At 36.7% G+C, this 511,377-nt stretch overlaps 44 protein-coding genes, 3 long non-coding RNA genes and 1 other non-coding gene across 97 annotated transcripts; 19 read left to right on the top strand and 29 right to left on the bottom strand.

Annotated features, from left to right (window-relative positions):
• Window positions 1-19,538: 19,538 nt before the first annotated feature.
• Window positions 19,539-23,337, bottom strand: LOC127803955 (eukaryotic translation initiation factor 5-like). Of its 6 annotated transcripts, none has more exons than XM_052340632.1 (3): window positions 23,173-23,337; window positions 21,978-22,074; window positions 19,539-21,519 (listed from the first exon to the last, which is right to left on the bottom strand). In XM_052340632.1, the coding sequence occupies exon 3, from the start codon at window positions 21,164-21,166 to the stop codon at window positions 19,808-19,810; it is 1,359 nt and encodes a 452-aa protein (XP_052196592.1). In that variant the 5' UTR covers window positions 21,167-21,519; window positions 21,978-22,074; window positions 23,173-23,337; the 3' UTR covers window positions 19,539-19,807. The 6 variants fall into 6 exon arrangements, with proteins under 6 accessions (XP_052196592.1, XP_052196589.1, XP_052196590.1 ...); XM_052340629.1 differs by having other exon boundaries at window positions 21,995-22,074; XM_052340630.1 differs by having other exon boundaries at window positions 23,169-23,332.
• A 1,363-nt stretch (window positions 23,338-24,700) lies between these two features.
• On the top strand, window positions 24,701-25,523 carry LOC127804678 (uncharacterized). The gene is made up of 2 exons (XM_052341602.1): window positions 24,701-24,903; window positions 24,986-25,523. Exons 1-2 carry the CDS (start codon window positions 24,798-24,800, stop codon window positions 25,261-25,263), a joined length of 384 nt encoding a protein of 127 aa, XP_052197562.1. The 5' UTR covers window positions 24,701-24,797; the 3' UTR covers window positions 25,264-25,523.
• A 271-nt stretch (window positions 25,524-25,794) lies between these two features.
• On the bottom strand, window positions 25,795-27,845 carry LOC127804245 (probable nucleoredoxin 1-2). Its single transcript, XM_052341068.1, has 3 exons — window positions 27,611-27,845; window positions 26,741-27,208; window positions 25,795-26,642 (listed from the first exon to the last, which is right to left on the bottom strand). Exons 1-3 carry the CDS (start codon window positions 27,722-27,724, stop codon window positions 25,941-25,943), a joined length of 1,284 nt encoding a protein of 427 aa, XP_052197028.1. The 5' UTR covers window positions 27,725-27,845; the 3' UTR covers window positions 25,795-25,940.
• A 7,152-nt stretch (window positions 27,846-34,997) lies between these two features.
• LOC127803713 (uncharacterized) lies at window positions 34,998-35,495 on the bottom strand. The gene has a single exon (XM_052340149.1). It carries the CDS (start codon window positions 35,493-35,495, stop codon window positions 34,998-35,000), a length of 498 nt encoding a protein of 165 aa, XP_052196109.1.
• A 1,617-nt stretch (window positions 35,496-37,112) lies between these two features.
• LOC127803286 (integrin-linked protein kinase 1-like) lies at window positions 37,113-55,681 on the bottom strand. The gene is made up of 11 exons (XM_052339400.1): window positions 55,248-55,681; window positions 54,103-54,201; window positions 53,493-53,576; window positions 51,969-52,060; window positions 51,732-51,852; window positions 51,560-51,639; window positions 50,313-50,375; window positions 49,640-49,731; window positions 49,465-49,553; window positions 38,525-38,634; window positions 37,113-37,581 (listed from the first exon to the last, which is right to left on the bottom strand). Exons 1-11 carry the CDS (start codon window positions 55,503-55,505, stop codon window positions 37,464-37,466), a joined length of 1,206 nt encoding a protein of 401 aa, XP_052195360.1. The 5' UTR covers window positions 55,506-55,681; the 3' UTR covers window positions 37,113-37,463.
• A 648-nt stretch (window positions 55,682-56,329) lies between these two features.
• Window positions 56,330-57,923, top strand: LOC127803712 (loganic acid O-methyltransferase-like). The gene is made up of 3 exons (XM_052340148.1): window positions 56,330-56,380; window positions 56,521-57,189; window positions 57,570-57,923. The coding sequence occupies exons 1-3, from the start codon at window positions 56,330-56,332 to the stop codon at window positions 57,921-57,923; spliced, it is 1,074 nt and encodes a 357-aa protein (XP_052196108.1).
• An 11,729-nt stretch (window positions 57,924-69,652) lies between these two features.
• Window positions 69,653-93,911, top strand: LOC127803501 (DNA ligase 6). 3 transcript variants are annotated; one of them, XR_008023527.1, is made up of 19 exons: window positions 69,653-72,078; window positions 72,197-72,314; window positions 72,419-72,500; window positions 73,692-73,794; window positions 73,895-73,991; window positions 75,239-75,341; window positions 77,709-77,828; window positions 77,996-78,043; window positions 88,294-88,391; window positions 88,570-88,635; window positions 88,987-89,146; window positions 89,293-89,400; window positions 90,149-90,198; window positions 92,393-92,427; window positions 92,565-92,626; window positions 92,705-92,866; window positions 92,931-93,035; window positions 93,138-93,237; window positions 93,349-93,495. XR_008023527.1 is itself a non-coding variant. In XM_052339756.1 (19 exons), the coding sequence occupies exons 1-19, from the start codon at window positions 69,774-69,776 to the stop codon at window positions 93,724-93,726; spliced, it is 4,215 nt and encodes a 1,404-aa protein (XP_052195716.1). In that variant the 5' UTR covers window positions 69,657-69,773; the 3' UTR covers window positions 93,727-93,911. The 3 variants fall into 3 exon arrangements, 2 of the variants coding, with proteins under 2 accessions (XP_052195716.1, XP_052195715.1); XM_052339756.1 differs by having other exon boundaries at window positions 69,657-72,078; window positions 73,692-73,785; window positions 92,947-93,035; window positions 93,409-93,911; XM_052339755.1 differs by having other exon boundaries at window positions 69,657-72,078; window positions 92,947-93,035; window positions 93,409-93,911.
• A 3,224-nt stretch (window positions 93,912-97,135) lies between these two features.
• On the top strand, window positions 97,136-99,445 carry LOC127803815 (protein DETOXIFICATION 8-like). The gene is made up of 7 exons (XM_052340347.1): window positions 97,136-97,403; window positions 97,488-98,032; window positions 98,134-98,220; window positions 98,330-98,386; window positions 98,490-98,728; window positions 98,851-99,056; window positions 99,181-99,445. Exons 1-7 carry the CDS (start codon window positions 97,167-97,169, stop codon window positions 99,208-99,210), a joined length of 1,401 nt encoding a protein of 466 aa, XP_052196307.1. The 5' UTR covers window positions 97,136-97,166; the 3' UTR covers window positions 99,211-99,445.
• Window positions 99,446-109,857: 10,412 nt separating this feature from the next.
• Window positions 109,858-112,036, top strand: LOC127803814 (protein DETOXIFICATION 12-like). Its single transcript, XM_052340345.1, has 7 exons — window positions 109,858-110,094; window positions 110,187-110,731; window positions 110,840-110,926; window positions 111,025-111,081; window positions 111,173-111,411; window positions 111,505-111,710; window positions 111,888-112,036. Exons 1-7 carry the CDS (start codon window positions 109,858-109,860, stop codon window positions 111,948-111,950), a joined length of 1,434 nt encoding a protein of 477 aa, XP_052196305.1. The 3' UTR covers window positions 111,951-112,036.
• A 243-nt stretch (window positions 112,037-112,279) lies between these two features.
• Window positions 112,280-115,921, bottom strand: LOC127803813 (protein DETOXIFICATION 14-like). Of its 4 annotated transcripts, XM_052340344.1 has the most exons (9): window positions 115,774-115,906; window positions 115,648-115,707; window positions 114,190-114,461; window positions 113,563-114,107; window positions 113,377-113,463; window positions 113,229-113,285; window positions 112,867-113,105; window positions 112,522-112,727; window positions 112,280-112,427 (listed from the first exon to the last, which is right to left on the bottom strand). In XM_052340344.1, exons 3-9 carry the CDS (start codon window positions 114,424-114,426, stop codon window positions 112,362-112,364), a joined length of 1,437 nt encoding a protein of 478 aa, XP_052196304.1. In that variant the 5' UTR covers window positions 114,427-114,461; window positions 115,648-115,707; window positions 115,774-115,906; the 3' UTR covers window positions 112,280-112,361. The 4 variants fall into 4 exon arrangements, with proteins under 4 accessions (XP_052196304.1, XP_052196301.1, XP_052196302.1 ...); XM_052340341.1 differs by lacking the exon at window positions 115,648-115,707 and having other exon boundaries at window positions 115,774-115,921; XM_052340342.1 differs by lacking the exon at window positions 115,648-115,707 and having other exon boundaries at window positions 114,190-114,458; window positions 115,774-115,921.
• On the top strand, window positions 115,794-127,691 carry LOC127803816 (uncharacterized). Of its 2 annotated transcripts, none has more exons than XR_008023577.1 (5): window positions 115,794-115,937; window positions 116,041-116,324; window positions 116,440-116,716; window positions 116,821-116,924; window positions 127,028-127,691. It is a non-coding gene; the product is annotated as an uncharacterized LOC127803816 (long non-coding RNA). The 2 variants fall into 2 exon arrangements; XR_008023578.1 differs by having other exon boundaries at window positions 118,187-127,691.
• Window positions 127,692-136,465: 8,774 nt separating this feature from the next.
• LOC127804240 (putative lipid phosphate phosphatase 3, chloroplastic) lies at window positions 136,466-139,715 on the bottom strand. The gene is made up of 7 exons (XM_052341062.1): window positions 139,298-139,715; window positions 139,107-139,194; window positions 138,872-138,981; window positions 138,666-138,756; window positions 137,680-137,868; window positions 137,528-137,587; window positions 136,466-136,817 (listed from the first exon to the last, which is right to left on the bottom strand). The coding sequence occupies exons 1-7, from the start codon at window positions 139,508-139,510 to the stop codon at window positions 136,636-136,638; spliced, it is 933 nt and encodes a 310-aa protein (XP_052197022.1). The 5' UTR covers window positions 139,511-139,715; the 3' UTR covers window positions 136,466-136,635.
• A 2,139-nt stretch (window positions 139,716-141,854) lies between these two features.
• Window positions 141,855-142,365, bottom strand: LOC127804720 (uncharacterized). Its single transcript, XR_008023712.1, has 2 exons — window positions 142,187-142,365; window positions 141,855-142,006 (listed from the first exon to the last, which is right to left on the bottom strand). It is a non-coding gene; the product is annotated as an uncharacterized LOC127804720 (long non-coding RNA).
• A 5,172-nt stretch (window positions 142,366-147,537) lies between these two features.
• LOC127803809 (uncharacterized) lies at window positions 147,538-150,213 on the top strand. Its single transcript, XM_052340336.1, has 2 exons — window positions 147,538-148,436; window positions 148,923-150,213. The coding sequence occupies exons 1-2, from the start codon at window positions 147,661-147,663 to the stop codon at window positions 149,794-149,796; spliced, it is 1,650 nt and encodes a 549-aa protein (XP_052196296.1). The 5' UTR covers window positions 147,538-147,660; the 3' UTR covers window positions 149,797-150,213.
• An 891-nt stretch (window positions 150,214-151,104) lies between these two features.
• On the bottom strand, window positions 151,105-153,552 carry LOC127803808 (protein PLASTID MOVEMENT IMPAIRED 2). Of its 2 annotated transcripts, XM_052340334.1 has the most exons (3): window positions 153,404-153,552; window positions 153,080-153,310; window positions 151,105-152,996 (listed from the first exon to the last, which is right to left on the bottom strand). In XM_052340334.1, the coding sequence occupies exons 2-3, from the start codon at window positions 153,284-153,286 to the stop codon at window positions 151,233-151,235; spliced, it is 1,971 nt and encodes a 656-aa protein (XP_052196294.1). In that variant the 5' UTR covers window positions 153,287-153,310; window positions 153,404-153,552; the 3' UTR covers window positions 151,105-151,232. The 2 variants fall into 2 exon arrangements, with proteins under 2 accessions (XP_052196294.1, XP_052196295.1); XM_052340335.1 differs by lacking the exon at window positions 153,404-153,552 and having other exon boundaries at window positions 153,080-153,373.
• Window positions 153,553-161,848: 8,296 nt separating this feature from the next.
• On the top strand, window positions 161,849-164,378 carry LOC127803522 (putative glutamine amidotransferase GAT1_2.1). The gene is made up of 4 exons (XM_052339793.1): window positions 161,849-162,036; window positions 162,139-162,869; window positions 163,062-163,280; window positions 163,373-164,378. Exons 1-4 carry the CDS (start codon window positions 161,940-161,942, stop codon window positions 163,622-163,624), a joined length of 1,299 nt encoding a protein of 432 aa, XP_052195753.1. The 5' UTR covers window positions 161,849-161,939; the 3' UTR covers window positions 163,625-164,378.
• Window positions 164,379-164,716: 338 nt separating this feature from the next.
• LOC127803521 (LEAF RUST 10 DISEASE-RESISTANCE LOCUS RECEPTOR-LIKE PROTEIN KINASE-like 1.4) lies at window positions 164,717-172,742 on the top strand. 3 transcript variants are annotated; one of them, XM_052339791.1, is made up of 4 exons: window positions 164,717-165,784; window positions 170,969-171,016; window positions 171,103-171,459; window positions 171,569-172,742. In XM_052339791.1, exons 1-4 carry the CDS (start codon window positions 165,004-165,006, stop codon window positions 172,501-172,503), a joined length of 2,121 nt encoding a protein of 706 aa, XP_052195751.1. In that variant the 5' UTR covers window positions 164,717-165,003; the 3' UTR covers window positions 172,504-172,742. The 3 variants fall into 3 exon arrangements, with proteins under 3 accessions (XP_052195751.1, XP_052195750.1, XP_052195752.1); XM_052339790.1 differs by lacking the exon at window positions 164,717-165,784 and adding an exon at window positions 165,814-168,237; XM_052339792.1 differs by lacking the exon at window positions 164,717-165,784 and adding an exon at window positions 168,250-170,787.
• A 198-nt stretch (window positions 172,743-172,940) lies between these two features.
• Window positions 172,941-174,875, top strand: LOC127803526 (uncharacterized). Its single transcript, XM_052339798.1, has one exon. It carries the CDS (start codon window positions 174,255-174,257, stop codon window positions 174,720-174,722), a length of 468 nt encoding a protein of 155 aa, XP_052195758.1. The 5' UTR covers window positions 172,941-174,254; the 3' UTR covers window positions 174,723-174,875.
• A 4,895-nt stretch (window positions 174,876-179,770) lies between these two features.
• Window positions 179,771-184,856, top strand: LOC127803524 (uncharacterized). Of its 2 annotated transcripts, none has more exons than XM_052339795.1 (5): window positions 179,771-180,397; window positions 181,836-181,872; window positions 182,367-182,603; window positions 182,679-182,726; window positions 184,110-184,184. In XM_052339795.1, the coding sequence occupies exons 1-5, from the start codon at window positions 180,093-180,095 to the stop codon at window positions 184,182-184,184; spliced, it is 702 nt and encodes a 233-aa protein (XP_052195755.1). In that variant the 5' UTR covers window positions 179,771-180,092. The 2 variants fall into 2 exon arrangements, with proteins under 2 accessions (XP_052195755.1, XP_052195754.1); XM_052339794.1 differs by having other exon boundaries at window positions 179,804-180,397; window positions 184,100-184,856.
• Window positions 184,857-184,924: 68 nt separating this feature from the next.
• LOC127803520 (chloroplastic group IIA intron splicing facilitator CRS1, chloroplastic) lies at window positions 184,925-198,214 on the bottom strand. Of its 3 annotated transcripts, XM_052339787.1 has the most exons (9): window positions 196,955-198,214; window positions 195,989-196,481; window positions 194,526-194,656; window positions 188,076-188,426; window positions 187,841-187,997; window positions 186,807-187,099; window positions 186,627-186,686; window positions 186,238-186,410; window positions 184,925-186,066 (listed from the first exon to the last, which is right to left on the bottom strand). In XM_052339787.1, the coding sequence occupies exons 1-8, from the start codon at window positions 197,723-197,725 to the stop codon at window positions 186,378-186,380; spliced, it is 2,289 nt and encodes a 762-aa protein (XP_052195747.1). In that variant the 5' UTR covers window positions 197,726-198,214; the 3' UTR covers window positions 184,925-186,066; window positions 186,238-186,377. The 3 variants fall into 3 exon arrangements, with proteins under 3 accessions (XP_052195747.1, XP_052195748.1, XP_052195749.1); XM_052339788.1 differs by lacking the exon at window positions 186,627-186,686; XM_052339789.1 differs by lacking the exons at window positions 184,925-186,066; window positions 186,238-186,410; window positions 186,627-186,686 and having other exon boundaries at window positions 186,923-187,095.
• A 189-nt stretch (window positions 198,215-198,403) lies between these two features.
• On the bottom strand, window positions 198,404-213,359 carry LOC127803525 (delta(7)-sterol-C5(6)-desaturase-like). Its single transcript, XM_052339796.1, has 3 exons — window positions 212,919-213,359; window positions 202,023-202,328; window positions 198,404-198,877 (listed from the first exon to the last, which is right to left on the bottom strand). Exons 1-3 carry the CDS (start codon window positions 213,133-213,135, stop codon window positions 198,585-198,587), a joined length of 816 nt encoding a protein of 271 aa, XP_052195756.1. The 5' UTR covers window positions 213,136-213,359; the 3' UTR covers window positions 198,404-198,584.
• Window positions 213,360-222,101: 8,742 nt separating this feature from the next.
• LOC127804594 (glycosyltransferase BC10) lies at window positions 222,102-223,717 on the bottom strand. The gene is made up of 2 exons (XM_052341467.1): window positions 223,055-223,717; window positions 222,102-222,876 (listed from the first exon to the last, which is right to left on the bottom strand). Exons 1-2 carry the CDS (start codon window positions 223,571-223,573, stop codon window positions 222,232-222,234), a joined length of 1,164 nt encoding a protein of 387 aa, XP_052197427.1. The 5' UTR covers window positions 223,574-223,717; the 3' UTR covers window positions 222,102-222,231.
• Window positions 223,718-226,626: 2,909 nt separating this feature from the next.
• Window positions 226,627-228,269, top strand: LOC127803994 (uncharacterized). Its single transcript, XM_052340686.1, has 4 exons — window positions 226,627-226,821; window positions 227,315-227,375; window positions 227,469-227,667; window positions 227,845-228,269. Exons 1-4 carry the CDS (start codon window positions 226,708-226,710, stop codon window positions 227,885-227,887), a joined length of 417 nt encoding a protein of 138 aa, XP_052196646.1. The 5' UTR covers window positions 226,627-226,707; the 3' UTR covers window positions 227,888-228,269.
• Window positions 228,270-228,653: 384 nt separating this feature from the next.
• LOC127803993 (plastidic glucose transporter 4) lies at window positions 228,654-238,064 on the bottom strand. 10 transcript variants are annotated; one of them, XM_052340684.1, is made up of 15 exons: window positions 237,992-238,064; window positions 237,761-237,908; window positions 236,625-236,739; window positions 236,276-236,343; window positions 234,467-234,599; window positions 234,285-234,384; window positions 234,074-234,186; window positions 233,433-233,526; window positions 233,163-233,316; window positions 231,660-231,806; window positions 231,490-231,563; window positions 230,334-230,422; window positions 230,123-230,237; window positions 229,493-229,702; window positions 228,654-228,898 (listed from the first exon to the last, which is right to left on the bottom strand). In XM_052340684.1, exons 2-14 carry the CDS (start codon window positions 237,840-237,842, stop codon window positions 229,505-229,507), a joined length of 1,482 nt encoding a protein of 493 aa, XP_052196644.1. In that variant the 5' UTR covers window positions 237,843-237,908; window positions 237,992-238,064; the 3' UTR covers window positions 228,654-228,898; window positions 229,493-229,504. The 10 variants fall into 10 exon arrangements, 3 of the variants coding, with proteins under 3 accessions (XP_052196644.1, XP_052196643.1, XP_052196645.1); XM_052340683.1 differs by lacking the exon at window positions 237,992-238,064 and having other exon boundaries at window positions 237,761-237,985; XR_008023642.1 differs by lacking the exons at window positions 228,654-228,898; window positions 237,992-238,064 and having other exon boundaries at window positions 229,682-229,702; window positions 230,330-230,422; window positions 237,761-237,985.
• A 236-nt stretch (window positions 238,065-238,300) lies between these two features.
• LOC127803764 (chloroplastic group IIB intron splicing facilitator CRS2-B, chloroplastic) lies at window positions 238,301-243,650 on the top strand. 5 transcript variants are annotated; one of them, XM_052340236.1, is made up of 9 exons: window positions 238,301-238,387; window positions 238,799-239,002; window positions 239,112-239,196; window positions 239,313-239,380; window positions 241,227-241,277; window positions 241,383-241,456; window positions 242,594-242,652; window positions 242,755-242,831; window positions 243,268-243,649. In XM_052340236.1, the coding sequence occupies exons 2-9, from the start codon at window positions 238,802-238,804 to the stop codon at window positions 243,382-243,384; spliced, it is 732 nt and encodes a 243-aa protein (XP_052196196.1). In that variant the 5' UTR covers window positions 238,301-238,387; window positions 238,799-238,801; the 3' UTR covers window positions 243,385-243,649. The 5 variants fall into 5 exon arrangements, with proteins under 5 accessions (XP_052196196.1, XP_052196192.1, XP_052196195.1 ...); XM_052340232.1 differs by having other exon boundaries at window positions 238,307-238,566; window positions 243,268-243,650; XM_052340235.1 differs by having other exon boundaries at window positions 238,307-238,457.
• Window positions 243,651-243,860: 210 nt separating this feature from the next.
• Window positions 243,861-244,834, bottom strand: LOC127803765 (uncharacterized). The gene has a single exon (XM_052340237.1). It carries the CDS (start codon window positions 244,686-244,688, stop codon window positions 244,068-244,070), a length of 621 nt encoding a protein of 206 aa, XP_052196197.1. The 5' UTR covers window positions 244,689-244,834; the 3' UTR covers window positions 243,861-244,067.
• A 256-nt stretch (window positions 244,835-245,090) lies between these two features.
• Window positions 245,091-250,949, bottom strand: LOC127803763 (uncharacterized). 2 transcript variants are annotated; one of them, XM_052340229.1, is made up of 5 exons: window positions 249,928-250,949; window positions 249,767-249,828; window positions 247,826-249,619; window positions 246,160-246,289; window positions 245,091-246,082 (listed from the first exon to the last, which is right to left on the bottom strand). In XM_052340229.1, the coding sequence occupies exons 1-5, from the start codon at window positions 250,082-250,084 to the stop codon at window positions 245,316-245,318; spliced, it is 2,910 nt and encodes a 969-aa protein (XP_052196189.1). In that variant the 5' UTR covers window positions 250,085-250,949; the 3' UTR covers window positions 245,091-245,315. The 2 variants fall into 2 exon arrangements, with proteins under 2 accessions (XP_052196189.1, XP_052196190.1); XM_052340230.1 differs by having other exon boundaries at window positions 245,096-246,055; window positions 249,928-250,948.
• Window positions 250,950-258,559: 7,610 nt separating this feature from the next.
• Window positions 258,560-270,146, top strand: LOC127803694 (cysteine-rich receptor-like protein kinase 25). The gene is made up of 6 exons (XM_052340120.1): window positions 258,560-258,696; window positions 267,445-268,357; window positions 268,667-268,874; window positions 269,181-269,418; window positions 269,506-269,656; window positions 269,808-270,146. The coding sequence occupies exons 1-6, from the start codon at window positions 258,560-258,562 to the stop codon at window positions 270,144-270,146; spliced, it is 1,986 nt and encodes a 661-aa protein (XP_052196080.1).
• Window positions 270,147-270,379: 233 nt separating this feature from the next.
• Window positions 270,380-271,948, bottom strand: LOC127803289 (uncharacterized). Its single transcript, XM_052339405.1, has one exon. It carries the CDS (start codon window positions 271,553-271,555, stop codon window positions 270,800-270,802), a length of 756 nt encoding a protein of 251 aa, XP_052195365.1. The 5' UTR covers window positions 271,556-271,948; the 3' UTR covers window positions 270,380-270,799.
• Window positions 271,949-276,626: 4,678 nt separating this feature from the next.
• On the top strand, window positions 276,627-284,513 carry LOC127805019 (uncharacterized). Of its 4 annotated transcripts, none has more exons than XM_052342180.1 (10): window positions 276,627-276,951; window positions 279,732-279,827; window positions 281,345-281,429; window positions 281,656-281,777; window positions 281,965-281,989; window positions 282,090-282,173; window positions 282,325-282,354; window positions 282,435-282,540; window positions 282,658-282,722; window positions 283,799-284,513. In XM_052342180.1, exons 1-9 carry the CDS (start codon window positions 276,862-276,864, stop codon window positions 282,719-282,721), a joined length of 702 nt encoding a protein of 233 aa, XP_052198140.1. In that variant the 5' UTR covers window positions 276,627-276,861; the 3' UTR covers window position 282,722; window positions 283,799-284,513. The 4 variants fall into 4 exon arrangements, with proteins under 4 accessions (XP_052198140.1, XP_052198141.1, XP_052198137.1 ...); XM_052342181.1 differs by lacking the exon at window positions 283,799-284,513 and adding an exon at window positions 283,490-283,571; XM_052342177.1 differs by lacking the exon at window positions 283,799-284,513 and adding an exon at window positions 283,297-283,571.
• A 150-nt stretch (window positions 284,514-284,663) lies between these two features.
• Window positions 284,664-288,779, bottom strand: LOC127805021 (elongator complex protein 5-like). 2 transcript variants are annotated; one of them, XM_052342183.1, is made up of 4 exons: window positions 288,641-288,779; window positions 287,588-287,989; window positions 287,411-287,503; window positions 284,664-287,318 (listed from the first exon to the last, which is right to left on the bottom strand). In XM_052342183.1, exons 2-4 carry the CDS (start codon window positions 287,746-287,748, stop codon window positions 287,216-287,218), a joined length of 357 nt encoding a protein of 118 aa, XP_052198143.1. In that variant the 5' UTR covers window positions 287,749-287,989; window positions 288,641-288,779; the 3' UTR covers window positions 284,664-287,215. The 2 variants fall into 2 exon arrangements, with proteins under 2 accessions (XP_052198143.1, XP_052198144.1); XM_052342184.1 differs by lacking the exons at window positions 287,588-287,989; window positions 288,641-288,779 and having other exon boundaries at window positions 284,664-284,859; window positions 286,908-286,954; window positions 287,215-287,318; window positions 287,411-287,455.
• A 56-nt stretch (window positions 288,780-288,835) lies between these two features.
• LOC127805020 (40S ribosomal protein S7-like) lies at window positions 288,836-292,521 on the bottom strand. Its single transcript, XM_052342182.1, has 6 exons — window positions 292,374-292,521; window positions 290,851-290,935; window positions 290,661-290,734; window positions 290,435-290,558; window positions 289,233-289,415; window positions 288,836-289,126 (listed from the first exon to the last, which is right to left on the bottom strand). Exons 2-6 carry the CDS (start codon window positions 290,923-290,925, stop codon window positions 289,007-289,009), a joined length of 576 nt encoding a protein of 191 aa, XP_052198142.1. The 5' UTR covers window positions 290,926-290,935; window positions 292,374-292,521; the 3' UTR covers window positions 288,836-289,006.
• A 655-nt stretch (window positions 292,522-293,176) lies between these two features.
• LOC127805018 (protein ABA DEFICIENT 4, chloroplastic) lies at window positions 293,177-296,759 on the bottom strand. Of its 2 annotated transcripts, none has more exons than XM_052342176.1 (6): window positions 296,627-296,759; window positions 295,167-295,297; window positions 294,337-294,437; window positions 293,971-294,099; window positions 293,745-293,833; window positions 293,177-293,645 (listed from the first exon to the last, which is right to left on the bottom strand). In XM_052342176.1, exons 1-6 carry the CDS (start codon window positions 296,662-296,664, stop codon window positions 293,495-293,497), a joined length of 639 nt encoding a protein of 212 aa, XP_052198136.1. In that variant the 5' UTR covers window positions 296,665-296,759; the 3' UTR covers window positions 293,177-293,494. The 2 variants fall into 2 exon arrangements, with proteins under 2 accessions (XP_052198136.1, XP_052198135.1); XM_052342175.1 differs by lacking the exon at window positions 296,627-296,759 and adding an exon at window positions 295,794-296,620 and having other exon boundaries at window positions 295,167-295,380.
• LOC127805016 (caffeoylshikimate esterase) lies at window positions 296,661-306,403 on the bottom strand. 3 transcript variants are annotated; one of them, XM_052342173.1, is made up of 9 exons: window positions 306,103-306,403; window positions 305,740-305,933; window positions 304,676-304,705; window positions 303,778-303,904; window positions 303,541-303,687; window positions 301,549-301,635; window positions 301,335-301,465; window positions 301,033-301,131; window positions 296,661-296,894 (listed from the first exon to the last, which is right to left on the bottom strand). In XM_052342173.1, the coding sequence occupies exons 1-9, from the start codon at window positions 306,146-306,148 to the stop codon at window positions 296,661-296,663; spliced, it is 1,095 nt and encodes a 364-aa protein (XP_052198133.1). In that variant the 5' UTR covers window positions 306,149-306,403. The 3 variants fall into 3 exon arrangements, with proteins under 3 accessions (XP_052198133.1, XP_052198132.1, XP_052198134.1); XM_052342172.1 differs by having other exon boundaries at window positions 301,335-301,472; window positions 301,549-301,679; window positions 306,103-306,395; XM_052342174.1 differs by lacking the exon at window positions 301,335-301,465 and having other exon boundaries at window positions 301,549-301,679; window positions 306,103-306,399.
• A 2,549-nt stretch (window positions 306,404-308,952) lies between these two features.
• Window positions 308,953-310,682, top strand: LOC127803126 (uncharacterized). The gene is made up of 3 exons (XM_052339162.1): window positions 308,953-309,121; window positions 309,300-309,360; window positions 310,298-310,682. Exons 1-3 carry the CDS (start codon window positions 308,955-308,957, stop codon window positions 310,595-310,597), a joined length of 528 nt encoding a protein of 175 aa, XP_052195122.1. The 5' UTR covers window positions 308,953-308,954; the 3' UTR covers window positions 310,598-310,682.
• Window positions 310,683-311,485: 803 nt separating this feature from the next.
• TRNAV-UAC (transfer RNA valine (anticodon UAC)) lies at window positions 311,486-311,558 on the bottom strand. Its single transcript has one exon. It is a non-coding gene; the product is annotated as a tRNA-Val (tRNA).
• A 4,262-nt stretch (window positions 311,559-315,820) lies between these two features.
• Window positions 315,821-355,048, top strand: LOC127803512 (KH domain-containing protein HEN4-like). Of its 2 annotated transcripts, none has more exons than XM_052339772.1 (8): window positions 315,821-315,987; window positions 318,745-319,378; window positions 321,159-321,632; window positions 321,845-322,090; window positions 335,420-335,632; window positions 352,857-352,912; window positions 352,999-353,092; window positions 354,427-355,048. In XM_052339772.1, the coding sequence occupies exons 2-8, from the start codon at window positions 318,746-318,748 to the stop codon at window positions 354,763-354,765; spliced, it is 2,055 nt and encodes a 684-aa protein (XP_052195732.1). In that variant the 5' UTR covers window positions 315,821-315,987; window position 318,745; the 3' UTR covers window positions 354,766-355,048. The 2 variants fall into 2 exon arrangements, with proteins under 2 accessions (XP_052195732.1, XP_052195733.1); XM_052339773.1 differs by lacking the exon at window positions 354,427-355,048 and adding an exon at window positions 353,555-353,638.
• Window positions 355,049-366,780: 11,732 nt separating this feature from the next.
• LOC127803332 (cytokinin hydroxylase) lies at window positions 366,781-370,119 on the bottom strand. The gene is made up of 5 exons (XM_052339479.1): window positions 369,757-370,119; window positions 369,427-369,653; window positions 368,808-369,049; window positions 368,053-368,440; window positions 366,781-367,357 (listed from the first exon to the last, which is right to left on the bottom strand). Exons 1-5 carry the CDS (start codon window positions 370,031-370,033, stop codon window positions 366,941-366,943), a joined length of 1,551 nt encoding a protein of 516 aa, XP_052195439.1. The 5' UTR covers window positions 370,034-370,119; the 3' UTR covers window positions 366,781-366,940.
• Window positions 370,120-377,239: 7,120 nt separating this feature from the next.
• On the bottom strand, window positions 377,240-380,541 carry LOC127804051 (3-ketoacyl-CoA synthase 6-like). Its single transcript, XM_052340770.1, has one exon. The coding sequence runs from the start codon at window positions 378,982-378,984 to the stop codon at window positions 377,515-377,517; it is 1,470 nt and encodes a 489-aa protein (XP_052196730.1). The 5' UTR covers window positions 378,985-380,541; the 3' UTR covers window positions 377,240-377,514.
• An 11,979-nt stretch (window positions 380,542-392,520) lies between these two features.
• Window positions 392,521-393,500, bottom strand: LOC127804291 (14-3-3-like protein D). Its single transcript, XM_052341138.1, has one exon. It carries the CDS (start codon window positions 393,388-393,390, stop codon window positions 392,683-392,685), a length of 708 nt encoding a protein of 235 aa, XP_052197098.1. The 5' UTR covers window positions 393,391-393,500; the 3' UTR covers window positions 392,521-392,682.
• A 1,941-nt stretch (window positions 393,501-395,441) lies between these two features.
• On the top strand, window positions 395,442-399,636 carry LOC127803504 (uncharacterized). Of its 2 annotated transcripts, XM_052339765.1 has the most exons (6): window positions 395,442-395,817; window positions 395,936-396,039; window positions 396,126-396,297; window positions 396,369-396,491; window positions 396,586-397,325; window positions 397,442-399,636. In XM_052339765.1, exons 1-6 carry the CDS (start codon window positions 395,632-395,634, stop codon window positions 397,452-397,454), a joined length of 1,338 nt encoding a protein of 445 aa, XP_052195725.1. In that variant the 5' UTR covers window positions 395,442-395,631; the 3' UTR covers window positions 397,455-399,636. The 2 variants fall into 2 exon arrangements, with proteins under 2 accessions (XP_052195725.1, XP_052195723.1); XM_052339763.1 differs by having other exon boundaries at window positions 395,445-395,817; window positions 396,586-397,771.
• Window positions 399,637-399,883: 247 nt separating this feature from the next.
• On the bottom strand, window positions 399,884-401,342 carry LOC127803505 (30S ribosomal protein 3, chloroplastic-like). The gene is made up of 2 exons (XM_052339766.1): window positions 400,992-401,342; window positions 399,884-400,331 (listed from the first exon to the last, which is right to left on the bottom strand). The coding sequence occupies exons 1-2, from the start codon at window positions 401,280-401,282 to the stop codon at window positions 400,050-400,052; spliced, it is 573 nt and encodes a 190-aa protein (XP_052195726.1). The 5' UTR covers window positions 401,283-401,342; the 3' UTR covers window positions 399,884-400,049.
• Window positions 401,343-401,662: 320 nt separating this feature from the next.
• On the bottom strand, window positions 401,663-418,466 carry LOC127803502 (NADPH-dependent diflavin oxidoreductase 1). 6 transcript variants are annotated; one of them, XM_052339757.1, is made up of 12 exons: window positions 418,259-418,465; window positions 417,447-417,524; window positions 417,256-417,360; window positions 415,217-415,308; window positions 412,639-412,820; window positions 406,902-406,990; window positions 405,921-405,995; window positions 405,682-405,792; window positions 404,557-404,676; window positions 403,915-404,034; window positions 402,885-403,101; window positions 401,665-402,684 (listed from the first exon to the last, which is right to left on the bottom strand). In XM_052339757.1, exons 1-12 carry the CDS (start codon window positions 418,394-418,396, stop codon window positions 402,155-402,157), a joined length of 1,857 nt encoding a protein of 618 aa, XP_052195717.1. In that variant the 5' UTR covers window positions 418,397-418,465; the 3' UTR covers window positions 401,665-402,154. The 6 variants fall into 6 exon arrangements, with proteins under 6 accessions (XP_052195718.1, XP_052195717.1, XP_052195721.1 ...); XM_052339758.1 differs by lacking the exons at window positions 417,256-417,360; window positions 417,447-417,524 and having other exon boundaries at window positions 401,663-402,684; window positions 418,259-418,466; XM_052339761.1 differs by lacking the exons at window positions 417,447-417,524; window positions 418,259-418,465 and having other exon boundaries at window positions 412,639-412,837; window positions 417,256-417,312.
• Window positions 418,467-423,004: 4,538 nt separating this feature from the next.
• Window positions 423,005-423,821, top strand: LOC127803105 (uncharacterized). Its single transcript, XR_008023455.1, has 2 exons — window positions 423,005-423,114; window positions 423,200-423,821. It is a non-coding gene; the product is annotated as an uncharacterized LOC127803105 (long non-coding RNA).
• On the bottom strand, window positions 423,626-479,180 carry LOC127803103 (protein SWEETIE). 2 transcript variants are annotated; one of them, XM_052339137.1, is made up of 49 exons: window positions 478,830-479,180; window positions 478,201-478,408; window positions 477,433-477,539; window positions 476,663-476,899; window positions 476,498-476,587; window positions 476,341-476,425; window positions 474,005-474,069; window positions 473,074-473,178; window positions 471,790-471,879; window positions 471,577-471,657; window positions 469,329-469,397; window positions 468,749-468,874; window positions 466,003-466,106; window positions 463,403-463,535; window positions 463,214-463,317; window positions 462,253-462,363; window positions 461,893-462,060; window positions 461,639-461,725; window positions 461,321-461,414; window positions 460,567-460,635; window positions 460,333-460,455; window positions 460,146-460,214; window positions 459,940-460,044; window positions 459,639-459,724; window positions 459,400-459,556; window positions 457,846-457,995; window positions 457,613-457,662; window positions 457,221-457,320; window positions 457,084-457,140; window positions 455,902-455,969; window positions 453,759-453,852; window positions 453,045-453,259; window positions 451,701-451,845; window positions 451,532-451,600; window positions 441,416-441,472; window positions 441,122-441,208; window positions 440,900-441,028; window positions 431,902-432,105; window positions 431,358-431,816; window positions 428,668-428,733; window positions 427,988-428,085; window positions 427,747-427,843; window positions 427,481-427,616; window positions 426,308-426,618; window positions 426,078-426,212; window positions 425,828-425,992; window positions 425,623-425,748; window positions 424,570-424,906; window positions 423,626-424,476 (listed from the first exon to the last, which is right to left on the bottom strand). In XM_052339137.1, the coding sequence occupies exons 1-49, from the start codon at window positions 478,992-478,994 to the stop codon at window positions 423,842-423,844; spliced, it is 6,828 nt and encodes a 2,275-aa protein (XP_052195097.1). In that variant the 5' UTR covers window positions 478,995-479,180; the 3' UTR covers window positions 423,626-423,841. The 2 variants fall into 2 exon arrangements, with proteins under 2 accessions (XP_052195097.1, XP_052195096.1); XM_052339136.1 differs by having other exon boundaries at window positions 423,626-424,906.
• Window positions 479,181-483,403: 4,223 nt separating this feature from the next.
• LOC127803397 (ultraviolet-B receptor UVR8-like) lies at window positions 483,404-496,006 on the bottom strand. The gene is made up of 11 exons (XM_052339594.1): window positions 495,896-496,006; window positions 495,638-495,782; window positions 495,414-495,524; window positions 495,266-495,326; window positions 493,396-493,514; window positions 492,833-492,918; window positions 492,534-492,735; window positions 485,893-485,946; window positions 484,796-484,906; window positions 484,411-484,467; window positions 483,404-483,936 (listed from the first exon to the last, which is right to left on the bottom strand). The coding sequence occupies exons 1-11, from the start codon at window positions 495,922-495,924 to the stop codon at window positions 483,739-483,741; spliced, it is 1,173 nt and encodes a 390-aa protein (XP_052195554.1). The 5' UTR covers window positions 495,925-496,006; the 3' UTR covers window positions 483,404-483,738.
• A 2,180-nt stretch (window positions 496,007-498,186) lies between these two features.
• LOC127803399 (60S ribosomal protein L21-1-like) lies at window positions 498,187-499,828 on the bottom strand. Its single transcript, XM_052339599.1, has 2 exons — window positions 499,537-499,828; window positions 498,187-498,652 (listed from the first exon to the last, which is right to left on the bottom strand). Exons 1-2 carry the CDS (start codon window positions 499,771-499,773, stop codon window positions 498,395-498,397), a joined length of 495 nt encoding a protein of 164 aa, XP_052195559.1. The 5' UTR covers window positions 499,774-499,828; the 3' UTR covers window positions 498,187-498,394.
• Window positions 499,829-500,312: 484 nt separating this feature from the next.
• On the bottom strand, window positions 500,313-505,302 carry LOC127803398 (14-3-3-like protein GF14 psi). Of its 4 annotated transcripts, XR_008023520.1 has the most exons (7): window positions 505,164-505,302; window positions 503,479-503,990; window positions 503,259-503,381; window positions 502,279-502,422; window positions 501,900-502,029; window positions 501,692-501,808; window positions 500,803-500,834 (listed from the first exon to the last, which is right to left on the bottom strand). XR_008023520.1 is itself a non-coding variant. In XM_052339596.1 (6 exons), the coding sequence occupies exons 2-6, from the start codon at window positions 503,962-503,964 to the stop codon at window positions 500,772-500,774; spliced, it is 933 nt and encodes a 310-aa protein (XP_052195556.1). In that variant the 5' UTR covers window positions 503,965-503,990; window positions 505,164-505,302; the 3' UTR covers window positions 500,313-500,771. The 4 variants fall into 4 exon arrangements, 3 of the variants coding, with proteins under 3 accessions (XP_052195556.1, XP_052195558.1, XP_052195557.1); XM_052339596.1 differs by lacking the exon at window positions 501,900-502,029 and having other exon boundaries at window positions 500,313-500,834; XM_052339598.1 differs by lacking the exons at window positions 501,900-502,029; window positions 502,279-502,422 and having other exon boundaries at window positions 500,313-500,834; window positions 505,164-505,301.
• Window positions 505,303-511,377: the final 6,075 nt, after the last annotated feature.

Here is a 511,377-nt window from a genome sequence, read left to right as displayed (position 1 = left end):
TGATTAAGCTTTTAATTTTATATCAATCCCATCACAATATCAAAAGTTACACAATTTATATTGTTTATGTATTAAATATTGGATTTTTTTGTTAATTTTTAAACTTAATCATGCATACTATTAGAGTTTTTTTTTTTTTTTTTCTTACAAGAAATTCAGAGTCACTAAATCCAGAACACTTTTTTATAAGGTTAAATTTGCAAACATATTTGAAAATATTTTAGTAATTATTTATAAATTTAATCTTATCAGTAACATGCGACCATTGTTGTTAAAATCCCGATTTTACACGTACGATTTTACGATTTTACGATTCGAAGACCCCCAAACGATTCAAATCCCATGTAAAATCCAATTTGGGATAAAATCCTATAAAATCTCGATTTTACATGTACGATTTTACGATTTTACGTTTCAGAGATCCCCAAACGATTTTACGATTCAAAGACCTCCATTGATTTAAGTTGTAATTTAGAGGATGCTTCCAACGTCTCAATGTCACATAGCATCTGACATTGGAACTTATGCAATGAATTGTTATATTTTGCCTCTAAATTGGAACTTGATTTAACATTGATTACATAAGTTCCAATGTCACATAGTATCTAACATTAATTGCATAAGTTTCAATTTACTTGATTTAAATTATAATTTTTACTTGATTTAACATTGATTGCATAAGTAAATCAAGACAAATAAGTAATTAATTAATGGACCATCCAACCCCAAATCGGGATATTACTTGATTTAATCAATGTTAAATCAAGAAAAAATTGCAATCTAAATCTAATGGAAGACGTTGGAAGCATCCTCTAAAGAATTTTAAGCTATATTTTACCTCTAAATTACTTATATTTTGCCTCTAAATTGCCTATACCAACCTGCTAGTTTTTGAGCTATATTTTGAAAGTATCATCTTTTGAATTATAATAAAGAATAATCAGGTTATTAAATGATATTAATTCATTTTCTACAAAATTACGTTATTATAAACATATATTTACAAAAATTAAAGGGTATTTTTAATTATCTCTAAAATCTTACGATTTTACGATTCGATTTTACGATCCGATTTTATGGACCCTTTGTCGATCCCACTTAAAATCCCGATTTTAACAACCTTGCATGCGACAACATGCATTAATTTGGGATACCAAAGTATTCAATTGATATAGCATCTTGGAGATACAAAATAATTTTTTATTTGGAAAGAAAGGAGATTGAGTGAAATTGAAAGCAATTAAAATTAAGAAAAAATAATTAAACTTGTTGACATTATTAATAAAATAGATCCGAATGTCTACTTTTTATATCTCTTAAATTAAAGGAGACATAAGAATAAGTTAATAATAGTAACTTTTACTTTTACAATATTAACCTTAATAAATTTTAAAAATTTAAATTTATCCTGGAATTTATTACACTACTTCATGTTCTCATTAGAATGGTTGATAATCAATATCTTTTCATTTCATTTGGTTCATTTTCATTTCTCTTTTAAACAATGAATATTTTTCATCCGCTACTCTTCGGAATGAGGAGAAAATTTTCCATTTCATCCATTTTTCATTACCAAACCTCTCCCAAACAAAGCCTTATTGAATTATATTTTTCTAACAAGAAATTTTTATTTTTTGCTTTAATAGAGAGAAAATAAAAAAAATAAGGAAAAATAATTTCTCATCTATTTTAGAAAAATAAAATATTAAAGTGAACCTAATAAAAAAATTTTAACCGACAATCTCAAACTTGTCATGAAATGTTAGTCACCACTACCCTTAAAAGCATATGAATTGGCCCTACGAGGATGGCACAGGGATAAAGCACTAGAAGATTAACAAGGATATTGGAGGTTTGAATTCTTGTGGAGGCAGGATCTTAGTGTATCTTGTCGCCCTCCAAAAATTTTGACCACGTAACGTATAAAAAGGGTTCAAGGGGAGGACAGTCGCTCCCTGAACGTCTACTCCAAGTATGTATAGACTGTGACTGTATTTCGAATTTATATGAAAATATATCAGAGGGAAGATTATCTATCCTTGAGAATTAGTCTGGGGTAAGTTCAAAAACCTCATGTTAATAAAAAAAAAAACATATGAATTGATTATTTCACAAATAAAATGATCTTTAGATGGTGATGTCATTATCACCACTTCCTGCATTATTTTCTTCCTTCTGTAGTATGCCCACCATGAATGCATCCAAAGATGGCGTAATGAGAAGGGTGATGTTATCTGTGTGGCCTGGTCTGCCACTAACTCCTTAGATGTGCTCTTGGTTGTACCCTGCTTTTACCTACATTGGTAACCAATAATATTTGCAATTTATACATTCCATTTCACCATGCTCAAACATATCCTATTGTTTTTTTCTATGTATTTTGTTCCATCCCAGGGATTATAGTTTTATACTTCTGTGACTGTGAAGTAATAATTCAAGCCAGGTTACACAGCTCCATTTCATAGTGGTGTTATTCCAATGAACTTTAGGTTTCTTCCTTATTTTCCGTTCTTGCACTCCGTGAGAACCTTAATTAGGACCTATTTTTATTAGTCACAAAAAAAAGAGAAAAAAAAAAACTATTTTTGTACTTGAAGGGTATCCCAGAACCTAATTATGCAATCAATCTTGTTTGCAGAGTTTTTATTGTTTTCTTTTTAAGAAACAACGAAGCATATATAGACAACCTAACTAAACAAGCTCTAAGTTATTTATTGGTTCCATATCCTAATTTTTCTCATCACTTGTGATATCAACTGGGTGGATACTCACTTGGGGTTTTGTCTCAGTTGAAATTGACAGGTTTGAACAAGGGATCTGCATAGTCTTCAGGTCACATCTGTGGTTGCCACTGAGGGCAACTTTGAGGATTCGGACTTTGATGACTATCCAGCTCCCACTTCAAGTTGTCTGATACGCATCGCATCGTTAGCACAATAGTACTCTCTCTCTCTCTCTCTCTCTCTCTCTCTCTCGTCTAGCCACTTGGAAGGGAGGAGTGAGGTGGACGGCCAAAGTAGTATATACTTCACTGGGTCGTTTGCTAGCAAATTTTTATATAGTTTCCAGTAATTGTGAAAGCTTATCATCTCATCAACCGATATCTTGGCTTCTAGGTCCTCTTGCCTATTTTTAAAGTTGTTTGTTGGGACCCTTTGTCAGATTTGGATATAGTGGCAGCGGGACGTCAGTTACTAGATGTCCCTTTATAATCATATGCATCACTATTCCTTTGATGGAATATCTACACAAGTTTAACAAAAAAAAAAAAAAAAAAGGGTGAGCGTTGCCTTAAAACAAGAATTATCTGATTGCCAGAAAAGCATAATTTATTTGCACAAAATGAATCAGCTTGCGGGAACGTAGTTACTGTAGATTTTAAACGAAAAGCTTAATAATCTTATTCACAAACAACCCTAATTATAGGGTAGAATATTTATAAGTTTAGAAAATTACCATAAAGTACATTTAAGAAAATATCCTAATTTGAGATTAGAAAACTATACAAAAAAAGCAAGATTTAGAAATTTTTTTGAAACTTCCTAAGAGCATGATGGAAGCAAACATAGGAAAGGATTATTTCCTTTTCTACTTGAACGTTGCTTTCTTTTCCCTTTTTCCTTGAACGATGCCTTTATTTTCTTCTTGATGTTCTCATGTCAACACCCCGCTCAAGTTGGTAAATAAATATCCAATATGTTAGGTCTCCAAATCTTCTAATTGTCAAACCTTTTGTTAGAATATCAGCTACATGTTTCTCATATGAAATATAGGGTATTTGAATTATATTTTTCTTATAATCATGAGCTATTAAACTTAATAAGGGTGCAATGTAAAATAAATATGAACATAACAATATTATATGATGCCAAATGCATGCAAGTGTGGCTAGGTCTCTTTGCCCTTGCAACCCTCCAAGGTTAGAGGCATCAACCCACCATTTCAACCATATTCTCAAACTAACCTATGGCCATAAGTTTCATGAACATAAAAGAACATGCCAAATGCAACATATACATTTATGAAACATACTTATAACACATTGCAAGGCCACTATCCCATGGGGTCATCCCTTACCTCTTCTTGAATCTTCAAATCTTCATTTCAAGAGAGCTTCCATCAATATCTTCTCCTATCTAAGATGACATTCAAACAAGAACTCACTTACTTTACATACAAGAACACTAAATAAAGAGAAGAAGAATGCACTTACCTTGACTTCTTCTTCTTCCTTCACTATTTCCTCCATGAGAGACTTCTTTCTCTCTCTTTTTTTCTTTCATTTCTTTCTCCAAATGGACAAAGGAAGACGAGTCATTCTCACTTACCCTTAAATACTACTCTTTCCCATTTTCAAGAATAGATCTCCACCATTCATTAAAATCACAATCCATGTGCTTAAGGAGAATTAAATCTTCACCATTCATTTCAAATAAACAAGTCTCATCTCTAGAAGAAAGCACAATCCATGCCTTTTATCTTGATTAATCTCATCAATTGGATTATTTTTCCCTTTCAAGACTCAAGTACAACCATTGGATCACTTGAAATTTTTTTTTATTTTCAATTAATTTAATTTGACTATTTTCCAACTATCACATGAGAGACATAAATTAATTTCCTTCCCATTTAATTTAATGGGACCATTTCTACCATTAATGCATGACTAATTTATTTTCTTTTGAATTTTTCCTTTAATCCAACACCATAATGCCTCTCATTAAATGTTTGAAAGATTAATTTGAATTTTCTTTGCATTTAATTTAATCTCTCCATTTAACTTGGACCACAAAATGTCAAGTGTCACAACAAGACACTAACCTTGGCTTCCAAGTTCTCATCTCATCCATTCATGCGGCATTACCACATTTATTTATCAATTTAGGGAAAAATAATTATTTCCTCCAATAATTTTATATTCTCCATTTTCTCTATTTTTCATAATTAATTTCTTCTATGGAATCACTCCAAATTACCAAAATACCCTTTCATGAATTATTATTCCCATATCTCCACATAAATACAAAATTGAGATTTAATTCACTTATTCACCTAATTCCACATAGGAATTATTTTCAATTTATCAAAATACCCTTTTTATTGGATTTCACTATCCAAATTACCCAAATACCCCTCTCATAGGGCACCCTCAATCTCAAGGATCCATCACCTCCTCAAGGGTATTTTTAGAAGTTTTACACTTCCTTTCTTATTCTCTTAACACCGGGATTACTGGGTGTTACACTCATTTTCCTCCTTGCAAACCAGTATCCTTCAAGAGATCCAATATATACTTACAGTGGGATAGAAATATACCTGCTTTAGAGTAGGGAACTTTTATTTCCAAAAAATATTTAAGTAATCCCAAGTCTTTAATGTCAAAATTCTAAGCCAGCTGATTTTTTAGTACCTTATGTTCTTCAATGTTATTTCATGTCACAATGATGTCATCTACTTATACTAGGAGTGCAGTCACATTTCCTTTCATTGAGTGTTTAAAAAAGAGAGTGTGATTTTCCTTGCTCTTTTAGTAGCCCATTAGCCTCATAGCTTTGGAGAATCTATCAAACCAGGCTCTCGATGATTGTTTAAGGTCATAGAGGGACTTTTTAAGTTTACATATTTCATCTGCTCTTCCTTCTTTGAATCTCGATAGTTATTTTATAAAAACTTCTTCTTCTATATTGTCATGAAGAAATGCATTTTTCACATCTAGTTATTATAATCTCCATCCATAGCGAGTTGCTGGGATAAGATAATCCTCATAGTGGTCATCTTAGCTACTAGAGCAAAAGTTTCAAATAGTCAAGTTTGCATACTTCATCTGCTCTTCCTTTTTTGAATTTCAATGGTTGTTCTATAAACACTTTTTCTTCTATATCATTATGAAGAAATGCATTCTTCACATCTAACTGTTGTAATCTCCATCCATAATGAGTTGTTAGGGATAAGATCATCCTCATAGTGGTCATCTTAGTTACCAGAGCAAAAGTCTCCAAATAGTCAATCCCATACGTCTGGGTGTAGTCTTTAGCCACTAAACGAGCCTTGTACCTTTCCAAAGTCTCATCTGCATTGTATTTTAAGTTGAAAACCCATCTGCAGTCCACTAGAACTACCCTCATTGGTCTTGGCATCAAATCCCATGTGTTATTTTTCTCAAATGCTTTCTTTTCCTCCTACACAACCAGCTTCCATTTCTAAGCCTTTAAGGCCTTATCTACTGGCTTAGGGATAATAATGGTTATCTAGAAAAGTCAGGAGGCTTTTATGTGTTTGGGACAACCTATGATAGGATATATAGTGGGCTAGAGGATGATGAGTGCAACGTCTTAACCCATTTTCTAAGAGCAATCGGCATATCCAAATCATCCAGGTTATAAGAAACATGATTAGGATTAGAAGGAACAAGAATTAAGGGAGAAATAGCTTTAGTACCAAGCTGGGAATCAGATGTTAATCCTTATTGGCTTGAGAAATGGGTTGTTGTCTTCTTAGGGTTGATACCTTAGATTTACCTACTTGATCAAGGTTGTTTTGATTGGTAGAATTCTAATCAAAATGGTCAGGAATAGGATATGCTTCTGTAGAAATAATAGGTGCATCTGTCTCATGAGGAATTAAGTCTAGATTAGGGAGGGAATAAGCCTTAGTCACCTAATAGTTGAGTTTCCCCCTGAGGACCAAGGACTGAGGGGCCAAAAAAAGATTGAGATTCAACAAATGTGACTTCTTTCGAAACAAGGAATCTTCTAATAGAAGGATGATAACACTTGTAGCCTTTTTGGGTAGAAGAGATCTAATGACATTTAAGAGGTGTCTCATCTTTCTCTTAACCAGTCTATTTTGTTGTGGAATGTTGTTACAAGAAGACTCATGAATAACCCATTTTATTGGAAAAAAACTATGTAAAGATTGATTGAAATAATCCCTCACATTATCAGTCCTAATTTTCTGAATGGAAGTGCCAAATTAAGTCAAAATCATTGAGTAAAATTGAGGCAAAACTATAGTGATAACAATCTTGCTTTTTAAAAAAAATGCCCAAATTATTCGAGTGCAATCGTCGATAAAAGAGATGAACCATCTAGCTCCAGAACAATTGGGGATCCTAGATGGCCCCCAAACATTAGAATCTATTAAGGAAAAATGGTGTGGAGACAGTTTATTGCTAATAGGATAAGAAACCCTACGATGCTTGGAGATTTCACATACATCACAATGTAAAGAACTAGAGTTTAAGTACTTAAATAATTCAGGAAACATAGATTTCAGCAGTTGAAAATGTGAATGTCCTAACCGAAAGTGATGAAGCTAAAGGGAATTACTAGTATGATAGTACAGTCAAAAATAAAATTTTTACCGTGTATCAGATACACATAGCGAAATATAATATACACGCTATATATAGTTAGGGTATTTAAACAACGCGCATATTCAACAATTGAATAAATAAATAAATGCATACCTGTTGTCCGATGTAAGGTTGGGGTATATAAACTATTTTTGTACTGAGACTATGTCCACCTCATATTGTGGCGGTCCTAGTTTGTCCACACTTAATATGTAGTATGGTACCGTTTCGATCACATCTTCCCGTGATAGACACAGAGAATCTGCGTATCACTAGTGCTCGCGTATCAAAATTATACGCATAACAATTACACGTATAATTTCTATGATATTTTTAGAGGAAACAGAAAGAAGAAGAAGAAAAGAGCAGCGTGTGAGGGGGAAATGAGAGAGAGAGAGAGAGAAGACAGAGGGCCTGCCTCTGTCCTTTTTATCAACCCCCATCTCTTTTCATTTTTCTTTTAAAAAATCAATCCCTTCTCATGTTCGTCGCCCATTGGTTACTGTGTAATCAATAATTGATTTCACTATGCATTATGCAATCACAAATTGATTTTATAGTATACACTATGCACTATTGGTAAAAGGGCCAAGGGTCAACTTTTGACCAATAACTTCCAGAGACATTTTGGGTATACAATATCAAATGCAACATTATATGGTGCATGATTTTCTAGATTCACTACCCGCAAGCAATCAGATAACACCAAAACTCTTTTCAGTATCAGTTAGCGTCTTAACCTATCACCAAAACTTCTCCAAATCTCAACAATGTTCCAAAAGTTCCTGAATAACGCCTAGCAACGGTTCAAAACAATATAGGTAGTAGTGAAGTCTCACTTCAAGTGAACCTATTACAGCTGATAATTACCGTGTGCTATAATCCTTCCATCACCTAACGTCCCAACTGAGTGAGAGTCATGGAGTGACAAACTCAGTAACTATGTGTTATACATCATTATTGTAACTAGATGACACCTTAGTAAACACATTTCTTAACTTTCAATCTGTCCTGGCTAGGGACTGTCTCGTCACAATAATAATAGATCACATAGGACGTTCACCCTATCAATTACTGACGAGGGCAATAGATTCTATTTCCAACATCTGTCTTTATATACTAGCAATATATAACCACATAGATGAATATTCCCACCTCCCAATTGGATGGTTTAACTCATTAACAAATCATGCACACCAATACACAAAACAATCATGTCGATTAAAATCTAAGGATCAACACACCATTGCAACCTGATGACATGACCATTATCCACCAAACCATGTAGTTAGTTATCAGCGTCACATTCGGCTGATTGTTTTCCAATGACCACCCACAGGTTTACTAATGACATCTCATGTCATATGACACGTGACACACCATCCTCCTATTAATATCCCCATACCGAATGATGTAGTAATCCATGTGCTAGTCCATACTCAATTAATCGGAGTCCCCAATCCAAAGAATATAAAGACTAAGAATAGTTTAAGAAGTTCTGTTATCACATAATCCTGTCACATAGTTTCAATACATTGAGAATAAGATTCTCACACAAAATATCCAAGGACTCATTCATATAATTGATTGGAAAAAATGTGAATGAAGAAAACTTTGCATTTTATTGATTTATACAAAAATATAATTAATGCATTACAAACAAACCCCCCAGATATCATCCAAATTTAGCATAAGGGTACACAACACTAACAGAAGCCAAACTTGAGTGAGAGTTGTGTGAAACTAAGATGTGTATGTTGGTGTAAAATGAGTATAGAACAAAAAATATTTGCACTACAAAGCATCACACTTTTTCATTAACTGGAAATGAGTTTAAATACAAAAAATAATTAACCAATACATCCGAGAAATAAACAACTAAACGGAGCATGTTTACATGATCAACAAACTCCTAAAAACCAGCAACTATCAACTAATGCAGCAATGAAATAGTCAACGAATCTGAACGTGACAAATAATAAAAAACAAATGAGAAATTCTAGTAAAGCCATTGACTGAGTCTTGTTGTAGCAACTAAGGCACGTTTTCAACACTCATGTTTGACTTTGAGGCTACAAATTTTTAATTTTGGCATGTCTTGGATATAAGCATATGAGCATTTTATAGTTTATGGTTATGGGACATAGGCATTTTTTGGGCATAGGCATGAATATGATTTTGAGTAGAGTTAAAATAAATTCTCCTCTGGTTGGCTATTCATCATAGTTGCTTTGGCTTCATTTTGTTGTTGATTTTTGCACACCCTCTCCATATAACCCAATTGACCACATTTATTGCATTTGACATCTGGTATCCACCAACACTTGTTCTTTGGGTGATTTGTCTTTTTACAATGAGTACAAGTAAGATGATTTCTACTATTACTAGTTCTTGCCTCGTGCGATGCACGAGATACAATATTTAACAAATATATATATATATATAAAATAATAGTTCAAAATATGAAATGCACATTATAGTAAATTTAATATACTGCATGAATTAGTGAAGAAACAACAATTTTATTTCATTGTGATTAAAATAAATTTTGGAGGACTTCTTTGTATATAACATTTGTGGTCGAAGTTGTTTGTTCACCCTCTTTATCACATATTAGTATCTCCAATCCACTGCGACTTGTAACTTTTGACATTGCAACGTATAGTTGCCCATGACTGAACACAGGTTTCTTCAAAAAAAGACCTACATAGGTCAATTGCATGCATTCGTGTCCCCTACACAACATGATAAATGACACATTACACATATTATATATTAGCAAAAACAACAAAAGTGCATGGTAAGAACAAAAAATAGCATTTTTCGAACTTACATCTTTGTCAGACAATACTAAAATGATGTTGTTAACCTCGTTCTGGTTATGATAACTGTAAATTTCTCACTTCCGGATGACTCGTATCTTGAACGCCCAATTTGCCCGAGTGTTGTCAACATATCTCAGCATATGCAGTATTTGAGCGATGGCAAATACTGTGTCTCAGTTTTAGTTTACAGAGAAATTGGTTAAATGAAGAATATTTATCTGTTGTATTCAGATGCCATTTAGGGAGCAAATAATTTTTTTTGTTCGACAAACAGGTTCCAAAGACGTTCCATTTGTTTGGAGGGGTAATTTTATATGCTACTTAATGTGTAAGATATGTTTTTTTATTTCTTAATTCCTAAATATTTATCTATTGTATTTAATAAATTGAATAACTTATTTTTTTATGCATTAGAACTGTTATATTCAATAAATTGAATAATTCATTTTTTGGTGCATTGAAACTTGTTGTATTTAATAAGTTTAATACACTATTATTGAATACTTTATTTTTTGGTGCATTGGAATCTGCACCAAAAAATATTTATCTGCTGTATTCCTAAATATTTATCTGTTGTATTCAATAAATTGAATAATTTATTTTTTGATACATTAAAACTGTTGTATTCAATAAATTAAATAAATCATAATTGAATAATTTATTTTTTGGTGCCTGTATTCAATAAATTGAATGTAAGATATTGAATTAACATTGAAATCATCATCAATCATATTTATTTGTTGTTTAATGTGTAAGATATATATTTTTATTTTTTATTCCTAAATATTTATATGCTGTATTTAGATGCCAGAAGGAGCTTGAAAATTTATTTTTTTGACAAACATTCCAAAGACAGTCCACTCGTTTGGAAGAGTAATTTTATCTGTTGTTTAATATGTAAGATATATTTTTTTACTTTTTAATTGCTAAATATTTATTTGTTGTATTCAATAAATTGAATAATTTATTTTTTGATGCATTGGAACTGCTATATTCAATAAATTGAGTAATTCATTTTTTGATGCATTGAAACTTGTTGTATTTAATAAATTGAATAAATTATTATTGAATAATTTATTTTTTGGTGCATTGGACCCTGCACCAAAAAATATTTATTTGTTAGATTTCTAAATATTTATCTGTTGTATTCAATTTATTAAATAATTTAATTTTTGATGTATTGAAATTGTTGTATTTAATAAATTGAATAAATCATAATTAAATAATTATGTATTTTATTTAATCACTATATGCTGTATTCAGATGCCATAAGGAGCTTGAAATTTTTTTTGTTTGACAAACAGGTTCCAAAGACGTTCCACTCATTTGTAGGGGTAATTTTATCTGCTGTTTAATGTGTAAGATATATTTTTTTTATTTTTTAAATATTTATCTGTTGTATTTAATAAATTGAATAATTTATTTTTTGATGCATTGGAACTGCTATATTCAATAGATTGAATAATTTATTTTTTGATGCATTGAAACTTGTTGTATTTAATAAGTTTAATATATTATTATTGAATACTTTATTTTTGGTGCATTAGAATCTGCACCAAAAAATATTTATCTGTTGTATTCTTAAATATTTATCTGGTGTATTCAATAAATTGAATAATTTATTTTTTGATGCATTAAAATTGTTGTATTCAATAAATTAAATAAATCATTATTGAATAATTTATTTTTTGGTGCCTGTATTCAATAAATTGAATGTAAAATGTTGAATTAACATTGAAATCATCATCAATCATATTTATTTGCTGTTTAATGTGTAAGATATATTTTTTTATTTTTTAACTCCTAAATATTTATATGCTATATTTAGATGCCAGAAAGAGCTTGAAATTTTTTTTGTTTGACAAATAGGTTTCAAAGACAGTCCACTTGTTTGGAGGAATAATTTTATTTGTTGTTTAATGTATAAGGTATATTTTTTTATTTTTTAATTGCTAAATATTTATTTAATATATTCAATAAATTGAATAATTTATTTTTTGATGCATTAGAACTGCTATATTCAATAAATTGAGTAATTCATTTTTTGATGCATTGAAATTTGTTGTATTTAATAAGTTGAATAAATTATTATTGAATAATTTATTTTTTGGTGCATTGGAACTTGCACCAAAAAATATTTATCTGTTGGATTTCTAAATATTTATATGTTGTATTCAATAAATTGAATAATTTATTTTTTGATGTATTGAAATTGCTGTATTTAATCAATTGAATAAATCATAATTAAATAATTATATATTTTATTTAATCACTATATGCTGTATTCAAATGCTAGAAGAAGCTTGAAATTTTTTTTGTTTGACAAATAGCGTTCCACTCGTTTGGAGGGGTAATTTTATCTGTTGTTTAATGTGTAAGATATATTTTTTTATTTCTTAATTCTTAAATATTTATCTATTGTATTTAATAAATTGATTAACTTATTTTTTTATGCATTAGAACTGTTATATTCAATAAATTGAATAATTTATTTTTTAGTGCATTGAAACTTGTTGTATTTAATAAGTTTAAATAAATTATTTTTTGATGCATCGGAATTGCTATATTCAATAAATTGAATAATTCAATTTTTAGTGCATTGAAATTTGTTGTATTTAATAAGTTGAATAAAATATTATTGAATAATTTATTTTTTGGTGCATTGAAACCTGTTATATTTAATAAATTAAATAATTAATTTTTTGGTTTAGTGCATTGAAACTTGTTGTATTTAATAAATTAAATAAAATATTATTGAATAATTTATATTTTAGTACATTGAAACCTGCTATATTCAATAAACCTGCTACATTAAAACTTGTTGAATAATTAATATAAACAGATTAATAGCTTGAGAAAAAAATAAATAAATCAGCACAGTTTAGGCGGGAAATTGGGTAAGTCAACTCTTAGCAGTGACTATTCTACTTTTATATATATAAAGATTCTTCATAGACTTTACTTGAAAAACCCCTTCAACATGTCTTTTTTGCCTCATCAATCTTCTTTGTTCTTGAGCCTGTAAAGCATTAATTAACTCTGCCAAGGAAATACTTGACAAATCTTTAGCATTTTCTAGAGAAGAGATGGTGGCTTCATACCTCTCTACCTCTCTAGAAGTGTAACAAGTATTTTTTCAATGATTCTTTGATCAGGAAAATCCTTACCTAACAACCTCACTTTGTTAGCAAGGCTAAGCAACATGTCAGTGTACTCCTTCACAATTTCTAACTCTTCATTCTTTGCATTTCAAACTCTTTGATCAAGTTTAACACTTGCATATTCTTTGCTCATTCATTGCCTTGATATTCTTCTTTGAGATAATCCCAAATGGCTTTTGCTGAAGGCAGGTTCATGATTTTTGTGAAAATATTGAGAGAAACTGCAGCATACAAATAGGCCATGGCTTTAGCCTTCCTTGTCTTCCTCTCCTTGTGAATATTTATTTGGTTCATAGTTAGATTGGCCGGCAAATCAGCGACTTTGTAATCTTCCTTAATCGCTTCCCAAAGATCTTGTACCTTGAGATGGACTTTCATTTTAAGAACCCATACCTGATAGTTGTCGCCACCAAATATCGGTGCTATCAGCATTTCGTGACTTGATTCTGCTTCCATCTTTGCAGATTGTTGACTTGAATTTGAGTGTTTGTGAATATGATTTTTTTTTTTTTGTTTCTCTCAACTCACAAGTCCTTTAAGAAATATGCCTTGATACCATTTATTGGTGTAAAATGAGTATATAACAAAAAAATATTTGCAGTGCAAAGCATTACACTTTTTCATTAACTGGAAATGAGTTTAAATACAGAAAACAATTAACTAATGCATATAAGAAATAAACAACTAAATGGAGCATGTTTACATGATCAACAAACTCCTAAAAACCAGCAACTATCAGCTAATGCAGCAATGAAATAGTCAACGAATCTGAACGTGGCAAATAATAAAAAACAAATGAGAAAATCCAGCAAAACCACTGATTGAGTCTTGTTGCAGTAGCTAAGGCACGCTTTCAATAGTGTAGGCTAGCTTAAGCTCAGTCCCACTAGGCAGCAAAATCTTTCTTGTTAAAACATACAACCCATTTCTTTCCTCAGCAGCACCAATCATCCTCCTCGTTAGAACATAAGAAGAGAAAATGATACGACAATTAAGGTCTTTAGTGAGTTGATGGACATAAATTAAGTTGGTTGATAAGTTTGGAACATGCAAAACATGTTGGACATAAAGATTAGGGCTAAGAGTAACCCCGCCCTAACCTTTTATGGGTATAGATGTCCCATGGGCAATGAGGATTTGTTTAGGGTTTTCAAGAGTTGTATAGGTATAAAAAAAAATGGGAATTATGGGACATGTGGTCGGTAGTCCCTGAGTTTAGAATCCAAAAATCATTCTTAGTAGTTTTTGTAGTAGTTAAAGAACAAAATTGAAAGTTGTTACTTGAAGGACTACATTGTTGGGCAATGGAACATGATTTATCTTGGATAGTCTTTAGAAACTTCTTTAGTTTGTTGATTTCATCAGCATTAAGCACCTATTCAGCCATTGCATCTGTCTTTTTTGCAACCTCTTCTTGTTTGTTGGAGATATATGCTTGATTCTGGGAGGGTATGTTTTTGAACCCTCCTATTTTTTGCAACATAGTTTCTTTCCCATGCAACTTGAAGCAAGTTTCTTGAGTATGCTTAGGTTTCTTGCAATAGGAGCACCATATGCCTTCCTTCCCTTATGATTTAGATTGCTTATCTTCCTTTCCTTGTTGAAATCTAAACTTTGATCCTTCTCTTCTATTAGTTAACATGGTAGATCCTTTGGAACTGATTCCTCCCAGCATGGCTATTCTCTTATTATCTTCAATCCAAACAACAACGAACACTTCATTGAGGGATGAAAGTTTTTCTCTTCCAAGAATTTGAACCCTCACTTGGTCATATTTAGTGTTTAGTCAAATCAAGAACTCTACAATCCTATCTCTTTCAAGTGTAGAATTGAGAGTGGTTGTATCTTTACCACATACCATTTTAATGTTTTGGTAGTGATTAAGTTTTAGCCAATAGCCATTCATTTTGTTATAATGCTCAGTAACAGTTAGAGCCTCTTACTTAGTACTACTCAATTTTATTTTGATTTAAAAAATAATCGAAACATCATTGACTTTAGAATAGGCACGTCTAATTGACTCCCATATATCCTTAGCAGTAAATAAAAACATATAATTTTTACTAACCTTCTCTTGCATAGCATTCCATAGCCAAAACATGATCATAAAGTCCTCTATATCCCATGCTGAAAATCCGATGCATTGGGACCTGGAGTAATTAGATGATCAAGCTTTCTCTTTCCCTTTAGAAAGGTTTTTTACCAATTGAGCTCACTGCAGATAGTTCCATCCATCCAACCGGTAAGATGGATTTATCTCGAGTAGATCGTCAGTAGGTAGACCTCCCGGTGGAGTATCAAAGGTGTTAGTTTCTCCTAAGGTCATTGATGGGGCAATCTCAAAAATCTCACATGATTTCAAAGAGATAGATGGGGTAGAGTAGTGTAGTGAAGGCAAGACAATAGGTATTACTTGAGGAAAATGGCAATGAAGTAATGAAGGTCAGAATTCTTTCAGAATCTTGTCTCTGATACCATGTAAACTTTGGACGAAAAGCTTAATAATCTTATTCACAAATAGCCCTAGTTATAGGGTAGAATATTTACAAGTTTAGAAAAAATTACAACAGAGAAGATTACCATAAAATACATTTAGGAAAGTATCCTAATTTGAGATTAGGAAACTATCAAAAAGAACAAGATTTAGAAGATTTTTAGAAACTTCCTAACTGCATGATGGAAGCAGGCCTCCCTTTTCTTCTTGATTTTCTCACGCCAGCTTGACTATGATTTGAATTGAGGTGCGTGCTCTTTTTAATTATCTTCTGATTGCTTGGTGAGCAATTAGTGTCTAGCCAATTCATATCTTTCATCCATAGAACATTACTGTAGCGCCATTAATTCTTTTATTGTTGCGAAAGTGCTTTCGTAGTTCTAAGAGATTATTTCCAAATCCAACTCGTCACTACAATTCTAGAAGCAGAGAGTTGATTGTTTCTTCTAGACGTTGAGATGCTATCTGTATATCTATATAGCTCTTGATCCTTTTTGGTTTTACAGCGAGCTTCACCAATCATGTTTGGAGATTACACAATTACATTATTCACATTGAGGATGGAATATAATGTGTGGTTTGCAAAAGGAATTGTTAGCGTTTTGATCTTCAGGCACTAATATTGAGAACCGTTTGGATTCTTTTACCAATCAAAGCCATGGTTAATGCGCTTCGCACTTGCTGCCATCAAATGTAGACTGTATTGCATCAGACGAAGCCAATTTTGGGATCATTAATGGGTCTACCAAGGAGGATAATGACTGCTTTCTTTCACCAATCTGGCTGTTGTCGTTGCTTAGGATGAGGGATTACTGTTGCTTCTTCTTCGAGCAATTGAGTTCTTCTGCATGAAGGCTATAGCCCAGTTTTGCTGCATCAATATTCCTCAGTCTTAGGCACACTCTATAATGCTCTGGTGTGTTGGAGAAGGAAATACATTGTTGAGTGGTATCAAGAAGGGGTTGGCCGGTGGCAGCAACAAGGACTCTCTCAGCAATGAAAGGAAGCCATTGCTTTCATGGAATGGCTTCAAAATATTTTACGTAATATTGTGGTTTTAGATAAGCGGCCAGGTCCAAGCTGTCCGAAATAATGACGAATCTCATCTCCAATTAAAATTACAACAGCTTTCTCTGAGACATGAGACAGCTAAAGTTTATAGTCATTGATCTTGATGATCTCTCTTTAAAGCTAAGAATAGGAGAATTATCTTGTTACCAGCAGTACTAACAAAAAAAATTAGGAACATATATACAAAAAAGGAATAAAATTCTTCCTCAGATTTGACTCTACACTTTGATGAAGCCATTCAATGAAAGGAATGTCTTTCTTCTAGAGTTTTGAGTTCTTGTTGCCACCACCAACTAGCTCATCCTGATACCAGTCACCATTGTAGTCCTTCTCAAACACATCAAGCATTTTAGAGTGCCTCTAGAACTGAGGATTGAAGGAGCAGAGATGGGCTGGCCTTCAGAAAGCCTCAATTACTCGAAGAAGAATCAACTATCTTCCCTCATCCTGTGCATGTACAATAGCAGCAACCAAACTAGCAAACGTTGTCATTGTCTCCTGAGTAGACGTATTAAGTTGTCCCAAGATTGGCCTTATCCAGCTTGTGACAGTCGACGTTTGAAGGCAGCAAATGTTTTAACCATGCGTAGATTGATAAAAGAATCCAAATGGTTTTCAATGTCAGTAGCTGAAAGTTCAAGGAGGTATTATACGTTTTTTAGATATCAGAATGCTAATAATTCCTTCTGCAAATGACGTTTTTTAGATATCAGAATTGGTAAAGTATGCCTGAAAGTTCATGGTGAGGATGGAATACAGTGTCATTTGCAGAAGGAATTGTTAGCATTCTGATATCTAAAAAACATATAATACCTCCTTGAACTTTTAGCTACTGACATTGAAAACCATTTGGATTCTTTTATCAACTACGCCATGGTTAAAGCATTTGCTGCCATCAAACGTCGACTGTCGCAAGCTAGATAAAGCCAATCTTGGGACAACTTAATGCGTCTACTCGGGAGACAATGACAACATTCTTTTGCCAGTTTGGTTGCTGCTGTTATACAAGCTCAGGATGAGGGAAGACAATTGATTCTTCTTCGAGCAATTGAGGCTTTTTGAAGGCCAGCCCATCTCAGTTCTAGAGGCACTCTAAAATGTTTGATGTGTTTGAGAAGGACTACAATGGTGACTGGTATCAAGAAGAGCTACTTGGTGGTGGCAACAAGAACTCAAAACTCTAGAAGAAAGACATTCCTTTCATTGAATGGCTTCATCAAAGTGTAGTCAAATATGAGGAAGAATGATATTCCTTTTTTGTATATATGTTGCTAATTTTCTTTGTTAGTACTGCTGGTAACAAGATAATTCTCCTATTCTTTGCTTTAAAGAGAGATCATCAAGATCAATGACTACAAACTTTAGCTGTCTCATGTCTCACAAAAAGCTGTTGTAATTTTAATTGTAAATGAGGAAATGGAGATGTCATTATTTCGGACAGTTTGGACCTGGCTGTTTTTCTAAAACCACAATATTACGCAAAATATTTTGAAGCCATTCCATGAAAGCAGTGGCTTCCTTCCATAATTGATGTTGGTTTTATTCTATCTTTCTTGTTTTTTGTAGCTTCTGGATCAAAATCGTAATTTTGATCCGAACGCCTAAACCCAACCGAGAACAATTGGCTATTCGGATCGGAGTTGTCGGATGAGAGAAACAGCCGGCAATTTCCGACAAAGGTGGTCATAGGGAAGACGATCGCTGAAAAAGATTAACGAGTTTCTTTTATGCCTCCGTTGGCATGCATTTCTTAGATATAAAAATGCTAAGACACTAAGACAGAATGAAATAGCAAGAAAGGGATATAAAAGAAATGTTTTTGACATTTGCTGAAAAGAAAAGAAAAGAAGAATCACATGATTTGAAAATAACTAATCCAAGAACAATTGTGTATTCCATCCAACAAAATAAATCATCCATTCGACAATAGACAAAATGTACTGTGCTGTAAATGTACTTCGTTAGTTCCTAATTGGGCAAACAGATTAGCCAAAACTTATAACCTACCGTCCCCCTCTTAACATGCATTAATAACACAAGTCAATTCCATACTAGCTGGTATAGAGAAGAAATATAATGTCCATAGCAAGGCATTAGATTAACTCGGGTAGTGTTACTAACAAAATTTCCAGTTCTCGCAGTCGCGCGTAATAAATGGGAACGGGAATAAACTAAGAACGCCTGACGGAATCCATCCACTCTGAGGCGTTTCTTGTTCTCCTGGACATACTTTTGGACGTTGTTTGGGCACATTACTGATTCAATATTCTTGACAGAAAATACCGCTAACGATGGGATTTTTTAAAAAAAAAAACACAAAAACACCACACCAAGTATAGACTAAATTAAAAAAGAAATACTACCAAGACCAAACTATTTATAACAAGAATACTATATTTTGTTTCACTCACCGGCCATGCTGGATGTATTCCAGCGCGGGAATTTTATTCCCGACCAAACTCCCTAGCGAGACACGGACAAAACGAATCTTTAATAGAATCACTGGTGAGACTGTCGATTTATAAATTGCTGGCCTCACGAGCAATCTACAATAGGATAAGCTCACCCATTTATAAATCGAAGGGCTCACGGGCCGTCGCCGATCCTCAAAAACAATATACTCCATGAGAGAGTACTCAAATATCGCAATCCCTATGGCAAATAGCAAAACCATAATAGCAACCAGAGATCACAACAAAAAGGTCAACAAAATAGTACAAACCATAAAAGCCATGTTCTGGGCTTATAATAAAAGCAGAATGCTCCCAGCAAAACAGAAAAAGAAAAAACACAATGCACCAACAGAAAACTCTTACGGGTAGGTATACCATGCACTCAGAACCACCAAAAAAACTCACCAGACATACTCGCAACCAACCAGAGAGTAAGGGGAAGAGAGACATCATTCTTCCTCGGATTCTGACTCGGCACTTTGAAGCCATTCAATGAAAGGATTGGCGTTCTTCCAAAGTTGAGAATCCTTGTTGCCACCGGCCAGCCCGTCCTGATACCACGCAACAATGTATTCCTCCTCCAACACATCACCATCATAGAGTGCCTTCAAAATAAGAGCCACTTCCTTCATCGCAGCTGGGCTAGCCTTCAGACAGAAAGCCTCAATTGCTCGAAGAAGAAGCAATTGCGATCCCTCATCCTGAGCAGCAGCAGCAGCCAGATACCCTTTCTTCTTAGCAACCTCCTTTGCAAAGCCCTTCTCAAGACCATCGAACAGTGCCTCAAAGAATGCACTCATTATCTCCTGAGCAGACCCATTAAGTGATCCCAGCATTGAGTGGATCTGATTTGCAACAGCCCCTCCCTTCAGTTTTTCTTTCACCTCTTCCACAAGCTTTTTATGGTTCATGTTACCATTCCCAACCCCAGCATTGGAATTCTCCTCAGATGACAGGGAAACTTTTGTTGGACCGTCACTTGCTTTATTGGCTTCCTTTGTTTTCTTCTCCAGCTCATCAGTGGATAGCATAACCATATCTGCTGTCACAGAGCTCAGTTGCTCCTGGATGCGTTGGCGGGCTGCCTCCAGTGAAGTGTCAGTCTGCCACTGAACATCATCTTCGTCATTGTCAGCATCTTCCTTCACATCCCCCTGGTTTATAGCTGGTGAACTGCGATCCTCATCAGAACCACTTCTCTTTTTGACAGGTCCAGCTTTTGCATGCCCATCCTTGGTGGAGGACCCCTTCTTCTTAACCTCTTTCTTCAGCTTCTTCTGCTCTTCATCAGCTGCCTCACCTTCCTTCAGCCTTTCTTTCTCAGCCCTCCTCATTGCCTTCTTGTCCTTGGACCCCTTCTTTGGCTCGGGCGGGTTCTTCAAAATAAAAGTTGTGAGCTTGTCCCTCATATCAACATCTGAAACAAAACCACAAGCTGCACATTTCAGTTGAATCATCTGATTCTTAGTAATGAGGATTTCTGTTTCAGGGTTTCCACAACCATAACACTGAACATATTTCTTAATGAAGCTCTCAAGAAGACCAGCAAGTTTAGCAGTGTCATGGGCACCATTAACAAGAGAAACCCCACTTTTCTCATCAAATTTAGATTGTGCACCAAGCTCATTGCCAAAATATTTTGTAGTGTACGAAGCTGGCCTTGCCAAAGCTTTGGCAATATCAACCATGTTGACAATATTTGTCTTAATGCCATTTCCTCTGCCTTCAATCTTTGTAATCATTTTTGGCATCTTATACCTGTAGAAGGCATCATCTTTATTGCTGGCACCTATGTTTTGTAGAGCCATGTTTGTCTCAGCACAAAAAGATCTCTCAGGAAAATGTCACAGCAAGGAAATGCTGGATTTGAATATATTGATATCTTTAGAAGCTTTGTGAGTAGAAAAAGGAAGATCCTCTTCTGCAGTAAAAGGTTGCACCCAACTGCAACCACAAAACTCTGGGTATCCCTGTAATGATCCGAGATGCATACAGTCAATTCTTTTTGACAAGTTTCCGCACTTTTTCCTTGACGTAGGAATGTACTCTCCAAGCAACCCAATCGATCCCAAATAGAGAATTGCCTGTTCGGACATAAAAGAATATTAAGTGCTGGCGCACTTCAAAGGGAAGATCTTCAGGCGCACAAATCGCAAGTTTCCTGAATCAAGGGCAAAGGGACAACCATTAACAAAGTAAATTTTAGAGTTCAACAATACTCTTTGATAGACAGAGACATAAATACAAAAAAACAAAAACCTGGAATGTCGGAAATATCATCAATAATGACAGCGACCATTACTACTCATTCAATTAATAATAATGATATGACAATATATTAACAACTAACTTGTTAGAGCTCACAAAGCTGGATAGCAGAACACTTTCTGGAGACAATAGGACAAGACTGAAAAATATTCAAGGCTAATCAGTGCCTAACGGTTAGTAGTTAATTAAACTTGAGTGCTTTTATAACTGACACACGTCTTTATGGACTCGATAATAGACAAATTTATGGATTACTTATAGTGATTTATTTCCTTTTCACACACAAAGGGAAAGCTAGAAGGTAAAGTACTTGTAACTAACTATAAGTTCAAAGGAAAAACAGAACAGTACAGGCTAAAAAAGAATACCACTGCCTGAAAAAATGTTTCTGGTGCAGCAAATACAAAAGAATGATGCGCCACAAGTTGACTTTCCAATAACAAAACGGCTGCAAAACAAAAACATTAATGAAAATAAGCTAAATAAAAACATTAATAATTATCATCCGCCCATATAGTCATAGCCAAAGGAACATAAATAAAAAAAATGAAGAATTTTCACCCACCTATGTAATATTTTTTAAACATGATTGATCAACAGAAGAATCATCCAGTGGTGTCAAGCACACTAAAGTTGTACAAAAATAGATACATTCCAGCATGCATGGTGAATGGCCCTTAGTCGAGGAGAATACCAATTCAAAATGCAGATTAGCATTTGTTTAAGTAACTTCCGTGACACTGATCACAATCCCAGAATCTTTGATGAAGTCACGGAGAGATAATGGATAGGTAGGCTACCAGTTTGCTCTATTCTCAAAGAGTATATGCATCATTATTCTAAATGCAAAATTGCCAAGAAAAGAGCACTGATTGCAGATGTTATTTTCATTTATCCAGACTTTGCCTTTTGAAAAGTTAATGTTACTAATTAAGTCTTCCTGAATGATCTGTTTATCAAAATCTTTTTCCATCTGTCAGAAAAACTAGGATTACCATAATTAAATCAAATCAGAATTTTATAGCAGAAACTTTGTTCACCCTTCTGTTGAGGCAAATAGTTTCATTTCAGGCGAGCCTTAAGACATAGCTTGAGAAAAAAAATTTACCAGTAAGAGCGCACTCAGATCCGAATTGGCATTTTTAAATCTATTTCTTCTCGGACAAAATAAAAATTAATATGCAGGGAAAACAACTACACTGCGCACATATAATTAATTGACAAACAAAATAATTTCAACACAACCGATGACACGAATCTAAGTAGAAAAAAATCAGAATTATCCAGAGAAACAGAAGCAATCGACCAATTCTAAAAGAATCGATCCACTACATCCCGTATTCTATCAAATAACTACGACAAGTAACATATCCGCTGGATAAAATTTACAAGAATAACGTAATATCAATACAATCATCATATCTAACACTTCCACATAAATTTCTGCAGCTCGACCAACACAACTGAGATCTATAATAACGCCGGTATAATCAAACGAAAACAACACAGATAACAGCACGGGAAGGAGCGGGTGATGCTTACCTACCGTCTGTATAGCAGGGGACTTGGCCGACCGCCGATGGCAAGAGATTGTAGAGAGAGAAAGTAGAGAGAGGAATTTTTAGGGTTTAGTCGTAGAGGAGAGGCACGAGAGAGGCGGCCAAGCGGTTTCTTATATAGGATCGAAATCAGGCGGAGAAACGCCCGGATGCTTCTGGCATTGTTGTAATTTGAACAGGAAACTGTACCCTTTATTGAGCTGATATTTCGTCGGTTTCGTCGACTGACGTGTACCTTTGTGAGAACGCAACTCCCCAAGTGATAAGATCGCGAGTTTTAATTTCAAAAATGCCTCTGCCCTATTTTTTGACCTTTTCACTATATATATTTCTTTTAAGAATTTTACATATTAAGATTAATAAAATTACTTATTAACATAAAAAAATAAAGTTTTTTTAAACTTTTTCCCAATTTGGAAGAGATAAAAATAGGGTTTAAAAATTGGGTTAGGATATTAATAAATAATGGGGTTTAAAAATTATTTATATAAGTCAAGTGAAGTTAGATCTATAAATTTAATGATTTAATTTAAATTTAATATTAATCTCATCTAAATATTTTGAATTGATGTTAATCAAATCATCTCAATGCAATCACATCGATTGGATTTGATTTGTGGTCTATCAAAATTACTAGTACTTATTCTTTTGAAATTTCAATGGATTTAAGTTTTTAACTCTATAATTTTAATTATTTCAATGGAATAAGAATTCTAATCATTTCATTTAGAATAAAAAAATAAAAATTAGCTTGTAAAAACAATTAATAAAATAACGTAATAGAAAACCCAATAAAAATGTTAATATACAATATTAAAAAATTGATTTTAATAAAACATATAAAAAATAATTAATTTAATTTTAAATTTTCTTTATAAAATAAATAACACTGAATTATACATTCTTGTGTTGTAAAAAAAATTCATTAAGATATTAAGTAACAAAAATAAGATTATATATAACCATGACATATATAATGATGACATTTTAACATTAAACACAATGTTAATTTAAAAAAAATACAATTTTAGCAAGTATTTTTCACAATTTCTAAGATAAGATAAGAAAATTAGCGGCCCACAAAAAAGGAACAAAAGGAGGAGAATTGAAGGGTAATTGGTAAAAGCAACTCTGCCAAGATAATGTCCAGATTATTTTATCTTATGGAAAAACAATTGTTGAATGCAATAATTTATTATATATGTTCATACAGTGCATTACATATTTATTTATATTATAATATATATTTGTCTGACCAGTGACCAATTCTTCTGGTGAAAAAACATTATGGCAAAGCGGTGGATAATCCAAAGGGAAACCTCCAAAGCTTCCCTTCAATATTCTTATAAGCCCTTTGATCTTTTAGTATTATCCCAAGCAGGTTGGACTTGTTTTATTAAGCTCCTTGCTTAGGCCATTTTAATCACATATTGGTAGTGGGTGACTTCTATGTTGTCTGAACCATTGGAATTGCAATGTTGACCAAACTCTCTCAGCCCATAAATAAGGGAAGAAACATGGTCCAACAGCGCAAAGGAAGCTTCTCTTTCCAACTCAATACCTCTGGTTGCTGCTCTCTCTTGAGTCCTGCCCATAAACTTAGCAGTTTTATATGGCGACTTCTTCAGCACCTTCTCTGTGCTATGCAGTTCTGCCAGCTTTGAAGCCGGGTACCCGGTTGTCGGTGCAAGTCAGAGCTCGGAGCTACGGAGATGATGGTAACTGAACCTGTTCAATGCATTCATCACTAAAATGCTCTTGTTTTGGTTGGTTTTATATATGTGTTTGCTTGGGCGGCAGGGAGGTCAAGTAACATGGTGGATGCCAACTTGAGAATTCTAAGGGAGAGGATAGAAGAGGTTAGCATCAAAGAGAGACTGGAAAGCTGCTATCAGAGGGGACATGGATGGAATTATGTGCCTGCCTATGATTGCAAACCCAGGAGATGTGCAGAGAATTCTAAGCTGTTTGAGCTTTTTGGCTTGGCAATTGGGACTTTTGGCCTCACCATAGCCACTGCTTCTCTTTGCCTTTTACTTGTTTCCCTATTAATTGGTTCATCTCTATCTATGAACTGAACTGGCTGAAAAGATAATGCCTCTCAAGGAGTACATCTTTCCCATAATTCTCCATGGATAGAGTGCATTCTCTAACTTGAAGTTACCGATCTGTACCAGGCAATTTTCTTCAAGGCTCTTTCTAAAGGTCAACGTCTGTGTGCGCATTTTTTCAGTTTCTTTTGTTCGAAGGCAGAACATATTGAATATAGAAATTAATTCCGAATTGTTGGATCAAGACTGTTTTGTTTTGTCTCTTAATGCAATTTCTAAGTTGTCTACAGATTACAGGTTTATGACCGACCCAATTCCTTAATCCTCTTAACTTTTGTTAGTATACAGAAATTCTTGCCCTCTGTCACAGGTTCTGAAGCTATTTGACCAGTTCTTGTCTTTGAATTATAATCCTGGGCGTTCAGACATGATATAAGATGATGCAAATATCATCATGGCTCATCTTAATTCTTGTCGTTCCATAAGCTTTATCTAATTTTGATTTAACCAGTTCAGATTAAGATCAAAAGCTACAAAAGGATGCTCGTATTTCTTGTTCATGGTTTAATAGCTGGTTTGAGAGGAATAAAAAAGAATATCAACTTAATTCACAGAGCTGTTACAATAAAACAAGTCATTTTACAGCAGAGCATACAGGATAGCCATTAGATTAATTACAAAGATTAAATGGAAAGAGTCTCATGTTAGAAGCGCAGTAACTTCTTAAACACGGCGACAAATGCTTGTAGAAGGGATTGGAGAAACTTTACTAGTTTGTTCATAGTTGGTCCTCCTCCACCTTTCCTCTCGAGCTCTTCTCCCAGGGCACATTTCGGATGGAGATGAAAACCACACTCTTTACAGTAGAACGCCCATCTATGGCCAATTTCCATGCAACCATCACACCGAAAAGATGACCAAAAAGTGAGGACTAGTTCGTGTTCATCATGAAGCGGGTGCTTCACCTTTTGAGGCCACCCGGCCTTCTCTTTTTCTGCCAGCTTTGATAACTTCTCTGGAGTAAAAGGGTATGCCGGGATCCCATAGTCCTCGATGTCTTCCACTGCATTATATGTTGCTATTTTACCATCTGGTCCAACAATAACCAAAGCAGGAAGAATGTGGAGATCAAAATACTGGGCCAGCACCATACTTTTTCCGTCTCTCCAAGGCAAAGCATGCCAAGGCATATTCATGACCCTTTCTTTGAATGATTCTTCTTCATCTTCATCCTCATCCTCGCTATGGCCAGGGACTCCTATTGTCACAATTTCAATGCTCTCTCCCATGTCCTTCAATTTATTGTAGAATTCCAGGAGTTTTGGAGTAAACTCAAGGCAAGGACCGTACGAAGGAGAAAAGAAATACAAACCCACGACTTTCCCTTCAAGTTCAGAAACAGGCACCTTGCATACAAAACTAATTTTGTCAACAAAGTATCAAATATAATGGGGCAAAGTTGCATTCTAGAGATGATTTTACAACTGATGGATTGCTCTGTTACCTTCTTGCCATGGTTTGAAATTACAAAATCCCTCGACGGTGAGACTAAGATAGATCTCAAGGATGGGTTCAAAGCTGCCTCTTTCATTTCTTCAATTCTTTCTGGAGTGAAAGGATATCCCTCTGACCCGAATGTTTTTATGATCTCTACTCCTTCCGCAGTCAAAACCTCCCCATTTTCGTCAAGTATCACAAGATACGGATACCACTCGACACCAAACATTTCCCGTAGTTCCTCCCTTTTCTCTGAATCAGAGAACGGGATTGACAACCATGGCATCTTGTCGAAGTAACTATGGTATTCACCAGCATTTATGTCGGCGGAGACATGAATGACCTCGAAGTCACCTTTTGAGGATAATTCATTGTAAACCGCCACTAGATGTGGGGTAAATTGTCGACAATAAAAACAGGAAGATGTTGAAAAATATATACCAAGCTTCTTTCCCTTCAATTTGTCAATTTCGACCTGTATCAAATATAATACAATCAGTTGGTAGTATTGGATCATTACTTGAGTGAACAGCCAAAAGAGTTGATGCCGGACAGTAGAAAGAAAAGAGATCAAGAAGACGCTTGAGAAGAAGAAGAAGAAGTAAAGCCAAGATAGAATTAGAGAAGAGAAAGAATAACCAAGAGAGAAAATCAAAGATTTAAATCTTGTATTCAATAATCAAGATTCTAAGGGCAGTCTCTAGAACGTTGAACTGATCCTGAAGATCTTAATCTTTTGTTTTTCATCTTAAATAATCATAAATAAATCATTAGCCCAAGGACAAATCACACAAATGTGTTCAAGAATAACGTAAAAGGATGATAAAAGTAAAATGTTTAGAAAAGAAAAACAAGAGGAGGAATTGTTCATAGCTACTTTTTCACCGGTGTTTCGGACAAGGTAGTCCCTGCTGCTGCTGCTGCCACCGAGGAGCAACATTAAGTCATTAAAACCCTCATTATTGTTCAACACAGATTCGTCTTCTGCCATTGCCAATACTAAAAAGAACTCGGACTGAATGATAAAGATGTGAATTTGGGCAGTTATTTACTGAATGATAAAGATGTGAATTTGGGCAGCTATTTATAGGAGGAGGAGTTTGTTCGGGAGAATGGTGGTAACTTTGTCTTCTTTCAAAAATCTTCCAACTTTTGGGTTTTTCTTGAGGGCAAATTCCTTAATTCAAGTACTCACGATTAGGCACAAGAACAACTTGCAGCATTGGACAAGCAAATTCAAGATTCTTTCTTTCTCATCAAGCAAGAATGCATCGAATTCCCGTGAATAATGGTTCTCTTCATGCATGGCAAGCTTCTTTGGTAGACTAAAACACCAAATTGTGTACGTATTTGTATTAACATCTCAAAGAACAACCATTGAAATTCTCCCCCCAAATCTCCTCCTTTGTCCCACTATACTTGTTTGAAATTTTGGATTCATTCAAAATCGGATTATTAATCTCAACCCAACCCAACCCAACTTAATAAAGCTCAACTTGAAATTTTGGATTCATTCCTTTTTGTTCTTTTTTCTTTTCCTTGGACTTGTGAATCCATTGGCCATGATCGTTAGTTATAAATATAATATATTTGAGTTTTAGTATCAATTAATTTATTTTACTTGGTTTAAGTTTCGTAATTAAATAGAATTTTGAATAAATTTATTAAATAGAAATCTTAGGAGAACACCCACTATTCATGATAAAGGGTATATGTGTTAATTTAAATTTGTTGATTATCTATGGATAAAAATTTAAATCTGTTCGAATAATTTTGAAAATTAAGTAAAATTATGCACCCTAATTTGAGAGCCACAATCCCTAGTTTAAAAAAATAAAAAGTTACTTAAACACTTAAAATTATTGACGGATACTTTATATTAATATAATATAAAATAAGAAATTTTTTATATGGTGCCCTTAAGTTTAGAGCAATCGCAAAAATTACTTTTAACATTTAAGAAAATAGAGAGTACCTTTGAAATTTAATGTTAAGTTGCAATTTTCTCTTATTACCTTTAAATTTTATTAAATTACTAAAATACTTTTATATTTAAATCCATTCTACTATTTTCTCATTCTTTCTTTCTTTCTCTTGAGCAAGAATAACAAATGATGACAACTACTATGATTGTTCATTTTCTCTATTTTTCTCTTTTTTTTTTCTCTTTATCTCTTACTCTCAACCTATAATGGTGGAGATTGGTCACAACGACAATGGAGACATTTGGTCACAACAATAGTGGTAGAGGCTATTCACAATAACAATAGTGGCAACGACAACAATAAACATTTGCTCTTTCTCTTTCTCTATTTGATTTCTTTATTTTCTTTTTCTTCTTCTAATTCTTTCTATATCTTCTTCGTACCAAGATTTGGGTACAATGGGTTCGAAATTAATAATTTTATTTATTTTTTTCTCCTTGATTTCTTTTATCTTTCTCCATTCACACCCAAATCTAGGTTTATTCACTTAAATTGTACAAAAATAGAAACGAAAGATATTTTCGATATGAAACGAAAACATGGGGTAAACTGTAAATTTAAAAAATATAGGGATATATGATATAAATAGTCGAAACTATAAGTGTTAGAATAAAATAAATAAGGGTGTATGTAAAATTAATTTATAATTTATATAATATAAATAGTATTATCTGTTAATCCCTAGCTTGCAAATGCAATAAAACTTGAAGGTTTGGAGCAGTTAGAGAGAAACTCGGGTGTTTACTGCTTTCGTCGCCGACCGCTGCTACATCTTTCATCTATGCCGTCGTCGCTTCTCTCACCGTAGAAGCATCTTCTTGCACCTCTCACCGCTTTGGTCATCGTCAACCCATCTTACTTCGCCTTCGCCGTCGACCGTCATTACATTCTCCATCTCATTGGGCTTAGACAACTGTTGCATCTCGCCTTCCCCGCCGACCCGTCTTGTCTCTCTTGCTACTCTGGTTGCCGCCGACCAGTCTTGCCTTGCCCTCACTGCCGATCGCCACTGCTGTAACGCCCCGTTTTCCCAGAATGAGCATTACCTCGAGATTTTGGGAACATATATATATATTTTCAACATCAAACACACAACATAAGTCTCTTGATACACATACCTTCATCATAATCATTTTTTGACAATCCCGATCGTACCTTCTTAGCATATCAAAATTTAATAATTAATAGACTAAGACATGTATTATCAATCACATCAGCGGAAGCAAGATCGAAATCTCAATGATATATAACCGATAATTCCTTTTACAATAACCAAATCGATGTTTCACATGAAAATATCAAAATATTACATAACCTCTAAACATCGTAATCATAGACAAAAACCTACGAAAACTAAACATAGCAGCTACATCTCGATGACATTCTTTCCCTTGACGCCACTGCATTCACCTGGAATGTTTGAATATTCCAGAGACATAGTCCAAATTAGATGCTGAATCATCTAAGTGAGAGTTCAAAAATATTTTCATGAATATATGCAAAATCATATATAAAACCGACAAGTCCCGACATGCACCAGCCTAAGAGAATCCCACATAGCACTTAACCCTAACTGGGGAAAATGCAATCTCTCTAAAGGCGACACGGCCACTTCGGCCCATTGGCAAAACAATCCTGCTTAAGAGGGACAACCTCGACATATGAACTTGGGAATCACTCTATTGTCATTGTTAGGCTTTACGCTCATACTCAAAAGCATTCCAAAACCCAACGCAACCCTAGCCTCAATAGTGTCACATCAGCACTATCCCCGAAATCCACGACACCTCGACCTTAATGCTATTGCTCAAAGGAACATGGGGTGGTGTCCACTCTCAGCCCCGCCACTTGAGTACCGTAGGGTGAAGTCCGTCTCAACCTCGTCCCAAGTGGGTTACATAGCATTAACCCTTGGCACGCATTCCAAGTGCTGACACTCGAGAGCTACGTCACAGGTTAACAACCCACGTCCCACATGGACAACACATAACATGCCAATGCCGAAAATCATAACATGCATATAAAATCAATACTTGAATGTATGCAATTTACCGCACGAAATTTAATACATGTGTAAATAATCGTTTGGACAAACCATCACAATAAACCAAGCCATAGGGACGAACACTCATAGTAAACCATTCACATGTTACTATAAGTCTTTTTGGTCAGAACCACTCACCTTTATACGAAATTTCAAATTCTTCTTAACAAACGCGGTACGTCTCGATTTGTGTGCCCTCTTCGAATTTCGCACGAGTCACTTCACCTCAAACAGCTAGGTACCCTAATCACCCAATAAAATATAATTTTCTCTTTAATTTTCTCACATTTTCTCATTTTTCTCCTATTTTTTCTCACTAATAATCCAAAATAATTATCTACACAACTATTTTCTCAAATATTTTTACCTAATAATTCATAAAATAATTAAATAAAATTTTTGAAAGTTGAATTACCAAAAAGCCCCTCGTCACGCACCATCACACCCTTGGCGCGTGGGTGCGAGCAAAGGCTGGCGCGTGCGACTCACGCGCCACCGTCTTCAACCTCGAGCCAGTCGCCGGCGGTTGCTCCGATGCCCCCGAAATCGGTACCTCCTGAAAGCCCACGAAGAATCGATCCCAACCCCACTAGTTTCAGGCCGAAAGGCCACCGAAAAAGCCACCAAACGACCGGTTACAGGCAGAGGTAGGCGGACCGCCTTGCTTTTCCGGCAACCCTCGAAACCCCTTCAAACCACCTCGAAAATTCACCAAACTTACCAGAAATGCTCCTCTTGCCTCAAGGATCAAAAGCCCCTTATTGGCTTCCCTCGATTCGCCCTCAAAACCGAGCAATTTGTTGCTTCATTTTCAGTCGAAAACCCTTGGTATTTATAAGCTAAATCAGACCCCCACATGGCCAATTTCCGGCCAAACCTTTCCTCACACGCTTCCTAGACTACACTAGGCCATGCCCTGACGAGATTTGCTGCCCAAATCTCCCGTTTTTCCTGCCGAATTCGCGGCCAGATCTGCCATGCTTTGGCAAATTTTCAAAAATTACATTTTAACCCCTTAAAAACTTTCTTTTGCATTTTGGCCCTTATCCTCAAGCCCCTAATCTTTCTAGCACCATCACTAAGACCCTAAAGATTTGTAATTCTCATTTCTCCTTTGAAACTTTCAAAAAATTACCGTTTTGACCTCCATCAGGCAATTTTAGAAAATTACACTTAGGCCCGATTGATCGATTTGACCTCAAATCCACTCGATTCAACCTGAAACCACTTAAGAGTTGTTCTATACATCAAATATTAGTCCTAGACACACTCCGTTGATTTTTCGGGCATCGTCTATAACAATTTGGTAATACGACCTAATTGGCAGCTGTATTTTTGCTCTATCGAAAACTGTTCTCGATCTCATTTTTTTTATCACTAAAAATCATAATTTAAATTACTCGTCGATATTATACCATTTTTCTTGGCTATCTAGGGTCCGGGGTACTCCCTCTAACTAATTTGATCGTCCAAAGCTGTGTTAGTGTACCCTATAGTCTTATTTTTTCCAAAATTCCATTTATGCTCTTTATCAAATATCATTTTTATCCTCAAATTATTCTCGGGTATTACAACTGCATTCTCCACCTCACTAGAGGACCACCGCTACTTCTCGCCCTTCTCGTTGACTTATTTTGCCTCTCTCGTCGTCGCTGTCACCAACGGCTACTTTTCATAAATTACGAAACAACCCCAAAACGTTTTGTAATTTATAGAAATTGCCCGAATACCGTTTCGGGCGGCTTTTGCCATTTCCAAAATAGGAAACGGGGCCATTTTCGCTGTTTCCATGCTTCTTAGTTGTTCATTACCAAAAAAAAAAAAAGGGCTCCATCTCTAATGTTTTAAAGATGGAATTAGACATGGATCAAAATCCATCTCTAAAAGGCTTGTTGCTAAACAATTAGTGACTGATATTTTTTATTCTATCGTTATTAGAGATGAAATTTTTTTCATCTTTAATTTAAAGATGAAATCTTTTTCATCTAAAAAAAAAATCTGTCTCTAATTTGATTGTTTAATCAATCTCAAAATTGATCAAATTTTACATTTAGAGAAAGAATTTTTTGTTTCTAAAGTTAGAAATCAAATTTTTTGGTCTCTATTCAAATTAGAGATGGAAAAATTTTTGTCTCTAACTTTAGGAACAAACTTCAACAAATTTAGAGATAAAAATAATTATGTCTCTAAATCAACTATGGCGGAAAAAAAATTACATGTGGTTGACCACCATCTATGGTAGATTATAGCGATTGGAATCAATCATTAGAATCATTTTAGTTTGGTGACCAGTATACCCAAAAACAATAATGATCCAACAATCAAATTTTAATAGATTTAAAAAATAATTTTTAGAAAAAGGTTACCCATTTTTGGAAAGGCATTACTGCCACCATCCGTGGTAGATTCTGACAATCAGAACCAATAATTGGAATGGCTTTAGTCTAGTAACCGACAAATTCAAAAATTAAAATTATCCAAGGTTGGAACTTAAAAGATCTAAAAATTATTATTTTTTTAAAAAAATATTATCCATTTATGGAGGCATTGTCGACCACTATCCATGACAGATTCTAATGATTAGAACCCTGATTTGGTAACCAACATACCAAAAACCAAAATGATTCAACGATTGGATTTCACTAGATCTAAAAAATAAAATTAGAGGACATTAAGTTCTTATCTTAAATTAGAGAAACTTTGGTTGCCAATGTCTGGGACTGGAGTCAGTGGCCGGAGGAGAGAGAATGGACAATCGGATGAGAGAAAAAGAAGGTGAGCCGATGGGTAATTATTGCTGGTTGGGGAAGAAGAAGAGAAAGAGATAGTTGAAGGTAATGGAGAATAAGAAAAAAAAATAATGAAGGTAGACATACATATATATAGAGATTTAGAGAAAAAAAAAATTATCTCTAATTTTCATCTATGTTTAAATTAAAAAAAAAATTCATCTCAACCTCAGATACTGAAATAACCACCAGAGACGAAATTTTTTTCATTTTTGACAAAAGAATTCAGACATGAATTTTTTTTGGTCTTTGATTCTATCTTTGACAAAAAAATAATTTGATGCAAAAAATTTTCCGTCTTTGATATCAAGCAAAATTTATAGACAAAAAAATTTTCGTCTTTAATTCCAAAAAAACTTCAAAAATGGATTTTTTTTTTTTTAAAATTTCGTCTTTGATTCTTTCCCTAATTCTAAAAACGTTTAGAAGCAGAATTTTTTTCTTCACTAATTCTGTCTATGATTTAGGGATGCAAAAATTCTATCTCTAACGTTTTTAAAAGAAATTTCAATTATTTTGATCATTTGTCTCAAATTTTCTCTTTGTTATAAATAAAATTTATTTTTGTCTCTAAAATTTGTTTTTGTTAGAGACAAAATAAGTTTCGTCTCTAAAAATAATTTTTTTATTTTTGTTATATGGTTATTTATCCCGAGCTTAGATGAAACACTTCATCAGGGTTTGAATGAAATATTTCACTTTTTCTCTTTAATTTCTTTTTTTTTTCTCTATCTTCTTTGAACCCAAATAAAGTGTTTAATTCACTTTTCTCTTTTATCTCTAATCTCTTTTTCTTTTCCCATGATGAATTCAAATTTGTGTTCATCAAATCTCAAACCTAAATGGGTTTGCCATTGGCAACGACACAAAAGTGAATTTTACTATGAGTTATTATTATTATTTTTCAAAATGAAGATGAAGATAGAGCATCGAAGATAAATTGATCATTTTATTCTTTTATTTAATAATAAGAATATTTATCATTATTTCTCTAATGTAAAGGGGTTTCTAGCTATTTTATCAAACCTCAAGGATATCTCTTACAATTAACCTTATAAAATACAAAATATCAAGAGTGCAGTATTGTCATAAATGTAAAACTTAGATGTAAAATAATAATTTGACTAAAAAATTACCCATCAAGCAGACAAATATAATTGAAGTTCTTAGTTCCAACACATAAAACTATCTTTTAAATCTGCATTTAATAAATTTATCAAATACATCTAATAAGTAAAAAAAAAAAAAAAAAAAGGGAATTCATAGAACGTATTGTATGTATATCCATCCTTTCTTCTCCTTTTGTTTTTGTTTTTCTTCTTTGTCCCTTAGCATTCAAAAAACAAGCACCAAGACAATCAATGGTATTCAGGTTGCCTTTCTTCCTGAATTCTCCATCTTCTTTCCACACTTGCTTGCAGGTCATCTTAAATTCCATCAGATGCTTCATGCTGAACAAACCGGCTCTTCTGCTATGGTTTCCAGCAACGGCTTCTTCGACCTGCACATCGACAACCGGTGCGTGAACTCTGGCGTCGAGTACTCCTCAACATCATCCAGAGTCAGCTTCGGCACGGCCTGCGGCGGCCGCGGCTCCGGCAAGACCCTAACGTACCCGCCGCCGGCCACCCTCTTGGCGTTGGCGGCCAAGAATAAGGCGCCCATATCGGCGGCAGTGACCACGGAATTGAGCCTCTTCATCGGGAACATGACGTAAGCGTTGGCCATCTCGAGGTCCTCGTCGGCGTTGAGAGCCGAAAACCGCCGACCCATTTGCAGCGACTGGGAATTCACCAAGAAGAAATTAGGCGTCTCCAGCATGAGCTCCGCCGCCTTCACCGGCTGCTGGAACTGCCGGATTTCTCCCGTCGGCAAGACCACCCTCGCCGATCTGGCTTGCTTCCCCGCCGGCCCCGATAGCGTACAAGAGAGGTAATTTCCCATAATCAAACTAACAAAAACCACTTCGATCGCAAGATCACTGGTAATTGGAGCGAAATCTCTAGTTGAAGTCTCGTCACGCTGTGTTGGAGAGCTGAATTTAAAGAGGAATGGGAAAGAGGGTGCTTGGGTTTGAATGAGAAAAGTAAAAGTAGAAGAAGGTTCGGAGCCGGTGGAGGGGAACGAGTTGACTATGGCGGATGAGTCCGCGTCTGGCGAGCGCAGAGAGGAGAGAAATTTAAAAGGTGGAAGGCACGGGAAAAAAAGAAAAAGGGCAGTCTGGTAATCTGCTGTTTGGTAACCGTGTGGAGCCCCACTTCTTTTGAGTCTGTCTGGCCATTGATTCACAGCCTGTACAGCTGGGCATGTTTTTCAATCTTTTTGTAGAACTCGGACCCGCATAATAAATTTGAAAATTTCGAAATTTTGGCTTATGAAATTAAGTTTTCAGTTTGGTTTTCTTACCAGATTTGTTGCAAGCAAAAGTAGAGAGGCTTTTACACCCACTTGACACTTCCATTCGTTAGTTTTAACCTCATAGCGCTTAACTCTGCTGGTTAATAGAGATTTTCGATGTTAAATTTGAGTCTCGTGACAAGTCATTGTCTTAGGTTTTAAGGGTTGGTGAGCTTATAGAAGTGTCTCATATAGGTTATTTAAACCCACCAAATTAAAAAGACAATACACTATATCCACGATCAATATGCTGGTGTTTTGACCCGTTAGATAAATTATGGAATGGTATATTATATATCTGACCACTCTGAGCTTCACTTTATGTATAGAGAAAAAAATCTTATCGTCATATATATGTGTGTGTGTGTGGGTGGGGTGGCGGTGGTGGGGGTGTCAGCCGCGGTGGTCGCGCTGGCCACGCAACTCATCATGTGTCGTGCTGCGTCACGGGCAGGGCCGGATCTTTTGCGCCACAGCTTCTAGTGGCTTTCTCGATCTCATTCTCCTCTCCGGATATTGTTTTGTTTCGTATAACTTAACGAATTATTGACGTTTTCTCCGATAGCAAAATGATACCGCCCATTGTTTAATCCCTACGTACAGTACTAAATTACGAAACCCATCATTGAGAGCTGTCTGATGTGATCTTATTTCTGAACTACATTACATAACAACTCATTCGATGGTGGGTGGGATCTAATCAATAATTTAATCATTTAAACATACCTCGGAATTCCGTACTTAAAGAGTGCCAAGCGCGGTTGTTGGCTGGCAGATTCCTTGTTTTTTTTTGCTTCTGAGGGAGATAGATTGATTGATTCAACTTTCCTAGCAATTAAATTAGTAGATGATTTGGGATTATTCCACCACCCATTTACCCTGATCGGTTTGGTTAAGGTTGAAACTGAAAGTTGATATTTGATCAAGAACTAGTGTTAGGCAACCCAATTGCACTGACAAAAATTACATCAAGAAATTTCATCCATAATTCGATTTGCCTAACAATGGACGTACGAATTTCACATTAACTTGATACACTAAATTTCATCTTTTATGGTCAAAGTTTATGTAATGGTAACTTGTGTCATTAGTAGACATTGAAGGTAATTAAGCTCAAGTGGTGAAATTGTGAATAGATGTGCAAGACTCGGGGTGGCAGTCAAAATGGGAACCTAATTAAAGGCATAAGCAAGCGTGAACCGACGAGTGAAAGAAACACCAATTGACAAATTCTTAGTCAAAGATGCACAAGAATGTTCTTTCACATTTACAAGAAAACATATCTACGACATGTAGCCCGTGAATGGGCGGACATAGATGATAGATGTTCATCACCAAGCCCAGTAAGAAGTAAAACCACTTCAACTTTAAGAGGAAGAATGCCATTATTGACTTCACATTGAGGGGAGTTAACGACCAAAGCTAATTCCCCCAGTTTTTTATGTTTCCAAACGGGCTGTTAAGTTTGTCGAGTGAGCATTTCCCATATCAGTGCCACGGGTATGCAAAATGTGATCACCAAACAGGGCAAGCAACTTTGCCCAAACAGGAGGAGACTTCTTCAAGTATAGTTATGATATTCTCGAAGGGGGGCCTTTCAGAAGGGTCTTTGCTACTGCAATGCTCTATCAACCTGCAAATGCAAAACAGTAACCTCACATTCAGAATAGGTCAACTTAAATATTTCTGGGCCTAGAATATAAATAATGCCCCCAATCTCCTATACAAATCACACAACCATTATTAATGCAAGGCCTTTTTGCTTTTCTGTGTGCTGTCGTTATATAGACATGCACTAGCTGTGCCACAGTAGATAGTGGCTTCATCTGAACTTTGAAGATTCAGGAAGAGCCATTTGTGCCACAATATTCTAAACAGTGAACACCAATTAATGAAATAAAAGAAAACAGAAAATTCATCCCCCACCCCATATATCAGCTGCATGTATAAGATTAGGATGTCTGCACAACTCAAAACGCCGAGTAGGTTGATAACTACTTTCCATGTGCTCTGATTTTTGTACAACATATTATGAATGACAAAATTTCACATGGTATTTGAGAATGAACATGATGACTGGCTCATAATCTTGGTGACCTTCTACAAATGGGAGGCTATGCACAGTGATGATAACCCAAGTGTATCATGCTGTCACTTTGCTCACTTTTCTCTCTCTTCGTCATCTGGATTGCTGCAGTCTCCCTCTTTCCGTTCACTTCCAGCAGCTTCACTTTGGGGATCAGAGTATCCCAGAGACCTTGTTCCGACGGGAAGGAACAAGTGTATCACGTTATAACCTATATATTTTGCCTGAATTTGTCTTGTGCAATGCATGGGAGAACCACATGCTCTTTATTAAAAAGAAAATTATGAAAGCACCTTAACTTCTGAAAGGAGATTAGTGGATGGATAATTAGCTTTGCACCTCCAAATTTTTGAAAAATTACAGTGGACAATTGCTCTTTTGTGTTTATTTAAATGAAGTGAAAGGAAATTAATCTAATCTCATATTTTAAAAGAAACACAAATTGGACAAGCTCAAGAAATTTCTGGGATGGAATATGGTGCAAACTTACTGCTGAATTCTAGCAGGACATCGATTTGGATGGAACTTTGGTACATAATCAATGGAGTTGAGATGGATTAAGTCAAAGTTCTGATCAGTACCCTGCCTTCCTTCTAGCATCTGTACTACAATTATGCACATAAGTAAACAGAAATTTGTATATATCAAACAGATTTATATTTATGTTCATATGATCATTTTCAGAAAGAAGCTAGAACAACATCATATCAAGCCTTAATCCTACTAGTTGGGTTGGTTTCATCAATTCTAACTCGCCAATTATTTCTATTTATGGTCATATATTTTGTAAAACCCTTATAAAACAAACCAAAAAAGCACAAAAGTTGACATAATTATATAATAGATTATGACATTAACGCCATAGATAGCAAAAAAGTTGGTATATATATATTTTTTCATCCCATTATATTCGTAAATATATAAAGAAGAAATTCTCCCTTTTAGAGTTTGGGGTCATAAAATGAGAGGACTGTATAAAGAGAAACAATTTTGGGTCATATTAAATAACATAACTTTAAAGCCTCCTGTGATGAGAGTTGATGAATAGAACAAGTCTTTAGTTAAAGAGGTAAAGGAAGATTAAGAAAAACTTAGAGAAAGACTCTTAGGTACTCTATAAGTTATAAGGGCCTACAAAAGATAATGTCTAGAAGAACTGAAAATCATAAGTTCATTCCCCAATAATCTTTGAATATACACGGGAGGTCCACTTATAGAGGAGATGGGGAACTACATTAGGAAACTTAAACCTACCTTCTACAAGAATTACAACATAGGAAAGAAAAACATATTTACAAATCTTAGGAAAAACATATTTACAATCTTAGGAAAGTTTCCCAAGTCTAGAATAGGAAAGGCCTTTCCTATTCCAGATTAGGAAGCTGCTAAAATCTGCATATCTCCATACACATATCTCCATATATCATATAAAGCTGCATATCACATGCATATCTCCATATCTTATACGGATCATACACATCTTCGGTCACCAACACTTCCCTTCAAGCTGGTGAATGAATATCTATCATTCCCAGCTTGCCAATTAAATCCTCAAACCTTTTTATAGCCAGCCCTTTAGTGAGAATATCTGCCACTTGATTTTCAGAGGGCATGTAGGGAATCTAACTTTTTCTTAATGAAATGTCGGTCTGTTTCTATATGCTTTGTCGTGTCATACTTAACATGATTATGAGCAATACTAATAGCTGGCTGATTATCACAAAATAGTTCAATAGGACCTTGTAATGTGACCTGCAAATCCTCTAGAATGATCCGCAACCATAACAACTCACACAAACCCAGGGCCATAGCCCTAAATTCTGCCTCTGCACTTGATCTCGCCACAATGTCTTGCTTCTTACTTCTCCAAGACACTAGATTTCCCCTAAAAAACACACAATATCCAGTAGTGGATCTCCTATCAATGAGAGATCCTCCATAATTTGCATTAGTGAACCCTTGAATACATAAATCAGCAGCCCCTTGTTTAAACAGAGTGCCCTTGCCTAGTGTAGCCTTTAGGTAATTTAGGATCCTCATTACAACATGCATATGTTCCTCGGTTGGTCTATGCATGAATTAGCTCACTAGGTTAACAGTAAAAGCTATATGAGGCCTAGTGTGGGAGAGGTATATCAACCGACCCACTAACCTTTGGAACCTTCCCTTATTAACAACCTTACCATTAAGATTCTCTTGCAATTTGATATTAGGTTTTACTGGTGTGCCAACTCCTTTTCCCCCTAACATACCTGTTTCAACTAGTAAATCAAGAACATATTTACGTTGAAATAGGAAAATTCCAACTTTAGAGTATGTTACTTCAATCCCCAAAAAGTATTTTAGGACTCCGAGATCTTTAATTTCAAATTCCTTGGCTAAACTCACCTTGAGAAGCTATTGTTCTTCTGCATTATTGCCTGTAACCACAATGTCATCAACATATACTAGCAAGACAGTCACCTTTTCTCCCGAGTGTTTGACGAAGAGAGTATGATCCCTTATACTTTGATGATACCCCATAGACTTCATGGCCTTAGAAAACTTGCCAAACTAGGCTCTCGGGGACTGCTTGATCCCATACAACGCTTTCTTAAGTTTGCACACGTTCCCTGCACCTTTTTCATGAAACCCCGGAGACAACTCCATGAACACCTTTTCCTCTAAGTCTCCATGTAAGAATTTTTTTTTTATGTCAGCTGCTGCAATTTCCATCCAAAATTGGCTGCAAGAGATATAAAGACTCTTATAGCGGTCATCTTTACCACGGGGGCAAAAGTCTCAAGATAATAGATGCCATAGGATTGTATATAGCTCTTGGCCATCAACTTGTCTTTATACCTTTCTAGAGTGTTATCAGCCTTATATTTTACATTGAATATCCACCTGCAGCCCATCGGTTTAACCCCCTTGGGTCTAGTCACCAACTCCCATGTCTGATTTTTATTTAGGGCCCTCATCTCCTCCAACATAGCTGCCTTCCAGTTCTAATCTTTCATAGTCTCCTCTACTGATTTTGGAATAACAATAGCATCGAAGGATGTTAGGATGCTCTTCTGGTTTGGGGAAAGGCGATGATAGGATAGATAATTGGTCAAGGGGTGTTTTGTACAGGTTCTAACCCTTTTCCAGACAGCAATGGGAAGGTCCAAATCAGATGGTTCAGGATTAGGTAGGACTAAAATTGATGGGATAGAACCTGGTTGTTGGCTGAATTCTGGTTGCTGGCCAAATTTCATACCTTGATCAGGTTCTGATGTTGATGTAGGCTGAGGATCTTCAATGGGTAGTTTTCTTTTGAATACATAAGGAGAGCCCTTAAACCTAATGGGAGTGGGCTGCTGATGCATTGCTTGTTCATTGTAGTGGACATGCCGAGGGAAGGAAGTTTGCTGGAGAGAGGAAGAGGGAACACAAGTGGAAGACTGATTAGTACCATCAGCTTCGCTAGAGCTTAGTATTGTGGGTCCTAGGCTTGGGAATGAATTAGAGGCTTGATCATCATACTCTACAATCTCCCCCTGAAGATTAACTTGAGTAGGACCAAAAAATGGTTGAGATTCCACAAAGGTGACATCTTTGGAGACATAGAATTTCCGAGAGGTAGGGTTGTAATATTTGTAGCCCTTTTGAGTAGGAGAATACCCAAGAAAGACACACCTAAGAGCTCTAGGATCAACTTTGTCCCGATTGGTTTTAGGAATGTGAACAAAACACACACACCCAAACACTCTAAGGGGAAGAAGAGAATGCAAACTCAGATCTGGGAAAAATGATGCCAAACAGTGAAAGGACTTTGGTTGTTTAGGACCTTATATGGAACCCGATTAATAACATAAGCTGTTGTTAGGACAGCTTCCTCCCAAAAATTTTTAGGAACATGGTGATGATGAAGAAGAGATCTTGCCACGTTGAGGAGATGTCTCATCTTTCATTTAGTTACTCTATTTTGTTATGGAGTATCTATGCAATAAGATTTGTGAACTATTCCCTCTTGCTAGAAAAATTGATGCAAGTGATTGTTGAAATAATCCCCTCCATTATTAGTGCAAAATTTTTTAATGGGAGTACCAAATTGAGTGGAAATCATTTTGCAAAAAGAGGGTAAAACAATCCCAATGGCAACTTTGTCTTTTAACAAAAAAATCCAACACATTCGTGTATAGTCAATTGGGTATTTTGGATAGTCCCCAAACATTACAATGAATTAAATAAAATGGCTTAGATGACAATTTATTACTTATTGGATAAGACACTCGATGGTGTTTAGCAATGACACACACATCACATTGAAAACTAATAGGGTCTAGAGTTTTAAACAAGGTGGGAAACATACTTTTTAGGAGAACAAACAAAGGATGACCTAGCCTAAAATGATGAAGCCAAACTTTGGACAGATTTGAGATTGACTGTGATGAACAAGCAATTCTCAACTGTCTCCCTCTAGGGCAATCACTCTCCCTTTGTTAGACATACAATCTATTTTGTTCCTCAGCCACACCAATCATCTTCCCAGTGTCCTTGGCTTGAAATTTACACATATGAGGAAAGAAAATAGCATGGCAATTCAATTCTTTAGTAAGCTGATGAATAGAGATAAGATTGGTAGACAAATTAGGTACATGGCGTACCTGTTTGATGGATAACTTAGGGCCAAGATTGACTTTGCCCTGTCCTTGGATAGGAACTAAGGTTCCATTGGCTATAGTTATCTGTTTGGTGGTTTCAAGAGGCTCATATGTTTCAAAAACATTTAGGTTAGAGGTTATATGATCAGTGGCTTCTGAATCTAGAATCCACATATTATTCCTATCAGTTTTAGAGGCTGAAAAAGAACCAGAATTGAGGTGTTTACCTTGCTATGCAAGAGAGCAGGCTCTATCTTGAATGGTCTGTAGAAAAAAATTTCAGCTTGTTAATCTCCTTTACATTCAATTGATTCAAATCTAGTCTCTCGAAATCAGCCTTATCATAGGATCCAGCTTCCTCTTGCTCCTTGTTTAAGAGATAAACCTGGTGCTTTAGATTCCTAAATCCCCCTATCTTGCTTAAGACTGCTTCCTTTCCATGGAGTTTGAAGCAAGTCTCCCTAGTATGTCTAGGTTTCTTGCAATGGCTACACCATTGCCTTTCTCGGCTGGAATTTTTTGTTTGGCCCTCTAATTTCCTTGCTTTGAACCTTACTCCTTTGTGACTGGTCATCATGGCAGAACCTTCAGAAGGATTCTCATTAAGCATGTAAGAACCCATATCTTTATGAGGTTACCACGTAATTTAAGTAAGTTTATAATACCGAAAAATTAACTTGATAGCAATTATAAGTACCGAATCGACTGTAGGGAGTGCCTTGGAGCCGAGAAATCTAAGGAAGATGATACGGTTTTGGCGAGCATTTCGAGGCATGATTTATGGTATCGAAAGAAATTGTATTCAAAACAATTTTCGGTACAGCTAAAACACAGCTGCCATTTAGGCTACAAAAATCGAATTGTCAAAAACGACTTTTGAGAAGTCAAGCTTGAGGGGGCTTCGGTTTTTTAAAAGGAACAACCCTTCAGTGGTTTCAGGAAGAAACGGATGGGTTTAAGGCCAAAATGAAGATTCGGGCCTAAGTGTAGTTTTTTGAAATTGTCGGAGGGAGGTAGAAATGACGTTTTTTTCGGAATTTTTGGGGGTCAAATGAATTTTTTAGGACTTGAGGGTATTAACTGCAATGATGGAAAATTAAGGAGGTAAGTGAAAAGGGCCAAAGTGAGAAAGCCAAAGTTTGAGGGGCCAAAGTGCAATTTTAAGAAACTTCCAAAGCAACAATGGTTGACTAGCCATTCCACTTTGCCAAATTGGCCACGGGGAACCCACGAGCAATGGTTGGAGACGCATTTGGCTCAAATCATGGCCGACAACAGCCACCGTGGTGGTCGAATTTGAAGAAAAATCCAACCAGAAAATTGGCCGATTGTCGCACACCTGCAAGTGGAATTTTTTAGTCGATTGAGGTCGCTTGAAGGTTGATCTAGGGTAGGTATATGCTCTAAGGCTCATGGGCTTGCTGATACCGGGCATTTGAATCATCGAAGATGCCTATAAATAGGCATACATGAAGGCCAAAAATGGGGAGAGTTGGAGCTCAAAATCGAGGGCTTTATCAAACAAATTGGGCAAGGAGAATAAGGGGCTTTTGTTGCCCATAGGCTAAGGATGGTTTCTGGAAAATTAGAAGCATTTTGGTTGAGTTTTGAGGGAGTTTCAAGCTTCGCCGGAGTTGCAAGGCGGGCGGTCTGGCCGAGCATTCAAACGGCCGGTTGAGGCCCTTCTGGTGATCCTTTTGAGGCACAAGATAGGCCATCTGGATCGATTGAAGAAGAGCAAGAAGATGGCATCAAAATCCAAGTTTTTCGGTGTACCGTTGTAACGCCCTATTTTTCAAGCGCGTTATAACTCAGGACAATTCTGGGATAATTTTTTTTTTAATACTACTAAAACTAAGACTAAACCATATCATTGCTCTTATCCATCTCAAAATTTCTATTTATTTATCTCCAAATAGAATCTTCATAAATATCAAATGCGGAAACTAGAATCGAACCTAACATCATAACATTACTCATAAATCAATTCTTACATCACGGGATAAGTTCAGAAACATCAATACATAACTTCTCAACATAACATGAAACATGACATAAGTTTTTTTTTTTCCATCATAACTTTAAAACATAGCATATCATAACTTAAAGCATAACATAGCACGACTGATACATGATCGGGTCCTTATATAGGAACTAAATGTAGAAATTAACTTCATAATGCCTTGCGTCTTTACAATTCATCTGTTTCTATGTCTTCGCTGGAAACCTCATCTGGAATGATTGAATGTTCCAGGGGACAAGGCCCACATTAAATGATAAATCATCTAAGTAAGAGTACATCATAATGCATATGTATGAATGCAATGCACATAACATCATAACTCTCATGTTTGGGTCGACTGCACCTTAAGATTACCCGCTATTTTTACAGCCTTCCTGCTAGACCAGGGTGTATGGGTGCACCTTTGGCAAAAACAACGGCGCCAGTACCTAATCCCAAACCCATGCAACGTATGACCGTGAATCTTATCATACTCATATGCAAACTTTATCATCAATACATGTAAATGCAATTCACATGACATGTTCACATCAAGACATGACAACATGATGAAAATATTTACATAAAATCAGGTTTTGGTGAAACCATTTACACGTCATTTTCATAAACTAAATCTAGTTGAATAGTATCACTTACCTTGTAAAAAGACAATTTTGCCCCTAGCGTAATTTTGCTTCAAAATTTGCGTCGGACTTCCAATTGTACTCAATTATGAACCTTGACATACCCTGGCACCATAATTACTTAAGAAAATCCGATTTCTAATTTTTCTAATTTCTCCAATTTCCTCCTATTATTTCCTCAAGATTATGAAATAAATACTTTCTCATGAAAATTTTCTCAATTTCTCTTCACAATAATTCCTAAAACAATATTCCTGAACCCCAGAAATTTTCTCATAATTTTTTAAAATCCATGTTCTATTTATTTCTCATTTTCTCTTTGATTTTCAAGCATCTATTGCCTCAAAAATCCATAATAAATACTAATCATGCATTTCTCTTCCAATTTCACCATCAAAAATTCTAAAATATCATTCTAATATTTCTGGAATTTTTAAAGAAATTTTTGAAGATAACTTACCTCCCCGCGGAGTGATTCGGTATTCTTCTATACTGCAATGAAGTCTTGATTTGCGTATCCAACAACGCCTTTTGTCACAAATTTTCACACGAACTACTAAACCCAACCTATAGGATTTTTCTAGAAATTTTGGTATTTTTCTCTATATTCTTTCTTTCTCTTTCTCAAATCTCTCTCTTACTCTCAAATCCTTCTTTCTTACAACCTTTTTTTTTCTAATTCAAGTCCTCCAACCTTTCAAGTTTTATCTATTTATAGAGGTTGAATTAAGTTTAGTATAATTGTAGTGATCCACTATCTTTTATTATTTTATCATTTTTTAATTATTTTTCACTAAATCTCACTTATAATCTTTAATTATTTGTCCATACTCTATTTTATCTTCCACATTTCTCCACTAATTCACCCATTATCTTTGATTATTTGGCCACACTCTACTTTGTCTCCCACATTTCTCTATTAATTCATCCATCATCTTTAATTATTTGTCCACACCATATTTTGTCTCTCACATTTCTCCATTAATTCACTCATTATCTTTGATTATTTGTCTACACCATATTTTGTCTCCCACATTTCTCCATTAATTCACCCATTATCTTTGATTATTTGTCCACACTCTACTTTGTCTCCACATTTCTCCATTATTTCACCCACTATCTTTAATTATTTTTTACTTTAATTATTTTCAACTAAATCTTATTTTGAATAGACTATTCTTTCATTTAGTCCATAAATTTAAGCCCACTTTCTTAGCCTACTAACTATAAGCCCATTTACTTAGCCTTTCCTTTTTCAATTTAGCCCACTAATTCTAAGCTCATTTATTTAACATTTCTCTTTTTTTTTAACTTAGCCTACTAACTCTAAGCCCATTTACTTAACATTTCATTTTTCAAGTTAGCCCACTAACTCTAAGCCCATTAGTTTTCTCAATTATAATCTCTAATGGATGTCAAAAAAAAAATTTTAAATACAAAAATTAACTACTATTATTTTCAAAATACTAGGATATTACAACCATCGCCGAGGAAGACGACCGACGCGTGAGCCATACGTGCTGGTCTTCACGCGCCACCAGTCGCCCTAGGCGTGTGTAGGCGCGTGGGTGGTCCAAAAAATCTGAAAAAATTATAGAAAAATCAAGAAAATTATCTTACGGGGATTTGTGCAAAAAGATTTGGATTTGGCCTTCCTGATGACTTAGTTTTCGCACCAAATAGCCTTGTTTTTCGTGCAAACGAGGGTTTGAGGTAAGTCCAGTAATTTTCCTTTGATGTTCTTAGACTCTAATGAATTGTTGTGGAAAAAAATTGGAGAAAATAGACACGAAGCTATTTATTTGAATTATTAGAAGGGAAAATGAAAGAAAATAGAAAGAAAATGCAAGAAATTATGGAAAAATAGGTTTTAATACTTATTTAAATAAATATGATAATTAGGGTGCTTTGAGGCTTAAGTTGAAGTGACTTGTGCGAATTTTGAGGTTGGCACGCAAATTGAGGCGATGCACGTATTTCGAGACAAACACATGAGTATCGAGATAGCCCGATAAACTTGAGAAGGTAAGTGGTACTTCCCAACTGGACTAAGTATTATAATCTTTTCATGTTGTCATGCCTTGTTATGAGTATGTCATGTAGTTTGCATTTACATGTTTTGATTTATGAAATATGCATATGAACATAATGAGATTTACGGTCATACGTTGCATGGGTTTGGGATTAGGTACTGGCTCCGTTACTTTGTCCAGAGTGCACCCATACACCCCGGTTAAGCAAGGAGACTGGAAAAATGGCGAGTAATCTTAAGGTGCAGTCGACCCAAATATGAGAGTTATGATGTTATGTGCATTGCATACATACACGAGCATTAAATGTTTTGTTTCCCTTACTTAGATGATTCACCATCTAACGTGGGTTTTGTCCCTGAAATATTCAAACATTCTAGATGGAGATTGTAGCAGAAACGATGATGAATAAGACATGAAATGGCATTTAGCAGAGTGCATGATGAATTGTATGATCAGTGGAATGTATGTTATGTAGCTCATGTATTTAAGTTCTGCTACTTCAAATTCTGAACGTTTTGAGAAATGATGATGTAGAACCCTATTTAGGGTTAATGTTAGTTGAAAACTTATGTTATGTATTAAGTCATGTTGAGAAATTTATGTTCCCGTAATGTAAGAACTGATTTATGATTAATGTTATGATATTAGGTTCGATTCTAGCTTCCGCATTTGATGTTTATGTTGATTCTCTTCAAGATAAATGTATGGAGATTTTGGGATATATATATAAAGAGTGATATGATTTAGCAATAGTTTTTAAGAAAAAAAAAAAGAAAAAATTTATTATCCCAGAATTGTCCTGAATTATAACGCGCTCGGAATACGAGGCGTTACAAAGCATGGCACCCCTTCAGTTTTCTTCACTTCTAACAATAGCAAACACTTCATTAAGTGTAGGAAGTTTATCCCTACCAAGCACTTGAATTCTTACTTGATCAAATTCGAAATTGAGGCCTGCTAGGAATTCTACAATCCTATCCCTCTCAAAAATCCTATTGAGGGTGGCAGTATCCTCACTACATGCATTTTGATGTTCTGATAGCGATCAATCTCCAGTCATAAGCCCTTCATCCTATTATAGTATTTTGTTACAATTAATGGTCCTTGCCTAGTACCACTAATTTTGTCTTGATCTCAAAGATGACTAAGGCATCTTGGACCTTAGAGTAGGTTTGATTCACTATATCCCAAATCTCCTTTGCTAAACTTATGAACATAAAATTCTTATAACCTCAAGTTACATTGCACTCCACCATAGCCAAGACATAATTAGGGAGTCTTCAACATCCCATGCCATGAAAGAGGGATCTGTGTTGCTCGGAGGAGGAGCAATCAAGTGGCTGATCTTCCTTTGGCCTTTGAGGAAGGTCTTTACGAGTTGAGCTCATTGTAGATAATTCCTACCGTTTAACCAGTAGGAATGGTGCATACCTGGCAAGTCTCTAGCTCTGGTTGGCAGTTCAACCGGAGTTGACTCTCCGGTTGTTAGGGTGGGAGCAACTTTAGATAGTTCAGACATCTCTACCAGAATACTTGGTAGATCAAAGACAAAAAGGCAATGAAGGCTTTAGGAGGAATAGAAAGGAAACTGTGCAACGAAGGCACACTTAGAATTTTTAAGCGGGCTTGACTAGTATCTTAGGCTCTGATACCATGTAGAAGAACTGAAAATCATAAGTTCATTCTCCAATAATCTTTGAATATACACACACAGGAGGTCCACTTATAGAGGAAATGGGGAACTACATTAGGAAACCAAACCTACCTTCTACAAGAATTACAACATAGGAAAGAAAAACATATTTACAATCTTAGGAAAAACATATTTACAATCTAAGGAAAGTTTCCTAAGTTTGGAATAGGAAAGATCCTTTCCTATTCCAAATTAGGAAGCTACTAAAATCTGCATATCTCCGTATTTCCATACGCATATCTCCATATCATATAAAGTTGCAAATCACATGCATATCTCCATATCTTATACAGATCACACACATCCTTGGTCACCAACATAATGCCATAGATAAAAATGATTAGGAGCTAGAATTCATATAACCGACCCCACATAATGCGATTAAGGGTTAACTTCTTGTTGTCATTGTATTAAGTAGCAACACAAGTACCTGGTAAAACATGAATCCAAATGAATGGATGTCCTTTGTTGTGTCAATTAATGAGCAACTGATGATGCCAGACTTATCAGTTCTGTGGCCTGTGAAACAAAACAGACAATTAGGTGCAACAGCAGCACGATTGAAAGAACAAACTTCACATTAGACTGCGGCAATGGCTACATACGACTTTCTTGATTTGGGTGTATCTGTCTATATAACATCTGGACCCAGTATTCACCAACCTTCAAGTGGCCGCCTTCATCTTGCAACAAGTTTCTGCATCCAAATGAACAAAAGGCCAAAATACCTCATTCTTTTTGGAAAAATAAAATCTATAGAAATTCAAGTAGCCACTCAGGCACTTATCAAAAGAACTACAATGCCAATGCAGTGAACAAGAGGAAATCCTAAAGCAATGCTTGAGCTTTAATCATTTACTCAGTAACTGCTGATACTATTCAACTTAAATTTTATTAAGAATCCTGTGACTGACAGAAGAGGCAGGTAATCGTGGAAAGTAATTATTTCTTCTATAGACACTTGCGTCTTGTAAGCAATATGTTTCAAGCGTAAAGCTTTCCTAGCCTGGATATATATTTACAAGCTCGTCCTTCTACCTAGGAAAAAGAATTTATGCATTTTTTCAATCAAGGTTTTGATGCATCAACGTTCCAGGTTGATGCCTAATGGAAAAGTACTCAAAATGTTCTCAGGCTATTGGACTGCCTGAATGAGAAAACAATCTCCATCTAAATTTCAAGTAATAGGAGAAAATTCAAAATAAATTCCCTCTAAATATAATACAGTCTTGGGCTTTTAGTTAAGCAAAATCAGATATCCAACGAAGAGGAGCTTACCTAGGATCCAGATGATTGTGGACTATAGGGAAGGGCTTATGCTGATGAAGGTAATTCATTCCCCTGCCAAATGATTTAAGGACATCATTATTCTCATGCCAACTAAAATTTTGAAAAAGGAAGGATACATCAAGTCAAAACATAAAAGTATACAAATCAGAATAGAGAAAGGTTGACACTTCACATCAATTTATAGAATAACCACATTCATCACTCACAAAGATCCACACTTAAATGTGTATAAATAAAGTTGGACATATTACAAAGAATAAGTTATTCTTAAGTGTCTCGCTTTGATTTTTTGACGCAGTATGCCAATCAATTTATTCTGAAACCTTATCTCCAATGTGGAGAATTCTTGAAAAAGGACGTAACGTATATGCAAATTAAGTGACGATGTTTATAGTAGAAAAGAGCTCGTGGCCCCTGTGGTCTAACATAACTTAGGCTGAATAAAGTGGACTGTTGAACAGCACTCATTAATTGAAACTAAACCTATCATTGTCAATTAGGTTCCCATTTAGAAGGAGTAGAAATTTCTTATTTGTTTTTGTGTGTGTGTGTGTATTTCAAATTTACATTGCAAGGTTGAGGGGAGACAGAGAGGTATAACGATAAATGGACAGTTCTTATTTCAGCCATGGAGAGAGCTGGGTCCCAGCAAACCCAGTCCTTCTCCACCTCATACACCAATCTTGACGGGCGCGAGCTCCTAGCAAGCTGATTTGAAGGGTTCAAAGGGTGCCTCACTGGAAACCACCAGGCAACAGGCTCCACAATTTGCTCCTCCAAGGATCTGGGATCTTCAACTAGATTGAGAATGCACGTACAATTGTGGAGAGAAAGTTCCATTGGTGATGTTGAGCAGAGATTCACAGTCGCTCAGCCAGGAAGTTGTCATTCTTTAGACTCAGCTCCACAGGAGAAACCTACCTATTCTTGCATGGCTAACATTAATAGTTGCAAGTTGCAATGAACTTGTTTCCAAATGAAATGAGGTGCCAACTCTTCAGCATTTGATGGAAAAGAACAAAATAGTAGAAAAAAAGAAGAAAACCATATTTCTTATAACTAAAAAGGAAGACAAGATTACAGCTTTCCTGAAACTCCCTTTGATTCTACAATTGCATTTATTACAGTTCATTATGGAAAGATCTAAGTACCATAATAGAGGAGTTATGAAGATTTTCAATCCCCAAGAGTATTGCTTCTAAGCTATTTGAGTTCAAAGGAAAATAGCACCATACCTGGCAATATCAAGTGCATAGCGCAGAGCAGTTTGCAGGTCAAGGCGGATCTTTTTGGCCAAAATATCATCCAAGTTTCCCTTTCAAGAAGAGGCAACATAACAGAGAGAAGAAAAGTTGAAAAAATATATCAATAACCGCAACAAGATTTCTATAACAACAGAGTCCTTACTTTTGACAAATACTCTGTAATGAGGATCATCTCTTCACCTTGCACAATTGAACCAAGAAACTGCAAAATATTTGGATGTCGAAGTTCCCTTAACAGGGAATTATCTGTAGCAGATAGCACCCTGCATTAAGTTCAACAAATCTGGTTTTCAGGAGGCAGAACCATCTGATTATAACTGAATACCAATACTTAGATCTTCATTAAGCTGGAAAAAATGAAAGGCACAAGCAGAAATACATTTTTACTGGATGGTATATACGTCGTTCAATTATGGTTTTAACAACCAATGTCCCACGCCACTTGACCTTTTCTGATGCACCAAATACACCCTGAAAAATAAGAGAAACCAGATCTGAGTCAGTGTATTTTCATATGGACAAGGTAATAAGACATAATTTTTGCAGGAATTATTAAGCTAAAAAATATTGTACATGAAATACAACACCATTCACAAAAACATGTGCTCAATTCAATCCACTAGATATATTCGTTCATAATGTCCAGAAAAAAAAAAGTATAAAGGAACAGAGAAGGATAAGAAGTGATCCACAAAACAAAGACTTTTCTATTTCTTATCACACCAAATTGGGTCTACATGATGAGGTTTTCAAACTACTTTTCTATTTCTTATCCATGGTGTGAATTATCAACTGAAATATCTGTAGCTAGACCATTACCCTCGTTTCATTGTATGTGAATCAATGCTAGACATCCTGAAATGAGGAGCCAACTTCTATGTCAAGCAATAATTAATTATTCTGGAATATGTGCTGAAGATGACAGTGCTGCAGTTGCAGGTTACCACTCTAAGAATTCAGGAAAGCTACAAGGAACATTTGGTTCACCATTTAAGAGTCCATTTGTTGCATCACTCCTGAACTTTTCCCTGTGGAATAGACAAGTTTAAATAGCAAACATAATGCATTTCTTGCCATGTTGCATGCCAAGGAAGTAGTTATCAAAATGATTCTCCATTAATCATAATATCAGAAAATATTAATTGCATTAGATATTTCATCACAAAATTGACCTAGGGCTTTATCTGAGTGATGGAACACCAGATCTCTATATAGTGCATTAATCAACAAAAGGAAGCTGATTTTCATAAACAACTAATCAAAGACATGTTCTAAATTTCTAATTAAGAAAACAAAAAAAGCACACACCATTTTTGTTGATTCAATTCAATTTCAGAAGCACATGCCAATTTTACTGTGTGTCTCTTACTAAACGCACAGCAAGACACACAGATTGTGTTTCAAGATGGTGCATTCGGCACATATTTTTTAACTAAAATTGTGCGTAACTGCATTTTCTTGGCATTTTCCAGTGTACTAAGTTTGGTTAGCAGTTAGTGGATATTTGTAAGATCATTTTTAGGACTTCAAGAAATATATTTATTTTAGGTATAAGCAGTTGGGAAACTGAAAGAAGCAGAGCTGCTAACTTTTCGTGGTATTTTTGTGGAAAATAACATTTTTTACATGGGCCACAACTGTAACAGTTTCAGGTTTGGGATAACTATTTTTCAAAGTTCAAAACAAATGGAACTCTTTGCTGTAAGAAGTTAAACAATAATATATCAATTCAATTTACCAAGACTGAATGGGACTTTGACATTTTCACCAACTCAAGGCATGTAATAGAACAGAGAGTTTGTTTAGTACAAGGAAATTTGGAAATTCACAACAACGTCTATATTTACTCAACATGACTTTTAGGTAAAATTACTAACAAACCCTCATGAGTAAATTGTAATACCTGTTTGATTGTTGAGGATTGCTGAAAGTTTAGTTCAGATATATCAATGTTGACTTCATTTGTATCTTCTTCATGACGAACAGTCTGAAACACAAATGAAATATGACTAATTAAAAGGTAATGCAGTGCAATTGGATTCTGCCATTGAGAGTCAGGCATAGATGTTTCACTTGTCATCCAAGCGGCACTGAAAGAACTTGGAAAGGCATGCCAAACTGTCCAAGCAAGAATTCTAGCACATCTGAGGACTGTTCCCCTGACCTTACAATTATCTCATTCCCAATGTGAAATATGGCCATCAGGCTTTTAAAAGAATTAGAAAAATCAACTCTTCTTCCAAAAATTGTCTTATCTGAGAGTAGGGCAGCACGACACGTGTAAGTTTCCTGTCATAGATGCTATGACCAATTTCTAGATCAATTAGTACACATCGATTCTACTGATGACTAGAATTACCTACTAATTCTTTGGTGAAAAACCTCAAAATAAAAGAAAAGAGAAGCACAAACTTATAAGCCTATGAGAATACCCTCATAACCACCCTTGCCCAATCTGTTGCTTGAATTATCTTGTAAGAAGCAATAGAAGTCTTATTAAAGAATTCAATTACCATCGGCTGATCATGATCATCAATTGTATCCTTTCCTCCATTGACTTCCAGGATTTTGCATATATCTCGATGTCCATAGAGCCTTGCATCTGTTAGGGGCTTGATGTTAACAAGTAAAAGATTGTATCAATAATTGTAACCTCATAATAAATATAGTAGCATATCAAGCCTTAATTCCACTAGGTGGAGTTGCTACATGAATTATGTTACCTCATAATAAATGCTTCCACAAAACCCTTTTTAAGGGCATCAAAGAAAAATGCACAACTTTGAAATTTGACGATTGATATAAAGATGCATGCTATGAAGTTATCTTGAACCATACTGTTATACAGAGACATAATTACAAGCCATTCCAAATTGTATCCAGCCCTAATGGGAAGGATTTATATATTTATCTCTGGAATAAATTTTGAATTGCAATATTTTGATCGAACAAAAGGGTCCAGTCCACTGAATAGTTTCCCAGTTATGCCAGAGTGCTGAAAATAATCCCTGCTCTTTTCTTTTCAAGTCTCCGAAAAATATGAAATAACTACACAAAGAAAAAGTGGGCAATGAATAACTTGGTCTTTGGCTTTTCATCAAGTGGAAAGGCGTGAAAATGATTCACACAGACCCCAAGTAGTTGGGGCAAGGCCTTTCTTGCATTGGGTAGCCGCACAATGAGAACTCACCTCGGAAATTTGCTTTTCTTATTCAAAAAGTTTATCTTACAAGTTCCAATACAGCTGGAAATAAAAGTTGGCATCAATTGTTCAGAGGTTTGTATGAAATCTAGAACTATATTTCTCTATCTTTCTTCAGTGATGTGAAGATGAAACTAGTGGATGGCTAGCTAGCTGAATTGACAATACTAGCAGTAGCAGCAAACAGTACCACCTGCATGTTCATATTCCAGCAATGAAGGAATTCAATGATACATGTGGAAACAGGACGCAGACATGCAGTTAACCCCAGCAGGAAATTACAACAATATCTCAAAGCAGTCAATAAATTACAAATAGCGAAAGAAAAACTAGCCAGAACCAATGGTGTCAACAACATCCACCTCGATCAATCAAAGCAAACCTTGTATTCTTTAGGCAACACACAAAACGAAATCGCGAAGCTAAATTTTCAATCTCAGAATAGACACTGCTTACAGTTCGTTGCCAGCGGTCTTTAAGGTTGACGTCGGCCCTGTACTGCAGAAGAAGCTCCACAATCGAAGCGTGGCCCTCGCTGGCGGCGAGATGCAGGGCAGTTCGGCTGTCGTAGTCTTGCACATTGGGAGATATGCCTTGCCGCAACATCTGGTTCAGTCCCACTCTGTCCCCTCTCGACGCGAAGCTCAGAAAGGTTCCGATCAATTGCATGTCAAATTTGAACGAAGAGGCCTCCCGACTCACCTGAATCGACATCTCGATTCTCGTTTCTCAACTAAGACTGCTGATTCGGAGCGATCAAGCGAATCGGACCACGAATCCCTAGTTTTTCAACAATATACAAGGAGACAACTTTGGTCGAAATTAGGCGGTTGAGTCGATGAGAGGCGTTTTTGAATGTAACGACTCATTATCTTCTTGCTATTGCCACGGTGACAGTTACATTTGCCCAAGTCAGTCCAAGGAGTACAAATCTACCTTGTGGGGGCTATTGCATCTTTTTTTTTTTTTTTTTGCAATTATTATTAGTATTTAATAAATTTATTGAGTAAACATAATAATTAAACACTAAGTAACTACTTAAAAACTTGTCATAGGAAAATAAGTTTAAACTCCAGTTAGAAGACATAAAATTAGTTGTAACTGCAAGTGAAGGAGTACTTTGCATCTAATTCCCAATTAATTCCATGGAGTCTTGGACTGGGGTGTCTTATGAAGTCAAGTAAACAGGACCATAATCCCACTAAGACCCTGGAATTTTTTTCGAAATGCATGCTCATGATGCCCTCTGCCATACCCATACGTGAAACTAGTTTATTATTATCTTCTGAACAAAAGTTAGGAAAAGCAAAGTTTAAGGAGGCAATTGGCTGTGACAGCCTAATTAAGTCGTCATGTGAGCGAACCAGCAGGATTCCTAGCTACCTACCTTCCTAGCCATCATACCCTACAACCATAGAGCTGCAGTCTCGTACTTGCTGCTGGTGCCTATAAAGCAATGCATGCCTACACCAAGCTTCTCACACAGAGACATTACTAGAGAGAGAGAGAGAGAGAGAGAGATGGCTGAATCATGTCCCATGAACGGGGGAGATGGCACCTTCAGTTACGCTAAAAATTCCTGCTATCAGGTGCTCTTAATTTGTTCCATCAACTAGCATAATCAGTTTGGTTTGACAAATGCATGTATAGATTTAAGTTCATGTTGATGCATATATATATATACATATGGGTGGTGATGATGATGGTGCGCTTGTAATTAATCTTGCAGAGAGAAGCAGTGGATGCTGCCAAAAGAATGCTTACAGACGCCATCTTAGAGAAGTTCGCCATGGAAGGATGCTTCCCCTTTGGCTGCTTCAGCCCCACCGTCAGGATCGCCGATTTTGGATGTTCCGTCGGACCCAACACATTCCGAGCAGTAGAAAACATCATGGAAGCCATAGAACTCAAACACAAAACCACCACCGAACAAAACCCTAAAACCCTAGAATTCCAGGTCTTCTTCAACGACCTCTCGAACAACGATTTCAACACGCTCTTCACCACCCTCCCGACCTCCCGCCGGTACTTCGCCGCCGGCGTGCCTGGTTCCTTCCACGCCCAGCTGTTTCCCAAGGCCACAATCCATCTCGCGCACTCGTCTTATGCGCTGCACTGGCTTTCCAGGGTGCCAAACGAAGTCGTCGATAGAAACTCCCCCATTTGGAACAAAGGAAGAGTTCATTACACCGGTAATGCAGAGATGGTGGCGGTTTATTCGGATCAGTTCAAGAGGGATATGGCGGCGTTCCTAAGCTCTAGAGCCGAAGAGATTGTGGAAGGAGGGCTGTTGCTGCTGCTTCTTCCTGCTTGTGAAGATGGCGTCCTTCCTTCTGAGACGTGTGCTAGTTTGCAGTTTGGTCTCTTTGGATCCTGCCTCGTAGACATGGCCAAGATGGTAACCTTTGATCAATCAGTCTGTAAAACAAATTGGATGATCTTAGAACACGAACATTAATAAACAAGCATAACGACGTCAAAAAGACTAACTAATAATTAATTAATGAATTAATTAATCACTAGAGAGAAGCTAGCCGTATATTTATAACGTTCCATTAGGGTCCTTCTTTCAGAGGCCATTTTCCTTGACAGAAATATAATTGGTCCAAACTTATTGGGAATCTATATGCTTATATATATTAGATAGTTAAGACTGTATTATAAGATTATTCTTTTTAAGCATGAACTGATGAACGGTAACCCAAGTATAACACAATACGTACCCAAATGATTATGATGGAATATGGAAATTAAGTGATGATATATAATTAATTGCAGGGAATGATCAATGAAGAAAAAGTGGACGACTTCAACTTGCCGCTGTACTATACATCGCCGAGGGAGCTGAGGGACGTGATAGAGGCGAATGGAGAGTTTGAGATGGAGAGTATGGAGAGCTTTAACCCCTACGTGGTGGAAGACTTGCCTGATCTCCCTAAGCTGGCCAAGCACTTCAGAGCTGCTGTGGAGGGGCTGCTTGCTCGACACTTCGGAAGCCAGATTAATGTCGGGGAGTTGTTCCGACGCTACGTTGACAAAATGGCTGCAAATCTCGGTATCTTTGACTTTCACAAGACTAGCAGAGAGTTCCTCATTTTTGCATGTCTCAAGCGCAAAGTACCCTCCGACTAGCTGCTGAGAGCCGTTCGAGTGCATCCATTAACGACTCTCAGTCGCTGACAAAGCTTTCCATTTGTAGGACCTTTTGTTACACATTTTAGTTTTAAGATTTTATTTTCAGGTTTTTTATAATATGCTTTTTTGCATTGAATATGGTTATTTTTTTATAATTTTATTTTTAATTGAGATTTTTTTTTATATTATTTTTTAAGATATATATTTATAAAATGACCTGTTCTAAATAATATTAAATAATTATACACAATTTTATTATTATAAATCAATTAGAATTAAAAATACTAAATTTTCCCTTAAATGGATAAATATAACACTAATTGATGAATCGAGAGAGAAAAATTGAGAAAAAAATTAGAAGTTAATTAGTCTATAATCTATTTAAATCTAATTTAAAAGTCAATTAGTCTATAGTCTAGTAAAATCTAATTCATTTTTGAATAATATAAGCAAATTAATCTCCAATTTATCTTTGAATTATTGAAATAAAATAATTTTAAAATAATTAAATTTTCTTATTTTTTCACAATAAATACGATTTTTTTTTAATTTTCAAACACACAATTCTTTGAATTTTTTTTCTCAGTAATTAAGATTTTTGGTTGAATTTTTAAATAATATATTTGTGATTTTAATTTTAAAACTTGACAATTATTTTTTTTCTTAACAACAAACTATGATCAAATTTTTTTTTTCCATCAAATTGTATTTTAAGCAATTATAATACTCAATTTTCTATTTCCTTTAATACTTATCTATTGTTTTTTGTTATTTTCTCAAATCTTAAAAAAAAACATTGAAAGTGAAATCAAGCAATAATGATGCCACTTTCTTTTTATATTTGATGATGGTTTTTGGGACCGATCACCACGTGCCACCTCTGCGACCGGACCTCGAGAATGGTACCTCGGACTTGGGGGTGTCGGACCTCGGGTGTAGAACCTGCAAGACAATGGAGGGTCGGGGTTTGGATCCCCCGGGGTGGACTCCGATGCTCAAATCAGTAAAGTAAATACGAGTAGTAGTAAACGAGAGAGCTGTAGAGCTTGAATGTACCTGACGAGAGTCCTTGTCTTTTATAGGCGAACTCGTTTTGGGGTACCCGAGATAAGCGGGCACGACCTCCGATAATCCCGAGCAGGTTGGAACGGGTCTTGCGGTTCGGCCTGGATTTCCCAGGCTCCGCTCCGGAGTGTTGACTTGCCACGTGTCGGTCTCTCAGGTGATCCGTGTGGCAGGTGAGACTATCAGCGCGTAGGGGTATTCTAGTAATTTCAGTTGGTGCCACATCACTTGCCCCCCACTCCTTGAGCCGAGCTGAAAACCATGCTGGGTCGAGGAGTAGGTTACCTGACTGTTGATTTTTACCAAGACGCACGAGAGTGTTTTTAAAGTTTGAGATTAGTGCTTAAAAACCCCATTTACTACCTTGAGATTATAGGGATGGGTTTTAGTTGGAGGGAAAAACTTGCTTGGAGGGAAACATTGCCATTTTGAATTTTTTCCCCCCTTGGGTCCCCTTTATATAAGCCTTAAGGCCCCACCCCACAATTATTATTTCAAGGCAAGCATTCATCTCCTTGAGATTAGTCTTTCCCATCCTCCTTTGCTTTTATTTTTTCTTATTTGTTCTTTATTTATTTTTTATCTTTTCTTCCCTTTGGTTTTTTTTAGCTTTTTTTTTTTTTTTTTTTTAAAAGTATTAAATTTTCCCTCGGCCAGGCGCCTCTGCCTGGCCGAGGTCGGCCTGGCCTGGTCTGGCCTGTCCCGACCTCGGCCGCGGCCGAGGTCGGCCGCGCTCGGCCTCACCAAGGCGAGGCCGAGCTTGCTCAGCCTCGCCAGATCTCGGCGAGGCCGAGCCCCTCGGCCACGGCCGAGCGCTTGGCTCGGCCTGGCCGAGGTCGGCCAGGGCCGGGGGGTTCGGCCCTAGTCGAATCGGCCATGGCCGACCCCCCTCCTGCTTCTCCCTCTACAATTTTTTTTTTTTAATATATATATATACATATATACATATATAATATATATGTCAAGGGCGTCTTGGGTCGGCCATGGCCGACCCTTGAGACTTTTGCCCTTTTTTTTAATTATTATTATTATTTTTTATTATTATATATATATATATATTTTACCCCCTTGGGTTAGCCATAGCCGAGCCTTGGGTTTTGACAAAGTCCTTGGGCTTTCCCTTGGTTAATAATGACAAAACAATCTTTAAAACAGGTCAACTTTACTAACCTGTTTCCTTGGCTCTTCTTTTTCGCAGGCATGACTCGAGATTTTCCCAAGCTAAATCGCGCCTACTGAGCTCTCCGAGGCTCTAGTCCAGTCGTGGTTATTTTTTCTTGACCTCGGCCTTTACTCTCCTGGTTAGTGACCTTCTCTTAACTACTTCTGCTCGTTTTTTAGCATGTCTTCTTCTTCTTCTTCCTCTGATTCCGAGAACTCTAGTACCAGCTCTAGTAGTGAGGGATCACACCCCGAGTTATCCAGCCCCCCCCACGGCCCCATTCGTAGGCCTGGGAAACTTAGGAGGCCTGAAAGAGTTTCACCTCATCCCACTTCAGAGTCTCATGTGAGTAGTGATCCCAACTTAGGAAGCTTACCCGAGGATCTAACCACGGACCATTCTACCATAACCGAGAGGGAGTTGTTTCCCCTCCTCCAAAAATACCACCTCATTCATGATGAGTATTGGTATAGTGAACCCCGAGGTCTGAAAGCTCACCAGACCCCCTATGGCTGTATCACCGTCTACGAGCAGGCCTTGGCTGCCGGCCTTAGATTTCCTCTCGCGACTCCTGTAGTTGAGGTGTTCGCTATCGTGGGGTTATGCCCCTCTCAGTTGACTCCCAATGGCTGGAGGTGCCTATCTACCGTCATTCTCTACTGTCGAGCTCGGGACATTGAGCCCACTGCTCAACTTTTCTTTAGGATGTTCAAAGTAATTTCCATTAGCAAAACTGAACCTCGATTTGCCTTTTCCCCCCTCAACCAGCGTCAGTTCGTAGTCGATAACCTCACATCGGTAAAACGATGGAAGAGTAGATTTTTCTTTGCTGGCTTGAAAGACCGGGGGGTCAGGTTCGGGGTGCCAGTTGAGTGGGCTTTCCAGCCCTCAAAGGTCCGTAGTCGCAAGATCACGCAGGACGAGCTTCACAATATTCAGATCTTGAGAGAGTTGAACCCTATCAGCGCTCGGGCCCTGATATGTGATCGCACCTTGTACCTAGGGGGTTTATCCACTCACACCTGCTTCGAGCCTGATGTCACTTTGGGTAGTCATTTTCCCACTATTTTCATACGTTTTTAACTCGCTTTTCTTACCCTTAATATCTTGTTTGCGCATTTGCAGCTGAGATGGTGAGCACAGCTTTCATCTGGGGGAAGAACAAGCGGAGACCCGTGGAGGACGAGGGCGCCCCAGCTCTTATGGGGGGAAAGGCTGCCTTGAATGCTCCTCCTGCTGAGGAATGTGAGCCTAGTCGTGCTAAGAGGAAGAGGACTTCCCATCCTCCGAGAGAGCTCACGCTAGCCCCGGAGTCTCCTCCCCACAGTCCAGACCATGTTCCCGATTGGGGAGTGAAGGCAAGCGATCTCAGCCGGAACACTCAGGTGGCAAGACGTATGATTCACCACTTTGCCACTCCCGCTGATCGTCAGGTGTTGGCCGAGCAGTCCTCGGAGGCCATAGAAGCCGTATTGTGCAAGTATCTGGCCCAGGTAATCACTTACACTTGATCAACATCCTCCAGTTTCATCTATGTTATCCTTACTTATCTTGCCCATTGCAGGTGGTCACACTCGTTTCGGACTTTTCTGGACGTTTTTCTCAAGTTTCCAAGAAGACATTGGAGCTAGACACCCAGCTGCAGGAGAGAGACGAGTCACTGGAGAGCCTCAGGAAGGACTTGGACGAGTTGTCCTCCCAGCGGCAAGTTTCAGACCTACGTATTCAGGAGTTAGAAGCAGAGCTATCTCGGACGAGCTCCAAGCTATCCCGGGCGAACTCAGTCATTCGTCAATACGAGCGCAAGTATGCCGAGCCTATCAAGCTTCCTGAGGTAGAGGAGTTCCTCCAGAAGAACCTGCAGGACGCTTGGACAAAGGGATTCCAAGCTCATGCGACTGAGGTATTACGAGCTCATCCAGACTTGGACATGTCCAATGTTCGGTCTGTTGCGGAGATTGTAGCCGGGATAGAGGACTCGGAGATGGTCGGCGATGATGATGCGCCTCCTGATGCTTGAGCTTTTCTTCTTTTTCTAGCTGGGGCCTTTTGTACTTCCTCTATTATCATGTATTGGACCATCTCGCTTTTATACAATGCCGTTTCATTTTAACTGTTTCATCTTTTGCCTTGCGAACATACGGCCATTAGTCCACCTTTGGGGGACAGCCGAGGGCTCGCGACCCATGAATGAATTTTTTCGTGGCCATCAGTCCACCATTGGGGACAACCTAGGGCTCGTGACCCTTGGATTTTAGCCACTCCCACGCGAAGGAGGGTATTAGCTAGAGTATTTCCATGGCCCTTAGTCCATTTTTTAGGACGACCTAGGGCTCGTGACCCTTGGATTTTAGCCACTCCCACGCGAAGGAGGGTGTTAGCTAGAGTTTTTTCGTGGCCCTTAGTCCATTTTTGAGGACGGCCTAGGGCTCGTGACCCTCGGATTTTAGCCACTCCCACGCGAAGGAGGGTGTTAGCTATAGTTTTTCCGTGGCCCTTAGTCCATTTTTGAGGACGGTCTAGGGCTCGTGACCCTTGGATTTTAGCCACTCCCACGCGAAGGAGGGTGTTAGCTATAGTTTTTCCGTGGCCCTTAGTCCTTTTTTAGGACGGCCTAGGGCTCGTGACCCTTGGATTTTTCTTCGACGAAATATAATCCTTTGTACAATTGTTATTAGATGAAGAGAATACGAAGCCTTGCCTTTAGTCGTAAAGAAAAAGAATACAAAGAGATTCAGGGAATTCCCCCGCTCATTGATAAAACTTCATTAAGTTCTGCAGATTCCAAGTATGCTTTAGGGGCTTGCCTTCCATGTCTTCTAGTCGATATGCCCCCGGACTCAGGATTCCACCACCCGGTACGGTCCTTCCCAATTTGGAGTTAGTTTATTCATGTCTCGAGGATGACTCACGTCGAACCGTCGTAGTACAAGATCTCCTGGCATGAAGCTCCTAGTGTGGACTCGTCGATTGTAGTACCTAGCAATGCGCCGGTTATATGCGGCTTGTCGAATTCGTGCCAGGTCTCGGAGCTCATCCATCAAATCCAAGTTGCACCTTAGCCCTTGCTCGTTAATCTCAGGATCGAAATGCTCCACTCAGTAGCTCCTCACCCCAATCTCGACAGGGATGAGAGCCTCCGAGCCGTAACACAATGTGAAAGGGCATTCTCCTGTAGCTGTTCGTGGTGTGGTTCGATAGGACCATAGTATACTAGGGAGCTCATCTACCCATTGACCGTCCGCCTTCTCCACCCGAGCTCGGAGTCCTTGCAGAATGGTCATGTTCGTAAGTTCTACCTGCCCATTAGCTTGAGGATGGGCGACCGAGGTAAAATGTTGCTTAATCCCCAACTCTCGGCACTATTCTTGCACTGATCGGTCTTCGAATTGGGTGCCGTTGTCAGTTATTAGTGCCCTTGGAATACTAAACCGGCAGACGATGGATTTCCAAATGAATTGTTTTACCCTCCGGCCTGTAATAGTCGCCACAGGCTCGGCCTCCACCCATTTAGTGAAGTAGTCGATGGCTGCTATCAAGTATTTGTTCTGTCCAGCCGCTAGTGGAAAAGGCCCAAGGATATCGACTCCCCACCTGGCAAACGGACAAGGTGAAGCCAGGTGGGTGAGTTCAGCTGCTGGGGTATGAACCAGGTTGGAAGTTTTCTGGCATCTCTCACAAGTCTGGACCAAATGCCCAGCATCGCTCATCATTGTCGGCCAGTAATATCGCTGCCGAAGTGCCTTCTGGGAGAGAGACCGAGCTCCGATGTGACTGCCACAAATCCCTTCGTGGATTTCCCTTAGGATGTAGTCGGCCTCGACCGGTCCCACACACTTCAGCAGCGGCTGAGTGAAGGATTTTTTATAAAGTTCTGATCCCACCAGTAGAAACTTGGCAGCCTGGCGCTTGAGTTTTCGACTTTCCTGTTCCTCCTCAGGTAGCCATCCCTTGGTCAGATGTGCTATGATGGGCTCCATCTAGCTTTCAACCCCTTCCACGCAAAGCTGCTCTGCCTCAGTCTCTATGCTCATCTGGGGCAATGACTCCATGTAAACAACTCGGGAATTCCTAGGGAAGGAAGAAGCAGCTATCCTCGAGAGAGCATCCGCCACTGCATTCTGTGCCCGTGGGACATGATTGATTTTCACTGTCCGAAATCGTGCCATAAGATCCTTGGCTATCGCCAAGTATTGGGCCATGACGTCCTCTCGAGCCTCGAACCCCCCTGTGACCTGCTGCACAATTAAATTCGAGTCAGAATATACCTCCAGATCCCTGACTCCCATCTGTTCCGCTAGTCTGAGCCCGGCAATGAGCCCCTCATACTCGCCCTCATTGTTAGAGGCATTGAACTCGAAGTGGAGGGCATATGGCCAAGCCTGGCCATCGGGGCCCTGGAGTAGTAATCCAGCGCCACTGCCTCCGACACTGGAGCTGCCATCCACAGAGAGAGTCCAAGTCTGGGAAATCCCTTCGTCTACTTCCTCTGGTAGGGTCCCCTCCACGATGAAGTCGGCAAGAGCCTACGCCTTGATGGCCGGCCGAGGTCGATAGTCGATGTCGAAGGCACTCAGCTCTACTGCCCATTTGAGCATCCTCCCCGACAAGTCCGGCTTTCCCAGCACATGCCTCAGCGGCTGACTTGATAGGACGATAATGTGGTGTGCCTCAAAGTAAGGCCTCAACTTTCGAGCGGAGATGACTAGGGCATAGGCCAACTTTTCTGTTGGAGTATAACGAATCTCAGCACCAGCCAACCTTTTGCTCACATAATAGACCGGCTTTTGGATTTTGTCCTCCTCCCGTACCAAAACCGAACTGACAGCCTCATCCGAGGCAGCTAGATAAATATATAGTGATTCTCCTGGCTGCGATTTTGCCAGGACTGGGGGGGAGACTAGACATTGTTTCAGCTACTCAAATGCCTCCTGGCATTCCTCTGTCCATGCAAAATTCTGGACTCGAGTCAAGGCCTTAAAGAATGGCAACTGTCTTTCCGCAGATCTTGACAAGAACCTCCCTAATGCTGCTATCCTCCCGGTTAGCCTCTACACTTCCTTGATACTTCGAGAGGGAGGCATCTCGAGTATGGCCTTTATCTTCGAAGGGTTAGCCTCAATTCCCCGGTAATGCACCATGAACCCCAAGAATTTACCAGCTGTAACCCCGAAGGCACACTTGGCCGGGTTGAGCTTCATCTGATACTGGCGTAAGGTTTTGAGGCACTCCTCCAAGTCGTCCGGATGCTGTTCAGCCAATAGACTCTTGACTAACATGTCAGCCACGTAAGCCTCCATGTTTCGACCGAGTTGAGCTTTAAACAGTTTGTTGACTAACCTCTGATATGTAGCTCCAGCATTCTTCAGCCCAAAGGGCATAACTCGGTAACAATAGGTAGCCTTATCCGTGATGAAGGCGGTCTTTTCCTGATCTTCAGGGTGTAGTGGGATTTGGTGGTACCCCTGGAATGCATCCAGGAAGCTCATTAGCTGACACCCTGCTGTTCCGTCAATCAACACATCAATCTGGGCAGAGGGTAACTGTCTTTCGGGCAAGCCTTGTTAAGATTTTTAAAATCAATACAAAGCCTCCATTTTCCCGATCCCTTGGAGACAAGAACCACGTTGGCTAACCACTCTAGGTAGTTGACTTCCCGAATATGATTAGCCTCCATAAGCTTTTCCACCTCCGCCTCTATAGCTTTAGCCCGTTCCGAGGCAAACTTCCTCTTCCTTTGTCTTACCGGCACACAATCCGGGTAGAGCCCCAAGCGATGTGTCATGATCGCTGGGTCTATTCCCGGCATATCTAGGGTAGACCATGCAAACACATCTTGATATCGGCGTAGGAGTGAAAGGATCACGGACCTCAAGGGCTCCTGTAACTTGGCATTGATTCGCACTGTCCGATCGAGCTCTTCCCCTAGTGGGACTTCCTCGAGCTCATCCACTGGCTCTGAAGTCTTAGGCTCTTCCAGACCTTCCAAGATGAAACTAGTAACCACATTGGGAGGGGCAGCGGAATTCTGTCCCTCCTCCCTTACTGACCTCTGACCTGCTCCTATACCTGGGTCTCTCACCTGTTTCGTCTCCATCTGACCCTGACCAGCTTGAGGGACCGCCTGCTGATTCGGTCCTGAGTCTAACTCTGACCTCTTGGCCATAGTGGCACTCAAAGAGGCCACGTAGCATTCCCTAGCCTGCCGCTGGTCTCCTCTTACCTTGCTAATCCCTCCCGAAGTAGGGAATTTCAACACCATGTGATACGTACTCGGTACTGCCCTCAGAGCACTAAGCCCTAGACCTACCAAGGATCATATTGTACGCCGAGGGCACATCTGCCACCAAAAAATCCAATGTCACTCGGGATTTATGAGGACCACTACCGACCGTCAGGGGCAACCGGATCAAACCTTTAGAATGGATCACCATTCCATCAAAACCCACCAATGGGACACGGACTGGCCTCAGCTGATCGAGCGTGAACCCCATCCCTAGGAATGCCCTCTTGTAGAGAATCTCTGAAGAGCTACCTGGGTCCACGAGGATTCACCTCATCTCCCACTCTCCCACTTGAGCAGTGATCACCAGAGGGTCCGAATAGCTGGGATAACTCGGAAGATCCTCCTCAGAGAAAGTGATGACCACCCCTTTCTTTACCGTGCTCTTGGGAGCAGTTGAGTGGGACCCTGGAACTGTCCCTGCCGCCAGCGTGTACAAGATAAACTTCTGTCCCCCCTCCTCGGCGGGCTGCTTTCCTTCTCTTCGGGGCGGTGTTCGGCTTCGCTCTCGAAAGCGATCTCGAGTAGGAGACCTCCCTCGATGCTCCGACTTGAATTCTACCTTGCCCGAGCTCATACCTCTTCGACCCACGAAATCCCGAAGGTATCCTCGGTTGATAAGCTCTTGTATTTCTTCTTTCAGTTGGATGCAATCCTCAGTATCATGGCCGTGGTCGCGGTGAAAACGACAATACTTCTTTTTGCTTCGAGTGTTGGGTGGAGATTTCAGCGGGGGAGGACGCCGTAAATAATTCTTATCCTCCAATGCCAGGAGAATCTCTGCTCGACTTGTATTGAGGGGAGTGTAATTCACCGGCCTTCCACGTGCACCCCCAAAACTCGGGCGATCGGGAGCTCGGGAGGGGCGATAGTCCGTCTTCTGCTCTGGGGCTGGTTTTTTCTTCTCCTTTTCTCTTTCTTTCCTGTCAGGTTGTTCCGCCCGCTTCACCTTCATCACCTCTTCGGCGTTGATGTACTTATTAGCCCGGGCTAAGGCCTCTGTGAAAGTACGAGGTGGAGTCTTGGCTAAGGACTGAGCAAATGGCCCAGCTCTCAAGCCATTCTGAAGAGCCACCATTGCGATTCGCTGGTCAAACTCATCGATACTTAACGCCTCTTCGTTGAACCTAGCTACGAAATCTCTTAGGGATTCACCCTGGTTCTGCTTGATGTTCACCAGAGCCATGGAAGACTTTCGGTGGCGCTTCAAGGGAGCGTAGTGGGCTAAGAAACAGGTCTTCAGCTCTTCCCAGCGGTTGATGGAACGATGGGGAAGGCAGGAGTACCAGGTCCGGGCATGTCCTCCCAAAGTGGCCAAAAATGCCCGGCACCACATCGCGTCCGACCCCGATTGCACCAGCATGTGAGAGGAGAAAAGCTCGACGTGATCATAGGGATCTGTGCTTCCATCATAGAGCTTGATGGAGGGGATACGAAACCTTTCCGGTGGAACCTCCGCCATGATGCCCTTACTCAAGGGTTGGTTAGAGCCGAGGTGAAGCAACTCTTCCTTTCCCTTCTTGAGTTCCTGGACTTGCTTTTCTAAGAAACGCAATCGTTTCTCCTGCGAAGTCTCTCTTTCTCGCGAGGGGGCAGAAGTGGATCCTGCCGCCTCAGATGAGTGGATTTCCTGACCCGTCTGGCGAGATTGACGAGGCTCCCGAGCAGGAGGAGGTGACTGATGCTCCGCCCGCTGAGAGGGCACATGCGAACGATGCTGTTCAGTCTGGTGTAGATAACCAGTCAACAACTCAGTTAGCTGTTGGACCTGGTTTTCCAACCTGGTGAGTCGGTCCTCCGGCATGGGATTGGCTGGAGGTGGTGAATTCTCTCTTTGTTACGGGGCTTCTAGATTGGCTCCGACCTGGCTGCGAGTCACGTCTCTTCGGGGAGCCATGTGGTTAGTTATGGCAAGGAGTAAAAGTCGTTTGACACTCGCGGAAAGACCGAGGTCCGAGGTGAGGAGTTAAAGTCCGAAGCACGAGGTAGGGAATGAAGAGGCTAGCGAGTATGGACATCGGCCCCACGGTGGGCGCCAAATGATGATGGTTTTTGGGACCGACCACCACGTGCCACCTCTGCGACCGGACCTCGGGAATGGTACCTCGGACTTGGGGGTGTCGGACCTCGGGTGTAGAACCTGCAAGACAATGGAGGGCCGGGGCTTGGATCTCCCGGGGTGGACTCCGACGCTCAAATCAGTAAAGTAAATGCGAGTAGTAGTAAACGAGAGAGCTGTAGAGCTTGAATGTACCTGGCGAGAGTCCTTGTCTTTTATAGGCGAACTCGTTTTGGGGTACCCGAGATAAGCGGGCACGACCTCCGATAATCCCGGGCAGGTTGGAACGGGTCTTGCGGTTCGGCCCGGATTTCCCGGGCTCCGCTCCGGAGTGTTGACTTGCCACGTGTCGGTTTCTCAGGTGATCCGTGTGGCAGGTGAGACTATCAGCGCGTAGGGGTATTCTAGTAATTTCAGTTGGTGTCACATCAATATTCAAAATATATATTTTTTTTTACAAAAAGTCCATAAAACGAGCCCTAAAAAATTTTTATAAAAAGGAAAAACAAAACCAAAATAACATAATTTTTATATGATTATATTTTTTCACTTGTTTTTCTAATTTCCTCTTTTTAAATCATCAATTGACACTATTTTTCTCCATTTAAGGGTAAATTTGATACTTTTATTTTTAATTAATTTATAATAATAGAATTGTATATAATTATTTAAGATTAATCGAGAGATTATAATTATTTTCCTTTTAATATATATATATATAGTTTTTTTGCCCCAAAAATAATGTTAATGAGATTTTTTTTATCAAAAATAAAATTACAAACGGGTTAAGTGTTCTAAGTTTTAACTATTAAATTAAAATATATTAATGCACCTCAATTTTATATTCTAGCTTAATAATTAGTCAAGATACATTAATTAAGGTTTATTAAGTATATTTTAGCACATGTTCTAATTAAGTGAGTTCAGCCATTTCTCTCATCCACATGAATACCATTATTGAACACTTTTAGTTGATAGAGAAAGAGAAATTGATTTTGAGAGCATTTGGCCTATTTTTTAACATTTTAACAACATTAAATAAATTAATGGATGATAAAAGTTTTGTTTAATACACGCTTAAAAAATATAATAACTATTAAGTTTTAAATAATAATAATCATGTAAAACCAAAAAAGAAAATTCCCAAAAAATGTGAACGCGTCTCCATGAACACGAACGCCTTGCCGCCGTTGCTACATCCCCACCCCACTCTTCCGCCACGGGGAAGAGACTCCATACTCTTCCGTTACCTGTCGATGTGACCATCCAAGCACAGCCATGTCCGAATCCTCTCAAACCCTAACCCTAGATTCCTCAACTCTCTACCTCAACGCTCACAACTCTTTCTCTCTGCAATCCCCACAGACTCCTCCGCCCCTCTCTTTCCCTCTCCCACCGGTCCCCAGCGGCTTTCCGCATTCCAAAATCATCCCCAAAACCCGCTTCCTCGTCGACGCGTTCCGCCACGCCGGCGATTTCTCCGTCTCGTACTTCCTCTCCCACTTCCACTCCGACCACTACGCTGGACTCGCCCCCAATTGGTGCAGAGGCATCATCTTCTGCTCTCACACCACTTCTCGCCTTGTCATCGAAGTGCTGAAGCTCTCTTCGTTGTTTGTTGTTCCATTGCCGCTCTCCGAGCCGGTTTTGATTGATGGCTGTGAGCTAACGCTCATCGACGCGAATCACTGTCCCGGCGCTGTCCAATTCTTGTTTAAAGTTCCGGGTGCTGGTGGTAAGGTTGAGAGGTATGTTCACACGGGTGATTTCCGGTATTGTGATTCTATGAAACTAGACCCTGTTTTGAGTGACTTTGTTGGCTCTGATGCGGTATTCTTGGACACAACGTATTGTAACCCGAAATTTGTGTTCCCGCCGCAAGAAGAGTCCATTGACTATATTGTTAGCGTGATAGAGAGGAATGGGGTCGAGAATCAAGGTCCCGCAAAGTCCATTTTGTTTCTTGTCGCTACTTATGTTATTGGGAAAGAGAGGATTTTACTAGAAATTTCACGCAGGTGTAAGCGGAAGGTGCATGTGGATGGTAGAAAGATGACAATTTTGTGCATTTTGGGAATTGGGAAAGATGGGACTTTTACTGAGGATGAATCTGAAAGTGATGTCCATGTTGTTGGGTGGAATTTGTTGGGTGAAACGTGGCCTTATTTCCGACCCAACTTTGTGAAAATGAAGGAGATTATGAATGAGAAAGGGTACTCGAAGGTTGTGGGTTTTGTCCCAACAGGGTGGACATACGAAGTGAAGCATAAGAAATTTGCAGTTAGGATTAAGGATGTCTTTGAGATACACCTTGTACCATATAGTGAACATTCAAATTATGACGAGCTTAGAGAGTACGTGAAGTTCTTGAAACCAAAACGTGTTATTCCAACAGTAGGTGTGGATATTGAGAAACTTGATGGCAAACATGCCAAGTCTATGCAGAAGCATTTTTCTGGTTTGGTTGATGAAATGGCCATCAAACAAGAGTTCTTGATGGGATTTCTTCATCGAATTGGGGAACCAGAGAATAAGGTTGAGAAGGATACTGGCCCTACCATCGAGAATAAGATGGACCAGTTAGAAGAGGTCCAGCAGCTAAGAGAACTTAACCCCAATCAGGAACTTGATAAAGGAAAGTTTTCAGATGTGCCGTCTTCTTTGGTAGCATCTGGTGCACAAGATTTGGTGTTAAGTGGTCGTGAAAAAGATGAACTCATTCAACAACTTCGTGACTGTTTGCCCATTTGGGTTTCTCAAAAGCAGATGTTTGATTTGCTTAACAGCTCAGGTGGAGATATTGTTGAAGCAGTTTCCAATTTTTATGAACACGAAACTGAGTTTTATGAGCAGATAATTTCTTGTACCTCATCTGCTTGTACATTGCCGGCTGTTCCAATTTCTGAATCTGCAGCACTTGCCAAACCATGTCTATTTAAAAGCCCTAATAGAAATGGGGATGTTACTCAACGCCAAATTTTCAAATCACCGAGCACAAGGAACTTGACTAAGAGCAGTCTTTCTCCAGGAAAAAATAGGAGAAATGTGGATAATAAACGTAGCAAGAAAGCAAAAAGAAATTCAAATCTGGAATTTAGTGGTTCAAAGCAATCTACTATAACAAGTTTTTTCACTAAACTTGCACCTAATGCTTCCCACTGTGCTGAGATTGAAAAACCGTTAGTGGAATGCCCAAATGACGAAAATGTGTTGCCAAGTCATCCTATTAAGTCTTATGAAGAGGAGGTAGACCAATTTATTCAGATCATAAATGGGAGTGAATCATTAAGGAGTTATGCTGCCACTATCCTGCAGGAGACAAAAGGGGACATAAACTTGGCACTGGACAAATATTATGCTAATCCTGGGGGCAACTTTGGTGAGAATAACAGAAGGTTGGTAGACATTGGAAGATCTTCACAAAATGAACGCAGTGTTTGGGATAGCTCTTCCTGCAAAGAGAAAATAGTGTCAGAGGTATCAGGAAATAAAATTAATATGCCTGTGCCTGGGCTGTTGGCTGAGAGAGATGTGATGAATCTTGTATCACTGCCACCAGAAAAGTACTTTCCCATAGAGCATGGTTGGTATTTATTTATATGTATCCAGAAACAAACAACTTACCTTCTTGAAATTATGTCTGAATGATTGATTTTATTCTCCATTTGAAAAGATTTCATATATCAGAGATTAACATGCAGCATGCTGGACATACGGGCAGTCTGCTCCTTATGTCCATCTTTCACGAACTTTTGACCTGGTTGAGGATGAAAAGGGCAAAATAAAAGCTACATCCATGCTATGCAATATGTTTAGAAGGTTAGATGCCACTACGTCCTGCTTCCTTTCCATTTATGAAAGGGGATACTTTGCATCATTAATTATTGCACTGTGTGATTAGTTGTGCTTGTCTTATCATGCAGCTTGCTGGCCTTGTCTCAAGACGATGTGCTACCTGCTGTATACTTGTGCACAAACAATATTGCTCCTGACCATGAAAATAAGGTTACTGGTGATTTCATCTGTCTTTACACTTTTTCCTTATACAACTCTTTTGATAACTCTAAACTGAGGTGTTCAGATCCTATGCTATGGTAGTTCAGATCTGAACTGAGGCGTGTATCAATTTGGCTACTGTCAATCAACTACTTGTTCACCACCTAATCTGTGCCTTGTTTCTTAATTGTTTCTTTCCTGCTTTTTTCATTCTCTGTAATGGCAATACTAATGGTTTTGCAACTTGTTAACTTTCTGTCTTGGGACTCAGTATGCTTTTTCGTTCCACAGGCTACATGATTACTTTGAAGGTGTAGTTTATGTAACTTCTTTCTATTAAACCCTAAAGCAGTCTTTAATTTTCATCAGGTGATGGGCTGCTCTTTCATGGGTTGAAATTTTGAGAAGTTTGACTTACTCGAATTTTAGCTATATTTGTGGTCCAACTTTATTTTTATTCTTATTTAAATTTTATATTTTCTAGCCATGACAATGAGTGTTTAAATCCTTTACTTCAGAGAGGCTCCAAAGAGACTGATAACTGCTTTCTTCCAACCATGTGGAACCTTAAATGATTCAGTTTTACAGAGTCCATACCAAAGGATATTGTGAAGTTCTTCCAGTTTCCTGGAAAGAGGAAAGCTTTGGCCATAAAATATTGAGAGAAAAAAAAAAAAGGAGCATTGCTTTAATGGAACTTTACCCGCTTTTATACACCTATAGGTTAGTAATTGGATTGAAGCAAATATGATAAGTGGAGGCGTGTTATATTGATGGTGTTGAAGGAAATTTATCCTGTAAGTAATAGTGGTTCTTGGGCATTCTTTAGGTGCAATATCATATGTTGCCCTTTAATAAAACATGCTTTTATTGATTAAAAGATAATGCAGAAAAGAAATTCAACTGTTGGACAGGTTCCAGCTGGTTAAAAATTTCTCTAGAATGGCGGGATATGCTGCCTCCCACCCACCACCAAAAACATTCTGTTGGCATCCATTTTTCCTCATTTGATTTTGTCATGACCTTCAATTATTTTCCCCCCTTTCCAGCTTGTAGTTTACCTTTTTGCTTGTTATCTGTGTCATCAACTGACTTACATCCTGAAAAGCTCACTATTTGATTATGGCACTTTATTAGCTTCTTTGGTGCTTTTTCTTGTACTCTCAAGAAGGTCATGTGATGGTTACAACAATGATGCAGGAACTGAATATTGGTGGAAGTATAGTTGTGGCAGCATTAGAGGAGGCATGTGGGACCAATAGATCTAAAATAAAGGAACTGTATGACAGCTTAGGTGATCTTGGTAGGAATAAGTAACTATTGTTTTATGTTCATTTTTCCCAATTCTTAAATTAGTAATGGAACATTTTGTTTTTTTTTTTTTGTTTTTTTGCTGCACAAAGGTGATGTTGCACAACTGTGCAGACAAACACAGTCACTACTTGCTCCTCCACCACCACTGTCAATCAAAGGTGTATTTTCCACTCTGCAGAAGATAAGGTAGGGATTTTATGATCTGGTTATTGGTCATATTTAAATTCATAGAAGTTCAAGTGTAAGGAATATTTTTATTTGATAATAATTTACTGATATCTTGTTATAGCTTGTTGATAAGTGATGGATGAACCATAACTACACAAATTGCTTGGGCATGGATATGAAGAAGTATTTAGTTATATAACTTCTTAGAAGCTACTTTCCTCTGCTAATATTTCCGTCCACCAAGTTATGGAGATAGGATTTCAGGAACTAAGCTATTTTATACTTGATTGTTAATTCTACCTTCATTGTGTTAAAGATGTAGGATTCCAGGAATGAAGGGCAATCTAAGTGTTTTTTTTTTTTTTTGGTCTTTTTGTCTAAATGTTCACAACTGAGCCGGAACCACAAAATGGAAAGAGAACAAAAAGAAAGTGAGAAAGAGAAGATTGGCCTTAATTTTGCCAAGTGTTCTAGGAGTGCAATAGAGTGTCTTGACTCTTGACAAGCAAAAATTTTGCACAACTTGTGCAATTTGGACTTCTTTGGTTTTCTCTCCTAGATATGGCAATGATTGTTTAGGTTGAAAGATGAGAAGACTATCAAGACATAGTGAGAAACCATTTTAGGGAGCATGAAAATGCTAAAATCATCAAATATAGACATTTAATTAATGGATTTTTAAATATGTTTTATGCAGCACAAGAAGGAATTTGTAGAAGAGAAAGAGAGAAGTTTCTGACTCTTTAAAGCATACAATCTGAGAGAGTGTGTTTATTTAGATGACAATCAAGACATGGTTCTGACTCTTGTTCTGACCATCAATGCATAGTTTTGACTTGTTTTTCTAAGACCTGATTAAATAAAGATTGTTGCCTGTTACTGAAAATTTCTGGGTCTGTAGAAACCCCAGAATCCACATATGTTATCAAAATAGTTTTTGGATGCATGTAGAAATAAATGAATCCAGGAAGAAGTTTCTGGTTGATAAGGAAATCTTTTATGGTACTAGAGGGATTTGTTCTTTTCTCATTTAAGCTCTATAGAAATCTAATCTTGGCTTGGTTAATTGCTATTGGTACCAGTTTATACAGAGAAGTTTGTCTTTGGAAAACTGGAAGGAGGTTTGGTCTTTTTCTGCAGTTCTATTTTCCTTCTTGATAAAATTAGAAGCATATATTCTTATCTGTAAGAAAGTTGTTATTCTTTTTTAGCTGAGTTAAGGAAGTTGTTATCCAACACTGTCTTTTTTACGTAGCATTTGTCAGTGAACAAACAGGTAGTGGAAGTACATTACGAAAGAAAAGCCTTATTGTAAACCTCATGCGTTCCTGTAGAGAGAAGGAGATGAAGTTCGTTGTGAGAACATTGGTAAGTTGATCCATTGAAGTAATGATCTTTTGCACCTTAATTAAACAATGTTGGAAACTGTGAAGTGGTTTTATGTTATTTTTTATTGAATTGAATTACTAGACAACTTAATGGCGCATTTATACCTGTACTGTATAACCTCCTCAATGAGACATGGATACATTTCACTTGATATATTTTTGTCCAGGATACTTTGTCTTCCCAGAAGACATGTATTCTCACGAGTTCATATAGGTTTCCAAGTTAAAAATTGGGTATTATTTTTCTTTTGGGATCTTGAGTTTAGCAGTAATACGTTTGTCCATTTACTTGTATAATTGTTCCTTTTTACCTTCTGCACATGTTCTGGGATCTATTTTACAAAGATAAGAAAAGAGTAGCTATTTTAAAATTCACATTATTCTTTTATTTATATTGGTTTCATGTACATAGTGCTTTCTCTTCATTACTTTTTCCAGTGGACTCCTGGCTAAGTGAAGTATGATGATATGAGTTGTGATATTGTTTTATTTCACAGCCATGGTTATATGAGGGCTGTTTAGTTGTACAAAATATTCCCTTTTGCAGAATTTTTTTCATAGAAAACAGATAACATTGTTTTCTAGCTTTTCAAGTTTGTTATGATTGTTGGAAACATTTTTTTGGATTCTTTCATTGTTATCTCCACAAATGGAGGGTGTTACCCCCCTTTTAATATAAAACAAGAGTTTCCAGCTTAACCAAAATTAATATCAATATAAATAGTAAAAAAAAAAAAAAGGTGTCTTCACTACACAAGGCTCCTTGCTTTGGTCGAGGAAGGGTCATGTTTGCAAAGAGACTATTTTAACAGAATCCATAATCTTCCAGCCAAGAATGGGCAACCTAAGTGTTGCTACCAAGACTAGCTTGTAATATCAATACATGTAGTGAAATATGAATTATATAATTGATTACAACACATCAGACCTTGATCCCGCTATGTGCGGTTGGTTATATAAATTCTAACTCGCCAGTCTTTGTCTAGAATTTATGTTGTTTGATTCAACAAGTTTTACACTGGTTGTTGGATACTTAACACGACTTTCTTTTATCTGGGCTTTATACCAGTTGTAAATAGGAATCCATAGGCAAAGTTAATTTTAGAAATGATTGATAATAAATAAAATTATAATATTAGAAATATCAACAATATTAGTATTATAAATAGTAAAAATACAAATAATAAGTAATATTAAATTGATAATATAAATAATATTATGATTATAAATAGTAAAATGGACTAATAATAAATGGTAAAAATATTAATAGCAATGATTCTAGTATTGTAAAATTTCTAAAATTGTAAAAAAGTGTTAATATTTTATAATTAATATCATCACTGATTATCATTGATATTATAATATTAGTAATATGGTATAATCATTACTAACAGATTATTATCATTAAATTACTACATTAGCAATTTCATGAATATAGTACTAATTTTAGGGTAAATTGCAATCAGACCCCTTCTGGTTTGGGTCATTTACAAAAAGACCCCCTGTAGTTTAAACATGTCTCTAAAGGTCCTTGTGATTTGTGACAACTTATCAGGAGACATTTTTAAACTGACAAGAGTGTTTGAACAAAAAGAAGTAAACCACAGGGGCCATTAAAGGCATTTTTCAACCATAAGGGGTCTATGCAATTGGCCCAAACAACAGGGGGTTTAATGCAATTTATCCATTATTTTATAATAATAATATAATAACAATAATGTTATAATTGCTAATTTTCTGGTGTTATAATGATATTATTAATAAGGTAATATTGCATTGTATGACAGTTAAACACATCTTTTGTACACTTAAAACAAATTATTAAATACATGATATGAGATATAATGGTCTTATAGAAGATATAGCCATGGATAGGGATGGTTGGAGGCTAGAATTAATGTAGCTGACACACCTGGTGGAATTGAGCTTGTGATTGTTGTTGTTTTTTTATAATTATTTTAAACATATTTTCAGTTTTCATGATAAAATTAGTTTTCTATATTTAAAAATGAAGGCATTTTCAAATTCTCTGTGAAAAAAAAAAAACTAGAGATAGAGAAAAACTGGAGATGGAAAATTAAAAATGTTTTCTATAACTAAACAGGCCCATAGTCTCTTGTTTTCCCTTCTTTTTTCAAACCTATCATCTTTAGATGTTCTGCTAGTCCTTTTTTGGGTTTTGAGGTTTGTCGTCGTTATTTTTTCTATTTGTTGACAAATAAATTTAAATATTCAGAATAAATTATTAGGAATCAGGATAAGTCCTTAAGTATTCAGAATTGTCCTTTTGCTTTCTTCATGCATCTTTATTTCTGTTTTAACTGTTGGATTCTTGAAAATCATTTAGGTTAGGAATTTACGGATTGGGGCCATGATGAGAACCATCCTACCTGCATTAGCCCAAGCGGTTGTCATGAATTCCTCCCTTCATGAGGAAACAGTTGAAAATTTAAAGGAAAGGCTTCAGGTTTGTATTTGTGTTATATTTCAAGTGATTCCCCCTCCACTTCTGCCATTGGTTGATGTGGCATCAAATTTTCTTGTATGTATTAATATAATGCTGTTTTCTATCATTTTCATAGTCCACTTTTTTGTTGTTGTTGTTGCTAATATAGTGTTTTTTGTTTTGGGTAGTGCCTATCAGCTGCAATGGTTGAATCATATAACATGCTTCCAAATTTGGTAAGCTCTTTGTTGTTTTGGTGATTTGGAGGCCAAATTGAATTGATTGTAACTCCTTTAATGAGTTAATATTTCACAATTTCAAGAGCTATTATTGCTCTGCATGTTTCTATATTTTTATTTGCGAAGGTTGCACTTGTCTGTTTGTGGGGATTCAAATGGTGATCTGTGAGTTTTGAGGGCAGGCTTCTGTATTTTGAGACAGTTTCAGGACTTCTTGTGAAGCTAGCCAAGAGTGAGATTTTAGTGGTTGGGGGAGTACCTGTGTTAAATTTAGCCTCTAATCTAGGTTGGAAGGTTGTTACCTTCCCTCTTGATACATTTGTCACGACCCAAGGGTCGCATTGTAATTTTTGTTTTTGAAAATTAAGTTGTATTGGCAGTAGCTAACCAAATCTGTAACGGTAGCCTTTCCAAAATACCCTCGGTTTGAATGTAACTGCTGGGAACAACCTATATAAGGCTCTCACGCGAGAGGATGGGAATTCATTGTTGAATGTGAACTGAATTCTTTCCCTCTAAACTCTCTCTCTCCAAATTCTCTCTTTGTTCTTCTCCTCTCTCTCCATTTCTCTCTTCTTAAACAATCCCGAATTCAAGCCTCCCTCCCGAGACTTGACAATTGGTATCAGAGCCAGTTATTCTTAGCTGTGATTTAGTGATGGTAGAACAGAATTTGGTGAGATCACGATTCAGGCGAAGTCCAGAGAAATGGCAAAATGCACTAGATTGAAGCAGTTGGAGAATAGGATGGAGGCTATGGAGGTCAGGCTCACCCAGACCCAAGACGTGGTGATGTAGACTAGGGAAGAACTGCGTACAATTCGGGAGGAGTTGCGAGAGGATATGGCGACTTCCCATGATGGAGTTCTGAGGGAGCTAGCAAGGCAGAGAGAGTCTATGGATCAATGGATTAGCGGCGTGATTAACATCCTATCCATGCTCCCACCCTCCTCGAGCAGTGTCAAAGATGGGATCGTTGGGACCAAGCATTTTGCCTAGGCCACAGAGAGCTTCAAAGGTGGAAAATATACAATTCGAGGAGGCGAATGACCAAGTAAGAGAATTGAATTCCCCTAGATCTAGCCAAGGCCCCCAATCGAGGCTATGGGTACCTTTGTTTGAAGGATCCACCAAACCACGGTGGATCCGAAGGTGTGAGAGGTATTTTCAATTCTATCACATACCAGAGAATCAGAGGATCACCTTGGCTACGACATATCTTAATGATGTGGTCGATTGCTGGTACCAAGGATGGTCCAGATCTAGGGGCATGGGGGCGAGGTGGATTGATTTCGCAGAAGAATTGTGTGTTAGATTTGGAGAAAGGAACATAGCCGATGTCATTGAGGAATTCAACAAACTTAAACAAGAAGGGACGATCACTAAGTACCAAGAGAAATTCGAACTTCGAAGAGTTGGGGGCATTGATATGGAGTGCTCAACCCACTCTTACTGATCAATATTTTGTCTCTAGTTTCATCAGTGGCCTAAAGGACGAGTTAAGGTCCATGGTAAAGAAGTTGTTGACCACAGTGAGAGAGGCGACAGAGAAGGCAAGGTTACAGGAATTAATGCTAGAGGTCATTTAAAAGAGGAACAGGTCGGTGCCAAGGGCGATGCCTACTGCGGGTTACCTGACAGGGGGTAACACTAAGGCTTTGATGCCTGTTATCCACGAGGGGAGCAAAAAGGGGTCCTAATGCCCTTGCTAACAGAGCCTCAACAATGGAATAGAGGAGAATGCTGGGATTATGTTTCAAATGTGGTGACAAATACGGCCCCGACTATCAGTGCAAGAGGCACTTGCTCAATATGGAAGGAGAAGATGAGGAGGAAGAGGAACACAATGGGGAAGAGGAACTAGAAGAAAAAGGTAAGGAGACAGAGGGTGTGTATGAGGAGGATCAAGGACAAGAAGGGGGAGAAATCTCCTTTCATGCTCTAAGAAGAGGTCCTACTGGGAAGATTATCAAGGTTGTGGGACAAGTGGGGAGGAAGGGGCTGATGGTGTTGATCAACAGTGGCAACACTCACAACTTCTTGAATGAAGCTACTCCTAGTGAGTTGAAATGCAGAATTACCCACACCATCCCACTTTCGGTGACCGTGGCCAATGGGCACAAGATGTACAACCATTGTAAGTGCATTGATTTCAAATGGTGATGCATGGCTATGATTTTAGGGCTAACTTGAGGATCCTTGAGTTAGGGGGCTACGATATTGTCCTTGGAGTAGACTGGATGAGGACAGTCAATCCATTCATCTTCGACTTCAACAAGCTAGAGGTGACTATGGAAATGAAGGGTAAGAAAATCACGTTGGCTAGCAGCCTGGGACAGGGGGAGTGCAAGATGATTAAAGGGAATAAGTTGCTGAAGCTATTGCAGGAAAAAATGGGGGCAAATCGCACAACTCTATTCAATCTAGGTTGTTGAAGGGAAGAACCAAAGGATGAGATGGGGCCTCAACCGTGTGAGAAGGGAGGATTCCATTCAACCTATTCTCAGGTAACTACCATAGATAGCTTGAACTTACTCTTATCTTGTTCAAAGAGCCTAACTCTTTACCACCCCAAAGACCTCTGGACCATGCCATTCCCCTTAAACCCCAAACTACCCCAGTAAACATTTGGGCCTATCGCTATTCACCCACCCACAAGGTTGAGATTGAAAAACAAATTTCCAACATGCTAGCCACTTCATTCATACAACTGAGCCAAAGCTTTTTTGCATCTCCTGTGTTGGTCAAAAAGAAGGATGGCTCTTGGAGATTTTGTGTTGACTACCGTCAACTCAATTCTCTTATCATTGAGAACAAATTCCCTACTCCCCTTATAGATGACCTGTTGGATGAATTGGCAAGAGCCAAGATGTTCTCCAAGCTAGACCTTCGATCTGGATACCACCAAATCCGGATGAAGCCCAAAGATATCTCCAAAACAACTTTTTGAACCCACCAAGTCTTATATGAATTTGTAGTCATGCCCTTTGGCCTTAAAAACACTCTTGTCGCCTTTCAAGCGCTCATGAACCAGATTTTTGCCCCTTACCTCCGAAAGTTCACCCTAGTATTTTTTTACGATATATTGATCTACAATCCAAGCCTTGAACAACACATAACCCACCTTAAAACAACATTTGAAGTCTTCAGAACAAACCAATTGTATGTCAAGCTATCTAAGTGTATTTTTGCCAAGAATGAGGTGGGATATTTAGGGCATATTATCTCAGGGGAAAGATATCACGAGAAGAGCCTCTCTGAAGCTTATTTTTAAAATTTCTACTGTTGCTATTTACTGCTTATGTTGTTGTAATTCCTTAGATAGTAATAGCCTTTTTGTTTTGTTGCTGTAAGTTCTAGAAGAAGGTAGTTATTGCGATGTGCAGAAATGGTTAGGGAATCTCAAGTTTGTTAGAAGAGTAAGACCCACCCTGGCAGGAGAATCTCTCCTCTGGTGTATATCTCCCTACTCGAGCAAGGTAAATCTCATGAATGAAAATTGGAATTCTCACTACTCTCTCCAATTCTTAGTTCTCTCTTGTTCTTCTCACTCTGTTCTCTCTCTCTCGTTCTTTTCTCTGTTCGCTCTCATCTTTCTTCTTCTATCTGTCATTGCTCTTTGTTAGGTCTTGGATTCTCCTAATTCATATCTGAATTGGGAGGAAGAGTATTGTCAGGCTAGGCTGTGACAAGAGAGTTAAAACTGTCCCTAGCAAGGTCATAACAATAGTGGAGTGGCGAAGGCCTCTATCTGTAAGGGAGCTAAGGGGCTTTTTGGGATTGATAGGCTACTATCGAAAATTTATAAGGCTAATATGAGGTGATTAGCAAGCCTCTAACGAACCTATTAAAGAAGAAGGTTTCAATTGGAATCCCCAAGCTGAAGTAGCCTTCTTGACACTCAAGCAGGCTATGACACAAGCTCCTGTATTAGCCCTACCGGACTTTTCCAAACAATTCATAGTGAAGACGAATGCTTGTGATAAAGGGATAGGGGTAGTCCTAATGCAGGAGGGGAGGCCTATTGCTTACATCAATCAAGCATTGGGACCTAAGCACTTGGGGTGGAGTGTGTATGAGAAGGAGCTGCTAGCAGTGTTGAAGGCCGTGGACAAATGGAGGCATTATTTGGAGGGTAATTCCTTCGTGATTAAAACAGATCACAAGATCAGATTCTTATCTCAACAAAGACTACAGTCCCAACTTCAGAAGAAAGGGGTATCTAAGCTCATGGGACTAGATTATACCATACTTTACCGTAATGGGAAGGAAAGCATAGTGGCTGATGCCCTATCAAGAAGGGAGGGGAGTGATAGAGAGGGCCAATGCCACGCCATCACAGTAGTAGTACCAAAATGGATGAAAGAAGTGGTGCAAAGTTATGAGCAGACTGAGTGGGTGAAGGAACTCTTACCCAAACTGGTAGTTCAAAATGCAGGGGAGAGAGGATACTCAATGTCCAATGGCCTCATCAAATTTCAGGGAAGGCTGGTAATGGGAGATGATAAGGGGTTGAAAAAGAAGATATTGAAGTCCCTACATTGCTTATCCTTTGGGGGTTATTTAGGAATTAGGGCCACCTATCACAAGGTTAGGCAACTGTTCTTTTGGCCAAAACAGAAGAAGGATGTGATAGAGTTTGTTCTAGTGTGAGAGACGTGCCAGAGATGTAAGCACGAGCAAGTGTCATATCCCGGCATGTTGTAGCCTTTAGAGGTTCTAGAACAGGTATGGGAAGGGGTCTCCATGGATTTTGTGGATGGGTTACCCAAATTTGAAGGCAAAGACATGATTTTAGTAGTGGTAGAAAGACTGACAAAATTTGGGCATTTCCTTAGTCTCACGCATCTCTTATCAGCTCAGGAGGTGGCTGGGGTGTTCTTGGATTCAGTGGTAAAGCTACATGGGGTCCCTAAGACAATAGTATCTGACAGGGACAATTTTTACCAACAATTTATGACAAGAATTGTTCAAGAAGTTGGGAGTAGGGTTGCAGATGTCCACTGCTTACCACCCTCAAATCAATGGCCAAACGGAGAGGGTCAACCAATGTCTTGAAGCCTACCTAAGGTGCATGTGTTTTGCTAAGCCGAATAGTTGGAACAAGTGGCTACCACTGGCTCAGTGGTGGTACAACTCTTGTTTCCATAGTGCGATAAGAGAAGCCCCTTTGAGGCAATGCTCAGGTACAAGCCCCATCTCCTATTGGTTGTAGCTAGTAGTTCTTCTAGCTTAGCAACGGTGGAGCAATACTTACAATAGAGGGGGAACATGATCTCTGCCTTGAAGAAGGAGCTAACTAATGCCCAAAACAAGATGAAGCAGACAGCTAACAAGAGGAGAAGTGACGGGGCTTTTGAGATCGGGGACAATGTGTTCCTTAAAGTGAAGAGGTTCTTGCAACAACCCTTCACCCCCCAATACCTGCATCCAAGCTCAGTCCCAAGTACTTTAGGCCCTATGTCATTGAAGCTAAAGTGGGGAAGGTAGCCTACAAGCTGAGGTTGTCTATGGGGATCAATGTGCACTTGGAGTTTCATGTGTCTTTGCTCAAGAAATCCATTGAACCAGGGGCCACTACCAACCAGCAATAGAAGATGAACTCGAAGAGACACTAGAGCTGAGGGCCATCCTAAATAGGAGGGTGGTCTATCAAGGAACAGTGCCCCTAACACAAGTCTTGGTCCAGTGGTCACAGCTACAATCAGACCATACCACATGGGAGTACCTACTAGATAACGTGATTCCCACAAGCTATCAGCTTACTGTGAAGGATTCTTGGGGGCGAGAATGTTCTTGAGGGGAGGGGAGTGTCACGACCCAAGGGTTGCATTGTAATTTTTGTTTTTGAAATTTTAGTTGTATTGGCGGGAGCTAATCGAATCTGTAACAATAGCCTTCCCAAAATACCCTTGGTTTGAATGTTACCGTTGGGAACAGCCTATATAAGGCTCTCACGCTAGAGGATGGGTATTCATTGTTGAATGTGAATTGAATTATTTCCCTCTAAACTCTCTCTCTCTCCCTCCAAATTCTCTCTCTGTTCTTCTCCTCTCTTCTTAAACAATCCTAAATTCAAGCCTCCCTTTGAGACTTGACAACATCGGACAGGCTTTAGGGTACCTTGACATCAAAAGCTATTTGGGAGGGGATGGTTGAAAGTTTCAAAAAGAGTTTGGCCTTGTGGAAGTGCAGTACCTATCCAAAGGAGGTAAATTTATGGTGAGAGTCTGTGTCTAACCTACCCACTTATAATTTGACACTCCTTTTGTGATGCGGTCACCAATCAAGACTCGGCCCAAGGCTGACCCAACTAAACCGGAATAGTATCACCAAAATAGTAGTGCCATAATATTATTTTAATACTTCTTAAGTTTTAGAATTCTACTTGATTTAGGATTCTATTTTATATTTCTACTTGATTTAGGATTCTATTTCATGTTTCTACTTGATTTAGGATTCTACTTCATGTTTGATTAGAATTTTATTTTTATTAGGATTCTAGTTGACTTTTATTTAGGATTTATTTCTATTAGAATTCTAGTTGGATTTTGTTTTCCAAATATTAGATGGATTTGGATTAGCCAAACACTATAAATATACCTAGGATCTAGAGATTGTAATCAAGTTTTTCTTAATCAAATTTCAGCAACCTATTTGGGTTTTCTTAGCAAAACAGTCTTGTTTTGCATCTTTTTGAAAGTCAAGCTTCAGCCATTGAAGTTTGTTCTTTTAAGAGTTTATTTTGGTGTATTTTCTTCACACTCGCGCTACACGCTGCGTCAGGTGGTATCAGAGCGGTTAATCAACCAATCAGATGGCCAATCTTGAAGGTAACGGTAGCAACCAGCCTCGTGACGGTGATTAGGGGTTGTCCGGAGTTTGGAGAGCAATCGAAGAACAGCGGGAAGTAACTCGTACTATCCAGCAGCGATTGGAGCAACATAGCAACCAATTGGGTACCTTACTACGAGTTGATGATGACAAGAACCTAAATAATGGGGTGAATCAAGCCGGAGCGGGAAGACCACCCATTAATCATGTCCTTGTTAATCCTAGAAGACCAGTGATTGAAGATAGCGATGAAGAGGATGATTTTGGTCGAGCAATAGCTAACCCTGGTGGTAGAGGGGTTAGGAGGACTGCGCATCAGCACAACCACTGGGGCAACGATGAGTATAAACTAAAAGTTGATATTCCTACTTTTAGTGGAGATCTTGATATTGAGGGGTTTTTGGATTGGATCACTGAGGTTGACCGTTTTTTCGAATACATGGAGATCCCAGATGAACGACAAGTAAAGTTAGTGGCTTACAGATTGAAGGGCGGTGCATTGTTTGGTGGGAGCGATTAAGAGAAACGAGATCGAGGGAAGGCCGACAGCCAGTTCAGACATGGAGACGAATGAAGCAACTGTTAAGAGGTAGGTTTTTGCCCCCTGACTATGAACAATATATGTTTGAAGCTTATCAAAGATGTGCACAGGGAATGAAGAGTGTGAATGAATATACCTCTGAGTTTTTACGATTAGCGGAGAGAAACCAATTGTCAGAAAGTGACAATCAACAAGCAGATCGTTACTTGAATGGATTGAAGCCTGCTATTCGTGATAAAATTGGGGTTCAGATGGTTCTGAGTGTGCAAGAAGCAAGGAACTTAGCTTTAAAGGCTGAGTTAATGTTGAGTGAGAGATCTCGTAATGACAACTATTGTCGGTATAGTGGGAATGAAAATAAACAATCAGCTTTTGATAAAGGCAAGTCGGTTCAAGGAGCGCAACCCTCCAATCCACCCCATACAATCAACCCTAATAAGGCTACAACGGGGGGAAACATTCGAGGTACTACTTCTAATCTTTCAAAATCCCCTAATCCTTATGCAAAGCCTATTCTTTTAAAATGTTTCAAGTGCAATGAGGTTGGGCATCGATCTAGTGATTGTCCAAGGAGGAAAACAGTTAACATTGTAGAAAAGGAAGAGGAAGATGTTACTGAAGAGGAAGTATATTGCGGGCTTGATGGGGAGGATGACGAAGAAGATTATGGACATGGGCAATATACCTGTGTAGTGAGGAAGTTAATGCTATCTCAAAAGAATGAAGATACTACTCAACGGCATAAGCTTTTTCGCACGAGGTGTACGGTGAAAGGAAAAATCTTTGAGTTGATTATTGATAGTGGAAGTCAGGAGAACATCATAGAAAGAGACGTGGTGGCAAAGATGCAGTTAACTCCTGAAAAACATCCAAGCCCTTACATGATTGGATGGATCAAAGAAGTTGGTAGCATACATGTGGATGAACGTTGCAGGGTGCCTTTCTCTATTGGTAAGTACTCCGACGAAGTCTATTGTGATATTGTTGATATGGATGCTTGCCATATTTTATTTGGGAGGCCTTGGCAATTTGAAGTGGATGCTACGCACTCGGGTAGGAAGAACACATATCAGCTTGAGAAAGAAGGTGTGCGTTATACTTTGTTACCCATAGTGGAAAAGAATCAAACCAAAGCTTCTAAAGTGGAGCTTGATTTCGAAGATTATGTTGTCCCAGCAACCTCAACGTTTGCAAACTCAGGTCTGATTTATGTTGCTAACATGATAGAAACTCCAAGGTTATTGACTCATACTGGGGTATTTTCTAGTCCCGATGGCTCAAGCATTGCTTCGCAACCCAATGATGGTGGTGTTTCCTCTGATCGACTTGCTACTGTAAAGGAGATGGAGGTCATGGCAGCAAATCCTTCTACAGTTTATTCAAGCTCTGGCATAGTTGAATCGAAGGCAATAAGATCTACCAGATTAGAGAAGTGCTCAAGATGGAAGGTTCAACGTCCTCAATCTAACAATAATAATGCAATGGAGGCAGAAGGCAACAAACATGGCAATGATTGGACCCATGCCAATGCTGATATGGCTAAGAAGGGGAGGAATGTCTTTGCTCATGTTCCCTTAGCAGAAAAGTTCAAGCAGTTCAGGAAGATGTCAAGCAAAAGTTGCACAAATAAGAAATATAAGGCGACAGCTGACAAGCATAGGAAGCACAAGGTATTTGAGATTGGAGATGAAGTTATGATCTTTTTGAAGAATGAACAAATTCCAGCAGGAAAGCAGAACAAGTTCAAGCCAAAGAAGTATGGTCCTTACAAGATTCCAAAGAACACCAATGACAATGCTTATGTTGTGGATTTGCCTAATCATATGGGTATTTCTAAACATTCAAAGTGGCTAATATCTCTTCGTACTTATCGGATGTGGATTTGTCCAAACATGATCAAAATTCGAGGTCGAATTTTTTTTCAAGTGAAGGTGAATGATGCGGTCACCAATCAAGACTCGGCCCAAGGCTGACCCAACTAAATTGGAATAGTATCACCAAAATAGTAGTGCCATAATGTTATTTTAATACTTCTTAAGTTTTAGAATTCTACTTGATTTAGGATTCTATTTTATATTTCTACTTGATTTAGGATTCTATTTCATGTTTCTACTTGATTTAGGCTTCTACTTCATGTTTGATTAGAATTTTATTTTTATTAGAATTCTAGTTGACTTTTATTTATGATTTATTTTTATTAAAATTCTAGTTGGATTTTGTTTTCCAAATATTAGATGGATTTGGATTAGCCAAACACTATAAATATACCTAGGATCTAGAGATTGTAATCAAGTTTTTCTTAATCAAATTTCAGCAACCTATTTGGGTTTTCTTAGCAAAACAGTCTTGTTTTTGCATCTTTTTGAAAGTCAAGCTTCGGCCATTGAAGTTTGTTCTTTCAAGAGTTTATTTTGGTGTGTTTTCTTCACACTCGCGCTACACGCTACGTCATTTTGGCTTGTCATTGTTGTCAATCAATTGGAAAAGTCGCTGAAAGATTTCTTATAGAATGATTTCACCCACCTAGTGGGATTAAGGCTCGTAATTCTTGTTGTTGGGTTGAAAATAAATTCAAGTTTCATCAAAGAGAAAAAGCTAAGCCCTTGATAATTTATTTTTTCCCTGCTCATTGAAGGTGAAAATTCATGCAGGAAATCTTGCTGATCTTGTTACATTGTCCTTGTACAGTTTTTGATATTATACATGCACATAGATTTTGCTTTTTTTTTTCTTTTTCCTGCCTTTTTTCTCTTCTTTGCCTCTTTCAATAAAACTGATTTATTTCCCCAGAATGCATGCTAATTGTTAAAGATGTTATTTATGGGAAAAGATATTAAGAGAGATAATTTGACTCCTGATTTCTTTTAATCAGGACTTGCTTGTTCCTCATCTTTTGGACAAAGGCATCGAATTTTCTTCAACAACTTTATCTATGGTTCCAGGCATACCAATAAAGCCCATGCTTGCTAGGTATAATCTTTCTTCATATGCTGCTATTAGTGTTATTATTATTAAATTCTACTATTACTATTCCAACTCATGTTTATTATTATCATTGTCTTTAATTTCTGTCATTACCATTTCTAATCATTCACCTTTGCATTATGATGTTATTGCTTGTTTACATGTTTCTTGTTCTTTGTGGTAGAATTACTAATGGCATTCCACAAGTGTTGAAGACCTTCCAAAATAAGGCTTTTACATGCGAGTACAAGTAAGCCATCCCCCCAATGTTTTCAACCTCCAATGTTTTTGTGGCACCTGTACATGTGTGGTTGTCAGAACTCAAACTCTTGATCCTGGTAATGCCAATCATTTGTGAACATTTGTTTTTTCATTTGAGAATTCATTTTGATAAACAGTTACGTAAGAGGAATAGTAGACTTCTTTCTCTCCTATGTGGGATGTTAGAACACGGCTTCATCTATTTCAATCAATGTTTGAATATAGAGGATTCATGTGTTCGAGCACATCTAGGCACATGTCCAATATCCTTTATCTTTATCATTTTCAATAGATCCAGATATATAAGACATAATAAAATAGTTGGCTTGTCTTTTTCTAGATATGATGGCCAACGTGCTCAAATTCACAGATTGGCTGATGGGTCTGTGTGTGTCTTTTCACGAAATGGTGATGAAACAACATCAAGATTTCCTGATGTGGTTAGCATAATCAAGGAATCATGTAGTCCTACTGCTGCAACTTTCATAGTGGATGCTGAGGTATTCCATTTTTCCAGGATCAACTATGTTTTTTTGTACGACGGTGGTGGTTTACTGATTGCCCATTTTCAGAGTTTAATTTTTGAATTTTGCACCAAGCATTGCCATGAGAAAGATTTACATGTTAGTGTGTGACCTTTTCTCAGGTAGTCGCTGTTGACAGGAAGAATGGTCACAAACTTTTGTCCTTTCAAGAGCTATCTTCCCGAGAGAGAGGGAGCAAAAATTCACTGATTACAGTGGGTAGCGTAAAGGTCTGATATTCAATGTGGTATCCTGTTATGATGGGTTCTGGTGTTCCAACTTAAAAAAGTTAGATGCTTAAAGCCTTGTGAGCCACGATTGAAAACATGTCATCTCAATTGGAAAAAAAAACAAAAAGGAAATTCAAATGGTGGAACTGCCCCCCCATTTGAGAATATTATGCCTTTTTTCTCTCCTCAATGGGTGGAAGGAGTCTTCAATTTGAAATATGGATCATACATTTTTTTAGTGTGGACTTGGCAATCAATTTGAAAAGTTAGTACACAAAAGGGTAATACGAGAAAATTATTATCCATTCATGCTTTAAATGAGGCCGGGGGGGGGGATAAAGAAAAATAACCACCTGTTTGTAAGTAGATCAAATCATCCAAAAAGTGATGTCTTTTGCTTTAATTGACTGTGAAACTATAACTGATGTAAGCCCTACCATAATATAGGTTAATTTAGTGATAGTTGTGTGAGGGATGGTGGAAGGAAATTTTTGAAGATGGGTCAGCCACTGGCTTGAGGTGTTTGTGGAGGTTGAAAGAAAACAAGACATGTTTAAAGATATGGAATCAAGAAAATAAAAAAGAATCATATAAATTTTCCTTTTAAAGTATTTTAACCATTTTCTTCCATTACCATCCTATCTGTTTCATTGATCTACTACTATTTTTTTTTCTTGCTTTTATTTCCATTCCTCTGATCTAGTTTATAAACTCCTCAATTGGTTTCTGATATCTTTTGTTCACGCAGGTTGATATTTGTGTGTTTGTCTTCGATATCATGTTCATTAATGGAGAGCAGTAATCATCTTAAACCTTCTTCTGGAATATGTAGTATATATCTGCATCTGTATACTGATACCTTATAACCTACTCATCTGCTTTACCTATGATTTTTTGCTGAAGTCCATTGTGTTACTTTTGAAAGTTTCTGACTTTGCAACTCCTGGTACATCTTTGTATGCATTTAAGCTGAGCATAATCATTTGAATAGTCTATAGACAAGCCTGTACTGTGTTGGATATGTGCTAGATACAGGGTTAGGTAATGTTCTGGAGATGACTTAGCAGGAAAAAAAAAAAAAAAAGTTTTGGAGAGGACCTAGCTCCTACAGTTCCAAAAGACATGTTGTACAAGCCTTAATGGTATATGAAATTTGAATCTTATCTTGAAGCATGTAATTAGACTTATACGACACAAGATATTCATCATCTCTCAGTTGCACTCTACAGCATTAGGTGGTAGCCGTTCATATAAACACATGATTATGATATTGAACAATTATTTTCCTTCCTCTTTGTTGTCCTGAAATAAAAGGTGTGTGTATCTTATTCATATTTCATACAACAACAACATATCCAACCTTTATCCCACTACGTGGGGTCGGCTACATGAATTCTAGACTTCCATGTATTTCTGTCTTTTGTCATATTCTCATTTAGATCCATATATTTCATATCAAATTTTAATGTCTCTCCCAAAGTCTTCTTGGATCTACCTCTATCTCTTTTTGTGACTAATTGTTCCATTTCATCAACTCTCCTCACAGGAGCGTCTCTTAGTCTCCTTCTCACATGACCAAACCATCTTAGTCTAGTCTCTCTCATCTTTTCCTCGATTGGCACTACTCCTACCTTATTACGAATAACTTCATTTCTAATTTTATCCTTTCTTGTATGTCCGCACATCCATCTTAACATCCTCATCTCCGCTACACTCGTCTTTTGCTCATGCTGGTATTTGACTGCCCAACATTCTGAGCCATACAGCAAGACTGGTCTTATAGCTGTCCTATAAAATTTTCCTTTCAATTTTAATGGGATTTTACCATCACATAACACCCCCGATGCATTTCTCCATTTTAGCCAACCTGCCTTAATTCTATGTGCGACATCCTCGTGGATTTCTCCATCTTTTTGAATCACTGATCCCAAATATCGAAAATGGTCTTTTCTTTGTAAGATTTGGTCTTCTAATTTTATTATAACATCATCCACTCTTGCATTTTTACTAAATTTGCATTCCATATATTTTGTTTTCTTTCTACTTAATTTAAATCCCTTAGATTCTAAATTGTTTCTCCACAACTCAAGCTTAGTGTTCACTCCTTCTTTTGTTTCATCCACCAACACTATGTCGTCTGCAAATAGCATACACCATGGCACATCTGTCTGAATATCTTTAGTGAGTTCATCCATTACTAAGGCAAATAAGTATGGACTTAGTGCAGAACCTTGATGCAGTCCTATTGTAGTTGTAAATGGTTCAGTATCCCCTCCGCATGTTCTGACCCTTGTCTCTACACAATGATACATGTCCTTACGGGCTTGTATATAGGCTATTTTAACTCCTTTCTTCTCTAAAACCCTCCATAATACTTCTCTAGGGACCCTATCATAGGCCTTTTCTAGATCTATAAACACCATATGTAAGTCCTTCTGATGATCTCGATACCTTTCCATTAGACGCCTCAGTAAATATATAGCTTCCATTGTTGACCTACCAGACATGAAACCAAACTGATTTTCTGACACCTTTGTTTCCTTTCTGAGCCTCTGCTCTATTACTCTCTCACAGAGTTTCATGGTATGACTCATTAATTTAATTCCTCTATAATTTTCACAGTTTTGAACATCTCCTTTGTTCTTGATGTGATCGTCTTTTATATATATTTCCCAAGGCACTAAATAAAATTTGCTTGATGGGGAAAAACGATGCTTAATGAAAGTCATGTCAGTGATTATTGAAAAGTATTGATGATTTAGGGAGTTTTTCTTTCTTTGTTATTTTCCCCAAAATCTGTGGAATAAAAGATAACTTCTATTTTACTTTTGTTCTAGTTGAGAATCATGTGTTTTACATGCTTATTCTAGGTGCTCTTTTTACATTCTTTCTTTCCCTATGTTCAGGTTTTCAGATGTGCATGTTTTCCTTGTGAGAGTAGCATTTACAATTTTTTCAGTTTAAAAATGTGGTTATGACCCTTACTATACAGGTTGTTGAAGTCCCCTCTCCGTGAAAGACGAAAATGTACGTGGTTCCTGCCTTTAAATATATAGAACTCTTGTAAGCTGGCATAAAGCCTTAAAACTTACCATTCACTGCATGATCTGACAGACACTTCTTGTTTTGTGATTATTTAAAAAAAAAAAAAAAAAAAAACTTAGATTTGAAAGATTTGTTCGGTGCTGAGAAGCTGGGTTATTTTGAATATGCAAAGGAAACAACAGTAAGTGCTACTCTGTGATTGTTTTCACAATGATTGTTGTTTGTTTCTGTTGTGTCTATAATTGCCCCTTTGTTATAGGTGGAAGCAGATGATGCTTGTTTGAGCAATGAGTCCACACTGAAGAAGATGAAGTCCTTTCTTGATAATGCAATTTCCTCCTCTTGTGAAGGAGTAATGGTTAAATCTCTTGATGTTGATGCTGGATATTCTCCATCAAAGCGATCTGATTCTTGGTTAAAGGTATACATGACTTAAAAGTCAGTCTTGGAATCATTTTATTGAAAGACAATTAACTGTCTATCAGAAATGACACTCTGCAGGTTAAGCGAGATTATGTGGAAGGACTTAGTGATTCCCTCGACTTGGTCCCCATTGGTGCTTGGCATGGGAATGGGAGAAAAGCTGGATGGTATGGCTTTGCCTCTTCTGTTCTTTTCAACTTTTGCTTGCTGATGAACTATTTTCTGTGCATCAGCATAACTTAGGACTTTCATTTTATTTGTCATTATAGGTACAGCCCTTTCCTCATGGCTTGCTACGACCCTGACACTCAAGAATATCAAAGCGTTTGCCGGGTCATGTCTGGTTTCTCAGATTCTTTCTACATAGGGGTAAGTTAAACTGTAATTGATGTTTATGACAGTTTATAAGGCACTATTCCGTTGGTTATCCTGCCCAAAGTCAAGTAAAATTGCATTTTAATCTGGTCGATTCATATGCAGTTAGAAATGAAATAATTTCTGAGAAGAATAACTGGAAGTTTCTATAAGTAAATTCTGCAGATGAAAGAGTTCTTCTCTGGGGACAAAATATTAACCAAAAAGCCAATCTACTATCAAACAGCAGAGGCACCTGACATGTGGTTTTCTCCTGAGCTTGTGTGGGAGATTAGAGGTGCAGATTTCACGGTGTCTCCAGTCCACAAGGCTGCTGTCGGTTTAGTTCATCCATCCCGGGGCATCTCTATCCGATTCCCTAGATTCCTTCGCGCTGCAATAGATAAAAGGCCGGAGGAGTGTAACACAGCTGTAGATATAGCCGAAATGTTTCATTCCCAGACACGAAAGCTAGATGTGAGCATGACAGACCACCACGGATAGCTGCTTATGTGTTTTGAGTGTAGTGATCTCCTCCTTTCTTCTAGGTTTTTTGGCAGTTACTTGCATGTAAAACTGCTGCTCTTGGCAACCAAAGAGGAACAGAAACATTTGTGTATAGTAGCAGTGTCAAATCTGCTCTTTTTGTGACCTTGTAAAGCTAGCTAGAGTGCTACAGTTTTTTTTTTTTTTTTTTAAATACCTCATATTTCGTTAAATTTAACCACCCTTAGAGTGATGATATTGGTAGTCACATAAACATAATACATCTCTCTCCTTCCCCCCTCCCTCTCTTCCTTTATGAGTGGAACCACAAATTAAGAAAAGGGAAGAACCATAAGTTCACTATGCAAAAAGAGTTGGTAGAAGGAGCAACTGACGAAAACTCCCATTGTCATTGAAAAGTCAACGGAAGGATCCAAGGGGCTCGTCATTACCTTGAGGAGACTAAGCGTGGGCCCCATCCCCCGCGTGGAAACCAACAAAGCCTCAAGACAGACTTGGGTTGTGAAGCAAAGCATTTGAAGGCAAGACTCAAGTTCTCCATGTCTGTCTTGAGGCTTACCCTAAAATGCTTTGACAAATGGCACTCTATTGTTAAAAAACTATGTGGCACCGAAGAATAATTAACCAGAAGATGACATGGAAAGAAAGAAAGAAAAGTAGAGAGGGAGGGAAGGATAATACCTATGGTTGTTGGAAACGAACCCCAACGTTTATAGGGTTGGTTAATTCATAAATTATTGAATCTTGGGGGTTTATTGATCTTTTAATGAGATAGAGGTGGGGCGAGGGAAGGAGAAGACCTCCGACCTTAACGCCTTCTCTAGCTAGTATCAACATCTTATCAATGGGGTTTTGAGGCATCACAAGGAAGGGAAAGAAGAGAGGGTTTTATCCCTTTAATTTTACGATGATTGATTCAACTATCATCAAATCATTCTATAAGAGATAGTCAAAGGAGAGGGAGAAGAAGAGAGAGGGGGGGAGGTCTTTGATGATTGGATAGTCCTGCATTGCCACCTTATTGTATAGTTAACTATTATTCGATGGCAATTGGCATATTAACATTGTAATTGTAGAAACTAATTGAGGATAACAATAATTAAAACAAAAAATAAGTTTGGTATATTATTGAAAAAACAAAAAATTTATCCTAAAACTGAAACTAAGCTAAATATTCAGCATTTTTTAATAATTTACCCTTAAAAAATGCTTATTAAATGCTCATTGCTCCTGTCTCATCATTTTTGATAGCCATGGAAGGTTGTTTGCTTTTTTCATTTAATAGTAATAATAATAAATGTTCATTGAATATTTTTTTTGTCTTCACCTTCCATATGGTCATTTCCTTCTTTATATAACATTTGTGGTCTCAATTTTCCATATCCCATTTTCTATCACGCCCTTTGCCCTCTCTTTCTTTGCTATCCCGATGGTAAAACGTCTTGGGTTCTACTTCGACATTGGTAAGAAAACTAGAGGTCTCCAATCATGCTTTTCATTTCTCTAATTGTTTTGTATTACTTTTGTCTTTTGTCCTTATTTTCTATATAAGATCTAAATCTATGTATGATTCTAGTTGAGGCGATGGTTATTGCAATGTGAAAAGAGTTTTGAAGAAAAGTTTAACTAAGCATAGAACATCAGGTTTCCCTTTTGTCATTGAAATGGCTAAGATCAACTGCTCTGTTAGGTAAAAAATAATCTTTTAATACTGTATTTTATTCTTCTTTTTGACAATGTTATTCTTCTTTCATGTAAGTTATAGTTATCTCGATTTGTTACGTCATGTTAAATTTTAAATCCTAAATTCTTAAAAAATTTCTTGCTTGTAATTTTTAGGCCTTTTCGTGCTTCAAATTTGGGCATTTTTTAAGGGTTTTGCTATTCCCTTCTTAGATTTGATAAAAAGAACACAAAACTCTTTGTATTTTTGGAAAGATATTAATTGACTTTATTAGACAGAAAACCTTTATCGTGATTCTTTCTTTGCTCTCACTCCTTTCTCCCTTTATCCTTTAAAGTCATATCAGCAAAGTTGGATTCTAGAATTAGAACCTAACAAGACCCAAATTAAAAAATAAAGAGAAAGATAAAAAAAAAAAAAGAGAAAAAGTGAGAAGAAAGAAATAGAGATATGTAGGGTTTTCACCTCATCCACAGGGCATGGCTTGTTGCTTTATTTAGCAATGGTAATGCTAAGAGATAGGTCTTTCTCTCTCTTTTCCCCTTCTATCTTTCTCCATTGTCTCCCTCTCTTGTTTATCCACTTTGTAACCCCATCTTAATTAATAGGATTAAGTGTTGGCTAATTTTATTTTTTTAATTTTTCTACCCCATAGTCTCAAATCACCTCGATGTAACCCACCACTAGGTTCAGCTATGGATGCCATGGTGGAACCCAATAGTGGGTGGGTTCAATCAACAAAAAAAAAAGGGGGTAAACAGAGTTAGAAACAAAAAGAAGGGAAAGAGAAAATTAGGTGGGAATAAAATGTAAAAATATCAATTTTAAATTCATTATCAGTATTATTACATTATAGCACTATCAATAATATCAACAAATTGGAAAATGTTAATAATAAATACTTTATTATATTAAAATATTACAATTTAAAATAATTAATAACTAATAATATTATAATTTTAGTAATATCAAAGAATTAGTATTATAAGTAGTAAAATATTAATAAATAGTAAAATTGTCTAATAATAAATATTCAAAATATTATTAAAAACAAATATCAATTTTATGAAATTTTAAAATTTAGGAAAAATAATAAAAATATAATTAATATCTAATGCTTATCGTGAACATCATATTGGTAATATTAATTCTATAATATTATCGTCTAATTTGTTCATAATTTTAATATTATATGATTATTAAAAATTTATTATCACTAAAATTATAATGGAGACTAGATTCCTTTTTGCACAGGATATGCACATTTGAAAAGTGATGTCCTTTCCATCAAAGTAATAGGTTGCTAATACACAATATTTTAAATTTTGTCAAAATTAAATATTTTATTCAATTTTTATATATAAAAATTTAAGAATAAATTATATATATCACGATCAAAGTAAGAGTTTTGACCCACATTTATATCTTAATAGGAACGTAGATCCTACTAGAATCTAGCAAGTCTTATCGAATACCAAATTTAAAGTCTAACGACATAACTTATTAGACGATAAGAATAATAATTATCTATCTTAAATGCATGAGACAAAATCTATGACTTAAAATTAAATGTTGATCTCTATTCTCATTTTGTATTTTATATGTTCAACGCTGGTACCAAAACTAACTGTCAGAAATTTTCAAAATCATCATAAACCACATAACTACACTATTGGACTAATTACAAAATGTTGTAAACGTTGTAAATGAATGAGAACAGAGATCAACAACTGCTTTGCATTGACAGGATAAAATGAGAAGGGGCGTGGAAGAGGAGATACAGGAAGTGAGGGAAGAGAGAAAATGGAGAAGCTTGATGCAAGAGCTGAGAAAGGTAAGTTACATAGCAATGCCAATGGTGGCAATAAACCTAATGCAGCACTTGTTTCAAGTCATGTCTGTGATGATGGTGGGACACCTGGGTCAACTCTCCCTCGCAAGTGTTGCCATTGCCAACTCTATCACCAATGTCACAGGCTTCAGCCTTCTTGTAAGTCCGCTTTCAAAACCCTTGTCGACTGTCTGTTCTATCGATGCCTTTCCCTTTTAACTTCTTGTTGTTTATGCCAAACAGACAGGATTGGCGGGGGGATTGGACACGCTGTGTGGACAAGCATATGGAGCACAGGAATACAGAAAACTTGCCAATTATACTTACGGTGCCATCATCTCTCTCCTCTTGACTTGCATCCCGCTCTGCATCATCTGGATCTTCATGGACAAGCTACTGATTCTCATAGGCCAAGATCCTTCGATCTCAGTTGAAGCTCGCAAGTACTCATTCTATCTAATTCCTGCATTGTTTGGTGGTGCAGTCTTCAAACCCCTGACGCGATACTTGCAGTCGCAGAGTTTGGTTCTTCCATTGCTTACAAGCTGCTTCTTTGCCCTATGCTTACAAGTAGCCTTGTCTTGGGTTCTCATCTTTAAGTTAAAGTTGGGAAGCATTGGTGCAGCCATCTCAAACAGTATATGCACTTGGCTCAATGTTATATGCATCGGAGTTTACATAAAACACTCTGCAGCCTGTAAGAACATTCCCATGGTTCTCTCCAAAGATGCCTTCCTCTGTATTGGGAAATTCTTCCGTTTAGCCGTCCCTTCTGCTGTAATGGTTTGGTAAGCTTTTCTGTCCTTTCTAATGCAAATCAAGAAAGTCGCGTCTCGAGCTTCAGCATTCTTGCCTGATTATCTTACTCTGTCGTGCAAATAAATTGTAGTCTGAAATGGTGGGCAGTGGAGGTGCTTGTCTTGCTATCTGGCTTTCTACCAAATCCAAAGCTCGAGACTTCTGTGCTTTCAATATGGTAAGCTTCCATTTCAGTTTTGTGCCTTCTTATTCCTTTTGAAATCACATGGAGACTTCTTGCCACAATGCTTCCCAATAATATCTTTTGAAATCCTCCTTGTGATTAGCTTTGCCATCTCTAGTCTGCACTTCATGATACCTCACGGAATTGGGGCAGCTGCAAGGTTCGCTCTAGACACATACCACGTATATATACACGAACTTAATTACGTGTCGTACAGATATATAAGATATAGGAAATGACTCTTAAATTTGATTCTTCTGTAGTACAAGAGTTTCCAATGAGCTAGGAGCTGGGAAAGCAAAAGCAGCTCAAATGGCTGTCTGCACTGTGATGCTCATCACAGCCACAGAGACTGCCATAGTGTGCTCGAGCCTCTACTGCAGCCGGCATCTTCTGGGACACGCTTACAGCAAGGACCGACCTGTGGTGAATTATATTGCTGTAATGACTCCCTGGATTTGTGCTTCCGTTGCCTTGGACAGCTTTCCAGCAGTGATTTCTGGTTAGTCTACTCTTGGGATTTCCTTTCCTTTCCTTTCATGTAAAGTCGTTCCATACAGGTCCCAAACATGCGTTCCATCGCCATTGGCACATCGATCTTTATCTTGTTTTCTACATGATCAGGTATCGCTAGGGGGAGCGGGTGGCAACATATTGGGGCCTATGTCAATCTGGGATCATTTTATCTGATTGGACTTCCAGTAGCCATTGTTTTGGGTTTTGTTGTACATATGAAAGCTAAGGGCTTCTGGATTGGGATAGTGGCTGGCACTGCTGTACAATCAGCCGTTCTCTCTCTTATAACCGGTCTCATAGATTGGCAAAAGCAGGTTCTTTGAAGCTCTCCATGTCTTTACATTCTGACTTCTATTTTCCTTTCGCAAGGCCAGGGAAATTACAGATCTTTAATAGGAAATTTTGAACTTTTCTTTTGGTGGATTTTTTTTTTGGCAGGTAACCATGGCAAGGGAGAGGATATTATAGGGAGATCAGGAGGATGGCCCTAAGTTATTGAATTGGTTGAAGTAATTTCTATTTAAATATCTTAGAATGAGCTCTTATGAACCATAATAGGATTAACTAAAGGGATATCTTCCTTTAAGTTTGAGTTATTGAAGTACTTTCTATTCAAATCTTCATTGTGTTCTGCATGAGCTCTTATGAAGCATGGTATGATGTATTAAGGCATGAAAACAACCACATAGCCTTGTAAGTTCTATCCATAATATCTGGTTTGTGTGATACAAGAAATACGTTTGTTTTTTAAATCTCTTTGATATGCTTGACATCATTAATTGTAATGTTTTTCACTTCAATGTATAGATTAAAACACACACCTTCTATGCCTAGGTTGCATGGAAACAGAAACAAAAAAACACAATTTTTCTAAAAAAGTAAAAAATAGAAATGCAGGGTAAAAGTGTAAATAAAAAAATAAAGCGATATTTTGTAAATATAATTTTTAATATATAAATTATCAAAAAATGTTATTCAATCTAAGCAAACATAAATTTCTTCCATAATGCATTCAAACAAACATAAAGATAAAATTCACAATGTATTCATACACAAATAAATATAAGTTCTATTATTATCATTCACCATGACTTAGTAATTAAAAACAAACAATAAATTAAAAAAAAAACAATCAAAATATAATACAAAGCAATCGATGGTAAGAGGGAATTAAGCAATTAGAGTTGGAAATGTGACCTTTTGAGTAATTGCATCGAGTAACTGAGTATCGAGCAACTAAATTAATGATGACATGAGCACCGAGTAATTGATGATGCAGGGGAACCAAGCAGTTGGAATTGGAAATGCAACCCCGCAAGCAATCACACCAAGCAACTGAATCGACAACGACACAAGCACCAAGCAATTGACGACAAGAGGGAACAAAGCAATTGGTGTTGGAAAAGCAACCTTGCGAGCAATCGCACCAAGCAACTGAATTGACAACGACACCAACAACTGAGCAACTGGCTGGCAAAGGAATGACAAGAAAGAGACGGTCGATCAAAGGCAAGAGAATTGAGTTGAGAGATAATTTGGAGTTTCGAGAAATTAGGGTTAGGGTGTGAGGAGAAGACAAACTCGTGAAATCAATTATATATTTGTTGGTTAAAGACAGTAGAAATTTTGTCTGTTGTTGAAAATATATTTTCGATAGTTCATTACGAAAAGCTTTCAAAACGTTTCTAAAATTACAAAAATAACCCAAAAAACGTTTTTAGACATTTTCAACATTTTCAAAACGAGAAACATCTCGAAAACACCAAAATGGCATTTTCGAACCATTTTCATACACCAGAGTTCTATACCATGGCTCATTTTGGTATCACAGATTAAATGGTGCTTGAACTAAATTAAGGATGTAAGAAAATAGTAATCCTATATTTGATATCCCAAGTATAATGAAGATATAATCTGAAAGTACTATTGTCTTATCTTTGGTATAGTAATCTTAAAAGAGATAATTAAACATTAATTGTTAAAAGACTATAAGTAATATTATGCCTCGTATATATAGGCATAATGTGCATTCAATTCACGAGTACAATGAATTCAAACAATGTCTAACCCATTTGTTGATTAAAAAAGAATCTACATACAACTTTTATATATATATATATATATATAAACTCAAACTTGATTCTTCCAATTTACCAATGAACCAAGACTTCATTGCCTAACCCATTTGTTGATTTGAAGGAAACATATTATGTTGGCTAACTCATGTTTGGTATAGTAGCATTTGATTTTTTTTTTTTTTTTTTGGGTACACAAATTAATATTACCATTTGATATGGTAATCCTCTCATGTAAGGTTGCAAATGAATTGAGTCGTTTATGAGCGATTTGGTGTTTAGCTTAACAAAAACTCATTTAAATTTATTCATTAAAATAAATGAGTTGAGATTAATTTTAATTTTAAAACTCGATTTGTAAATTAGGCGAATTTGAGTCTAATAAAAATTGACTTTTTAAAACTTACAAATATATTCGATTAGATATTCATGAATATTAATAGGCTCAATTAGAGACTTGTAAACATACTCGATTATAAATTCGTGAATAACTTATAAATAAGTTTATTTAATATAAAATTATCAAATTTTAAATATATTCGCTCGACATCTTCAAATTTTGAATATATTATTTAAGATTAATACATTTATTTATAATTTGAACATAAAAGTTATCAAAATTTAAAAGGTAAATTATGTAAAACCCCCTTGCACTTAGGGTCATGTGTAATTTATCCCATGTGCTTTCAATTGCATTAAATAACCCCCTTACACTTTTAAAATGTTGCAATTAACAGTAATTTTTTGTTATTTTACATAATTTTGTACAATAATTTACATACAAAATACATAATTCTATATATAAAATTTTAATATATCAAAAAAATATAAAATTTTGCATTAATTAACCAATAAATTGCATAAAATTATGTAAAATAATAACAAATTGTGGTTGATTGCAACATTTTAAAAGTATAAAGGGGTTATTTAATGCAATTAAAAGCATAAAAAATAAATTACACATGACCTAAGTGCTGAAAATTTCATATAATTTACCCTAATTTAAATTCTACGACCTCCTCAATCAGAGAACTATTTTTATAATTAATTATTGCTTCTCCAACAAGCTAGAGACGTCTCTTGCTTCTCCCAACACCAAGCCCTTCCACCTTCCATCTCTCCCCAATAATGCTTATCTCAAGCCCTAAGAATGGCGAATTGAAGGACCCAAAAGTTGACCACCTCTATTTGTCCGATGATGATGACAACCACTGTCTCAACCAAGACATTGACAACATGTGTTTCATTCCTTACGTCAGCACGCCTTCGAGCTCCGATTTTGGCCTGATTGTCTACTTTTTCAATGCACCGGCCAATTTTGTCCAAACCTTCATCTTCATCCAACTAATGAAGTTGTCTTCTGACATTTTCCTCCAAATCCTAGCCACAATTGTTGTTACCGGCCTCCCTTTAGATTCCTCCCAACTCAACATCAGGTGTGGATTCACTTGCAAAGGCTTCAGGTTTTAGCTACATTATTGGATCTTGAGGTCAAAAAAGGTGATAGCAGAGCTCAAGTCTGAGCTCAACTTGTTAACCATTTGACGAGCTCAGCTCGAGTTCGAGCTCGAGCCTAGACAGTAACTCCTCGAGCCAAGTTAGATCTTAGTAAAATTCAACTCAACTCGATTTGATTACAACCCTAATTAGGTGATAATTCCTCTTGTTGATGCATGTACCAAACGGGCCCAATATATGCAGTTCAATTTTGGACCCTATGCTAGCCAGCTCTTTTCCAAGCCTATTATAATTATTCAACGAAAGGACCAAATAAAATACTTGGTTCAATTCTTTGTTTATAAAATGCTAGTTTAGATTTTGTATGCCCTAGGTTCGCTTCATTTTTTGCCAATTTCAAGTCATATTAACTCATAATTCTTATTTTTTACACCAAAATAGGTTGTTGTTTCCTTTTCCTTTTCCTTCAGAGGTTTGTGATATAAATAAAAGTTGCATGCTTCTATTATTAGGTCTCTTTTCATTACATGTGATATCCAAACCACCTATCATTAATTTAAAATATTTTATTTCAATTTATGAACACTACCGAAGCATATCCTTTTATACCGTACACTTCCCAACTTTGAAAAGCATCATAGCCTTTCTCCAACCTCATTTCGATATTTAACCATATCTATTTCTTACTCAGATCACATATATCAATTCAATTGTGGTCACTCTCAATCACTCCTAATTCAATTCAATTATCAATTATTTAACACCACCTACTAGTGCCCATATCATGAATAGTAGTGGGAGAAGATTAACACTGAATTGGCCCCACTTGGTCTTACCTAAAAGGAGATGAGGAGATGAGTCTACTCGTTCCATGCATCGGTGTCACTGAAATACTGACTTAACTCGTTTTGCGTTTATAGCTAAAAGAACTCAGCACCTGTGATGCAGGAGGGAACATCTCATAAGGAAACTCAAGAATTGGCCCGAGCATATAACATGCTCATTTTGCTGTCAGGAGACCAGAATGTAGCCCGGAATATTTCCAGCAGCTGGACGTCCAGGCCAAGCGCAATGGTGACCCACGAATAGTCACTTGAAGGCTTAATTTGAATGATTTAAGTTTTATTTTGATTTAGAAATTTGAAACAAAAGTTATAATATTTTAATTATTAGCTGTCAGAATAGTTATTAGCCATTAAGAATGAAAAATGCTACTTGTACATAATGGATGACCGAAAGACACTAAAATGACAAAAATACCCTCACTTGCAATGCTTCCCCTTCCCTTTCCATGGCCACCTCCTCTCTTCTATCTCTCCCCTTCCTATGGGCGGCTTAAGCAACTGCCGACAGCCATGTCCTCACGCCAACTACGACACCGTTGTCTCCCCCACCACCATCGACAACTACTGTATCCTTTTGCCTTGCGCTGACCACTGTCGCCCTCGCCACCAGATCGCTGATTTTCTTTTTTGCCAAGTTTGTAGACATATTCTCCATGGTCCGGGGAGTAAGTCTCCATCAGATGAAGTCCAACGTCCATAAAGCCCGATCTACGAAATTTGTCCGATCTGCAGTCAAGAAGTGCCCGAAAATGTTAGCAACAGTGACAGGTAGGGGCGACAACAGTGTGAGCTGGGATGGGGATGAGGCAATAGCTATGCGGGTGGGGGCGACCGTGGTGGCAATAAAGGTGTGAGCTGGGGTGGGGGTGGTGGATTTCTCAAGATTGGATTATGTGGAAGTGATTTGGGAGAGAGGTATTTTTATTATTTTATCATGTGTGTAAGGTTGTGTGAACATCTGTACGTGCATGTGGCATTGTTCATTAAGAATAGTATAAAGTCAAAGTCAGCATTTAAGGGGTAGTTGGACAAACTCTTGGAAGCTGAAATGCTTGCTTAGAACAAAAACAATTAGTTATTAATCCATTTTCCTATGCCTGGAGGGATGTTCCAAGGCCATCTATTTATAACCTACTCTTGTATCAGATGGGGATTATTGGAGATCAATTAAATTTTATCGAGATTTAAAAAGTCATTTGTGCTTTCTTATCTAAAGTTATGTATCTCTTTGGTGAATTCCATTAAGTGATGACTTATCCTTCGCATTTCTGTATTTCTATGGTGGATTACTTAGAGAGGTGAGTGCACCCTGCCCTATATTTCTAAGGTGGTGGAGTAATTCTGTAACCAAAGAGTGAGAGAAGTTGAACAATTTATCCCTCGACTTTTCTCTCTTGTTAGGTTAGTATCAGAGCCTTGGGTTCCATGGCTAATCAAGGACGACATGTTACAACTTCAGAATAGGATATTCGTGATATTGAGGTGGATGAATTAAGAAGACAAAGAGAATCCATTTCATAATAATTATCAGGAGTTAAGTGATGGTTCCTCTTCCCATCGCTCTCATAGGAAAAGGAATCACTACAACGTCCGAGGCTTTGACATGAAGATTGAAATTCCATAATTTGAACGTAAAATGCAACCTGATGAGTTTCTTGATTGGCCGAACACTGTTGAGCATCTTTTTGAATATAGTGAGTTTCCATAGGATATAAAGGTGAAGTTGGTGGCCTTGAAACTCTGGAAGTATGCCTCTTTGTTGTGTTTGAGTCTTTCGCTCGTTACAATACTCTTTATGGTGGGAAATTTGAAGAAGCAAAGGGAACATGAGGGAAGGAGCAGAATCAAAACTTGGGAGAAGATGAAGAAGGATTTAAAAGGGAGATTTTTACTTGAAAATTATCGAATGGAAATGTTCATGAAAATTCACAACCTTGAGCAACAACTCGAGATGAGTGTGGAGGAGTATACTGTGGAGTTTGAGGAACTAATGATGAAAAGTGACAAGGTGGAACTAGAGGAGCAAACTATTGCTCGATTCTTAAGGGGCCTGAAAAAGGAGATTGGTAATGTTGTTCGTTTTGCAGCCATACTGGTCTTTCAATGATGTAAGAAAGCTCGCTTTGACCATAGAAAAGCAAAGGAAAGAGGTTCAAAAAGCTTCCCTAAGTCTCCAGCCACTAGAACATTCCCTTCAAACCAAGGGAGTGCTCCTAATTCAAAGTCGTATCCTTCATCCAAGCCTTCTGCTGACAAAGGAATTTCTAAAGGTAACAAGAAAGCTAGTTATTCCAATACTAGCTCAAAGAAGTGCTTTAAATGCCAAGGCAATGGACATATTGCTTCTGAATACCCAAATCGCAAAGTTGTGACATTGGTGGAGGAAGATGTTGAAAAGGATGAAGAAAATCCGGAAGAACCTGTTTACGATGAGGATGTGGTCTATGTAGATGAGGGAAAATGCTTGTGATTCAAAGAAGCTTGAATATCACTCCTACGCAAGATGAAGATGAGTGGCTGCGAGAAAGCGTCTTTCACACTAGGTGCACATCCCATGGCAAAAAAATGTGACCTCATAATTGATAATGGGAGCTGTTCTAATGTGGTAGCAACAAAGATGGTGGAGAAGCTGAACCTAAAAACTGAAGAACATCCTCACCCCTACAAAATTCGGTGGCTTCGCAAAGGACATGAGGTACAAGTGAACAAAAGATGTTTAGTTGATTTTTCTATATATTGGAAAGAACTATAGAGATGAAATCGGGTGTGTTGTTGCTCTTATGGATGTTTCTCACTTGCTGTTAAGCAGACCATGGTTATAAGACAGAAGATGTTGTTCCAGAAGAGATATCCCCTGGCCTTCCCTAGTGAGAGAAATTCAGCACCATATTGACTTAATTTCCGGCTCTATTCTTCCAAACAAATCAGCTTACCGCATGAATCCTAAAGAGCTTGTAGAATTGTAGAGGCAAGTTGAAGAATTGTTGGCCAAGGGCTTGGTGAGGAAAGCATGAGTCCATGCATTGTTCCAGCTCTCTTAGTATCTAAGAAAGATGGTTCGTGCCCCAAGGACATAACCGAGTGACAAAGAGACGTGCTAAAAGCTTGTCTGGAGGTTCCCAGTATAGGTTCAATTCTTGGGAGAAACAAAATGCTTCTTTTTGAGGGAGGATCTTGAGAGTGATATTAGCGGTGCCGAGGTCTACCACCCTAGTCATTCGAGCACATCCCTCGATTTATTTCCTCAATGTAGTTTTAGGAACAGGATAGTTAAGAATGCAAGTAATAGGGTATAATCTAAAAAAAAAGAAAAAAAAGATGGTTCATGACATATGTGCATTGATAATAAAGCCATTAACCAAATAACTATCAGGTACACATTTCCTATTCTTAGACTTGACTGTGTACTTGATCAATTGCATGGTCTTGTTCTTGTCTAAAATTGATCTTAGAAGTGGTTATCATCATATTCAAATAAGGCCTAGAGATAAGGGGAAGACAGCCTTTAAAATTAGAACTGGTTTTTATGAATGGCTAGTCATGCCATTTGGGCTTTCTAATGTATCCAGCACTTTACTTATAACTGTGTTTAAACCATTCATCAAAAAAATTGTTGTGTATTTTGATGATATTCTTGTTTATAACAAATCTGATACACAACACTTGGCGCATTTGTGCTTTCTTATTTAAAGTTCTATATCGCTTTGGTGGATTCCTTGGAGAGGTGCTGTGCCCCGCCCCCTATATCTCTAAGGTGGTGGAATAATTCTGTAACTAAAGAACGGTGAGCAGTTGAACAGTTAGTTTATCCCTCGAGTTTTATTCCGTCTCAACCTGCCTTGTAATGGAGTCCCATAAGCAAAGAATCTGCCACTTATCGTCCTGCAGATGCCGAGTCGAACCTGGTGCAGAGAAAAGAGAGAGCGACAGCTGTGGACATCGATTATGGAAGAGCATACCTTCGGATTACGAGAGATCCAGGGAAAAAAACAATTAATGCAACTGATTGTTTCTAAAATATTGGATATGATATGATTCATGTGTATACATATTACATCAATGCCAGAGTTGCTTTGATGAAACATCGGGGCAAATAGGGGTCCACGTGCGAGAAGTACACAGCCAGCACCTTCAGATCACATTACAAAAGATAAGAGAAACTGCAGGAAACAAATAATTCCGGAAATTGAGCTGATTGTTTTTAATACTAGAGATTATGTTTGTCCTATCCATGTTTTGATACTGCTGACAGAGCCGGCTCCATAGTGAAGCCAACTCTAGGGCCTCCAAATGAGGGAGAGGCCCATCATTTAAAAAAAAAAAATAATTTATATTTTTTATTTATTAATAATAAATATTTTATTAAATAATTAAATATAAAATATAATTTTTATCTATTCTCTCCCACCGTTCTAAACCCACTAACATTTTTTTATCTCCCACTAACAATTTTTTTGTCTCCCACTAAACCCCATTTCCCTTCTCCATTAAATCCTCTTTCTCTCTCTCTCTCTTTGCAATCTGCTCAATGCTCTGCATATTCTTCTTCATTGACATTGAGAGAAGAAGAAATCTGCTCTCTCTCTCTCTTTTGCAATCTTCTCTCTCTTTTTTTGCAATCTGCTCACAAGTGTTCTTGCTTCAACTTCAATCTTCAGGCTTCGCTATTTCGAAAGACTACAACATTTATTCGGTAATTTTAATTTTTTTTATTTGAATTTTTGTATTCTTATAATATTTTTCTGTCTTTGATTTGCTAATTGTTCATCGTTGTGTTGTGACTATTAGTAATTTTTTTTGGACTACCTTTCAAATTTCAACCAATATATATGTATGATGTATCTCCAACTATTTTTATTTAGCACAGTGCACAAAGGATTTGAGATGTGGTCTAATATAAATTTATAATATATTTTTCATGGGTGATAGGTCTAATGTAAATTTTAAAAAAAATTATTAGGTTATTTTTAATATTTAATTAAATCGCTCATCTAATTTATTTTAATTTTTATTTTTAAAAATTAATAAATTAAAATAAAAAATGACATAAATTTAAATAAAATAAAAATACAGGTGTATCTATATGCCTATATATGGTAAAAAAAAAAGTGATGGGAAAGAGGGAAGAGGTGTTATCGTGTAACTCTTTTTATATTTGAAAAAGAATGGAATGTAAAGCAATGATTCCATTGAAGTTTTTCTTTATTTAGACAAAGAATGGGATGTTATTAGAACAATAATAAAGTAATAAACAAAGTGGCAGCCATATCCCTCTCTCTCAAAATAATGTTGGATTCTCACAAAAATGAGAGTGGTGAAATAATAATTTTTTAAAAATTTGTTTGTCAATTTTTTTTTTTTTAATTTCAATATGTATTTATATTTTTCTATAAAATTAAATGCTATGATTCAATTGATTTCATTCAATTAATACTTAAAAAATTATTTTGGTTCATGTTAGGATTCAATCGATTTGATCATCATTGAGAAATTGTTATATACTTGGAGCTTATAAGACTTTCCAAGTAATACCTTTCTTTGTACTCAATTACTTGATTTTTATTACAAAGTTAATATGTCAAATAAAAAATATGCATTAGGGTATGAGAAACTTAAGAAAAAAAAGAGAATAAATAATTTAATTCAATCTCAAATAGGCACTCTTGAAAAATTTATCACGAGTAATAAGAAAAATGTAAATAATCAAAATAATAAAACAACTGAACACACAACTTTAAATGAAATAGGAGATAATGAGATGATGATAGAACAAATCATAGAGAATTATAACGATGAAAATTGTGATAATAATATGGTTGATGAAGAATATCAAGAAAGTATAGAAGAAGAAGAAATTAACTTGCAAATTAAGGATATTGACAATAACCTGAGTCATGTTTCTATTAATATTTATGATCCGGGAAGATGGGAAAATATTGATATTAAGTTAAGAGACTTGTTAGTCGTAAAATGTCCAATTAGAGAAAGTGATATAGATTTTTCGAAATGAAAATTTACTTAACAAATGTTTATAGTTTAACAAATGTTTGTGAAATGAAAATTTGCTTATTATTGGTGAATTTTAACTTATTGCATTTTGTAGTTGATTGAACTTTATTTTTTTTTAATTTAATAAAATAATATTTTTTATAAAAATATATATTATTTTTTTTTTATAAAAAAAATTAATACTCTTAAAAAGGCCTAAATTTTTTTTTTGGCCTAAAGCCTCCAAATTGGTTGAGACGGCACTGATACTGCAGTTGCTTCAATGAAACGTCAAGATATTGAACTCCAAGCTATGCCACAACGGGGCCTTCAACAGGTTCTAGCTAAGAAGACGAAAGTTCTTTTAAAAAAGTTGAAATGGACCCTTCATCTGTTTGGTTTTGTTCTTTTCCCACTCTCAAGTTAAAGAGTAGTTCTACCAGAATTGAAGCGCCAGAACTGATCAAACATGTAGGGAAAACCAAGGATAAAAAGATAACTTACAGCTACCAATTGGTACAAATTGGGTCTTTTTTAATACACTTTTTTCAAATTGTCTCACATGCTGCTATTTTGTTGTGTTATAATACTGCGTTACGGTGTTCGAAGTTGGGTTAGGGGTCACCCTAGAAGAATTAAACGATTAAATTACACCACTGGGCTAAATCTAATTATAGAAAAATGTTATCTTATAAATAAATGTAAATGAGAATAGAGCCAGCATGTAGTCTGCATCGAAAGCAGAAAAAATGAGAACAGCCATGGAAGAGGTGATACTGCCGGAAAGGGAAGAGAGAAGATGGAGATGCTTAATGGAAGAGCTGAGAAAGGTAAGTCACATAGCAATGCCAATGGTGGCAGTAACCATCATGCAGTACCTCTTGCAAGTCGTGTCGGTGATGATGGTGGGACACCTCGGCCAACTCTCCCTCTCAAGCGTTGCCATTGCCACCTCCCTCACCAATGTCACAGGCTTCAGCCTTCTTGTAAGTCCTCTTTAGTATCCTGTCCCTACAAATATATATATATACACACACCATGTTTGATGATTTTTAAGGATGTTGTTTGTGCCAAATAGTCAGGATTGGTGGGTGGATTAGAAACGTTGTGTGGACAAGCGTATGGAGCACAGCAATACAGAAAGCTCGGAAACTATACTTTCAGTGCCATCATCTCTCTCATTTTGACTTGCTTCCCGGTCTGTGTCTTCTGGATCTTCATGGATAAGCTATTGATTCTCATGGGCCAAGACCATTCGATCTCAGCTGAAGCTCGCAAGTACTCAATCTGGCTTATTCCTGCGCTGTTTGGCGGTGCAATTCTCAAGCCTCTAGTTCGATTCTTGCAGTCGCAGAGCATGATTCTTCCAATGCTTGTAAGCTCCTTTGTTGTCCTGTGTTTTCACATACCCGTTTCCTGGGCTCTCATCTTTAAGTTGGAGCTGGGAAGTACTGGCGCCGCCGTTGCAATCAGTTTATGCACTTGGGTCAACATTATACTGCTTGGAGTTTACATAAAATACTCTGCAGGCTGTAAGAACACTCCTATGGTTCTCTCCAAAGATTCCTTCCTATGTATTGGGGAGTTCTTCCGCTTAGCTGTCCCATCAGCTGTAATGGTTTGGTAAGCTTTTCTTCCTTCTTAATGCAATCAAGGAAATGCTGATTGGAGTTTCCAAATTCCTGCCTTTATTTGCCTAATTATCTTACTCTTTTGGGCAAATAATTGTAGTCTAAAATGGTGGTCACTGGAGGTGCTTGTATTGCTATCAGGTCTTCTACCAAATTCAAAGCTTGAAACCTCCGTGCTTTCAATATGGTAAGCTTCAATTCCAGTTCTATGTTTTTTTTTCCCTTTCAAAATGGGGACTTCTCCCCAGGATGCTTCCAATAACATTGTGAAATTTTTGTCATCAGCCTTACCATCTCTACCCTGCACTTCACCGTACCATATGGAATTGGGGCAGCTGCAAGGTTGGCTCTAGACACGTGCTTACATATGAATTTATATGTTTTAGGGATCTATATAACATTGCAAATGACTCTTAAATTGACTCTTCTACAGTACAAGAGTTTCAAATGAGCTAGGAGCTGGGAATGCAAAAGCAGCTCAAATGGCTGTCTGGGCTGTGATGCTTATCACAGTCACAGAGACTACCATAGTGAGCTTGAGCCTCTTCTGCAGCCGGTATGTTCTGGGCCACGCTTACAGCAGCGAGCAACAAGTGGTGGACTACATTGCTGTAATGGCGCCCTGGATTTGTCTTTCAGTTGTCACAGACAGCTTGCAGGCAGTCATTTCTGGTTAGTATTTGGATCTTCTTTTATGTAAAGTTTTTCAATATATGTCCAGAGTCCTCACTTAGGCATCAATTATCTTCGTTTCTACATGATCAGGTATAGCCAGGGGGAGTGGGTGGCAGCATATTGGGGCCTATGTCAATCTTGGATCATTTTATCTGGTTGGAATTCCAGTTGCTGTTAGTTTGGGTTTTGTTCTACATTTGAGGGCTAAGGGCCTCTGGATTGGGATAGTGGTTGGCTCTACTGTACAATCAACAACTCTTTCTCTTATAACTGGCGTTACAAATTGGCAAAAGCAGGTACTAAGAAGTTCTCCCTCTCTTCAGATTTTGGCTTCTAATTTTCCTTTAGAGTGCCAAGGAAATTACGAGATTGTAGTAGGAAATTATCTGGTCATAACTTGAGTGAAAACTGAAAAACAGCAATGGTGAAGTGAATTTTTTTTTTTTTTTTTTGTGTGTGTGTGGATTTTGCAGGCAACCAAGGCAAGAGAAAGAATACTCAAAGAGAGATCAGAAGGAAGACCCTCCTCAGTATAGAATTGAGGTTAATGAACAAGGGAAACACTATGCTTTTTAAGCAGGTCTTGGATGTGATTTCAAGGGAGGGGAGGAGGAGGATGTGGGCATTTTTGAAAATTATAAGTATCTCCAGTAAAATCAGTTTATCTATTATGTTTTGACAAGAATAGCACGACTCATCTTGTATCAGTATGAGAAAACAATCTATTTACAGCATAAGTCAAAATCCTACATGACATAACTCTTCTTGAATCAGTACAAAATAGAAAAGACATTGGTAACTACAAGATGAGTTGAACTGCTACATAAGAACCATTTAGTTCTTTATGTAGCATTTTAGTCAATGCTAAATCTTCAGTAAAAAAATTAATGTTTAACCTGCATATCTCAACTCCAATGTTGTCTGATACAACAGCTGCTCCAAAGCAATTATTGAATCGATTCATCATTGGCTGGAAGTGTCCCCTTGAACACCCTTTCCCTTGCTTCATTGGCCTGCAGTCTCACACAAAAATCAAAGAAATCAGACATGCTTTCTCAGAAACGCACAAATGAGCTGAACTTAGAAAAAGGTTTTCAAACAGGGAACCTGTTTTTGCCAATTTGTGAAACTTGTTACGAGGGAAAGCAAAATGACTTGCACCATCGACCCAGTTGCTATTCCAATCCAAATCCCCTTGCCTCTTAACTGTTCAATGAAGCCCAGTACAATAGCTAGGGGAATGCCAACCAGATAAAATGCCCCGAAATTGACATAGGCCCCCATATGCTGCCACCCACTTCCTCTGGCAACCCCTGGGCAAATAACAAATAACTTAGCATTGTCTCAAAGCAAAATGATTATGGCATTCGGTTGCCTGTTTTAACAGATTATTGCATTATTAGCATGAGCTCTTATAAAGCATAATACAACATAGGAAGGCAAGAAAATAACCAGATAGAACGGCTTGTAAGCTGTCCATGGTGATTGAGAGACAAATAATAGGAGTCATTTCTTTAACATAGTCCACTACTTCCCCAACGTCACTGTATGCATATCCCAGAATAGAGCGGCAGCAGAACAGAGTTGCGCTCACAACAATGGCCTCTGCCACAGCAAGAACCATCACAGTGCAAACAGATAGCCGAGCAGCCCGTGAATTCCCAGCTCCTAATTCATTGGACACCCGAGTGCTACAGAAATCGAAAACAAACGCTTTTCCATGAGCAAGATAACTCCAATTAGTATTCTAATATCCAAAAGAAAAAAATTACCAACGAGGTTCCATGCTTTAGCAAATAGTTTTTTAAGCAAACCTTGCGGCAGCACCAATAGAATAGGGTATGAGGTAGTGCACTGAGGTAGTTGTAAGGCTGCTCACGAAGTTATGGTGAAAAATCATTAGAAATTCTGTTCTAAAATCCCATAGTGCTGAATTCACAAGCACATGGAAAGAAAACATACCATATTGAAAGCACCGAAGACTCAAGTTCGGGGTTTGGCAAAAGTCCCGATAACAGTATGAGTAACTCAAATGACCACCATTCAAGGCTGTTCAATTGCGTGAAAAGGAAATATGATAAGGGCCCATAGGTACTCAAAAAACAAACAGAGATCTATAAATTATAGGTTTCAGGTCAATAGAAATACCAGATCATTCCAGCAGAAGGAAGCGCAAAGCGGAAGAACTCCCCAATGCTCAGGAAAACATCCTTCGAGAATGATGGTCGAGTATTTTCACAGGCCGGAGAATATTTCAAGTAAGTACCTAGCAGGATCACATTCACCCAATACGATAAACTGATGGCCAGAGCTGCACCTTTCGTTCCTAACTGAAACTTGAATACTAAAAACCAACAAAGAGGCACATGGAGCGATAATGTCACAGTTGAGCACAAGAGCATGGGAAGGATCACACACTGGGTCTGCAAATAGGGAACCAGTGACTCAAGAATGGCATACGGAAACAATGAAGGAATGAGCCAAATAGCATACTTCCCTGCCTCAACTGAAATTGCAGGGTCTTGGCCTAAGAAGACGAGTAGTTTGTCCATGAAGATCCAAAGAACAGAAACTGGTAGACAAACCAGAATGAGCGAGAGAATGGCTCCGAAAGTAAAAGCTCCCAGCTTCTGGTATTGCTCTGCCCCATAAGCTTGCCCGCAGAGGGTTTCCAGAGCGCTCGCCATTCCAAACTGCCAAATAGGAATCACTTTCATTAGGAACCAAGTGAAAATTTCAACCAAGTTAAAAGAAGGAGAAGAAAGAAGAGATTACAAGGACGCTGAAGCCGGTAACATTGGTGAGAGAGGTTGCAATGGCGGTGCTGGAGAGGTAGAGCTCGCCGAGGTGCCCCACCATTATCATCGGCACAACCCGCAAGAGGAACTGCGATATCGTCACCACCACCATCGGCGCCGCAATGCGGGTTACCTTCTTTAGCTCTTCCATGAACGCCTTCGATGTTGGCAACGATTTTCTCTCTTCACTGTTAAGTAAAGGAAGCTCTTCCATCGCTTCCTTCTGTGCGGGTTTTGGATCAACAACTGCTGATGAGAGCGGATCGAACGATTCAAAGCCAGGTAAATTAACAGGACGGGGGCAAGATTTGCGTGCAGTCTAGATGAGCTGACAAGATTAAGGTTAAGGTTATAGAGTAAGCAACGCCTTTACAAGTTTACAGTGGAAAGCGGCGGGCTCCACGACATTTTAGGATATGGCTGCGCGGTTCAGGAGGGAGGAGTACAATCTTGCCTTCATCTAGTCTAGTGGGCTCACGAGTGAATTTTTTTATTTTTTTTTATCGTGGGGACCAAAGCCGCCGGCCCAATTAATCTTCACAAAAATTATGTAAATTGTGAATAATATTTCATTAAAGGTTAAAAGCCTGATCATAGTGGACTTTTTAAAATTAAGATATGCTTGGTTACTCATGTTCAAATTTATAATATCTTACCTCTGCTCAAATTTATGAATCACATTTGGTGTATTCTTCCTATATATTGCTATTGAATAAAAAACTATTAATTTTTCTTTTGACTAAATTAGATGCCTAACAAGTAACAATCAATGGGTGTAACCTTTGTTAACGGCTAGCAACTAGCATTAGTTTAGGTACCCGCATATTGAACAAAATTGTAAGTCAATACACTAAATTTAATAGAGATATCTATCAAATCAGAAAAGAAAAGAAAAGCAAATTGTTATCTTGTAGTTTATGTATACTTATATATATATATAAAACTTATTATTTACTTATTTAATATTAGTTAGAAAGGGGCAAAAAAAGATACTTGTGTGCTAGTACCCATGGTTTATCCGCGCCTAGAGGTGGTAGGTCACCACCCAGCCTTTATCACACACCCATCCCATGGCTCTCCTTTATGTGTTGTTGGGGGTATTCAGACCAATTGGCAATTAGATGTGAGTCTTAGCCATAATAATAACTAAAAAGGAAGAAGGAAGAGATAGAATCACTTGATGCTTCTTAGTCCCAATGATGTCCATTGCTGACTCACTCTCCTAAAGTGTTCCGTGGAGCCGGCAAACTGTTTTATTTTGATCTTGTTTAAAGAAAAGAAAAGATTTGCTAGAGCTTATCACAGTACGACAGTAGTAAGTAAATATGTAACAAATTTTGGTTAAATTAAATGATAATTTGTAATTAGTTAATATAATAATTTCCCCGAAAGTTAGATGATCTGAAGGGTTTCATCCAGCAAAGCCAAAAGTTACCATAAGATGAAGGCAAAAAGTTTCATTCTCTGAAACTTCCTTGTGTTAATCCTCCTGAACCTGATGATGAATGATGTTGTTAAAAGTTGGTTAGGATAATACTGAGTGCGTGGGATAGAATGGAACCTTCCAAGCAGTTCGGAATGGCTGGTCCGGCGGAAACTAACTCTATGCGGCCAAGGTTGAAGCCGGCGAATTCTCTTATTTGTCCATCTACGCTTGGATTTCTCTTGAAGAATTCCGCAGCTTCTGAAAAGATCCGCATCTCCTTCATATTTTCTAGAGTGTTGGTGAGTTCTTCCGCTTCTCTGTCCCTTGCGCGGTAAGGATGAGGAATTCCGATCAGCACACAATAATGTTCTTCATCTTCTCTATTTTTCCATTATCTTTCAGCCCTAGGCGTGTTTCAACTTTGTCAAAGGTCGCGGTCTTCAATGGAGAGCTACGTACTCGTGCTATGTTTTTACGCGTTGGAAAATGCAGAAGTTGAGACTCGAGTTTCTTTTTCAACACGGCTTGCTCCTCTTCCAGATCCTAGTTGAGCGTGTGGAAGTTTTTGCGGATTTCCTTCTGATTCTAGCAGAGGTGATGTCCGCGAGATCTGTCCTCCTCTGGAACGGCTATGGCTGTAGAACGTGCATACGGCAATAACAGAGGAGAAGCGGATTAAGGCACCGGTATGACTTCTCCTTTTTTGTTTCTGCTTCACTAACTTCAAGGACTACTTTCCGGGGATCTCCCTGGTTCCGTATACGTAATTGTTTTTGTTTAACCTTTTGTCTTCTTGTTTAGAAGCGCAGTTGATTATGCACATACAAGACGATATCACCATGATCATCCGATCTTGCTGCGGCGATTTGGTGTTAAAGACCATGTTTACCGGGTCCTCGTTCCTGATCTCTGCTATAAACAAGAGGAAATTACAGATAGAATCAGTCTTCCATATTCACGGTCCTCCACCAAAAATCTTGCCACTTATAACTGAATTGACTTATCAGAACTCAAATTAAGCCACCTCTTGTACTTCTGGATCTCAAGTGTTATATGTCTAAGTGGACGGAGCATTTAGGTGCGTGCCGATATCCATTTTATCTCGTTGCATTTTAGAATTGAATTTTGTTCTATTGCGAAGAAATTTCTATCTTTTCTATATAATAGTTGCTCTACTGGCAGCTAATGTCAAAAACAGGCGTTGAGGGGATACTTCCAAGACATTGAATTGAGCAGAGAATGGAGCAAATGCCTCTTGAGATCATACGACGGCATAAAGTATCACCGTAAGTTACAACTATCTGTGCTTTATTTGACTATGATAACCGTCTCTTATTTCTTCTTCTGCATCGTGATTCAGAAAGCATTTTGGCTCAATTTGCATTTAACTGGTGAAAATAGCAGATAATAGATAAAGCACTTGACCAATCAAGCCAGGCTACATGGGAGAAAAAGTTCATTTGGATGAAAAAAAAAAAATGCACACACTCTCGCACAAATCCAGCCGTCCTGAACAAACAGTCCCAGTAGTTCTAGGAAATTCCCATCTGTCACCCAAAATTTGGTAGGGAAAGAGCAAATTAAGGCTGAGAAATAATATAATTAAGGGGAACAAGCAGCAAATGAAGAAAAACAAAACAGGTCCAATAATTGCAATCTCTCAATAATAGCTGAAACATCGCGGAATTAAGAAAATACAGTAATACCTCGGCAATCTAGAAATCCATAGATTTTGTACAAATACATATGCAACGGCAGCCATAGTAGCTATCACTAGCTACTTTATCAAGAATAGCAAATACATGCCCCAAACTATACATAGATACAGAAAAACTCTCAAAGCGCACATCAACTTAATACAAACTCACAAAAGATAATAAATCCTATTAAATATGGCTAGCTGAGCCTCCCAAAGGTCCGCGCGCATACTCAATAAGGCGGTGGAGGGCCACGCCAAGGCGGAGGTGGCGATCTGTAGAGATCCATGTACGGAGGAGGAGGCGGAGACGGAGGCGGCGGGGGAGGGGGACCAAAGGCTCCAGGGGGTGGCGCATAAGGCGGTTCCGGCGGACCGGGTGGTCCGCGATGATGGTAATGATGTGGTGGTGGTGGTGGAGGAGGAGGGGCATAGTAATCGGGTGGCGGTGGGGCATATGGCCGCGGTGGTGGCGGGGCGTAAGGATTCGGTGGCGGTGGAGGTGGTGGCGACCGGTGCCTTCTGAATGCCATTATTGGCTAGGGCAATGAGGTGGAGTGGATGGGTATTTTCTGATCAAGGTTTGGGAGGAAGTATTGATATATGGAAGGGAAGCAGAGTCTCTTCTGGATGGAAGACCCGCAATGGACCGGTAGGGTTGAATAACCGGTAGGCAAGAGAAACGTGTAGTACTGGAGTTTGTTTCTTCGCCAATCGCCACGAAGAATTAAACCGACTCTTCGTTAATTTCATCACACCCGAACCGACTCTTCATTAATTTTGATATGATTTAAATATTGTTTATAAATGTCTTAAAACAATTTAAAATTTCAAAAATCATTTTGTTTTCAGAATTTATTGCGGTCATTGGTAGAGAACTCGTGTCTTCTCACGGGAAGGCGCACACTTTTCATCTTTCCCAGTGCCAAGGCCCAGTGAGGCAAGTTATGGGCCCCAAACATCAACTTCCACGCCCATCAGGAAGTGGGCTGAGAGAGAGGTAGGTGATGGGCCTTTATATATCTTTATACTGGCCCGATCCATGTCTGACGAAAGAACTTCCTTGGCCCCATATATACTAGACTAGATGAAGTACCTAATTGATATCAAATTTCTGTGCTGCCAAAATCACTCTTATAAAATAATTTTGATAAATTTTAAAATAATTTATTTTCTGTTTTTACTTCTTTTATAGCAGAAATCTAAAGTTTCTATTTCTCTTTGCGGTAGAAAAATAGAGTTTTTGTTATAAAAAAATACCTTTTACCATATATTAACACACGCACAAAAAATAAAAATAAAAAAACCAACCTAGAAAACGGAAACAATAGTATTATTGCTTGCTTTTTCCCTATTTGTTTCTTCTTGGAATCTATTTTCAAAGGAAGGGAAGACATCTCCCTCAATTTAGTAGATTTGTACTTAATTGCATATTCACATGCGAGAACTTACAGATCAAGATAGTTGATTCTAACTTCTTGTCTTTGGCTAAGATAGCTAATGCCTAAACATTTTTGTCATCAGGATGTTACGAGACAAGAAGGGCAAGAAGATGTAAAAATGCCTCATTAATCCTTCCATTCTTAGATCTCGACTTAAATAGTAAAGCAAAGTTTGTTGTCAAATTACAAGAATGCCATCTACAAAATATCTAACTAATATAGCAAACAAAACAAACAAAGTATATAGAAAATGAATTGAAAAATACAAGAACTTAATACTCCCCCTCAAGATGGACTATGAACATCAAGCATAACCATCTTTGCTAACAAAGACTGCAATTGAGAAATTGGTAATGGCTTGGTAAAAAGATAGCTAGGTGATGAACTGATCGAATAGGTAACAGCTTAAACAAACCCTCCTACAACTTATCTCGAACGAAATAATAATCCAATTCAATATGCTTGGTGCGCTTATAGAAAACTAGATTATAAGTTATATGAATCGCAATCTGATTATCACAAAATAAGAGAGTATTAGTTATAGTAGAAATCTGGAAATCAGATAAAAATTGGTATAACCAAACAATTTCACTAACAGTAGATGCAAGAGCCCTATACTTAGCTTCAACAAAAGATCGAGACATTGTGGTATGCTTCTTAGCCTTCCAAGATATTAAGGAATCACCAAGAAACACACAAAACCTTGTAACAGACCTTCTAGTGTCCAAGCAAGATCCCCAAATTGCATCAAAAAATGCTCTAAGCTATAGTGAAGAAGAAGCAGAAAAAAAATAAGCCCTGACCAAGAAAAGCCTTAAGATATCATAACAAATGATGGGTTGCATCAAGATGAGGCTTCCTAAGCTTAGAGACATATTGACTAAGCTTATGAACAGCAAAAGTGATATCCGATCGAGAAATAGTTAAGTAAAGAAGCCTCCTATAGGCAGACACATCTTCAAGTAAATCACCTTCATATCAGAACTCAACCTTACATTGGGAACCATTGGAACAGCAACAAGGTTTACTAGATAAGAAGCATGTGTCTTCAATGAGCTATAGGGAATAGTGCCTTTGTGAGAAGAAAATACCCTTAGAAAATTGTCCAATCTCAAGACCAAGAAAATATCTTAGGCGACCAAGATCCTTAAGCTTGAATCGACTATGAAAGAAAGATTTAAGATAGGTTATGGCTATAACATCTTAACAATATCTGAACCCGTGATGATTATATCATCAACATAGACGAGTAGGGCCACAAAGGAAGAACCAACACCTTTTGTAAACAAAGAATAGTTAGACTTGGATTGATTGAAACCATATTCAACGAGAGCAAATGATAATTTAGAAAACCACTATCTAGAAGCCTGTTTGAGCCCATAAATGGACTTGTGAAGCCTGCACACCAAATGCTCCCCCTTAGGTGGAGCACCAATCTTAGGAGTATAACCAAGAGGAAGATCCATATAGACTTCCTCAAAAAGATCCCCATTGAGGAAGGCATTATTAACATCTAGTTGAATAAAAGGTCATTTATGAACAGCTGCCAAAGCTAACAAAACCTTGACAATGACCAATTTGGCAACGGGGGAAAATTTATCAAAAAAATCCAACCCCTCTTGTTGTGTGTATCCCTTTACCACTAGACGATCTTTATATCTCTCAATAGAGCCATCTGATTTATACTTAATCTTATATACCCATTTGCACCCAATAACATGCTTATCATGAGGTAATTGAGTAACTGTCCAAGTATGATTCATATGCATAGCTTCTAACTCTATTGTCATAGCATCCCTATAATGCTTATAAGGCAGTGTTTGATGATAAAATTGAGGCTCAGGATTAGAAGAAATATTAAGAAGCATATGCTTATGAGAAGAAGACAAATTTGAGTAAGAAATAAAGTGGTTAAGAGGATACAAAGATTTGGTAGAGAATTGAGAACTCTACGATAATAGATTGCAATGGAAGTCTTGGAGATAAAAAGGAGGCCTCGAGACCCTTGTAGATCTGCGAGGAGGAATATGAGGACAAGGAGAGCCTGAGATGAAACCATCAACATCAAGAGTGTTAATCTCAACTGGGAAAGAATAAGCATGATAGGAGGTGATATTTGGGTCAATAACAAGTTGATGTTGAGGCTGAGGGATAACCAAATCAGGAAAATGATCCACCATATCATGAGAATAGTCAATATTATGAAAAGGAAAAACATTATCATGAAAGATAACATCCTGGGAAAGAAAGAATTGTTTAGTAGCAATATTATACAGCCTATATCCTTTCATTTCAGGAGAATATCCAAGAAAAACACAAGCAATAGCTCTATGAGAGAATTTGGTTTTATGAGATAATAATGTAGAGGCATAGCAAAGACAACCAAACACTCTAAAACAATTGTAATTCACAGGTAATTGATAAAGAAGCTGATAAGGAGACTACTGATTCAATAGTGGTGTAGGAGTACAATTGATTAAGAAAATGGCAGTGAGGACGCACTCATCCCAAAACTGAATAAGAACTCTAGATTGAAACAACAGTGCCCTAACAACACTAAGGAGGTGTTGATGCTTACGTTCCACTACAGAGTTCTGTTCAAGTCCCTTAACACAAGAAAATTGATGTAAGACTCCCTTAGAGACAAAATAGTCTTGAAATTTCAATTCAGGTGCATTGTCAGATCTAAACTTTTTCACCTTAACGCTAAACTGAGTGTCCACCATATTAAAGAACCTGGGAATTATGTCTCTAGCTTCAAATTTATGTCTCATTAAAAACACCCAAGTGAATCGTGTGCAATCATCAACTAAAGTCAAGAAATATCTATGACCAGCATGTGTAGGAACATGATATGGACCCCAAGTGTCACAATGAATAAGATCAAAAGCATGCTGAGATAAGTGATTATGAGAAACAAAAGACAGCCTTATTTGTTTAACTAAAGGACATATTGAACAATGAGAATCAACACTATCATTTCCAAACAACAACAAATGTTTTAATCTGTCCAATTTTTCAAAAGAAAGATGTCAAAGTCTATTGTGCCAAGTATTTCGACTTACAACCCGTGCCACATTGACACTATTAAAAGTGTTTGTCAAAGATTCAGCATCAAGCACATAAAGGCCTTCATGAAGCTTACCCCTGCTAATCATCTTTAAAAGCTGTACATCCTGAACAATACATGAACCAGAAGAAAAACTGAGGCTCGTAACATTCCTTCTTACTACAGCACTCACTGATAGTAAATTGAACTTGAATTGTGGCACAAATAACACATTTTCTAGCACCAAATGCTGATTAATCCTCACATCCCCTATAGATTGAACAGATATATGAGAATGATTAGGTAAAGTAACATATGTGTCACTAACAAGTCGTAAGCAATGAAAAGAAGTCTTGTTAAAGCACACATGACTAGTAGCTCATGAGTCTATTATCCAATACCTATGGTTATTTAGCATTGGACTGACTAATATAGAAAAGCAACTACCTGATGCTTGCTCTTGTGGATCATCAGGTTCTATCTTCATCTTTGATATCCCAAAAGAACTCAACATACTCAACAAGTGTTGGTACTAAGTAGAATTCAGTGTTTGTACAAAGTCTCCAACCTGACTGCTAGAACAGTTTTCAGCATCCTGCCCTACTATAGCAATATTTACTTGATTAGGTGTATTATTAATATTGTTTTGATTAGCAATTTATAGCACTTTTCTATGGTATGACCATGATATCCACAATGTGTGCATATTGGTATCTGCTTCTTCTGACTCGATTTATTATGATTAGACTTGTTCACTTCATACTTGACATTAAAAGAAACAGAATCAGTATTCACACGTCCTACCACACTTCTTTGTTTCTCCTCTTGTGATATTAAGGCAAACACTTTGTTAATTGGAGGAATAGGATCCATTAATAACAGTTGAGCTCTTACTAGCTTGAGAAAAATATTCATTTAATCCCATCAAAAAGGACATAATATACTCCGTCTGATAATGGTCTGCCAAAGCCCTAATACCACCACAAGAACAGCTTGCACAACTACAAGAAGGCATAAAATTACCCAAGTTCATCCCATATTTTCTTGAGCTTTGTAAAATAAGCACTTACAGACATGGAACCCTAAGATAGGTTCACTAACTCACGCCTTAATTGAAAAATTCTTGGCCCGTCGTTTGCTGATATCACTCCTTGAGATCAATCCAAATGTCTCAAGCAGATTCGAAGTAAATCACACTAGCCGAGATCTCATTCAAAACAGAGTTAAGGATCCACGAGATAATCATATTATTATTTCTAACCCAAGCACTGAGTAAAGAAACATCACCTGGTGTAGGTCGTGGAATAGTGTCGTCTATAAACCCTAACTTGTTTTTCATCAATAGAGCAATTGTCATTGCACAACTCCATGAGACGTAGTTATCCCCTGTCAAAGGTTGAGAAACCAAAAGAAGACCTGGACTGTCCGAGTGATGCAAGAAAAATGGACTCGAACCATCGTCCACAACAAAGTTAAACCTCGACGAGGAAGAAGATAAATCTGGATTTTCCATTGCTATACAACAAAAAAATAGTCTGAGCAAATGATGTGTAAAGGTAATCAATCTTTGAACAAAGGAGATTCGTAAGCGATCAGAGAGAAATCAAAAAGGAGTTACAAATCTATGAACAATAGAGATTCGTACTAGTTACCAGTCACCGGAGAAGATTAACACGGTGCTAAAATCAACAGAAATGATAAAAGAAACAAGCGGAAGGAATACCTAGGGCTTGATGTCGAAAACCGACAAAGAAGAATCATCGAAGCTTGATGTCAAAGACCGACAGTGAAGAAGATGATGTCGGAGATCGAAGATCGACGATTGAAGCTTGATGTCGAAGACCGATGGAGAAGAAGACGACATCGGAGATCGACGATTGAATGACCTAGGGTTTTGAAGATTGCTCTAATACCATGTTACGAGACAAGAAGGGCAAAAAGATGTAAAAATGCCTCATGAATCCTTCCATTCTTAGATCTCGGCTTAAATAGTAAAGCAAGGTCTGTTGTCAAATTACAAGAATGCCATCTACAGAATATCTAACTAATACAGCAAACAAAACAAACAAAATACAAAGAAAATGAATTGAAAAATACAAGAACTTAATAATAATATCCCCAACAATGGAAACCATCACTACTTAGCTATATATCTTCTGGAATAAGACAAGCAACTGAAGCAAAAAATGCACCACCCTCAACTACCATGGAGTTTTCTTTACCTGCAATCGGAAGTTTGAAGCTCTGTTGTTGAGAACAACCATTCGAAATATACTAACATATTGTAACTTGTTAGCTATCTGATGCAGCCAATTAAGAATTTGATCAGGTTCAAATCTCTAAAAAGTTCACAGAGGGAGAAAGCATTGTCAGGACAAAATGAATAGTATGTGCTTGTGTGCTCCTTTCAGCAACGTCAGCTGGTGGAAACATGCTAGCATACAGAAGCATATAGAGGTTACCAGTTTCTGTCCAGGATTAGCTTAGCATGATCAGTTGATCGCAATAGAGGAGCTCTTTAATTTTTTTTTGGCTAAGTAAAACATATAATACTATAATAGTAGAGGAGTGCCTTTTTCTTGCTAGGTAATATCTATTATTTAGAGGAGCTTTTAGTTTAGCTATAGTAGCAGTGGTGTGGTAGTGTATACGTACTGTATAGACGTTATGGCTCTTTCAGTTTCAGGTTGTTAAGTCATGTTCTTGCAGAGAACTATTTTGATCGCCCTCTCCTTACTCCTTTTAGTCAAAAGAAAAGGTAGCTAACAAGTTACAAATCATATACTAACATATGATTTGTAACTTGTTAGCTGTCTGATGCAGCCAATTAAGAATTTGATCAGGTTCAAACCTCTAAAAATTTCACAAAGGGAGAAAGCAATGTCAGGACAAAATGAATAGTATGTGCTTGTGTGCTCCTTTCAGCAATGTCAGCTGGTGGAAACATGCTAGCATACAGAAGCATATAGAGGTTACCAGTTTCTGTCCAGGCTCAGCTTAGCATGATCAGTTGATCTCAATAGAGGAGCTCTTTTTTTTTTTTTTTTTTGCTAAGTAAAACATATAATAATATAATAGTAGAGGAGTGCCTTTTCTTGCTAGGTAATATCTATTATTTAGAGGAGCTTTTAGTTTAGTTAGTAGTAGCGGTGTGGTAGTGTATATATAGACGTTATGGCTCTTTCAGTTTCAGGTTGTTAAGTCATGTTCTTGCAGAGAACTATTTTGATCGCCCTCTTCTTACTCCTTTTAGTTAAAAGAAAAGGTAGTGCATTGGTAATTTAATTTGAAACTTTTACGTACCTAGGGTTGGTCCTTTAGCGAACCAAATAAATTAACCTACGCAAAAAGTTGAATGGGGGGTGAAGAGAATTAATGTGAACAGGCAGTACAAAGGTAAATGATAAGAACATTAACCAGCATTTTTCTTTGCTCGATCATGTAGTTATAAGACGGAGCATATAAATATAGAGTTAAATATGTTAGTTAATTAATGACAGTTGCAGGAGAGACGTGGTGATGGAGCAAGAAAAAAAATCAATTAAAAAATTGAAGTTTCATGTCAATGAAGAAATACTGATAGAAAACATTGTAGGTATTAGTGCATGCTTTGGAGTGAGAGGAGTGGGTGATGACAGAAGAATAGAGAGCACAAAGAGTGAGGTGCAATTGAACTCCATATATATGCACCCCATCATCTGTGCCCTCTATCTTCTGTCAACGCCATCACCAATGCCTCCTCCTCTGATAGAGATATAAACATGAGAGAGAGAGAGAGAGAGAGAGAGAGAGAGAGAGGGAGAGAGTTGAATTTGGATGACCAAAAAACTACCCAGGCCGCCTCTCTTCACAGGAAATCCTCCGTCAACACGCCATCATCAATTCAACGCCTGCTCTCTTCCTGTACTAGACTAGATATAAAGGAGGGATAGGAGTAGACGGAAAGATAGCTGAATTCGGATGATCTAAGATATGCTCAAACCCCTACCTATTTATAGGAAAATTTCATTAGCAATAGCACGTATTTTAGTCGCAAAGTAATATTCTTTCAAACCCCTACCTATTTATAGGAAAATTTCATTAGCAATCGCATGTATTTTAGTCGCAAAGTAATATTCTTTCCAAATTTTTGTACAAAAGTTAGTTATTAATAAAATTAAAAAATATATCTACTAAAACAATAATAAGTGATACTTGAAAAATAATCATCTCATAGAATTTTCATTTAAAAATACTATCAGAAATAATATGTACAATTTAATGCTTAGTATTACTTTCTTGAATATGTTTTTTTTTTCACTCAGAAGAAATATAATTATATTTTTTAATAAATACGATAAATCAAACACATGCAATGCCTTTGCTACTAAGATAGAAAATAACATTTTATTAAATTTGTTTTATGACTTTTATTTTTGAAATTTTGAAAAAATATAACATATATATATATACATTTCAACTTATAACAACCAAATATTAATGCTGTTTGATTAAAAGAAATTTGAGGGTTAAGTAGTTTACATAAATAATTTATACCATATGATTGACTAGGTGAGGGGCGGATTCAAAAATCTATGATGGGAAGGTTGAAATTTAAAAAGAAAATAATGTAATAAAATTTTTATATAATTAATGATAGAATTTGGGTTTAAAATTAATAAAAAAAAGTTAATTTTAAAATGTTATTATTTGGATTTATTTGAAATTAATGATAGGATTTGGGTGAGTTTGGTTTTGGGCTTACAATTGTTTACTTATAAATAGGTTATGACAAAAAATAGAGAATTGCACATCATCAATTTTGGGATAAGCTATAATTTTTTTTTTAGGTGTGCTGTTATTAAATTTTCTTTTTACACTAAAAAAATTAAATATGATAGTGAACAGTCAAATACAGCTCATTAGTAGATCTGCCCCTTAGACCAGGAAGCTTAACGGAAGAGAAAATTAATTATGAAGCTAAGGCTCCACGTAGAAGTGAGATGGTTAAAAAAAACTAACCGAGACGAATGTGTCCCCAGACTTCTGATTAGTTTCATTTGAGGTATATATTTTGGAAATAACGAAAATGCCTCAAAATGTTCTAATACCAACGTACGTACGTAGATGCTTCCTTAAATTATAGAATAGCGATTGAATCTTACAAATCCAGCTGTTTAATTTTATGTGGGAGAGCTAATTAATATCTAGTAATCTCTGCAGGCACTGCTAGACTTGTGGAGATGAGTTAATTTATGTATGCATATATGAAAGCATAAATTGAACGCAAAAAGTAGATCAATCGCTGGTTTTGTTTACTTTTCCAAATCATGTTGGACGATGTAGAACTCTTTATCATGGTTGAGTTGCGAATACGAACCCATAAGATAGTTCGTGTGGTGCAGTGGGGAATCACTAAAATTTCTCTTTCCGGCCATGCCCAAAGGACTGCATGCAAGATGTGTACGTGTAACAAGCAAGACCGCACACCACCAGCAAAATCATTTGGTGCATCATTCCGGAAATGTCTTGCTACTTGCATCCCCTAATTGTGTGCTGCTGACATTTTGTTTATCTCATTAATAATTCTCTGCGTAATTAAGAAAGCTGGTTCTGGAGATTGGTTAGCATCATCCTTTCTTTATAGTGTGGTTGGATGATTAAGTTGCCTTGGAACCCTTTTCAATCTACTACTTGCTGCCCTAGTATGTGTTTGAATATTAATTAATTAATTTACTTCATGCCATTTTATTTCTGTCAAGAATTTTCTTTCTGGAGTATGTTGGCATCATCCTTTCTTTATAAGTTGACTGAATATATGACTTGCTTTGGAACCCATTCTTAGATACTTGGTGTCCCTAATATAAACAATATCATCTGTTTTTTTGCCTCTCAACAATTCTGTGTATAAGAAACTAATTAAAGGCTGCTTCTGGAGTTTGTTGGAATCATGCTTTCTTTATAATATGGTTGGATGATTGTTGCTTTGGAACACATTCTTCGGGGAAACTTTGTAGTGAATTGGGTGCGTTTGATTGGTCACATTTTTTTATGAAAAATAGTCATTTTTCGCTCAAATTTCAATTTTTGAGGTGTTTAATTGACTAAATTTTTCAGATAAATTATTTTTACACTTTTGCCTATGTGATACTATTTTTTCACTTTTGCTAGAAAATGTTTTCTCACAGGGGATAGATCAAATTTTTAAAAAAAGTAAATCAATTAAACACCCTTAATTAATCATTTCTATACAAATTATTTTTAGATAATTCAATTATTTAAAATTTATTTATTTATTATGTAAATTACATGCTTATAATCAAACGCACAAGATCTCTTTAGAATACTTTCCCAACTTTGACATTTTTAGATTAATTACTATTCTAATAAGAATGTATATAGTAATATTTTTATAATTATAAATTATTTAATTTTTCTTTATATATATACACATTAATAAATCGCATCATTCAATCATTCTTGCAAAACTTCAGCATTGCCCTTGAAAATATCGTTCTCACAACCTGGCAATGTCTGTTGGTCAAGTTCATAGTTATCCAGTTGCTGTGGCAACAGCAGCCAGCCACGTACATATCCCAAACTAACAAGAATCACTTGGAGTTTCATGTCATTGTGAACTTATTATAACCAGACGAGAGAGAGAGAGAGAGAGAGAGGTGTTGACAAAATGAACCATGGAGAAGCAAAGAGCAGAAACGGGGATTCCCTCCCTCCCTCCCTCCCTCTCTTCACAGAAATGCCTTGTAGTCTCTCTCTCTCGCTCTCTCTATCTCTCTCATGGTGTATGCTATGGTTTTCCCAAAGATTATAGGAATGGGGCGATGGTGTGAGTCCGTCCACATGTTATCACCCCGTACGTAGCTTCATCCTTGCTGCCTTGTGCTGTTTACCTCATCTTATTCCAATAATTTTCAGAATCTTTCCAAAGTAGTTTGAATTGGAACAGACCCAATTTGGACCAAATCGTCTTCCCCATTTCCATTTCCTTTTTTGGCACAAGGGCTCAAAAAGTTTTAATATGGGTCTCCATCTAAGATCTAACCTAATGTATCGATCCCACTTGTAATTTAAAAAATAGTTCCGATATCGAAATGAGTTAGTTATACATGTGTATATCTATAACTAATTAACGTAACGAATTATGTGTATTCATATATTATATAGTAGAAAAATGAAAACCCAACCCAACCCAACCCAGAATATAATAAACTTGTACTAATCTCCAGTCTTCTTTGTTGTCATATTAAAAATAATAATAAATAAATGAGTATTAAATACAATAGTACGCTAGCTTCCTGTCATATATAAATATATATATATATATTATTAATGGTGAATGAATGCTATATATATATATATATATGGATATGGATTAGATTTAGGGCTGAACAACAGGTGGGCCGCATGAAAGTGATTAATCATCAGGCAAAGATTAGTAGGAATTAGAATAGTATCCGTCCGGGTGACTATTGGGTGGGTTGGGTTGGGAAGCATCAATTGTTGTGTTGGTTGATTGGGTTGTCTTTATTCTTATGCTTTCGAATTGAACAGATCGATATAATTAATAGGTTTGTAGGTAGGCAGTTTAATTCTTATAATAATAATAATAATAATAATATATTACTGGCATATTTATGTAGAAGGCAAGATTTGATGGAAACGAATGGAATGCATTGCACACCCATCCTTTGAACCTCTTTTGGACTTTGCCTGCCAGCCAGCCAGCCAGCCAGCCAGCCAGCATGCAGTGCTCTAATATATGCCCAATCCACAAAACCAAATCACATCAAATAATGTCACAGCATCTAAGCAGCCCAAAAAGGTCATCTCACGATCACTTTTGGAATTAGAAATTATTATTGATCATAAAATCTTTTCTTTTTTCTTTTTTGGACCCAAGACAATTCTAGACCAAATTAAATTGATTATATATATATATATATATAATAACCCAGTTTAGTTCATTAACATGTTATGGTGTTTGGCTAAGTTGAGATTTGGCTCATTTAACTTAAACAAGCAGCCTATCCAAATCCAAGTTAATCTTGTTTATAACCCAGTTTATTTAATTTTGAGCAAATTAATAAATTTAGTCAAGTTAATCAAATTAAGTTTGGAGTGAGAGTAGAGATGGTATATATATATCCTAGCTAGTCCCAACCCTGAACCCAAACAAACAATGCAATATTATACATATATATATATATATAATCTACACTGTTTGTATATAAACAAACATTTTTTTATTATTTGTATTTGTTTTATGGTGTGGATATATAGGTGATTCATCAAATTAACGGGTTCTTTGTGAGCTAGGATCTCAAACCCCATGGAGAAAATGTTAGAGTTGATTTTTTTTTTTTCCCCTAATTAATATATAATTGTTATACTAGCTAGTTGATTTGTACTGTATCCACTTATACTAGTTGGCCTTTTTCAGTGACAAAATAAAATGAAAATGAGTTGGTACTGTTCTAATGTCAATACTAATTGATACTGGTAGTATCAATCCATACTAAGATACCGTACCGAGGGATATCACTTTTGGAAATTAATTTTAAAATTAAAAAAATATAAAACAAAAAATAAATAAAATTTTAAGTGTATGTATTTTTTTAATACAGGGGCAAATTTTATGTTTGTATTATGCATTTTGTTTTTTGTTTTTTTTTTTTTTTTGAAATTTTGGATGTTGTGTGCTTATTTAGGCAGATTATATGAATTGGAAGTATTGTTAATTTATTATTTTATTATTATTTATTAAAGGTTATATGTGTTTAGATTTTTTAATTTTTAAACTAAATTATGATATTTTATTAAAAAATTAATTGTTTATATATTTTTATAATTTAATTCTTAAATTTATATAAATCTAAAACAATATCGGATATTATCGGGTACTAATTCCGTACCGTATTTTGCCCAATATGGTATTTACAACTATATATGTTGAGTTTAATATCTTAAACTAATATATAGTAATGATTTATTGATTATAACTGTTAACAAAATTCGTGAGGTTTCTAAAGAATTTGATAAATTTAATTATATTTTCTTGAAACTAAATAAGTGGAAAAACGAATAATTACTACTTAGCTGTATAATCTCTTCATATGTCATTTTTATGGGGTTTTTTTGTAAAATTTTAAAGTAAATTTAATTTTTAAAAATTCTTACCAAGACTTATATATATGTATATTTATATATATATATATAGCAAAACTAAAGGAAACCTCTTGTATTTTCAGGGGGAAAAAAATAGAAGCTAGGTTTTTTTAGTTATGTAATTTTGAAATATGAATATAAAATTAACATTTTTGGAATCATAAATGTCTTGGAGTGGATGAAGAAAGGTCCAATTAGAGGGGTGTCCGTGCAAATTGTAGTTTGTGCCATATATATGTCCTACTGTAAATTACCAAATTGACTTTGATAGTTATATGATTAAGCATAAATCTCCATAGTCGACTTAAGGTATAGGTTATTGAGATCTATGTCCAAGACCCCCTAAAAGGGGGCGTAAAAAGGTTGCAAAGGTCGCCAGCAACCGATCAGTCAACAACCCCCAAAAAATATGTAGAGAAGCAAGGTCGTCAACCCTAAAAAAAAGTGAGAAAACCAGGTGCCAATTGTCAAAACCAAGAGCAAAAGGAGCTGGGAAGAGATGTCGATGTCGAGTCGCCTGCACCTACAAGAAAGAGAAAGAAACTGTACTGGCGCCGCTCCACTGGCTCACTGCCCCTGCCAACGCCAACCGCAAGTTGCCGAATGCCAATCCTTTCCTTTTCCTTACCTATCGTGACAATAAATGTGGGTGAAGTGAAGTGTGACATTTTGACTTTTGAGTGACATATGTGAGAGAGAAAGAGAATTAAAAATTGAGAAAAGAATAGAAGAAGAGGCTTACGCTCACGACTCACCTACTAGCTACCGTTGATATAGCTATTATTCTAACTTTTAATTCTAAGTCTCCAAAATGTAACTATCACTTATGAGATGAGATTAGAACGAGAATCGTTACCCCGTTAAGTGAAACTATGAGTATAAAAGGGTTTGAGAGTAGATAAGCTTTTACCCCTCGCCTATCCTGTCCGTGTCTCTCTCTCTCTCTCTATATATATATATATATATATATACACGATTTCTCTAATTCTCTCGACAAATTATATTTTGATATAGTCTACAAAATATTTGCAACGAGATAATTGGTTTTATTTTTGTATTTTTCCTTTTGTTATTTTTATCTTAATATTATGATTAATTTTTAATGGTGTATTTTTTTTTTATAGGTAATAATATCAAGTTTTATTACTATTTTATCATGGAGTGTATTTAAAAGAGCATAGCCAAGTACTACCTTTCCTACTTCCTTGCATTTTTTAAAATTATTTTTATTTTAAAAAAATAATATTAAAGGGTTTAAATTAATTATAGTTTGAATAAAAAAAGTCTAGTAGAAAGTATGATTTTGGATTTGAAAAATGTAAGAAAAAAAAGAAAGGTGAAAAATTAATTCAATCCCAAAAATGTGCACTTGATAGATTTGTTATTAATACTAAACACCAAATGTTAGAAAAATCAAATGAAGATTTAAATGAAAAATTAGATAAAAATTGTGAAGAAATTTTTGAGGTTAACAATTTAAATTCACCAAAAAAATAGTGAAGAATATGATAAAAATTTAGAAGAAGATGTTGTAATCAACAAGAATAAAAATATCAACGATAAAAATGAAATAACGATTAAAAATATTTATGATATGGCACAATAAAAAAATTTAGACTCAAGATTAATTGATTTATTAGTTGAGAAATGTCCAATTAGACATGTTTTAAACCTTTTAAAAAATAAAAATTCTAAACACTTTTCTACAAGTCATTACATTCAAAATTTATCAAATGAAGAAAAATATGATAGAAAATGACTAGTATATTCAAAAGAATTAGATAAAGTATTTTTTTATTGTTGTAAATTATTTAGTTTGAAATCAAATACAAATCAATTAGCAAATGAAGGGTGTAGAGATTGGAAAAATCTTACTATTAAAACTTAAAAGTCACGAAACAAATAATAAACATGTTATAAATATGAACATTTGGATTGATACTAAAATGAGATTACTTAAAAATAAATAATTAATCAACATTTACAAGAGAAAATAAATAAAGAGAAAGAGCATTAAAAGAATGTACTAATAATAATTATTGCTATTGTAAAAAATCTTTCAAAAAATAATTTGACATTTTGTGGTATAAATGAGAAGATTTATCAAGATAATAATGAAAATTTTTTAAGTTTAATTGAAATGATTGTTGAATTTGATCTAATAATGCAAGAACACTTTAGACGTATATAAAATGAGTTGATAAATATTTTAGTATTAGAAACAAGAAATATCATTATTAAAACATTAAATAATCAAAATATTTTTTAATTATACTTTATTGTACCCCATATACAAGTCTTCAAGAAAAAATATTTTTTATATTAAGATGTGTAGATATTTCAACAAGTCGATAAAAATAGAAAAGTATTTTATAGATTTTTAAAAGTGAATGATATATCTGGTCAAAGTATTTTTAATATACTCACAAGTAAAATAAAAAATCTTAAACTTAATATAAATAATGTGAGAGAACAAAGATATGCTAATGGATCTAATATGAAAGGTAAACAATAAGGTGTGCAAAAAAAATTATTAGATATAAATTTTAGAGTATTTTATACACCATATGATTATCACAATCTTAATTTAGTTCTTTGTGATGTGACTAATTCATATACTGATGTTATGACATTTTTTGAAGTCACACAACGCATATACACATTATTTTCTTCTTCTACAAAAAGATAAAAAAATTTACAAGATCATATTTTATATTTGACACTTAAATCATTATCACAAACACGTTAGGAAAGTCATATTGAAAGTGTTAAAGTAATAAAATTTCAAACTCTACAGATAAAATATGTTTTATATCAATTAGTAGAAACTAGTGAAGATCTCAATACAAAAAGTAAAGCTATTTTTCTAGCAACATATGATATTGAGAATTTTGAATATTTGTTAGATATGATTATTTGGTACGATATGTTGTTTGTTGTTAATACAACTAGTAAATATTTACAAAATAAAGATATGGACATTGTTATTCTAATACATCACTTGAAATGTCTTATTTCTTTTTTTAAAAATTATGGAGAAATTGACTTTAAATCTTCTATGATTTCTCTTGCTAAAGAGGTTGCAGAGTAAATGAATATACGATCAAAGTTTCATGAAAAACGTACAATAAGAAAAAAGAAACAATTTGACGAGAATGAAAATGAAGAGATGAAATTATCTAGTGAAGAATATTTTAAAATTAATTATCTTACATATTTAGTTAATCATACTATTTCTTCTCTTCAAAATAGATTTGAACAATTTAAAATTTATGAAGATAATTTTAATTTTCTTTATAATATAAAAAAGTTAAAATTGTTTGATGATGATAATTTAAAAATAAATTATTTAAATCTTGAAAATTTTCTAAAACATGATATGCTATTTGATATTGATGGTTTGGATTTATTTTCAAAATTAAAAATTTTAAAAGAAATTATAATTATAGAAATTATAACACCACTTGCGATATTAAATTTTATAAAAAAAATAAATTCTTTTTTAAATTCATGAATAGCTTATAGAATATTATTAATTATTCATGTTACTGTAGTTTCGATAGAAAAAACTTTACAAAATTAAAATTAATAAAATCTTATTTACTTTCAACTATGCCACAAGCATGGTTGTTAAACTCCCGATTTTACAGGTACAATTTTACGATTTTTTGTACCGAAAACCCTTAGGATTTTACGATTTTGAAGTTGAATCGCACTCGATTTTACAATTTTACATGTCGAACACCCTCTTACGATTTTACGATTTTAACAACCTTGGCCACAAGAAAGATAAAGTAATTTGACTATATTGTCAATTAAAAAAGATTCACTTTCTAAATTAAAATACAAAAAAATTAATTAGTAATTTTATATCTTAAAAAATAAGAAAAATAATTTTTTAATAATTTTTATTATTTTTTAAAGAACCACTAAATTAGTTATCGCCTCGGCGCAAACCCTTGAGCCGGCCCTGTAAATCTGTGAAGGTAAAGCGCATCTGTCTAAACATCTCCAATGTGAAACAGCAACTATTTACAGTTTTCACTTTCAAGAACTTTGTACATGATTTAGATAATAATATGATAATTTAAGATTTGGTAAAACCTTTGAAATATAAAGGGAATACAAAAAAGCATCTAAGATAATAGTTTTTAGTAATGATATCCTTGCCTTGCCTTGAGGGAGACTCAAGGTCTCGTCTCAACTTCAAATATAAAAACAATTGTTTAGGTAATCATTTGTTACATAATAATAATAATAATAATCTACAAAAGTCTCTTATGTGTCGAGACTTAAAATCTCAACTTCAAATATAAAGAGAATGATTGCTTAAGTGATCGTTACAGAACGATCTATAAAGAGAGAAGTCGATGCTGTTGTTTAAATGAATGGTCGGTGATTGTGGCACTCGGCTCCTGGGAGGCCATCAAGTACTTGAGATTTCAAACACCAGGCGGCTATCAAATCCCTCTTCATCAGAATACGCCACTGCAGAGGGAGGAGGGGCTTTGGCAATCCTTTTCCCATAATAAACATGGACACTGCCATTCAGGGAGCTGACATTGCCAGCCAGATTAAGCATCATCTTGACATAGGCATTCTTGAGCTTGCCCCACAGCTTCAACGGAGAGGCCATCTTCAAGTGCAGCCTTGGCGCCACTCTGACACTCCAAAATGGCCGTGGCCTCCCTCCCAACCTGGCGGCCTTCACCTTCTTCCTCTTCGGGATTGCCCGGTCGAATCGCCCAAAGTAGAGTCTTTTTCTCCATTGCCTGATCTTCAGGGTGCCCGGAAACGGGGTAGAAAGACCATCCATGGAACTCTTGTGATCAATCAGATGAGACAGTGCTTCTGGTTTTATAGGGAGAGTACGTACAGATGAAATTGATTGTTACTGCTTATGGTGGCACTGGCAGGCGACTCACGAAAATGAAGCATACAAATAGTCGATACAATTATGAAACCCACAAAAAGGGGGCCTGATGTTGGCTTAATTGAAATCACAAATTGCAATAAATCGTGAAGACTCAGTGATGAAATTAATACATCTGGTCGTATAATAACATTAGATTTTTTTTATTTTTTTTTTTGTCCCCTGGAAGAGGATGAATGGCTTATATAAAGTATTATTGTTGGCGGTACAACTGCCAACTACTCTAGCTAATAATTTCGAAAGCTGGAAGTATAATAGTGGTACAGCAGCCAACCACGACTTTCTACCTCTCTGCACCGCGACCCCCTCATCCATTTAAATACCCAACCAACCACCGTCCACTAACCAACTTTAACATTTATCGATTATGTTATTTTCTCTTCTTTTTTTTTTTTTCCTCGTTATTATGAAAACTCTGCCACTAATACCCTAGAGCCCTACCGGTGCCCTAGGTAAATTCGCAAGTATGCATAATAATTCATAACAAGGATGTTATGTTATTTGCGTTTGTTCGACGCGAGCAAAATGAGAGGGGGGCCACCTGCCCGACGCGGTCTGTAATTTATAAACCGACACGGTCTGTAATTCATAAACCATGAGCATCAGGTAAGACAAATCTGCAAAGTGTGGTTTTGGTAATGGAAGAAATAACGAGGCTCAGCCCTTTAAACTACACAACTACGAAGGAAGCATGAACCAGAAATTTTCAAAATCATCTTCTGCCTGATTCCAAATCATCAGCTAAACATATTCCCGTGAACGCACTTCTGTTTCTTCCACTTTGTTGACTTTCCCTATGAGCCTCCTCTGTGGATCGATCATTCTGTGGAGTGGCTGACTGCATAGCTGCCCGTGATTCCTCCAATACACGAAAATAAGCATAAGGCCCCCAACCTAAACGTCAAAATGGGTCCAAGCTCAGATAAATACAATTTTCAATCAAACCCACAAAAGATGCAATGACATTAGTTTGATAACAAACTTTAGAGTTTAGATTAGGTGTAGTTTCAATATCCAATCAGAAGAATTATATGTAATCTCTTCTTGCCCGAGTCCAGAACAGATTTTAACAAGCAATGTTCAATAAAAATCCTGGATTAGTTTAGTTCCCCCCACTAAAACAAGTTGCCATCTTGAGAATGAGTGCACGCTAGGAAGAACAGAGGAACTGGTTCTAGAGCCACAAGTCCACTGGTTTAAACACTAGTGAACAGTTTGTTGAATGCATTTCAAAATTACACAGGTTCCACCATATGAGGAAGCGCCAATAATGAATATGACATGGCTATAAGCTAAGCTTACCTATATTTGTATTCTCTCTTTCCCTTTCTTTTCCACTAAACAATCCTGAATAATATGTGCCCATTTTTCCTACCATCAAATGCCGGTACTCACCAGCAAGAAATGAAGCTGAAGTTCAGCAATTAAGTTGGATTTTCGCATACCAAACACAGAGTGACTTTTATGGTTTGAAGTGTAAAATCTCTTTCATAACGTATTTTAACAAATTAGCACTTAAACATCTTCAAAACCATCACATTAGTATCACAATATCACTTGCAAAAAGAAAAAGAAACCAAGATAAAAAGGAAATAGCAGTTTACCTTCAACATGATATGGGGGTGGGAAAAATTGCAAATAGCAAAATGTGGCCACTATAAGTCCTGCAGCAAATTCTTATTTAGAAGACAGTAAACTTACACATGCATGCCTTGATACCAATCAGTAAAAGTAACAAGCATATGATTGAGCAAACCTAAGAGTCCTCCAGCAAACACATCCTGCCAGTGGTGCCAGTAGTCATCAACTCGAGAAATGCCAACCAAAAATGCAACAAATAAAGGAAGTAGAACAATGCATAACTTTGCAACATGGCCTCCCTGATCAAATGCTCTTATCTTTCCAGATAAATACAGTGACAGAAATCCCAGACCAGCAAAAGACCCTGAAAATTGAAAATTAAGTGTTGCACAAAGTCAATGGTTTTGTAAAAGTTAAGAGTAGAATGGTTGCCAAGTATCCAGCCACCCAAATTGGAGGTCCAGAGTAGAAAAAACCAACTCCCATGGAACCAAAACCCCAACTCGAGAGTTGTTTGTTGGGTTCTGCTTTCATTAGGATGTATCCCGCAATCATGGACATAATAACAATAGCAAGAAAAATAAAATAGGTCTGCCAGGAACACTTGCTTAATATCAAACAAATTTCGCAACATTTTGCATTTTCCAGCAAAAATTGCAATTATATTTCTTTAATTAGATAAATACACTTGCATTAATATTAACCAATAAATTCTGCTTACTGCTAATATAGGTTCCCTCTGTCCGCTTGGAGGAAACACTCAACAGAAAAGAGGATTAGAGGTTAAGGGAGAAAAAGTTCTTAGTCCTTTCTTCTTTTTTGTAATCTGAGGAGAGGAGCTAAGGAGAAAATTTTCAAGTGTGATTTCCAAGTGTTTCTACTGGTGATTAATTCATTATATTCAACCACTAAATTCAGATTTCCATCTAATTCCTCCTACATGTGGGAGAAGAATTTTCTAGTAAAGAGAAGAAAACTTTAAAGCATTTTTTTTCCCCCCCGGGGGGGGGGGGGGTTTGGCTAAAGCAATTCTTTTAACTCTCTCCTGTTTTAGGACTTTTTTTAACACAACAAAACAAGAGAGTATGATTTTTAGAACTTTTTTTCGTCTCCTAAAAGATGCAGTAAGGTATTCAAAATACAGTGTCAGGTGCTTCTTACATGATGTATGCCCACTTGGGAAACTTTTATGTCCTTCCTTCACAATATCCCTCTTGCCATGACATATAACTCCTCCCAATTGATTATAAACCTAAAAAAAGTGAAATATGAGGAACCATAGTCAAACATATAGCACAGGAAAGTAGCAAGAAAACAAAAAAGGCAGCGGTAACAGTTAAAAGATATGTAGATCCAGAGGAGCATACATCCTTTCCATCAGGAAAACAGCGCCAAAAAAAGTCTGGCCTAGGCCGTCCAACTGCATCCTTTATAGCATCAGTAATAACTGCTGTTACCATAGCAGAGAATAGAATGCCTGCCAAAATAAGGGGATAAAGAGAACAATATATCAGTGTGCTTTTACTAAGTACTTAGCTCAATCTATTAGTTTTTGTGAAAATCGTCTCTAGATAAAACAGGAAGGGCTGATAGTCTCATTACCTAGTACTGCATGATGAAGATCATAGACATCTCTCCTACGAAAATAAACAAAGAGAAATATGGCTATGGGCAATAGAACCGCATATATCTAATCAAACAAGATATAAATTAACAAGCAAGTCAACAACTCTATATGCATTTGGAACATAGTGATAATATTGTTTAAATAACAATGACAAAGAGTATCTCACAGGAACAGCCCATAGCGGGACAGTACTATCTTTTAAGGGATACTTCAGATCAACCATCATGTCTTTCCCAACAAAGCGATAAAATGGATGGATAAGATTTAGAATGGCATCTATTGCAACAAGAAGCATCAGTATAACCCAGTCATGCATGTGCGTCCTAGCCACTGTGATTCCATGGGACCTTACAGTATGTGATCCACATTGGTCTTCCATCAATTTTTTCCCTGTTAATAGTAAAATACAAGTAATTCACCTAGGTGGGAAGTAGAGTAATTAGATAGACTGCAAGCCGCTCCAAGAAACAAACCTATGAAAAGGCAAAGGCCAGGACAACTGACACCAGCAAGAAGAGTAAATATTTGGGTAGCAATTTTGCATTTCCATTTATACCACAACCACAAGTACAAACATATGCTAATAAAGCTACCTCAAATTTTCAAACCGCCCCCCCCCCCCCCCCCCCCCCCCAAAAAAAAATAAAATAAATAAAATAAAATAATAATAATAATAATAATAATAATAATAATAATAATAATAATAATAATAATAATAATAATAATAATAATAATAATAAATAAACAAACAAACAAACACACACAAAACTGTGAAGTCCCAATAAGGTTGTCTGATTACTTGGAAATCATAGTGTCCAGTTTGGCAGCCAAGCATGAGGAAAATCAAAGCATTCATTAATTCATAATAGTGGTGATGATTTGATGATGACAAGAAGAGAAGTAAGAATAACTACTATGACTAGTTTCAAATACCAACTTGCCAAACGTCGAAAATAAATAAAACAAAACAAAAAGGAGAAGGAAAAAGAAAAACAAGAATAAAGAAGAGAAAACAAGAATAAAAGAAGAGAAAACAATCACACGCATAACCTCACTAGGTTGGCTACATGAATTCTAGACCTTCAATCATCTCTATAAATGATCATACCCTCTATCAGGCCACTATATCATATGCCATGTCTAAGAGTTTCGCACCGAATTCTTTCGTTGACCTCCCTCCCCCTCCTTTGCTACAAATTTCTCCACTTAATCCAAGAATAAGAGAAGATAAACATGAAAGTAATTTTTAATCTTGTATGGCGTCCCTTCATGTGGAACACTAGTCTGATTGTACACAGCTTTCACAAATGAAATCAGAAAAAAATTGGACATGTAAGAGAATCATCACAAAGACAATACAAACAACAGTAAACAAAATAGAGATTCACCAAACTGTTAGTGCTACAAATTTCAAACGGGCATATAACCAATAGATCATAGACTGGGTGTTTAACATTTGGTGGATAAGCGATTGTTATCCTGGATGGCCCTCTAGAAAAGTTGGATATGACCTTATTAGCTCATATTGCTGTTCCCCCCATCCATGACAGGAATTTAGAGTAACTTGAAGAAGAGCATGGCATCTAAACATAATTCACAATCATTTTGCTTTTTTATCAGGGAAAAAGCTTTCTTGAGTTTAGTTAAATCACTTTCATGTAATTTGACTATTTCTCATTTTAATAATTGTGTATTTAGAAAGCTCATGCATCTTCACAAATATTTTAATGGCCATCTATAGTAGTGCATAATTGATACAAAGAACTTCCAAAAAGTTTTTGGTGTTTGTGCAGGCAGTGCAGTCGTGCATGCACACACGCAGGAGGAGGGAGGGAGGGAGAATGAAACCAATTTTAATGGCTTTTGTTTATTGGGGCTTAGGTAGAGGAGCAAGGAAAGTAAATCTCAGAACAATATAAATAAAAGTAAGGATAATAAGACACTCTAAATGGCATCATATTCCAATTCGTGACCATATAGAGGTTAACCAAAACAAAGTCAACAAGGAACTGCTTGCACAGGTGTATCACCTAATAAAAACAAAAACAGGATGAAAAACATAGTACCTCTTGGTTCTTGTATTCTAGAAGCATACTAAAAGAAGCAGATGTTCAGGCCCCTAGCTTGACAGGCACAATGAGCCAAACAAGTCACATTAACAAGAATATAAATTAAACGAGAGGCAAAAAAAAAAACTCCCAACCAACCACAATGGAGGCCATTCTTACACCGGTGCACCAAAAATAATTGTGAAAATGAGAAATTTCTCTGGCACTAACTTAGAAGTCAAAATATCACAAAGTTTGCAATTTCCTACTTTATATCCCATTAACACCTTTATACTACATAAACGAAATCACCTTTACACTTTTGAACTTAATTTAAATCTAAAATAAAACTTGGTTTATTTTAACAACACACTCTTCATCTCCAATATGCACTTCATATATATCTATATTCTTGTTCTTTCAAACGAAATGCATTTTCTCAAATCCCAATAATACATAAAATAACCAAAGAATTAAGGCTTATCACACGGTAAACAATAATACAGATTAAAGTAATTTCAAAGAAAATAACTGTCAGTTCAACGAAAATCTACACAAATATACACACACAATTAGTTATACAAACAAACATTCGTAAATTAATCCTGCACAGAGAAATATTAAATAACATAGATATACTCCAAAAGAAATCCTATCATATGAACAAAAATCTCACCACAAGGCGATAGAGATCTCCGAAATTCTTAAACAGTTGAACCTGTAAAGAGATCTCCGAAATTCTTAAACAGTTGAACCTGTAAAGAGATCTCGCATCCCCGCGCACTCGATAATCGAGCAAATAAAAGGCATGACGTGTTATGGGTGCACTGGTACATAAGAGGGAACATAACATGACATTAAACGGCAAATGTCGATGGAAAGAGGAACAAGTTTTCTCCGGCATGAACTTGTAATCGGTGATCGAGGTTTTGCATATATTATTAGTATGTATCACTTCACGAGCGGATCAGTGGAACATTAATTAAAAACTGAAAAAGATCACTAACCGGAGTTGGCGCAGCGGAATGACTTGACAATGGAGACAACGAGAGTCTGTCGTCTCGACGGAGTACAGTGGCCGGCGGGGGCGGCGCCGATGGTAATATAAGTTGCCGCAAAGAGCAGGAGAGAGAAGGCGTGGTGGTTTGTTGTGGTGTCAAGGGAAGAGACGGCCACGTTGGGAGGGGACATGACTCAGCTAGGCCTAGGCGGTGAGCTGATTCTTACTTGAATCTCGGACTTTAATAGATATATCAGAAATAAATAAAAAATGAAAATAGTCGAAGTTAACGCTAATTAATTAAATAATATGCAAACATTATATCTTCTAATATCTTATTTAAAAAATAATCATGAATCGTCCCAACTCAATCTCGACCTATCTCTGATAGCCCAATATCGACTTGGCTCTAACCCTATGTCAGCCTATAGCAGCATCATTGCAGCCCCTATATTAGGTATTTGTGCGCCCGTTTAAATCTCATCTTTATTAATGACGGAACTTATTTACATTAATGAGAGTTCCGTCGATACTATGCTATTACCTGGGAACCCTCACTGGTGTCGGATACTCAATCTCATCACCTGCAAACGCACGACGCATGCATATAGGAAGACAACTCATCATTCTATATTAACCAGCTATTTTAAAAGATAAGATATGTTATGTTTTCTGATTTATCGATTCATTGTCATTTTTTTACTCTCTCAAGAGTATCAGAGTGCTTGCAAATGCTAGTCACCCCCAAATGGACCCGACGCCGGAGCCCATTCCCTGTCGTTGCGATCCCGTCTCCAACCACTCCCTTTGATCAAGAAGAAACAAATCATATTAATAAAATTTGAATTTATAATCTTTCTAAATCACATAAAGACTTATTTTATTAAAAAATTGCTAAAAAATAAATTATAATAATCAAGCACCAAAACTTTATTTGATTTTTTTTATTTATATGTGCATAATTCAAGTCATCCCTCTGGTTATTTGAAGCATGCACCAAATTTTAGTTTAGTACTTAATACATTTTTTAGGTTAATGTAGTTCTTAGCACAACTAAAGCTAACTCAACATAGTAATTTTTGATAATGCGACTAATGAGATTCAAATATTCATTAATCATGCTAAAAGTTTGTTAATGGGTATTCATTTAAAACTAACCACATAGACAAATTAAATCATCAACTTCTTTTTCTTCTCTTTTATAAAATAAATTGAAAACAAATTATACAATTCATTGCACAAATAGAGAAAAATAAAGGAAAAAAATTAAATTGTAGGGCATTGAGCACTACCATGAAAAATAATCAACTATCATAAGCTTTGAGTACCATGGTTATTGCTAACGTCTAACGTCGTCTTTTTTTCATTATTACTATTACAAGATTGTCACTCATATTTTATCTAGGGGCGAATGCATGCGCGAGCTGCCCTGTGCTTCGCACAGGGTAGCTCATAATTAAAAATATTTTTTAATATTAAAATTATTTTTTAATATAAAAATTAATAAATTTTACTAATAATTCAGTAAAAAAAAATTCCAGCCCATCCAAAAATTTGTAGTGTGTAATTTTATATTTCAAAAAAAAAATTTAGTCTCTCCCTATATAAATTTATGGATCCGCTCCTGATTTTATCTAAACTCCTTATTCCCTTGTATTGGTTTTTGTCTCCTAATAAAGCCCGAGACTATGACGATTTTCCGGATGAATTTTATCTTCATAGATTTCGGTCTTGGATTGAAGAATCTAAGTCTGTCACCACTTTTAGGCAGCCCATTTTAGAAATCGGGACACAAGCTCTATCCCCACTTTAGAGGATAAATGGGTCTCGGCCCATTTGCTCAAGTGGGGAAAACCCACTTATCTTAGCCCTTAAGCCCTCATATAACATAGCATTTCTTGGCCTTCCTTTTGGTGTTTTCTTCTCGTGGACGAACCTTAACTTCTCTCTCGTGTTTCTTTTCATGGTCGATTATTCCCTCTCTCTTTCCTTGTTCAACAGATTGTGATAGGGTCTTCTTGCCTTCTGTAGTTGATCCATTCTTCCATATGTGCGGTCGTATTTCCTTGTGTGCGAAAGACGATCCTTCGATGTCGATTGAAACTTCTACATATTCGAGACTGAGGTCTCCTTTTAGGGTAAGCTTTCTCTCTTGGCTTTGTGCTTTTGACCCACTATCTTTGTGATCGATCTACCTTTTGTGGTAACTTACTATATGTGGCTTTGATCATTTGAGTGAGAGAGGGTTTCGTTGTGTTCGACCGAGAGGTGTTGGGGTTTTCTGGTTTTACGATTTAAGGGCTACGTTATGGCTTGTGGTTGCTATTCATTGGCGTTACCAAAAGTGGTGAACGATTTTTTCAGATCTGAGCCTTAAAACGTTTTTTAATAGAGAGTTTTCATTCTGTTCTTGTATTCTTTATTTTTGATCAAATTTAATTTGATTTTATTACACTAATTCTTTCTATTTTGTAGTTTTTTCCACAACACCTTGCTTTTTTTTTTTTTTTTCTTTTTTGCTAAGACCCCTTGTAGCAATTTCTTTCTTCCTTACTCGAGCTCCTTGTTTTACTTTCTCTTTTTATATATATATACTTAATTTGTCACCAACACAATCAAGTTAATGAAATTGGATGCTTGTTAAAATGGCATTTGATATAGCTAACAAATATCCAAATCACATTAGGTGCATAAAAAAAAACAATTAAGTTGAATCAATTTTTGTTATGTAGATACTATTAGCTAAAAAAAGTGTTATAGGTAATAACTTAAAAGTGTGTTGTATATTTCAAATTCTAAACTAATCTTTTGGCCAATTTTTAGTAATCATATTCGGCTTGTTATTTGACCATAGTAATAGATTGTTATTTGCCTCGATAATAATTCAATAATAATTCTCTTAAGTGATGTCATTTTGCTCGATATTGCCCCCTTAAATGTTTAATAATATTCAAAATTTTCTTTCAAATGTTAGCTTTTTTCCAAATTTCTACAAAAATTGAAGTAAAAAATTGAATGAGACCACGTATGAAATGGAGTGGTCGTGACATTAGAGTTTTTAAATGGCCTGTTTAAACTCGTGGCATTATCATTTAATTAGAATTGTTCGTGGGATAAATAGAAATACATCATCAAAATTAAATAATAAATTAGATATGATTATAAAAAATAAAAAAATTCGATGTGGAGTTAAAAAGACAGAATAAACTTATTGAAGTGTTAATATGAAGGAGAATATAAAGATTAAAAGGCAGGCACTTAAATTTGGTTTGATGCTACAGAGTGATGGCATGGCATTTTAGTCGGTGGTTTAAATGGAATAGGTGCCCAAAGCTAGGGGTGTACGGTTTGATTTGATCAATTTTTAATATTTTTAATACGTCAAATTATATATATGATTTTTTTTATAAAATCAAATTGTATGGCCTAGTTTGGTGAGCGAAAATTGCACCGAATAGCATCACATTTTTTGGTACAATTTCCACGATTTGTTGAATGTTTAATTTTTGCAATTCGATGATGTTTGGTTTCTTGATTTGGTTTTTGCAGTTTTGCATGCACTTAATAGGATGCACCAAATTACTTTTTGGAGTGCTCAAAATCAAATGAATTTGTTACTTTTTGTTAAAACAAGATATTTTCAGAATTGAACTCAGACGAGATTTATATATCAAATTGTTGTGCCATGAAAAATGAGAAATTTTTAGAAAAATAAGTGATGAAAAAGTTGGCAATAAAAGGGATTGTCACCAGCTAATCCCAGTCGTTAGCCTCGCGGCAGTCTGTCGTGAGGGCTAGCCACGCGATTGCTTGCTCAAGACACTTGGCCGCGAGCTACCTCGAGGCAAGGAGCTTGCCGCATGCCAGCCTCGCAGTAGCAAGCCTCGTAGCAACATGCCGCGAACTGCCCCTAACAGCTGCTCGCCACGGGCTAAGGGCAGCCAACTCACCGCTGTTTGCCCCGGGCCGCCTTGCGGCAGCAATGCCGTGAGCTACCTTTCGGCTCGAGAGTGGCGGCAAAAACTTCTTCTCGACCAAGCCTAAGCTCCACTCAACAACCGCCACGTGTCGACACGGGTCATCCTTGAGAATTGTGCCCTATAAATACCCAACTACAGGACATTGAAGAGGACTTCGAATTTCGATAAAATCTAGACACTTTGAATGCACATTTACTGTTTTCGTGAATAGTAATTGGGATCTGAAACTGACTTTGGCATCGGAAGGTCTTCGCAAGGAAAGATTCCCACGAGCCTTCTAACCCATTTTCTGAGCATCAACAGGGTTAAATCTTTGCGGTGAAGTCAAATTCTTGCGACGAAGCCGAATCCTTACAGTGAAACTAGCGGTAAAACCAAATTCTTGCGACGAAACTAGCAGCGAAAATAAAGCCTTATGGCAAGAGTTAGTGGCGAAAGAGTTAGTGGCGAAGCTTTGTGGCAAAACATTGTGGTAAGAGCTAGTGGCAAAACCTTGTGGCAAGAGTTAGTGGCAAATCCTTGTGGCAATAACCTTGTGGCGAGAGCTAGTGGTGAAAACCTTGTGGCGAGAGGTAGTGGCAAAATCCTTGCTGCGAGCATCCTAGCGGCAAACTCCCTCGAGACAACATCTCTTACGGTAACCTAACTTCACCTGATATCGAGCTTGAGTGGATCCCAAATCACAAATTTTTATTATTATATTTTGACAGTAACACAAATGAAACAATATATACAAGCACATCTTTTTATATTTTATTATTATTTTTTAATTTTTTTATTATTAAAATATTATTCTGATAGTTCTATTTTAAATCAATCACGAAATTCCCAAACTGCAAACTGCCCTATTTACGACTTTCTCAAATCACGCCAAGTCACTCACCTAAAAAATCGCACGATACACTGCAGTACACTTCAACAGATTTTCGTGATTAGCTAGTTTTTTTAACACCCAAACCCAAACCCAAGCCGGAGCGCCGGTCCTGGACATAAATGGAGTTGAAGTTTAAGATGAGCTAGTAATGTTAATAGATGTAAAGTCTGGGCCCTCGGGGGTTAAATTTTTAATTGTTGTTTGTTTTTGTAATTAAAAGTTGAATAGTTTTGGGTTTAACGAAAATAGATAGCAAAAATGAAGAAATTGTGAGGCTGGTTGTTGCCGGGCAGTGAAAAATGTCGTTAGATCCAGGTTAAGCGTATGAAATGCGGGTAAAAGCGCACACGTGTAATAGGATCCATGGTAACCGTATCACCTGACAGTCAGAGTCAGACAGCTGTATCCAGCGAGCGGTGCACTAGTTTTCCCTCAACCATCCGTAACTGTAAAACATTACCATTCTAATACCCAAAAATCAACGCCCTGATGGCTGATGTGATGAAGCCTAGCCTATGAGCGAGACTACTATAAGATTGCCCTCTCTCTCATCCTCTCTTCCTCTTTCTTTCCCTCTCTAAAACGCCGGCCCCAGCCCTTGGATCCTCCCTCCCTCCTCTACCGCCCATGGATCCGCCGCCTCTCACCGCCGCTGCCGGCGGCGACTTGGCCGATCCATTTCCAAGCGCCAAGCTGCGACTAATGTGTAGCTACGGCGGCCACATAGTCCCGCGGCCCAACGACAAGTCGCTCTGCTATGCCGGCGGCGACACCCGCATCGTGGCCGTGGACCGCCGTAGCATGGCGGGAAATCTCTCCGCCCTTACGGCCCACCTCTCGCGCGCGCTCTACAACAACCGGCCGTTCCTTCTGAAATACCAGCTGCCGAACGAAGACCTCGACTCGCTCATCTCCATCACCACCGATGAGGATCTCCAGAACATGCTCGAAGAGCATGACCGCTTGACGAGCTCCCCCAAGCCCGCCCGCATCCGATTGTTCCTGTTCCCCGCCAAGCCCGAATCGGTCGGGTCGGTGCTCCTGGACCCGAAGGCCGAATCCTGGTTTTGCGATGCCCTCAAGAGCACCAAGATCATGCAGAGGGGGCAGTCTGCCGATTCGGCTTTGGTTAACGGGTTGATGGGACTCGACTGTGGGGCTCCGTCGGATTCTTCCGTGGAGGGTCAGGTCGAGAGTTTGAATAACAGCGGGGAGGCTCGCCATGGCCTGGATTTGTGTGCCGTGCCGGAATCCATGGTGTTGGAGACTAGTTCGTCTTTCGGGTCGACGAGTTCTTCGATTTCTATGTCCAATTTGCCTCCGATTGGGGTTCATGGGGACGATTCTGGTGCCAGTCTGCAGGACAAGAAGGTTAAAGTGCCCTCGCCGCGTTCAGTTGAAAGGTATGTTTCTGGTTTCAGCGCCTATTTGATACTTCCGTTGGTTGCTGAGAAAATGTGGGAAAACTGAAGCATGGTTCTAACCTCGCAAACCCGTTTGGCTTAATTTAGTTTAGCTCGTCATTTCCATGGGATACAGAGGAAAAAACTCAGGCACGAGACTTGAAATACCTTCGCGATCTCAGTTCCATTAGGCGTTCTATATATTTAAGGTCTCCCTTTTGTCACTCTGGTTGCCTGTTGAGAAGATATGGGAAGACAGATTTCGAACTTGAAATCTAGATGTTCTTGAGAACCTAAGAATACTAAAACTAATTTGTATAAAAGGATTATATATTTATTGGTAGGAAGCTAGAATTTGTCATGTTCTCTCCTTTCCTGTGGCATCATTCATTTTCCTTATGACCAAGGCTGATGGAGATAAGAACATATTGCCTTAGGGGGCTGAATAAATTTGAGTTTCTGATATATGATTCTCGAATTTGACAGTGATAACAGCATTGGTTGCACTATATCATATCCACAGGCTGCAATTTATCAACATCCAGCTGTTAATGTTTCTTCTGGGGAGACCATGGTTTCTTCTAGCTCCATTGAATCAGATAACATTATTTGTGATCGGGCATCTGGACCTCAAATGGTGAAAACTACTCAGGTTCCCTTTGCTCACGTACCCTTGCAATCAGAGCAGACACAGCTCCAGCAAGATGTTCGATATATTCAGGCTGGTGTTCATTATATGCCACAATACTCTGCCAGCCCGGTGCCAGTCTCATCTTACTATCCCGTGTATTATCCGCCTCTGCATCAGCAAGCACCTAGCACTTATCAGCCAAATCAGCCATACCCTGTTTACGTACTGCCTGTTAGGTCAACACAAGCTTACAATATGTCCATGCACTATAATTTAGTTGACTCTGCAACCACTGCTCCGAGTCAGCCCCAAATGCATCAACCTACTCCTATAATCACTCCTACAGTAGCTTATAAGGAGGTCGTGGCAGCTGCTCCGCCTCCTGAATTGGCCACAAAAGTTTACAGGGCAGCTACACCACCTCCTGAATTGGCTACAAAAGTTTACAGGGCAGCTACGCCACCTCCTGAATTGGCCGCAAATGTTTATAGGACAGTGGCGGGAGCAACCCCACTTGTGTATGTACCTCCAAATCAAAACCAGCAACCTTTGGTGGATATCTCTGATATGAATCATCCATCGCAGCCTATTGCCAATGACAACAAATATGAGGACGACCTTGCTTATTCTCAGATATACAAAACTCAGCCTTCTGAGCCTGCATTCCTTTCACAGTACCAAACCGTGACTACTCCTGGAACAGTGCAGTTAACGGAGGCTTCAAAGTAGCCACATGCTGAAATTGCTAGACAGCTTACCGGGAAGGCACAGCCACAGCCGCAGTAAGCTGGATCACTTTCAGGATGTGGCAACCATGACTAGGTGGAAATACTGTTACTAGAAGCTTCAAAGCAGCATGTTCTGGCTTCATTGAGTGGCTCAACGCTAATTCACAGCTGCAATGAAGCCTTCTTGTCCTGACAGAAGCAATTTTGCAGCACATATGTTTGCCCATTTTACCTCTTCTTTTTCCATGGTTCTTCATTTGTTGTTTATGTTGTGTGTCTGAAAATACGCACCTGGATTATCTTTTTCTTTTTGGATGTGTTTTGACTATGTTCGTTTTCTGTGTTGGAACATGGGTTGTCTGAGATTATAAAGTGAGAGTTGTATACAACAATACAAGTATTTGTTTGTTTGTTAAAATGTTTCAGTCATTCTCTGATCAACATTTATCATTCAGGACTATGAAATTCTTACCCTAGTGTGTGTTGTACATCTATGGATACGGACTACAGTTGCTGATGCTAGTTCCCACTTAACTACGAAACGGAATGGATAGGTAGGTCTGTGTCATCTCCAAAATGAGCCATGTCATTTAGTTTCGTGTTGTTTTAGGCTTCTTTAGTAAAATAATTAGTAATGGTTGCATCCATGACTGAAGCGGTAGAGGATAAGATTATGGAACAATAGAAAAAAAAAAGAAGATATGGTGGGGGGGGGGGGTGAAAGTATGCCTAATCATGAGAGCGACAATTTTTGACCTTCCTCAGCTCCACTTGCATTGCATTAGGATTTTATAAACCTATCTAATAATCTTAGGAGCCTACTTAAAGGTTGCAACTTTAGTATCACGGTGTATTTGATAGCATTTAGTTGGAAAAAAAAATATTTTTTAATTTACATGAAAAACAAAAATCACTTCCCACTAAATGAAATTTTCTATGGAAAAGAGGTGAAATTATGTTTTAATGGTTATATCATAGAATTTAATTTCATAAAAAATATAGTGTATCAAATAACAAACATGAAATTTATTTTTTTAGATGAAACATTTTCTATGTATTTTTCATGTTATCAAATACACCCTTAGTTCTTGATTAAGCATAATCTATAAATAGAAATGACTGAAGAAATAAATAGAATTCTCGGTATAATCTTGTTTTCTGATGAAGCAGAATCTGGTTGGCTGATGAGGGTGTTCAAGGGGCTGCTTTCCTTGTTTTCTTATCCCTATTTAGATTCAGGCTGGTTGGGAATTAGATTGCCATTGTTGTAGGAAAGGATCTGAAGCACCTTAACAGGAAGCCAAGCAGGAAGAGAAACCAAACCGTTTTGGTTAAATAAATCACTTCAGCGGTGTACCTTATGGATTACAACTGGAACTGAATTGCCGTTGGAACATGTGGATTGAGTGTTGCAAACTGCAAATCTTTAAAAAAACCTCAAGCACCCATCTCAATGGTCCTGCTATTGAAAAACTTGGCCAGCTTTGGCATTATCTTTCGTCTCCTCTTGACTGTAAAAGAGCCTGATGCAGATTTTCGAATGGCAGGTGATGCAGATTTTCGAAATTTGACTCTTCCTGCTGGTGTTAAGCTGCCATTCTCCCTCCTGGATCTTCTAGACAATGCCCCCTCAAGCTTCCAGCTTTCCGGTTGTGAGTTTTTCTCAGGTTTTTCCTTCCATTTCTCTAACTTCTTCTCAACCACGCTCTTTGCAGAAAGTGACTTCTGTGTTCTGTATGTTTCTTCCCCTTCCACTACCTTTAGCTCTCTGATTTTTCTCACAGCCATCTCTGTTTTCATTAGTATATTCTTCTCGTTTGCCTTTATAGCCTCAACCCACGCCTGAGCCGCCGCAACCTTCTTATCTGCAATTTCTTTGGCCCCAACTGCTCGTCCCGTCAAGTACTCATATTCAAATCTCGAGATGGTTATTGTTGAACTCTTCTGAGATGCCGAAGCCCTAGTTCTAATTATATTCTCCACGAGATCTTTTAATTTTTCAAGAGCCATTTCTTCTGATGACTTAGCATCTTCAAGTTCTTGCATTGCGGCCTCTAGCTTTGCCTCAGCTAAGTCAATCTCAGACTCGTTCTTCTGGACCTCACCTCTTATCTTCTCTGTTTCCGCAGTAATAAGCTCCCTCTCCTTTTTGGCTGCCTCGGTGTCGGTTCTCAGTTGTTCAAGCGTGAGCGATAGATTGGAAGCAATTGTTTTGGCCTTTTCCTCTGCAGCAGAAAGAGCTTCCAGTTTGGCTTTTGCCCTAAGAAGCTTGGAATTGAGATTTTGAACGCTAAGATCTGCCTTGCCTGCTGTTTTCTTCAACCTAGCTGCTTCTTGTGAGACATTCTTGAGCTCGTTTCTTATGCTGTCCATCGAAGCCATTAACTGGAAACCTTCTTCCTTGATGGACGCTAATTCTTTCGTCTTTGTTTCCAATTCTTCCTTGATTAGCTCCAACTGTAAAGGAGAGTACAACTGTTGTCCTTTGCTCTCATCTCTTTGAACGCTTCTATCCATTTCCTTAACCAGCTTTAGTTCATTCTGCAGCGCATTGACATCGGACGTTGTAATGGCCAATTTCATTTCGAGCTCCTTTGCATTGTCAATTTCTTCAAGGGCATCATTTATTTTCTTTTTGGCGTTCTCCATTGCCCTTGAGAACTGGTTCGCTTCTTCCTGTCTTTGAGCTTCAGTGGCTTTTAATTCTTTAATGGCCTCAATTCGTGCCAACTCTACCAACACTTGCTCTTCGTTGGCTGCTTCAATCTCTGTCCTTAGCGCCTCTGCAGAGCGCGTATAAGAGGAGATTTTTGTACACGAGTCTTCGCTTTCCTCGTCGGCTCGAATTTTCTCTTCCAGAACAGAGGCCAAGTCGAGCTTGAGCTTGCTCAGTTCCTGCTTTGCGCGCTTCAATTCTCTCATCACTTCCGCATACTGATAATGCTTAATTTTCCTAACCGCAGATGCAGATTCGTTGTCACCCATTCCAGGCTTCTTCATCCTTTCCAGGTCGTGGATCTTTTCATGCGCTTTCGAATTAAATTCTTTAATCCTTGAAGTCAGATCTATCGCTGCCTGCTTTGCGCCAGAAAGTTCAGATTCCGCTTCAGCTTTTATGGAGTCCGCAATTCTTCTGCTCTGACTGAACCGACCAATGTCCATCCTTGCCTGATGAAGCTCTCCAGATCTCGAAAGCCGCCTCTATTAAATAGCAACAGAAGAAGAGAAAATAAAGAATCTGAAGATTCTGAACAAAATAACAAAGAGAAAATAGGGGGAGTCACCTCCGAGGAACCAATTCGGGATTTCTTCAGTGCGGAATTGGCTTCAGCAAATCTCTCTCCAAACAAACCGATAGCTGCTTTAACCGTCCCGATTCTCCTTTCAGTCTCAAGCTCTCCTCTCTCCATTCCGACCAATCCGGCGGGTGCAATTGAAAATTTGAAACCTCTTTTCCTTGTATGAACTTCCGCTAAGCTCGCGACTTTCATGGAAGCACCGCCATGTAAGTGCAGCTTATCATCAGAAGGAAGGCATTGTCAATCAAGAAAATAACAGAGATTGTGGGTGGAAAGAGGGAATGGAATGACAGATGTAGAGAAGCATACCTGAGAATGTCGCTTTCTTCGTACTGTATGCAACTAGCTGGGCAGCTATAAGCTCCACAATTGCCTGTAGAATAAAAATGGCGATAAAGCAATGAGAGGAGAGGAGAGGAGAGGGGGTCCAGATGGTTGGCTGTTATTGCGAGGAGGAGGCATCGTTACCGTACTGATTTTTTTGGCCGTCTTTTGGGCGGTCGATAAATTTTGAAGAATTTATTAAAAGTTTTTTAGTAAATTTTAACATTCAGATTCATTCAGTAGTCAAATATTAATTAATTAATGAAAATCGAACCCCTTAATTGGATTTGAGAGGCGATGAGTGAAGAAAAAAAATATAAGATAATATATGTGTAAGTAGTAATAAATATATATGACTTGATGATACACTTTAGTTTTCTCAAATCTTAAAAACTTAAGGGTGTTTAATATTATTTATTTATTTATTTTCAATCTTGAACTGAACTAAACTAAAAATTAATTGAAGTTAAATTGTAAAAAGCTAGAACTAGATTGAATTCCTTCCGATCAATCCTACGTTAAACTAAAATCTTAATCGATCCTGAACCACCCCTAATTCAACCACCATCAACCACTTCACTTTTGATCTCAAATTTAGGGGTGAGCATTCGGTTTAACCGAACAGAACCGACTATTTTTTAACGAATCGAACTGAAATATTATACTAACCAATTTGACCGAACCCGAACAAATCGACACTGAATTTCAGTTAATCGAACCAAAAAATCGAACCGATTATACACAAAATAATCGAAAAAAAACCGAACCGATTATATTCAAAACCGACATAACCGAAATTCTACAAACAAAACCGAAATTGGTGAACAAATTCCTACAAACAACACTAAAGTTTGTAGCCAAAAATTTTCCACAGAATTGAAACTCGCATTATACACATTCACGTGATGTAACATGGAAATTGGAAACTGGAACCTAGAACCAAAATTAAGGCTAAATTAAGCCATGCAAGGGATATGCTAGCCAACAACATGATATCAACATAAGTCTAAATTAAGCCATGCAATGCAACTTGGAAACTAGAACCTGGAAACTAAATTAAGCCATCAACAACATAAGTCTAAGTTAAGCCATCCATCAACATAAGACCTTAACACAAGTGTGCTGGTCACTGTCAACCTAAACTAACTAAGCCATGCAACATGATATAAACATATAAACATGCGTGAAAGACCAAAAGTTAAACCAACACAAATCTAAACAAAAAGAAAGAACATTAACATATAAACATAAAATCCATTTATATAAACATCTAAGCAAATAAATCTTCATTTTTGTGTTGTCCTCGACATAAAATTGCTAGAAACTAAGGGCATTTATATAACAAAATCACACTCGACTACAACTCTACAAGCATTTTGACATGCCCCTTCCAAAATTGATTACAAGTAGTGAAGTTGATAAAAAAAATATGTACTTACTTTTGAGTACAGATTTTGACCTCTATCCATGTGTGTAATACTTACCTCCCTCTCCCTGCATCTAACCTACAAAAGAAGTGGAGCCAATATATATTGTTAGTCCATGAAGAAATTTTGTTCAAAGCAAATATAAAATATATATAATTAGAAAGTATAAAACATATATACTTACAAATGCATGAGATATTCAAAATCACTTGGTTCAAATCAGCATTTCATATTGGACGTTGAGCTGTTGCTTATGATAACATTTGACAATTCTAAAAATAATATGTAAAATGAATTAGTTAATATCAAAGTATCATGTATTGAACTAACTCTTGAGTAAATTTAAAAGAGAGTAAAACTGAGTAAATTTAACAAGTTTTACCTTTTTCAAGTTGTTGAGCATGCTCCAAATCTTCTTCAACGCTTATTGGGGTGGTAGATGACTGAAGCCAATCTTGCGTTCAAATCAAGCTTTCAACTACTTTAGGAGATAGAAAGCTCCTAAATGGATCAAGTACTCGACCCCCAGTGCTCAATGCAGACTCAGACGCAACAATAGAAATTGGAATTGCCAATATATCTCTAGCCATCGAAGACAGAATAGGAAACCTATGACAATTTGCTTTCCACCATTTCAAAATATCAAATTCTTTAGTTGGAGGCTCACACACTTCATTAAAATACTTATCCAATTCCGAAGGCACAACTGTAGGTCCACTACCACCGCCACACTTATGTTTTTTGAAGTGAGAAAAAATGGGTTTTCAAAGTCGTCCTCATCATCCACCACAACAGTTGGAATAGACACTTCAGATGACTCTCTAGCATCATCTCGAGATCCCAACTTTTTCTTATATTCCTCATATAAAGCATGTAGAGAATTTTTTAATAATAAAACTACACCAACTCCTCTCTCACCCTAATACATCTCTTTCAGTACATATTCCATATATTCTAATTTGTACCTCGGATCAAGCACAACAACAATATAAATTAAGTGATTTGTTTTATGCGGATCCCCCCCAATATTTATCAATCTTTTCTTTCATTTTTATAGTCATTTCCACCATTTAAAAATCATCACTCTCCAACTACCCCTGTAAGAGACAATGCATCTTACCAAGCTCATGAAAAAATGTGTTGGAGGTGACATATGATGAACCAGATATTAGCAAAGTTAACTCATAAAAATGTTTCAACACTTTGATAAAAAGTCTCACATTATTCCAATCATCTGCCTTTGGTCTCCTATCTATAGTAATAACTTGATTCAAATCAGTATTCCAATTACTTGTACAAAGATCAAGTTTAAAATAAGGATCTTCTTCATCAAATCTCTCAAAAGCTCTCTCAAACTTTTGAGCGGTTTCTAATATTAAGTAGGTGGAGTTCCATCTAGTTGTAACATCCAACGATAACAAGCCCTTACATTCAATTCTTTCAATTTTAGCACATTCTTTGAATTTTCTCAATCTTGCAGGGGATTGTCTAATATATCTAATTGCATCTCTAACTCTTGTTACCGATTCATTTAAGTCTTTCAACCCATTTTCTACAACCAAATTTATAATGTGAGCCACACACCTCATATGCAAATATTGCTCATTCATAATGCTAGTATCCCATTTTGCCCTTTTTTTCTTAAAATTAGCCACAGCAACATCATTTGAACTAACATTATCTATGGTCAAAGTAAAAACTCTATCAAGTTCCCATCCCATGAGACATTTCTCAATTGCCATAGCAATGGCATCACCTTTATGACTAGAAATTGGACAAAAGTTTAAGATTTTTTTCTTCAAATTCCAAGTATTGTTAATATAGTGCGCTGTCAAGCACATATAATTCATTCTTTGAATTGAAGTCCAAGTGTCTGTGGTTAAGCAACTCTTTGACAAGAATTTTTTAACTCATTCATCATGTTCAACCTCTCTTCATTGAATAACTCAAAATAATCACACGCCATAGTCCAACGTGAAGAAAACCGAAATTTTGGACAAATAACATTCACAAAGTGTCTAAACCCCTCACGCTCAACAAACTTGAAAGGTAGCTCATCTACCACCAGCATACGACCTAAAGCCTTTCTTGCGAGCACTTGATCAAATTTTCAATTAACCACTTTAGCAACATTATCACCACCATCTCTCTCACCCCCTGTTATAGTTGATTGAAATTGTAATTCCATTTGACGAGATTCTACAACATGAGGGTGTTTCTTACAATTTCCCATATGATTCCTTAAAGCTGTAGTCCTATTTTTTTTTTAGGATCACAGTGGAACTCCTTAGAACAATAGTTGCATCTCCCTTTAATCTCACCCTCTGAATTTGTAAACTTGGTAAAATGATCCCAAACCTCTGACCTAGCTCTTATTGGTTTTCTCTTTGCCTTTCCAAGTGATGTTGCACCTCTATCATTTTCTAGTTGGCTATCTTGAGTTGGTGCTATTGGTGCAAGTCTTGAACTATCCACACTAGGGATATTTGTGGTGTGAGTCATGTCTTCTTCTCTTTCCATCTAAAATTAGATTATTAATAATTTAATACAATTGACAATTGTAAATTTAATTTAAATGTATTTAAAGACTAAAGAGTAATTTTAATTTATTTTAAATATTTTTAAATACTAAAGACTATAGTTAGAAATGGCATCTATGTACATAAATTAGGAAACCCAACACATGAAAACAAGAATCAATTACTAAAAAACCATATAACAATATTAGTATGACTTTACGTACATTGCAAGAAGAGGACGTTGAGGCTGCCATTTCGAATGAAGTACCAGTGTAATAACACTTATACTCCCTGTTACATTACAATAAATAATATTATCAAAATTAGTCTATTTCAAATAATAGTAATCTTATCATTACTATTATTTGAATGGCTTTGGAAGGATAACCTTAGTGGGGTTTAAATAATACCACCACTAGTATCCATAGAAACTTATGAGAAGATATGTTTTGGTTTTGTACATGATTTTAAAAAATATATGTTCTTATTTTATGAGTGAAAATATATATGTTATTTCTGATGCAATTTTTAAGTATGACTTTGAACAACTCAAGCCTTAAAGATTCATTTGACTATGTTCAAAAGAAAACTATTAAAATGAGAAATAGAATAGACATGCCATGTATTATGAATCATGACAATAAAAATTTAAAATTTTTCTATTAACTAATTTTATTTTTTGTCCACAAAAAGGGTGATATAACTATTAATTAATTAATTTATAGGTTTTTCTACCATTAGTTGGAGAGGTCCCATGGCACAAAATATTGCATAATTAGATCTTCCATTTTGTTCAAATAGGATTAGGACCCCAAGTGAATAAAAAAGTATAAAACAATTATTGTAAAATACAAAATTAAAAAAAAAAAAAACTCCCAATAGGCCATGTCCGAATCCTCTATTTGGGGTCTTGAAACAGACCATAAGTACCTAACAGTAGAAAAAAAATGAATTGATGCCATCATGCCAAGAAGAAATCATTTAATTAAAACCAAAACGAAAAAACCCAAAATGGATTGGGACAAATAGTGTAAAGTACACAGAGACAAAGTTGAGTAGCATATATAGCCATATCAAAAGATTCAAAACAAATGAAAAAACAAAAAAAAAAAAATGAAAAAATACCTAGGCGTGGTGTGGTGGATGCGGACGGACGAGACGATGGATAGATAGCGGCCGGTCAGCGACTCAGTGTCGGCTCTGAGCATAACCAAAAACAAAGTTAAATACTACAGAGAGAGAGAGAGAGAGAGAGGCGATGGCCGATCAGAGACTCACATGTGGCTGTGTGAGTATGTCGATGTCTAACACAAAGGCGAGGCGACGGACGGGCTGGGACAACGGAGACGACGAAGGAATCGACTACCGAGGGCGACGGACGACGGCAACGACGACGACCGAGGTTCAAAATGGGGTTTCTGGGTTAGGGTTAAGGTTTCGCTCTCTAGCTCTCTGAAATTGGGAAATTGATGTATGGCGGGCGGACAAACCGACTAAGGGTCTAAGGCTAGGTGGGGGATTAATGCAAAACGACGTCGTTTCTAGATATACAAAACGACGTTGTTTAATATATCGGTCGGTTCTGTTTCTTTGGGTAAACGGTCGAGAAAACCGAACCTCTAAACTGAACCGCTCAACCTCTATCCCTTTAAACCGAACCGGTCACTGCCAACCTAAATAATCGAACCGAACTGGCCAATTCGGTCTGTTTGGTTCAACTGGTTCAGTTAAACCGAAATAATGCACACCCCTACCCACATTTGTTAGAAAACAACAACAACAACAACAACAACAACAATAATAATAATGAGAAAAGATGACTGACAGTAATTTGTAAATATAAAATTAATACATTATATGACATCAAGTTGTGATTATAAATTGTCGACGTTTAGAATTAGTCGGCGGTGATTTGTTGGCCCGCATTGGTGTGGTTGATCTGAAAGGGAGAAAATGGGATATCTGGTCCGATTTGTTAACTCGCGGCCTGTCCCTGCAAGGTACTCCGATGTCTAAGTCAGTGAGCGAGTAAGTAAGTGTGCGAGGTATTAGTAAGTGGGTAGAAGACAAAGCATACTTGGCTCTGAAAGAGCTGTCTGATATATAGGAGAAGATGTCCTCTTGCATGTGATGTACGTATGCAGGTGATAGGATGGAATAGTCGGCGTCAGTGGGAACGCCCATGTAGCAACAAGGCGCCGACAAGACCCTCATTAATGTGGATGAGATCCGTCATTAATGAGGATGAGACTGAGGTGAACGCGCGGGAATCCAGACGCAGTTGTAATGATGTTATTGCAAAAAGGCTAGAATGAGACTGATATGGGCCGGTCAAATGGGCCGAGAAAATGGGCCTAAGTGGTCCATCTCGGGTGACTCTTTACCTATTGATATCCCGTGTCATATGACCCTTTATGCGAGCTGATCGGCTAAGCCGACAAACTGTAAGAGTCGCTGGGAGCTCACTCGAAGTGTAGTTGAGAGCTCGCTCGAAATGTAGGCTAATGAACTAAGGGTATTTTTGGAAGCTCGCTCTACCCTGCTATCTGATCTTGGGCTCCGACAATGCATGAGTTTGCTTTGATGAACTAAGTTCGGGGTTTATTGGGCTTTATGTGATTGAGCTAACTTGCTGGACTTGGTCCAATTTATAAGGAATATAACGAGAAATACTCGCAACATAAATATTTATTTTGACGATGATGACGACGACATGATTGTGGGTTGGAATTAATAAAATGTGGGTGGGTGGGAGGATGGATGAATGACTTGGCATGCTACCAAACCATAGAGGCACAGCCATATTATTATTTATAAATATGGCTAGATTATTCATAAAACCACCGGGGGAGGGACGGGCAGGCCCAAATTCTATTGGCTTGTAAAGAGGGAGAGTTATGATTCTAATGGAATGTTTTAGTTAAATTCTTTGTTTATTCTTCTTCTTATAATAATAATAATAATAATAATAATAATACCATTGGTTGGGTATATATGTATCGTCCTCCGTGGAGAAGGAAGGAAGGAAGGAAGGAAGGAAGGATAACGTGGCAAATTCACGGATTTATTTATATGCCAAGCAAGAAGGCGGCGCCACCAACGGCACTCTCTTTCTTTTAATTAATCTTTTTCTTGTGCAGGATATTATTATTATTATTATTATAAAACTTCCCAACAGTCCATGAAGCGCGTCATCGCCGTGGAGGGGTTATCCCAATAATAATAATAATAATAATTTCCAAGCATGCATATTATGCCCTACATTGAGGTTTGGTTTTCATGCACATTACTTATTGCTATATAATTTTCTCTTTTTCCGTTTTCACCCCCAATTTAGGATTGTTGCCTTTGCCTTTGCTTTTGCCTTTCTCTTTGTCTCCTCAAGAAAAGACTTTAAATTCATCGACTTTGATTAGATCCAAAGGATGTTTCTTAGAGATAATTAGAAATATAATAAATCTATTTAGATAAAATTTATTCAAATAAAATTATTTTATTATTATTAATATTAAAATAATTATGTCATTTATCATTTTATTTACCAACAATACATTTTATAGTCATAATTTTTAAATTCTTTATAAAATTAAAATTATTTTTTATATTATTAAAATAATATAAAACAAGCATTAAATGAGTTTCTATAAATAAATTTGAATCATTTAACAAAATCCTTAAAAATATATTGTAAAACTAATTTGGGAATGCGATTGCTGCTTATTATGGGGAAATCGCGATCGCGGATTTACTTTGTAAATCTATAATAATAAATTAATTTGATTTGATGGCTCACATTCATTCAGATTGGGGGTCCTCCAGTGCTTAAAATTATAATATAATAATAAATAAAGCTTCCAAAATTGGGAATTCTTCAAACAAGCACCGTATAACAATTAATTATCAAATTAATTCTTCCCCTCCCCTCCCCTCCCCTCCTTTTATTTATTTATTTTATTTATTTTTTGTCAAACTGTAACCCATCCATGGAATGAAGCTGGTCACGTCACGAGTTCCATACTTTTTTAATATTCTTTTTTAGGGACACGGTTTTTGCATTTTGTTTTTGTTTTTTTTCAGAGGTCGGTTCTGAATATTAATTTTGTTTCATTAAATAAAAAATATTGATGCTGTGAAAAAATTGAAAGCGAGCGGATAAGGACTTCCACCAAACAGAGCCTAGGAGGCGCTCCGAGAAAAGGCCTTGCCAGGTCAGCGTCTTGCCGAGGTTTGTTTGACCCGTCTCATCAGATCAGATGTGCCCTGCCCTGCCCAGTCATAAGCTTTTGCCACGTTTGCCTTCCCACCCCCACTACTTTATATATTGAATTTAATTTTGGTTTCTTTTCTCTTCTCCATATATTATATATATATATATATATTCAATTCATTAACAAACAAACAAACAAACAAAACCCTGACCTCTTGGAACATTAATCGCCCCGCGCCATGCCTATAAATAAATAAATAACAATGAATCTCACCCCTCTTTTCTCACTTACGCGGCGCCTCGTCTCGCCTGCTCTCTCTCTCTCTCTCTCTCTCGTAGTAACACACAGGCAGGAGGAAACTAAAACTATGTCCATGGCAGTCACTGATCTCTCCGTGATCCTTCCCCGGGTTCTCATCGTCTCCCGGCGGACCGTTCGCAAGAACAAGTTCGTAGATTTCGTCGGTACGTTTATTAATTCTTTCTTTGCCCTGCTTCCTTCATTTATACGCGTGATTTTTCTTTATCTTTGGATCATTTGCTCGATTCGGATGAAATAATTCCCAGGTGAATATCATCTGGATCTGATCGTCGGCTACGGAGCGGTGCCGGTGATCGTTCCCCGAGTCAGCGGCGTACACATGCTGTTAGACAGCTTCGAGCCCATCCACGGCGTTCTTCTCTGCGAAGGAGAAGACATCGACCCGTCGCTTTACCAGCCCGAAACGTCCGGCCTCTCGCCTGAAGAACTTGACGAAATCCGGCGACTCCACGTGAGCGACACCGCCATTGACAAGGAAAAGGACACGATCGAGTTCCGACTCGCCAAGCTCTGTTTGGAACGGAACATTCCTTACCTCGGAATTTGCCGAGGATCGCAGGTTCTAAACGTGGCCTGTGGCGGCACGCTTTACCAAGACGTCGAGAAAGAATTGTCCAAGAAACTGCCGGAAAACCAGAGAGTCGCTCACATCGATTACGATAACTACGACGGCCACCGCCATGCGGTTAAGGTAGTGGAAACGACGCCGCTGCACCGCTGGTTCAAGGAATCTCTCGATAACGGGGAAATGGAGATTTGGGTCAACAGTTACCACCATCAGGGCGTCAAGAAATTGGCCCAGCGCTTCGTTCCGATGGCCTTGGCGCCGGACGGGCTGGTCGAAGCGTTCTACGATCCGGACGCTTATAACCCGGAAGAGGGCAAGTTCATAATGGGGCTCCAGTTTCATCCGGAGAGAATGCGGCGGCCGGATTCCGACGATTTCGATTATTCGGGATGCCCCTCTGCTTATCAGGTTCGATGGTTCTCTTTGACGCTCTGATTCATCTCTTTATAACTAAATATAAACCGTCAAGAGGTATAACTTCGTGTTGGGTGGGTGATTGATTGATAGTAGTATTAGTGAAATTAAATTTCGTAAGTTTCAATAATTAATTGGTCTTGCTTAATTTTTGTTGCTAATGGTTCGATGGAAATTAACGTGAAGGAATTTGTGAGGGCGGTGATTGCTTATCAGAAGAGGCTGAACAGCTCCACCAGCGTGCCGAGATCCTTGAAGCTCGATCAAGAAATGGAGAACCGGAGAAAAGCAATAATTAGAAGCTTCTCTCTCGCCAGAAACATATACGCCCACGGCATTGAGAATGGGATTAATCCCTCCAAGGAATCTGAATCTGAGCTCGAAGCTGGAGCAGAGTTCCTGGAGGTAGTGTACTACATATCATATGTCAGTCATCAATTTTAACTGCCTTTGCGTAGGGGAACTAAACCAGGACTTGGTATATGTTCGATATGCAGTCGAACACGGCATTGAGCGTGCAGCAACAGAAGAGGCTGAAGCAGATGGGGGCGACGGTGAGGAATTCGTCGTCGTACATCGACAAGCTGAAGCTGAATGCGGAGAGGGAGAGCCTGGCGAGGAAAGTGGTGGGGAAGATGTCGGTGGAGCAGATATCTGATCTCATGTCCTTCTATCACATGATGGGGCAGATCTGCTCCGACGTTTTGGAGAGAAAGCTTCACGGCATTGTCAACGAGCTTGGCCCTTGATCATCACATGAAACTCGCATCTTCTTCTTCTTCTGCCCCTTTCCTATCTACTGATTCCCTTTGTATCTACCCTCTTCCTGGCTCTGATTTTCCGAGAAAGTAATGGAAAATGGTGTATTTTTCTCGCCGTGGATAGATGGGTGCATGGTGTGGGTATATTGGTGGGTTGGTTGAGTGCTTTGTTTGTGGGTTAACTTGAGAGTTGTACGGCGGAGGTGGCGTGAAAGGGAGAGCACAAGCGATGAGTCAGTGGTTATCTAGTGGCCAATTCCGTGAAACCACGTTTGAAAAGTGGTTCCAGAACTACTAGTAGTAACTAGTAGTGGTGGTTGCCAATTTTTTTGGTAACAAAGTTCTTAGAAATCCTGGGAAGTATCCGTCTTCTTCTAGATTTAAGAAGGATGGATTAAATGGTCATTCCACACACATCCATATAATTTTTTATTATATTGTATGCCCTTGTCTCTCAAACCGCCAATTTTGTGTTGTGTACTTTACAAATAATGTTATTTAATCATACTTTATAATTGTAAATAGTAATAGTAATCTTATTGTCTAAAATAAAATTATCATTTAAAAGTGTTAGTTATCCTTGGCTTGCACGAGATAAAACAGAGCCGAGATCCACCTAGAGAAGTAATAAGTGGGTAGGAAAGAATTCCCGGGCCCAATAAAAGGAAACTGGATTTGAAGGAGCCCATTCTCCAAAGGGCTTTCACGTACTCACTCTATCTATCCAGAAAGAATTTGTAGGATTCATGAATTCAATTTAACATTCCTTTATTTCTTGTATGCAAGACCCACTCACTGGAATTGATTTGAGAATTTTCTTTCAAAATTCTACTAAAATTTTTTAAATTTTAAGTAAGTTGGAGTCTTACTGTATAGAAGAAGCTCCTTATTCCGGTTTGTACAATCTTTTCTTTATTCATTTAATAAACCCATTCACAAATTTGAGGCTGAGACTGAGATCAAAACGTAATTAAAATGGTGGGGATATGCTGGTTTTCGTAGGGGGCACAGACAGAGTTAGGTAGGAAGCGCCGAACAAGAGGTTGCCAATTGTTGGCCTCTTTATTATTATTAGTCACTTGTCCATATCTATCTCCATCGCCAGTGCCCTCTCTCTCTCAATTCACATTTTATTGTTTACCGAGAGAAAGAAGACAAGCGAGAGAAGTGGAAGTTTCAAAGCCAAGCAGCAGCTTATTACTCGGAAAGTCATGCAAAACTGCTGGTCTCAACCATCAGTTGTTTCCTTTCTTTAACTTTCTTTTACCACTTTTCTTGTTTTTCCTTCATTGTTTGGTTTGGTCTATCTTTACCACTTCGATAACACTCAAGCACTCGTCTCGAAGCCCAAGCCAGAGCTCCACCGAATGAATTCCCCAACCCTCTCGTGGCTTCCTCTCTTAATCCTCCTTCCCCTTCTTCTGTTCCCGTCGTCTTTCTGTAACCCAGATGAAGAATTCTCGTACCGTAGCTGTAACGCCACTTTCAGTTGCGGATCCGTCGCCGGAATAGAGTATCCCTTCCGGGGAAATCAAGAGCCGGAACTCTGCGGCTACCCGGGATTCGTCCTCGACTGCAGAGACAAAAATACCACTATTGACATCAACAACTTAACGTACCGAGTTCTGAGTATCGATCCGGCCGCCCAAACGATGAAGATTGCTAGGGAGGACGTGATGGAATCCGGTTGTCCACAGAAACTGGTGAACACCACCCTGGATGATGCCCTATTCGAATTTGCCTCTTCCGGTCACATGAACTTCACCTTTCTTTACGGTTGCCCGGAGGTTCCGATAATTCTGGGCATCGACCCGGTTTTTTCATGTCGGAATTCTGAGCACGACCGTGTATATCTGGTTCCGGGAAATCCAGCAAGTCCCAGCTGTAGCCGGAGTGTGACCACGGTCGCCGATTTTGAATTGTCAGGGCTGAGTTTGAAACCAGACTTCCAACAAGTTATCCGGGGAGGGTTTCAGGTTAGATGGAAGCTGGATAGCAGAGCATGCGAAGATTGCACCAAGTCCAAGGGACGGTGCGGGTACAATAGGGATACCAATCGAACTTCTTGCCTCTGCCCCGACCCGCCTTACGTGTCGGGTACATGCTCTGCCAAAGCCGGAGTCCAGTTGGGGGCTTCGCCCGACCCGGGTAAGTTTCTTCCCCTTTCAAGTTTTAACTCATAATAATAATAGGAGTTAAAAAGTTTACTTTTCGGTCTATAAAATTGATGAAATGTGTTTAAATTTATGGAAAATCAAATAAGCATGCATATCATATCATCATCGTACTACCAATTAACCAAACCAAATTATTAAAATATTTTATAAAATGGACAAAAATGGGATAGATAGACTAGAGGGCCAGGTGGTTGTTATCATTGCCTAATGCTTTTACATTTAACTAGCGTTTGTTGAAATGATGGTCAAAAAATAAAATTGTATTAATGTAATGTTAGAATATTTTTGGAAGAGATAGAATGATGAAGATATATCTTAATTAAGAAACATTATCTTATAAAGCATCTATCATTACACCCACCTGCCTGCCTCTTGACGGTGGCGTAACGAGTGCCAGCTTGCTAAGCTTCTATTCTCTCCGTGAATTTGACCAAATCCAGTAGAAAACGGATCACTGGTAGTACGATAAGCAAGCATGACATTGTAGTTTTTTGTTAATTAAATTACATGAAAACAACTTTTTAACGTATAAATAAATCAAAAAAGATGAGCTCAATTCACGTGGCCATGCCGGGGTCTTGAGGGCAATGGAACAATTAGCTAGTGACTGAATCCCTCAAGGGTCGCCAACTACTACCAATCGACTCTAGTAATAGCTTTTCTCCACCAGATTTAGATTTTTGTATACTTGTTTATCTGTTGGGGCCTTACAACCACCAAAACCCATTTCTTGCTTGCTGCCATTTGATCTCATCCTGGCCTGGCTCTCATCATTTCTGGTCGTATCTTCCTGCTTTGCTTTGCTTACTTGACCTGGCGAGATTCTAACAAAGGACTAGCTAGGAGCCCATGTTGGCCTGCTGGATGCATTGAAAACGTGTATGGAACCCTAACTTTACACCTTCAATTTGCCTTGGTTGACACAAAAATTTGACACATTGGTGTCCACGTTTTACGCTTTTCAACTAATTAAACAGTAGCAATCCCACATCTCTCAGAATTGCCCAATTGTATGAGCTCCAGGGTAAGTGGTGGTGTTAGGAGAATCCTACCTCAGATGCGAGTCAATGGAGAGTTTGTGGTTTATATATAAACAAGTGGCTACCTTCTTCATGAGGGCTATTTTTTAGGACAAAACCGTGTTAAGTCATGCCCTGATGCAAGCACATGTATGAACTGAGGTGTTGGGTTATTAACCATGTGCTAGTTGTTTGGGAAGAATTCTGAATTTCAGAGTTTAAGATTCCCACTGGGTCGTTGATGGCATGTCGGGTTGTAGGTCATTTGTATCACCCGTCTGCAGAAAAGAACTCAAATCTTTTCTAATTGCGAGAAAGTAAACAGAAAAGGTTTGACTTGCCAAGCCTCAACGTATGATAAGTATGGGTGCAGAATCAGCTCTGATTAGGTAGGTGCCAGCAGGAAGTTCCCTAGGTAATACAGATGGATTTATTCCATTCTGGACTTGGTCAAAATAGCCTTCAGCGTCTTTGAAGGTTAACATGCTTCTTGCCGTCTGATCAGCAAGAATTTATCATCTTCGCACCCTCTATACACCTCTGAGATAGTAATCTCTCTTCTACTCTCCTAACCTCTTCCTGTCTCTCTTCAAGATGAATTACTACTGCGCTCTCCAAATCTCTTGCCTTCTCACCTTGACTGCAATCCTAAGCCGAGTTCCAACACCATCGGTTGCTCAAAACGAGCTATACGAAGACTGTGGTAAGTCGTTTCAGTGTGCAAACATTCCAAACATAGGTTATCCTTTCTGGGGAGGGAACAGGCCAGGCAACTGCGGCCATCCAAGTTTTGAGCTAAGTTGCCATGGAGATGCCCCCCAGATCGCCATTCAATCAGGAGCGTACCGAGTCCTAGCAGTCGATGACACGAACCGGGCTCTCACCCTTGTTAGAGCAGAGTTATGGAACAATACCTGTCCAGAGCAGCTCCACAGCGCCGTCATAGATTCCTTGAATTTCAAGTATGTGTTCAACTCTCAGGATCTGAACCTATACTACAATTGCCAGGCACCTGTGGGTGGTATGTCTATGGCACTTCCTTACCAGTTTTCTTGTCATACGAGAGGAAGAGACACGATCGGTTATCATAGTTTGACCAGTGGAACCGTTGCACCACCAATCTCAAACATCGACTTCAAAGCATGCAACACCAGCATCATCGTCCGAGTCAACCAAACAGCAGCTTCGGCTCTAGCACACGACCCACCTTTGATAACTATAAAAGAAGCTATTGACAGCGGTTTTGGGTTGCAGTGGGAAGCGAATAATACTAGTTGCGATCGATGTGTCCAGTCAGGCGGCCGATGTGGATCCAACTCGAGTTCGACGTTTGTCTGCTATTGTTCGGATCAACCTTACTCCCTTGTGTGTGGCTCAAGTGACCCAAGTCATCAAGATGGATCTGGTATGTCCCTAACCCAAGTCGTCATCTTAATTTACTCGTTTAGGAGGAGGGGTCCAAGGCCTTTTGTCTTTAGCGCTGGCTGGGACTGATCCTTCCACTGGGATCTGGCTTTTTGAAATCCTTAAAAGCTTATTATTAACTTTGTGGCCTATTTCTCCTACTTCTTCTTCAACTGCCCCAACCACCCCTTCAAGTAGTTGTTGGTTGCAGAGCTTCTTGCTTTCACACTCCTTTGCTACTCACGTTAGGGCCCCATACCATCAAAGTTTCTTTGACCCAAAATGGAATCAAATGCCAATACAATAGGTATATGTGTGTGTAAATGGTATCTTTTTGACTGGCAAAGCAAAGATGAGTGGAAACCCCCAGGAAAAAAGCCCCCCCCCCCCCCCCCCCCCCCCCCCCCCGGGTTTGCTTGACTATCCTCGTAGTACACATTGATCCCTAGTTGTTGTTTGTTGACTCCCTGCTTTTAGAACGGGACCCAGAATGGATTTTGCTCTGACCCTTCCTGTGGAATTTCCCATCTTTTGTGTAACCAAACAACGTTCAAGAAATTTTTAGGCATCTTGTATTGGTACAATGGATTTTTCTCGCGAATTCAAGTTATGAAAATAACTTTATTTAAAAAAATTAGTTAAGGGAATATACATACTCACATACAACCGTATGGAAGACATATCCCAATTACAAAGGTTGAATAGTCAATAACCCAAATTATAGAAATTCTATATGAAAACTTGTCCTTCAAAAAAGTTTAATTCCTGGTTATGTAACGGAAAGTTAATAAAATCTTTCGCCGTGAGACTAATCTGCTAAGAAACAATTTCCATACTAGCCAGTAATTGTAGTCGTCCCTAAGGGTGGTTATACCTTTAATTCATTGTTTATTTAGGTAGTATTTGTTAAAATGAGATACAAATTCTATCAAAATAATTTATTTGTAAAGTTCAAGATAAAAAATTATGTTATTTTTTTAAAATTTAATAAATATAATAAAAAATATTTTTATTTGAAATATTTTTTTTTATCTTTTTTGATCTATATTTTTATTAACAAATAGATGAACACGTAAAGTTTGATTACGAGTATATAAAAAAAAAAAAAAATTGGTTTGAAGAGACTTCTCATTTATGACATCCTGTAATACTATGCGTACTTTATTTGGTTTTCCTGATTTCCATGAACATGACGGGTAACTTGCATTATAATTTTCTCTTAGTAACCCATGTTTTTGAACTGAGTTGACAACATTGAAATCAGAATTCCACAGCCCACCTGAGAATTAATATTAATATGAGACGGATAATTTAACCACTCTTACAATAATGTCCAATATCAACAAAGCAGTTAATCATAAGGAATCCTAATAGTGAATTTGGGTTCTCATTAATAGGCAATATATATGTATATATCCATGTAATTTTATAGTGACAACAATCTTAGTTTTAATTTATTTCATATCACTTTCAATACTTTTATCTCATACAACAAATTCTGTGTCTTTTCTTGTCGCATCACTCACGTGCAAGGCCTTTGGCTTCTGAGGGTCTGCATCAATCCGTCGTCTTAAAAAATACAGGGCCCCATTGGTAACATAATAATATCATCATTTACTCTCCACTAGCTGTCAACCAAACCACTATTCCTGGTCAATCAAAGCCAGCCGCCGTCTCCATCATTCATTCAAACCTTCAAAAGCACAGCCATCTCCGCTGCCAAAATCGAATCGAATCCCCCGCACTCCGCTGGCCGCCACCCAATTCCAGATGCCTCCCCTCTTCTCCTCCTCCATTCTCACCGCCGCCGTCCTCCTTCTCATCTTCTCCGGACACTTCGCCCCCTCCCCCTCCGCCACCGCCACCACCTTCCCCAACTGCCAACGCAACTTCACCTGCGGCTCACTCCGCGACATCACCTACCCATTCACCGGCGGCGACCGCCCCTACTACTGCGGGCCGCCGGAGTTCAACCTCACTTGCCGAGACGATACCTACGCCGAGATCACCATCAACTCCGTCGCCTACCGAGTCCTCGACATAGAGCAAACCCAGCAAACTCTCGTCCTCGCCAGGTTGGACCTATGGAATAAAACTTGCCCGGAAAGATTCATCAATTCCACCTTCAAACCCAGCCCTTTCAGCTCCGGGGTTCGCAATCAAGATCTGACGTTGGTCTATGGCTGCGTCTCCGTTAGGAACAACTACACTTTTTACAACCGGTTTACCTGCGCGGTAAATGGAATCAATGCGACCGATTCCTTTTACATTGTCGGGCCCGTTCCGGTTGATCCCATACTGCATATACTTACTACATGTCATTTCACCGTCAAAGTTCTGGTGCTCAGTGAAGCGGCCGAAAAACTCTCCAGCAACCAGACTACCGTTGCCGGAGCTTTGATGAAGGGATTCAACGTTAATTATAGAGACCCGCATGCCGGCAACTGTTTAAGATGCCTCCAGTTTGGCGACCAATGTGGATATGACCACAGTTCTGGTGAACCCATTTGCATTTGCGGTGACCAAAGATGCTCCGTTCCAAAAGAAAAGGGTACTCGATAACTCAAACTCAGTAACCTTCCATCACAAAATAGCAACGGTGCAGAGATGATCGTTTAAGACGGATTGCAATGGGGATGATAGCAATTAGCCATGCATGATCATGTTTTCTAAATTGATTTAGTCCTTAATGTTTCTTTCACCTAACGTTTCTATTTTCGTGACTGTTGCAGAAAGTCAAACAAGTACCAGCCCTTCAAAGAAGGCCTCAACTGATTTAGGTATCAAAACGCTCTGTTATTCTTCTGTTTCCAACATCTCATAGTAGGTCCAATAAGGAACGCTCACTCTTCTCTTCCATTTCCAGCCCTTTTCATAACCGGCGCCATTGTAGCCGGCATTGGTATAGGATGGGGTATCTTTGCCTGTAGACAACGGAGAAAGCGCAGAGCTGCTCAATCTTCCCTTCAATCTTCCCAGTCTTTGGAGGCTAAAAGCAAAGATATTCCATCCCTTCTTCCAGTAAGCAGCAGCCCTATAGCTCATTCTTCAACAAATTACTCCAAAAGCATACCCTCTTATCCCTCCCCGAAGTCTGAGATTGGAAAGGCGAGCACCTACTTTGGAGTTCAGGTCTTCAGCTTTACAGAACTTGAAGAATCCACTGACAATTTTGATCCTTCTCGAGAGCTCGGAGATGGAGGCTTTGGCACAGTGTACAAGGGTATCTCTTCTTCCATATTCCTGTACGTTTATATAACTACGCTTGCACCTATATTTGGACATGCTTTTCTCATCCTCTGTCAAAACTCTACTCTCAATTTTGCGATCAGGCAAGCTCCAAGATGGTCGTGTGGTTGCAGTGAAGCGCCTATATGAGAACAACTTCAAACGCGTGGAGCAGTTCATGAATGAAGTCGAGATCCTGACTCGTCTACGCCATGAGAACCTAGTGACACTGCATGGATGCACATCAAGGCACAGCAGAGAACTCCTCCTTGTTTACGAATACATCCCTAATGGAACAGTGGCTGATCATTTACATGGAAGACGAGCTAATTCTCGTTTGCTTTCTTGGCCTATCCGCCTAAACATTGCAGTGGAGACAGCCGAAGCACTTGCCTACCTCCACGCATCAGATACCGTACACCGTGATGTCAAAACCAACAACATTCTTCTAGACAATGATTTCCATGTCAAGGTGGCTGATTTTGGGCTCTCGAGATTGTTCCCCAACGATGTTACCCATGTGTCCACCGCCCCACAAGGTACACCAGGCTATGTCGATCCTGAATACTATCAATGCTACCAACTTACCGAGAAAAGTGATGTATACAGTTTTGGGGTGGTTTTGATAGAGCTAATCTCATCAAAACAAGCTGTGGATACCAATAGGGACAGGCAAGATATTAATTTGGCTAATATGGCTGTCAACAAAATTCAAAATCATGCATTGCATGAGTTAGTTGATCCATCCCTTGGGTTTGAAACAAACAGTTCCACCAGGAGGATGACTACATTGGTGGCAGAGTTAGCTTTCCGATGTTTGCAAGCAGAGAAGGATATGAGGCCTACCATGAAAGAAGTACTGGAAGCATTGAGAAGGATTAAGAATCAAGAACTGAATGCAGAAAAACCAGAGGTAGTGGACATTGTTATAGAGGATGAAGTTGGGCTTTTACAGGGAAGCCATCCGCCAGTGTCACCGGATTCAAATGTCGGAGAGAAGTGGTTTAGCAGCTCGACCACACCTAATTCTAGTGGCTGATATGTCCTCATTTTCCCTGAAGGGCAAAAATAGATGGTTGAAGTTGAAGAGCGCATTACTTACATTCTGGATGAGAATCACGTAATAGGTTAGTTGCTACTGGATACCATCTACTTGGCTTTGTTATCTATGGTTCATAGGCAAGTTATTGCTAGGTTAAAGGGGAAGATTGTACATGGTAAATGGAGCTGCCCACTACTTGAAATGTCAATATACGTTGGTTTTGGTATGTGGTTCAACTAATCTTCTCACCTTTTCTGTAATGATAAATAGCCTGAGAATTTTGTTTCACTTGTTGAAGGTGGTTCTTGATTATCTCATCTATTATGCCTTGTGGTTCTTTTTCTCTCTGTTGATAAGCAACTAAATAGTGAAAAACAAATAGGAAAGTTCAAAGCAAACTAGATTTCAGATCATCCCGCTTTGATTGATCTAAGAATGGTGGCAATCAGTAGAACTCTCATGCTGCTTCTAAATTAAAATTATTGGTTTTGCACCTCAGATATCAATGGCATGCCTATTGTCTCTCCCAAGAAGAACAACTTATCATCTCCATATTAACAAGTAGACTCTATAAAGACATCTCCATTAGTCCTTACTAATGGATCATGAGCCCCTTCAACAACCTCTTGTCTCGGCCAACAAAAAACTCATTCCTTGCTCTTACGAGCGTAGCACGGTTGGTTTTCAGGTAATAAATTGCACCCAATAATGTAAGTTCGAGTCATGGTAGTTGCAGTGTGAGAGTTCACCCTCCTGTGGGGGTGGCTCCTTGTGGGCACCATGCACTGTGCCTCTTGATGCGCTGTCGTGTATCGTGATTAATTCCTTCCACATGCGTGGAGCAATGTGTGGGGACCCTATGGTGAGAGATTTCACTTTTTGCACCCAAAAAAACTCATTCCTTGAACACTCATGTACACTAGCAGCACCTTTATTGCCAGCCCGATTGCTATAGATCGCTTACTCCCTACAAGGACACACTCACTCCACTAGTCACTATCCTAAAAATGGTACATAATCAATCATCCGTGGCGATCGAGTAGATATATTTCCAAATGTTTTTCATGCATTAACGTCGATACACAAGAGACTCAGCAAATATATGAAATATACAACAAAAATACAAAATAATTTTACCTCTTAAGAAAGCAAGCCATAAATCTACCTACTAGAAGAGTTATTTAAGCCGTTATGATATCAATGGCTTATATTATTAAGGTTATGAGGGGCCATGCCCTATGAATTTTTTGTCATAGACGGCAACAAGCAAAAGAAGAAAGCGCGCAGCCAAGTGTTGAAGCTTCGAGGTTTGTTTAGTTGTAGTTTGTGTTTTACCGTGGAAGAGAATTTTGTTGCGAAATGAAAGCGATTTGCCACGCTCAGCAAAAGAGAAAGCGATTGCCACGTGTACCCTGCTGCCTTCAATGGCGGACAAAGCCTAGAAATGACACAAACAACCAGACGACTCAAAGGTAAACCTCAATATATATATATATATATATATACATAGATTCCTCTACTGAAACCGAAAGCCGTCCCTTCCAATCCTATCTCTCTCTCTCTCTCTCTCTTGAAGTGTCAAGAAGAGACAAAGAATCTAATGGCCAGCCCACGAATCCGAATTTCAGATCTTACTTTCCCTTTACAACAATAATTTCACAATTTTACTATAGATTTGAGGCAGAGAACCTAACCTCGGATTGATCGGAGGATTGGAGCGAGAAGCTCAGCAGTTACCGATCGAGGCAATGGCGACTCTCCAGAAATTCAAGATTCTAGCCTCTCAGTGCGCCATAGCCGGAAGCCCGACCCGAAGTCCGACGACGAGCCCCGTTGTTCATCTTCGCCGCCGCAAAACCCTCCGGATGTTGCTCAGTCGCACGGCCAGTGGCAGTAGCAGCGGCCGCCGGCTGCCGCGTCTCGAAGATTCGCCCGACCGGCAGAGGAAGAACGCCTCCGATTCTCAGGAAAAGAGCAAGGCGCTGGCGGCGAGGCACAAGCTGAAGGACTTCTTGCTCTCTTCGCCGCCGCTGGAGGAGAGCGATTCGGATAATGTCGAAGAAGTCGGAGAAGGATTATCGCCGTCGACTGCAGTTTCCGATGGTGCGACCGTGCGACACGGTGGACAACGAGGAATAAGGCCGTTAACGTTGTCCGTCCGGCAGCGATTGCTCAGAAGGGCTTGGCGTCCTGTACTCGTTACCATCCCCGAATAGTTCCGATAATTGTGCGGATAATGCCAATAATGCCCCTTTTTCTAAAAATAAAAATAAAAAAAATTACATTTATGTCTTTTTTTTTGCTTCCCTAATTAATTGCCTAAATTAAAATCTCCATCTTCTTCTCCGAATTACTAAGTATGTGTGCATATTGCAGCGCAGGATTCGGCCATAAATTTGAATCCGTTTGAATTGCTCGATCGTCCGTCAACCAAACACACACACACACACACACACAACATGAACTTCCATCATTTATTTATTTATTGCTGTCTGTCAGAGAGATCTCTCCCTCGCAAGGCAAAACGAGAGTCAAGATGGAGATCTACTCCGGCTGTCCGTGCGATTTGCCGGCCGGCCGGCTACAGCGCAAGATAGCGCGGAGGCTGCCTGCCTCCTGATGGCCGTGGCAACATAATCATCTATTAGGCCGGCTGTTGATGATGAGTGAAACTGCGAAAGTGCAAACGATAAAGGCGACAGAGGCTAGTGGGAGAGAAAAGATAATCTAATTAAAAAAAATTAATTTACCGCCCATATAATCAAAGCTGTGTGTGATTGCAATGCAATGTTCCAGTTTTGACTCGCCAACGTGTTCAAAATAATAATCATATAATAATAATATTATTATTAGTAAATCAAATTTACATCATTAATTGAAGAACCCTGTGGTATTAATTGTATCGTGTCTCCACTAATTCTTCTTCATATAAATTAATTAATTAATTATTTTTTAACATTCAGTAGTAATATAATGGGGCGGGGGTTTATCGGGTGGGGCGCTTCGATTTGGCCATGCTTAAATAAACTGTGTTCCGTTCCGTTCCATAAATTCTTAAGGGAGAATGATGTATGTATGTATGTATGTATGTATGTGTAATAATAAGTTATGATGATGATAATTTTCAAATTATTTTATCGCTTAAATATAATAATAAAATTATTTTAAATTGACCTTAAATATTATGATAATTAATAATTAATTATTACGAGGTGTATGCGATTACAAGCAAGTAGTTATTATAGAAGAAGTGAGATAGGGGGCGGGCATGGGCAGATGCAAGTCCCTCCCATGCAAGCAAAGCAATTGTTTGGATAGAAGAGGAGAACAAAGTAAAATAATTGTAGCTTTAGCAGCCTAAAATAAGATGCAATAATTTAGACACATATAGGGTCACATGATTCACGCCACGCCACGCCCCGCCCCGCCCCCCATTCAAATACACCCAATAAATTCAAGTTTCAATTTCTAACTCGGTAAAGCAAAGATCATTCTATTTGGAGTCTGATTTACAATTAAAAATAGGATAATCTTATTTATCTAAATTAGAGATGAATTTCTAATTTAATTGATATATTTTTATTAAAAAATAAAAAAGGTACATATGTATAAATTTTTAATGAAAATATGCTAACTAGACTAAAAATCTATTTTTAATATAAATAAATATAAAAATAAGGGTAAATTGAAAAACAAAAACAAAAAAATAAAAGAATGTGTGTTTTACATTTATATTACTTTTTTATTTAATTAATAGCAACATTAAATTTGAATTTTAAGCAATTATTTCTCATTTAATTATTAATAATAAAAATCATTAAATAATTAAGAAGTTGGATGAGTTGTCAATATATAATTGGAATAGAGTGATTAACTTAGTTCTAATGAGATGACAAAATTATCTTATTTTTTTCTCTATATTTAAACTCTTTTTTTCTTAGTGAGTATAGTGATGATAATAATTGTATTTCTTTCTCATTCTTCCTTCTCCTCGATCTCCTTTTCTCTTGCGAAAAGAACTTTTATTCTCTATCACGAAGAACCCTAACTCCTAAACCTTGTAAGGTTGTCTCTTGTGAGTTGTGGTGTGCAATCAACCATCATCATCCTCCAATCCAGATTCATCTGCCGTCTGATCTTCCACCCCCGCGCCTCCCTAGTCCCTCTCCTCTCCTTGTCCGTCGAGTAGAAGATCCCCGACCGCCGGTGCATGCTCATCCCGAAATTCAGATGGAGATGAGGAAGTGCGCACGAGAAAGTCCTTATATAAATTGATTGGGATTCACAGAGGGCATTGCACAGAGATCTGAACGAGGTCTTCCTTTTATCGATTGTGCGTGACTTTCTTTCACTGCTTCGGCGTGACCTCTTCTTCCTTCGTTCACCTGGTAGCGATTCAACTCTAATTAGTTTATCTGCTCTTTTCGTTTCTAACTAATTAATTAGAAGTCGAACATGTAATATCCCCAATTAAGTAAATGAAATTAAATTAATTAAATTAGTTCATTTGTTTAAAATTTGAGGCGGTGCGTGTGTGCTTGGCGGCGAAGTAAAGCACAGTGATTTTTCTCAAAAAAATCTAAACAGAGTGAGAGTTGGAGAGGGAGAGCTCGGGAGAGAGCTTGATAGCGAGCAGAGAGAGTGAGATGAGAGATAGAGTAAGGGAAAGAGGCTGAGAGAAAGAGAGAGAGAGCGAGCTCGAAGGCCAATCGGCCATGGCAGTCGCTGCCATGTCCAACGAGGAGCAACGGTGGCTTGAAGAAGCCGCGGCCTCGGAGCAACCAGCAGCGGCGGCGACGACGCGGAGCAGCGACACACGACAGCGGAGTGGTCGAGGGTGGCGGCGCCGGTAGCGAGGGTGGCCGGTGGTGTCGCTGGCAGGCGGTGGCGATGGCTGGAGGAGCTCGGCCGCGGCGGTGCTGGTTCGACCGCGGGAAGAAGAAAAGGAAGGAGAAGAAGAGGAAGAAAGGAAGGAGAAGGAGAAAGGAAGAAGAAGAAGAAGAAGGAAGAGGGAGAAGCAGGAAGCAGGGGAGCGAGAAGAAGAAGAAGAAGAAAAGGAGAAGAAAAAAAGAAAAAAATAAAAGAAGAGTAAAAATATGAAAAATAAAGAGATTTTGGAATTATTTCGACATGGAAAGTGATCAGGAAATGATTTAATTTACCTCGGGAGCTTGAGAGAGGTCGGAATCAGTTAGTTTCAGCGAACGTTTTACTTCATTCGACTCACCTTGCTTGCTGAGTCTCTCGACTCACCTTGCTTTCCATCATTTCAGATAGTGGCGGCGTGGGTTATAGTAAGGGCGTCAACTTTAGCGGCAGAGTCGGTATGGTGTACAAGCAGTCCCGTCAATCCCTATCCACTTTGATGTCTAAGTAGAATTTGCTCTATTATTTCGTACTGTGCCAAGTCTTTTCTCGAGTCTCGTGTATGTCGGCATAGGAGTTTGTGTTTATTTATTTATCTTGTGACCGCTGTGTTAGTGGGGTACCCGTAGTGCATGCATGTGTTTTGCTTCGCTTCGCTTCCGTTGCTCTCATCTTTGAGTATGCATGCGAGGGTGATCTTTGTCTCGTGTTTCATTATTTTTTTCTCCCGTAGGCGTTCTCGTTCGGATAGTCCGGGCGACTGGGATATCCGGGCGAGAGTGCTTACAGAACATCTGAACATATCAATATATATATATATATATATACTTGCTACCTCTCCGTAAGAAGGTTAATTTTGTGAGGGTTCTACCCCCCCGGTAGTAGCCCCCGTGACTGTCTTGACAACTCCGTCCACACGCCCAAATAATGCAGCTTCAAGAACCTAGAAATCACCTGTAATTAATCATATGGAACCGTACGCTTTATTCAGCAGCAACAATTCCACTGTTATTCTTCTTGTCCGCTTCTACGCGCGTAAATATTTCTAGAGAGAGAAAGAGAGAGACGACCTGGGAGATGAAATCTGCCGGAAAATTTGAAGTTGACGGTGGCGTTTCAGAAATGAGGGAACAACTCATGGACATTGAGAATTATTACTAGGTTTCTGAGCAAGCAGTCAGTCTTCTTCTATACATAATTATACGTGAGAATAAGAGAGATGGCAGAAATTTGAAGTGACGGGCTCTGTAACATTGATAATTTACTTTTGAAATTTATTAAAAATATTGATAATTTCCATAATTAACTGAGCAAGAGAATTGATTATTTTATTATATTTAAAACTAGTTAATTACGGAACATCATTGTAGTCATCTTAATTACCATCTAATCAGTTATTTTTAACGTTGTGATTGTGAGTCATATATATATATATATATATGTGTGATATGATGATGGAAAATGAAAATGGAGATGGGGACACGTATACGCATTGATAGTTGTGATTTGGATATTAATTAATAAAAATGAATAGCAGTCGTTACCTAATACCGTCGATCCAATTTGGTTGGTGGGGGCCAGTTGTGGACTGCTTTAGCGTACGACTTTTAACTAACTTTGATAATTGAATTGGCATTTTGCAATTGACGAGCCTCTCTCTCTCTATGTGTCACATCTCATCTATTCTCGCCCACCATGGCATACTACTGATTAACTCTTCTTGTGATTCATTTCTTCTCTTTCTGTGTATATATATTCCCCTAATTAATCGTCTTATATATATTTATATAATGCATATACACTACTAATTAATAATCCCAATCTCATGCTTAAATAGAAAGTGTGGCCATCCCAATCACATCATTGTCAGTCCGCAATTTCACATTGTTTTTGACACCACCATTCCCTTCGCTTCCCTTCCCAATTGAGGTGTGCCAAAGATCTTTTTTTATGTCTAATGAAATAAATAAATTTGATTTTAAGTGGATTAGACTTTTATTTTTTTAAATCCAATTAACATCTACTGACACCAAGTAAATCAAATTTATAAACTTGACCCGATTGAATTAATATAAGATCCATTCCCTTTAGTAACTCGATCCAATCGAATTTAATTAGGGGTTTAATTTTTCTTTATGATTAAATTAGATTTTGATGACTTAAAAATAATTAATTCGTGTCCGAAATTACAAAGCACGCCCTAACTCGTGACCACCTTCCAAATAATATTTTATTATATATAATAATAATAATAATGTGAGAAAATGTTATATTTGTATATAACATAAGTTTTATAGTATATAAAAAAGCAATATGAATTGAGATGGATATATATGATCATAATAATAATAATAATAAAGAAGCGAAGGTGGAGGAGAATGATGATGAAAGATAGAAGAGATGCAATGATCCAAGGGTGGTGGGCCCCTAATACCAACACTTGTTACTGTTAGGAACTTATCATCCCACTCACTGTGCGGTGCACCCTACCTTCTTGTATAGTCGCCGTCACCCTCTCAAAGCCCCCTCTTCTCTCTCTCCTCGTTTGTTAGCCCGTCTGTCTTGAGTCTCCAACGTTCGAAAGCGCTGGCCCTAACTTCTCCCAGATTCCAACGCCCCAATCCCCACGCAGCCTCCGCCTGTTTTTCTCCGTCCCGACGCCCAAACGAGAGAGAAAGCGGCGGGCGGGCCTTTATGAATCCCAAACCTCAGGGGCGAAGATGGGCGGAGTCACCTCGTCGATTGCAGCCAAGTTCGCCTTCTTCCCTCCGAGCCCGCCCTCCTACACGGTAATCGCCGACCAGTCCTGCGGCGGTCGATTGTACATTCCTGAGGTCCCCCGCCGGGACGACGTTGACGTCCTCAAGCTTCGCACTCGCCGGGGCCACGAAATCGTCGCCATCCACATCAAAAACCAGAAGGCGACCTCTACTCTTCTCTATTCCCACGGTAATGCCGCTGATTTAGGTCAGATGTTCGAGCTCTTCGTCGAGTTGAGCATCCGCCTTCGAATTAATCTCATCGGGTAAATAATTCATACATACATCTTTTATCTCTTAATTTCTTTTTATTCTTCTATATGTATGCCCTGTATTTAGAACTTTAATTTATTCTGCCCTCTTTGCTTTAATTTTCTTACCTGGGAATTTAGGAACCTTGTGCCTGTTTCTTCATAGAAAAATGAGTTTCCGCTACTACTTCTATTAATTTTAGCAGCTTCTTGTCTCACGAATATAATGAGTTGCAGCAACCAAGGGCTTTCAGTTTCAGTCGATAATTGCAAACTCTATTATATTTGGTTGTTATGCAGAAATCATATATTGTTTTTTGCTTTTCTTCGGATTTGGTTGGCTTTAGACTTCTTTTACAAGGCTATTGGTAAAAATGTTGACTTGTAATATTTCTAGCTGTGGAATTCTCTATCTCTTGCTGGATGCCATGCCAGCAAATATGCGACGGATAGCTGATAGCTCCACGAGATTAAACTCAACATCATTTCATTTTAGACCACCGTCCTGCTATTCAAAAATTCATTTTTAAGTCTCAGTTTTGTTCGCTAAATGGATCCTTCTCCTTATCCTCATTTGGTGTCTTAGGAAGGGATGCATTCATTTATTTTGGTTTGCATGGGGCCTTTTTAAGATTTGTCGATAGAGCCCACCATTTGAAATGCTTGAGCAAGTGTTGTTTTTTCATACTCTTATTGATTCTAGAGTAAAAATCCATATTAGCTTTAATGGGCTCTTTATGGGACAAGAATTCATGGAGTAGGTGTAATTTCTATATATCTAGAGTACAGAGGTGGCGCCCCTTTTAGTGCCCTGTTCTGAATAATATTATTCATTCTCCTTCTTACAAGAATGAAAATAAGAGGCTCTTGTATCCTGACATCTTTTTGCCAGAATTCTATTGTTCATACTAGATGTCCCATGGGGGTTATAGAAGTTGGTTGGTTGAGTCTACTATTGATCTCTATTGGTAATAATTACTATATTTCGTCTTAAACTCACCTTTTCTAGTTGGATCATGATTACATGATGAAACTTTTAACTGACTGCTTCTCTTAACTATATCATCAAATTGCATCTGTTCCAAAATTAGTCTTTTGCCATAACTTCATTTGGAAGAATAGCTTCTTCTTTTTTTTTCATTTTTCTTCTCTAAAATATGTTTCTGGTTTGTTCTATGTGCACAAGTATTTCTTGAATGTTGTATTGTATATATATAAGCATTACATTTTTGGATAGATTAGTTGACCTTATATGTGTACCTTAGCATCCCATATTGTAATGAGACCATTCAATATTTTTGGTGCTGTTTCGAGAATCCTGAACTGAAACAAGAGCTTTTTGTTCTTTTAATTTCCTCAGTCTTATCCTTTTCAGAGTCTTTTCACTTACAGTAGTTTTCGAGATAGTTTTAATTCTTTCCTTGATTCATCTAAATATGTTTCTGTTTCCCAGGTATGATTACTCTGGATATGGGCAGTCAAGTGGAAAGGTTTGATGCCAGGATTCTCCTTTTACGAATACTAGTTTCTTTCTTTCATCTTCTTTTTTTTTGGGGGAACCATTCTTGTTGTCCATATGCTGTTTAGTTATCCTTTTTAAAGTTCCTTAGGCTTTCCTTTCTGGTTTGCAGTACAAAAAGTTCAAGTTACATATTACTTAACATTTCATACTGTATTTCCTTAACTGATTATGCATTTTGGGTTTGTTATAGTAGTGTGCATGATTTATTGGGTCAGTCACACTCAGTCTCAGGGTCTAATCCACAAGCAGGAGAATAATATTTTGTGCTATGTTGATTAAGTTATACTCTTTTCAGCATCATAAAAAATCATTCTTATCAAATAAGGCGCTCTACCACCAAAATATCCTATTTGTTGCCTTGAATGTTATGCCTCTGGATGTCTATAGGATCACTCATAATAAGATTTAATCTTCACTGATTACTGCTGCTCATTGTATGACTTAAGCCTTTTCTTTGAACAGCCATCTGAATATAATACATACGCAGACATTGATGCCGTGTATAAATGCCTTAAGGAGCAGTATGGGGTCAAAGATGAACGCTTAATTTTATATGGTCAATCTGTTGGTAGTGGTCCAACTATCGATCTTGCTTCCCGTGTATCAAACTTGAGAGGTGTAATTTTACATAGTCCAATCCTATCTGGGCTGAGAGTATTATACCCTGTCAAGCGGACTTATTGGTTCGATATTTACAAGGTAATAAATACTATTGCTCTGTCTTGTGTCTCATATTTTGTTGATAAAAGCTTAACTTTTCTTTGTCCATTTCAGAATATTGACAAAATTGGTAAAGTGAACTGCCCTGTTCTCGTGATCCATGTAAGTTTACCGCTCTCTATTTCAATCTCTTTTTGTTCCCTTGCATTTTTGTGTATATATTGTATACATGGACACACTTTTGGGGAGTGATAACTAGACAACTGTAGCTTGTATTAATTTGCAAATTGAATGAGACCTTTAAGCAGGCCAAACGTTCAGCTTGTAGTCAATACAAGATAATTATAGATTGTAGTCTGTAGTCTGTCATTTTAGTTAAATCATATTTTTTACTGGAAGAACATATCACTTCTACGATGGAGATAAAAGAATGACAGTTTGTAATAGAGTGAATTTGGCATGTTGGTGATGATATATTACTCCACGGTAAACAAATTGTAAGTTGTTTTCAAGGATGAGGACTCCCCCCCTTCTCCTTTTCTTCAGAATAAGGGCTTTAAATGAGGAACTCAAGAATGCCCAGCAAGAAGTCAATGGCATCCAACCTAACAAAATCCCAGTAGCTCTGTAAAAATGTTGAGGTAAACCATCTATCCTTAATGTCGTGAAGTGCACTCAGAACCTGTTCTGCAGAGAAGGGTATTTCTAACCTTTTGATCTTTCTAATAACTTTAAAATCCGAAACCATGAGAAAGGGGTTTCCAACTCTTTAACTCATTTAACTCGTTATAAAACATAGATATTCACCACTGGCAGTGTCCTCTGACCACTTCGTTTTGATTGTGACCAACTTCCAGCATGATTGTTTCACCTATTTCCATCAAAGGATCTAGAGTCCTTACCTCTGCCATTCTGCACAACTTAGATTTTTGCCTCGTACTCATTTCTTCCAAGATTAAGCTGATATGCAATCTGATAACTCTTTCACAACCCGACAAAGGAGTTCTTCTTTTTTTCAAGGAGTTCAACTTCCAAGCCAGGCAGACAGGACAATTATTATTGGAAGAGTAAATTTCATTGATGACTTGAACTGCAGTAGTACAGAATATATAATATGTGATTGAGAATTGGACTTATTGCCTTCATGAAACTTGTAGCATGCTCACCTTATTCTTCAAGATTAACCGACCGATTGGGGCTGGCTGACTCAAATTCTAAGCCTTCTAATTCCTGGATTTTCTTGTATATATAATTAAAAAATATTATTAATTTTTTATTGCCACAGGGAAACCATTGAGCAACTTAAAAATCTCTCTATATATGGACGTTTGTGTGTCTTTGATCTTGAATTGGTCAAGTTTTGTTTGACGTATCTACGAATAAGTTTAAAAAGAAACAGAAAGATCACTGAATCACTGGGACATTTTGGAGCACAGATCATTTTAAAATGGTGATTTTACAATCTCAATAACTCTCTCACTCTACAAATCTTATTATGGACGCCAGAGGGGAAATAATTTTTTTCCTATCTGCAGGGTACAGCAGACGAAGTTGTTGATTGTTCCCACGGGAAGCAGCTTTGGGATCTTTGCAAGGAAAAGTATGAACCTTTATGGCTAAGTGGGGGAGGGCATTGCAATCTTGAGCTCTATCCCGAGTTCATTAGGCATCTCAAAAAATTTGTACAGTCGCTTAGCAAATCAAAACCAGCCACAACCACAAATAGCACGAAGGCATCCACTGTAGACTCAGACAACCAGCAAAAGCCATCTGAAAGTAGTTCTTCAGATGCATTTGAGCTATGTGTGGATCCTCCAGAAGTTTCTAGAAACAGTTTAGACAGTCGACTAGAGAAGTCCAAGAAGTCAAACAAGCCTGAAAAATCTCGGATGAGCACTGACCATGTTGACAGGTTTAGAAGAAAAGGCTTAGTCTGGTGATAAATTTGAGAAGATCATCTAGCTGTGAAGGAAGGCCATGATTATTCAATTAATGGGTCTTTGGATCGACGCATCAAAGCCATCAGTTTTAGGTCCGGATAACATAATGCGTGTGCTCCGCAGAACCGATCGCATAAGTTATTTGTATGTTCAGTAGATAAATCAGATTAAATAGAGAAGGTTTTTTTTTTTTTTTTTTCTTTTTTCCTCTGTTCTCTACCTGTAATATCAACATCCTCAAATAACTGGCAAAAGACTCTGTTGAGTGTAATATCAATGTACTCATCCGAATATGAAATTTTTGCTTTAGCAGTGATGGTTATTGTATAAACTTGGATTTGATCTTCTGATTGATCCTTGCATTATGTTGCTGAACGTTGATAATCAGGCATCCATCATCGGCTAAAAGTTGGTAAAAGAAATGATGATGGTCGTACAGAGGCAGTCGTCGATATTTTTTGAACCTATTTAGACACAATGCTGCAACAGATCATACCTTGGGGCGGGAAGGTATAGCTTTTTAGTATTTTTTTTAAATCTCTTCTAATATCTTATTATCATTTTGTTGCAACTGGATGTCTGGAATCTGATCTTGAGAAGCAACATATCTTCTTCCGCTAGATAGGGTTGTGACAACGACTAATTCTTATCAGAGCACTACTCTTCTCCCTAGGAGAAACTTAAAAAGTCTTATCAAATCTACAAATAAAATTATGCAAGACTATTTTAGTTTTCCCCCCATGTCTGGTACGATTCAGAGTCAAAGATGGCCAACTAGAAGAACGCAAGTCATCGAGGAAGCAAGTTTAAGATGAGCAATGGAAGCCAACTCCAGTCTGAAAACACTACACCAGTTAATTTGTCTGACGAGCAGTCAAGGCTCCAAGTCTGACATCATGTTGTAAGCCAGCCTTCACCCTTCGCAAATTCCCACAAAACAAAATCTTCCAGTTGGTCATTGTCCATGAGTCAGCAGTAGAGGCTCCTCAAGAGACTATAATCTTCGGAAATTCTGCAAAAGGACATACCATCCTCTCCTGCAAAAGCTTGCCAGCCATCACCGGACTCTTCCCAGTCATTATTGCAAAGTTCGTGAAGAAAAATAAGAAAGGTGCGCAGGTGACCAGAAGGGAGAGTATTCTGCAATCTTCCTCTTTTACGAGCCATCGTTTCTGAGACACCCATACCACGCTGCAACATCTATTCTGCGGTATCTTAGTTAAAAAGATAACACCAACATATTGCATGGCATGAGCTAAAGAGGAAAATGCCTAACATAACAGGGTGAGAGCTTGAGGTGAACCGTAAAATTAATTTCAGAAGTTGCCTTCGTTGGCACCCATCTCTTTTATGAAGCCCAACATTGAAGTCAATTTGTTTCACCAATTCTTCCCGTCACTCTTATCTTCTCCGTTTTAGCTTTGTGTCATTTTTCTAATTCTCCCCACAACTGTCTAGCTGTACACCAACTGTAATAGCTTAGTTGAATGTGTAAACACACAGTTGTTGCGTATCCTTCCAAGAACCCTCCACAAACATCTTGAGTTCCAAAGGCAGACTCCCTGTAAAGTAAAGCCCACAAGAACTGTTATGAAATAAACTTACCAACCAAACACACGATTCAGTGGTTGGTTTTGTCCAAAAGCTATTCAAGAGAATATGATGTGAATAAGTGCTATCATAGTTCGAGAAACCAAAAGTATTGCCAAAAAGCTTTCGTATGGAAGACTTACTCCCATCAGATATGATGCCCATTGACATGCGAGATTACTACTCTCCCCATTGCACTGTTTGTTCCTCAGATGGGCATAAGACTGAATTCCACGGTGTCACAGATCTTTAAGCTCATTACATCTGGATTGTCAGGTTCATTCTAAATGGTTCCTCGTCTTTTCTCTAATTCTGCCTGCAGATTTTGATTGGCAATGGATGAAACAAGAAATATATTTGAAATGTTCAGTTGAAATACAGTGTGCATAAAACAAACTGGGTATCCTGAATAAAAAAAAATGTTCAATAGCTGGGTACTATTGGTCAATTAGTGGATTGACTGACTGGCTTATTTTATTTATGGTTATCTGCAACCAATTTTAGTTTTCCAGAAGGATAAGTTTAGGCTTACCAGTTTATATTTTAATTCAGTGATTGCTTGCTGCCTCTGATTGGCAAAAAACTTCAGCGACTAAGATAGAAAGAAAAATTAGGATTAATCAAATCTCAGAAACTGTAGGTGATATATGTAGTTTACCATCAGTGAACTAAAAGCTTAAGTCATAAAAACACAGCAATAAGCAATACTTACTCCAATTCTCTGCATTTCAAGAGACCAGTGTAATGCTTCTCTTTTGTTCAGAAGATTCTGGGACACCAAATTTAAAGGTCGTCTGTAGTTTTTCCCACGGTATAGAATGATAGCATGGCCTTCTTTGAGCTTGTCTATAGAAACAAGTATTCCACCTGATTCTGCTTCAAGCTGTTTTGCAGTACGGGCAACCTGGGAAAACAATCTCTGCATTGTAATCACCTTGGCAATTTCTCTGTGCTTCCAGTGCTGATGTAAGCCTTCTATTACACCATCAAAGACCCCACGTCTTCCTGATTTCAACAGCATAAACATTTTCATACATCAAGCAGTGTCAGAAAAATAAAAGAGAGTTAAGAAAACAGGGACGGACAGTGCCAAATGACAGAAGCAAATAGATACACTCTATTTGGTAAATCATTTCTAGACTGACTACTACATTTTGATGGGTTAAAACAGCACCCCTGCATCCAGCTCTGTATGGGGTAGTTCAATTTAATACTTCTAGTGTATATATGATAAATCTAATCTTCGATTTCCTAAAAGGATACGTTTTGTGCCCAAGTTTATGATCTGTAGATGGGATAAGTTTCACCATAACAACTTACTTTTGAAAAATATTTAAATTTCTTTCTATATTTTATGGCAGGAATTAAAATCCCCTTAAAAGTCAGAACAACAACAAAGATTGCCCCATTTGCTACCACAGATCAAAAGTTCAAACCAGGAAACAGCACCAGTTAGAAAAAAAAAAAAAAAACATTTCATATATCTACCCCATATTGGTGTTAGTCTTGTTTACTAGATGAATTTTACGTTCCCAAAACAGAGAAAATAAAAGACCTGAGGCAAACAGAGAAGCAGCCTTAAAGATGACTTAAACAAGCAATTCTAGTGCAGAACAAGAAAACTTAGTTCAGTCACAATAAATCTTCAGACATTTAAAATTTTGAATATCTAGAGGTAAGTTTCTGGACCTCCAAGGAGTGATAAAATACAATAAGAAGTTCTGCAAAGAAAAATATTTTACTTACCAAGAACTAAACTGCTATCCATCTTCTGTCCGATTTTCCTAAAGCATTCTCTCTCTTCTTGAGTAATCATTTCCTGGTCAGCATCTTGCTCGGCAGGCCTCCATGCAGAATTTAGTTTTGCCAACTCTTTTGCTGACCTCTTTATCTTCATATTAAGCTGCACAATGCATTATAAATGCATAACAAATTTCTCAACTGCAGAATGCAAATAAAGAAATAATATTTTTAATCTTACAGTACGAAGCTTTCTTTCTTGATTTCTCAGTAGCTTCTCCAGTCTTTCCTTTTCAGCTTCCAGTTGTTTATCAATCTCCCTACTTCCATTTTTCACACGTTCACTTTCTACTTGAATATCCTTAAATTCTGTTAAAGTTCCACTTGTGCTAGTTTCTACAACACATTCATTAATGGCATAAAAAGTTCCACTTGCTTTCAGGCGTGCAGCTTCCTCCTGAAGTTGGCATTTTTTAAGTTCCATTTCTCTCTCTGCCACCAGGTTTTGAACTTTACAAGGAAGAAAGTCCTTTCCTCTATAAAGTATTATTAAGAACTTGTTACGCAACAACAGAACTCCCCCTGTGAGATACTGCAGGAGTAAGAGTGCTTTTGTAAGTCCATCATCAACACAATTCTTTCATCAATATAACAATCTAAGTAGAACAGAGGTTTCATTAGATGTCTCTGTTTGAGCCCAACATTTTTCCAGAACGCCTTAAAGGCTTAAACATTTAGGTAACTTTAAAAATGTCCAATGTTGATTTCTCTTTCTGGGCATATCACCACTCCTAAAGTAATGGAAAGAGTATATTAATTCTTGTTGTGTGTTATATGGCTAAGCACAAAGAGAAGATAAATAATGAGTGTTTTGGTAGATCTCTTCTCAATTGATTGAACTTTACTCAAAAACAGTAGGAATTCCTCAATTACAGTAGCTTCAACAATGGAAACAGCAAAAAAACAATGAAAGAAAACAAAATAGGCCTATTCGAGAGGGCCTCTCTCTCCCACGACTTCTCCAACAGAATTTTCCACACCCTCTCTCTCTTTCTCTCCTCCCTTATATACCTACTCCCCCCCACTTGTTCTAGCCACATGCTAGATTATTCTCTTCTAACTAACTTGTGACTTTTTTAGCCTTGGGTCATTTTACTTGGTTGCCCCCTGTGGTCCCCCACCCCTTTCCCCTCCTCCTTTCTCCTTTGATACGTTTGTTTAATGGGAGCCCTAACAACACTCCCGCCCATAAGTCGCACCTTGTCCTCAAGGTGAAATTCTGGAAATTGAAGAAGAATCTGATGGTATGGCTCCCAGGTTGCTTCCAATGGGGGCAGCCCCTTCCATTGAATAAGGACATCAAGGTTCCTTAGACTTTTCCCTGTGCCTAGCCTTATTCCCAACAGAAATTCCGGAAACACTGTCATTTCCAGCTCAGCTAAAAGCTGATCAGGGATTTCGAGGGTTTCCCTAATTGCTCCTTCCGCCTTGTGCAGCTGTGACACATGGAACACGGGATGGATAGCACTAGGCAGGGGTAAGGACAGCTTGTAGGCCACATTCCCGATCCTCTTCTCCACTGGGAAAGGCCCATAGAACCTTGGTGATAACTTCTCATTCAATCTCTTTGCCAATCTCTTTTGTCTATAGGGCCGAATTTTTATATAAACCATATCTCCCACATCAAACTGCACCTCTCGCCGCTTCCTATCTGCTAACTCTTTCATCCGAACTTGAACCTTCAACAGTTGGGACTTTAATTCATCAAGAATGGAGTCCCACTCCAACAGCTGCTGTTCGATTGCTGAAACTGCTGTCGTACCCCTCTCAAATCTCAATAATGGGGGAGGTTTACGCCCATAGACAATCTGAAACGGAGTTAATTTTGAGGATGTATGAAAGGAAGTATTGTCCCAATATTCAGCCCATGGCAACCAGCTGCACCACGCCTTAGGTTTGGACGAGCAGAAACAACGAAGATAGGTCTCCAAGGTGCGGTTTAGGACCTCCGTTTGACCATCGGACTGTGGGTGGTAGGAGCTGCTCCTGTTCAATTTAGTGCCCTGCAATCGAAACAACTCTTCCCAAAAATGACTAACAAAAATTTTATCCCTATCGGAGACAATAGAGTTTGGAACCCCATGTAACCTGACAACCTCCTTCACAAAAATCCCTGCTATGCTTGCTGCTGTGAATGGGTGTTTTACAGCAAGGAAATGTCCATATTTGCTTAGCCGGTCAACCACCACCAATATTTTATCTTTCCCCCCTGACCTTGGCAGCCTTTCAATGAAATCCATAGACACATCCTCCCAGATTTGGCTTGGAATTGGAAGCGGCTGCAGCAACCCACCAGGTGATAATGCTTCATATTTATTTTGTTGGCACACAAGGCAATCACGAACATACTGTTGAATATCCCTCTTCATCCCCACCCAAAACACGTTCGAAGAGATCCTTTTATAGGTCTTGAGAACCCCGGAATGGCCTCCAATCCGACCATCATGCCCCTCCTTTAGTATTAAAGGAATCAAGGTGGAGCCTTTGAACAGCAAGTGCCCATCTACCAAGGTAAAACCAGGCTTTCGCGTGGGATCAGCCTTCACCTCCTTAACTATTAGTTGGAGTGTCACATCCTCCTCCATCTCCTTCTTAAGCTGGTCAAGTTGCACCACTTGAGGAACGATAAGAATCAATAATGAAACGGAAGATTGGAGACATGAAAGGGCATCCGCTGCCCGGTTCTCCAACCCGGGTCAATATTGAATCTCACGATCATATCCCATCAACTTCATGACCCATTTTTTGCACTCCGGACTAATCTCCCTTTGTTCCATTAAAAACTTTAAACTTCGTTGGTCTGTCCGAATAACAAATTTCCTCCCAATCAAGTAGTGTCTCCACTTCCTCACCGCAAATACCATGGCCATCAGCTCTCTCTCATACACGGACCTTTGTCGACCTTTGGGATTTAGGGAATGGCTGAAAAAAGCTATAGGTCGTTGCTCCTACATCAAAACAGCCCCCAACCCATGCCCGGATGCATCAGTCTCTACCACAAACTCCTTGGAAAAATCTGATAAGGCCAACACCGACAGTTCGGTCATCACTTTTTTAAGAGATTGAAAGGCATGTTTTGCTAATTCGTCCCCAAAAAAATTCCCCTTCCGAAGGCGGTATGTCAATGGCCACGCTAGCTTCCCATAATTCTTCACAAACCTCCTATAATAACTCGTAAGGCCCAAGAATCCTCGAAGCTCCCGTAAGGACTTAGGACTAGGCCAGTCCACAACTGCCTTAATTTTTGAATCATACGCAGCCACCCCTTCGTGAGAAATGACGTGTCCCAAGTACTCAATCTTCCGCTGCCCAAACTGACACTTCTTCGCATTAGCATACAGCTAATGCACTGCTAACAGCCCCAAAACGCACTTCAAATGTTCCTTGTGCTCAGCCATATCCTTGCTATAAACCAAAATGTCATAAAAAAATACCAAAACAAATTGCCTCAGCTGCTCCTTAAAGATCTCATTCATCAAGGATTGAAATGTGGCGGGAGCATTGATTAACCCAAATGGCATAACCAAAAATTCATAATGTCCTTCGTGCGTGCGAAAAGCGGTCTTAGAAATGTCCTTAGGACTGATTCGTATTTGATGAGACCCCGATTTTAAGTCCAACTTGGAAAAAACAGCAGCCCCATTCAATTCATCCAACAATTCTTCAATAATTGGAATGGGAAATCTATCAGGAATGGTTACCTTGTTTAAGGCTCTGTAGTCAACACAAAATCTCCAGCCACCATCCTTCTTCTTAACCAACAACACCAGGCTGGAAAATGGACTTACACTCAACTTGATCAGCCCTGCTGCCAACATCTCCTTAACCAGCCTCTCAATCTCATTTTTTTGAAAGTGGAAATACCGATAAGGCCGAACATTCACTGGTGGTACGCTCAATTGCAATGTAATCACATGATCTCGCTTCCGATGCAAGGGTAGACCCCCGGCTCCCCAAACACAAGTTTGAACTCCATGAGCAGCTTCTGCAAGCTGTCTGGAACTGCCCCTCCAGCCTTGCTTTCAGCAGCAATCAAGCTGCCCAATTCAAGTAGCACCCCTTCCCCATTTTCCCTGAATGCCCTCATCATTGATTTCAATGTTACCAAGGTCTTACTAAGGCTGGGATCCCCATGCAGTGTCACAGTAGCCCCCCCTGCCCTAAATCTCATCACCAATGAGCCCCAATCAACTTGTGTCTCCCCTAGGGAAGCCAACCACTTCATTCCGAGGATCACATCTGAACTCCCTAGCTCCAATGGCAGAAAATCCTCCACTATTTCCATATTCTGCAGCCTTAAGACCACCCCCTTACACACCCCCGCCCCTTGAACAGCCATACCCAACCCCATAATCACCCCATAACCTTTTGTTTGTGTCCTGGTCAGTCCCAAATTCTGCACTAATTCAGCTGCTATAAAATTATGGGAAGCTCCACTATCAACTAAGACCACCAACTCTTATCCCCCCACTTCCCCTTTTACTTTCATAGTTTGTGGAGGGGTTAATCCACTACCGAGTTAAGGGATAGCTCCACCACCTCCCTTAATTTGACCTGGTCTTCCCCTTCCCCTAATTCATCCCTTGTTTCAGCCTCCTATACATCATCTTCTTCCTCATCCCTTTCCTCCTCATAAATCACCATTACTTGCAGCTCCCTATTCTTGCATTTATGACCCATTGAATACTTCTTGTCGCAACGGAAACATAACCCCTTCGCCCATTTGGCCTGCAACTCACTCTCACTCAACTTCTTGAAAGGGGGAGTGCTCCACTTACCTACGGCTGATGGCCGATGTGAGGCTGCAGCGCTGGTTGTCGCCCACTTCGGCTGAAGGTTTGTTGTCGGAGTGGAAGGGCTAATACCCGAGTTGGGTTTAATCCCGAATAACCCCCACGGACCACCTAATTCCTCTCCTCGCTCCGTTGGGCCAGCTCCATCATCTGCTCCAGTCCTTTTGGCCGCAATACCCTCATCTCCGCCCGAATATCCGACCTCAGGCCATTTATAAAATGACCCTTAAGGAACGCGTCTGGCAGCTCTTCAAGGGAAGAAGCCAATGTTTCAAAATAGAGACAGTAGTCCTTGATGGAACCAATCTACCTAAGCGCGAGGAACCTCTCCTCCGCTGTGCCTTCTTAAGTCAATCGGAATAAACTTACCAGCAGCGCCTTGAGCTCCTCCCAACTCCTCACTCGTCGTCACCTTTGCTCCCATTGAAACCAGGTGAGAGTGGCCCCTTCAAAACAGAGCGCGGCCGAGTCCAGTTTCTCTGCATCGACCAAACGGTTCACAGCGAAGTAACGCTCCGCCCTAAAGACCCACCCATCAGGGTCGTCTCCCTCAAATAGGGGCATCTCCAAGCGTCGACCCCTAGTCTCCAGCCTTCCAAAGCCTTCGGTCACATCACCTTCATCCCTTGCCCGTTCTCTCACCCCCGGCATCTCGTCCATGGTAAAGGAAGAACCCATAGGTACATTGTCCTCTCCTCGTTTCCCCTTCCTATCCTTCTCCTGCGACTCCTACTTCTCTATCAGTAAGTTGAATTGGTCCAGCATCATCGTCATGTTCTTCTCTATGTTATGCACCTTCTGGAATTCATTCCTCATAGAATCCAACCCGACTTGCAATCCCTCCATTCATCCTTCTATCTACTGTTGATAAGTCTCCAACCTCCCCTCTAACTCGCCCACTCTCTCAGAAACGAATATCCCCATAAATCAACGCTCTGATACCAAATGGTAGATCTCTTCTCAATTGATTGAACTTTTACTCAAAAACAGTAGGAATTCCTCAATTACAGTAGCTTCAACAATAGAAGTAGCAAAAAAACAATGAAAGAAAACAAAATAGGCCTATTCGAGAGGGCCTCTCTCTTCCACGACTTCTCCAACAGAATTTTCCACACCTTCTCTCTCTTTCTCTCCTCCCTTATATACCTACTCCCCCCCACTTGTTCCAACCACATTCTGGATTATTCTCTTCTAACTAACTTGTGACTTTTTTAACCTTGGGCCATTTTACTTGGTTGCCCCCTGTGGTCCCCCACCCCTTTCCCCTCCTTCTTTCTCCTTTGATAAGTTTGTTTAATGGGAGCCCTAACATGTTTATCCCAGAAAAAAATACAAAAGACACAGAACACTTGGAAAACATGTGGAGGAACTTGCTAACTGAACAGAAAGAGTAAAATTTTAACATCATTTAAGGCACACTCTTTTAAACCTATTGAACATTCTGACCAACGGGTCATGATCCAACTACTGAAAAAAGTTCAGTTCTGCTAACTCTGCACATTGGCAAAGCTAGTTTTGTCATATAGTGGTATTCACCAAAGATAAACTTTACAACCTGCCTTGCATGGACATTGTGACTTCCCCCTCCATTTTGAACTCAATACCTACCATACCTAATAAACACATAGATTCACCACAAACAGGACAAGCCAGGTTAATATCCCCTAATTGTAGGACATAAATAGACCGTGGATATTATTTGTGGAGGCAGGCATATGAGAGAACAAATAATCTTCAACAACAAATCTTTCTTAAAGAACAAGCATGCACCAGTGTTAAGCAACCAGCCTCTAGCAGGTTATAAATCTCAGATATCTATAGCTGAACACAAAACTTGCCCTGAGCTCATAAGCCATTTGTGCATCATCCGTATTTGGAGTTCCCCATTTCACAGCAATTTTCACTATATGACATTTCTCCCACAATTTTATGATAGCTGCGGCCAAGCCCTGAAGGTTTTTGTTTCTTCCTTCAAAAAAAAATATGACAAAAAATTAGTGAAAGCAAAACTCAATTACAACAACATGAATACACAATAGGGCACTCCTGCTCATGACTTGTTTCACATACAGAGACCCATTATTCTGTTGTTTAATTTTGAACATGCTATTGATTATATGTTGAAATCTTACTAAAGGATACTGTTACATTGATTATGTAGGAACCAGAATCATCCTTAGACATGGGGCCAAAGGCAACTGCTTCCCAGACTTCCCTCAATCCCCCCTCCCCCCCCCAAAAAAAAAATCAGGTGTTTGTAGCTTAAAACATACAGATATATATATATAAATGTATATATATTTGCTATATATGAAAACCCACAGCCACATCCTTCAGGTATACTAGATAAATTCATCGAATATATGTAATAGCCCACAAACAACACACCAGGTAAGCATGCAGGAATTTGTTTGTTTGTGTGCCCACCCTTGTGAAGGTTTGAACTTTGAACCCTGGTAGCAAAGGAGGCAACTATAGCCTCTTACTACCAAGCCAACCTTTGGGGGTTAAAGATAAACACACATTCTTTTTTTTAATGAACTGGAAGAGATGATATCTTATACATTTTTATGCAATTATTTCACAAGATTAAATATTTGCCTTATTCTACAGGTATTGCTTTCATTTTTCAATCACATTCTTACAAAAATGACTTAACGAAAATCTAGCTTTTTAAGCAGCTACCAAATAGTCAATCACCTTTTTTTTTTTTTTTTCAAACTAACTTCCTTCAGGTTGGTTTTCACATCAGTCCTTTCACCCCCCCCAAAAAAAAGTGCCAAACAGACCCTAACTGGTAATATACTCAAACAAAAATGGTCTGACAATCATAAAGATTCTGCAATTATTCAAATTTGTCAGAAAAATGTTATTATGAGTGATATTGACTGGCATCCACATATAAATATTCAATGTATAACTTTTATAGAAACATAGTAATATAAGGTTTACCTTTAATACTAAGTTTTCAAATGAGAGCCAGCCAAGGACGGACAAGGCTGGCCTTCAATCCAACACTTCAATTGGGGAAGGGTGACCAAAATGTTAAGATTTTCCAGGAAGATAAACAAAAGTATATGATACACAAGCAAGCAACAAAAATAGCTTATAACAAAATAATGGAATTAAGGTTCTAAATGTCACTTAAAAAGTCGTGTTATACTATGATGACCTTGAAGACATAGCAATTTATGGTGGACTACTTACCTTCAATTTTGCGCTTGTTCTACATAGAAAGGAAAAGCACAATGTTATGTATAGTTACGATACATAAACTCTTGGCAGAAAGCAAGTACAGTACCAAGGACAAAATGAGTGGGTAATGCACGAGCAAGCTTCCTCAAGTATGTCAGTTCATCATCGGTCAGCTTTGCACTGGCATGAGGTGGGCAACGCCTAAATGGGGGTCTGAACCCTGGAACCACTTCAGGGAGAAAATCTGCATCTACTGGCAAAGGCTTCGGCATCCACCAATCAATGAAACGGGGTCCCAAGCCATCCAATAGTCTATCTGCTTCTCTTTCATACAAAGAGCCATTTATTGGCATAATCTCTATTTCACCATCTTTTATGCTCATCTTTTCATCTATGGTATTGTCATCTGATTTTACTTGAGAAAGAAAATTGTCATATTTAAATTCATGATTACTGATTTTCAAGGAAGAAGTTTCTTGACCTCCAGCAAAACTGGAATTCATCTTCAAAAATGTTTTCTGTCCAAACTGATAACCACATCCTCTATAAATAACAAGTTCATCCCTCTTACTCCATACAACTAAGCCTCCTGTCTTGGTCTGCTTAACAAAGAAAAGTTGAAAAAGGAGTCATCAGAAAATTTATAAAAGCAAGAGGAAACAATAATAAGAGATGATGGAAGTAACGTAAAGCTAGAAAATGCTAAAAACGCTCAATTTTCCTCTAAAACTTCTAATAATTTGGAGAATAATACGCAAGAGAAATCAGGCAGTGAGGAGAAGAGGGTATTTGGAGGCAACCACAGAGCGGGAATTAAAAACCCAAAAAAAAAAAAAGTAATGCCTAAACTCGAAATGCATGGTGAGCTTGTAAGTTGTGAAATAGATGTATTAATTAATTCCAACAACAAATAGTAAGCTTAAGAAAAATAGTATTCCAAAACGACAAAATTAAGTTCGGAAAAAGAAAATCGATCAAGTACCAAGCTACAAGCAATACAGTGAAATCTCAATAGAAAAGGAAAGGAACAATTCGCAGCATTCGAGGCCAGATATAATGAAACAAAACATACCTCGAGAATTTCTCGAGCTCTGTCCATGTTCCGGCACAATGGCAGACCGAATTTCAGCATGGCAAGCTCATTATCCTTCCAAATCAGATGAACCTGGTCCACAACAGCTTGAGTCACTCCAGCTTTGTTAACCTTGACCCAACTCCTCATTCTTGCAGCCTCACTCCTCAACCTCTCAAGAAGCTCCCTATCAAGGCTCAATTCAGCAGCCGTCGCCACCTTCTCTTTCTTGGTTCTCCGAAACACGACCTTCTCATCGCCCTCCCATGGCATTTTCCCTCCAACCTCTGAATTCTCACCATCCCCCAATTCCTCTAACGAAAAACCAAAATCAGGGGCTTCTGGATTCTTCACCGCCTCCTCTGAGTCACGAGCTTCTCGAAGTTTCTCAATGCGTTCAAAAATCTTCTTCATCGCTTTCTTCCCTCTCCCGCCGCTAACTTTACCCGTCAACGACTGGTAGCGTTTCTCGTCTTCATCGATAGCGGATTTCTTCTCCTTTCTCGGCCTGGAGAGGTCCAAGACTTGACTGGGTTGAAGAAGAAGGGGAGCTTTCATCCACGGAGCTGTGGGCATCTTAACAGCCGCGTCGGAGCGCGAAAACTGGGGTTTCTCGTCGCCATTGGTCCTAGGGTTTCTAGAAGAATTGGAGTTGAAGGAGAGAGAAGTGGCAAAGCAGGAATTCGAAATTGGAGTGGAGTGGAGAGGGAAATGGAGGTGGCTCGATAGGGAAAGAGATTGAGGAGGCAAGAGAGAGAGAGTGGCGGCCATGGATGATAATATTCGAAACTCGGCAATCGGAGCCAGAGAATACGTCGCCGCCGAACAGCTCGAATCACACGCCGGTTTCGTTGTGACCTCTCAACTCGAATCAACTACTGATTTTTTCTTCCTATTCAATCACAAACAGTCGGTAGATAAACCAAAGATGTTCCACTTGTTTTTAAAATTTAGTGATAAAAGTGCCCATAAGTCACGTTTTATGGTTAAATTAGTTATTATCTTTTATAAAAAAATATATAAATTCTTTTATTTTAAAATTTGGATCTAGTCAATATATTTTCAAAAAATATAAAAAAAAATTAAATTTAAATTTAGAATTCAATTTGGACGTTTGTTAACTGTTTAGAGTCATTTTCATTAGAATTAGAATTTAAGTTAGTAATAAAATTAAAATTAAAATAATATTACGGACAAAATAAGAGAGAGACGTGAGTTCGGTCGTGAGCTCCAAACACCTCTTGCATGCCTGCGTCGGGTCTGCACAAACTCGAGGCCTTAAAGCAACCCCATAAATGGGAAGTCTGCAAACACATGATGCATTCGATTCGAGGGGGCATTTTGTATCGCCAAATCCGTAGCAGGGATTAAATTTGCAACTCATAAGCTGAAGCATGGGCAAGTTCTAGAAGATTATATTAATTAATGAGAAAATGGGCCAAGCAGTCATGGATTAATCCATCAAAACTAAGGACGGAGAGCTCCACCGGGGAGCCATACCCTTCTTTCTTTTCAAAAACCAACTTTCTAGTCAGAGACAATGCAGCATTACTTGGTACAGAGATTAACGCAATTTACAAACAAAACAGATTTCAAAAGGCAACTGCATACCGGCCCAGATAAAGACACATCACATCTTCTTCGGCTCATCATCTGCTGGATCGCGAAGAGTTCCAAACAACCAGTCCATCCATATTGTGAAGTGGCCATAGTTATGCCGGTAAGTAACATGGTGGATGGTGTGGTAGCCAGCACCCATGATGGGCCAGAGTTTACCATCAATACAATCATGAATGTTTGCTGTCCAAATGCCCTCCATGAATAAGAGGAATATATGCATTTTAAAATGCACTGGCACTAGAAAAAGCGACATGACATGCGGCAAAGCCTGCAGTATCCCATCCAAGGGGTGGAATGCCAAGCCTGAAACAAAAGGAGATCCCCACAAGTCATTTTACACTTCTCAGAAGCAAAGAGAACCCTGACCCATCCCCCCCATAAAGGGTGCACAACTTGATCAACCCCAAATTCTGAGTCAACCAACTGGAATCTGAGTCAGGCTTTGAAAACAACTGTGACAGCCAATAATTTAAAAAAGAAATCATAAGTCTGTCTAAGCATTCTCGTTCAAACCTGTGAAAAATGCGGCCATAATGCAGTTCCAGTTCTATTCAAGAAACTGTTCAAATTGTTACGAGGGCCACACGGATAGGGGTGCTCTTGTATGTTCCATGAATATGGAAAGTGTGTTAAACCAGTTTATCCTGTATATATATATATATATACACACACACACACACACACACAACAATCCCATGCCATAAATCCCACAAGGTGGGTCGGCTACATGAATTCCCCTATCCAGCCATCTCTATCCATGGCATATCTTCTTTAAGACCTATATATATTCTTTGAAAAAGTAAGAGGTGCATGGATAAAACCCAACAAAACAACTAATCATTTCGCATTACAAAAATGATGAAGATTATTTGGCCATAAAAGAAATAACAAAAAAGATCAGGTAGGAGAAACTCATACGATGTCCTAAAAGGTAATTTAAATACCAAAAAAAATCTACAAATCAATTATATGTATTTGGGTTCCCAAATTCCCTTATTTTATTGCTGCTCAATGTTGTCATTTGATGTCTCCGACCACAAACAGTCAAGATTACTGGAGAACTTTTTTTTTAACCTGTGTCTTTCAACACACAAATTCCTGTCCAGAGGTTGCCCTCAACGAGGTCTATAGTTTACCATTGAGTTTAACAAGGAAAACAACAAAGATTAGGCATTAAGAAGAAGGATCATATAAGCAGTGCCTTTGAAGCCACAGCTGTTACTAAGAGATGAGGTATCTGGGCAACCCACTAAGGCTGGATTAGTTTACAAATTGCCTGCAAGTAATTAATTAGAATGGCAGGCAATGATGCAGCTGCTTAGTAAGAGGTACTCCAAAGTGTTTTGTCCATTGCATCTTCTTCTTACAAAAGAAAAATATAGATTCCAAGGAGACCACAATATGAAATGTAGTGACACATTAAGAAGCTAATCAGTTCATTGTCCACCAACATATTTACCCCATGGCTGAAATTGATGAAATAACATGAATGAAATATTTTCATTTTCATTTTCATTTGAAGAACAATAAGAATCCTCAAGCTTTTCTTATGGATTTACTTTGTGAGATACAATTTTCAGCCTCAAATGCAACATGATACACATAGTAATGAGTTAAAGGTTTAGTAATATGCGTTTGACCCATCCCTATAGGATCAATATTTGGGAAAAAGAATTGGGTCATATTTTGATGTTTTGACCAACATGCACTGGGTAAGATAAAAAGAAATTGAGATTTACATTTCTATTAAGACATAAATATGCAATGTTAGAAAGAGCTCGATCATATGATATGCCATTTTCTTTTCCCAGTTATTATAGGAACTTCTTTTTCTTCTTCATTTTTGTTCCAAATTTCATTATAATTCCTAGTTTTGTAGGGATTTGTTCTATACCATATCATCATTTACAATAGAATCATGCTACTTGTACATCACTTTTGTACATCTTAGACTACATAAAGGGATATTATGACCAAAATACCCCTTGCCTCCATGCGCCTCTATGCGCCTCATAAGGAACTTTTTTGTCATTTGTACACCTTTGTGTAGCCCAAAGTGTACACAAAAGTGTACCAATGGCATTTTTCTTTACAATATCCAGATGATGTTTGTGATGATTGAAGCCACACCAAACTTGGCTATTCCCAGATTAGACAAGTTGAGGCTTTGAAGTCAGTAGATGTGTAATAAATCTCAAGTAGAATGGCTAAATGGACCTATCTGAGAACTGAAACTGGAAGAAGAATAAAAACCAACCAAGAAGAAGAAGAAACAATTTTCTGGCCTTAGATGCAACCATTAATGTCCTCACATAGTGGAACAAAAGCTTAATATGCTGCTGTTGTAGTGGCAACCATTATGTACATACCATATTAGTCACATAACACATAAATTAATGAATGAATATGCTGAAAATTTTAATTTCTATCACTAATTAGACATAAAAGAACCCAAATCTAATGAGAGTGTCATGGCTGAAAGCCACTTCACTCTTGATTCTGAATGCATTTATTAAACAAACAAACAAAAAGGAGGAAGCTGTAGGCATTCATTTGGCTAAAACATTTTACACAAAAAAAAAATTTAAAAAAAAAGTACTGTTAAAACACAAAAAGGAAGGGTGGCCCCTGGATTGACAAATGCCTCAAAGTCAATGCAAGCTTCACACACACACACACACAAAAACCATATAACTAAGTCTTAACTGTATCGTCTAAGAAAAAATGAACTATAAATGTTAGAGATGGTAAGATTTTCATACACGAGCAACATGCTATATCAGTAAAAGATTGTAAAATGAAAATTCACCTCTTGTAGACCACAATATGGTTCAAAAAGCCTCTGGCACCCAAATCATCAGTGCCAGTTTACATGAACCTAATTATGCATCCAAAGATGTGTATGAATGATTGAAACCCACTACATGCACACGAAAAATCCCTCCCCCAATTGTATTAACCTGGTTGCATTCTGAGCATGATTGTTCATATAGATCATATAGGAGGAGAAGAATATTTGTGTTTGTGTAGGGAAGCAGCCAAGATTCACAGCTGAAATATCTTTCCCAGGTAATCTGAATGTTATTTGCTATGAATCACTAACCACAATCAAAAGCTACGTTCTATTAAGGAGCAGATCCAAAGCCATTGAGTGTACTATGATGTTACCTTTCTAGATGTTAGGCAAGTTTTCATACTTCAACCAAGCAAGGGCCAGAAGCAAGGTACATATAGCATGCACAGAAGATTTTAAACCCTTAACTAAAAAGTCTTGATGTTACTACATTCAGTGCATATATTTTCAGGAAGCTATCTACTTATTATGTCCAAGTACAAAGCAAAAGCAACACCAAGAAATCATAATTTACACATACCTACAACCCTAAATATCTAATTTGACCAGCCATTGAAACCACAGAAAGTGAAATGAGTATAAAGTAGAACTTACCAGCAAATGGAGAGAGAGTATTTTCCTTATTGTAGATGTGATGTGTTGCATGAAGATACTTATAGAGAGGTTTTATGTCATGCAATTCCCTGTGCATCCAGTAAATGCCAAACTCCACAATCACAAGGTAAGCAATTAGATACACAAGGTAGGCAGACCAACTGACATCATTTATTCTTGGAAAACACCTTGTCCAGCCATTTTCAATCATGTACTCAGAAACTGTAGGGAGAGCAGAGTACCATGGCATGGCCTTCATTGCAACAAATATTTGCAAGAGCATGGCCTTCGTTGAAGGAATTGAATCTGTAACAAGAATATTCATCAGATCTAGACACTTTCCTCTTCTTAATGGAGGAAAAATATTCAATTTTTAATATAACAAACAACATATGACCGAGTTTAATTGGTAAAAGACACTCCTGGAAGCAGTCTGGTGTCTTCACCCCATGAATTTATTATCTACCCTTTACAACTAAAAGGAAAAAAAAATCTCATTTATTATGGACACAGATAGATCAAAGCTAGAATTTAAGCAGCCAACCCCACATAGTGGGACTAAGACTTGGTATTGTTGTTATTGTCGTATTGTTTGTGTATGAGGCACAGAGATGATAGAAGGTTCTATGGCATCAGGCACCAGTTAACAACCAAATGAATAAACTCAGTTCAGTCAGATAAATTAGATCAGATGAATGAATGCAATTCTTGTGTAAAATAAGCTACCATTCTCTTATGGATTAGAACGAATTTACACTTTCTATATCATCTGATTTTTTTTCAACAGCAGGACAACTAACCACCGGATTTTTGGTTAGCTACCTCTTCACCAGGATCATTTTCTCTTTTCACTGTACGTCTATAAGTAAACAATGCAACAGAATCATTAGTGCAAGATTTGACTTTATAAATTAACAGTGTCCAAATGCATAGACAAGTTAAAAAATTCAGTATCGACAAAAAAAAAGGCAAGAAAGAAAGAAAAAGCAAACAGCTGGAGGCATTTGCATCCATGCAGGAACAAAAGAAACAAGAAAAGACAAGAAAAATTGGAGCAAACATGGGGTTAGAGATGGAGAGAAAGCTATAGAGCTTCAAAACAACTATAAGCAGCCACATTTTTGAACTCCCTGTACTGCAAGTCTGCAGTTTCTCTGTGGTGATGGAAACTATAACCACAAGGGCAGTAATATCATAGCATTTGATTCTGTAATACCCCAAGAGTCCAGAGAAGAGTAGTATATATCGAAGATAAGTAAAAAAGAAAACAACACCAGCTGAATACATTTTGCGCTGAATGTAGGCAAAGAACTCTCGGGTTAAACGTGCTTGAACTAAGGAAGTTCAAGAATGAGTGACCCCCTGGGAAGTTCACGTAGGCCATCAGGGTAAGTTGTTCAAGTCCTTCCTATCACTCAATGCGGGATGTTACAGATGGTATCAGAGCCGACCCTTGGTGAAGGTAGTCCGATGAGGGCGAGGAGTGGCGCCGGGGCTCGAGGACCTGTTCAAGGAGCGACTTCTGGCAGGCTTCTAGGATGGCAGCCCCCAAATAGGAGAAGATCTGGAACCAGTTGTAAGGTTGCATGACGAGAATGTCATGTGCTTAAAAGGGGGAGAATGTAATACCCCAAGTGCCCAGAGAATGGTAGTATATATCGAGGATAAGTAAGGAAAGAAACAAAACCAGCTAGATACCTTTTGGGCTAAATGTTGGCAAAGAACTCTCAAGTTAAGTGTGCTTGAGCTGGGGAAGTTCAAGAATGGATAACCCACTGGGAAGTTCGCGTAGGCCATCAGGGTAAGTTGTTCCGGTCCTACCTATCGCTTGATGCAAAATGTTACAGATTCCATAGCTAGTTTATAGAGAGGCAGAAAGTTAAAACCTTGACACTTCAATAACACGTGTAAGTAGCTCTACTTTGCATTGGTTGCTCTGTGAGAATGGTGGAAGCTCTATTTGAGGATGGAGGAGGCTGTATACATCTTAAGGTGTTCATATCTGCAGCAAAGCAGTTCTAACCAGTAAATTAGGTACATGGAGCTACTACTGGCATAAAAACCAGTACACTACTATAAGCACACCAAACACATCATGGTGCTTAAAACTTCTCTCTAGAAGTTCTGATCTGACACTGACAAAAGACCTCATATGTAGAAGGCCCATCCAACAGCACAAAACTTCTCGTGCAACAAATTGGCTGCCCAGAGCTGATCTTGGCATTACAACCAGTTTGCTCTAATCACACCTCATTTTAGGGTATGAAGTCTATGGACCAAGATTATGGAATTTTAAGGAGAATATCCTTCTAAATATCATAGCACTTCTCCTGCAACAAGTTAATTCATTGGCAAAAAAACAGCACCCAGGCTGGTCAACCCATTCAAACCACTACAGTAAGTTCCTTAGATATTTCCCTTCAACAACAGTAGATATAGGTTATTAAACTGTCTTCATGATGTTCTAAAACCAACTCAAGTATCATCCATGGCATTCCCAGACACAGACACTCTAAACCAAACTAAGTAACCACGTGAATCAGCAAAGTTTTAATCTCACATCCTCCAAGATTAAAGCTTTTGACAACAAAGCATGAAAGTTAAAGTTTGCACAATAGAATGCAACGGACAGAAATGAGGGGAATGATTTTCTACAGGAAGGGGATTGATAGATAACGTAAAGATAAGAATATAGAAGATAGCAAAAGATGAACTCTTTCTCTCACTTTCTTTTGTTGCACATCCACCAATAATTATACCTCAAAAAATATTACAGAATCATTTTTTGTCTGTGCAGATTAATAATGAAGATTTATTTCCGGTTTAAGTTCTAATGTATAAATCAGGGGAAAAAGAATATTACAAGAATGATATCCACATAGGGTGTTTAGTCCTAACCCCTGAAGTACATGCAGCTGGCACATCCTAAAAGATTTGCCATAAATAAAATATACAATGCCTTGAAACAAATTATCACGGTCATATATCATGATCTGAAAATATGGGGGCAGATATCATTACCTTCAAAATATAAGCAGGTTGGCACACACTACCCTTGTGTCACGGCTGGTGACTCGGGCTGGCTAGCTGATTTAGAATTAATCAGCGATAGCAGTAATGAAGTGGGGTAGAAAGAAAGGAAGAGAGAAAGAGCAAGGGAAAACAGAGGAATATATATATATATATAGAGAGAGAGAGAGAGAGAGAGAAATCCAGATTACTATTGATATTCTCGTTAACGGACCCAAAGGTCTAGGAAGGATATATAGGCCTCTGCACATGGACGTAGCCACAGAGGATTCCTTCCTTAAACGGTTATAACAACCATTTTGTCCTATTCTAGTCCTTACATGTGGGCCTCTTTTGGAATATTCTCTATAACAAACTATTACAACTGGAAATTAAAACAATAGTCAAAATAAGCAGTAACAAAATCTAAAGCAAGCAATAACAGTATGCAAATGAAAGAAAATCAGGGAGAATATCGCCGTGTGTGACAATTCCCTCCCCCTTAAATCATTTCTTGTCCTCAAGAAATGCTAAGTAGGCTAGCAGCCGTGGAAAACTGCTAGAGAAGACTTGGTAGGTACTCCCAAGTGTTGCTTTCTTGTTCTCCATGTTGCCACTTCACCATCACCAGGATGAGGGGTACTCCTTGGCGGTAGATAACCCTTTTGTCTAGAATGGCCTCGGGCTTCTTCAAAGTCTCCTTCTCTTTTGGATTGGTGGGCAGCGCGGGATTTACCGGCTCAGCCCCAGCTGATTTCTTCAATTAGGAGACATGGAAGATTGGGTGAATGTGGGTTCCTTGGGGAAGTTGTAGTCGGTAAGCCACCTTCCCGACCCGAGCCATGATGGGGTAGGGACCAAAATATCTGGGGCTCAGTTTGGACACCGGTCCTTGGGTAAGGGCCTTTAGGTGGGGAAACTTCAACCAGAGATACACTTTCTCTCCCACTTCGAATTCCCTCTCACTCCTCTTCTTGTCCGCATACTGCTTCATCCTATTTTGGGCTGAAGCTAATTCCTGCTTAAGTTGTTGTAAAACCATCCTCCTTTGCTACATGTATTCCTCCACAGCAGTCGCAGTAGCCTGCCCTTGTAAGGCTGGTAGAATGGGAGGTTTGTACCCATAGTTGGCCTCGAAAGGAGACATTTTCAGTGCTGTGTGGTAGTTAAGAGTTATACCACCATTGGGCCAATGCTAACCATCGATGCCAACTCTTGGGTTGTAGAATGCACATACACCGCAAGTAGATTTCCAAGCTTTGATTGATTCTCTCCGTTTGTCCGTCTGACTGCAGGTGATATGCTGTAGACATATTAAGTTTGGCCCCCATAGACTTCATCAGTCCTTGCCAAAATTCACTTGTGAAGATCTTATCCCTATCTGAAATGATAGTACTTGGGACTCCATGCAGCGCCACTACTCTATCCGTAAAGGTCCTTGCTACCGCTTGCGCTGTAAAAGGGTGAGACAACCCTATGAAATGATAGTACTTGGGACTCCATGCAGCGCCACTACTCTATCCGTAAAGGTCCTTGCTACCGCTTGCGCTGTAAAAGGGTGAGACAACCCTATGAAATGGGCAAATTTAGTCAGTCCACTACCACCAACACACTATCCTTCCCTTCAGATTTAGGCAACCCCTCTATAAAATCCATTGAGACGCTAGTCCAGGCTTGGTCCAATATAGGCAGGGGTTGAAGAAGACCGGGGTAGGGCACATTTTCATGTTTGCATCTCTTGCATGTGTCGCAAGCCAGGATGAACTTCTTAACATCAGCCTTTAACTTGGGCCATTGGAACAACTGCTTTACCCTAAGGTAAGTATTTTGAACTCCTGAATGCCTTCCCAAAGGGGATTCATGCAATGACTGCATAATCTTCTTCTTGAGGTCCCCTTTATCACCAATAACAATGCTGCCATTAAATCTGATCAACCCTTCATGTAAAGTATGACCTTCAACCTCCTTAATTCCCAATGCTAGCCTTTCCAGTACCTCCTTCACCTGTTCATCTGCTTCATAGCTGTCGACCACTTCTTGGTACCATTATGGTACTACGGTAGTGATTGCAACCAGACTCCCCTCTTCTTGGCACCTCGAAAGGGCATCAACAGCTACATTCTCCTTGCCCTTCCTATACTAAACTATGTAATCCAACCCCATCAATTTTGCCATCCCTTTTTTCTGCAGTTGTGTTTGCAATTTTTGCTGCAACAAATACTTTAAACTTTCATGATCTGTCTTGATTATAAACTTCCCATTATCTAGGTAATGTCGCCATTTTTCCACCGCCATAAGCACCACCAAGAATTCCTTTTCATAGATGCTTAATCCCAAATGCCTTGGGCTTAAAAATGCCAATGGTCTTCCTCCTTGTGACAACACAGCACAGCCCCAATGCCCACCCCACAGGCATCCCTCTCCAACATAAAAGGTTTAGCAAAGTCGGGCAATCCCAAAACAAGTACCCTGCTCATCTCTATCTTCAGCTTCTCGAAGGCTTCCTCAGCCTCTTGTCCCCAGCTGAAATTGCTTTTCTTAAGTAGGTTGGTTAGAGGTTTATTCACCACTCCATATCCTATAACAAACCGGCGGTAGTAACCGATAAGGCCAAGGAACCCCCGTAGATCCCTCGCTGTTGTGGGTCATGGCCAAGTTAACATGGCTTCCACCTTTTTGGGATCAGTCTTAACTCCTTCTTCTGATATCAAATGGCCCAAATACTCGACATGATCTTGCCCAAAGGAACACTTAGACCTTTTGATGAAGAGCTGGTTAGATCTAAGGACTTCTAGGGTGGTTTTGAGGTGTTGTAGATGCTGGTTCAGGGCTGGGCTATAGACAAGGATATCATCGAAAAATACAAGTATGAATTTCCTTAGATAGGGTTCGAAGATTTAGTTCATTAAGGTTTGAAAAGTGGCCGATGCATTGGTGAGCCCAAATGGCATCACCTAGAATTCGAAATGTCCATGATGGGTTCTAAAAGCTGTTTTATGGACATCATTAGGTTTCATTCTTATTTGGTGGTATCCCGAACGAAGGTCCAACTTTGAAAAAATTTTGGCATTGTAAAGCTCATCCATTAGGTCTTCTACCAAGGGTATAGGATACTTGTCTTTGATAGTTAAGGCATTTAACTGGCGGTAATCCACACAAAAGCGCCAAGATCCATCCTTCTTTTTAACAAGGAGAACTGGTGAAGCGAAAGGGCTCTGGTTGGGCCTTATGAAGGATTGTTTTAACATCTCCTTTACCATTTTCTCAATTTCTGTTTTCTGGACGGGAGAATAACGGTATGTGTTAACCTAGATCTCACCCTTTATATGATCACTCAAACAAAATCTCTCTCTAGTTCGCAAATGAACAGCAATCAGAAAACAATCAAGAACCAATCAAGAACTGCACAACACACAAGAATTTACCCTGGTTCGGTCCCAATGAAAGACCTACATCTAGCTTGGCTTTCGCCCCTACTTTCTCCACTATCTTGAATATTAATACAAGATTACAAATCACTCAAACTCAACTCTCACCTAGCCCATAAACCTGAAAGCTATATAGAGTTGATACAAGAAAGATATACACTCTTCCTCACTACTCAATCTTATCTCAAGACAGATTACTAACCCGTGAAAGAAAGCATATCTTAAAGCCTTCCCCTCTGCCTCTATATATAAGCAAATAAAAGGAGAAAAATGCCTCCTGACCAACTGCCCAAAACCAGCAGTTACAACCAACTCGGTCAGCCCTAAGTCAGCCCTAAGAAAAATAATAAAGTCTTTCTAGAAACATAACAGCAGAAATATTTCATAAAATACCCCTCACATTACAAGCCCTAATCTAGAACAAATGCTTTAACAGTATGATCTGATGTTTATGGGTTCGGTATTGGGTTTTAGGTGGATTGAATGGTCCAAGGCTCGAGTTGGGGGTAGAGTATCAAGTTTAGTAAATAAGTCCTTAAACTCTAACAGCAATTCATCAATAGGGGTCTGAAGGTGTACCTGGTCAAGCTCACACCGCTGGTTGCTGACAGTCAGGCATAATTCCCTGTACAACTTCTGCTCGGCCCCTTCTTCTATTGCTGCAATGGAAAACAGTTGGGTCAGTTGGTTCCACTTGCTTCTGAACACCCGGTGGCGCATCTTCCCTGTTATCATCCTACAAGTCCCAAACTCTCTCCCTCCCATGAGAGTCATTCTTCTTCCTTCTTTGTCAAAGGATACCTCCATCCTATTGAAATCAAAGCTTATGGGGCTCACTCTTTTCATCTAGTCAACCCCTAGTACCACATCGCAGCCCCCTAATTGCAACAACCTCAGGTCCGCTTCAAACTTCTCTCCTTGCATCTCCCAATTAAACCCCTGGCATACTGATTCACTGATCACCCTATTCCCCTTAGCCACCGTCACACTTAGGGGTTGAGTTTCTTTGGAAGAACACCTCAATCTTTTTGCAGAGCCTTCATCCAGGAAGCTATGCGTGCTTCCACTGTCAATTAAGATCAACAAACTGTCATTCCTCACCTTCCCTTCTACTTTAATGATCTTGTTATTGGTCACCCCCTTCAGCGCATGGAGTGAGATCTCACTCGTGTCTCCTTCCTCAAGCTCATCATCCCCTTCCCTTTCATCTTCTTCTTCTTCTAATTTCTCTTTCGGGTCCCCTTCCAATAACAACAGTTGCCGCCTGCATTGATGCCCGGGATAGTATTTATCCCCGCATCTGAAACACAACCCCGGCTGCCTCCTCGGGTCATTGTATTTTCCCCCAGAGCTAGGCCCCCCTGAAATTCTAACACCTTGGTCGCCTCTACCCCAATCTCGGTTATGTACCTTCTCTCCTTGATGGGACGAGCTTCCAATGACAGCCCAGTGTTGTTGCCTCTGCTTCCTCATCAAGGCCTCGACCACCATTTCTTGTAGTCGTGCACTTTCTGTCGCTTACTCCACTGTTCTAGGCCGAATCATTTTAACCATAGGCCTCAAATCCTCGCTGAGCCTGCTCAAGAAACTAGAGACAAGATAAGCTTCTGAGAGGTGGGGGTCATTGTTGATCATCAATGATCTCAGCTCTTCAAACCTCCTCAGGTAGGCATTCACCTCTCCTACTTGTTTTAATTTATTGAATTCTTCAATAACATCCGACATACTCTTTTCTCCAAACCTCTCGCATAGCCTATCAGTGAACTCCACCCATGTTGGGTTATCCCTAACCCTTATCCACCCCTGGTACCAAGCGTCTACCAGGTCATCAAAGTAGGCTGAAGCCAGGGCTACCCTTCTTCCCTCAGGTACATTGTACCAATCGAACATGCGCTCACATTTTCTTACCCACCACCGGAGATTATTCCCGTCAAACACCGGAATCTCCAACCGAGGTGTTGGGAACCCCGGTTGTTGTGGACGATTCTATCCTTCTTGTCCACCTTCCATCACATTCCTTATATCACCCTCCGGTTCCATCCCAACTCTCTCATTTCCCGCTACTCTGTCCCTCTTGTCGTTTGGTATTAATGGCTCTGTTCTATCTCTAGGGGGAAACTCAGGAGCCAATCTCACTGCATTTTGACGAGTGAACATAACCATAAACTGTTGGAGTTGGGCTCCCAGCTCTGCTCTCATTTGCGCATTATCCTCCTGCATTTGAGACAAAGCCCCATCGAGCCTTCTCTCGAGTTCTCCTACCGAATTTTTCATTTGGCGATCCAATGCTAAGATTGCCTTGTGATTGCGCTCCGATCCTCGCTCCAACTGATCTACGCGACACTGGAAGTCGGTCACCGTCGAGCCGAGCTGTTGTAGCTGCGTCTCGAAGCTCTTCATGCGGGTACCTTCCACCATGGAAGAATGCTCTACTAATCCAGCCAAGACCGTAGCTCTAATACCAAATTGTCACGGCTGGTGACTTGAGCTGGCTAGCTGATTTAGAATTAATCAGCAATAGCAGTAATGAAATGGGGTAGAAAGAAAGGAAGAGAGAAAGAGCAAGGGAAAATAGAGGAATATATATATATATAAATATATATATATAGAGAGAGAGAGAGAGAGAAAGAAATCCATATTACTATTGATATTCTCGTTAACAGACCCAAAGGTCTAGGAAGGATATATAGGCCTCTACACATGGACGTAGCCACAGAGGATTCCTTTCTTAAACGGTTATAACAACCATTTTGTCCTATTCTAGCCCTTACACGTGGGCCTCTTTTGGAATATTCTCTATAACAAACTATTACAGCTGGAAATTAAAACAATAGTCATAATAAGCAGTAACAGAATCTAAAGCAAGCAATAACAGTATGCAAATGAAAGAAAATCAAGGAGAATATCGCTGTGTGTGACACCTTGTTACATAAAAGGTTTATTGATGCCATGTTGCAAATTGTCAAGGTCACCACTGTGAATTAGCACACGAGTAATAAGAGAACAAATTCTCATGAAGGAGGGCATTGTTCCTTGATCTTGCTATTTTCAGATCATGAATTAAATGCAAAATGTAACCACGAACATGATTTTATTTGCATTTCAATATGTTAAAACAAAATCAAAATTCCATCTTTTTATCTGTTTAGGATTAAATAATTTGATCCAGACTGAACCGGAAGGGAGGGTAATTCAAAAATAGAATAGAAAAGGCTAAAAGGAAATGAATCATTTACTTCATGGGCTTGAATTTTCCATTCAAACCCATGTGGCACTTTAAGACTTTTTCTTTGCCTATAAGAAGAAATAACAAGATAGCTGAAGGCAAAAGGAGAATAGGGGAATGCCTTTGTGTATAACACTTGAACATGACAGTTAAAAATGATATATATACTTGATAGACAGCTTGTATCAATTTGAACCTACAGTTATAACAAATTTTTTAAAATGATTCAAAGTGATATCTACACCTTATGTTTACCCTAGAACACAAGGGATATGGAAAGTAGCCCATGCCATATGGGCATCTAGGTTAATCTATAGTGGCCCACACCACACGGGCTCCCTTGTAATATGCCCACAGGAGACACAGCAATGGCAAGACTCTTACGGCACTCTAACCAACACGTGCATGTGCAAGAGAAAATTGAAGATATAAAGTCAAAAACTGATGCAAATGGAATATTAGCATGGGCACCAATAGTAAACATAGCAGCAACTGCCCCTATGAAGAGGGTTCAATGCAGGACAGTAAAAAATAAATAGATCAAGCTTGAGAATGCACAACAATCCATCTGATCAGATATAGAATTAGCAACAAAATCAAACACCTACCACAAATGGAATTAAACAATGAACCCAAATCAAAAGGAAAAACTTCAAAAAAAATTGAAATAAAGTATAAATTAGAAATACAAAGACTGACATTCACAAGACATGAGTATGGCAATTTTTTCAAAACTACAACTATTTATAAAAAAAAAAAAAAAAAACCTATACAAACCAAATCAATTGACCAAGAAACAGATAGGTAAATTAAAAGCATCAATCGACCAAGAAATTGAGTAATATGCTTCCATGGACGTAAATATCAACGATATGCATCAATTGACCAAGAAACAGATAGGTAAATGACGAATAGCAAATTAAACAAAATAGACTCAATGTTTATTCACGATTCAACAAGGATCATAATTGTGAAACAACCAGGCATCAATGTTCAAATTGAACAAAATAAATCAGGAAAGAAAAAGAAGAAAAGCCAGAGACGTCATTCGGCAAAAAAAATTGAAGATTAACAAGTAAAGGCAAACAGCTACACAAAAACCAGACAACAATCAAACAGTAGAAAGAAAATCAAAAGGCACCACGAGATTTTTGCGAAATCACGGTAAAAGAAAAGGAGAACAGAGAAGATGACAAGACGTGCAGAAACACGTATGTGCGAATGAATATGTACCTTTGGGGACAAAAACATTGCGCTTCAGATAGTAAATATAGAAGCTCCAAAAGAAGCCGGAGAGGAAATAGACGAGGATTCCTCCAATGTAGTTCCGAATCCAAGTCTGGAAGAAGTGCGGGAGTGGATCCCACGTTCTACTCGGCAAAAAAGCCCCCAGCACCATCCGATTGTAGAAGGTGGTCTCCTCCACGAATAACGCCGAGTACTCCGCCATCCGGCTACGTCGCGCGGCTCGGAATCCGGAGAGAATTGCTTACCGGGGCTTCAGATCCCGATCGGCGAAGCTCACCTGAGTTCCAGATGGAGTCGTTTTAGCGGCACACAGACGGCAAATGACAGCAACACGTACGATGGGAAGCTCAATAAAGAGGACGATTCCCTTTATTTATTTATTTTTCGAAGGCGGCCAAATTTTCTTACTTTCCGTGTGACTTCATGATCACGGATCGCTAACCTAGATCTTTGGGCTCAACATAACAATTTTGACGGTTATTCATCTAGATTAGAATTTCTAAGTCTACGCTGACATCTTTTTATTGAATAATAAAAAAATATATAATAAATATTAATATTTTTATATTTTTATTATTCAATAAAAATACCATCTAATCTAAATGAATAACATTATTCAATAATTTATTCATAAGAGTACTCATAATTTATTCACATTTTTATTAAATTATGTATTTATTTTCACATAACATATCAAGAGTTTTCATTTAAAAAAGGCGTTTTATAAGATTAGATAAATTTAAAAATATAATTAAATTTGATGAATTTAAAAATTTGGTCACTACTTGATTTATAATTTGTTCATTAGTTAGTTCTGTAGCCTCTTGATTCAAGATTGTCTTAACATTTTCAGGTTCGACACATTCCAATACCCCTACAAGAAAAAAAGAGGGTTGGATCTTGTTGTTCAATAAGTTTTCTATCGATCGAATTAATTATCATTTTAAAATAATACAACATTGATATAATTAAGGTATAATAAATTATTTACCTCACTGATTAAATATTATGCTTTTATATAGATGTATTGTATTGGGTAGAGGGCCATTTATGAGTCCTACTCAAGCTTGGGGATAAAAGGTGAATTAGGTATTTATTGGGTCATTTTTTGTCTCAAGCCAAACTCTTGGATTTTGGGCTATGCTGGCTTTGTATCCATTATCTAATTAAGTTAGTTTGTTTTTGTTTTTAATTTCATTCAAATTGGTTTTATTTGAAGAAATCCCACTAAATAACATAATTGTCACATCTAAGGCCATAAAATGGTTTCATCTTCTTTATAGTTAGATTTTTATTCTTTTTGCAATTTTAGTTTTACGATAGCTCTAAAAATTAAATTTTGAGACAATTTATATTCTCACTACAAACGTGTTTAGGTAATTTTTAAAAATTAGTTTCATAATAAGAGAATATGTAGACTTTGGAATATCGAACTTAAATTTTTTAAATAAAATTTTATATATTTACTTATTAAGTATAAGAAATGTATAATTTTTCACAACTAATCAATTGGGCTTTAGAAAATATTGGGATGTGGCTCATAGGGTTAAGGGTAGCAAATTATAAGAACCACCTTCCTAATTAAAAAATATAATGACCTCCCATATTTTTTAAAAAATAGATAAAATGAATATTTTAGTTTTCATTTTCTCTCATCTCTCTACTTTTTCTTTCTTATCTCTGACTTCATCTAAAATGAAAAAAAAAAAAAAAAGAAAGAAAAAAAGAAACAACTAGTGATAATTGGTGATCAACAAACATTCTTGCCACCATAAGTCTATTATATGCCAAAATGAGGCGACATTCTTAGTCGCATGTAGAAGATAATGTTGGATAGGAAGAAACTAAACCATTAGAAACGGAGGATTGCCATGGCAAGCCCACGGGGCATGAGGTTGCTATTGGAAATAAGGGATGAACAAAAGAAACGAGAGAAAAGGGCTGTTTGTCAAGAATGAAGGATAAACGGAAAGAAAAAGGAAAAAGAACATATGAAAAAAAAAAAGCGTTAAAAGGGTACAGTAATTTGGTTATTTTTAAATATTTAATTCAAATTAAATAACAATAATGATGTGTTTTAGATCACGGTCTACTTGTAAAAAAAATTAAATTAAAAAATAAACAAGATCAAAAAACCCTATAAAATAAAAAAAGAAATCATGAAAGATTGAGAGACAATTTTATTTAGGTTTTTCGGAGATTCTATCGATAACTTTTGTTCAAGTGTTAAGAATTCTCTATGGGAGAGTGATAAGTTTTTTGGAGATCCTTTGACTATAGTTTCAATCGAAGCATGCCAATTAACCTCTTAAATTAATGTTTTAAAAGTGAGAATAAACGGTATTAAAAATATAAATATTTTTTTATTTGTTAATTTCAATCTCTACAAATAAAGGTCTCCAATTATGTAATAACTCTTATATAAGTTATCTACATATTTTTATATTTTTTAATTAAAATTGATTTAAATATCGAAAGACTCGCATAAAATACATTATAGACCTTTTTTAGAATGATTGTCCTTATGTGACCCCTTATATTCATGTTCTCGATTATACAAATAAAATAAATTACAGGTTAAACCTTTAGTTTTTGTGTAGATGAATAATCGAACTCATGACCCACCAAACTACGCCGGCATATTATTTGCCTTTTTGCCATTTGACCTATATCCTAGGGGCATCTCGGACCCTTCTTGTAATTATAAATTTATCGTTATATCTCAACAATATCATATGAAAAAAAATTAAATATGATATTAAATTCTAAAGAGTATTTATTGTATTTTTTTAAATATTAAAAATATTATTTATGTTTAGCTTCAATCTCAAAACGGCTCAATTCACTTGTTTCTAAATTTATTTATACACTATGGAGGGTTTAATTTGTTAGCACAAAAGATAAAATATCACACTTTGCACTTGCCTTCAATCAGTAGTCTTGGTCCCAAAAGCTATTTGACATTGCTCCGAATGAGATGGGACGGGACGGGACGGTCCCGCAAGAATGATTTTTTCCCACCATGTGCGGGGCACCGATACTGACGACTGTATCTATTGTCCGAATCAATCGGTAAGACACCCGAGTCACAAATAATAATATGGGAAATTTGCAAAAATAGGACTTTCGGTACTGAAGTTTTGAAAAATAAGACACTTTAAAAATTTAAATTAAGACTTTTGAATATATATTTGATAAAAATATCTTCGTTTTTCAACGAGCTCTTTCCTTATTCTTCATTTTTAATGGCACTTATTCTTTAATTTGTTGAGAATATTTTCAAAGTTTATCGCATAGTAATTGTGCATCTTATTTGTTCGTTTAAGCTGTTATTTTATTATTATTATTTTTAATAGCACTTTTTCTTTTTTGTTGATTAATTTATTAAGAATATTTTTAAAGTTTGCCAAATACAACGACTATGAGTTTTATTTTCTCCACTTAAGCTGTTATTTTATTATATTTTTTTTTATTATTTTTCAATGTCGCACTTCTTATTCCTCACTAATTATTTTACTAAAAAAAATTTCAAAATCCACCACACTATGCGTACTACTTTCTCCGTCTAAGCTATTATTATATTCTATTTTTTTTTTAATTCACCTTCTATAAGTTCTCCATCAAACAAGTACAAATGTTAAGGGTGAGCAAGAGTTCGGTTTAACCGAACTAATCGAACCGAACCGACAAGTTCGGTCAGTTCGGTTCGATTTTTTTATAAAGAATGGTTCGGTTCGGTTACTTATTACTCAAAAATTCAGTTATTCGGTTTGATTCGGTTATTTTGATAAAAATAACCAAAAAATCGAACCAGTCTTGCACCATTAAACACCCCTCCCCCATCCCGCCCACGTGGGGAATCGAACAGTGCCCCATGTACCCGATAGGCGAGAGCCAAACCCCAGCCCCCAGCCCTACCCGATTGGCGAGAGTCACCCCCTTCCCTTCCGTCTGATTTCTAATTAAGCCCTAACCTCCACCATTCGTCATCGGCTTCTATCCTTCATATTCGGCCTTTCTTTCCTCCCTATGCCGTATTTTCTTTGTTCATTCATCTCTTTCTCTCTCTCTCTCTCTCTCTCTCTCTCTCTTTCTTTCTCGCCATTTCGAAACCCTAATTGTAACAGCCCACCTTATTAGAGCGTGTTATGTCTTAAGAAATTTGATTTTTTTTTTTTTAAGTTACATTATTCCCGAAATTCCCTAAGACCTTATCTAGTGCTAGACGAGATGTTTACACTAAAAAATAAATACAAAGCGGAAGCTGAATCGAACATGCTCATAGCAATACATACATGAATAACTGGACATAGTACTTATTACAAAGTAATTACATAAGCTTTTGAAAATAAAATAAATGTACATAATTCTCAAACTATTCATATTACAAAATAACATGGCACATTTCTTCGTTTCCTGACATCTCGCGTCACTACACATCTCCAACCTCAGTATCACCACTGCAAGTCCCGACTGGAACGTTAAATGTTTCAGGGGCGAATCCAAGTTAGATGATGAACCATCTAAATAAGGGTATATAATACTATGTCATGTGTGTATGCAATGTTTTTCATCGTAGGTGTCAACTGCACCCCTCATACTACCTACCATTTTAGCGGCCACCTCTTTCGAAGCTGGAGTGTATGGGTACACCCTTGGTAAGGCAGCGGTGTCAGTTCATACTCCCTACGGCCTCATATGCGTGTGATCAATGACATCAACGTGTATTTATGTATTTCATAATCATGTCATGGATGCAATCTACGTGATGGATACATTTCATAGTATGTCAATATGATGTAAGCATTCTCGAAGATAAACATTTATAATCGTACTAAGCTTGAAACGGTATACTTACTGTTAAGTTGTCTCGAAAGGCGTGCCGACCTCGAAAATTATGACGGGCGGCTATTTCTTACTCTTCTCGCCCTCAAGGACTCCTAAAACATTAAACTTATTTTTAGAATATCATTTTACTATTTTTCATAATTTCTTCAATTTTTCTTTTATTTCTAAGCCTTATCTCTTCAAAAATTGCATAAAAATTATCTAGACTTTCATAAAATCTAATTTCTATTTACTAATATTCCTTAAATAATATTTCTAACATGGAATTTTCTTGGAATTTTTTGAATTAAATTCATATTTTTCCTTATTTCCATAATAGAATAACTATTTAAATAAATGGCTAATTTAACATTTTCCAGAAATATTTTTCACATACATGACATAAACAAAATTCCAGATTTAATAAATTTTTTTTGCAAAATTTTATTTCTTTTATTTTTATTTTTTCTTTATTTATTTCATTTTCCTTTCTTTTCTTTTCTTTTTCTTTTTTATTATTTTCTTACTGGCGCGTGCAAGCCACGCGCCTTCTTTCGACTCGCTGGCGCGTGGCTGCACACGCCGCCGGTGATGCTGTTGCCCCCAAAAGCTTCAAAAGAAGCTTCTAATCCCCCATATCCGACCTCCCGAACACAATAAAAACCTTAAATTTGTGAAAAAACGAAACAAAATACTTTAAATATGCAATTGAAGGCGCGGCTTCGGCAAGATGCAATTTTCCAGCGAAACTTCGATCTGCCTCCTCCTCTGCTCTGTTGGCCACCAAACTTAGCAAAAATGTTGCCCACGAAACAAATGATCAAAACCCTACTCTCAAACCTCACAAACTCTTACCCAAACGCTCGATCTAAGCCACGAAATTTTTGGATGAATGGGGCATGCGCGAACTCGGCTATTTATAGCCAAAGCTCCGCCGCGAACGTCCCATTGAGACACCCACGTGTTTGGGAAACCACTCTAACGGTCACCTCGGCGTTAAATGCCGCCCTCTCCCTGATGATTGATTTGCAGGCGCGGCCATGCTCTAGCCGCGCGTCTGCTCTGCTACAATCCAGATTTTTTGGATTTTTTTATATATATATATACGGATATATACATATATATACCTTTATATCATACATACACACATATACCTATATATTTACACTTCTTTTCATACATATACATATAACAGTAATATGCATACTATATAATAAGCATATACTATATGATTTAATTACATACAACTAAAGAATAAATTTAAACATCATAAACATTTAAAATTCCAATAATTTCTTTAGGGTCACATACTTAAATTATTAAATGAATTTCACTACATACTCACTAAAATTTTAATAATTTTCTAGGGTTTAAAATTAAGATTTTTATGGTATCTCAGGGTATTACACTAATCCTAAACCTAATCGTCGGAAATAACTTTTGTGGTCGTCGTCGCTACGCCCATCCATCCATTCTCGAGAGAGAGATCGAGAGTGAGCGATTCCCTAACCCTAACCTTAACTTGTTTCTTCTTTGTTTTGCCGACTACGACGAGTCGACGACAGAGAGTTAGTTCTCTGTTTCAGATTAAGTTAGGTTTTCGTTTTTGTATGGTTTTCCTTTCTTGTTCATTTGTTCATTGCTTGTTCATTAGATTCAATTAGGTTTTTGTATGGTTTTTCCTTTTTTAGGACACTATTACAGTATTACTTACTTCATTCAAAATGATCTCAATGTTTTCATCTTGCAATGTAAGTAAAATCCTATATGATTTGATTTTCTACAAGTTTTTTTTGGCAAATTGAAGTTGTTTTTAAAAAAGAAATTGAGGTTAAAAGAGAATATAAGATACTAATTCATCATATCAGTTTCATTTATGATTGTGTTTGTATTTGTCTAAATTAGATTATCTCTTAATTACATCAAGTTTATTTGTGTTTTCAATTTAAGACTAATTTGTTAAGTTTAACTCTTGTTTGTCTGTGTTTTGGATTTAATTAATTCTGGAGCTGATATCCATGATCTGCTTCAACTGTTGTAATTTCCTTTGTGTTCTTGAATTTAGATCCATTGGTATATGTTCTGGATTTATTGTCTGTGTTTAGAGTTTATTGTTTTGTTTGTCTGTGTTTTGGATTTATTGTTTGGATTTCTTCTTATTTTGAGCGTATGCATGGCAGTATGTCAATATAACCAACAATCGAAAGACATTGTTTCAATTTTTACTAATAATTAAAGATATTATAAGATTTGAATTAGTTTTTATGCCATTTTTTTTTTACTGTGAGGATATGTTCAGTTTTGTTTTTGTATGGTTTTTATGCCATTTTTTTGTAGGAAGATAGCAGTAGCAAGTTTCGTTGTTCATTTTTTTGTATGGTTTCATTTTTTTGTAGGAAGATAGCAGCAGGTTTCATTGGTCAGCAGGTTTTGTTTTTGTATGGTTTTTTCGGTTCGATTTTCAGTTCGGTTATAGAAAATCTAAATTCAGTTATTTCGATTTCGGTTATTTCGGTTAGTGTATTGGTTTGGTCGGTTCGGTTCGGTTATAGGCCTAGGTTCAGTTCGGTTCGGTTAATTAAATTTCGTCGGTTCGGTTCGATTATAACCGAATGCATACCCCTAACAAAGGTTGTCTAAAGATATCAATTTTAGATATCGATTGTAGATATCGGTTCAACAATATCGATTATTGATAAATATCTGATATAGATATCGATTCAACGATATCAGTTATTGATAGATATCGATTTAAAAATATCGGTTGTACATTTCTGTCGTAAAATATGGTTGTCATAAATATTTGATATAGATATTAGTTCAATAATATCGATTATTGATAGATATTGTTATTCATAGATATTGGTTGTAGATTTTTGTCATATAATACGGTTGTCGTAGATATTTGATGTAAATATCGATTATTGATAGATATCGGTTGTAGATTTCTGTCTTAGAATACGGTTGTTGTAGATATCTGATGTAGATATTGGTTAAACGATATCAGTTATTGATATATATCAATTGTAGATTTTTGACGTAAAATACGATTGTTGTAAATATCTAATGTAGATATCGGTTTAACGATATCAGTTATTGATATATATCAGTTTAACAATATCGATTATTGATAGATATCGGTTTAATAATATCGGTTATTAATAGATATCGTAGAATAGGGTCGTAGATATCAGTTTAATAATATCGGTTATTGATAGATATCAGTTCAATAATATCGGTTATTAATAGATATTGATTCAATAATATTTGATAGATATTTGATGTAGATATTAATTTTCTACAACTTTTTCTTCACTTTTATTGGACACTTTAACTTTATAATAGAAACCATTTTATGCTTCTATGCAATTTTTGTTATTTTTGATATATATTTAATCAATCGATATCTATAACATATATCTACAACCAATAATTTGGAAAACCGTATTTTACGACAGAAATCTACAACCGATATCTATCAATAACCGATACTGTTAAACTGATATCTACAACCGATATCTAAAACTAATATCTTTGGACAACATTTACCCTTGTTTGATGGAGAACTTGTAAAAGGTGAAAAAATAAAAAAATAGAATACAATAGCAGCTTAGGCGGAGAAAGCAAGATGCACAACCGCTATGTGTAGCGGACTTTTGAATTTTTTTTCAATAAATTAATCAATGAGGAAGGAGAAGCGCCATTCAAAAATAATAAAAAAATAGAATAAAATAACAATTTAGGTGGAGAAAGCAAGACGCATAATCGTTGTGCAACAAACATTAGAAATATTCTCAACAAATTCATCAACGAGAAAGAAGAAGTGCCATTAAAAAATAATAAAAAATGAAATAGAATAATAGTTTAGGCAGAGAAAGTAAACTTGAACTTTAGAAATCTCCTCAACAAGGAAGAAGAAGTGTAATTGAAAATGAAGAACAAGGAGAGAGTTAATTGAAAAGGGGAGGTATTTTTGTCAAATACACATTTAAAAATTCTAATTTTGTAAAAAAAAATTAAAGTGTCTTATTTTTCAAAAGTTTAGTACCGAAAGTTCTATTTTTGCAAATTTCCCTAATAATATAGATACATGACTCGTGACCTGATTTTGCAAGAGGCGAGACAGATTATAACCTTACATAATAAAGAGATATTTATTTCTATCGCAATATATTCGCGTCACGTCATTATATTATAGAAATTGACGTGACTGATTTTAATTAAATGAATATGCATATTCTTTTTCTTATAGAAATTGAATCCACATTTGTGTGTGACGCAGTATGTATTATTTTGAATGTTTACTTACTTTTCATAAAAAGGTTGTCTAAAGAAACCGAGTTTACCAACTACGAAGCATGGAATTTATATATAAAATTACAATTACAAAGATTATGCAAATAAAAAAATATATGTATTATTATATCTGAAATGAAGAATTGTTTTTTCCTCATCTAATCCTCGATTCATATCATGGATCAAAACCAAGCACCAAAGGAGCGACCCGCAACAGAGGCTCCAATGCGTCTGGAGCAAATTTCCTGGCAAACAGGAAACACATAGACGTAACTCTGCCATTATAAGTACATTCCGACCCGAACCGAATCCGGTTCAAGAACTCATCCGTCACATCGCCCCACCCGAATCTTGCCGGATGCGCGCCACCCCGAGACCAATCAACCCAGGTAATGCTCCGATTCGAGTTCATTTCCGGGTACAGGATGTGCACCATGGTCGGCAAGTAGAACTCGTCGCTGTAACACGCTGGCAGACAGAAATCTTTGAAAGTTTGGTAATATTTACGGTCCGACAAGATTTTAACGGCTAGTTCGCGGTGAATTTCAAACCACTGAGAGCCTTTTCGCCAATCGGAGAGGGTAACGGCTGGCTCCATCCGGCGGTTGTAGCGGCCGCGACCAGGCGCCCTCGGGTCGTCGAATGAGCCGAGGAAGCTGAGATTTGAGTGGAGGAGGTAATCGTAGATGGCGGTGAAGTTGAACAGTGGAATGCAGGATTCAGAGAGCAAGACAAATCTCTGGTTTGGCAAGTGGAGGAGAGCGTTGGACAGAAGCCGCCTCTCGGCGTCTATCATCGACATAGTTCCCCACTGCACTGGCTGCATCGTTCAATGTGGATAAAACGTTAAGGTGCTATTTCGAAAATTAGACACCAAAATTCAGAGAAAACAATAATAAGTTAATTACAACAATATTTGAAGGTTAATTATTTATTGAAAAATAATAGAATTTGATTGAAACGGCAAAGGAAAGAAATATTGGAGAAGCTGAGATCACCTGGCTGGGGATACTTCTTCCATGGAAGACTGAACTTTCAGGAACCGATTCGTTGTAAGAAGGGCGTGAGTGAACATAGATGGAGTAAAACCCTTGATAGCCTTTGAAGAATTTCTCCCACAGGGGAGCTAACGGCAACGGCCCCATCGTCAAGAACATGAACGCTACTTTCGGGACAAGTCTGTGAGGAAGCGGCGGAGCCATGGATAATGCTCTGGACAGCAACTCTTCGTCGCTCATGTTGTGCACGATCAGAGGCGTCTGCTCTTTCACAGAGAAATTGGCATTGTACTTGGATGCGACGATTACAGCCACCGGCTTCTCCGGCAACAGTGGCGGAGAATTGGAATGACGAAGGGAGGCTTGTCCGGTGAAGGTGAAGCTTTTGAGATATAACCCGGCCATGGTGACTATTGACAATCCTATAACCAAGAGAAGGAAGTGAAACACATGATTTCCCTGTAACTTGCTGGTTTCACACAGCCGCCTGTACCAACCGATCGACGTCATTGTATTCATGATCCGAGAGAGAGAGAGAGAGAGAGAGAGAGAGAGAGAGAGAGAGAGATTATTTCTATGCGTACTTATATGTATAGCTATATAGCAAATGGGAAGAAGGCGTGGAGCGAGAGCTAAGGGTGGCTTTGCATGTTCTGCAGAGAGTACATATTCTCATCAATCTAGGCTAGGTTTGTTGGAAAATCATAAATAGACGAACACAACACGAGAATTAATGGTATAAACCATTCTTGCACGCTAAACTATGGCTAAACCATGCACATGCATCCACAGAATGTGTTGAATTTTTGACCCTAATTAGTATATATATGCTCATTCATGCATATTGCAATGCCCTTCGTATCTCCTATTGCGTATTGCATGCATGAACAGCTAGCTAGGTCGAAACAGCTCCATCTTTGACAGTCCTAACAATTAAGATTATTACTATTAGTATGGTAATTGAATGTGGATGTTCTTTCATTTTGTTGATATATAATCTACTGAAGAGTACCATTAATTTATCATCATCAAAATTTGGGTAGCTTTAATTCTTTAGTTTGAAGTTGGGAGTGGACCAAACATTACAGTGAAATTGGGCTTTGGTTTCACTCCCATTATCCCAAACATCAACAGTATAAATCAATAATCCGTGTTCGGAAAATTAACAGTCTTTCTTTCAGTGATTTCGACAAGAATAGTCTCGTTCTGGTACACTAGGATTAGGTTGTGGTCGACCTAGCTAGTCCAAGATGAACAGCTAAGCAGCCATCCGTTTTGACAATAATTAATTAATTTTTTAATGAAGCAAATTTAAACAGAGCGCCAAACACTGCTGGACTTTAGGCGACTTCCCACTTTAATTTCCTTGTTGAGCACGCCTGCCTGTAGAATTTCTTTGTATATATTGTTTCTATGATCAGCTGCCTGCCAGCCTGCCCTCTCCTGTTAAACGTTCGTACTCGAGATTGCCGCTTCTAGTTAGTCAAACATAACTGGCCAAACCAATATTTCTTTAGATTCAAGCGATGGCCATGTTCTGGCCCTTCTGGGTTAAACCCTTTGGCGGCTCTAAATTAACAAATTATCCTAGAGCGTCATGGTCAAAATTAATACAATTTGTAGCTACGCGTAATGGACCTAAGAGAATTATATTAATTTATAGTTGACACTTTGACATTCCAGCCGAGGCTATCCCCCTCCAACGGGAAAGCCCAATCACTCATCAAGTCCAAATCTAGCAAGCCAAACGAAAAATCTCACCTTTAATACTGGTCGTAATCACCAAAATTGCTTCCCAAAATTTTGACAAAACTAAAAATTACCCTCACTAGATTTGGTGAGCGATATCGACCAACCCACCCTCGCCATCTGCCCCATCCCTCCAAAACAATCGAAAGAGATCCAATCAAAGGTGGCAGAAGATGAAATTGGCCAAAAAATATGAATTATAGATGAGTTGATCAACAGATTCAAAAAAAGAGAAATTACAGAGAAGGCAAAAGAGGAAAGTGGCACAACCACTAGCCGAATCACGGTTGGCGACAAAGAGTAAAATGAGTGACAACGGGCTGTTCATCCTCTTGTACAAATTTGGGTTTATGATTTTGAGGAATTTTTTATTTATTTGTGTATTAGACAAGTGATGTTATATATTTAGTTATTGATTTGTATATTTGATTATTAATATTGTGTATGTACCAATTTGATTATTTTATATATTTGATTATTGATTTTGTGTATGTGCGAATTCAATTATTAATTTTGTATATATGCCTATTTGATTATTAATTTTGAATTTTGAATTAAGGAATTATTTCAAATATTTTTGTTAACTAATTGTATTTAAAAAATATTAGTAAATTGATTTAAAAATATATTAAATATTATAAAAATTTAATACCATTTTATTTATTATTAAATTATAAAATAAAATTTTATAATAGTAAAGATTATAAGTAAAATAAAATAAATAAAATTAAAATTTATTAATAAATAAATAAAATAGAAAATAAAATAAAAAAAGAATGAGGAATCTGGTTGAAATATGTATATATAAATTTTAAAATAAAATAAAATTATTTATAATATAATAAAAAATAAAATAAAAAACTGCATTGAACACAGTGTCAATGTGCAAATTAAACTTATTTTTCATTAGGGAGCAAAGTACTAAAGTGTCTTGGGATATGTGATGGTTCTTGGGATCACTGCCTGCATAATTGGTCCAAAAGGTGAAATCGCTCATCTCGGATGCCCCTACATCCATCTCGATAGGACGTGAGGAGGTTAATCATGGTGATTCAGTCAGACGCAGTGGTTAGATTCAGATTCACCGTGCACAAGGAACCCCCCTTATTTTGGAGAGAGATATCCCTATACTGCCGCTTACGAGATTCGATTCTCAATTTTGGTCCAAAATTCATCACGAAAGATACTTTATGTCTTTTCTTGATCAACTGAATTGTCCACGTGAGCTAACTGCCTGCATAGTTTTCTTGGCAAATGAATTACATTGGGGGATGTTGCTTTTTCCTTTGCAGCCTCTTGCATTGACAGCGAAATGAGAATATTTTAATTGTTACGTTATGATATAATTAAAAAATAATATTAGAAATGATGATTGATAATAATATTTTTATTAAAATATATGTTAGATAGAAATGATAATGATATAAAATTTATTTAGGGTATATTTAATAATAATTAGTTAGAAAAAAATAATTTTTAACTTATATAAAAATAAAAATAATCTCTCCTTAAATGAAAATTTTTATAAAAAAAATTAAATATTATTTTAATAATTATTTCATAAAATTAATTTTATAAAAAATATAACTTATCAAATAATAAAAATGAAATTCAATTTTTAGGATAGAATATTTTTTATAAAATTTTATATTATTAAATATACTCTTATTCTATTTTAATAAAAAAATATTCCATGACTGATGATGATTTTTAATATTATTTAATTATTTAATATCCAATTGGATAAATTCTGAAATATTCAATTTAATTGTGGTATAAAATGGTATTAGGAATAATTAACTAAAAAAATAAAAGGAAACGATTGATTGCGTCCATACGGCGAGGTCTATTGAGAATACTGTTCATTAGGGTTTGGCTCAGAGCGGGGATAGAGAGAGGTTGAGATGGCGGACGAAGAAGAAGGCGACAGGAGAGAGGCGGCAATAGCGGCGAGGCCTTCTTTGCAGCACAGTTTCAAGCCTCCTGGCGTTACCCAATCGCAGCTATCCAAATTCCAGGTTAATTTCTCCAACCCTAAGTTAAGTTTTGTATCTATTTCTTTTGAGAATTTCATCGCGGCGCCTTCTGATTCTTCGTCTGCCTCGAGTTTCTTGAAGCGTAGAACGGTATCTCCGTCCTCAAACTAACGTTTTTAAATTATCAAGTAACGCGATGCATCCTATCTCTAGCGTGTAATTTTCGCATATTTCTGTGCGGCTAAATTATGAACCTGAATTTGGAGTTAGTTTGATTCATCAGAATTACGTTGGAGATTTGATTAGGCCGCCCTTTCGAAAAAAATCAAAGTATTCATAATGTATTTAGTTCTTTGTTTCCGATTCCTCTGTTCCATGTAACTGGTCAATTTCCTGAGTAGCCTATCGCCCATGAAACCCAGTTTCTCCAGAAGATGCCTGGTATTTTTGATAATATGGAATATCTCTTTTTCTACTGCTGAACAACTACTGTTAAGGAATTACTTTTATTTTCACGTGTTTTTTGTTTATATAGGAACTGCACAGGAGGCGATTACAAATCAAGGCAAGATCAAAGATTAAAAACAAGGCAAAAGGTTCCAATTTTTAGAGTTGTCTTAAATCACTTTTTTAAATTTTTAGGTCTTATTTGTGAGAGAGTTGCTCAATCATGGGGGAAATTTATGTAGGAACATCGAATGTGAGTAGTAAATCTCATGTGAAGAACCTCGATGCCAATGATTTTGAAAGGGAAAGTTTAAGTAAAGAATCTGATGAAGCGGGCATTTCGTTTTCTGGAGGAAACTCTATGAAGGATACTATCTCCTTGCAGCAAGAGAATGTCGCAGTTCGTAGTGCGCCAATTAAGCGCCAGAAGTTACATTGGGGGTATAATCTTTCCTTTAAACTGGGGTTAATTTCAGATATGAATGTCAATATAACATCATGGTGATCGGCGCGAATGATCTTACAAGCCGATGTTCATGTTCATGATTGCACAATCTTGGTTTTTAGGTTAGTTTTGTAATTTCTGACTGTTTTCTCTCAAAATACATTGTTCAATAGGTTGGATGTGAAGGAGCGGTGGGAAAGGAAAGCCAACATGTAGGATCATCGCCATGTGACTGGTTAAGCAGCTTTACTGGGTGAATCTTACTGAACCCTTTGAAGTCAGACGCAAATGGTTGAACGATCTCAGACAGACGGGCTGATGAGTGATTTATGTATACTGAGAAAAATTCCATCAGGCAACAAACTCTACTCACATCATGGCAAATGTTGCCCCTTGGTGCTTTTTAGAGCTGAAAATAGAAGAGAACAAAACCTTGTTGGAGGCAGATAGATTCTGCATTCATGTGAAAATCATAAGGTGTTTTCACTTTGTTACATTTTGAATTAGTTCTTGTACAGGTTGTTCTGCTTCTGTTGTGGATAAGTTCTGGGAATTAACCGTTATGTGGAATAGAAAGAGCATTCTGTCGTGAAGATAACCAACCACCCACATTTTCTACTCTTTGAATGTGTTGCCCCTCTTGGCTGTTTTTTAGGATATCCATGCCATATTCTGCGATTAATTTGTGCAGACCATGAAGTTGACTGGTATTCATGAGATACGTTACCAACTGGCTTAACTAGTATCAATTGTGGCATCAAACCAGGGAAGAAAACAGAAGAGGGTTGGCTCTTCCCTACTTTCTTGCTACAGAAAATTGAAGTGAAAAGCAGGAAACTGCCATAAACCTGAATCAAACATTACATTTAAGAATATAGAAAAGTAAATTTGTTTCCAAGCTTTGCCTTATCCATGATTTCACATGTAGCACGGCGCATTTCAATGTAATATTCATTCGAATCCAAGTAATTAGAGAGATTGAATGAAGCGTAATATGGCAAAAATAAACTTCCTAGTCTTTTCACACAACCTTGAAAAACCCAGTAAAAACAAATATCTCGAGTTTTTTTTTTCTAAAAAGACTAGTTACAAGTAGTTTTATTTGCCCAAAAATGAAAAAAAATAAAGAAAAAGACGATGGAGACAATGCCGCCAGGGACAAAAACTATGTTAAGACATGATCGCATGAAGAGAGGAGTAACCTTGAGAAGGCTCACGAGTCGTCGACTTAGGTCCCTGTTTGTTGCAACTTAATTAAAGAAATTATAGTTTGTAACTTCTTAGATTATAACTTCTAAAACTTAGAATAAGTTGTGAATCTATTTGCTACAGCTTCTTAGAAGTTGTAGTTAAGTAGTTGTGGTGTTTGATACCATAAGCTGTAAAATAACTTATTTTTGTATAATTGTTCATAATACCCTGAGTAGTTATAGAATAATAATTTAAAAATTAATTAGTGTATATGTATAAGTTTCAAGTGTTATAAAAAATTAATTAAAGTATAGAGAGAGAGGAAGATGACTAGAGAGAGGAAAAGATTTGAAAATGGAGATGACAGTGGAGAAGAAAAATCCATGATTGCGTAGACAAGAGGGTAATTCTTTGCTAAAAATAAGGTAAAATTGTCATAAAAATGTAATTATTTAAGCAGAAGTTGTAAAAGCTGGGGTACTCCAGCTTTGAAAAAGCCAGCTTCTACCTCTTCTAAAATCTAGTAGAAGCTATAAATTAGAATTCTATAAGCTAAAACAAATACTATATCCCAACTTTTTTGAAGCTAAGAAGCAGAAGTTACAGCTTTTAAGCTACAACAAACAAGGCCTTAACATACTACTACACAGAACGTTGTTGTCTTGCAGGAGTGAGAGCACGCTCTATCTCTTCAAGTGAACGCCCCTTTGTTTCCACAACATTGCTAGCTATGTACAAGACGGCAAGAAGACAGACCATTGAGAAGCCCAAATAAATTAAGCTGATTCCGAACTTATTTACAACACTCAAGAAATACAGCCCGATCACAAAGTTGGAAATCTGTTGAACAAGAAAATAATAATATTCGTAAATAGAAGGCATTGTTGATAGAAATATTACTTCACTTCTCACAGCCTAATCATTGAGAAATTTCAAAGATGGAGCATAAGGAAGGTAATAGTTATAATTTTGTCTAATAAGACACACTAATGTGAGGTCATTAACATCTCGTGTGTGGATATATTTGATGTTATGATCAATGGCAAAAGAAATTGCCTGAGTTTGCAGTTTAAATGCTTTATCTTCCATCTAGTACCTAAACAAACACTGCATTCCCTTTTAAAGAAGAGATAAAAGGATGATATATATAGTAGCATAGTTTTTCTTTTCCATATGATTGGTAACAGTGTGATTTCTGAACCATTTGATTTCCTAAAGCAAAGAAACTACGGATGAAAGCTTCTCTTGTTAATGACTTACCCAATGCACACCCAATGATAAAGCAACTGCTTTTGCTCTTATTCTGGAGGCAAAAATCTCCGGAAGTAGAAGAGCAGGCACCGGACCAGCACCAAGTGAAAAGGACGTTACATAACTGTTGAAAGGAAAGGAAACTCTGAGTTTAGACCTTGTACAACATAAATGAGTTAATTGTCCAATGTAATTGTACCAAGAAGGAAATTGAACCTACAGAACAGTCCCAAGAACCGCAAGGGTACCAGAGTATGGTGCCAGAACCTCCCAAGAGAGGGACAGGGAAAGCAACAACATTGAAGCCGCCTGTTTGTTTTCAAATTTTAATTCAAGGATGATTGAACAGAGAGACAACCAAGAGAATTGAAATCAATTTTTTAGTAACAAATTTGGTATGAAAAATGGAAGCACGGCCAAAAGGAATACAGAAATATATTCTGCTTGATGGAAAATAGTTCCAGAGATGTTAGTCTACCAAATAACAACAATTCCATGCAGTAACAACAAAAAACTAGACACTATAAAGTTTTCTTTACCCTCAGTATGGGAGACCAAATCTTTCTTTAATTATATACCCACTCCAATGGTGACAACAACATACCAAGCCTTAATCCTACTAGGTGGGGTTGGCTACATGGATTCTAGCTGGCCAATCATTGACAATAATCCTACCCACTCCTGAAAACATATTTTTTAGTAGACTAAACAAATTTACAGCTTTTCTTTTTGTTTTTTCTACCATTCATATATAACTGATCAAGAAACATATCTAACCATGAAATAGATGAAACACTTTGCAGGAAGGAAAACAAAAGGCAATCCCTGCAACTTTGGCCGAGGAAAATATATAAAAGATAGTTCACATATGTTTTCTCAGTCATATAAAAGCATACATAGATATGTTACCATAACTGAACTTGCTGGAACTACGTGTCTCTGACTGGAGACTCCAGATTGATACTTTCTTAGGCCTGCTTTACCCCAGAATTTGTTATGGAAAGAATGAAGCCTCTAAAATATTACTGGGATCAGGAAACCACTACTTCAATTTGAAAAGGAAATTATCCTACTTCGTTAGCAATTACTGCACCTGCGCTAACTCCTTCAAATTAAAAATGGAGGTTGCCAGCTCTTCATATTTGGGCTAAGGACTCCATAATACACAGGATGAAGGAGGGAAATATTTCCACAGATTACCATGCACTTGGGATGGACAAAGTCTAGAAAACTCATTAGCTTGAAGAAGACAAGAAATATTTAAGAAAAAAATAAAAAAACTTCATAGAGAAATTAAAATGTTAACCATGGAAGGTAGTTAGAAAATCAAGCTTTTCAGTTCACTACATTGACAATGGAATGAATAACAGAATTACCATTCCAGTAAAGCTTGTAATTAAAAGACTTTTCCTTCCTTGTTTGTCCATCAAAAAGGATGCTATTGCTGTACCTGCAAGAAGATTAAAACACAACAGCATGGACTATATTGCCAAATATGAATCAGATTTTTCATGAACCACCTACAGAAAAAGAGCAGGAAACTGACCAAAAACATTCGACGCCCCAACAAGAGCACTAGCAGCTACATCAGACGAAATTCCAATGCTGTGAAAGACAGAGGTAGAATAATATACAACAGCATTTATTCCAGCTAACTGTTGGAACAAGAAAAGTGTAGCACCAACACTGACAACTGCAGGAAGACAAATAATGCAAAGTAATGAGTGCCTCTTGCACTGGAGAATCAGCGACCACTAGAAGATAAGGTATGAAGGCAGAGTAACTACTAGATAATACTTTAAAATCATTGATCTAATGAAATCAACAATTTTAGACGTGATCCGCAAGTCAACCACACGTGGGGATTGCATAAAAATCACCTTGAAAGATGCAAAAAGTATGCTGACAAATGCTAAGTGGATAGTGACTATCATTATGTCCAACCATGTTCAGCTTCAAAATGCACCTTTTCCCCATACTACATGCTTCAATTTATTGGTTAAAGACTTTTAACAAGGACGGACAACTATAAACCTGGTCTATATCAATTACATGACTTAATTAGATATGACCTCGACAAATATTTTATCCAGAAAACTTAGGGATTGCCCGGCTTAACATCTAGAGCCGAAGCTGAAGATCATTAATCGAAAAGACATGGGTCTTTTCCCAGGTGGATCTTTGCTGTCCAGTTGTACCAATGATCTGAGCATATTTTAATGCTGTATGCCTGTATCTATGAAAGAACTACTATGAGCATTAGTATAACAAACATCACTGATTAAAGCATGAAAAGGAACCTTTTTTATTAAAGTTTTCACATATTGAATCATATGGGAAAATTTAATTACTTCAAAAGGTAGCATTCAAACAACAACAATCACAGGCCTTAATCCCACTAGATGGGTCTCAAAAGTAGCATATTCAAACATGCATGAATAATTGAGGAGAAGTAACTGCACAGAGAGAAAAGGTAACACTTGATTGCTGATACACAAAATGTATCACCACATTAGCACGATAAAGATTTTGAAAACTTTGAGCCACTTTGTAAGTGCCTCAGTTTTTTCTACACCAGTAGCCAGAACACTAGCATCTAAGATGAGGTACATAGAACTGAATTTTCTATCAGTATAACTTTATCAGTATAGTCAAACTTACGGAAATAGCATATCTAAGAATAGCACAACTTAAACATTTAAATTCTCAAAGCAGGATCAGATCCTATGTGCCGCTCTGGGGAATGCCTAGGTCTTCTGATTTTGGCTGGTTTCCTTTTGGACTAACAGAAACAACAGTTGATTGCTTGGTATAAATTGGGTGGCAGTGGCATTATTTAATCCCAAGGAGCTGAGAGACTGAAGCTACACCAATGCTAACTTTAGGGAGGCAGAAACATCAGAGCTATCTGAACTCTTAGGCAATGGCGGGAAGTTGAGCAAGTAAAATTGATTATCCTGGGTATCTAGATGATGGGTCTTGCATCACCATACATAATAATCATATTTTCTTAAATCCACATATAAGATCTCCATTGGTTCTGGCATACCTCTCCAGTAGCGGCTACCGAAAAGATCAAGCCATCCTGCTTCTAGTTCTGAAGAACCATGATTTGCTGCATTTAAATCATTCATAACTTCTGGAACTCTTTCTTTTCCAAAGAGTGTTTTAATAGCCATTTCAGCTTGAGATAGTTTCCCTTGCTTCAAAGAAAGTACACCACGGACCAAATAAGCACGTTGCATGCACAGACAAATTCATGATGTGAACATTGCATGTGAAAAAGTTACAACCAAATATGATTTAGTAGCATAGAAACCTGAAAAAGCCACCTAGGGCTATCTGGAGAAAATGACATGCCCAATGCTAATAAAACAGAGGGGATAATGGCAACACCAAACATTGACCTCCACCTAATAAAAGATGGAGAAAGAGTAGAATAAGCAAAACAGGGATGATGACAAAAGAAAAGCTGTTGTATAGAAACCAGCTAGGGATACCAGATACTACACAGTTACAAAAATTCTCACCTACTGGTTGGCATAAACTGAATTTCCAAGGTTATTTACATGATATGAAATAAATTCTTTTAACATAGCTCAAGTCAATTACATTGTTTTTATAAAAAAATTGATCCACAATATATCAGAGCAGCAGTATCCTAGCCTTTCTATTGGCTCCTACTTTGTTACATTGCCTTTGTTCCTTGTGCCACTATAACATTTTTGAAGCTTGACATCTACTTGTTAACAAGATTGACCATTGTTCAAAAGCCATACTGATTATCATTTAATCAGGAAGAACTATACAATCCTCTACATTTCTCAATTTATCAGGTAAAAGAAAACAGATAAAATATGCATATGCAGTATTAGACCTGACAATGTATATCAACAGTATTGTCATTGATGATTAAAATATTCGTTTCTGTCAGTTAGATTTCATGTAAAGAGAAAATACCATGATGGATTTCCTGCCAATGGTAACCCAGCCACCAATGCAGCAAGAATCCCAATACAAATAAAAAGTTGGTTCACTGATCCAAGTGTGCCCCGAATTTCAGTTGGTGATATCTAACCGTTAAAAGAGGTGTCAGAAGAATAACAAAATGACAGTCAGAAGACTTCCACAGGGGCGGACAAGACAGGAGTTAGAAAACAAATGTTACTACCTCAGATATGTACAGTGGCACAATAGCAGATGAGATACCAATTCCAATACCAGCAAGCATACGCCCAATTATCATTGTCTCCACACTATGGGCTGTTGCACTGAATCATTTCAACACCATGTGAGTTGGTTTTTATTAGATTAACCAAAGGTCACAACTTCACTATGATTACAAAAACAGACCAAAGAAAAGCTCCTACAGTGAGTGGAATAGCATCCAGTTGAAAAGCTTTTGTTCTGCCAAACTTCTCAGCCAAAGAACCCCCAGTAAATGACCCAACAGTGGCACCAGCAAGAAGTGTGCTGACTACCCATCCTATTCAAAACAGCCAGTGTGAAGTTGTAAAAGTAATCACATACCATACAATAGAAAATAGTTCATGGATAATGATGAGTGTCTTCTATACACTTATTTTGGTTTATAAACTTAGCATTTATACATTCAATGAGCATGATTTCTACTTGATTTGGTTCTATATGTGGTTATGTAGAGGTGAAGCACGTGTTGAAGACATTTGGAGCAAAAAGTGATGATGTTGTCGCATTTTTTGGAACTAAACTGGCATTAAAGGCAAGATCAAAGGTTCACCTTGGGATTGAGGTTGATGAGATCGCAAAGCATCGAAAGGAGGACGTCATTAGTGAAGTGTTGGAAATCAAGGAGAAACGGCTCACGGTGTTATCGCAGAAAGCATTCTGTGGTAAGGCCGTGGTTAGAAAAGTATTATGTGGCTCACGGCCTTACCACAGAAAGCATTATGTGGTAAGGTCGTGGTTAGAAAAGTAGTCTGTGGCTCACGGCCTTACCGCGGCAAGCATTCTGTGATAAGGTCGCGATAAGGCTCAAAACTTCGCGAAAATGCCGTTTTAAGCCCGTTTTATTCCAAATCAAGTGGAGATGGACTCCTTGAAGGTGCACAACTTTGATAACCTAAAAAACACTATATAAAGAAGGATTCTTAGAAGATTTGGGAGTTTTTTGGAGAGAGAGAAGACAGCAAGTCAAGGAAGATTTTCTTGAAGAACTTCAGTTTTTGTTGTATTTTTCTGTTCTTTCTTCTCTCCAACATCATGAACTCCGTTTTTATTATTTTTTCATTGGTTGAAACTATGTTAGGCTAAGTACCTTGTGACTAGGGTGATTGATGAAACCTAGTTCAATGATGGTTTAATTAAAAGTATTCGGGTTTTATCATATTCTTGTCTTTCGGGTTGATCGTTTGTTATGCACTAATTCTGTTTTGATACTTGGCCACCATTAGAACGTGTTTGTGATTTATATTGCTTTCGAGAGATTCAATATAGATTAGCACTTGATAATAAATAATATAAGGTTCAATAATAGGTAGAGATACTGTTATGCCTTGTAAAATCTTATTTAGATGATCATTGTGGATAAATGCATGTTTGTATATTTGTAGGTTAATTAGAATAATTAATCTCATATGTAAACATAGATTCGATTGACCATCGAGAGAGGCTTTGATTAACTTAGATCATCGATTTGCAGCTCAAAGCAAGAATTATAAAACCTGATCACTAGAAGATTAAACCAATTGAAGAACTACGGTGGATTCATGAACCCTAGTGCATTAGATTTTTGCATTTAAAAATCCAAGGAGTTGTTTTGCGTTTTTAGTTAGCCATTCAGTTTTAATTAATATAACACCTACAGTGAGTAATTGTTTTATTGTGTGTGGCTTATTAAAGTTAATAGTGGTTAAAGTAGGGAACAAAAGCTAATCTCGTGGGAACGATACTTTATTCATCATTATATTACTTGTTACGATTCTGTTCACTTGCAGGAAAGAATACGCGAACAGATAATCGCAAGTAAATTCAAAATATGACTATAAAATAGGGAAAAGTGTTTAGAGGTTCACAGTTAGTCATAGTGAGTTTTAGCCAGAAGAAACCACAGCAAATTGCATATTTAATGGATAGATAATAGTGTTGTAATATTGTTATGGTTATCAAATATTCCAAACTTACCTTGTAGGACAGTGTTTTCAGCAATCCCAAGATCCTTGGAGAGGTGCTCAAGAGCACCGTTCACCACCCTGGGGTACAGGAGCACAGTTAACAGCAACTCATGCATATTTAAGCGAACAATTTGTGAAACAATTTTACAACAACATTCTCTAAAAGATTCACAAATTGTTCAGAAATGCCAGAGGCAGATATCACATTATAAGAACAACTGGAAATGCCAAAGCCAATATTTGAAATCTATAAGAACAATTGGACTGCCAAATATTGCATGAATAATGGTTGAAAATAATTTTCTGAACCGGAATGCTTTGAATAACAGAGAAGAGGGTTATATTAAATTAAAACATACCCTAGATGATATCCAAACAAAATGGCACCCAAGCAGGCAACACCAACATATGGCAGGACAGATCCAGAAGATTTGTGTTGGATTTTGGCAGGAGCCACATCCTCGATATCTCCTCCTAAAACACAATTCACATGGTGCTTTAAAAGTAGTGAGTGAATAACCTAAGGCTTCAGATCCATGACAGAAAAATTTGAAAACATTTGGAAGGTATAGAAGAACTCTAATCTTGTGATCACTTTTATGTGCATATCCAATCATCCTGTGCCACACAATGAGGTATGAACTGATCTTGTAACTCTTTAGGCCGTGCAAAAATCAATGTCCGAATCCATCATTTTCACAAAAGAGTTTTCAGTGAAATCAATTATCAATGGATTGGAAGCCCATATCAACATGAAGCAAATGCAAAACATCATTAGTAAAGCCCAACCGGAATGCAGCATTGCAACTGACATTGTTTCTGGATCAATATTGTTGAGAAAAGGGGAAGGTCCCATAAATTAGTTAAGAGTTAGGGTTTGTTGAGCTTCATTGTCACCTGTCTGAATCAATATTCAGATAAACAAAGGGTCCATTTTTACTTTCGTATATGCAGTTCACAGCAATGAATCATCAACTTTTGAATTTGAGCATCATTATCTTGAAACATAACTGTGACTGTTGGTAAATTTGGTAATGCAGCTAGTCAAGCAAAGTCTTAAGCCGCTTCGGCAATCCAAACCGACTAACTACACAACTAACCTACCTCATTTGAACTATGCGCAATAGATCTACTCAGTATGCAACATCATGATTTCAGGCCCACTAACCTTCTTGATACTACCTTTTCATTCTTATCACCGTTTCTTTTATCTGTACAAGAAAATTGTTAATTTCATTTCTGTTAATCTTTCTGTTCCACTCCCACCTTCTGCTGCTTCTTGTAAGAGAATAATGAGCCTATCCATGAGAAAGTGAAAATTTGACTCCAGGACTATCACTACTGTATTCCCAAGAGAGACACGGCGATCGCTTTACCAAACCAAGAACGCTAAAGAGTTGAACGAAATACAGAACAACTGAAGTGGGTGCTAATGGAAGAAACAAGAAGTTTCAGTGATTTGAAACCAATTTCGAAGTGGAAGTGACGAACATACCACAAGCTTGAGCTCTGACTGATCTGGCCTTGGCCGAAGACCGAAACACTCCTTCAACGCCGCGCGCAAGCTCGGCCTCCATTCTCACAGAGTTAAAGATCCAATCCGAGACTCTTCCTTGAAAGTTGAATTCACGCTTTACCAAAACCTGATTAAATTTCCATCTTCCAGAGTTATTGCAAATAGCAGGAAAAGACAAACAAACAAATCGAAAAGATTAATGGAAATTACTTCTGATAGTAATGGCTAAATTTTGCTAAAACTAAGTTAAAATCACACTGTCCGTTGAATAATTCAATTAATTAGATTTCTGATAGATTTCCGATTGCTGCCCCTTCCCTTGTATTTTATGACGCACCAATGAGCCTTTGCCGTGTGATGTCACTGTCAGAACTGTCGGCCCATCAATGACTCCAAAAGGAAGGCCCATTAATTAATCCACTCGATGTGTTGAGGCCTCGTCCCAGGCCCAAGAGCAAGCCCACCAAAGGTGGTATTTGTATCTATGCCTATACTTGCGTGGAGAATTAATTTGTTTTGTTTGGAACTTGTAATTATCTTTCACTCCAAGAGTTCGTCGAGCGGAAACGAAGCGAAATCCAGGACTCTGATTGATAATCAGAGAAGGTTGGTCGGTCTCAAATCTCTTCTCAATTGCTAAACCTCAAAGCTTCCCCTCTGCGAACCACCATTTCGGGTTCGTTTCCTACTGAAGAATTGTAGCTTGCATCGTCAATCTTGTATTCTTGGCTCTGTTTCCGAAGACAAGTTCTGGGCATCCCAAGTTAATGGCCGACTCAGTTTTAGTATTACCAACTTCTCGTTTAAATTTTTGCAATTTTACAAATTACAGTGTAGAGTAAGCCGCTTAAATCTCGCTTGTTAGTTTGCTGGAGTTCGTTTATGTACAGTATACGGGTTGGTATGGTTTATCTGTTTTAAGTCTAAGTCCATTCATGCAATGGTCGTTTGGTTCTTCCAACTATTCACTGATTTTGATGCTCATTTTCTTCGTTTTTTTGGTTTCTTTTGAATTAGGTGATGTTGTATGCAATTTATGCCCCTAAAACTTGCATCTCCTTTCGAAGAAACCCTCTCATCAATCAAAGGCAATTAGCTACAACAAGGTTTCGTGTATCGGCTTCATTACCGGGTCCGGATGGAGTTAAGGTGGAATATACTCCATGGCTAATTGTTGGATTGGGAAACCCTGGCAACAAGTATCATGGAACTAGGCACAATGTAATCCAGCATCCTTGTAGTTAATTGCTCCATCTCTTATTAATTGCTTGCTTTTCCTATAATTTCCAATGGTCTTCCGTCGTTATGTCTTTGTGAAAATGTATCTTAGGTTGGTTTTGAAATGATTGATCACATTTCTCAAGCAGAGGGAATTGGGTTGAATACCATACAGTCAAAGGCCTTGATTGGAATAGGTAATTGTGGGGCTATACCTATTCTGCAGTCCTTGTTTACCTTATTCTGATCACAGTTTTGCATCTTCTGGTGAGTTTTAATAGCGATTCAAATCTACTTTGTGCAATCAGTGCAGGTTCAATTGGGGAGGTACCAATTCTGCTGGCAAAGCCTCAAGCCTACATGAATTTCAGTGGAGAATCAGTATGTTCTAACTTTCACTTCAGTTCTTAATTTATTGGTTAGTGTACTACGTAAATTATTAAGGGTAGCACTTAGAGCCATGAAGGGTGCTTAAATTCGAGTGTTTATTACTATGCAGTAGTTATCTAAATGATAAGAAGGCTGGACTGTATTAACAGCCAGTTGATATTTTGTTTTGGTTCTGGTATTCTCATTTAATTTACACTTCAAATTTTTTTATCTGGATTAATTTTGATATTCAGAGACTTTTTGGGTGGAGAAACAATAGTTTGGAGATCTTTTGATAATATGATGCTGGTTGTCAAAATCAGGGTCATAACTAGAATTGAGGGAAGGGTCTTTCTGGATCAGATTGAGAATCGTAATATCTGATCAAAAGCAGAATATATTGTATATACTCACAAATATATGAGGAATGAGCTCAAATTATGCAAAACCCAAGCCAAAAAGTAGAAATATCCCGAAAAGTAGATAAAGTTTAATATTTGAATCCATGAAAAACAAAGATGAAAAGCAAACAACAACAATAATAATAGTAGAAACTCATGTATTAAAAGAAAAGCGCGCGTGCACAACACTGTCGACATTCAAAAGAAGAAGAAGAATTAATATTGAGCAACAAAGAAGAGGAAAAAGAACAAGAAGAAATGTTGTTCTTACAATAGAAGTTGGAAGCAGATGAAAGAAAGAAAAAAGAACAGAAAAATAAAGAAGAAGAAGAAATGCTATGCTGCTGCAAACCTTGGACCGCTCTTTGTCAGGAGGCAGTTTGAAAAAACTTTTGAATTTTGTCCTCCAATGACCATACAAATTTCCAAATGTTTTGATTTTCTTAATTTTGAGAATAGTCTCATTCTGCCACAAGTCCCAAAACCAAAAACAAAAAATTGATAGGCCACATGTATAATGGGCTAAGTAGGGTTGTGTATGACTGAGATTCAGATTGTGACCTTGCGATGCTGTCTACTATCCTACAATCTAGATTGATATTCTAAAAATGATGATTCTTGCAATTGATTCAGGCATTATGTGCACATGAAAGGATATGACCTCCTTAATTATTTTATTTATCTGTTTGGTTGCGCCCCTATCCACAAATTGTGTTTTTTCTTCATGTTTTTGTCTCTAGTACTATGTTGATATCGATGGACTTTCTTTCCTCTGTTTCTTTTCTTTCTTCAAATATCCTTCAGTGGAATCTAACTGTAATTCTTGTTATGTTGTAGTCTCGAGTATAGGATAAAGTCAGCCATAGTAGATCAGTGAAGACAGTGCTCATAAGTGACTATTGAAGATTTAGATAAGAAATTATATCCCATGTGAAATTAGTGAAAGTTATGGAGTTAAACTGTAATTATCTAAAATCTTCATTGGGATGTCCGCCCTATTCTATAAATAGAGGGAAGGGGGTAGCCAAGAGAGAGGGATTTTCTCATTCTATTGTATCGAGTGGATATCCATTCCGAGAGAAAGGCTAGTGAGCAAGATAGCTTTGTAATCTTGGAGAATGAGTGTTGGATGTACTCGGGAATAGGAGAAATTACTCAAGTTGTTGTATTGATCATTCATGGTAATAGAGAAGGCTGCTCTTGGTGGGTGTTTGAAGACTGGATGTAGGGTTGCAATCTGAACCAGGATATATCGCTTGTCTCTTCTTATGGTTTGATTGTTTCATTTCCATTTTCATTCCTTTAAATTCTGTTCTTTAAATTTCAGTCTTATTTCTATTGTTTGGTTTTCATTTCGGGTGAGGAGTTGAGAGAATTGGCAGTAAGAATTATTGTTTGAGTTATCAAAAGAGCTCCTAATCCTAACAATTCTCTTATTATTATCTTTTTCATTTTAGGTTGGGCCACTTGCTGCATATTATCAAGTGCCTTTGCGTCATATCCTTTTGGTATGCAATTTCATAGCAGATTTAGGTTTACACGAGTAATTAATTTCTTATCTCAATGATTTTCAGCAATGTTTATACTAATGTTTTCGATTTATGATTATGTAGGTTTATGATGAGATGAGCCTACCAAATGGTGTTTTAAGGATTCAGCCAAAAGGAGGGCATGGCCATCACACCGGGTACTGTTTTGTAGATAATTGGTTATAGTAGAAATGAACTTCTTTCTTTATCAATAGTAGTTTGGTTATTTCGAATCATATTTTCTGGAAGTAAATTAATCGCATATCCTTGTATGGTTACATGGTCAGCTTATGCCTGCTTGTGCCCTTAAAGAGCATTCCTTTTTTTTTTTTCAGCATAAACTTCTAATATTTCTGGGAATAGAAGTATTTCAACCAGCTAGATTAAAACCAATTCCAACCGTCCAGATGAAATTGTTAATCAAGCAACAACTCTGCTGATTAATTTCACAATTTTTAGGTGGTTGGTAAAAAAAAAAAAAAAATGCCCTTTCCGATGTCAAAACAGGCTAAGCTAAAGGTGTTCACTGAATTTGTCTTTAAATAATGTGAGGTTGGGTATAATGAGAATGAACTCCACTAGTTTATCATGAATTTGTGGAACTTGCTAGGCATCAACTATTAAACATCCATCACTCTTAACAAATCTCAGGATTAGAAGGTTTTTCGGAACTAGGGGAGATTGTTGAAAAGTGAGGACTTGTTTACCATTACCTTAGAAGGGGATATTCCTCCTAGTTCTTTGTTGAAGCTATACTTCAAAAGAACCATGTTATCCGTGGCTTGAACTATCATTTGCTTCCCTGTTGTGTCTAACACCAAAAAGATCATCATCTTCATTATTTGGGTGTGGCTGCCTGATGAACACGTAATCATTCCTTTTGAGGTTAAAGCTTATGGTTTTTTGAAATCTAGGTTATATTATTTTACTTATTGCTCAATCCTTTCTTTTTTGGTTGGTACGCTCTTCATCCTTGTACCTTTTGTGGCTTGAAACTTTTTGCTCCTTTTTTACTTTCTTGACCTTTTGGTTGGTTGGTTCAGCTTGAAGTTTTTTGACCTTTCCATATTAGAAAGGAGATTATTATCCTCAAGCCATATGTTATGTTTGATTATGACCCTGATAGGCTGATCCTTGTTTTGTGGTGTCCAAGACTTGCCTAGATTGCATCATTCTCTCCTAGTTGCTGCAGGAGCAAAGAACATAATTGGCCTGTCTATGCATAACGACGTTAGAAATCATTCACATTCTTTTTATTTATGGAAAGTTCACTATATTTGGGTTTGATATTGCAGGGTGAAGAGTGTGATAGACCATCTGGACGGTTGCCGTCAATTTCCACGGTTGTGCATAGGTCTGTTTCTTGTATACCATAGCTCATTTCAAATGCCTTTCCCATGAAGTTGCAGAATTGTACTGTAATTGTCTCCTAATTAAAGTAATTCTGTGCACATAGGGATTGGAAACCCACCCGGTACAATGGACATGAGGGCTTTTCTTCTCCAGAAATTTAGTTCGTTGGAACGGCAACAGGTACAGATAATTCTTTTAGCTTTTTTTGGTGCATAGTTGTTCGAATTGGATACAGCCCTTCCATCTCTTTCTCTGCCTCTAAACCAATTCAAGAAGTTTGTATTCGCCGCAGAACCACATTAGTAGGTCCCTTTTACTGCACTTTTTCAGAGACTCTTGCAAATTATATTCCCCGTAATGTTTCTTCAAGTATGACACTAATTGAGGATAAAAACTATATAGAGTGCAGCAAATGTGGTTATTTGGATTTATGAGTTGAAATGATTACATCAACATTTCAAATTATGGGTTGCAAATGTTTTGTCAGTCTCAAACAAGTTCCTGTCACGTTCGTTTGATTGTGTTTGTGCATCTCTCTCCCTCACGCGCGCGCGCGCGCACACACAAGTTTGTCAGACAGTGATGAAGCTCCAATGACTATGGCTAATCTGGACAGGTGGATGCAGCATTAGAGCAAGGGGTTGATGCAGTGAGGAATGTGGTACTCCATGGGTTCAACAGCAGCACAACTAAATTCAATCTGGAGCAGAAGTACAAATATCACAAGGTTTAAGTGGCACTTCCACAACTCACTAAAAACACAAGAGTGGGCATTCATTTTGTGATCACATCCTGTCTTAGATCAGAAGTCAATACATATTCTGAATTGACGTTTGGATTTCTTGAAGACAAACTCATTGATTGATACCTTGTACCCTAATTCTATGACCTAGTATCTTGTGTTATCGCCTTCTCTGTTTGTGGCATATCTGCAGCAACTGCTTTGCAATTCAATGGTTTGAAACCCATCTCTTGATCTTCATCCTTATCATTGTAGTTTTGAAATTTAAGCTACAAATTGAAGTCATTTTTGGAACGGGAACACTTCAAAAACAGATTGATTTCTTATTATTTTACTGAAAAATTGAAATGATATCACCAATGCTAAGTTAGAAGTCCACTGCCCACCCCATAAATTCAAAGAAAAGTGAGAAATTTCGGGCATTTCAATCCTTTTGCAAATCCAGCAATCAATACAAGCACAGAAACTAAAAGAGAAACCTCTCCTCCTCACCCAAATCACCATTAAAGAAATTCAGAAAGTATAGAATACTTCTGTATTATATTGTCAAACACAAATGAAATCTTTACATCCCCAAAAAATTTCTGGAAAATCAAACCAAACCAGACCAAAGAACAAAAGAACTCATTAACGAGAAAGAAAAATTCCAGACGAAACCCGAGTAACAATCAAATTCAATACTGTCTGTAGCCAACAACAGATTTGGCAAAGCCTCTACCGGATTTCCCTCCCCTGTTCTCGCCGTTGATCGCATTCGCGGCCGCCGACGAGAGCTGCTTCAATTCCTCAATCCCAGCATAAGCATAGCTCTTCCTCGCCATGAGGCCGCCGGTTCTCTTTTCCGCCAAGTTCGCCGACTTACTCCCCCCCGATTTCGCGTACAACTTCGCATTCTTCAAGGCCGCCGGAGGCGTTAGAGATTTTTCCATCATCGGCGGCAGCGCGTTCGCTGGCTTCCTATTCTCCTTGCGCAGAGCCGCGGAGAAGTCGGGCACCGACTGGGCCAGAACGGAGGACCCTTTCCGCCGGCTGGGCGGCGCCGGAAAGCTGCCCTGAAACTTGACTTGTTTCTTGGGCGGGGAGAGATTGGGCTCCGGTTCTTGCTGTCTCATGTTCTTCATCCGCAGCTTCGTTTCTCGTAGTTCGGCGTAGGCTCTGTACCTTGGTCCCCTCTCCATGATGAAGCTCTCTGTAGTGAGCTGAAGAAGATTGGGTTTGTCTTCGTCCCCGAATTGGGATAAGATCAGAGATTTAGGATCGACGGCGGTGAATAAACAATCGTTAGCCCCTGCCATTATTGATGAAAATAGAAGCTTTGCTCTATTTCCTTCGTTGCAGAGAGGTTTGAAGACTAGTGGGTTCTTGGACTAGTCGTACTTTGTTTATAAAAAGATTATCATTCACAACGGTCTAATGGAGAGAGAGAGAGAGAGAGAGGAGAGCGGGCCCTTCTTGGGAGAGAGGAGAGTGGGCCCTTCTTGGGTTTCGTTTGCCATGGATGATTCCAACGTTCTTATTGTTATGGAATCCAATAAAAATATCGTATTCTGGATTCCATGTCAACCGTCAGATCCAAATGATTTTTCTAAGAAAACTTTCTGTTGTACCTAGAAGAAAATTTTGTCACCCTGGTCGGCTAATTGAACGCTGCCCATATGGCTGCAACTTAGCGTAGTTGAATGAAAATCAAACCGACCCACCAAAAGTATTGATTAGTTGTTTAATCAGAACATGCCGGAATGTGTAGGCATGAAAAAGCCCATCACAAATGCCAATTTTGCTATGCTAATTAATATACAGAACAAAAGAACTTCCATTAACAAAACTAGCACCCTGTGAAATTCCTCCAGAGCGAAATCCATAGATTCGTACAGAAAATACAATCCCGATTCGATTAACAAGAGAAATTTTCAACTCATCGGTCAGATTCTGGAGGGACAGTGTTTGCTCTCACAGAGGTCTACTACAATTTCATCAACCAAGATCTGCAGCAAATCCCCGTCAATTTCAGCACCGGTCTCGTATGCTTCAATCTCAAAATCTGTACCCCCCAAGGAATGATGCATCTCCTCCATTATTATCTCATCTGGGATATTTTCAGCTAAATGCAACCACTTTTTAACCTCCTCCACGATCTCAGTAATCAGCTTATCAGCATTGGCACATGATGTCATGCTTGTCCATGCTTTCAGTCCAGATTTGCAGTACAGATCAATCTTTGAATCCAGATATTCTATCACACAATCAAAGAGAAATTCTTTAAGCAGATTTCCATTTTTCGTGCCCTCAATGCCAGGAAACTGACCAAAATTTGCGCAGAATGAACGTGCAAGAGTTTCCAGCTCAAAGATGAGGAACTGGGTAAAAGAAAAATCATTGCTTCTGTCTGAATTTTGAACCGCTGTATTTCTGAAGAACACCTCAGCATTCAACATGACTTCCTTCGCATGTGCCAGCTTGCTTCCCTTCAGCCCAGAGTCAACAAAGCTGATGCTGTATAATCGTTCAGAAATCTGATTAACGAGATCAGTCATGGACTGATGGCCATTGCACCCTTTCCTTAATGAGGTTGCAGAATCCAAGAGCTCTGCCTCAGTTTCTAATGGTTGCGGTCCATAATATGAACAATCCAGAGAGTCCGAATGGAGATTAGGAGCCGCAACTGGGAGCATATAGGGATGCATCAATGCTAATAGTTCAATAAGACAATCAGTTTATTATATATTTCATCTTACTTTTTTCAGTAATAGAATTCTGATCCCATACCTGAACAATCATCCACACTGCTTGACAAGCAGCTGTCATTTGAAAAAGAAACTTCTAAAACGGATCCTGGGCTAAGATGATTACTACCATGCAAATAATCAAGTGAATCCCCAGCTTTCTTCTCTTTGGCCTGGAGAGAGTTAAAAGCAAAATTAAAAGCCTTCATTGACATGTTTGCTGATGCAAAACCCAATCTCACAAACCAATTTAGTACACTATCATCAAGAACAATAATGAAAAGTTGCTAAAATTCCAGCTACTGTCTCATGCACAGGTTTGAAATAGCACTAACTGGTAAAGCAAATTCCTAGAACAGATTTTGAGCAGGTTGAGAACAAGTAATCCTAACAATAACAATAATGATAAGCCTTAAATCTACAGGGTATGGTCTACAACGAGAAGAATTCATAACTACCACAAAACAAATGTACACAATCGTTTTTAGCCACTTTTAAAAAAAAAAAAATCATTTTCAGCCAGTCAAACAAACTAATTACACTCTATAGCCACTTTTTTTTTTTCAAAAACTATACTTAACTGGGAATGTGACAAGGTCAAAACTGGCTGAGTTAAAACTTAAAAAAAAAAATGGCAGACTTACAAAATTAATTGACAAAGTCAAAACTGATAAAGTGGCTGTACAGTGTAATTAATTTGTTTGAGTGGCTAAAAACGTTTTTTTTTTTTTTCAAAAAAGTGGTTAAAAACGATTTTTTTTTTTTTTTTTTGAGACATGGTTAGCTTATGCAATTTCCACGGTCTCGGTCCGACAACATGAATTCTCTACCTAGCCATCTCTATTCATGACCATATACTTTATAGGTATGTTATCTACTATGTCATATTTAAGGGTTTCTTTGGTCTTCTCCCTCTTTTGCTACAAACTTTGCATTTCATCCACTCGCCTCACAGGTGCATCTATCAGTGTTCAACACTACCTATGGATTATGTAATCCCCTATGTCATAATCACGAACTCAGATAAAGAATGAGGGTCATGTCAGTTAGCCGATAATCAACACAAAACTGGTTGGATCAAAAATCACAAGGGGGCTAGTATTTTCACATTAAGGGTAATATCCTTGCTTTCCTTTTTAGGCAACTTAAGGTTCTTGTTTGTTTCACACACCTTTCTTTTGTTTTGCCAATAATCTTCTATTCTATGTAAGTTTTTGCCCCTTCTTTTTGTGAAGGTTCATCTCATTTTGACTGTTATCCACAAGTTTACTAATCCAAGGAAAAAGGATGAGCTAAAATGGTTCTTCGTGCAAAAATTCTGGCTAATTACATGGAAATAATAAACAGCAGCTGAGAAAACATGTTTTCTTAGAATGAGTATCGTTTGGGGCTTTTGAGTTAAAAAGTTTTCTCTGAAAAAGCACACTAATTGTAGGCTAATTTCCATGAATCACTAGAAAGACTGCTGACAATTTCTTTTTCCTCATTATAGATAATAAAAAGGAAAATGAAGGAGAAGAGAGTGTGGCTACAGCAGCCAAATAGAAAGTACCAGACAATTTATGATGTCTAAGGTCAGGTAGAAGTCAGAGAAAAAAGAGTCCATCCAAAATAAAACTGATGTCTACCATGGCACATATACTACAAAATTTGCATAGGCAACACGGACTCCAAAATTTGTATGCAAATGGAAATGAAGACCAAGTAACCTGGAATTTTAGTCTCATGTCTGGCAAATGCTGATGACTGCTGCAAGAAATTTTTTCTCCATTGGATCCAAAATCAACATTATCTTGAGATACAGGCCCCTCCGAAGTTAAGGCAGTTGCTGGCTCTTGAAGAATCATAGCAGTGCTCTTCCTCAGCAGAGTACCTCCTGTTGACAAGTCATCCTCTTCTTGAATAGACAATTCCTTTAATTTTTGTTCCAAAAAGGCGCCTAATGCATCTTCACTTAATAGAAATGATGCAGTCCTTATCTTTCTCTCACTTTTATCCAAAATGAGAGTTTTCTGAGTAACGTTATGAGTGGTATTAACCTCAACCTTTTGCTTCATTGGTGAATTAAAAGCAAAAGAAATAACGTCACTCTCCTTAGTACTTTTGCAGTTCACAGAGCCTGCATCAAGTCCTGATGAGGTTCCAGGCATTGGATGATGCCTTGCTTTTCTTTGCTTTCCAAATGTGGAAGGACTCCCAACAGTGGAACTTTCAACTTGATGATTAATGTTTATTGACCTTCTCTTGCGGATTGGGGATATAGAAGCATCTTGCTTTCTAAAAGGCTTCATCTCCATATCACATTTGCAATTGTACACTTTGACAAGCATCCTTGATTGGGTGCGACCACTCAGACTTCGATTTAGTCCAACAAAATCTTTTGTCTCATTAGTGGCATTTGCAGCAGACGAAACACTCGTGGTGTGCACATTACATAAATTGGGCTGCAATGAAACTTGACCCCTGTCTAGTGATAACTTGTTTTGCCTTCGATTCTTTTGCTTAAGAGCCATAGAAGATAATACATCATTCTGAGACTTGCATTGTTGGCTTGTTGGATGCCATAGGATCTGACCACCTTGATTTATATGCTTTCTATTAGCAATGGCTGCAGAATGGGATTTGATACTGTTCCTCGCATGAGCGCTAACAGGCATGGCTTGGTCCTTGCTTCTCATTCCAACTCTTTCAATTCCTTGATCAACTGGGAACACTTCTGCTCCAGGCATACTACTCCTTTCCAAGCCATGAATAGAAGGGCTGACATATTTTGAGACAGAGGAAGCAAAAGGCAATGGCATTTCCTCCAAACAAGGGCTGGAGTCAGCGACACCTAGCAAACTGCCACAGTTTTTGCAAGAATTCTCCTTCAATGATTTGGTTTCAGTCACATGATAATCAGATTTTTTGGATAAATTCAATGACTGGGTCATTTTTCCCTCCATTATACCCTCATGTTTGGGAGCACGATGTACTATATTTGAATAAGTGATCGCACATTTAGACTTATTTGAAGCTTGCAATCCAGGTTCCAAAATTCTAGCAGCAACATCAATCAACCGAGATGTATTTCTTCCAGAAGTCATTCTTGAACTCTTTATTGGAGATGCGAGTTCTGGATGCCTCTTTCTTGATCGTGACAAAACACTTTTGAATTGCAATGTCTCAGCTCCAAACCTACTTATCGACTGCCTCTCAAAAGCTCCAGTCTTCTGAAGCTTCTGAGGCTGCGTTTCATGTTTCAACCTTTCCTTCCCCAAAGTTGCATCTTCCTCATCAAATCCCCTCTGACCACTCAAAATTTGGCTGCCTTTATCACCGCCAGGCTCAATTGACGAACCTTTCTTTGGGCTATCTTGTTGCTGGACAACCGGCATGGATTCCAAACCCATAAGCCTAGCAACTAAGCCCGGAGGTTTCATTCCAGGTTTTTGGCTGGAATCATCTTTACAAACCCCATTTTTCCTCACATTTGGGAAACCCCCACTGTTTTCATTTGCAATCTATCATTCACACAAATCAAGAACACACACCCAAAAGTAAGAACAAAGAAAAACATGTCAAACGGGTATACAATCTACAAAAAATGGGACAATGACATCAAAAGAAGCTGTTCAAATTGCAAAAAGACGACAAATGGAAGTGCATACCAATCGAATCTTGGGCAACTTATCCTCTCCGCCAAACTTGGGGGGAGATTGCTTCGGACGAGCTAACCCACAAAAAGGAAAAGAAAAGGACAGTTTTAGCACCAAACCAAGTACCCATGAACCAATAGTGTCGGTGCCGATATGCATACTTGGACACTAACCTGGAGGAAGCAATTTCATAGAGAAAAGCTTCGTCTTGGTGAACCTCCGATTCCAATCGAAGAGGTGACAAAAGATGCCAACACAACCGCCAGGCCTGGAAAGCCGCTTCTCCGCTATGGCGAGAGAGGACGCCGTTTTCCCCGAGCTGTCATTCATAGCTTCCGCCGACACAGAGCCAATGATCTCAAACCCTAGTCGTATCCAAGAGAAAACGCTGAAATCCACTTCAAAGCATTCAAAACGCGGAGCGCAGAATTAAAAAAAAACAAAAAAAACCTAGAAATCTAACTTCCTCGAAACAAAGTTCCGCAGAGAATTATCTCCATTGTCAATATATCTGCCATTGCGCCATATTGGTTCAAGCAGAAGTCTCAGTTTTACACTCCCCATTTCCAGTTCTAGCTAACGCATCGATCCTTCTTTCGAATTCTCAGAAAAATTGTCATATTTTCCTCCCAAACACGCCACCCAATACCCTACCAATACCGGAATCTTCAACAGGGCCGTAAGCTACAAATCCCTGCTCCCTCTCTCGGCGTAAGCAACTTTCACGAAAACACCTTATCCCTCTCCAAGTCCTCCAAAAGTTAAACAGCAAACCGCTCAACAGACCGAAGAAAATCCACCCTAGCCCCTCTCTCTCTCCCCTCACGCACAGCTCGAGACACGGGAACAGAGAGACAGAGAGAAGAAGCAGAGGGATGATCAGATCACACCGCAGCCTAGAAAGCTAGCGCGAGCAAGAATCATTCGAAACACGCAGTCACATCCACTACGCCTCACACTGTAAAAGCAGGAGCGAGGATTGCGATCTGAGGGCGAGCTTTTCTCTGGCTTCTAGAGATTGAAGCTGCATTTCGCGGCTCCGCCGTGGCCAGGCACAGCTGAAAAGGCTTGGATTCTGAAAGCGGCGGGTCTGAGTGGTTCAGTTGAGAGTACAGAGAGGGGGGGCGTAAGATAAGGGAGAAGCGAACAAAAAGAGCGCCCACGCGCATCGAAGCCACGCTCAGTCAACCGGACGGAGAAGGAATTGCTTCTTACGAAGAAGTGTTGAGTCTTTTGAGTGTCGTCGGGTCTACGTCTCTCTGCTAACCTGCGCTGTCGCGAGCCTGTCATAAATTTTGAAATATCTACACGCAGTCGAGTACAGAGAGTCTGTACCCGCCGGCTTCGGCTGACAGATCACGCATCCAATTGGTTGGACACCAAAGCGAGTGAACTTTGAGTATCACGACTCGAGTGAGAGAGTGGGGTGAATTATCAAAGAGTGGGGGGCCTAAGGTAAAAGAAGGCAGTTTGGATGACACGTGAACAATCATGCACCGGCAAAGGCTACGTAAAGGCCTATATTAACCCCCCAAAAAAATTAAATGAATTTTTATTATTTTATTCTAATTTCGAGCTAATTTTTTAAGGGATGATTGTTAATTAAAATAAGCGTGGATAATGTCAAATATGAGAAGTATTTCATATGTTTGGTTTTTAATGTATTTGTTAAATTTATCTGATCACTTTCAAAAAAATCCTCACGTGATCTCCTATTTTTTTATTTTTAAATAAATTTATTCGACTTCTCCCTCAAATAAATTTATCTAACTTTTTTAAGATAAGATTCAATTACTTATATACCTCTTATAGGATAGTTAATGGCATTTAATATATTTTAAATATTTAAATTTATTAAAAAAACTTATTTATTTAACTCTTATAATTAATATTATTATTTAATATATTTTTAAATTGTTATATGTTTTGACACTTTTTAAATTTTAAATGACATTATTCATTTTATTGATTTTTAAAATTTAAATTTCTATATATATATTTTTTATTAACTAATATAATTCATTTAACTAATTTTTAAATTATTTTATTTAATTTTATATTTTATTATCTATTATGAAAATATGTTTTGGCCATTTTTAATTATCTAGATGGAATTATTGTAATTCTAACAATAATTATTTCTACTTTTCAACTCTTTTTAAATTTAATTTTAACATGAATTTAGAAAATAAAATATTATTTTTAATTTTAATTTTTTTGACAATTCATATTAATCATAAAATACTATTTTAATCATAAATTTGATAATAGAGATATTTTGGTAAAAAAATCTTATCTTGGTGCTTATCATATGCATTAACAAACACATAAAAAAATTAAATACAATTATTAGTAAATTCTAAAAAATTTAACAAACACTCAGATAGAAATCTTGAAATGCTTTCCAACCTTATCTTGATTATTCCATATCTTGATCCGAAATACATTCCAAGATTTCTCACACTTACTCTTTTACAAACCTAGATATTATAATTTTAATTAAATTAAATTAAGTTAATTATAAGATAATAAATTACATTTTTTGGTCAAAAACAACTTAATTAACCTCTTTTTTTAAATAAATAGTTGTCTTTAAAAAGTAAAGTTTTACCAGATGGTGTTTGTTTTTGTGAAAATTCTAATAAAAAGTTACTGCAGTTAAAAGATAGTGAGTAAATTTCTTTTATCATTATAAAATGTAATTTTTAATTTTAAAACTCTTTATTTAAGGGTTAACTACACAGACTTTCCATACTTAGGTGAAATTACATACAATACCCTATATTCTTTTAAATTACAAAAACTCTCATCTTAACCAGTTTCAACCTTGATGATTAAAATATAGCTACAACATGACCCTTCATCCTCTGGAACATGACCCTTCAACCTCTGTCTCTGTCACTGATTTCTTACATAAAATATAAGTATTCCATATTATAAATTTTGTAAAAATTTAATAAATTTAAAATTATTTTGTTTTTCCAATGCGTATACAGAGAATGATGTAATATAAAAATCACTCTTCAATGGAATTCACATTAGATTAATTACTTAAAATTATGGGTTTTAACGATTGTTTTTTTTTATTTTTTAAAAAATTATTTATACATTTAATTTCATATTTAAAGTGATAGTCTTGTATTTATATGCTATGGGATAACTTAATCTTTTTTTAAGGTTTTTTTTTATAGCATTACCATGTTTTTAAAGAATGTACAAAATGTGTGTCGGTGTTGTAAGGACTTATGATAACGATTGGATTTCAAGATATTATATATTTATTTATTTATTTTACCTTATTTGGTGAATATATATTAAACAAATGTAGTATTATATTTAATTAAATTAGGTGTAGCCACTTGGACTTTCTTAATTCAATTCAATTCTTGACTTTTATGCATGACTATAACCCACCCACATTGATTGTTACCTCTGGGCTGGTCAGCCATTGTGCCTTAAAAAAGTCTTTTTAAGGTTTCAGCTAATATTATATTATTTGATGGATGAAATGTTTCATTTTAAAGATATATACATAATAACTTTTATAAAGTGATAAATATAAATTAAATGAAAAAAATCATGATAATGTAAAAAAAAAAAAAATAGTTTGATTTAATAATTTGTGTTTATGATTTAATTTACCATAAGAAAATAATTTACAAAACAAACTAATGGCACAATTTTATTTAACTAATCACACCATTCCTTAGAACTCTAATTATCAAATTATTGAAGGACTTTAACACACAATCACAATAATTTAGATGTATTTTTCATGGATTATCTAAATTTATCCTTATCCTCTAACTAAAATCAACATAAATTATTTAAGAGACATTTTTTCCGTCAAATTAATTTTACGTGATAAAATAATAATCCTAACAAAGATATATAGCTCATTATTGTAAGATTAATTGTCTTATAGAATATGAAACCAAAATGGCCATATATTGCACACGCGCTCAATAATTAAGCTCAAAATATTGGCTATCTGCACTCTGAATTCCTCCAAGTCGATCGGTGTTCAGTTCAGTAGAGTGAGTCGCAACCCAGCAATTCCATGCGCACTCACCTTGGTTCCCCCTTCAAGTATAATGAATACTGCTTCCTCAATGCTCCTCTCTAAGTGTTCCTTGAAGATGTTGTGCTTCTTCTACTGGATTCTCCCTTCTTCCCTCAACCTTTGGCTTTCTTCCAATTCAACCTTCAGCGCCAATCTCGGCCAAGCCCTCAGCAGCTAGCTTGCGGAATGCCACTGCCGCCACAGGCTTCGACGCCGCCACCGCGGGTATCCAGACGGCCAGCTCAGCCACTGCCCTCGCCCTCGGCCGCGCAAGCTTGTCCCCAGCGGACTGCCAAACCTGCGTTGACGCAGCCACTCCTGAGTGTCATCCAAGCATGCCCCAACAAAACTCGAGCTCAAGTTTGGTACCGCCACTGCACGGTTCGGTATTCCAAAGTCAACTTCATGGGCAATGTTGATTACTCTATTGGCTTCATGTGATACGTTGCAAGAGAAGCTCCGCATCCAAAGAGTTACGATCTGAAGGTGAAGACGTTGATGCTGAATCTGTCGTACTCTGCCGGTTGGGAGGACCGGCATGGCGGGAAACAAGACGATCTGCGGATACGTGGATTGCACCAGTGATATCAATAGCGGAGATTACACGCATGCTTGAGCCTAATTGATGCGATACCATCGTGTTCCTCAGAGAAGTGGGCTGCTTGGCTCGCTAGTTGCTAATCCTGGCTACCTGCAACATACAGTTCAACATGGACCCCGGTCATGACCACTGGATAAACCCACCGAAGATAGCCGCGGATGGGTCCTCTAGGTCGGGGCCGGAGGCTAGGGCTCCAAGAAATGTGGCGGTTAAAAGTCAAATGGGTTGGTGAGGCGGCAGCCATCATGCCGGTGGTTGGGGTGGCAGTGGGACTGTATCATGGATAAGGATTATACGGATGAATAACTTGACGCATGAATTGACCAACCCAAATTATTGCGAGATTTTAGTGTCAAAATCTCGCAATAATCTGGGTTTCAGTTTTGCGTTAATTTTATATTTGAACACACCACCCCCCCCCCCCCCCCCCCCTTAAAACCACCCCTTAAGCCCAATCTCGCAATAATCTGGGTTTCAGTTTTGCGTTAATTTTATATTTGAACACCCCCCCCCCCCTTAAAACCACCCCTTAAGCCCAATCTCTCTCAAACCCACCCCTAGGGTAGAGCGTCCGGCCCCCACATCGCCCTCACACCTTCGTCGCTGTCAATCCTGCCACCGTTGCTCGCATTGTCGTAGCCCAAAGATGACTCCACCGCTGTCTCCCTCGCCAACACCGCCCACCGTCGCCCCATGTTCTCATAGCCATCTCTCCTGCGAACACTGCCCGCCATCGCCATCGCCGTCACCCCCCATCGGCCACTAACCACCGTCGCCTGCCCACCACACCGCCTCGCCCCTACCCACCGCCATCGCCTCCCTCATGCGCCGCTTGAACCACCCAAACTTCACCCACTCTCTGTTATGTTTTTTTTTTTTATTTAAGAAATGTAATTTTAATACAAAATAAGAGATGATTTTAAGATATAATTGATAATGTTGCCATAAGTTGGTATTTAAAATGATCTTAAATAAGAAAATAAATTATTTAATTACTTGTGTGATCTTATTATATATATATTAATATTAACATTTTTAATGACAACTATCAAGATTGTTGTTGTTAAATCCGATTGTAAAATAATAAGAAAAAAATTATTGTTATATTTAATAGTAAAATAATAAAAAATATATCTAATTTTATTAGATTTGATCTTAAAAATATTAATTTTACTCCAATCTTATTTTACACTACTCCAATTTTACCAAGTAATTACTCCAATCTAATTTAAGTAAAATATTAATCTTATTTTACACAAATGTTATAATTTTATAAGTAAATAATTTAAATTAAGTAATTTAATTAATACTCTCAAATTGAAGAAAAATTAATAACAGAGCATGAAATAAGCGAAAATAACACAAGCAATATTTTTTACTCAATTGTCAAATATACAATCAAAATAAATTATGTTATTTCATAATTCAAAATAAATTATATTTTTTAATTTTCATTTCAACAGCTAAATCACCATAAAAAAACAACATAAGCAAAAAAAATAAAATATATAAATATATATAAATGTATATATGTACATGTAAAAAATTAAAATATTTATAAATATATGTATAAACATTGTCTTTTACGGCCACAATAGGGCTTGACGATGGTGGTCCAAGTGACGCAAGGGGATCAATGACGGGCGACGATGGTGGGGCCATCCTTGGACAACTATAGTGCTAGAGTGGTGTGTTGGAGAGGGGGGACACTCCAACTTGTAAGGGTTTAAGAGAGAGAATGAGAGAGAGATATAGTGGGTTTGAGAGATAGCGGGGGAGACATTGCACCCCACAAGGGTTTGAGAAAGATAATGGGGGAGAGATAGAATGGGTTTGAGAGAGAAGGGAGCGAGACACCGTAACTCGCAAGGGCTTGAGAGAGAGAATGGGGGGAAGAGAGAGTGAAAGTGAAAGTGAAAGAAAGAATGAGAGTTGAGAGCTAACTTGTAATTTTGGCCGAGAATTAAACTTGAAATTTAAAATAGTTTGTCAACTCGTGCGTCCATGCGTTCGTCTGTGTAGCATTATCGTTGTATCATAGTATCATGCACTAAGCAAAAATTCAAAAATATATAATATTAAAATAAAATAATTTTAATTATTATTATTTTAAGAATAATAATTAATTAACATTAAATACATATCGTGTTGGCATAATGTATAATTAGTATAGTAATAAATAAATATTATCTAAAAATAATTAATAAATATTTTATGCTTTTTAACCCATATATATATCAGCTATTTCACTGTTAGCTCAAAAATCTTAATACACTCAATTACCTTACAATTAGCATTAGAGCTGTTTATCTAACAAGTGATATATTATATATATATATATATAAGCGCTAGCTAGTTACAAACATTAAGGGCAGATCAGTTAACTACTTGCTCAATGCTCTTGCAGATCAGTTACCCATATATTATATATGAATACTGCTTCCTCAATGCTCCTCTCTAAGTGTTCCTTGAAGAAGTTGTGCTTCTTCTACTGGATTCTCCCTTCTTCCCTCAGCCTTTGGCTTTCTTCCAATTCAACCTTCAGCGCCAATCTCGGCCAAGCCCTCAGCAGCTAGCTTGCGGAATGCCACTGCCGCCACCGCGGGTATCCAGACGGCCAGCTCAGCCACTGCCCTCGCCCTCGGCCGCGCAAGCTTGTCCCCAGCGGACTGCCAAACCTGCGTTGACGCAGCCACTCCTGAGTGTCATCCAAGCATGCCCCAACAAAACTCGAGCTCAAGTTTGGTACCGCCACTGCACGGTTCGGTATTCCAAAGTCAACTTCATGGGCAATGTTGATTACTCTATTGGCTTCATTTGATACGTTGCAAGAGAAGCTCCGCATCCAAAGAGTTACGATCTGAAGGTGAAGACGTTGATGCTGAATCTGTCGTACTCTGCCGGTTGGGAGGACCGGCATGGCGGGAAACAAGACGATCTGCGGATACGTGGATTGCACCAGTGATATCAATAGCGGAGATTACACGCACGCTTGAGCCTAGCTAATTGATGCGATACCATCTTGTTGCTCAGAGAAGTGGGCTGCTTGGCTCGCTAGTTGCTAATCCTGGCTACCTGCAACATACAGTTCAACATGGACCCCGGTCATGACCACTGGATAAACCCACCGAAGATAGCCGCGGATGGGTCCTCTAGGTCGGGGCCGGAGGCTAGGGCTCCAAGAAATGTGGCGGTTAAAAGTCAAATGGGTTGGTGAGGCGGCAGCCATCATGCCGGTAGTTGGGGGTGGCAATGGGACTGTATCATGGATAATGCTATACGGATGAATAACTTGACGCATGAATTGACCAACCCAAATTATTGCGAGATTTAAGATCCATTTATCTATTAATGACCCAATATAAATTTTAGCCCACTAAGAGAGTGTTTGGCTTATTTTTTAAAAAAAAAAACTTATTAACCTTTTTACTTATAAATTGTGTAAAATTTAAAATTTAATAACGTTTTAATTAAGTTGATAATATATTTAAATAAATATAATTTAACTTATTTAAAAATTTTAATAAATAATCAAAATTTAACAAAAAGATTAAGATGAATATGTTGTTGAATAATATAAATAAAATTTATAAAAATAATAATTTTTAATAAAATAAATTATAAATTAAAGTCGAACCGATAAAATTTTTATCATTAGATATTAATAAATTATATATAATTATTAAAAAATATATTAATATAATATTTTATATTAAAATTTATATTTAATTCATAAAAATGTTATATATATATATTAAAAATGTTTCCTTTCCTTTATCAAAGAAAGGATAAAGAGTTGTAAATATTTAAATTGTTTGAGGACAAATTTATAATTGGCTTAATTAACGAAATAAACTACTAACCACTTATTTGGAAAATCTGAGCGAGGAGATTAAAAAAAATTATAAAATAATTTATAAATTTGATAGTTTTAACTTCTTTAATTTTTAACAAACATATAACAAAATAAATTATACAATTTGTAACATTTAGTAAAAATTTATAAGCAGTCAAAGCGGACAGCCAAACACCCCCCTAAATTAACATCATTAATTTATTTATTGACCCACTAATTCCAACAACAAGAAGGCAGGTTGATGGAGCTAGCTTAGCTTGTAGATGTGGCCATTAAGATCAGCCAATGGCCATCGATGGCTTCGGCATGGACGATGGTTACAAACAACTGGGTTACAGTAAGCGCGTGCGGGAAGGCTTGGCTACCAGCTGGATCGCAGCATTGGTACTAACGTTGGAGTTGAAGAAGATGCTAATTAGCTGGTGTGTGCAGCCTTCTGCGAGTACTTCCATTACGATATATATCCTTACCTAATGGAAGGTGACCTTAATTTAGCTGCTTGTTTCATTTGTTTGGGTTGCAGAGATCAATTGAAAAGCAACTAATTAAAATTCCCTTTAATTCTACTATGAATAGTTAGTTATTCTACATAAATAAAAAGAATCATTAATTTTTACAGCCACCTCAGGAACGTAAACTAATTAAAATTTTTGTGATTTTGGTACTAAAATTAATAATTTAAAAATATTATCGATACCTTTAAAATCAAATGAATATTGTTATATATGAAAAGAGTTACATAAAAATGTACGATGTATATATATTGAAATTAAGTATAACATTTATAAAAAAAAGAAAAAAAGATACACTTATAATTGTATCTTATAATTACAATTGCTCTCAAATCTATATTATAACAAAACAGCCGTCAAATTTTTTCCCGCCCATTTCCAATTACTATTTTGATATTTTATTATGTTTTTTTAATTTTTTTTTGCTTATCTGAAATGAAATTTTTATAGGTCATTAATTAAGTCTATATTTGTGAAAAACATGTAGTTGTTGGAATATGTAAATAATTTTTTTCATGGTTAAATAGTATTTGGAGAATGTGTAAGGTATATGAAGAGTCAAGATAAATATTATTAATTTATTCATATTATTAATTTTTAAATATTATCATAAAATTTTAATTAAAATAAATTACAAAAAAAATAAGACTTTTTTAAATCGGGAGAAATCTTGAGATATTAGATAATATTGTCGAATACCGACTATCAAGTAAATTTTTTATTTTTTATTTATATATAGTTTAATTAATTTAAATTTATTTTTTTAAATTTTAAATGTTATAATTTTATATATAACTTAAATGTTATAATTTTATTTTTTAACTTTATTTTTTTTGTTACTTTTTTAAAAATGTAACTTGTCATAAATGTGATAATTGATTGTTATGAGGAATATGTAAAGTCATGTATGGATAATCAATTTTAAAATTTTGATTATTATTATTTATATAATTAATTATTTATTTAAATTGTCTTTATTTTATATATAGTTTAATTATTTTAATTTTTTTTATAATTTTATATATAACTTAAATGTTATAATTTTATTTTTTAACTTTATTTTTATTTGTTGCTTTCTTAAAAATGTGACATGTCTTAAATGTGGTAATTGATTGTGAGGAGAAATATGTAAAGTCGTGTATGTATAATTAATTTTAAAAATTTGATTATTATCATTTATATAATTAATTAATTATTTAAATTATCTTTATGTTATATAGTTTAATTAATTTAAATTTATTTTTTTATAATTTTAAATATTATAATTTTATTTTTTAACTTTATTTTTTTTATTGCTTTCTTAAAAATTTGATCTGTTTTAAAAATGGTAATTGATTGTCAGGAGAAATATATAAAATCATGTATGGATAATCAATTTTGAAAATTTAATTATTATCATTTATATAATTAATTGATTATTTAAATTATTCTTATTTTAAATATAGTTTAACTAATTTATTTTTTTATATTTTTAAATGTTATAATTTTATATATAATTTAAATATTATAATTTTATTTTTTAACTTTTTTTTTGTTACTTTCTTAAAAATTTGACCTATCTTAAATATGGTAATTGATTATCAAGAGAAATATGTAAAGTCATGGATAATCAATTTTGAAAATTTGATTATTATTATTTATATAATTAATTTAAATTAATTTTCTTATAATTTTAAATATTATAATTTTATATATAACTTAAATGTTATAATTTTATTTTTTAACTTTATTTTTGTTTGTTGCTTTCTTAAAAATGTGACATGTCTTAAATGCGGTAATTGATTGTCAGAAGAAATATGTAAAGTCATGCATGTATAATTAATTTTGAAAATTTGATTATTATTATTTATATAATTAATTAATTATTTAAATTATCTTTATTTTACGTAGTTTAATTAATTTAAATTTATTTTCTTATAATTTTAAATATTATAATTTTATATATAACTTAAATATTATAATTTTATTTTTTAACTTTATCTTTTTGTTGCTTTCTTAAAAATTTGATCTGTCTTAAATGTGGTAATTGATTGTCACGAGAAATATGTAAAGTTGGATAATTAATTTTGAAAATTTGATTATTATTATTTATATAATTAATTGATTATTTAAATTATTCTTATTTTATATATATTTTAATTAATTTAAATTTATTTTTTATATTTTTAAATATTATAATTTTACATATAATTTAAATATTATAATTTTACTTTTTAATTTTATTTTTTTATTACTTTCTTAAAATTTGACCTATCTTAAATGTGGTAATCGATTGTCAGAAGAAATATGTAAAGTCATGGATAATCAATTTTGAAAATTTGATTATTACCATTTATAATTAATTGATTATTTAAATTATCTTTATTTTATATATAGTTTAATTAATTTAAATTTTTTTCTTATAATTTTAAATATTATAATTTTATATATAACTTAAATGTTATAATTTTATTTTTTAACTTTTTATTTGTTTTACTTCCTTAAAAATTTGACATGTCTTAAATGTGGTAATTAATTGTTAGGAGAAATATTTAAAGTCATGTATGGATAATCAATTTTGAAAATTTGATTATTATTATTTATATAATTAATTGATTATTTAAATTATTTTTCATTTAACATACAATTTAATTAATTTAAATTTATTTTTTGTACTTTTAAATATCATAATTTTATTTTTCAACTTAATTGATTATTGTCATTTATTTAATTCTCTGAAGATGTGCTATATGTTGGACTTGGAAAAATTAAATGCAAATTAAATTTGTGTTTTGAAAGTTATGTTGAGTAAGATTCAAATTGTGTGGCAAAGCGTGGGAAAAAAGAGAAACTTATAGTGTGTTTGATTGCACACATTTACCATGAAAAATATATAATCAGTACACATTTTTTATGGAAAATAATCAAACACTCTTAACTTTTCTATGAAAAAAATATGTATGATACAAGCATTTAAAACTTCTTTCCATGGAATTCATTTTCCAAGGGGGTGGGGTGATTTTTGTTTTCTAGGCAATATTACCTAGAATTAAATTCTAGGTAATGCAATCAAACACACCTTTAGAGTGTGTTTGATTGCACATATTTACCATGAAAAATATGTAATTATTACATATTTTCTATGAAAGATAATCAAACACTCTTAATTTTTCTATGAAAAAATATGCATGGTACAAGCATTTAAAGCTTTTTTCATTGAATTCATTTTCTAAAGGTGTGAGGTGGTTTTTATTTTCTAGGCAATATTACATAGAATTAAATTATAGGTAATGAAATCAAATACACCTTTAATGATGGCATGTGATTTGATAAATTGAGAGAAATAAGAGAATTTGAAGGAAGAGAAATTAATAAAAGAAAGTAAATATCTCTCTCTTTTCTTCCTCTCCATTCCTGTTCAATCCTTCTATTTCCTCTCTTCTCTTTTCTCGATTATTCTTCTCAAATTTTCTCTTCTTCTTTACTTTTATTTAGTAAATTTCAACCTTATTTTTTTACCCAGTTTGATTTTCTGGTGTAACATAGCACCACTATTCTGTCAAGTGAATGATGTGAATGCAACTAAGAAAAATTAGGCCTTGAGGATTCGTGTGGTATGCACATATGAGACAAATACACGTAAAATCCAACAAAAAAAAAAAAAGTCAACCCTTGAATGCATATTTTAGAATAAAGAGGTTGGTTATCGTTTTTTTTTTTTTTTTTCTGTTATTGTGTAATTTTTGTATTTTTTACGCATTGCTTATTTATTACATCTTAATTTAGGTTTATTTTTTACATGGTTTCGGGATAGAGTTATGTGCTTTTAATTGTTCATCTACCCTTCAATGCATATAAAAAAATCTTTCAAAATCTATAATCTTTTTGTTATATTTTCATGATTGTAATACGATTATTTTATTTATTTTTTATTTCTTTATTATAATTTTCATTTATTGTAACTACTAAATTATATAACTTTCACTTTAACATTTTTTTTTTTTACGATATCCATGCTTCGCATGGGTGATCCACTGGTTACTAAACAACTAATTAATAGCAATATGAGTAATGCTAACTATTTTCTTAAGAACAATAATTAAGGTGCAATCAATTAATGCACTTTGATTTTAATTTCAAAAATAATTTTATTAATTAACAAGATATTATATAACATGATACATATTTATCATCAATCAATAATACGTGTGTTTTTAATTAAAAATAAAATTCATTTAGTGCAACCTAGTCTTTACAATTTCAAATATTGTTAACATTATTAAACCCCTATAATTTTGTTTACAATTAATAAAATAATTTAATATTATTAAATCCCATTATTTTCCACAAATCAATCGCAACATTAATTAATCATATATAATAATATCAACTTTTTTTTTATACAAGGAATTACAAAAATTGTTCACACATGCAACTTCTTATATGTATATATATGAAGGATAAGTCACCACTTAATCTACCATTAGAGACAAATATGCCAATCTTTAATTAAGGGCATATTAATTAATTAAGAAAACCTTAAGGGCTGGTTGTTTATTTTTACCTATATATCTATTAGAATCTATAATTATACGCTTAAAAATACACAAATTACACATATATATTAGATAAGTATACAAAAAATTATATGTATAGTTAGACTTGGTCTTATATGAGAATATATAGATTATTGTATATCTATTCTAAAGATTACTGTAACCTCTTACCATAGGCCAATTTTTATATAATAAGTTAGATACATATAAGGTCCAAGATCAAGGGGAAACAATTAAAGAATATTGCAATTTCCAGTCTTGAGTTGATTGTTGAATTAATTAATTATTGCCACAAGGAAAAGCAAGAAAACAATTAATTATGTACGTCGTATAGGAGCTAGCAATATATATGATTTTTGGCAAAGAATTAATTAATGTGCATGCATGCATACCAAAGAACATATATTCAATTAACACACAAACTTCTTTACACAATCTTCCAACATCATCTTATCTTTTCACCACATATGTAGAAATGGAAATGAGAGAGAACGCATAAAATATAGCATAGCGTGCCAAAATTAATTAACCCTATTTCCTTGAAATATAATGAATGGCCGGGATCGATGGTGGATCACATGGATAGGCAGGGTATTATTGAAACCTATATATAAACAGCTAGCAAGTGCTTGAATGTAAGCATATTTGCCAGGTAATTCATAACATCACTCTACACGCAAGTTTTGGTATGGCCACCATATATATATATATGCCCCCTCTTGCCGGACGGCCAGGTTACCACCATATATAGGATCGGCGCGCGGTTCCGAAGCCGATCGGCCGCGCTCGATCGATCTGTACCAGAGGTGCTTCTAGCAATCAAGAGAATGATTGTCCCTCTGTTAGTTAAATCACAACATCTCTCTAATATATAGAGATAGACGATTCAGATTAATCATACAAATATTGGCTTTAATTAATTTTCTTCTTTGATGGGGGCAATTGCAGATGATTCGGATTGATAGATTAGAAGATGACTGGAATTATTATTGCTTGGAATGAATGTTAGAGTGTGTTTGATTGCACACATTTTTTATGAAAAATATGTAATTATTACACATTTTTTATGAAAAATAATCAAACACTCTTAATTTTTTCATGAAAAAATATGTATGGTACAACTATTTAAAACTTCTTTCCATGAAATTCATTTTCTAAGGGGGTGAGATGGTTTTTATTTTCTAAACAATATTACCTAGAATTAACGTGTTTAGTTAATTATAAGCCGTACGTACATCTGCTTCCGAATCTCTACATATGACAAAAGTAGGCTTAGACGTACAAATTAAGTTAGCAAATTAGTCTAACAAAAGGTAATTAATCCACAATTGGAACATATATCCGTGTTGTTTACGTCGCCGGCCATACATATATAATTCATTCTCGTGATCAATAAATGTGTGTTTGATTACGAGAATGAATTATATATGTATGGCCGGCGACGTAAACTTAATTCTAGGTAATATTGCTTAGAAAACAAAAATTATCTCACCCTCTTAGAAAATGAATTCCATAGAAATAAGCTTTAAATGCTTGTACCATGCATATTTTTTTTATAAAAAAATTAAGAGTGTTTGATTGTTTTTCATAAAAAAAAGTATAATAATTACATATTTTCTATGATAAATATGTGCAATCAAACATACTCTTTAATTAATGGTAAATGGGTCATGAATAAATAGATTCGTTTATTTATTTAAAATTTATATATATTTTGAGTCATCAAAATAAAATTTATTTAAAAATAAACTATAATTACTTATTTAAAATTAAAATAATTTAAATTTTTATATTTTAAATATATATCTATATAACACATTTTTTAAGGCGACATTGGTTAAAATGAGAGGTTTGTATTAAAATAAAATTGAAATATTTTTCAGATCAAAATATAAAATAGTCAAGATAAGGATGAGAAATATTCTAAAATTTTTATCAAATTGTTTGCTAAATTTTTTAGAATGCATTCAGGAACATATGAATTATTTTTTTTTATCTATAAAATATAAGATAAATTTATATGAAGTGATGAGAGATAAATTTATCTAAATAACTTCAGATAAAAAGTTACATGACTTCTTTTTCAAAACTTGTAAGATAAATTTAATAAAAACAATATAGAAAGTACTTTTATTTTAAATATTTTTCATATCTTATTTTTTTCGGTCCATATCTTAATTAACAAATATTACTTAAAATAAGTTTATAAATAATTAAATAAGAAAACATATATATGCTGACTTATTGTGAGATATCGAGATTTTTAAAATTATTAAAGGTGAGATTATCAACCCACTGTGTTATTCTAATTTGGATAGTTTTAAGTGCTCGTTAAATACATTGAGATCATATAAAATATTTTTTCCGTCAACCCTTTCTCCAAGAAGAAACAAATTGACGGCCCCAAGGTGGCATACATTGGTTAACACTAAATGTCTACTCTACTTGTTTGTAGTGCAGTTCTCTTCTTCATGATTTAAAACTTTAATTTTCTTATCATAAATAGGATTATAATTAACTCAATTTAATAAAAGAAACAATTAAAATTAATAAGACTCAATCAGAATCTAAAATTAATCAACATTATCATCTATCATTAAATTATAAATTGATTAATATTATTAATGTTACCCAAATACAACAATAAATAAATGTATTTATAGCGACATAATATTTTGACTAGAGCATGTGATTTACAATGAAGAAATTGGTTAGGGGTGAGGGTCAGAGGCCCTTGATGCTTAAGTCAATTTTTGAATAAAATTATAGAATGCAAGGCAAATAAAACTATAATAAGTGTAGAGTTCTAAGTATACCTCAATCAGAGAAGGGTTCTCGTACTTATAGAGAGAATCAGAAAGACTACATTTTTCAAATTTGTAGGCGGACACATCGGAGGTAAGTTTGACTCGTTGCTCACGATCTATGTGAGCAATATTTGAAAATTAGATCTCAAGGGGTCTATAGTCTCCCAAAAAGGTCTCTCATATGGTTTGGAGAAAGATGTGTAGGTCTAGATGGCCCACAAGAGAGTCTTTTGTATACAAATCTTTTTGTAAACGAGTTACCCATATATGAAACTCTTCTTAGAAAGGTCCCTCAATAATGTCGAGAGAGGTTTCTAGGAGGGATCGCTCAAGTCTCTTGATATGAGGTCAATCGATCTTCCTAGTCTAATAACTATATCGGTTTCTCGGTCAGTCACTCAACTAATCTTTCGATCTTACTCTACTGATCTCTCAGCAGTCACTCGCCCAAGTGACTCGATAAGTTGTGGACCCAAATGCCTTGATGTATTGTAGATCTCTTTGTTTAGACTTGAGTTTGTCATTGGGCATAACAGATATATTTTTGTTCTTATATATATTGATTATTGATCCCAGTTGCTACTCTATAATATTAATGACTCTTGTAAGTATAATGGTTATTGAACTCATCAATGCTTTGTCGGAGGTGGAAAGTAAGTCGCACCACGGTTTGATGGTAGTGAATTTGTCTACTTTGTTTGTCAGGGCTGTAGAGAACAAGTCAAGGAGTCACCCAAAATTTAGCTTTTATTTTACTCGATTCACTAGAGGATCCGGTGGACGGCTAAGCAATGACAAGCCAAATAGGGATGAGTATTTGCAAGGACGGCAATGGCAATGGCAATGGCTTTATTTAATTAGTTTTAATTATTTATTTTTAAAAAAATTATTAAAAATAAATTGCAAGAACTTAGTAAAAAAGTACCATATATATCTTGAATTAATTCTATATATCGAAGTAATTTTGATATCGTTATCAAGTAGATTATTACGACCATATAGAATATTTTTTCGCCAACTCTTCGTTCAAGAAGCAAACAAATTTGACGCCAAGGTTTGATATTTAGGTCAACTTAAAGAGTGGAGGATTAATGTTCATTCGATATATCCATAGATTATATAAACAGATATAGTTTCTCGATCTAGCTAGTTCAATATCGATCATCGATCCATTTCTTAAACAATCAATTACGCATAATCAGTTGATTCTCAATGTTAGTTGTGCTTCTGTTTTATTACTTCTTCTTCTTCTTCTTCCCCATCCTAGCATCAACATACAGAGATCCGACCTTTTATTCATGCAATGGTATTAACAGCTTCCCCAATTCCACCTTCTCCACCAACCTTACGCAAGCACTCGACACTCTTCAACACCACACTTCGCCCACCGGCTTCAACAGCACCATCACCGCCACAGCCACCGCGCTCGCCCTCTGTCGCGGCAGCTTAACCCCGTCGGAGTGCCAAACATGCATTGCCGACGCCGTGGTCGCAATCCTCCGTGTATGCCCGAACCAGACGGCGGCGGCGCAAGTTTGGTACGATTACTGCATGGTCCGGTATTCCAATGATGACTTCATCGGCAAGGTCAACATCACCATCGCCTCCGCGGTGTACGACCCAGCATTCGCTCCCCATCCGGACTCTTACGTCAAAAGCGTGCGGTTCCTGACCCAGAATCTGTCGTCGACGGCGGCAGCATCTGGGAAGAGATTTGCCCTGGGGATGACGCAATTGTTGGATGACCAAAGGCTCTACGGCTACTTCGATTGCACACGCGATATATCCACCAGTGATTGCTCAAGCTGCTTCTCGGCAGCCATGGAATTTATAAATCTGTGGTGCATAACAAGGCGAGTTTGTTGGATCTTGACGCCGAGTTGCAATGTGCAGTTCAGCATGGACCCAGCGCACATCGATTGGGTCATTGCGCCATTGATTTTGCCGCCCGGCGTCGGCGGTAAGAAGAGTGGTCTGAAGGTGAAAATTTCGATGGGAGTGGCGGGGGCTGTTGCTCTTATTGTTGGTGTTGGATTGGTGGTTGCCTTCGTGAGAGCAAAGAGGAAAACGACGCCGTCGCCGAGCGAAAATGCGGAGATGATGATGAGAAGAGAGGGTATGGGCCGAATGATGCCTTTCCCCTTCTCCTTGGACGATCTGATCATTGCCACCAATAATTTTTCATTTTCCAATTTACTCGGCAGAGGAGGATTTGGCACTGTATATAAGGTAAGGTAACTTATTATGAAATGCTTTTATTTTCTTTTCTAATTCATATATATAAGAGAATAATTACCACCCAACCCATGCATAACATGCATTTGAAGTGGTTGGGTCTGGTGTGGTGGCATTAGCTAGCTAGGAGGTTAATTAAGGTTACATATATATAGCTGTTCTTTCTATTATTATATATTAATTAGGAGCATTTGTTGAATATATGATTGATTAATTAATATGCAAGAGCCAATTAAGAGGTACTAGTGTAATAATTAACATGAAACATTAATAATAATGCATGCTGAATCATATATATTTCAGGGTAGACTGCCTGACGGTGAAAAAATAGCAGTGAAAAAGCTTGCAAATGGTTCAGTTCAGGGGCTTGAGTTCTTTAATGAAGTCAAAGTATTATTGAACATGCAACACAGGAATCTTGTTCGCTTGCTGGGGTGCTGCGTTGAGGGGGATCAGAGAATGTTGATCTACGAGTATTTATCCAACAAAAGTCTTGACACCATCCTTTTTGGTATAAATTATTAATATCCTTATTGCAATTCACACACACACATATTATGGTGAATATATTCATGATGTTTTCTTAATTATAAGTCATTTTATTAATTTTTTATTTTAAATGTATAACCTCTTAAATTACAATGGATGGGAAGAGCTAAACCAAGAGATATTTATACTAAATGTTGGATGAGTTTAATTTGACTGTCACATTATTTTGTACAGAAAATTACTTAATTTCATTGCAATTTTGAGAGACTTTTGTTCTTTTGCTCATGGCAAATGCATTATATAAACTTGAATTACGTGGTGGTTGTAGATAAGAGAAGAAGTGGAATTCTAGACTGGCCTAAACGATATAATATAATTGTGGGTATCACACGAGGTCTCTTGTATCTTCATGAAGATTCCTTATTTAGAATCGTACATAGAGATATCAAAGCCGGCAACATCTTACTTGATGAGCAGATGAACCCTAAAATCTCAGATTTTGGGTTGGCAAAATTATTTTGCGACGAGAAAAGTCATCTTACAACTCATCAAGTTGCAGGAACTTAGTAAGTAGTAGTCGTCGTCAATAATTTTATGTACTTGGACAAAAAATAATACATTAAATTAAATCAATTCATATAAATCTATTGAAGCGGCTACATGGCTCCGGAATATGCTAATAAAGGGTGGTTGTCGATGAAAAGCGACGTATTCAGTTTCGGTGTACTGATGCTAGAAATTATAAGCGGAAGGAAAAACCATGACGTACAATTTGATTCCGAACAACAGGATCTTTTGAATCTGGTGAGTCAGTACTGATCATACATTTGGGATATATTTATTTTTAAAACTTTCTACTACGTACGTACTTCATGACCCTAATTTTGACAGTAACCTAGAGGAAAGTCTCATCATTTTGCTAGTTAATTGGGTTTGCGTATATATATAATTGCAGACTTGGAAACTAGAGCAAGAAGGGAGGCTGATGGAGCTTGTGGATGCGACAATGGGTGCATTTCCTGAAGAGGAAGTATCAAAGTTCATGAGAATTGGATTACTGTGTTGCCAAGAATGCATTCAAGAGCGCCCAACTGTGTATTCCATTCTGTCAATCATCTCAAACAGTTCGGCAACCGTGCCTCCTGCCGGCCGGCCTGGATACCATAGCCACGGCCAGTCCGAAGCTCAACAGCCTCGCATGGCTGGCAGCGATGGTGCTCCTAGCAATCAAGAGAATCGACGTCTCTCTGTAATTAATTCAATCACAACATCTCTGGTAACTCAAGGCAGATGATTAATCAGGTTGATCAGACAAGTACTGATTTTTTTCCTTTTCTAATAAATTCATTCACAAAATGTTGTTTGGAGGCTGCGAAATTAAACGAACGAGAAAGATATACTCCCAGAAAATGCAAGATCTGGCAAAAGTAGTTCACACTTCACAGAGAGAGGGAAGCAGTTAGTCTAAACAAAAGGTAGAACAAAAATATAATTATATTCTCCCAGAGATATTTGCATCGTCTTAAATTCTTAACACGCACAAGAACCAAGCGCATGAAATCAAAGAACAAGAACAGCCAATGGCAAACCAGCTCGTATTCTCTGCTTAAAAAATGATAGAATAACCCAAAAGTAACAATAACCAATTTGTCTTTGCCTCTCTGTCACAGAATGAACCAAAAGTGTAACAAAAACCAGTCATACACCATGGCCGTGCGTTGTAAGCAACAAGCAAAAGCACACTAACAAAAGCAGAAATGGACAGTTACTGATCAAAGAAAAAGCAAAAAAGAAAAGCAGATTTGGAGATGGCAACAAACGCAATGTTTTCCTGTCTACGTTTCTGGTTTTGCAGAGCATGTGGCGTCAATTATAAGTTTCCATTGCTCTCCATTTAACCACAGAATCAAGTGAGATTCAGCTAATTAATTAATCCCCCAGCTTTAATCATTTCTTCTTGTTTTTATCCTTCCCGGTTGAAAAGATCGAACCCAACCCGAAAAGATTGGCCGGCGCGACATTCAGTACTGGGTTGATTCGAACGCCGTTGTTGCCGTAAGACCCGTAGCTCTTCTTCAATGGAGGCTTCTGGTAACTACACGAAGAAGAAGCCTGCGACGACTTCAACGCTGCCAAGGATTGATTTTTCTGCTTATGGATATGATGATTCTCCTTCGATAATGTCGACGACGATGATCGTTTAATGCTCGTCGCCGACCCAGCTGAGTTGCTCCGGGAAAGAAGCGGCAACGGGCAGAAGCTCCCGGCATAGCCGCTGCCGCAGTTGAGACTACTGCTCCGTTTGAACCTCCAAAAGGACTTCGAGTTCGAGTTCTGCTTCTCATCCGGTCCGGAACCCGCCATTTTCGTCTCCTTCGAGCTCTCGTTGCCTGGATTTTCTTCACCGTCGGGAAACGGTGCTTCTGAAGGAGCCGGCGAGCGTGTTTGTTTCGGCCGCGCGACCTTCTTCTTGATTTGGATGGCTAGAATCTTGCCGTCGGAGAAAAGCTCATCGGCGGAAGACGATTCCTGGTCGTAATTGCTCTTGCGCGTGCAGAAATCGAAATCAATGCCGGACGAGGAGTTCGACCGGAGGAGCTGCTGCTCGACCGGCACGACGTCGGACTGGGAGAGATCGTGAGAGAACGAGATTCTCGGGCTCACGACTAGGCTACAATTCTCGGGGCACAACTGGACTGCCATTTTCTCGGACTTCCCGGGAAAATTACAAGCTCATGAACCACAAAGAGTCAGAGATGCTTTGAACCCTTTGCTCTTCTGCCTCGATGGAGGAAATGAAGCCTCAAAGCCGAGTGAAAAGCGCAAGACATCAAACGGTGATTATTGGCCAATTGGGTCTCCAAGAAAACTTGAACCCAAGGCTTGAAAAAGTAATCAACTCAACTCAACTCGTCAGTGATTAGCAAGAGAGAGAGAGAGAGAGAGAGAGAGAGATCATCAGGACGTGGGGAGATGAAACTTGAGGATAAAGATAAAGATATACAGAGGCTGCCTCAGTATTCATTATACCCCTCGACGTCTCTTCATTGAGTTGAGCTACTAATTAACAAGAAAATAATTGTGTTGGGACAGCCAGCCCGACATGAAATAAAATAACTTCCCATTATTATTTATATAAAATTAATAATAATATCACAAACTCACAAACAGTACCACTTACATGCTACTCTTGCAATTCATGAGAACTCATAATTATTATCATTCTATAGATAAAATTTTCATATAGCATTTAAAATATATCTATAGTTTTTGTAAAGACAGTCTCCTGACCCACTATCTAATATTAATGATAAAATAGTCTTGTAAAAATAAAGAAGCATATATATTTTATATTTTGTTTTTACATTAAATGTTATATTTTGATTAAGTCTATACTAACATATATAATTATCTTCTCTATATATTAACTCTAACTTTGGTGACAGTCTTTTCCAAATCCGCCGCTGAAAATGAAATGATAAGAGAAATAATGGTTATTCTACATACACGAGGCCAACAACTTGGGGATAATGATTGGTGGTTTTCAGGAACAGGGTTTAGGGCTGCACCTACTTCCAGCTACGAGGTAACGTGCGATATGCATCGCCACCAAACCAAGCACCCCTTGGTATTCACCGCCAACCAGAAGAGTGGATTGCGTTCTTAATTTTTGGTGGGCTTAATTATCTTTGGTTTCGGCATTTACGTGGAGTACGGAAGGGCAGGCAGAGAGTTCAAATCTTTCTCTAACAGCCCTGTCTACTCGTCGTACAATACAATACAATACAATTGCAGCTGCTGCTCAGTGCTTATGGAACACGACACTTCCACCATTTTCTTACGCAAAAAGAAAAGGTTACCAGAATGATGGGCCCAAAGCCCACTAAGGGCTGCCGCAACAGTTGATGGCATCTGTTTCCGAGGGAAGGTGGCCCTCTTGGCGAGATATATGGGCCCAAAACCCATTACATCCACATTCATGATTCATCATCGATCCCTCACTCCCTCCGCGGTCCAAATTATAGCAGTGGGAGTGGATAATGAATTGAACCCTTGGGAATTCTTCTTTCCCATCTCTTTCCAGAGCTTTCTCTCTTTTTCCATGTGACCAAACGCTGAAAGAAGAAACCGAAACATCGGCCCCCTTCTATTGTTGAAAATATCTCGACGATTAAGGGTAAGGGTACTACTTGAACCAACAATGGGATGTGTCTGTTAAAAGGCTTAGTTTTGTGCGTTAGATTAGATGAAAATGAACATGATCACTAGTGGCCTAGAAAAGACGTAGTGGCAAAAAGTTATAAAGGATAAGAAGGCCTACCAAACGCATCTCGCCAAAGTTGATCTGCACCTTGGGCGGTGGGCTGGAAAGTGAAAACCTCATCGATCACCCATCACTGTTGTGCGGTCTTGTTTTTCGCTTTCCATGTTTGTTTTCTTTTTTATTTTTGTTTTTCAGTTTAATGGGAAGTTCCAATTCTAATAACGAAACAGATTAACCTAACCTCTCAACGACCGACTCAGAAAGTTAAAGCTAGCTTTACAGAACAGATTGGTAATAAGTGATGATAACCTTCTATCCAGCTTTAGGAGGCTTTCATGGTTCGGACAGGACCGGCCGAGAGGTGGATGAATTGAGGGAGGGAGGGATGAAGGGTGAAGTGAAGCTCTTGATTTGGTTGGTGAAGACTTGGAATGATTGAATTACAATAATTCCATTGTCAGTTTGTCAGCCTGTGTCTATCAGTTTGTTTTCTGGACACTGCCAGTCGCTGCCCCTTCTGCCTATACGTTCAGAGGGTGTTTGGCTTATTGGTTTAGCAGTTTATAAGTTATTTATTTTTACCGCAACTTATTTTTTTACACCCTTAATAATATTTAAAAACTTCGATATTATTCAACTTTTAACCTAATTTAGTATCAACCCCTCCCCCCTTGTTTTTTCAAAGCTCATAGAAACTTTTTGTGTTGACTAAATAAGTCTATATAAATTTATGTAAATTAATTAAATTATTTATTTATTCTCAAATAAAATATATATTTTTAATATTTATCTTTCTTTATCTCTTTGCTTTCTCATCCTGTTGTCAAACACATCTCAATCACCGGTCAACTAGACTCATTTTCGTCATTCATCAATCTCCATTCTATCCATTTGTCATCTCCAACTCATCGTCGACACCTATATCTTCTCCTCCATTGCCTCCTCTCGCCATTATCGTCGCCCCTAGTGCCCCCTCTCTCTCTATATATATATATATTAATATATATTAAATTAATATATTTAATATTTTTATTAAAAATTAGTATTTTTATGAATTTTATTTGCATTCTTAACAACATGTTTACTTTAGTCTTTTTTTTTAAATTTTGATAATTTATCAATTCTTTCAAATCAAACATATAACTATATAACTGACAACTTAAAAGTATATTTATCTAAACACGTTATCAGTTTAAATATTATTCAAATTTTAAATTTTTACACAACTTAAAAACTAAAAAACTTTAAAAGCTCATTTTAAAAATAGGAAGTCGAGCACCCTCTTAATTCATACACCCGTTTGAGTTACTATATTCATGCCCCTTGTATATTTTTTGTTTAAAATTTAAACTAAAATAAGAAGAAAATATTTTTATTTTAAGTTGATATTTTCTTTTTGTGCCATTTTTTAAAAAAAAATTGATTTATATATAACGTTTTTTAAAAAGAGTAAAATAAAATAATATTAATAAAAAAAAACGACAACAAACAAACTTGCCGTAACCCATCAGCCCAAAACTACAGCACAGTAAGAGCCCAACATTTTGGATTTAATGGTACGTCTAGTATCCCTGCCCGTCTACGCATTAATTGGACAGCCGGGGGTCGGAACCTGGCCCTTCCATTTGGCAATACAACAACACCCCCCCCCCCCCCCCCCCCCCCCCCCCCCCCGGGGCGCCGGCGGGGGCTCCCCCTCTCTCTCCCTGGGATTTTTGATAAATTACTTTCTCGATCAATCTTCCATATGGAAACTAAATTGATTATTAAATGTCTCATATGAATCGGATTAATTACAACAATAATAACATAACTTTACATTCTATTATTATTTGGTCATTAAATTTTAAAATATTACTTGTTAGTCATTTGATATTTCAAAACGATTACTGCTCAGTCACTGAACTTTGAAATGTTACTTATTAGTCACTGATATTTCAAAACTGTTACTGCTTAATTATTAAACTTTAAAATGTTACCTATTAGTCACTGATATTTCAAAATTGTTACACTAAACTTTAAAATATTACTTATTAGTTATTAATATTTCAAAACTGTTCCTCATTCGTCACTCATGAACTTAAAGTTTAATAACTATCGAGTGATGGGTAAAAAACGATTTTGAAATATCAATGATTAGCAGGTAATATTTTAAAGTTCAGTAATTAAGCAGTAATAATTTTGAAATATGAATGACTAATGGATAATATTTTAAAGTTCAGTGACTAAATAGTAAGAATTTTGAAATATCAGTGACTAATAGGTAATATTTCAAAGTTCAGTGACTAAACAATAACCGTTTTGAAATATCAGTGACTAACAGGTAGCATTTTAAAATTCAGTGACTAAACAGTAATAGAATGCAAAGTTAAGTTATTATTGGTGTAATTAACCCCATGAACTGTTAATTTATTTATTTCACTATTTTTATCATTTGAATGCACCTAATATAATATTTGTACTTATTTTTAAGGTGGGTGATTAAAGCTGGAGATCGAAGAGAGACATGATGATTGTTCTTTTATTTAATTAAAGTCTATCACTTAATTTAAAATTATAATTTAGAGAGAATTTCATTGAAACCCTTTTAATTTTCTCAGTTCCCAAGCAAGATAAAGAAAAATGGCAAAAAACTCTGTCATTTACAAAGTCAATTCCACAACCTAATACAATCGCGATCAAATTAATTTCTAATAACCTAATCACACCTTATTGTCAAATATCTTCCAATTCTAATATGTTGATTATGAAAATCACATTGTCTGTTATTTCTTACAACAATGCCTACGAATGCTATAGTAACAATAAAGTAATTTGACATTATCATTAAATTTTTACATATAACAAAATTTGTAAAAAATGCCGTATGAATCATATATAGTAACAATGTGTTCTAACGATAGATGAGTAATAAGAAACACACATTTATGGGCAAATGAAACTTTGGCTATGGCAAACCTACCCATGAACCATAATAAAATTAGCAGCAACAACAACTTATTAACTTATTAGATGTAAGAATTAGTGAATTTGACATTGATTGGGTAGACTAGTCAACTGCACATGATAGAAAGATCAACGATACTAGTTCATCCTATCAATGTCGATTTTGCCAATTCCCACTTCCCATCGGATGTTGGTAATTTTGTCGTGGTTTCTATGCAAAATATTTTTTTTTGTTTCTAATTTATTTTAATGAAAAGGATCATTTTATTTTCAAGAGCACAGAGACCATCAATGTCTTTAACTTAAAGGGGTATAGGTGAATATATTTAAATTTATCTTTATTAATTACTAAACTTCGATCATTACACATAAATTTTAAATAATATAAGATTAGATTACAGTACTTTTACTTAATATCTGTATTTTATACGGAATCAAGATACAACAACTTTGTTATCGCGTGAACTGTGAAGTGGCAAATAACGATTTGTTGTGAGAATTCCTACCGCCGTGCCAGATTGGAATCCCAATTGTAATAAACTTGACGACCAAGTCCACAGTGAAGTGACGGCGTGCGCTGCTTGAAGGTCAAATCTTCGTTTCCAGAGCTTCCCATTCCCATTACGACTCCATAAGCGCGTGTTTTCCTAATCTCTCTCGCCCTCGCACGCAATTGCCGATTCCACGTTTGAATTTCAAAAGACAGGGCCTCCCTCCCTCCCTTTCTCTCTCTCTCGGACATTAATTGGACTCCGTTCTGCTCTCTGTCGATCGTTTGCGGTGATTTCGGCAGAGACAAATGGCGAATTGGGAGCTTAAAGGCTGTTGCCACCACGACCAGAAGGTCTTCCTCGCCACTATCGGCATCTTCACCGTCGTGATTCTTGTGGTACGATTCTCTCCTTTGCGAGGTTTCTTTTACCTCTATTGCTCTCTTTTCCTTCCTTCTTTTCTATTTTCAAATATATTCCTCCTTTGTTATTTACTTTCTTGCTTTAGATCCAGAAGCTGAGCGTTATTTCTTCATGCTTATGGTGCTCCAAAGCTTTCCTCTCCTTTCATTTTACCTCGTATGATTTGCCTCAGATCATTAGCGAGAGTAAAAATTAACACAGCTCCTAATTTGTTGTTGGTGTTGTTGTGATACGCTTATACATGTCAGCATGTAACTTATCGGGAAAAAAGGTGTTTATATAAATAAATCGATGCTATTAAGTTTGTTTCTTGCAATAACCAATCCAAAAATATTTTGTATTCAATTCAATCAATTGTATAATCTACTGTGTGTATGATGTGTATGTTGGTTTGGAGGCATTGTTATATTATTTCGTTAAATTGTTTGACAGTATTGATGATTTTATACATTTCGACAATGTTATCTTGTATAGAAAATTTCACTCCATTTGTATATATTTTTAAGAATATATATCGTCAATTTATTGTACTGATGTATTTGAATTGGTACTTGTTATTGTTTAATACAGTTCCGTACCGATGCTATATAGTTTTCTGTATCGTACCATTGACAAATACGATACCTATCCCAGTTTGTTGTGTTGATATTTGAATATTGAGTTTTTATGGAAAAAATATAGTTTAGATATCTCTTATGAATTGTTTAAGAAGACTGGGAAATTAATTGTGGATATTAGTATGTTACTCACAAATTACAGTAGAATAGGTAAAGTGGATAATGCATCTAGCATATTATGTAACTATAAAATCCAAATAAAAATATCAAATGGTTATAAAACCAATTCTGTTGTATGGCGTACATTGTTAGTTAAGTGTTAACACTTGTAAAATATGAACGTAATTGAGTTATGTCATGTTGGATGTTTAGCTATAGAAGAAATGAGGATATGCAAATGGGGTTGAAGTGGCTCTCATTGAAGATAGGATATGGAAGACACATCTAAGATTATCTGAACATGTGGAACTAGAAATGACAAGACACATTTGTGAGAGAAGAATATGGGAAGAAAGAAGTTTGTTGTGCCTAAAGTGGTAAAAGGAAATTAAAGAAAATTTGTTAAAAAAACTTTTGGGCCTGAGATGTAAAATATTAACCTTACAAGGGATATAGTTACGGATAGAGATGATTGGCACACTAGAATCTTAGTAGCTATCCCCACTCAGTACGATTGAAACTTCTTGTTATTGTTGTTTGGAGATTGTATTAGAGAATATGCAAAACAAACCACATATCATTATCAGGAGCAGAGCCAGCATGGTTCAAGTGGGGTCAATTGACCCCACTAGGTTGGTTTCTTTTATTATATACATGTATATAGTTAGATTAATTATAGTTTGATCCCACTCAAAGATGAAAATTTTCAATTCATCCAGTCATTAGAAGACATGGAAGATAGAGAAAATTGAACCTTTTATGTGATTTTTTCCACAATTGAAGTGTGTTAACTATTAACCTAAATTTAGATTGGGAATTTGTTTGCTTTATGTTTATATTTAGTTATACTCAATTGCTTTAAGAAACAAGAATAACATTAGCGATTATGATATTTATGATTTTTTTTTTATTGAATCTGTATAGTTGGACTTCTATTATTAAATTTGGATTATTTAAGCTTATGGTTAACAACTTAACAGTGTTGATAATGAACCAATTATACGGTTCTTTCAAAATATGAAAACTCATTATGGATAGATTCATAGATATAATAATATTTTTGTACATTTAAATGTTATCATAAGTAGAAATTTTTTTGTGTTATTACTTTACTTCGTTTGATAGTTGTGTTTAATTGACCCCACTGGCTTCAAATCTTGGCTCTACCACTGATCATTATGCATCTGATATTTTTTCCCATCTTCATCTTTCGAAATTGAAATGTTAGTACACATGCTCACATTATGCATCTGATATTTGTACTAACATCCAATTTCAGAAGATGAAGACCAGTAAATATCAGATGCATAATGGGATCTGGTGTCCTACAAATAGTTTTCTTTTTTTTTGGGGGGGGGGGGGGGGGGGGGGGGGGGGGGGATCCAATTTGCCACAATATGTTATTGCCTGAGCAAATGCACATGCATACATGTATTCTGGTCTTTTAAGATATTAGTTCATGATTTACTTTTTGTGTATGTTATAAAGGATTAGTGCATGCTTGCTTATTTGGCAACTTGTAAGATTTCCCCTTTTTTGCCAATCCCATCTAGTGGGATTAGGCTTTGGGATTGCTGTCATATATGATTTCCGTTTTTGTCTTCTTTCCCCCTTCTTTTTTAAAGTTCAAATCTTATGCTCTCTTATTAATTTTATCATTTTTGATGTGTCCATCTCAGATGATGTTTGGCAAGACAAATCTCCTTTGACCTTGGTACATAATCTTTATGTAGTTAGAGTTCGTGACATATTCCATCCACTCTTCTCATAGGAGTACCTATTAGTCTGATAGGGAAGCAAAACGTTAAGAAATTTAAATGGGTCTAGGTGATGCGACTAGGAAAACCAGTGGCACCAAGAAAAAATGTACATAGTTGGAAAGGATGATTCAAGTTCTACAGAGTTTATTTATGCTATTTGAAATAAATGATAAATGTAATGTACAATGCTAAATAATTATTGCCCTACTAATATTTTTCTTTTTCTCTTGATTTGTCTTTTCTATGATTTCTGTTAAAGTGTTTCTTTTGATCAAACAGCTATGGAGGACCTTCATTCTCACACCTTTTAAACTGATCACTGTATTTCTTCATGAGGCAAGCCATGCAATTGCTTGTAAGCTCACATGTGGTGAGGTAAGAATCTGTTTCTTCCATTGTATTATTTTATTCAAAGGATTGCCTGTGATGAGGTAAGAAATCTCTGGCCCTACTTTCTGTTTTGAACTTGCAGAGAATACAATTTCCTGCTTCGGTTTCTTTGGTCTTTGGCTCCTCTTTCATTTGTCTGTTCTTCTCCTTCTCTCATTGCCATTTTGTTTTTTTGTTTGCTCAGGCATTCCCATGGTTTTTCATTGCTGCTTCAGATAAAATATCTGTCTTATGTTAGTATTGTGCTTCTATTTGACCCTATCCACTTCAACCTCATTTAGTGATTGTTGTATAAGTTGGTAGCATGATTTACATTTCAATGATTTGGAAAGGGTATTTTCAGTTTCTTAGACCAAATATATGATTTCTCTATAAGAAATATTCATTGTCTTTTGTGGAACTTTCAGAATTGGATTCTGGGAGATGTGAGGCAGGGCCAGAGAAATTTTCTCTAACTATGCTACTTGGCAACTGTCCATTTTACCTGCATCCTCCCTCAACAATAGCGGACTGCTAACCACATTAATCCAGAAAGATTTATGCTTTCATTTGATTCTTCTTTATTCATTTAAGGAATTTAATTTCACTTAAAACGTTTCCATGTAGTTATGCAGCTTTGCCAAAATTTAGTACCTTTCTTATCAGCATGTGCTTATTTCTGTTAACAAGACTTGAGTATGTGTTATGGATGGTATATAGTTCAAGAAGATAGCAACTGCAAGAGCCATCATCACTTAATTTAAGGTCTTTTTTAATCTACATGGGCTTTTTTTCCTTACAAAGACTAGAAGTGATCCTTATGTAAAGTATCAGTTAACTCATTGATATTCCACATTTACTTAGGACCTATCAAACCGAAGCCATAATGAACTAGGGTCTGATCTTGACTCTCAGTTAGGATGCAGACATCTGCGTGTGAAAACAACCTTTTAACAGTAGCGAACAAGAGAAGAAATGATGTTGCATAGAAATGGTGTTGCATTGTTTGTGACTAAAAATAAATACTGAAGGTTCTCTCCATGGCAAGAATAATTATCTAAAGTTCTCTCCATGGTAAGAAGTGAGGGCTTGTCTGTGGTACTCATATTAGGAGTGCAACATGGCCCATATGTTCCTCAAACAATTTATAGCATCCATGTTTTTGTTGATGTAGTCTGGTGTCAGCCATGACTCTATTTCTAGGTGAAGGAGGATAAAAAGAACAAAAGGAGAAAAATGTAGAGAAAAAATAAAAGGGAAAACAGACTTAGGGTAAAATTAATTAGTTTTTCAAAATATTAATTGCTTCAGCTGCTAATACACAGTATATTGTCTTGAATGCATTCAATTGCTAATTGCTTGATGATACTGCCATCCAGATGGCAGCAAGCACTGTGTTACTTGTGGTCAAATTGGTTTGGGTTGAGGACTCCATCGGATGCCTTTTAGATTCCAATGCCACTTGGTTAATTTCTTCTTTGATAACCTCCACCGCAAATTGTCTGACCTATGCTGATATGCAGGTGGAGGGCATTCAGGTCCACGCAAATGAGGGTGGGTTGACACAAACTCGTGGTGGTATATACTGGATAATCTTGCCTGCTGGATGTAATGGCCTTTTCCCCTCCTTATTGCTCTTTACAATCATTCTTAATTTTTGCAACAAACCTAAAGTACAACATCCAGGGAAACTGCCAAAGTGGAGTGTAATTGTCAACGTGATTGGATCCAAATGGCCTTCGAAATTAAATTTATCTCAAACTGTCTTATCTTGATTTTTGCATTAGGTTTCTTTTTAAGGAATCGGATTTTAATAATTGCTTCTTGTATTTAGATCTTGGTTCATCATTTTGGGGGATGGTTTTCATACTAGCATCCACGACTCTGCTCACCACGAGAATTGCTGCTGGTTGTTTTGCTCTTGCTCTGTTTATTGTGCTCTGTGTTGCTAAAAATGTGAGTAACAAAGATTTATAGTTGTGCAGCATGATCTGCAGATGCCACATTTAATTACTCTTGCTGCTAGTTTGTTTTTATTTAATTATTCTTTTATTTTTAGTATTATTATTTGAAGAAAAGAATGAAATCTCTAAGTTCAAAATGGTACTGTCTTACTTGCTTTATTATCCTATTATTGAAACAGTGGACCCTTCGAGGACTTTGCATTGGTGAGTACTTCCAAGATTTTGATATCTCCATCATATGACTTTTTAATATCCAATGCTTGTTGCTGTTTAAGTACAGAAACTTACAGATTGATCTTCTCAGGATTTATAATTTTCCTCGCTGTAGTTTGGGTTCTTCAAGAATACACAAAATTCCGTATCCTCCGATACATCATTCTCTTCATTGGTATATGCTTTCTCCCTCCTACAACACCATGTTTTTTATGGACTTTCTCCCATTTTTTCTTTTTACTCTTCATTTTTCTTCTGAATCCGCTTTTCATTTCTTCCATGGGCCAAGAAAAGTTTCTTATGTCTTATTTTGGCAAATTATGCAGGTGTAATGAACAGTCTGTTTTCAGTTTATGGTACAGTCTCATCCTTGCCGCATGAATAGAGTAGATGCTTACAAAGCTATGAATCTCATTTGACTAAAACAACAATGCAGATATTTATGATGATCTAATATCTCGAAGAGTTCATTCAAGTGATGCCGAGAAGTTTGCAGAACTTTGCTTTTGCCCTTGCAATGGTGTTGCGTGGGGTGTCATATGGTGCGTTTTTTTGCAGTCACCAACAGGATCATGAGTGGTTGAATAATACATGTTCTGTTTGAATGTGAATGTTTCCATGATTCCGTCACGTTCTTCACTTATGGTTTCTTCTTGCAGGGGAATGATCTCTTTCATATTTCTTTGTGGAGCCATTTATGTTGGACTTGTCATCTTGTCTTGAGGTACGATGCTGACCATGTAACTCTTAGATTTTATGCGTTCCTATGGTGCATTTGCATGTTTCTGGAAAGGCAGAACTTAATCACACTTCACTCCACAAGCTGTCACCAAAATATTTAGATGCATGTTCTTCACGGAAAGCCCATTGCTAACATGTAACATCAGATTAAGTGCGTTTAGCCATAAGAACAGTGCACCACTAGTTAACTTAAAACCCGCAGTCATGCTATAACAGGCACAATGACTTCAGCATTGTAAATAGAGAATATTCCTTTACATGAAGAGGCCTTCATGCGAGTTGCACATAGCATTCTAAGCTTTGGCGTGTGTGTACGTGTATGTTCAGCTCTGGTGTTATGCCTCCTGCCCTATTCAGGAGTATAAACTTTAGTTAACCTTGTTTTTCGACAAGACTTTCCTTGAATCATGCGACCTCCTTTGCAACTATATTGTCAGCATATACTCTTGAAAGTCTGGAGTTTGAAGTGTTACAGAGTAGAGAGGAAGAGGGAAAATTTAAAAGCAAAATAAGCATTTCATCTTTACCCTAACTTGGAATTTTGCATTTAATTACAGGTTCCCGGACAGGTCCTGAATTCTTCTTGATATCTATGTAGAGAAGTGGTGCTCATTCATTCGTACTATTTCTTTCAAGATATCATGTACCATACCATTCCAGCATTTTTGTTTTGTTGCTCTAACAAAGCTTCGATGCCTTCATTCTTTCGACCCTTTCCCGGGGTTTACATTTCTGATTTATGCTGTATAGGATAATTTTATGGATGCGCCAAAAGTTTATTATACTTGAAAGGCTATTGGAAGACTTTAATGGAAACGCAGCTTGCTTGAAATTCTAAGAAAAGCCTAGGCTTCTGATGCCTTGAATTCAACTCGGTTGATCGAGGCAGTGGGCCTGAGGGCCACAGTAACAAGTAATTGTTACCCTGGCCCAAAAACAAAAAAAGAGTATCAGTAACCAAATGCAGGAATCTCTTTCCTCTACATTTTTGGAAATTCTGCCTTTCTTTTTTGTGAAATTTTTTTGTCAGGCTGTTTTTGATGTTGAGGATCTCCACAGGGTTATACCGACCTGCCTTTCCTTCATGAGAACAGGCGTGCAATATGCGACAGAGATAACAAGTTAAATTACATGGGTCTGTTTGTGGTCTGATGGAAGGATATTGCTGCTGCCTTCGCAGTCATTTTGAAACTACACCTACCTGTGCTCTCATTAGCCCCTACCGCTCCCTGTAATCTTACAGTGAATTCAAACAAGCCCCTCTAAGCTGGTTTCTCAGCTAATATTTTTTCAAACGGACCAAGAATTTCGTTACCGTAGATGCTGAGGCTTTTGATGCACATGGAGCATCCAACAAGGCTAAACCTGTTCCAAGCCTTTACTAACGCGCTTCTTACATCATTACAGCGACTTGCTCCTCATGCTGGACTACAAGAATTTTATCGAACAGCTTGAGTATATTACAGAACTACAAGTCCATAGAAATTAACGGCTTTTTCTTTTCAGAACATCAAGAAGGGGTGCATAAAACCCTTGGTTTCAATAAGCATCCTAGAAACTGCCCCTAACTATTCAGCCAGAATTTTCCCAAGTTATCAGCATGGTCCACCTGAAAATGCCAAGGTGAATATTAATCCAAACATTATAAACAAATTCTGGAATGGAGAAGCATATTAGTGGTGTCATATGTCCAAATCGTCATCTGGGTCCTCGTCAGAATCTGGCATCTCATCATCTGAATCACGAAAGTAGATAATCTCGCCCTTGGCAGGATCCTCGTGCATTTGCGATTTCCCAACAGGAGAGCCAGACTCTACTCTCATTGCGGGATCGCACCGTCGTAGATTTCAGTAGGTTTACTAGCTCCCGAAAAGGCAAGAGAGGAAAATCCCTTAACAGAACATACATTTCAGTAGAAATCAAATTTAAAGTAAAATATATCCAAAATAAAGATACCTTGGTGCTCAAACGTAAGCATCACTTTTGCCCTCTCAATTCTCTCGTTTTCTGACAGTTGTGGGTTGAATTGCACCGGCCAAAAGAAGTATCCACACATTCAATACTGTTACTGAACGCTATAATTCTGATAATAATCAACCAAAATGCACAAGAATCTTGATCTACAATTTAAAAAAAAAAAATTAGGAAAAACAGTGGAACTGCATGATGTGAAGTTGTTTTATATAGAACTAGACTAAGTTTCTTCACTTAGTAAAAGAAAATTGAAGATTAAATATCACAATAGGACCCATCTCTTAAGTTTGACCACTGAAATGTACTACAACATGAAAGGCAGTACGCACTGAAGTGACATAACTTGCAAAGAGTACCAGTAATGAATGCATTTTGAGAGTACATTGAAAAATGCCATCAGCTTAAGAGTGTACACAATAGCAAATGTGCATGTACAGCAAGGAAAATTCTTGAGTGTCAGAAGAGCTTAACGAGGGGCTTATCGAATGGGGGCTAAAAGATCAAAATGCCTTCGTCTACTTTGCAAAGTGGGCCACTGCCCTGCTCTCTCCTCTCTCCCTTTCCATGGCTGCGATGCAATCGCCGACCGCCCTTCGCCTCGCTACCATTGCCTCACCGACTGTCGGAGGATGCAGTGACGGTTGGCGAGGCGAAGGGTGCGCAATCATTTCATCAGAACCTTGTCAGCTAAAAATAAAAAACTATTTATCTTTAACTACAAATAAAATCACTATAATTATAATAGTTTCTTCAGTACAGAAGATATGTTGACATTTCATTTATCTGCAAGAAACATATTGGTCCATCATGTATGCGCCGAATATGTTAAATTAGCTTCTCAAATAAAATAAAAAAAAGGTAAATGGCAGTAACAGGCAACAACTATTCCAACACACCAAGGACTCGCAATTATGGTTGGTTTGGTTCGGGTTTTGATTTCAATTACATATAATAATCTTTTAATCTCAATTTTTTGTTATCTGAAATTTGGAAAAAATTAATATCAATGTTCAACAAACAATTTGCACCTAAGCACACTACACAACAATTAGTAATTGTTTTAACTCACAGCAATCAACTAATAAATTCACAAAATATCCCAGACAATCGAATCTTATGTATTTATTTTATATATTTATACATATATCAATTGGTTTGAGGTGGGTCCATAGACCTGAATGCCTGGACCCAGGACCAAACCAATCTCCATCAGGTCCAATTTTTTGGACCCAAGACTGAATCGATCCATTAAAAAAGGCGAACCAGTCACATTGGTTTGGTTTGGTTCTCGAGTCTACCCTAACTTGTGGACATCCCCGTTTGCAACACAATGTAGGTCATCCAATATGATGGCATCGACAGTGTGAACAAGGTGACATCACACAGGAGGACAGATGTAGCCTAGTAAGCTAGTTCCCAGTGATAGGAATGAACTTTACAAAATCAAGTAGACAAGTAAACAAAAGGTCTTGTTGCATAATTTTTGGAAGCATACAATTCTACTTTTCCGAAAAGTATAATCAAGTAAATTTGCTGGAGCTGCAAGAAATCCAAAGATTAATATGGCATTTAACATCTATAATAGTTGCTCAGGCGTAACAGAAGCAGTAAATGAGAGGGGAGATTGGGTTACCAAAGACATGCCACACATATGGAGGTTACTCGAAAGAGAAGCAACTGAAGATAATGATGCATATCTTAGCACATCAGTTACCTGGAAGATAGCAATCATATACATGACAGAGAGCGAAGATAGCAATCATATACATGACAGAGAGCGAGCGAGTCCAAAGCAACAACAATATATCTTGCCTTAATCCTAATACGTTGGGTATGTTAAAAGCAGAAAAGAAATGCATTCATTAAAACCAGCATAGAAAAGAATATGCAAATAACAAAAGAACAAGTTTCATCAAATGATTTAAATGCAAAACCACTAGGGAAGTATAATTTCATCAAATCAGTAATTCCCACTATCAACTTCAACAAAAATTAACAAATATCAGCACTTAAACTTCATTCCAAAGCTCAAGATAACAATATTGCCCTTTAATTAATTATATAATATAAATATAATTACTCTGTACATATTTTCCCCTCCATAAGATGGTTTCCCTTGTTATGTACTTATTTATTATTAACAACTATAGTCGCTGCTACAAATAAACATTCACAGTTATGGGTTTGGAGTTACCGAGTCTATGGCAACTCAGAATCTCCCTTTTCCCTGTCCAACCATTTCTGCAATGACATACAACACATTTAAAAGAAATGAACAAGTGAAGCACCAGAGATCATGACTATTTACGTCATTTTTCCATGTTATGCTTAAAATATTTTAAACCGCCCCCTCCCCAAAAACTAAATACACATAACCCCAGAAAACAACAAAACAACAAACCTTTAGCACTCTCCTATGGAAATAGTTTACAACCATACTTTTCCCTGGATAAAAAATTGAAGAGGACAAATTGTCCAAATTTCTAACATCCTTAAACAACCTCACTGTGTCTGAAGCTTCAGCAGAGATATTGGTAACAGTTCCACACTCCATGTGCCGGTCCTTCCATCCGAGAGGATCTGAATAACAATCCAGAACCTTGGCCTGTGCCAGAATTGACAAGTAGCCACACACTTTAGAAACCACAACTTATGTTCATTTGATTAATCACGCATTCAAGCAGTTCTAGTCCTAACCATTTACGCAATGAGGCGACGTCGTAGCCTCTACTCTTAAGCAAATCAACGAAGAAAGATGGACTCCGCGACAAAGCAACGAGCAGGAGAGCGCTATGGATACAATCGCACTGTTAGATTCAATGATCAGAGACCAAAAACAAGAAGGCTAATGTGTTCTGATAAAAATGAACTCACTGCGATTGAGATTTTCCCGCCAAAATGTAGGCGGATAGTTGAGTGTTGTTGAAGACGTAGGGTCCGAACGGCGAGTCGATGAAGTCTTTAATTGTGAGCGCCGGAGCGTGTTCACCGTCGAGTGGTCCGTCCCGAAGGGTTCTGCAGATCGATTCCGCCATTTTCACTGGGTGGCTTGGAGCTCCGGCCAGGGAAGAGGTTTTGAAGTCGGAACAAAACCCTAGGTCCAAGACGAATCGGCCAACTATATTTTCCCTCCTCTTGTTGTTTTCTTTTTCCCTCCTGATGCCCCCAGAGTTTTAACTAATTATACAAAAGCCCAAGCTTTTGGATGTTACTTGCATACACCCTATTTCTTGCTCAGCTTTCTCCTCCCTTCAATATATCAAGGAGGATAACCTACTGTCCGGAGTCAATTAAATGTGAAGCAAAAATAATATTACAATTTTGGTCAAACTAATAAGGTTTAATTGGTAAATTACACTTGCACCTTGGAAATTTAGCTATAAATTAAAATCCATATTTGTTATATCTTAAAAATTATAATATATGAAGGATTGTGGCTTTTGAAATGTCGATTCTCAGTTTTTCTTCCTTTTTTTTTTTCCTTCAAGTCTAAGTCTTTTTGCTTTTAATGGAACTAGAGGATGACTGAAATGCACTATTTCTCTATTAAGATACCATCATTAAAGAAAAAGGAGATATTACCGAACCTCACTAGAGATAAAAAGCCAGAGACAAAGGAGGTGAAGAAACGTTACGTAATAAATCAATACACCAGCTATCAGCTAGCTGGCTTATGGTTCAGAACCTGACAATGTGACAATAATAGCCGAATGAAAATCATTTTGAAAGCATTTCAACACAGGACCGCCCAATTGGTCATTTAAGCCCCACTACTTCTTTCATTTTAATGGTTAAAATTCAACATCAAAAGCTACCCATCTAAACTCTTGATTGTTAAAAAAAATACCCAGAGCCCCAATACCGAAAATTAACCGTAGAGGTAAGAGGTTATCTATAAACACAGGTGTTTGGATGACATCAAATTACCTGCAATGAATATCTTTTCCATAAAAATGCTAAGAACCCCCACACACCACCTCTGCTTATTGCATGCACATCACCAGAACTTTTTACGGGCAAACCCGTGTTAAGGTAACTTCAACCTCGCACGACAAACTCAACTAGATGCACAAGAGTGTTCTACATTAGCCATGTTTTCCAAGAAAATTATAAGATCACATGAATACGAACTGAATAACTGTCTCATTCAAAGTTCCTGCTTCCTATGCAAAAAGACTTTAATTTAACAACCCAAATCCCTCTGACAAAATTTCAAGTATCCAACAAAATGCAATTTTTACGATCCTTGTACTAGAATGGAAAGGAAAGGAAAGCTCATTAAATAACACATCTTCAGGCCTCTGTGATTGGATACTCAAAGACGACGTCTTTCCCAGAAAGCTTCCGGTAAACTCCAGCAAAGGTCTCCAGCTTGTACTCGGTGTCATTGCGTGCCTTGGGTTCCAGGAATACCTGTCAAAGAGGTAAATTGCGTTGCTGCCTTACCACTTCAAATGAATAAGAAACAAAAATTTGAAAATACCGCTGGCAGTACAAAGTTTCTTTGTCTCATACTTACCTTCATTATCTTTGAACCATCAATTCGGTATCTAATGCGCTTTCCAACAATCTCAGCAGGATATACAACATCCTCAAGTATCGCATCATGCACAGCTGTGAGAGTTCGGGATCGGGGTCTCTGAACAGCAGAACCTTTCTTTGGGGGCCGCACAATTCTTCGTGTGGCAATCAGGACAACATCCTGAGACATACCACAAGGAGTAAATAATTAAGTGGCATGTACCATTCACAAAGCAAACACCCGAAGAAACCCTAACAATAACCTAAAAGGTGCTGTAACAAACCACTTTAAATACATTTGACTGATCCTCTAATGAGAAAATTTAACGAAGTAAAGAAGACACAATAACAAAATCATATAGTTGAAACTAAAAGTAGAAAATAAACACAGAAAACCAGATCCCTCCTAATACTAAAGAGTCAAGAATATGACAAATGTGAGCAGAAGGTAGATTAAATAAAGCATAAGCGCTTATAACTTAATTTATAGAGCAGTATTAGGACTTATTTTGTACAACTACAAACGAAAATCGTGAATAGGAAATTTTACAGATTCAGTTTCTTGTAATAGTTTAAAATTTAAACAATATCATGCAAAATGGTTCATAATATTCTGGCAACATGTACATCAGGTGCAGAAATAAACTAATAGGATTGCTAAAAGAGGTACACCTCACAGAATAGAGGTCATATATGACAATAGGCAACCCTACATAAAGAAACCACTCCCATTTGGTCCGAGCTTCGGAGGTACATGAGTGAATTACCTAGCACCCTACACTTTGAAATCAGTCCCATTTCCCAAGATCTCCCCTTTGTGTGCAATTACATTACTAGCCACACCCACCCACGCCCCCCTAAAAAAAAAAAAAAACTCTCTCTCTCTCTAAAGTTCACAATCAGCAACATCAGCCAACTGTCAGCAACATTTGTAGGATGCGACAGACTGTGTTATACATAGAAAAGTCACCTTAAGCTTTGTTACAAATCTTCCCTATATTTACTAATCCACCATTTGGCCCAGTCAATGAAACCTCATATTTGAGCTTTTGATGGACACTCCCTACTTCCACTTAGTAGGCCACATACAGTAATCTAGCAGTTGCATGATCATGAGTCATGAAAGCATGAAAAAGCACTGTAACTTATTATTATGACAGTTTGCTAAGAAGGATGTGATCTGGAAACAAACAAACATACCTTGCCACTGAACTTTTTCTCTAGTTCCCTCACAAGCCTGAGATGAATCTTGCGGAAAGCTTTTCTCAGTCTATAAGGAACATGGATAACAACAGATTTGCGACTTGCAGAGACATCAATTTGACTGCAAAAAGATAGTTGTTTAAACTTCAAAATTAGCACATACAAAAATAGAGCAGTCAAATAGTTAAAATATAAAAACAAATAACCAAAATTAAACCCTTACGCTGCTGAGTTAATGTAAAGGTCTTTCAAGTCACTTTTAAGCTCCGTGTTCGTATTTTCCAAATCAAACAGTGCCTGCAGAAAGAGACCAATAAAAGATTGCAAACTTTACCAATATGATAACATAAAACAGCAAGATATTAATAAATAAGAAATCATAAAAGATGTTAATAATAACTGCAAAAAATTACCTGGGCAACTGTCTCCTCAAATTCAGTGGGTTCAGCATCCTTATCCTTGTGGATCTTCTTCCTAGAAGTGTACATCTCTACAGATCTTGCATAAGCAATTGCCACATGTCAAAAATAACATCCAAATTGGCAGTACTAAGGATCTTCTTATTAGGCAAACAATTAATGAACTGTGATTGTCAAGTTATGATTATATTGCAATGTTTACATGCTTATAACAGAAATTGAACATCAAAAGAAAGAATAAAAAAGATCTTAGGGTAGTATTAACCTCAACTTCTTTGAAAATACCCAAATTTTTACCAGGAAAATAGCAGAATAATTAGGAAAAGTTTTAGCTAGCCCTGTTCCATGAATTTTCATCCTTGATTATTACAAAAAGCAGTTTTCTATATTTTTTCCCATGCCCGTACAATGAGTTAATTGCATATAGAATACTTTAATCATTATTTGTCAATACAGTTTAATAAGAAAAATATGCAGCTTGAGTCAATAAAGCACCTACAAGGGGCCTTGACAGCTGACAGAGGTCAGTCAAAAAATAAATGTGCTTGTGCATATTTCTACCTCATTTCCCACATGAAGGAGTAGCAGAATCAGAATTAAAAAAATGTGCTTGTGCATGCACATAACAGTTGTTGCACATAGATGGTAACAACTCCATCATAATTAAAATCATATTAAACTGCAAGTAACAGATGATACTCCCTTTAAGGATCTTAGTCAAATATTAGTGCCACAATAGCCCTCAACGGGATACAAAATTGCACAAAAAAGTTTCTCTTTAGTCCTTACCATTGGAAGGACTGTCCAGTTAGAACGACAAACAATTTGTTGTAGAGGATAGCAGAATGAGCTACTAGTCCAAAATCGCCAATAACACCACATAGCACATATGAGTACATAATTGAAAAATTGGATTAGACATATTTCTCATTAACTGGCCTGGTCCACGAAGAAAACGTGCATCTGTAGCGTTGGAACGATTTCAAAGCAACTCATCTCAGGGTAATGAACTACAATTGCACCATCTAGACCAAATAACAACTTTACACCCAAACAACGGATGCATCTAGTAGACAGGACTGCTCTGGCGGAAAAAAACATAAACACGTCCAACCATCATTATATTATCCCCAGAGAATTGAAGCGTGTGCCATGCCAACCAACGATTACAACCATTCCAGAAAATTGAGCCACGATGAAACCAAGTGACGGAACACTCAACAGTCCCAAGAACAAAGGGCGCTATTATAATAATATAAACATATATACATTAAAAAAAAAAAAACTGATCCTGGTTCCAAATTCCTAAGGCAGTTAAGATCTCTCCGTGCATTAGTTGACTGAATCAATCAAAATGAAATGAATGCGATTTTGAGAAACAAAACAAAAGAAAAAAGCGAGAGAATAAGTTGAACTCAGTGGATTCAGCAGAGCGATAAGAAAGAGAAAGAAGGGAAGTTAAAGAGAACCGAAAAGGAAATCAATCTCAAGAAGGCCATGTTAGTTGAAAGGCGCACCTTGAGGAGGAGAAGCAAAGGTCGGTTCGATCTGCAGTGACAGGAGAAGGCGCCCTCGCTTCGACTTTCAGCTCCAGATAACTCCCCGTGCCCAACGAGGGTTTTTATTATAGGGGAGTAACCAATGTTTGCCCTAACTTTGGACGGCTCAGATTGAATTTGAGATTACACTTATACAGATGGATTTGAGTCCGGCAATATGGGCCTTAGCCCAATGGGCTGTCAATAGTCAATTGTATGGGTAACGTTCTCGGGTTTTGGGAACATGCTAACCACGGTTGGTCGTGTTTGAAAATCGGCAATATTTTGCGGCGGAGAAGGATAATTGTATTTTTAATTTTATAATTATGTGAAAATTATTTTTAAAAAAATTGAACTTTTATGATATTTATATTTTAATTTTTCAAAATTTATATTCAATTTTAATGTTATAACAAATCTTTATTTTTATTTTTTTTTAATAATCATCAAAGTTGCAAATCAAAAATTAGATTTGTATCTCACTTTTCAATTGGTGCACCAATCGCATTTTATGGTTTTATCGAACTTATGGCATGCTACACAAATGAAGTGTTTATATGACATTTTTATTAACATAATTGATTAATAATTATATAATCACCCAAATAACTCACAATTTAGTTATTTGTATTTGAACTTTGAACATTAAGTCATAACAATATGTTAAAACAAATAAAAAAATTGGGCAGATAGGTGCTTGAAGAGGTGGTAAAATGAGTACTTTACGCTGGCTTTGAGTTACCCCATCGTCTCGGACATAGAATCATTATTCTGCGTGTAAATGCTGAAAACAAGCCTGAAGTTTTAATTCAGATAGACTGTTAACAAAGCAATTCTTCCTTCTTTACACTGCATCTCAACGGATTAAGCCAATTGTAAGCATCGTTAAATTAGGCGATCTGTTTCTTAATAAAATAAAAGGCACATATTGAAGAAGGAAGAAATGTGCAGAAACTGCATAGGCAAACAAGACGAAGTGCCTTGCAAAATTCTATTCTCTTGAGTCTTGATTATGTCAATTGCAAATTTCCATAGATAGTCTACTCTTCTCAAAGCCATTTTACTTCCCACAGATCCATCTTTCTGCTATAAATCAGTTGTTAATGCAACCTTTGTTCAGCATTTCTCGAACTCTTGCTCAGTGCTTTGGTGATTACATGAGTAACAATCCCAATAGGACAGAAGAACAGGCAGAGAGAAACTGAATGTCGAGTCTCAATTTCGTTCTCCAGCCCATCTTGGAAAACCTGCCTGGTTCATCACAAAAAAAGGCGTTAATACTGCTGTATATATGCGTTTATAGATGAGAGAGAGTGCGGGGAGAGAGAGAGAGAGAGAGAGAGAGAGGACCTTGCAGCAAATAGATCTACTGCCAACAAGTGAATCCAAGCAGAAGCCAGTGTCATCTCACTGGAGAACAATTTAGCGATACCAGGAAGCTGCATGAGGTGCAGAGCAAGAGAATATTGTTTGGATTATAATTACTCATCTCTTATCATGACGGGGTATTCGTATTAAATTCACAGAACTATGACATCTATACATGCATGTATATTATGCTGGCGAAAGAACACACCTCCGGCAACCAGTATTGGCTCGCAAACATCTGCCTTAATGTATCGGGTGTCCAAGAGAGGTAAAGGAGATACCCATACAGAAGTCCAAGCACTACGTATGGTATGCTGCTTTCCATAGACTTCTTGGTCTGCATTTAGAATAACCCAAAATTTGTTTTTGGGAGTGTAATAGGAGCTCTATGTCTTGAATGTAAATGCCATGGTATTAGAAAGTAAATGATGCAGCATTCGGCAACTATATGGGAATAAATTAAAAAGTTGAAATCAACCCCTTCTTTTTGTATTATAAAATAAGTTGTAAACATAAGACATTGTGGAAGAAATTTAAAGAGAACTATAATCCAGGATGGATAAAGAAACGCTACCAGTTCAGCTTTTGGAGCCACAACCATCAGGGTGTAGAATGGAAGAACGGCTGCAGTTCCCAACGTAAAAACACTGCTAGCAATTTGAGAATTTGCCAACCCTGCAGGGTAACAAAACCGTAACTCTGTTGTTCTTGGGCTAAAATACAAAATATGAGTAGTGAAAAAAGAAGTTCTAATCATAGGGTAAGAAAGAAAAGTATCAAAATATTATGATAAATTAACTGCCTAAAGCATCATGAACTAGCAAGGATATAGAAGATGTAGGTCCAATAGTACATCAAAGTTCCTTGTTGCTGAGATTTTGACAAAGGAAAACACCAAGAGGAGAAAATGGGCTCTTTTTTCGGAATAATACAAAATGGACTCATCTAAACACCCAAACTAGCAGGCTGCTTGAAGAATAGTCACTGTCAAGTGGATTAAAAATCAGGGGTTATTGATTCATTTCACAGCAAGGAGAGAACTCAGACCATCCAACATGAGAAAATGTAGATGCAACCAACGATTTTTTATACTTAAATCTTTAATAAATATGGGGAGCATTAACAAGGTAGTAGAAACAATTTATCACCTTGGGCAAAACCAAAACAGTGACTCGTACCAAAGTCCAAATCCTATCAGACAAAATCATCCAGAGTGAAAATAAGAATAAGGTGACCAAAGTTCATCAAGAACAGGCAATAGAAATCCAGACCATGTACTGACTAGTACCAAAGTCCAAGCTGCTAAACCCAGACCTAGAGAATCATTGTTCGCCAAACAGAATTATAATAACACAATAAAATTATTTATATAGACGAGCAGGATAAGAGAGATGAAACGCTTACACGAAGCATGCACTCCATAGTTCTTTCTGTGAAGATGGAATGTTCGAACGTTTGGCCTAATAGTAATTCTTAATCCTCCTGCAAAACTCCAATCATTGCTTCTTGTGGATCCCAATGCCAAGACATGGCGGCTATGAAATATCGAGTTCACATATTTGAAAGCAAAAGATCTTTGGTTAGCTGAAGGTCTAGGAACCAATGCTGAGCGGTCAATCTACAATAACAATTATTTAGACAAGAAGATCAGATAATTAAGTGTCAGTGTAGCTCCCTTGACAACAACCAGTTATCTTTCATCATTAAACTTAAAAACCTAGCCCCTTCTATAAAATTAGCAATCACCAATGTGCAAAGGTGATGAACTACAAGTTAAACGTAGCGTTCAACGTACTGAGACAGACCTGAACCCAGAAATTTGGATCCGACATCCAAGAGATAAACCATTGATTAGATCTAATTGGTGTTAATTACAGATACCCACGTACCCATATCTAACTGAAATGAAATTAACATCGGGCTCCTCCAAATCAATCAGAAATTCACCGAATGAAAACTCGGAACATCGCAAAAAGATGTTGAAGAGAAGAAGCAGCAGCTTTAAATGAAGTGATTAAAAGGAAAGCATACCTTAAGTGAGATTTGGGAGAGCGGAAAGCAAAGAGGGGAGGCCATGGTTGATGGGGAAACTAGCAGACTAAACAAGAAATCATCTTCTTAACAGGGGAACGCAATGATAGATGGTGCTAGCGGAGAAAGCAAAAGGGACAAAAGCGAGGCAGCCTAATCGTCATTATCGTCATCCAAGAGGGAACAGGGAGGCGGTGGCCATGGGCATGGTTTTGTGGAGGTGTCACTTCAGACTCAGATTCAGAGAGAAGGCTCAGGCATGGGAAACCCAAATCCAAGCCAACAACGTAATTGGACGGAAAGTGGTGGGCAACCCACAGTGCTTCTTTTTTAAATCTCAGCCACTAGTGGATGTGGACCTGGCGCACACGCGGCTTTTAGGCCGGCTAGCACCAATTTGGTTTTGGGAAGAAGTGATAATTTATAAAAATGTTGTGATGAGAACATGATTATTTTATCATTACGTTTTATTATGGTAAAAAAATTCTCTCTTTTGTTAATAATTTTTAATTATCTCACTGGCAACTAGAAAAGATCACGTGCAGCACATAAAGTAGCTCCAATAATACTAGCCTATATTATTCAACTCAAAAAATAATTTGTCATTGTGCCCGAATTCAGCCTTCCCGGTGATGCATAAAAAGCTCAAAAGGAAATTGCAGACACTCCAAGCAACCCAAGAAAAATGAAATTCTCATACCCATCTTGAAAGATAAAGATTCTATTCACTTAAATATAGAGCTGAGATGCAATATACAAAAAATGGTGTCCTCTATATATATATATATATATATATATGCGTGTGTGTGTGTGTGTGTGTGTAATGACACCACCTTCCTTTCTCCCCATGCCTTTGCTGCTTCTCTATCATGGGTGGGTGGGTGCAAGGTTTGTGGAGCGTTGATCAAGCCAGAAAATAATATCCTCAAAGACTCGAGCAATCACATCATCTGGTTCGCCTTCAAGAAGGCAATGATAAGAATCTTTATAGAGCTTGTATTCCTTATCTGAACTTCTCGCCTTCTCGTACAAAGCCTTGCTCACTGATGGATCTGTCACCGTGTCCGCTTCTCCGTGCAGAATTAGTAGCGGCAGAGACACCTGTAGAAATAAATTTAGGGTTTAGATAAACTGATCGCTCTGCTCAATACTTTTCTAATCAAGTCACTAAAAGTGATCCCCATCTATCTCATAATGCTTAAATACCCAACTTAAGAAGAACGCATGTGTTCAAGCGGGGGAGCAAATAGAGAGCGAAATCGAAGATTTTGAGAACATAAACCATGAGTTCCAACTTTTATGGAGACGACGTAATTTCTAGAATATAGACTAGACATTTGGAAAACCTGAGGACAAGTGCAAAAATGTGCAGTGGACACCTACTCAGTTAGCCAGGAAAGAGGGAATTGAAGCGTACATGCAGGCTGCATGCAGATAAGAGTTGGATGAATTTCCTAATGTAAACATGAATCCAGTCAAGTTGGTCAAGCTAATTCCAAGGAATGCAATAAGAAAAAGGTATGGTTTAAATAAAAATGCTCAGATAGAAAGGATATTAGTTAAAAGCAGAGGGCAGTACTACCGGTTTACCGTTCTTTCAATAATATTTCCCTTTCTTTAGATACACACCTATACTTGATCATCAAAGTGCTATATTTCTCTGCACCACTAAATCATGGTCACCTAAGATAACCATTAATGTAAGGTCCAAGGGACATTTCTGATGGCTTGAGATCCCAATTTGTTAAAAAAGATCACAACGTTTAATGCCAAAATCGAATAACATCGGCAATGAGTATGGCTCGACACTGGGCCTAGATCATGAAACTGCAGCAGTAATGAAGTTAATAATTACTCTTTATTGTGATTGGTTGAGAAAATAGTGTCTTGAGCGAACCCATATCTCTAGCTCCCAATCCACAAAAACCTGGCCAGTCTCATGCAACGCAGTTCTCTAATCTAAGTTGTAGAGGTTGGAGATCAATTTTCTAAAAACGTCAGCATAATGAAGATAATATAATTGAAGAACTCACCTCTGCATGGTAGGGATATATGGTGAGACATTCAGGAAGAGAGGGCCTTCAACTAAGTTGAGGATGTGCAGTGAGATCAATCAAGTCTTGATCCCTTAAGAGAGAACATAAAAATGCAGCATGCCATTCACAAGTTTAGCAGTTGAAAAATATCATGGAGAACTCAATTCCAGGAGAGTGAGATTATGGAAACTGATTCCAAGACGAGAGATTATGGATATTCGCATCATCTTATGAGGCTGACACGTGGAGAAGGCTCAATCCATGGAGAAAGAGACTAAAGATTCACATGGACAATCTTTGGAAGGAGAATTTGAAGATTAACATTCGACCTCAATAGGATAGCATTTGAAGATTCATATGTATTCATTCATATGAGAACTCAATCTATCAGAGATTATCTATGGGGATTTGGCTGACTGGCTGACATGAAAGTAATTACACGGATACTTCTGTTCCATGCTGCTAAAACCATCATAGATCCAAAAGCCAAAGAAAGTAAAGATGTTCATCATTTCTGACATCAATGACCATTTACTACTTTGAGGATTCTGCTTGCCAACTCGACAATACAGACAAAATTCCAAACAAAAGGGCTACTAGCCTAAAGTGTTCTTGTCAGGTTCCTGGAACTGACCCTAGGGTTTTTTACGTTTTTAGGAAGAAATTGAGAGAGAGTCATCGAGAAAGAGAGAGATAAAAAAGAACAGAGAGAGAACAGAAAGAATAGAGAGAAAGAGAGAAGTTTTGGAGGAAATGAATTCTGTTATTTCACATAATGATCTCCCATCCTCTAAGTAGAAACCTATTTATAGGCCTTCTAGCTTTCAGTTGTAACAACTAACTGAAAGATACAAGTTGCTTTCAATCAGTTGTAACTGTTAACTGAAAGGTACAAATTTTACAGCAGCAAACAGGGTACAATACAGTAATTGCAATAAGCTGTAATTACTATTATACACTAAGACCTTGAGAATTCCCCCTCTTTAAAAGATTTCTTCCCAAGAAATCACAGTAACTGAGACACTATTTCTTCCTTCCTAATATTCCTCCCTTGATAATTTCTGTATCTTCGTGTCATGCGCCTACTGTTATAAAGGCAGGGGAGCTTAGGTTACTTAAATAAACCAGGAAGCAGTTACAATACAGCTGTACTATTTGAATTTGGCAGCCTCTTTTTGGTGCCTACCCGAGCAACGGATCAGTACAAAACTAACTGATCCTGCTCCCTTTTGAGGCATTCTGGAATAAAATTCAACAATCAACTTTCCCGCCTCAATTCTCTCTCTCTCTCAATCCTTCCCTATCTTACTCTCTGTTCTTCCTTCTCCCCCTTCAGTTTCCCCTAATTCTCCCCAATTCAGAGGAGAATTCCCCTTGTCAGATCTCAGAGTCCACTTCGGCAATGTCCTCCTCTTCTTCTGCTATTTCTTCATCCAATCCCTCAATGTCCTCCTCTTCTTCTACTATTTCTTCACCCAGTCCTTCCATTTGCAATAACAGCCTATTGCATTGATGGCCTGGACTGTACTTCTCTCCACATCTGATATACAGTCCTAGCTGCCTTCTTTGTTCCATACTAAGTGGCTTAACCGGATTTGAATTTGGTAAAGCCTCAGAGGATTCAAATTTACTCTATACATCCCTGGATTTACAGTCCTAAGATTTCCTCCAGACTGTTGGCCGATCAAAGGATAGCTTTCAGATTGAACTATATGTTTCCTAAAGATCACTTCCAATGCCAACTCCTGCAATCTAGCCTTCTAGACAGCCTGCTTAACAGTTACAAGCTGCATCATCTTCACCGTTGGCCTTAATTATTCATTTAAACCACTGATAAAAATGGATACGAAGTAAGATTCAGTTAAAGTAGGATGTGAATTAAGCAATAAGGACCTCAATTCTTCAAATCGGATCTGATACTCCATCACCAATCCTTCCTGTTTCAATTTATTAAACTCCTCAATTACATCGGCCATAGACCTTTCACCAAACCTATCACAGAAATCTTCCACAAATTCAGTCCAGCTTGTCTCAACTCTCATTTTCCTCGATCATTGGTACCAAGCATCAACCATATCATTGAGACAGGCTACTGCCAGATTTATTTTCTGGCACTCAACTATATCGTAGTACAGAAAAAATCGCTCACATCTTCTAATCCACCGCCTCAGTTTAACTCCTTCAAAAAACCAGTATGTCTAGCCTTGGCATTGGAGTATAATGAGAAGTTTGAGAAGAACCTCTAACCTGAATGGCCTGATCCAATATAGGTAATACCTCAGCTTCTTGCAAACCAGTAGTAGTCTGAGGAAGGATTCTAGCACCAGCTAGAATTGGATCTCCAGTGGATCTCGGTGGAAAATCCACTGGTAAACTAGCCTGAGGCATCTTCGAAAACATATTCAAAAATCTGTCCAGCCTTTGGCCAAAATTAGCAAAATCATCCTTGACTCCTTTCTCAAACATAGGCAAAATCTCCCTGGTTACAGCATTTTCTGCCCTGCCACGACTCACCTCCTCCTAAGTCTTGCATAAACCTAATTCCAGCGTATACAATCTCGCCTCCAATTGCTTCATACAAGTTCCTTCTGCCATCACCACTACTCGCCCTTCGAAATGTGGAACTAAATTCAGCAACCGAGGATTGGCTGCTCTGAAACCAAATGTCAAGTTCCTAGACTTGACCTAGGGTTTCTTACGTTTTTAGGAAGAAATTGAGAGAGAGTAATCGAGAAAGAGAGAGAAGTTTTGGAGGAAATGAATTCTGTTATTTCACATATCGATCTCCCATCCTCTTAAGTAGTAACCTATTAATAGGCCTTCTAGCTTTCAGTTGTAATAACTAACTGAAAGTTACAAATTTTACAGCAACAAACAAGGTACAATACAGTAATTGCAACAAGCTGTAATTACTATTATACCCTAGGACCTAAGCATGCTTAACTATGTAGCTTTGAAGTGATTATGAAGGGGTATAACATAAGAACCACCATCCTAGTACAACTCTTGCCTAAGCACGTTTATCTGCATAATGCTGTGAAGGATAAACCCATTTACTTAATATAGGACAAGCACAAATGATCCAGAAAGTAGGGATTCAATGTGTGACTTAATTCCCCCACCACATGTGGACCAATAACATGGGGACAGAAATGTAATAGTGCACTGGCATACGATTGCAAAGGAAGAGGGAAACGGCATACTTCTTCCAACTGATGTTCTATCGCTTGAGTGGTTCTTAGAAGCTGCACAGCAGTCCGCAAACGTGGTTTATGCTTGTAAGCTATGACATTGAAGGCCGCCTGAATTCGGAGAATGAGAAAACAGTTAAGCTATAATCACATAAGAAATTTAAGAGAGTAGAACCACATAAATAGGCAGCGGAAAGATGCAGGGAATAAATAAAGATGGTGATAGTGTAGAGGCTAATATCAACATGCTTTCTTGTGACTCATAGCCCAAGACCTGTTAAATGATCTTTTCAAGGAAAAGAAGAGAAACAAACCATTTCTCTCTTTTTCAGTTCTCTAAATGCCAACTCAGCTAAATCTTTTTGAGGAACTAACTTGTGCTTTGGAAGGACTTTAGCTACACCAATAAGAATTTTTGTTACCAACTGAGGTGGAACCATGTCATCTGCAATCTATGCAAAAGCCTATAGTCAAAAAATCTCCCAGATGATAAAAAGGAGGGGTGTTTATCATAAGTTCAAAGAATACCTTGCACATAGGTGCAACAAGAATGGCTCCATTCCATGCATTTGGTTGTTTCAAATGGACCTTCAGGATTACTGCTCCACCCATGGACTGTCCAAACAGAAATCTTGGTAAACCAGAGAATTCGGGTATTTCTGCATCCAAAGTAAAAAATATGTTTTCGCTTACAGAATGCAACTTTAGTGGAAGCCAAGTAGGGATGAAGAATTGTCAGCGATGAAGACGAAGATACAAGGACAAGAAGGGTAATTGACCCTGAAGGCCAAGAAGTAGTGAAAAGGAGTAATTTTAGTACCTAGGCTAAATCCTATAAAATGGAGGAGAGATTGGCATTGACTTAATGCATAGGATCAAGAACAACAGATTCAGTTGAAAAATACCTAAGGTGTTGTGACCAAGAGATATCAGTAAGATTAAAACAATAAACCTTACAAAATAGCTATAAGATAAGCCACAATTATGTACCAAGTGCTGGGAAATGAGTTACCTGACCACATAATAGCACATTCTAATCTAGTTTCTCCTATTTAAATAATACCAACATTTTGCAAAAGGTTAAACCCCAAGCCATGAACAGTGAATAATACACCATCCTTTTGATATTTGATGGGTCTAAACTAATGACTTCACTAGCAACTAATACATAAATGGTTTACCTTCCCTACTATAAGCATTCCAAGAAAGTGCAGTTCAAAGAAATTTAAGGAAAAAGTATTTATCAGTAGAAAATAAAAAAATAAAACCTTCTGAGTTAGCTTATTGTGAGTAAACCTGTTTTAGTTTTTTCATATATCTTCAAACCAAAGAAATAATTTGGTACCGAATTAGGATCCACAAGCCCATGAAACAAATTTTCCTTCATGTTTCTGATTGTGACCTCCTTCAATCATACATCAGACAGAAATGGAAAAAATATATTTTTAAGATTTCAACCTTCAGTTAGCCATTGAAGACTTGGGATCCATTTGGATCTCAAGGATGGGTTCTAGGATTAAAAGACTGGGATATCCATAAGAGCTGATGTCAAATGATGAGCACAAATCCAATCTATCTAGAGAAGAAAAATTGTTATAGTAAGATTGGCAAATCATTGTCCTGGTCAAACTACAAAGTCTATTTGGGTTTGAAATGGATGCAGTCAATCAATATAAGATTGAACTGAAATCTAATTCAAATCCAATATAGCACCTAGAGATACATAAGAAAAGTATTGAAATGATATGATCACAACTTTGAATATGGAGTTCAATGGTATTAAATAGGAAACAATATTTTGAATCATACAGCTACAATAAAATATACGATCAACAAATATTTACCTAAAAGAGTCAAATGAAATGGTTTGGTCCTCTTATTTTATTTCTCAAACCGGGAGATCCATGAATTACGATCCTGAAGCATATAGAGGTAGATGGCCCAATGGGAGCAAGAATTTCCAGAAACGTTTGGAACATTTCATTTCTAAGTAGAAGAGTCATTTTCAAGTAGTGTTTGATCAATTAAGTATTTAATCAATATATTCAATTGATTGTTTTAAGGTTATTGACAAGAAAGATTGTCTAAGCCACTTTGTTTCTTTTAGTCCAAGTCACTCCTTTTTTTTGGTCCAAATTACTTTTCTTTTTTGTCTAACTCCTTTCCTTTTTCCATTGTGATGTTCAAGCTTGATTTGAGAGAGAGAGAGAGATGAAACAGTAACTTTGAAACACCATTAAGCCCTGAACTCATTTTTATAGTTCCAAGGAGCCATATCTGCTTGAGCTCTTCATCTTTTTTTTTTTTTTTTTCTACAGAGCTTTTCAAAAAGTTTTCACAAGTAACTCCTATTTCTTTCAGTTTCACTTTTCTTAGAAGTGTGAGAATGTACAAATTAAAATCATTTAGTGCTTAAAGGAATTAATCCTATCTCTCAATGAAAATGTTCTAACTATCGTCCGGTAGTTATCATGGAAATTCTAGTACCATATTAGAGAAGGAATCTTTAATGATCCATACCTTGGATTTTTGAGTAATGCTCGATGACATCATCAACCAGTATGTCAAAGCTTGGAATATATCCATGAAGACCTTCTGAAAGACCAAATCCCGGATAGTCCATAGCAAAAACTCCATATCCTGACAATGCTAACTTCCTTGCAATTCCTACAGACAATTTCATGAATAATTTCATTCATTTGTCTTGTTATATGAATCTAAAACTGCTAGGTTTACCCATGTTCATGAACTACATGCCTTCAAAAAAGAATGTGCAAGTGTCTCCATAACCATGACAAAAACAAACCACAGCTTTCAGGGTAGTGGTTTCTGGAAGCCAACTTTTTGAAAAAATTTCCACGCCTCTACAGTTCACTTCATATGACTGTATCATAGAATATCAAGTGATAATAATCAGTGCATAATATTCATGTAGAGCTATACCAAAAGTCTAAAATTGGGCAGTTGAATGAACATCTAATGTAAGCATAACAAGTAACTATTTTCAAAAGACCCACACCTATTGAGTCTAAAAGAGTAGAATGGTATAAGTCAAAAGGTAAATGAAAAATCCAAGTGCGATTCTTGGTTTCAATTGCATATGCATATGGATTTATGACTAACCAAGAAAGTTTTGGTGGCTTATAACATAAATGACCGATATATTTAAGCCAAATAGGGAAACAATTCAAACTTAAATTACTCTAAACACAAGTTTGAGAGATAAAATTATTAATTCAGCAACAATAATCCATTATCATGCAAAGATAACTTTAAAAGCTTTCCTATTAGTCAGCAAAATCAGCATTTTCATTTTCAGCATTATCGTAACAGAAGTTATTTCTTGTTTGATTGTTTATATATATATATATATATATATATATATTTGGATGGCTGATTGTCTTTATACTTTCAATTGATGCAAGCTGTACATCAATAGCGAGATATCACTGAAAGAGTTTTCGAGTCAAGAATAATGGCCTGTCCTCCAATACACAACAATTAGATTCATTTTAGATACACATGAAAAAATGACATCAATTTAGCCAAAAAAATAAGAAAAAGAAAAAATGATAACCAAGCCATCTTGCAGGCTGCAATAGGTAGCTCCATTTAGTGTTTAAAGAAGACTCATATTAAAATCAAAAGCCTTTACCTCTCTCATCTTCACCCCATCACATGCCAACTGTAATACAAATGAAAACAAGGAAGTCACTATTACGCCAACAATTCAGAGCTTGGAAAGAGAAAGTAGATTAGAACTGTGAGATTTATCATTTCATTAGAAATCAGTTTAGCCAGGGGTAACCATATAAAGGTGAAAAAAGGACACAGAATAATGAAATGAAAAGAAAATCCATGAGGGAAAGAAAAGAGCATGTCTAGCCAACCATTACTCAATTCAAAGAAGTATAAGATTTATGCTGAAACGGAAAGTAGAAAGAAAGAAAATAAATAATGCTCTTTTCGCTTCTCTAAAAGATTTGGAGAAGCAACAGAAAAACCTAAATCAGTATTCTTCACCAACCACTTTCAGTTAATACCATTTATTTTTCAGTTATGAAAAACCAATGCCAGTATGGGCATGATCGTTCATGAGACGATGAAGAAGGGGAGCATATTTTAGCTGATGCTGCAAATATGTTTTAATTACAAGTCTTGTAAGCTACCTGTGAGCTATACTACAAAGCAGCAAGATGATTACTAGGCATAGACATCATCAGCTCAACCTTCTTCAGCCACGATGCAACAAAAGGGACTCGGAATATGCCATCCACATGATGAAAGAATCACCAGAGCCGATAATATCCTAATAATTCTTAGTTTGATGGTCATCAATACCATAAATGCGGCAGGGTACGAACTTCCAACTCTAACCTAAAACGGTGATTTTTTTTTTTTTTTTGGCTTCTCCAAATATCAGTTATTACATTTTTGCCCAGAAATTCAACAGTTTCTGCCTACCCCATTCCAACTTGTCCTCAAAATCCCAAAACATTAAATGCATTCGTCCCCCGTGTACAATGTGACGATGGGAACCACTTTCTCCACATGCCACTGCATAGGTTCTTCACCCGTCAACTCATTAACAATCCAAATCCTATACATGTAGCAAAGCTACTACGACTAATACCAGCATTGAACAAGGATCAAAATTTTAGGATTAAAGCCAGGGAAAAGAAAAAATAGAGAGAGAACTTGCAATCACAATTAAATTACCTTGAACAGGTAATGATCGATTGAGAGCTGAACTTCTTTGAAAGCCTCGCGAGCTCGACGCCTAGCGGGGGCTTCGTCCATGGGAGCATCCAAGACCTCCTGCAACTCCGGAGTAACGGCAGCTCTAAACATCGGCGGTTTCCCGGCCAATGCTCTCTCCCCCGCCATAGTACAGCAAACCCTAGCCCTAAATCCTGATCGAACGTCGAATGCAGAATTCCGAATCAACGCATAACATCACATAATTTTTTTTTTTAAAAAAAAGACAACAACAAAAACGGCGAAATGGCCGCTGTTATGTCCTTAAGAACCCGTGATTATAACTAACAAACGCATCGCGCATGAACACGAAGGAATAAATACCGCTCAACGGGTCTCGTCTGCAAAGCTTGGGAGACTTCAAAGCCATCGATTGAGAATTCCAGCGAAGGGCGATCCGCGAGAGATGGAGTGGCGGCGAATGAGAAAGCTCCGTCTGGATTGGTGAGGAGAGAAGCGTGGAAGAGACAGAGTATATATAATTATTAATTCCAAAGAATAAATAAATAATTTCAGAAAGAAGATGCGATCTCAGTGGGTGGATGCCGATGCTCTTAAACAAATACTAAAGTCGCGGCTTTATTTTGCTTGCGTATATGAGAGACAGAGAGAGTTGAAGCGCGTCACTGTTTCATCACCGGAGTCGGTCGGATAAGGAGCAGTAGGATTCATGTTCGCACGTGCGGATTTCGAAATAGGAAAGTCGTGAAATCCCCGTTGAGAATATCATTTTGATTTGTCTCACCCAAATAGCCTTTCAATTTTTGAATTATCTTCATATAAAAAATCAAAACTATAAGTCTATTATTTGTTCTTTTCTATTTTCCTCTTTCCATTTTATATTATTTACTCAGAAAAAAATACTAGCATCACAAGTTAACTTAAGGGTATTTAAAAAAATTGATGCACCGTGAAAACTGGATAGACCAGATCGAATCAGTTGATTTTTTTTTTTTGACGATCAGAAATGGTTTGAAAGCTGTCCAAACTGCGCAGTTCGCAATTTGGAGAGTAGGCAGTTCCGTTTTAAACCGAATTGCCCATAAAATAATATAAAAAATAATTATTTTAAAAATAATTGATTTAGACAATACATTATTCAATTATATGTATGTATATATATTTGAAAATAATTGTATGTTGCATATTTATTGTATGATGACAAGCATTACTTGATGTTATGTTATTGGTAATCTGATGGTAATCAATGGTAATCTTTATTTACCATTTTTAAGTAGTATTTTTAGTGATTTTAAGACTTACATGTACTAGATTTTTAAAATGCGGTAAATCGCACCAAATCAGACCGCAAATGCGATACGATTTGGCCACACCAAAATCAGATCGTGGTCTGGTTTGTTCAAAAAATCGCACTAATAGTTTGGAGTGCTGAAAATAGTTTAAACCGGCTAAACCGTACCGCACACACCCTAAGTTGACTCGTAGTCGAAATTTTTTAAATTTATGTAATATAGTTTTCATATTATTTATTATTATTATTTTACTTAATATTTATAATTATTTGTGAAAATATGTATCCTTAAAAATTAGTGAATAAATCAAGTCAAAATAGATAAGACGAAGAAAAGTCTAGTGTGTATGTAATCATAGTATTTTTATTTTATATATATATAATACACGTGATTAACTTTTAATTCTCATATTTTATATTTGTGTAGGAAAAAATTTATTCATAATTTTATTTTAGAAACAATTGCAAACTCACCCCGCTTTTTCATATTAAATCTCCTTTAAGAAAAACAAAAATTACAGAATATAAAAGGATATTTTTAAGAAATTTCACCTAAACTAACACCAAATTGTGAATTTACTTCATAACAGAATAGAAAAATAGTCAATTTTAATATGTTGAAGTCATAAAATTTTGAAATTTAAAATATATTAATTACTAAAACTTACAAATCTTATATAATGATTTACAAATAATATCTCGTATTAAATACTTAAAAAAATTAATTAAACTATACAGCAACTAATATACCGGTTATTTAACGATTCTTATTTTACGATATATACTAAATGACTAAACGACAAATGTTAAACTGTTAAAACTGTCGACGAGAATAAATTTAAACGCATCAACATTTAACACTTAATAATGAAATATATTTTTTTACATATAAGAATAATTTGACGTTATGCTTAAACATTCACGGTACTTAATGCGAAAGAATTTATGTCGTGAGACAAGATTTTGAAAATATTAGATATTTAAATTTAAAAAGTGCAAAAAAAAACAAAAAAAGTTTTGAATTTTCCTCTCAAACAAAAGCTTCACTTTGTCGGTTTTTTCAAATCTCTCGGGAATGAAAGAAGAGAAAAAATAAATGCTATTATAAACTATTTTCCTTTCAACCTCTTTTTTCCTGGCTTCCAAACACTCTTCTACCTGTTCCATTCCCGTTCCGTATATAAATCCGCTTGCAGCCATTCTATGACACGCACCGTTTCTGCTACTTGCTTCGGAATTCCTAGCCAAAGGTGCCTCTCCTCATCTCTATCTCTCAATCTCCATTTCTCTCGCTCGCTACGCTTATGGCTATACGTGTAGTTGTCTTCCATGTTGTTTTCCGATTGTCGTGATCAAGTAGAGGCAATTTTTCTCTGTAATTAAAATCTCGTGGATAGGAAGTTATACACCTCAATCAATTTTCTTGCCAGAATTTGTAGTTAGAAAGTAGGAAGCACTCTGTACAGAGATATCTCTTCGAAGTATGTTCCGCCACTGTCTTCTCTCTGTAATTTGTTGTTCTTCCTTTTCTGTTCTGCGTTCATAAATCTTTCCCTTCTTTATGATCTCGTCTGCTTCATTTCTTCGTAAATAATTCGATATTTATGCCTTTCGTTGCTTGATCACACGCCTGGTCGGTTTAAAAAAAAAAAAAGTTTCCGTACTCAAAGCCGGTCGCTTTCTCTTTCTCGTATTTTCCTCCTTCGCTTTTCCCGGAAAGATTTGGATTGAATGAGACTGATATATATTACTTGTCCAAGTTAGACGATATTGTTGTTGTCTTTTAACTCTGTTTTTAAGGTCAACTATTACATCATAAATTTGTTGCCGTACGACTCTCTTTTTTTTTTTAAATGTTGCTTAAAAAAGTCTTGCGATGATATTGATAAGCAGGTATTTCGTCTGTAAAAAAAATAATTTCAAGATGAGCCATTGCGACTCCCAACAAAACAATACCAATTTGGTTGTGAATCAGGCTACTAGCGGCTCCGTTTCTATTTTTGAGAGGAATGGCTCCGTTGTTTGTCCAACGGCTCGACGAGTAGGGATTTCAACAAACAGTCCCAAATTACCCTTGATATGCCAACTAAGGTGAGTAATTGTGTTTATCTACATTTCTAGAATCTTCACTTGAGTTATGTTTGACTCAAGTATGGGTTATTTGATCTTATTTTTATAGTATTAAATGATAGCATTTAATGCATTACGACTTATTTGAGTAAACGTCTGAATAGAGTTTAATATTTTTATTTCTCTCTTTTAACTACAGCAAACAAGTTGAGTCAATGGATGAAAAGGCTAGAAGAGAACTTGACATCATTCTCAAAAAGGTAATAAATAGTTTGACAATTTATATACAAATGATGCTTAAATATTTGGATAATGATACATGCACCAAATTATGGACAAATTAAGAAAAAAAAGAAAGCCAGGGGGCAAAACGTGAAAATTCCCCACTCACGCTCCTGTTTACCCTTTACCCTCTTGTTCATGCACCAATTTGGGGTTACAATCATTATCAGAATTATTTTTCTTATGGTGCACTTATATATCTTTCTAGTCATAAGATCATCTTTATGTAAAATTTAAAACATAAAATAGTAACTTTTTTTTTTATTATAAGAAAATTATAGAAGATAAAACCATATATATATAACATACTAGTGAATTGAATTTCATATTATGTAATTAAATTTATATAATAAAATAAAAAACTTAATATAGTTATTATTATCATTATTCGTATATTTACTCTTTAACGTGTTATATTCTTTAAAATGAGGCCGACAAGAGTTACAATTTTGAGGTTATTTAAATTTTTATGGACCATGTGGACGTGTTCTAGGATTTCTGCCACATCGTGATCGTTCCCTGAGCTTTGCTAGTTTAGTTGTATATTTCAAAATGGCACGATGTATTCCATTTTCCGTGGCATTGGAAGTCAGCTCTGCCAAATGGGTAAATCATCTCATCATATGGTATGTTGGCAACTAGGATGATACCGTACTCTTCTAGAAAGACATTTGTGCCCTTTGTCTGATCTCCCCTGGCAGCCATCTCTTATCATGGACATTGCTTGGCAAACAAGTTGCAGATACTGGAAGTATCTTAGCCACGACCCAGCAATATATAAGCATGTTTCTATGATTCTTGTGACTGATTTGGCCTAAACAGAATGTTCCCTTGTCCTATTTTCACTCTCGTTGATGGCTTCTGGGTTCAATCTGAATCTACCACTAATATCTCACATATTTGATTGTTTTACAGAAGGGTTCTGTTGCAGGACAGTTGCTGACTCCATTAGATTCCGCGCCCCCTTTTTGTTCTGGTTCTCCTCCAAGCAGAACTTCTAACCCTCTAATCAAAGACGTTCACTTTCGAGACGGTGTCATTATATCACCGTTTCCAGTCCCTCCTCCCCCTGGTTTGTCGCCTTCATCTTCAGCTGCTAATATTGGAGGATGCATCAAGATGAAGTTTGAGTACAAACCGGCAGCAATTCGGGTGGAAGGCTTTGACTGCATTAGCAGGGAGCACCAGCATTCAAACGTTCATGCCGCGGCCTAGACAAGTACATACCGAGGAAGCTGTAGTAGTATCATATAACATGGTTTCACCAATTATCCTTCTCTATCTGTATATATATATAGTTTGCGTCGAAAAATGAGTTTCATGAGTTCCATGTATATAGGGTTTAATAGTAGCTGTAACCTGCGACGATGGATATATATAAGAATAGGGTTTCATAGTAGTTGTAGATATATTTTGATCATTACCTAAATTAATTTCCCTTCTATAACAGTTTTAATATCAATATTAAGATACAGTATGAAACTAAAGATGTAATATAAAAAATAACAGAAATGCAATTCACTTTAAAGTGAAGTGTTGCTTCACAAAATAAATGTGATACACTTTAAAGAAAAGTGTCCTCCGATGTTTATTTGATTTGAGTCGGATCGAACTAGAGTTGTTGTTAGCTCATACTAATTGAAACTTAATTTTTACAAAATTTTAGACTAAATATTGAATTGATTTAAAAGAAAATCAAACTGATTGAAACTTAATTTTTACAAAATTTTAGACTAAATACTAAATTGATTTAAAAGAAAATCACAAATCGTATTGGTTGAGTTTGGTTTAATTTGATCCCAATCTTATTTATTCTCTTTTTATATAAACATTTAAAATAAAAATACACATTACACAACTATAAATAATTTTTCTAAGAAAAAAATATAAGCTATTATAATAAGCTATTTGTTGTATTTATACAAATTTTACTAGTAGTAAAGCTCGAATTAAAATTATATATACATCACATAATGCATTTTATTAAATTTGTATGTAAATAAAAAACTATAAAAAAAAGTTAAAATTCAAACTACACTCAATTAATCATAGCCACCCTGGTAAGAGTTCAAATCAATGAGCAAAAAAACACTCAAACTTGGCTGATGCTGCCCAGGATCGAACTGGGGACCTTTAGTGTGTAAGACTAACGTGATAACCACTACACCACAGCATCGGACGCTCCAAGGACGTACTCAAATCAAGTGAAGCGAATAGAAAGGAGTGTAACCAACTCAACTGAAGTAGTACGGAATGACAATTAATGTAGCTAATAAAATCATATACTTACAAAATTGCATATAAATACTATAATACAATGTTTATTAATCAAAATATGAGATAAAAAATGTATGATATGAGAAACATTTTGGATCTTTTACCTTGACAATTCCTAAAAAGGTCCTCATGTGTCTTCTTATATGATTTTTTATAAATAAATTTATCTAATTTCTTCTAGATAAATTTATTTAAAATTTTACAAATAAACATAAATTATTCATATGTCACTTTTAAGATAATTAATGTTATTTAATATAATTTTTAAATTTAAATTTATTAAATCTTATTTTTACAATAAAATTAGTTTTAAAATAACTTATTTATTAAGTTTTAAAATTAATGTCATTTAATATATTTTAAAATTATCATATGTTTTGACAATTTTTAAAATTTAAATTTATCTTTCTTTCTCTGTATATATATTTTATTATCTAATACAAATTCCTTTCACAAGTTTTTTAAATTATTTTATTTAATTTTATATTTTATTATCTAATATAAAAATATGTTTTTAGCAATTTTTAATTATCTAAGTGGATGTATTGTAATTACATCAATAATTATTTATACTTTCTAAGTTGTTTTATAATCTATTTTTGAACGTGAATTTAGAAAAAAAAACACTATTTTTAATTTTTGACAATTCACATTAATCATAAAACACTATTTTAATCATAAATTTTGAGTTTTGAATGAATTTGATAATAGAGATATTTTGATAAAAAAAATTATTATCTCGATATTTATCATATGTATTTAACAAATATATGAAAAGAAAAAATACAATTCTCGATATATTACAACAAATTTAACAGTCAGTTTGATATAAATTTTAAAGTATTTTCTAACCTATCTTCCTTATTTTATATCTTAATTCAGGAAATATTTCAACTTTATATCTATACAACCTTATTTTACTCATTTATCAAACATTACCTTATAATATAAAATTGTGTATATTTATTTAGCATTCAAAGATGAAAAGGACAAGTTATGCGTGCACTTGTGTGCCTAATTTGAAGTTTTTGTTTGGATATAAAAATGTTTTAATTGTTATGTTTTTTTATTTGTAGCGATCTTTCAATCTTTGATGAATGAGGCATGCAGGCAGATCGTGAACCCAATATATGGATCTGTCAAGTTGATATGATATGGAAATTTAACCTTTGCCTAGACGCTGTGAAGGCAGTTTTGGAAGGAGTTTGATAGTTTTGGAAGGAGCTGATATTACCCAAATTGCTTCGAAAATAGCAGAATCTAACGATGGCATGTCTATAAAAGCTTATGACATACATCAGGTGTCCGAGGATGACAAATCGATTGGACCAAACAGTTTTCGCTAAGTCCAAACCCGACGTCATTTCAAAAGGTCAACAACCAAGCCTAAGCCTAGCCAGGGAAAAGCCCCGAATGAGGATAATCTGGCTCACCACAAGTTGAATCGATTAATGAGTCACGAGTCATCACTAAGAGGCAATTTGGCTTAGTGGTTTAACCGTTTATAAGCTGCATAAGCAACATTTAAGCTAAGCATCATTTTTGAGTGATGTGTTTGGCAACCTAAATTAGCTTAAATGCTAGGTAACTTAAACGCTACTATAATAACGTTTGAGAAAAGTTGGTACCCCCAAGCTTTTGCACAAAACGCTACCCATTGACCAAGTAAAAGACTATCCTACCCTACCCTATCATCTTTCATTCGCTTCAGCCATTACTGCTGCTGCCATCGTCGCCTCTCTTCCATAACCAAGTCGTCGTCGTCTAGCTGGGTCACCACAAGTAGCCAAAGTGTTGGTTGCGCCATCGCTGCAAAACCAGGTTCTAGATTTGTCGCCACAAGTCGCCAACCACCATCGACCCTCCTCTATTATTGCCATTACCATCAAGGTGCCGCCTCCAACCTCGATCGCGGCCTCCTCTTCCATCGTTGGTGGCGTCCCTAACTTGTAAGTGTATATATTGTATATATTAATAGTAATATTTGTAAGAACAACAAATAAAATATGTATATATATATTATTAATATATTTTTTAATAAGTACGTATAATTTATCTAATATTTAGAAATTAATTTATAATTTTGTTTATAAAAAATAGTATTTTTATAAATTTTATTTGTGTTATTTAATATTATGTCTATTTTAGTATTTTTGTCAGTTTTGACAACTTATCGGCTTTTACAAACTAAATACATAACTATTAACTGAGAGTTTAAAAGCACATTTATCAAAACGCATTATCAACTTAAACACTACACAACTTTTATGTTAGCAGCTAATTAACTTAAAAGCTACAATTAAAAACGGTAAGCCAAACAGCTTCTAAGTCTCATATTAGAGGCGATTAACTTAAAAGCTAAGAGCCAGGAAATAGAGAGTTTGAACTCTCTGAATGCTATTCAAACCCTACTTTCCACACAAAATCGAGTTTGACTCAAATCTCAAAATTGTTGCCCTATGAGGAAGTTGATGACCGAGACCGATAGAATGAGTTGGAGATGACTCTTAGGCCCTAGAGCCCCTGCTGTTTCATTTTGTTGTCCCTTTCCTTATCCACCTAATGAAAAACAACCATATCACCATTATCAAATAATAATTTTTTAAAAAATATATAAAATTAAATAAAAAATATAAAATCAAATAATAATATAATTATAATCAACATATATGTCATTTATAATTTTTTTATTTGGTTTTATAACTTTTTTAAAAAATTATTATTTGATAATAAGTAATTTAGCTATTTTTCATTAGGTAAACAAAATAGGAAAATGGGACAGCTCTGGGCTCTGAGCTAATTAATTCCGTACTCTCAAAACAAGACATGTAATGCTTCAAGTTATTTGATGTCAGCTCGTGGAAGATAGAGCTTGCGCTTGACTACTCAACTTGAGTGAAGCCCTCAAATATTTTTTCTTATTTCTTGCTTAGATGTTATAGTCCTTTGTTCATTAGGTGGCCTTTTTTAACCCCATGCATGAAAAGCATATACATGTAAGAACATGCGTATATATAAATAGTAATGCTTTATATATCAACCATATTTCTTCTTTGATCCTTTAATTAGCATTTTTTCTAAATTCAAAATAATTTTTGTTGTGATTTCGCATTTAATATTCTTTGTTATGTTATTAGTTTTAGCTTGAAACAAAACAATAAGACGAATAATGTCAAAACAGACACTAACATTATTTTTTACGATATGACAAATTAATTGCCATTCAATCTAACAAATCTGGGTATCTTAATTTTAACTCACATCATAGGTCTCGATTTGAGGTTTATGTTAGTTTGGAAACCAATTTATAGAGTATAAAAAATGAGTTTAAATTATTTGAACGTCAAATTAATGTATTTTTCTACTCACTAATCAATCTTTTAAAATTATTTTAATGTGATAAATTAAATCATATAAATATCCAAACATGGTTTCACAGTTATTATCTTATTGTTCATTTACTCGAGGTAACACTTTATTTTGAAATAATTACAAGGGTGATATTTTCTTAATAAAAAATATATAGTTTGAGCTATATATAACTATTATAAACAAAGAGAATCCTGCCACCTTAGTTCCAACTAGCGCATGGAGTCCATCCCTGCATCCACCACTAATTTTAATATCATAAGAATAAGAGCACTCCCAAACCAATAAAGTGATCTTCCTCTGCTTATTCAAATATATAGAGATTTTGCGTGGTGTCACTGCCAACCTTTTGCCGGTTCAACTTTATCAATCTCTCTTTGGTACCCCTTCCGTCCAGTTTATGCTCTCTTTGAAGCATGTCACGCCATCTTTCTTTCTCTCCCTCTAGCTAGCATGTCACATCATCATTTTTAATAGTGAAAGTATATGACAAGCAATTATTTCATAATAAAAATTTAATGCCATTATTAAGAAGTCGAGTTTAAAATTAAAAAATAAGGGTAAAGTTTGATTTTTGTAGAATAATTCATGGTTAAAATTATAACCAAAGTTGAATTAACTTTAATTTCCTTCCCCAGAAAAGGTAGAAGGAAAGGGAAGATAGGTTAATTATGGCGACCAAAATGGGTCTTCTCGCAGGCCCAATAAACCCGTGGCCCAATAAAGGGCAAGTTACGTGCCTTGGGCCATTCTCCCTCCCCTCGAAAGAGTAAACAAAACAATAACAAGGCGTCGCGAGCCCTACTGCTGGCTGTGGATGTGGCTGTGCCCTCGTCCTCTCTCCTTCCAGAGGAGAACTTTAGGAAACGGCACGTTTCAGCGTGGTTTCAGCTCTCACTTTCCTTTCGCACTTTCTACCCGATCCTCCTGAGACGTCGTCTTTCCTTAATCTCTCCGAGGTATGTATTCTTCTCCACTGTAATCTAGTTTCGTTTCCCTTAACTTTGTTCGTGGGAACGTTTTTCTTGCTTTGCATCATTGACGGAAGGCCTTCAATCAGTTCACTTGAAAGAACGGCATTGGACAGCTTGTCGCGACTTTCTTCTTTAAATATTTGCTGGGAAGTTGATTAGTTTCGCCTAGACGCTTCAAGAATTGAGCTTAACCTAGGAGTGTTTTTCTTTCTGTTGCATATACACTTCTATTGTAATTTGTAAATGTAGCTCGCAGAACTTAGAGAAATACGGGCTTGTTTTGGAGGAAATAAGGATCCAAAACCTAAAACCTTTTGCGTCTTACTTGGAGCAATTTCGTGGAACACCCGACTACTAAGCTTTCCTTTCGTTCCTATACATTTTATTCTTTTTGACCAGTCGTGCTATCAGGTCGAACACAGTGGCCGGTTTTATGTGATACACGGTGATTGAAATTCCCATTGTTTTTGGTATGCTTTTGGCGTTGAACATGGTCTTGGAAGTGAAGACTTTACTAGATGACTTGCTGAGCGGTTTTTCGATTGGTATTAGCGGGTAGTCATCTGCAAGTCCACCGGGAATAACTTCTTTAGGCACCACCATTAGTGGAAACTACAGTACACCTTTCTTTGTATGTTCATTACTTTATTTTTTACAATCAATAGATTCTTGACATTTTTGGTTGGCAATGTGGTTCATCCCTGGGGTAGATAGTAGCTATAATCTCTCTTACTTAAAACTAAAAATTTAGATGGTTGGGCATTACGATAATATAGGCCGTTAAGAGTTTTGTTTACTCTCAGTTCAACAATCAACCCTTTTCTGGGGTAGGGTCCACGAGAGAGCTTGGGTCTCCACTCCACGTGAAATAGATGTTGGGTGACCAAGCTGAAGAGGGTAAAAGCTCTTTGAAATGGAAAGCTTGCATTCTTCCTACTTTTTATTGAGTTGCAACCTTTTACATCTGTGGATTATAGATCAACTCATTAACTCTAACCATGGTCTAATCCATCTCACCTGAGTATGCTCCATAGTTGTCATAGGTGCGCCTAGGTGTGAGGTGCAGGTTTGTGTGCCTCTACACAGCTGAGTCGAGGGGCCATCTGTGAAGTGCCCGTCTCATGCAGAGGCACAAGGCGCACCTCTTGCTCGTATAACATTAATGGCCAGAAAAAAAGGTTAAAAGAAATTTCAAAAAACATTAAAACATCCCAGCTATCCAATGTAAAAACCCTAATGTTAAGACATAGCGTTATTCAACATGAAACCCTAAAGCCTAAAGTGAGACATTAAAGGACTGAAAGAGATCCATTTTTATTCCTACTCTTCAACAGGAGATTTGACCATCAAATCGCAGTATTAAACTTGTTGGTGCAAACTTGAGTCCCCCCTAAAGGTTTTAGCTTGATTTTTCGTTGAAGGACATGTTTTTTTGTCAATAATGAAAGCATATTCGCATTGATTGGAGAGAGGCGATCTTTCCGATGGTGGTTGGAAGTTTGTTGGACATGTCATGCGCCAGCAAACAAGTTGCACGTGAGTGCATGGGCCTTACCTCCAGTGAACTGTTTTCACTGACAGTGTTGTCGGAGGCAGATGGATGTCACGACCCCAAGGATGTAATCGTAATTATGTATTATATGAATTAGTTAGTTGTTGTACTTTTCTGTTTCAGTGATTGTACCTTTCAGTAGAGTAGCCTATAAATAGGTTATATCAATTAGAGAATGAGATAGTTGAATGATAATTGACTTCTGTTTCTCTCCCAACTTTTCCGATCTCTCTCTCCCGATCCCTCTGATTCTCTCTTTCTCTGTTCTGTCTGCATTTCTCCCTCTATTCTTGCTGTTATCTCCCTCTCTTTCAGTCTAATTCTCCTCCAATTCTCTCTGTTCTGATTCTGTCTTCCTGATTCCTTCCAATTTTCCTATTCAAACCCTAGGAACATGACAATGAACCACCTTTGATGATTTTTGTTATTTCATTTGTGTTCCATTGAATTCTTTTTTTTGTTTGGCTGTTCATTGCGTGTTCAGTGACTTTTTTTTTCAATGAATTTACTATGCTGTATTTTTTTGGCTATTTCTTTTGTTTTTGGTTGTGTTCCAGTGCTTTTATTCACTGATTCTCAGTTGTTATTATAGTGGTTGAAATAATATTAGTTGTTATTATAGTAATATACTGTTAGTTATTTGTTATTTATGATTTTATGAGTTTTCTTTTGTCTCTATATAGGTATATGTTGAAAATAATGATGTATAAGTATTTCATACAAATTGAGTAAATGTGCACCTCGCATCAAGGGGCTCGCAACTGCCCAAGGCTCCATGCACTCTTGCACCTCAGTGCATCTTGAGCCTTTTACAACTATGATATGCTCCTTCATCCTTGAACTTTTGTGGATGGATTTATAGAAGGGTGGTTCTTATCGTACAGTTGCCTATTCTGCCGATGCTTATTATGTTCATGTCTTTACTGCATCTGGAAACACATGGATCTGTTTATGCAAGATGGTGTAAATACCAAAGGATTTTCGGGCAGTTGTCTTAATGCTTTAACTGCTGCATTTTTGCATTTTTATGCTTAGCTATAGGATAAATAACCAGATGGTGAAGTATTTGCTAATAACACATCTAGCTAATATTGTCCGTTGTAGTTGGTTTTCAAATATCCTCTCGACTTTACAATTATGATTTTTTGAGTCTCATATTTTGGACTTTCTTTTTATGGTTTCTCTCGAAGTATGGAAGGAAACAGACGATCCTTCTTTCAGAAACATTCTAACCTTCAATTTAAGAGAAAAGGAGGCAGCAGAAAAGGAAATTGGTCCAACTCTAGTCGAGAACAATCTTCTGGAAATCCTCATGCCACAGACACTGTCTATCGGATACTCTGCCCTTCTAGAAAGATCGGAAGTGTTATTGGTAAAGGTGGAAACATAGTCAAAGCCCTTAGAGAAGAGACACATGCAAAGATTACAGTTGCTGAATCTGTCCCTGGCTCAGATGAGAGAGTGATAATCATCTATAGTGCTTCTACAAAGGTCCATAGGGAAAACGAAAGTGATGAGGATCAAGATCCAGCTGCAGATAAAGAAGATGAATCCATGGAGCCACATTGTGCTGCCCAAGATGCTCTATTGAAAGTTTATGACAGAATTGTCGAGGAAGAGCTTGTTGGTGGAATGGAAGATGAAGATGAGGGTGGAATTGTTGTCACTGTACGCCTTCTTGTTCCGAATAATATGGTAGGATGCCTTCTTGGCAAAAAGGGAGATGTCATTCAGAGATTACGAAGTGATACAGGTGCAAGCATTCGAGTTCTTCCAGCAAAACATCTTCCCACCTGTGCTACGGACACTGATGAATTGGTGCAGGTATCATTTATTTACCTTGCAGCTTCATTTTTGTATTGTGTGTATATATATTTCTTGTCATTTATTGAAGATGGAATCTTGGATAAGGAATTGGCTGGATTCCTTTGATATTATATATTAAATTAATGATTTCTCAAGTACCTTATGGACAGGCAGCAGTTACCAGTGTCCCAAGATTTGAGTTCACCTTTCACAAAGTTACCTATCAAAAAATAAATAAATAAGTAAATAGATTCAGTTATCAAAGTAGTTATGCCTGGAAATAAAGTATCTGATGCAGTACTGCTTAAAAAAAAAGAACTGGAAATAAAAGCTGTAGTTTGTCTTCAAATAACAAAAAAGCTGTATTTTGTCTAAGATTGTTGAAATATGTTTTCATCATGTCTCATTTTCACATTAATGGAGATCTTCTGTTTTTCTATCTGTGCCTGTTGTTCAAGGGTATTACATTATTAGTTATATTATGGTTGATGCGCTGTTTTACTGTTTAGTTTGTTTAATGGATGGTTTCGAAGACTAATCTTGTAGAAATTTTGTATGCACACTGGTGGGTGGATGGATATTTCTAGAATGTGCTTTGCTATCTTACTGTTAGCTTGAACATAAAGTATACCCAACTCCCTGATTTATGTACAAAAAAATGAAATAGAAGATGGTTGAAATTCCATGATTGCTCAATGTTAGAAGCTTTACTTCTATTGCATTTCACTGTTCCACAGTAATACATCCTTAATTCCAGATTAAAACATACTGTAAGTGCTCTCCATAATTTCAGGGTTGGCAATATTTGTTTTCTTATACATACACAGGGATTTGAAGTAGACTGACCAATTACTTTTTCTTCCATTCATATTTCCTTCTTTTCATCATGTAAACTGTGCCAGAGTGTTCCTCAACACCTTTCATGTTCTCACAAAATTTATTTCTCTTCAATTTCCTTGTATACTGCCAAGAAAGATTAAAAACTTGCATTCTATTAACATTGTGTGTGAGGGGGTATGCAAACAGGGAGAATTCATCTTCTCCCTTTGAAATGCCCCCCTTATCTTTCTGTAAAGGAATGAATGCTGGAGATAACAAATTGCACTCAAATGAGGTTCCTATTGAAGGCCAAATCTCTCTATCTCTGAGAGAGATATGAATTTGTCTTCACATTTTATCTTGAAGAAACGGGTATACCTCCTGCTCGATAGGGACTCTTACTATTCTGGGATCTCACTATATAATTCTTTTTTTCTTGTATCTATTCTAGATTCCTATTGTATTCTGTTCTCAATTTGAAATTTTGTAACCCTGGCTTTTAAGGGAATGGGAAAAGGAACTGGGTCATGGGTAATTGCTTCACTAGTTAGGTGAGCTGGAATCCAATTGTAATGTGATAGTTGTATCATTACTTTAATCATGCATATCAATAAGAAAATAATATAATAGACATTTTAACAACGAGGTGGTGTAAACAACTACAAATAGTTAATACTTTGATTAAACCTTGTAACTTCAATGACAAGTTTTAAAATAAAAGCAACCTTGTAAAGCACTTGTAGAATTCAACACTTTAGCACAAAGAACACTTTCAACATATTTCATCTTGTTGGAATTCTTTGTATAGAGTCCTGTTCCCTTCAACAGTTCAACCAGCTGTTCACTTTTTTAGTCTTTGCTTACTAATAAACACATTAATAAATATAAGCAAAACCAATAAAATAAAAATAACTTGCTTATGCTATTGTATTATTAACACTTTTTTTTTTTTTTTTTGAAATTGGTATCTACTCTGCAGCTATCAGGAAAACCAGCAGTTACCAAGAGGGCTCTTTATGAAGTTTCTACTTTGCTGCATCAAAATCCAAAAAAAGATAAACCTCCTTTGAACTTCCCGATGCCTTATGGTGCCCAAGGTTTTCACCCCCCTGGTCCTCCCATGGCTAATTTGCCCCCTCCAGATCCAGTGTGGTCTGGAAGGCACCCTAATTCTCGTGATATTGTGCCGCCAATGTCATGGATGGAGGGACATGGAAACCAGCAGTTTGACTATGGACCAGGTGATTATAATGGTGGCCCTCCTATGCATGGTGGGGAAGCTCCAAGTGAGTTTTCCATGAAAATTTTGTGCTCAGCTGGGAAAATTGGTGGGGTTATTGGCAAGGGAGGCTTCAACGTGAAACAGTTACAGCAGGAGACTGGAGCAAGTATTCATGTGGAGGATGCATCAGTGGACTCTGAAGAACGTGTGATTCGAGTATCTTCCTTTGAGGTTAACCTTCTCCTTTTCATTTTATTGAATGCCTAACCCCTCTTTCCACTTTCAAACTGAAGATGCTTTTCTATTGTATGAATCTGTTTGTTCTATTAAGAAAAATCCTTCTTTTGGATAACCTCTTGTATATTTTCTTTTCTTTTTTTTTTCTTCTAGAGTCTTGTCATTTCAACTTATTAAAGTAAATCATTTTACTGAAAATATTTCAGGCTCTTTGGGATCCTAGATCACAAACTATTGATGCAATTCTCCAGCTTCAGAATAGAACAAGTGATTTTTCGGAGAAAGGAATTATTACCACAAGACTTCTTGTTCCTTCAAGTAAAGTTGGCTGCATTCTTGGACAGGGCGGTCAAGTAATCAATGAGATGAGGAGGAGAACCCAGGCAGACATCCGTGTTTACTCCAAGGAAGATAAGCCCAAGTGTGCAGCCGGTGACGAAGAGCTTGTGCAGGTTAGGTGGCTGCAGCATGCTCATTGAATTGTAGTCACTATCATTTGCTTTTGCTTTTTCTTTTTGGAGTTCCATTTTTTTGGGTGTGTGCTTACCCTTAAGATGGTGACCCTTGGTAGCCAAAGTTATCAGTACCACTATGTATTAGCCAGTATTTTTTTCTCCAGAGCCTTTATGGTACCTAAAATTTATATGTATTGGGTATGGGTGAGAAAAACTATGGGGTGAGCTTGGAAGAGAAACTTTCTCCAAAAGGTAGAATAAAGGTGAGAGAGAAAATTGGTCACCCGGGGATGTGTTGGATATGGATATAGGGCTCTTCAATGGTTCAACCTGCCTTGACCCACGTATATTTTAAATAAATTTTATTTTATTCTATATACTCATAATTTTGTTTTTTTATCTAGATATAGGATATTTGGAAAAAAAAATCTTTTTAATGTTAGAACTCCTTTTTGTTGCTGATTTGACCATATGGAATTTTATCCTTTTATCTTTTTATTATTTTTATTTTTGAATATTGTAATTATTTTATCTTTCATTTTTTTTGCATTGTTTCAATTTTAGTAAATCACCCCAAAAAAAACCTACCTTTCACCTTGTTTTCTATTTTACACCTAAGTTTTAATTTTATCAGTTGGGCTATTCAAATTTTCCTTTAGTTTCAATTCTACATTATTGTTTACTATCATTACATTTTACCGTTAATTGTTGACGTGGAAAGCTATGTTAAATGGCTTAGTTGATGAGATGGCAAGAACTTGATTTTCCATTAATTTTCTCAATAAGTAGAAAACTTCCATTGTTGACCTATCAAGCATTAAATATATTGGTTTTCAAACATCGTAGTTTCTTTCCTTAACCGTTGCTCAATTACTGTCTTTTGAAGTTTTATAGTGTCACTCATTAGCTTGATCCTTCTATAATTTTCACAACTTTGAACATTTCCTTTATTCTTGTAAATAGGCACTAAGCGCTATTTTTCCACTCATCCAACATCATTAACCAAAAAATGCCCCATTCTCTCATGCATTTTTGTGCTTCTATATGGATATTATTTGGTCAACTACTTTATTGTTCTTCCTCTTTTTCAATGTTTGCTTTATTTAGTCCAGATAAATACGCTTGTATGTCAGCTCCCTAAAGATCTGACTAGTAATTCTCGATCAATAGAAGGATCAAGAGGGAAAGAAGGGGGAGCGAGAAAGAATTTAGGGAGAGAAGATAGAAATGAGGGAGGAAGAGAGAAAAGAGAAAGAGAAATCAAAATTCTCGTGAAATTTCATATATCCTCCGTGGGAAGGGATTAACTATATTTATAGCTGATCCTAACCTCCCCCATGTGTGGGTAACCGCTTACATGTGCTGGGAATGTTAAAGTTGTTAATGTAGCAACAAACTTAGTACCACCCTCTACAACATATTTTGCTAACATACTACTTTCCCCCTTCTATTACATTCTAATTACGGTATCTCCCCCTTACATCGTTAGTACATGACAATTACCCCTCCCTTCAAAATTTCCTTGTCCTTAAGAAATGTTGAGGAGGCTTGCCACTCTAGGAAATTGCTTGAGGATATCTGGAAGATATTCCCAAGTATTATTATCCGGATGGATGATAGACCACTAGATGAGAACTTGAGTCCATGCTTGTAGATTACTCTTCTATCTACTATGGCTGTAGGTTCCTTTATGCTGTCACTAGCACTGGGAAAAGAAGGCAGAGTTGAGCTCACTGGTTGTGCTCCCATGGACTTTTTGAGAAGTGATGCATGGAACACCGGGTGGATTTTGGAGCCCTCCGGTAGCTGCAGCCGGTAGGCCACATTTCCCACCTTTGCTGTAATGGGAAATGACCCATAGAACCTTGGGTGCAAGGCCCTCAAGTGACCTGGTTTGAGCTTCAGATACACTATCTCCCCTACCTAAAATTCTCTTTCACTCATTCTTTTGTCTACAAACTACTTCATACGATTCTTGGAGTTCGCCAATTCAGTTTTAAGTCCTTGTAAGGTCTGCTGCCTTTGCTGTAGGTAAGTATCTAGGGTTGCAACTGTAGAAGAGTCTCCCAAGGCTGGTAGCAATGGTGGCTTGTAACCATAAAGAGCTTCAAAGGGAGACCTCTTTATGGAGCTGTGGTGGCTGGAGTTGACCGAGGCATGGCAAGCCATTTGTGCCAAGTCTTAGGTTGTAGAAAGCAAGAACACCTCAAGTACATCTGCAAACACTGATTGGCCTTTTCTGTTTGGCCATCCAATTCAGGGTGGTAAGCAGTGGACATGTTGAACTTAACTCCCAATAATCTCATCAACTCTTTCCACAGTAAGCTAGTGAAAATCTTATCCTGATCAGATACTATAGCTCTAGGTGCCCAATGTAATTTTACTACTTGATCCAAGAATACTTTAGCTACTTCCTGAGCAGTGTAGGGATGAATCAACCTAATGAAATGGCCATATTTGGTAAATCTGTCCACTACAATTATGATGCAATCTCTCCCTTTTGATTTGGGGAGTTCCTCAATGAAGTCCATTGAGATACCCTCCCATGGTCCTCCTGGAATAACCAAAGGCTGTAATAGCCTTGGATTAACTATGTTCTCTGACTTGCACCTCCTGCAAGTATCACATCCCATCACAAATTCCATTGCATACCTCTTTAACCTTGGCCAATGGAAAAGCTGTTTGACCTTATGATAAGTGTTCACAATGCCCGAATGTCCTCTTGTGAGGGAATCATGTAATACTTATATTATTTTCCTTCGCAGTCCCTCGTCATCCCCTATCACCAGCTTCCTTTGATACCGGATTAAGCCGTTGATTAAGGTGTACCCGAGCTTTGATGTTGGATCCACCACTAACTAATGGAGAAGCTCTTTGGTTTTTCCATTTGCTTCATAACTGGAAACCACTTCTTGACATCAATCTGGAATTACGATTGTGGTTGTAGCTAAACTCCCCTCCTCATAACACCTAGACAATGCATTAGCTGCTAGGTTTTCCTTTCCTTTCCTATATTGGATCACATAATCCAATCCCATCAACTTAGTTTTTCCTTTCCGTTGCAATTGTGTCTGCAACTTTTGCTGTAACAAAAATTTCAGACTCTCATAGTCTGTTTTAATCACAAACTTGCCTCTCTCTAGGTAATGTCGCCATTTTTCTACAACCATCAGTACTGGCAGTAGTTCCTTTTCGTAGATGCTCAATCCAAGATGCCTAGGAGCTAGTGCTTGACTAAGAAAAGCCAATGGCTTGCCCTCCTAAACCAACACAACCCCAATTCCATTAGGACTAGCATCTGTTTCAAGGATGAATGGCTTGTTGAAGTCTAGTAGCCCTAGGGTTGGCACCTCACTCATAGCCTGGTTAAGCTTACAGAAGGCCTCATCTGCCTTAGAATCCCAATGGAACCCATCCTTTTTCAATAGCTTAGTTAGGGGTCGGCTGATGATGCCATAATCTTTAACAAATCGGCGGTAGTAACTGGTTAATCCCAAGAAATCCCTAAGGCCTTTAACATTGTGAGGCCTAGGCCAAGTAACCATTGCTACCACCTTACTAGGGTTAGTGCTTACCCCTGCATTGGATATAATGTGGCTTAGATACTCTATCTTTCCCTGTGCAAATGCACATTTTGACTCCTTAACATACAATTTATTGAACCTAAGGACTTCAAAGGTGGTTTTTAGGTGATCAAGGTGTTTGGCAAATGATAGGCTATAGATTAGGATATCATCAAACACGAGGATGAATTTGAGCAAATAGGGCTCAAAAATCTAATTCATCAATGTTTGAAAGGTAGCGGGGGCGTTGGTGAGACCAAAGGGCATGACTATGAATTCACAGTGCCCTTGGTGGGTTTTGAAAGCTGTTTTGGGAATGTCTTCAGGCCCCATTCGAATCTGATGACAGCCTGATCTAAGGTCTATCTTGGTAAAAACAGTAGCATGTTTAAGCTCATCAAGCAAGTCCTCCACAATTGGTATAGGAAACTTGTCTTTGATGATTATGGCATTTAGTTGATGATAGTCAACACAAAACCTCCATAAACCACCATCTTTCTTTTTGACTAGTAATACGGGTGATGCAAAAGGGCCATGGCTTGGTTGGATAATAGACTTTTGTAACATGTCTTTGATGAGCCTTTCAATTTCAGTTTTCTGTCTAGGTGAGTAATGGTAGGATCTTACATTGACAAGCTTTGTGTTAGGTTCAAGATTTATAGTGTGGTCATAGGGTCTCTCGGGTGGCAAGGAGTTAGGTTCAACAAAGAGGTCCCTAAATTCAATTAAAAGCATGTTAAGAGAGTCAATTTCATGTACCTTTCTTTAATCTTGGGAGTGGCTGCTCACAGTCACTGCTAATTCTCCTTCTTGCTCCAAGTTATGCCCTGTAGGTTCCATGGCATGAATGGAGAATAATTGTGCTATGAGGGAGAACTTACTATTAAACATCCTTTGTAGCTTCTTTCTTGAAATCATCTTGCATACCCCTGATTCATGGCTACCTGTTTGGGACCTTCTTCCATCTTTCTCAAAAGTCACCTCAATCTTATTAAAATCGAAGCTGATTGGGCTTTCCCCCTTCATCAATTCCACACCAAGCACCACATCACAACCTCCTAACTTGAGTAACCTCAAGTTAGTCGTGAAATCCTCTCCATTCATCTCCGAACAAAACCCCTTCCACGATGAATGACTTAGAACCTTGCTACCATTAGCTATAGTTACTGATAGTGGGCGAGAGTTAGTGATCTCACACCCTAGCTTCCTTGCCATAGCTTCATCCAAGAAGTTGTGGGTACTCCCACTATCAATGAGTACCATTAAGGGGCAATTATTGGCTTTTCCTTCCACCTTAATAATCTTGCTGTTGGCCACCCCTTTTAATGCATGCAAGGAGATCTCTCCTCTATCCTCCCTTCAATCTTTGAAGGTTCCCCTTCTTCCTCTTCTTCTCCTTCTAGTAGTAGTAATTGTCTTTTGCACCTATGCCCTTGAAAGTACTTGTCTCTATACCTATAACACAGCTTAACCTGACGTCTTTGTTCCATCAACTTCCCTCTAGTTGTAGGAATAGGAATAGGGGTTGTAGAGGGTAATGCCAGGACACCCTTGCTACTGTGCCCCATATCTCTTCCCACTACTCTGTTTCTGACCTGCCAGCCGCCAGTGATCACTTCTTTCACTTGACCCTTTTGCTTCTTCATCAAAGCTTCGATGGTCATTTCTTGTAGCCTTGCACTCTCAGTTGCTTGCTTAACTGTTCGAGGCTACATCATTTTCACCATTGGCCTCACTTCATCCCTTAGGCCACTAATAAAACTCGACACAAAATACTCCTAAGATAAATGGGGGTTATGTATCATCATTAGAGACCTTAGCTCTTCGAACTTGAGCTGGTAGGCTTGCACTGTTCCTTCTTGTTTGAGCTTATTAAACTCCTTGATTACATCCCTCATGTTCCTATCCCCAAATCTCTCACAGAGATCATGAGCAAATACATTCCAGGGGCTTCCTTCCTTCACTGTAATCCACCCTTGAAACCAAGCGTTTCTCATATCATTCAAGTAAGCAAAAATACATTCAGCACAAATATGGCCCAAGAATCACTCAATACCCACACCGAAACCAATCACAATACATTCACATTAACAGAAAGTAAAAATTGACAGAATTTAAAAGAGAATAGATATGCAAACCACAATGCAGTACACCCGATTTACCCTGGTTTATGCCATAGAAATGGCACTACATCTAGCACTCCAACGAAAAGAACAATCCACTGAGAACTTTTAGAAATTAGTACAAGAATCCCTCACCTCACTCTCCTCTTATCTCTCGAATACAATACTCACATGAAGAGACTCCAAGAACTATTCTATATCACAACTCTCTCTCTTTTCTCACTGCACTCAAAATAAGAGAATAGAATGACAAATGATTGATGATCCCTTCTGGCCTTCTTGCCCTTATATTTATAAACTAAAGAGGCAGACCTTCCTAGGGGAAATAACTGACTAATACAAAGTCTAAAATACCCCTACGAATTACAGTTAATTACAGATAAACCCTACATCCTAACTACCATCCGATCACCCTCATTCTATCTGCTGATTTCTTCTAGACTTCCAGCACAATAACTCGGGCAAAACATCAACATCCAGTTTTGGCACAAGAAAGCTCGGTTGATTGCGATTAGCTTGAGCTTCTGGCCTCCTCTCCAGTGTATTATCCCCTATAATTTTTGGCTCCAACTCAAACTCTGATGATCCTACTGGTCGATGCTCCATTCCTATTCTGGGAAGGATTGGCTCTGACCTCTCCCTAGGAGGAAATTCAGCTGAGAGTCTTACCGGTTGCTGGGATGCAAACATCCTCATGAATTGATGCATCTACTCCATCACCTGTTCTTGTAACAGAGTCCCCTTTTCCGAGTTCTCCTTTCGCCACTTTTCCATCGCTTTGTTAATCCGATTCTCCACCCCTATTTTGATAGAGGATTCCAGGGTCCCTATCCTAGTTTGCATCTCTGCCATCGCTGTAGTGACCTGCTGCAGCTGGGACTCCATTTGTTTCATCCTTGTTCCATCGACCATGGTGATGAATTTTCAAGGATCTGATTGTCACCCAAGAGCATTGCTTTGATATCAAATTGTCAGCTCCCTAAGGATCTAACTAGTAATTCTCGATCAATAGAAGGATCGAGAGGGAAAGAGGGAGGAAGAGAGAGAATTTAGGGAGAGAAGATAGAAATAAGGGAGGAAGAGAGAAAAGAGAGAGATAGAGTGTGGAAAATAAAGAAGAATTCGAAAGAGGACTACTGTGAAGACTCCTAAATTATAGGAGATAAGATTTATAAAGATAAGATTATCTAGTTCTAATTATTCTCCTAAATTTTAGAGATAGATTATTTGTATTTTAGATAGCATAAATATCTTGTAAAGTAGATTAGATTAGACGCCTACATCATGTAGATGTCTTGTGTATATATCATTTCCAAGGGAAATAGCATAACTATTATTCTCCCTGAAATTGATTTTCTGCATGGTATCAGAGCAGAATTCTCTTCTCCTTTCTCCCTGTAAGTCCTAGCCAATTTTCGCCGATTCACTAAGGCGTTTTTGTCTGATTTGTCCCCTTTCATAGCCGCCGGACTTGATTAACTTGTGTCATGGTCGGAGCGAGCAACCAACCCGTTGAGATTGTCCCTTTCCAAACCACCAATTTTGTGAACATGGACAACAACAGTCCATTTGCAATCATCGATCATAAACTGAATGGCCAGAATTTCATTCAATGGTCACAATCTATTATGATGTTCATATGTGGAAAAGGGAAGGATGATTACCTCACCGGAGCAGTCAGCAAATCGAAGGAGGATGAAACACAGCACTGGATTTGGAAGGCTAAAAACAACATGGTGATGTCTTGGCTGATTAACTCGATGAACAATGAGATAGGTGAGAATTTCTTGTTATACAATACAACCTAAGAAATTTGGGAGGCTGTTAAGGAAGTCTACTCCCACGTTGAGAATACTTCCGAGTTGTTTGAGATAGAAAGTGTTCTCAATGATTTAAGGCAAGGTGAGTCCCAAGTCACTCAATATTTCAATTCTTTGAATAAGTTTTGGCTTCAATTGGATAAGTGTGATACTATCAAATGGAAGTGCACTGAAGATTCAGCTAAATACAAGGAAATAGTGGAGAAAAAGCGGCTGTATAAGTTCTTGATTGGTTTAAATAAAAACCTAGATGGTGTGAGAGGTAGGATTCTTGGCACAAAACCTCTACCAAGCCTCAGGGAGGCGTTTACTGAGGTTCGTAGAGAAGAAAGTAGGTTGAAACTAATGTTGAAGCCCTCAAACTCAGGCCTGGAACATTTTGCCCTATTTACCTGAGGAGGCAGCCTATCAAATCCCAGGCAGAAGAAGGGTCGTCCTTGGTGTGATCATTGCCACAAGTCTGGTCACACAAAGGATACATGCTGGGATATCCATGGCAAGCCCTTGGATTGGAAACTAGCACATGAAAGGAGGAGTAAGGGTAATTTTACAGCAACCGAATAGACCACTCCTGCCTCAAACTCAAGCTTTTTTAGCAAAGAGTAGATGGAGTGGCTGCAGCATAATTTTGGAAAAACACAAGTACAAGTTTCTACAGTGCAACAGGTTCTATAGCCCACAAAGGTAACCCTCTACATGCTTTTATTGCTAAAAGTAAGCTATCTATCCTATGGATTGTTAACTCAGGAGCTTCCGATCACATGACTAGTAATGGTGGACTCTTAACAAATATTCAGCCATGTGATAAAGAGTGAAAGGTAAGGATTGCTGACGGATCATTAGCAAAAGTAGCAGGTATTGGATCAACTGTTTTATCCACTGGTTTGACACTAAAAGATGTCTTATTTGTGCCTAATCTGGACTGCAACCTTTTATCCGTTAGTAAGCTCACTATTGATATGGAGTGTTTTGCAAAATTCTCTAAAGATGTATGTGAATTTCAGAATCGGATTTCGGGGAAGATGATTGGTAGTGCTGAGGCATGTTCGAGACTCTACATTCTTCAAGGGACTAATTCCAGAAAAACTGAAGTAAAATCCAGCTATTGTCATTCCACTTCACCTCTTTGTTTCTCTAGTTTTCATTCCAATAATAGTGCAATTATGTTGTGGCACTATAGATTAGGACATCCAAACTTTGCTTATCTTTAGAAATTGTTTCCTCATTTGTTCAAGAATTCAGATTTACACATGTTTCAATGTTAAATTTGTCAATATTCTAAGCATGTTCAGACTCATTATCCTAGTCTCAAGTATATTCTATCCTATCCGTTTTCCTTGATTCATAGTGATGTGTTGGGGCCTTCTATAGTCAAAAATGTTACTGGGGCTTGTTAGTTTATTTCTTTCATTGATGACCATACTCGTCTTACTTGGGTCTTTCTCATGAAACAGAAATCTGAAGTTGGCCACATTTTTCAAACCTTCCATACCATGGTGAAAAGGCAATTCAATGCTAACATTCAAGTTCTAGGAACAGATAATGCTAAAGAATATTTTAATTCAATTCTAGGCACTTATCTATCACAAGGCATCATTCATCAAAGTTCTTGTGTTGATACACTCCAACAAAACGGGGTTGTAGAACGCAAGAATAGACACCTATTGGAAGTGGCCTGATCCTTATTATTTTCTGCTCATACTCCTAAACATTTTTGGGGTGAAGCTATTCTTACGGTTACCTATCTTATTAATAGAATGCCCTCACACATCCTCAAATTTCAAACTCCTAGTCAGTTTTTTCTTGCCTTTTTTCCTCACACCCGGGGTGCTTTCTCACATTTCTCTGAAGATTTTTGGCTGCACCTCATTTGTTCATATTCACTCTCAATTTCGGAGTAAACTTCAAAATCCATCAAGTGTATATTCCTTGGCTATTCTCCACACCAACGAGGTTACAAATGCTATTGTCTAGCCTTAAGCATTTTTTCACATCCATGGATGTAACCTTTTTTGAAACACAATCTTATTATCCCAAAACTGATATTCAGGGGGAGAATACACCAAACAATCCTGAAGAATATCAGTTTTGGGATTCTCTTTGGGATCCTCAGCCTAACCACCAACAACAACCAGAACCTAAAATTTCCTTATCTAACCAACAACAGTAGCCTGAAAATCAGCCACTGCCACCTGTAAACCCTATAAATCCGTCTCCCTCTCCTCATGAACTTCAAGTTTATTCTAGGAAAAGGTCTAAACAGAAAGAATGTGGGGAATCGACATGTCTGGAGGTTGACAAAAATTCTGATCTGGATCCGGAACTGTTGGAAAAAGGGAAGACTATACCTGGTGGACAAAATTCTGAAATTTCAGAAAATTCAGCCTTAGATGAGAATTTACATTGGCCTATAGCATTGAGAAAGGGAGTACAATCATGCACTCAACACCCCATTCACAACTACATTTCCTACAAATGTCTCTCACCTAATTTCAATGTTTTTATATCAAATATCAGTAAGGTGTAGGTTCTTAGAATAGTTTAGGAGGCTTTTCAACATCGTAAGTGGAAGGAGACAGTTCTTGAGGAAATGAAGGCTTTGAAGAGGAATGGGACTTGGGTAATTATTGAATTACCTCCTGGAAAACATCCTGTAGGCTGCAAGTGGGTATTTACAATTAAATATTGAGAAGATGGAGAAATTGACAGGTATAATGCTCGTCTAGTGGCAAAAGGATTCACTCAATCTTATGGTATAGATTACCAAGAGACTTTTGCTCCAGTAGCAAAATTGAATACTATTAGAGTCTTACTATCTCTAGCTGTGAACCTGGATTGACCACTCTACCAATTGGATGTGAAGAATGCCTTTTTAAATGGAGACCTCGAAGAAGAGGTATATATGGAAATCCCTCATGGATTTGAAACTAATCTCACAAGGAACAAGGTATGCAAACTAAGGAGATCACTGTATGGGCTCAAACAGTCTCCTAGAGCCTGGTTCTAGAAATTTTCAAAGGCAGTCAAGAAATATGGATATGTTTAATGTCAGGCAGACTACACCTTATTCATCAAAAATTCCTTGGGAGGTAAAATATTCATATTTATTGTATATGTTGATGATATAATTATTATAGGAGACAATCTTTCTGAAATGAAGAAACTTAAAGAAGTGTTGGCAAAAGAATTTGAAATCAAGGATCTTGGAAGCCTAAGGTATTTCTTAGGTATGGAAGTTGCAAGGTCCAAAGAAGGAATATCAGTTTCTCAACGAAAGTATATCCTAGATCTTCTTATTGAAACAAGAATGTTGTGATGCAAACCAGCTGATACACTAATGGAAACTACTTTAAAGCTGGATGTGGGCGAAGAAAGTGCTTCAGTGGACAAAGGAAGATATCAAAGATTAGTGGGAAAACTCATATACTTGTCTCATACAAGATCGGATATAGGCTTTCTTGTGAGTGTGGTAAGCCAATTCATGAATGATCCTAGAGAAGGACATTTGGAAGCTGTATATCGGATTCTGAGATATCTTAAGATAACACCAGGCAAATAGCTAATGTTTAGGAAAACTGCTAACCGAGGGGTGAAGATTTACAGTGATGTTGATTGGGCATGATCAGGATCAATTTGTGATAGAAGGTCAACCTCCGGATATTGCTCATTTGTTTGGGGAAATTTAGTTACTTAGCACAGTAAGAAGTAATCTGTGGTATCTAGGAGCAACGCAGAGGCTGAATTTATGGCTATGGCCCATGGGTTTTGTGGGGCTATATGGCTAAAACGATTGCTACAGGAGTTATAGGTATCTATGGCACAACCAATACAAATATTATGTGACAACCAATCGGCTATCAGTATTGCCAAAAACCCAATCCACCATGATCGGACAAAATATGTCGAAATTGACAGGCATTTCATTAAAGAGAAGTTAGAAGGAGGAGTTTTTCAGCTGAACTATACTTCTACAAATAGCCAAGTTGCAGATTTTCTAACTAAGCCACTACCAAGAAGAGTGTTTGATGAGCTAAGTACCAAGCTTGGCCTGAATAATATATTTAGCCCAGCTTGAGGGGGGGTGTGGAAGATAAAGAAGAATTCAAAAGAGAACTATTGTGAAGACTCCTAAATTATAGGAGAAAAGATTTATAAAGATAAGATTATCTAGTTCTAATTATTCTCCTAAATTTTAGAGATAGATTATTTGTATTTTAGATAGCTTAAATATCTTGTAAAGTAGATTAGATTAGACTCCTACATCATGTAGATGTCTTGTGTATATATTGATATTATATCCAGGGGAAATAACATAACTATTATTCTCCCTAGAATTGATTTTCTGCATAGAGAAATCAAAATTCTCATGAAATTTCATATATCCTCCGTGGGAAGGGATCAGCTATATTTATAGCTAATCCTAACCTCCCCTATGCGCGGGTAATCGCCTATATGTGCTGGGAATGTACAAGCTATCAATACAACAACAAACTTAGTACTACCCTGCACAACATATTTTGCTAACATACTACTTTCCCCCTTCTATTACATTCTAATTAAGGTATCTCCCCCCTGCTTTGTTAGTACATGACATTGTAGAACATATAGTTCCCATCTTATTCAAAGTCACTAAGATTCCCCAACATAACACTTGTTTCTCCACCTTCATTGAGTTACTTTGAGAAATATGCTTCCATTCTCATTGATTGCCCCTGATTTACCAATATGTTTTACTAGTAACTTTGAGAAATAACCTTTCGTCTCTCATTGATCACCCGCTCATTTATTAGTACCTTTTGATTTCCCCTTTTATGCTTTTCACTTGGCTAACTCTTTTATTTTTCTTACTCTTTCTTTAGCTAGTTTATATATATTTCTTTCCCACTCTTTTGTGTTAAGTTATTGGTATAAAATTTCAAAAGACTTGACTTTGCTTCACTACCTGCCTTCTTTACTTTCTTTATTGTCAAAGTATAGCTTTTCAAATTTTCTTCATTAAGGCATTTATGTTTAAGTCTTGTAGCAAGTTCTCATGGTTTTGATTTTTTCTTGTACCTTTTCATTCCACCACCAAGACTCTTTTTGTTTGGAGTAGAACAGTTTTTCCTGTATTTTAAATAGTATTAGCCATCTCAATTCTTGTGACTCTTGATGCTTTGATCTAACAAATTTTATGTTGGCTGTTAGCTACCTAACACAACCCTTCTCCTTTATCTGGGCTTTGGAATTGATGGTAAATAAGACGAACACCTTCAACACTAGAAGTGTTGAGGACATTACTCAGTCTATAAGCACAGTTGTGCTCTTCTATCTAAAACACAAAAATATTTTCTCTATGGATAGTGACTTTTTTGTTATTAAATATGTAATTGCATTATTTCAGATTTAATTGTTAAATTTTGTTTATTTAAATTATGCTCTTGACAAGGGTGATAGCTTTTATATTCCTATAATGTTATTTTGCATTACAATTTTTTTATTATATTTTTACATAATTTTAAAATATATATTGTTATTTTTTAATTGATATTGGTTCGTTCTGTATTGATACCATACCTACTTTGTCTGGTTCGGTACTGACAACTTTGTTAGTATCAATAATAATAAGGTTGCTCTTTTCTGACTGGAATATCATGAATTTGAGTGGTGGAAACAACCTCTTTGTGAAGCAAGGGTATGGTTGCATATCAAAATGACTCCTTATCAACCTTCTCAAAGCAGGGAGCCTTGTGCACTTGAGATGCTCTTTATTCTTGCACTATTCCTTGCTTGTATGCGTCGTACTTCTATTATTTTCACTGATACAGGTTGATAGTTCAGATATCTGGAAACTTTGGTGTTGCAAAAGATGCTCTAGCAGAAATTGCGTCAAGGCTAAGAACAAGATATCTGAGGGATGCTAATGCTGTAGTAGACCCTGCTCCAGCCGGACCACTTAGGGGATATGGTCCTGCAGGAAGTTTTCCTGGTGGAGGGCCGCATCCACCTGGCCCCGTAAGAGCTGGGAGCCCCAGTGGATATGAATTTGCAAAGGTATATTCTACTAAAATCTTTTTTTTTTTTTTTTGTATCCATCTATATCCACCCCCAAAGTCCATTATCAAGTATTATGATAAGATATATTGTTGCATAGGAAAAGTATTCTGATTTCTTGTGGGAATTGGCTTTGCCTGTGCAACTGTTGTGAGTTGTGACTGATACTGCATATAGTCTTCGTGATTCCATTTAATACTTCTCTGTGGTGGTTATTTCTGAGTTTATATGTATATAATGCTATCTCTCCCTTCCTTTTGATAATAGCCCCATATAAGGCCCCTTAAGGTGTCTTTGCTGTTAATATATTTTTATTTATAAAAAAAAGTAGCATAAAATGAGTAATTATGCATTAAAGGTGGATAAACTTGTACACAGGTTAAGGTTGTAGGTCGTAAATCAAATTCATTAGCTTGTAATTTTTTAAGAAGAAAAATAGGAGAAGGGGTCCTGGTCTGTAGAGTTAAGGTCTTTCAGACACTTAAAACACTATGTTGTTGAATGCTGTTGCTAAGGATTAATATAAATTTGTGTTTTTGTGGGCATAATGTTGACCTGCCATTTGATGGTGCAGCCCTTGATACCATTATATTTGTCACTTTACGGTGCTTTACAGTGGCTTGCCAGGATATAGCTCTCTAGGCATTTCTCATCAACCCAATTAAGAGGGAAAGGAATGATCAGTTCATCGCAGAAGGCTAGCAGCCAAACCTTATTGTGTGTTTTTTATAATGCATCATAATTTTTTTTTTTTGTACTTGTTTTTTCTATTTGTAAATTGTAATTGAATTACTTGACTGTTGAATACATACTCAAAGCACAAATTGCTTTATATTTGTAAACAATTTATGTAGGTTTGTGTAGTTCCTTCTGTTCTACATGATTTTCTACTTCTTTTTCTTCATTTTTTTATTTATTTATGATTTTCTTTATACAGTTGATATGTTTACTATATTGTACAAAATTTCAAGGCTGTGGTCCCTCTTCTTTTAAGATCTTATGATCTGATCTTGAAGACTGCCCCACTGATCCTAGACAGCCATACATGCCACCCTTTTCAAGAAAAAAAAGAACTGCTGGTTACTTGTTCTTTTCAATTTCTATCTATCCCTGTCTAATCTGTGACTTCTGCATTGGTGCTCCTGATCATGCTTAGCACAATGTTTTAGGCAAAAAATCATGGTTATATGGATGATATCAGTTGTAAAATGTTATTTCTTCAACTAAATAGTCTCCCATCCCTCTGGCAGGGGAAAATAACTTCCTAAAACAACAAAAACAGAGGCAAAAGAGGAAAAGGAAAAGTAAGCTTGAAAAAGAATTGTATTTGATCAACACTTACTGTAGAATGGGACTATCAATAAACATTAATTTACCTGATTTGTCTGAGAACTACTCATTTGAGCAACCTGATTTTGATGGGTGTCGGGCTGATTCTTTGGTGGACTCTACCCCTGTATTCTTGACCTTTCTGGAAAGGATTATCAACCTTAGATTGTGGGTGGAGAACAAATGCTTTTCTTGTTGGCTTTTGTTGGTTCTTTGCCTTCCTTCCATCAAGGATTTCCACTTGGGCCCTCCATTGTGCAACCAAGGGTAGGTCAAATAATACCACTATGTTATGACCCCGAGGGTATTATTGAAAATTTTGTAATAATAGTAGCCACATGGCCACTTGTGTAAGTAGTTGTAGACGCTCCTCACGGTTATGATCATACCATGGGAAAGGCCTATATAAGGCCAAGTGTTAGAAGATGAGAGTTATCTGATTGAATGATAATCTCTTTCCCTCTTAATTCACTCACTCACTCTCTCTCCCAACTTCTAAACTCACTGTGAATTCAAGTCTCTTTCCAAAGACTTGACAACTAGTATTAGAACCAGTCATCTGGCTGTGGTTCTGGGCATAGGAGGTTGTGTATTCGGTGGAATCAAGGCTGAGCAATTGGAGATCCGAATGACAGAAGGAACTCGATTGAAGCAATTGGAGAATCACATGGAAGCGATGGAGTATGGAATGACTCAAACGTAGGAAGCAGTGTTGCAGAGTAGAGAAGAGATCAGGGTGATCCGAGAGGAATTAAGGGAGGATATGGCGGTGTCCTGAGAAGGAGTTCAAAGAGAATTAGTCAGGCAGAGGGAGACGTTAGATCAATTCGAGTAGGGGATAGGCAGTATGGTCAGCATGTTGTTCGCACTACCTTAATTTCGGTTGCCGTTGAAATTTCCTCCTCAGTCGATCCTTGAAGCTAGCATGGCGGGATAAGGAATTCTCCCTCGACCCCAAGGAGTGGCAGAAATGGGGAATTCATCGTATGATGATACTGCAGAACCGATAAGGGAATTCAACTCTCCTCGATCTCATCAAGGCTCTGTGGCAAGATTGAAGATCTCTCTATTCGAAGGATCCAAGCCTAGGTGGTGGATTCGGAGGTGTGAGAGGTTCTTCTAGTTTTACCAAATAACTAAGAATCAGAGGATCAACAACCTTGCCACAACCTATCTAAATGATATGGTTGATGCTTGGTTCCAAGGGTGGTATAGATCAAGGGGAATGGATGCTAGATGGATTGATTTTACGGAGGACCTGTGCAAATGTTTTGGGGAACAAAATATGACAGATGTGATAGAGGAGTTTAATAAACTCAAATAGGAAGGGTCAGTGATCGAGTACCAGGAGAAGTTTGAGGAGTTAGGAGCATTGATGTGGAATGCTTAACCAACCCTCACTGACCAATACTTTGTATTTAGCTTCATTAGTGGCCTCGAGGATGAGTTGAGGTCTTATGGTAAAAATGATGATGCCTACGATTGTTAGGTAGGCGACATAAAAGGTTAGGTTGCAAGAATTGACACTGGAGGCGATATTCAAAAGGAATCGAGTGGCTGCCAAGCCAATACCAACCCACAATTACCTTACAGGAGGGAATAATAGGGCATTAGTGGTTAGAGGGCCATCTGGGGGACCTAAAGTTAACCCTCTACCTCTCAAGTCCACAACTATGGAGCAGAGGTGACTTATGGGATTGTGTTTCAAGTGCAGGGAGAAGTATAATGCAAGGCATCAATTAGGGGTGTTCGCGGTTCGGTTTGGCCGGTTTTGAGCTGGTTTAATGCGTCGAACCGCAAGCTCGGTTTTCTACCAAATTAAATCGAGCGGTTTGATTTGGTGCGGAAAACCGAACCGAACTGCACTGCATTTTGCGGTTCGGTTTTCGCGGTTTCAAAACTTTTGAGGCCAGTCCCAGAAATTCTAAGGAAACATCAAATTGATCTGCTAGCAAACGCAGCACAAACACATCCCCAAGGACCCTAACAAGCTAGTACAGTACAAGACGAAATCGTCGCTGAAGTGAGTCCATTGCTTGAGTACCAAAAACTTGCACTAAAAAATAATCAATAGAAAGTGAGAGAGAGAGAGCATACCAGCGATCGGCGATTGACGATCGGAATGGGAGGGCGAATAAAATGGGGTGACAGGTGTTGGACTGCTGCGAGCCTGCGACGACGTGGGGGCCGCCGGCGTGAGGTACTGGCTGCTGCGAGCTTGCGACGGCATGGGGGCCGTCGGTGGGTTGGTGTCGATCGACGATCATCCGAGGGAAAGGGGAGAGAAAGAGGGTGCAGTGCGGTGGGCGTGGGTGGGTGCAGTATCAGTTCAAGCAATAGGGTTAGGGTTTGGTTGGGGGGAAAGGGGATAGGACAAGGAGAGGAAGAGCCGAGAGGGTCCGCTGCCCCTTTTTGGTTTTTATATTTATAATATATAAAATATATATTTATTAAATTATATATTATATGTCCGCTGCCCCTTTTGGAATCGTTGGTTTGCCAAACCGCGAACCGTGCGGTTTGGCAGTTTTCCAAACCAAACCGGACCGCCAGTTCAAAAAAATCGATCGGTTTGGTTCGGTCGGAAATCGCGGTGCAGCGGTTGTTTTGAATAGTCCTAGCATCAGTGTAGGAGGCAATTTCTGAACATGGAAGGGGAGGAGTACAAGGCTGCCGGATTGGAGGAGGAGGAGAAGCAAGAGGTAGCAGGTCCCATTTTGGAGGAAGAATCAGAGCATGGGGACGAAGAAATTTCCTTTCATGCTTTGAAGGAGGGACCTACTGGTCAGATCATTAAAGTGTAAGGGCAGTTGGGACAGAAGAAGTTGTTAGTATTGATTGATAGTGGCAGCACCCACAGTTTCCAGAATGAAGCTATTGCCATGGAATTCATAAATGTTAAAGGCGTGCTTAGGCACAAGGCGCCTTAAGGGGCTAGTTCTGCGCCTTGACTAGGCTGAGGCAACGTGTTTTTCGGGAGGCCCTCGCCTTACACGGTGAGGCGTCGGGGCGTGAGGCACGCCTCATGAAACCTAGGTTTTATTTAAAACCTAGGTTTTGCATGTACTCCCATCTTCTCCCTCTCCTTCCGACTTCAAGCCAATTGTCGGAAACACCTTGGGAGCCACCAGAAACACCCTCCTCAAGCTGTCCAGCGGCTGGAAACTCCCATCTTCTCCAGTGCCAGCCGCTGATTGGCCCAATCTTCCTCTCCTCATTGCTGTCAAGCTACGCCCGCCTCTCTTTGTACGGTTGTTTTCTTGTTGATTGGAGAATTTTGTGGAAGTTGAAACTGTGTAGCAGCAGCTTAGTCAATGTTGTCGACAACTTCCAAAATTGACCCGACATGGAATTACTTTGAAGCTGATCCTAATGACAAAAATACCACCACATGTAAATTTTGTTGTAAAGTAACAAAGGTGACATATTTTGGACGAAACAACATCTTGTGGGTGGTTTTAGGAATACTAAAGCTTGTTTAAAATATCTTCCATCAGTAAAACAAGAGATTGAATAGTACATGCAAAAGAAGAAGAATGACATGGATGAGCGAAATATGGCATCGTTAGATGATGATTTTCAATTTGGTGAAGGGTATGATGATGATGAGTCGCCACAAAGTAGAAAAAGACCCAATGTATCTATCAAAAGTGGAAGCGATACGGGTAGTGTTGGTAGTGTTAAAGGGCTAACACAAAAGGATCCATTTGATGTTTTTCTTAAAGACTCATAAGTTACTGTGTTGAAAAGTAAGAGCAAAGGAAGGCAAACAAGGTTGGGTGAGAATGATTTTGCAAAAAAGGAGTTAAGAGCTCGAGTTTGTAGAAGCTTTGCACAATAGATGTATGATGTAGGCATTCCATTTAATGCAGTGACATATGGCAGTTTTAAAGTCTTTATAGAAGCAGTTGGTCAGTATGGTCCGGGTGTGAAGTCGCCTAGTTACCATGAAGTCAGGGTTCTCTTTCTCAAACAAGAGGTGGAAACCACTCGTACAGTGATGAAAGATCATGAAGAGGCGTGGGCCAAATATGGATGTTCCATTTTGTTAGATGGCTGGAAAGACAAGATGTAAAGGACATTGATTCACTTTTTAGTCAATTCTCCTAAATGAAGTATGTTTTTTGAGTCTGTTGATGGTTTCTTGCTATTCAAAGACTGGGGAAAAGATGTTTTAATTGTTAAGTAAATGTGTGGAAAAGATTGGATTAAGAAATGTGGTGCAAGTGGTCACCGATAGTGTTTCAAACAATGTTTTAGTAGGTATGAAATTTATTTTTGTAATTTGTATTATGTTTATAAATAGAACAACTTGAATATTCATTAGATATTTATTTTTTACTAATATTGTGTTAATTTCAATCTAAATAATAACAGGAAAATTTTTGGACGCAAAATATCTACATTGTTTTGGACACCATGTGCAGCACACTGCTTGGATTTAATGTTGGAAAATATTTTCAAGTTACCTAATATGAAGGAGACATTTGAGAGAGTTGTTATGGTAAATAGCTCCATCTATACTCGTTCGGGTCTAGTAAACATGTTTCGAAGGTTTATTGACAAGAAAGAGTTGTTGAGACCTGCAAAAACACGGTTTGCAACTGTCTTTATCACTTTGGATATGATGCATAGTCTGAAAAGCAACCATAGAAGGATGTTTACCTCTGAGGAGTAGATGACAAGCAAGTGGGTAAAAGAAGCGGGGGGCTAAAAAGGTTGTAGAAGTGATTTTGATGCCTTAATTTTGGAACAATGTTGTATATGCTTTAAAGGTGGCCGGTCCATTGGTGCGTGTATTGCGCTTAGTGGATGGTGAGAAGAAGCCGACTATGGGATACATATATGAGGCCATGGATAGGGCCAAAGAAGTGATTGCTAACTCTTTTAATGGGGATTGTTGAAGTTTGCCTCGAGTTTTGTCCTAGAAGATAGCAGAACCGGAAGGAGCATGAAGGAGTAGTCTTGGCTGAAGAAATTAGGCAATTAGGGGTTAAGTGTAATTAGTACATTTTGTTGGGGTTAATAGGTAATTTCCTTAAGTTAGTTAGTTGCCTAAGTGTGCCCGCCTCCTCTATAAATAAGAGGGCAAGGCGCCTGTTGAGAGAGGATCATTCTGTGAGTACTCTAGTCCTTTGTATTATGAGTGCAAGGCATTGTTCAAGAAAAGAAGACTGTCTGCGAGTCTTGGGTTCTTCTTGGGGAAACAATGTGGTGTTGTACTCGGAGTTTGTGGGCTATGAGGGCTGTGATGTATTGATCTTCTGTTTGGAAATAAAGACTGCTTGAAGGGGTGTTTGGACTGCTGGATGTAGGATTGCCAAAGGCATTCCGAACCAGGATATATCTTGCGCCTATTGTTTGGTTTGATCTTTTCAATTCTGTTATTTTCTTTTCTGTTAGTGTATGTTTTCTGTTCTTACATTTACTCTGCATTCGAGAGTGTTTGAGAGGGTTTTCTCGCGTAAGGGTGTAATCTAAGAGTCATAAGGTTAACAGGGATGAAAAGAAGTATGCACCCATTTTTTAGATTATTGATAATCGATGGGATATTCAACTTTATCGCCCCCTGCACGCTGTTAGTTGGTACTTGAATTTAGAATATTTCTACAAGATTGAACGTATAGATCTAGAGATCATGATTGGCTTATATGAATGCATTAGAAAGTTAAATCCAGATGTAAAGGTTCAAAACCAAATTGATGCTGAGCTTTCAATGTATAACAAGGCAGATGGGTTCTTTGGAAACTATATGGCTATTAGAAAGAGAGCTGAGAAATCACCAAGTATACATGTATATATTACATTATATATTTAATCATTCTAGATAATAGATAATAATTAACCCATAAATTTTATTGGACAACTGAATGGTGGGCTTTATATGGAATGTCAACACCCACATTGCAAAATTTTGCAATTAAAATTCTTAGCTTGACTTGTAGTTCATCTGGGTGTGAATGTAATTGGAGTGTGTTTGAAAATGTAAGTGCATTACATATAACACTTACAATTTTTATTACTAGTTATTTTGTTTCATGTAGCTTATTGTTAGTATGTTTTTGCATAAATTGTTGGAGCTTCATACTAAATGGAGAAATAGGCTTGATCAACTTTGTTTAAACGATTTGGTGTTTGTGAAATACAATAGAGCATTGAGGCGTCGGTATCAAATGCGTGATACCATTGACCCTATCATATTGACCCACATTGATGAAAGCAATGAATGGTTGACTAGAAAGCTTGATGAGGAGAATGATAAAGATGATGAAATTGTTTTTCTAGATGACATTGGGGATGGGTTGACATGGAGTAATGTCGCTGCGGCTGCAAGAGTTGGAGAGTCTAGTTATCGATTTAGAATTAAACAAACTCAATCACAATCGGGTTCAACTTCGGCTTCAACTTCAAAGCGGCGAGTAACTCAAGAGATTGAAGATGAGGAGGAAAGTGAGACAAAGACCGAAGATGATGAAGACTTGGAAGAGGGAGAAGAATTGGGAGAGGAAGAAGAAGATGAAGGGGTGATTGAAGAGGATGATGAAGATATTGACCTTGATGTTGATGATCTTCTTGATGATGATTGATTAAAACTTCTTTATTGATTGTGGACTTGTGTTTGTGTTTGTTTAGAACTTTGCATGATGATTGGTACTTATTTGAGTTTGAGACTTTGAGTTTGAACTTTGATGATATTTCTAGTTTAGAATTTGCATGATGAATGAATCAACTTTGATGTTGTTAGTTTAGAATTTGAAGATGATAAATCATGAATGATATGCATGTGTTATTATTGATAATTTGATAGTTTATGATTTTACAAGATTTAAAGTTTTTTTTCTTTTTCTAAAAGGTGTTCCTCGCTTCGCAAATGCGCGCCTCAAGCTCCAAAACCCTTTGCGCCTCGATGCGCTTATCGCTTTTCAGAACTATGATGGAATTGAAGTGAAAGTTAAAGGCTACAACTCCTTTCTCGGTGGTTGTGGCCAATGGGAGTAAGATTTATAGCCACAACAAGTGTGAGGGTTTCTGTTAGGAGATGCAAGGGCATGCTTTCCAAGCTAACCTGAGGGTATTGGAGTTAAGAGGCTGCGACATAGTGTTGGGGATGGATTGGATGAAAATTGTCTTCCCTCTCACTTTCGACTTCAACAAACTGGAAGTCATGGCGGAGAGGGAAAATTCAAGGCTCATTCTTAAGGGAATTATGGAGCAAGGGGAATGCAAGTGGATAAGGGTAGAAAAATTACAAAGATGGATGAAGAGTAAGGGGGTCAGATAACCCAAATGTATTTGATCCACACATTGGAGTGGCATGAAACCAGAAGGTAGGGGTACAAAGGAGGGTCTTTTATGGAGAGGCAGCTTGGCAATGCTCCAATCCACCACTAAGGCATCACTTATGGATAGCTTAAATTTATTGTTAAAAGAATTTTAAGATCTCTTTGTTGAACCTTCCCACCCCAAAGAACCTTAAGACCATTCTATATTTCTTGAACCCCACTCAGACTCCATGAACATGAGAGCATATAGATACTCCTCCCATACAAAAGGCTGAGATTGAAAAACAAGTGGCTAACATGCTCTCTTCAGCTATCATACGCCCTAACCAAAGCCCCTTTGCATCCCTTATTTTACTCGTGAAAAAGAAATATGGGTCTTGGAGGTTTTGTGTTGACTACCGTCAACTCAACTTCAATACCATCAAAAACAAATTCCTTGTACCCCTCATTGATAACCTTTTAGATGAATTACATGAGGCCAAAATCTTTTCTAAACTGGACCTAAGATTTGGATATCATCAAATTCGGATGACACCCTGTGATATACCCAAGACAACCTTCCGTACTCACCAAGGGCTGTACGAGTTTGTGGTGATGCCTTTTGGGCTCACCAATACCCCAACAACCTTTCAGGCTCTGATGAACCAAGTGTTTTAGCCTTACCTAAGGAAATTTATCCTAGTTTTCTTCGATGATATCCTTGTGTATAGCCAAGACTTCGATCAGCATTTAACCCACTTAAGAACAACATTTGAGGTCCTAAATTTTAACAAATTGTATGTTAAGCTATGCAAGTGCACATTTGCTGAAAAGGAGGTGGAGTACCCAGGCCACATAGGGGAAAGGGTGAGGACTAATCCTCATAAGGTGGCAGCTATGGTGGAGTGGCCTAGGCCACAGTCAGTAAAGGAGCTAAGGGGGTTTCTTGGTTTGATTGATTATTACTAGAGGTTTGTGCAAAACTATGTGCTCATTAGTAAGCCCCTTACAGAGCTCCTCAAGAAAGATAGCTTCCAGTGGAACCCCCAAGCAGAGGCAACATTTTGACCCTTAAGGAGGTCATGACAGTGGCCCCTGTGCTAGCCCTTCCAGTTTTTTCTAAAACATTTGTGGTGGAGCTAGTGCTTGGCTAATGTGTATAATAAGGAGCTGCTGGCATTTGGGCTTGACTCTTGAGTGTGTATGATAAGGAGCTGCTGGCAGTATTAGGGGCTATTGAGAAGTGGAGACATTACTTAGAGGCTAGTTTTTTTATAATTAAAACTGTTCACGAGAGTTTGCAATTTTTATCCCAGCAAAAATTGCACACTCAATTGTAGAGAAAATGGGTCTCAAAGTTGATGGGGTTGGATTACTCCATTGAGTACCGCAGAGGAAGGAAAATGTGGTGGCTAATGCTTTATCGAGGAAGGAAGAGATGGGACATTGCCAAGCAATTTTTGCTGTAGTACCAAAATGGGTGAAGGCAGTGGCTGAGAGTTATGATCAGACACCATGGATTAAGGACTTAATGGCACGACTGGCAATGCAACCATCCAAAACATTAGGGTACACCCTTACTAATGGGCTGGTGAGGTTCAAAGAAAGGGTGGTGGTTGGTGATGATGAAGCCTTAAGGAAAAGAATCCTAACTACCCTACACGGGTCACCAGTGGGAGGCCATTCAGGCATCCGGGCAACCTACCACAAGGTGAGACAATTATACTTTTGGCTAGGGCAGAAGAAGAAAGTAGTGGACTTTGTTTTGTCTTGTGTGATCTGTCAGAGGTGCAACCATGAGAATGTAGCCTATCCTGGGCTTCTACAACCCTTGGAAATTCTAGAGCAAGCATGAAAGGATTATCTATGGATGTTATTGAAGGTCTGCCAAAATTAAAGGGTCGGGATGTGTTTATGGCAGGCTGACTAAGTTTGCACACTTCGTTAGCCTAACCCATCCCTTTACAGGAGGTAGCAAGGGTATTTATGGACGTAGTGGTGAGGCTCCACGGGGTGCCAAACTCCATTGTCTCGGATAGAGACAAGATCTTCACAAGTATTTTCTGGCAAGAGTTGTTTAAGGGCTTTGTGATGTTTTGCATTGAGAATTAAGGATCTAGAGGGAAGAGATAGAGAGATCCTGCATGCGGTGTGCCATTAGTGGCAGTTTGGTGTTTTAACGGTGACTGCTAGTTGAGGGTATTTTAGGTATTGTCATATTTTTTTAATTCCCTTGATGTAACCGCCCTATTGCCTATATATATAGAGGGCTCGAGTTAGCGCTTAGGCATCATTCATTATTCAGAAATTTTTCTGTTGTAAACGATTAGAGTGCTTTGTGTTGAGAGGAAAGGCTTTGTGTCAAGAAAAGTCCTTTGTAATCTCAAGAGAGAATAGTGTACTCGTGTTCGAGAGGAAGTGTGGGAACTCTTGTATCTGATTTCATTCATAGTGGATTGCTCTAAGTACTACTGGATGTAGGACTGATTTTAACCAGTTCGAACCAAGATAAACTCTCAATGTCTTTCATATGGTTTGATTGTTCTATCTTTGTCTCTTGTCATTTCTTTAATTCCTGTTTTTGTTGTATATTTGATTCAGTGAGAGAGTATTCATATTTCTTGGTTTGTTGGGTGATATATTGGACCGATAGCGCTCCCAATTGTAACAGGCTTGGGGGTTGGATTACACATGTCTACGGCCTATCCTTGCCAAATAGATGGCCAAACAGAGAGAGTCGACCAATGTTTGGAAGGCTACTTGAGGTGCATGTGTTACACTAACCCTAAAAGTTCGCATAGATGGCTATCTTTAGCCCAGTGGTGGTACAATTCAAGCCACCAAAGTGCCATCAATCGGAGCCCTTTCGAAGTAGTATTTGGGTACAAAACCCCACTGATTCCAGCCCTATGAAGTGCCACAACAACCATGGCCACCGTGGAACAGTATTTCCAGTAGAAGCAAAAAAGTTCTGAGGATACTCAAGAAGGAACTGAGCATAGCTCAGAATCGGATGAACCAGAACATTGATAGGAGAAGGAGTGATAGGGCCTTTGAGGTGGGAGATCGGGTTTTTCTGGGGTTAAAAAGGTCCTTACAGCAACCTTTTACAATCATACCAGCATCTAAACTAAGCCCAAAATACTTTGGGCCCTATGAGATAGAGTCAAAGGTAGGAAATGTGGCCTATAGAGCTGAGATTGCCTGATCGAGTTAACTTACGCCTAGTGTTCCACGTGTCTATTGAAGAAAGCTATTGAGCTCCATGCTACAGTCAGCCTGGGCCTACCCCAAATGAATGAAGAGGAAGGATGATGCGGTCACCAATCAAGACTCGGTCCAAGGCTGACCCAACCAAATCAGAACAATAGCACCAAAATAGTAGTGCCATAATGTTATTTTAATACTTCTTAAGTTTTAGAATTCTACTTGATTTAGGATTTTACTTTATATTTCTACTTGATTTAGGATTCTATTTCATGTTTCTACTTGATTTAGGATTCTACTTCATGTTTGATTAGAGTTTTATTTTTATTAGAATTCTAGTTAACTTTTAATTAGGATTTATTTCTATTAGAATTCTAGTTGGATTTTGTTTTTCAAATATTAGATGGATTTGGATTAGCCAAACACTATAAATATACCTAGAATCTAGAGTTTGTAATCAAGTTTTAATCAATCAAATTTCAGCAACCTATTTGGGTTTTCTTAGCAAAACAATCTTGTTTTTGCGTCTTCTTGAAAGCCAAGCTTCAGCCATTGAAGTTTGTTCTTTCAAGGGTTTATTTTGGTGTGTTTTTTTCACACACGCGCTATACGCTGCGTCAAGTGGTATCAGAGCGGTTAATCAACCAATCAGATGGCCAATCTTGAAGGTAATGGTAGCAACCAGTCTCGTGACGGTGATCAGGGGTTGTCTGCAGTTTGGAGAGCAATCGAAGAACAGTGGGAAGTAACTCGTACTATCCAGTAGCGATTGGAGCAACATAGCAACCAATTGGGCACCTTACTACGAGTTGATGATGACAGGAACCTGAATAATGGGGTGAATCAAGCCGGAGCGGGAAGACCACCCATTAATCATGTCCTTGTTAATCCTAGAAGACCAGTGATTGAAGATAGCGATGAAGAGGATGATTTTGGTCGAGCAATAGCTAACCCTGGTGGTAGAGGGGTTAGGAGGAATGCACATCAGCACAACCACTGGGGCAACGATGAGTATAAACTAAAAGTTGATATTCCTACTTTTAGTGGAGATCTTGATATTGAGGGGTTCTTGGATTGGATCACTGAGGTTGACCGTTTTTTCGAATACATGGAGATCTCAGATGAACGACAAGTAAAATTAGTGGCTTACAGATTGAAGGGCGGTGCATCTGTTTGGTGGGAGCGATTAAGAGAGACGAGATTGAGAGAAGGCTGATAGCCAGTTCAGACATGGAGACGAATGAAGCAGCTGTTAAGAGGTAGGTTTTTACCCCCTGACTATGAACAATATATGTTTGAAGCTTATCAAAGATGTGCACAGGGAATGAAAAGTGTGAATGAATATACCTTTGAGTTTCTGCGATTGGCGGAGAGAAACCAATTGTCAGAAAGTGACAATCAACAAGCAGCTCATTACTTGAATGGATTGAAGCTTGCTATTCGTGATAAAATTGGGGTTCAGATGGTTCTGAGTGTGCAAGAAGCAAGGAACTTAGCTTTAAATGTTGAGTTAATGTTGAGTAAGAGATTTCGTAATGACAACTATTGTCGGTATAGTGGGAATGAAAATAAACAACCAGCTTTTGATAAAGGCAAGTCGGTTCAAGGAGCGCAACCCTCCAATCCACCCCATACAGTCAACCCTAATAAGACTACAACGGGGGAAAACATTCGAGGTACTACTCCTAATCTTCCAAAATCCCTAATCCTTATGCAAAGCCTATTCTTTTAAAATGTTTCAAGTGCAATGAGGTTGGGCATCGATCTAGTGATTGTCCAAGGAGGAAAACAATTAACATTGTAGAAAAGGAAGAGGAAGATGTTGCTGATGAGGAAGTATATTGCGGGTCTGATGGGGAGGATGATGAAGAAGATTATGGACATGGGCAATATACCTGTGTAGTGCGGAAGTTAATGCTATCTCAAAAGAATGAAGATACTACTCAACGGCATAAGCTTTTTCGCACGAGGTGTACGATGAAAGGAAAAATCTTTGAGTTGATTATTGATAGTGGAAGTCAAGAGAACATCATAGGAAGAGACGAAGAGACGTGGTGGCAAAGATGCAGTTAACTCCTGAAAAACATTCTAGCCCTTACATGATTGGATGGATCAAAGAAGTTGGTGGCATACATGTGGATGAACGTTGTAGGGTGCCTTTCTCTATTGGTAAGTACTCTGACGAAGTCTATTGTGATATTGTTGATATGGATGGTTGCTATATTTTATTTGGGAGGCCTTGGCAATTTGATGTGGATGCTACGCACTCGGGTAGGAAGAACACATATCAGCTTGAGAAAGAAGGTGTGCGTTATACTTTGTTACCCATAGTGGAAAAGAATCAAACCAAAACTTCTAAAGTGGAGCTTGATTTCGAAGATTATGTTGTCCTAGCAACCTCAATGTTTGCAAACTTAGGTCTGATTTATGCTGCTAACATGACAGAAACTCCAAGGTTATCGACTTATACTGGGGTATTTTCCAATCCCGATGGCTCAAGCATTGCTTCGCAACCCAAGGATGGTGATCCTTGGGTTTCCTCTGATCAACTTGCGACTGTAAAGGAGATGGAGGTCATGGTAGCAAATCCTTCTACAGTTTATTCAAGCTTTGACATGGTTGAATCGAAGGCAATAAGATCTACCAGATTAGAGAAGCGCTCAAGATGGAAGGTTCAACGTCTTCAATCTAACAGTAATAATACAATGGAGGCGGAGGGCAACAAACATGGTGATGGTTGGACCCATGCCAACGAAGATAGGGCTAAGAGGGGAAGGGATGTCTTTGTTTATGTTCCCTTAGCAGAAAAGTTCAAGCAGTTCAAGAACATGTCAAACAAAAGTTGCACAAATAAGAAGTACAAGGCGACAACTGACAAGCATATGAAGCACAAGGTATTTGAGGTTGGAGATGAAGTCATGATATTCTTGAAGAAGGAACGGATTCCAGCAGGAAAGCAGAACAACTTCAAGCCAAAGAAGTATGGTCCTTACAAGATTCCAAAGAAGACCAATGACAATGCTTATGTTGTGGATTTGCCTGATCATATGGGTATTTCTAAACATTAAAGTGGCTAATCTCTCTTTGTACTTATCGGATGTGGATTTGTCCAAATAGGATCAAAATTCGAGGTCGAATTTTTTCTCAAGTGAAGGTGAATGATGCGGTCACCAATCAAGACTCGGTCCAAGGCTGACCCAACCAAATCAGAACAGTATCACCAAAATAGTAGTGCCATAATGCTATTTTAATACTTCTTAAGTTTTAGAATTCTACTTGATTTAGGATTCTACTTTATATTTCTACTTGATTTAGGATTCTATTTCATGTTTCTACTTGATTTAGGATTCTACTTCATGTTTGATTAGAGTTTTATTTTTATTAGGATTCTAGTTAACTTTTATTTAGGATTTATTTCTATTAGAATTCTAGTTGTATTTTGTTTTCAAATATTAGATGGATTTGGATTAGCCAAACACTATAAATATACTTAGGATCTAGAGTTTGTAATCAAGTTTTAATCAATCAAATTTCAGCAACTTATTTGGGTTTTCTTAGCAAAACAGTTTTGTTTTTGCGTCTTCTTGAAAGCCAAGCTTCAGCCATTGAAGTTTGCTCTTTCAAGGGTTTATTTTGGTGTGTTTTTTTCACACACGTGCTACACGCTGCGTCAAAGGAATGGTGGAACCTCAAGCTATATTGGATAGGAGGGTGATATATCGAGGAACGGTGCCCCTAACTCAGGTGTTGGTCAGATGGACGCAGGAGGACCCCAACCACACAACTTGGGAGTATTTGCCTGAGTTACTCACTCAGTTCCCAAGAGCTACAGGGCTGCTTTAGATTCTTGAAGACAAGAATTGTTTCTATGGGTGGGGAATGTTATGACCCGAGGGTATTATTTAAATTTTTGTAATAATAGTAGCCACATGGCCACTTGTGTAAGTAGTTGTAGACACCCCTCACGGTTATGATCATACCGTGGGAAAGGTATATAAGGCCAAGTGTTAAAGAGGATGGGAGTTTATCTGGTTGAATGATAATCTCTTTCCCTCTTAATTCATCCTCTCTCTCTCTCTCTTTCTTTTCCCTCAAAAACTCTTCTCTCTCCCTCTCAAAACTTCTAAACTCACTGTGAATTCAAGTCTCTTCCCCGAGACTTGACACACTAGTAGGAAGTAGGAGAGTGGGTTATTGGTAGTTTCTGTGTGTGTGTGTGTGTGGGTACACACAAAGGTACACCTCCTTTCTCTCACCTTTTTTGGCTAAAAGTATGCTTTCAGATGAAGCCAATGAAGGAAGCAGTTGATTGTGTTGGACTACTGTTTTATGAGGGTGACAAGTATTTGAACCACTTGTTTCTTTACTGTGCAGCAGTGAGGTAGATATAGACTTACTGAATGGAAGAAAATAATATATAAAGTCTTTATTTATTTATTTCTGGAATTGAATGGATACTCCGATCTTAGTCCTTCGAGTTTATTTTTGCTGGGGGCTTTTCCTAAACCTTGCAGGAGATAGAGGCATGCTTGATTTTTCACTCCTCTATATGTGACATAGTGTCTCTTGATGTAGAGAAATAGAGCTTGAAAACAAGTTTAATGTTCCTCTTATCTTTCCTACTAACAAGTTTAATGTAGAGAAATAGAGCTTGACATAGTGTCTCTTGATCTGCTTTCATTGTTTTGTGCAGTTTCTGGATTACTTATATTTGGGTAAATGTTTATGCCTTCTGTTCTTTTCTTCTTTGCTTGTGCAGAATTTCCCCCCTTTTTCGCAGTCTTATTTTGTAATATATCTTACTCATGCAAAAATAATGGCTGATAATTGCTGTAAACTTGAGTGCTTTGGCAACGGTCATGTTGGAATTAAAACATGCACCTGTACTGAAAATAGTGGTTGCATTATTTGTGTTCTCAATTTGTCTGATACGATCACCTATCCTGAAACAGAGGACACATTCTTTTTATTTCTATTTGCATAGGGTGTCTCTTTAAACACATAGTATAGTTAGATTAACATACAACATATGGTCACTCTCTCACAAGTTGCCTTTAGTTCAGATTATCAGACGGTACTTAATTCATGGGTGTAACAACAATCCATGTGAAGTATGAAACCTTGCTGTTGGGCTCATGCTTATTAACTGCGAGCATTCCCTCATTTTCATCAGAAAATTTCAGTTTCAAGTAGTCTAGTATTTAGTTGATTTGAAATGTCTGTCTCATGCTCATTCTTTTGTCTTCTGGGATTGCTTGGGGTTTTTCACTTGCCAATTATTAATTTGTGTTCTAGAATCATTGTTCTTTCTGGGAACAATCTCTGCTAGTTCCTTTTTTTTAAAAAAAAAAAAATTTCTTTGTTTTTGATGTACTTGAAGAAATTCCGTTTCTATGTTACTAAACCCTGTTGATGGTTTTGTGAAGGGTGGCATACGTGAATATGAACACTCAAGCTATCCAGTTACTCCGAGTGCTACTAGGTTTTGACCAATTCTATCTTGTTAGTTGATAAAACTTGATGTTCTGTTGTCTGATTATGAGTATTAATATCTTCTTACTGTTGCAGATATTCTAGCATCAACAACGCTGTGGATATGAGGGTGCCAACTAATGTTGCTGTAGGTTCTTTAGCTGGAAAAGGAGGGAGTAATGTGAGTGAGGTAAGTGTTCAATACAATTTAATCATACTATGGACCTACCTTTCACTCCTTCAGCAGTAGTTTTTTCTTGGGGACTGTTACAGTAGAACAAAGTTCAGATGATTTTTAGGTGGCAGGTAATATGTGGTAAGTTCCCCTGCCCCAAAAATAAAGAAATAAATAAAATTCTCCCAGATGTCTGAGCTTTCCTTTAGTCATGATGTTTATCATTGGTAAACTTTTTTCTAGCACCCCTCCTTTGCTATGGGAAAAATAAAATGAAGGCCCTTTTGTAACATTCAGCCATTGTGGGTTTTGCAAAACGATATTTTTGGTAAGTTCTGGATATTGAAATTTATCAAAAAATATTTAGAAACTCCAGAGTGGTAAAAAGTTGTTTTCCTGTCACTGATCTATAGGTCTCCATCAACTTATACAAATTTTCCTATTATTTTACTTATTGAACTTTATATATTTTCTAAGGTAAATTTCACCCAGATCTCCTGTGGTATGCATCATTTTTACAGACACCCCATATATTTTCTAAGGTAAATTCTCCCATCATTTTGAATGATTGTTCCAAGATATCTGAATTGATCCTCCAGATTTACCATAACATCTATTACGCTTATATTTTTACTAAATTTGTATCCTATATATTCCGGTTTCAATTTGCTTAACTTAAAACTTGTATATTCTAGTGTGTTCTGCCATATCTCCAGCATAGTTTTCGTGCTTTCTTTTGTTTCATCCATGCACCAACATAATGTCATTTGCAAGTACATACACCAAGGCACCTGTGTTTGGATGTGTTTACTGAGTTCATCCATTACTAGGGTAAATGGGTTAGGGTTTTAAAGTAGATCCTTGATGTTTAGTGTGTTTATTCAGTGAAGCAAAAATTTACCAAGGGAATCAATTTTTGCTGAAACGATTGTCCTTGTAAGTTTGCATTACTGTACTTTCACCATTGCTGTTTTATGGAGAACATGAATTAAAACAATTGGTTCAAGTTCTATAGAGCATGATTCCTCTCTTGTTAGTTTGAATTACCATATGAAGTAGCTTTAATGACTCGGGCAGGCTTTGAGTACCTGTGTTTAGGCTATCGTGTTGATTAACATTTACTGGTTTTTTACACGTTAATTTTTGCCTTGTGCTTTATAATGGAAAAATATTATTCTATTTTTGTTGACTACAGATTAACCTTACAAATTTGTCTCATTGTCATTAAACTAGATGTCCGTTTGTTTAACAGTTAGCAACCCTATTCTCATATTTACAGTTTTTTTAAATGCAGATTAAATGATTTAAGTTTTTTTTTTGGTTTTTAATATATACACACACACATTCAGATTGCTGGAACAAGGTTGAAGCTCCATGATCCTCACCCTGGTGGTGTTGACCTTGATATTCATGGGTCTTCTGAGCGTTTGACTGCTCACCAGAGCATTCTTCATGGGTATGCTGCTCCTACTGGACAAAACAATCCGCCTCAAGGTTCCTTCCAGAACTATCACACCCCACAAAGTGCATATCCAAATTTCAGTGCTCCGCAGAACCCCTATCATAACACCATTGCCCAACAGTCTCCCTACCAGAACATGAATTCTCAGCAGACCCCGTATCAGCACTTCAACGCACAGCCAGCTCACTACCATAACGTAGGCGCACAAGGTTCTTACCCTTACTGAATAGAATTCTGCTGATTTTTGTACCATAATTTCCTGTACTGTCTCATAATTTGATGATTGTTGCTGGCTTTATCAGCATTTAGTTTTTTCATGACTATAACTTTCCAAGTTTTTCCTTGTCATGGATAAGAAACTTTTGGCTATAGGGAAAACTATAATTGTCTGCTAGAGAGCAAGCTGCTTGGTTTATCTGCTTAGCGATGTACTAGTTTCTGTATAGAGAAATCTAGTTATTGATTGCCATATTTTGGATTTAGATGATGATTTTCTTCTGTTTTGGAAAGTTCTGTTAGTGGAACACCACACTAGAACAAGCAATATCCCCCCCCCCCCATTTTATACAAGTTGGCTTATGAATTGACGTCCTTGCACCTGAGACATGCCTCCTATAATGCTTTATACCCTGTTGAAGCAGGATGCCTCTCTCTATTTCTTTCCTGCTCTCTTCTTCCACGTAACAGAAAAAAGGGGTTATATTCCACCATGTCACATCCACTATGGTGGTAAATCTCAATCTAATATCTAAACATATGGGCCTTCCCCTCACTGTTACCGTTTTCACACTCCTCAGTTTCCCATCCGCCTTTCCCTTGCTTTCCTTTTCATAATCTATAGCTTCTAATGTTTCCTCATTTGATGTCAAATGGCTTCTCGTCTATATCTTCTTCAATAGCCATGAGCCGGGGTGAGCATTATTGGGCTAAAACACAATTTCCAAACCGAACGCAATTAATTTCGGTGGTTAATTCGGTTTGGACCTTTTCTGGGCCCAAAGGAACCCCCATGTCCGTCCTCACCATCTGCCATGGTCGTTGACCTTCTTTCTGGGCCGTTCTCCCAGTGGTACGACAAGAAGTACAATTCCAAGAACATTTTACCAAAGCTTGTGCGTTCAGAAAGGCCACAATTGAGAATTGAGAGAGAGAGAGAGAGAGAGAGAGAGTAGCTATGCTGCAACTCATGATGATGGATAAACAGAGCGCTTCACATAACATAAATGCTCACTTCCTAATGCTCAAGTTGAGAGTAGTGCTCCTCCCACTTTGCCACTTATGGATAAAAACTTGTGGCGACACCTCCCCCAAAACAACCCATTGAGTGTGTGCTTCTTCGCAACCCAATATCGAAAGATTCTAGTAAATCCTTCCTTCGTCTTCTGATTGCATCCTCTCCATCTCAAAACCCAAAGTGGCATAAATGTATTTGAACATTTCATTTGCGTAATGGTACCGTTTGAAGTGTGACACAACATTGTTCTAGCGTAACAGAGAGATAAAACTGGCAGGCAATTTGACTTGGAAACATACATAGTCTCTGCATAATTCCAGCGGGAAAAGCGCCAAAATGGCAGACAGACAAATTGACTCTGCGACACTTTTATCCAAAATACAATCCCACCACCCACTGGCAGAAAAATCAGAACAAATGGTTGGATCAAATCATCATGCTCAATATAGGAGCGGAGCTGTTTCTTTCCATAATGGGCGTATGTTGAACACACGACGAATTCATAATCATGGGTTGGGTTGGGTTGGGTTCGGGTGGCCGTCCATATCAATTTCCATTCTGCATCAAATAGTACTTGAAAAAGGACTAGTCATATGGCCGGGGAGACCAAATTCCTTCCACCCATAACTCACCTTGTCATTTCGTGACATCTTTTCCTTAGATTTTGGGATAGGAATAACATGTTACATCTCATTTAGTAACACACTCATATATTCACATAAAAACATATTCATTATAACGAAGAATATGTCTCTCTCTCTCTCTCATATTATTCTATCTATTGAGATTGTAAACGAATCTTGAATGTGATAAAAAGTTAATTATAGACGCAATTTCGTGCTCCAACTTTGTCTGTTATCTTTTCGAGATGTGAAGGTGAATCAAGATTTGTTTTTTTTTTTTTTTTTACAAGTGTGAGATTGGAGAAAAGGGGTGAGGTGAGATGAGGTGAGGCCACATACCGGTTGAATAGAACAGAAGTGAATGAGGGGGTTGGCCCACCATCTTCTCACATCACCCATTGCTATTTATCAACGGCTATGCTATATTAATTGCTTTCTTAATTTTTGGCTTTAAAATTTGTTTTTTGGGTATCCACTTCATCATCATGTAGTATCTGTATTTTGGGTAGTTTCCTTCTATCTAAGTCTTAATATATATATTTAATATTGTTTCTTTTTCAAAAGGCTGAAATTGCATGCAGAGATATCATAATTTCATTATCGAATTGTCAAAGAGGAACTATGCCAAATGCTGTAAGAGGTCAGCATGCATCAAATCGCCAACACTACTCACTTCAACCAACCAATTTCCTACATGAAAATGTTTCCTTTTTTCTTAAGAATGATAATCAAACCAATTATCAATTTCCACGTGCAGAATGAATCTCGTCCAACTCTTTAAACTCATAAATTAAACAAATTTAAAAATATTTCTCATCTGTGTTAATAATTTCTATTAATAAAATAGATATTTTCCATCAATCTCCAGCCTCTTGTCCCCAAAATTTTCCATACTTAAAACTATTACTAAATTTTCATGATCTACACAGTGAAAAAGAAGAAGAAGAAAGAGAAAGATTGACATAATAAAATGTTGTTGATGCATTTGGAAAGTCAATGAATGGACGCGTCAGCCTTATGATTTTGCCTTTTGTATAAATCCATTCATTAATTATTTAGTCAATCTTATAAATCGGATACAGTAGAGCATGCACCTTTCATTAACACAAGATCTAAAGCAAATTTTGAGTGGGATGGATCATGGATCATGGATCTAGCAGGATATTTCTGCCCCCTTATCAGTCAAACAAGAGTTTAATTATTCATCTAACTTAAGTATCATCTAATATCTAATTTATCAAAAAGAAATGATCACTTCAACGTTTACCCGCTTGCACTTTCAGCACTTGATCGTGATTTAGGTTTTCTCTCTTCAAGAATATTAATAAAATACTTTAAAAAAAAAAAAAAAAACCCCACCCCCACCCCCACCAAACTAACTATATATATGCTTGATCCTCATGACTCTCATCAAATAATTAATGATTAGTTAGTGCTAACCGCAGTATGTATGTATGTCATATTATTATATATATATATATATATTATGATTCGGAATTAATTAGTTATTAACTTACTTTTTTTTTTCTTTTTATATAATAGAATTTGTACATGTATGTATTACCTTGCTAAATTGTACGTGGGGTGGGTTGACTTTACATCCTATTGACTTTTGTTATTGCTTGGTTAATTATTCCTAAAAAAAGCCAATAAAAATATGATTACAATGGATGGTTAATTTGGTCTTACTTTGAATTAATGAAGCCTAAAAATTCAACTGCCGAAAGAATTTTAAAGATGGTGACCCCTCCTCTCCCCCTCCCCCTCTTGTCTTACTTTAAATTAATTAAATATATATGGTCGCACGGGGGTCACCAAAAAATTAAAGTAGATGGAATTGGGCAGCACTTGACAAAGAATACTATTAATTAACAAATTAGTTTAGTGCACATAAACAATTAATATAATTTGAGAAGCAGCTGGTAGGTATCCATCCGTACTTGATGAGATATTATCTTAACATTTTTAATCATGTTTAATATTGGTGGTAATGGTGGAGAGAGCTATCAATATATATATATATGTATCATGCAACTGCCAACTTTTTAAACTTATTTTAACAAGTAATTGATGATTATAAGGTCCACATAAAACAATTTATTATCTCATTTTGACTCTCTTGGACTCTTCTTTGACATATATACATGGACTCAAACTCAAAATCAAAAGCCAGAGAGAGAGAGAGAGAGATTTGTTTTGATGTTTGCAAGTATAGCCCACCACTCTGAAAGCCACCAAATATATGCACTCGTGCGTGGCTGCGTGCAAGGGGGGAAAGTAGAAGAGGGGAATAGAAAGGCTAACGTCTAATCATTATCATCTATAGGATAAACTCTCGTTTATATATATATATATATATATGGGGTTGTGGGTGCAAAGGAGAAAAGTGACATACTCATAATGCCCATCTTATTACTATTGTTTTTATCAAACTGCTGTTGCTCCTATCTTCGTAATCATGATCATGATTGATACTTATATGTTCTGCCCACGACTAATTTAGTGGTTTTTAATTAATTATATGTTATAGGTGTTTTCGCATATATTGAGTCTAGATCGATCCGGGTTATTATCTTTAATTTTCCTGCTTAATTATATACACACATATTAGATTTAATTTGATCATCACTGTCAACTGCAAATCCTAAGAGAGATGAGACATAATTAATAATATATAGCAAAATATGGGACCAAATGAACAAAGAATAATATATAGATTAATTTGTAGTTGTAGTTGGAATATATATATATATATATATTTGAGTCCAAATGTGTGTATATATATTCTGAAAAGGATATGTGTATTTATGATTGATTTGATGGCCATTTGGTACTGCGCGTGAACTGGGGAGACAAGCAAACCAACACATAGACATAGGGACAACCATATGAATTTAATTCCTAGATTTTTGAAGCTGAGAAGCCACTAATTGGCATTACATTTACATATTGACAAATTAACTTCAATATCTTTAATCACAAAATTAATTAATGGACCAACTCATCTCTCCTTCTCTGTGGGCGTCGCTCTCTCTTTCACTCACTGTTCTGTGGGTTTGTGGGTGACGACAGGATTCCTAAGACCATATTGCCATTTCTTTATTAATTAATTGGCCAACTAATTAGGCGCAGATCACTAGTATTGAAGCCAAAGCAAAGACCAGACCAGACCAGACCAGCCCAGCCCTCTCGCACCCTCGGAGGGTTGCTAATTTATATATTTGGAATCTTCATTTATATATATATTTATGTATAACCCCAGAGAGAGAGAGAGAGAGAGAGCAAGTAGGTCTATATATATAGATCTATAGTGGAGTGCGTACTGGAGATGCTTCTTGTCCACCTGAGGAGAGCTGAAGAACGTAAGGGTACCGACAAGACAGCTGAGTCGAAAACACGACGGCACCATCCGATCGGCTGCCTTCCTTCTTCTTGTCATTAGCGTTAAAACTGTCCTTTTTGATACGTAATTATATATACACACGAAAATGTTATTAATTTCCACATTCCATACAATATTATTAGTGTTTCATATTCAAACAACAACACACGTATACATATATAATCAATTACCCCTAAATAAAATGATAAAAGAAACCGTCTAATAAATATATATATATATAGCTTCTTTCAAGCCTTAATTAAAAATATGAATTTTATCTTGAAAACTTATATATAAAAAAGAAGAGCTAGCTAGCTAGCGTTGGTTGGTCGTCGCATATATATATATAATTGCTTATTATTATATATATATATATATATATACACTGAGACAAATGTGTAATTTTATGATATGGAGGATGTTGGAGTTGGCGAATATTTCGAGGACCCTTCTTACATCGGGTACGCCCACGTGAACTTAGGGGAACTGAAGTGTTACCCAACTAAATGTGACCCCTACGCGCGGGATACGGGGGTTCGGGGGCAGCGCCCCCAACACGGGTGTCCCGCTGCCTGGTCAGCAGGCGGGGGTTCGGGGGCAGCGCCCCCCGACGGGTGTCTTTCTTATTTATCTTGGTTTTTTGTGTGATCGTCTGACTCGGTTGCGATAAATCTCTTCAATTGGTATCAGAGCCTGGTTCAAGAGATTAGGGTTTATCAGATATGTCAGGAGGGTCACGGATTGAGATCAAAAAATTCGATGGGACGCGGTTCGATCTGTGGAAGATGAAGATGGAGGATCTACTTTGCGATCGAGACCTTTGGTTAGCAATCGAAACGGAAAGGCCTGTTGCTGTGAAGCCTGGTGGGAAGGATGACGAGACGTCTTCCAAAGGGGCGGATCCAAAAGAGATTGAAGACTGGGGTCAGATTGATCGGAAAGCAAAGGGGTTGATTCGGCTTTGTCTCACAGACTCGATTCTGACGAACGTGATGACCGAACCTACAGCCAAGGATCTGTGGCAGAAACTGGAGTCGCTGTATCAAAGTAAGTCGTTGGTTAATAAGTTGTTTTTGAGGAAAAAGCTGTATAATCTTCGGATGCATGAGGGCGATTCGTTTTCTGCACATCTGTATAACTTTAACACGTTGATTAGTCAACTTGTATCAATCGGTGTTAAGTTTCAAGATGATGATAAGGCAATAACACTACTTTGCTCACTGCCGGATTCATGGGATAACTTGATTGTGGTGATCAGTGGTGGGGATAAGGAGTTATCATATGAAAGTGTGGTTTCTGCCTTGTTATCGGAGGAGACACGAAGAAAGGGATCAGGAAATTCCGGTAAAGAGGCATTGACGGCTAGCGGAAGGCCAGCAGAGAAGAGTTTGAATCGGAGAGGGTCCAGGTCCAAATCTCGTGGGCGATCGAAGAGTAGGGAAAAGAGGGTATAGTGCTGGAGATGTGAAGAGTGGGGCCATGTGAAGAGGGACTGTAAAAACAAGCCAGTTTCTAAGAAAGAAGCTGAATCATCTTCGGGTAAAAAGGATGTCGATGCAGGAGATATGTATTTGGCTGCTGCATGTATGGCGCAATCAGACAAGGATATCTGGTTGATCGATACCGGTGCTTCATGTTACATGACGCCTCATAGACACTGGTTTTGTGAATATGAGTAATATAATGGTGGGGATGTCATGCTCGGAGATGATACTGCAGTTCAGATTGTCGGGCGTGGAAGGGTGAAGCCGAGGATGAGTAATGGCACCGTGAAGACTATTCCAGACGTGATGCACATACCCTTGATGAGTAGAAATCTGTTATCAGTCGGTACAATGGCTGATTCAGGGGTTATTTTAGCTGTGATAAGGATTCGTGCAAGATGACTCGAGGCTCTATTGTGATTGCACGAGGAGTTCGTTACGGGACATTATACAAGCTGCTCGGGAAAACAGTGACTGTTGGTAGCGGGTTTGTTTCTGAAAAGGCCAAGGAAGATGGACATGATATGTCCATGTTGTGGCATCAGAGGTTAGGGCACATCGGTGAAAAGGGGCTGTCTACCTTAGCTTCGAGTCAGATGGTAAAAGGAGTTCCAAAATGCTTTATGGGTTTCGAGTTCTGTGAACACTGTCTCCATGGAAAACAGAACCGAGTTAGCTTCCAACACATCGGTACGAGAGCAGCTGAGGTTCTCGAGCTGATTCACAGCGACGTTTTTGGACCTACTCCGACTCCATCTATTGGAGGATCCAGGTACTATGTATCATTCATAGATGATTTTTCGAGATATAGTTGGATTTATTTTATTAAGAGTAAATCTGATGTATTCGAGAAATTTCGTGAATTTAAGGCCTTGGTTGAAAATCAATTGGGCAGGAAGATCAAGGTCCTTCGTACAGATAACAGAGGTGAATTCTGTTCGGATAAATTCGAGCAATTCTGTGTGGATAATGGTATTGCAAGGCAGAAGACGACTCCATATACACCCCAACAGAATGGGGTGGCCGAAAGGTTAAATCGGTCACTCATAGAAAAGGCGAGATGCATGCTGAGTTGGGCAGGTTTGGAACCAGAATTTTGGGCAGAAGCTGTAGCTACGACCTGTTATTTGAAGAACCGGTCACCGACCTCATCAGTGAAGGATCGTACACCATATGAGGCAGCGTTTGGGAAGAAGTCGAATCTGTCACATGTTCGGGTGTTCGGGTGTGATGCATATGTTCATGTACCCAAGGAGAAACGAGGTAAGCTTGACAATAAGTCTGAGAAGAACATATTTGTCGGATACAAGGAAGGGGTCAAGGGCTATAAGCTGTGGAACCCAGAATCAAAGACCATTGTATACAGCAGGGATGTTGTCTTTCGTGAATCAAAATCCCAGGTTGGCACGCAGAAAGGTGACGAGCCTAAGAAAGTGGTAGTGCTTGAAGAAAGTCCAAAAGCTGAAACTGTGGAGATGGTCTCACCAGGCACGCCAGTAGAATCTGATTCTGAATCGGAGCAAGGGGACTTGGTTAATGAAGTCGAGGATGTAGATTCGGATGAAGACTCAGATACAGATAGCAAGCCGGTTCTCAGGAGATCGACGCGGGAAAGAAAGGTACCACTTCGATACTCACTTAGTGCTTTGAGTACATTTCATGCTTTGAGCATTACTGGAGATGATCCCAGTTCTATAAAAGAGGCGAGATCCATGGATGATGCAAATCAGTGGGAGCTTGCAATGGTAGATGAGATGTAGTCGCTTGATAAAAATGAAACATGGAGCTTGTGTAAATTGCCTAAGGATAGAAAGGCAATTGGGTGTAAATGGGTGTTCAAGCGAAAGCTGAAACCGAATGGGACTGTAGAGAAGTACAAGGCTGGGCTTGTAGCCAAGGGGTACTCTCAGATCGAGGGTGTTGACTATGACGAGATTTTCTCTCCCGTGGCGAAGTTGACCTCGATACGGTTTGTTCTGTCTACAGCAGCTGCATATGATCTTGAGGTAGAACAGATGGATGTAAAGACGGCTTTCCTTCATGGGGACTTGGAGGAGGAGATATATATGAGGCAACCAGAAGGCTTTGAAGTAAAAGGAAATGAGAATCTAGTGTGCAAATTGAAAAAGTCCTTATGGGCTGAAGCAGTCACCAAGGATGTGGTACCAGAAGTTTGACACGTATATGCTCCAGCTTGATTTTGTGCGTTCAAATTCTGACCATTGTGTTTATGTGAAGAGGACGGGCGATCAGTTTGTCATTCTCACGCTATATGTGGATGATATGTTGTTGATCGGGAATAGCATGAAGATGGTGAAGTCCGTAAAGAGTTTATTGGCCAAGAAGTTCGAAATGAAAGACTTGGGGCCTGCAAATTTTATTTTGGGCATGTAGATTAGGAGGGATCGTGAGAAACGGAAGCTGTGGCTAGGGCAGGAGAAATACATCAAAGAAATTTTGAAGAAATTCAATATGAGTGACTGCAAGCCTGTTGGTACCCCTATGCCTTTAGGGACCAAGCTATCTGCGGAGCAATGTCCTAAAACGGATGAAGAAGCTGAAGAGATGGCCCGAGTTCCATATGCGAGTGTAGTAGGTAGCTTGATGTATGCTATGGTGTGCACGCGTCCAGATATAGCCCAAGCAGTGGGAGTCTTGAGCCGATACATGTCTAACCCAGGTAGAGAACACTGGAATGCGATCAAAAGAGTTTTCAGGTATCTTCGTGGAACTTCAAATTTTTCTTTGCGTTATGAAGGTACAGGGAATGGAAATATGCTTGATATCGTAGGCCATGTAGATGCTGATTGGGGTGGAGATATTGATAGTAGCCGGTCCACCAGCGGGTATGTTTTCACACTGTTTGGTGCTGCGTTGAGTTGGATGAGTAAAAGGCAAAGTGTGGTAGCGCTTTCTTCTACGGAGGCTGAGTATATGGCTCTTGCTCATGCTGGAAAAGAGGCCATATGGTTACGGCGGTTGTGCTTGGAGCTTGGTTTTGAGCAAGGTGCTGTAGAGGTGAGATGTGATAATCAAGGGGCTATTTATTTAGCCAAGAATTCGGCGTTTCACTCACGCACAAAGCACATTGATATTCAATATCATTTCATCAGAGAAAGAGTAGAGAAGAATGAGGTTCGACTTGTAAAGGTTGACATAGTAAAAAAATAGTTCAGACTTCCTTACTAAAGCTGTCACAGGTGCAAAGTTTCAATGGTGCTCGGCTGCAATTGGATTGAAGAAGAATGATATTGGAAGGGCTCTTATTTGCGAAAAGTATCCACCAAGTGGGAGAATGTTGGAGTTGGCAAATACTTCGAGGACCCTTGTTTCTCACACTGGGTACGCCCACGTGAGCTTAGGGGAACTGAAGTGTTACCCAACTAAATGTGACACCTACGCGCGGGATACGGGGGTTCGGGGGCAGTGCCCCCGACACGGGTGTCCCGCTGCCCGATCAGCCAGGGGGGTTCGGGGGCAGCACCCCTCTACGGGTTTGGGCTTTTACGTAAGCTGGCCCGTATGGTTGGACTTAAGAGTTTTTTATATTGTTTTAGGTTTTAGGCCCATTTTTGAGGCATATATATTTTTGCTTCTTTTGTTCAATTGTATGTTGTCGAATTTGCTGTAACCGAAAAATATAGTAAAAAACTCTTTACAGGACGTAGCCCTAACTTGGGGTGAACCTGGGTAATCTCGTGTGTCTCTCTTATTTTTCTTGATTTTTTGTGTGATCGTCTGTCTCGGTTGCGATAAATCTCTTCAGAGGATGGATTCCTCCCGGCTCTCTCAGTACTCCTGCCCCATTGGATGTAGTTGGGGTGGGGGGGGGGGGGGGGGGTTTCATGGGCGCCATTGGCCACCACTCGTTAATCGTAATTAACTCTAACTCGCACCTTTCCAAAACCATTGTGACGGTACGTAGTTACGGGCAGAGAGGTTACTGATATAATATATAATTTTTGTTCTTGATCGGACACTAACTTGATGGGTCCCTCCCTGCTTCTTCTTCTTCTTCTTCTTCTTCTTCTTAATTAATACACAACCCAACCAACCAAGTACTCGCCTTCCAGAATGAATTATTAATCATTCATTTTTAACTAGAAAAAATAAATTTACAAGTGCATATATAGTTTTATTTTATTTTAATTAGCAGTACACACTTAAAGAAATATAAACAAGACAATATAAATGTTCTTAACAAAAATATTGTATTTTAGAAATATTTATGTCTTTTTACTTATAAAGTAACATTGATTTTTTTAGGTTATAATTTTAAGCAGAAAGTGGGGGACTTTGCCTGTTGGTGACTGATGTGAACCTTGCTGGCCACGATCCTAATTCCTCCATTTCATTTTGCTCTCTTCCTCCGCACTGGGTTAAGTGTGGCGGAATATTTGCCTGTACAGCTCTTAATTTCATCTTAATTTATCCTCACTCTCTTTGTAGTGTAATAAAGTCCATTAATTAATTAAATCTATATATATATATATATACACCTACTTTTTAGACAAAATTATATAAAATTAATTATTAAACAAAAAATTGAAAATTTTAATAAGTTCACAGACTAACTTAAGTATTAATATATATTTTCTTAATTAGAATTAATATTTAATATTTAGCTTGATTAAAATTTAATACTTTACTTAAATTTATATATAAATTCCCTAAATTTCTCAATCACTATCTTTAATTAATTATCAGCATTATTATTATTAATTCCCATCGGGGGATCCATCAGGACAGTTCATGACCATCGAGCGGATTGATGAGTAAAAGTGAATCCCACGTTTGAATTTTTGGCAAGTCAAACCTGGAAATGAACTTGAATGGTGTAAATCAATTAAGATGTTATGATTCTCAAGAATATAGGGAATGGTGACTTAAGAGTTTCTCCTACACACTCTATAAATGAGACACTGGCAGAGGGAGAGAGAGAGAGAGAGAGTTAACTAGTAGAGAAGCAGAACCCACCCATGCTGGTGTTGGCCGAAGATGGGTGGCTGAGAAAGCATAGATCAAGTTGAGATTAAAAAACCAAAAGAAAAAAGATCCTGACCCTACATCTAGCTAATTTTCAATTTGGAAGAAAAGCTGATGAGCACACTAATTGTTGTTAAAAATCAATTGAATTGGGAAAGCGAGTGAAGGACCAAATTAATCATCATTTCAAAAGTGTTTCATGGAGCATAATTTATTTATATATATATATATATATATATGTTGAAGCTGAAGAGAAAAGCCTTTCTACCCATCACTTAGTAGTGTTTTCTCTTCTTTATGTGATTTTTTTAAAATCATTTCAGGCTTATTTAAAACAGCAACTCCTCCTCATCCTAATCATGTTGAGATGTCACTTTGTTTTTTTAACTCTCAATTCTAATCTAAAACAATCCCTTTTATCATCCCACTCGTTTGTTATAAAGACTTCGTGGATTATATACCTCTAACTAGCTACCTATTTATATTTTCACGATAACTTGAAAGATACAATTAAAACAAAAGACAACAAATCTAGACCAGTACTTGAACTTAATTCGCATATTTGGATGCAGTTAGTCTCAAAACTCCTTCATAGTCATGCAAAATGGACATTGACAAAGACCAAGATTAACCAAATTAACCAAAACTCATGAAGTCAATTAACCAACTTCACCCCGCGATTAGCTAGCTAGCTAGTTCAACGGGTTCAAGCAGATTTGAACTCCATACTTGGGCTTCATAGTGAGGACGATAACTGGTGCATGGCGATAATTCTCCGATATTGTGAAGCTGAACTTTGATATCAACATGGCCAGAATGATCTTGGCTTCCATCATGGCGAACGCTTGGCCAACACAGTTTCTTGGGCCGGCGGCAAAGGGGATGAACCGGCCGGAGGTGAAAGATTTCGAGGCGAACCGGTCCGGGTTGAACTCTTTGGCGTCTTTGCCCCATAGTTCTTCGCTGTGATGGATGGCGAGAACTGGAATCCATATTGACAACCCCTTTGGGATGTGGAGGTCGCCTAACTTAAAGTCCTCGAAGGCCATTCGAGGAAGAACTGAAGCTGGCGGATACAGTCTAAGAGACTCATTGATCACCATGTTCAACTGCATATATAAATATATATATATATATATCACCGATGCAAGTTAATAATGCTGTTTTTCTGCAGTTTATAGGATGAATTAATCACGTGAGAAGTTCACAATAAATAAGATAACTCGTTGCTGATCAGCCACATCATTCCTTGAGTTTAAAATATTTTCACTAATAGGGTTCCATAATGCAGATGCTTGCATCTCTGCATTATTCATTCATTTTTCTTTCTTTTCTTTTCTTTTTTATAATTATGTTCTATGCCTAAAACGAGCAGAGAGTTGCTTCAGTAGAAGTGATGTCAGACAACCTGACAGGGCATAGAGACGAACCAGTTGACTATTAATTGATCGGATTCAAAACCATTAATTTTTCACTATGCATATATAATATGAAGTTGAACCATGCATGCTGAATGATATATTCAGATTCAACGACCAAGCTAATCCTATGGCAAAGTTAAACTTTTTCAAAGGAATTAATTCCCTTGCATAAAACGTCCTCTACGTATCTTAGTGACATATTGTTCCCTACCCTATCACCCTATGCATCCACCCCATTCCCAAAAGTAACCCCCCCCTCCCCCCCCCGCCCCCCCCTTCTCTCCCACCAACACAAAGAAAAAAGAAAAAACTATAATAATAACAATAGAATAAATAAATTATTTATATAATTAACTTAGTTGGCCCTCAATTAAATGACTTACCAGAGTGAGTTTGGAGAGATGATCAACAGAGGGAGAGGCGCCATTGCAGACCTGGTTGAGCTCGGCCCGGACCTTGTCTTGCCAAGATGGGTTGGTGGCGAGAAGCATGATGGTCCAGGTGAGTAACAGTGCTGTGGTTTCATGGCCGGCGAAGAAGAAAGTCTTGCATTCATCCATGATCACCTGCAGATTTAAGTTAAACCCATAATTATTATTTTCCCTCCTCTTCTGCATCTCATTGAGCAGCATGCCCAGAAGATCGTTTCCATACGAGCTGCTGCGACCAACCTCCACGCAGTCCTTCCGGCTCTGTATTATCTCCATCAACAGCCTCTCCACCTCCATCTTCAGTGACTTTATTTCTCGGTTGTATTTACTCGGAAAAAACCTGCAAACATAATTAAAACAAGCAATAAGATGTAATTGGATGTGCTACCTATACATGATTTCATGCATGTTTTGAGGAATTAACCAAAATCCTTTCTCGCTTTTTAATGATGGATGGAATCAAAGCTAGAGGATTGGACAGCATCCCAACTTAATTAAAGGCAGAATCTTTAATGATATTCGTACAAATAGCTAGATTTCTCGTACAATTAGAAGACACAATGTTCTGATTTTCGTTTCGGAACTGTCATTAGCAAAAGGTGGGTGACCAACGAAAAGGGACTATCTCTCTTCAATTGTAAATAAAGAGGGACTATCTCTCTTCAATTGTAATTAAAGACTCGTCTTCCTTGTAATGTGAAACTCACCGGCTGCCGGGAAAGCAAAGGTGCCGGCTAGCTTGAGCACAGAGGTTCTGTAGAACGGTGAGCAAATGGAAAATCCGCTTGCCCTTTTCGTAGCTGCAATCGAACTCGGTTCTGGAAATAATATCGGCGGTGAGCCGGGTCATGTACTCGCCGATCTCGAACTCGGTCCGACCTGACTCTACTTCATTCTTTAGCGTCTCCAGAGTCTGCTTTGTGCACGTCACCATATACCCGGCATAGCTCTGCCATTAATCACCAACGCCAACCAAAAAAATATAAATAAATAAATAAAGAATGCAAACCAAAAAAATATAAATAAATAAAAAAAATACTATTAGTACATCATAATTTATACTTAAACTACACAATGTAGTCAAAATATCTAAAATACCTCTCATCCAAGGTGATGAGGTGAGGTGGCTCGGTGAGGCCCGAGGGGTATTTTTGTTATTTATGATACATTATATAGTTTAAGACATAGTCCAAAAAAATACCAATAGTATAATTCAATAAATAAACAATTGCCAAATATTGTATACAGGTGGGCTTCTGGTAGTTCAGTGGTAGCATTAATGTAATTATTATTGCAGGCGTTTCTAGTGGTTTTTTTTTTATTGACCTTAAGTTTGTCTCCAATGAACGCCGGCGCCACAATGTGCCTCTGATGATGCCAGTCTTCGCCGTTGGCCATTAACAGACCCTTTCCGATGAAGTGCTTTGAGCCCTGTTGCTGAAGCCACGATTTTCCGGCTTTGGTGCTGTACTTTGAGAGAAGCTCCTTGATCATCTCCGTATCGGTTATGCACATCCTCGGCTCCGTCCCGTTCCAGAATATGAATCTTTTCCCTGTCCATAAAAATTGGATAAATTTAAATTAAGATCTTAAAATACACGACTTGTACGCACGCATATCAGCACAAGTGTCCGGTGAAACTCTCGGAGCACGTACCGTAGAGTTGGGACCAGACGAGGAAATGGGGGAAGAGGCGGCCGACGACGTCGTGGCGGACGGAGTCCATGTCTGCGGCTGTGGATTTGGCTACCATGGCGGCGACGTCGAGGATGTTGCCTACCAGAAAGCGGGGTTTGGGGCCACGCACTCCTTGCCTCTCCATGATTTTCTTGATGCGTCTTGGAGTTAACCAGTAACAAGTTATGGTCACGTGGGCAACCCTGATCAAGGAAAAGCAAAGAGACACAAGTAAAAGAGCCAGAAGCACCGCCATGGCTGTGGCCGTGACTCGGAAGCAAGTGATCGATGTCTCGCGCGCAGACAGGAATTGGATCCCCTGGTGAGATTGCAATTGAAGATGGAGGAATCCTTATTTATACCATTTAGGCAACGTACGTACTGCCCCTTCGCTTAATTATATGTTGCCTTAATTAATAATATATAATTTATAAATAATAAAATTTGTATCCATTAATTTATTATGGGATTTGTATTTTTTAAGAATCCCAAGAATTCTTTCTTTCTTGTTATTATTATTATGTTAATTAAAATAAATTAATTTATAAATTGTAAGAAGGTGGTGGGTTTGGATTTGAAACGAATGGGATTTTTGGGGGTCAAAAAGGGTAATTTTGGCATCTTATTGTTTGAATTTATATTTTTGACCAGCTAGCAATTCGCGGCAGGTCTCCGGTGGTGTTGGGTTGACCTTTTTTTAACTTTGGAAATCCATATATATATATATGCATGCACCCGTCTTGAATTTAATCACATGCCCCCCCAAATAAATTAATATTTTTTTTATTATAAGATATATTATAACTTTGGGAAATTATTTTTGACTGAAAAAGAAAGAATAATGAGACTTAATATAAGAATATTTGCTTTTATTATTTGTTTACCTTTTTATTTCTATATATAGCTAGATTCTTACTTAATTATACTTCCAAACGTAGGATATATGTATTGAATTAAATTATTTTTTAAGGGCCAAATTGTTCATGAATCTAGAGCCGATTTTATTGGTAGCACCATGAATTAGATGCATGAATCTACTTAAATATTAGCGGATTCAAAATTTATAGACTGTATGAATGAATCTACTCAAATATTAACCGTGTTAAAAATGGATAGTTAAATTATTATTTCTTTTAAAATATATTAGCAATGACTTGATCGTTAATTGGGACTCTAATTAAGATTAATTTTTTTATAATTAAATGTGAGTTGAATACTATATATATAATATAATAATCATTAAAATTGATGGAACTGGTGGAATTGTGAACAACAATTGCCATGGTTGGGTATGCATCATCTAAATCAACAAGCCCATTTTTGTTAATAATTGATCAGACCAAATGAATCAATCAATCAATTTTATTTTTTATTATTATTCAAAAATACTAAATAATTAGTACTCATCATTTTAGATTTATTTTCTTTAATAAAGGCATGAGCATATATAATTATTGGAACATTGTGATGAACAAAATAAAAAATAAAACTATAGATTCTTTAAAATTAATTTTTAAATCAACACTTGATTGTGAATCACTGGTCAAAAACGAGTAAACTAGTATATATATATATATATATATATATTAATGGCAACAATTAATTAACAATTTGTATCTTGTATTTTCAACACTTAAAAAAATCCTTAGCCTTCTTCTTGAGCCCCCAATCATTAGAACCCACAATTGTCTTTATTTTAGAGAGTTACATTAGGTCTTAGTCACTATGTTTGTAAAGGGGCTGGCTGGTATGACAAATATTAATGCTCTCTTCTCTTTGTTATTTTTAAATTATTTTTACTTTTTAATTTTTCAAAACAGTAAAAATTAACACAGTGATTTTTATATTTTCAAAAATTATAAAAAAATTTAAAACAACAAAAAGTTGTTTTAATTGTTTTTATCATAAATACACTGGAAATTTTTAAAATGCAAAAAACGCTAAAAAAAATAATAATAATTTTAGCAATTTCAAAACAGATATTTTGAATATAAAATTAAAAATAAATTCAAAAGTCAAAATTAAAAACTAAAATACGAAAAAAATAACCCTTAATATTTTTTTTTTGTATCGTTGCACACCTAAACAACAGTATTGGTAAATTTTCATTATTAGAAAAAAAAAAAGAGAAAAATGCTTCGTGGACCATTCATCTCAATTTTTAATGCTAGCAACAAGAAAAGGTGATTTCTAGATATTTTATAGGAATCATTTTGTCCAGGGAGCTCTCGCAATTCAGTCTCAAAATTTCTATAAAAGGGTTAAATCATGAAATTTAGTGACAAAATTCAAATACGAGACCAAGACTCACTAAATTCAAAGCTCCTTTGGGACCAACCAAGGTATGTATAATTTCAACCATTATGTTATGGCCGTGGGTGCAATCAGACTTGGGCTTTAAATGATAGATTCCTTCAATGTATTCAGCAACAATGCCCTTTTGCCCCCTGGTATTGCAGTGAGCATGTAACAAGGGACCGTTGGTAATTGTAATTAAATTTGTAGAAAACAGCAAATAATTAGTGACATATATATATAAATATATGTTCATGTTCTAGATTAATAGGGATTTTTTTGGGTTTAATTACTTTGGTGACAAATGATGTCTCTGGGGGTCTAGTCAGCCCTATTTGTGGGATTGACTCTGTCTTGTCACCAAGTCAATATGGGCCATCAAAATTTGGAGAATCCATGGAGTCCACAACTTAATGATAATTAACAAGTACTGCAAATGATGTTTGCTCAAGAAATTATTTTGATGATTTTTCGAGAATATAATATAATTATTGTATAATTAGGAATATAGTTTTATTAGCTTTAATGCATCTAGAGTACCACTAATTTAGGACTATATATATGAAAGCTTTTATTCTCACAAAATTATGTATGTGCAATTGTGATCTAAAAATAATTTTGTGAGAATAACAACTCTCCATCAAAAAATCATAAAATTGACCATGAAATAGCACTTTAAAAGATAGATTCTAACAACTTTTTATTTCCATACACTTTAAAGAATATTTAAAATATTTTATAATTCAAATTGTAAAATAATAAGTGTAGTTTGGATAAAAAATAATTTTATTTATATATATATATATAGCTCATCTCCAAAGAAAAAATAAGAAAGCAATGGATATGAAAGACTATAAGTTGTATTTCTTAGTACTTTGCTCGAGACAATCTCATAGAGAGACTTATCAAGAAGGGTCAAAAAAACAAAAATATCTCTTACTCAAATATAAATTTACCCCTTTCCTTGCAATCTCCCCTTCCCTCTCTTCGCTTCTCATGATTGTAGCCTCCAATAAACTCTAGCACTCATTGCCTTTCTCAAGCCACCTTCTTGTCTTGCTTCGCACTAGAGTCGGCCCAACAAAGTTGGGGAGCCTTAGGCAAAAAGATTTGTCGAGGCCTTTTCAAGAGTATTAATTTTTTTTTATAAAAAAATAAATAATACACATTTTTACACAAATATTTCATCATTTTATTAAATAAAAAAAAGTTAAAATTCAATCAACTACAGAATATAATAATCTCTTAACAACAATAAATTTTCCACTAAAATATTATGTCTCAGAAATAATAATAATAAAAAAAATCAAACAACTTACTACAATAAGCAAAGAAAAATAAAATTATTTTTTTTGAAATTCTAAGACGGTCAGTAAAAAATTATACATTCTTAATTCTCTTATAGAAGGAAACAATACAAAATATTAAACTGATAGTATTTAAAAGATAAAATTCACCAATAATGAACAACTTTTTATTCTACAAATATGTGTTGAACTATGTTCATCTTTATGTAAAATTAATTTTTCTTGTCTTTTGAGATGCAAAATTGATGATTAAATATCCATAATCAAGCTTATATAATCAATTATGTTTAATAGATAATGTTTTATGGGAAGAGGAAAAAATTAGGAAGGGAAAGTGAGTTTTATGGGATATTGAAATTATGGGATTTGGGAATAATAGGCAGTAAAAAATTGAAAAATAGAGAAAGAAGTTAAAAAAAGATTTAAAATGTTTTGTATTTAATTTTTTTAATAAAATATTTATTATTAAAATATATATATTACAAAATTTTAAAATTAAGGGCCTTCTATTTTTGGGGGCCTTATGCCACCGTATATATGAATTCACTGTTGGATTAGCCCTGCTTCACGCCGCCTTGCCTTACACTGACCATTGTTGCATCCTCTCTCTCGATGAATAGAAAAGATGTAGTGGCAGTCAACACAACGCAAGATGGTGCAAAATGAGGCAGTGAGGCAACTCAAGGAAGGAGACGAGGTATTTGTAGGTGCTGGGGTTTGTTGGAGGTGACAGCCATGAAAAGGAAAGAGAGAAGAATGGAGGTTGTAGAGAATGAGGTAAATTTGCATTTAGGTGAGAGACATTTTTGTCTTTTTAACCTCTCTCGATAAATCTCACGAGAAAGTAGGTGAGCGACATTCTCATTTGGATGCATATATACTGAAGAATTAGCACATAACCAAACGGTCAAGAATCTTGCTCGGGCGCGCAATTGAAATTAAACAAGAAAAAAGAATGCGTGTGGGAGTTAGAATCATCATTAGAAAAGATCAAACTGCTGGTACCATGTTTAGGATATATTCCATCAAATACTTAATGGAAAAGATAAAGGAGAGTCGGTGCGTAAGCCTTATCGATTAGGTAGTAAAGAAAAGGGGGGGAAGAAAAGGCCCTTTTCCTGCAAAGTGGAGATGCAGATGATCAGGATTTGCTCGGGAAAGTGAAGATTAAAAATGTCATCAATGGCGGAAAGGGTGAAGAGAATCACCATCGATCCTTTGCTAATTACTTTAAATGCCCAATGGATTAATTGTGTTTGTGTGTGTGTGGGGCGCAAGTGAAAGAGAAAGGAATTATCTAGCAAAAAGAAGAGAGTAAGGAACTGTTCAGTGAATCAGTCAAAAAGGGTGGGAACTGGTAAGGAAGAGATAGGCCGACCGATGCAGCTAATGAATGCAATTAGGAACCCTGTCCTGATAGCAACAATGGAACATATTCTTGTGAGCCCTAAAGCCTAACATGGAGAACAAGCTAGGTCTGTCATTGCCATGGTTTTGTTTAATTGTTGAGACTCTTAGTCTTAGATGATACATTGAGGATAGTGCACAGAGTTTAAAGAAAGTTCCAGCATATTGTACACAAGTTCAACTTGTTTAGAAAATGATACTTACATGATCTAATATTATATGTCACTTAATTAAAGGATGTCACTTAAGTCTCAATAATCTATTCAAACATCTCAAGATAATAATAAGTGCATCATAATATTATCCGAAAATAAGATAATCAAGAGCAAACAAAGAACATTTAGGTTTCAAACTCTTTTTTTTGGATAACGTCCCATCACGAACGTCTTCATTTATTAGTCTCAGAGTACGGTGAATGAATTAAATTAGGGAACTTGATGAACCTCGATTTCGATCTCATAATAACATTCTAACTATGATGAAATAAGCTCCAAACGATATCAACAAAACCATCAAACTATGCATTTGGAGACGTAAGTTCCAAACTCTTGATAGCACAATAAGTCAATCAAGATTATGACACCATATATGTATACGTGTCGTATTAGGAGGTATAAAGATATTTTTTCTCTTATATTCTTACATGATATTCTTTATTAATATTATTTTTCATTGGCTAATCTAACTTAAACATTAGACATTTTTTTTTTTAATTTTTTATTATGGTTACAAATGTAACGACTATTGACACGATGTTTCAGTGGGCAACTGTCCAACCATTGATCCAGATCAGATCATATTAATTATTGGTGATTTTCTTGCCTCACTGTATATTCTTTGAAAACTAACTTAATACTACAGTTTCTACAAGGATAAACCATTTTGAACGAGATTCATTCATAATATGATCATTACTAGTAGGGGCACTTTGATCAGACATGGGCCGTGGTAGAATAGGGTCAGATTGTTTATTTATAGTTGGCCCAATTACTCTCCAAGGCCCAAGCCTAAACAGAGATCATTTGGTTATGAAATGGGCCGCCTACAGCCCAGTATGTTACTTTGGTTAGAAGTATCAACAAGAAATTTACTGAAAAATGAATATTAAGACCAACCGCAAGTATATTTTTGTGATTAACTCATAAAATAAATGCAGCACAATAACAAATAAGAGAAGCCAACAGATTAAAGTATTTTGAGTAAATTAGGTTACCAGATCCAATGCATCTTTGTGATAATCCACAAAATTTAAACTCATCGCATGATAAGATCATGTATCTCAATTATTAACAAGTATGACTTTGTTAATATGGCTTATAGTCATGACACCTCGCTTTAAATTAAGTAGAGTTTTAAGTAAAAATCACGCTCAAACCATCACTGAAAGAACTATAAAAGTCCAAAATTCTTCGGGTGCATGTTAGTATTTGTTACTCTCCCACCAGTTATTCTATTACTCTTTACTCATTCTTTTATTATCGAACATTAATTTAACAGTCAAAGTTTATCTTAAAGATTAAAGTCCCGAGTTTGCAGAAAATTTACAGGTGTTGTGTTAGGTCCCAGTTCCCCAGCAACGTCGTGGTTAAAGATAGATTCAAAACTTATGGATATTTTTTTAGAAACTCACTCATGAAAAGCCTATAAATTATTTAATACAATAATATTAAAAATTAGTTATTAAAGAGTTTTTAAATTTTTGAGAAGGCAAAAATTTCTTTTCTAACGTCCGAAAAATAGACTGAAATTTTCACTCAAAAACTGTTTATAGAATAATAATTAATGTATTGACTTCCACTAATAAAAACTAACTAAATAACTCATTCCAAACCAACCTTTAAAAATATTAGTGGAATTAGGTCGTCAGCCTGGCATAGTTGCGGATCGTGCCAGGCCTAAGGTACTCACCCGGCTGGTGGCATTACCCAACCCGTTAATGAGCACGAGCTTGGCACAGCCCACGGGCATGACACCGCCCATTTCACATATTTAATTAAATATAAACATATATATATATAACTAAAGAATTACCTAATATTTAACAAGGACTTATATGTCAATTTTGAACTATTAATTACATAAATAAACTTTACTAGTTCAAGGCACACGTTATGCTCATCATTACTATTATTTTTCATTTTATGACAATATAAAAAAGACATAAATGATATAATTATTTTTAGAATAATTTTTTTATATACATCCATTTTAAACTATATTTCTATGAATTAAAAAAAATTCATATTAATAAAAAATTAATAAAATCAAGGTGAGGAGGACCCAAAATGGCTCGTGGCCTGCCACACTTAGCCCAGGCCCTTAGACTGTGCTGGACACGGCTGGCCCAACAGTTCGACATCTCTACCTACACGGGCACAACAAACAAAAGCAGTCAAAGATGTATCTGGCAACAGACATGCCGCGCGGGGAAGATGAAAAGTTAGCAGCCGAGGGATCCACAATTGTCAACCAAAAGTAAATGTCAATTGTCAAAAGTTATTTCTGATGCTGCATGCATGTACAGATGAAAAGTCGCAGCCTTTATTGACGCAGCAAAGAGCATCAACAAGCGATCTTATGACAACTAGAGAACTAAATGCTATGCAGAGTTTCTGCAAGCAAACTTTGGCAGAGAAAGATGAATCGTGTTTTTCCAATAGCAAGTTCACATGCAACACCTTCTCGCCATTAATGCATATAATGCGCAGTAGCTAGCTAGTTTAACATCTTAGAGCTTCAGAATCTCTGGAATATGGACTGGGTACCTATCAACACAGTCTTGCCATGGACCTTCAATCGGAGCACTAATGCTCCGATTACACTTCCAAACTGCACTGTTACACTTAAACCCACTTCCAAATCCAATCTGCCAGATCCTATCCCCCTTTTTCATCCTTCCTTTAGCTTCAATGTAGTTTAGTTCATACCATAATGAAGACGAAGAAGTGTTGCCGAATCGGTGGAGCGTCATTCTTGATGCCTCCACGTGCTCCTGCGATAGCTGGAGGTTCTTCTGGAGCTCGTCGATCACCGCCCGGCCGCCGGCGTGGATGCAGAAGTGTTCGAAGGCAAGCTTGAAGTCGGGAATGTAGGGCTTCCATTTAGGGTTGAAGATTTTCCGGCCGATGAGGGTGAAGAGGAAGAGGAGCTGCTCAGAGGCCGGCAGAACCAGTGGTCCAATGGTGGTTATGTTGGACTTCAGCGCCTCCCCGGCGATGACCATGAGGTCTTTGGATAGCCTGATGCCGACTTTGCTTTGCTCGTCTTCTTCTTCGAACACGCACTTGTAGGATTTGTCTTCCGCGCCCTTGTGGGTTCGGACGACATGAAGCAACCGATACTTTGACCGAACCCGCTCGCGTCTCTTGTTCGATAACAGAATGGCGGCGCAACCCATTCGGAACAGGCAATTTGGCAGAAGCATGGCTCGGTCCTGGCCTTGATAGTAATTGGGAGTGATGATCTCCGTGCTAATAACAAGGGCATAGGAATTGGGATGAACTTGAAGAAGATCTCTCGCCAGATCAATGGATATCAGCCCAGCGCTGCAGCCCATTCCGGACAAGTTAAAGCTCTTTACATTACTCCGGAGCTTGTACTTGTTCACCACCATAGCGGACAGCGACGGTGTGGGCGAGAAGAGGCTGCAGTTCACGATGAGAATGTCTATGTCCTTGGGATTGACACCGGTCTTCTTCAACAAGGAATCAATGGCGGAGAATATGACGAGCTCGGCCTCACCTCTGGCGGATTCCATGGTTGGGTTGGGAGGAATATAGTGAATTGCCGGCGGCAAGCAGGTTTCTTCTCCGAGGCCAGACCTTTCGAGAATCCGCATTTGGAACTCTACGCTCTTGGGGCTGTCTTTGAGGATCAACCTGGAATGTTCCATGAAGGTGGAGAAGGGTACTCGGCAACTGATGGGAGGCTTATAACAGGCGTAGTCGACTAAGTAAATGGATCGAGGCCTGGACATGAAGAAGACAGTTGATATGAAGATGATGAGGAAGGAAGAGCAGAGAATTTGAACGAGATTAAGCTCCAGTGATTGCCAGAAGTTTAATATTTCTTCCGGCCCCAGCCTGAGAAGATGAACGGATATGGCAACCATGATTGGTATTAGCAAGCAGTAGAGGAAGTTATTGACAAGGTGTTGGTACCCAAGTTTGACATACTTGAGCTTCACCGAGCCAGACATGTTTTGGCAAATTTTCCGGGGGGGGGGGAAAGAAAGAGTTGTATGTATGAAGAGAGAGGAGAGGAAGGTGGGAGATTTATAGAGGGTGAGAGGGAAGAGGGGCAATGAATGGAGGCAGATGAGAGGATTTAATGAAGAAATTTCACGTCAGACAACGGTCTCTTAGCTGGATTTTTTTAAAGTTCTAATTAGCCACTCTGCAAGCATTTAATCTTCCAACCAATAGGGTCGCAAAGAAGTTGAGGGAATTGTTCGGTTGTTTATAATTTGGTTTCTTTTCAACCCAACCAGTTTTTGAATTGTGTTAAGCTGTTTTTGAATGAATGAATTATTATGCATTCATTTTGAAAAATCCCACTAGAAGCCCGAAAATGTTGTTTGGACTGATATTATTGCATTGATATACTATATATTTTATTATGTAACCTATGAGTGTCTCTAAATAACATTTTTATGGAGTTCAAATTGGCCAGAAACACGTCAAATATTAGGCTATTAAGGCTATGTTTTTACGGGAAAAGTCAAAATATAAACTAACAATCCAGTAAAATTAAAAATAAAATAAGCTTCAGCCCAAATAATAATAGAAAGGATGAAAACGTACTAGATAATTAGCCCATAAACAAAATGGATCAAAGATAAAAAAAAAAAAAACTCAGCAACAATCAAAATAGCAGTTAGTCATCCTTGATAAATGCTAATAAATGGGTATTTATTTATTTTTGGGCCATACGGGCACCAGGAGAAATCCTACATTGAGTAAATTGGCTCTACCAACTTCAAAGAACCCCGGCAGATTTCCTCCACAACATTTCAACCCTGGAAGCTCTCTCTCATACAAAAGTATTGAATATCTTCTGTTTATTTATTTAGTATTTTGGAGTCTTAGCAAATTCTCCAACTTCCTCTGGTCCTATTGGGGGGTTGTTGAAAGTTAGGCTTCTGACCTTCTGCCGTATTTAATTTTAATATAAAAAATGATATTCCTACAAATAAGAACCCTAATATTAAAGATGGCCATATCCTAATTTGAACAAGTGAAATATCTATTCACCACTCCTCTTTAATTAATATATTGTTTTAGATAATTCTTACAAAAATAAATATTTTATTAACAATATTAATATTAAAGATACAAATGAGAAGGAGATCTGTCTCAATTACACATGTTTGTGGAGAATGAAAGAAATGATCGTTGAGAATTCAAAGGATTCCTACAAAATTAAGAGTTATCTCCCATAAGATCCAACAAGTAATAAACTACGAAGGAGATTAAACCCTCCCTAAATATAAAAATAAAAATAAAAATTAAGATTTAGAATTTATAAAAGGGCTAAACTTGAAATATGTGGCAAGACATCTCTAACCTCTTTGTTACAATAAGTTACCATTGTTATTTTATATCCGACATTAGTTAATTTAAGCATTCAAGCTCTCATGGAATAAACTTGTAAATCTATCTTTGCATCACCAATATTTTCTTGCGATTTTAAAATTTCTAACATTTAGAGTTTAATATAATAATTGATCCTCGATAAATGTGACACTTAATGTGCCAATTTAATGTCACATTTAAATTAAGAATAATGTTATTCATCACTAGTAGAGAATAATAGTGATGTGACAATTCATGTGAAAATATTTATCTGAATAAGATGAAATGATGCTCAACAAATTTTATTTTTTAAATAAATATATAATGACAATTAAATATTTTTACATGAAATCCCATATCACCATTGTTCATCTTTATTGGTTATAAATCACATTTCTCTTAAATCAATCTAATAAATATTAAATGTAATATTTAACATATTAAATATTAACATCTATTAACACCTAGATCTATTTGAAAAACTCGATTCCCCACATTGAGTTCCCAAACTTTATCCCATTACCTATTCTACTCTTTTTAGTGCAAGCCCGTCCCTATTCATGGCTAAGAACCCTAAGAAGGCACAGTTGGTTGCCACTAATGGGTAGCTCCAAAATATGGCTCATAATATTCTCGACTTATTTTTCCTTCAAACTCAGCTTATCTGGAGGGTAATATTTAACACATAAAGAGTTACATCGTTTTAGGAGTGTGGAAATGGAGGAATGACTTTAGATTAAAGCCTTAATTAGATCTATATATATATATATATGTATCTATATCTGTCCTATGTATATTATTACCCTAACAAGTTTTCTCATCTGATCGACCCTTTTTGAATTTGTGTCAAAGCCCCTTACAACGGCAAATATAATATTTGGCCCCCAAAGGGGGGAGGAGGAGGGGGAGGTAGAAACCAATAGCTCTAATTAGCAGCAATTCAGTTCCAATTTTCCTCAATTAAGAAGTGCACATGTGTCCACTCTCATGAATTGACACATAAACAAGTACATGATTGATCTATATGTACATATCATTCTGCACTCAACAAGGATGCCAGTGTGGCACTTATGGTTGGACTGTTCATTGATTGCCATTTAAGTTGTGCTTACTAACCTACAAACAGGAAGTCTCAATGATGGGTGTCGTAGTTATATATGTCAGCTCTGGCATCATCATTTTTAAGTTTTTTATTTAAAAACAGTAACGTGTTTAAATTTTTTTTTCCCTTAAAAATGGCATATTTTTTTGGACAAAATTAAAAAACATAACAATAATTTTTTTTAATTTTTTCCACAATATAAAACAGAGATATATAAGATATGTTTTACAGTTGTATGCAACTCTTTCTATTTTAATTCATCTAAAAAATTGTTTTTATTTTATTATAGAAATATAATTATCATTTTCTAAACCATGTTACTGTAAAAGGGACAAACAAAAATAATTTTTTTTAGATAATACCAAATACTGGTCTATAATTAAGGTAACATTTTATATTTTAAAAATCAATAATATTCAATTTCAAAAATTTAGCAAGTATCTTTTTTACTAATTTATAGTATAAAGTTAAAAATTTAAAAAAAATTAAATTTTCTATTTTCAAATTACAAATTCAATCATTCAGTAAAAAATTAGAGTTACAAAATTATAAAATATTTTCTACAACTGAACCCTTAAGTTTTTATGAAAAAGAGTTGACACCCAAAAAAATTTAGTTTTATAAATTCACAAAGAAATACAAAAAGAAACTAGTATCAAAGAGCCCTAAATCAAGGATCCAAGTGGTGGTTGATTTGAAATATTCACTAATCTCCACTAGGCCAGTGTCTCCTATAGTTAATAAACAACTAGCTAGAGTGATCTGATATATTCTTATATGTTTTATGATCAAATTGCATTTTAGGGACCCATCTTTACAATTAAGATGCGAAGGCCATTAGCTAAAAATAACATAATTATTATATTCACCAATCATGCATAAACTAAAGTTATTCAAAATAAGCCTAATTTAATCCCTTTTAGTATATTCATATTTGAACTGTCCAACCCAGCAGTGATCTTCGACAGCTTAATCAAATCTGAGTAGGAAAGCTGTAATGTCTGAAGGAGACAACTAATTAGATTTGGAAGCTTTCTTGCTGCAGTACCATACACTGAACATCAACCCTTTGACAGTTCCCAACTACAAAATTGTTTCTTCAAGCTGTATTATTGAATCTTTGACTATATATTTATTATTGAATCTTATTTCGTCATGAAAAAAGAAAACAGTGGAAGTTAAAAAACACAAAGATTTAGTAAAGGAGATAAATTAAGATTAAAAAAATTTGGTAAAAGATGTATAGATATGAAATTAGTCAAAATTATTCACAAAATATGAAATCATAAATAAAAATGGATGAAGAGTTCAAGTATAGATATTGAAATAAAAGTTGTTGTTATTATTCTTATTTTGAATCTATCACTAATTATTTTTTTAATTTTTTAATTTTCATTCATCAAACTCTTACCGCTAGCCTGAACACTATCTTTTATAAATTGCGAATAGAAAGTAATGACGGTCTCTCAATCCTATAAATCTCTAGAATAAACTAATTAATCAGATCAAGGTAAGGTAAAAATGAAGCTACAAGCTTAAACGAAGCCCTGCACCTATCAAGTAAGCATATATATATATAATTACAGTTTCTTGCTGCACGAGTTGACCCATGCGTTTGGTTTATGTGCTAAGCGACTAATTAAGTCATATCCATCTACACCAAGTTGATATAAGTTTTGCCTTTTCTTATAAAAGAACCTAGTAGTAATCAACATATACGTGTAATTTGGTGCACCAAGTAGTTCTCGCTTGTTTGGTTTTGGCGTGGACGGGCAGAGCAAGACAAGGATTGATTCCGAATAGATAAAATTATTTTTTTGTACTTTTTGAAATTATTACTTTGTTTAACAGCAAAAATTATTATTTTCCTCAATATATAGAGATTTCAAATCAGGTGGGATGCCCGAACTGTGCATAGGCTCACGAATTAGCGCGGCTTGGCATGGCCCACATGCTTAATAAACAAAAAATATAATTTTTAAAATGCATAATCATAAATAAATATATTCAAGTATAATTCACCACATATATTATGTTTTTTAAATTATAAGTTTGTATGTATTTTATAAATTTCTATTTGTTAATATTTTAATACAATTAAAAAAATTAAGATATTATTCAATACATAATTTTTTATATGATTTTTAAATAAAATGATAAAAAAATATTTCATACAAAACAATAGATGAAGGCATAGGAGTTGTCACAAAATAACGGCCCAGTTCTGGCCCAACGTATTTTACACCACCTCCATCATTAAGGAGCAATAAGAATTTGAAACTTTTACAGTAAAGGAGAAATAGGGACAGATTTTTTTTTTTTTAAATCAATCAAATCGGATTCCCTTAAAAGCTTTATTTATTTTTATTATGGATGAATTTATAGCCTTTACACTTGAACCAGATAAATTTAATAAACATATGCAATAACCCACAATGAGCAAAAACCAAGGAAACATAAAAAAAAAAAAATGGCAATTACATTTTTCAGAAAAACAATTATTGTGACAGCATAAATTTTACAATAATATTACGAGTAAATTATACCTAAATTTCTTATGATTTGCATCATTTGTAAAATGACTCTTATGGTTCAAAGATATCATTTGAATGTGCTTCGTAATTTTTTATTTTTTTGCACAAACCCTTTGGTTAAGTTAGCAACTTATATAGGTTGGAGAGGTGTGAAAATAGTCAAAAGGGTATGACTATATATATAAACACTCACTGAGATCTTTGCTATTGAAATTTTAATGTTGATTGGTGTGGTTAACAACTAGAATTTAATTCATAACGTCTTATTATTGTTGACTTTTCACTTAAAATCAGTCTCAAGCTTCGCCTTCTCCAGTTCACATTTTTGTTGTACTATGGTTTAAGCATCTCTATCATTCATAAGTTAAAATCAATCGCCTGCATTCATATATATTCACAGGCCCTCCATCCCAACTGTCACCTACCTTGACAAGTAGCTTTCAACCACCCGCAATCATTATTTTCTCGCCTAAATTTCGGGCATAAATATCTAGACTTTTCAAAAGGATGGCCTGTAAGCTCGCCCTGTAACGAGGTTCATGGGTTTCAAAATTTTACAGAGAATCTCTTTCACATCAACTTAATTAAATCTTCTGGGCGACTAATTGGCATAAAGTCTTTGTTTCATTCGATATAGTCGTGAGATTATTGATCATCTTTGTAACGCAAAAGTAATTGTAATTACATCTAAGAAAAGACTGATAGTGCACTCATGGGCACCCTTGATAAATCGATGACCTTTGAGCTAAGCTGGGTGAATTGGCCAACTTACTCCCCTAAGATCCTGCAACTAAATCGAAAAATTATCTTAAGAGCTTTTAGGATACCCTCTAATTTGATCGTTAAGTTAGAAAGGGTTACACGCATAAGGAAGCCTTAATTAGGAAAATTGAAGAGCACAAAGTTGTTGAGGATGCAAGAAAGCAAAATGGCAAGTAGATGAGGTCATTTTCCTGTCCATCCATCATACCCTTCTGATCATGTATTATCAGATTTTCTTTGTAGTGTCCCGCATGCCAATACTAGAGATTATTGTTCTTGTGTGATCTATCGCCGCTCGTATTCTCAATTTCGATAGAAAAGGTAAATTCCAGGTAGAGGCTTTGTCTCATTCCACAGGTCAAAAAATCAAACTCACAACCAATTGGCGCAAATTTTAATTTATCGTGATTCAACCACTTAACCTACGCCCTAAGCACGCATATGTTAAGACTCCAACCCATTTATGCCCATTCTTGGAAAGTTTTGTGAAATTTTAATTTTACTAAGTCAAATAATTAAAAATGGTACCTTAGCTAGGGGCATTAAAAATAGGGATTAAGTAAAAATAAATCTTAAACCAAAAAAAAAAAAAATAAGGGTAAGGATAATGGACGAATCAATCCAAATAACATGGACCAAAATTCCATAAGAAAAAACTATTTCAAATAGTTTTAAAGATCCACAATGAGATATCAATATTACTAACGACAGAGATTTTTTAGGCCAAATGGTGGAACAGAGAACTGCTACCTGCAAGTGTAGGACAAAGAGGTTATTTGTGAAATTGTAACATTTAAACGATTATCACCATGACATAGTGGAGCTCATCATATTTGACTATAAGGGGTGACGGGTTCCATTTGGCACATTGCAGTTCATACCCATTAACTCGTTCCAGACAATTTAAATTTGACTTATTACATGAAAAGTTTCTTTCTAGACAAACCAAAAACGATGACAAAATAGAAGTGTCTCCTCCAACGATTTGTCAGTCTCAAACGCATTCATTAAGTTTCATGTTGTTCTTTGCTATTATTACTCGAGTTTAAAGAATAAAAAAAAAAAATGACACTTTATTGAAACTTAATCAAAGATCTGTCTAATCTCTTAAACAAAATTTTGATAGTTGATTGAGCTAAAAAAAATCATTAAATTATAGCTCAAACCAATAGAGATTCATATTCCTCTTCCTGATTTCTGGCTAGATAAAACTTTTATAATTAGATTGACGCAAAATCATCAATCGCCGCCTCCTATGCTTTTTATATAGCAAAAGAAATGTTGTGTTATAATACGCGGGAAAGCTGGTTGGTCAACATGCCAAGGCATTTGACTAATGTGATAACAGAGACGCTTCGGATCAACAATTCAACTGCCAACCGATTTTCCTATTTTGCACTCACCTAACACCAAAAAACTGATTCTACTTAAATGCATGTTTTTCTTCGTAACTTCGTCAATTGATTCTTGATTTATATCCAACACGTACGGAGTAGGCCTACTTAAAAACATGTCGTTGTTTCTGGATAAAGAAAATTTGTATGCACAAAAATATCATCAAAATAATACAATTTCTTTATATCACTCATAAAACTAAAGAGTAAAAATTTATAAATACAAAAACAATAAAATAAAATAAAATAACTAATAAAAATTAACAAAAAAGGCACTACGTCTACTGGGGAAATAGGAAAGGACGAAATAGGTTATATTCCTTTGGAACTATTCCTTTATTTGAAATCATATTGATAGTAGAGCCAAGAATAAAAATAAAATAAAAAAAAACTAATGAAAAGTCTAAAAACTTATCCTTTCCTCAAAAACTACATTGTTAGAGTAGGCCAAACGTTCTAAACTAGCCAATGATATAGTACATCCAAGAGCTATGCATAATACTTAATGAATGAATTGATTAGAGATTTAGAATTTTATGTAATTAACTCCGATTAATGAAATAAGGCTTGTTTTTGTTCTAGATGCTACCCGCACCCTAGGCCTAGAGCTTCAATATAAGATCATCTTCCTCAAATGTATATCCAAAGGATCTAGAGCTTCCATAGGTGAATTGAATGTACTTGGTGGGTATTCTACTCTAACAGGTATCATCTTCCTATTCATCATTGTCGATTTCATTTCGCCCAAAGAACCTTCACCTCTACCTAAGTAGTATTGGCCTCTAATCTAGAGTGCAACGACCCCATATGGTCATTTTCAACCCCAATGCGGGCACTCAAAGCCACCTGAAATAACTCCTTATCACGGGCTTCAATTTGTGTCATTTGGACTGGTTTGTCTATGGTTATTTGGACTAGTGAATGGAGTCATATTAATCTTATTGAGATAGTTTTAGCCACATCTTGGAAGCCCGATTTCATATATTGTGTAGCTGGACAATTGATTTTTAATGCTTGTAGTTTTGTTAAGCAGTTGATTTCTGGTTGGTTTAGCTTAGTGTTGTTATTTCCTGTGTTTATTTTATTTAAGGCTTGCCCTTTCTATTTACTATTATATGCTTTTTGCAGTTGTACGTTTTTATATATTTTACTTTGAAAAAAAAAAGAATAAAATTTGTAATTATCGTTGTTCTTCCCAAGGAATGGCAAACCTTTTCTGATATTTGACCATTTTAGGAATCATAACTACTACTCCAATTGTAAAAACCTTCGATAACTAAAAACCAAATATTCAACTTTAAGAGTCCTTTTCCCCAACTTCTTAGTTCACTTTCTTCTTAATTAAGCAAAAGAAATATAAGATTTCTATTCTTCTAATTTCTTTTACTCATTAACGACAATAATGACAATTGCAATAATAACGATTCAAGATGTCAAGACCTTACCTGATGTAGTGTATCAATAATCAAAATGCCCAATATGTAGTGTATCAATAACCAAAATGCCCAATTGGATTTATCTTCCTTTCATTTAGCTGAGGTTCAGTGGAGGAGAAAAGCAACTTGTTGCCACAGGACCTGGAAAGAGTGAGCAGATCTCACACTCAAAAAGAGCCAAAGTTCAAGATAAGTCAAAAGGCATGAAATTACCCCACTGGCCATACACCACTCTTGGTGGGAGAGCACATCAAAAAAATACTTGGTGCACGTATGCAAAATAAAATTATATTATATGGACTTATAAAAGATCTATCATTGTATGAAAAAAAAAAAAAAAAAAAGATTAACACGATTAGATTTATCAAATGTTTAAGATCATAACAAAAATTAAATAAATTCAAATTTCATTTTTGCAACTGAAAACAAAAATTTGAATTAAATTGACATTGAATATATGGAACTGGCAACAAAATCAAATGGGCCTCTCTCTCTCTCTATACACATATATATATGTAAATATATATATATGTGCAAGATTTGTAGCACAAGCATCATCGAATGATCCAAATTTCTACCACTCCAGTGAAGCAGGCTATAAATTAACAAGAAAAACATTACCCAGAATAAATTATAACCATAGAACTTAGTTTATCAGTTGCCGAGGAAACGTCAAAAATAATCCCAAAATAACCAAAGAATAAACTAAAGTAAGAAACAACATTCTTTCATTTTTACTTTTTGTCAAATAATTGTTGAATTTAGTAGAATCTCAAACTCCAAATCAAACAGTCTCTAGACTCTTATTTACAAAATATATATATATATATAGGAAAACTCTTATTAACCAAATTGGTAATCAGTAAAACTCCAATGAAAAGGTTAAAGGCGTCACTATAAAATATATCGCAAGCAATCTGACATTATATTTACAAATAAATGGGGCAAGTAAGTTATAATAACTTTGCTTATACAGTAACAAATAAATTCAGTGAAAACAATACCCGAAGTTTTTGCGGTACCTTCGGGAAAAAATGCCTGAAAAAAAGGATAAGTAAAAGATAGTTGAGCGGGGCCCTTGCCCAAACTAGATCCTATGCAGGCCCATCCATGTCTACAGTGTTCAAAACACAAAAGGGCAAGCATTGTGAGGGAGTAGGGCAGAACAAACCTGAAGCAGTAAGGTCATACCTTTTGAGTTTCATTGGCTTAGCTTATTTTTTTAACGAAGGGAGCTTATAAGCCCTCTACCAGCGTTTAAAATTTTTTACCTGTTTGGGTAACATGAAAGGACTTATAAGTTATCTACCTTATAAGCTCTAACTTTTTTGGAAGAATTTATAAGTTATTCCAAAAAGAAAGCTTGATGACCAACTAAAACACCAAAACGCCCTGTCAAATAAGCTCTGACAACTTATAAACTCTTTATAAAACTTAGCTCTAGAGCTTAAAGCTCCAATAATTTAAGGTAAGCCAAACACCCTTACTGTCTTGATGGCTGAATATGATAGGGCAAGTAAACAAGAGGTCAACAAAATGCTGTAGTGTATATGCGATGTGACTACTTTCATGTGATGAAAGTTACCTACCTAACTGAAACATATTCTTTATCATACAAAATTGCAAGCATGCTACTTTCAGATCCAAGTCTCAGCTTAGGACAAAAAACAAAACAAATCCTAAACAGGGGCCTAATTTGATAACCAACAAATACGAGGGACCTTGGATAACATCCATTGCGTTATGTAAATGTAAACTGCTAGGAGACAATAATGGTTTTAAAAGGCAAGAATATTCTTGGAGGGGGAAGGGGATGGCCAACCATGTATGTGAAGAATACGGAGGTTACAAGGGAGGCAATCATAAATGGTTTCAAATTAGCCGAAGATTTGTACCTCTTGTATCTTGCATACAGCTGCAGGGGTAAAGTGTGCAAAGAGAGCGCGTGGAGAAATATATATATGGCAAAATCAATTCATCATGATACAGCGGGAACATAGAAAGCAGGGCATGGACCACCATCATCCACTTGAAAAGAGAAGACTGCCCAGGGGCCAATAAATTTGCTGGTAAAAGTGCCAGCGTGCTAGACTGTCGTGCACTGTGTTCCCAGAAAGCAATGCTGTGAAAAAGTGTTAACTGAAATGACGTAAAATTTAACATAAGCGCTAAATGATGGAAGAAGGGATAATTCTTCAAACCTTGGTATGAAAATAAATGGAAAGAGAGAACTATTTACCAGTATTTCCCTGCTTGGAGCCCATATTTATTGAACATTTTTGGTAACTTCCTATTTGTTGAACAGAAGGCAGACAGGCACGACATAAATGGTTGTGACAATACTGGGAGGCTTCAGAGATGGAAGTATGAGTTATTTTTCCACTGCACAAGTTGTGAAGAGGTGCACCAAAAGTTAGCCAACATTGTCAACTAGCTCATCTAAAGGGCATATGATAAGGAAGAAAACACAAAAATGGTATCATGTATGATTCATTTCAGACAAATGAAAGGTTCCTGCTATTAATGAATTTCTTCCCACATTGTGGGTTAGCAAAAAAAAAAAAAAGAAAGAAAAAGAGGCTCTTGTATCAACATAATGATTCCTTCTCATAAAAATATCATCAAAGTGAGTATAGGCTTTGAGTGAAAAAAGGATATCAGTAGTAACAGCTTTTTAGGGGTCTCCTAAGAAGACTCTAGCCACTATCCAACTAAAGATTAACCTATGCAAAACAAAAGAAACTAAAATGCACTCTTAAAGAAGAGAAAAAGTAAAAATGGGGTACTACTTAAGCAAAGCAGACCATGCACGTTGAATTCACTCAAAACTCTGGGTAGCCTTTCTATGATCTTTAACAAGCTGTATATGAAAATATTCATAAAGTTAAAAATTAACCCATCGAATGAGAAAAATGAAGATCAGGTGCCAAGGTTATCCAAATGGACTGTGATACGTATATTAATGCCTGTAAGTTTTTCCACACCGCATGAGTGGGATATACCCAACACACCCAGAATACCAAGAAAAGTACAGATACAGAAAATATTCGACAACTAGAATTTATTTATTTGTTTTCTTTGGATAAGTAAAAATGCTAGGATATATTGTTAACTTTTTATGGCGCGCAAGTTCAGATGTTAACTTGATTTGTAGAACTCCAGCATCTGAATGCAAATAAAGTTTGAACAGCTGAGACTTCTACGTGTAGATCATCCGCAGGAGTGAAAAAAGAAGCGTGAACAAACAATTGAATATAATCCAAAGCCAAAGATTGTGAAGGTTGAATATAATTAACAACATTAGAAGATATTCAAGATAAGGTCCAATGAAAATTACTTAGATTGCACACTGGTAGTAACCTCAATAAATGCTCCATCCACTGAACATGTGGCCACCAAGCAAAGGCAAACACTCCTAAGACCACCAAGAAGTGGATCCTGGAACCTTACGGCCAGAGATGGACGAAAATGCTGGAGCAAATCAGGAAAATCATCAAAATAGGGAAACCGCAATTGCGCGAAACTGGATTAGCCAGTTAAATTACAAATGCCACTACATCAATTCAGTAAGCAAATGTTTAACAACATCAGAATACTGCCCCCTCGGAATGAATAACATCAGTATAATGTCCTAGAAAATATTCCAAATGATTGATTAGCATGCTTGTATTATCACACAAACAGAATACAGGAACATTGTAGATCCAAGAAAAATATCATTGATCGATATTTCTTGGGAATGTAATCCCAGAAACCTACATCAGTATATAATATGTACTCTCTGTATTCGTCTAATTGTTAATAAAGAAACAGAAAAAAATAGAACAGCCTGTAATTGACGTTCATGAATAATTACTTGGATTCACATTTACATGTATAAATAGTACATGCATTTATATGGATTTACAGGCCACACACACACAGAGACACGGATTAATCTGACAAATCTAATGGAGAAGTTTAAACCTCTAACCTTATATTGTTGATTGCACAAAAACGTGGCAGTCGGCTAGCTTTACAGTGCTCAACAGCGGGGGCACTGGCCGGTATACCTACCGGCGTCGGATATAGAGGCGAACAGGTGATTGTTCATGCGATCAGCGTGAGGAAGATGGGAGAGAAGGTAAAATACGCCTTCGAAGAGATGATCGGATTATTCTGATCAATTTTTCGATCGGAAATCCATCTTCTTCATCAGTCCAATAACCTTCGTGTGATGTGAGCTGTCTAATGGACGGTTTGCGAGGTGCTTCCTCCTTTTGGTTTCCCTCCTTGCTTCCAAATTCCTCACCATCTGTCTCCTTTGGAAAACGTCAAAAACCCTGGGGAATAAAAGGATTGAAAACAAAACATACGGTAGAGGTGTAAAATGGATCGTCTTAGGCTAGCCCAGAGGGCCCGTATGGTCATGCCAGGCTAGGCCCACTTTTAAAATTACACTATTTAGTTTTAAAATTTTGTGTTTCGTAACAAATAAAATTTATAAAATACATAAAAATTTATAATGTATAAAATTACAAATAATATATAAATTTTAAAAAGTAATAATCTTATCTATGGAGCCTGTAGATCATCTCTAATTGAGCTATGGGTAACGTATCTACAATTAATTCTACTACTCGTTTGACACTTCTAAATGGATCCATTTTTGTATAATAAATTTTGAAAAATTAATAATCATATCCAACGAGATAAATTTTCAAAGTAAGAGGAAGACCAATCAACTGATTTTTCTCATTTTGTTACTAATTCTATGGGTGCTACACTTTCAATTGGTTTTTGTGAATTAAAATTAAATTCATACTCTCTTTGTAAATCTAAATTATTTAAATTAAAACTATTTTCATACAAAAACTTGCACAATAAATTATTTTCTTAATGTCTATGAATATGGAGACAAATAGAAACATTTGATATATCTAAAAAAGCATTTGATAAAGATTATTATTATTATTAAATCTGGCCTCTTCATATAATGAATCAAATCAACAAATCTGCCTAGCTATCTTCTTCACTTGAAAACCCAAAAAAACAAAAAAAACAAAAAGGAGAAGAATTATTAATACGAAAGACCCTAATCATAGTACGAATCAAGTTACATATTTGAAACCCAAAGGGCATAATTTTCCCTGAGCAGCTGCGTAATGTGAGCGGCGGAGGCGGTGGTGCCTTCGTGAGATTTGTATCGGCTCGGCTGAGCAGCGGCTTCATCGAAGGCCTCCCTCGCCATTCCACAAGCGTATTCTGGCTCACGCAGAGTATCGTGATAAAAAACTGCGAAATTCAACATCAAGCTGAGCCTCGTGGGATGTGTTGGCGCAAGCTCGGCCTTGGCAATTTCCTCGGCCAACTTATAAGCAGCCATAGCCGCATCAACCGCCCTCTTTGTGTCGCTCCCGTTCTTGCATTCGGCCAAGTAACGATGACAATCGCCCTTCATCTTCAAGTAGAAGACTCTGGACTCACTCGCAGAAGCCGAGGGCATGAGATGCGAGTCTAGAAGCATCAAAATCCTCGCGCACAGTTCGAAAAGCTCGGATTCAGCCTTGGATCCGTAGTTTCCGGCGAGTGAGGCGTGGCCGCTCTGCCCGTCTTTCGGCGGCATAGCGTGCAGAGCGTCTCGGAGAGAGCCCGTTTGGTTCTTGCAGGCGGCGAAGAGGAGGCTCCGCTCGTCCGGCGTGAGGGGGCTGCCGGCAGAGATGAAGCGGGTGACTAGGTTTTCCATGAACTTCAGCATGTCGTCGTAGCGGCCGGCGTGCTGGGCCAGTTTGGCCATGTAAAGGCAGTGGGATCTAGTCTCCATTGGTGGCGTAATTGCAGAGACAAAAGAAGAGGATTAATTTGCAGAGATGGAGGAGAGTACAGTGAGAATGGGTAGAGAATGGTGGGGCTATACGCACACGCATATATATATATATATATAGACGGATTGATTTCCAAAACTTAGTTGGAACGGGACAGTTATTTATCATTGTTGGAATGGGATCTGGAAATACAAATCCAACCGGACCTTTTCTTTCTAAGTTTCGTTCTTTTTTAAAAATATTTGCTTGCGATATATGTGGAGATGTTAGAGAGAGAGAGAGATAGCACCTGCAAGTAAATAAGTATCTTCTGTCAGTGATTATCTTATTAGTTTATTCACTTAAAATTTTGTTTTTATTCATTAATTCTTTTATTCTACCAAATACTACACTACTCCTTTCACTTTTATGTTTTAATTTTTTTTTAAAAAAAATAATACTTGATACATCCTTCTCATTCTAAACATGTAAAATAGATAAGAGAAAATCATTCATAGAGTAAATTCACTCTTGAAATTTGATAAATTTATAAGAATTACCTATATTGTTTAGAAAATAGTAAAAAAAACTCCAATATTGGTAAATAAGGTGATAAAAAAATTATTTTACTATTTATTCTCTTTGTTCTCTCTTGATTTAAAAAAATATAAAAATAGAATAATAAATGTTGATAACTCATGACCACTATTAGAGTGAGAAAAAAAATAAAGATTTATTGTCAAATTTATCGCATCTATATCTACATTTGTGATAAGCCTGTTTTGAATTCATTGCAAATTTAAAAGATGAAAACAAATGTAAATTTGTGATTAACACGGACCTTATCCTCGTCACAAATTTAAAATATGAGAAAAAAATAAAAATTTAATCTCGATTGTAACCTAAATGCAAGAATTTCAATTTGAACTACTCAAACCCTTTTTTCCGTTTCATTTAGGTTTGATTCGAAGTAAAAAAAAGCTTAATTGCCATAAAAAAAGAAGAAGAAGAAATTACTTCATATTTGATGAGAACTAAAGTAATCGATGACAACAATGACAAGAAAGTAGTTTGGTTGCCATGTTCATGAATATTTATTTGAGATTAATTAATGGCAGGAGAAAGTTGCAACATAATTTTAAATTTAAAGGACACTTATTATATTTTCTTAAACGTCAAGGTGATTTTTAGAATTATCTCAAATCTTAAGGATACTTCATCTAATTTTCCCAAATCAAAAATATAAAAGATATTTTTTAAAACATTTTATTGGTGCAATATGGTAATTTTTGTATAGCACAAATAAAAAGATTTAAAATTCATAACACAATTAAATGCAAACATGAAGGTTATTATTTGGTCCTTTTATGCTACTTTGATAAAAAAAAAATTATAATCAAGGTCTCTAATATTTTACTAAATTCTAATAAGTATCCGTGCATTCTTAATTATAATGACTTTTTTTAGTTAAAAAATATACATAATTATATAAACAAAACTGATTTGTTGCTTAATTGTCTGATACAGGCCAGAAAAGACTGGCGTGTGGGCCCACCATCTCCATAGGACTCACGTTTATTTTTTTTAAATTAGTCGTGTCAAACAATTATTATGTTATTCGATGCAGACAAGATAACAATTATAATTATATAAAAACTTCAACTTGTGTGTGTAGTTCAGATCTAATCTTAAAAGAATAATTTACTATAAGTATTGAATAAAAGAATAGCAATAATTTCTAAGAAATAAGAAACATTCCTTATATTTATGCCAAATTTAAAAAATGTCAAAGATGATATATTAAAAAAGTACATAGAAAAGCTTCCTAGGATACGAATTGTAGACAAATCAGTGGAACCTTCGAAAATCCGACTAAATCCAACACTAAAGAATCATAGGTCTTATTGCTTAGGAGCTCTGTGGCATCAGCTTCTTGACTTTAAAATTTAAATGGCCACAGAAGTCCCGCAGCATGATGAAAGGTCAACGAGTTCTAGAGAGAGGGCATTAAGACAAAAGCCGCCATTATTGGCCAAATCAAACTGGTTCATGAATCATAAATCAGTCCAGGCCAAACCCGAGCAATTTACCATGAAACAGTCGTCTCACAGAAGTTTTCCACCCCCCACCAAACAATGAGAAACCCGTCAGAACCCAGTTCGCCATATTACACATTTCACATAAATAAGGTTCCATTAATCAGCTTTCTTGTCCAGGGGGCTTAACTTCTTCGAGTTTTCTTCTGTTGTTTCGGAGCAAACATGGGCAAGAAACTGGATGCTCTGCTCGGAAGAAACTCAAAGAGCGTGAAGGTCAAGCCTCTGGCTGACCTCGCCATAGCTCGGATCAAGATTCTCAAGAACCAGCGCCATGTCCGCTGCTCCCACGCCCGCTCTGATGTCGTTCAGCTACTCAGTCTCGGTCACCAGGATCGTGCTCTCCTCCGCGTAATTCTCTACCCTGCATCTTCCAAACTCTTCATTGTCCCACTGCCTGGAGTCAGCTACATGACACGACTCTGCGTTTCCATGTTTTCTAAATCTAAAGACTTGGTTTTGTTGATAGGTTGAGTATGTGATCAAGGAGCAGAACATGTTGGACGTGTTTTCCATGGTAGAAAACTACTGCCATCTCCTGCTAGATCGGTTCGTGCTTGTTCGGAACAACAGGTTAGTTCTTTCTGCATTGCACTCGACTAGGTAAATTTGTTTGCAGTAGGTTTTTGATAGTAGAAAATGGGATTGTTTTTGCACAGAGAATGCCCCGAGGAGCTCAAGGAAGCCATGTCAAGCTTGATCTTCGCATCTTCAAGATGTGGAGAGCTCCCAGAGATCAAAGAGATGCGAGGAATCTTCGCATCCAAATATGGGAGCGAATTCGTGGCCCGTGCTGTTGAACTAAGAAACAACTGTGGAGTAAATCCTAAGGTAACTACAGAAGCAGAGTTGCAAGGGATTTCCCTTTCAAACTAATTATGCTGTGTCTTGTGCTTCTCTAGATGGTGCAGAAGCTCTCCACTAGACAAGAAAGCTTGGAAAGCCGGCAAGGATTGCTTAAGCAAATTGCAGCCGAGAATGGGATTGCTCTCCATTTTGAGGAAGACGGTTACCCTACTGTTGAGGTAAGGGAACCATAACCATGGCACAACTGATTTTCCAGTAGAATGTCGCCTCTGCCTCTTACTCGAGAAAGCCACCATCTTTTGCTGATTGCAGGAAAAAGATGATATCAATAACAAGAAGCGGCAGCTTCAGCCTAGTGAAGCTGCTAACGTTAACATTCCTACGCTTGGCATTTACAGCAGCGATTTTTCCGAGGAGATAGCATGGAATGAGAAACTATCGGAATCCATTAAAGCTAGGAAGTTCAGGGATGTAGCGCATGCAGCCCAAGTGGCTTTTGAATCCGCAGCTTATGCAGCAGCAGCTGCAAGAGCTGCTGTCGAACTATCTAGATCTGAATCACAGGACAAAGGCCCTGATGATCATGATGGTTCCAGCCATAAGCATGAAACTATACTAGTTTCTGGCAGGTCATCAAAATCTAAACTAGAAATTGATGGGGATGAATGTTCAGAAGACATCAAACCATCAAACAAAGCATGGGGCTTTGACAAGAACCATTCCATGCATAGCTTTGGCTCTGAGTCAGAAGGTGAAGACGTGGATCAAAACAGAAGAAATCCTGAAAAACTGCAATGGAGCAACAAGAAAGCGGGACTAGGGAAAATATTGTGCAGTTCAAGTTCAGATTCAGACACTGGCAATCAATATGATGGGAAAGTAACTTCCAATCCAGATCAGACTGCTGCAACTGGTGAGAAAATAGCTTTTGATGAAAGTGATGGTGAGATCACCGGGAAGAATCAAGACACCATACTATCGATAAAGCATCATCACTCGCATTCAGATACAAAGTCTAACTCACCCATAAACAAATCCCGTACAACCACAAGGTATAATGCAGCTGCAGAGGAAAGTCTCTCAGATAACAAGGGATATGAGTTTCATTCAAAATCTCCAATATGGAAACCACAGACCCCTCAAGCTAATTCCATGGCATATTTTGCAGAAAGAAGATCTAGGGTTGAGAACACACATTACTCAAGGGCCGAAAAGCAGCTGAGTAATCATGGCTTCACGCACAGATAGGAAGCAAGGTTTAATGCTTTATAGGCAAGTACACAGAGGTTAACACAGGAGTTTTCTTTCATGAAATAATTTACATACAATAGTATTGAGTTTATGCGTGATTCTTTTTCTTCAGTGATAAGTTGGTATAGCTTATCCCATGTACATATATATACATGAAATAATGTACTAATAAAAAGATTTATCCATGTGACGAAGCTTACCCTTGCTCCTTTGCCACAAGAAGGTCTGGTTTAAGTTGCACAAGCAACCTCTATGCAAAGCAAAGGTTAGATTTCATAGAAAACCAACCCCTTGCTCCTTTGCCACTAGAAGGTCTAGGGTTTAAGTTGCGCAAACAATCTCTATGCAAAACAAAGGTAAGATTTCATAGAAAACCAACCCTCGCAAAGCAAGAAACCTTGTTCATTAAGGATGTTGGAGAGGCTGAACAGTACCCTTCGGATCTTCTCAAATTACTAGAGATTTCACTATTTTTCTTCTCACTCAAAACCAGACATGCAGTGAAATGTAACATCTTAGTCACAAAGACATGTTAATAAGTCATCCAGGCAGAGGGGAGCTTAGGTTCATAATATTAGAACCGCCAATCTTTTGGCATTTCCCATGTGCGTGGAACAGTATAGCAAATGGGTTTTTGTTCAGAAGATTTTTCATCCCTATTCTCACTAATTTGATTCTTTCTTTTTTGGCTGAGTAAGATTTGAGTGTTCACTTCATTTCAGGATAAGTTAACTCTCCACAATGTGATCTTACTCCCCAAGTATTCTGCCATACCAATAGGAAAGCTAAACAACAATTGCACAACAGTAGATATGTTAAGAGTCTAAAACTACGTAGGAGGGCCGCATTTGCTCCTAATAATATAATACAATCTTAATATCATTCCTCTCTGAACTTTGGATTACAATTTCTCTTGGTCTCCTGAATCATCCAATCACAATTACTCAAAGATAAGAATGAGCCAAGGGTGCAACTGGTGGAAACAGATGGCAATATCTCAGAGATATGGGCAAGATAACATCTCCACATAATTATTCTGTAGACACAGAACAACATATATTTATGAAGAAAAATGTTTGAAAATCCTAGATAGTTGCACTATACCTGGCCAGTTATAGTAGATGGGTAATGTCAAAAAGATTATGCAACTTCATTGCTCTAACTAGTAGAAGGGATAACAGTTGTGTAGCATGCATAACCATCTGAGACCAGCACCCTCAATTTTGAGGACCAGTGCTGGGACTGCCCTTGTTTCATTGTTCAAATCACTATCATATAAAAAAGATGAAGTGATGCCCAAATATCCACCTAAAATCATGTCATTTTGTTTGGTTTTCTTAATCAACGCGTAAAGGAGGATGTTTTGTCCTACAAGTCATATTAGGAATTTTCAAATCCTCACTTCATTATCCAAGTTTCTATTTCAGTTCAGGAAAAGTTCAACCTTTGAGTTCATGGAAAGTTAAACCTACATTATCCAAACTTGGTGGTCATAATATTCTGCCCAGAAGAAGGTAGGGAAGTTAAACAACAATTTCGTAACACCAAAACATATAAGAGAGTCTAAAACCTCCTTTTAAGTTGCTGTATTAGTTATCCTGATAATTAAATATAAACTAGATTTGATATCATTTCCCTCTTTAAACTTCTGTTTTCAGTTTCTCTTGGTCTCTCAAAACAGCTAACCACAATTACTCAAGGTTGATTTTGTTGAACAATTTTGAGTTTGGAAACATCTAATGGAACTGCATGCATAGTCACAATTATTCTAACAAAGTGTACTACATTCCACTGCTGATCTCAAGATAGTTAATGAGCCAAAGGTGCAAAGGAAGAAAACAGATGGCACAATATATCAGAGATATTTCACAAGATAACATCAACAAACAAGTAACTTCTGGTCAGAAAGTCACATCTATTTATTGTCAGGTCCCTAGGGTTTCAGTAGGATGTAGCAATTTAATTCGCATATCAGCTGTAGCATATTAATTCTGTAGAGAGCAGTTACAACTTGTAACTGAATTGTAACAGTTGATTGATTAGCTATACATATAGCTAATAAATCTGTTTGGAGGCATTGAATGAAAATACTAAATTTCAGTTTCTCAAATTCTCTCTCGATCTTTCTCTCAGAATTCTCTGTTTCTCTCTCAATTTCTTTCTTGATCTCTCTCTCTCTCTCTCTCTCTCTCTCTCAATTTTCCTCTTAAATTCTCCCTATTTTCTGCCTTAATTCTCGCCACTTCCTGCCCTAATTCTCGCCATTGGCTGAGAATTTACACTGTCAGGTCCAGGTTCCTGACATTTATGAAGAAAACAATCTTTTGAAACACTAAAAATTGAAACGACCAGACCAGTATGATGATAGCTGAATTTTACAGATAAATAAATATATAAATGTTCATTTAAATCTGATCAGAACAACTCAAGTGAGCCAATGAACTACAAGAACAAGTGCCTAAAGTTCACTAGCAAGTAACCTAAGGCATTAATTACTGAAATTACAAGTTCTTCTAGTTGGAACCTTACGACAAATCACCACCGCTTTGTTGCCACAAATTGATTATGTCAGTGGCTTGATTAAGAAGAATGATCATCTGCTTCTGAGATATCCATGGCTTACTCTCAAGCAGAACCTTGAGCTCCTCCCAAGCATCTTTCCTAGGCCAAAAGTAATAGGGACTCAGAGGAATCGTGCCGTGTCCTGGAACCACTTGGTCAAGAGCAAGTCCAATGTTCTTCTCCATCCAGATGAACTTTAATACGAGCCTTGGTTTCTGCATTGGCTTCACCACTACCCCAAGCTTCTACAATTTCAAAAAATGCAAAAACAATCAACTTCTACAAATTAAGTTCGTGAAACACAATTTCATTTGGAATGTGCTCTTGCATGTGAAGAGAAAGTGTTTTTCAATCAAGATTCAATACTAATCTTTGATTATACACAACCAAGATGGAAGAATTCCAATTAAAGTGCTTGTTGGGAGCACACAGATTAAACCAGATAATCTCAACACCTGATCAAGGAAGAATCACAGATGCAAATAGTGGGGCTTGAACTTGTATCATTGAAATCAAAATTATCATAGTTTTTTACAGCATGTGATTTCCTTAAAAGTTTCGGTCCTATTTAGGTATAGAGAACATTTTCTAATTTATCAACTCCAATTTTCTATTGAATCTCCAATTAAGAAGCAGAAAACTCAATTTTCTAATTTTTCAAAATTTTATAGAGATAAATGCCGATGGTTTTTGAAACACAAAAATGTTAGGGCCAATTTATTTGTAAAATTGGAATTGAAAAATTAAAAGACATATTATCTCTCACTTAAGAGGCTCTTATAATTTCTTAGAGAACATATCATAAACTCAGAGATTACTCAGAGCTCACAGGAAAGCAGGAAAATAGCAAATTTTAATAATAAACGATGAATATTTCGATTCCAAAACATATATGCAGGAAGAACCTGTGATTCAGGTTGTGACGACGATGCCGAGTCCTTGGCGGGGGTTTCTTCTTCGGCAACGGCTTCGACGGCGGCTGCTGAAGAAGAAGCGGAAAGCTTGGAAATGGCGTCTTTTCTTTTCGCGTTGAGGCTAAATTTCAAATTGGAGAGCTTTGGTGAGTGAAAGGCGTGGGCATTGGGGCTCCAAAAGATTGAACTGTTCAAGGGTATTTTAACAGCGAGCTTCGAAGGGGGATTCATAAACATGGAGGGTTTGAAACAGCCACTCGGCTGAATCGCCAAAGATAGCATATTCAGAGAGAGAGAGAGAGAGAGAGGTATTCACAAGGGAGAAGGAGCAGTCATGTTCGTTTGATCGCTTTTGTTAGGATAAGAAGCGAAGCAAAAGCGACCACAACGGCGTCGTTCCAAATTCTGACTTTCCAGCCTGAGGGCTCGACTTGCCATCTGCAAATGATTTTGTTCTCCATAAAAACTTGGGCAATTATATTTCGTCGATAGTCTGAATTGTTAGTTTTACATCGTAAAACGTTTTGAAATATTTTTACAATGACTTTAACAATTATGGTCATTATTAAAACTAATATAGTAACGTATTAAACATTTTACTCAAATTTCAAAAGCTTATTCGGCGTTTAAAATGGCCAGCCAGCCAGCCCATTATTAGAGCAAGAGAATAAAAGAAAGAAAAAAAATCATCCCAAATACCCCTCTGTAATCTCTTGTTGAAGCCAGATATACTGTCCTGCATTTATTTGGAAGTCCCAATTAAGCAGGAACCCAATCACAGTTTCAGGAGATTTGACTCTAAAATATTGAATTCCCACTATAAGACCCAACATTTTGAAGTTCCCAGTTACAAAAGGTCTACTCTAGCAACTAGCATATATGATGACCTCCCACGTAAAGATATCCATCCATAAACTGTTACAAACAAGGAGGAAGTTTTTATAGCAACTAAATAGTGCCGCTCGCTTGTGTCAGGCTGGCGAGATATCTTCCTCGGTCAATTGTGTCGCTCTTGTGGAGAATGGTATAAGAATTGCTGATTATAAACTTATTTGCTCCTCCAGACACACTAAAAATTGGAGTCCTTTAAGAAGGCAGGGTGTTCTATTCTCATCCACTACAATTGCACGTAAAAACAAAAACTAAGGCGGAGCTCAAGACCAAGCTTCCACATGGTACTTGCCAGCCCTTTCAAGTGCTCTAAGCCACATGACTGCAGCTTCCCGGGGAACCCCACTTTCGTTCGATATGATCTCCTCGAAAGCGGACAGGACGTCTGCAGGCATTTTGGTTGAAGAACCGGCAACATAGATGGCAGCCCCCTCGCTCAGCAAACTCCACAGCCTCCTGCTCTGTTCCCGCATCTTGTGTTGCACATAAACCTTGGCTGGCTGGTCTCTTGAGAAGGCAACGAAAAAGCCTCCACCCCGATCTTCAGAAAGAACCCCGCCCTTTTGTGAATGAGATAACCAGAATTCTTTGTATAGAAAGTCATTGTCCTTGTTACGGCAACCAAAGAAGAAAAGAATTGGAGCAGTTGAACAAGAGCTACTTAGTAAGGCCCTCTGCTCTACAAATCCTCGAAAAGGCGCACATCCGGTTCCAGGTCCAATAAGAACAAGGGGAAGCTGTGGTGGTGGGGGAGGGAGGGAACCTTTATGAAACCATGCCGGTATAACAACTCCTGTTAGAAATACGATATTAATGGTTAACATATCAGCTGGCAACAAGCGATAACTACATTTGCTTCACTGATAATCAAATTGCCAAGTAGTAATATGTCAGGGTCTACAACACCCAACCACCAATCCCCCAGGACCCATGCAAGCACAATGAAAGGGGAAAATAAACCAAAGATACCATTTTTTTTATCCTTGCCCTTACTTTTTTGAGGATCAAGCCCAGCTAGCCATGCAGAACAAAGACCAGCTCGCTTCCTCTTGAAAGGTGTTGTCCATGATACCACACTGACGGTCAAATGTACTTGATTGGGATGAGCAGATTGAGAAGAAGCAATAGAAAATGCCCTCATTTTTAATGGAGGTACCAGCTGAACAAGCCATTCAAATGGCATTTGTACAGAAGGAAAGTCCTCTAATACCTAAAAGAGAAAACCAATTTATAGAAGAATAAGAGCACTGGTGGGATTTAAAAAGAAAATAAATAACACTGGTTTCAGCATTTTCAGGATCATTGATATCGTTCAGTTGGGATGCATTAAGTTAGCACCAAATCTGCAATGTTATTTTTATTTTCAAGCCAGGGGAACAGAAGGAACAAGATTGCCACTACAACATCTAAGCATTTATACCAACAGCAACTGTTTTCCTGTTTACCTAGTAATATTGCTGAGGTGTGGACACAATACCCAAAATTACATAACTGGTTACATCTTCAATTTCTCACTGTCATACTCCCAAAAGAATAATGTAGTATAACATTACCAGGTATTTGAGCAAACTGTGTCACGCTAATATGCACACATATCCTACTCTAACATCCACATTGATTTTTCCATTAACAAAATTAGAAGCCAAAATAGAGAAAAACAAATTGTCTTAGATAAATGGCCTACTACTTTTTCTACAGTATTTATTTCCTTCGTCATTTTTTCCCTTTGCAGTTTGCACACCTCATGCACACTTTCAGAAGGTATATTATACATAATGCATGCAACCTTCATAAGACAAATAGAAATGCATACAGAGACACATGTATGCATGTATATTCTGACATGCAAGCACTAATAATGAATGCTATCGAGCATTTTATGCCAATTGCTATAGCAGATTCTACACAATGGTAATAAAGACACAGTTCATAAAGGACCAGGTAGCTTTGATATGCATTAATCAAATTATGGAAAGTTTCTCCACTTCTGACTCACAAAATTGCATGAAGCAGAATAGCATACCTCCAGCACAGTTCTATTTTCCTTCTGGTTGTATTGGTATAAATCATCTCTTCCCTCAGGCGAGGCAAAATATTGAAGCCTTTCCTTTTCATGTTGAGCACTGGCAAAGTAACTCATGACCTGTGAATACCAGAATGGCACATCATTACACAAGTATTTTGCAGTTTCACAGGGAGAGCACGTAGGTAAAAACTCATGGAGATGGAACCAACATGTCCTTAATCTTTAGTTAAACAAAGTAGAAAGCCTATAGAAATTTGTATAATAAGAAGCTTGTATTTTGCCTAACAAAAACTATAAGTTGAGATAAAATAAGTACCATAACATTTTGAGGTTTGGTGGGGGGGGGGGGGTCACATTTCACATATTAAGAGTCCAACCAAATACAGTTATGCATCTCATAAACCTAAACCTAAATTGTCTCATTTATGCAAGATAACAGCGTGTCAAGGGACAAGGCCAATTTACCATATATCCAAAAAAGTAAAGATTCATTACTTCACAATAAAATTCATAATGATTAGCCATTTGAAAAGCAAAGCAAATGAACCAAAACCTGTTAAATTGACATAAAATGGAAAGATCATTTGACATTCTTTTGGAAGATCAACAAAAAATAATTGGGCAAAGGGATGTCTTTACCTCAAAGAAATAGCGTCGGGGGGAGGCTGATGCAACATCCATCGTCAATTCAACGAAAGCTTTTAATTTGATAGGGACCTTTAGATCACCTTCTTGATTATCTGAACCCCTGGGATGGACCTAATACAGATGTGTTCATATAAATATATAAATGTGTGTGTGCGCGCGCGCCCACGCACATGCATAAACACACAAACGTGTTTATAGTATTGTGAATTTTTCTAGTCCATTTCTAGCATAAGCAAATTGAAAATAAAAATACAGCAATAACATCAGCAACACTATTGGCATGATTTAATTAGAGAATGTTAAAGCAGGATTATGACAAGTTGAGTGCCCATACGCATCAAGCACATAGAAATAAGGACAAGAGTTGAAGATGCTAGCTTTAGTTTCACAAAGCATTAGCCCACTTTTCCAGTTGGCTTCCATGAATCTCAATTTTTTTTACCTCCATTCCATTACACACAATATATTTTCCATCAAATCTGTAGGCCATTGTGACTGTGCCATGCAACATCAAATGCAGAATACCTAATAGCAAAATCAACCATATGATACTCAAGTTACTAGAGCAGTAATATGCATTCATTCAAATGATCCCTAGTGATTCATTGCACACGGTATGTTTCTGTTCCAATACAATGAAAGTGACCTACACAATATCCAAGTCTTCTCATATTTATTTCCTTAAAGATTTCCTTAAGAAAAAAAGAAACAAATATAACAATTGAAGGATTGAAGTCAACAGGAAATGCATTGGAGTTCTAGAAAGTTGAGAAGTAAAAAAGATAAGCAACCATAGCATGACAAATGTGCTTTTACAATATTAATATGGACTAAAATATACTATATAGCATTATTTAAAGAGAAGTTTAATTGTTAAATGGAAATTGCTTTATAAGTTCCTTAAATTCCAAAAGTTTAACATATGTCTTTCTTTTTTCTTTTTGTTGCTAATCTCTTTCTTCCTAATCATTTGCCACATTCACGTTCCCATTCCAATAGCAGAGTTATACGGTATAACATTGGACCAATCCCCAGAGCAGTGATTGTATACAACTCCAAAAAGATGCATTAAGTATAATTTCTCTACTTCTGGCAACCTGTGTGTGAACTACATACCGTGATGTATGCTTCAGGGTCCAAATTACAACGCTGTATGAAAGCATCTATTGCTGTAGGACTTTGACCAGGGAGAATCTCAAGAACATCACCAACATTATATTCAATAAGCTGAAAGACAGGTCAAAATGTCAAACTAAAAAGAAGAAATAGGTTGCTAATTGTGGATGTTAATTGACTGATAAATTGATTTGGCAGAATTGTCTTCTATAAGGATCAAAAGAATCCTTATGACTTACAGAAGAAAGCGGCTCAAGTTCAAAGTGTCGGACATCTCGTCCACGGCCTTCTACAGTTAATGGACAATTCTTTACCTACGCATTGATTCTGAATGAATTAAACCAGCTTGAGTACATAAATAAAACAGGCATATTTTAAATGATGATGTTACAAAACTATGCTAGCTATCAGTAGGTGGGCAGTCGTAATTCAGAGAGAGAGTACAAAAATGTCTAGGCTAATATCAGCACTTGAACAAATAGCTCATTATAGAATGTATAGGAACTTTACCAAGGTATGACACAGTATTTTGTTGTTCAGAAATTATAGAGGCATCACATGGACCAAGCAGCAGAGCCTGGCATGCCAAGGACATGGTAGTACTTGGCACTGCCCAATATTGGTGGGTCATGCCACCCCCCCAAACCCCATTCCTGCGGGTGGGCCTGCAGCTCGGCGCAGCATGGCCTGTTCCCTAAGAGGAACAACCAGCAAGCCATAAATAATATGTAATGCACACACATATATATAACAACATATAAAACCTTTATCCTACTATGTGGGGTCAGCTACAAGCACCAAATTTTTCCAAGACTTACTCCATCTCTTTTTCCAGATACTTATTCCATTCCATCCATTCTCCTCACAGGAATCTTATATATTTTGAAAATTTATAATTTTAAATGGCAACTTGTAATCTGTAAACAAATTTTAAATAATAAAAATATATTAAGATATTATTTAGTATTAGCATTCTTTTGGTATTATTTGAAATTTTGTATATTATAATTTGTAAGTTGTAAGTTTGTCCTTCGTAACTTTATTTGTCAACAATTTGGAACAACAAAAATAATTTGACACATTATTTAGTATATAGCATTATAAAATAGAATCTTGTCAACAGTACCACCAAGTTGAAAAGGCAAAAGATTAGGATAGACTCTTGCTAAGCCATTACAGTACTGCCAAGTTAAAAAAAGCAACAGAAATGCTACTGGTACCATTTTCAAAAAGCAGTCAGGCCTAATCTTGTCTCGAGAAAATATTCCAGGAGACATTAAGCGAGCCCTCTCAATTTGCATCTTCAAATCTGAGACAACAGATACATTTTTATGTCATAAAAGGAACCTAGTATCAGAAATATTGCAGTGTGAAGTATATTTTGCAGACTACAATAACCAAAAGCAGCGAACTTAATTTCATAATTTGAGAAGCCAACCCCTCCCTTCAGAGAGAGAGAGATTATTAGATACATGTAAAAACAAAGCCAGTCCTTCACCATATTGTAAACTAAAACATTACTCTACAATGTCACAAATCAAAGCATACACAAACTTTAACATACTCTACAATGTAACGAATCAAAGCATACACAATAACCACCAAATCAAACTTTTTTATCTTGCCTTGAGCATCAAAACATGAAGTTACTCTCCCAATGAAAAAAAGTGCCCTTCTCTCCAAAGGCTAACTGGCTAAGTCTGTTCAGCATTGTCATGAAAATTCTGTTTTCATGAGAGCCACTTTTTTGGAAAGCATCTTTACAAGAATCACTTTCAACAAACAGTTTAGTTTTCAGCCAAATCATCCAAAATATGCTTTTAATGCTGTTATTTTTTTGGCCAATGATTGAAAAAAAGTACTTCTAAAAATCAAATTACCAGAAAGAGCATTGACAAAAATGCTTTTATTGTTAGTACTATTTGGATATAAAAATGCTTTCAACATTTTTTTAAATATTTATGATTAAATACTATTTTTAAGCGGTGAACCTAATGCATGAGGATTAAATATTCTTCTTAATTAGGAGGGTTGTGTTAAGTAGCCGACAGCCAACGTAAAACTTAGTCGGATCCAAAACAGGAACTCTAGACAAATTATGAAAAAACGTTTGGGCGTGGGCGTAACCTTTCATAGCGACACGCTACACTGCCCGCGTGTAGTGTCAAGTGAGCTAGGGTTGCTGTATCGGCGCTCGGATGTAGTGACAAATGAGCAAGGGTTCCCGCATTTGCTTGGACGGATGTGGGTAAAGAAGTTAGTCCAACATCAAAATCAAAATCAAAATCAAAAACAAAAACAAAATCAAAAACAAAATCAAAACCAAAACCAAAAACAAAATCAAAGTTAAAGTCAAAGCCAAAAACAAAATCATAGATTAAGGATTAGGTCATGGAACATAGGAACATTAACAGGCAAAGCTATGGAAGTGGTAGATGTGATGATTAGGAGAAAGATTAATATTATGTGCCTTCAAGAGACGAGATGGGTAGAGAAAAAAGGAAAAATTTTGTCAGAAAATGGATATAAAATATGGTACACAGGAAATGATCGAGCAAAAAATGGAGTGGGGATCATTATGGATAAAAGCTTAGTAGATGAGGTAGTGGATGTAAAGAGAATAGGGGATAGGATTATTATGGTGAACGTTATTCTAGGAAGAATGACTATGAATATCTTTAGTACATATGCACCACAAGCGGGGTTAAGTGAGGAGATAAAAGCAAAATTCTGGGAGGACCTAGAGGGACTCATACAAATGATACCAAGAGGAGAGAAAGTGATTATAGGAGGTGACTTAAATGGTCACGTGGGTAGAGACGGAAACGGCTATAGAGAGGTACATGGAGGATATGGATTCGGGGAAATTAATAATGAGAGCAAGTCTATTCTAGATTTTGCAATGGTATATGGGCTCATCATAACCAATACTAGGTTCAAAAAACAGGACGAACACTTAATCACATATAAAAATGTCACATTAAGCACCCAAATAGATTACTTCCTCATGAGACAAGAGAACCGGGTATGTTGTAGGGATTGTAAGGTGATACCGGGAGAGTGTTTGACTACTCAACATAGACTTCTAGTACTTGACGTCCAAGTAAGAAATTGGAAGAGAAAAAATTACATAAAACAAAATCCAAGAATCAGGTGGTGGGATTTAAAAAGGGAGAAACAACTAATCTTCAAAGAAAAATTAAGGGGTAGAAGAGAATGGAATGGAGAAGGACAGACAAACCAAATGTGGAGAGAAATGGCTAATGCCCTGAGAAACACAGCAAAGGTAGTGCTTGGAGAGACAAATGGTAAAGTCCCTAACCTTAAACAGTCTTGGTGGTGGAATGAAGAAGTGCAATTGAAAATTAAAAATAAAAAAAATTGCTATAAGGCTATATATCAGTGCAACAATGAAGAAAATAAAAAAAATTATAAAGAATAAAAAAATGCAGCAAAAAAAGCTGTTAGTGAAGCAAGGTCAAAAGCATACGAGAATCTATATAAACGACTTGATACAAAAGATGGAGAAAGGGATATATATAAATTAGCTAAAGCAAGAGAAAGAAAAACAAGGGATTTAAATCAAGTGAAATGCATAAAAAATGAAAATCAAAATGTATTAGTGAATGAGGGAGCGATTAAGGAGAGATGGAAGGAGTATTTCACAAAATTATTCAATGATGATGGCGACACAAGAGTTAGGTTAGGGACATTTTAGTAACTCCGAAGGGAACGTGCGCTATACATTTTATCGACGCATAAGTCCAAATGAAATAAGGCAAGCATTAAAAAAGATGAAAAATCATAAGACCGTGGGACTAGATAATATACCAATAGAAGCATGGAAATGCATGGGAAAAGAGGGTATCTCCTAGCTAACAAAATTATTTAACACGATTCTTAAATCAAAAAAGATGCCAGATGAGTGGAAGAAGAGTACTTTGGTCCCTATATATAAGAACAAATGAGATGTTCAAAACTGTGAAAATTACAGAAGAATTAAGTTAATGAGCCATACCATGAAACTCTGGGAGAGAGTAATAGAGCAAAGGCTCAGAAAAGAAACAGAGATCTCAGAAAATCAGTTTAGTTTCATGCCCGGTAGGTCAACAATGGAAGCTATATACCTACTGAGACGCCTAATGGAAAGGTATCGGGATCATCAGAAGGACCTACATATGGTGTTTATAGATCTAGAAAAGGCCTATGATAGAGTCCCTAGAGAAGTATTATGGAGGGTTTTAGAGAAGAAAAGAGTCCGAATAGCCTATATACAAGCCCTTAAGGACATGTATCATGGTACAGAGACAAGGGTCAGAACATGCGGAGGGGATACCGAACCGTTTAAAATTACAATAGGATTGCATCAAAGTTCTGCACTAAGTCCATACTTATTTGCTTTAATAATGGATGAACTCACTAAAGATATTTAGACAAAGGTGCCATGGTGTATGCTATTTGCAGACGACATAGTGTTGGTGGATGAAACAAAAGAAGGAGTGAACATTAATCTTGAGTTATGGAAAAACAATTTAGAATCTAAGGGATTTAAATTAAGCAGAAAGAAAACAAAATATATGGAATGTAAATTTAGTAAGAATGCAAGAGTGAAAGATGTTATAATAAAATTGGAAGACCAAATCTTACAAAGAAAAGACCATTTTCGATATTTGGGATCAGTGATTCAAAAAGATAGAGAAATTCACGAGGATGTCACACATAAAATTAAGGCAGGTTGGCTAAAATGGAGAAATGCATCGGGGGTGTTATGTGATGGTAAAATCCCATTCAAATTGAAAAGAAAATTCTATAGGACAACTATAAGACCAGTTTTGTTGTATGGCTCAAAATGTTGGGCAGTCAAATACCAACATGAGCAAAAGACGAGTGTAGTGGAGATGAGGATGTTAAGATGGATGTACGGCCATACAAGAAAAGATAAAATTAGAAATGAAGTTATTCGTAATAAGATAGGAGTAGTGCCAATAGAGGAGAAGATGAGAGAGACTAGACTAAGATGGTTTGATCATGTGAGAAGGAGACCAAGAGACGCTCCTGTGAGGAGAATTGATGAAATGGAACAATTAATCAAAAAAAGAGGTAGAGGCGGACCTAAGAAGACTTTGAGGGAGACATTAAAGTTTGATATGAAGTGTATGGATCTCAATGAAGATATGACAAAAAATAGAAATACATGGAAGTCTAGAATTCATGTAGCCGACCCCACATAGTGGGATAAAGGCTGGATATGTTGTTGTATTGTTATTGTTATTAGTGTATTGCTAATCAAGGATTCGTGTATTGTTTAGCTTTGCAGATTTGAATAGGGTCTCTAGAAAGGATATAAACCACAATATATATACACATTCATTGAATGTTATGAAAATTGCAAGAGGAGGAGGTACATGAAATTGGATTGGGATCCTCTTTTGGGATACAAAACACAAAGAGATTTTTGTTGAGTTTGATGAAAACATAAAACATTCATGGCAGAGAGTGCGTTACAAAGGAATGGTAGAAAATTGGAATTCTTAATCAGATTCAGCCATGTTTTGATCGACAGGACAGTATTATATTATACTACCAAAACATGGTATTAAAACATAATATAATTTTTGTGCACAAAATTATTATTTTAATTATTAAAATAAAAAAAATGGTGGGCTTCAACTGGCTGGTTATTGGGTTTCTCGGGAGTTGGTTTTTGTATATATATTAGGGGCAAAATGTGTTATTTATATTGGTTGAGGATAATTTCTTCCAAAAATATTTCTATTTTCTGCTTCTACATTTATTTCAGCAGAAGCTCTAAATTTCTACTTCTCCCTCAAAAGCAGAAAAATAGCTTTTGCTGTGCTGTAGAAAGTGCTTTTCAATTTTGGCCACACACTATAAACATACAAAAGCGCACTTTTTTACATACTGGCCGGCCACACTGCTAAACACAACCTTTGTAGATACTTGCAGAGACCTAAAGACAATTTAAATACTAGAGAGCAATATCTCAAGGATACACTAGCACATGCATCTAAACACTTCCTGGAAATGTCAAAATTTTGAAAATGATATCTTGAGTCTACACTTTGAATTATTAAAGCAGAGGTTTACAGATACCTTATAAGTGCATGCCAGTAGTCCTTCGCGGATACTTGAAAACAGATATCTATAACCTTAGCCACCAAAAACACATACTTTGTAGCATATATTACACTAAGTACAAGATGAAACAAGATAGCACACAGCTTATTCTCAGGTCTGCATCACCAGGAAAAACCGTCACTTAGCTTGTAGTTAACTCCATATAATTTGGAAAAACCCTCGCTTTTCCCACTTTAACTTAACATTCTGGATTGAGAAAATTGAATTATGAATTGATTAATATTACCACATTCTGGATGGTTCTAATACAAAGGACTAGGAAATAGATAGCTTCCTGGAGATTGCTTGCATAAAATGAATATCTTCTCATTCCTTTTTCCCCCTGTTTCATCTTCATTGTTATGCCTTGTTTACCAGAAGCAAACCAAGCACTTAAAATAAGCCAGGGAGAGATGAAAATTAAAACACCAACTTTTAGTCGCCACTTCAGCCAACTAACACATGTATATTTCGGACCAACAATTTATTTGTTTATCTTTTCTTCAAAGTATAAATAAAACATCAAGCTGCCTTTGCTCATAATACTCCTGCAGGTTACAACTCCAGACACAGGTGGAACACAAAAATGTTATCTTTTCAGGATTGGATGATTAACTTTCACCAAGTTAGAAAAAAGGAACAGTCAAAAGATAGACAAAATGGACAACCATCCATGGAATCGGATGCACTTTTTAAGTATGTGATGCTAGTTCATGTGTATTATATATTCTGTCAATCTCTTTTGCTTTTCCAAAAATAAAACCAAAAAAAAAAAGAATCAAATTCAAGCCCATGAAGAAGTCTAGATATACAAGTTACCTGCATTATTTGAAAATTGTGAAAAAACTTCGGCAACATCATGATATGAGATTTGTATTTTTGGTTGATCCAATGTCATATCACGGATCGCAACATCTGGACCTTCTGGGAACAATTTTGGATTCTTTTGGTACAGCACATTCCACAAAGAAGACATCCAAGGATCCAGGGCGCCTTCGTACCTAGGAATGATAAAGAACTGCTCCTATTAATGTCTTTCTCCTTAAAGTATCTCGCAAGCTGAACTTGCAGACCCTTAAACGATGAACCAAAAAAAAGCAGCAAGATGTCAATGCTTTGAAATTTTGCCTCCCTGCCTTTATATAATCTTGAAGCAAAGTATTTATGTCTATGCAATTATATTATACATTTCATATTACCAAGTTATGTCAATATCCTAAGCAGCTATCAGACAAGTTTGGTAGTAGAAAACCTTCAGCCTGAATTAATAAGGCTGAATTTCATGAGTTCTATTACATACTCTACCAAGAAGACAACATTTGGAAACCTTACAGGATTTGGTCTTAAGTTTATATCAGAAGCGTACAAACAGTGGATTGAGAAACCTTGTTTGCAAGAGAAGTGGGTGAGTGATTTGATTTGTTTGAGTGTTGAATGGCCTTTTTCCACTTTTTTTTTTTTTTGGTTGTTAGATTTTGCATTTATTTAGGACATTTATAAGTTTGGCAGTTGAGAAAGGAGCTTCACATTTTCTTATCGACTGATTCCTAATAAAGTGGATGTGAAGTTCTTTAGGTCAATTAGTATGACCAGAAATGTGTACAAAATCCTTGCCAGATCCTATCTACGATATTGCGACAGATAATTAACAGTGTCATTTTGGAACCTCAGAATGCCAGCATGGCATATTATGATATAAATCAGATTCTATATTTTATTCCAGTTGCTGATGAGGATATGGAGTCCCTCTAACCAAGAAATTGTCAAGTTTGATTTTTAACTGCAAATTTACAAGATTTTCTTTTTCATAATGACAATTAAAATACATATATATGCTCAGTTTGTTGGATTTCTTGCTCTCAGTGACTTTCTGTTACACGGACTAAAGAATGAGTGTTGGGTACAGACGTGTCCACACTTTGTCTTTCTAAACCTTTAAACTTTGGATATCAAGATAATGTATCCAAAGTTGGGTGCAACACATGGGCTGATTATTAATATTTAAATATACTACATCTACATCTGGTATAAATCTCTAATACAAAATGACGTTATCACTTATCGTTTACAACTGTACCCAAAACTATATGGAACTCATATGAAAAAAAAAAAGATTTCTATCTCTCATACACATAAGTGTTAACCTAGATCTCACCCTTATATGATCACTCAAACGAAATCTCTCCTTAATTCGCAAATGACCAGCAATCAGAAAACAAAACAAGAATCAATCAAGAACACACAACACACAAGAATTTACCCTGGTTCGGTCTTAATGAAGACCTACATCCAGCTTGGCTTTCGCCCCTACTTTCTCCACTATCTTGAATGTTAATACAAGATTACAAAGCACTCAAACTCAACTCTCACCTAGCCCAAAAACCTGAAAGCTATATAGAGTTGATACAAGAAAGATATACACTCTTCCTCACTGCTTAATCTTATCCCAAGATAGCTAGCTAACTCACAAAGAAAGCATACATAAAGTCTTCCCCTCGGCCTCTATTTATAAGCAAATAAGGCAGGGAGACTTCAACCTGACCGACTGCCTAAAGAGCAGTTACAATAACCTCGGTCAGCCCTAGAAAAATAATAAAATCCTTCTAGAAATACAGCAGAAACATTACATGAAAATATCCCTACTATTACAAGCCCTAATCTAGAACAAATGCTTTAACAATAAGTCTTAGAATTTGTTCACTATCAGATACATTTCTATGTGTCCAACATATTTCATAATATGATCTGATCATCACGCCTACAATCATTGAATAATATTTCAGATAATGCTGAAGCCAGCCCTATGATAAGTCCAGCGCACCACCTCACCAATGATAGGTCAAACTTCAAAATTCCCCATTTCAGCATTTTACAAAATTATCAATTAGTGCAATAAGCTCAAGTTACACACTGTGTGTGCGTGTGCGTGTGTGTGTGAGAGAGAGAGAGAGAGAGACCAAAGTTAAGGATAATTAACATAGACCCACTAAAACAATATCCAGCACCCAAGCATTTTGTTTTCATATTGATATGGTTAAAAAAAATATGCAAAGCATATAACCTAAAGGACAGTTGCAAACCACAATACAAAGCGTGTGCATTAGTTAACAAGGTGCATCTCATGATTTCATAGGCAAGTTATGCAAGCACCATACACAAAAAAGAGCATCCAACTATTTAATAGCTAGTGTAAAGGTTACAAATGAAAATAGTTATGCAATCATAGAGTCTAAAACGTCATATGGATGCTATAACTCAATGGCACTGCCAGTTATAATAAAAAATCCTGTTACATAGCAACATCAAAATCAATATTCATTATTTCGACACAACTCAGATCTTTCTGTAAGATCAAACAACATTTTGCCATCCATACTACTTAAGGATCTATGCTTACCCAGAAGGGTGCTGGTCATCTCCCAGCCCTCTTTCAATTATTGCTGTTGCTCCAAGATCTGAAAGTCTTTTATCAAGCCTCTTTGCAACAAACTGCAGGAAGAAACACGAATAAATTTCAAAATAACTAAATAAATAGAGGTCAAAGAAGAGATTGTCTGACTTCCTCTTGGTATTGCATGATTACAATACTCTAGTTATTCAATAATTATTTGCAATAGGAGTACATGCCATTAGAACACAATGCAACACTTTAGGGCTTGTTTGATTTTGTTGTCAGCTTTCATATGTTTGTTTTCATTTTCGTTTTCAATTTTCTATGTTCGTTTTTTGCTTTTTGTGAAAAAAAAATAGAAACTAAACATTGCATTTGTAATGTTGTCTTTTCCCAAAAATTCTAAAAATAAAAACAAAAAATATTATTTAAAAAATATATATTTTATCAAGTGTATGAGAAAAATCATTTCATCAACATCATCACAAGCCTTAATCCCATTAGGTGAGATCAGTTATATGGCTTTCGTCTTCAATCATCTTTTTCCACGGTCATGTCTTCTATAAAAACATTATATCTATAAAAGAATTTGATGGTTTGGTCATATGAGAAGAGACCACAAGAGGTCTGTGAGGAGAGTGGATGGAAAGGAACAAATCTTTAGCAAAAGAGGTAGAGGAAGACCACGGAAAACTTAGTGGGTGATGTGATAACCTCCTAGAGGAATAAATCTAAACATGGAAACAAATGGATATCTTGTAAAACAAGCAGTCCCGCTAACTCCAAAACAGACTCACAAAGGATACACCAACAGAGCAGATAGCCCAGTTCCTGGAAATGAGCTATTCCATCACATGAGGCCAAAATAACTAATATAATATCACTTTCAACAATACTGAAAATGAAGGTCCTTCAGATATCTAGGAAAAGGTACAGATAAACCTGGAAAAGAAAATCATTCTAACATGATGCTAACAAAACAACCTATATGCAGTAGATTGCCTGAAACTCTCCTTGCTTTTACACAATCAAAAACACCAAAGAAGAATGATGAATGCTCCTCTATTACAGTAAGAACTTCAGAAAATAATTAAAAATAAAATCATGATCAATGTAGCTTGTAAGAATAGAAGGACTAGGGATGGCAATTGTCAAAAAACTCAAGGACTCCTAACAATAATGGGAGGGGATAAGACACTTACACATCACTGAGGAAGGCAAAGTAAGAATGATTTGGACAGTGATGGATTCAGCCCATCCACCCTGAATTCACCTAGTTTAAAGGCATCAAAGGTGTACTGAGTAAAACTAGTCTCTTAAACTGGTATTTTGAAAAATATTCATTCTGTTTATTGCTGTATGACAAATATTATATGGTAATAAACCAATACGTGACAAATAAAATTTGGAAGCTTTAAAGAGGGAGGGCATTCAGCTTGAGACTTTGGTTTGCCAATGATGGAAATTTGGTGAACCACTAAGCAAGATTCTGGAGAATAATGGCAAGTCAATTACATGTCAATGATATAGTGGATTGAATCAGCAAGATTGATTCAAGTACTAACAAGAAGAAAAGAAGTGAATAAACATATATATGAAAAGGAAATGGGGCTTGTGGTATTAGAGAGAGAGAAAGTGAGAGGGTAAAAAGGGCTTCAAGTTCATAAAATCAAGAGGAGGAAGAGGAGGGGAAGAGGAGGAGAAGAGGAAAAAAATGAATTGGGCAAAAGAGAAGCAGACAATTGATTCATTTAATAATGACATATGACCAATGAAAGTAGGAAGCCTAGACTCGCCAAGGAAACAACGTAATTATATAAAGCATTCCACAAGCCATGCCAAGAAATAAACAAAACACCTCCTCCCTCAGTATCTAATATTGGGAAACCACAGAGGAAAATGCATACGTGCTTAGTCCTATGAACCATGTTGAAGGAAAAAATTGATAGATAGATAAATAAGCAGAACGAGATAAAATGTTAACAGCTCATCTAGAGGGAAAGAAGTACCGTAATTAAAGATAAATATTACTTTAAATTCATTACATTATATTTCTGGTAACCAGAATCACCCAATCCAAACACAGCAAACTGAACTCCTCCTAGCCAATCTTCATCCAGATTTCTTTGCAAAAGTTTTCTCCAAAACACCTAAAAAACAAACAAACAAAATGGAATGAGAAAACTAAAATGTCTCAATTTTTTAAAATGGATGCTCATTTGAAGAACAAAGCAACCTTCATGGAATCCGGTGTGTCTCCCTGCCCAGTGGTGGAAACAACAAAAATTACAGTCTTCTCATCTGGCAGCGACGTCTAAAATATATTTAAAAAAATGAGTAATATCAGACAAGACTTATGATCAAGGTGCTATTGGAAAATTTTGCACCAAAAAAAAAAAAAAAATAGGATACCACTTTTCAGCGGCCAAATATAACTAGATGAGCAAGAGGCTAAAATTAGATTAATGTAAACAAGATTAATCAAGAAAATAAACTGAAATTTGTTAGCACTAAAAAAAAAAATTGAATTGCCAAAACGATCAGGCAATGATTGAAAGCGTAAGTAGAATTAAAGACAAATCTAGGATGCCGTGATTTTGCATCAGCACAAAACCCTATCAACTGGCTGTTGACAGAGCAGGGGAACCGATCGCCACTCCAAGAGTGTACGATCTAAAGTACGGACAAGACAATTGACAAATAACCCAAAAAGATCGTGTACTGTCGTAATACCAATTAACACAATTATTAAGAACTCGATACGCCAATTGCCAAAACCCAAAAGCCCCAACGTGAAGGGAATTTAAACATTTATAAATAAAGTGCTCCGAAACCCGAATTCATTGTAATAAAAATAGGATTAAAGGCCGGCAGCAACCTTATGTTCGGTTAGCAAATGTGCAAATGCAATAAAGCAATAAACCGATTCTTCCGTAACGAGTTTTCCAGCATTCTTTTTCTCTACGTAGACGATTGAAACTTTTAGGTCGGTGTTTTCCAGGCAACAAAATTGATGTTCAAGAGTAACGAATTGAACTAAGAGCTTACGGCGTCAAATTCGTCCACGGAGAAGAGCCTGACGGGACAGCCCCTGCGCTCAGCCTCGCGGCCCAAGCGTTCAGCGGCGTCCAACGCATTTCCGGTCTGGGATGCGTATAGAATCAATAGCTTACCCTTGTCCTGCATCTCCGCCTGTTCGGCTGCTCGTTCCTGCTCTTGAGACTGAAACCGAAGCAACCTCGACTCGATCTCTACGGTCTTCTGAGTTTCATGTTTTCACGGGTTGCGTATTGGGCCTGGAATTACCCAGAGATGGCCCTTTAACTGCACTGCGCCGGCCCATAATTGCCCAAAACTTACTTCATGGCCGGCCCAAACATGGCCCACTAAGGATTGAAATCCAAAACATTGGACATATTTGGATATGGGCACTTGATCTTTACCAGTTGTCATAAATTTGAATTCGGACCCAGTAAATATAATGACTTGACGTAACATCTACATAGATGTCATTTCAAATAATAGAATCTGAAATGCAATTATTTATTTAAAAAATATAATTTAAAATCTTTTTATTCAAACCCAGCTTAGAATATAACTTGGAAAAAGTTGAAATTTAATTAGATTTTTTTAAATTTATTTGTGTCTTTTATTTTATATTTAATTATTAAAAACTATAGTAATAATTTTATTTTAAAGGAGTTGGCGTCTATTATTTGAATATCAAGCATCTATAATAAATGAATAATATTTTGTTTAATTTTTATTTATAATTAAAATATTTGATCATGAGTTTCATTTTACTTTTATCATAAACTTTTGCTAAAATTGTTGTAAATTTTTTTTCATTGTGGGATAATTAGTTTCATTTTATCTACTTTTGTGGGATAATTAGTTTCATTGTTGTATCTACTTTTGCACCGTTGTGCTTGTCCATCAACGCCACCTTGATAGCCACCATCTCCTCAAATCACCTCGATTTCCTTTAAATATTCCTAGCATATGGGCTTGGTCTCATTTCATAAGTTTTCCAACAACCTTTTTGTGGATGGGTACTTCACATTAAAACCTAGATATACTGTAATCCAACCATTTGATTCTTTTAATTTTTAGGTATATGGGTTAGTAAGCCAAGACGAATCTATTGGTCAATTTCGATCATTGAAATCTGCCATGAATGATAGCCAACAACATTTTTATAGAACTTTGAGTCTTTTGACAATATATAGTTTATTTTATCTACTTTTGAATCTTAGCCCTATGTTATAAATTTTATTCTTAAACTTTTTTATATCATAATTTTAATTAAATACATATTTTATTTAAAATATATATATATATATGTATCACTTTGATCTTGATACTAAATTGTAAATCTCTCCCTTTTAGGTAGAGAAGAGTACAAGTTTGATTTACCCGAACTAACTAAACTGAATTAACTGAACTAGTCAATTTAGTTTGATTTTTTTGTTACATCGATTCAGTTCGATTAATTATTCTTAAAAGTTAAAATTTTAATATTTGGTTCGATTTTTTGTTTGAAATAACTGAATTGACCGAAATCATAAAATGATATCGTTTTGTTTGCACTATAAAAGAAAAACATACATAATGGCGGAAAGACCAAACTAATGCTTCGATCATTCCGTCGTAGCCATTGCTTAGTCATTTCCCTTTCCCTTTGTCTCTAACTCTCTAACCATCCCATCGCTTCCTCTAATGCTGACACCAACCCTTATTCTCTATCTTTGACGTTGACAGCGCCCAACTCTACTCCCATCAGCCATCGCTACTATCATCTCTCTATCTATCTGATTTGCACCACCATGTTTGCCCATCAACATCACCTTGACAACCACCATCTTCTCAAACCACTTCTGTTTCCTTCAAATATTCATAGCATATGGGTTTACCCCCATTTGGTAAGTTTTTCAACAACTTTCTTGTGGGCAGGCTCGGCCTTAAATTGGAATGGTCAATGCGACTGCCCTAGGCCCATTATTCAAGGAGGTCAAAATATTTTTAATAAATATTATATTATATTATTATAACTATTAATTAATTTAATATTAAAAAAAAAGACCTTGAACATCTAGTAATGCTGGGCGGACTTGAAGTCCACTTAAACTAAGAATTTATTTTTATATTATAAAAGAATTTATTTTTGCTTCAGCTATTCAACATGTAAATAATTTTTTTTTTTTAGTTGGATGAAAAAGAATTTATTTTGCTAGATAAAAAAAAATTATTTAATTGTTATAAGTATTCATCTTGTTTATATATTGTAGTATTTTATTTTAAATTTTAATATATTGAAGTTTGAATCGATATAATTTATTTGGCTTGAATATTAAATTTTTAGTTGATTTGGACTGGCTAGATTTTGATTGAAAAATAAGAGTGACTTCATCACTAAGTTTAAATATATATATATATATATGAGGGTCTAATTTTTACTTTTTTCCTTGGGCCCTAAAAAATTCAGGATAGGCACTGCTTGTGAGTGGGTACTTTACATTAAAATCTAGATTTACTGTATCCAACCATTGGATTCTTTTGATTTTTGAGTATGTGGGTCAGTGAGCCAAGCTGAATCTATTGGTCAATCTCGATCATTGGAATTCGTTGTAAATAGTAGTTGACGACATTTTTCCAAAACGAGTTTTGAATATTTTGACAAAAAAATTAATTTTTAGATCTACAAAAAATTAACTTTTGGATCAAACTCATTTTTTGATATACAAACTATCACGGTTGGAGAATATGATGATCAATTCCGACCATTAGAATCATCGACTAACTAGGTGGCCGACGACAACAGTAACCTGAAAATTAGTTTGGTCTGTTCGTTATTTTTGGATTTGTTTAATTTATTTAGTCAGTTTGATTTTTACAAATTTTGTTTATTTATTTTTTATTTTCATTTAGTTTGAGTTTTTTAGTTTGTTCACAGATTTGGTTTTATTTTGTGGCGGTTCGATTTTTTGGTTATTGAATTTTTGCACATATCTACGTTTAGGTTCAAATATATTGATCTAATTTTTTAATATTGGCATTTATTATATGATTATTTTTAGATTTAAATATTTTTCATTAAATACATTTATTATAAGAAATTCAATAAAAAACGTTTAATCCAACATAAATAATAATTATTTAAAAATCAAATATATTTAATCATTACTGTCAGTATAATTAGTCCAAAATCAAATTTTCTCAAGAAAAATCAATTTTATAACTAAACTCATTTTAACTTAAATTTTGTTTAAAACATAAAATAATAAAAAAAAAAGAAACCTTAACCAACATTTTGCACACGTCATAACCCTACGTCGATATTATTTGAACCCAATCTAAATATTTTTAAAAATATAAATAATAATGAATTTAAAATTTCGTCCTTTTATGGTCCACTCTGGCAAGATGTGATTGTTCATAGAAGTGGACAAGCGAGTGGGCCAATAAAGGAGGCCCACAGGCCATGTGAAACGAAGGCTGAATCACGTGAAGCCCAGTTCCTGCTTTCGGTAATTAAATCGCTTAGGCCCACTATCATTTATTACTGAAAAAGGTCTTATAACAAGGACAACTACCTAACAAGCATAACCAGCTGATCGGATCAATATTAATTTGGTGGGTTATGAATTCGATTCCTGTCTTGTGTAAGAATTAAAAATTTACTATATAATGGTTATGACAAAAAATATTACTCTTATTCTATATTCTACTTTATGCCCAATATAATGGTTCCATGTTGGTAATGCTTGTACTTTTACTCTATAAAATTTTAATGTCCTACAATAAGTTAAATCTTATAATTTTTATTTTTTTTAAAAAAATAACAATTTTTATCACAACCCTAAACATTTATTTTTATTTTAAATATTATATCTTAATTAAAAATGAATTTATAGCCTAATCATAAGTGATAATCTCCAAGTTCAAGTTGCAATAAAAAATCCTCATTAATTTTTAAATTTCTGGAAAATTAACCCAAATACCGAAATTTATCTTGTTTGAAATAAATATTATTATAAAAATAATAATATTTCAAAAAATATTTATATATATATATTATATATAAAATTTAACAAATTCAATTTACTATTGAAATTATGAGTGAAGTAATCAAATTGAGATTGTTCATTTGTACTCTATAAATAGAGGATCTTACCCAGCCACACACAAGAGAAATCTTCTTCAATTCATTATCTTTTTCTTTCGAATATCTCTTTCTTTTGTGTATCAACATTTACTAATTTTTATTTATTTTACTATTTTTATCACCTTATACTACTATTAACTTGTAGTTAGTAATACAAAAAGAGCTTGTTGTATCATAAAAGTAGCAAATTTTGATATAATCATTATTATATGTGATAGAATCTACTTTTAAAACAGTAACATCACGCCTCAAGTTTAATTATTTTTATTATTATCGTTTTCTTTGTATTCTACCTTAAATTTTTTCCAACAATGTTGTATATTTGTGATGATGTTTGATTAATAGAAAGTTAAAAAACAGTTTTATATGACGAGGATTACTTCTCTGATCTTGTGAACTATATGTTTAAATGCGTTTTAGCATTAGAACAGAACATCTGCGGATGACATTGGAAGGAAAAACAATCCGATGTGGTAACCACGTGGACCTGAAATCCACCATAAATTTCCAATCCATAGTTGATAAGATGTAAAATATTTTTTTCCGAAGAAAATAAGAATTAAGACACGAGCATTTCTCCCAGCTGCTATAAATAGAAGCCTAACAAGCTCTCATACCTTAGGACAGAACATACTTCTTCTCCATCTTCGTTAGTATGGCCGAGCAAGGGCAAAGCGTCTCTTTCGACAGTGGCGGCGGCGGCAGCAACTCGTTAGGAGTACAAGAGCCCGAAATTCTGGTAATTTTTGCATTTCAAGTTGTTCGTTTAAAGGTGAGCATATTGCTTTTAATGGAAACAGTTTGTTTTGTTTGTGTTATTGCAGGGCATAGATGCCAAGAACAATGCATAACTCTTCCCATGGAACACTCATTTGAGCAAGATTATGTGAGTGAGTGGTGTTTTATAGTGACTCCGAGGCTACTCGATCTCCGGACCTCAACCTCGGACCTTCACAATGGTTAGGAAAGGGCCATAAAACACGCACTTGTGCCAAACCCTAAATGGGCTCCGCATCGGAGACTAGCATTATTTTAGTTTGAAAATTGTGTGAATTGTACCCGGAGTTTATGTGATTGTTACTGTGTATGACAGCTGTGTGAGTTGTAGTTTATGTGATTGTTACTGTGTATGACAGCTGTGTGAGTTGTAGCTCAAATTTATGTAATCCAGTTCATGGAGAAGCGTACCTTATTCTATGTAATATCAAAACATAATTTACACGAAATTCAACAGCAATTCTGGAGCAATGTTTGACGCATTTAAAACTATGGCATTCCAAAGCGTGACACAATTGGGCTCTGTGTTCACTTCTCAACGGACAAAACATGGAATACAGAAAATAAGGGCACGGGGACTATTGACATAATTCTACTCTAATAGAAATACGTAGATTTCCAGATCCGATGAATTGTATAGAAAAACTGGAAAACATAACAAAAAGTTAGTACCTCTGCAACAATTTGATTTAGGTTCCATCCGTGGCACTGAGCACTCGCATTTTATCTTTGTCATCTATTACCCGTGGGGATCCTGAGCCTTCGCCACTCTCGTCGAGCATGTTGGTGCTCTTGTGTTCAGCTGTTTCTTCGTTACTGATGTTGTCATCGGTTCCCACATCTGAGGAAGGATCAATATTGTTATGAGACGCTACTGTTGTACCTCTCTCCTGATGGCGATCGTCAAATGGTTCGTTACATCCTTCCACAGAATCAACAGCTTGAGGACGAGAGTCCTGATCATTTTCTGGTGTTAGTGCTGCTTGAAATTTCTCTTCATGGTGAACTTCAGATGGTACAGTGCCAGGTTCTGCTGCTTCAAGAGATTGAGGATCAGACGTCTGTGGATCTACTTGGCCTGTTGATGTTCGACCACTTTCCTCAAAGCGATCATCCAATGGCTCGCCGATGAATCCTTCTTCAATTTCAACATGTTGATGGTCAGGCAATGATAGATCATAAGGGACTGGCACTGCTTCATCCGCCTCTTGTTTGTGATCATCATCACGCTCAGCAGAGTGGCTACCATAGGAAACATGTGGTTCAGTTTGATTTTTGCCACCTGCTGAATCAGAAATCATTTCCTCTTCAACAGCCACCCGATCTGCACCACTATAATTGATTATATTGTCTGGTGGCAGGGAACCGGCATGCTCTTCAAGGTTGCTATTTTCAATATTAAAGTATGAAATGGAACCTGCATACTCTTCAAAGTTGCTATTTTCAATATTTGAATCTGGAATAGAAGACTTCTCAACCAAGGCAGGTTCTTCTACTGCACCTTCAACTTTCGAATTGGAAACAGCTTCACTTGTAGAGGCAGGGAAAGACTGGAAAGCATCCCAGTCATCATCTTCTTCCTCTTCGTCACTAGTATTACTATTGTCAGTGCGTCTTTCAGGGATTGTTGTGGTGTAACTCTCGTCTCTAGTTTCTTCTGTTTGAGCAGGCAACTTTATCACTAAAGATGGCGCTGTGGATTTAATTTGTGTTGTATTATTATGTTCTTGTGTAACAGAAGCACGAATGATGCCCTGGAAGTGCAAAATAAGCCAGACAAAATGGAAAATTTCCTCATTAGAATCTGATAAACCAAATTTATAGCTTTCATAAAGTGTTTACTGCTTAAATCTCTACACCTACATGGTTGTTTCAAGGTCAAAAATAAAATCAAATAAAGAATAAAGCTTGCATATCTCTTAACAGAATCCTACTGATAGCCACAAGAACTAATGCCTTCTAACAGAATCCTACTGATAGCTTGGTATATACCTCAAAAAATATGATGCTGTAACTGAGTACAAGGGCAGGGGTTAGGCTGGGAGAGAAAAATATAAAGTAAGAAAAAAGTAAAGAAAAGCTTTTTGCTAATTTTCATGGGACATGGTTTTTTATAGTCTGAGAAGAGATGTGGCCAGGAAGGTTGTGAATTTATGACAAGGTCTTGAAAATAATGCGTAGATGAGGTCAACAAACGCAAATGCCAGATGAACAATCTGCTGAAGGAAGGTAGCAATTAACAATGTTAGCATTCAACCATTAAAACATTTTGGCACAAGAAAAGAGAAAAAACTTGTATAGAACTCTTTTGTTTGTGCCAAAACAAAAAACACAAGAATTGGAAATCATTTTTCAAAAGCTGACACAAATACTTTCTACCCCAATGAATGCTCTTAGTTTATTCCAACAAGAGCCTGAAGTTGGTTATCTTTTCGTTTCATCTCATGATTTGAATTAGAAAGAAAACCACCTGAAGTTGCTGCCTCTTTACTACTGGCATTGCCAACATGACATCCTTCAAACAACCTGCTGAGGAAGGAATTTCAGCAAGTTGAGAAACAAGCTTCCCGGCCATAGAACTTAAGCCATTGAGTTCCTGTAGTTAACACAGACAATCAGCAAAATGCTGACAACAAACAAAATATATAATACATGAACTTTGAAAGTAGTATTACATGAGAAAGATCATTGTCTGCTGCTGAGAAAACCATTAAGATAGCTCCCAATAGCAAATTCATAAGACCTTTCTGAGATTCACTTGATTTTGGTAATGTTTGCAGAATCACCAAGATTCTCAAACACTCGCTGATGATAGCCACTGCTTCTCTATTTATGGGTTTCTGTAATTAGTAGCATTGGACTGCTCTGTCAGAAAAATTGAATTTTCACTTGGTCCAGCAACAGTTTTTTATGAGGAAAGAATACCTTTAACATTTTGTCAATTAAGGTGAAAATATCTCCAAGAAGCTCCCCAATAAAGAACAATAGGAAAGAATTGCTGTCTGAGTTGGTGCCTCCCTGCACCACGTTTTTCAGCACTTGCAAGCCAATTGCTTGAACCTGTATATAAGTAAGTTCTCACAAGGTGCCTAATCATGCCAAATGAACGGTATATGAGAACGTCTAGATACTAGATGTATTATAAAATTTAATACCTGTAAGTTGGTGTCAGTAAGAACAATTTGGGTACATCTAATGCAATGTTGGATGATAGCAGATAAGAGAGGGTAATTCTCCGGGCCTTCTCCCAGGCATTCAACTTCATAAGCCAACATAGCCAATGAAGTCATTTGTTTCAGGGAGAAGGCAAGCTTCATCTGCAGCAGCTTGTATGAGTTGGAGCTTTCCTTCTCTGATAGATGAAAGCTCTCAATGCAATCCTCTGTGAAACTAGCAATCGCATTTAGATAAGCTCCAATAGTGGTTCTCAAATAATCAATGCTGTTGGAGCCCAATTTAGGTGTATCTGCAATGACCTAACCTATTAGCTACCTAACAAACAAATATACATGAAATAACATAAACCATTTGGAACAAGCATTAAAGTCACAACACACTAGAGGATGTTATTTCATTAAGCATGCTCTTCTTCTATGAACAACTCATCCCATGGGATAATATAACCAACAAATGATGACAACAAAACCTCCAGCAACTTTACAAAAATTACAGACAATGGTGTGCAAAGAAGAGTTACCTCACATATTACTCAAATAAAAATACGAAATACAACAATAATAAAAGGATGACAAACTAAAGAGGGATAATAACAATTATAATGCTTACAAACCATGGCAGAACTGGAACAAGTAACTATCTTTTTGTTGGCTAATAGTACTACATCAAAAAAGAAACAAATGAATTTTACCACCAATGATACAGTTCGTACTAACAACAATTAAGAAACATAGTACATATGCTTTTTACTAATAGTAAAATATTGATAGTCTAAACACATATCAAGTATGTTAGTCCAAAGTAGATATGTTGGCCCTAAAAAAAGGTCAATTCCACCCCCCCCCCCCCCCCCCCCAAAAAAAAAAAAAAAAAGTGTTACACCCAGTAATCCATAGGGCAGTATGTAATTTAATGATCTCTTTGAAGTAAAGTTTTTCAGATTCACATTTGCAATAATGACAACAGGGTACCATGGCAATCTCATCTAGACAGTATATATTCCTAAAGAAACAACTCATACAGCTATTGAAACCATTCTGATCAACTCTTCAAAACCAAAAAAAAAAAAAAGATAAGGTAGAGATGAAGTTATTGACTTATCTATAAGCATGTAGATGGGGAAAAATTGGTTGATACTCCAAAATACTCACCGCCCACAAGTTTCTTCAGAGAAGTATTCACGCATTGGACATAGTCATTAGCGTTTGAAAAGCATAAATCAGTTGAAGCTCCTCTAATATATCTGTATCCAACTAGTAGAAATGCTAACATGGGTCTTAAAAGCATCTGCATTTCCAATCAGCATGAAATGCATACATAATCAAAAAAACTCCTTTCAAAATGAGAGTAACAGCTATAGAAAAATTGGGACACAGACGCATAAGAGATAAGAGGAGTAAACTTCCCCTTAAGATACCTTGGATCCAAGGCGTCCCACTAATGCCTTTGCTGTTGCAAGTGATGTAAAAATCATACCCTCCCAGTTTGAACTATTCAAATAAGTTGCAGCAGTACTGACAACAAAACCGTGATGATCTTTCAGAGAAGATTATTAGTTCAGGAAAGACTTTAAAGGAGAAGCTTTGGGCTCAAAACCATACACAAGAATTCTACTCTTGATTACTAAAATAAACTACAGAAATGTATGAACATGGTACCTGTGAAGGACTTTATAAAGGTAACCTAAACAAAGTTCCACAATCAAAGATCCAAAATTTTCAGTTTCAAGGAGATCTTTGGGGCTGTTCTGCACAATCTGTTAGATAAAGAGATTGATAAATGATTGTATTCATTGCCATGCCAAGCATTGAACACGACTATTAAATATCTGCCTGATGTTTATACAGAAAGCCATTAAAATCAGAGAAAGGAATAGCGGCCAAACTTCTGCGGCACTTTCTTTGCAAGTCTATATTACATCTTTGTTGCTTCTCCCATAATGAGGATAGGCATACTATGCAAACTGGTTTTCAATATGACAGCAACTGATTTTATATTTCTGTCTCATAAACTCAATCATGTACTCTTCCCTTAACAAATTAAATCTATTTAGTTTCTAATGAAACTATTTCCTCAGATTTATTTTACAAACAAATATTGTTTCATAATTTAGTATACCAATTACCAGTAACACATACTAATCAAAACCTAACAGGTGTCTCCAAAACCAACATTTCTGTCTATCTGATTATTGAACACCCAATTTTTCCACTAATCAACAGTTAAAGCTTCAAAGTACTGCAAAAAACTTCATTAGCAATATTCAATACTGTCAAAAGATTAGTAAAACAATTTTTTTAGATACAAAATCAAGTTTGAAGTAATTGCTGAAAGTAACCTGTGAAAGAACAGAAATTGCAAGACTATCCCATGCATCCCCCAAGCAAAAGGAATATGAAAAGACCTGCATCCAAAGAACATTACAAAATCCTTAAAACGCACAACCAGTGAAGGAAAAGCGAAGCATACAACATCCATAATCCAACATAAATGTCACTGATACAGGCATCATAGGGACTGTAATGGCCATCAGAGCCATCCATCATGATTGTATAGAAGTCCATAATGGCAAAAATCATAAAAAAAACAAAAGACCCAGCTCCAGGATACCTTATATCCTGTTTCATATCTTTTGGGTTTGAGTACTGAAGGCAAAGAAATTATGTGTGTATATATATTCTCCTCCTAGCCTTATATATATGTGGGTGTGCAATTTAGTTCTCATGACAAGCATATCAATTCAACAAGGAGAATCAATAAACATTCTTTGTTTAAAAAAGAAAGAAAAAATAAATTGGCCTCAGTACACACCCCCTCTGCTTTCCTACATCCCCATAGAATGGACTCCATTCCTCATCATGAAGGCCACATGATGAGAAGTACTGACAGTGACCCGCAACCTTGCTTCCCTGTCATTCAATCCTATTCTCTGAGGAACTTCTATTCCACAGAGAGCTCAAAGAACTCGTTCATTGCCTCCAAAGCCCATATGCTTGAAATCCTATAATAAATACAGGCTCATAGACCACCATAGAATCAAATATTACCAATAATCTGCCTACTTGCTGTAATTTCTGCAATGCTGTAAAAGTCCAGGAGTGGGTACCACAAAGAAAGGTCCCCACATTTGTATACAGTGCCAAGCATGAAATGTTTTGATTAACATCTCAGAATCATTTCCACAACCTAATCAATATCTCTCCCTTTCTTTTGCACCAAATATGCTATCAGCTAACCTGCAAGGGACCCTCAACACATCCCCTATTAAACACTTATCTTAACAAAGCTCAACTAAAAGGCATTAATGCTTGCTTAGTTGAAGCACAAACTTCATCCCAATTGACCAAGTAGTATTTGATTCTTCAAATTCCTCGTGAACAAGAACTTTTGAAACATGTACAGCCTCTCTCTTACCAATGTTGAAAAAAGACAGAAAATGGGGAAGACCAAATAAGTTGCTCTAAATCAGAGCAGCTTTACCGCATTGAGAAGGATACTCTATCTTCTATCTTTCTAGTCTCTAGATCTTTCTATAAAATTGTCAGACAACCTTCTGGCCTTCCAAGTCAACAATAGTGGAAGTCCAAATACATGGAGGAAAGGGATCCCACTTTGGCAGTCTATCCCTGAAAGCCCGACATCTTGTTTCATGGGGAGAAACTTCTTGCTCCCAACATCACCTCGAAATTCTATATAAGCAAATCAACTCTCAACATAGAAAACTCAATTGATTGTTATCCACATCATAATAGTAATAGTATCATTAGCAGAAAAACATGAAGAACCTTCACCGCATGTTAGCTTTCCCAATGAAGCCTACATGTTTCTATCTACTCACAACATGCGTTTGTTGAAATAAAAATTGTTGTGTGCAGCACAACAAACATATTGAAATGGTTTAAATCTTTCATCTACATGCCAAGGACTGATAAAAGGATCAAACCTTTTCTTTCCATACACTAAGGGGATGCTTAGAGGCCAAAAAAATGCAACAAAATCTCATATTTCCCAAGAAAAATAAAACAAAGAAGAATAAGAGCATCTGCAAAGTGGTAATTTAGAGGAAGAGCTTATCATAATACTCTTAATAGTTTTACAATTAAACATGTTAATTCTATTACTTACAATTATTTTACTCACACCTTCATCAAACTTCAAAATTGTTAAATTATTAACCCACCAATTCATCTAAAAGTTCAAATTGTTAGGTAATTTTATATTTTATAGTTTATATTATTATTTTATCATTTATACTCTCAATAGTTTAGCCAAAATTTTACTGATTAACTTGGCTAAATACATCCAACTATTTAAATACTGTGTTGGACATGAGATTTGAATAAATAACCTTTCCAGCTCTGATACTATGTTACATTATTGACTACTAACTTATCTAAAAGCTTAAACTATTAGAGGGAAATTTTTATATATTTTATGATATTATAAAAATATTTGTGCATTATATTGTCGTACCTCTTAAGGGAAAAAATAGCTGCCTGGGTGCTGCCCAGGGAAGCTGGGATGCATTCAGCACCCTTTCACTTGGAGAAGCCGTTTCTGTGCATGCTTATTAGGTCATGGTGATAAAAGTAAAATAAGTCAATATTTCTACAAAATCATTCAGAATCATTTTGAGAAACATAATATTTGGAGTCAAATGCATGCACTTGATGTAAACACGAGAAAGCTCACAAATGCAAGATGACATTTGCCCGGGCAGATGGCTTTATTTTCAAGTAACCATGGCTTTCTAGATAAGTACTCCACCCCCATACACTAACCCCTTCCCCCCTCCCCCACCCAAAAAAAATTAAAAATAAATAAATAAATAAACTGTCCAGTTAGCCAGATAAATTAAGAATAGCATAGCCAAGTCATACCATTGTCAGTAGTTTCCAGTACATCTAGAAACATGGCCATTCACCTTACATAAATGAAAACAATAGATACAGTACGAAATAACTTAAGGAAATAAAATTATATATAGGGTTCATATATAAATTTATTTTAATATCGAGAAATGACCACCTGCAATAATTCTCTACAGACATCCATGGTTAGGAAGCCTGTGCTGAAAAAGCTTTCTGTGCAGAGAAACTGGAACACAGGTAACACAATCTCATACGACTTCAAAACTAGAGGGCTTGTATCTTCAACTGAAAAGTCACCACCAAATTTGGCTTTACAAAAATCCAGCGGTATCAAATGTTTATCGAGGGTTGGATCTTGTCCTTGAAATAGAACAAGCAGAGCGAATCCCCAGAGAAACTGAAATTCTTCTGGTTTCAACTGGACCATTCTGTATCCAGAGATGAAGATATTACTTGAGGTATTTCCAGTTGTTTGGGAAGATAGATTCATGTCAATATGCATAGGATCTGCATCCAGAGCGATTGCTTGAAATATTATTGGCCAGGTTTCTTCTAAACATGGCCGCAGCTTTGCTGAAACAAGAGGTGATTGAATTCCTTCAAGAAATGGTTTCCACTGCGTAGCATCCAACCAACATAAGAAGTATATACAGAGCAAAGAATCAAAAAATTAGTTATGGATCCACGTAAAATAAGCTTACATTTTGTTTGAGATGTAACCTGAAGCAGACATAGGTGTAGTCCTTTAACAATGAGATCCAGTACTTCCCTAGAACATTTGAACTTTCTGAAAATAATGGTAATAGAGCTAGATATTCATCTGGAATCCCAGGATGTTGTTTCCTCAACAAGGCGTATATATAACACTTGAGAGAGGCATGTGCAGTTAGAAGTCTTATTTTGATCTGGGGCAAAAGAATCTCATTAGTAATAATAATAATAATAATAATAATAATAATAATAATAATAATAATAATAAAGAACTCTTTCATCACATACACACATAGGTAGAGCAATTTCTAGGTATATTCATATCATATGCAGACATTTACACAAATCTACATAAAGAAGTGGCAGGTTGCATCTGCTTCTTAGTTTCTTGATTTTTTTTTTCTCATTCCCTCCTGATTTGTTAACACCCTCTAGTAATTTTAACAATTAACAATTACTTATCCATTTATAAATCTTGGTATAGCTTTGTAATTTTTCTTTTTTGTCTAAATAAAGGTCCATGAAATGATTATTATATAAGCATAATATGTCTAAATGTTTGTATTCTAATCTACTGCTGGTCCCAAGCCTGGATAAAGGACAAAGGTTGGGTTGGGTAGCCAATAACCAGTGCAAAACTCATCAGGCCAAATAATTGTTGGGATATTACAACAATATTAATAAAAACTGGTACAGTAAAACAGCAAATAATGGCCGAAGAATACAACACTGCTGCAATGAACAGAAAAGATAGTGGAATATTTTAGGTTGAGTCGCGCCTATGCGCTGTCCTGAGGACAGATTTGCCCTGCACCGACAACTAGCAGACTACGACAATAGTCTTAGCAGGATGAAACGACCTCTCCGATAGAACAACAGCCTCGGATGACCGGAGCTAGCAGAACCGTAATGGTATTTTGCTCTCTATTTTGGACAAGAAAAAAAGACTTGAAAACGAACTGAGCTCTTGGTTTTCAGCTGGACAGAAGAGCTCTTTGGTGAACAGTGGAATGGGTTGAGTTGGAGAGCAAAATTTCCGCATCATGCTTAAGGACAGAGTTTGGTTATATATAGTCGAACCCAACCCGACCACAGACGCAAACAACCTGCCATACAGGCCAGGAAAACCGGCCGCAAAAGCTGGAAAGCTGCTACGACACGTTGGAGAGAAGCCCAAAAGCATGAAGCACACTGGAGGAAATTCAGGGGCGCTATTCGGATAAAAAAGAATAAAATAATATATTTTTTATTAAAAAATTATTTAACTATATTATTCAATTTACAAATTTTCTTTTCATGTCCCTTTATAACAAACCCTTCAAGTTGTTCTAGATAGACTTCTTCTTCTAAATCTGCATTCAAGAATACAATTTTTATATCCATTTAATAAATTTCTAAATTGTGTAAAACTGCAACAACAATCAACATTCTTATAGACGTGATTCTCGTCATCGGGGAGTAGGTATCAAAGAAATCTAGCCTCTCTTTCTGACGATAGCCTTTAGCTACTAAACGAGTCTTATATTTATCAATAGTGCCAGCAGCCTTCAATTTTCTTTTGAAGATCCATTTGTATCCAATTGGTTTATTTCCAGGAGGTAAGTTCACCAATACCCACGTATTGTTTTGCATAATGGATTCTATTTCAGTATTGATAGTTTCTTACCAATATGAAGCATCAGATGAAGACATAGTTTCATTAAAGGTTTCAAACACATCTTCTAACATATAAGTTACAAAATCTGGTCCAAAAGAGTTAGCTTTCTTGACTCTTTTGCTTCTTCTAGGTTGAAATTCAATTTCTTGATCATCTTGACATTTCAAAGAACTTGTTTCATAATTTCTTTTGGTACCACCATCATTGTGTCTTTCTTCCTTAAAAGGAAATATATTCTCAAAGAATTTAGTTTCAATAGATTCCATAATTGTGTTGTTATTAATATCAGGAATTTTTGATTTAATAACTAGGGATCTATAGGCTGCACTATGCAACGCATAGCCTATAAAGACATAATCAATAGTTTTAGGTCCAAGTTTAATTCTTTTTGGTAAAGGAACTTGTACCTTTGCTAAACACCCCCACATTTTCAAGATTTTGTAAGAGGGTTATTTCCCATTCCACACTTCATAAGGAGACTTATCAGTCTTCTTATGTGAAATTCTATTCAATATTAAATTTACAATAAACAAAGCTTTCCCCCACAAATTATGGGATAATCCCAAACTATTTAACATGCAATTAACTATGTCCTTCAACGTTTGGTTCTTTCTTTCAACTACACCATTTTGTTGTGGTGTATAAGGTGCTGTCATTTGATGGATTATACCATGAACCTCACAAAACTCAAAAGAGATGATGATTCATACTTACCACCTCTATCTGATCTTAGCACCTTTAATTTCTTTCCAAGTTGATTTTCAACTTCTGCCTTATATGTTATATAAACATCTAAGGTCTCATATTTACTATATAGTAAATATATATAACAGTATCTACTACAGTCATCAATAAATGTGACAGTATTTTTTACCACTTCTAGTAGGAGTACTTTTTATGTCACAAATATCACTGTGAATTAAATCAAGCAATTCACTGTTTCTTTCCACTGATGGAAACGACTTTCTTACAAACTTTGATTCAATACAAACTTCACATTTATGTCTTTTATCAATGCTAAAGTTAGACAATAGTCCTAAATTTACCATTCTTTGTAGAGAACGATAATTGACATGCCCCAACATTGAATGCCAAACATCACACAACTCAACAATATAAACATAAGAGTTATTCTTCTTATTATTATTCTTAGGAACTTGGGCTTATACATTGAGTTTAAACATGCCATCATGTAGATAGCCTCTTCCCACATACAAACCCCTCTTAGTCAAAGTAAATTTGTTTGATTCAAATACAAACTTGAACCCATATTTGTTCAACATAGTTTCAGAAACTAAATTCTTTCGAATTTCAGGCACATGCTAGACATCAGTGAGGGTAAGTATTTTGTCAAAGATCCATTTCAACAAGACCTTGCATTTTTCTTCCACGATAGAAGCTGAAGCATTCCCCATATACAACTTCTCAGTGCAGTCTAATTTTTCATAAGTGATGAACAGAGACTTGTCCCCACAAATGTGTCTCGTGGCCCTGTGTCAATCCACCAGCCCTTGTTATCAGTAACCGTGCAAGCATCAGAAGCGATTGTAACAAGATTGTCATCTTCCATCACATTGGCCTGACTAGGCTTGGTTTTGCGCTGGTTGTTGCCAGAGCTTTAACCCTTTTTGTGTCAATAGTCAGCAGCTCCGTGACCTGTCTTTCCACACACCCAACAACTGCCTTGGATGCGTTTGTTAACAACATTTTTAGGACCCAGGTGCCCACTCTTCTTCGTAGCTTGTTGATTTTTGGGTTGGGACCTTGGAGTCTCAGCAATATCGGCCCTTGTTTCAAACTTGTGAGATATTTTATCTTCCTTTCTGTTGTCCTCTTCAATACGAAGTCTAAGGGCTAGATGCTCCATAGACAACTCTTTTCGCTTGTGCTCGAGATAATTCTTGAAATCTTTCCGCGAAGGTGATAATTTCTCAATCACTGTGCAAATCATTTGCAACTCTTCCATCTGGTTGACTACCAATTTGGTATCAACCATTTTGAAGTCTAAAAACTTTCCCACAAGAAATTTCTTAGTGCCAGCATCTTCCAGTTTATATTTTTTGTCTAAAGCTTCCCACAGTTGCCTAGACGTTTGATAGGCATTGCAATAGACATTGTAAAGTGAATTCGTCAACTCACTCAAAATATAATTCCGACAAAGGAAGTCAGAATACAGTTAGGCTTCTTTGCCAGCTTCAGTTTCGGTAGGACTATTTTCTTCGGGAGTAACCGGGCAGTCCTCCTTAAGGATATGAGCTAGGTTCAGTGTGGTGAGGTAAAACACCATTTTCTGTTGCCATCTTTTAAAATCTTTGCCATTAAACTGTTGTGGCTTTTCAACATGTGGAGTTGCCTTGGCGATAGTAAGCCCAACAACAATGGCAGTGGCTGCAGTAGGCACGGTGGCCAGAGTTATGGTCGGAGCAGCGATTGGGGCAACAAAGGAGGTTGAGCGAGCATCGTCGGTAGCCATTATAGTCTAAAATTCTGTCTTTAGATTGTTGGGATATTCCAACAATATTAATAAAAACTGGTACAGTAAAACAACAAATAATGGCCTAAGAATACAACACTGCTAAAACTGAAGCTGCCAAAGAAGTCTGACTGTATTCTGACTTCCTGTGTCAGAATTATATTTTGAGTGGGCTGACAAATTCACTCTACAATGTCTATTGCAATGCTTATCAAACATCTAGGCAACTGTGGGAAGCTTTAGACAAGAAATATAAGCTGGAAGATGCTGGCACTAAGAAATTTCTTGTGGGGAAATTTTTAGACTTCAAAATGGTTGATACCAAATTGGTAGTCAACTAGATGAAAGAGTTGCAAATCATTATTAGTGATTTGCACAGTGAGAGAATGGCCATTAATAAACCATTCCAAGTCGCTGTTGTGATTGAGAAATTACCACATTCGTGGAAAGATTTCAAGAATTATCTCAAGCACAAGCGAAAAGAGTTGTCTATGGAGCATCTAGCCCTTAGACTCCGTATTGAAGAGGACAACAGAAAGGGAGATAAAATATCTCACAAGTTTGAAACAAGGGCCGATATTGTTGAGGCTCCAAGGTCCCAACCCAAAAAGCAACAAGCTAAGAAGAAGAGTGGGCACCTGGGTCCTAAAAATGTTGTTAACAAACGCATCCAAGGTAGTTGTTGGGTGTGTGGAAAGACAAGTCACGGAGCTGTTGACTGTCAACACAAAAAGGGTCAAAGCTCTGGCAACAACCAACGCAAAACCAAGCCTAGTTAGGCTAATGTGATGGAAGATGACAATCTTGTTGCAATCGCTTCTGATGCCTGCATGGTTAATGATAACAAGGGCTAGTGGATTGACACAGGGGCCACGAGGCACATTTGTGGGGACAAGTCTCTGTTCACCACTTATGAAAAATTAGACTGTACTGAGAAGTTGTATATGGGGAATGCTTTAGCTTCTACTGTGGAAGGAAAAGACAAGGTCTTGCTAATATGGGGATAAATGTATTTATATTAAAAACATAAATCACGAATATGTCATTGTGTGCTTGTATGTAGATGATATGTTGATAGTGGATACTAACAGAAATATCATAGAATTTACAAAGAAGATATTGAATTCTAATTTTGACATGAAAGACCTTGGTCTTGTCGATGTTATTCTTGGAATTCGAATAATCAGAAATTCTGAAGGATATGTGCTATCTCAGTCACACTATATGGAAAAAGTGTTGAGAAAATATGGTCGTTATGAAAGTAAGTCAGCAGTTACTCCATTTGATCCAAATTCTAAGTTGAAAAAGAATATTGGTGAAGGTGTATCTCCTTTAGAATACTCAAAGGTCATTGGAAGTTTGATGTACATAATGAATTGTACAAGACTTGATATTGCCTACTCAGTAGGTAGATTGGCAAGATACACGAGCAATCCTAGACATGATAATTGGGTTGAACTAGTCAGGGTACTTAGATACTTAAAGTACATAATTGACTATGGATTAAATTATAAGAGGTATCCACCGGTATTGGAAGAATTTAGTGATGCTAATTGGATATCTGATAGCTTAGAGACTAAATCTACCAGTGGATATGTATTCACTTTAGGTGGTGCTGCTATGTCATGGAAGTCTTCAAAACAAACGTGTATAGCACGATCTACAATGGAATAAGAGTTTATAGCTCTTGATAAAGCAAGTGAGGAAGTAGAATAGCTTCACCATTTTCTTGAAGACATTCTATTGTGGCCAAAGCCTGTAAACACTTATATTGTGACAACTTAGCTGCTTCGATGAGAGCTAAGAACAGTGTCTACAATGAAAAGTCAAAGACATATAAGGCGCAAGCATAATACAATAAGACAACTGCTCACCAATAGAATAATTTCCATTGATTATGTGAAGTCGAAAGAAAATATAGCAGATCTTTTAACAAAATGAGTGACCAGAGAGTAGGTCACATATACAACCAAAGGAATGGGGCTAAAGCCTGTGAATGAATTATCCAATGGTAACCTAACCTAGTTGACCGAAGATCCCAAGATCTAGATTAAATAGGCAAATTGACTGGAATAATTCATAGTTAACATACTGAGAAACTTCTAGTTTCTTCCCATTTTTGAGGTGGAATTAGAGTGTGTGTTCTGTCGGTGTTTAAGGTAATATTGATATCCTACTTAAGAGGAGTAGTGACAGAGTACTCTTAATCAGTATTTACCTATATGAGAGTAGAAGTGGGTCATTTCTATGAGAATTGTTCTAATGGCTTGGGTTCTCTAGAGCTCTCATGAATTCAGGATGTTGTCCAGAACCAAAATGGACACAATCGTATAGAACTCAATAGTATAAGATGAGTTGTGTGTGATATCTATTGTCTAGATTTACCACAAGAAGGATAGTTCAAGAGCTAGCCTCACTATTTCTTCGGTAAGTTTGATAGATACTCACTAAGAAAGGTTCAAGTCCAAAAGACACCTTACCAGATACATAATTTATCTGTTTGCTCTCTATGGTCTCGTGTCAATTTGTTTTGTTTTGCCTTAGCACACATGTGAGGGATTGTTGTGTGTGAGTGTATATGTGCTAAGTGTGTAGTGTTAATTGTCCCACATTTCTTGGTTAAGAGAAAGGAAGTGGATATAAATAGTCCAAGTCACGAACTTGGGTTTGGGCCCTAAGGGGCACCCAAATTTTGTGAGCAGGCAAACCCATACCCACACACGCGCACTGCCACTGCCGCCACTGCTGTTCTCATCTGGTTGGTTCGGATAAAAAAGAATAAAATAATATTTTTTTATTAAATATATATATATATATTTTCTTTTATCCAAATAGCACTCCCGAATTTCCTCCAGCATGCTTCGCGCTTTCAAGCTTCTCTCCAACATGTCGCGGCAGCTTTCCAGCTTTTGCGGCCTATTTTCCCGGTCTGTCTAGCAGGTTGTTTGCATTTGTGGTCGGGTTAGGTTCGGCTATATATAACCGTACTCCGTCCTTGAGCATGATGCGAAAATTCTGCTCTCCAACCCAACTCGTTCCACAGTTCACCGGAGAGCTCTTCTATCCAACTGAAAGCCAAGAGCCCAGTTCGTTTTCAAGTCTTCCTTTCTTGTCCAAAACAGAGAGCAAAATACCATTACAGTTCTACTAGCTCCGGCCGTCGAGGCTGTTGTTCTACCGGAGAGGTCATTTCATCCTGCTAAGACTGTTGCTGTAGTCTGCTAGCTGTTGGTGCAAGGCGAATCTACAACAATATTAATAAAAACTGGTACAGTAAAACAATAAACAATGGTCGAAGAATACAACACTGTTGCAACGAACATAAAAGATAGTGGAATATTTTAGGTTGAGTCGCGCCTATGCGCTGTCCTGAGGACATATTTGCCCTGCACCGACAGCTAGCAGACTACGGCAATAGTCTTAGCAGGATGAAACGACCATAGGCGCGACTCAACCTAAAATATTGGAGAGAAGCTAGACAGACCGGGAAAATAGGCCGGGAAAATAACCTGCTAGACAGACCGGGAAAATAGGCCGCAAAAGCTGGAAAGCTGCCGCGACATGTTGGAGAGAAGCTTGAAACGACAGCTAGCAGACTACGGCAATAGTCTTCCTTTCTTGTCCAAAACAGAGAGCAAAATACCATTACAGTTCTACTAGCTCCGGCCGTCGAGGCTGTTGTTCTACCGGAGAGGTCATTTCATCCTGCTAAGACTGTTGCTGTAGTCTGCTAGTTGTTGGTGCAAGGCGAATCTACAACAATATTAATAAAAACTGGTACAGTAAAACAATAAACAATGGTCGAAGAATACAACACTGTTGCAACGAACATAAAAGATAGTGGAATATTTTAGGTTGAGTCGCGCCTATGCGCTGTCCTGAGGACATATTTGCCCTGCACCGACAGCTAGCAGACTACGGCAATAGTCTTAGCAGGATGAAACGACCTCTCCGATAGAACAACAGCCTCGGATGACCGGAGCTAGCAGAACCGTAATGGTATTTTGTTCTTTGTTTTGGACAAGAAAAAAAGACTTGAAAACGAACTGAGCTCTTGGTTTTCAATTGGACAGAAGAGCTCTTTGATGAACAGTGGAACGGGTTGGGTTGGGTTGGAGAGCAGAATTTCCACATCATGCTTAAGGACGAAGTTCGGTTATATATAGCCGAACCCGACCCGACCACGGATACAGACAACCAGCCAGATAGGCCGAAAAAACTGGCCACAAAAGTTGGAAAGCTGTCGCGACACGTTGGAGAGAAACCCGGAAGCACGAAGCACACTGGAGGAAATTTGGGGGTGCTATTTGGATAAAAGAAAAAATAAAAATAATATATATTAATTATATTTTTAATAAAAAATATATTATTTTATTCTTTTTTATCCAATCCGAACCGACCAATTGACTGAATGAACGGCGACGCGTGCATGTTGGTATGGGTTCGCCCAATCAACAAAATTTGGGTTCCCCTTAGGGCCCAAACCCAAGTTCATGACTTGGGCTATTTATACCCGCTTCCTTTCTCTTAACCAAGCAAAGACTTGGTATGTTAATGTTCATGTATGATTGGCATAGATCAACAACAACAACAAATCTACATATAATCGTCTGCTTTTATGTGAATACTCAATTTAAAATTAGGTAAATATGAATAGGATATACATGCCACAATTCCTGATATTACACAGCCGTTCATAGAAAAATACAAATAAAATCACTACATATTTTAATACCATACAGTAAAAAGGTTGCATGTGAGGGGGAGTAAATTTGTAAGCAAACAAAAACTTGTAATCTAAGATGGGAACAAATCATATCTGTACATCCAATAAACTTCAAGAGAAGTGAGATTCCACCTTGCATGATATCCATTCCGCAAATGATGGATAATATAGATCTTTGAAATTGTTCAGTGGACGAGCTATCAATGCAAATAATCGCCTAACTGCAACTTGATCTCCACTAATTATTCCATTGGTTAGAATCTGTGATTTTTTCAAGACATCCGATCAATATCACAGTGTGTTACCACTGAAATTGGAATCTAGCAAAGATATATAGGCATCACTATTTTGAACCTTTGTAGCCAGCTGCAAGCCTGCCTCCAAAAGAACAGGGCCAGAGGATGTATCTAATGCAGTCCGGACAGCAGATACTAGTTGGGCCTAAATACCATACAAATTAAACCGTTGGTATAAATCCATACAGAAAGAAGTCAAAGAAAAATGCAGAAACATAATATGTTATTCTTTCTAAAACCATTCCCTGGAGCTGGTATCAAATTATAAACAGATTTAAGTAATGAAAAACTTAAATCTTTCAAAGTTTGGGAAAAGTGAGAAGGCAATCTAATGCAAGCTCAGTCAACATACCTGATACTGTTCAAGTAGAAGGTGTCCTGGAAGATCAGGATCAGGTATCATTTCAAACTGTGATTCACAAAAAACAAGATAAAAATAAACTATCAGAACATTGTTTTTATATATTTAGGAATCTCAGCATGGTGGTCTAGAATTCATGTCATCAGCCCCACCTTCTGGGATCAAAGGCTTGTGATTGGAGGAATCTCAGCATGATACTAAGTGAAATAGGAAGTGGAAAGACATCAAATTGAAGCAACAGAAATTTTTCCCCAAATTAAAGGCCATCAAGCATGTAAAGAATGAAAAACAAGATCATAAATAGCAATCATTGCACGGTGTCACTTCCATAGGAGCAGGTTAGTCCTTAACTTGGATACCTGTCCACTTTCAGCACTTTTTGTAATTTTCCTTTTGAAGGGGAAAAAACTACAAAGCTTGGCAGAACACATCAGGAAGTTTCTCACAATCAGTTTAATGGAATGAAGAATGGGCAAAACAGAGTCATGGAGCATTGCCAAGTGAAGACTGCATGCCCAAACCATCTCAACTGATTTTTCTCTCATTTTATCTTCAATATATGCCATGCCCTATCATGTTATTGATTCATTAGTTCCTACCCATCTTTTTCTAGTTCCCCCATGAATCCATCATAGCAACCTTATCTCACCAGCATTTCAGGAATATTTTGTTTCTTCTTTGCCCACACTGCATAACATAAAGGACTGGTCTGGTCTTACATCTGTTTTGTAATTTTTTCTTTTTAATCTAACAAATATGAGTCAACTACACAAGACACTAGAAGCATACCTCCATCTATGGCAAAGATATTTTCCTTGATTTATGGTCTTGATTCACGACACTCCCTCTCAAACTGGTGAATAGACATTATTCATTCCCAGCTTGGTTATAATCTTGTGGAAGACATGAGGAGTCCCTTGGTTAGAACATCAGCTAACTAGGATCCACTTGGTATATAGAGAGTACAAATAAGCCCTCTGTCCAGTTTCTCTTTAATAAAATTGTTTCAATTATTAGTATATATTATAATTATTATATGTGTGTTTTATTTTGTAATTATATTAACCCCATAGGTTTAAGGCCCATTATGTTTATTATAAATAACAAATTAAAAGAGGCTAATCTCTTAGTTTTTTCTCATAATTATTTTCTCACAAAAATGTCGGTCAATCTCAATGCGTCTTGTTCGATCATGCTATACAGGACTGAGTGCAATGCTAATACCAGACTTATTATCACAATAGAGTTTCACAAGGCTGTCCCACTTAAGTCCCAAGTCTTCAACAATAATTTTCAACCATAGCAACTCACATATACCTTGTGCCATTGCTCGAAATTCCGATTCTGCACTCGACCTAACCACAACAGTATGTTTTTTACTCATTCAAGTAGCTAGATTTCATCCCAAAAAAGTATAATACCCTATGGTAGACCTCCTATCAACCATTGAACTTGCATAATCTATATCGGTATAGGCCTCTAGGGTAAGTTTAGCCCCTTTTTTGAACAAAATTCCTTTTCGTAGGGTTCCTTTGAGGTAATGCAGAATTCTATAGACTGTTTGCAGGTGAAACTCTTTGGGTTTGTGCATAAACTGACTTACTATGCTCACTACATAGACTATGTCCGGTTTTGTGTGAGATAGATAAATCAACTTGCCAACTAATCTTTGATAGGCTTCTTTGTTTGTATCCTTGTCTCCCTTTGCTTCTCCCAATTTATGATTAGGATCAATCAAGATGCTAACTAGTTTGCAAACCATTTTCCTTGTGTCCCTCAAAAGGTCAAGAACATACTTGTTTTGAGATATGAATATCCCATGCCTACATCGTGCCACTTCAATATTTAGGAAATATTTTAAATTCCCTAGTTCCTTGATCTCAAACTCCTCAACTAAACATTTGCCCAAGTTTTGCCTCTCATTTCATCATTTCCTGTCACTATAATGTCATTAACATAAACAATAAGAGCTGTGATAAAATCTGAACCTAAGTGTTTTATGAATAGAGTGTGGCCCCCTTGGCTCGATTTGTAACCCATGGCTTTGCATTACTTTGAAAAATCTCTCGAACCAAGCTCTAGGTGACTATTTTAGGCCATATAGTGCCTTCTTGAATCTACAAACATTAGTTCCAGGTCTGTTTTTGTTGAATTCTGGGGGTATGTCCATATAAATTTCCTCCTCAAGGTCCCCGTGCAAGAAAACATTCTTCACATAAAACTGTAACAAAGGCCAATCAAAGTTAACTATTAGGGATAAGAGAATTCTCACTGTGTTCATTTTGGCTACCGGGGCAAAGGTTTCTTGGTAGTCTATTCCATATGTTTGGGTATAACCCTTAACTACTAACCTAGCCTTATATCTTTCAAATGTCCCATCTGCTTTATACTTGATTGTGAAGACCCGTTTGCACCCAACAAGTTTCTTCCCTTTTGCTAAATCCACAATTTCTCATGTATTATTCCTCTCAAGAGCCTGCATTTCAACATTCATGGCATTCCTCCAATTTTCACAGTTTAAAGCCTCTGATAATGTGGTAGGAATGGATGTTGTATGTATGTTTGTAAGAAATATTCTATGAGATAGAGAGCATCTTTTAAATGATACAAAGTGAGAGAGTGGATATAACAGATGTTTTGTGCACTCTCTAATCACGGCAAAGGTAGTCCTTGGAGAGACAAATGGTAGAGCCCCTAACCTTAAGGAGTCTTAGTGGTGGAAAGAAGAGGTACAATTGAAAATTAAAAATAAGAAAACTTGCTATAAGGCTATATATTAGTGCAACAATGAAGAAAATCAAAAAAATTATAAAGAAGCAAAAAATGCAGCAAAAAGAGTTGTTAGTGAAACAAGTTCAAAAGCATATGAGAATCTATATAAACGAATTGATACAAAAGATGGAGAAAGAGATATATATAAATTAGCTAGAGCAAGAGAAAGAAAAACAAGAGATTTAAATCAAGTGAAATGCATAAAAGATGAAAATCAAAATGTATTAGTGAATGAGGGAGCGATTAAGGAGAGATGGAAGGAGTATTTCACAGAATTATTAAATGATGGTGGCAACACAAGAGTTAGGTTGGGACATCTTAGTAATTCCGAAGGGAACATGAGCTATACATTTTATCGACGCATAAGTTCAAATGAAATAAAGCAAGCATTAAAAAAAATGAAAAATCATAAGGCGGTGGGACTGAATAATATACCAATAGAAGCATGGAAATGCATGGGAGAAGAGGGTATCTCCTGGCTAACGAAATTATTTAGCGCGATCCTTAAATCAAAAAAGATGCTAGATGAGTGGAGGAAGAGTACTTTGGTTCCTATATACAAGAACAAATAAGATGTTCAAAACTGTGAAAATTACAAAGGAATTAAGTTAATGAGTCATACCATGAAACTTTGGGAGAGAGTAATAGAGCAAAGGCTCGGAAAAGAAATAGAGGTCTCAGAAAATCAGTTTGGTTTCATACCTGGTAAGTCAACAAAGGAAGCTATATACCTGTTGAGGCGCCTAATGGAAAGGTATCGGGTTCATCAAAATGACCTACATATAGTGTTTATAGATATAGAAAAAGCCTATGATAGGGTCTCTAGAGAAATATTATGAAGAGTTTTAGAGAAGAAATGAGTCCGAATAGTCTATATACAAGCCCTTAAGCACATGTATCACAATGCAGAGACAAGGGTCAGAACATGCGGAGGGGATACTGAACCGTTTAAAATTACAATAGGACTGCATCAAGGTTCTGCACTAAGTCCATACTTATTTGCTCTAGTAATGGATGAACTCATTAAAGATATTCAGACAGAGGTGCCATGGTGTATGTTATTTGCAGACGACATAATGTTGGTGATGAAACAAAAGAAGGAGTGAACACTAAGCTTTAGTTGTGGAGAAACAATTTAGAATCTAAGGGATTTAAATTAAGTAGAAAGAAAACAGAATATATGGAATGTAAATTTAGTAAAAATGCAAGAGTGGAGGATGTTATAATAAAATTAGAAGACCAAATCTTACAAAGAAAATACCATTTTCGATATTTGGGATCAGTGATTCAAAAAGATGGAGAAATTCACGAGGATGTCACACATAGAATTAAGGCAGGTTGGCTAAAATGGAGAAATGCATCAAGGGTGTTATATGATGGTAAAATCCCATTAAAACTGAAAAGAAAATTTTATAAGACAACTATAAGACCAGTCTTGTACTATGACTCAGAATGTTGGGCAGTCAAATACTAGCATAAGCAAAAGACGAGCGTAGCGGAGATGAGGATGTTAAGATGTATGTGCGGTCATACAAGAAAAGATAAAATTAGAAATGAAATTATTCATAATAAGGTAGGAGTAGTGCTAATTGAGAAAAAGATGAGAGAGACTAAACTAAGATGGTTTGGTCATATGAGAAGGAGACCAAAAGACGCTCATGTGAGGAGAGTTGATGAAATGGAATAATTAGTCAAAAAAAAGAGGTAGAGGTAGACCCAAGAAGACTTTGGGAGAGACATTAAAATTTGATATGAAGTGTATGGACCTAAATGAAAATATGACAAAAGATAGAAATACATGAAAGTCTAGAATTCATGTAGCCGACCCCACATAGTGGGATAAAGGTTGGATATGTTGTTGTTGTTGTGCTATAGGAAGGTCAATATCATCCATTGAATCAATATTAGAAGATGAGTCAATAAATGTTACCTCATTTCTAGGCATTGGAACTGATGATAGGTACAACCTTGGTTCGGGTTCTAGATTATTTCTTCTTGAGGAAATCTGGAGAAACCGTTTGTCAATGACGGTCTCCTCCCCGACAGTTTGGAGAGCAGGTTAGAGGGAGGATTTAGGTCCATGAGCTTGTAAGGTAGAGTCAAGTGCAGATTCGGGCAGTAGGTCAAGAAAAGGTTCAAATGCAAGTTGTTCAAGTAGAGGTTTAGGAGCTGGAGTTGGCCGTAGAAAGTTAGGAAGGAGAAGCTCATCCTTATCTTCCACACTTGAGGTCTCCCTCTGAAGAGAAGGGCGAGTAAAATAGGGTTTAATTTCAACAAAGATAACATCTGCCAAAATAAAAAATAAAAATTAGTCAAAGGATGGTAGCATTTGTACCCTTTTGTGTAAAAGAATAGCCCATAAAGACACACTTAAGAGCTCTAGGGTCCAACTTCCCCCGATGAGGGCTATAAACATGAACAAATGAAACACACCCAAATACCTTAGGACTAAGTTGATTTGTGGTAAGAAGAGTAGGATAGAAGTGAGATAAGATTGCCATTGGAGTTTGAAAATGTAACACTTGAGAGAGTAATTGGTTTATGACATGAGTGGTTGTGAGGACAACTTCCCCCTCAAATTGTTTAGGCACATTTTTGTGAAAAAACAATGACCTAGTAGTATCTAGAAGATAACTGTTCTTTCGTTCTGCAATCACATTTTGTTGAGGGGTAGAAACACATGAGGATTCATGAATAACTCTCCATTGAAGGAAATAGTGGGAAAGGGTTTGGTTGAAATAATCCATCACATTGTCTGACCAAAACCGTTTGATTTGTGCCCCAAATTGATTGCGGATCATAGAAAAGAAATTGGGAAGAATATCACTCACATCATATTTAAATTTAAAAAGAAAGACCCATGTAACTCTTGTGCAATTATCAATGAACGAAACAAACTAGCGTGCCTCAGAAATATTTGGAATGGTTGATGGACCCCAGATATCACTATGAATCAATTCAAAAGGAGTAAGACATATGTTATTACTAGCTGAAAAAATAGCATGTCTATGTTTAACAAACTCATAGACATCACAATGAAACTCTCTAATATCAAGGTTTTGAAACAACAAAGGGAACATGATTTTAAGAGTAAAAAAAACAGGATGTCACAGCTTGTAATGATGCAGCCAAATAGTATCCTTGTGGGGTATATGTGGTTTTGGAAGATATGTTAAAGGTTGCTTCCACCTGCCAATAGATAATTTCTTAGATTTCTCAAGACAGTATAAGCCATCCCGTTCCTTAGCATGTTCAATCATTAGTCCTGAGTCCTTGACTTGAAACCAATAACAAGACAGAAGAAAAAACACTTTGCAATTAGTGTCATAGGATAGCTTGGATATGGAGATTAGGTTGGTGGACAGTTTAGGCATATGAAGGACATTTTTTAGGGTCAAGGAATGGTTGATTTTGATCTCTCCTATTCCAGCTACTATGATCAAAGAACCATCAACTATAGCAATTTTTCGATTGCAAGAACAGGGTGAGTATGAGAGAAAAAACTGGGAGGAAGGAGTCATATGGTTTGTGGTTTCGGAGTCAATAATCCATGAGTCTTTAAGGGATGTATCAAAAGCATTTAAAGCATGTGAAATTGAGGTTTTACCTAATTGTTGCAGTGAGCATGTACCTAAAGAGGATGGTTCCTCAAGGGTACTTAAAAAGTATCGTAGCCTTTTAATCTCCTCCTTGTTGAATTCTTTTGGTTCATGGGATTGTTTTCCTCTATAGATTTGCCATATTAACTTACCCCTAGCTCCTATGCTGATGTTGCTCGCCTCTATTTCCCCATTCCTTGCTTGGTGGCTTTCCATATAGCTTCCAGCATATCTCCCTAGTACGCCATGATTTCTTGTAGAAAGTACACCACATATTCTCACAGTTGTCATTGTCCATGGATTTGAGACCTGTTTTTCTATTTTCTCCCGGTAGTTGGTCCTTCTTAAACCCACAATTTCCTCCTCCTTTTGCCACCATTGTTAAGGCCTCAACTAGTTTAGAGTCCAACATGACACCCCACCTGCTTTCCTCAACTATAATAATTTAAATCACTTCATTAAGTGAATGTAAGTCATCCTTGCCTAGGATTTGAACTCTCACCTGATCATACTCCACATTTAGGCCTACAAGAAAATCATTGTCTATAAAAGCTTTCAAGGTGGTTGCATCATCACTGTTCTTCATCTCAATTACCCTGTAGTGATCCATTTCATGCCATAGTCCCTTTAGGAAATTAGCATACTCGGTGACAGTTCTGTTATCTTGCTTTGCTATAGCTATTTTGGTATTCAACTCGTAGATCTGGGCTGCATCCTTCACCTTCGAGTAGGTTTGTTGGATAGACTCCCAAACCTCTTTCTTGTTGACAAAAACATGCATGTATCACTAATTTTGGGAGTCACGGAACTCCACAGCCATGCAATGATCATGGAATCTTCTTCATCCCATGTTGCATAGGTTGGATCTCCTTTCTTTGGTCTGGTTTCTATAAAATGGTTAATCTTCCCTTTTCCTTTCAAAATGGTTTGAATCAATTGGGACCATTTAAGATGATTTCTTCCATCCAACCGATAGGCAACATTGATTGGTTGTAGTTCTCCTAACAGTTGACGCATCATGAGTGCCGATGTTTCTCTTGTATCGTGGGAACTAGCTTCATCAGTGGTGGCTAACATCTTTGGTTAGTGGGAAGGGCCAATGGAAGAATGGGAAATAACGTACTATTGCAACAATGAAGGTTGCTCATGATGGTTGTCAGTAGCAACAAAAGAGTAGTCAGCGATGAAGGCTCAGAAAGAAGAGTCATAGGGTTTCTTAGACTATGATACTATGTGAAAAAGAGAGAAACAATGTTGAACAAGATAGAAAAGAGAGAAAACCCTTTTTAGGAGTAGAACACTATATTAGGTCTAGCATTCTTCTATTGAAATTTATAGTAAGTTGTACAATAATTAAGGCTACAATTAAGGCCTAAATAATAGCTAATTACATCTAATCACATGCTAATTGACAAATCTTCTTTCCCTAATTTATGGCATAGATACTTTCCTTGATTTATGGCAAATCTTCTTTCCTTGATTTATGGCAAAGATAGTTTCCTTGATTTATGGTCTTGATTCACGATAGAAACCACTCAAGTTTAGCTAATTTAAGGTCTTCGATACTTTATGAAAAGCAAAAAATACTGAACAGCCTTTAATATGGACTGCCTTTTTGTTCATATTTTGGTTTTTACTAAAGCTACAAACACTTAATTCTTCTATAATTTAAACCTAAAGTAATTGGAAAATCACGTCACTTACAATTCTCCTGACTATAGTTGCTCCCCTATACATGTACCAGTTTGATATTGTCATGTACCTAGGGTTTTAAGGGATAATTGGGAGGAATTGAGGGAGAGTGGTAAAAAGAAATGGGGAAGGAATTTAGGAAGAACAGAGACAGAGAGACAGATTAAGGAGAATCAAGAGAGAGAGGGAAATTGAGAGAGATAGAAATCAAAATTGTCTCAATAATACTCTTCGATGCCTTGAATTATGCTGGATCAGGTAGTAGTAGTTTGGCGCCAATAGGGCTGCCAAATATTCAAATCAAGTACAACTGAAGGCCGCTACCTTCAAGGTACAACTGTAGGCTAACCTCTAAGTACAATCATATGTATGCTACTAAAAGGTACAATCAAAACTAGCAGCAGGTACATGACAGATATGTGTCTTAGTGAAGTAATTCTGTTCCAAAGCCCATCATAGCAAATCTGTATACGCCAGATCCTAGAATTTCACCAAGTCTACAAAACAATATGAACATAATGTTTTCTTTTCACCATATCTCACCACTAATTTCCTTAATAGATAGATAGTTTTCATTATTGAGAGGCTGACATAATCCAAATTGATTATAGGATAATGTTACGCCAAGTATTAACTATGAGAGATGGGAGATGGGAAGTACATCATAAGTTACAGAAAATAGCCAAAAAAACATATAGGACATCACAAATTGGCCATAGAAATTATTTGACTAAACCATGTTTTTCTATTAATGAACTGCTGATGAAAACCTTTAAGACAGACTTGCAAGAAACCGAAAGTAACAAAAATGAAATCGTACATATACACGGAGAGATTAAGCTTGCTGCTACCTCTTAGTCTCAGTTTACTAATGACCAAAAGCTAAAAGAGGTTTTTATAAATCAAACTTGCAGCAATACCATTGGGACAATAGTTGTTTATATTTAAATTTCAAAGTTTCCAAAAAAGAAAATTTTCAAGGGAATAGAATATTAATAATATATATTCCTAGTGCTAAAAACCCACAAGATTTATGCAACCCACAAGATTTATGCAATAATCAATCTCCCATTATTAGGTATTGCATACCTATCAACATAAGGCATAAGGAACTTGCATATTTGAATACAGATACACATTTGCATTCTGCCCCCTTTTCATTCCAAATTCCATATCTGCATAAAATTATCTCCAAGCTGGAGGCATCTTTTTTTTTTTTTTTTTTTTTTCCAGATGATGGGACCCAATATAAAACTTGGCAAACTAAATATTTGCAATGGTACCAGCCACAACCCCCAATACTCTTGATTAAAGGTAACTCAACAGAAGTTAATAATATAATTATATAGTTGAAGCAAGAGCTTCAAGGTGCTAAAGAAACAGAAAGAAAAAACGAGAGAAGAGGAAGAGAGGTTTCACTGAAAGAATTCTCTTAATTCACAAAAGTTACAGAAATGAAGGGTTAGCTCAATATTTATACTCAGCTATCCTTGATAACAGAAACTTGCAAGTTGATGCAAGTTATAACCTCCTAACTAACAAAGGCAACTGATATAACAGATTACAACAACTTTAACAAACTCCAAACAACTTAACAGCAGCTATAACCGTAGCACAACAGAAAACTACACATAACAAAAATTATCATTATTTTTTTTCTACAATAGTATAATATAATTATATTAAAAAATTAAACACATATACAAAAAACAAACCATGTTTTGTGTTTATATTTAAAATTTTTGGCAAATGACAGCAAACAACGACAGGTTCAGTTTTCAATTTTTTAACTAAAAAGGGAAGTTGAACACCAAAATCTAAAATGGACATTGAAAATTAACACAAAAACTGACAGCAGAATTAAACAGGCTATTAGCAGTTCAAGTGATTTCTAGAATGATAAACAGGCCTACAAGTAATTTAGCAAAAAAGTCAAAGTTAACTACTATTAATACAATTGAACAAAAGCAACTCCTCTAGCATAAATCATGAACTAATAGTTGGAATCCTACAGGACTAACAAGCAGCATTGGACAGACAATACCTTGTCCATAATGGTACTTAGAAGTACCACGCCAATGGGCCGCATGTTCTCAAACTGGATTGTGCTTATCTACAAGTGGTACATGAAAATATGTCTACTTCAATAAATATTTCAAGGATTTAAAAAGATTCAAAGTATTTGAAATATAACAGATATGTGCTTTACAAACCTGATAAGCAAGTGATATTAGCTCTTGCACGTGTAGGACTAGCCAGTCAACAGAGGTTGGTCCATTAGCAGATTGATTTCTTGCCAAAGAGAGATCAAAATGAGCAGGATCCTTCCCAACAGCTGCAGGTAGATGACTCAAGCACCTTCAAAAAAATTAACTCATTTCAGAAGTTACACCAGAAATTGCACATATGGTCCTATTTGCAAGTTAAGTCAATTACACTTCCACACCTCAAAAAACAAGGCAACTCCCCAAGAAAGGGTTCCACAAGTACAACAAAGGCCCGTGAAAGTAATAGATGTTTCAGTTTTCAAGTATGATGCTTTCAAGCTAAAGTTTGTTATAACTCATTTTGACATATAACACATATCTACATTTATATAAAGATTGTAATGTGAATGAGAGTGAAAATAACATCAGTGTGAAAGTTTTGACAGAAATGGTCAGCAGCCTTTCTGGTAAAAGAGTGCATAACAGAAATTATACGAGGAACTTTCCTCCTTTGCCTTTGGGAATATCACTCATGCATGCATACTTGCCATTTAGTTTGTACAGGATCAAAGTGACCAGTATCAACCTGATCTTACAAAAATCAATCAACATAAGTCATTTGTAGCATCAACTTTGGCAATATGTAAAAAGGAGTCTGTGGTGCAAGACATTCCTCGCTTTGTGAAGGTCAAGGGAGGGTTGTTTTTTTATGACTCTCTAGTCATGAAGGAGCAATATTCCTCTTGCTACCAAGGTAAATTATGATATGAAGCAAAGGATCAGTAAAAATAAATCATAGTCCATGAGTAAGCTTTCTGATCCCATATATCCAGGGTCATATGGGCATAACACCATGGTTGTAAGAATATATCACTTTTTGGAGAAGATCCCAGAAACATATTTTATTGAACTTCCAAGTGACACATCAAGGGGATTTTCAATGTAGATGAACAATAATTCATTGATTTGTTTCTGGTTGGTGGCAGGTTCAAAACAAGGCATTTCCACAAATTAATTATAATATACTTATCAAAACAACAGTTATTCACGAACAAGCCAACCACCATAGTCCAACAGTACCATCTTCAAGTGATAACATGGAACAAGAGATTATATAAATGAAGATAGGAAGATGCATAAATATACATATTATATCACTTACAAAGAGAGCAGAAGAAAATAACAATATGATAAGGAAGCCAAAACACGCAATTAAATATATCTTATCACTTAAGAAAGAGCCGACGAAAGTAAAACATGATAAGGAGGCCAAAACCGCATATAATTGTGAAAGATAATTTAATTCATCTGTATAAGTATAGAGATCCATGCAAAATAAGATCCACATACTCAGCAGCAAAAACTCGGGTTCTATATCTGAGATGCTTATCTCTTTCAGCATTTCCACTGGTTGAATCAAATGCATAGCCTTGAAAGGATGAACCTTTAGAGCTAGAAACCATGGTTTCATCATCATCTCCAAGATTTGATGTTGTGTCACCATCAGGACCATTTCCCAATTGGGCATTGGTTGCAGGATCTCTTCCTGTTGATGTAGCAAGAACCTGGATGCAAGAGTTTAAATATACCAAATTCCGGTAACAAATAACCAGTTACTTGAACAATGATTCTAGTAACTTTATAAACAAACGAGATAACAAATTTGTACGGGCAGGTAAGGCCCTGTTCAGTTTTAGAAAACATTTTTTAGTTTTCAACTCCAATTTTACAACTAAAGATGTCCAAACATTTTATGTTTCAAAAAATCATAGCATTCATTTCCAGAAAATTTAGAAAACACCAAAAATGATGTTTCCTAATTCATAATATAAAGTTACTACATTAGAAAACTGAGTTTTCTATTTTCTAATAGGCAATTCAATTATTCAATAAAAAATTTGGAGTTGGAAAACGAAAAATATTTTCTACAACTGAACATGCCCTAAATGTAGCACTGTTACCATCTCATTACCTATTGCAACAGTGCAATCATTTAATGTACAAATTTGTTGAAGTATAATTAACCAACCAAAAAATAGCACATATACACAGAGAGAAGCATACCATGGCACGACAGATTGACAGCCAATGAGATGGACATGAAGGACATGATGCATAAAGCAAACGCATAATTATGTTGCGCACCAAATTTCCAATCCTAGAAAAATAAACTCAAAATGTAAGAATTACTATGAAAATATATCTAAAATATGACTAGTCATAAAAATAGAAACTCCTTTAGTTTCGTCAATGAGATCATTACATAATACATCATTTTTGATATATTTGAAATAAACACTTTAGAAAATTTAAGAATTTCTGAAAGTATAATTACAATAAACTGAAAGCAATATGGAAAATTCAATCAAACATTAAACATTGGGCAGTAAACATTATCAAATAAACCTTAAGGTGCATGTGGCTTGTGCTTCATTGCCCAATGCCACCTAAATGTCATCTTCTAGATATGGCCTATGTAGACACATGACGCATGTACAATATAAAACCAGGGGCACGATAATTCTAAAAAAGGACATGACATGGCATGATCACTTCACCAAATAAAAATATAATAGTTCATGTACATGGACACTTAACAAGTTCCTTCAGTACATTTATTTATCAAAAGTACAAACAAAGATCATTTTCTACAATCTAGATATTGAACTAAAAGGATGAACAAAGAACTTTAAATAAGCAATGAACTCATTCGTTTTTTATTTTCTAAATTCAGATCTCCAATCATGCTTAGTAGTTCAAAATATCCAATGAACGCTTTTTTTTTATTAAAAAAAAGGAATGAATATGCACTAGCATATATAAAAAAAACTACCATATATAAACCCTATAGATATATATATATGCATATATATATGTGTGTTACCATATATAAACCCTAAAATAAAAATAAAAAATCAATGATTGCATGCATTACCATTAACATGTGTGCACCAAGTATAAAAATTGTTTGGTTCAAAATAAAACGACAAATATTACAAGGCACTCGGAAGATTATCCAACACTTGTTGGGAAGTCCCCCATGGTGTCCGAGACAGACATGCCACCTTTCTTTTATTTTTCAGATAGATTAGACATGGCACCTTCTTAGGTATAGCTGCTCTATTGCTGTTATTTTCCGTCTCAATGATCACTAAAAACTTGATACTAATGCTACATTCACTTCCTCATCCACCCACTCTGCATCTGGTGAAGTGCTGGATTCAACTTGCTAGACCACTAGGTAAAATCCTAACATCGAAAACAAAAAGGCAAAGGCACTAGCCCACTCATGAAACATTATAACACCTTCATCCAATTATAAATCAATGTTTTAACAGTTTTTCTAAATTAAATCAAATGTAAAAAGGACTTTTCTGTACTTATTAAATCACAGCATTACACCAATGCAACAATTATTTGCCTTCTTCACAATGTGAATTTGATGATAACCACTGAAGCATAAACATTTAAGGCCCATATTTTCTGCAACCGTGGAACAATATGTGGAGAGCAACATAGCATTTAATTGGAGATAAAGTATACAACATGAGTGAACTTACAACAACACCAACACCATCACCATCAAGCTTTAATCCCACCAGGTGGGGTAGACAAAATAAGTGAACAACAAAAATCACAAGCCTTAATCTCACTGAATAGAGTAAGCTGCATGAGTGCTATACCTCTATCAAACCTTTGACATTATCCACACTTCTATTGAATTTATATTCCATATATTCAATTTCAAACTACTTAACTGCAAACCTTTGGATTCTAGTGTTTCTCCACATTTCAAGTTTATTATTCACACATTTTGTCTCATCAACCAAGACAATGGATACACCAAGGCACTTCTTCTCAGATGTGTTTTATAAGTTCATCCATACAAGAGCAAAGAGGTAAAGGCTTAATACAGATCCTTGAAAACCCACGTATAACTGGAAAAGCCTCATATCTCCTCCACAAGTCCTAACAGACATTTCTACTTGATGATACATGTCCCTAATAATTTGTATACAAGCAATCTGGACTCCTTTCTTCTCGAACTCTTTTCACAATTCTTCTTTGGGGATCAACACAAGTGAAAATACAAAAAATAAAATCAAAAATTACAGAACAATCAGAATACTCAATGAATAAGGTAACGATCAAGATCCTATAATGAGATGTATTAAAATTACGCAAGGATAGTGCAGAGCTAGCATACTCGGTGTCAGTTTCTTCATCAAGCATATGGAACAAAGTATCTTCTATTTGTTCATCAATGATTGAAACCTGTGAACAACAATATCAGCACTTGGATCTAAACAACTGTTACTTGATGAATAATTAGAAACATAAAAAGAAAACTGAAAATCGATGAACCCAACAACCATGTTTGATAGATGTTACAAAAATAAATAAATAAATAGGAACAGAAGAAATTGGATCCTACCAACATAATCAAGGCCACAAGTCTCGAAATATGAGATTATATTTGGATGGATATATTTGAAATCAACAAATTGATAGGCCACCGGTGCAACAAACCTATCATAGGCGTAACAAGCAACTGAAGGCTGGAGGCTGGAATTAAGGGGACCGCACATGCAGGTGTAACAACCAGCATGTGCGCATGGGGAAGGAGGGGTAAAGTTGTAATCCACACTGCTGAAAGAATAATCAGCAGTGTGAATGGGGAATTCTGTTAGGAAAGCGTGGGAAGGGGGTATAAGTAGGATAGGAGATGGAGAATTGATGATCGAGCCTTTGGTAGAGAATTGGGAGAGTTAGGGCCTCTCGAATGCCCTGTTTCATTCTTGTTTTTCTGTTGAAAGGGATTGGAATATATTGGATTGTATTGGAATTCTATTGGAATCCTAACACAAATCTATGTTAAGAGGTAGACCATATCTTATCTATCAAAAAAAGACTTAGAAGAAACGAAGAAAGACACAAGGAGAAGGGATGGAGTTGATGTAATCTAAAGGTCATTGGAATTAGGATTCTATCAAAGTGAATTTGACAAAACTACTTTACCTTATCACTTGAATTACCACACATGATAAGACACTCAAATCCTTACTTACATCAACAACTATTGAATGTTCAGTAATGTCTGCAGACCATTTAATGAATCTGAAGAGGAAATATTCAGAGCTATTCTCAGCATGATAAGTTGATATTAAAGATGTTGGTTATTGAAAAAAAATTGAAGGCATGTTTCCTGATAACCAGATCCATATCCATATCCATTCACTTTGAATCTATGAATACAAACAGAACAAGAGAAAATAGTAGGAAGCAATAAGCCCATGGAAATCGAAACAGTAAGACTACAAGTGATGCTTACAGATCTTATGTAGAAAAAGGTTAGCCATGTCGGACAAAGTAATTCTAAATTACTAACCGGATCTTTTTCTATCAGATGCTGCAGGGTGGACACAGCTAGATGCCTCAAAGTTGGCTGTTGTAAGGAAATGAGTTTTCCTTAGATCCAAGTAAATATTATTGTTTTGAGTAATTTTTAGTAACTGGCAATTTTACCTGTCTAGATGACAGTGTTGGGAGGAGAGTTTGTACATGAGAGTGCACGGTAACAGCTTGTGGAGCAAAAAGTACAAGTTGTTGTGTGAACCGGACACTCCTGCAAAAATAATGGATAAGCGCCAAAAAATAACAGATTTTAATTAAATTAACCCATAGAGAACTAACTGCTGACAGTATAACTGAAGAAAATAACAGTAAAAACAATAATACCATGAACAGGATAAAAATCTGTGATTACTTTGTTAAGGAAATAATGATAGCAACAGTACAACAATCACAAGCCTTTACCACTAGGTGGGGTCGGCTACATGAATTCTAGCTATCCACCTATCTCTATCCATGGCCATACCCAAACAAATGAGAGCAATAGTAGCAAGAAAAAAACGTACTCGAGAAGTGTTGCTGTTTCTTGCAGACAGCTTATTTCAGCAACAACAGACTGGAAATAAATGTATTATAAAGAAGAGGTTAACAAAGTGCATAACCAATCTAAAAAAGGATGGATTAGAGAAAGTTTGTTGCCTGATTAATTCAGTTCAAGTAATTAAATAAGTATCCCTTATGGAAAAACTGGTCAAATAACTGCATTCCAAAAATAGAATAAAACAACTAACAAAAAGACCTTGCAACGAGAAAAGAAAATGCTGCCAGAGGCAAGTTCAGGACCAAGAACAGCAACAATGGCATTTATGAGGCGACCCACTCCTTGCTGAAGGTCAACCAATCCATTCTCCTCGGACAAAAGAATATCCATTGCAAGGCCAAGTGTTGCCTGGAGAAAGGAAAATAAATAAGAAACTGACAATAGCAAAAGTGTGAGGGAAGCAAATATGGAATCAGAAAATAGCTAAACATAAGTTCAACAAAAAAGAATGTCAAGTCTAAATTACATCCTCATGACACACAAAGGGGGCGTTCGGTACGAAAGAAGTTTCTAGATTCTTGGGATTCATGATTCCTAAGAATGCTCTTGGGAATATTTGATTTCCAAAATTTATGCAATTATATATTTGGTTAGCTTTAAATATTCTCAGAAATGTTGGATATTCTTTTATGAGAATCTTACATTCTTATGTTTGGTTTAAATGCAACAGTTCTAGGAATCTATGGTTTTTTTCTAAAATTACCCTTATTTGATTTTTTGTTTAAAAATGATAAATTCCTTCTAGTATATAAAATATTAGGACCCACAACCTTTTAGGAAGTCAAAAAACGTCACATTTTTTTACACATTATGTATATATGTGTGTGTGTATATATATACATAATATATATATTTGTATGAATATTTGTATGAATATATTTGTATGTATATATATACACATTATGGATGTGCGGCCATACAAGAAAAAATAAAATTAAAAATGAAGTTATTCGTAATAAGGTAGGAGTAGTGCCAATAGAGGAGAATATGAGAGAGACTAGACTAAAATAGTTTGGTCATGTGAAAAGGAGATCAAGAGACGCTCCTGTGAGGAGAGTCAATGAAATGGAACAATTAGTCAAAAAAAGAGGTAGAGCCAAACCTAAGAAGACTTTAGGAGAGACATTAAAGTTTGATATGAAGTGTATGGACCTCAATGAAGATATGACAAAAGACAGAAATACATGGAAGTCTAGAATTCATGTAGCCAACTCCACATAGTGGGATAAAGGCTGGATATATGTTGTTGTATGTGTGTGTGTGTGTATACACATTTTAATATATATGTTTGTAAGAAGAAAATTATGACAAAGATAATCGTGAAAGGGCTATGGGAGTTATAAGAGGGTAAAGGGTGTTTCAGTCTTTTTATTTGTTAAAAACTTTCCCAAATCCATGGGAATCCAAGATTCCCAACCCCCCCCCCCCCCCCGAAAATATTTTTGTGGGAAAGTTGATTAAAAATAAATCTTGAAAATGCTATTTTCTCAGGATTCTTTTTTAAAAAAGTTGTATCAAACATGAGAATGTAGATTTCCAATCTAACATTCCCAGGAATCTAAAAATTTCTCTTAAACCAAACGCCCCCAAACAGTAAAGGTACAATTACCCACGGGAAAATATTGGATATGATAACAGTGTCGAACATGAACGTTATTGGGTGTGTTAACAGAGCACAATGCAGCATACCTAACTACAAGCCCTTCCCCCCAAAACCTCAGTGTGCCAAAAATGGTCCAAGAATAAGAGTACCTGAACATGTGATACATAGGACAAGCCAGCAGCCTCAATGGTCAAAAGAAGACCATGCAATGACCATAGCTGTAAGCCAACTATTGAACTCTTGGCTAGCGAAGAGATAGAATTCACAGTTGCAGGAACTAAACTGGACAATGCCATTCCTCCTGCACTGCAAGGAAGATAGATAAGAAAACATGTTCAGTAGTTAAAATCTCTGCCATATGTAATAGTAGAATTTATAAATCATTTACCTGCGATGAATACAGCCAAGTGCAAAAGCAATTGATCCCGCATATGAATCAGCTGCCCCAGTTACATCCCCAAGAAGTGATCTGGTCTGTTTATTAGAAGAATAAGCGCAGCACAGAAATCAGAGAACAGGTAGACATGCACAAAAACAGAGCCCAAAGTGAAACAATGCATACTAGAACATAAGCACTTACTAAAAGTTTTAGCCAACCAAAAGCCTAAGAATATTTATCCTGTAACTAAAGAAGCAATAATGTACCACAATGATAGGAGATGCAAACGCCACATAAATATGTCACTCACCAATCTGGCTGTAAAGATATCATTTCCAAGACGAGCTAACAGGCCAAGGCCTTCAGATGCTGCTCTGCGTTGTGATGCTGAGATATCCCCTTCTGCCAGAATGCTCTGAGATGTAAAAGGTAAAAGGCAACAATGTGTAAGGCATAGTGTGGATGAGACTGCTGAGTAATCATGTTGAAAGGAAAAATCAAGAAGAGTATCAAAACCAGAAAGATCGACTGAGCTGCACTTAAAATCTCCAATCCCAATGGTTGTGGTCGCAAAGCAAGCAAAGCCTGAGGAATTATAATAATGGCCAGAGTTAGACATAACTAGACCATGTATACTGTGGTAACAGAAACAAACCACCCAAAGCCATATTCTTTAAGAAGATGGAAAAAATATAATAAGCACCTTTAATCCTGCAAGAAGCCCTACACATATGTTGGTAACACTGGCTGCATGCCAGGATTGCTTTTTTCCAGCTTTAAGACACTGCTCAATCATGCCTAGAAGAGAGAGCATACCAACACGATCCTGGGATGTTAAAAAATAAATAAAATAATTTAAAAAAAGATTTAAGTCAACAAATCCAGATATTCCTCTTGACTAAGATGGCCAACCTCAAACCACCAACCATCACCTTACCTGAGAAGCAAACATGGTTCCAAAGCAAAGAAGCTTTTGGTTCACCAACATCTTGCTTATGGTCTCCGGCTACAAGTAAAAAAAGCCACAATTAGTAACAAGAAGCATAGAAATTGAGTGGCATGTTTAAACTCTTAATCCCCAATCCTAACTAATTTTCCTTTCTACCTTCCCAGCTAGAATAAAAGCCATTTTCTGTTGTCCCTCAACAAAAGTTAAAACAAGAAAAACATAGCACCAAAAAAAAAAAAAGTAAAAGAGAACTGGTAGTATTCTAACTGGACAACTAGAGGTCCCTTTCAAGATGAAAAAGAAGTGAATTAACCACTTTTTTTTTTCAGTTTTTAACAAAAAACCAACACTAGGGAAAACAAAAATGAAACACCAAATCCCTACACATCAGCTGTTCATAAGATGGTTACAAAGTTGAAAAACTGGTTCATAAGATGGAAGTAACATATCTGACTTCCAATTTAGAAAAGGCATTTCCATGCCATCAAAAGTGTTCCAATTGTATCTTTCCAAACTAGCCCACTGTGAAAAAGAAAGGCACCAAAGCTAAGCTTTTTTTCCTTCTATTCCCTGCTCTAGACCTAACCAACACTGGATGCCAGCTATGATTCCAGGATTTGGAATGTCCCTAAAAGCTCCATGTAGATCTAAAGAAGGAGAGTTAACACAATCAGTTTAATAATTGAATTGATGAGATTGACATGAACAACTTGTCAGAGATCCAAGCTAGCACTATTTTTACCTGAGGAAAGCTAGGGAGCTCATCCTCCCATACACAGGGTAAATCACCATCCTTTCCACCCTGGAATGCACGAAGTTCATCCTCAAGCCAATCCCTAAATTACATATTTCAGGGAGAAGTTCCAAATTTCAAGTGTCAATAACTACATGGAGAAACTATTTCGTACAAGAGAAATCAAAGATTGTTGCAATCATACCCAACTATCTTGATGAGCACAAAATTAAGCAGGCCAACCAAAATATATATATATATATATATATATATTCGAAAAGTTCATTCTGAAGGATGGGAAGATGCATGATTAAAAATGATACACACCTTCCAGGAATCCAAGGACCCAACCATGCATCTCTCTTGTCCAACAACATCCTCAAGCATGAGCTTTCCTCACACCAAGAAGCATCCCTGCTTTCCAAATCAAGAAAAAGGAGCAAAAAAATGGGTTTCCCAACAATATATTTTCTGATTCCCTATTTGCATGATTGAGAGGTACATGCATCTTTTGTCTTATAAACCTACAGCATAAAAGAATAGTACAGCACATACAAAAATAATGAAACGAAAAATATTACCTAAACGGTGTAGTGCAAATCTGTAAAATCTGAGGATGATCTCCCTTATATGCCATAGGATCAGAGAGGGACAGATAAGCTATCAGTGTCCTGATGATGAATATATCTGTAGCTGCCCTCATATTTCGCTGTTCCTTGCCATCCACCAGTGACATATAGGACAAAGCTCTGCTTTCCACCAAATAGTGGATTTTGTGATATTCATGAAACAAACTCTTTCATGGAACTTGAACAAATTGTAACAAAAAAGACATTCCAGCAAGCAACATAAAAAAATAAAATTGATAAAAAAAAAAAACTTTTGATTACTACCAAAAACGTAATTTTAGAATGAGATCATCATTATTCGAGGGACCATACCGACTAAGGTATAGTAGCACAGGTTGAAGTAAAATCCCCTTGTTATCAGCTTCAGGACAAACAAAGCATCTTATAAATGCTGTTATTGCATCAATTGCAGCAGACCACACACTACAGAAGGAGACAATGACAATGAGTTCTTATGTCAAAATCTAGACAACAAATGATATCACTTAAATAAATGAATTTTGAGTGACAGTAAATTGTGCTTATATGACAGCCATGGGTAATTGGACCATGGAAAATCCCTAAGAGAACTAATAATGCAACTTGAAAAAAGCTTTTCCTTAGCCCAACTTATGAAAACAGTATTATTGACATGATTAATGTATAAGAATTCCAAGAGAGCAAATAATGCTTCTTGAAGATAGTATCATTGACATGATTAATAGATACACAATTTTGAAAATAGTTAATTCCTGAGACATGTCACCATAAAGAAAAGGGTACAAGCACAGATTTTTAAATAGATTAGAGAAGTATACTGTCTAAATGACCCAAATTCCACATCTCAAAAGATGGATAAATTACAATAGCAGGATCTAAATATCTTAGTAAACAAGAGATGAAAATCCTTGCCCGTTGTTCACAACATTAATCAAAAAGTAATCTCTTATAATTTTATCTTCGACTATGAATCTAGCCCAGCCCAAAGCCTGAGGGACAGGTAAATAACAAAAGAATAATAGTCAAATCTTATCTTCAACTAAACTAATCCAAAAATACAACTTTTCTTTGAAAATGGTCAAATTTTCAAAGATTGGGTTCATCCATAACCATTTGAGGTTCTGGTCTAAGAAATGCTGTAAATAATGCATAAACATATGGTATACGTAATGGATGACCATTTTCAAATATTGGAATTTGAGGTTCTGGTCTAAGAAATGCTATAAATAATGCGTAACCATATGGTATAGGTAATGGAAACCCTAAATGCATAAGCAGCTGATAATTGGCTAACCATATAGTCAACGTTAGGTCTCCAGTTTGCTTAATCTGACTTTCATTTCCAGTAAATAATGCTGCCCAAAAAGAGAGAATATCAAAAACCTGGTCCTCAAGTTCCTGCAAACATCATATCAGGTTAGCCAAAAAAAAAAAAAAATGGAATCATGAATACACAAAAGGAAATTTTAGGAAGTTAGAATACCTCTTTCGGCATGGAAGCCAATAGTGATGATAATAGCAACCAACCAGCTTCTTTTAAAACAGTACCAGCCATAGGGTTCCTACTAGACTCTGTCAGCATTTTTCTAGATACTTCCAGCACTGATCTAGGCAATCTGTGGGCAATTATGATTGGTATTACTTCTAAAACCATTAGCATCAGAGACATCCAAGCCATTTGAAGTCCAAAAAACAAGCATAAATGTACAACACCATCTAGTGATTAGGGGGCTCCAAAGCTTAAAAAGTAAAGAAATAGAAGAAAGGCTATATGTTACACCTACATGATTCAAAATTGTCGAAAAACTCTAGAAGGTAAACACCCCTGGTATTAGTCAAGAAAACAGAACCAATTCAGATCCGTGTTAAGCATGCATAGGAGGGAAGAACAGTAACAAAATAGGGGAGAGGTGCAGAATCTTGATGACATGGTATGTCACCAAATTCATATTTCTTCACTCTATAACAAAACAACTCAAAACTCATGAAAGTATTAAGAAACACAGCTTCAGCACTATAGTTGTAAATATTGTGTAGACCTGAAGTAGATGCAACGGCCACTTGAGAGCTTTATATGCATTGTTAGACCTATTTCCTAACAGGTGAAGCTCTACCATCAACTATTCATTAGTAGGCGTAACAAGTTCCCTTCCAACTTGAAGATTAATGCTTCAAATATAAGCACTCAATATTCAATACAAATGACATCTAAGGAAGTTCTTTTCTAGGTCTCAAACATGACACCATAAACTTCATGAAATTTCTGTAACTGCTTCAACTCCAATGCTTGGTTTGAACAAAGATACATTCTTAGATGCTTCAAAGGTTAACACCTAGACAATGATCTAATCATAATTTAGACTATCTAGCAAAGGAGACCATACCAACCATAATTTGTATCCAGAAAGAGGCAAAATGAGCCAATCCCACCTAGTGGGATTAAGGCTTGATATGTTGTTTTAAAGAGATAAAAATGATAAAGACAAGAACTTAGCCTAACCAATCTAATACTAAAACCTGTCACAGTTATCAGTCAATCATAAGCAATCATGCCTACTTCAATTGTGTTTTTATATTTGTACATTGAAAATGGTAGACATGGGAATCGGCAGTGTACAGGGAGTCAACAGTAGCCCCAGCTGGCAGTAGACTATGCAAAATAGTTGAATGTGAAATCCGCCATAGACAATATACACCAAATGACTTCAGTTGTGGGAATGAACAGTCAACTAAAAGGCTGACTATCACCTGAAGGATTGATTAAGAAAGGGGACAGTCAACTGTGGCTCGATTATGGAACACAAAATGAGGGGAGTCAACTTTGGGGATCGGCTAGTTACTATGAGTGCTTAAATGAGGGGAGAACTCTTCCCACATTGCATAGGAGGACCCAAGTACACTTGAGTTTCTTGGAATCACCAGAAACAGTCCAAACTAGAGCACCTTGTGCCATGTCGGAAGCCAATCCACGAGCCATGGGAGGTCACACACAAGGTAAAGCTAGTAAGGAGGCAACACCCAAAGAATGGGTCAGGGCACCACAGCAACACCGCCCCCCCCCCCCAAAAAAAAAAAAAAACAAAAGGAAAAAAAAAAAACCCTGCACATTCACAAATGGCAGGTTAATGTTTGATAGTGCCATATTAATGCCATCATGTCACCATAATGCCCAATATAATTCCTTCACAAGTGTAACCATTAATCATATAATGCTTGATTATTGATTACGAAATATTGATATTTTTCTCCTCTAGGTTCTCTCTCTTTCCCCTACCTTCACCTGTTTCTGTCCTCATCATGGGATTTCTTTCCCTCTTCTCTATTCAACTTTTGTTTCCTTCTTTGCTCTGTTATCCTTCCCTCATCCTCTTCTCCCTCCTTTTGGTCCTACACCGACCCCACATTTCAAAGGCCTATCCCAAAGCAGGTTGTTCCACCACAAAGCGACATGCACAGTAGGACACTCCACCCCAAATGACTCTCCACTAAACAAAGAGATACAACTATCTACCCTTTAGTGACCCTCTGCTTCCTCAAAGATCTTCTGGATGATCTGTTGACTGCAACTACTCAATGACAATACAAAACATACTTGCAAATGTAGAGATCAAAAACACTTCTTCAATTACATAGAATTGTTCTATGCATGATCTTATTTCAAGGCTAGAAAATCTAAACTCAAAAGAACATGCAGATAGAAAGTACTGAATCTAACTTTGTAAGCCTTGGAACTTTGAGTCAAATATGTTGATATAAGTATCAAGAAAGTTCACAACCGCATATAGTTCTCTTCATCCATCATATATCTAACATAATCATTATAACTGTAGTTCCTGAAAATTGGTATTATGATGGCAACCAACTTCAGTGGCTAAACCAAATAATTTGTTCAAAAATAGCAAGTAGACTGAGTAACGGGGTTTGCCCTCTTCCAAATGAAAGGGGTTCAAAATTGAAAATCTCAACACAATCAAAAACACCATTTCATGGAACCAGAGATGCTACTAAACTACACATAAACTGCATACAATCATTTCCTCAGGAAGAGGATAAGCACAGTTGAAGGCAACACAAAACAAATACCTAGCTGGATAACCAAGAGGTAACTTTGGGGAAATTGACACCAGTGCTGCTAAAGTTGTAGCTTGTCCATGCAAAGAATCAAGTTCAAATTTTAAGTTGCTTCCCTACAAAATACACAAGGGATTCAGTAGACGAACCAAAAAAATGTATATGTTGATTAACAGTTTCACCCAGCCAAAAATTAAACCAGAATAGCTAATTGGTATTACAAATTGTAATATACCAGAGCATTGAAAAATGAAGGTTCTATCAAAAGGAAAATGGCAATATAAATCACCTCCAACACATCAACTTACAGGAACAAGTATTAAACCATGCAAGATCTTTCTAGACCATATGCAGACATAATTTACTAATTTGATAAGTTTGATTAATGAATCAAGTCTAGATCTCAATATGCTTTACCAAATTTTGACATTTCAAAGCATCATTTTGATTTCAATCACCACCATATTTACATGGATACTTCACACCAAACACTATTCCCCAAAAACCCCACAAAGAAAACCAAGAAATTTAAATCCACTGCCACAACTATCTAGAATAGACTGAACTATTCCATTAAATCACGTGAAAAAAGACAATCATCACAACAAATTACAAAAATTCCCAACTGGAGCTTTACTTTGTCATTATGCAAGTGTTAACCATAGAGGATGGACCAAACTTCAAGATATAGCTAAATTTTCTCCCAAATTTGCAGCATAGGAAGGCTACAGTCCAGCCTCCCTTCCATATTCCCACAGGCCAAAAGCCTTTGATGCCCAGTGCAGTGGCTGCAAGGTACATCTAGAGTAACCTTACAGCATAAAAGTTTGCCAAAACCAGGAGCAGCAACATAATTTGACCTAGACTTGCTACAAAAAGCGACTTAAGTGCAAAAAGAAATGGTAAGACCTTATGCGCAGTCCAGCTAAGTACCAAATAGGCAACCTTGTGGTAGTCAAGGCACATGTGCAACATAGGCTACCAGCCTACCACGTGTAAGCAAGCCACAAGGGACTACTACAGCACCACGAAGGGGCCATTAGGAAGGTAAGTGGACAATGTATCCTACAAGCTTGACAAGTTGGACCGAATGTTTCACATTAGCCTACTAAAATCCTATCACGCAGACAAGGAAGACCTTGGCCAAGATCAGCCACAATGTGCACCCCTTCGTGTTTGACAATTGTATGATTAGGAGGTCAAGAGCATCTTAGTCGAGCACATAATAGAGCAACAGCCCCAACATACACAAGAGTATTTGCCTCAGTGGGGGGGACATCCCAACAGTGAGACCAACTAGGACCTACAAGCCCAAATACTCATTGTGACAATTTCAGGGGCACATTGAGAAATTTAGGCAAACAAGGGGCAGGAGCATCGCCCACATAAATAAGGCAGGATGTCACAATGCACCCAAGCAAAAGCCAACATGGGCATTGGCAACCATGCAACAAGGCCATAGGCATGAAGCAAAGCAAAAGGCAACAAGTAAAGCATACAAATAAGAGCGCAAGGTGTGGAAATGCGTTAGTCAAAAATGACTATATGCCTCTAAGAATGATATAAATACTAGATACAAGAATGGGAATTTATAGAAAATACACACATATTTACACAAATACCCTTATACCAAATACTATATACTAACAAGGCACGTGCAAGCTTGTGTACATGCAAGGAGGCTCAACAAGCATGGGTGAGGGGAGCAAGCCAGGCATGCAAACAAGAAAGGGACAGCTATGCAACTAACATGAGTGCCATGATGCTTAGCTTCTGATCCAACCAGGTCAGGCATTTGGTAGGTAGGTAGTGTTATTGTACATAGGTACCAGTCCCACATAAAAGAATGTATAAGGGCTCGATGCATATTGTCAGAATATTCCATAATTGATATCTTAGAATCTCTATTTTAGGCAATGAACAGCAAGGAAATTGTACAGCTCTTAATTTTCTTTATTTTCCTTTTTAGATTAGCTGATTGCTGATTCTTAGGGATGTGATTAGATCGTGGTTTTTGTGTATATATTCAGAACATGTACAGTTCTTGATTGAGTGAAGAAATTAATTTTCTCCACACATATAAATAAGCAAGGGCCCTCTCCCCTTGTAATACAACCAGTCCTTGCCACATAAGAGAGTTACCTTCTACAATATCTCTCTTTTACTTTCATTTCAGTTGTTCCCCTGACGTTCCCTTCCCAGTTAAGGGGCATACGTCTTAGGCTAGCTTTGTGTTGTGCATCTAGTAGTCTGGCTTAGTTTGTTTCTGAGTGATTCAATCGTCTAAGGCCACATCATTTGGGGCTCTAAGTTCTGCCTGTGTTACCCTTCAATATTACCAATTTCTTTCCATTAGTTTCTAGCTTCTAGCATCCCACTAAAAAATCCCAAAAAAGGGAAAAAAATATTTTTTTTTTTTTAAATGGAACCCCTGTGGACTAGCATCAGAAATGATCTACTAAGAGCTGAATAGTAAAGAAGAAAGGCCTATGTCATCAAATTCACACGATTTGAATAGTTTTATAAACAACATAATCAAAAAAAAAAAAAAAGGCACAAAATAAGACTGATAATGTTACCAAATAAAACTAAAAGCAAAAGGAGAACACAGTGCATCAGACAAATCAGATCATAAAAGACTCAGATAAATATTGGCCTAAACAAATTCAGAAAGAGATAAAAGCAACAGCAGCAGAGCAGGAAACAACACACCTATCTAATAAGCCAATTACATCAAGTACTAAGACTCAAATATTACCTTCTCAAAAGAAACATTTTCCCTTAGTGCACTTAATGTAGTCACTCCATAAGATATCAAACCACCAACACAGGTGGGATCAACCTCAGCCAGTGCACGCAAAGTTAAAGCAGCTTCAACTCGTACCTAACAAAATGATGCATCATGGGAAAAGCATGACATTCACAAAACATTAAACCTCAAACGTTTACACTAAATTACATAGATTGTAAGAACCATAAGTTAAGTGGAGGAATTTCAATTAAGAAGTTCTACTGGCATTCTCCAGTGCTGATAATCCAATTCACAAAATCAGCTCAACAGTTCCAAACTTCTTTTAACTCTGATTAATCACAAATTGAACCCAACCAATCGGCACAACTAAAACTGTCCGCATGCCTTCTACAAGTTCCTCCCACTTCTTTAGCTATGCAAATGGAAAACTTGCAAGGGCAAAAAAAGGACTCAAACAACCAACAAATTCATAAATTAAAACCATCTGAGTTCAAATCTTATGAGCAATGAAGAATGAGAGTGCTCAAATGACTCTCCAATAACTAATATAATGCATGAAGTAAAACCAACAGAGTTCAAATCTTACAAGGGGTGAATAATGAGACAATGCAGCAACAACAGTGTTATCAAGAACTTCCTTGAATTCAAGTGGAACCTGCAGCAGAACAGAAGCAATAACCAAACACTATTAGGGCTGTTTAGTTACAGAAACATTTTCCAGTTTTCCTTTTCCATTGTTAACACAGAACACAATTTTCTTATCTTGAAAACTGAAAATATGTTCAAAATGGTTATACAAAAAATATGTTTGATTGTTATATAATATAATATCATAAACAACAAGTACAAGCCTTAATCGCAATAGAAGGGAACATAATATCATGTTATTAATAATATCCTTTTAATATGTTTAATTAATAATTATATAATAATTAGGGAAAAAATACGCTTGGTACCGCTAAGGTTTGAGGTAAATGCAAGACTGTACTCTTGATGTTTGAGAAAATATAGTGAGTACCCTTACTATGCAAAACCACATTGCAGTTTCTCCCTTGCCATTACCCAACCCAAATTAAATATTTTAAAATGACTAAAATGCCCTTACAGTTTAAAACCCTTTCTATTTGTCTCTCTTAGCTGGAAAAGATGGTTGCCAACCCTCCCCCCTCTCAGCGACCATGGTGGCCTCTTTGCCATTGATGAGTTACTATAGGTCGAACAACTAGCAGTAGGTTCTCACCCTAACCTCATCAATGACCATCGGTTCTGGATACATGAAGACAGTACAAGAACATGTTTTTCGGTACCAATTTTGCCAAAGGTGTTGTAGTCATGCCAACTTTGCTCAAGTGCATTACACTAGTAAGAAATGTGGCCTTTGGATCTTTCAAAACCAAAAGTTTCTAGACCAGATATTGGTGTTGAACTCACGAATTAGTGGTTCCTGTGAACAGTTGGGAAAGAAATTGTGGACCTCTGTCTCAATCAGATCAGAAAGCTTACAGGAAACTGCATGAGTCTCCGAGGCTTCTTGGTTCAAAGCTTGGATTCAATATTCACCCTTCCCCTCAGATCTCAACCTTTGTTGTTGATCTCCATCTCTCTCTCTCTCTGTACCCCACCAATTGATGGCAAAGAGGTGGCTGGCGGCTGGTTACCTTTGATGATTTTTTTTTTTTTTTTTAGGAAATTCAAAGGAGAAAGAAAGGAAAGGCAAAATGGTTATTTACCCCTTTTTTAATGGTAGGGGAGGTCATTGCTATTTAGAAGATGTTGGGAGTGTCTACAATTAAGGCAAACCTAGGGTGGTTATTGTAATTTTCTCTAATAATTATTATAAAATTAATAACATCAATAGAATACTCATGATATCACTAAAATTATAATCTTAATGATGATAATTTATTATTAATGTTATTATATTAAAATTGTGAATAAATTATTGATAATGTTACAAAATTCATGTTACCAATACAATATTCATGATATTGCTAATATTATAATTTATTGATAATCATTAATGATGTCGATTATAATTTTTAATTCTTTTTTATAATTACAAATTTTATAAATAATAATATTGTTATTATTTCTAATATATAATATATTATTTTAATATTATTTATTGTTAGTCAATTTCAATATTATAATATTATTTAGTATTAGTCAGTTTAGTATGTATTAGTATTTTTACTGTTTATTAGTATATTGTCATTAAACAGAGGAAGAGAAGCTAAACAAGTATGCCCTGCATGTATGAGATTGCATGCTTTACTTGATAGCATTAATGCTTGTCATTAGTACAGAGGACGAGAAGCTAAAGCAAATCATGCTCAAAAAAGGTAGTAGCATGTTCTTTCTTTTCCCAATAAAATTACAAGTTTCTGTCATTTCTTTTATTTTTCACATAAAATATGCACAGCCTTCCTCTGTCTTGACTAAATTTCTACTTAGTAACCAAAAACTCATAAAAAAAATAAATAACTTGCTTATATTCTCCACATCATCTACTTCACATTTTCTTTTCCAGATTTTCAATGCATCTTCAAAATTATCACCTTTCATGAGAAAAACTTTTGGCAAAGCAAAAAGAGAAGATATAAAATTACAAAGAGCTAGCGACAAATGGCATGGCATGGTCTCCTCAATCAAGTATTACATGCATTATTGATTGATAAAGTGAGATATCAACTGAAAAAAGTCCCAGACAAAAGAAGTGGTGTACTTAAAGAAACAGTCAATTCTGGAACCAGACAAAGGGTCATCTCATAGTCACAGCTAGCAAGTAATATTCAGTAGCATCTTGAATTAGACCAGTATTAATATAAAATTACCTCTCCCAGTGTTTTCAGTGCATATGACAAGGTACGAAAAGCAGCAACTTTCATGGAAGGACTGGCATCTGAAGATTGAAGCTGCACCAGAAAATTTGTTCTCTGTCAATTGGACACAATTGTTCTTTGGGAAAAAAATGGACTAAATACAGAAGGTCTCTCGACAAAATCATTCTAAACAACTATAAACCCAAATGAATGCTTTCATCAAACCTGCTTTCCCAGAAAAACTAGAAAGGTCCTCTGAGTAGGTTCTGTCATTTGATCAGTCACACCAACCCGAAGAATATAAAGAACACATGCCTTCCAAAAACCAGGAAATGCATTAGATAGAAGGTTAATTTCTGGAAGTGGAAACTAAAGGGATCAAGATGTTTTACTGCAGTATAGAAAGGAATGTAGACAACAGACACAAGTACTCATATAACAGCCCAAACTTTAAACAACTAGAATAGAAAATCACATATCTAGCACATACAACATTCAGTTTCAGATATTCTAAAATATGTTTAACCAGCATGATGTAGAAAAGTTCACGCACTCTCAAGACAGGATTCACCTGACTAAGTAGCTGAGTTAATTAACAAAAGAAGGTCAACCATGTGAGACCAGGTATGGAAGCAAATTCCTACTCCACTTCCGTGGAAGAACCATGAAATATCCCAAAGTGCAACAGGTCAACCAAACTGTTAGCAGTGGCTTGCTGAGGATTTTCCCTACATTTTTTTTTTTTTTCCTAAATAGGCATTTGATAAAACTTAATTAGGCCCCTCAGTTTTCCAGTTCTTTCTAAAAGTATTAAAATATATTTAGTAAAACAATATTGGAGGGTAAACATTCAATCAAAGTTATAGATCTCCTGTCCATTTAATGCTTTCAGCAATAAGTGAGAGTTGTCAGTTATCTTTGAATGAACATTCCACTCATTTTGACACAGATAAATTTACTTAAGGTAAACATATAACCAATCCACCATTATAGGATGCATTTGGCAAAAATCATGGAATCATCAATTTCTCAGCACTTAAATATGGTTAGCAAGCACCTCTTCAGGCTCTACAGAACAAAAAGTTCCCACCTTACATTTTGGTGATTATCAGAATTCCAGCTTGGTGATACAGCAACCCATTTTCTGCCCAGCATCGTTATTAACGAGTTGTAGGACATGAAATATTTTGCAACTCACTACAGTATTATGCCATGGAAAAGTTCCCATTATATTTATTATCTTTCAGACACATGCATGTAATGGATCAAGAGACATCATTGTCACATTGCACAGTGATTGATGCATAGCATTGGCATCTAAACCATGGATTTCAAGTCATAATCAACTACTTTCCTAGATAACATAAAAAAAGGTTAAAAATAAATCCTTTCAGTTCTTCAACTCTGTCCATCATAAGGCCCACACTAATGGCTGATCGGATCATTAAACATACAGCCATCTCATCTTATCAAAGGAGAGAAATTGGGTTGCAAATATGTTACACATACCATTGCCTGCGCATCAGAAGAGGTATCCACACGAAGCATTTCCATAACTAGTGAAGCAAAGTTTTGAAGCTCGCTATCTGGATGCAGATACTTCAGACGAATGGCCTGCAATGTTAATGCTCAAACCATGAATGAGAACTATTGACAGAAACTCAATTATCACTTCAAAGCATAAACAACAATCATAAGAACCATGGACAAAAATGAATCAACTCCTCTCGAATAGTAGCACAATACTGCTGCAAAAGATTTTCCAAAATCCCCATGAAAAGTCCATATCATTGCAATTCTATCCGTAGAAATGATAGAAACAATTAATCCAAATGAAAAGCATGGTTACAAGCTAAGCAAATATTATTAAAGGATACCTGTGTCAGTTATAACCATGTAATCAGCCAAATAAAAGTATATAACATACTTAACCATGGCCAACAACTTCTGACACAAAAAACAGACCAACATCTTCTGATTCCAAACTACTACAATAAACATGACCAACAACTTCTGATTCCAAACCGCTCCACTTAGTAGCAAAAATTTGACAGCAAAGACATAAAAGATAAACCCAACAACTAAAGTTCCAGACCTAACAAATCATCATTACTGCTTGGGTGGAACTCAAAGACACTAAATAAACAACAGAAGAAACAGTTTACACCTTAAAAGGAAAAGGCAGAGTTATTGCAGCATTGATGTAAGAAACTAGCAAAAAAGTATTAACAATTTAGCCTGAACCACCACATCAAGAAAAAACTCCAGTAACATGCATAAATGCATGCATGTATACATCTATGCATGTGTCTAGATGTATATGTATATACATATGTATCTGCATACAAAAAGCTTCTCATCCAAAAACAAAAATAGGGAAGTGATGAAAAAAGAGAGAAGAAGAAGAAAAGGGGAGGGAGATTTGAATATCAGAACCTACCTGCAAAAAGAATACCCATGATAATGTCAGGCCGATTCGAACATCTTTCGACCTAGGCCCACTTGCTGCACTTCAAACAGTTTATCAGGTATGGTACAGAGCAAGGAGCAGCAATAAAATACAAATAGGAACCAGTTACTGGATATTCACAAAAAGTGCACATTATTTAACCAGAACTCAGAGGAATAAAAAATCATTCAATGGAAACATGTGATGCACATTATTAAGCAAGAATTTAGAGGAACACAAAATCATTCAAAGGAAACAAGTGAAGTGGTTGGATAAGTTACTGCTTTTCTAACAAAGGTGGTTGTCACGACCCTAAGGGTAAATCAGTAAAGGGGCCACTAGTTGCCGCTAGTTGTTAACTAGATGGGGGTTAGGAGGTTAGGGGGTTAGCTAACTGTGCAACAGCTTATTGTTTTGCTGTTATGTTAGTTAGCTGTGCAGTTACATTGTTAGAGTTACTGTTATGGTTGCTAGAGGGTCTATAAGAGACCTACGGCAGTAAGAGGAATTATCATCGAGAATAATAAGAAGTTCCTTACTCTCAATCCTCTCTCTTGACTTCCCCTCATTCCCTCTTGTTCTCTCTTTCTTACTTTCCTCATTCTATCGGTTTCTTCCTAAATTCCTATCTTCTTTCTTGGAATTTAACCTGAATTCCCACAATTGCCCAGCCCACAATCTAAGGGCTTGAGAAGTGGTATCAAAGCTCGTGATCCCAGGCGACTTCAAGGCGCAATCAAAGACAAAGGCAGAGTGTGACGAACACAAGCAAGAGCAACAATCTAGGTTGATGAACGCAAGCAAGGTGCAACCTGAGGCACGACCCAAGACGAGGCAGAACGAACAGACGGAAGCAAGGGCAGTGATCTAGGTTGACGGACGCGAGCAAGAGAGCGACCCAAGAAAAGGGAGGACAGATGGACACGAAACAGGTGCAAGTTCAAGAAGCAGTCTTGATTGAAGTTCAAAGCAATGATTATGGGCTTGGTGCAACTCCGGGCAATGGAATAGGTTTGGTCGAGCGTGAAACCCCAACAATTGCAACTGGGATTATGGCGAGGAAGAAGGTTAATTTCCGATTGTTCATAGGTTGTTGCTTCCCGATGAGTCTCGGTTGGAGTTGGAAATTTCAATAACCGATTCCAGCCATTGGACGGTGATTGGGTGAGACGAACAAAACAAAGCCGGTGAACTCATGCGAGCTATCAAGAAGGAAGCTATAACAATTCCAGCTGTGACAGAGGAGGACTAGGTTTACCAAATTCAGGTTTCAATGAATCAAGGATTCTCACGTTAGGAGACGGTTTTAGTGAAGTTAATTCCGCAGGCGGAACAAGTAAGAGAAAAGTCTAGAATTAGTCTTTGTAATCTCAAAGAGTAAACAACTCGTGTGAATACAGTTGTGAGTGCATGTACTGATTGTGTTCTTGAGTTAGTGGATTCTGTCAGCTTCTTCAGTCTAGATGTAGGATCATCAAGTCATTGATGATCTGAACCAAGATAAGTTCTTGGCCTCTTGTACTTTCTATTTTATCATTTTCTTGTTATTAATTATGTTCTTGGTGCGAGAGTGTGAGATTGTGTACTGCGAGAAGTGATTCATTACCCAACAAAGAGAGATAGATACAAGGGTAGAGTGAGAGAGAGAGAGAATTCAGATCAATTCCAATTGAATTTCCAGATACCTCTAGGCAACTAGGATCAGTCCTTTATATATTGAATCCCTGCGCCTCAAATCCCGCCAAAACCTAGAAGCGTACAATTGCATATAGCCTTCTCTAGGTACAAGTCGCATCCATCTATAACTACCCTCACGTGTAAGTCACCCAAGCCGTTAGAACATGACAGTTCCAAGTGGCACAATATACAAAACAAAAGCGAGGAAATACCACTGCAGCAGCTCAAGCCACCACTTAGTCAAAATAGGTTGTAAAATAGACAAATTGTTATCTAGGACCCTACTCGGATGTCTCACTCTATTAGATAAAAATCCCCATATGCGCCCTCAAAGTTGTATTTAATGTTTCTCTCATGTTCTTCTAGATCTAAAATCCTCCACCACCAACAATTCAAACAATCAATCAAGATTTTTCTAGAGCCTAAGTGACCAAGCTAAAATCTGGCAATCAAAACTAAGCATCTGTCAAGTGTAAATATTGAGTAGTAATATAAATCCCTAGATCCTTAACAAATTACTTTTTAAGGAACAAGCTTAACTCCTTTATTGCCCTTACAGTATGAATAGAACTCAACTATAATGGGTATTTGATCCCATGAACTATTCAGAGTATGCATTACAAGTGTGGCAATAATCCAGATCTTACTACCTTTTGTGAAGGGCAACACTAAATGCCTTTCTAAACCTCCTTCAAGTTTCTTTGGAGTAAATTGACCCTTTCCCCTTGGTTGCACCTAGTAACATAATGAAACATGAGAGTGTATCCAGGAGAACCATAATGATACAAGGCAGTTTGGGACAGGAACCTGTGCCTCGGGATTCATTCCAAGAGCAAGCACTGCACCCAAAGCTTCGGCAAAAGCATCCCGAACAGATGAAAAAGGATCCTCAAGGGCCTAAAAACACAGCCTCAAATATGGATAGTCTGATTTCAAAATAGAAACCATCAGCAAATGACAGTCAAATGCTACCTTCACACAGTAGGAAGCTGAGTTGTCAAGCTCTCCAACAGCTAGACCTGGTCCTCCAATATTTGCAAATGCCTTTAGACTTCTTGCAGCAGCTATTCTCACTGTGAAAGACTTGTCTCCAACAGCTAATCGCATTATCAGGCGGAATGCCTCTGCATATGCTGGAGAAGCAGCAGTGCCACCAGAGCCCTCCAAAGCATTTTGGAGCATGTGCAAAGCTTCTTTCCTCACGAATTCCTGAAGATGCAAGTGGTTAAATACAAATAAAACAGCTGCATATGGCATAATAATTGCAACAAGCAACAACAACCAATCCTTTACCCCCCTATATGGTGTCAGCTACATGAATTCACAAGAAGCAACAACAAGAAATCATCACGTGAATGGGGATTGGTTTTGAGGCAAAAAAACATATGGATCACAGCACTAATATTTCATTGTTAGACCAGTTAAAGACTGGTTCCCCACCCCCCCTCCCCCACATGCACCAAAGCAACAAATGTAACAAACAGATTATATTGCAGAAATAGTTGCAGTAAGGTACTAATCAGACTATGTAACAGCCTTAATTCACTAGAACACCAACCATTTACATGAATCTTTGTTCACATCCAGTATGCCCCATATAAATAACAGCATGCAAGCATACGGCATTCTCATACAAAATAAATGAATATGTGATAAACAGTGATAAATTGCTTATCAAAAAATAAATAGACAGCACAAATAGCCAGTTAATTCATTAAAGTTGCAATTCACCTAAGGACTACCTCATTAAACTTCATCAGTTTTGTTGCAATAATAGTCGTTTCAAGAAGACCTGAAGTAATTCTTCTTCCAAAATAGCGATACAACTCTCCCAAGCATTGTGCAGCACCTGCAATTCATCACACAGTTCAAACTAGGGTAACTTACATGAATAAGCAACAAAATAAACCAGCCACCCCTTGAGGTGGGGAGAGGAGGTGCATTAAGCTTAGTGAGGCATTACAACTTATTGTACTGCAAATGTAGCTTATCAAGTTCTGAAAAATACCAGCCACCCCGAAGCATTACTGATGAAGTCAATAGCTCCCAACCACTTCATAGCAGACAAGGCGGCAATGTCTCTTTTATGATATGTTCCTAAAGTTAATGTAACTGTGTTTGTATCCCTTGTTCAGACACGTGCTTCTTAATCGAAGCATTAACTTAGGGCATTACAAACTCAAAAAATAAAAAAGATGAATCATACAATTCAAAACTACATCTCGTTGGTAAAATAAGACCTCCTATAAATTATTCCACTCAACACAGTGAACCATTAAATTAAGTCCACTGGGAAACACAAAATATGGGAAACCATAATCTATTTGCCTGTCTACCCAAAATTTTAAATGATCAAATTCAAAACTACATATTATTAATAAGAATAGGATCTCCTATAAATTACTCCACTAAACCTTAATGCACCGTTAAAATAACTCCACCAGAAAAGAGTGGGAAACCAAGATGTATTTGCCTGTAACTATCTAAAATTCTAAATAAATTTGACTAACCAGCAACACGTAGAGGCTCGCTTTTCTTCCCGTCAGAAAGAAACCCTTGGAGGCTGCTCGCCCTTGAATATATCGAAATGCCATCGCCCTTCATTATAATCCTCGCCATTGCCACTGATGCCAAATGACGCACTGCTCGCCGTGCACCGAGAACAAGCAAGGAGTAAAGTGCGTCCTCGCATTTCCGTTGCCACAGAAGTATAGAGTCCTGAAATCTCCAAAAATAGGAAACTTAGATTAACTTTCAAAAATATATAAATAGACAAAAACTAACTTCTAAAAATCCATTAAATTCCCGAAATGTTGGGCAAATTCCATTTTCCTAGTATAGAATGGCTTACTCAGGCTGTTGTGGAGAGATGGGGAAAGGGCAAAGGATCACTTGAACTTTTAACTCTTCCCAAAATCAGAACTCAACACGTGAAAAAAAAAAAAGTGAATGTTTCTGAAAGTTACTATGCCATCTAATAAGTTTATAGCAACCTTTGACAGAATTCGACGAGAATTAAGCCAGGAAAGTGAGCTTCCAAAAGATTCATGAAATTAATCAGTTATACATCAAATGTATAATCAAAAGAACTGATGCCTGAATTGAAGAAAAATACGGCATAATGTATACACATGTAGACCTTGGGCTCCTCGTCTATAACTGAGACGAGATCGGAGAGGAGATCGAAACATAGAAGGGCGTCGGGAGGCTTATGAACCGCAGAGACGACAATGGACTCCAACTGCGCCACCAACACGCCGAATCTTGATAGCGGAACATTCTCCCTTACGTAATTCTTCGCCATGGAAGTTGCATAGAGAAATAGTGAAGCGAGAAACAGAGAGAAAGAGAGAGTAAATTCAGGCTGATCTGCGATGGAGAAAGGATCGGATCGGATCAATCAGAACGTTGAGATTAATCCCCAATGGCTCGCACTAGGGCTCAGTCGCTGAAGGTCGGGCCCTATAACGGTCCCAAAATAATAAAATTAAAACAACTCGTAGACGTAGATGAGTAATTGGGAGTCCCCTTTCTTGTCGACCAAGATAATGTTTGGCGGCGAGTACAAATTTTTTTTTTTTTTTTTTTGTGCTTCCAACCGAAAATATATATATTTAAAATAAAATAATATATAAATTATTATTTTTACATTTTAAATAAAATAAATCAAAATGTGATAAATCTTTGTCATAGTTTTCAAATTATACTGTATAATTTTATTTTTATCAACTTACTTTATGGTATTGAAATCTAATTTTTGTGAAATAAATAAGTCAATTATTAATAGAAGTGAATAACATTTTAGTTAAATTGAAATATTCAAATCGAATCAATTAAAATTATCGATTTTATTAGAGTTAAGCGGTACATCGATTAGTTCAATTTTTCAATTTTGTAATTTCAATTATTTTAATTAGATTTAGTTTCTATATTAAAAAAATTAAAAAAATCAAATCGAGTAAAGTGCAAAAAGCCATGTCATTTTTGCACTTTATTATTGTTAAGCTCAATAGTAAATAAATATGATTTTAATAATAACAAAATTATTTTTATAATATAAATATATTTGTTATTCATGTAAAATATAAATTTATTTTGAATTAAAAATGAGTACAAATAATAAATTTATTTTAAATTAAAGGTTGATTGTCTTTAGACACGTTTCATTGTTTTGATTATTTATTTCTCAAAAGTATATGTTTATTTTTTCATATTTTGATAAATGCATTTATTACTCATGTATAAAGTAAATTGATTTTGAATTAAAGAATAATTATTTTGAGACATGTTTTTCTCTTATTCATGTAAAAAGTAAATTTATTTTGAATTAAATGGTAATTATTCTTAGACATGTTTTCTCTTACTCGTACAAAAAGTAAATTTATTTTGAATTAAAGGATAATTATTTTTAGACATTTTTATTGTTTTAATCATTTGTGTATCAAAAGTTTATATTTAAATTTTCAAATATTAATTTCTCATGCAAAAAGTAAATTTATTTTGAATGAAAAGTGATACATGTTTTCTTATTGTTTGAGAAAGTCTAAATATTTTTTGAATTTCATATTAAACTTTTATTTAATAGTTAGTGTGTTTGGAAGATGTATGTATATAGAGTAAGTATGGAGGCTCAAGGTGTAGAACAAACTTGATAGAGCATTAAAACAATAATGAGAAAGTTTGCAATGTTATAAGTGTGATGGCTAGTGGAATTCTCAATTGTTTGTGACTTGTTTGTAATTGTCTCTGGTTGTAAGTTTGTTATTTTTACTCACTTATTGCGTGAAGGGATTGTATTTGTTAGTAGTGTGTTAGTGATTATTGTTTAGACAAATGATTGTATGTTGGTTATAACTCCAATTAAAAGCTAGTGTTGATTCTCCTTGGTGGAATTTAAAGCTAAGTCTTGAGAAAAATGATTAGGCTCTTGTGGATGCACCATGTTCCTCCCACATCAATCGTCCAAAAGGCGATTGAGGGGCTCATACGTACAGTGGAGCTCCTAGTCGTTGAAGGGCGAGAGCTAAGAGCTAACCCACAACGTGGACCCCTTGATGATGATGACATGATATGTGTAATACCCCAAAAGCCCAGAGAATGGTAGTATATATCGAAAATAAGCAAAAAATGAAAACAACACTAGCTAAATACCTTTTGAGCTGAATGCAGACAAAGAACTCCAAGATTAAGCATGTTTGATTTGGGAAAACCCAATGATGGGTGACCCCCTGGAAAATTCGCACAGGCCCATAAAGGTAAGTTGTCCAGGACCTTCTTATCACTCGATGCGGGGTGTTATAAAAATGTATGTCAACAACTCTTTAGAGCTGAACCACTATAAATTTCTCTTGTTTTGTGTGATTGAGTGATTTTATTGATTTCAATCATACTACAATTACCACATATTAAAATTACAAATTTAAGAGTTTTCAAAAGAGATAAAATTATTAGATTGCGTTCTCTTTATTGTTTTTAAGTCATTTTTAATTTTAAATTTTTTAAAATAATAAAAACACGTTATCTTTGTTGTTTTTAAAAATGCATTTTTGAAAACAAAAAAAAAATTGTAAAGAAAACTCAAAATAACAAAAAGTTATTTTGAGTGTTTTCATTCAAAACAAATTCTAAATTCAAAACATATTTATTTATTTATTTATTCATATTTTATTATTGTAATGAGAAAGAATATTACAAAATTCATTAACTTTAAAAAATATATATATTTTTAATAATATATTAATAGTAAATATTTCTAATTTACTGAATAATCAAAATTAGTGAATAAAATATTATTAAAAAATTATTTTCAAAATTTCAAAGAGAACGTATTTTCTAATTTTCTGTTTTAATAAATAGTTTTTCAAAATAATAAAGAGAACACGTTTTTAGTTTTTTAAAAATAGATTTTCAAAATAGAAAATTAAAAATAAATTCAAAACTCAAAACTAAAAATTGAAAAGCAAATAGAACGCAGTTTTAGTTTTTGAAAAACTCAATTCACCCCCCTCTTGAATATTTTTCTGGGCAACAGTTATTTTAGTTTTTTTTTTAAATTTGTTGAGTTATTTTTGTGTTTTTTATTTTTTTTAACCTATTCAATTTGATAATATATTCGGTCAATGAGACTGAATTTTGTCACAAATTCACTATATTTGATTTGAATAATTTAATTGATTCTATAATCAAATGGGGGACTCACATCTAATTATTAACACTTATAATAATAATTTTTAATTAAAAATTAAATAAGTTTAAAACATAACGATGAAAGAATAATTTTGTTGTTGCATTAAAAGTTGAGCTATAATCATAGCTATTAATATCTTTAACAGTTACCATCATATTCTTGTATATTTGTTATTATAATATAACAAAATTAATATTTAGAAAATTTTATTTATATAAATTATTTTCCCTTAAACAAAATCAATATTTGGAGGACAAAATATTCGTTATGAATGGATACCCTCAAATAATAATAATAGCACTAAAAGTGTATCATGGCACTAATAATAACACACTCTATCATAAATTTTATAAAAAAAGAGGCAATTATCAACATTCTACTATGAAATTTAAAAGGAAAATATAAAATAGTAGATTAAATATATAAGTGAATTGAGTCATGATTTTTATCGCGTTACATACAAGCACAAATAGGTTTGGATTAGCCAATGACACATTAAAGATTTGTTTAATATAAATATTTTTACTTGGCTTTTACTACTAAAAGTTCATTAAAAAGTTAAAATTTTTCTGTTATAAAAATATAAATAATCTTTTGAGCTAAAGCCAAATCTATTTTTTTGACTTATTTGAGAGCTTTTGCCTTCTCAATAAGTCAAAAACTTATTATTGGCCACCTTTTGATTTTGTTATTTCAAATACTTTACAATTTTTTCACATATTTTTCGAAAACATTAATATATTTAAGCTTAAGTTTTAAGTCATACAAAATAAACCTTAATAGCGTGTCTTGTTGGATGGAATAATAGGGTGCGCGGCAATGGGAATGAAAAAATGGATCCATACAAAATGGATTTGGTTGCATCATACGAATGAATTGATTTTTTTGTGAATTTATCATCACTTTATTAAATTTTATATTGCCAACTTTTTCATCTCATAATCATTGTATATTCTTATTCAATAAGTTATTTTATTCTTTAATTTTTTTTTATCTTTTATCTTTTGACATCAACTCTATCAACATCATAACCTATTTGATTATCACTCTTATTATCTCGTGTGACTAAATATGTCACCATAACCATCTTTATCGCGATCACCTTTATTGAGATTAAATTTACTAACTTATAACTAAAGTCATACTATTTAAAATTTTATAGTATTGACATATTTTTGAAGTCAACTGAATCCTATTCGATTATAGCTTAAATTTTTAAAGCATTAATTTAACAAATTTCATTAAATTAGACATACTATTTAAATTAAGTTGAAGGAATAGTGTTAGTGTTAAAATTTGAATGTCATAATTTGTTAATTTAAATTGTGAAATAAAGTAAATATTAATATTTTTAAAATGTTATACTTTTTGCATGTTTTCCCAACACCTATATGATTTTTTGTTTTGAATTAAATGATATTAATCGTAATGTGAGGCCATTTGGAAATTTTGGATTCTCTGTGAATCCACTTTTCTTTTTATCCTTTTCTTTTGTGCTCCTTAAAGACCAAACAAATGAATCGATATTCTCAACTGCGGCAATTTCAACAGTTCACCCCGCCATTTTAAGCCTCTAATATAGGACTAAATATTCATTATTACAAGAACTGTGATCAGATATTCTCAATTGCCAAAAGCTACCAATATTCTCTACGCTACGCATAAACCAAACAAATAGTCAGTTCATTTGAACGCCAACGCCAACTCAAGTCCTGCAATATAAACAGGGTATGACACCACTTGCCACAGTGCAATATTATAGATATTAATTAATCTGGCGTTGCCCTTCTCCGATGAGAATGACAATTATGTCATTAATTTTAGTCTTCAAGCATACGCTTCATGGCATCACTTCAACTGTTCAGCTATCATCAGGATGCCATTCAACTACTGCTAATGTGTGCCGGCCACCACAAGCAACAAGTTTTGCGGGCCAATAGCCATTGGCCTCATTGCCACTGAGATTTCCTGGAGGTGAGAGGTTTATGGGCACCTCCGATGGATGACCGGTGGTTACTTTTCGGCCATATCCTAGACGTCCATGGTCGCCTCGTCCAAACTGCCAATAGCAAATCGACATGTATTGATGATAATAGAAGAAGACAGTGGAAAAACAGCAGAAGCAAAGGATTTAGAATGACAGGATTTGTAAGAGGATACCTCAAAAGGTAATCAATCAAAGCTGGAATAGCTCAGTTGGCTAGAGCACCTGGTTGTTAACCACAAGGCCAGAAGTTCTAGCACTCGTTTGTTTTCTAGAATTCGTGTAGCTACTTGGCATAAAGGCTTAACGAGTTGTTTTTATATGTTGTATTGAACAGGTCTATAAGTCTTTAACAGACTGGCAGGGGCGGCGTATGTAAGAGTATTGACGATTAGACAAACATGCGTGTATAATCTAAGGAATCAAACCCAATGGCTGCAAGCCGACATATAAATTTTGTATAGAGGATAACCATATGGCCAGGTTTCAATTTGATGTCTATCCGTGTAGGTTCAACATCAACTCTCATGAATTGCGTCCAGAACTTACCGAAAACATGCGGCCGTCACGCGTCAATGCAACTGAATGGGTTCCCCCGCAAGACACCTACATTGTAAATAAAATATTAAAATCCAAAGGGCTTAAAAGATGCAAGAAGTAAGGTAATGTTCAACAAAAACATGACACCTAGACTATGGGTTTTGTGACATTCCTATAGCACTGCATTCTCTAAAGAATCCTTTCTTTGTTTTTCTCAATAGCAGATGCAACTAGTGTATTGCATGCTCTATGTGATACTTCTAGGATTTTAAAAATCAACATCCTTCCCTGTAACTTAATTACTGTTGGCATAACTCAAATGAGAACGATTATTTTAAATTGTGATGACACCATCGTGATAACTACCAAAGTAGTAGTTGAAACGCTTTAGCACCTGAACAATGTCCTCCCCGACAAGAAGTTGAACCCTCTGAGGTACCATTTTACTGCTCTTGTCATCTCCAAATCCAAGCCTCCCATGTTCCCCTCTACCCCAACCATATACCTGCAATGGAAACACAACAAATGAATATGTTACAACTCATAAAAAAGCACATATCACATCATTTACAGCAGAATTGACACACTGAGCCTTTCAAGTCCATGGAACAGGATATTCAGAGTACAGGGTATGCAACTAAGATTATAAGCAAGCAGTGAAATAGCATATTATTTCTTTGCCAAAAAAAAAGCCACAAAATAAGGGTCAAGAGGCCATTTTAGAGTAAATATGCTAAAAAAGATTTTCATTACTTAAAAGCTCCATGTTATTATTCATTATTTTCGGAGCTCACAGATTTGATATATTACTAGTGATTATCATGCGCTTATTTCTTCTAGAAGTAAAGCAGGCATCACAAATGAGCAGAATAAATAAAAGGGAACAATCTTAATAGCAATTTGTGGATGGAATATACATTTTCCATCTCAATTCTCCTATTTGTTCATAGAAATTACCATGCAAACATACACCAACAGATCTAACTATAAAAAGGAAGTGTCTCAGCATTTTTCTTGAGTTTTACAATTACACAAAAAGAATTCCTGACCCATTTCTAATTCTAGTCAAACCTTGACTACATATAATCAAAACAAAGATGCATGTAGCCTAAAATCCATAATATCTTTCTCTGCTGAAAAAGTAAGAAGCAGCAATGGAATGCCATATTTGACTAAGACACAAGGTCCTCAACTATTTGGATTAAGGCACCTATAAATGCTTTTCTAAAAATTGAAAAAGAGGAGGTGGGGAAGGAAAACAACAATGATTGGTGGTTCAGCATATTACACTTTGCATTAGCTGCAAATAAGATATTGTAGAAGTTAATTAGGTCCTCACTCAATTTCCCAACACCAATGATTAGCACGTAGTGATATTACGTATTCATACTTTTAAGGGGAAAGAAGTTAGATGTATTATCAAGGCATGACAATAACAACAGAAAATACAATCAGTAGAACCGCTTGAAACATCAAAAAGAAAAGAGATACCTCTCCTTCATCAGTCAAGGCAGTAGAATGCCATCCTCCAGCAGCAATGTCAACCTGCACGTGAGTAAGATCATGCTGCTCAAACTCTTCATACTATGAATGCTACAGACAAATGGTCAAACAATATAATCATCATCAATTTGAAAGGATCAGCAAATCTACTTAAATTTGTTAATATGCTCAATATAAACTGATCACCAATAAAAACCAGGAAACCTTGAAATGATGAAGCAAAAATAAGTAATGACATAGTATTTTATTACAGTAGTATGGTGATAAATTCTTGGACATGTATAAGATGATTTTGAAGTAGTTTTCATCTTCATTGTCGGTTTTGTAAGAAAAGTATGTACTGCCACCATGCTATGCTTCACATGACCAAAAACAAACTATTAGTCAAATTCAAACATTGCAAGTCAGAAGTAATAACATTTCAAGGACTAAAAAAATGAAATAAAATTCAAAAGACTACAGAACTAAAACTTTATAAACTCTAGTAGAATTTGTCCAATGAGATCCAAACTAGTCAGATTCAAACGGAGTGTCTAACTTTCTTGTACACTATTTGTCTGTACAACATATCCAGCAAACAATCAAATTTCTAAACCATGTGTATGGTAAAAAGAGATGAATAGAACTTCTAAAATTGTTCTAACATACCAAAGTTTTTTCATAGTCTGATGAAAAAATGGGGAAAATTGTTGAGAGAGTGTCAGGATACCCAAGGGTACCAACAACCACTACAACACACTCACATAAAGAATCTACTGCCCACAAAGAAACTTCCAAGATCTTTCAACTTCCAATAAAGAGTTATTATGTTCGGACATCTTGGAAATTCCAAAAAAGATAAGAATTATATATTTTATAGATGTACATGCCTGAAAGTGAAGCAAGATATATATATATAAAGGAAGAATGGTTAAGAAAAGGTTTCCCTTCCCTATAGAAGCATGGAAGTGCATGGAAGTGTCATGACCCAAGAGGAATTAGAGGGGCAATGCTGCCATTAGTTACAATTGTTGGTTAGGAGATGCTATTCATTCTGTTAAAGTGCACATGGGTGTTGTTCTACAATATTCTATCAGTTGAACAACCTATAAATAGGCCATAGCATGTAGAGAAATGTATGTTGGAATGATTTAGTGAATTCATATTTCCCTCCTTACTTTCTCTCTCTAGTTCTTCCTTGTTTTCCCTCCCTTTCTCTTAATTTCTGCTATATATCTCCCTCCAATTCTTATCCGTCTCTCTCCCAAATTCTTCCCAATTCCTTCCTAGACCCTAGCTAAACCTTAGGATCATGACATTTGGTATCAGAGCCGTCGTTCCTCGGTTGTGATTTCAATCAATCTAGACGCGAAGACGAGGTAGAGGCGATTACGGAAACCGATAGTTCAGGCGAGTTTGAGCAGCGATTTTATCCGCATTTCAGATCTAAGTAGGAAGGAAACAAGGATTGATCGAAACTGAGATCCGCTAGTGAATTCCGATCAACTATTGGGTATAATTCTAGTTCGGGATTTGAAGGCGACTTGGCTAGGCAATTTCGACTTCCGGATGAATCTCGGAATGTGATTCCGACACATGAGGAGGTGAGTGTTGGCTCGGAACTAAAGGTGAAGAAGGCCGATCAATTCTTAGCCGTGAATTTCTAGCGATACAGTCAAACTCTCGAGGAGCTTCAACGGATCAGATCGGCCAACATTTCCGATCCGATTCCGAAGGAACCAAGGGCCGATTGTAACCAAGCGAACAAGCAACTATTGGTCGATCTTGGAAGGCGAGGTAAGAGCACGTCCGGTCGCGAATTTCGGTAAGTCTTGCTCAAGGTGGAAGGGCGAATTGTAGCTAGGTGATCTCTGACTTGATTCAGTCGAGAGGTAAGGTAGTCTTGCAGTTGTAAATTTCGTCTCAATTTTGAATTTCGTAGGCGAAGCTGGTTCCGTTATTTGATCTGACTTGAAATTGGAGGCGACGTTCCTCAAAGAAGAATCTAATGCAACTGACCTTGATCTTAGTTGTAATCTGGAAGCGAAGTTCTGCAATTTGAGCCAAGGCAGAGAGAAGGAATTCCGGTGGTTACGGAGCTTGGTCGATGATTGGGTAAGCAAGTATACATGCTTGAGGCGAATTGAAGCAGAACTGATCAGTATGTGGTTGTCGCGATTTTAAAGGTGAAATAGACCAGCGATTCCAATTGTGTGATTCCAAGTCTAATCGTTGCATGTGCAGTGGATTTCGTGACGTGAATCTGGAAGTCGAATCGATTCAATCAAGTTCCGGAAGTATGTGCACAGCAGAAACGTTGTTATCAGAGTGGCGCAACGGGTTTTGGATCAGAAACGGATCTTGAAGGCGGAGTTAAGAGTTGATTCCGACTGTGAATTCTAGTAAATTGTGTTCGAAACTTGGAAGGCGATTTCGACAATGATTGCAAACATACGCGGTCGTGTGCAATTGATTGAGGCGAGCTTAGTACTGCTGAATTTGGATTTTGAGGAAGGCAACGGCAGGAAACAATCTCTTGTGTGATTGTGGAACATCAGCGAATTGCTTATCAGAAGTGATCCTAGCTAAGTGTATATGCTTGGTTCTCTAGAAGTTGAGGGAGGTGAGTTCCAGGTTATTTTTGACTAGATTCCAACAGATTTTATTGGTTGCATCGGAATCGATCAATAGAGGAGGTGGATCCAGAGCAGCCAATTGCGAATTGGGAAGCAAATTTGTAGGCGACTAATATCTGGGCAATCCGAAGTGATTCTTCAAGAACAACCAACCCTAGGTTGTTGGCTGGTGTGGTGAGTTTTGGCAGCAAGCAAGGCCAAGTTATTCAAGCAATCTAAGGAGAGGACTCAGATTAAAGGCGTAGAGATTCAAATCTGGGTGCGCTGCTATGGCTGCCACTTCGGTAAGTGGGTGAGACTAGGGTGATCCTTGAATCACTTTGGTTTCAGTTGTGATTCTCAACTCAGATTGGGAAGTGGTGAGAAGTGAAATTGAGCAATTAGAGCCATCACAATCACTGTCAGATTTTGGAGAATCTGAGTTGGATCCTGTTCGACAACAAGAATTGAGGTTGTTGAACTGGAAGCAACCATTGCAGGGCTAAATTAGATTTTGGGGATTAAGGATTGCTGAATTTTAATACAAGGGAGTTTCTGAAGGAATCCTTTGAGGCTGATCAAGAAACTGTTATAGGGTGTAATTTCAAGGAATTGAACTAAGGAAATGGTGGAAGGACTAATTGCTGCAACAAAGTAAGTTAAGGACCTCCATAAGCAGTTGGACGATTTTTTGATCCTGTGTTCACATAAATTTCAGACTGCTAATTGGACTTTGTCGACCTCAATTCCAAGTGCCGATTTGCCCACTTTTGCTCCATTGGCTATTCTAGTGTTTGACAGGGATAGGCCAAAATGGTGGATCCAGCAATGTGAAGGGGTGTTCTACCAACACCGAGTGGCTGAAAAGGAGAAAGTAAAAATGGTTGCAGCTAATCTGAGTGAAATTCCATGCGTTTGGTTCCAGAATTGGAGCTGGGGAAGGGTAGAATGGAGCTGGCCACAGTTTGTAAATGCCTTGTGTACTCGGTTTGGAGAAAGGCACAAAACTAATGTTGTCATAGGAGTTCCTAAGGCTGCTCATCAAGAAGTGTAGGGAGCTGATATAGTCGTCATGGAAGAGGAAGGTGGTGTTCATGTAGCTGAGGAGGAGTATGAGGCTGATGAGGTACTAAGAACGAGAATGATAGCTGCAAGGAAGGAGGACAGCTCTGCTGATCTCATTGATCTCAGGAAATAGCTGAGGAAGAAGCCTGAAAAGCCTCTTTACCAAGTACTTGAGGAAAAGGAGGAAAGGATTGCACCGGGCACCTTGTTTGGAACATCTCATACGTATGTCATTGGCACGGGCACACAAAACAGGACAACAGTTGCAAAAAGGGTTGATTTGCTTAAAGAGAAGTTTAAATTTCTTCTTATGACTGGAAATGAGATGGTTACAAGATTGATAGCTCCAACAACAACAACAACATATCCAGCCTTTATCCCACTATGTGGGGTCGGCTACATGAATTCTAGACTTCCATGTATTTCTGTCTTTTGTCATATCCTCATTTAGATCCATATATTTCATATCAAATTTTAATGTCTCTCCCAAAGTCTTCTTAGGTCTACCTCTACCTCTTTTTGTGACTAATTGTTCCATACAAGATTGATAGCTCCATTGGAACAATTTTCAATGGCAATAAGGAAGAGGTGGATGGCTGGACTTGGGCTTGCCGCTAATCATAGTTTTGTTAAGGAAGAAGGAAAGAGAAAGCAAAAGAAAAAGGTAATACGAGAGGAGAACAAGAAAAGGCGAAGAAGAAACCAGTTGGTGAAGATGGGCATCGGATGAATAACAACAGTTCAATGATAATAAGTTTCTTGGGGACAAGAAACCTTTCAAGGAGGGGGAATTGTCATGACCCAAAAGGAATTAGAGGGGCAATGCTGCCATTAGTTACAATTGTTGGTTAGGAGATGCTATTCATTCTGTTAAAGTGCACAAGGTGCTGTTCTACAATATTCTATCAGTTGAACAGCCTATAAATAGGCCATAGTATGTAGAGAAATGTATGTTGAAATGATTTAGTGAATTCATATTTCCCTCCTTACTTTCTCTCTCTAATTCTTCCTTGTTTTCCCTCCCTTTCTCTTAATTTATGCTATATATCTCCCTCTAATTCTTATCCGTCTCTCTCCCAAATTCTTCCCAATTCCTTCCTAGACCCTAGCTAAACCTTAGGGTCATGACAGGAAGAAGGCATTTTATGGTTAATAAACTATTTAATACAATTCTTAAATCAAAGAGGAAGCTCGGCAAATAGAGAAAGAGCACTCTAATACCTATTTAAAAGAATAAAGAAGATATTCAAAGTTGTGAAAATTAGAGATGGATCAAGCCAATGAACCACACCATAAAACTTTGGGGCGAGGGTGATCAAGCAAAGATTAAGAAGAGAAACTAATATGTCTAAAAATCAATTTGATTTTATGCCTTGTAGGTCAACAACAGAAACTAAGGCACTTGGTAGAAAGGACTACAGATAAACAAAAATATGAAAATATAGAGTGCATAAAATCAGAAAAAGATAACTTTAGTGAGAATAATTTTGATTAATCTAAAATAATTTTATTTTATGCTTCTACTCTCCTATATAGTAAAAGCTCCAAAAACATGATTCTCCTCCACACACAAAAAAAAAAAACGGTTTTGTTCTCATTCAAAAGCATCTTTTTTGCTATTAGTCAATCAAACATAAAACATGCACAAAAACATTTCTATCTATGTAAGTGCACTTTTCTATAAACCCACAACGCAAGCAAGCAAGCCATAAGACATCCAAAGAGGATGAACAATTACCTTCAAAGAAAAGCTAGAGTCAGGCAATATAGAAAAGAAGACTACTCTCTTGTATCTAGATCATCTAGAGAAAAAATTCTAAACCTCAACATTACAAATAAAAAACCACCTCCAAATCTATCCTACAATGCTTTTATGTAAGCCTTGAATCAAAATTGACTCCACTTGTGGACTCAATAATTCCCTCGACACTTACTGTATTGGATGTGTTCCTTCTATTTATAGCCAATCCCAGGCCCAAAAAAAGAGATGAGAGTTATGTTAGTTAACCAACATCGGGACTTTAACAAGAAAATCTATAGATGTGGTGGACATGATAATTAGGAGAAAAATTAATAACATTTGCCTCTAAAAGAGAGAGAAGACTAAAATATTGACAGAGTCTAAATATACTTTGGTACCCCAGGAAGGACTGTTCAAAGAATTGAGTGGGGATTATTATGGATAAAACTTTAAAGGATGGGTGTAGTAGATGTAAAGAGAATAGGAGACATAATTGTTGTAGCTAAAATGGTTCTAGGAGAAGAGACTTAGGATAAGGTGCAGTTAATGATGATGATATGCACCATAAGTTGGATTTGCATAAGAGATGAAAACAAGATTTTGGAAAGATTTGGAGGGTTTGGTACAAGGAATGCCTAAAGGAGAGAAGATCATTATAGGAGATGGTTTAAATAATCATGTAGGCATTGAGGGGAAGGGATATAGAGATGTACATGAAGGTTATGAAATTGGAAAAAGAAATAATGAGGGCAAAGTTATTTTATCTTTTTCCATGATGTATGAACTCATCATAGCTCATACTAGGTTTAATAAACAAGATGAACAATTAATCACATACAAAAATAGTTTATTACCATCCAAATAGATTACTTTCTTATGAGATAAGAGGACCACTTAAGTTGTAAAGCTGGTAAAGTTATAACATGAGAATGCCTAATCACTCAACATAGACTTATGGTCATTGACATCCATATCAAAAACAGGATGAGGAAGAATGATGAAAAACAATGCCCAAGTGTGAGATTGTAGGATTTAAAAGGTGAAGAACAGGTTATCTTCAAGGAAAAAGTATGTGGCAGAAAAATTAGACTATAGAAAGAGGGAACAGGTATAAGAGACCGGTGAACTTGCCATACAGATGTTCTAAACAACATACAGCGTTCCAGAATGGACTACATTAATAACATACAAGATAGAACAATAACATAAAAAGAGATTTTGATACAAACCAGAGCAAGACCAGACAGCCCTTGGACGGGAACAGGTTGTGCTCTTGGCTGTGTGTCCCCCGTCCCAAGTTGGCCATACTCATTGTTACCCCATGCCCACAAAATTCCGTCCTCAAGGAGAGCCAGATTATGAAAAGCTCCAACTGCAATTAATCTCACCCTCTCAAGACCTTGCACTCGTACTGGAGTTGAAATTTGCTTTCTACAAAGAAAATAAGTAAATGACTAAACAATGTGTATAACCTCCCGCAAATTGAAAAAAAAATATTTCAGAAAATATGCAGAAGACAGGGGCATACATGTCTCCAGGAGGCCATGGCTGACCCCAGGTCCACACATGCCCTTCATGTGTAAGAACCACAGAGTGGGTACCACCAGCAGCCACCTAAAAATAAATAAATGATTAGTAAAGGGCAAGAAAAGTGATCCAATATTGGTTATGCATTCACAAGAATTCAGTTGACTAAATGTGTATGATTTATATAATGCACATAATGGTTCATAGTTAATCCCAAAGATCTTTATGCAATTTCTTTTAACTACAAATTGAGTTTCAAATCCAAACAATTGGGAAGACAAATCTTGAATATCCTATGGTATCATCTGATGAAATTTATGTTCATCAAGCAACCAAACTTTCGAAACTAAAATCAATAAAGAATCAACTTTGAACAATAAAACTCTTGATTTAGAATATTATCTCAGGGGAAAATAAAATGAAGTCTGCGATGCTTTATTGAACATAGGCAAATATCACATATGATTGGTGCACCTAGAGGTTTACAACATCCAAATAGCACACACAAGGGCTAAATCTGATTGAAATATCAGAATAAGTACATTAGATTGATCAGCTAATCACCTGACGGACTGAAAGCTTAGTGGCACATCGTTGTGGAATTACAATATCTCTCCTCAAAGGCTTTCCTGTATCATCTTTCCTCTCAGGTTCTTCACCACATTGACCATATTCATTCCCACCTGCATAAAACAAAATTCATAACCCAATGGCAAAGCATAAGCAGAATTATTAACCATGATTTTGTTGTTTGCAAAAATGCATGCAAAAAAATCAACATCAGACCTCAAATACAATTTACATAGAATTTAGCCCATTTTGGATATTATTTCCTTGGATTTACTTCAATTTCACTCTCAACACAAGGTGCTGCACTAAATGAACATAGATTGGAGCACATGAGACAGAGAGAGCAACATAATGAGTTCTTACAATAATGGTGGTGGACATTGCAGAATAAGGCAGTACATAGCACATATACTAGAGATATAAAAATAAATTATATATTAGGAATATCTATAGTTATGTTTGATCCATTTTTCTTTTCTTTTTTAAGTTGTTTCAATTTTTCTTCCATCTTGCATAATAACTTTTTCTGCCTACTATGTCTTCAAAATGGTTAAAGAGTTAGTCAGTTAGGTAGAAAATGAAAATTAACAAGCCTCAGCCAAATGTCAGCAAATACAAAATGAATTTTCAAAAGGGGCATGACCAAGGGACAGAGAGCACCTCGCTAAGTGTCTCCCAGATATTGGAAATACAGCAACACATCATATGTAATAAAGGGTGATGAGCTCTACTTGTCCATTAAGTGAGTGCTCATGAGAAAAGGTAAGTACCTCCAAACCACCACATCTATAATAAAAAAAAGAAAAAAGAAAAAAAGAAAAACATAATATAGGTCTACATTCAAAAGAGAACAGGCACAACTATCTATTTAAATATGTGGCTTTTTATTTAGCATCAACGTTCTTGTCAGCCAAACTCAAGTAGGCATGTGATGGACATTAAAGGAGGTACTAAGGTTCTTCCAATTACAATTGGATTACACCAATGATCTACATTAAATCCTTATCTCTTTGCTTTTGTGATGGATGAACTCAAAAAGCACAGCCAATAAAAACTGCCTTGATGTATGTTATTTGTAGATGATATTGTCTTACTAGATAAGACCAAAAAGAAAAAAAAATAAGAGAAAGACGTTAATGCTAAACTTTAATTATGGAGAAATGCCTTAGAACCCAAAGATTTTAAACTAAGTAGCTAGAAAACTGAGCATATAGATTGTAAGTTCAATAAAATATATTATGGATGAGACTGTTGTGAAACTTTGAGATAAAGTTACTCCAAGAAGAAGAAGAAAAAGAAGAAAAGTTAATTTTGATATCTTTGATCAATTGATCAAAAAGATGGAGAAATTTACAAAGGATACTACTCATATAATTTTGATATCTTGGATCAATTGATCAAAAAGATGGAGAAATTACAGAGGATGCTACTCATAGAATTAAGATGGGATGATTAAAGTGGAGAAATGCATCTAACTTTATGTGATCATAAGATTCTTTTAAAGCTGAAAAATGAGTTTTATAAGGTTAAAGTGACCCTATTAAGCTAAGATGAGGCAATCATGATTAAGATAGTTTGGTTATGTGAGAAGAAGATTGACAGAAACACTTGTGAGGCAAGTGGATAGTATGGAGGAAATTTGTAATGAATGAGAGAAAGGGAGGAAACAAAAAAAGACTTGGTGAAAAAGTCTTAGACACGACATAGAATATAATGGTCTTCCAAAAGATATAGCAATAGATAGATATATATTATCAGAGATCTACAATTCATGTAGCCCCGCCTAGTGGGATTAAGGCTTGGGATTGTATTCATTGTGCTTGGCAACCAAGGGACATAAAGATAAAAGGAAACATTAATATACCCCAAGCATAAGCTCGGCCCTGATCATCAACGGCCAAACAATGCCACCCTCCAATAGCCGCCTGAAACCCACAAAGCAGCAGTAAGCTCCACTTCAAGAGCAGCAACTACCTCATGAAAACCCCACAAAGACGAAGCATCGGGATTACCTGAACAATTTTGACATTGGCAAGAGCCTTAACCTGACTAGGGACGTTCTCCGTTTTGGTCTCTGGTGGGTGCCCCAACGTTCCCCTTTGGTTCCAGCCCCACGTAAACAGCTGCAAAAGGCAATCGACATCCAAACAACAGCGAAGACAAATAAAAACCCAAACTCTCAGCAGCCGGCCTGCTGGAAGAAGAGGAGGAGATGCGGGATGAGGAGAAAGAGGACCTTGCCGTCCTGGCAAATGGCGAGAGAGTTCCGGCTGCCGGCGACGACGGAGCGAACTTGCTCGGACTGGAGAGATTTGATGGCGCAAACCCATTCCTTCTCTTCGTCGTTGCCAATTCCCAGCTGTCCGTCTTCTCCCGAACCCCTGGAACAAAGAGAGGAGAAAGATAATAGCCATTAGCCAGTAGCAGTAGCAGTAGCAAGAAAGAGGGGCGCGCCTCTTTGTTTGCGCCGAGAAAACAGGAGAGGACGGCGAACCAGGCAATAACGGCGGTTCTGGAAGCCATTGGAGCTCAGAGAAGTGGCGCTTCAGAGACGATGTTGAGTTGAGTGCAGTTCAGAAAGGACGAGAGCAACTTGATGCGAATCCCCCGACCCCCCCCCCGCCCCAAAAAAATAAATAAATGAAGCGAATAGGATTCGGAAATTAGGAATGGCAACAATTAATTAATAAATTTCGTAGTTATTGAAATTGAACGTGATTAGATGGCTAAATCATTCATTAGCCCATAAAACGTATGGGTAAATATTGGCTCCCAATCTTTCTAAATTAAAATCATTTTTCTGGATATTTGTTTTAATTTCAATATATATAGGGTAAATTATATGAAATTTCATGTACTTAAAGTCATGTGCAATTTACCCTTACGTGCTTTTGATTGTATCAAAAAACTTCCTTACACTTTCAAAATATTACAATCAGTCACAATTTATTGTTATTTTACATAATTTTTAGTAATCTATTGGTTGATTAATGTAAATTTTTATATTTTTTTGATATATTAAAATTATATATATATAATTATATATTTTGTATGTAAATTATTGTGTAAAATTATGAAAAATAATAATAAATTATGATTAATTGCAATATTTTGAAAATGTAAGGGATTTTTTTGATATAATCGAAAGCATAAGAAAGTGAATTGTGATCTTAAGTGTAAGTAGATTTCATATAATTTACCCATATATATATATATATTTGAAGGCTTTAGTAATTTATCTTTTTCTTTATTTAAACTTATAAAGGGTAATTCAACAATTAAAATATGTTTGATCTTTTGGCTTTTTTATTTTCTTTCATAAAAATAAACTCCTTTTGATCATATATTGTTCTTATTCAATATGAAGTTTTGAAGCTTGCAATGAAATTTTAAATTGAATGTGTTCTTAAAATATATCTTGTATATTATAACAAATGGGGAGTGAAAGAACTAAATGTATGTTTGATTGGTATTATTTTTTATGAAAAATCATAAATTTTCACCTAAATTTTAGTTTTAGAGATGTTTGATTGGCCAATTTTTTTATAAAAAATATATTTTAAAGTTGTGGTCACATAATATTATTTTCCTATAGAATTGATTTTCTCACTAGGGAGGTTGAATTTTATTTTTCATGAAAATGAAAAAACTCACCCATCAACAATTGATATTCCTCTTCCGCCACCGCCTATCAATGGAGATTTGCAGTGGCGACCATTGACGACACTTAAAGCATGGGTGGCGACCGAAGAATTGTAATGGCGTCGACTTACAGCAGCGACTATGGATAATAACAAAGGTGTGAGCGGCAACTAGAGAATGGCAATGGTGGCGACAATAGGAGTGGTTGAACGACGACGACGGCGGCTGTGGTTGGGTGACGACTTGGAATGGCTAGGTGTATGTATATATTTTTTATATATATTTGATTTATTTTTTAAATATTTTATGTATGTATATTTATTTATTTATTTTTGAATATACATATATTTGATTATTTTATGTAATTAATTATTAATTGATGTATTTAATTATTAATTAATTGTACTAATTATTTATATGAAAAATAATGACAATCAAATATCAAAAATTAAAAAAGTAAAATAATTTATAAATAAAAAATTAGGTCAATTAAATACCTTTAATTAATATTTTTTAAAAATTTAATTATAAACAATTTAATTACTTAAAAAATATTTTATTTTCATACAAATTCTATACTTGCAATCAAATGTAACTTAAATGAAATCTTCAAAATTCAGTTATCTCATACCATAGATCAGACACACCAAGATGCAATAACAGACACCTCATGGACAAAAATCAGATACTTTTGAGTTCCACAAGGGTCACAAAAAAATACTGCTACCAGCATTCAATTGAAACACTCTCAGTTTCAGGACCCTTGCTCCATGCCAGTCAACATTGTGCGTATCACACAATATCATCACAACTCATTACCATAAAATTGGGTAACATGTCACAATTTGTTTATACCCAAGGTCCACAAGAACCATGGATGATTGCCTTAGTTTCCTATAATGGCATCTAAAAAGCAGACACTGTAAAAAGTCAATTAAGGCTTCAGATGAACTTATTCCAAAGCAATCGATAAGGAAGATGGGCGCCAAACTTTTTAATGAGAAAAATGACCACACAATTGGAGTGTAGTAGTAGTCACCATGTTACCCCTATATTCCACTTGGGTGACCAAATTGAAGACGATTATTAAGGGAAACGGGTATTGTGCTAAAAAAAAGCCAGGCGCCATCCGCAAAAGGAACGAAGCATGAAAAGATTCCAAATACTTGAAATTATAATAGAAAGTTCACAGAAATCATCATTTCCACTTGCAAAATTTGAATAAAACCAGTGCCTCGTAATACTGTATACCACAAATCCTGACAATTAGAAGGGAAACCAGAAATAAAAATTTAATTGTTTACTTCTCCACAAGCACTACCAAACAAGATCAATCCGAAAAGCAGGAAACCTAGTAGCCACCCTTCAGATCGTTGACCACATCATATGGAATAGGTGTAAAAGTCTCCAGCATTGCGCCTTCCACCATAAAACCTGGTTTAGGGCCTTCTGGCCGCCTCTTGGTGCTGATAGTCTCTCCTCTTGCCTTGGCCTGTGCCTTCAGTTCATCATTCTTCTTTATCCGCAGTTTGAACTCCTCAGTGCACCTCGAAGGGTGAACATGCTCCACACGCAGATGAATCCTCTTCCTAATTATTCTATTGCCCACCTGCATTAAGGCATATGCCTCGCATTTAGTTATCTTTATCAACACAGTGAAACAACAATAATCGCAAGCGTCCATCTGTGTCCAGGATCTCTGATGCAATGGCTATTGGCTACTCCTCCTTAACAAAAAGAAATCCAATCCGCACCCTCACCCCCAAACGGGGGGAAAAATATATATATTCTACAATGACATCCATTTCCAACAGTAAAAATCAACATAACAGACTTACATGTACTTTTTTATCCAGAAAGCCTTTACATTCATGATTTAGCCCACCCAACTTGTTTTACTTCCAAATTACAACTGAATACACAAACGTGAAACCCCATCAGAAAGTGAAAAATATATCAAAATCGTGTAAGGCCGAATCACAGGCTCGTAGTTTTCACCAAATCTTGAATATTTGGAGGGGAAGAACTTCCAGGTTTACCAAAAGTGTTCTTAAAGATAAATACCGGGACAAATCACGACCAAATACATCGACTTACTTCCTTCTCAGGCCATAATAACCCGCCATCAAACAAGTAAACAATAACACCAAGAATTAGTACGTATAATAACCAAATCAGCTTATCTATTTCTTCACCCAGGCTTCCAAAGTAATGGAGTCCATCAATAACAGCTTGAAAAGTATAGAAGCTATCTTCTTTCATCCACAAACTCAAAACTATCCAAAATATAAAAAAACGCCTTGTGAATTTAACTGGGATATGTAGATAAATAGGAAACTGAGGGGAAAATACAGCTACCGTTTCAACAGATGATTTCTCTTCTGATTCTATAAGTAAACCAAAACAATGACAACGCAGATGATAATGCCACCATTTGAATACAGAGGAAAAAAATAAAAATGCTTGCAGATCAAAGATTATATAACAGAGTACCTGTTTATTAACTTCGACACCGATGGAGCGCTTGGTGATGTTCCATACGCGGCCAGTGCGGCCGTGGTAGAACTTGTGGGGCATGCCCTTGTGAACAGCGCCATTAACCTTGACGTCGACGTAATCTCCGATGTGGTAAGTCCTCAGGTACGTCGACAGTGGGATCGTACCCTTCTTCCTGAACGGCCGAGAGAAAGAATCTCTCGTCCTCGACCTTAGCCCGTGACCTGCCGGCATCTTTCTCTCTCTACTCCCCCCTCTCTCTCTCCTCGGGGCGGTGAGACGAGCTAAAAACCCTAGATCTCGTTTTTTATAAGGAAATGAGAAGGTAGGGTTTGGTGCTCCTTATTCGACTGTGCTTTTCTGGGCCTAAAAGCCCAATAAGACTAGGCCCACCAAGAGCTAGGTTATTTATATTTTTTAAGATTTTAGAAAATATACAAATTTTAATTTTTATTCCACGTTAAAGTCATGAGACAAAAATGGGAAATTTTATTATTTTTTGTTTCTATTTTTCTATCTTAACTTGATATATATTAAAATCTAATAATATATTATTAATTCAAAATAAACTTTATCTTCCTTAATTGCATGTATCCGAGTAACAAATATAAAATAACATATTATTAGATTGTGAGCAACAACAACTTTATGTTGTCATTATAATGAATATTTTTTAAAACTTATAATTTAAAATAAAATGAAAAAATGGATGAAAAATTCTCCTGCAACCATAACTCCCATTAAAAGAAAACTCTTGCACTGCACAAAAACACTGAACAAATTTAAATTCGAATATCTAAATTTAAAATCTGATGGGATCACGAACAATTCAGTAGCAGTAAGGTTAATATAATGAAGAGCCTATTGAATCAACTAGTTTTCAATTAATCCCTAAAAAATCATTTCACACAACAAACTACACTGCATAATATCTTGTGATTGTCTATGGCTTCTCAACGGTACAATAACAGAAGAGAGCAACAGCAACAGATCTGCCTGTTGAGGTAACCAAGAAGAATAGATGTCACTGGAAATATATCCCACATGATGGAGCCATCATGGATCAAATCCATATTCAATCAAAAGAAACAAGCTTATAAACCTATAAGAACAAGTACAAGCCAAGCATAGTGGCACGATCTTCAAATTTAAAAAGGTTTTCTAAGACCACCAAATGCAACTATATCAAGGTCACAACGGAAAGGTGCAGAGTACATCCCCTGCAAACTTTATCACTGCTGTGTCTCTCCGGACTCGGGTTTTGAAGCTTCCTTGATCTCATCCGCACCTTCATCCTGAAACCAGAAGAAGAAGAGAATGTATCAGCTAAGAAGAGCCATTACCACGATGAAAAGATATCAAAGAGACGAAAGGGAACTCCACATAAAAGCATGCAGATAGGCAGCTATTGGCGGACTGATGATTCCTATTTTTGAACTCTGCAACCGTGAAACAGTGATGAATCTTGAAGAGTTTTGAAACACAATGACTTCAAAAAGTTGAGCAATCACGAATAAGGTCTCAAAATTGGAGAGCTGACAAGTGCAAGTATCTCAAGGCTTACTATGGAAATTCTGAAATCCCTGCCACTTTGATTTTCTCTAAAAACTGGGCATTCTGTTGGCTGGCTTCAACTTAAGTCAGAATACCATCAAGACTTCACACTAGACCAACATTGAGTAAATTCCAAGACTCTTTAATGGAATGAGGCCTCCCCTGAAGGCCTAAAGGGCTAAGAAAGTAAGAAGACATAAAGCTAAATAATGTTTAGAAGTGAGATTTTCAGTTAAACAAATGCTTGTCAAATTCCATGGCACAAGAAATTAGTGCAAAGTATAATTGGAAGTACTCAAAATTCAATTCATATCATCAATCAGGCCAGCAATCCCAATATTCCTGGTCTACTGCACATTAGTACGGCATGGCAATGCCCACACCAAGTGACAATAACTCATGAAGGGCAGTTACTAACTAGTCAGACAAAAACCAAGTAATTTGAGTTAAATGAGGGAACAATGAAACTTGAAAGCACGACATAGGCCTTCCAGGACTCAAGTGGTTGCATGCAAGCTTGTGCACGAGAACACATAACACGCGCGGGGGAAGAGGGGGGGGGGGGGGGGAGGAAACAGAGAGTGAGAGAGACAGAAACCGTGATATCTGAAGTCCACAATGTCAGATTGTCTCGTAGAAGTTGCATGATCAATGTGCTATCCTTGTATGATTCCTCACCCAATGTGTCCAGCTCGGAGATAGCTTCATCAAAAGCCTGCCCAATGTGTCCAGTTCATTCATGGTAAGTACAAACCAACTGAAAACAATACCAGCAGCCTAAGGATTTACAGATCCTTAAAGCTTACAGTAGCCACATCCAAAGTTGATTGACAGATTAATTGTTCCCAATCCCACATCATAGGCAGACAAAAAATGGCCCGCTCCACAACAACTCCAAGTAAATGGGATGGTTTCATGCACCGCTATTTCTATGTTCTGAGATTTCTATCAACTAGGTTAGTACACAATTGTCAGGATCATAAATATTATAATTGGTATGGTAGGGAGACAAAATTACTGCAAGCAGAAATAAAAACCCAAAGACAACACATAAAATGAAGGTTGATAGAAATATGATTCTCGTTATCATCATTAAAGATAGCACATAAATTAGTTACCTTGGAAAAATGGAAGTAAGGGGAAGAGGGGGAAAAAACAAAAGCAACAGGATGCTGACCGACTTACTATTATAGAAGTATAATAGCAAACTCGTTCTTTTTTCATTCCCTTTTGAAGATGGATCATATTCCATGAATGAGAGAGAGAGAGATTATGAAATTTAATCGTGCATCGTTTTCCTTTTTGAAATTTAATCACACATCGTTTTCCCTGCAAAATAGGGATCTGAACACCTAAATACAGTAGGCAAACCTCAAGGATGCCAACAATGATAATATATTCATAGCTAACAAACAGTACAATTTGCACGAGCAAGCTTTAGAATGATCAATAAACAATAAAGTCCCAGCATCATAGTGCATTAATGGTCATGCTTCAGTGCAAACTAAGATGGATAACTAAGCAACTTAGGACCTCCAAGCTAGCTCTGCTGATCCACAATGGATAACTAAATGTATACTATAGATGCACAAGATCTAGAAACAGATAGATGAAAGCTGATGAACTTTTGGATGCTACATGATGGAATCAAGCTGCTACCAGGCAGAAAATATAAATGAGGAAGCCAATTTTCAAGCGCCGCCACCCCCCCCCCCCCAAAAAAAAAAAATAGCCCAAGCTTCTAAATCCACTGAAGTAAGAAACCAGCAGAATACAAAGAATCTATAATTACAAACTGGTCAAGAAGATGAACATAAGGAGTCTGGACAAAAGTTTACTTTCAGCTATTGTCCCATCCAACAAAAATGAATACCAACATACCTTGTCCTTTAGAATAACTTTTTTGTTTCCTAGACACTGGTATTTGTAGGTCAGATTCAGCCAAGTTACTTGAATGCATCTTCTATTTATAACAATCTGTTATTTCTCCCACACCACAATTAAGAATATTGAAATGGTCCTTCACATAAATCTCATTGCTTAAATTATCGTGATATTCCATATGTCCTTTGCTATCTCCAAATATTCAAAGCAGCATCCAACATTTAAGTGGCAGCAAATAAATAGAGGGAGCAAATAAATATAGCAGGTTATGTAAGCAATACCTGTTTTGCAAGACTGCAAGCACGATCAGGTGAGTTAAGGATTTCATAATAGAAAACGGAGAAATTAAGTGCAAGCCCCAGCCTTATTGGATGAGTAGGAGGCAACTCAGCCAATGCAATGTCCTTCATGAGAGAAAACAACAATATATCAGACCGTAAGTAGCAGCAGCAAGGACATGTTAAGAGCAAAAATGGCACTAATGTCATAATGACAACCCACCTGAGCAGACTTATAAGCTAACAATGTGCTCTCAGCAGCTTCCTTCCTCTCAGCCCCGGCCTTAAACTCTGCCAAGTACCGGTGATAATCACCCTTCATCTTAAGGTAGAACACCTTGGATTCTGCAGATGACGCAGAAGGAATGAGATGGGACACAAGAAGGCTTAGAATGCCATCACAGATCTTGCTGAGCTCAGCCTCAATCCTTCCCCTGTACTCCTTGATAGTGGAAACATGATCTTCATTACCACGACTTTCCTCTTTCTGCTCAATGGAAGATATAATCCTCCAGGAAGCCCTCCTAGCCCCAATCACATTCTTGTACGCCACAGAAAGGAGGTTCCTTTCCTCCACAGTCAGCTCTTCAACATCCACGGTCTTTGCCACTTTCTCCATGAATTCAACCATCTCTTCGTATCTCTCAGCCTGTTCTGCCAATTTGGCCATGTAAACATTTTCCTCGCGTGATGACTCAGTTGACGCCATCCTTATTTTGTAAAACTATACGCCCTCTGCAAACCAGGCGAAAAAAATAAAAGAAAGATGAATTACACGTCCAGAATAAACATATTATTAAACACTATAATATTTTGTAAAAAAACTCTTTTCTGCCCAATGGCTATAACCGGACATAATTTAAACATAGAAAAGTGTGAACATGTTTGAGAAATTATCTTTTCCACACCAACACCCTTTGATTTTCCTCAACGAGTATTAAACATTTGTCCGAGTGAGCTTATTACCGATGCTTGGAGACGTAATTGCCTGTCTGTCAGACAAATATAAACATACCATGGAAATAAAAGAAAATGCCCTAAGAATCAAACCATAGCTCAAACAAAACTAATGTGCATCAGTTCCTCCTCTGGACTTTTCAATTTTCAAAACACCAAAAGGCAAGAAACTTTCAAGTTGATTGTCAATTGAACTCCTTAACATAACCTTCTCTATGTTGAAGAGCTTTTCGCAATAGATATTGGGATTTTGTCCATGTTTATTTTTCAATGGATATAATATGGAAAGCATCTCTTGTTGCAATGTAGTATCTGTCCGCAAGACGGCATCCTAATTTATTGAAAATCAAGCTAGCAAAAAATGTTCCTTTTCCATATTAATTACGTCCCATGCCTGTATCTAGTTCTATTACTAGTCAGATTAATACTATGACAACTGAGGTGGGTTCAAAATAAATTGCAACAAGGGAAAGAATATTTTGAGCCTTTCCAAACAAATCTTCAGACTCAAGTCCTCTATTGACGCTTTTGACCAAAGGGGCTCGAATCTTGTTCTCCCCCTTTTCTAAACGCTGTCAGGAACCAATCTCAACCCTCTGTTGTTCCCAGCTCTATGCAGAACCCATTTCCATAAGTATACATAAACTTTAACGAGCCAATATTATCATTTCGAACGCATTCGTTTTCCACAACTTGCCAGCCGCAGATCGAGCACAGTGGCTTACAGCGCAGCCGATAAATCAAAAGGAAAAACTTATCAATTTGATCAAGAGGCACGTGATTGCAACCCGTACCAAGCAATCCCTATGCCAGTACCACGAGGAAGGGCAACAAACCAAACAGTCAGCGAATTCAGATCTACGAAGAATGAATTCAAACGACCACGAAAATAACTTGGCACTTCGAGAGATCAAGAGCACAACCCAGGGCGAGATGATAAAGAAACATTACCTCCTCCTCTGTGTCGCTGTCGCCCCTCTCGCTTGCAGCGAAAACGATGAATTGAATTGGGAAGTGGCTCAAGTGGGGAGAGACCAAGGACGAAGGCGTTAAAATTGGGAGTCGGGGAGGCAACAGGGTGGTCCAATGGGGAGCCGACGTGAGCGGAGATCGGCACGGATTGTCGCCACGTTGGCACTGACCGTCAAACCCCTTTTTGGTCAATTTGCCTCCTTTGCAGCTGGAAGCGCCGGCTTCGCACGTGCATCCTGTGCCCCGTAATAATAAATTATTATACTTTTTCTTTCGAGGGACATTCGTCAAAATGAGTAAAATAAGGTGATATCAAGATAAAATTAAAATATTTTATAAATTAAAATATAGAATGATCAAAATAAGATTGGAAAGTATTTTAAAATTTTTATCAGACTGTTTATTAAATTTTTTAGAATTTACTGGTAACTGTATTTTTTCTTTATATGTGTTTGTTAATACATATAATAAGTATCAAGATAATGGTTTTTCTATTAAAATATTCCTATTATCAAATTTATTATTAAAATAGTATTTTATGATTAATATGAATTGTCAAAAAAAATTAAGATTCAAATTTAAAATATTATTTTATTTTCTAAATTCATATTCAAAAATAAATTTAAAAATAGTTGAAAAGTATAAATAATAATCGTTAGAATTACAATAATTCCACCTACAAGATTAAAAATGGTCAAAATATATTTTCATAATAGATAATAAAATATAAAATTAAATAGAATAATTTAAAATTTGATTAAATGAATTATATTAGTTAATAAAATATATAGAGAGATGGAGAAATTTAAATTTTAAAAATCAATGAAATGAATAATGTCATTTAAATTTTAAAAATTGTCAAAACATATAATAATTTACAAATATATTAAATAATATTAATTATAAGAGTTAAATAAATAAGTTTTTTTAATAAATTTAAATCTTTAAAATGTATTAAATGGCATTAACTATTTTACAAGGGGCATGTAAGTAATTGACCCTTATCTTGAAAGAGTCGGATAAATTTGTCCGATTGGAATGTCAGATAAATTTATCTTGAAAGAGAGAGATAAGAGATCACGTTAGACATTTTTCGAAAATGGTTATATAAGTTTAACAAACACGTTAGAAAAACCAAACATCCGGAATGTTTCTCATATCTAACATTTTATCCTTCTTATCTTAATTAACAAACACCCCCTAAGTAATAGTCAACCTAATTTTACATTATCTCATCAACCATATACAACATGAGATATACTTTTGTAAAAGTCCAAATTATATAGAGGTTATTTATGTTTCATAACATATATTAACTAGCATATACCTGTATTTAAAAATACAGTATAAATAATATAAATATTAAAATATAATTATAATCTATAAGTATTGTGTTAATATTTATGAATAACTTGTAATAATTTTACTTATATTAAACATTTTACAAATATCAAATAAGAAACAAACATATAAGATTTATAATATTCACTAATGTTAAGTTTAAGGAAAAGTAAATACGATTTTGATGATAATAAAAATATTTTTATGCTATAAATATATTTCTTTCTCATATAAAACGTAAATTTATTTTGAATTAAAAGTTGGTACAAATATTAAATTTATTTTGAGTTAAAATGTGGATTGTCTTTAGACATATTTCCTTATTTTAATCATTTATGTCTCAGAAATTTATATTTGAATTTTCATTTATTGATAAATGCATTTATTACTCATGCAAAAAGTATATTTATTTTGAATTAAATGATAATTACTTTTAAACATATTTTTTCTTTTTCATAAAACAAGAAAATTTATTTTGAATTAAAAATAATTGATTTTACACATGTTTTATCTTACTTATGCAAAAAGTAAATTTATTTTGAATTAAATAATAATTATTTGTAGATATGTTTTATTATTTAATCATTTATGTCTTAAAAACTTATATTTTAATTTTTAAATCTTGAATTAAAGGATAATTATTTGTATATATGTTTTCTCTTATACATGTAAAAAGTAAATTTATTTTGAATTAAATGATAACTGCTTTTAGATATGTTTTGTTGTTTTAATCATTTATGTCTCAAAAACTTATATTTAAAATTTCAAATCTTAATTTTTATGCAAAAAATAAATTTATTTTGAATTAAAGGTAAAACATGTTATCTAATTATTTGAGAAAATTTAAATATTTTTTGAATTTCAAATTTCATATTAACATTTTATTGAATAGCTAGTGTGTTTGGAATATGTATATATATAGGGTAACTATGGAGGTTCAGGGTAGAACAAACTTGATAGAGCATTCAAACAAGAGTGGAAATGTTCGAAGTGCTAGAAATTTGCTGGCTGGTGGAATTCTCGATCGTTGGTCACTTGTTTGTAATTATCTCTGATTGTTAATTTGTTATTTTTACTCACATGTTGCGTGAGGGATTGTATTTTCTAGTAATATGCTAGTGGTTCTTACTTAGGTAAGGGATTGTATGTTAGTTCTAGCTCCAATTAAAAACTAGTGTTGATTTTTTCGAGTGGAATATCAAACTAAGTTTTGAGAGAGAGGAGTAAGCTCTTTAGAGCCGAATTTCTATAAATTTATCTTGTTCTGTGAGGTTGTGTGAATTTACTATTTCCAATTCTACTCCAATCACCACATATTAAGATTACAAATTTAAGAGTTTTAAAAATAATAAAATTATTAATTTTTGAAAAATCCAATTCACCTACTCTTGAGTATTTTTCTGGGCAACAACTAATATTGCAAATCAAAATATAAAAGCAAGTAAAAAAAATTGTAAATACTGAACAAAAAAATAAAAATAAAAATTATTATATAGTAGTTAACTTTTTATAATAAAAAGAAAAAAATATTAAATCTATATAATAAAGCACATCAGTAACTGCTCAACAATTTGAACAAATTAAATTGAAAATTAAATATCAAACAATACATACCAGCCGCCGCCACGGCCATCAACCGGGAGGGGGGGAACCCCAGTTCAGGGTCGAACAACCTTGAGTTTCCAATCATGAATGGTCGGGAACCCATACCTAAAGTCACGATGTAAATAATATTAAGATTAAAATGTAATTATAATTTATACGTATTATATTATAATAATTTTATTTATATTAAACATATAATTATAATTTTACTTATATTATATTATAATTATAATTTAAACGCTTTACAAAACTTAAATAAGAAACAAACATATAATATTGTAAATCAAAATATAAGAGTAAGTAAACAAAAAATTGTAAATGTTGAATAAAAAAACAAAAATTAAAGTTATTATATATTTATTAATATTTTATAATAAAAAAATATTAACTATATGATAAAATAGCCCTCAAGAGTTCCCGACCATGCATAGTTGGGGAAAATGTTTTTCTTTTATATTATTGTAACAAAATAAAAAATAAAATTAAAAAAATGCAAATAAATGAATTATTTTATAATATATGCATCTTTAAATTATAACTCAATAAAATAGATTAACCAATTTCAAAAAATTTTAAGTATAAAAGATTCAACATCTAAAAATAAAAATATTAAATTTCGAATTAAGTTTTCTACTTTTGTATCATTATTTGAATAAAGTTTTATAGTAAAAACCGCATTTGATTATCGTCAAATAAGGATATTTTTATTTCTTTTGGAATTAAATCAGTCATGATTTAAAAAAATACAATTCTAAATGTCAAATTCTTAAATTATACATATTTAAAAAATTAAAACTTACATTGTTGGTGTTTTTTTATTTAAAAAATTTCAAATATTGTAGTCAATATTTTTTTTAAAAAATTAAGTATTGATATTTAGAATATTTAATTGATATTTATCAAAATAATATAGTATTGATATCTAGTCTCCACAGTCCTAACTATTTAGCAAAATAAGTTAAGCAAATCAGCAATGAAAAAACTTATTTGCGTTAGGAAAACATTTCAGAAAAGAATCCCTAAAAATGCCACAATGTGCAAAACAACAATAACTCATTTAAACACACAAAAACGCGAGGGGAAAAGGAAATGTTTTCATAATCAAACATCAAACTCAATTTACAGAAGATAAAGTAACATACCCATTCATCGAAAATGCAATAAAACCCACTTGGCTTCTGGAATTAAGGGAAAGAAAAACAACAGAAGGTAACGAGGATTAAAAATAACACTTATGTTTTGTCGGCTTCCCAATTGTTCAGCGTCATTTTGTTCAATTGAACAATAACACCAATGCTATAATCCAATCCAATGGTTTCTTCCACTTTTACTCCATCAACCTAATACAACATAATATTTCTTTAAGTATCAGTGGGAAAAAATATAGAGATTGAGGCTAGAAACAGTGGGAAAGATCAACGATTTGTAGAGAGATATAAAATACAGAGATTTGACAATCACGGCGATGGGTGTGTGTATATGCGCATGTGTGTGTTCGGCCGCCAGTCATGATGAGAGCAAGAGGGTGAGTGTATATATCTTTTATTCTATATACACCTGCCTGTGTGTGTATATAAATATAGAGAGAAAGGATTAGGTAAAAACAGAGACGTCGTGCCCTAAACAAAAACAGAGAGAAATAAGGAGATACAAAAGCAAAAACAAACAAATTACCGAGCAACTAAAGTGATTATCAGAAAAATGCTCTGTCATATTTTTCGTTGAAGATCGGAGTGTCGTTCCACCCCTATCTGTGCTTTTTTGCCACTGCCAAGCCACAACTAGCCACCGCCATCATTATGTTATTCTTCCTCTCAAATCCACCGCACCAATCCCACATCGCCGCCGTCTTTTCTCTCCTTTATTCGCAGCCTGGATCTTCATCATTGTTCGTTGTCTTCTCCGATTTTCGGTGACCAACCACAACTGCATATCTTTCTTCTTCGACGACCTCTCGCCCTCATACCAGAACTTGCTCAGTTTTAAGATTTGATGGATCTCCATTATGTCGTCGCTACCCTTGGGATCTGGAATAATAGGAACGGATAAATAAATAGAGAATGAAGGTAGAAAGACATAGTCAAATGGAATGGGCGGGTATATTTTGTAATAACAACCATTGATATAAGATCTCATCTATATATTTTGTATAGATGAGTGTCTCAATCAGAATTTATGAGTGAGACAAATAAAAATTCAGTTAACAACGTCGGTGACCTCTCGCACAAACCCCATAACTCTTGAATTAGTCTCTTGACGAGTGTGTACAATGCAAAAAAGTATGTATATATATAATTGTCATAGATATAGAATTATAAGAGTACTTTTGTTAAATGAGATCAATCTCATACTTATAAAGGGAATGAGACTAACAAATGGAGGAAAATCGATAATCTCCAACAAGCATCTCGAACTTTATCTTGGATCTACAGGCGAGCATATTGGATGCATTATTTATTTCATCATTCACAATATTGTGTGAATGATGTGTGGAGATTAAGTTTCTTTTGAGTTTGTAGTATTTTGGAAATAATCTATCGTGTGGTTGGGAGAAAGGCTTTCGTGGCCTATGAGTGTCTCCCAAATAATAGTAGCCAAGTGATGTTGCCTAGAAAAATACCCAATAGATGAGTGAATTGGGTTTTTAAAAATTAATTAATAATTTTTAACTTTTTTAAAAACTCTTAAATTTATAATTTTAATATGTGATGATTGTAGTATAATTAATAACAATAAAATCACACAACTACAAGGAACAAGAGAAATTTATAGAAATTCGGCTCTAAAGAGCCTAATCCCCTCTCTCAAGACTTGGCTTAAACGTCCATTAGGGAGAATCAGCACTAGCTTTTAATTGGAGCTAGAACCAACACACAATCCCTTGCCTAAGCAATAACCATTAGCATACTACTAGTAAATATAATTCTCTCACGTAAGAAGTGAGTAAAATAATTATCTCACACAACAAGTGAGTAAAATAATAAATTAACAACCAGAGACAGTTACAAAACAACTTACTAACAATTGAGAATTTTATTAGCTAGCACACTTTGAACTTTCTCACTCTTGTTTGAATGCTCTATCAAGTTTATTTTATTTTGAGTCTCCATACTTACCTTATATATATACATCTTACAAACACACTAGCCATTAAAGAAATGGTTAATATGAAATTTGAAATTCAAAAAATGTTTAAATTTTCTCAAACAGTAAGAAAACATGTGTTACCTATAATTCAAAATAAATT

This window comes from Diospyros lotus, chromosome 6, assembly GCF_014633365.1.
Source record: "Diospyros lotus cultivar Yz01 chromosome 6, ASM1463336v1, whole genome shotgun sequence".
In the NCBI taxonomy this organism is placed as follows: domain Eukaryota; kingdom Viridiplantae; phylum Streptophyta; class Magnoliopsida; order Ericales; family Ebenaceae; genus Diospyros; species Diospyros lotus.
This window is presented reverse-complemented; position numbering and strand designations above follow the sequence as displayed.

Bases quoted from the DNA above. Each gene is read 5' to 3' on its own strand.
- LOC127803955 (XM_052340632.1), bottom strand. From the start codon at position 21,166: ATGGCTCTACAAAACATAGGTGCCAGCAATAAAGATGATGCCTTCTAC.
- LOC127804678 (XM_052341602.1), top strand. From the start codon at position 24,798: ATGGCGACTTCTTCAGCACCTTCTCTGTGCTATGCAGTTCTGCCAGCT. The intron at 24,904-24,985 runs GTAACTGAACCT...CTTGGGCGGCAG, and splicing joins TCGGAGCTACGGAGATGATG to GGAGGTCAAGTAACATGGTG.
- LOC127804245 (XM_052341068.1), bottom strand. From the start codon at position 27,724: ATGGCAGAAGACGAATCTGTGTTGAACAATAATGAGGGTTTTAATGAC. The intron at 27,209-27,610 runs GTAGCTATGAAC...TATTTGATACAG, and splicing joins TCCGAAACACCGGTGAAAAA to GTCGAAATTGACAAATTGAA. The intron at 26,643-26,740 runs GTAACAGAGCAA...TTTGTATGCAAG, and splicing joins TTTCAAACCATGGCAAGAAG to GTGCCTGTTTCTGAACTTGA.
- LOC127803713 (XM_052340149.1), bottom strand. From the start codon at position 35,495: ATGGGAAATTACCTCTCTTGTACGCTATCGGGGCCGGCGGGGAAGCAA.
- LOC127803286 (XM_052339400.1), bottom strand. From the start codon at position 55,505: ATGTCGATTCAGGTGAGTCGGGAGGCCTCTTCGTTCAAATTTGACATG. The intron at 52,061-53,492 runs GTATTACAATTT...CTTATTTTTCAG, and splicing joins AATCCTCAACAATCAAACAG to GGTGTATTTGGTGCATCAGA. The intron at 38,635-49,464 runs GTACTTGTGTTG...ATTGTAGTACAG, and splicing joins TTGGATTCATGTTTTACCAG to ATGCTAGAAGGAAGGCAGGG.
- LOC127803712 (XM_052340148.1), top strand. From the start codon at position 56,330: ATGAACGGGGGAGATGGCACCTTCAGTTACGCTAAAAATTCCTGCTAT. The intron at 56,381-56,520 runs GTGCTCTTAATT...TTAATCTTGCAG, and splicing joins CTAAAAATTCCTGCTATCAG to AGAGAAGCAGTGGATGCTGC. The intron at 57,190-57,569 runs GTAACCTTTGAT...AATTAATTGCAG, and splicing joins TCGTAGACATGGCCAAGATG to GGAATGATCAATGAAGAAAA.
- LOC127803501 (XM_052339755.1), top strand. From the start codon at position 69,774: ATGTCCGAATCCTCTCAAACCCTAACCCTAGATTCCTCAACTCTCTAC. The intron at 72,079-72,196 runs GTTGGTATTTAT...ATTAACATGCAG, and splicing joins GTACTTTCCCATAGAGCATG to CATGCTGGACATACGGGCAG. The intron at 89,401-90,148 runs GTCTGATATTCA...TTGTTCACGCAG, and splicing joins TTACAGTGGGTAGCGTAAAG to GTTGATATTTGTGTGTTTGT.
- LOC127803815 (XM_052340347.1), top strand. From the start codon at position 97,167: ATGAGAAGGGGCGTGGAAGAGGAGATACAGGAAGTGAGGGAAGAGAGA. The intron at 98,033-98,133 runs GTAAGCTTTTCT...AATAAATTGTAG, and splicing joins CCTTCTGCTGTAATGGTTTG to TCTGAAATGGTGGGCAGTGG. The intron at 99,057-99,180 runs GTTCTTTGAAGC...TTTTTTTGGCAG, and splicing joins TCATAGATTGGCAAAAGCAG to GTAACCATGGCAAGGGAGAG.
- LOC127803814 (XM_052340345.1), top strand. From the start codon at position 109,858: ATGAGAACAGCCATGGAAGAGGTGATACTGCCGGAAAGGGAAGAGAGA. The intron at 110,095-110,186 runs GTAAGTCCTCTT...TGTGCCAAATAG, and splicing joins TCACAGGCTTCAGCCTTCTT to TCAGGATTGGTGGGTGGATT. The intron at 110,927-111,024 runs GTAAGCTTCAAT...TTTTGTCATCAG, and splicing joins ACCTCCGTGCTTTCAATATG to CCTTACCATCTCTACCCTGC.
- LOC127803813 (XM_052340341.1), bottom strand. From the start codon at position 115,921: ATGAAGGAGATGCGGATCTTTTCAGAAGCTGCGGAATTCTTCAAGAGA. The intron at 114,108-114,189 runs GTAATCTCTTCT...CCTATTTGGCAG, and splicing joins TTACCGGCTTCAGCGTCCTT to TTTGGAATGGCGAGCGCTCT. The intron at 112,728-112,866 runs GTTATTTTCTTG...TTATTTGCCCAG, and splicing joins CTTACAAGCCGTTCTATCTG to GGGTTGCCAGAGGAAGTGGG.
- LOC127804240 (XM_052341062.1), bottom strand. From the start codon at position 139,510: ATGGAAGACCAATGTGGATCACATACTGTAAGGTCCCATGGAATCACA. The intron at 137,588-137,679 runs GTTTGCTCAATC...AATTTGCTGCAG, and splicing joins GTTTGCTGGAGGACTCTTAG to GACTTATAGTGGCCACATTT. The intron at 136,818-137,527 runs GTAAACTGCTAT...TTTGACGTTTAG, and splicing joins ACCCCCATATCATGTTGAAG to GTTGGGGGCCTTATGCTTAT.
- LOC127803809 (XM_052340336.1), top strand. From the start codon at position 147,661: ATGGATCCGCCGCCTCTCACCGCCGCTGCCGGCGGCGACTTGGCCGAT. The intron at 148,437-148,922 runs GTATGTTTCTGG...CGAATTTGACAG, and splicing joins TCGCCGCGTTCAGTTGAAAG to TGATAACAGCATTGGTTGCA.
- LOC127803808 (XM_052340334.1), bottom strand. From the start codon at position 153,286: ATGAAAGTCGCGAGCTTAGCGGAAGTTCATACAAGGAAAAGAGGTTTC. The intron at 152,997-153,079 runs GTGACTCCCCCT...GCTATTTAATAG, and splicing joins CCCGAATTGGTTCCTCGGAG to AGGCGGCTTTCGAGATCTGG.
- LOC127803522 (XM_052339793.1), top strand. From the start codon at position 161,940: ATGTCCATGGCAGTCACTGATCTCTCCGTGATCCTTCCCCGGGTTCTC. The intron at 162,037-162,138 runs GTACGTTTATTA...AATAATTCCCAG, and splicing joins CAAGTTCGTAGATTTCGTCG to GTGAATATCATCTGGATCTG. The intron at 162,870-163,061 runs GTTCGATGGTTC...ATTAACGTGAAG, and splicing joins GATGCCCCTCTGCTTATCAG to GAATTTGTGAGGGCGGTGAT.
- LOC127803521 (XM_052339790.1), top strand. From the start codon at position 167,427: ATGAATTACTACTGCGCTCTCCAAATCTCTTGCCTTCTCACCTTGACT. The intron at 168,238-170,968 runs GTATGTCCCTAA...TGACTGTTGCAG, and splicing joins AAGTCATCAAGATGGATCTG to AAAGTCAAACAAGTACCAGC. The intron at 171,460-171,568 runs GTATCTCTTCTT...TTTTGCGATCAG, and splicing joins CTTTGGCACAGTGTACAAGG to GCAAGCTCCAAGATGGTCGT.
- LOC127803526 (XM_052339798.1), top strand. From the start codon at position 174,255: ATGGCGACTCTCCAGAAATTCAAGATTCTAGCCTCTCAGTGCGCCATA.
- LOC127803524 (XM_052339794.1), top strand. From the start codon at position 180,093: ATGGGCGGAGTCACCTCGTCGATTGCAGCCAAGTTCGCCTTCTTCCCT. The intron at 181,873-182,366 runs GTTTGATGCCAG...TTCTTTGAACAG, and splicing joins ATGGGCAGTCAAGTGGAAAG to CCATCTGAATATAATACATA. The intron at 182,604-182,678 runs GTAATAAATACT...TGTCCATTTCAG, and splicing joins ATTGGTTCGATATTTACAAG to AATATTGACAAAATTGGTAA.
- LOC127803520 (XM_052339787.1), bottom strand. From the start codon at position 197,725: ATGGCCGCCACTCTCTCTCTCTTGCCTCCTCAATCTCTTTCCCTATCG. The intron at 194,657-195,988 runs GTACTGTACTTG...TTTTTTTTGAAG, and splicing joins ACCCACTCATTTTGTCCTTG to GAAGAAACAAAAACCTTCAG. The intron at 187,998-188,075 runs GTAAGATTAAAA...TGCATTGTGCAG, and splicing joins AAGAAAGAAAGCTTCGTACT to CTTAATATGAAGATAAAGAG.
- LOC127803525 (XM_052339796.1), bottom strand. From the start codon at position 213,135: ATGGCGGAGTACTCGGCGTTATTCGTGGAGGAGACCACCTTCTACAAT. The intron at 202,329-212,918 runs GTACATATTCAT...TTCTTGTTACAG, and splicing joins CAATGTTTTTGTCCCCAAAG to ATTCAATTCCTTCAACGAAG. The intron at 198,878-202,022 runs GTAAGTTCTACT...CTTTTGTTTCAG, and splicing joins TACTCTCTCTCCATTTGCTG to GCTTGGCATTCCACCCCTTG.
- LOC127804594 (XM_052341467.1), bottom strand. From the start codon at position 223,573: ATGAATACAATGACGTCGATCGGTTGGTACAGGCGGCTGTGTGAAACC. The intron at 222,877-223,054 runs GTGATCTCAGCT...TGAACGATGCAG, and splicing joins GAAGAAGTATCCCCAGCCAG to CCAGTGCAGTGGGGAACTAT.
- LOC127803994 (XM_052340686.1), top strand. From the start codon at position 226,708: ATGGCGGACGAAGAAGAAGGCGACAGGAGAGAGGCGGCAATAGCGGCG. The intron at 227,376-227,468 runs GTTCCAATTTTT...AAATTTATGTAG, and splicing joins GATTAAAAACAAGGCAAAAG to GAACATCGAATGTGAGTAGT. The intron at 227,668-227,844 runs GTATAATCTTTC...ATTGTTCAATAG, and splicing joins CGCCAGAAGTTACATTGGGG to GTTGGATGTGAAGGAGCGGT.
- LOC127803993 (XM_052340684.1), bottom strand. From the start codon at position 237,842: ATGGAGGCCGAGCTTGCGCGCGGCGTTGAAGGAGTGTTTCGGTCTTCG. The intron at 234,187-234,284 runs GTAGTAACATTT...TTTAACGGTTAG, and splicing joins TGCCACTGTACATATCTGAG to ATATCACCAACTGAAATTCG. The intron at 233,317-233,432 runs GTTTCTATGCTA...CTTTCTTTGAAG, and splicing joins GCCCTAGGTGGCTTTTTCAG to CAAGGGAAACTATCTCAAGC.
- LOC127803764 (XM_052340232.1), top strand. The intron at 239,381-241,226 runs GTATGTTCTAAC...TTTTCATTTTAG, and splicing joins TGAATTTCAGTGGAGAATCA to GTTGGGCCACTTGCTGCATA. The intron at 242,832-243,267 runs GTACAGATAATT...TAATCTGGACAG, and splicing joins GTTCGTTGGAACGGCAACAG to GTGGATGCAGCATTAGAGCA.
- LOC127803765 (XM_052340237.1), bottom strand. From the start codon at position 244,688: ATGGCAGGGGCTAACGATTGTTTATTCACCGCCGTCGATCCTAAATCT.
- LOC127803763 (XM_052340229.1), bottom strand. From the start codon at position 250,084: ATGAATGACAGCTCGGGGAAAACGGCGTCCTCTCTCGCCATAGCGGAG. The intron at 246,290-247,825 runs GTTACTTGGTCT...AACTCTCTCCAG, and splicing joins ACATGAGACTAAAATTCCAG to GCCAAAGAGAAGAAAGCTGG. The intron at 246,083-246,159 runs GTATGGGATCAG...TTGAACTATTAG, and splicing joins CAGTGTGGATGATTGTTCAG to CATTGATGCATCCCTATATG.
- LOC127803694 (XM_052340120.1), top strand. From the start codon at position 258,560: ATGGCCATCGATGGCTTCGGCATGGACGATGGTTACAAACAACTGGGT. The intron at 268,358-268,666 runs GTAAGGTAACTT...TATATATTTCAG, and splicing joins GATTTGGCACTGTATATAAG to GGTAGACTGCCTGACGGTGA. The intron at 268,875-269,180 runs GTATAAATTATT...TGGTGGTTGTAG, and splicing joins TCTTGACACCATCCTTTTTG to ATAAGAGAAGAAGTGGAATT.
- LOC127803289 (XM_052339405.1), bottom strand. From the start codon at position 271,555: ATGGCAGTCCAGTTGTGCCCCGAGAATTGTAGCCTAGTCGTGAGCCCG.
- LOC127805019 (XM_052342180.1), top strand. From the start codon at position 276,862: ATGGCGAATTGGGAGCTTAAAGGCTGTTGCCACCACGACCAGAAGGTC. The intron at 276,952-279,731 runs GTACGATTCTCT...TTGATCAAACAG, and splicing joins TCACCGTCGTGATTCTTGTG to CTATGGAGGACCTTCATTCT. The intron at 281,430-281,655 runs GTAATGGCCTTT...TCTTGTATTTAG, and splicing joins GATAATCTTGCCTGCTGGAT to ATCTTGGTTCATCATTTTGG.
- LOC127805021 (XM_052342183.1), bottom strand. From the start codon at position 287,748: ATGGCGGAATCGATCTGCAGAACCCTTCGGGACGGACCACTCGACGGT. The intron at 287,504-287,587 runs GTGAGTTCATTT...TTGTATCCATAG, and splicing joins GCGGGAAAATCTCAATCGCA to CGCTCTCCTGCTCGTTGCTT. The intron at 287,319-287,410 runs GTTAGGACTAGA...ATTCTGGCACAG, and splicing joins GTCGCCTCATTGCGTAAATG to GCCAAGGTTCTGGATTGTTA.
- LOC127805020 (XM_052342182.1), bottom strand. From the start codon at position 290,925: ATGTACACTTCTAGGAAGAAGATCCACAAGGATAAGGATGCTGAACCC. The intron at 290,735-290,850 runs GTAATTTTTTGC...CTCTTTCTGCAG, and splicing joins TTGAGGAGACAGTTGCCCAG to GCACTGTTTGATTTGGAAAA. The intron at 289,416-290,434 runs GTATGTTTGTTT...GGTATGTCTCAG, and splicing joins AGAAAAAGTTCAGTGGCAAG to GATGTTGTCCTGATTGCCAC.
- LOC127805018 (XM_052342175.1), bottom strand. From the start codon at position 295,838: ATGGCCTCCCCTCTTTGCTTTCCGCTCTCCCAAATCTCACTTAAG. The intron at 295,381-295,793 runs GTATGCTTTCCT...TTGTTATTGTAG, and splicing joins TCTCCCAAATCTCACTTAAG to ATTGACCGCTCAGCATTGGT. The intron at 293,646-293,744 runs GTCCTCTCTCTC...GTGATGAACCAG, and splicing joins GTAGATCTATTTGCTGCAAG to GCAGGTTTTCCAAGATGGGC.
- LOC127805016 (XM_052342172.1), bottom strand. From the start codon at position 306,148: ATGGCTTTGAAGTCTCCCAAGCTTTGCAGACGAGACCCGTTGAGCG. The intron at 303,905-304,675 runs GTAAAGGCTTTT...TCTATGATACAG, and splicing joins ATGGGGTGAAGATGAGAGAG to TCATATGAAGTGAACTGTAG. The intron at 296,895-301,032 runs GTATGCCGTTTC...TTATTTCTACAG, and splicing joins TAGAACATCAGTTGGAAGAA to GTGTCTCTGCCGCTACTAAT.
- LOC127803126 (XM_052339162.1), top strand. From the start codon at position 308,955: ATGAGCCATTGCGACTCCCAACAAAACAATACCAATTTGGTTGTGAAT. The intron at 309,122-309,299 runs GTGAGTAATTGT...TTTTAACTACAG, and splicing joins CCCTTGATATGCCAACTAAG to CAAACAAGTTGAGTCAATGG. The intron at 309,361-310,297 runs GTAATAAATAGT...ATTGTTTTACAG, and splicing joins TTGACATCATTCTCAAAAAG to AAGGGTTCTGTTGCAGGACA.
- LOC127803512 (XM_052339772.1), top strand. From the start codon at position 318,746: ATGGAAGGAAACAGACGATCCTTCTTTCAGAAACATTCTAACCTTCAA. The intron at 319,379-321,158 runs GTATCATTTATT...TCTACTCTGCAG, and splicing joins ACACTGATGAATTGGTGCAG to CTATCAGGAAAACCAGCAGT. The intron at 321,633-321,844 runs GTTAACCTTCTC...AAAATATTTCAG, and splicing joins TTCGAGTATCTTCCTTTGAG to GCTCTTTGGGATCCTAGATC.
- LOC127803332 (XM_052339479.1), bottom strand. From the start codon at position 370,033: ATGGCGGTGCTTCTGGCTCTTTTACTTGTGTCTCTTTGCTTTTCCTTG. The intron at 369,654-369,756 runs GTACGTGCTCCG...TTTTATGGACAG, and splicing joins CGTCTGGTCCCAACTCTACG to GGAAAAGATTCATATTCTGG. The intron at 369,050-369,426 runs GTCAATAAAAAA...GATTAATGGCAG, and splicing joins TCATTGGAGACAAACTTAAG to AGCTATGCCGGGTATATGGT.
- LOC127804051 (XM_052340770.1), bottom strand. From the start codon at position 378,984: ATGTCTGGCTCGGTGAAGCTCAAGTATGTCAAACTTGGGTACCAACAC.
- LOC127804291 (XM_052341138.1), bottom strand. From the start codon at position 393,390: ATGGAGACTAGATCCCACTGCCTTTACATGGCCAAACTGGCCCAGCAC.
- LOC127803504 (XM_052339763.1), top strand. From the start codon at position 395,632: ATGGGCAAGAAACTGGATGCTCTGCTCGGAAGAAACTCAAAGAGCGTG. The intron at 396,040-396,125 runs GTTAGTTCTTTC...GTTTTTGCACAG, and splicing joins GTGCTTGTTCGGAACAACAG to AGAATGCCCCGAGGAGCTCA. The intron at 396,298-396,368 runs GTAACTACAGAA...GTGCTTCTCTAG, and splicing joins ACTGTGGAGTAAATCCTAAG to ATGGTGCAGAAGCTCTCCAC.
- LOC127803505 (XM_052339766.1), bottom strand. From the start codon at position 401,282: ATGCTATCTTTGGCGATTCAGCCGAGTGGCTGTTTCAAACCCTCCATG. The intron at 400,332-400,991 runs GTTCTTCCTGCA...TTGAAATTGTAG, and splicing joins CGTCACAACCTGAATCACAG to AAGCTTGGGGTAGTGGTGAA.
- LOC127803502 (XM_052339757.1), bottom strand. From the start codon at position 418,396: ATGCAGGACAAGGGTAAGCTATTGATTCTATACGCATCCCAGACCGGA. The intron at 405,996-406,901 runs GTACCAGTAGCA...ATCAATGCGTAG, and splicing joins CTGACTGCTTTTTGAAAATG to GTAAAGAATTGTCCATTAAC. The intron at 402,685-402,884 runs GTAAGGGCAAGG...TATTTCTAACAG, and splicing joins TGGGCTTGATCCTCAAAAAA to GAGTTGTTATACCGGCATGG.
- LOC127803103 (XM_052339136.1), bottom strand. From the start codon at position 478,994: ATGGCGAAGAATTACGTAAGGGAGAATGTTCCGCTATCAAGATTCGGC. The intron at 459,557-459,638 runs GTAAATGATTTA...TCTTCCTTGCAG, and splicing joins CTTGGCTGTATTCATCGCAG to TGCAGGAGGAATGGCATTGT. The intron at 427,617-427,746 runs GTATCTTAAGGG...TTGGAAATGCAG, and splicing joins TGGGACGCCTTGGATCCAAG to ATGCTTTTAAGACCCATGTT.
- LOC127803397 (XM_052339594.1), bottom strand. From the start codon at position 495,924: ATGGCTTCCAGAACCGCCGTTATTGCCTG. The intron at 492,919-493,395 runs GTGATTAGCTGA...ATTTATTTTTAG, and splicing joins CTAAGCTTTCAGTCCGTCAG to GTGGCTGCTGGTGGTACCCA. The intron at 485,947-492,533 runs GTTTGTATCAAA...ACTCACGTGCAG, and splicing joins GGCTGTCTGGTCTTGCTCTG to GTTGACATTGCTGCTGGAGG.
- LOC127803399 (XM_052339599.1), bottom strand. From the start codon at position 499,773: ATGCCGGCAGGTCACGGGCTAAGGTCGAGGACGAGAGATTCTTTCTCT. The intron at 498,653-499,536 runs GTACTCTGTTAT...GCCTTAATGCAG, and splicing joins GTGTCGAAGTTAATAAACAG to GTGGGCAATAGAATAATTAG.
- LOC127803398 (XM_052339596.1), bottom strand. From the start codon at position 503,964: ATGGCGTCAACTGAGTCATCACGCGAGGAAAATGTTTACATGGCCAAA. The intron at 503,382-503,478 runs GTGGGTTGTCAT...TCTCTCATGAAG, and splicing joins TAGCTTATAAGTCTGCTCAG to GACATTGCATTGGCTGAGTT. The intron at 500,835-501,691 runs GTTTCTGTCTCT...TTCTGGTTTCAG, and splicing joins TGTGGACTTCAGATATCACG to GATGAAGGTGCGGATGAGAT.